We start from the raw sequence: 535,446 nt of genomic DNA, 5'->3' as shown, positions 1-535,446 counted from the left end.
ACGTTGTCCGGTCTTGTTGTCTAGTCGTTCCATTTTCCTATGTCAGTTACTCTACATTTGGAAACGCTGTTCAAAAAGCCACGTCTTGACTTTCCCCCTGGAATGTTAAAAGGGAGGTGGCCGATCTTATATCTATAGGGAGGGTGTTCCATAGCTGAGGGGCCACCACAGAGAAGGCCCTGTCTCGTCTCCGCCAAACATACTTGTGACAAAGATGGTAACGAGAGCAGGGCCTCCCCAGATGATCTTAAGGTCCTAAATGGTTCATAAGGGGAGGTGCGTTTGACATGTAGGTTGGGCCAGAACCGTTTATTCAAATTGGGAGCTCAACTTCGCTAATGCTTTGCCTTGCCCTGGGTGCCTGCTTGGTGGTTTTCAGACCTTCAGACTTAGTGTTGCTACTCCAGGCCAGGAAAGCCCTTTGACTTTAAACACCACATAGTTGAATAGAAATGCAAGCAGTTTATTGAAGATAGTTTAAAACAAATACAGAAACTTCCAAAGTAATACTCCAAAACTTGATTCATGAATTAAAAAACAAAACACTTAATACATGAATCTATCCAAGGCAAAGCTTCCAAGGACCAGGAAAGCTGTCTTGACTCAATTTCCAACGATGCTTCATCTGAACTACAGATTCCGTACTTGGCACTTTTATTCCCTAATCTGCTCATTGTCCCAAGTGGCCAGGAATGGATTTTGTTTCAGCTTTGACTCTGTTATCAATCTTTCTCTCAGCCTGGCAGAACACCTGAGCGATTGGGTTGTTTGCCTGTACTGATTAAAAACATGCCTTCTATCTACTGGCTCATTAATTTCTGCAGCTGCCCAGGTGCCAAACTATTCCCAGGCTCAAGGTCATGGGAATTCTCTGGTAGCAGACCCTCTTCCAGGGACCATACCATCATCCCCAAACCCTTCAGAAAAGACACTTTGAACAGGAATCCTATTGTCATTCTCTGCACCAATAGCAACCCCATCAATAGAAACATCATTAGGTACATGAACCTCATTGTCATTCCCAACATCCAGAGTAACCTGATCATTAGACACAATCACAGGCTGAATTCCAACACTTAGCTAAAATAAATGTTTGTGATTTCCAACTTGTTGGTCTTCTCTGCTGATAGGCACCCTGGGTTATGAGACTGTCTGGGTTATGAGACTTTTAAGTCCCCTCAATGTCTTATACTGCAGGAAAAGAGACTCAATCTAAACACGAGGAAGAACATCCTGGTGGCCAGAGCTGTTTGGCAGTGGAATAGGCTGCCTGGGAGTCCGGTGGAGTCTCCTTCTTTGGAGGTTTTTCAGCAGAGGCTGAATGGTCATCTTTCAGGAGGGCTTAGATTGGGTGTTCCTGCAGGGTAAAATGGGCTTGGACTGGATGGGCCTTGGAGTTTCTCCCAACTTTAGGATTCTATGTTATTAGGGATCACTTTTTCCTTCAGTGAGAGATAACCCAAACTGTTGGGATCACAAGTCAGAAAAAGTTACAGAAAATGAAAATGTCAGACTACTCTGGGGCTTCTGAATTCAGACTGACAGAGTTTTGGAGCATATGAGGATTTAAAGACAGAACTGCAAAGACTCTGGCACAAGCAAGTAAAGGTAGTCCCAGTGGTGATCGGCACACTGAGTGCAGTACCTAAAGACCATGGCCTGCACTTAAAAACAATTGGTGCTGACAAAATTACCATCTGTCAGCTGCAAAAGGCCACCCTACTTGGATCTGCATGCATTATTTGCTGATACACCACACAGTCCTAGACACGTGGGAAGTGTTTTGATTGAATACAAAAGCCAGCATAGTGATCTTGTTTGCTGTGTACTAATCTTGTTGTGTAAATAATAATAATAATAATAATAATAATAATAATAATATATTTATATCCCACCCCCTCTCCCCAAAATGATTTGGGGCAGCTTACAACAGAAGAACACAATATAAATGATAATAATATACAACCAAATTAAACATTAAACTTATACAATAATTAAAACATATAAAACAGGACTTTAAGCACATTGAGCAACCTCATTTGCTGCTTAGCCTCATAGCAAGGGGTATTGGAGAAAAAACAGTGCCAAGGCACCATTCAGATTTAGTTGTCTGACACCCAGTTGCACTCAGCCTCTGAGGAGAGGATTGGCAAACCACTTCTGAACAACGTTTGCCAAGAAAACCCTGTGATAGGATCATCGTAGGTTGGAAATGACATAAAGGTCCAAAATAATAACAGCAGAGGTGGCCAATCCCTCTCCTGATGACAGAGGACAAGTTGGTTGCATAAACTATCTCTCTTGTGCTTTCTTCAGCAACATTGACTATGTAGAGCAAGGCTGGACAATTTTAATGGGTGACTGGGTGTGATTTTGTACACCTAGGAATCTCCTAAGATGGCAATGGCTACCAAGGAGGCCCTTGCCCAAAGAATAGTGCTACCCTAGATGTCAACCAGTGGATTGAAAAGTGGGCATTAAAAACAATTCAACATCTGCCTTCTTCAACCTGTTTTAAGTCATTTATTCCATACCTACAGATGTAAGGATACCATAATTCCTCCTAGGGTTTTGTTGTTATTTCCAGTCGCTTCCAACTCTTTGTGACCTCATGGACCAGCCTACGCCAAAGCTCCCTGTCGGCCTTCGCCACCCCCAGCTCCTTCAAGGTCAAACCAGTCACTTCAAGGACAACATCCATCCATCTTCCCTTTTCCTTCCATTTTCCCCAGCATCATTGTCTTCTCCAAGCTTTCCTGTTTTCTCATGATGTGACCAAAGTACTTCATCTTTGCCTCTAATATCCTTCCCTCCAGTGAGCAGTCGGGCTTTATTTCCTGGAGTATTGACTGGTTGGATTTTTTCGCGGTCAGAGGCTCTCTCAGAATTTTCCTCCTAGGATAGTGATACTCATAGTAGCAGTCCATGGACTGGTCATGGGCCAAGAGCCATTGGCTGCCAATCCATTGCAGTTTTCCAGAAAACTAAGAAACAGTTTTAGCAGTCGGTCAATAGCATGTTAGGGAGTGGGTGGGAGGTTGCAGGAAACTTACATGATGGTCATTTTCTAGGACATCGTAATTCCCAGAACAAATCTTTAAACATACTTGAAAGAACATGATGGAATGCTCTCAATAAATTGCTTTTCTCTTGCATCCTGCAAAAGGGAGAGAAATCCTTACACTAGTGCTCACTGGAAATTTGGCCAGGGAGAGAAACAAGAGAGAATAGTGACTTGACCAACGTCTTTCTGGATGGATTTCACTTAAGTAAGAAATATAATTGAACCTCAGCTTTCATTGATTTGACTTTCACAAATGTGTGTATTCAAGTTTAATTAATAATTAAAATACACTTTTGTGGGATTTCGAAACTTCTTACGGACAATCTCAGACAGCATATGTAGACTAGAAAATCTAAAAAAAAAACCTAAACAAAATGTAGTAAGTCACAAATGCATAGCATATGTGTGTTGTACTTTTTGTGTGTGTTAAATATGGTCGATGGAATTAAGAATTAAGTTTTGGGGGACTTAGAGATATTAATAGTTTTTCTACTTTTGCAGGTGTTTTGCACCCCTAACCACTGCAAAAGTGGACAGCTGACTGTACACTTATTAATAATAATAGTAATTGTATCACTGGGCTGGGAGACAGAATTGTGGTTCAGTATATATTGATGCTATGCGCCTTCAAACCATTTCCAACATATGACTATCTTAAGGCAGACCTCGTATTATAGGGTTTTCTGGGACTGAGAGAGCGTGACTTTCCCAAGGTCATCCAGTGGGTTTTCATGGCCAAACTGGGAATCAAACCCTAGTCTCCAGAGTTGTAGTCCAACACTTGGTAGGTGCATGAAGTAAATGCATGTACTCAACACTAAATAAGTGGCAGGCTATGGGAAAGATGCAACTGAGGGTGGAAAGCCCAATATTCATGTCTCCCAAAGGTCAGTCATTCCATTAGCTTAGATATGTCAGTGATTCTGCGCAAGTCTGAATCCCACTTACCATCTGCTGAGCTCCCTGTGTCATGAAGAGGAGGAGGAGGAGGATGTGTGGGAAATATGATGATGACGATGAGGCACTGCTGTTCTCCCTGCCAACTACTGTGCTCTCATCCCTTCCTTCGCCTTTTTCAGTTCAGACAGCTTCTCCTCCGCTGTGCCAGGTGATTAATATTGTCCACGAGCTACTGAAGCCTTTCTCTGTTCTCATGAAACAGTTTTACAGAAATGCACGTCCACCTCTAAAGGTTACCAAATTGTGTAAAATGCTGTTATTCACTGTTGCCTGTGATCCTGTTTTCTGTGCTTTTGCCAAGCACATCTGATCATTAAAACACACACACACACAAGTGCCAGGATATCACAACCTAATCATAGTAATTAAAGGACACTCTTCGTAGCAAATCAACAGCTTCAGACATGTCTGTATGTAGATAAGCAGATGACAATGCACTCAACTGCTCTTAGCTCTATTCTTATACTCTCTTTCTCCTCCTGCTTTACTGTCAAGTTGTCTGTGTTTTATGGAGGTCCTAGACCTTCAAGAGCCCAAAGCCAGTAGCAAGCCTGGTCAAGGCTTGCAAATTCAAGGGCATGAGTTCCTCTATTGAATAAATCCATTGTGGCCTTTCTCGTTGCCTGTGACCTTCCACTTTTCTTAGCATTGTCATCCTTTCCAGTGAGCCATGCTGTCTTTTGATATGTCCAAAGTATGATACCCACAAAGATCCGCATAGTCAAAGCCATGGTATTCCCTATAGTAACCTACGAATGTGAGAGCTGGACCTTAGGGAAGGCTGAGCGAAGGAAGATAGATGCTTTTGAACTGTGGTGCTGGAGGAAAGTTCTGAGAGTGCCTTGGACTGCGAGAAGATCCAACCAGTCCATCCTCCAGGAAATAAAGCCCGACTGCTCATTGGAGGGAAGGATACTAGAGACAAAGTTGAAGTACTTTGGCCACATCATGAGGAGACAGCAAAGCCTAGAGAAGACAATTATGCTGGGGAAAATGGAAGGTAAAAGGAAGAGGGGCCGACCAAGGGCAAGATGGATGGATGGCATCCTTGAAGTGACTGGACTGACCTTGAAGGAGCTGGGGGTGGTGACGGCTGACAGAGAGCTCTGGCGTGGGCTGGTCCATGAGGTCACGAAAAGTCAGAGACGACTGAACAAATGAACAACAACAACGATACCCACAGTCATTTTGGCTTCAAGTGAGAGTTCAGGCTTGATTTGTTCCGGCACTCATTTATGTACATTTCTGGCCATCCATGGTGTTGGAAAAGTCTCCTCCAGTTCAACATTTCAAATGAGTTAATTTTTTCCTGTCAAATTTCTTCGCCATCCAGCATTAACAATCATGTATAACAATGGCTTGTTTGCATTTGAAGATATTCTCTATCTCATATTTCCTTTATAATTGTTCTTACAAGTTTTCTTCTGATTTCTTGAGTGTACTGTCTATTTTGATATAAGGCTGGTCTAATACATAGAAAATCTTTAAAAGTTTATGCAGTTACTATCTGTTTTTAAGCTGTGTATATCACTCATAGCATCACGACTGGAGCATTGCAGCACACCCAAATATCTGGGAGTTACCCTTGACAATTCTCTGATCTACAAACACTGCTTGAATATCAAGCAAAAAAGTGGATGTTAGAAACAATATCATACAAAAGCTGACTGGCAGAACCTGGGGATCACAACCAGGCACAGTGAAGACATCTGCCCTTGCGCTGTGCTACTCTGTTGCTGAGTATGCATGCCCAGTGTGGAACACATCTCACCATGCTAAAACAGTGGATGTGGCTCTTAATGATACATGCCGCATTATCACAGGATGTCTACACCCTACACCACTGGAGAAATTATACTGTTTAGCCGGTATTGTACCACCTGACATCCGCCGGGAAGTAGCAGCCAATGATGAAAGGACCAAAGCAGTGACATCTCCAGCCCATCCCTTGTTTGGATATCAGCCAGCGCACCAACACCTTAAATTAAGAAATGCAGTGGTAACCTTAAGAAATGGGGCCACAAAGTGGAGTCCACGACATGTGAATATGAAGAAGAGCAAACCACAGGCCACCTATTACAATGCACCCTGAGCCCTGCCACATACACAATGGAGGACCTTCGTACAGCAACACCAGAGGCACTCTAAATGACCAGCTACTGGTCAAAGGACATTTAGTATAATGCCAAGTATTTTAAACTTTGTGTTTTTTAAATACATTACAACTGTACCCTCGGTTCGCTTTTGATACAATAAAAAAATCACTAATAGACATTATTTTTGAGTCCTTAACATTAAATTGCAATTCTGCTTTTGTAACTTAAATTTTGTAGTTTTGCCATTAAGTATTTAATACTAGTAATATGATGCTATTTGCATATCTTATGTTGCTGATGTTTCGTCCCACTATTTTCACATTTCCTTCCTCTACATCTAACCGCGCTTTACTTATGATATACAGTCACTCTTCCATATATATGGGTTCTGCATCTAGGGATTCAACTAACCATTGCTTTCCGCCCATCCCATTTTATCCTTCTGGTAAACCTCTAGGGAGTTTAGTTTTGGGAGAGAGAGATGGGTTGAATGCCATGGTTCAGTATGAGGGCCTGAACCATAATCTACCAAGGCCAAATCCAATACTGCAATCACTACAAGTCATGTTCAGTTTGAAATCTGACCTACAATCAACCTTTGAAATACATGACATTGATCAAAACATAGTATATATTGTGCAGGCCTATATAAAAGAAAAGGATGGAGAAACAAGGAAAGGAAGATGAAGGGAAAACAAATTAATTACAAAGGACGAAATACATAGTCTAGTCTCAGCCTGCTATAGCTAAATCATATATACCATAGTTACAAAATAGACGATCTAGCTTTCGGCATTTAGGACTTGTAACAATATGTCTAAGTACATGCCAGCCTCAATATTTATCAGGATTTCAATGAAATGAATGGTTTTGAAAGGGAGCCTTTTTGAAGTTCTTGAGTATATCAAGTAAAGGCAGTCTGTGTGTATTGATCACTGAATCATTAAGGATTTGTAATTTTTCTTTTGAAAATGCTTTCAGCTTCAAAGCAGTCGTTCTGGGTGGATTTGGATATGTCTTGGGGGATTGGTAAGGTTTTTGCAAAGCCTAGGTACAACATCATAAGTAAACATCTGGCAATGCACCAACCTCCCATACAAATTTAATGTGCATTGTTCATTGAGCTCTATAAGGGGAATAGTTATTCATGGATTTGCAATACACTGTGGGACATGAAATTGTAGAGGCTCAAGGGCTTTACCAATTATAGGGTATTGCTGCAGACATAATCCAGAGTGAAACCCAAAACGTTATCCCTACAAGATGATAGAGAAGATCACATGTTCTCACATTAGGCTTCCCAGACAGACTTTTAAAAGTAACGCTGTAGAACTTTTACATGTGGGTGGCAATTTTGCAGCACTTTGAATTAGTCACACTGAATTTAATTACTTCTGAATAAATATGCAAAGTAACCAGGTGCTGGCTGACTACTTGCTATTTTGATCCCTAAAGAAAGAGTCCACTCTATTCAGCTTTGTTCATGTAACAAAATCTAGCCAGGACTATTGACATGATCGCTCCCAAACGTCCTCTCCGACCCCTTACAAATCAGGCTCTCTGGTATACAGAGATCCTCAGGGAAATGAAATGGGAAGGATGATGAGAGCGCAGATGGTGGAAAACTTGACTTTTATGCACCAAGATCCGGTATCGAGGGCACCTTTGTGCCTATAAGATGGTAATACCTGCAGCAAAGAAAGCTTTTTTTTCCTGCAAGCATTGCATATGTAGATTCACATCCAGCTGAGCTGTTCAGAGTGGTGAGAGGCTTAACCCATGTTCCCTCCCCTCCAGACCCACTGCTAGACCCTTCAGTAGCTCACTGTGATGCCTTTAATAACAATTTCGCAGATAAAATCTGTGAAACATAAGAGCTGACTTAGATGATGTTATAGGAACACAAGTGAACAAGGTGTCCAGAAACTCTGTGAGTGGGATTATACTGGATCCATTTCAATTAGTGAATACTGTTGATACAGACAAGCTGCTGGGGCAAGTAAGGAGGACAACCTGCTTTCTTGGTTCCTGTCCCTCTTGGCTGGTCATCCAGAGAGGAGATGCAATTTGATCTCAAATACAAAAAAATATTACTGCATTGGGAGGGGAACGTTCCATCCTTTTTAAAAGAAGCAGTAATTAGATTGCTACTGGAAAAGCTCTCCCTGGGTCCTGTGGACCTTAACTATTACAGACCAGTGTCTAGCTTTCCTTTTTTGGGCGAAGTGATTGAGAAGGCAGTTGCCCTCCAACTCCAGGCAGCCTTGGATGACACACACTTCCCTGACCTATTTTAAACTGGCTTCAGAGCAGGATATACAGTCAAGACTGCTATGGTTGCCTTAGTACAGTGGTTGTCAACCTGTGGGTCCCCAGATGTTTTGGCCTTCAACTCCCAGCAATCCTAACAGCTGGAAAACCAGCTGGGATTTCTGGGAGTTGTAGGCCAAAACACCCACAGGTTGAGAACCACTGCCTTAGTAGATGATATATGTCTCAACACTGACAGGGGGAGTGTGTCCCTGTTGGTGCTTCTAAACCTCTCAGCGGCTTTTGATAAAATTGACCATGGTATCCTTGTAGAACGCCGGGGGGGGGGGGGGGGGCTGGGAATCGGATGCACTGTGCTGCAGTGGTTCCTGTCATACCTCTAAGGCAAGTTCCAGATGGTGGCGCTTGGGAATAGCTGCTCCTCAAAAAAGGAGGTGTTATATGGCATCCCACAGGGATGTGTGTTTTAATATATGTATTTTGTAGAAATAAGTTTTAATACGTATATTTATATAATGATAATGTGTTTTTAGCTATGCTGTAATCTCCTTCGAGCCACGAGGAGAGGCAGGTAAAAATACGATGAGGGGCTAAATCACGGCACTTGATGTCTTGTTTACTGACTATAACCTCTGCTACCTAAATGTTTGGAAATCTTGGTTTGTGAAGATTTGCAATCAAAAACTGAAAACATGGGGTAAGGTTTTATTTGGCTCCATTTACACTGTCATATAATGGTAATACAGTTTCACAAAATCATTGAACTGCATTATATGACAGTGTGGATGGTGCCTTTGATGACTTTCAAGCACATAATATCCAATATTTCAATGATGAAAATCAGTAGATGTCTAGCCAAGCAACAATGAGTGTGCTGAAGAAAGCAACATCTATAAATCAACTTGATGGGAATGGACAACAACAAATATATGTAATAATTTCTAAGGCAGCAATTTCCAAACTTACAGTAACCCAGTTTCCAAACTCTGTTATGTGGAATCCTAGGGTTCCACAAAAGCATTGTAGAGATTCCATCTAAATCTTTAAAATCTTTTAAAAATATTTTTAAAAGTCCATGCCAGAATATGATCTCATTGAACTTCAATGCACTTTTGTTTTAAAAATGGAATTTGAATCTGTGCCATTGAATGACTGTTGGGTGGGAGTGAAGGACATAAAGATGTCGGTAGCAGGAAAGGCTATCCTTCATGTCCACCTATCGATGTGATCAAGACTTTCTAAATTTAGGCTTACACCATGGCCATCTGTCAGGGGTGCTTCGAATGCTATTTTCCTGCTTCTTGGCAGGGGGTTGGACTGGATGGCCCATGAGGTCTCTTCCAACTCTATGATTCTATGAAATGTAGGGGTCAGTCAGATGCTGCCCCAGATTTTCGTATTCAGTTGTTAGTGTTTTACGACGCCATAAAGAAAGATCAGAAAATGCTGGGCAACCAAAAGGAAGGAGGAAGTCCTGACGGCTCTTCGTCATAGAAGATGGAGCGACAGCACCCCCTGTGGCCGGACTTGAGTCCAACCTTCCATGCTACCAAAAACAGCTGGACACTGAGTTAAAACAACACACCTCCTTCTGTTCTGTGTAATGTCTATACAAAGCGGCATTGAATGTTTGCCGTGTATGTGTGCTGTGATCCGCCCTGAGTCCCCTTTGAGGTGAGAAGGGCAGAATATCAATGAAGTGCTTTATTATTATTATTATTATTATTATTATTATTATTATGCCCAATTTCATAACTACTAGGGTCCTTCCAGCCCTATATCCCAAAATATCAAGGCAGAAAATCCCACATTATCTGAGTGTGAACTAAGGGCCCTTCCACACAACCATATAACCCAGAATATCAAGGCAAAATAACCCACAATATCTGATTTTAACTGGGATATATGACAGCGTAGAGTCATATAACCCAGTTCAAAGCAGATATTGTGGGATGTTCTGCCTTGATATTCTGGGTTATATGGCTGTGTGGAAGGGCCTTAAGGAACTTGTTAAATTAAAACTCCAAATTATTCCTTAGCAATGAGCAAAGGCAGCAGAAGTGCTGTTAAACCGCAGTCATTCTACAGTGAAGATGTACCTCATGTGCCACAGCCTCGAAACGGAAAGGCAACTGGACAAGAAACTATGGGTCTTTCCACACAACCATATAATCCAGAATATCAAGGCAGAAAATCCCACAATATTTGGTTTGAACTGGGTTATCTAGAATATTGTGTCCAAAACCTGGAATATTGTGTTCAATTCTGGGCACCACAATTCAAGAGATATTGACAAGCTGGAATGTGTCCAGAGGAGGGCGACTAAAATGATCAAGGGTCTGAAGAACAAGCCCTATGAGGAGCGGCTTAAAGAGCTGGGCATGTTTAGCCTGAAGAAGAGAAGGCTGAGAGGAGACATGATAGCCATGTATAAATATGTGAGAGGAAGCCATAGGGAGGAGGGAGCAAGCTTGTTTTCTGCTGCCTTGGAAACTAGGATCCGGAACAATGGCTTCAAACTACAAGAAAGGAGATTCCATCTGAAAATGTGGAAGAACATCCTGACTGTGAGAGCTGTTCAGCAGTGGAACTCTCTGCCCTGGAGTGTGGTGGAGGCTCCTTCATTGGCGGCTTTTAAGCAGAGGTTGGATGGCCATCTGTTGGGGGTGCTTTGAATGCAATATTCCTGCTTCTTGGCAGGGGTTGGACTGGATGGCCCATGAGGTCTCTTCCAACTCTATGATTCTTTGATTCGACCTTGATATTCTGGGATATAGGGCTGTGTGGAAGGGCCCTATATTCCAGGATCTAATCCAAGGCTTTCTGCTTTAAACTGTATTATATGAGTCCTCACGGCCAGACAATCTGGGATAAACAGAAAACCTGGGATCAGATCCGAGGAGATAGGGTCTGTCTGTCCCGATTGCGCAACCAGCTCCCAGGCCTCGTCTCCCTCCCTTCCCGGCCTCGCTTGGAATCGTGCTGGGAAACCTAAAGCGGGCTCTGACGAAGGCGCCTCTCCTCGGCCAAGGATTGGCTGGAGAGGGCGTGGGCGTGGCCGAGCGGATGACGCAACCTGGAAGGGGCGGGGCCGGGAGGGGGTGACACGTCGGACGGCCCGGCAGCGGCGCCTGGGGCTCCTGCAGCGGAGACTGACGGGAGTGACGCTCTCTCGCTTCCCTCTCCCCCGCCCCCTCCTTCCTTCCTTCCCTCCCTCCCTCCTTCCGCGAGAACGGAAGCAGACCCTCTTCTCCCTCCGCGCCGGACCAATAGGAAGGCGTTCCAGCGCCGGCCCGGGCCCGCTCTGCCCTCCTTGGTTGCTTGGCAGCCGCAGCGGCCAATTCCCTTTCCCAGGGCCCAGGCTCGCCCGCCGCCAGGCCTTGCGGTGAGCGGACCGCCGGTGCCACCCCCTTTCCCCTCCCGGAACCCCAGCGCCACTCTTTCTAGTTCCGCTGCGAGATTCGCGGAGCAGCCTCGTCCCCTGGTGTGCCGCCATGCGCTTCTCCCTGGTGCTGTCCCTCCTGCGGCCGGTGGGGCCCGTGGTGGTGGGGGTCTCCCTGGGCTTCACGCTCAGCCTGCTCAGCGTCACCTGGGTGGAGGAGCCCTGCGGGCCCGGGCAGCGCGGCGCGGGTGGCGGCGGCCTCCATGGAGACGGGGGCCTGGACCCGCAGCCCCACCAAGGCAACGCGGCCCGGAAGCCCAACTCCGTGCCGGGGGGGCTGGGCGCCGACCCCGAGCAGAGCTGGGAGCCCCGCGTCCTGCCCTACAAGCCCCCGAACCCAGGCAAGGCCGCCAAGAAGACCATCAGGTACCTCGGCCAAGGGAGAAAAGCAGGCTGCGGGGGGGGGGGGGGTGCATACAACACATGCCCATCTCCCCAGGTACAATCTCCGCTCCTGCCTTGTGTTTCCACTGCTGTTCCTGTGATTTGTGGGCCTTGGGTGCCCAAGGAAAAGTTATGCCTTCCTTTCCTGTCACTGGGGCCCCTTCCACACAGCCATATAATAACTCAAAATATCAAGGCAGGAAATCCCACAATATCTGCTTTGAACTTGGTTAAGCGAGTTCATAGAATCATAGAGTTGGAAGAGACCTCATGTGCCATCCAGTCCAACTCCCTGCCAAGAAGCAGGAATATTGCATTCAAAGCACCCCTAACAGATGGCCATCCAGCCTCTGTTTAAAAGCTTCCAAAGAAGGAGCCTCCACCACACTCCAGGGCAGAGAGTTCCATTGCCATATATCCCAGTTCAAAGCAGAAAAATGTGGGATTTTATTCAGCTGTGTGGAAGTGGTCTGGGTTTCCGTGAATGACTGCACAGCCCAACAACAACACAGTTTTTCTTGGGTTTTAGGCCGGCTTCAGGGCTTATTTGGTGCTGATTCCTGAAATTGCATTAGATAGACCACATCAGTCATAGTTTCTTAGATCTGGTTGTCATGGTTTTCTATAGCTTGGCAGATGAAGACTGGTATATATGTCTTTATCTTGAAAGCTAGAGGCAATGAGGGAGAACAGGTGCCATTTTTGGAATCTGGAGGTCAGATATACTCAGGAACAGGTCCAACCAAAGTGTGTGTTGGCAGAGTATTCCAGTCTTTTAATGGCCCCTGTGTAGTTGCTGGATTGCAATACAGTAAACACAGTTAACTGGTACCCATGGTGATTGGTAATAATAATAATAATAATAATAATAATAATCCAGACTGACTAAGTTTTGGAACAAAATACACCAGACATCACGATTGTGGAAAAGAAAAAAGTCTGGATTATTGATGTCACCATTCCAGGTGACAGTCGCATTGAGGAAAAACAACAGGAAAAACTCAGCCACTATCAAGACCTCAAAATCGAACTGCAAAGGCTCTGGCATAAACCAGTACAGGAGGTCCCAGTGGTCACTGGCGCGCTGGGTGCCGTGCCAAAAGATCTCAGCCGGCATTTGGAAACAATAAACATCAACAAAATCATGATCTGTCAACTGCAAAAGGCCACCTTACATGGATCTGCACGCATCATTTGAAAATACATCACACAGTCCTAGATGCTTGGGAAGTGTTCAACTTGTGATTTTGTGATACAAAATCCAGCATATGGATCTTGTTTGCTGTGACATACTGTGCTTTTGTGTCAATAATAATAATAATAAGGTGGTCCCAGTGGTGATCGGTGCATTGAGTGCAGTGCCTAAAGACCTCTTAGCCTGTACTTAAACACAATCAGCGCTGACAAAATTACCATCTGCCAGCTGCAGAAGGCCACCTTACTGGGATCTGCACGCATTATACGCCGATACATCACACAGTCCTAGACACTTGAGAAGTGTCTGACATGTGATCCAATACAACAGCCAGGAGAGTGATCTTGTTTGCTGTGTACTAATCTTGTTGTGTTTCAAATAATAATAATAAACTTTATTTTTAGACCGCCCTATCTCCCCGGGGAGAATCAGGGCAGGTTACACATACAAAGGCAAACATCAATGCCCAACATTTACCAAAATATTACAGCAATAAAACATAATATATAATTATAACAGCATTATAGTAATCCAAAAACATTAATATCAAGATAAAAACATTGAACAACGAATCACTAAACAAATACATTTAAAAGCATGATCAACAGTAAGACATCTAACTTAGTCAGCACCGTTAAAATTTGGTAAGTATTGGCTGTTAGCTGTTCTTAAGTGTATCATAATGACCACGAAGTACAGATAGGACAGCCTGCTTTTCAATGGCATTGCTAAAGTACTCCAGTCCCCTTCCTCCCTGTATGCCAAAGTGCAGAGGTGCATTTTTAGTAGCTCCTTTTTTGGTAGATGCTGGATAAATGTAGTTTGTAGTTGCTTGAGAGTTGCTGTTAAAAATAGGCCTAACTAGTATTATACTCCATACTAAAACATATCATAAGCTCTGTGCTGACATAATAATGAAATACTATGTTGCTTTGATTTAGTTGCCAACCTTTATAATGCTCATTTTAATTAAAAGCAAATAAAGACAAATGTAATGTAACACTATTACTCAACTATAAAATCAGCTTTGCGGAGGCAGTATACATTATTTATTCTATTTTTTTGGCCAGTTGCTTGAGAGTTCTGGTTGCTTGAGTTCCAGTTACCTGGGGGCCCTTCCAGACAGGCCCTATATCCCGGGATCTGATCCCAGGTTTTCTGCTTTAAACTGGATTATATGAATCCACACTGCCAGATGTAGTTTTTGGGATAAACAGAAAACCTGGGATCAGATCCAGGGATGTAGGGCCTGTCTGGAAGGGCCCTGAGAGTCTACAGCATAAGTAATTGTGCACTTGTATTTCATTTTAAATTACAGCAGACTAGTGAAGTACTACAATATATGTGGGATTGTATTGTATTCTTCCTCTTGATAACCCATGACATGGGTGATGGGAGAACATGGCCTGAAAAGTGATGACTAAGGACACTCAGTGAATCCTTCCTTAACACAGATGAGGGAAGGAAAATATGGGGGAAATTTATTGAGTATGTCTTTAATGAGAGAAAGGAGTACAAGCCGCCAATAGATGCAATGAAATTTTGGACTTGGTTCTGGTGAAGTTGGCACAAAATAAGGGTAAGGGGGCAGGAAGAAAAAAGGTATGAAATAAAATATGTATAAGTAGATAAAAGGTGCATAGTAGAGGTGTGTGGAGTATAAGTTGTAATTGGAGAAAGTTAAAAACTAATAAGTGTGAAAACAAACAAACAAACAAACATAAAAACCCTAAAACAAAACACAGGTGAGGCCTAAACCTGTGCCTTCTAGATCATGTATCCAATGCTTGGTTTTTGGCTCAGACCTGATAAGCACAACTGTTAAACAAACGTGGAATCCTGCTGGATCAGACCAAAGGTCTACCTAGTCCTTGTTGTGGCCAACCAGATGACTGTGAGAAGCCCACAAGTGGGAAGCTCCTTGGTGTGTACAGAAGCATGCAGCCATCTCATATTGGATGTAATATACAGTCATCATGACTGGTAAATATTGATAGTCTTTAAATCTGCGTCTCCCCCCCCCCCCCTTAAAGCTGTCAGTTTCTGTATATACTAGGGTATAACTCCAGAAATGTTACTTTAAAAATCAACTCAAAACACTTGGATTGACTTTCCATGGTTCTATGTAAGTACTTTACCTTAACTCTTATTTTGAAAAAGGAGTCACCCCCATCTCTGTGTAGGGTGACAAAAAGGTGAAAACCTTATCCATCTCGGGGGAATCTAAAAGAAGCACTGATCACCATGGAACAGTTTCTGGCCTATTTGAATGTTGGGCAGAAAGATGGCACCTATAGCTGGCCCCCAGAGATAGCAGTGGTTTTTTGCTACTCTTTCAAGAAGAGCCCTCAACTTATCCACAAGTCATATCAAAACACACAATTTTGTCCCCAAAACCTTTCCTTTACTTACGCATGAGATTGACTTATACACATGCATATGTAGCGCCACATTTTCTTATAGTGTATTCGTTAGTTTCACTGCATACTTTGTGAAAGAGTGACCTATTGTAAGTAACACACTGAATCAATCCAGCTCTGATTCTCTGTCTGCTGATTCATAAGTCATTTCCTTTGGTGGTTGAAGTCACAGATAGCAAACTAAATACTTTTTGGAAAGAGCTTTTGGGACTCTGCAGGCAAAGGAAAGGGTTTTTTTTGTCTTGCTTTGATAGCATGATAAAGCTATGAAAGATATGATACAGGGCTGTTGTGACATATTAGTTATCTCAACCAAACTGCTGTGAACATTTAAGCCCCTTCCCTACTGCTTTATTCATTCCCTCCTTAGATTGCTTCCCTCCTTTTAAGATCTCCCATGGGAAAGCTCAAGGCCATGGCTCTTGTTATTCAGGAAGTCCTTCGGTACAAATAGCTTCCTTTGGAAGGAGGTGGGCTAAGATGGGGGTGGCTACTGCCACTGTGAACTAAGCAGGATGTCTGTGGTTCCTTTTGAACAAGAGGGATGGTTGTGGGATGAGTCACACAACTACTTTTTGGGCTTCTTTGTACCTATCTCAGAAGGTTATTTTTTACTACTTAATGTAATTGTTATACTTAACATTTGTGCCCGGCCTTCCAAGTGTTTAAAATACATCATGTGTATTATGTAGTTGCAATCCCTCCAGCACCTCTGTTATATATAATACAATATTTGATAGGGGGCCTGAGGCTGAGACAGAATAGTTGAACTAAAGTCACCCAGGGAGTTCATAGTAGAAATGAGTGCGACCCACAGTTCATTCTTGTGCTACAAGGCCCCTTCTACACAGCTGTATAAAATCTACATTGGACTGGATTATATGGTAATGTAGACTAAGATAATCAAATCAGATAATGTGGATTTTCTGCTTTGATAACCTGGATTATCTAGAAAGGGGCCCAGGTCACATATTGTCTGTGTACAGGTTATTGAAGTGATTTAGGCATTTTGCCCTTCATGTCAACCAGTCTGTTGCAGGTATATTCCTGAGCTTAATACTTGTGGAATAAAAGGTGGGATATTAATATCTTCATCTCTCAAAAATAAGTATTGGGACATTTCCTGCATCAGCTGTTAAATTTGTTGCATTAATGATGTGTCAACTTCTAAAAACTGTAAATTGCAATGGGACTTCTGAACTCATTTCCTATAGTGGTACACCACAAGAGTGCTTATTGATGTATTTTTAGGAGTGGAAATGTATACCAGCAGGACTATTCCTTTCTTCCTGCTTTCAGAAAGGGCTTTAAATAATACAGGTTCACTTCTCCTAGCATGAACTCCCAGATTTCCCAGCAGTTTTTTAAAAAACAGCAGCAGCAGCCACATTGCAAGTGTACCTCAGTTAATGAAACAGATGTGTTCCTTGGCATTATTTCTTTAACTGAAACTTCGGTACCAGAGGCAGAAATAACATGGAAAGAATCACAAGAACAAGAGTGTCTTTAATGTGTTTCAGCATGTTTTTAAAGCACAAGTGAAATGATCCAAGCAGGTCAGATAAGAGTGTCACTGGTAAACAAGAATATTGGAAGTCTGTTAGAGAGTGCTTCAAAGCTTCCAGTGAAGATTTTTTTTCTTTCTTTCTCTGCTTTTGTAATGATTCCCATTTTGGTCACCAAACTTACAGATCTATGGTTTTAAAAATGTGATTGGGTGAGTTGGTGAGACTTATCTGCTCTCCTCTTGGTTCTGTGTTTTGGTGTTCATGCATGATTTGTAAAAGATTTAAAAAACTGCTGCTCTTTATCTTGCCTGTTGTAAGAAGACACACATGGCTTTGGTTGTATCAGCCAGAATAGAGCCCTGCTTCTTCCCTGCTCCAGCTTTATTACAATATTTACTTGATACAGGTAAATATACTTCTACACCAAATGTCTTTGTTTCTCCAGCCCTCTTTCACTATGCTTCCACTGCCAATGCTACTAAAATGTCTTTCTATACCAGTGGTTCTCAACCTATGGGTCCCCAGATGTTTTGGCCTTCAGCTCCCAGAAATCCTAACAGCTAGTAAACAGGCTGGGATTTCTGGGAGTTGTAGGCTAAAACACCTGGGGACCCACAGGTTAAGAACCACTGTTCTAGACAGAGTACAAGAAGGGGAGGTTTGGGAAGATGTAAAAACAAGCATCTTTCTCATAGGTTTCATTAACTGAGGTATACCTATAGCCTCATCCATTATGATTGAGTGTGCATTGTTCTCAGGAATATCCTGCAAAAACAAAAATGCATGAAGTACACTTTGGCTGGTAGCTTAGATTTTTTTCTATATTAATTTATGGTTTTCTTTGGGGGGTTTTTTTTGGGGGGGGGGGGGTAATCCAAAACAGGAGGAGAGCTTGGAGGGGCCATTTCTGTACTTTCTCATATTTTCAGATCTTGATTTAACATCCCATGAAGTTTTAATTCATAGTTATACAGAAAGGGTTTGTTTGTTTGTGTGCTTCTCCAAAATCTGTCACTTTAAGTGGGTGGCCCTGCCAGCTTCCATATAAGTTCATAAACTATCTTGTAGTCTTTGCCAATAACACGCACAGGGCTGTCACGGTCCTGGAATGTTTTGTGGTTTCCTTTGGTTACATGCCTGTCTCTGTATGTACGCTAAGTATGGGAAGAATATATGAATACTGCAATGAAAAGGGGTCATTGAGTGTTAAGAAATCCCAGTGAGGAAGACCTTCCTGAAAATCCATTGTTTTATCCTCTGCCCCAAATAGACTTGATGATTATTTCCCCTGGAGGATTCTAAAAAGTCCTAGAAAATGCCTTCAGCAGAACTGTAGACATATACTTTATAACCTGAGACCTGAATATTATTTTGTACTGCATTTGAAGAAGTGATTCATATCTACCAAAGTCTGTACTAAAGTGAAACCTAGTTAATCTTAAGTTCTTCAAATTCCATTTTGCCTCCCCCTCCTAGCACACCAACCAATGTAGAATGTGTCCCTAGATATGCTCTTCCCACAGGGATACCTCTGTATTAAAACTATCAGGTGCTGTTTTCTCAAGTGGTCCTTTCTAACCTTGTGTTGCAGCAAGAAACAGGTCCTGTCCAGTAAATAAGCACGGATAGAGCTTTCCATGTGGATTGGAAGCACATTTTAACTTTAAATATAATGTTGACTTCCAAGGTACAAGGCTTGCATAAAGACACGAAGCTTTGACAGCGAAAGCGAGCAACATCCTAGAATTTCTGTGGTTTCCTCAGAGTTGAGTAAAAAATGTGTGTGGTCATTGTAAGGAGAAGGGTTCAAGAGCCTTTCTGTTCCTCAAATAACTAGTGTTTGGAAAAGTTATCTTGTTGGACTACAGCTCTGAGAGATTGATCACTAACTCTGTAGGCTGGGAGATCTTGTGGGTTTCAAGCTCTAAGATTCACACATTCCTTTGTTAGTTATCTATCTCTTAGTTAAAAATGCTTGTCGTTCTGGTGCTCCTTCCAACCCTCCCTTCTCTGTTCTATGGTTACATGTGGTTAATGCTTCCTTCTGGCCATCCAGAAGGCCCCATGAGTCCAGCTTTTACTACTTTGCATTCCCTTATTATGTTTCTTAAGTCTTTCCTCCCCTTTCTAGGGAATTGTTTTGCACTTAGCAAGGCTTAATTATGCTGAGCTCTTATCCTTAACATCTTCTTTCTCTGTGCCAGATTCTTTGTGCTTGCTGTCTTTTCCTCTCCTCCACCCTCTTCTTTGCCTGCCAGTTTCTCCAGAGTGAGCTGAAATTAATTTCCCACCTTCCAAGCTGCAAAGAGCTGCTTTCAGACTTTTTTTTATTCCTAATCTCTGTCCTTCAACCAATTCCCTATTAGAATGTAGTGGGAGGGTGAAAAGTGCTTCTATGGCCCCCTCTAACAAGATTCTCAGCATTTCCATTTCCTTCCCTTCTCCCTGTGTGCCCCAAATAAAGGTGGGGATTGGGGGTTCGGGGATGAGGGATTGAATGAGCCCTGTTGTCCCCTCTAGGAAGAGAGGGGGAGAGATGGGCAGGAAGTGGTGGGGATGAATGAGCCTACTGTGTGAGTGAGGTTGGAGATGGGGAGGGGATGGTGGTGGTGGTAAGAATGGTTTCCTGTTGCATTTGAATAGTTAAACTTGCAGTTAATTGTAAGAGACAGTCTCACCTGCCTTCCAGATTGTACTGTACTGTCACAACAAGTCAGTTAAATCTCCTTTCCCTCATATTGCTTATTACAACTCTCTTAAACATGTAATCCTGTTATTACAGAGACCCTATCTCAATATGAATGTCTACCTAGCACCTTAAGATGCAGATATTCTAGCCAGATGTAGACAAGACATGAATCGCAGCATTAGCTGTGATGAAAATATGGGAACTAGAAATCCTGAGCAGTGGATTTCTAGTTTTGACAATACTCTTATTTCCCACTTCTGCCTCTTTCTACTCATCTAGGGATTAGGATTAGCTCCTTAGGGGGCTGTGTAATGAGGGAGGCTACAGATGGCTTGTTCTTTGGTCAGAAAAGGAACAGATTTAGACCTGGTCAAGGGGGGATCTGGTTTGAGGCATATTGCTCATTTGTTTAACTCGGTTTCTGACCTGCAGACTGGATGAAAGTTACAACTTCCCTTAAAACACTTGACATGTCATATATGTGTGTGTGTGTGTGTATGTATGTATAAATACACACACATACACATATTGACCCACTGTACAGTCACTGGTAATCATAGAAACTGCATTTGAATGATAGAGGGGGTATTGATCAGATGGCTGGTTAATCCCACTTGTCATGGGGTTTGGAATTTGAAAACAGGCCCACATCTTGTTGGTGGAAAATGAATATATCACAACATGGAGCAGGAATTTCCTCAGAAGAGGAGGAGGGCAGCACTACAACATCTGACCTTTCCTGGAGTATACATAGTAGAGCCTTTCCTTCCTTTTCTCCTACCCCCCTCCGCATTTCTTACAATAATTGCCAGAATCACAGTTGACTCCAAAAGTGATGCCTATCCTTACGAAATTTTGTAGTGTGTATGTATGCAATTGGGCACAAAACACAAACTTGGCTGTTGCTGTGGCAGTCCTGATGTTGATGAAATGTAAGGAGTTGACACCTCATACTGTTCTGACTGTTGGCATTATGACTGCTTGGATTATGGTGACTAAGGCTTCTCCTTCAGGTTATTGCTTGTCATAGTTGGACACTGGTGGATCAAATATGTGATGCAACCTAATATCTGGTTTGTTCTGGGAATAACCCTGTCAGCCCTCCCCCCACCCCAGCAAATTTGGACAGCCATAGAGTTCCCAAAGAGAAAGAGTTCACTTGTTACTTAGCAGCTCAATTATACCAGTGCATTTTGGAAAGCACAAGGAGACTGTGTTTGCCTTGTCGTCGTCCCCCCCCCCCCCCCCATTGCACTCTTAATGACTTGTTAGATGCATCTCTCTCTTCAGAGAGAGCGTAGCCTTTTCATAAAGTATTGGCAGAGTGTTCTAAAACTGAACTACAAACATGGCAATGTGCTCATTTCTTATACAGTTAACATGCAGCACTTAATGAAACAAGTGGTGTTTGAGGTTTGGTGAATGCCCACAATGCTAGACCTTCTGTAGTATACTCTGTTGTACTATCAATGTCTACGGTAGAAGTACTATTAAGAGATAATCAGTGTAGTAGAATTGGTGTCTTTTAGGACTAGGGATGTGTCAATAGTATAGAATTAAAGCTTTTTGACACCACTTTAACTGTTATGATTAAATGCTATGGAATTATAGTAATTTTACATGTTATCTGCCAAAAAGGTGCTGGTGTGTCACCATACCACAAATCCTAATGTACAGTGTTGATGCAGCCTTGCATTTCAGGAGAGTGGGGTTGAAATCCCTGCCTAGCATGGAAACCCACTGTGTGATTTTGTATAAGAAACACTCTCTTAGCCTCGGTGGAGGGCAATAGCAAACCCCCTCTGAATACACACAACTGTCCAAGAAAATCCTAAAACAAGGTTTCTGCAAACTTCAACATAAAGCAATAACAGTAGGAGTACCAGCAGCAACAATAGGTTGGACAGTTTCAAGTGCAAAAGGCACATGCAGCATAAATTTGTAACCTAAAGTATATGATTAGTGGTTAAAAAAGAGGATTTGAGGGATAAAATTAACAGTGGATGATGATGAACAATTGAGAACATCTATTTGGGATTCTATTGTGACTGGGATTTAAAGTGCCCTTTGCTAGCTGGGAACAACTTTCTTGTAGCCTCTATGCTTTCCATGTGATTGTGGTCTGGTTGTGGGTGAGGAGACAGGCTTTTGACTACCCATTTGTAACTTCCTCCTGCTAGCTGGCTGAAAACGTATGTATATGAGGAATAACCTCACAAAGTAGTTTCTCTTTTGTCTGTTTTGAGCAAACGTACTTATCCCTGTGCATATACACCACAGGAAAATAGGTCAGTTTTTCACTATAACAGATGTAGTTGTTGTGTACATTAAAATAATTTTAATTTATGTCAACATCTAAAGTGGCAAGGTTTGTTCACAGAGGCTTTTTGCCTTTGCCTTCCTTTAAGACTGAAAGACTATGACATATATGGGAGATAAAAATAGAATATTTTAGGGAATAAATGGACCTTCAGAAGTCTTGATGCTATTAATCTTTGATATATTCCACCCAGTACCACAGACAGCATGCCTTTTATATTCGTTTTAGGGCAGCATAGGCAGGAGGGTGCTGTTGAAGTCATGCCTGTGGTGAGCTTCCATACACATCCAGTTGGCCATTGTGTGAACAGGATGTTTGATTGTATAGTCCTTTTGTCTGATCCAACAGGTTTCCTCTTATGTTAGCTGATGCCAGTGCAAAATACCTGTTCTTCAAATGGTGCAAAGGGAATTTGTGGGCTTCTTAAAAAACATAGGGCTGAGCTCATACTTTCCTTGGTAGATAAGGATTTGGGTGAAGGAGGTGAAGACATCTTCCTGCTCAGTTGTCTCATGTTCTCTCTTTTTGGTTTGCACCACTTGTTCCCAAAGGACTCGATACATCAGCACGGAGCTGGGCATGCGCCAGCGTCTCTTTGTGGGGGTACTGACCTCGAAGAACACGTTGAACTCCCTGGCCGTGGCAGTGAACCGCACTCTAGGCCACCGACTGGAGCGTCTGGTCTACTTCACAGGCACACGGGGGCGCAAAGTACCACACGGCATGATGGTGGTGACACACGGTGATGAGAGGCCTATCTGGAACATGTATCAGACCATCAAATATGTGCTAGACCATTATGTGGCAGACTTTGACTGGATTTTCCTGGTCCAGGATGACACCTACACGGAGGCTCATCGTGTGAACCACTTGGCATCTCACCTCAGCATTAACACTCTCCTCTACATGGGCCGGCCAGAGGAGTTCATTGGTGGTGACACACCCGGACGCTACTGCTATGGTGGCTTTGGCTACCTGCTTTCTCGGGCTCTGCTCCTGCGCTTGCAGCCACACTTGGAAAGTTGCCGGAATGACATCCTGAGTGCGCGTCCTGATGAATGGTTGGGTCGCTGCATTATTGACTATACAGGGGTGGACTGTGTGGCAGAGCATGAGGTGAGTGTTACTTCTGTTGATTTGGCTCTACTTTCTCCATTAAGGGTTGCACCACATAGAAGCCCCCCCCCCCCCCCACTTCATTGGCACAACCTCCCTAAGAGAGAACATTGGTGTTTAGTTTCATGAAAATACCATGCCGGGATCTTTTTTTTGCAGTAATTAAAGTGGTATCTCATGTAGGAGGTGCTGTCACATGAATAGCAGCCCTAACATGCATTCGGTGCATCTGCCTTGTTCACGCTCATGCATAAGTGCTGACAGCTTTCTCAGTGTCTGCCTAGACACCTGGTGCTCCGTCACTCAACACAGATTTAGGGTGGTCTTATTTTTGATCTTGTCAGTTGATTTGTGTTAAGAATAGTGAATACCTCACCAGTTTAAAAGAATTAAAACTGACATATTTAATCCAGAAATATGTTGTCAGTTTGGTTAGGGTAGAGCAATTGTGCGGAAATCTGGCTGCAGATTATTGTGATCTTCAGATATTAGGATGTATTTCTCTGTTTTTGTGTATAGGGTGAAGATGAGGAAGCTTACCATGAAAAATGTAAACCTCCCAGCACTTATCTTCCTGGGAGGTTTTAAAAAAAAGGCTTTGCTCCTTCTGGAGCCATTTTTAACCGAAATTGTGCCAGGGTATGATGCTTCACCATGGCATAATGCTCTCTTTTGACCAGGGCCTGTGGGGAGCTGCTGCTTTTTCCACCTCCAGTACTACTTTATTTAAAGGGCAATGGAGCTTCACCAGCTTATTTGTAGGCACTTCCTGCCTACCAGCGCCCCCAGAAAGTCTCCAAAATGTTCCCACTTCACAGAAATGGTCCTCATAAAGGGATGTGACATTTTAACTTCAGCTCTATTTTAATATTTCCTGAATTAAGTTTTTTTAATACAACAGGTCTATTCTAGTTAACAGTAGTCTGAACAACATGCTCTCTCTTTTTCTCTCCTTCCTGATTTCTCCTATGAGATCTAAACTGATAGTGACTACTTATGGAAAAGGGCAAGGTGAGTAGGGCCTAGAGCAGTGATGGCAAACCTTTTAGAGACTGAGTGCCCAAACTGCAACCTAAAACCCACTTATTTATCGCAAAGTGCTAACATGGCAATTTAAACTGAATACTGAGGTTTTGGTTTGGAAAAAAAACTCATACATTAACATCTTGTTAATGAGCTTCCAATGATAAAAATATTTTGTATTTGTTAGCATTTAACATGCTTTTGAACAATTAATGTGATTTTTTGCTGTTGTATACATACTGATAATTTGTCTAACCTTGGTTCATACTTTGTAAGTTTGAGAGCAATACATGCAGCACTCAGGTCATCTGGAATCATGAAAATTGTAGTTTTACAAGCCTTCTCTGCCGAAAAAAGGACAGTGCTCACAACACTGAGCTAGGGCAGTAAAAGGGAGGCCTAAGTGCTTCCTTCTACAATGTGGATGTTCCCTATGACCCTGACCAGGGCTTGAATCCATGCGCAGCCATGTAACCCTGTGGGGCAACCTTGGGCAAGTCACACTCTCTCAGACTCAAAGGAGAGTGATGGCAGACCTCTCCTGAAGGTCCTGCGAGAGGTGTTGATACCTAGCCACCCCAACAGGATGGCTTTCTCCCACCCCACTTCACCGGCCTTTCCTCTTCCTTCTGCTCTGTTTGGAGACTGCATTGTGCAGTCATCCTGGGCAGGTGCTCTCCAGTGCGCACCGCCTCCCCTCCCTCCCTTCTGCTTAGCCATGGCAGTTGGGACTCCTTCTCCTCCAGCCCTCAGCTTCGGCTTCACCGCCTTGGCCCGCTCCTTGGGGGGCTTCTGCCCTCTCCTCCTGTTGCCGCTGAGACCTTGGTGGCTTCTGCCTTCCCATCCTTCTCGCTGAGGGGGACTGCTTTGACCACCACTCTCTTGACAGCTGCCCCCTCAGCAGAGCCCTGCCATGGGCACTTTGGAACCGGCTTTGGAGAGTGTGGGGGAGGGGGGGGTTGCAGATGCTGGGGTGATAGTGTGCATGCCCACAAAGAGGGTTGTGTATTCCCCCTCTGGCATGCATGCTATAGGAACAGTAAAAATGTCAACAGACAGTTGAAAGAGTGTGTGGCAGTGAGCAAGACACCAACCTAGCTCAAGAATAACTTGCTTGTATTAATTTCCGAAGGCACAGCAAGAAAAAGTAAAGTTTTCTTTTCTTTTCTACAAAAGAGAGAGTTTGCCTGCATTCAAAAGAAGACAGTTGCAAAGACTAGGGAATTGCTTGTGAAGGGATGCATCCTTGATCACCCTTGTATCCAAGGTGAAAGCTGAGCCCTCTCTTTAGTTTTACTACACCTAGAGAGAAATGTTAGATAACCCTTGCATAGACATATCTGAATAGATAACCTAAAGTTCCAGTTCTAAACTGTCTCCCCCTCCTCCCTCAGGGCCTGCATTATCAGTACTTTGAGCTTGGAAAGAATACAGACCCTGAGAGGGAAAGTGATCCACGATTCAATGCTGCATTCACTGTTCATCCCGTGCTGGACCCTATCCAAATGTACCGGCTGCACAGATATTTTGCCCGTGTAGAATTGGAGCACACGTATCGGGAGATTCAGCAGCTACAGGTAAGAAAGGAGTGTCTATATCTCATTTTGTAAATTGCTGAGCTGGGAAAGGTTTGTCAGTCTTCACTGAGGTGTTTATTGTTATGCCTCAGTTGGTGGAGTAATAGGAGTAATAGGATAAAGCCATACAGCTCATTCCTCTTTTGCTGGTTCATGCCCCAACTAGGACCCTTGGCTGAACCTACCCTCTGCACTTTTGGCCTTGACAGGTTGCTTCCAAAGAATTGTGGTCTCCAAGAGCAAAAGTTCCCAGTTGCTGCTCAGGGTTATTTCAAACATCTTTAATGGTATCTACCACATTTTTTTCTTTTGAAACCAAAATTTGGGAATTTTCCAAAGTTAGACTGCAGCTCCCATTTTCATTTTGTCATTGTTCTTATTGGTTGGGACTGATGAATGTTAGCAGTCCAAAATCATCTGCAGCATCAAGCTTCTGTAGCCCTATCTATATACATAAAAATGAAATGTCGGTTTGTGGGATTAACATAACTCAAAAACAACTGGACGAATTGACACCAAATTTGGACACAATACACGTATTAGACCAATGAGTGACCGTCACTCATAAAACACTGAAAAACACAGCAGAAGAGACTTAAAAAGCAAAAAATAAAAATACATCACAACTCATGCGCAAAACTATATATATATATATATATATATATATATATATATATATACACACACACACACACGCACACACAATCAAACACATATATACACATATACACAAATACATACACACACACAAAGCACATATACACAGACTAGGCCACAGCAACGCTTGGCAGGGGATGGCTAGTTATAGATACAAATACCTAACTGCCGTGGTTGTTAGTTGTCCCACTCTACCCACACAAGCATTGTCATTCTCTCCATCACTTTATTTCTCTCTCTCTGTATCTCATGAGTAATTAAACTGGAGAAGATTTGGGTTCTGTTGAAACACCCACAGTCTCTGAGGGCAGGTCTGCATATTTTGCTGCTGACACAGTATTGTAAGCCCTCATTATTGCCTTTCTGTTATGATTTCACTGCAGAGGGACATGGATATGAAGAAGGGGAGGAGATGTCCTTGCTTGTGTGTGTGCTTTTCTTTTTCCCAACTCTCTGCTTCAGCACTGAAAAAAAAGTTTCTGTTTCCAGCATCAGAAATGTGGTTGAGACTGGTCATTTTTGTCAAGGGGAAAATAACAGAGAAGAGAGGTGAATTGCAGAATTTAACACAGAACAACTGCCCACCACTTCTTTTCTGTGGTGAAACCAGAATTGAGATTCCCAATCTATTTTTAAGTACTAATTGTTTAATTATACGTGGAAACAACCCTGAATGGAAAAGGCAAAACCAAACATTTTAAAATTATAAACCTTGGAGAAAAAGGTACTTGGTGAGATTAAAATATATAGATTGTCTGCCTAATAATCTCTATCTGAAATCTTTCTAACTCCAGATGATCTCAAAGAGAACCTTATTGTGCATTGTTGCAATAACTGCCTTAAATGAAATGTTAAGCAGAGTTTCACATGTGCACGTTCTAGTAGAACAGACAAAGAAGTGATAAGTGAAGGCTTGCTTTTGCTAAATTAACAGGTGAGTCCAGACAGCTGTCTGCCTCTTAATCTCATTGGCAGGTCTGAGGCTGGCTACCATCAAGATTGATCTACATACTACAGTATAAGTGTGGAATTGTCTAGTATTCTTTATTTTTTCAGATTTATTCCAATGTTTTGGCTTATGAGGTAGAAACAGTATCACATTAAGATACATTAAAACATACTTGGAAAAAGCATTACATCACAGAACCAAAGTGCTTACTAATGTGTAGGACTCATATATATTTATATTTAGTGTTGCACCCTGACTTTTTCCTGTGGTAAATTAATACAGGGTTAGTCAAAATGCATAGGCCAATAAGCCATTCAATTGAATGGCTTATTGGCCTATGCATTTTGACTAACCCTGTACTTTAATATTGCCTTGAATTGTAATAATTGTCCTGATAAAGTGGGTTGCTGTGAGTTTTCCAGGCTGTGTGGCCTTGTTCCAGGAGGTTAGAAGTAATGCTAAAGTCTACCATAATAGCATTTTTTCTACTTTTCTTTTTCTGTATTTTCTTCTTTTTTCACACTGCTTTTCTTAGTGTGTTATATTTATTTTACAATCAGTTCTCCATATCCACATATCCTGGATTTTATTATTCACTGCTTGAAAAAAAAATCCAAAACAGACTTGATTTTGCCATTTTCTATAAGGGATGTAATTTTACTAAACAGTTGTATATTATGTGATTTGAGCATCCATGAATTACAGTATTCATGAGGGGTTCTGTAACCAAATCCTAGCAGATACTAACAGCCCACTGTATCTGAAAATTCCTAATAAGAATGATAAAATTGCAAGGATTATAAGTTTCTGACTGGCTGTATTATATATTGGTTTTCTAGTTGCTATGTGGCATAATCCATATGAATATAATATATAATGAAGCATGTCATAAAGAATGAAAACTCATTCTGACCTATCTTTTTTATTTGTTGAAAAAAGAAATGGGCAGAAAGAATAATAGCCTCGGGACTGGTAATTTGAGCCCCCCCAAAACGCATATTGACAGCTAAAATTCCCCATGTATTTCAGCCACTTTCTAAACAAAGGCGAAAGGAGGGGGCAGCTCTCCTGAAGAGCCCTCCAGGAAGGAAGCAAATTTCTGTGTGCTCGGCTGACCCCCAGCATAAGGTCCGATCTTAGCACAGCAGGTAGTGTCTGAGCACAGATAAACATCAGAGCAAGATTAATCAGGGTAATTATAATTTGTCTAGCCTAACCATATTTAATCCATTGCAGTCTGCTATAAATTAACAAAAATGTGCTCTTTAATAATACCATGTTTGCCTGAGAATGAAAAGAAAAAAAGAAAAGCACTGACATTCTCCCCACCCCACCCCCAGCTGTGAAGAAATGTTTTGCAAAGAGTAAATGTTGATCAAACCTGCAGTTGGCAAATCTACCCCCTACTAGCAAATGAGATGCTAACCCTGATCTTTATTATTGTGAACTGAGGCCTAATCCAAAGGGAGTTACCACTTTCTTCTTACCTTAGTCTCAGATGTGCTTGTTGCCAGATTAAAAGTCATAAGGAGAAAAGAGGGAGCTCCAGACCGAAACAGCCTGGTAATCTTAGCATAAAATGAGTTGAAACCACACTGTTCAGGAGAGGCACCGGGTCTAAATGCACACACCACCCAAGGTAACATGAGAGCCCCAGCAAAGCCCAACTAGGTGAGCTTCAAGGGCAAAGCCAAAGGTCGGATTTCTTAAGCAAAATCCAGGAATTTAATCAGATTTACTTAGAAATTGTTGTAAGCATAAACATAGTAGGCAGCACCGCAACAAGAATGAAGTTTAGTCTAACAATGCAGGGAATTTATTTATTTATTTATAGTGCTTCTATACCGCTTTTCTCACCCCTGGGGGGATTCAAAACACAAAAATAACGGCAAAATTCAATGCCTTACATACATAAAAGTAAGAAAGCAGTAATTATATGGGATAATGATATACTGGTATAACTTTATTAAGCATCAAAGGAAGCAAAAACAAGTAGGTATTTATTAACATTGATTCAAAGCCATTTTAACTTGGTTGTAGTACCTCAACAGTTATCCATAGACACTGATAAACAAATGCATTATCTAATATATTTATATCAGCAAAACAATGCAGATTAGCAGCCTGAAACAGCTGCTGCTATAATTACTATTACTCTTATTATTTATATCACACTTTCATCCCAAAATTGGGATAATTAAAACAGATATAAATGCAAGCGGTCTGTCTCAAGCATCAAAACCAAATAAGTTTCAAAAAGTAAAGGAAAAAAATTAGGGATAAGAGAATTTGAGGCTAATTTATTTTAGCTTTTGTGGATTTCAGCTCTTTTCTTCAGACACACTGTTTCAGGATTTGTCGTCTTCGGTTAAATTAAGAAAATCCATATATTTCCAGATGACAGTGCAGAAAGACTTTCACTGTACCAACTAAGGATAAGTTAAGCCAAGACTGGGGCATTTGCAGGAACAATGTATGTATGTGCTCATGTTTGTAGTATGAACTAGAGACCCACTTTTAGCAAACAAATGAAGACTCAGGGTATCAGATTATTGGCTTTTGCATTCTGACCTGATGAACTCACAGCCATGCAATCAAATAGTGCTGTGATTTGGAGCTAAATTTATTGAGGAGTTGCAAGTTCTGAGCACACCAAGGAATGAATCGCAGTTTAGGGAGAAGTTATAGCCATTTCATGTGAGGGAAAAACAATAATAAGTCAGTGGTAGAGTGTATTTCACATACATAAGGCCATGGCTCTTTCAGTGCATCAGTAGTTTGGGAGGACTCTCCTCTGAATGTTTAGAAAATCAATGCTGATCAGCCTATGTGATATTGAGTTAGATGGCCTGAGTCCCTGAATGACCATCTCATATATGCATATATGATAGATAGAAATATATTATATCATGTATGTGTGTGTGCATGTATATGAATGTAATAAATATATATGCAAGATATTTGGCACAACACACACACACACCTTTTACTGTACCAATGTTTTTGTTCTTTGTAGAAAACCAGTGCACAAGTATGGAAGCCTTGAATAAAGGTTCATACTATGTGGCAATACTGCCACCAGGTGGCAGGATGTTATATTTCCATATGTATGGTGGTTGCAATCTTTGGTGATAATATGCTGCAATATGGGATAGATAGATCTTCTGAATACAAACCAGGGCTATTCTGATGTGCTCTGTGGCTTGCCCTCCTTGATGGGTACTTGAATGCCAGGCTCCTTCTGCAGAATGCTCAATGAAGAAATCTTGTGGCTGAAGTAATGAAATGTATTTTAATGTCATCTTGATGCTGTGCATAACTTAAGGAATTCATGCCTATGCAGTGCTGTCAAAGGTGTCTCAAAGTGAGCTGATTGACTAAGGAGGAAAGAGGCTGAAGAGCTGGGGGAGAAAGATATTGGAAGAGACCTTGGGTCTGGGAAACCAGGGCTGAAGTCAGCAGATAGCCTTGGAGGAAGCCATTATCTCCGTCTCCTTTTCCTGCCTTTGTATAACACTGGCTTCTACTACAAATGTGTTATGATGAGGAAAAAAATATAAAGATTGCACAATGTTTAATTTCCAAAATCGGTTTTGTAAATGCTAAGTGCAACTGATAAAAGGTGAAGGCTAGAAAGCAAGGAGACCTGAATTGCTGATGGAGGATTTATTCAAAAGAGTTGTTTGTGTGTGGATGCTGGGAAAGTGTTCACTTTTAAATGAAATAGCAGGATCTGCTCTTAGCTACAATGAGAGTGAGCTCGATTTTAGGGCCTCCAGGTTTCGTTTTTGAGAGGCGTCATGGGTTGTGGGAATGAGCTTTTCTGGACCTCATTGATTCTCTGTTGCTGTCTCTCTCTCCTTGCAGCTGGAGATCCAGAATACAAGCAGCCTTTCGGCAGATGGAGCCCTAAGTGCCACGTGGCCCATTGGCATTGCCCCCCCCTTCCAACCCAAGACCCGCTTTGAGGTGCTTCGCTGGGACTATTTTACAGAAGAGTCAGCTTTTTCCTGTGTGGATGGGGCACCCAAGTGTGAACTTCGAGGCGCAGATGCTGCTGATGTTGCAGATGTGGTCACTGAAGCTGTAGAAGAGCTGAACCGCCGCTACCAGCCTGTACTACATGTGCGCAAACAGCAGTTGCTGAATGGCTACCGTCGCTTTGACCCCACACGGGGCATGGAGTACACATTGGATCTGCAGCTGGAGGTGGTGACCCAGAAGGGACACAGCCGGTCCCTAGCCAAGCGGGTGCACTTGCTGCGCCCCCTCAGCGAGGTAGAGATCATCCCAATGCCCTACGTGACTGAGGCCAGCCGGGTCAACGTCATCTTGCCCCTGACAGCAGCAGAGCGGGACTATGCCACGCGTTTCCTGGAGGTTTATGCCACAGCAGCTTTTGAGAATGCTGAGAATGCGGTCCTGACCTTCCTTTTCATCTACGACCCTTTTGAGGCTCAACAAGTTGCTCAAAATGACGTCTTTGGGGCAGTGAAAGCCCGCATCACTGAGTATGAACGGCGCTACAGTCAAGTGAAGATCCCTTGGATCAGTGTCAAGACAGATGCCCCCTCCCAAATCAAGGTGATGGACATTATCTCCAAGAAGCACCCTGTGGACACCCTCTTCTTTGTGGCTGGTGTGAGCACTGAGGTCACCACTGAGTTCCTGAACCGGTGCCGCATGAACACTATTAACAGCTGGCAGGTTTTCTTTCCCATCCACTTCCAGGGTTACAACCCCACCATTGCTTTCCACAACCAGCCCTTGCCTCTTTCTGGCTTGGACTTGGTGCGGGACGCTGGCCACTTTGACCGCGACGCTTTCAACGAAGCTTGCTTTTACAATGCTGACTACATGGCGGCCCGCACCCGAATGGCAGCTGATGCCCAGGACAATGAGGACATCCTAGAGACCATGGACATATATGACCTTTTTGTCAAGTATTCGAACCTGCATGTCTTTCGCGCTGTGGAGCCTGCCCTCCTGCAGCACTACAGGCCGCAGAGCTGCAACCCCCGGCTGAGTGAAGAGCAGTACCATCGCTGTGTGCAGAGCAGCTTGGAAGGCCTGGGCTCCCGGGCCCAGCTGGCCATGGTGCTTTTTGAGCAGGAGCAAGGCAACAGCACATGAGAACTTGCCCCACACTCTCCACTGCATTCACTTCATGGCAGAGGAGAACTGGAAATGACTGTTCAGACTCTGAACCTAGGGTGGCACTCTGGCAGGCGTTATGGGTTATGCTGCAGGCCATTCATGAGAATGGGAATCATGGGTTGTCATGGGTCCTGGTCTTGTGTTTGTCCTGCTGTGTTTTCCTAGCACAGGCCCTCACCCAGACCTACAAGCCTCACATTAAGGTCAGGCAGGACCTGCCTTGGGATTTCCTGACTGGGATTGCTTGTTGCTGCAGTAGCCTCTGCCTTGTGGGGCACCAGGTCTCTTAAGGGAGGACCCTTGCATAAGCCAGGGTGGGATGTGCTGAAGTGGAAGAGGTTGGGTTGCTAGACATTGGGGCAGAATCCTGGCCTATTGGGAAAGAAACCAGGAGAACTGCTCAGCCCTTTGGCTGCAGTGTTGGTGTTAAGTTCATGAACACTCCAGACAGGGGAACAATGGGGTTTCTTCTGTGGGTGGGAGGGCAAAGGAATTTATCCTGCGACAGTCCCCCTGGAAACCCTGACTCGGGCTGCTTTAGCCTCAGATCAGTATTGGAAAGAGGAAGAGGTAGGTACAGACTTGGGAGTAGCTTTCTATAGAAGAAACAGTTGTCTCTGCTGCCAGGCTGGTTCTGGCGTTGTGGGAACGATCCTTATTTCTGACGTTTGCCTGCCTCCTTTTGGCAAATGGCTGAGCTGGAGGTACGTGGACTTTGCTAACCATGTGTGGTTGCCCAGAACTCTTCAACCCACATAGGTTGTGCTGGTCAGCTTGAGTTTTGGACTTGAGAGCAGGCAAGGACCAGAATGGGGAGAAAGAGAGCTTGGCTCTCCAGTGGGTTCATATTTAACACGGGGATTGGGGACATTTGTCTTGCATTTTAATAAACTGGAGCGAAGCACACAGTGTTTGTTTCTGGTTTTCTATGTTAAGTTACATCCATGTTGGGAAGACAGAATTCGGCGTCTTGTTTTTTATGCTGTTACCTATAGTGTGTATTTATATATAACAAACTAAAACTAACTCTTGTTGATGCACCCAAGAGTTATGCCTAAGGGGAAAACATCAGAGCTATTATTATTATTCCATTACTAAAATGGGATGATCCACTTTCAGCTTTTTTTTTTACATGAAGGCATTTTAGCTTATGGACAGGTAGGGCCCATCACCTCACCAGATTTGGAAAAAAAAATATAATACCCAAGAGTTCATGATCTCTTGTAAGCAGGTGGTATGGTTTGAGTTTCCCTCACCTGGTGCTGTCCTAACCAAGTTTCCTGGGGTAATTTGATAATGTTTTAAAGAGATATAGGTTCAGGGTTGGTTGTTGAGCAGAAGAAACTTATTAGCAATCATGGCAGAGGTGTCAAAGTGAGGACTGGCTCTGTTTTTGGCCAACCAGAGCGCATTGTTCAAGTGTCTTGGCCAAAGCTGAGATAAAGCAACTCCCCAGAACTCTTGTGCTAAAAGGAATATAACACAACTGTTTGTAGAGAGAAGAGGTATCTCAAGTACAACTAAGGATATTCTGTAGACTTCTGGGCAGAGGTAGGAAGTCTCTTGAAGGTAACCTCCATAGTTCCCCACCTCCACTGGTTCTGAATAGCCCATGTTACTCCTCTACAAGCTAGGTAGGCAAGCCAATCTATCCTTTTTGTGTGTAAATAAAAATGATACGTGTTCAATAGAAGCATTCATCTGCTCTAGCTTTTATTAGCCTTGGTCACGCTTGGAGATATTTATTTCTTCCAGCTGGGAAAAACTGGGCAAATCCTGGAAATGATCAGGAGGTTCTCAGCACCATGGGAACCCTGTGTTAGGCAGCAAATATAAGAGGGATATGGCTGTAGCAGCTTTCCGTGTGATGGCAAGTTGTGTTGTGGTAGCTGGCTTTGTTTGCCTTTGTTTCTGATAACATTTTGAAAGGTTTACTCTCCGCTCTCTCCTACACATACCATTCACAAGCAACTCGTGGCAATATTTATTTAAAACAGTATTATCAAAGTGTAGATAGAAAAGAGAAAGTGGCCCCATTATCAGCCAAGTACAGGGAGGCCTTTGTTTAATTTGCAAGTTTAACTTTGTATTTTGTCTGTTTATAATTTTCATTAATACAAAAGTTAGAACAGTGTTTATTAAACATGGCCCTTCATGGAATATTTCTGTGAGATTGAGAAGACTTTGGGGTGCTACCACTCCCAGAATCTCCCAGGTCACAATAACCAGTAATAGTCCTAAAAACTATGTTTTGTAATCTCTGCCCTTGAATAGTTGCCATAAAACCTTGGTGTGTGTATCAAAGCACTTTAGTGTATACTCAGATTGGGATTGCATGGTATGTGCATATAAATACACAAACCTCTACAAATAAGCATTTTAGACCCCTGCTGGAGTTGGCATGAATGTTTGATGCTGAATTCCTTTTTCACTCTGGATATCTCCCAAAAGCAACTTCTCACAGGCAAAAATGTCTACGAGACTTAGAAGAGAATAGCCCATAAGTTAGGAAAGACTTTTTGGAAGATGCATTTGGATCAGTGGCTGTGCTAAATCTATTTACTTTGTGCTTAGAAGAGGTCTGTATCTTAAGAACCTTGTAGTAAAAACTGCTTCATATAATTCAGGCCAAAAGATTTCTCTTAAGCATCCCATATGAACTTAAATGTAGGCTAACCGAACAAGCAATAGGACATAACAGTGCCTGTCAGCAGTTCTGGAGTCCCTTTTCCAGCATGGATGCTATTTTTGAAGGCATTTTTTTGTCGTGTCAGGAGCGACTTGAGAAACTGCAAGTCACTTCTGGTATGAGAGAATTGATAGAGGGAGCTCATCCACGCTCTCCCCGGATTCACATACAAACCTGCGACCTGTCAATCTTTAGTGGTGATGATTGACCCTATATACTCATGTTTATGTCTAGAAATTGTAGTAATTAAAATTAATTTAATATACCTGAGTTGACTTATTTATGAGTCAATGTAAATATTAAAAAATAAACCACCCCCTTCTCTGAGCAGAGAGACAACCGGCGAGTAGTCCATCCTGAGAGAATCTAAAACACTGACCACCCTTTACTCTGCAGTGGCGACACTTCTAGCCTTCTGAATGTGGGCAAGGAAATGATGGCTTTCCCCTCTGAAAAATGACCCTTGGCGTATCCACAGATAATATAAAAATCCATAATTTAGGTCTCCAAACCTGCCCTTGACTTAAAACATGAGTATATATTGTATATAGTTACATTGGTGGTGACATTTTTCTAGTCTTATATTCAAGGATGCTCATGGTGAGTTCAAGTTCCTTCACATTTGGATTTTCAGAATTTGTCCTGGAGATGATGTGACTCATTAGAAAAGATAACACTTGATAGATTGGGATGCAGTAGGAAAAGAGGAAAACCTCATTACAGATGGGTAGATTCCGTCAAAGAAGCCAAGGCTCCGAGTGCAGAACTTAAGCAGGGTTGTTGTAGGTTTTTTCGGGCTATATGGCTATGTTCTAGAGGCATTCTCTCCTAACGTTTTGCCTGCATCTATGGCAAGCATCCTCACTACCTCTGAGGATGCTTGACATAGATGCAGGCGAAACGTCAGGAGAGAATGCCTCTAGAACATGGCCATATAGCCCGAAAAAACCTACGACAACCCAGTGATTCTGGCCATGAAAGCCTTCGACAATACATTAAGCAGGGTTGTTGATGACAAGTGGCTTTTGGAAGTCTCTTGTTCATAGAATTGCCCTAAATGGAAGATGATAACACTACATACATATTTATCCAACAACTACCAACTTATATTCAGCAATTTCCCATACTTGTGTCAATTACAAATGTTCGGCTAAATCCAACTATTTGTCCAACTATAAAATGAATGGATACTAAGCTAGGGCAATTTAATACACCTGGGAATGAATGCCACTGGTGACTAAGCACATGCCTGACAGAAAAGAGAGGTTCGGTTAATGTGTGGCTTGTTAAATCCAGGAAAATGTACTTTAAATGAAATGAAGTATTGAGGAGATATACAATATGAAACAACTGTAAATAAAAGTACACAACTGAAGCAATTAAATATTTAGAAAACCATGTTAAGCATAATGCAAAGCTTTTGAACCAGAGTTTTTTCATGAAGTCCACTGATGGATAATATATGTTTAAAGAACACACAATGACAACAGGCAAAACTTTGAAATACTGCTTTGACCAGGGATGAGAAATGTGTGACCTTCCAGATATCAGTGTATTGCATTTCCCATTATCCATCACCATTACCTATGTTGGATAGGACTAATGGAAGTTACAGTTTGATAACATCTGGAAGGATAAATATTTCATATTCCTGGCCTTGTAGCTGGACGGTTTGTTTTTTCCCCCCCATCAAATCTCTCAGGATTTTTGACTAGCCTGTCTCTACTCAGTGTGGGTAGAAGAGGAGATGAGTATAGGAAAGCCATCCAGCAACAGGACATTGTAGTCTCAGCGTGATGGCATCTGTAGCTGGTTGTCTGAATTCACTGGAGGCTTTTTGTGAATGTATAGGAAGGTGAAAGTATTTTGTCTCCACCAACAAAATATATTCAATTTCCATTGTAGCCGATGTAGTAAGTACTTTACAACATGCAGCAAAATCTTTCCAAACTCCCAGAGCAGTGCAACATTTAATTTTATTTATTCACCCTTAGCCAAGTATTCATTATAACACTGTTTTGTAGTTGAACGCATAAGCCAAAGCAAGGTGATCCGATAAACACTGAAATCACTGAAGAGGTTCCCTCAAGGATTATCACACTGCAAACAAATTTGTATGTGAATCTAATGATACGTTTAAGCATTCACTTGGATGGAAGCAATTGGGTTGTCTGGATTTGGGGTACAGAGTGGTGGGTATTGGATGGCATCCACATTGGATTTTTATATGATCTGTGTATCTGTGTGCCATTGTTTCAAGGCATTGAATGTTTGCCTGTGTCTGTATAGGTTGGAATCTGCCCTGAGTCCTCTTGGGGAGATAGGTTGGGATACAAATAAAGTGTTATTATTATGTTATTAATAGAAGGAGTTAAGCTTCAATTTAACCAGACAGAGGGGCTTCTGTTAAGAAAAACTACCAATCTAGGAATTGAGTTTCTGCTTTAGTAGGTTAGCATGTTCCTTGAAATATAGCTGTACAGGGCTGTAGCCAGAAAAAAGTTTCAGTAGGGGTTGAAATTTGGGGAGGGGGGGGGGTTGAAAATTTCACGGGGGGGGGGGGGGGTTGAAACCTCCCTCCTAGCTCATGCTGAAGCAAAGAGCACAGCAGAGGGCAGAGCAGCTTTCCATAGCCTGCAGCTCCGCCCCTGTCAACCACCTCCACCAAGTCTGGCCTCCTTAATGAGAGCATTCAACACACACACACCCAACTTGGTTGCTTCACTACATCGGCTATTGCTGCAAGTAATGACAGTGTGAATAAATTGTCAATATTTGCCTGAGATAGTGCTTGCAGTTCTGGAGGGACTCTTAATTTTTTGCATCTCATAGACTTAGCATGAGGATTTGGTTAACCAGTTAAAATTCATGAGTAAACCAGGTTTTTTAAAAACATCTGAAACATTTCGGGGGGGGGGGGGGGAGTTGAACCCCTAACCCCCCACCCCCCCTCGCTACAGGCCTGTAGCTGTACCACATATTTGACAATGTAATACTGTTTCACGTGCCTTGGCACCATTCTATAGATTTTTGGGATTTCTAATCAAGTATTTAGAATTCATTGCTAGAGAATATTAAGAGTTGTGTGCTGTATAGTGTAGATACATTTTCATACTTTGAGCTCAGGCTGGGATTTAGCTTTGGTATTCTACTAGGAACCTGCATGCTCAAGTGCCAGCCTTTGCTAAGAACACTTCACACACACACACACACACATCCTCTGCCCCAATTTGAGTCTATCTACAGCTTTTCCTAGTGAAATAAGCACATTAGTTACACTGATGGAGGATTATTGCAGTGCACTCTATATGGGGCTCCTTGAAACCTTTGCTTGCCAGAATTTGTTAGTTAGAGTAAGTTCTTATTTTGTGTCCTAATAGTTTTAATACAAAATTAAGCTTGGATATATACAAAATAAGAAAATCAAATAAATCCACTTTACCTTTGAGGTACAGACGCTAAGCTAAGAGTAAGCAATTAACAGGCTGTGCATCCCTTACCTGAATTCCCAAAATAACCCAAAACTCCCCCATGGGTGGATTTCTGGTAATGCAGTGTATGCAAATCTCATTTTGTGCGCAACATTATGAAATGTGTATAAATTTATCTTTACGCTATATTCATAAGGTGTAAAACATATGTAAATGTGTTTAGATTTGGGTCCTAGATCCAAGATATTTCATTATGTCCCTGTACAAATACAGATATTCCAAAGTCCAAAATACTTTTGGTCCCAACAATTTTGGTTAAGGGACACTCAACCTGTACTAATTTCCCAGTCAGCTGCACTGGACAGGAAACAATAAGGTATCAGAACCTGGAAGGAGCAAACTTGCATGGGACCTTCGCTGAATGCGAACTTCTGGGAAAACGTTAAGAAGAATCTGCCCCATTGGGTAAGTTTTTAGATGGCGTAGTTCTATATATTGGTGGGGGCTATTTATGTGGTCGGAGGTGGGCGTGGCTTAGCTAACGGTTCTTTGGAGTCTCGAGAATGTCTGATGCTGCCTGCGCGCGCGCGCGCAGAATTACCATAGGTGCAAATCCACAGGTGGTCACTCGGGAAACCATGTTTACAGGTAAGCAACCTACACTTACTTTTAAAGTGTAGCTTCCTTATTGCCCTGACAAAGTAACTACTTTCAAGCACTCATGTTATTTTGTAACTACTTCATTGTGTTCGTAATGCATGATCTTTGTTGTAAATACTTGCGTTTTTCCTTTCCATATGTTGTGCCTGAAAGAGCAGGTTTTCTGATGTATTTTTTTTACATGAAAGTTATTCAGAATATAAATATTTCAGATTAATTAAGATATAGAACCATTCCCTCATGAAGAACCATAGCTGATTAAATAGGAAGTGATTTCCTGGAAAAGGTAGGTAAAGGTTTTCCACTGATATTAAGTCTAACTGAATCCGACTGTGAGGGTTGGCGCTTATCTCCATTTCTAAGCTGAAGAGCCGGCGTTGTCCATAGGCGCCTCCAAGGTCATGTGGCCAGTATGACTGCATGGAGCACTGTTACCTTCCCGGCAGAGTGGTACCTATTGATCTACTCACATTTGCATGTTTTCAAACTGCTAGGTTAGTAGAAACGGGCCAATAGTGGGAGCTCACCCCACTCCCTGGATTTGAACCACTGACCTTTCAGTCAACAAGTTCAGCAGCTCAGCAGTATAACCCATTGTGCCACCAGGGGCTCCCAGATTTCCTGGGAGCAGTCAGCCAACTTCTTGAACAACCAGTCTTCCCAACCACAATCATTTTGACAGAAGGTAAAAGTAGAACAAAATCAGCACTTTGAATTGTGCTCGGAAGCTAATAGGCAGCCAGTGGAGCTGGTGTAACAAGGACGTTGTGCGCTTCCTGTACCCCGCTCCCGTAAGTAACCTGGCTGCCAAGTGCTGGACTAGCTGAAGCTTCCGAGCAGTCTTCAGAGGTCCACATAGAGCGTGTTGCAATAGTCTATTCGGGATTTAATAAGAGCGTGGACCACCATGGTCAAGTCAGACCTCCCAAGATACAGGCGCAGCTGGTGCACAAGTTTTAGTTTGGGCAAAATCTCCCCTAGCCACCGCTGAAAGCTTCTCTCTGTGTAGCTCTGGTGAAGGGATGAGATGAGAGACAAGGATCTATGCCATTTGTCCTGAGCCATGCAGTTCGTAGCAGGCATGACTTGCAACAGCAACATCTCAGGATGATAGCACTGAAATTTGTTTTCTTCAGCTATCTTAGACCATGGGACAAGTGATGTATTATTTTCTATAATTTTGTTTATATTCCGCCTTTTTACCTCACTTGCTACTTGGGGCAGATGGATGTGTATATGTGAAAGCCATATGTGTTGCCAGCAAGCCAATATGTGAAAATGCACGTATAAATAATCATAAGAAATGCAACAAAAGAGGATCAGGCACAGCATTGTATTTAAAAATCATGCAGTATTTATTTTAGATTCACCATTACCAAAACTTACAATGTGATATGAATATTTAAATGTCTAAGCCAAAGCAAGATGAAAAAAGAAAATACGTTTGTAGAACATTCAGTAAGATCACTAAGGAAATTCCTTCATGAAAAATCTAACATGTCAGATTTCAGGTGGCATTTTATTAATTTTTGTGTAGAACTTCCATTTTCATTATTGTTGTCAATTGCTTTCAAGTTGACTTTGACTTACGAATGAAAGATCTCCAAGTCACCATATTATCCACAGCAATAGGTTTTGCAGACTCGGGGCCAAGGCTTCATTCTCTGTATGGAATGTTGTCTTCCTCATTTCCTATTGACTTCTGTCTTTCCAAGCATTGTTGTCTTTTCTAGTGAATCATATCTTTTCATGACGTGGCCAATCATGCTTTCAGAGAAGTGTAAAAATTGACAGTGCAAAACCACCTCCACCACATTTTGGAAAAGCATGTTTTCATTCTATATATGGTTTTGACAAATCATATTAATAACATTTCTCCAAGTTTTTGGGTACTCCGAAAACAATCACTTCATTTGTCCTAGAAATGATAATGGATTTCCTGGAAGGGATTAGCAAATTACTTGAACAACCAGTCTTCCCAACTACAATCGTTTTGATCAAAGGTAGAAGTGGAACAAAATCAGTGTCAAATGTTTGTTGTGCTTCCATCAGCAATCTTCCATGTTGAAAACAAAAAGGGGTGGGAGATGAAAAACAGACCACCTATAATTCAGCAAAACCAAACCAATGTAGCATATCCCTCTCACCAATATCTACTGTATATAGTTGTGCTTCTCATGCAGGATTAGAGCTGAAGCAATATTAACTGAATAAAAACAGTTCATCTATTTACTCAAAAAGCATTTTGCACATATTTTCCAGGAGATAATCACACTGAATCATATACCCTATGTACATATGTATTTTCTGCTTATCATCTCTCTTGGATTCAACTTGTTGCTTCATTAAATTTATCAAACCTCTTGTACGTTGAACACCAAAATCTCTCTTGATTCCAGCTTTATAATTTAAGGAAGCTAGAGCTATATTGACCTCATCCAGGAAATGTTGGCATTCAGCAAAGATGCCCTCCAATGGGTTACTTTTGGTGATTGCTGTAGTTGTGATTTTCTTCTTGGGAATGGCACCAGCTCCACCCCCTGTTGCTCCTAGATAGCTTCCTCCTGATGAAGAAATCCCAAAAGAGTCAAAAGCCTGAAGGAGGCCTGGGTCTGCTGCTCTTCCTCCAGTAACGCCCATAGAAAGGCCAGTTCTCCTTGACATCTCCGCTTTTTTGGGATACATCTCCATTTCCTCTGCAATTCTCTGATGCTCTCTCAACTTGCCTTTTATTTCCCCTGATCTGCGACATAGTTCTTTTACTAGTGGTTCCATTTCCCACCTGTAAAGTGGAGAAAATAGATATTTAAGTATTAAGATTATTCCTGTGTCTTTCTTAGACTAAGTGCACTCTACATTTATCTGCTCAGAAAATTGAATTTCACAAAATGCTTCATACCAGCACCTTACTGAAACACAGTAAGGTAAGAAAAGTGGGTGTGAGATGTATTTTTTACTACTTCTGGTGCAAGGTTGTATACCACATGTTACCAACAGAATACCACAGTATGATCTGAGGAAAGACCTGGAATGGAGATTTGCTTGTGCCCCATGGGTGCTACTTCCCCCTCCCAGGGCCAGGTGGAGTTGAGGAGCTATTGCCTGCAGCCCTGTCTGCTCTGATGTGACCAGACTCCTCCATTAAAGAGAGACCTGGTGTAATATGGATTCTTCCCTGGCTATAGGCCAGGAAGAGGCTGCCCTCCTTGAGTGCTGAGCATTAGCTCCTGGGAGAGGAGCTGGTGGATTGATGTGGGAGTAGGAGGGATTGATAGGTCTGGAAGAATGGCAACTGCAGGGGTGTTGGAACAGGAAGGAAAGTATTTTTGGGATTCCTCTTGGAAAAATAAAAACTAACTTGCCTGGACTAATGCAAAGATACAGAATGGGGGATGTGTGGTTTGAGAGCAACACATGTGAAAAAGATCTTGGAGTCCTCGTGGACAACAAGTTAAACATGAGCCAACAATGTGATGCAGAGACAAAAAAGCCAATGGGATTTTGGACTGCATCAACAGGAGTATAGTGTCTAGATCCAGGGAAGTCATGCTACTCCTCTATTCTGCCTTGGTTAGACCACATCTGGAATACTGTGGCCAATTCTGGGCACCACATTTGAAGGGAGATGTTGACAAGCTGGAATGTGTCCAGAGAAGGTCGACTAAAATGATCAAGGGTCTGGAGAACAAGCCCTATGAGGAGCGGCTTAGGGAACTGGGCATGTTTAGCCAGAAGAAGAGAAGGCACGGAGGAGATATGATAGCCATGTATAAATATGTGAGAGGAAGCCACAGAGAGGAGGGAGCAAGCTTGTTTTCTGCTTCCATGGAGACTAGGACGCAGAACAATGGCTTCAAACTACAAGAGAGGAGATTCCATCTGAACATTAGGAAGAACTTCCTGACTGTGAGAGTCGTTCAGCAGTGGAACTCTCTGCCCCGGAGTGTGGTGGAGGCTCCTTCTTTGGAAGCTTTTAAGCAGAGGCTGGATGGCCATCTGTCAGGGATGCTTTGCATGCAATTTTCCTGCTTCTTGGCAGGGGGTGGGACTGGATGGCCCATGAGGTCTCTTCCAACTCTATGATTCTATTACTATAATTCCCATACACCTCTAGTTAGCATGGCAATTGCAATTCAGAGTCTGTTCTTGGTTCATAAGCTATATAGCTTGAACATAACACTTCTTGGTACTCACATTTCTCCAACTCTGCAAGTATGGAAGAAGTCAGGCACAGACTGGTCACACACAGAGTATCTTGCTGTTTCCCCACAGCAGAGGTATTTGCCACCCACATAATTTGGACTGTGGTTGATGGTGAGCTCAAACTCATACTCTACATTCTCAGCATTCCAGAAGGCTTTCCAAAGGGAATCATGGAAGTTGTCCGCAGGCCTGAGATTGCCTTTTACCATGACCCCTTGGCAGCCAACGTAAAGGGTAGGCTTTACATGCTTACCATAGGCGATGTCATCTGTACCCAGAAAGTGAGACACTTCATGGATGAGGGTACCTGGCTGAGAATTTAGTTGAAGATACTTTGGAGCATCCCAGAATAAATTGCACAAATAAATGGTTCTTGTTTCATCACGTGAATTTACATATGCAAATGTATTTTCCTTGTAAATGTCCTTCTTAAATTTTACCATCTTCATTTCTGCAAGGAGTTTCTTCACTATATCTTCTGTTAATATTGCATGACGTTTCATCCAAAATTCATATTTTGCTTCCCCTTTAGTAACAACTTTCGTTGGCATCCTCATCAGCACTTTGTCCTTCTTCTTTAAGGCATCTTTTAGGATTTCTATTGCTCCTTCCTTTGCTGCTGCTGCTTGTTTTGCTTCCTCCTTGGTTAGCTCTTTAATCTCCTTTGTGTAATCATGCCTTAGTATGGCTTTAAAACAACACCGTTCATTTTCTACTTTTGTGCACACAAAAAATTCTTCTGCACTCATAATTGTTCAGTCAGACACTGTCCTGTTTGAAAGGAGAAATAAAACATGTTTTTGTTAGGATCAGAGTTTTCAAAATTAAACTTTGGGCTTCCAGAACCCTCCAGTCAGCCACAGTGCTCATGGCAGGAGCCGTAGCCCCAAATTCTGGTCCCATTTCTTGTTCTGTAAATGTCTATAGTAGGTACTCATGTTTCACCTTCCACAGTGAGAAGAAGGGTTTACTTTTGCTCGTTATGTTCCCTTTTTGCTTTCACACAGCCATTCATTTTCTTTTGCACTCATTGACTAATTTCTTTCCAGGTCTATGACTATTTATTTTAATACTAATGATTTTTAATTCTGTTTTAATATTTGTATATTTGTATATTTTAAAATGTAGTGAAATGCTTTTAATGTTAGCTGTTTTGAGTCTCCTTGTGGAGAGAAAAGTCAGAATATAAATAAACATCATAACAACAACAACAACAACAATGTGCCCTCTGCGATGCCACATTGCATTTCCTATCCATTCACCCAATTACAAGTCTCTCCTCCTACATTTGCCTTCATTTTAATCTTTGAGAAAGATCTGAAGAGAACCAGTCTTATTTAGTACAATATGATCTCCCTGTCTACGGAATCGTTATACATGGTTTCCCTTAATGATGGCTTTACTCATTCACTTGGGACCTCCAACACAAGCTACACCCTCAAATTTATGCCTACATATGTTGTCTCATCAAAAAGAATAAAGTTCACTATTATTTGTGTTTTCATGTATCCATTCAAAATCTTGGAAATATGGAGGTTGTATTGCAGTTAACAATGTGAAACCAAGACTGGAGGCATGCAAGTTCAAATTCCAACACAACAGTGAAACTTGGTGCTGGGGAATATATTACATGCAGAAGTTGTTTTAGAGGCATCCATTTTTACACATTTTGATTACTATCCTTCTCTTTATCCTGTTTTATTTAGTTTGTTTATCTGGCTGTGACTGCATTACATTCTTGACTGTCAATAATGAACAAGAATTCCACAAATAAGTATTCATTATTGACAGTCTTCCTTCATAGTGTATCCCACTGTATTGGTGCTGACTTGGCAGGCTCAGTTCACATCGTCTGTGTTGTAGCTCAGTGACAACAGCCAGGGGCTGATGGCATCAATTTTTACACATTTTGATTCGCTTCTGATATGATAAATAAATTTAACTTTGTCTGTGTTTTTAAAAATACATTATGACTGTACCCTCAATTTGCTTCTGACATGATAAATACAATATTGGAGATTTAGTTACTACTCAAAAAGAACCAGTATATTTCAATAGCTGCTCTCTGTCAACTGTTAGAATGTCCCATATACAATTAACCTATGTCATTCCCTTCCGCAAGAAGCGGTGGCGACTGGTAGTTAGAATCAGTTATACATGATGTTAAAGCTATCATCTACGGCTGGTGAATCTTTTTAAAGTTGTAAACAGTGTGTGCATGTGTAGTGTGGTACAAGTAGTATTGGGATCAGTGTAAGCCATTTTTTGCAGCTCCATGTTTTTGTTTTCTTTCTTCAATTCATTTTTTTACTTATGACAACCCAATATTAACCTTGCACAGGGTTGTCTTAGCATAATTTGTACGAGGGTGGGGGGCATAGCTGATAAGTCTCTCTTTCTTATATATATATATATACACATACACACACACACACACAGAGAGAGAGAGAGAGAGAGAGAGAGATTCTCATTGTTGCCCTGAGCCCTGGGGAAAAGGGTTTCTCCTCGTGCCAGCATAGCCCCAGCCAGGCCCTACAACAAAAGCAGATTGTCACCACAATTCTTTTAAAAAGTTTTTTCACAAGATAGAGGGAGGACTGACATTGCAAAATCTAGCTTCTCCTATGAAGTCCGGCACTTTTGGAAGAAAATTCTTTCCACTTCCTGACAAAAGTGCACTTCCTGCATTGAGAATTAATTGAGTGGTGATTTGGCTGAGCGCTGTTTATTTGCCTAGCCTGTTGGAGAGCTTTACAGCCTTCAAATATGAAGAAAAAAATGATTAAGATTTCTGAACCCCAAGAAGCAAGATCTTAATCCTTCTCTCACCGAAAAGCCAAGTGTTGTACTCACCTGTTCCTTTAATCCTTTGTCTGCGAAATTTTCAAACAGCCTTAGAAGCGTCTTTCCCACCTTGAAAAGAAGTCAGTTTGTTGAAAGCTGTGCTTTCTGTGGACAACAGCATCTGACTGGATTGTAAGTTTCGTTTCTAATTTTGACATGCATCTTAATGGGAGGAGCTAGACAGTCCCTATTGCTTTCAAGCAATGAAAATTGTTAACAAATGATAATGCCAATGAGAACAAATAATAATGAGGACAAAAGAATTTGACTGGACTGTAAGTTTCGTTTCTGATTTTGACATGCATCTTACTGGGAAGGGCTAGAAAGTCCCTACTGCTTTCAAGCAATGAAAATTGTTAACAAATGATATTGCCAATAAAACACCACAAGATGGGCTTTTAAATAAAAGTTGTTGCATGTGTCATCTAGTACATACAGTAGAGTCTCGCTTATCCAATATAAACAGGTCGGCAGAACACTGGATAAACTAATATGTTGGATAATAAGGAGGGATTAAGGAAAAGCATATTAAATGTCAAATTAGGTTATGATTTTATAAATTAAGCACCAAAACATCATGTTTTACAACAAATTGACAGGAAAAAAACAGTTCAATACACAGTAACATTATGTAGTAATTACTGTATTTACAAATTTAGCTCCAAAACATTGCAATGTATTGAAACAGCCATGGATCCAGGCAGGAGGCAAACTGCGTTGGATAATACAGAACGTCGGATCAGCAAAAGTTGGATAAACGAGACTCTACTGTATGTGCACATATTACTAAGAGTGGAGGATTGTATCATAGCCTCAAATATTTCAGAGGGTTAAGGAAAAATAATATCCTTTTTTTCTAAGTAAAAAAAATTGAAAATTCGGTTCATTCCATATTTACATTTAGTATCCCCTGTATACTGCCAGCAATATTTACAATATATGTATATTGTCATTATTAAAATTTACATTTATTTTGCCATAATTTTAACTGATACTTTTCACTTCTGTATTTTTTTAAAAAAAATAATCTATCTATTAAAAGTGAAAATGCATTTGTTTGTATGTATCTATGTTTGTGGGCAAATGCAAAACCAAACAATGACTACTTCTAATGTTTCTCCTTACAAAATCCCTGACCTGGGCATTGCAGGGTACACGAGCTAGTTTCTTATCAAACTGAAATGATAGCCCTATAGTTGTGGGCGAATCTCCTTTGTCTCCGGGCAACCAATATTTTTAGACCCCGTCTGCCACATACTACTTTTGGAAGAACTGCACTGTCACCAAAAATGCAGGCAAAACATGAAGAGACGAAGCAAGATCTGGGTCCTTCTCTCCCAGGAGGTAAGGAACAGAACTTTGCTCAGAAAAGCCAAGAGTTGAACTCACCTGTTATTTTAATCCTTGGTCTGGCCTGCTTTTGATACAACTTAGAAGCTTAGTTCTCACCTTGAAGTGGATTTGAGCTGTGCTTTTTAACAGTGAAACAACTGGACTGTAGCTTTCATTTCTGATTTTAACATGCCTCTTTTTGGGAGGGACTGGAAAGTCCCTATTGATAGCAAGCAGTGAAAATTATTAACCAATAGTAATGCCAATAAAACACCATAGATGTCACATGCGTTTTAACAAATGAACAATTGTCTTCAAGTAAATATGTGGATGTATTACTGAAGGTGGAGGATTATATCATATTATAATGAAAGCCTCAGAATTACTCAGAAAATGGATGAGGAGAAGAAACTGAGAACTGGAAGGATTGAAAGTAGTGTTAAAGTGTGAATTAGAAATCATATAGAAGCAGTTGAGGAAACAATAGTAAATAGCAAAACTCCTTGTCACTCAACCTTCTTTGGCTTTATTGACAAATAAATAAATATAGACAACCCTACAGAAAAAATGCATGGACTTCAGAAAGTGAGCTCCTTGTGATGGGGCAAATGTATCAGGAGATTTGTGGCCATGGGTGAGAAGAAGCAAACCACCTGACAGGTTTTGGGCAGGGGGTTATTATAGAGTCATAGAGTTGGAAGAGTCCTCATGGGCCATCCAGTCCAACCCCCTGCCAAGAAGCAGGAAAATCACATTCAAAGCACCCCGACAGATGGCCATCCAGCCACTGTTTAAAAGGCTCCAAGGAAGGCGCCTCCACCACACTCCAGAGCAGAGAGTTCCACTGCTGAACAGCTCTCACAGTCAGGAAGTTCTTCTTCATGTTCAGGTGGAATCTCCTTCCTTTCCTGTAGTTTGAAGCCATTGTTCCACGTCCTGGTTTCCAGGGCAGCAGAAAACAAGCTTGCTCCCTCCTCCTGTGACTTCCTCTCACATATTTATATTGTTATGGCTAATGCCTGCATGATGTTCAGCTACTTATGATAGGTCTTTGTAACATGTCTTCTTGCATGCTTTTAAGGAAGTCCTTAGAGCAGGTGATGGTAGCACAATCTAAAAGCTATGTTCAGACGTATCACCTCAGACTGGTATTTCAGCAGGATAATAGTGTTTTTGGCCAGTACTTATCACATGACCTTATCAACCCTCCTGAAAGGAATACTGGACAGGGGCATATAGGAAGGTGAGGTCCAGAGGCTGTGCAGAGGATAGATGGTAGATTGCCAAAGCAGCACTGTTACTGTAATGCAGAGAATGTCCTAAAATCAGCATGTTTACATTCCCTACATTCATGTGATTGTGAGGAGAAAGATACGAGTGGGATAAAGTCCTTGGATGAAACTGCATGCCAGGTTATCTTTCAGCTGTTAGTTTCTCTATGGCCTTCAGTTAAGGGGTGGCACAAGGCAATGCTCCTGCAGCTGTAACTCCACAAAAGTTTGGATGAAAGAACCATGTCACTGCTTTTAGGGATTCTCTTAACTGTGTATTCAACAGCATAAAGTAAGTAAGTCTTAAAAGTGAAAGTGTCTGTCTTTGGCTTCAGGAGAAGCAACCTGATTTACAGGAACTGAAAGTGTTCGGCCAGAGAAGGGGGTAATGATGCATCCCCAAAGACTTGTGAGAAGTTTTGTATTTGTAGCTAACAGACCCCGCCCCAACTTACCATTTTGTACATTGGGATTGCAGAGTCAAAGTGGTGAGAAAAGTTTGAATGAATAATGTGGAGAAATGTACTGAACAAATGGTACATGAACATACACATACACTCGAATCAACCCTGGCAATCAATGGGGTGACAGTTGTCGCAGCCAAATTGCCCTCACATCCAGCCTTTTTATTCTGAAAGCTATCAAGAAAAGAGCAGATTTCCTGAAAGAAGAAACAGGAAAATAAGACTCTGACCGTAAATAAGAGTTCAGCAGCTGTCCTCCTTTTTTGCCTTGTTCTTTTTACTCATCTTCTAATTTGAAATGGTCATATGACTGGTCAAATAAATAAATAAGTTATTATTATTATTACACATACACTCATAAAACACACATGATTTATGTTGCCTTCCTTCCTCCACTCAGGCTACAAATGCAAATTAGAAATATATATATATAAAAAAGCTTTGCCATTAAATAACATGACTGGGTATGAGAATGGAAGGGGAGAAAGCCATGTGGATCTGGGTTTTCAGAGTCAGCAGAAAAGACAGAGGAGATCCTGACCTGGGTTACTTGGTTCTGATTTGCACCTTGAAAACAAGGCCTTAAAATCAACGTTCATGTACTGCAGTCCAAGCCTAGAAGTGTATCTCTGTGACTCGGACATTACCCCCATCCACCGAGATAAAAAATTATTCTTATATGTGGGATATCCAGGGTTAAAGTGAAGTGCTGGGGCACATAGCCTTCCGGTCCTTCTTGGTTTAATGAGAAACCTCATTTTCAAAAATGGCACAATGAGTAACTGGGAAACAATGTTTTCCATTGTGAATAACCAGATATTCAGAATGCTTTAACTCTGTTTGGCTCCCTTCCTCACCCTCCCTCTGAGAAACTCGCTACTCAGGTGGGGTGCAGACTGATTCTACCTATGTGTAAGATTGAAAGATGCCTTTGTTTTTTTCCTCCCTTCCACAGGGTCACCCTGAACTCCACATAGTTTATTCATCCAGGGAGGTGAGATCAACCAACTGTGGCTTCACACGTCAACCTACTGCATTTATAGTCTGGCCAGGTGAGCTTCATTCTTGTGCCTGCCTACCTGGCTACAGAGCTCAACCTTGAAGCAGATTTGGGAATTGCAGTTCAAATAACCAACCTTTCTAGACTCTAACTAAGATAGCCTGTTACTCTGTTGGGAAAGTGAAAGATACAATCTTATTTGATGGTGAACATCTACTTAACTTCAAGCAGAAAAACATCACAGACTTCCTTGGATGGCATCTTCCATTTCCTTCTAACTGTACAAAACTGATGGGTGAAGATGGGGGCATTGCTGCTGCCACTAAAAACTCACCCTCATCTCGTGGGATGTGTGTGTGCATCTATATTCACATGCTTGTTTACTATGGGGAGAAGTTGCCCAGGAGTCTGTAATACAGAGCCACAACATATGGATGTCATCAAGCACTCTCTTGCTCTCAACATTTCCCAAGGCACCTGTTCAAATTGTGGATGAATGTTTGGCTTAAATCAGGCATGGGCAATCTGATTTGCCACCCCCCCCCCCCCCCCCGCGCGCCTCATCCTTATACCAAAAAGACAGGGGAGGAATCATGCAGCAGCTGAGAAACCTCTGGAGCACTCTCAGCCACTGCCTGTCTCGCCTTCCTCCTGACATAATGCCAAGAGCCTGAGGATTGAGGGAGGAGGATCTGGGCAGTTGCCATTTGTCTCAATTTTCCCATATGAATATGGTGCGCAGTCCTGTCCTTATGCCAGGAGGACAACCTGAGGATGACCTGGACCCTGCTCTGCCCACTCCTGGCCCTGCCCCTCTCCTGGGCCCTCCCCCTTCCAGGCCTGCTCTACCTAGTGTGTGCCCGGCCGTCCTCCCTCTTGGCTGGACCCACAATGCGGCCCCAAAGCAAAAAGGTTTGCCCATGCCTGCCTTAAATATTGGGTAAGATGGAGCTAAGTGAATCAAAGTTTAGTCCAGGCAGGGGAATGTCTGTTAACAGAACTAATGGTCTGATAATGGGAATTCCTGTGCTCTGTGCTCTGGAATTCCCCTCAGTGCCCTGTAGCCCCAATTGGCAGTTTGGGAATGTTCCTGAACAAGGCTTTGCTCCTATTGATTCTTGTACCAGCTGGGAGCTGAAATGTGTATTAGCTGTGCCAGATTAATTAGGTGGTTGGGGCATTTAGCTATGACTCTGGAGACCAGGGTTTGAATCCACGCTTGGCCATAGAAACCCATGGGGGGACCTTAGGCTGGTTACATGCTCTCAGCTTGAGAGAAAGGCAAAGGCAAACTTCTCTAAACAAACCATGCCAAGAAAATAATAGTCACCTTAAAGGAGTCATAAATCACAAGGTACTTAAAGACAGGCACATAACAGCAAACTAGTTGTGCCTTTTGTTGAGAAAAATAGACCCAGCCATGGGGACACATCTTTCTTCTATCTTGTGTGCTGGCTCAGTTTCTTCGTGGAGAAAGTGCTGGCCCCAATTTAGAAGGCAACCCCTGGCAGTGAGACCAGAAGAAGCCTGTTGGCAGAAACCCAGACAAGTGATAGGTCTGGGCTGCCCATTTTCTGTGAGTCTCTGCTGTGGCAAGCATACAGAGTAGCCCCAATTAAAATCATCCAGCAGCAAGGTGAGAAGGGTGATTTCAGTCATGGAAGGTTTTATTATCTGCAGATAAGACCCTAGCTTGTGATACATTCACAAAGAAACTAGAATAGCCAGAAAACAGAAATACAGCCTTTTTTATACACAATAATTTCAAATTTCCCACTGCAGCAACATCAGCTGTAGTGAAGCCCATTGGTCGAGTGTCCCAAATCTGACCAATCACAGAAAGGGGGAATTGCTGAGCAGTTGGCGTGTGAAGAGACAAAGGGCCTTGAGTGGCAGTGAATGGGTTTCCCTTTTTTCAACACGAAAAATAATAAAAATAATTGAGGGCACTTAGCCCTACCCAGGAAAAGCTTATTGTCTGCAAGATGGTCATGGCCGAGCCCCACCAGGGGGCCAACCAAGGGTATTGGCCCTAGATCATGGCAACTCAAAGCAGAACATATTAGCACAATCGTGTAAATGGCAGAGGAGAGGGACATGGAAGAAGACAATCGGGTTTCCTTCTGTGACAAGAGGCCCCGCACACAAAGTCGCATTGTGAAGAGCAGCTACTTTCCCCGAGGCAGGCAGGAAAAGGCGATGGGCCATCTTGTCTTGTCTGTTGGGCTATTGTGTCACATATATCCAGATAATGTCCATAATATGGGTGAGGCCAGGAACTGATTGAGGAAATTCCCAGCTTGGAGTCTCTTCTCGCAGGCTGTATGATTATCTGGTATGCAGGACAAAGTTGAAGTACTTTGGCCACATCATGAGGAGACAGCAAAGCCTAGAGAAGACAATTATGCTGGGGAAAGTGAAAGGTAAAAGGAAGAGGGGCCGACCAAGGGCAAGATGGATGGATGGCATCCTTGAAGTGACTGGACTGACCTTGAAGGAGCTGGGGGTGGTGACGGCCGACAGGGAGCTCTGGCGTGGGCTGGTCCATGAGGTCACGAAGAGTCGGAGACGACTGAACGAATGAACAACAACAACAAGGACTTTCCCATCCAGGGAAAGGAACAGGAAATCTCAGAAGCACAAAATATATTATTAATAAAACATATGAACACATAGAAAAAGGCAGGGAATTTTAAAGGCATTTTTCATGCACATGAGAGACATAGCTTTCCCAAGTACATACAAATATCCAAGCCAGGCTCCCCTGTATGCAGATTGTGGCATGAGGAAGGGAAAATATATAGAAATAATACAATTCCATACTGGGGAAAGGGAAACATGCAGAATGGGAAACAAAAAGGCAGGATGGTTACACATTGCATGGATGGGAACAGATAAGGAAAACAACTTTAGAACATGATTATTCAGCAGGTAAAGAGTTTTTTTTTAACAGCAGTCCTGGAAGACATAGTTTTTCAGGCTTGGAAAACATAGTCTTCAAATTCCCTGGGTTGAGTTAGATCCCAAAAGAGGCCAGAGAGTGTGCTCTTAGACAGGGAGGGTGGCAGGAGAGAAATATAATGAGCAGAGAGAGCTTAAACTATCAGAGGCTTTCTAATGGGGGAACCAGTTATCCGGAAAAAGAAGAAAAGAGGAAAGATACATGATGGCTGGGAAAGGTACATTACAGCAAGAAAAGGGCAAGAGAAGCACAGAGTTCAGAGTAACCAATTTATTAAGGGATCATAAGCAGTCTGTAGTTAGTTTCCTGATTGTCTGAACATGTGCAGAGCCAAACAAATACACTTTAAGTGTCTGCAGCCTTTGTAACTCTCTGCTGCAGGCATGAAGTGAACAATAAAAATTTTGCTCAGGGGGTTTTCATGCAACAAAAGCGTACATGTTGTAGTTGGAATATCGATTTTTGTCTTTTCTTTGGAAAGAGATACAAAAAAGATGGAACAATTTTGATTTGTCTCTTTTTCCTATTTTTATTGCAATGGTATCCCTCTAATACATAGAAATCTACTTACTTTATATACATCCATAAACAATTACATTTCACCCCCCTTTCCCCCTCCCTCCAGCTTTACAAAGCATTTTTAAGTGCAGCCAGTCCAGGAGTCTTCCATTTTCTCCTTTATCTGATCATTAACTTTCCCTTCTTCAACCCATTTCACATATATTAACCAGTTCTCTTTGATTTTTTGAATTTTTATAATCCATTGAATATCTTGTTGTATTAATTCCATAATATCCTATTGTACTTTTCATAAATGTATTTATTCCATCTGCCCATTGTCCATTTTTTTATCCTTGTCATCGAAGTTTGTGGATCTTCTTTCTTCAGCGTTTGTAAACCCATTGTTCCAATATCCAACAGTCCAGGACTAATGTACAAATTTATCTTGAATAACCCATTTATTTGTTCTAGTACCCTCTTCCAAAATATCTGCACTTCCTCACATTCCCAGCACATATGTGTAAACCATTCTTTCCCAATTTGGATTTGTCTCTACTTAGAAGAATATCAACAATTAAAATGAATTTACTTACCAAAATGATATCTCTGTTTCAAACAATTTCAATTCTCCATCAGTCCTGCCCTGAAAATTTTTGCACATACTCTTCGCCCTCCATGCTCAGTATCTATTACTGATCAGGCATGGGGTTATTTTTATGATACGTTGTGATATTGTGATGTGTTTATTTTATTTTTGATTATTTTGATTTTATTTTGATTTTATTCCATTGTGTCATGTTTTAATCTATGTTTTTGCCAGGCTTGTCCCTATGTAAGCTGCCCTTTGGGGAGATGGAGGCGGAGTATAAAAATAAAGATAGTGAAATTATTTATTATTGGTCAGGAAGGAAGCTATTGTTGGGTGGTATGGCTATGAAGGAAGCTATTGTTGGGTGGTATGCTCATTGGAGGGAAAGATACTAGAGACAAAGTTGAAGTACTTTGGCCACATCATGAGGAGACAGCAAAGCCTAGAGAAGACAATTATGCTGGGGAAAGTGGAAGGCAAAAGGAAGAGGGGCCGACCAAGGGCAAGATGGATGGATGGCATCCTTGAAGTGACTGGACTGACCTTGAAGGAGCTGGGGGTGGTGACGGCCGACAGGGAGCTCTGGCGTGGGCTGGTCCATGAGGTCACGAAGAGTCGGAGACGACTGAACGAATGAACAACAACAACAACAACATGGCATTTCACTAAGTCCTGATTAAGAATTGGCATTTCAATCATACCTCCAGTAAATTGGGAAGAACAGCAATGTATGAGGTTGCGAGCAGCACTGTGTGGGTGCAACTAGGGGAACCTTACTACATGGAGCAAAACCTATTTTTTCATTCTGTATAGTTTTAGCAAACTATATTTGCAACATTTTCCTCAGTTTCTCCAGAAACAATCTGTTGGGGGTACTTTGATTGTGTGTATCCTCCATGGCAGGAGGTTGGACTAGATGACCATGTGGTCTCTTCCAACCCTATGATTCCATTACTCCATTTACCCTAGAAATGACAAGTAATCACTTGTCATTTCTAGGGTAAATGAAATAATAGAATCATAGGGTTGGAAGAAACCACATGGGTCGTCTAGTCCAACCTCCTACCATGGAGGATACACACAATCAAATCCTGGAAGCAGTAAGCCAATTACAAGAACAACTAGACTTCCCAACCATAATATTTTGACAGAAGGTAGAAGTGTGGCCATGTTTAAGTCAAAGTCAAATGCTTGTTGTATCAGCATTTTTCCTTGTTTAAAATTACATAGATATATATAGATTTATATATCTATATCCCTTGGGAGGAACAAGAGGTACAATATTACTTGGAGAATGACTTTTTTTTTAAACTCAAAAAGTTTTTTATACAATTGTTCTAGGTAAAATGCACACAGTTCTATATTACTCTTCATGGACATAATTTTCTGCCAATCATTTTCCTTGGATTCAACTTCCTCTATTATAAGGTTAACCTTATTTCTGATAAACTCCAGTAAGGAATAAGACTCAAAATCCCAATATGTTGACAACACATCTTTTAGCCAAGTTATAACTGTCTTGACATTATCAAAGAAACATTGGCATTCAGCAAAGATGACATCCAACTCTTTCTTTCGGGCGACTGCTCTTTTTTTGAATTTCCTCTTGAAAATGAGCCCTAGCCAAGATGCAGCCACTCCTATCGATCCTCCCACCAATAAAGAAACCCCAAATGTGCCAGGAGCCAGAAAGATGATTGCTCCTGCTGCTGATGCTCCAACAATGTTCACAGAAAGACCAATTTTTCTTGAAGTTTTAACTTTTCTAAGATACTCTTTCATTTCCTCTTCAATTCTCTGATGCTCTCTCAGCTTGCCTTTTATCTTCTCTGAGTGGTGACATAGTTCTTCTACTAGTGGTTCTATTTCCCAGCTGAGAAGTAAAGAAAATACGTATTTATGTAACTCTGGTCATCCAGGCTTCCTTCTGAGCAACTTAAATATTACATGTTCAGGAAATTGAATTAGTCTGGTAGAGGCAGCTTACTAACATACTGATGTCAGAAAATGGGATTAAACACAATTTTTATAGTATCTGGTGCAAGAGTGTATTTAGTGATTGTGATTGTACTGACAGAATGATGGTGCAGTGTGATTTCAGCAAAGAACTGGAGTGGAGAACCGTTATTACCCCCTACGCGTTGATTCTCCCTCCCAGGGACAGATGGTGCAAGAGGAAGGCTTCCTCAAGCTGCCCTGTCCGCTTCAATGTGACTAAACTCCTCCAGAAGAACACCTAGAGACTCAATCCCCCTCTCCCAAAACCCTAACCCCCTTTTAAAAGTAAGGAAGACCTACCTGGCCTCCAGTAGAATGTTGCCGGAGCTCTCCTGGCATGTAGAAAGGATGCGCGCGGGAGGGGCGGAGCGATTTCCCTCCCCTCCCCCACCCTTCGCTCTCCTGGCGTGTCATTTCTACGTGTCGGGAGAGCTCTGGCAACACTTTACAGAAGGACGGGTAAATTTTTCTTACTTTAAAAAGAGGTTTTAGGGCTTTGGGGGAGGGGGTTGGGATTTAATCTAGAAAACTGTGGAAATCATGTCTGGATTGCAGTCTAGACACCAGAAGTAATGGGTTTATCCCGTGCCTGGGTTGTGGTGAACTGGGTTCCTGGGTTATGGTGAACTAATTGCAGGTTGCCCAGAACATCATCTGGACAGCCCCCTTTTTATTGCAGAAGTTTCTGTAATGAAGGGGCTGTCTGAATGCGCCCTAAGTGTGGAAGTAGTGGAACAGAGAGGGATGTGTTCTTGGGAGAGCGCACTGCAAAACAAAAAAAAAATAAATCTTTGGACTACAATCTCTATACAGTTCTAGTCATCACAACAATTGCAATCCAAACATTTAACACCTCAAACTTGTGTTATTGAGTCATAATCCAGCTCAAATAGTAACACTTCTTGGTACTGAAGACAGCTGGCTGGAAAAATATAATTTTTTATTAATTGTTAGAGACTGAAATCTATATCTATTGCCATTCCGAAATAATTGTTATTAGTTCCGGCAACATGTCAGGAGAAAGAAAGAGGGAAAAATTAAGAGTGAGCAGTCAGCTTTACAAACTAAGGGACATTCAGGACTCATTCAAGTCAAGGCTGAATTTGGCTTGGGAAGTAACTGATAAAAATAAGACAGTAGCCATCTCTGAATAAACTATAGGTCTGAATCTGAAGAATCTTGGACATGTTCAGTGTGGCAACTGGGAAGGACAAGAGCAGGAGGTGGAACTGGGAGGAGTCGAGGGGTGGGGCTAGGAGAGAAATGTTAATGTGTTTCTATGTGATTTTCTGAAACCTGTATAAATACTGCTGCCTTGTCAAAGGTTTTCATGGCCACAATCACTGGGTTGTTGTGTGTTTTCTGGGCTGTATGGCCATGTTCCAGAAGCATTCTCTCCTGACGTTTCGCCTGCATCTATAGCAGGCACCCATAGGTCCTCTTGCGGGGATATGAGAGAAGCCTCCCACAAGGATGATAAAAACATCAAAAAAATCATCCGGGCGTTCCCTGGGCAACGTCCTTGCAGACGGCCAATTCTCTCACACCAGAAGCGACTTTCAGCTTCTCAAGTCGCTCCTGACACAACAAAAAAAAAAAGCAACCAAAAAACCCATAGGTCGTGAGACCTCACAATCTCTGAGGATGCATGCCTTAGATGCAGGTGAAACATCAGAAGAGGAACATGGCCATACAGCCTGGAAAACACACAACAACCCAATATTGCTGCCATTTTATTTGTTCTTTGTGGTACACGTGGCTGTTCCAGAGTTACCCATTAGTTTTTTACTGCAGTAATAAAACTTCTGTAATTTATAATATCCTCATTCCTGATCTTAAATTGGGAAACAAGGTCAGGAATATATTTAAAGAGAGGTCTGCCTTAATAGTACTCACATTTCTCTAACTCTGCAAGTGTGGAAGAAGGCGGGCACAGACTGGTCACACACGGAGTATCTTGCTGTTTCTTCACAGCAGGAGTATTTGCCACCCACATAAGATCCTTTGTGGTTGATGGTGAGCTCAAACTCATACTCCACATTATCAGCATTCCAGTAGGCTTTCTGAAGGGCAACCTGGAAGTTGTCCTCAAAAGGAGAGGCAGATGAATAGTATGCAGGTCTGAGGTTGCCTTTTACCATGACTTCTTGGCAGCCAACATAAAGGGTAGGCTTTACATGCTTACCATAAGCAATGTCATCTATACCCAGAAAGTGAGATACTTCATGGATGAGAATGCCTGGCTGGGAATTTCTTTGGAGATACTCTGGAGAAGCCCAGAATAAGCTACACAAATGAATGGTTCTTGTTTCATCATGTGGATTTACATATGCATAGACATTTTGCTTGTAAATGTTCTTCTGAAATCTGACCTTCTTGAGTTCTTCAAGGAGTTTCTTCACTCGATCTTCTGTTAATATTGCATGACGTTTAATCCAAAATTGACCTTTTACTTCCTCGGTAACGACAACCTTCATTGGTAGCTTCATTAGCACCTTCTCCTTCTTTTTCAAGGCATCTTGTAGGACTTCTATTGCTCCTTGCTTTGCTGCTGCTGCTATTTTTGCCTCCTCCTTGCTTAGGGCTTGATTTTTCTTTATGTCACCATGCTTCAGTACCTCTTTCAAACAACAACGTTCATTTCCTAGTTGTTTGCACACAAAAAATTCTTCTGGTGCCATTATTGTGCAATTAGGCACTCACGAATTTACGCCATCCTGTTTGATAGAAATAAAAAGCATGATTGGATTGAAATCAGAGTTTGGGAAATTAAGTTTTGGATTTCCAGAATCCTCCAGTCAGCTACCGTACTCATGGTGGGAGTTGTACCTCCCAATTCTGGTCCCATTTCTTGTTTTGGAACTATCTATACTAGGTCCTGGTTGAGGGCAAATGGTGCTCCCATCTTCAAAAAGGGGAAAAAAGAAACCTCAAACAATTACCACCTGCCATTAATATCAGGAAATCATTAAAGAGACAATCTGAAATCACTTAGAAAACAATACCATAATCTCAAAAAAGTCAACAAGTGTTTCTCAAAAACAAGTCATGATATGTGGACCTGTCACTCCAATATCTAAAAAAGTACAGCTTTGCAACCTCATCATACAGGCAAAATTGCCCATCCTACAACACTTTCCCCTCTGTTCAGGGACAGAGCCTGCCAGATTCCACCAGACAATGTAGATCTCCTTCTGGTGGGATTCTGTTGCTGAACCGAACTGAAACTGTTGTAAAATGGAGCAGCGAGAACACAAGAAGCTTCCTGTGTTCTCATTGAGAAGATTGGGGGAAAGCAGGACAATGATGCTTCTCCCGTGGGAAAGAAGATACGGGCAAAGCGGGGCATGGGGCGACGAGTTCCCCACACCCCATGCTGGATTCGCTATGACAATGTGAAGAGACACAGTCAACAAAGTAACCAGGTATTTCTTTCTCTCAGAAAGTTTTATTCTGAAAAAACTCAGAAGAGGTAGAAAAAATGCAGAGATCCGCAGCTCCAGTGGTGGCACCAAAATGGGGGAATCCCGAGCAGTGACAGTACATTTACTTTTAGAGTTTCACGGTGCTATGCCAACCTTTTGGGGTATCACTTAATCATTGTCAGGCTCAATTGGTTAAAGGACAATCAGGCAATTACACATTACCCATGTCCCCACTCTGAGCCCTCCCTCTGTCCAGTTATCATCAGTAGCAACCCTTTATCTCAACCCACCACGCCAGGCGAGTGCTGACAGCAATGGGGCAGGGGAGGGTCCGCTAATCCTCTGGTTTGTCAAGGCCATCTGTGTCCAGCAGGTTGCGTTACTGCACACAAACCTTATCTCTTTTTTAATAGAGTTACAAGCTTGGTAGATGAAGGGAATGCTGTGGATATAGCATATTGATTTCAGTAACACTTTTGACAAGGTCCCTTATGACGTTCTGACAAAGAAGCTAATAAAATGTGAGCCATCCAGTGGTTCTTAACCTTTGGTCCTCCAGATGATTTAGACTTAGGTTCCCATAATTCCTAACAACTGGTAAGATGGCTGGGATTTCTGGGAGTTGAAGTCCAAAACACAAAGAGGACCAAAGGTTGGGAACCACTAGACAAGGCTACTGTTAAGTGCATTGGGAATTGGTTGACTGTCCAAACCCAAAGAGTGCTTACCAATGGATCCTCCTCATCTTGTAGAGAAATTACCAATCAGGGCCCGTGCCCAGTGTTATTCAACATCTTTAACAATACTTGGATATTTGAATAGAGGGCATGCTTATCAAATTTGCATATAGCATCAAATTGGGAGGGATATCTAATACCCCGAGGACAAGATCAAAATCCAAAATGACCTCGATAGATTAAAAAGATGGGCCAAATCTAACAAAGCGAATTTCAAAAGGGAGAAATGTATGATACTACACTTTGGGGAAAATGAAATGCACAGATATAAAGAGATGAAGCAAGATCTTGATCCTTCTCTTCCAGGGGTTAAAGAACTGAATCTTGCTCAGAAAAGCTAAGCGTTGTACTCACATGTTCCTTTAATCCTTGGCCCACCCTGCTTTTCAAACCACCTTAGCAGCCTCCGTCTCAACTTGAATAAAGTGAGTTTACTGAAAACAAAGTTTTCCAGCAGAGAAAATGATAGGGTCGGACTGATCTGAAGCTTTCACTTTTGGTTTTAACATGTATCTGCCTGGGAGGGGCTGGCAAGTCCCTATTGATATCCAGCTATGGAAATTATTAACGTATGATAAAGACTACAAAACATCACCACAAGGATTTTTAAATAAAATTATTTTCTTTTATTATTTATTTATTTGCGACATTTATATCCTGCCCTTCTCACCCTGAAGGGGACACAAAGCGGCTTACAAGTTATGTTGTTGTTGTTCATTCGTTCAGTCGTCTCCGACTCTTCGTGACCTCATGGACCAGCCCACGCCAGAGCTCCCTGTCGGCCGTCACCACCCCCAGCTCCTTCAAGGTCAGTCCAGTCACTTCAAGGACGCCATCCATCCATCTTGCCCTTGGCCGGCCCCTCTTCCTTTTGCCTTCGACTTTCCCCAGCATAATTATCTTCTCTAGGCTTTGCTGTCTCCTCATGATGTGGCCAAAGTACTTCAACTTTGTCTCTAGTATCCTTCCCTCCAGTGAGCAGTCGGGCTTTATTTCCTGGAGGATGGAATGGTTGGATCTTCTCGCAGTCCAAGGGTTATATGTACATACAATACATTATTATTAGCATAGCACAATATTAGAATTATTTGTTACTATATTTTGCTATACTACTATAAACATTTTAACAAATTAACAACTATTTTCTAATACTTTCTTACTTAAAGTAGAGGATTGTATCATAGCTAAAGCCTCAATTGTTTAAATAGGATAAGGAGAGGAACCAAAGAAATAGCAGGACGGAAAGCTGAATTAAAAGTGAGAATTATATAAATTATAAATCATATTGTAGCAGCAGATTTATGGTGGAAAACAACAACTATTCTAGAGCTATTTCGTTTTATTAACAAATACACTCACTCCAGTAGAAATACACATGGACATTTAAAAAACTTCTGATAAAGGACTTTTTGAGATGGGGTAAACTTATCAGGAGACTGTGGTATTGGTGAATGTGGTGCCTATGATATTTTTCACCCCAAATATCTAGACTATATTTCTGCTGTTCTGGATTAGTTTTTGTATGTTTTAGCACCAACTGCAACATTTTATTCCCAAGCCTGAAAAATGTTAAATTGGCACAGTTATTAGTCCTTCTCTACATAGGTGCCACCTAGGGACACACATTTCTCCCATCTCTTTAAGCAACTGTAAACACCTCGCTTGTAGAAGTTGACAGGTTGCTCCAAAAGCCACGTTGTGACTTCAGAAATCAGAGTCTCATCATCTGAAAAATGCTTGCCCTTCAAAAATAACTTCATTGTTGGAAAGAGGTGGAAGTCAGATGGTGCAAGGTTGGGTGAATAAGGGGGATACGTAAGAATTTAAAAGCCACAGGAGCATGCTTCCATTTGGGCAATGGGTGAGTTGTGAACTGGTGCCTTGTCTTGCAGAAGGAGGACACCTTTGGTGAGCATGCCACATCTCTTGGTTTTGATGGCCTGCCACAATTTCTGCAGTAGTGAAGCATAGTATGTTTCCAGAGATCTTGGTACCCTTTGTTAGGAAATCCATCAATATTACGATCTGGTTCCAAAATACTGTGAGCATGACCTTGCCTCCCAAGAGTTGGGCATGTGCCTTCTTTGGAGGCGGTGAGTCATGATGTTTCAATTGCATTGACTGGACTTTGGTCTCAGGATCATAGTGATGGACCCAGCTTTCATCCTGTGCAATCAGTCCCTTGAAAAAGTCCTTCTGGGTTCCATGGCACATCATCAATAGAGGCGGAGAGCATTTGACACGTTCCTACTCGTGCAAAGGTGTGAGCAGCCGAGGGACCCAGCGAGCAGATACCTTATGCATGTGAAGGTAGTTTTCAATTATTTTTTTCCATAGACCCCACATTAATCTGGACATTTTGGGCTAGGTGGCGAATGGTTACACAGCAATTTTCCAAAATGGTGACCTCCACTTGCTGGATGGTGTGTTCATCAGTAGCAGAGTGGGGTCACCTGGAACTGGAGCTGTTTGCACCAAAGTCTGACCACATTTGAATTGACAATGCCTGTTCTTGACTATATCATATGATGGGGAATCATCACCATAAACCTCTTTCATATCATCTCCTTTGGTAAAGGAACTTGATTAGTGCTCTGTATTCCACTGGGTCCATTATCAAAACTCACACCACTTCAGCACCTGTAAAATTAAGATAGTTATCAGTTTTGAGTTGTAAATTGACATGTAACCTATAGAGACTTATAACATTACATATGTGCAGTTTCAGCATCCTGTGGTAAATAGATGTGTGCCAGAGGAAATCTTTAATGAATGCCCCTCGTATATTGTAAAGTTCAGCTGAGTATAAATATAGTATAGAAATGTTCCAACAAATAAATAAAACATCAGAAAATCAGAGGTTTAGTGTCTGTTGATTGTGGACAGGCAAGACTGTTTGAGATAACAGAATAGACATTTGTTAAATGATTGCACAACAGGGAGAGAGCAGGAGACATTTCTCTATCTCTCAGAGAAGCCGAATGAAACAAAATGAATCTGGGTTTCATCACGGAGGGCAAATGTGTTTCAAGGAGACGCAGCAGCACAGCTGCCAGGACCTTCCATTCTTTAGGTGATCCAAGGCAGGGCCATAGCCAGAAAAAAATTTCGGGGAGGGTTGAATTTTTTTTGGGGGGGGGGGGGGTAGTTTTTAAAATTTTGGGAGGGGTTGAAAATTTCAGGGGGGGGGAATTGAAACCTGCCTCTTAGCTCACGCTGAAGCAAAGAACACAGCAGGGGGCAAAGCAGCCTTCAATAGCCTGCAGCTCCGCCCCTGTCAACCACCTCCACCAAGTCTGGCCTCCTTAATGAGAGCATTCAACACTCCCCCCCCCAAAAAAAAAATTGGTTGCTTCACTACATTGGCTATTGCTGCAAGTAATGACAGTGTGAATAAATTGTCAATATTTGCTTGAGATAGTGCTTGCAGCTCTGGAGGGACTCTTAATATTTTGCATCTCATAGACAGCATGGGGATTTGGTTAACCAGTTAAAATTCATGAGTAAACCAGGTTTATTTTTTTTTAACCTGAAAAATTTCAGGGGGGTTTGAACCCCTAACCCCCACCCCCCCTCGCTACAGGCCTGATCCAAGGCACCATGTAGATCAATGAACACCTGCTTCCTTTCCTGAAGCCTTCCTCTTCCCTTTCTTTGCACATTTGCTATAACCATGTGGGCTAATTTTGTCCAAGGGAGACAGGAGAGAAGTGGACACGTGGATACCATCAGAGGATTAGTGTGAAAGACACAAAGACAGCAACAACTCAGAAAAATAATGACAATGATATTTTTCTTCACCTGTGTTACATTGCTTTTTAAAAACATCCCACTGCTTTCACAAAGCTAGGATTCAAGGCAGATATGGGAGTGAAATCAATAAACTAAGACGGCAGTGCAAGAAATGAGTAACAGATGCAAAATGGAGAGCAATTGAATAGTACAATGTTTTAAAAATGCAACTGAAAAGTGTTTAAAATAGTTTTTCAGTTCAGCCAAATATGAAATGCAATATGGATGTTTGAATTCATAAACCATTTAAAATACAAGGTATGAAAACATAAAATGTCTTCTCAGATCATTTGGCAAGAATCATGAAGAAGATTGCCTCTGGACTATACCTCTTCAGATTTCATGTGAGTTTGAAGATAAAATTGAGGAATCCCATATTTTATATTTTTTAATATAATTTTTAATTAAGATTTTTTCAAAGTGTACATAAAAATATAGGGGGTATTTCTGGGAAAGATCAGGGTAAATATGGGGGGGGGGGGGAGTGGGGAAGGAAAGGTCAAGAAAAAAATACCGGTGGGAGGAGGGGAGGAATGTAGGAAGGAATTTAAACAAGGAAAGCAAGAGGTAAAAATAAAAGGGGGGGGGGGGTTGACTTCCCAGTCTTCTCCGCATCGTCATCTGCCTCTCTTTATATTTATTTCTTCTTTGACCTGAAGGCTTGCCTTTCTGGATATGGTTTTTCAGAGTCTTTTTTATTTTATTTCATTTCATTTTGCTCTGTCTCATCTCCTCTGGTAGGTGATACTCAACTGAGTTTTCACGTAGTCTTCATGAAGTCTTCAAACTGTTTCCAGTCAGTTCTCCTGATTGGTTTTCCCATATAATCTTTCAGATAAAAGGTCAATTTATCCATGTCCGTTATTTCCCAAACTTTATTTAGCCATTCTTCTATTGTGCACGAACCCTTGAGTTTCCATTTTCTAGCAGACAATTCTAGCTGCTGTCATCAAATATATGAAAAGGATATCTTGGTTTGAATCTAGAGTTATATCTTCATCCATAATACCTAACAGGAAATATTCTAGTTTCATCTGTATTTTAATGTTCAATATTTTCTGAGTCGTTTCTTGGATTCTTTTCCAATAGCTCTTCACTTTGGGAAAGGTCCATCATAGGTGATAAAATGTTCCCACTTGGGTCTCGCACTTCCAACATTTGTTTGAGATTGTCTTGTACATTGTACCCAGTTTCTGCAGTGTCATGTTACATCAGTATATCATCTTGTAGCAATTTTCCTTTAGTTCCGTTGCATACGTGTATTTCATTTTCTTGTTCCATAGCAGCTCCCATTCTTTATAATTTATAAATCTACCTATATTAGTAGCCCATTTAATCATGCAGTCCTTGATTATCCCTGTTTCTGTGACCCATTCTAATAGTTTAATATATATATTTGTAATGTTTTTCTTGTCTTTCTGTATTATTGTCTCCCAAAAGTTGTCTCTTTCACAAAATCCTTGTTCTTTATCCTTCTTAAAATATTCTTTTAGCTGTGCATATTGGAACCAGGAGACTGTCTTGAATTGTTGGGTGATTTCTTCTTGAGATTTCTTTATAATATCTCTATAGGTAGGCCATCTTGTCCAACCGAGTAGCCTTCTTTGGCCTGCTTCTAGCAGCGAGATCCATAATGTATCCCATATCTTAAAGTACCCTGACAGGGATGAAGCTATGGGGAGAAATTGTCCAGGGTCTGGTGTGCAGAGCCACAGCAAATTGATTCCATCAAACATGCTCTCACCATTTTCCAAGAACATTGTTCAGATTCTGGAACAATGCTTGAGATCAAGAGTGGATAAAATGGAGTTCAGTTTGATCCCAGCAGAAGTTCCCCTGTTAATAGAATTAATGGCTTGGGAGTAGGGATTCCTTACAGTACACTGAAGTCTCAGATTTGCAGCTTGGGGGTGCTCCTGGGTGAGACTTTACCCCTACAGGTACTACCAGCTGGAACTGAAAGTGGTTTCCCATAGTTTAAACTTCTGTATTACCTGTGCGCTTATGATGTAGTAGTTCGACTATCAGGCTCTTACTCCAGATATGAGAGTTTGAACCCTTGTTTTGTCATGAAAACCCACTAGATTTCGTTGGACAATTCAGACTATGTCAGCCTGAGAGGAATGTAAAGGCAAACTTCCTTTGAATAAACCATGGCAAGAAAATGATAGTTATCTTAAGGTTTCCATAAGTCAGAAAGTAATTCCTGGAAAAATCAGTTTTTAAAAAGAACATTGGAACATAATTTGAACAATTATTATTATGTTAAGAAAGTGGCACCATTTTTTACTCATTATGTTGTTGTTGTTCATTCGTTCAGTCGTCTCCGACTCTTCGTGACCTCATGGACCAGCCCACGCCAGAGCTCCCTGTCGGCCATCATCACCCCCAGCTCCTTCAAGGTCAGTCCAGTCACTTCAAGGATCCCATCCATCCATCTTGCCCTTGGTCGGCCCCTCTTCCTTTTACCTTCCATTTTCCCCAGCATAATTGTCTTCTCTGGGCTTTGCTGTCTCCTCATGATGTGGCCAAAGTACTTCAACTTTGTCTCTAGTATCCTTCCCTCCAATGAGCAGTCGGGCTTTATTTCCTGGAGGATGGACTGGTTGGATCTTCTCGCAGTCCAAGGCACTCTCAGAACTTTCCTCCAACACCAAAGTTCAAAAGCATCTATCTTCCTTCGCTCAGCCTTCCCTAAGGTCCAGCTCTCACATCCGTAGGTTACTACGGGGAATACCATGGCTTTGACTAGGCGGATCTTTGTTGCCAGTCTGATGTCTCTACTCTTTACTATTTTATCGAGATTGGACATTGCTCTCCTCCCAAGAAGTAAGTGTCTTCTGATTTCCTGGCCACAGTCTGCATCTGCAGTAATCTTTGCACCTAGAAATACAAAGTCTGTCACGGCCTCCTCATTTTCTCCCTCTATTTTCCAGTTGTCAATCATTCCTGTTGCCATAATCTTGGTTTTTTTAATGTTTAGCTGCAACCCAGCTTTTGCGCTTTCTTCTTTCACCTTGATTAGAAGGCTCCTCAGCTTCTCCTCGCTTTCGGCCATCAGAGTGGTGTCATCTGCATATCTGAGGTTGTTAATGTTTCTTCCAGCAATTTTCACCCCAGCTTTGCATTCATCAAGCCCCGCACATCACATGATGTGCTCTGCATACAAGTTAAAAAGGTTGGGTGAGAGGATGCAGCCTTGCCGTACGCCTTTCCCAATCTTGAACCAGTCTGTTGTTCCGTGGTCAGTTCTGACTGTTGCTACTTGGTCCTTGTACAGATTCCTCAGGAGAGAGACAAGGTGGCTTGGGATGCCCATCCCACCAAGAACTTGCCACAATTTATTATGATCCACAGTCAAAGGCTTTAGAATAGTCAATGAAGCAGAAGTAGATGTTTTTCTGAAACTCCCTGCCTTTCTCCATTATCCTGCGGATATTGGCAATCTGGTCTCTCGTTCGTCTGCCTTTTCTAAACCCAGCTTGAACATCTGGCAACTCTCGCTCCATGTATTGCTGGAGTCTTCCTTGTGGGATCTTGAGCATTATCTTTCTGGCATGAGAAATAAGGGCCACTGTGCGGAAGTTTGAGCAGTCTTTCGCATTTCCCTTTTTTGGTATGGGGATATAAGTTGATTTTTTCCAGTCTGATGGCCATTCTTGTGTTTTCCATATTTGCTGGCATATGGCATGCATCACCTTGACAGCATCCTCTTTTAAGATTTTGAACAGTTCGGCTGGGATCCCGTCGTCTCCTGCTGCCTTGTTGTTAGCAATGCTTCTTAAGGCCCATTCAACCTCACTCCTCAGGATGTCTGGTTCTAATTCATCCACCACACCGTCAAAACTATCCTCGATATTATTATCCTTCCTATACAGATCTTCTGTATAGTCTCGCCACCTTCTCTTGATCTCTTCAGCTTCTGTTAGGTACCTGCCATCTTTGTTTCTTATCATACCAATTTTTGCCTGAAATTTACCTCCAATGTTTCTAATTTTCTGGAAGAGGTCTCTTGTCCTTCCTATTCTGTTGTCTTCTTCCACTTCCATGCATTGCTTATTTAAAAATAGTTCCTTATCTCTTCTGGCCGACCTCTGGAATTGCGCATTTAACTGGGCATATCTCCCCTTATCACTGTTTCCTTTTGCTTTCCTCCTTTCTTGGGCTACTTCCAGTGTCTCAGCAGACAACCATTTTGCCTTCTTGGTTTTCTTTTTCTTTGGGACGTACTTTGTTGCCACCTCCTGAACAATGTCGCGGACTTCTGTCCATAGTTCTTCTGGGACTCTGTTTATTAAATCTAGTCCTTCAAATCTGTTCTTCACGTCCACTGTATATTCGCTAGGAATGTTAGTGAGATCATATCTAACTGGTCTGTGTATTTTCCCTGATCTCATTATGTTACTCATTATGTTACCTTAGAAGTATGATTTCATTAGAACCTAATTGCTCTGCAAAGTAATTGCTGGGAAGTACATTTCTTGTAATTTGTTAACCCCATGCTGTGCTTCACCATGGATATAAACTGTTCGGGTCCTGCCTATCTGTGTGACCACATCCCTCCCATGAACCGGTGTAAGTAAGTAAGTAAAGTTTATTACGGTCGATGACCAGATCACAACATGGGGACCCAGTCCCGTACATTCACATCAAATCCAAGGGGTTATACACTTCAAACTTCAACAAATTTTAAAATTGAAACTAAAGACCAATACAAGTAGTTATTAAAACCTAACTTAACCCACAAGATCATCTGATGCAGTCTAAAGAGAGGTAGTGGGGACGGCACCGGGGGGGGGGGGGGGGGGGAATCCAACCCTATAAATATCAGTCTAATCAGTCTATATCTGATTTCCCATCTATATTCCAGAGGAGAAGCTTAGGTCTTTTAACCCTCAATCATCATCCGCCGAATTTTAATTGCAGCCGTGAAGAACTTTACTTCATCTTTGCCTCTACTATCCTTCCCTCCAGTGAGCAGTTGGGCTTTATTTCCTGGAGTATGAACTGGTTGGTTCTTCTTGCAGTCCAAGGCACTCTCAGAATTTTCCTCCAACACTACAGTTCAAAAGCGTCTATTCTCCTTCGCTCAGCCTTCCCTAAGGTCCAGCTCTCGCATCCAAAGGTTACTATGGGGAATCCCATTGCTTTAACTATGCAGATTTTTGCCAGTGAGATGTCTCTACTCTTCACTATTTTATCAAGATTGGTCATTGCTCTCCTTCCAAGAAGTAACAACAACAACAACAACAACAACAAGCTTTATTTATATCCTGCCCCCTCTTCCTGAAGGGAGTTGTATTACATTTTCAAACAGAGCATAGATGGTATCTAATAAGATCAAACAAATCATTTTACATTAGCAGAAGAGCATTTTACATTGCTCACAGCCAATAGTCCAGAGGACAGGAGCAGAATTCAAAACGATCTTGACAGATTAGAGAGATGGGCCAAAACTAACAAAATGAAGTTCAACAGTGACAAATGCAAGATACTCCACTTTGGCAGAAAAAATGAAATGCAAAGATACAGAATGGGGGACGCCTGGCTCGAGAGCAGTACGTGTGAAAAAGATCTTGGAGTCCTCGTGGACAACAAGTTAAACATGAGCCAACAATGTGATGTGGCAGCAAAAAAAGCCAATGGGATTTTGGCCTGTATCAATAGGAGCCTAGTGTCTAGATCTAAGGAAGTAATGCTACCCCTCTATTCTGCTTTGGTTAGACCACATCTGGAATACTGTGTCCAATTCTGGGCACCACAATTCAAGAGAGATATTGACAAGCTGGAATGTGTCCAGAGGAGGGCGACTAAAATGATCAAGGGTCTGGAGAACAAGCCCTATGAGGAGCGGCTTAGGGAACTGGGCATGTTTAGCCTGAAGAAGAGAAGGCTGAGAGGAGATATGATAGCCATGTATAAATATGTGAGAGGAAGCCACAGGGAGGAGGGAGCAAGCTTGTTTTCTGCTTCCTTGGAGACTAGGACGCGGAACAATGGCTTCAAACTACAAGAGAGGAGATTCCATCTGAACATTAGGAAGAACTTCCTGACTGTGAGAGCCGTTCAGCAGTGGAACTCTCTGCCCCGGAGTGTGGTGGAGGCTCCTTCTTTGGAAGCTTTTAAACAGAGGCTGGATGGCCATCTGTCAAGGGTGATTTGAATGCAATATTCTTGCTTCTTGGCAGGGGGTTGGACTGGATGGCCCCTGAGGTCTCTTCCAACTCTTTGATTCTATGATTCTATTCTATGATTCTAAGTTTAATATAAATCATTTTCTGAAATTGAACATGTTAGTATATGAGTGGTAGGACTAAACAAGTGCATGTGATATGAAAAATGGATCAGATTGAGTTGTTATAGGTTTTTCAGGCTGCATGGCCATGTTCTAGAAGCATTCTCTCCTGTCACAACCTCTGAGGATGCTTGCCACATATGTAGTCAAAACGTCAGGAGAGAATGCTTCTAGAAAATGGCCATACAGCCTGAAAAACCTACAACAACCAAGTGCTTCCGGCCATGTAAACCTTCGACAATAAATGTTTAAGACTGGATTTAACATGGTCAATAAGAGTATGTAGAAAGCCAGGATTATCATGCCTTTCACAGTTTCTGGATCGGGAAGGCATATAGTGTCGAACTAGCCGTGTCTGACGTGGTTCCAGGAGTAATTCTATCATTTTTGCTTGACTGGGCTGAATTCTGGAGTTCAATGTAAAGTAGGTGGTCTCTAAGGTACTTGTTCTGAAGACTGTGTCTCGGTCAACCTTATCAATTCTGAAAGACAAAACACAGCACCCATTAGTTGCGGCTTGCCATATTCCTGCCAACCTATTTAGGGCTGTTTCCACACTTGGATGAAAAGCTTAAATGCGCCCACTGATATCAGTTTTCTTTCCTACATACCCGGGCGCCAATCATTTGCCTCCTCTGGAAGTAGGACAAGTAATTTAATATTGTTTCCTCAACTGGAGTAGATTTTCAATCTCTTCCCCAAACCTTCTGCTTGGCTATCTGTCTAACGTGATCGCTTCCTTGAGAACAAGGAAATTGATATGAAAAGTGCTTAATTAAAGCAGGGGTGGGCAACTGGGACAGCTTTGGCCAACACTTGCCCCATTATTCACTACGTCGGTCCTCCATAATCCAATGCCAGTTCCTTGAAACCAAAAATGAGAATATGTGTTTTCTCCCCAAAATTATATTTCTGACTCAACTGAAAGGCACACTTAAGTTCTAGCACAGTCCTTTCGAGAATACCTGTCCTTCTACCAGAGCCTAGCAAAAGGGTAGAACAATATTATTCACCATTCTTCATTACACCATGATTGGAGATTTTTGTCTCATACCGGAAGCTGGAGCTGCCAGTTAGAAAAGTCAGTCTCCCTAACTCATATTTATTTATTTATTTATTTATTTATTTCACAGTTTTGTATACCGAGCTTCTCAACCTCGTTGAGGGACTCAGCCCGGTTTACAGCCATAAAAACATATACATTCATTAAAATATCATATATCACAAATTACACATCAACTTTAAAATACACTAAATATAAATCTACAGTGGTCAGTCGTCCTATTAAGATGGATCTATATCCACTTCCATCCAGAGTCCTATGGTGTTGTCTCATTCCTCGAAGGCCTGACTCCACAGCCACGTCTTCACCCGTTTCCTAAATGTTAGGATGGATGGGGCAGTTCTGGCCTCCAGAGGGAGAGAGTTCCAGAGTTGCAGGGCCACCACCGAGAAGGCCCTGTCCCTCGTCCCCACCAGCCGCGCTTGCGAGGCTGGTGGGACCGAGAGCAGGGCCTCTCCAGATGATCTTAGTAATCTTGATGGTTCGTAGGGGAGAATACGTTCGGAGAGGTAAACAGGGCCGGAGTCGTTTAGGGCTTTATAGGTCAACACCAGCACTTTGAATTGTGCTCGGAAGCTAATTGGCAGCCAGTGGAGCTGTCGTAACAGCGGAGTGGTGTGCTCCCTGTACCCAGCCCCCGTTAGTAATCTGGCTGCCGCGCGTTGGACTTGCTGCAGCTTCCGGGCAGTCTTCAAAGGCAACCCCACGTAGAGAGTGTTGCAGTAATTTAAGCGGGATGTAACCAAAGCGTGTACTACCGTGGCCAAGTCAGCCCTCCCAAGGTACGGACGCAGCTGGCGCACAAGTTTCAATTGTGTGAAAGCTCTCCTGACCACCGCTGAGACCTGGGGTTCCAGGCTCAGCGATGAATCCAGGAGAACTCCCAGACTGCGTACATGAGCTTTTAGGGGGAGTGTGACCCCGTCTAGCACAGGCTGTAACCCCGTACCCTGTTCGGTCTTAGGACTGACCAGGAGTACCTCTGTCTTGTCTGGGTTTAGTTTCAATCTGTTGTCCCTCATCAAGTCCGAGACAGCGGCCAAGCACCGGTTCATGACTTGAACAGCCTCCTTAGTGGTAGGTGGAAAAGAGTTATAGAGTTGGACATCATCTGCGTACAGATGACATCGTACCCCAAAACTCCGGATGATCTCTCCCAACGGCTTCATGTAAATGTTAAACAACATAGGGGACAGTATTGAGCCCTGCGGGACTCCACAGTGCAATGGCCGAGGAGTCGAGCAGGAGTCCCCTAGTGACACCTTCTGGGAGCGACCCTTGAGAAAGGACCGGGGCCACTGCAAGGCAGTACCCCCAAGACCCATTCCCGCGAGGCGTCCCAGAAGGATACCGTGGTCGACGGTATCGAAGGCCGAAGAGAGGTCCAGTAGAACCAACAGGGACACACTCCCCCTGTCCAGTTCCCGGCGCAGATCATCAACTAAGGCGACCAAGGCTGTCTCAGTACCATGTCCCAGCCTAAAGCCAAACTGTGCCGGATCTAGATAGCCCATGTCCACCAGGAATTCCCGGAGTTGCGAGGCCACCACACGTTCCAGGACTTTGCCCAAGTAGGGGAGATTGGAAACTGGCCGAAAGTTGACGAATTGAGTGGGGTCTAGTGATGTTTTTTTCAACAGCAGTTTAATTAAAGCTTGTTTTAGGCTGGCTGGAATCTTGCCTTCCCAAAGGGAGGCATTAACCACCCCCTTTACCCACTCTGCCAAACCCCCTCTGGCTTCTTTTACCAGCCAGGAAGGGCAGGGGTCTAGGATGCATGTGGTAGGTCTCGCCTCTCCCAGAACCCTGATGACCTCGTCGAGTTGAACAGATTGAAATGAATCCAACAAAACTGGACAAGCAGATGCTTGAGTTACATCCTCAGAGACCGCAGTTAATGTGGTGTCAAAGCCCACGCGGATCAAAGCGACTTTGATGGCACCCTCCCCTGAAGCCCCCCAAACTAGCCTTAATTTTTTTTTAAAAAAACTTTCCAGGTCACCATTAAGCTGCTCACCTGCTTCTTCCTGCCATTGACCAACATACACATTTAGTCCTCAATGGAGAGCAAGGTGTCTGGCTATGTCCTTATAGCGGAGTACACAACACCATCACTATTACCAGGGAATTTCAGAGAACACCATCACTGTGACTGTCATGAACACTCTCTTTGTTGTTCTGCTAAGGAAACATAGCCAGACACAGGGCCATAGCCAGAAAAAAATTTCGGGAGGGGTTGAAATTTTCAGTGGGGGTTGAAAATTTCACGGGGGGGGGGGGTTAATTTGAAACCTGTCTCCTAGCTCACGCTGAAGCAAAGAGCACAGAGGGAGCAGAGCAACCTTCCATAGCCTGCAGCTCCGCCCCTGTCAACCACCTCCACCAAGTCTGGCCTCCTTAATGAGAGCATTCAACACACACACACCCAACTTGGTTGCTTCACTACATCGGCTATTGCTGCAAGTAATGACAGTGTGAATAAATTGTCAATATTTGCCTGAGATAGTGCTTGCAGTTCTGGAGAGACTCTTAATTTTTTTGCATCTCATAGGATTTGGTTAACCAGTTAAAATTCATGAGTAAACCAGGTTTTTTTAAAAATCTGAAACATTTCGGGGGGGGTTGAACCCCTAAAACCACCCCCTCGCTACAGGCCTGGCCAGACACTCTGGGTCTTTCCAGACTGGCCATTATCCCAGGAGCATCTGCATTTAAAAAACACGGATGTTGCTGGGGGCTTGCCTACACTCACCCCAGAATGTGTGCACTTTCTGGGGTGGATGTCCAGATGTTCTTCCAGGCCTGGCCTGGCAGACCCTACCCCTCTCCCCCAAAGCCCTTTTAAAAGTAAAATAGACTTATCCAGCCTCCATTACAGTGTTGCCAGAGCTATTCTGGCATGTAGAAATAATTTGCCAGGAGATTTTGGGGGGGGGGGGGGGGCGATTTTCTATGTGCTAGGAGAGCTCTGGCAACACTGTAATGGAGGCCGAGTAAGTTTATTTTACTTTGAAAAGGGGGTTGATGGCTTTGAGGGAGGGGGTTGGGATTCCTAGTTTTCTGGAGTAATTTCTAAGAAGGCGCAGAATAACCCACTAATTAATTCGCCATAAACCAGGGATTTCCTGGTTTGTGGTGAATTAATTCGGCATTGTCCAAAACATTGTCTGGACAGCCCCCTTTTTATTGTGGAAGTTTCCGCAATGAAGGGGCTATCTAGAGCCACCCTCTGCTTCCAATCTCCATTGGCCACTAAAGTCATGTTGGTGAGGTGGGGTTAAGCAGAAACAGCTGAGTCCTGCAGAAGGTGAGATGTCAGATTCAGGCTTAATTCTATCATGGCAAATGTTTGCATCCTGCCACCCACGGAAGGATTTTGGGTGCTACATATGCACGTTTGTACATCGCCAGCTTCCTTTTAATGAACTTTGATGGGAGTACAGTACATGTTTCAATGTTAATTTGTTATATACTTTCAAATCATTCCTAACCTATGATGATCCTAATTCATGGGACATCACAGGGTTTCCTGGGCAAACAAAGGGGCTTCAATGGGAAAGCGGGGATTCAAGCACTGGTCTCCTGGAGTTCTAGCTCACCATTTAGATCACGACATTACAGTATAATGACTCCCTCAGTATGAATTTGTCTAGGATAAATGTTACTTACGTTTTCTCAGAATCACAAGTGTGGAATTCATTAGGCACTGAACACTCACACACAGAGTACCGTTCACTTTCCCCACAGCAGCAATATTTGCCTTTCTCATATTTTCCTCCATGTTTTATGGTCAGCTCAAACTCATACTCAATGTTGTTGGCATTCCAGACAAGACTGAGGGCATTGTAGCAGGATGTCTCAATATAGTTTTCAAGTTTGCCTGGCAGTGGCACTCTATTTATGCAGGGCAGTCCAATGCTTTCCAAAAAATTCCTAATTTTTTCTTCTTCTTTTTCTTTTGTTTTTGAGGATGAATTATTTTCTGGGTTGGCTTTTATTCTGTGACCTTTGCAGCCAGCAAGAATGGTACTCTCTTTATAAGTGAAATCACGAGTACCCAAAAAGTGAGACACTTCATGGATGAGGGTGCCTGGCTGGGAATCTTTTTCAAGGTACTTATGAGCTTTCCAGAACATCTCACACAAGTAAATGGTTTTTGTAATATCATTTCGATATACATAAGCATAGTACTGTGCCTTGCCACTGCTATCCTTAAATGTTGCCTTTTCCCTTTGTTCACTGGTGTTGACTTTCTTAAATTTCACTGTCTTAAGTTCTGCAATAAGATTATTCACCAGATCTTCTGTCACTATTGCATGACGTTCCATCCAAAACTGACAGCTCCCTTCTTCATCAAGTACTAGTTTTTTAGGCACCTGCATCAGCACCTTGTCTTTTTTCTTCAGGGCATCCTGCAGGATCATCAAAGCCCTCTGCTTTGCGTCTTCTGCAATGTTTCTCTCTTCTGCAGTTAGGTCTTCAATTGTACTTTCAGAGGCTTCAATTGTACCTTCAGAGGCTTTAAAACAACACCGTTTATCCTGTATCTTTGCACACACCACAACTTCTTGTGAACTCATAGCTTCATGGAAGTAAAAAAATGGCCTGATTCAGTTTCCTGTACCAAAACAAATCATGTAGTTGAGATTAGCATATTTATCCTACCATTGAGTACATCAGAAAGGTTTGTCTTTCTGCTATCTGGACACTAAAGCTGAATCTACACTGATATACGTATAATGCAATTTCAGAATGCAGTTTAACTGAATTGAACTGGATATTATTATTATTATTATTATTATTATTAATTCTACTCGCTTCTCCTCATGTCTCAAGAGGCAGGTTACAAAACAATTAAATACACAAACACAGCAAAAACACTAGAAAATGTGCACATGTCCATAAAAGTTACATACCAAAACTGATCTCTATGAAATACATATTAAAATAGACAAAACAGAGATTAAACTAAGGACATACATTAAAATTCATGTTTTAATTTGGGTAGTCCTGCCAGAAGAGACAGGTCTTCACTTATAAATTCCGACAGCTGATTTAGCTGTTTGTACTCAACTAGCGGGTTATTCCACGGCCTTGGTGTGGCCAATGAAATATGAGACTACATTCCCATATAATCCAGTTTGATGCAGTTAAACTGCATTCTGAAACTAATTTATTACGACAGTGTAGATCCAGCCTGAAACACAGCAGATCTATTTTGGTGCCATTTGTTGGTACTGGGGAATGAACCTCGGCCCAGTCAAATGTCACAGCGGAAGGTAAATACAGTAGCTGCCATCCCCTTCTTTACACTCTCCCAATATTGTTGGTCTCAATTTCCAGAAAGAATAACCCAATGCCAGGGATGATGGGAGGTGTAATATGACATACTGTAATCTAAAATACCATTAATTCTCCAAACTGCTTAATTTATTTGCTCATTTATTCTGCTTATATCCTACCTTAGTCCCTTCAGGGAGAGAGGATGAATTAAAATTAAATAATAATAATAATAATAATTATTATTATTATTATTATTTCTCCCACAAAAGGCCCAAGTTGGCTTCTAATATGTAAACCAGAAGCTGGCTACTAAGTCATCGATAGTTATTTACAGTGTTTGAAAGGTTCACACAAGAGACAGGGAGGAATCTGAATGCAAAATATAATTTTCCTTATGAAACATTGCTTTTTTGTGGGAAATTCTTTTGTTTCACCTGCTGCAGTGACTAGTAATGCCATGAAAATATTGCAGGGCTTTAATCTGGGCATAGCTGCATACGCTTCAATTACATATTCAGGCTAAGAAAGAGATTCCAAGACCCCAGTAAGAGAGATCTTATTTTCAGACTTCCAAACTGGGTTCAGGGATAGGCACTATGGATTACATCGCAAATAGTGTAAGTTGGTTAATGGAGCACACCAAAGATTTTCAAAACAACATCAACCCGTGCTTTATAGATATGGCAAAGATTTTACTTGTAGCTGATCAAGAACTGTGGATCATAACAGGTGATTATCATGGGACAATATACTGAGAAATAGAATAATTTCAAATTGGCAAGGGTGTCAGGCAAAACTACGTTTTGTCGCCTTGTGTGTTTAACCTGTATGCTGAACAAACAACATGTACCGTAAGTAGGATCAGACTCAAAGGAAGGAGTTGTGAAAATTGAAGGAGGGAATCTCAACAATTTAATATATCCATATGACACTAATTTAAGAGATCTATATGGCACCATACTACTAGCAGAAACTAGCACAGGCTCTGAACAATTACTCAAGAAAGTAAAGGAAGAAAATACTAACACAACAGGAAATGGTGAAGATTACATTTCAGATAGATAGATTCAATCATGGAAGCCACAGCTCTGAATCTGCAAGGCCGAAGAACTGTTGATGGTAGGATGACTTGAAGGTCTCTCATTCATAGGGCCATCAGAAGTTGAAGTGGACCTGACAGCAGTTAACAATAAGAGATAAGGAACAAAACTTAGCTGAAAAAGCTAAACCTTCTACAGTACTCACACTGTTTTTCTCCTCACTGTTGTTTCTTTCGAACACACTTAGCAGCTTCCTTGTCACCTTGAAAAGGATTAAAGTAGTGGGTCTGTTGTGTACAGTATTTCCAATGGTGAAAGCCACAGAAGAATGACCGGGCTGTAGCTTTCACTTTTGATTTTATAGGACATTTATCTGGGATGGGCAAGAAAGTCCCTAATAAACACAGATAAAAACTGATAAAACCTTGGAAATGCCACCTCAGGAATTTTTAAATAAAGCCGGAAAGCCCCTGCCTCGTTATATTACTGATCAATTATAAAAGCAAAATCTATATAAATAATAATGTATTGTTAGTTTATGGGATTAACATAACACAAAAACCACTGGGCAAATTGACACCAAATTTGGACAGCATACACCTAAGAACCCAATGTATGTTCTTCACTCAAAAAAATTGATTTTGTCATTTGGGAGTTGTATTTGCTGGGATTTATAGTTCACCTACAAAGAGCATTCTGAACTCTACCAATTATGGAATTGAACCAAATGTGATGTACAGGACTCCTATGTCCAACAGAAAACACTAGAAGGGTTTGGTGGGCATTGACCTTGAGTTTGAGAGTTGTAGTTCACCTACATCCAGAGAGCACTGTGGACTCAAACAATGATGGATTTGGACTAAACTTGGCACAAAAATTCCATATGCCTAAATATGAACACAGATGGAGTTTGTAGGAAATACATCTTGACATTTGGGATTTGTAGTTACTGGGATTTATAGTTCACTACAATCAAAGGGCATTCTGAACCCCACAAACAACAGAATTGGGGCAAACGTCCCACACAGAACCCCCATGACCAACAGAAAATACTTATGGCCATTCAGTCCAACTCTCTTCACCAGGACAAGAAAATGCAATCAAAGCCCTCCTGACAAAGAGCCGTCCAGTCATAAATATAGATAAATAGATAGATAGATATGATTCACACACACACACACACACACACAGATATAGTATCATAGATTTGAAAGGGACCCCTAAAGAAGGACAATTATATGTTGCATATTCCAGAGTAGGCAAACCAGACACACTCCACATCAACACAGGCAAGAAATACTGTTTGCCCACAAGCATCAAGACATTACATATATTAGAAACCAGCACTTTCTCATTATTTTATTTTCCAGATCACCAGACTGGGCCACAGCAACACATGGCAGGAGACGGCTAGTATCAAATAAAAAACAAGTAACAAATCAAAGAACCCTAGTGTAAGACTTGGGTTCTGGGAGAACAGGGTTCAAATCTGCACTCATTCATGGAAACCCATTGGGTGACTTTGGGCAAGTTACATTTTCTCAGTCCCAGATGAAAGCAATACATTCTCCAAAGAAAACCCTGGGGTAGGGTTGCCATTTGTTGGAAACGACTTGAAGGGACACACACAACAATAATGATACTGCTCTAGCAAACGAACCACTGTTTTTGTAACAAATATGTGGGTCTTTAAAATGCCCCTCTCTATGCCAGAGGATTGTATTGTGGCAAAAATACCAACTTTTACAGCCCCCCAACACTATCTCCTCTCACTAGGCCAAACCCCAGGAAAACAACAACTATGAAAAGATTTGTAACCTCATAATTCCCTACCATACAGTAACTCTATGCCTCTGCTGCACTTTTTTCCATTAGAAGCCTCATTGTTGTGATTTTCTCCTTTAAGATGTATTTTGTTTTAACATGTCTAGACCGCAATGCTTTGAGGATTCTGCCTGGCAAGAAATGCTAAAATTCATAGTCAACCATAATTAATAATAACCCCAAAGTTCCAGATTAAAACTCACCAAAGCAGCTGAAGACAAGGACAAAGGTGTTTTATTGTTCATCCTGATCAGAGATCGAGACTTGTGTGCTTCTGCCCCAAAGGACAAGTCTGAGAAACATGTGCTCCTGTACATTATTTCTTATGATTGTGCAGTTGTGTGCTTTTATACCATTTGTTCTAGGTTTTGACCATTGCCTCCTCTTGTGATCTGTTTCTCATTTTGGAGAGAATGCCCCAAAAGAGTTTGTCTCGATTAGATTGTCTTCTCCCTCTGGTGGGATGAGTTTGGTTGTGGGTATGTACAGATTTGTAGGAATGAGTAGAGGGATACAGTCCCGTAGTATAAAACTGGCACACATTCCCAGGTAATTTGTTCTGCAAACAACTTATATAGCTGTGTTTTGCATTTGTTATAACACATTTTATGTGAAGTATTTTAATTTGCTCAGGAAGGCAGAATCTAGGGTATTGTGGCTGGGCACCCAGAAAGGATTTGGAACCCTTCAGGTCTTATTCAAGATCTACTATTTCAGGAATTTCTGGAAGTGGAAAAAGGATTTCCATTCAGCGGGATATTCACCTGTATCATGACTTTCTAACAATGTAGGAAAGAGATCCTGACATGTCTATATATAAACATTACACACACACTTCTACAATTAAGTGTGAATATTTCTGTGGCCAAAATGGGATACATAAAATGAAATTTGAACAACCTATACAAGGGAATTTTTGAAAAATATAAGGGAGAGGCCCACAAAACATTCCAGTAAGGACTGAGCAAACAGTAGCAACACAGTGATGACTGTTGGAAGACGTGGAAAACATAGGTTTGTTTCTGTGCATACCTGTTTCCTTAAAACCCTGAATAGGGGAATTTCAAGCAGCAACATTTTCATACACCTGACACTTTTATCGCTTGTGTGCTCTTTCCAAGAAAATGGAGCAAAAATGAAAGTGCATCCAGAGTTTTGGGCTTGTTTACAAGAAGTAGTCTCATTTACAGGAAGCAATTGGCATTAAGGCTGCAAACCACCCAAGTGATCTATAAGCATATGGATCATTTATTGTCACGAGTATAGTGCCTTGCTCAGAGAAGTACCTTCTGACATCATTATTCCCCAGCAAAAGTGATGTAGGGAGCTTCTCCTGCTGCAGATTTGGCTTCAGATAGTGCAAAGGAAAGGGGTCTTTCTGGATAACTATCTCAGTTAAGGCAGCCTCACTGTTCCAATGTTGCCTTCAAAGGGTGGAAGACAAAGGAAGAACAAAGTAGCCTTAGCTGGGAGTTCAAAAAACATCTAAGGCCCCATCTACACAGACCAATTAATACAGTTCCAAATCCTTATTGAAGAAAGTACTTTTGCTATGTAGATGATTTCATAGGATATCCTGGAACCAGTTAGAAACCTAGATGTTGATGACACAAACCACAGAGCACAAGTGCACATTAACGACTTTATTTTGTGGCACTTGTTTCTCTGGCAGCTGCAGTTTGAAGCTAGCTTTGAATTGCATTAAATTACCAGGGTAAATGGAGCCTGAGTTCTAACCTCAAAGTTTTGCCAGCATTTTAAAGAACCCAGTAAATAAAGATCCAGGTTAGCTTGGGGTGTAGCTGCAAGGCATTCATTACTTCTCTTTACTAAGGCATATAGGGCTTCAGGGAGTGAGAGAAGATTCTTCATAAGGGCTGAATGGATCCACCAAATATGGTCAATGGGCCAGAAATTCTCCACAACTGCTCTAAAAATGAAATTAATGTTGTTTAAATAGTTATCTCAAGTAAACATTGGAAGAGTATTACAAATGGATAGAGTCCAGCTTGTTGGATTATGTGTATTTCTTTAACTTTGGTCCATTAATAGATATTTTGTAGTGATAGGAATGTTAAATGTGGAGTCTTGAAACATTTTTTCTGCTTTGAACAGAATTGACTCTCACGAAAGTTGTTTTTGCTGGGAGTTAAGTAGTGCAGTATTAATTATTCCAAAAATAGTCCACAGGATTAAAAAATACTACAGACCTTGTCAAGAAACCACACATGCATACCATAGGTGTAACTGATTTATTTCAGGATCAGGTGTTTCAAAGAAAGCAAATAGATATAGGAATCTTTGCTTCAGTACATGATTAGATTATGATTTTTAGGAATGAAATTTAAATAGGAAAATGAACTAGCTATTTTCTTCCAGGCGTTTTTGCTGTTGCTAATGCTCCTGATAGCAAGATAGTGGTTTGGGATCACCGCCATTTAGCTGAATAACATGGTGCATTTTTACAGCGATGCAACAGTTGTATTCTTTATAACCACCAAAGGAAAGATCTGCAGGTGAATTACAATTCTAGCCACTTTGAGTTCTGGTATTGGGACTGGGCCCTTCCACACAGCCCTATATCCCAGAATATCAAGGCAGAAAATCCCACAATATCTGCTTTGAACTGGGTTATCAGAGTCCACACTCAGATAATGTGGGGTTTTCTGCCTTGATATTCTGGGATATAGGGCTGTGTGGATGGGGGCCCTAAAAACAAATAAATGAAATAAATAAATAATCACAGCCCCAACCAAGTAGCCATTGCTGTGGAAATAAGGTTCTCTGCCAACATGATGCAATATAGCAAGGTAAGCCTTGGTAAGAATAGTGATCTTCCCCAGGCTTTAAGTTTTCATTTAAGTGTTAAAGGGGAAAGGCTTCTTTTCCTATGTATCTCAAGATTTATTTATTTTGTCTTTCAGTGTATGCTCTCAGAAGGCACTGGAAGAAGAAAGGAATGGAGTAGAGGAGCTGAAAACTGCACAGTGATGACTCTCTAAGCTAGGCTTACCAGTGCAATTATGGAACTACTAATCCAAATATTATTTTCCAAGATATTTTCCCCCCAAATCATTCTTTTAAAATGTTTTCTCTCAATTAAAGCATATGTTTTTAAAAAGTAAAAAAGCAGAACAAACCATTTCAATTTCAACAAAATGGTCCACAAAAACAAGCTCCTCCCCCACCAGCAGTTATAGTTCCATTACAGCAGTGGTTCTTAACCTGTGGGCCGTGGACCACTAGTGGGCCACAAGGATGAAAATCTGGTCCACAAGCTTCCTTCCTCTTTATTTATTTTATTTCCATTCCTTTTGCACCGCCTGCCACTCCTTCCCTGTCGCTGACCATGGCATATGTTCTGTATCAGAAACTAGAGCTGATGTGGTCTATCCAATGCCATTTTCTGAATCAGCACCCCAAACTGAATCTAAAGTTGACCAATAATTGATTTGTAACAGTCACTGGTTGACATTCATTAACAAAGTTGTCTAATAGTTCTCCTCTTAAAAGTACAGTTATTTTACTCACTATTAGCAAATCTGTGATGTATTTTTCCCATTCTTCTGAGGGAGGTATATCTGTGGTTTTCAAATATCTATTATACTATTAGAGCTGCCACTGTCATGTAAAACAATATTTTTTCCAAATTTCCTTTCTAGTTCTTCATCTTGCATATTCAAAAGATACATTTGTGGTGTCATTTTGAAGTTTGTGTTTATCATCTTTTTGAGATACACACAAATCTGTTTCCAGTTGTTTTCTGCTTTGTTGCATGTTATAAGGATATCACACTGCTGTACCAACAATTATAAGGAACCTGGGGGAACTATATCAGCAGATTGCCATTAATTATAAGGAACTTAGCAGAGAAAGGGACAGAGGATTTTAAAATAGTGAATCCCACAAGCTGCCAACGAAATTATATTATGGTGCAGGGGGATTTTTAAAACAGGAAAGAGGCAACTGGGAGATCTTGAAACTGTTTCCTCAATTGTTTTCGCTGCCACCTTTTTGTTTGGTATTCAGGCTGAGTTGAATGTGAAGAGTATACTTAGTAACATCCTTTTGTGTTACAATAGTGTTTGTTTTATTTAGAGGGTTTAAATCACAATGATGTTCCCACTGAGGCTGTTGTAAAGTGTTAACAATAATAAAACGTTTATTTAACAGGCTTAAACTTCTTCTGGTACAAATGCGTAGTGGTTTCAGTAAGTTACTGGTACATAAGCTTCTGGTTACATTTGATGTACAATTCTTAGATGGGCTGTGGGTTCAAATCTTGATGTTAACAAAACCGGATATTACCTCAGGAAATTAATTGCTGATAATAATTCCAAACAAAATCCCCCCCCCCCCTTTCTGGAACCTAGCCAATAGCCTTTGGCCTAGCCTTTCTCAGGGACAAAGAAACAGACCACAAACAAGGTCCTGTTCCACTATCTGTATTCTTAGCTAATTTCTCTAGCTCTTGAATACCACAAAAGATTAACCCAGATCTCCTATCTAACATCAACCAATTGTTATCACCCACTGACAAACTCCCAATGGACAATTCCAACTGCCAACTCAATCCCCCAGTTCAAAAGGTACATTTTTTCTTTTGTGAACGCTAGGCTCCGCCCCTATTTTCTAACCAATCCTGGCTGTCTAATCTCTACTTCCTGGATTAGGACACGCCTCTCTAGAAAATCCTTAAGTAAGATGGCGTCTCCTTGTTTCCCTATCCTAAGATGGCCACAGGGCTTCGCCAGGCCCACATTCTAGCTGCTTAAGATAAAGAGTTCTTTACACATGCCTACCACATGTGGTAAAATGTGCCCTTTTCTTTCCCACGTTTCCAGCATTTGTCAGTGCAGCTGTACATCTCTATTCTCTTTAACCAGCAGTGAAGCCAGGGAAAACCATTTTTTCTCAGCTCAAAGTGGACTCCAGTGTATGTAGGGGTTCAGCCTGTGATTGTTTCTTTGCCTTAGGGTTCTGAGGAGAATGATCATGATCATGAGTCTCTAGAGGTTCCAATGTCTGAGTTAAATGATCAGGTTTCTGCTGACTCCTGGGGATTTGGGAATTGAGATGATGGCCAAGAGAGTACAGTTAGCCAAAGTGAACATGTTAGCCAGAGTGATCCTGAGGATTCTGGGATAGTTGGTTCACAAGACAAAGATGCTTCAGTGTAGGTAGAAAAAGAGGCTGATGAAAAGGTTGAACGGCCACGGCCACACAGTGATAGTGAAAGGAACGTTTGATAGGAGAAGTCAAATCAATCAACATCGCCACCTGGAAGGGGGTAGAAGATGGTCAGAAAGATTAAGAGAAAAAAGGGGTCAGGGAGAGGTTTTCCAAGGGAAACGGAATGCTTTTTCTGTGGCTTTCTGAATAAATATAGGGCCTCTGAATCTATACTTTTTAGTGAGTCCAACATTTGTTTTTCATGTGTAACTACCATGCCTTTTGCTTCATGCCTGATATCCATTTCTTCCTGTTCATGCTGAGGTTCTTGTATGTGATTTGTTCTGGTTTCAAGATCCTACATTTGGATTTATTGGCTCAAGTTTGCTGCTGTTTTTTCATGGGACTTTGGTTTTTTGCAACCTTTTGGAACTGAAAGACTCTAACTCCTGTGGACCTTTTTACTGGACTTTGGAACCTTCCTGGTTCCGGATTTAGATTTTGACTGATTGATTTTACCTGACTCAACTGACCGCTTTGTTGACATTTCTTTATTACTTGTTTGAATACTTATTACCTTTTTGGCTATTGCTATATTAATCTTCAATAAACTGTTTTGCTTATAAAGAATATTGGTGTGTTTTTGTATTCAAAGGTGCCAATCCCAGCCTTGGTGTGCAACAGTGTAGCTGAGGGCCACATGCAGCACTGGGAATACAGCTTTTGTCCCCTGGGTCTAAGACTTTTCTACTCTTCAATACACCTACCAAGAATATAAATCCATAGCATTCTGTAAAGCAAGGGCAAAATCCAGGTAGAAATGGGCAGGGTATCCCATTTTATAGCCAAAGCTTGTAAAAGTTATACAGTTCTCAGAACCTCCCAACTATTTTTCTAATGTTAATACTTTGTGTATACCTCACATTTTTTCCAAAGCTGGAGTTCAATATGGCTATTTAGGACTTGAGCTCTTTCTCTAATATTATGAGGTCTATGATATTGATCAGAAGATTGAAGAATTCATATTCCTGCCAAGAATCTGCAAAGAGTTCATTTCCATCTAGGAACTTTAGAAGTCTCTGGATATCCAAGAAACGTTGACATTCATCCAGGATGGGATACAATTCATTATTTTTTGTGAATTCCCTTGCAGCAGAAATGATGGTAGAGACTCTGGTGACTTCCTTCATAGTCAATCTGCTTTCTGTTTCCAGCAGTGCAGAAAGTTTAAATGACGAGAGAACCAGGGTGTACGTCATTAGGACAATCTTTGTTAATGCTCCCCTAGTAGGTTTTGCCTTGGCTTCTCTAAGAGATTCACACACTTCCTCCATATTGTTGTGAAACTCCTTTAGTTTGTGTGCTATTGCCTCTGATCTTTGATGTAGTTCCTTCAGAAGTATCTCTGTTTCCCACCTAAAAAAACCCAGAAAATGGATTTCAATTAACTCTGGTCATCCCTAGATCTTCCTGCAATAACAAAATGGTCTGGTTATTAGTTGACGGCAGAATGTTATTTTTTCAAGAAAAGGAACTTAGGCAAATGACTGGCAGAGACATCTTGCTGAAGCATAGTGAGGTCTGGAAAAGGAGTTGTGTGTGTTATTTTACTCTTAGTGACATAGGATTATATTTTATTTTGTGTCAATAATATAATAGGTCTCTGAAAACTCTAAAAAAAAGTGCGTAGCATAGAGGTTGTCATAGAATCATAGAGTTGGAGGAGACCTGGTTGGCTATCCAGCCCAACCCCATTCTGCCAAGAAGCAGGAAAACTGCATTCAAAGCACCCCTGATAGGTTGCCATCCAGCCTCTGTTTAAAAGCCTCCAAAGAAGGAGCCTCCACCACACTTCAGGGCAGAGAGTTCCACTGCTGAACACTTCTCACAGTCAGGAAGTTCTTCCTAATGTTCAGGTGGAATCTCCTTTCTTGTAGTTTGAAGCCATTGTTCTGTGTCCTAGTATCCAGGGCAGCAGAAAACAAGCTTGCTCCCTCCTCCCAATGACTTCCTCTCACATATTTATACGTGGCCCTCAGTCTTCTCTTCTGCAAGCTAAACATGCCCAGCTCTTTAAGCTTTTTAATTCAATGGTCCATTCTTCTGTGACTATTCCTTCCCCTGTTCTAAGACATAATAAATATCTCCTGAAACTTTGGCACTTTCCCCTGTCAAAGGGCTGCTCCTGGCTTTCTGTAGTACTAAGGATGCAGTGGGGTCAAAGAAAGGCGAGAAAGCCATTCATCAGAATCTGGTGGGCTGGATGTGGTATAGGGAAGAATTGCAGTCAGTGCTGGAACAGCCAAAGGAACAGAGAATGAGTTTAGTTTACTTGGTGGAGGATGGAGGAAGAGGCAAACATCCCATGGGCCTTAAAAGTCAGACATCACTCGATTCAAAATGTACTCACATTTCATCCGAGGTGCAAGTGTGGAAGTAGTCAGGCACAGAAGACTCACACACAGAGTGCCGTTTGGTTTCCCCACAGCAGGAGTACTTGCCATCCACATAACTTCCTCTGTGGTTGAGGATGAGCTCAAACTCATGTGCAATGCTGTTGGCATTTAGGAAGGCATTCCCAAGAGCCTTTTCCCAGTAGTCTTCTTCAGGAGGAAGAGGATTTAATGAGCTGCCTTTTACCAGGATACCTTTGCATGCAACATAAAGGGTGCTCTCTTTGTAAGTGAGGTCGGTGGTACCCAGAAAATGAGACAATTCATGGATGAGTGTACCTGGCTGGGAGTCTTTCTCAAGATATTCTGGAGCTTTCCAGAACATATCACATAGATAGATGATCTTATTCTCATTTGTCTGTTCTATGTATGCATAAGTGAAGGGCTTTCTAATGTTCTTCTTAAATGTTACTTTCTTGAGTTCTGCAATAAGCTTTTGGACAGTGTCTTCTGTTAGAATGGCATGACGCTGCATCCAAAAGGACTCTTTCTCCTCTCCTTTAAGGAAGACTCTCTGAGGTACTTTCATCAGTACTTTGTCCTTCTTCTTCAGGGCATCTAGCATAATATCTAGTGTCTGCTGCTTTGCTGCTTCCAATATTTTTGCCTCCTCCTTGGTAAGGTCTTGAATTGTACTGATCTTTTTATTCGGAGGCTTTGTCGACTCCAGCAGTGTAAAGACTGATCCCATAATTGTGCGAATGTAAATATGCACCAATCTGTACGAATCTTCTACTTCAGTTTTCTGCTACAAATGTTAACAATTCGAGTAAGCATAGCCAATGGTGAGGTATCATGGGAGCTGCAGTCCAATAGATTGTGGAGAATACCTAATTAAAATAGTAAATGGAACATTTACACAAATACACAAATGGAAAACAAGTTCATTCTGAGCTTATAAACTGCAATACAAGATGGTGGCTATTTTGAGGCACAAACTCTTTTGTTTAGCCATTTGTTCAAGCTAGTGGCAAACCTGCATTAACATATCTCAAGCATGCCAGATTGAAGATTCAGTGACCATTCCTAAGGAAGTAAAGACTAGAGTTTCGTTCAACATTTCTCAACCTGGGGGTCGGGACCCCTGGGGAGAATCACGGGGGGTTTCAGAGGAGTTGCCAAAGACCATCAGAAAAAATATATTTCTGATGGACTTAGGAACCCCTTTAGCAGAGAAGACTGAAGATCTCTCTGCCTGTCCTTCCCTTACTTTTTGGAAACCAGCAGCGAATCATCTCACTAAAAGCCTTTCTCCTCCTGTGATTGGTTGGCCAAGGGAAGGGCTGTTTCTGAGACTCCAAGTGAGGAGGGGAGAGCAGGCATGCTTGGCGTATGGCAGTGTGGTGCACATGTGTGGGTGAGTGAGAGTGTGTGAGGTTGGAGGGAGGCTTGCACCAGTGAGTCCCTTCAAGGCATGGGGGTTCTGGGTGGGAAGTTTGGCCCAATTCTATCCTTGGTGGGGTTCAGAATGCTCTTTCATTACAGGTGAACTATAAATCCCAGCAACTACAACTCCCAAATGTCAAAATCTATTTTCCCCAAACTCCACCATTTGGCATATTGAATATTTGTGTCAAGTTTGGTCCAGATCCATCTTTGGTAGAGTCCATAGTGCTCTCTGGAACTACAACTCCAAAACTCAAGGTCAATGCCCACCAAAGCCTTCCCGCATTTTGTATTGGTCATGGGAGTTCTGTGTGCCAAGTTTGGTTCAATTCCAATTTGGTTCAAATGACAAAATCAATCCCCCCCCCCCCCCACCAGTATCCGGGTATTTGTGCCAAATTTGGTCCAGTGAATGAAAATACATCCTACATATTAGATAGTTACATTATGATTCATAACAGAAGCAATATTACAGTTGTGAAGTAGCAACCAAAATAATTTTATGGTTGGGGATCACCACAACATGAGGAGCTATATTAAGGTGTCATGGCATTAGGAAGGTAGAGAAACACTGGTCTAGCTGGTCCTTATTACCTGTGTAATGGCCTATTAGGGGAGTGGTTGCATATTTTCCAAAATTATGCAAAAGCTGTGGCACTTCATAGAGAAAGTTGATGACTCCAAACTACCGTATGTCTTTCATGCCAAGCTTTGATGGGAGAGATCCATGTGCTTTGGGAAAGACAGCTTGGATAATTGCCTTAGAATCGAGTGCTCAGATGATACCATTCCTAAAGACTACAATCCCAGCAAAATTTCACTGTGGCTGCTGTTTCCAGATTTTTAAAATAATTGATGTTATGGCAAAAGTAATTTTTCCAAGAAAAGCCCACTGACTGTGGTGACCAACAAACTCAATGAAAACGGGGTGCCATTCTAGCTTTTGCATTCTTCCTTAAGGCACTTTAGAGTGCTACCCACCTTTCAAATAGAAGCACCAAGGCAACTAACTACAAGTGTTTCTAGATCCCGGGAGGTAGGAAACAGACCCTTGCTGAGGGAAGTATTATACTCACTCATTACTTTTCTCCTTGATCCGCTGTACCAATCTGCCTATGCAGCTTCTTCCTTGCCTTGAAGAAGATAATTAGTTCTGCCAGATGCAGTGTTAGGCAATGGTAAGGATAGCAGGTTCTGCCAGGACTCCCCTTTTATGGCTGTTTGTAACACAGAAGTGCTTGGGAGAGGTGGAAAGTCCCTGGGAGAGCAGGAACGCTATCAGGCTATTGAAATGCTTAGCAAGATATTTACAGCACACACCCAAATGTTATTCAGTCTGTTCTAAGAAAAAAGACAGCTAATTTCTAGTAAACACCTTAAATCTTACCCAAACTGACTTCCTCACTAGAGAATTGTAATGCATCCAAAATATGTACTTTTAAAAAGGAAGGATTGGGATGGAGGATCCTGACCAGGGTAAAGAGACATTTATTGATGTTTTTCCAAGCCAATTCTGGGGACACCCTTATTGAAGCAGGAATTGTGCAATATATTGTTAAAAGAACATTGCTGAGAAGAAACAATGACAACAACAATAACAACCACCAAAATCTTCAAACTCTCCCATTATCTCTGGACTTGGAAACCCATCTGGGACAACCCCTATTGTGTCATCTGGCAGGGCAACACATTTAGATAATCCTGTCAGATTAGTTTTGGATTTTTTCTTTGTTCATTGCATTCCTGAACTACACAGCTCCATGGTGTTGGCATGGCCCCCAGAGCTCCCTCCTTCCCTCAGACCGCCTCCACTGGCTGACATGAGGCTTCTAGGCTTTTCTGCCCAGTTTGGAGGAGATCCCCGCTACATCACCGGCGGCGCCTCCTCTAATCAGGGCGAAGCATGTCAGCTTGGACCCACCTCCCAGCCAAGCATAAGCCAGGAGATTCGCCAGCTGGCTCTGCCAGCTGGTCAATCAGGGAAGAGGGAGGGAAATTTCAAAACAGAGCAGTTAGTGAATGGTAAATTTTGTATATAAAGATGTTTGTCTTTACACTTGTACCCTTCAAGCACTTGTACTGTACAAGTGTCCCTTTTGCACAAATTGAATAAAGCCTCTGTCATTTGCCTTCATCCTGGTGGGGTCTTTGGTTCCTGATTCTTGATACATTATCCATGCTAGCTAGCTCGCCAGGCATCCCTTGGGGCTAAGAGAACTACAAATTCCAGCATCAGTACCACACAATTAAACAAGAATAATACTTTCAACCCAGGAAAAAAATGTTTCGAATTTTGTTGCATAGTGCTATCTTAAGCCAATAATGATTGGAAAGCAATATTAGGTGAAAACCTGAACTGCCCAGGAGTGTAATGGATTCATGTGAATCTATGGTCAGAGTTTGAGAAAAAATAATATTCGGACCACAGCTCCCAGCCAGTATGCTTATTCCACTTCCAATTTGTGCACATTTCTCTTCAACAATTTCAAAAAGATGCAGAGTGGGAAAAACTCAGAAATGGGTTGCAGAAAATCCATTATGAGAGAAAAGGTTATATTTGCCTTGAGGCTCTTCAGCTTAGAAAAAGTTAGTATTGGGAGAACATGACTCGTAAGGTGAGAAGAGCTATGGAGAAAGTCATCTCTCTTTTCCATAACTTTCAAACTCCTAATCATGTAATAAAATAAATTAAGAAATTATGTATTTTAATATATATTTTTAATTGATATATTACTTTAATACCTCTTAGACAAACAAAGGCACACTTCTTATTAACAAAAGATCTTAGAGTCCTTGTGGACAGCAAGTTAAACATGAGCCAACAATGTGATGTGGCGGACAAAAAGCCAATGGGATTTTGGCCTGCATCAATAGGAGCATATTGTCTAGATCTAGGGAAGTAATGCTACCCCTCTATTCTGCCTTGGTTAGATCACACCTGGAATATTGTGTCCAATTCTGGGCAACACAATTCAAGAGAGATATTGACAAGTTGGAATGTGTCCAGAGGAGGGCGACTAAAATGATCAAGGGTCTGGGGAACAAGCCTTATGAGGAGCGGCTTAAGGAGCTGGACATGTTCAGCCTGAAGAAGAGAAGGCTGAGAGGAGATATGATAGCCATGTATAAATATGTGAGAGGAAGCCACAGGGAGCAAGCTTGTTTTCTGCTTCCCTGGATACTAGGACGCGAAACAATGGCTTCAAACTACAAGAAAGGAGATTCCATCTGAACATTAGGAAGAACTTCCTGTCTGTGAGAGCCGTTCAGCAGTAGAACTCTCTGCCCTGGAGTGTGATGGAGGCTCCTTCTTTGGAAGCTTTTAAACAGAGGCTGGATGGCCATCTGTCAAGGGTGATTTGAATGCAATATTCTTGCTTCTTGGCAGGGGGTTGGACTGGATGGCCCCTGAGGTCTCTTCCAACTCTATGATTCTATGATTCTATAAAAACACAATGTAACACCCGCTTAACACACACATGGCAAACAATATGTAACATGAGTGTTGTCTCTTCCTTATGAGGCTTTTATTTGTTGTAAAATAACATTGTTGCACCATTTACAAGAACAAGGCTTCCATAACACAAATAAAGTTCTTCATATTTTCTTCTTTGCTTCCATGCCAGGCTTCTTTCTCATGTAGATAAACAGCTTCACTCTCACAGAGCCTTCTCTCACATCGAACTTACACAGGAGCTTCACACAGCAGCTTTACGCACAAGGCCTTCAACCTGGGGCTTCTCTCACCGAAGCTTCTCACACCAGGCCTTCTCATACAAAGACCTACTCATACTGAGGTCTTCTATCTCTCGATGCCTACCTCATACTGAGGGCTACTAACACTGAGGCGTCCCTCACACTGAGGTGTCTCTCAGACTGACTGAGGCCTACTAGCACTACAGGCACACCTGCTTGTATTGAACTGCAGCTTTTGCTGAGTCATAGCATTCATTTAACCCTTTCAGTGCTTCACTCACATTTTTGTAATTAAAATGCCTAGTTAATTTTTAATATTTCTGACAATTTTTGCTTGCTGTTTATTTGGTGTTCCATCAGGCCCAGTAGAAGATCCTTGGAGTTGAAGCTTCAGTATAATTGTAAGAATTTAGAAATTCTGTATTTTTTTACTCAAGTCATGTGTGAGATATATACCTTATACGGTTCCGGCCTAATTTACCCGTCCGAACGTATTCTCCCCTATGAACCATCAAGATCGTCTGGAGAGGCCCTGCTCTCAGTCCCGCCACTTTCGCAGGCACGTCTGGTGGGAACAAGAGACAGGGCCTTTTCTGTGGTGGCCCCTCGGCTATGGAATTCCCTGCCAAATGAAATTAGATCTGTCCCCTCCCTCCTGACCGTTAGGAAGCTAGTAAAAACCTGGCTGTGGTACGAAGCTTTTTATTTTATTTTATTTTGAACATTTTTACCCCGCCTTCTCAACCCCTGGGGGGACTCAGGGTGGCTTACAATTGGCAATAATTCAATGTCACATCATAAAATACAGAATAACAAATATAACAATTATACATGAACATTAATAAATAAAGATTAAAACAGCTTTTGCGGAAAGATATCTGAGACCAGCAATCGACCAAAGTTACTGACCACAATATATGGACTGAATATACGGACTGAGTTGGACATGATTTTATGTAATTTATCCTATATGCATTTGTTAATTTAATGTTGATGTATGATGTTTTAGATTTTTAGTGTTGTCATTGAATCCTTGCTGTCAGCCAGTCTGAGTCCCTCTACGGAGGTACAGAAGATTGGAATATAAACGTTTTAAATAAATAAATAATACATAAGTAAATAAGAAATTTTGCATTGAACAATTTTTAAAAATGTGTGTATGTAATTATGTCTTCAAAGAAATTAGGACTATTTTAATATGCAAGCATTTTCCGGTGAATTGGCTGGGATTACTGTCATTGGGATTACTGCCTGTAAACACTGAGCAAGCTGTTTGTTTTCTTGTTTTGTCAAAGGCTGATGTCAGCCAATGTCTCATATTAAAAACTTGCATTAATTGAAAAGCAGACACTAATAGAAATCTTTAATTGAAATTTGAAACCCCTCATTGGTTTTCCTGCCAATTGCGATATAGGAAATGTGTGAACACCATGTAGCTACAGCTTGAACCTCTGGGCTGGACAGAACAAAGAGGAATGCACATACAAACAGGAGAAATGTCTGACTGAAGTGTATATTGCCACAATTATTATGTTTCACAGCCTGTTATTTGGGAAAGCTCATGAGTCACCAAACATGATCAAAATGTAATGACATCCCTGGCTGAAGTTCCTTTGCTGCCCTCTGCTGGGAACATGCTGGAACTAAACTTTGGTGGGGAAAATGATCAAATGCAACCCTGGTTCTCTAGCTGAACAAATTAGAAACTTGAGAAAGCTGTTTTGTTAAAAATAAAAACCCGTATATATACTGTATATACTGTAAGGCAATGCCTAGAACTGAGAGAGTTGGATGTTTAAGGTATCAGCAAAATACAAAGTGAAAATTATCTTGAAAGATGGAGAACAATTGGTTCTCAGAGATATATGATTGAGTATTCCTGGAGGTAAGTCAGGGTGCTGGGATATTCAGTTGGGCCCTCCATATCCATGAATTCCACCATCCATGGCTTGAAAATACTGCAAAGTTCCCCTTGATATATGGAGCACAATTTTACTATGCCATTGCATATAATGGGACTTGGGCATAGATTTTGGTATCCAAAGAGGGCTCTGGGACCAAACCAAGGAACTGGGAACCAATTTAGATGTAGAAGTGGTCAGGATCTTGTTCTTCCCACACACAGTAGCTCTTCTCATTTTTTTAAATATTGTAGGTATTTATTTGACAAAGGAAGGAATTAGACAAATCATCTAGAAGAATTTTTTTTTAAAAAAGCTTTTGTAACAGGAAAAGAAATCCTTCATAGCATGGAAAAAACCTTGAGGTCCCCATGAATCAGGTGAGAAGCGATAATTCTGAGCACCCTCTTTGAAGACATAGCCTTATTTCTCTGGAGCTTTTGTTGGCAGATCCTATGGCTGTTTCCAACAAACCACAACTTTGCCCTTCTAAAAGATAAAGGTTTTCCCTGACATTAAGTCTAGTTGTGTCCGATTCTGGTGGGGGGTGCTCCTCTTCATTTTTCAAGCCGAACAACCATCGTTGTCCGTAGACACCTGCTAGGTCATGTGGCCAGCATGACTGCATGGAGCACTGTTATCTTCCTGCCAAAGCAGTACCTACTGATCTACTCACATTTTCATGTTTTTGTACGGCTAGGTTGGCAGAAGCTGGGGCTAACAGCAGGAGCTCACCCCACTCTCCATATTCAAACCGCCAACTCTTTGGTCAGCAAGTTTAGCAGCTCAGCGGTTTAACCCACTGCACCATCAGGGGGCCCACCAGCAAGAAATCCATGTTTCCTTGAGTTTCGCTCCTTTGGTGTGAATGTGCAAGGATTTCCCACCTGAGGCAATTTCTAAATTGTTCGCATTCTCTTGTTTTCTGGTATGACATTTTTGAGTAATAGGAGTGGCCTGATAAATGTTGCCACCTGAGGCAAATGGCTCCTTCCCCCACCTTTCAAGGTGCATAGCACCCACGACTGAGCTAAGTTATCTTGCCAGCTCACAAAAATCTCTCCAAGAAAAAAAAATACAATAGAATAACAGCACACAAATTGTAATACATTAACTGAGTTATTTTTGCACATGAGGCAGAAACTCTCTCAAGCTTTTTATTCCATCCCTGGCAATAAAAATACAACATCAAATTAAATAGTCATTCATTGCCCATTATGGCCATAATATCATCCTGCCTCATTCTCCCTGTGTAACATGATTTGGATAGAGGAACTATTGATTTGTGGCATACATTTAGTGAGTGTGTTATGACTGCTACTGAAACAAGCTTTGTGCTGACAATAGAAATCTGGTTATATCTAGATTGGAACCTGAAATATGTGTAATTTAGTTTTACCTGGGAACTGTATATCTGAGAGGAATTTACAGTTTCCAAAATAACTTTGCATGATCCCATAACAGGTAAAGTGAAATAAAACCAATATCTGTTTGCTCTATAAATAAGTCCCCCAAATTGTCTGGGAAAAGGCTATATAAATAGGTTTCTTGTATTCCAGTCCTAAAACCAGCCACATATCAAGCCTGAAAGGTAGACTCAAAGCCTTCCTCCATAAATGGAGAGGCATGGATATTCTTTGCACATCAACAGGAGTGGTGTCTTTAGTTCAGGTCTGGGCAAACTTTGGCCCTCCAAGTGTTTTGGACTTCAACTCCCACAATTAGTAATAGCTGGTAGGCTGTTAGAAACTGTGGGAGTTGAAGTCCAAAACACCTGGAGGGTCGAAGTTTGCCCATGCCTGCTTTAGTTGATATGCGTGATCAAGGTCTCTCCAGTTCAACATTTCTCATATTATTTTCAACTAAATGTTTTCAGGAATCCCTTCACCTGGTCTCTAACAATACTCAGTTGTGCTTCAAATTCTCAAGGGCAGGCCTGCATGTTACATGCATGTGTTTGAAGAAGCCAAGCCATATGTCTGCTTTTACAAGATGCATGGCTTCTTCAATCGGTTTGAAAGAGGGAAACACAGAAGAAGGAGAGGGTCTCTTTCTCATCATTCTCAACTTCTTCTTCAAACTCCTTCATCTAGCCCTCACCTCCAAGCCTGTTTGGCTCAGCAAAACAATACTTGGAATCATATTTTTTGTGAGGAGATGAACTGAAGATTTGGAACGTGCCTAAAGCAGTAGTTCCCAACCTTTGGTCCTCCAGGCATTTTGGACTTCAACTCCCAGAAATCCCAGCCATCTTACCAGCTGTCAAGAATTGTGGGAGCTGAAGTCCCAAACACCTGGAGAACCAACATTTGGGAACCACTGAAGAGAACAGCCCATTATCTTCCTTTTTCCCCCACCCCAAGTCCTTTGGATGATGATGATGATTCCACTTTTATCACTTGACCAAAATGCAAAGCAGCTCACAACTTTAAAAAAAATACAATATTTAAAAAACAAAGTACTGTATATTTCCTTTAGGGCAGTGATTCTCAACCTGTGGGTCCCCAGGTGTTCTGGCCTGCAACTCCCAAAAATCCTAGCAAGTTTGCCAGCTATTAGGATGTCTGGGAGTTGAAGGCCAAAACATCTGGGGACTCATAGGTGGAGAACCACTGGAAAAGAGGGAAAAGAGTCCTTGTATTGATGGAGGGAGTGGAAGAAGCTTCTTACCAAGAGCCACAGGAACTAGCTTATCCAGCAAAGTGTGAACCTATAAAGCAGTGGTTTCCAATCTGTGGGTCCCCAGATGTTCTGGCCTCCAACTCCCAGAAATCCTAACAGCTGGTAAACTGGCTGGGATTTCTGGGAGTTGTAGGCCAGAACACCTGGGGACCCACAGGTTGAGAACCACTGATCTAAAAGACACGTTTTTTCTTCCCTGCTCTAAATGAAGATTATAAATTATATTGTATTGTCGAAGGCTTTCATGGCCAGAATCACTGGGTTGTTGTAGGTTTTTCAGGCTATATGACCATGTTCTAGAAGCATTCTTTCATGACGTTTCACCTGCATCTATGGCAGGCATCCTCAGAACCTCGGAGGATGCCTGCCATAGATGCAGGCGAAACATCAGGAGAGAATGCTTCTAAAACATGGCCATATAGCCCGAAAACCTACAACAACCCATAAATTATATTAATCATTACAACATAGGAAAAGAAAGAAAGGAGAATGTGGAGAATAAGGAATATGGTTTTTAAAGGTTTCACACAGCGGTTGCCTCTTATCTCCTATGTTTAAACCATCCATTTTGTACAAACAGAGGAGAAAAATAGGTGGGATTTCCCTCATTTTTCTGGTAATAGGTGTTAACTTTTTGTTTTCAATATCAAATTAAACCTGATAGTTAATAACTCCCCCAAGTGAATTAATAAATGTAGTGTCATCAATGTGCAATGTTACTATACAGGCAAAACAATGGACCAAATATATCTATGTGTATACATATACAAACATACACAGAGAGGATGGGGGACAGAAAAGAATCATAAAACTTAAAACTGTATAATAAAATTGTAAAAAGGTATCTTGATAAAATGCAAAAGAGACAATATTAAGCAAATTGACCTATATATGTAATAAACCAATATCAAACTAAAATTCCAAAAACTGGAAACCAAGGAAGTTCTTTAATCTAGATTTAAAGATAACAAGGGAAGGAGCAATCTACAATTGCCTACTGTTTCCAGGCCGCATTGAGAGTTAGATCAAAAGTCCCAACATTTCCTGCTCTTCATCCTTTCTTAATTATTTTCCCTCCTTATCTTGTCTAGTTGATTGTACACTTTTGATTGACAATCTCTGTGGCCATTTGTTCCATTTAGGAATGCTATAATTCTCTGGATATCCCGAAAATGCTGGTATTCATTGCAGATGGCATATACTTCCTCCTTTGCTTCTTTACTGAGGTCCTTAAGGGAAGATTCAGCAACAGTAATCAAACCTAATCCCACTACAATGAACAGCACTGTCCATAAGACAGAAAGCCCACCTGTTGCAAGAGGCAGGGAAGTGCCCAGAATGTATGTCACTGCAGCCCCTGTTCCTCCACCAACTGCAACGGAAATACCCAGGTGGACATCCTTCAGGCATTCATCAATTGCATCAACAATTCTGTTGATTCGTCTCAGCTTGGGCGCTAGGGCCCTTGATTTTCGATGCAATTCACTCAAAAGTATCACAGTTTCTTGCCTAGAAAGGAAACACAATGGACGTGGATATGATTTTTCTGTAATTTCAAAGGGCTACTGCTATCAATGGAGGTTAAATATTATCTGTACAAGAAAATGAAAACTTTGGCTGGAGAAGAAGCATCTGCTCAGCAAGCTGAAGTCATTCAGATTACATAAATGAGGAAAATGAGATATTTCCTGCTCTCAGCATGAAAACTGGAGAAGTTCCAAGCCTGAGATCTGGCAGTCATTCATTCATTCTCTCTCATACACAAACATATACACGTATTTCCCTCTGCAACTGTCCTATCCCCATTTGCTTCCCCAACACTCCTCTGGTGTGACTTCACAAGGCTGCAGGAAGAAGAAGCAAAGCAATAGCCTCCATAAGTAAGACACACAGTCACTACTATTGCATTTACCTCTCCTCCATCATAAGAAGGGGCCTGGTTCCTACAACTGTAAGGATCTGGGGGCACCATTGTTTCTAGTGAAGGCTGGGTGCACAACATCAAAGGATGATTTTGATTAGCAGAAACAATGACATTTGTAATTTCTCACATGGACTCCTCTGTTCTCTGAGTTGAGCTGCAATCCTCAGAATAGTTGGTGGGGAAATGTATCTTTCCCAGCAACAACATATAATCATGGGCAGTCTGGATTCCAATAGGGATGACTTGGTCTTCAATTGGCAAGATCCACCAGGTTTACAAAAGATCTGCTTCTGGAGGAAATGAAAACTCCTAGGCACTGCTTTTAATCAACATACCTACCTATATTGCTTATAGGGTCTCCATGGGAGCACTACCTTAATGTCACCTTATACCAGGACAACAGTACACAGTCAGTCTCCAAGTTACGAACAAGATAGGTTCTGCAGGTTTGTTCTTAAGTTGCATTTGTATGTAAGTTGGAACATGTATAATTTTAAAGTATAACTCCAGCCATATATATAAAATTAAAGGGGAAGGTTTCCCTTTGACATCAAGTGTAGTTGTGTCTGACTCTGGGGGGTGGTGCTCATCTCCATTTCTAAGCCAAAGTGTCAGTGTTGTCTGTAGACACCTCCAAGGTCATGTGGCCAGCATGACTGTAGGCAGTGCCATTACCTTCCTGCTGAAGTGGTACCTATTGATCTACTCACATTCGCATGTTTTTAAAATGCTAGGTTGGCAGAAGATGGTGCTAGCAGGAGCTCACCCGGCTTCCCAGATTCAAACCACTGACCTTTCAGTCAGCAAGTTCAGCTGTTTAACCTGCTACACCACTGGCATAAGGAAAGGTTAACAACCTTGTGGTGTTTTCTTTTCTTTTTTCTTTTTTTTTGCAGTTTGTGCCCCTGTTCAGAAGATTTCACCTCACTTTTTGTCCCTCTGGTAATTGGATTTAGAAAACTTTGCCTCATTATAGAAGCAACAATTGGTGATAAAGTGACTGTGGAGACACTCTTTTCCCATGATAACTCTTTCAGGAATGAATTTCCCTTCCGAGGAGTAGATTTCTCTCACTTCCTGTTGTCTCACCCTTGTTCTTAACTATGAGTCATTTGTAAATCAGATGTTTGTAACCTGGGGACTGCCTGTAGTTGTATGACCCATTACTACCTTTTCTTTTCAGGTGCCAAGACAAGGGGAGTTATTCTTGAGTGATGAGCAAGGATGAACCAATGGGTTGGATGGAGAAACAGGAGAACCAGAGAAGGGAAGAAAACCAATTACTGACCAGTGGGTTGTAGGAAATTTGTGTGTATGAGAGCAAGGTTTCAAGCTTACAGGCTTGAAAATTGACCCCTCTAGGACAAAGATATACTTACATTTCACCAGCATCACACATATGGAAGTAGTCAGGCACAGAAGACTCACACACGGAGTATCTCTTTGCCTCCCCACAGCAGGAGTACCTGCCATTCACGTAGTTGCCTTTGTGGTTTATGGTCAGCTCAAACTCATGCGCGATGTTGTTGGCATTCAAGAAGGCTTTCCTCAGGGCCTCTTCCCAGTCATCCTCCCGAGAAGGTGTCGAACCGTGTGCCGGGCTGTTCTTTATCAGGCAGCCTTTGCACCCAACAGAGAGGGTGTTTTCTTCATACGTGAAGTCTTTAGCTCCCAGGAAGTGAGCCACTTCATGAATGAGGACGCCTGGTTGGGAACGTCTTGTGAGATACTTGGAACGCTTCCAGAACAAGTCACACAAGTAGATGGTTCTTCTCCTTTCGAGTCCGTGCAACACATATGCAGTATCACTTCTTCCGTGATCCTTCTTGAAGTATACTTTCTTGAGTTCTGCAATCAGGCTTTGAACGATATCTTCTGTCAGAATGGAGTGGCGTTTCATCCAAAAAGACGTCCTCTCTTCCCCCCGAAGGACAACTCTCTCAGGTACCATCATCAGCACCCGGTCTTTTTTCTTCAGGGCATCTTGTAAGATCTCCAGGGTCCCCTGTTTGGCTTCTTCTGCAATTCTTGCCTCTTCCTTGGAAAGATCTTGACGATCTCTTTTTTTCACTATCTTTTTTACATGATGCCATAGGTTTTCCAAGCATTCAATCATTTCTTCTGAATCCATGACTTTGAAGATAGACGCAGACCAATGCACACCCATTTTCTAATTTGGATTCCTGTTCCAAAAGAAAACACAACATTTTGGCCATTAGATTGGTTAGGCAGGAATTACCATAGGTGTCTAGACAAGCATTACCACTTTCCATTTTGAGTTTCCACTGTAGGAATGAGTGGGTTGGTGAGACATTGCCCTCTCTGGACCTGTTAAAACCCCAATCTACTAACTCTGAATGGCATCAGCAATTGTGAATCTAATTGTTTTTAGAAACAGAGGCATCTTTCGGGGGTGCTTCGAATGCAATTTTCCTGCTTCTTGGCAAGGGGTTGGACTGGATGGCCCATGAGGTCTCTTCCAACTCTAGGATACTATGAACACCAATTCAGCTGCAAAACATAGGCCTCTGGTGCCATATTATTCAAGGAGAAAACAGAAAAAAACCTCTTCTCCCTTTCTTTCCCAAGACAGCCTTCATGTCTTCTACCATCTTGCATTGCAAACTGAAACTCTGATCCTCCTTTCTGCCTTCACTTTGATATTGTTTAGATTAGATCTGAGTTTATAGCCTCTCCCCCTCCCCAATATATAATTTTATGTTTGCTTCTTCATCACACTAGAGAATGAATCCGCTTTAAATCCATTTCTGCCTCCTGCAGAATTCTGGTGTTTAGTGTTAAAGGCTCCTCCCAAATCTACAAACCCCAGAATTCTGCAGGAGGCAAAAACCAGATTTAAACTGGATTCATTCTCTAGTGTGATAATCCCATCTGCTTGGTCTGGATAAGTAGACCAAATCGAAGCTGTGAAGTCTCTTTTGGTCATTCCTTAAAAAGGTAAACACTATGAATGAGTCAAAAACAAAGAAACAAAGAAGGTGAGTTCAATCATTCCAATATTTATTCTTCAAAAATATTGAGGTAATAAGCAGCCATTTTGTAAAGCATGGGCTCATTCTCACGGGTGGGAGTCTCAATACCCTAAAGCAGTGGTTCCTAACCTGTGCGTCCCCAGGTGTTTTGGCCTATACCTTGCAAAACGACAACTCCCAGGATTCCACAGCATTGAGTCAGAGCAGTTAAAGTGATGTCAGACTGCATTCATTCTACAATGTAGATGTGCCCCAACACCTTTGTCTGAACTGACCCAACCCACAACCCAAAAACTGGGTGGGGTGTGGGGAGTGCTCAAAGCAAAAGAAGCCTTAAAATCATAATGATGGACATTTTAACGCCAGCCCTCTGTAAAGTGTAATGAATTTCCTAAGGAGTCACAGAGGGGTATGCTAGGGGGCATCTATACCAGGCATGGGCAAACTTGGGCCCTCCAGGTATTTTGGATGTCCACCATTCCTAACAGTCTCAGACCCCTTTCTTTTCCTCCTCAGCTGCTTAAGTGGAAAGGAGAAGAAAAGGAAAGGGCCTGAGGCTGTTAGGAATGGTGGGAGTTGAAGTCCAAAACACCTGGAGGGAGGGCGGGCCACAGTTGGCCCAGGCTTGGTCTACCCAGTGGAACTAGGAGAGTTGTTCTTTTACAAAGTCTTCTTAAATAACATATTTTATTATGCTATAAACGCAAATCAACAAGCCATATTCCAAGTATTACAGCATAAATCCCGAGTAATTCAGCAAATATTAATGGCATTATGCTAATTTACACTGGTGTAAATTATCTTTTTTCCCACCCCAGCCCCTTCTCTCTCTTTAGCCTTTTCGCCGAAGAGTGCTGCTTTTCCAGTGGGGCCAACCTGCATTCCTTCTAGAGGCGCAGCCTCGTTGCTCTGCCGCCTCTCCCTTTGCCACACTCACCGCTACGGAGCCTCACCTGCCAAAGCGCACCCGCGAAGGTCTGGCCTGGAAAGAGGCCGGGAGAGAGGGAGGGGCCCATTTAAGGAAGCCCTCCCGGCCGGGTCAACCTGGGAAACCCCGCGCAGGCAAACGTGCGGTCCTGATTGGGTGGCCCGGGTTGAGTGTAGAAGCCCCCTCCCCACCTAACAGAGCCTGGCTCCAGGCGAAGAAAGGGAGGAGGCAGGCAAGGGGAACAGGGGCAGAGTGGTGGAGTGGGTTGAGCCCTGGGCCAAGGGTGTGTCTACATCAGGCATGGGCAAACCTTCTAACTTGTTGGGCCTGAGCAAGGAGGGTGGCTGGGTGACTGAGGTAGGGGATCTCCCCAAGCCCCCCCCCCCCCCCCCAGTCCTTTCCTCCTCTGCCCCTTTGGAGGCAGAAAGTGAAGGAAAGATAGGAAACTTTTGAACCCCCAAAGGGTTGGTCTTGGTGAGGATGAGATGGTGGATTGGGAAAGAAAAAGTGTACCCATTAGATCCCCGCATTGCATTCTCCTGATATAGAATCCTAGAGTTGGAAGAGACCGCCAAGGGCCATCCAGCCCAACCCTCTACCATGCAGGAAGGCACAATCAAAGCACTCCCGATAGACCGCCTCTGTGTAAAAGCCTCTAGAAAAGGAGACTTCACCACACTCCCAGGCTGCCTAGGCCACTGTCCAAGAAGTTCTTCCTAATCTTTTCAGTCCAGTCACTTTCCCTGCTATTTGAACCCATTGCTCCCTGATGCCCTGGTCTCTAGAGCAGCAGAAAGTCAGTTTTTGTCCTCCTCCTCCTCAATGGGAGACCCTTTTAAATCTTGAAACATGGTTCTCATGTTCCCTCTCTACCTTCTCCCAACTAAACATCCCCCAGGAAAGGAAGGAAAAGAGAAGGAAGGAAGAAAGGCTGGAAGAGAAGGGGGGAAGGGAATGGAGGGAGGGAGAAAAGAGAGAAGGAAGGAAAGACAAAAAAGAAAGGAAGGAAAGAGAAAGAGGGAGGGAGGAAAGAAGGAAGGGAAGGAGGAAGGAAAGACTGAAGGATGAAAGGGTGGAAGGAAGGGATGGAAGGAGGAAGAGGGAGATTAGGAAGGGTGGGAGGGAGGAAAGGAGGAAGGAAAGAGAGAAGGAAGGAAGGAAGGAATAGGATGGTGAGAGAGAGGAGAGCCTGGGAAAAGAGCCAAGGGGTGGATCTGACCCCCGGGCCTGGGCTTACCCATACCTGGTCTACATTGTACAATTAATGCAGTTGGACACCACTTCAACTGTCATGGCCTGAGGGGGGAAAGGAAAGGGCCTGAGGCTGTTAGGAAGGCTGGGAGTTGAAGTCCAAAATACTTGGAGGGCCCAAGTTTGCCCATGCCTGGTGTAGCTGCACTCCTTGTTTTACTTTCTTGAAAATGTGGGAGTTAATTATTTAACTGAAAGCAGGGGCATGTCACCCTTCTTGCTAAGGTAGCATCCTTTGTACAAAGACGATAAAAATCAATAATTCCAGTGGAACGATTGTGTTGATGTGCTACGGCAAAAATATCAAAAGGTCTTGGATGACTTAAAGATTCACAATTTCTATTCGTTTGAAAGCATTCAGTGCCTGCAGCCTACCTCATCATATGTATGAAATCAAGATGATCTGGTTTTTATTATTTCAGGAGTACAGCTTGAACTGCCTTCCTCCGCGACCAGTTCTCCGATAATTCTTGCTAAATTCATTTTTGTTAGTTTTGCAAGGCTTAACTTTCCTGTGTCTCGCCAGTCTTAAAACAATAGATATTGAATATGTCAACTCTTCTGGGACTAGACCTTGGTATCCATGAAGACAACTAATTGGAGTAAAGTCTAGCTACTGCATATGGTTAAACCTTTGCTTATGTAGCAATCCCTTTGCTATTTCACATAGGCCCCTTCCACACAGCTGCATAAAATCCCACATTATCTGCTTGGAACTGGGATATATGGCAGTGTGGACTCAGATATTCCAGTTCAAAGCAGATATTGTGGGTTATATTGCCTTGGTATTCTGGGTTATATGGCTGTATAACTGTACTCACTGAAGTCTTAAAAGAGACAAACTGCATCCACCTCCACTAAAAGCATACTGTATACAAAAATGGAGTCCCTGTCTGAAGCCCCTCCCACACCAAAGAGGTACAGTTAAAGTGGCAAACCAAAATGTACCTACTATATAGCTTTACAGCTATACACGTTTACAAACGCTGGAGGCTTGGAAGGTTGTTATTTCCAACAGGTAATGTGTATGGGTGTTTGTAACAATATTTTGTTTTTATTTCAATGCTTAAGTCCCATTGACATTTCAGGCACGGCATTTAGCTTGGGATGAAAGTGCAATACAGGGTATTTTCAAGTTGCTCATAGCTAAAATAATAATATATTGGGGATGACTGTGAGAGGTGTTCAGCAGTGGAACTCTCTGCCCCGGAGTGTGGTGAAGGCTTCTTCTTTGGAGACTTTTAAACAGAGGCTGGATGGGCATCTGTCAGGGGTGCTTTGAATGCAATTTTCCTGCTTCTTGGCAGGGGGTTGGACTGGATGGGCCATGAGGTCTCTTCCAACTCTATGATTCTATAAAGTTTTTTTTTTGTTTTAAGAAAAAGACATGGCACTTCCCCCCATAAATGATACTAGCACAGAGATTGGCATAGGTTGATGTAAACACATACGATCAACACACATAGAACTATGTGGAAGTCCCCCACCCCACCCCCCACCCCCTGTCAGGAGCAACTTGAGAAACTATAAGTCGATTCTGGTGTGATAATTGGCTGTCTGCAAGGATGTTTCCCAGGGGATGCCTGGATTTTTTTTTGATGTTTTACCCTCCTTGTTGGAGGCTTCTTTCATGGGTTGTTGTAGGTTTTTTCGGGCTATATGGCCATGGTCTAGAGGCATTCTCTCCTGAAGTTTCGCCTGCATCTATGGCAAGCATCCTCAGAGGTAGTGAGGTCTGTTGGAAGTAGGAAAATGGGTTTATATATTTGTGGAATGACCAGGGTGGGACAAAGGGCTCTTGTCTGCTGGAGCTAGGTGCGAATGTTTCAACTGACCACCTTGATTAGCATATCTCCGTATGGGGAGCTAGAACTGACAGAGGGAGCTCATCCGCACTCTCCCCGGATTCGAACCTCTGGCCTGTTGGTTTTCAATCCTGCTGGCACAAGGGTTTAACCCATTGCACTCATGGGGTAAAAGTGTTATCTACCTAAAAAAGATTGATAACAGTTTTGTAAACTGCCTGATTGACCTCCACATCTAAATCATAGTAGATTTAGATTTTATAGATTGGTTGAAGTTTATCAGTGCACCCGAATGCCATGAAATATATCAACATTATAAATTTGCACAAAGAAAGCTGTCTTAAATATTAAAGGAACTTATCTAGCTATTTCTTCATGCCAGGACAGTTTGATCTGAAAACTGGGAAGAGGTCTGGAAAGCATAAACCAAATAGACAAGAGTGATTTTGAATCATTTGCTAGATTGCAATGGTGGTGGTTCCCCCACTCCTCTCCATTTGCTGGCAGAGGGTTAAATGTGGTTTCCAACCTCTCCTGAATGGCAGCATTTACAAAAGCAGCATTGGCTGGTATTTAAATATGAGTGGAGTGCCTCCTCACTGCAGAAAAAAGAACCCACAATATTCGTATACCGCTCTGCTTAATGAATCACTACAGAAAAATGAGTGTTTTAACCACAGTACTCATTTATAAATACTGCACTTGTTGTTCTTTATTAAGAGCTAATTGGTGTAGAGGTGAAAATGCTGAACTGCGACTTGGGAGATCCAGGTTTTCATTAAGCCATAAAACTCTGTGGGTAACTTTCAGCCAGTCGATTTCTCTCAGCGCAAGCTGCCTCACGGCTTCATTGTTTTGAGAAAAAAGGAAAAGCATCTACATTGCCTTGAGCTCACAGAAAGAGCAGTGAGATGGGGCGGTAATTAATAAATATCTTCGGTTTGGGGAATTAAGAACTGCTCTATTTTCCGTAATCAATACATTTCCACTTTGACTGCAATGCTCAGTTTATCAAGAGATCTTAAGCTGCAGCTTACGTTTGAAAAACCCGTCATGTTTCCCATACGCTACACAACACAATGTCTTTGGAATGCAAGGTTTGAATAAGTCGCTAACTGATGGTGTTTTAATGGTCCCTTATGAGTCTTTCAAGCACACAATTATAGGTTATGTCCAGTTGTAACGATGTGCCTTCAGTTTATGGTGACTCAATTAGCAAGATTTATTCAGGTGAGATTTTATTGCGTTCCTCTCTGGCTGAAGAGTGCAACATGCCCAAAGCGCTTGGACATCCTACAAGACACTGTTTGCAGCACTAACCAAACACATGAGTCTCCTTATGGAGAGAAAAACCAAGATACAAATAAACATCACAACAACAACAACAACAACAACAACGCATCCTGCTGTCTAAAAGGAGAAGCAAATGCCCCTACCCCAATCAAGACACATATCATAATGGTGTACTTGATGTCTGCTACCTTAGGTGGTTGCTCTGTTCTGCCTAGCAGCAGGATTGGCCCAAATTGTTGGAAATGAGGACACTTGTTGTGATAAGAATCCTATTTTTATTTTGTAACAATCTGCAGCCCCAAGGGCCAATTTAGACTTTTAATTAAAAATTTTAAAATTAAACTTTATTTGTACCCCGAAGGACTCGATGCGGCTTACAAAGGCCAAGGCTTCAATACACAACATAACAATACACCTAAAGCAAATTAAAACAATTAAAGCAGTATTAAAACAACAAAACAACACGCAATAAACAATACATCAAAACACGATAAAAACTGGGCCAGGCCAGAGTAAAGGGTACAGGATTAAAAAGTGCTGATGTGACAGGTGATATGTAAGGATTATAAGGCAAGTGCAGTGTGCAGTGTGCGGCAATCTTAATTCTAATAAAGTGCTTCTGGGATTTGGTATTGGAGATTTCCTAATCGCGGAAGGCACATCGGAACAGCCAGGTCTTCAAGTTCTTTCTAAAGACTGCCAATGTAGGGGCCTGTCTAAGATCTTTGGGGTGGGTGTTCCAGAGACGGGGGGCCACCACGGAAAAGGCCCTGTCTCGTGTCCCCACCAAACGCGCTTGCGATGCAGGTGGGATCACGAGCAGGGCCTCTCCAGATGAATGTAGTGAACGTGTGGGTTCGTAGACGGAGGTGCGGTCACGCAGGTAGGATGGTCCCAAACTGTTCAGGGCTTGTCTTTCTCAAGTGAATAGTTCAGACTTTTGTCCAGAGTGACCTCTCAATTCCTTTTGACAAGGAAGAAGAGAAAAGAGGAAGATGGTAAAGAGAAGAGGGTTCATCTACATTGACCACTTAAGTTGGTGTGTATCCAGATCAGTCTTGTGAGAGTTAAATGCCACATAGGGTTGATTCGGGTTAACCCAGGGCAAGGCCAGCATGATGCTAAATTGGGGGAAAGCCCTAATCCCAAACCAGAATTTGGGCTTTTGTTTGACTTTAGGGCTAACTGGAACTGTGTTTGGCATGGCTAGGCAGTCCTCTCTCCTGCCTCCAATGTGGCTGAGGGCATCTGGAACATATAGATATTCCCTCTACTTTTGGCTTTAGTGGCTAACTCATTATCACCTACCATCAACATGTGTACCCAACCGCAGATTTATCCCCCCTCTGAAATATTTTCTCTTTCATATTCTACATACACCATCAGCAGTCTTAGCAGCAAGATCCTATGCATCTCTACTCGAAAATAAATGATCCCTAGCTATGTGTGTATAGGATTGTTAATTTTATATTTTCTTGTGCATTGGAATGCAGAGTTCATTATCTTCTTTAAAGCTATTAGTAGTGAAAGGTTTAAATAGCATATGTATGCATGGGCATGAATATGTATATGCCTTCAAGTTGTCTGGCAGTTTATATTACCTCCATGAATTTAACAGGGTTTTCATAGGCGAGGTGGTTTTAAATAGTACCGAGTAACATGATATCATGTCTTCCCTGAGCCAGTTTTACAATTGTATAGATATCTTCATATGAATGACATCCTGGATTCAGGACTATCACTTTAATTCTTGGTAGCTCTTCACAAAGCAAAATGTCTATCAATATCTATACTGGCCATTGCTGTTTTGTTACAATCTAGAAGGTGATGTATTTGTAATTTCCATGAATGGATCCTTCCTATTATTGCAACAAATACATTGCCTGTTTCTTGGATGAGCATTAAATTTTCCCAGTTTCAGCACGGTTTCATAATATCACCTTGCATTCAGCTTCTCTTCAGTTATATTATAAACAACCATGTGTTCAGTTCCTTATTGTTAGTTGCAGCTTCTTCTTTTTATTCTTTCTGCAACAGGCAATACAAATGAATGCAAGGAAAATGGCCAAAATGGTATTATTATTTGTATAACATTATTGAAATCTCCAGTGAGCTACGGGTAAGCAGACTTACATTCAATATTTGTACAAATTAGAAGTCTTTCAGTGTCAATTTTGTAGTCAATAGTCATAGGTAGGCTGCACATTAAGTAAATGTGTTGAAATCTTGCATTAGATTTAAAAAAACGTCTTCCAAACATTTTAACATATGGGCGTTTGTAACAATTCTTCAATCAGGCCTTTTATCTTTTCTAATGGGGGAGCCAGAATTATTGTCTTTCGAAACTGAACACTGTTTGCCTTCCTGTTCATTTTCTCAATGTAGCCAACAGATTAATTGTTCCGCCATCTAGCAAGATTGTCAACATTACATGCCTGATTAGTGTTTTCATTTTAGAAACACGGTCTCCTCACACCTGGGAGTTTAGCATATTGATATAGTTCAGTTTAGGACTCATTCTGTGCGTTCATTCTGCTCCCTGTCAGATTGGCTATTAACTCTGGCAAATATATGCATGTGGGGGTACTATATCTATTCTTTATTAGCATGCAACTTGGCTCACTTGCTTGATCCATCTGTTCTGCAAGCAGTTTATTCAATAATTGTGCTCTATTTGAGATATTCTGTCGTTTATATTGTTTGGTTTAATTTCTTTGTAATGTTGGAAACAGCAACCTTCTACAAGCCTCCTACACTAGTTATTTGTTTTGTACATAATTCACATTGCTTACTGTATTGGATATGTGTGTATGGTATGCAGTTTTCCTTAACTCTATGTTATGGGATGGGCTGCAGACCATGTGATCAGATCTGGGACTGCTTCAGATCTCAGACTCCATTTTAGAAACAGTATGCTTTTAGAAGTACAGTAGAGTCTCACTTATCCAACCTTCACTTATCCAACATTCTGTATTATCCAATGCAGTCTGCCTCCCACCTGGATTCACAGCTCTTTTAATACATTGCGATGTTTTGGTGCTAAATTCGTAGATACCATAATTTCTACATAACGTTACCATGTATTGAATTGCTTTTTCTTGTAGGAACCAATGATACTGCAAGGCATACGTTTCAAAAGATCACAAATGATTTTCGAGCTCTAGGAGCAAAGCTAAAAGAATGTAATGTACAGGTGGTATTTTCATCCCTCCTCCCTGTTGTAAGACACGGACCCACAAGAGCCAGAAAAATAGTACAGGTCAATGACTGGCTTAGAAAATGGTGTCAGGAGGAACGCTTTGGCTTCCTCGACCATGGCCTGCTTTTCCAGGAGGATGGCCTACTGGCAAGGGATGGGGTGCATCTCACACAAGTAGGAAAACACCTTTTTGCTCACAGACTCGCAAACCTCATTAGACGCACTTTAAACTAGGTCCACTGGGGGAGGGGGACAACAGCCTTGCGAACACTACTTTACCCATAATGTCTGGGAATCGCCAGAAGGCTAAACGGAGGGCTGCACAAACACAACAAGGACCAAGTACCAAAAGCACAGTAATCCCAATTAAACAGCTCAAGGGAAGATCTCAGGGGCTCACATGTCTTTACACTAATGCACAGAGCATGGGAAATAAACAAGACAAACTCCAACTTTTAGCACAACACCACAAATATGATATCATAGGGATTACTGAAACCTGGTGGGATGACTCCTATCGCTGGAATGTAGATATCGAGGGGTTTAACCTCTTTCACAGAAACCGAACAAAGGGGAGAGGAGGCGGAGTAGCCTTATATGTCAAAAACTCTTATGCTGCAGAAGAGATTCAAGACAGCAATCTGGGAAACCAGCTTGAAATCATCTGGATAAGAATCAAGGGAACTGGGACTCAAAAAGATGTCATTGTAGGCGTCTACTACAGACCCCCAAGCCAGGAGGAAGAACTTGATGAAGTCTTCTGCCAACAGTTGACCAAACAGGCATAGAGAAGAGATGTAGTAGTCATGGGCGATTTCAACTATCCCGATATTTGCTGGAAAACAAACTCGGCCAAGAGTACAAGGTCCAACAAATTCCTCGCTTGCCTTGCAGACAATTTCATGGTCCAGAAGGTAGAAGAGGCAACAAGGGGATTGGCTACTCTTGATCTCATCCTAACAAATGCGGAGGACCTGATTGATGCGGTCGAAGTGGTAGGATCCTTAGGGGCAAGTGACCATGTGCTCCTGCAATTTGAGGTACAAAGGCAGGCCGAAACTAAGACAAGTCAAACCCGCATTTTGGACTTTAGGAGAGCTGATTTCCCAAAAATGAAGGAAACGCTGAGCAGCATTCCGTGGACACAGATAATAAAAGACAAGGGAGTTATGGATGGATGGGAATTTCTCAAGAGTGAAATACTCAAGGCGCAATTGCAAACCGTGCCAACAAAGAGAAAAAATAGGACAAGTGCAAAGAAGCCAGAATGGATGTCCAAAGAACTTCTAACTGTGCTAAGACACGAAAGAGACATGCACAAGAAGTGGAAAAAGGGAGAAATCACCAAAGAAGAATTCAAACAAATAGCCAACACCTGTAGGGAAAAGGTCCGCAAGGCTAAAGCAAAAAACGAGCTCAGACTTGCCAGGGACATTAAAAACAATAAAAAGGGCTTCTATTCTTATGTCAGTAGAAAAAGGAAAAACAAGGAGGCGATAGGACCTCTTCGAGGAGAAGATGGGGCAATGCTGACAGGGGATAGGGAAAAGGCAGAACTACTTAATGCCTTCTTTGCCTCGGTCTTCTCACAAAAAGAGAGTCTTCAACCCCAGCAAGATGGAGTGGATGAGGGATTGGAGGACATCCAACCCCAAATTGGGAAAGAAGTTGTCCAGGAATACCTGGCCGCTCTTAATGAGTTCAAGTCCCCAGGGCCAGATCAACTACACCATCTGAACATTAGGAAGAACTTCCTGACTGTGAGACCCGTTCAGCAGTGGAACTCTCTGCCCCGGAGTGTGGTGGAGGCTCCTTCTTTGGAAGCTTTTAAGCAGAGGCTGGATGGCCATCTGTCAGGGGTGATTTGAATGCAATATTCCTGCTTCTTGGCAGGGGGTTGGACTGGATGGCCCATGAGGTCTCTTCCAACTCTATGATTCTATGATTCTATACACCCCAGAGTATTGAAGGAACTAGCGGAAGTCATTTCGGAACCATTGGCAACCATCTTTGAGAGTTCTTGGAGAACGGGAGAAGTTCCAGCAGATTGGAGGAGGGCCAATGTGGTCCCAATCTTCAAGAAGGGAAAAAAGGATGACCCAAACAACTACCGTCTGGTCAGCCTCACGTCGATACCGGGCAAGATTCTGGAAAAGATTGTTAAGGAAGTGGTCTGCAAACACTTAGAAACAAATGCAGTCATCGCTAATAGTCAACATGGATTTATCAAAAACAAGTCATGCCAGACTAATCTGATCTCTTTCTTCTATAGAGCTACAAGCTGGGTAGATGCGGGGAATGCCGTGGATGTAGCGTACCTGGATTTCAGTAAGGCCTTTGACAAGGTCCCCCATGACCTTCTGGCAAGGAAACTAGTCCAATGTGGGCTAGGCAAAACTACGGTGAGGTGGATCTGTAATTGGTTAAGTGGACGAACACAGAGAGTGCTCACTAATGCTTCCTCTTCATCTTGGAAAGAAGTGACAAGTGGAGTGCCGCAGGGTTCCGTCCTGGGCCCGGTCCTGTTCAACATCTTTATTAATGACTTAGATGAAGGGCTAGAAGGCATGATCATCAAGTTTGCAGATGACACCAAATTGGGAGGGATAGCCAATAGTCCAGAGGACAGGAGCAGAATTCAAAACGATCTTGACAGATTAGAGAGATGGGCCAAAACTAACAAAATGAAGTTCAACCGTGACAAATGCAAGATACTCCACTTTGGCAGAAAAAATGAAATGCAAAGATACAGAATAGGTGACGCCTGGCTCGAGAGCAGTACGTGTGAAAAAGATCTTGGAGTCCTCGTGGACAACAAGTTAAATATGAGCCAACAATGTGATGTGGCAGCAAAAAAAGCCAATGGGATTTTGGCCTGCATCAATAGGAGCATAGTGTCTAGATCTAAGGAAGTAATGCTACCCTTCTATTCTGCTTTGGTTAGACCACATCTGGAATATTGTGTCCAATTCTGGGCACCACAATTCAAGAGAGATATTGACAAGCTGGAATGTGTCCAGAGGAGGGCGACTAAAATGATCAAGGGTCTGGAGAACAAGCCCTATGAGGAGCGGCTTAGGGAACTGGGCATGTTTAGCCTGAAGAAGAGAAGGCTGAGAGGAGATATGATAGCCATGTATAAATATGTGAGAGGAAGCCACAGGGAGGAGGGAGCAAGCTTGTTTTCTGCTTCCTTGGAGACTAGGACGCGGAACAATGGCTTCAAACTACAAGAGAGGAGATTCCATCTGAACATTAGGAAGAACTTCCTGACTGTGAGAGTCGTTCAGCAGTGGAACTCTCTGCCCCGGAGTGTGGTGGAGGCTCCTTCTTTGGAAGCTTTTAAGCAGAGGCTGGATGGCCATTTGTCAGGGGTGATTTGAATGCAATATTCCTGCTTCTTGGCAGGGGGTTGGACTGGATGGCCCATGAGGTCTCTTCCAACTCTTTGATTCTATGATTCTATGATTCTATGATTCTGTTGATTTGTTTTAAAACATGATGCTTTGGTGCTTAATTTATAAAATCATAATGTATTTTGACATTTCATAGGCTTTTCCTTAATCCCTCCTTATTATCCACATTTTCACATATCCAACGTTCTGCCGGTCCGTTTATGTTGGATAAGCGAGATCTACTGTAGTAGAAACAGTAGGCTTTAAAGACTCTATTAGATTCTCAGAACAGAGAGTTGCTAGAGTTTGGACTGTTGATTATAACAAAGATGCCCTGTGTTATCTGCACAGAGAAACTACTTCAAATCCTATCTGTAACTGTAAAGAAATGCAGTGTACCTATATGCTTAATACATGAAGTTTGTGAGCATGATTTAAACCAAATATATTTTATGGGAGAATAGATTTTTTTGGGCAACGGAAAAGAACACTTCTGAAAATCTGCTGTTTCTTCTGCATTGGCATATCTTTGTTCCTAACAGTTCAAAGAGATTTCTAGTTATATCAGTCTAACAGCTGAGAAACCTAATTGCCCTGCATGAATATTAGTGGATATTTACCACTAAGGAGAAGGTTGACTCAAGCGAGTTTTAACTCTTCTTAGGAAGATCATACTTTTAAAAAAGGTTATGATCTTTAACACAGTCATGCCTTTCCAAAAAAATCCCTGGTTTTCCCAAAGGCTTATGAATGCCGTTTTCCAAAATGTGAAAACTGGACTGTCTCGATGCGTATGGCTTTTGTGTTCATGAGTGTGTTACATGCATTCTTTGGCTTTAGATAACTATTCCATATTCAACAAAAAGAGGTAACAGATCTGACAAAGAATGTGCATGTGCTCATATGGGTATTTATATACACGACTTAGAAAATTGTTACTAAAATTTAAATAGAAATATATACATGCTTCTCACCATCCATTGAAAGTCCAAAAAAATAACTATTTCGATCTTATTCTAAAGGGCTTCTGTTGTTTTCCTGCCAAAATCTGGGGCTAGTTGCCACCAAAATTTGGCTGTGCAGTGGCAGGGGTTGCAGCAACGGGCTGCCATTTCCGAGGGAGGCAGGCAGGCAGGAAACTGAGCTTTGGATCCATGAAAGTTGTTCGTTCCTGGCTTAATGTCAAACTCCCGTCATTAATTAGGCTTCTTGTTCTAAACAATTAGAAGAACATTTCCTTTCTGCCTAAAATAGTATAGGGATGATGCATATTTTGAAGTTTTTACAAGCCACAGATCACACACAAAAAGGACCAAACAAGTATCCCACAAATGAGATGGAGGAAGATCATTCCTTTTAAAAACAATGACTGTAAATCCCATATGTCCTGACTGAGTGCCATATGTCCTGATTTGCAGAGGCCTTTGTTTGCAGAAGGTGCTGACTGTTTGGGAAAATGTTGCTGCAGAGAGGAAGTTACTTTTCAAAGATAAAAGTGCATCATACTAGGTATCTTGCATTCCCCTAATTTCCCAGCCACTTGAATTATTGACTTATAGTTTCCAACCGAGTGTTCATGGTCGGAGAACAATAGATAACGTTAAGATCCTATGCGTGTCTTCCTGCCTGTTAGAATTATGGAGAGCCAATGAACATCTGTATAGCCATCTTACACCAATGAGATAATTGATTGCTGTAAACCAACGAGAATGTGTCTTTAATTCTCTGTCAAAGTGATAAAAGACTTGCAACCCCATTTGGGGGTGTGACAGACCTTTTTATGTTCCATGCATCCTGTCCCTATTGCTTTGGCCCACAATAAATAGCTTCTGCAGTTGGAATTCAGCTATTGGTGTGTCTTCCATTACATTACCCTCTTGAGCCCAGGGGACTCCTGACAATGTGCAGAGAGCTGGAGGAGTGCCAGAGAGCCATTGCACATACACCCCCATCATCAGTACACAAATTATATTTTTTCAGCAAAGTGTCATTCTTCACACGAACATGCTTTTTGTTTTAACTACAAGTCCCAGAATCCCCATAACAGCAGAGCTACTGGAATTAATGCCTTTTTGAAAAAGAAACATTTTCTGTGATTTTAGTGGTGATTGAACAGGGAACTGAATAAACTCTCTCCCTAATGTGTTTACATTCATCGTAATCCTGTAATTGTTCTGCTTCTGAAATCCCGTGCAATTTTCATTAAAAGCACCTCTGTGTAATTTGCATTCAGGTTTCCCTCCCAGACCATGGGAAGGAAACCAAACCCCCTCCAATGTTTAAACATCTCTTTTGCACAAAACCTATCTACCTGACATTTGGCAGGTTTCATCCACTCAGAAAGGCCTATCATGCCAACTATGTTCATCTCTTTGTGTCCAGGCCAATTTATAGCCAGCCATTTATGGATTATCCCATAATAGGGAGGAGGCCTGAAGCTTTATTTTTGTAAAAAGTAAAGTTGTGATTTGGCAGCAATCTGTAGCAATCGAGCACCTTCCAGACTGGTTCCCAAAATGGTTGAAGCTAAAATAGGCCTGTTTTCTGAGATTGTAGATCTTGCTGTGAATCAAATACTCAAAAGTTGTGTTTGGTGAATACTCTTAGCTCTTCCTCAGCCAACTCCCCCTTCTCCAATTCTCTTTTTATCTTTATCACAATTATTTGGAGATGGATGTTGACAAACTGTGTTAATTCAACAATATGGCCCAAAGCAGTTGGAAAAAAGCTTGGTTTGTGCAGTAAGGGGAAATCTGGGACGTATCTCCCAATACAGTATTGGAAAAATATTGACTCATTTCAGGGAACCATGAAAGCCTTGGCTAGAGATTTCCAAATGGCCAGAAATTTCCATCTTGGCAGATTATTGTTCCTTTGGAGGATTCCAAGACAGGCAAAGTATAAAACCAATGTTTTTTGGATTACAGATAAGCCTGCACAACGGAGCAGCAAGGGCCTCTTTACAGCATCGCAGTGATCTTCCATCTCTTTGAAAGGCTGCTGGGTTACAAGATTGAAAGTTATACTTTTCAATCTGAAAGTCTTTCCCTATAAATCTAGATGTATTGCTAATATTGTGGTAGAGGTGCTACTGGAAAAGGACATGCATTTTTGTTTTTTCTTGTCAGGAGCAACTTGAGAAACTGCAAGTTGCTTCTGGTGTGAGAGAATTGGCCGTTTGCAAGGACATTACCCTGGGGACGCCCAGATATTTTTGATGTTTTACCATGCTTGTGGGAGGTTTTTCTCATGTCCCCGCATGGGGAGCTGGGGCTGACAGAGGGAGCTCATCTGCACTCTTCCCAGATTCAAACCTACGACCTGTCGGTCTTCAGTCCTGCTGCCATTGCACCACTGGGGGCTCCTGCATGTGCACTGATGTGTATTTTTGTTTCATTGGTGTATAAATCTGAGGACCAAAATGGTGAACTAGGAATATATTTGTACTGGATGATTTGAAATGTTTACATTTGGTTTGAGAACCTAGTTAACTTTTACCTGACAATTTTGGTCTATAGCCATCCATAACCATTTTTCTATAGGTCAGTCTTTGGGTTTCCAGGTGTTTTGAACTTCAGCTTCCATAATAACTGCGCATTGGCCACACCTTCCAGAGTATCTGTGAAGTCCAAAATATCTAGAGGACTCAGACTAATGACAGCTGCTATAGCTGATATATGCCAATATAATTTTTAGAATATGTATTCTTATGATTGTTGGGGAAGGAGGTATCCTGTACCTCCTTGTGCAACAATTCTTGACTTAGCTTTATATGATTGTATTTTTCTCCTTCCACCCCAGCCAATGCTCAGCTGAGGAGGTGGATCTGAGCAGAAAGCCAGGGATGAAAGAGCAACCTTGTGCTAGAGGGAGCTCTGTCTTCCCTGAATGGCCAGTGACACCCACAGTGTTCCCAGGAACCATTGCAATCTTGCACAGCTGGGAAGGAATTGGGATTGAAAGAACATCTCCCTCCCCACTTTTCACAATAGCACATTGGCAGAAACGTATGTGCTGCCAGTGTGATTGCTGGGTCTTAACTTATATGTGCTGCAAATAGCATCCCATGTTGGAGAAGACAGAGCCTGGAAAGCCATCTTTATTGGACTGCAACTTCCAGAATTCCCAGCTAGCAGGTTCTGTTGTTCTGTGTAGTACAGGAGGTATGGTCTGGCACTGGGAGAGACCGAAGGGTGTCGTGAGAGTCAGGAAATCCCCACCAGCCTGCTTTACTGATGGTCAGAATACTTTGAAGGAGCAGAGACCACAAAAGGCAGAATGACAAGCATTAGCTGCATAAAATCAGTAATGACACCACAGACATGCCTGGAGTTCTATTTGTGCCTCTTTATTGGGATAAAACTTGTACATTTGTAAAACAGCGACTCGCGCTCAGTAAATTAATGAGATGGACGGGCCCCTCCTGGAAACAGCCCTGGCTGGGTCCCTATCAGAGCCCCACGCAGCCTGCAGGGCTGCACCTCACCCCACCCCTTGGGCTGGCACACACTTCAAGCAGGCAAGGGGAGTCTCAGTACTGATATCCTTGTTCCCTCAACAGAAGATGCTGTTAACATCAATCTCCATGACAAGGGTTGGTAGCTGCCACTAGGGGAGGGCGGGAGCATTTGTAACCATGATTCCCATTCCCGCAAGTGTCATCTTTCTCTTGAAAAACATCTCCACCCACAACCTGCCCAAAGTGTGGGGCACAGCACCACTAGGTTTGACACATTTTGGCCATGGAAGCCAGAGGGGCCTTACTGGTTTGCTACATGGATGCTAAGGGCTACTGCTGGCATTCTGAGGAACTCCCTTGCCCCCCAAAGACAGCATAATATAGTTTGGTTGGCTTTTTCCTCTTGCACTTTTACACAGGGTCCTTTCAACAAGTGCTGAGAGCAGATCCCCCCACTTGAGGATTTCTCACCCCACACACACTGAATTTATTCTGCTACGAAGTGCTTCCATCTAAAGGCCTGAGTCGTGGGGGAATGTGGGAGTACTGGTTGTGCCCTCAGCCTTGGTGTTGGACCCAAAGGGACTTTGGAACTTCCTACTCTGTTCTCCTGGGGGATGGAGTGGCTATTTTGGCTTAGACCTTGAATACTGCTGTAGGGAGAGAGTAATGGATGGACGATGTGGGTCTGAGAGGGTGCTATGGGGAAATTTGGGCTTTGGTGATGGCAGCAGCCTTCTGTGGGCTCTGGCTCTGGCCTTGGAGCTGGGAGGAAACCTGAGTTTGGATGTCTGTATCAGTATTCAGCCATATCACCAGTGAAACCAGCAGAGGGCAGCTGCATCAATTATCTGAATGTCTGGCTAAAAACCACAGGTTCCCAACGGTTATGTACAAATATACAGTTCTGTGAGGGGATAAAGGTGGTGGGACAGGGTAAGGGATGGGCCAAGGCCCATGCAGTAAAGGGGCACATCCTGATTCTTCCTCACAGGAATAGGAGTTGAGGACTCTTGGCTTCTTATGGGCACAGTCCCTGTGTGGGCGGCAACAACAGGATATATGGTGCTGCTCAACGGGCCTCACTATCTGTTTTCTGCTCCTAAACGCCTCATGTGTGTGATTTTGAGATGAGGAATAGTAATGCTGGAGAAGACTGTACAAAGTGAGTGATGCTGGAGGGAAGATTACCACCACTGTAGGAAATTTATGGCAGACACTGCCATGTTGGCTTGTCGGCAGATGGCTGGTTGGTGCTATTGTATCGGGCTAGAGCCTCCCCTCTTCTGAGAGTGCCCTTTTGCCACCTGGTTTGCTCTTTGTTTCCCCATTCCCCTTCCTCCCTGTGGAGAGAAGTCCTGCCAGTGGAGCTTCTTGGGGGCCCCTGTGACCTCCCCCCAGGCTTGGCATTAGGTGCTCTTTCTCTGTGCTTCAGTATAGGTGGATTGGGGTCTGGACCTTAGGAACTGGACAAGATACAAGGGGTTACAGGAGGAAGGGGCTAAAAAGCATCAATGCTTTGGGGGTAGTGGGAGTCTTGTGAGGTGGGAAGAAATTGCTTGGTCTGGGTTTTGGACTTGGAAGAGCTCATGGCAAAGGGTGGGACTTGCTGTGTCCGAGGCTGCTCCAGAAGCACGGCCTTCATTTTGGGAGGAAGGGGGAAAGGGGGAGCGGTGACACAGGCCAGACTAGCAAGCAAAGTCTTCGAAGACCCCTTGGGCTGAGTAGTGGTGGCGATGGTGGTGGTTCGGCAGGAGACCCGTAGGGTAGGTGCCCTCAGCGTGACGTCCAAGGGTATCACAGGGACTCTGTAAGAGAAGAGATAGCACAGCAGCACCCATTAATCATCTGCCAAACTCAGCTCAGCTGCACCTAGACTCATAGAATCAAAGAGTTGGAAGAGACCTCATGGGCCATCCAGTTCAACCCCCTGCCAATAACTGAACATCCTAACTGAACATCCACCCCACCCATCCAGGCAATATTGGCTACTTCTTTACATGGAAGCTTCTCAGGAACTGAGAAGTTGATATTGCCATCCTTTGAACTAATAGTTCAAACAAATGTTCATGCTACAAGAAGTTTTGAGAGGTGCGAACCTGCCATTATGACACATCCTTCCCTATTTTGTCATTGCACCCTCTTGATGAGATGCATTCTTACTCCTCCCAGTCAGTGAGGGGAGATGGTGGGATTGCAATGCAATGCCATGCCATTGGTTTACCCATTGTACCCAGATTGCTGTCATAAGGAAGAGCAAAGCGGAAGATGGGTGGAGCTTGCTTTTCTCTACAGTACAGTACTTTTCTCCTTCCACCCCAGCCAATGCTCAGCTGAGGAGGTGGATCTGAGCAGAAAGCCAGGGATGAAAGAGCAACCTTGTGCTAGAGTGAGCTCTGTCTTCCCTGAATGGCCAGTGACACCCACAGTGTTCCCAGGATGTGGAGATGGGCCCAGGAACCATTGCAATCTTGCACAGCTGGGAAGGAATTGGGATTGAAAGAACATGGAGCTAGTGAGAATTTTGTTTCAGAGTGGTCTATTTTTGAGTCATTTGCCCCTTTTAAACCTCATCCTAATTTGTTTCTATTTTAGATGGGCCTTCATTGCAATCCATAATCATCTGTCTTCAGATCTTGGAAAAGTTAACCTTGGAATTACAGCTTCCAGAGTCCATACCGACTCATCTTCTGGAAGTTGTACAGGTTGCGCATCCCTTAAAATTCTAAAATCTGGAATCCACCAAAATCCAAAGGAGGCAGAAATAGTGACACCTTTGCTTTCTGGTGTTTCAGTGTACATAAAGTCTGAATCGTGCACAAAACATATGTAAAATATTATATGAAATTATCTCCAGGTTATTGTACAAAGTATACATTAAATATAAGGATCCCCCGATGGCGCAATGAGTTAAACCCTTGTGCCAGCAGAACTGAAGACCGATGGGTTAGAGCAGGGGTCCTCAAACTAAGGCCCGGGGGCCGGATATGGCCCTCCAAGGTCATTTACCTGGCCCTCGCTCAGGGTCAACCCAAGTCTGAAACGACTTGAAAGCACACAACAACAACAACAACAATCCTATCTCATCAGCCAAAAGCAGGCCCACACTTTCTGTATAAGTTTATATTTGTTAAAATTGTTATTTGTTTTAATTATTTATTGTTTTAAAGTGTTTTTGCACTACAAATAAGATATGTGCAGTTTTCATAGGAATTCATTCATGTTTTTTTTTTCAAATTATAATCCGGCCCTCCAACAGTTTGAGGGACTGTGGCCTGGCCCTCTGTTTAAAACGTTTGAGGACCCCTGGGTTAGATGTTCAAATCTGAGGAGAGCACGGATGAGCTCTCTCTGTCAGCTCCAGCTCCCCATGCAGGGACATGAGAAAAGCCTCCCACAAAAACATCCGGGCATCCTCTGGGCAACGTCCTTGCAGACAGCCAATTCTCTCACAAAACCAGAAGCGACTTGCAGTTTCTCAAGTCACTCCTGATATGAAAAAAACAAAAAACAAAAACAAAACATGAAATCTAAATGGATTTTTTGTTTAGACTTTGGTCTGTTCTCCAAGAAATCTCAGTATGCAAGTATATGCAAATATTGGTATTACAAAATCCAAACATTTCTGGTCCCAACCATTTTGGAATGGGAGCATTCAACTTGTGATAAAATGTGACTTTTCCAAACTTTAGTCTTCTTTGCCTTATTATCCGACTCCCCTCTTCCACCCTGCTGACAAAATTAGTCTTTTGTAATGCTGGTTCATTATCCTGATTGGTTGTACCTTCAGCACCCTTGCTCTACCCCAGTTAAACTGGTGCCTCCTGAAATGTAACTCATGGAGAGATAGAGAGAAGTGAGAGGGAAAGACGCCTACGGAGCTGGAAACTTGGCGAGGTGCTACACTCAGCCATGTCAAATGCGATCAAGATTTTGAATATAATTACTGGGGTGGATATAAAATGGTTAGGAACCTCCTGTGCCCTATGCTACTTAACGAATGAGATGAAATGATATCTCCACAGGGCCAAGTCATACCATGGCTTGCTTCACATCATCACCTTCGGCGAGGGCCTGTGAGCTCAGTTACCATCCTATGGGATGAATATTATTCAAAACGAAAATGTACAAGGGAGATTAAAATGTCTAATCTCATTCATAATAGACCAGACAGATGATACTTAGCAGAATGTATAAATAAGGTTAGTGAGAATGATGCATGGTGATTAAGTAGTAATTCCAAAGTTAATAAAATGTGGGATTTCCAGCCAGGAAATGTGTATTAGAATCCTTCACATCGGGAGTTTAAACATATCAGCAGTCATAATATGCAGATCTCAGAGTCTGATGATTCTTTAGAGATTTGGAGGTGGCAGGTGGCAATATTACTGCCTACTTTGCACATGTGTCTTCCCTTTTATACCCTCTTCGGTAACAATTTGATTTTCTTTCTCAAAGTGAACACTGTATAAGCAATTATCTTTATTTCTGTATAAACAATATTTATTACATACTTCTTAAAAATAAATGGCAATATTATACAGAAATGGCCAGTTGAAATAGCAAGGAGCTATCACATGGCTCCATACTATCCATTGCTCAATGGAAGCAGGAGGATAGTAAAGCCATTCCTGATTTTAGTTTGAACTTGATAGATGTTATCCAATATGCTGAAACTATTTCAGGCTGGAGTCATAACCCTGAACTTTAGAGATCAGACTGAAATATTATCTAGATCCATTTCAATTTGGTTTCAATCTGACTTTGGTCGCCTTGGTGGATGACCTACACAGAGACCTAGACGAGGGTGTGTCTTCCTGTTGGTTCTCCTGGGTCTCTCGGCGGCTTTAGATATCATTGACCATGAGTTGTCAAACTGGGATGGGACTGGGAGACACTGTTTTACAGTGGCTCTGTTCCTTCATGGAGGGCTGTACCCAGAAGATAGTGCTGGGGGACACATATTCAATTCCTTGGCCACAGGTCTGTGTGGTTTCTCAGGGTTCTCTTTTGTCCACCATGCCGTTTATCATATACATGGAACTGCTGAGAGAGGTCATCTGGTCTGGAGTGCGGTGCCACCTATATGCAGATGACACCAAACTCTATTACTCCTTTCCACTTAAAGCCAAGGAAGCTGTCCTGGCCCTAAAACAATGTCTGTCTTCAGTAATGGACTGGATGACGGCAAACAAATTGAAACTGAATCCAGACAAGACAGAGGTGCTCCTGGTCAATTGAAAGGCAGATCAGGAAATAGGGATCCAGCCTGTGCTGGATGGGGGTCACATCCCCCCTGAAGACACAATTCCACAGTTTGGGGATCCTCCTGGACTCAGTGTTCAACCTGGAGGACCAGCTATCTGCAGTGGTCAGGAGAGCCTTTGCACAATTAAAACTTGTGTGCCAACTGCGCCCATTCCTTGAGAAGCCAAATCTGGCCATGGCGGTGCATGCCTTAGTTACAATCCATATGGATTACTGTAATGGGTTCTGTGTGGGGCTGCCTCTGAAGAGTGTTCAGAAACTTCAGTTGGTTCAAAGAGATGAAGCCAGGTTGCTAACTGGGGCTGGCTGCAGGGAGCGGACAACCACCCAGTTTGTTTCCGGGCATAATTCAAAGTGCTGGTTATGATCTTTAAAGCCCTAGATGGCTCAGGTCCAGCTTATTGGGCTGACCGCATCCCCTTGTACAAACCTGCTTGGGCCCTGAGACATTCAGGAGAGGCCCTTCTTTTGGTCCCATCTCCATCTCATGTTTGGTTGGTGGGAACGAGAGAGCAGTCCTTCCCCCTCAACTCTGGAACTCCCTTCTTCACGGGGATGTCAGAATGGCTCTCGCCCGGCTGTCCTTTCGGCGGCACGCTAAAACCTTTTTATTCAGGAAGGCTTTTAAAGTGTCAGGGGTTGCTGTGGTTTTTAGTTTAAATATGTATTTATTGATTTTAACATATTTTTAAAAATACCAATGATATTTAATTCTCTTTTAATATATATCTATATCTAGATATAGATTTAGATTATAAATTGTACTGAAATGCTTTTAATATCAGCAGCTTTAAGTCTCCTTGTGGAGAGCGGGGTATAAATAAACATAAAAACAACAACAACAATCAGATTCACCACCCTCTGACATGGAAGCTATCAGCTGCCACCAAGACACTCTTCCCCCAAAGTACTGTATCCTATATTGTTAAGAATATTTTATTTTAGACTTCATTCTTCCTTTGGATAGCTGGTGAAAACAAGGAGTGAAATTGATTAATCCAGATTTGTAACGTGGTCTAGTCAGTTTCAATATTCTATTCTTCTCTACCGGATTTCTGGCGGAAGGAGTGGGCATGATTATGTTCAGGAGACAAGAAAACAGCGTCTCATCTTCCTGATGTGATTTCATATGCACATCAGGATGGTTTTGCAGTTATAAAGCTGCTTTTCTTTGGATCAGAGCTAGTGGCATGATAGATTGCTATGAAGTTTCTCTTATCACTGTTCAGAAATGCTAGCCTGTTTACAATCCAAGATTATTTTTACAACTAAAGAAAATTAGCATTTAAAAGGCTCCCATGAGTCATTCCAGTAAATGTTGAAGTGCCCCAACCCCTCATCTCCCCAACACTGTGAAATCTGCCAAGAGAAAGAGCATGTAAGGAAAAAGGTGATCAGCTTAGGGTGGGGAAGACTTTAACTTTTCCCAGTGGCCATGAAAATGCTCTATTATTAAAAATGTAACATTTCTAAGCCGTGATGAAACAGGGGCCCTTTCACCCTACACAGCTTTAGTACTATGATGTCATTTTAACTGCCTGGCTTCATCCTATGGAATCTGGAGTTTATAGTTTGGTCAAAAGTACAAAAGATTTCTTCCCAAAACAGGGGAATAGTAGAGTAGAAACCCAAGGATTACGTAGGATTTTGTCATGGTAGGTATAATGGAACTATAGTGCTAGTGGTTTGAAAGAGCTCCAGGCAGGTTGATCACAAAGTTTTGGATTGCATAACTTGCCCAATGATCCAGCCTTTATGGCCATCCTAACAAATAAGACAGGTATCACTTTAAGAAAGGGGACAGGAGGGCTCCAGAAACAAAGCTTCCCTCTTTCCCACAGGGCTTTGTGTCAACTGCCCTATCTTGCTGTCCAGTCATGTCTCTCCCTTTTCCGTGACTCTTTACTGGTTTGCCACTGCCTAAATATCCCCAGAGGTACCTGATCCTATCTGATCTTGGAAGCCAAGCAGAATCAGGTCTGGTTAGTATTTGGTCAGAGTATTGGCAAGGAAGACCTGGAGCTGTACAGCTATATTCAAAAGAAGACAATAGCAAACAACTTCTGTGTGTCACTTCCCTGTCACTGAGTAGTATCATTATGAAATTCATTGGACTGTCATAAATTGACAAGGGGCTTATTGTGTGCTGTACCCAAAAGACACAAGACCCTGTATAATCTTGGGAACTACTCGTACGTAGGGTCAGCCCTGATGAGTACTTGGATGAAAGACTGCCAATGAATACTGGATGCTTGTTTAGACTATATTTCAGAAGAAGGAGCTGGCAAACTGAGTATTCATTTCCTAAACCCCACTCTCCTATGAAATTAATGGGGTTGCCCTAAGTTGACAGGCGGCATGAAAGCACACAGACTCATGGTGTATTGTACTATTATAAGGTGCATAGCTTGTTCCAGTTCTGTCCACACGATGGTGCAGTGGCAACACAGTGTGTCAACGATGCTGGCGCTTATCTTGGCATTAGCTGTTTTCCACAGATAAGTGTTGACTGGAGGCATCTGTTGCAAGAATCTCACCTCAAGAGTCTGCAGAGCAACATAAATCTGCCCTGCATCTGCCTGATACAATCTATACTAATGCATTGCACAAACTGCCAAAGGTATTCACTGCCCCTTCCTTTGCCTCCTGCTACAAAATAATCTGCTAGAAATATTCCCTCAGCTGCCTCCCCATAATCAAACTGAAATAAGAAATTGCAACATGCCCCATTGCACATTTGACTTGATGCAGATACATAAATTCTGTTTAGTTGAAGAAGTAGTAATAACAAAAATTAAAAAATGCAGTATTTACTGTGTGTCTGGTGGAAACGACAATAAACTGCCATAGGGCCTATCTGGCTCCATACTATCCATAACCTAATTGGAAACAGCCATAGGGGTGTTAGGAGGGGAGTTTCCCCAGCTCTACTGACTGAGAGTTGAAGCAACAAAACAGCTAAGAGCTGAATGCTGTGCTTCTTATAGGGAATGGCCCTGTTCTAATATTAAGCTTGGAGACTGTCGTCTTGATTGCGGCAACCAAACATACCCATGAAAATTGAAAGCTAAAACACAGTTGCATATATTTATTGTTTTACTTATTGCTGGAGAGTTTAAAGCATACACATAGATATGATACAAGGGCTACTGTACTCCTATTCTGCCCATGTGTTTTCCAAAGGCAATGGATTAAGTAGTGTGGAAGCTGAATAACCTTCAGAGAGGTCTCTGTTCTGATCTAGCAGGATTCTTTTTAGATTATCATGACTGAAAGGTCAGCAGTTCAAATCCGGGGAGCAAGGTGAGCTCCTGCTGTTAGCCCCAGCTTCTGTCAACCTAGCAGTTTGAAAACATGCAAATGTGAGTACCACTTCGGCGGGAAGGTAACGGCACTCTATGCAGTCACGCTGGCCACATGACGTAGGCAGTGTCTACAGACAACGCTGGCTCTTTGACTTAGAAATGGAGATGAGCACCAACACCCAGAGCTGAACACGACTAGACTTAATGTCAGGGGAAACCTTTACCTTTACTTATCATGGAAGAGAGAGATGAAAATTAGAAACCACAACCAGATGTCTTTTGGGAGCAGCCTAGTTTTTTCAGAATAACCTTAGGATGAAGCAGGGGTGTTTAAGGACCTTTTACACTGCACAATAGTAACACTGTGGCTTTCACTAAGGCTTCACAACACTAGAGAATGATTCCACTTTCAATCTGGTTTCTGCCTCTTGCAGAATTCTGGGGTTTGTAGTTTAGGGAGGTGCCTTTAACAGCCTCATTAAACTAAAAACCCCAGAATTCTGCTGGAGGTAGAAACCGAATTTAAAGTGGATTCATTCTCTCGTGTGATGAAGTAGTAATTTGGTTATCTCCCTTGAGATCTGTAGTTTTCTCAGATGCACTAAAGGAGGTCTTTGACTGGGAATTGTAAATGCCTCACCTATAAATACAAATCTTAGGATTTCATTCAATGTTGCCATCGAAGCTACAGCAGAATCATAGTGCTATAATTGTATAGTGCGAAAAGTCTCTTATTGTTTTGGAGTACATATTCTTTCAACACTGTATTGCACAGAATGGGTCAATGTGCACAACCCAAAAACGTTGTGATTTTCATCAATGACTGAGCAACCTACCACATGCCATGAGTAATAATGCTCATGTTTGTTTACATTATGACATTACTTCTTGCAGTAAGAGCTACTATGGATCAGTTATAAAATTGACCAGAAGATATTTTTTTGTATATATACACTGCACAGTTTCATGATGTTTTAAATTGGAATTTTAAAAAATAATAATGCTCATGAGTACCTTTTCCAGTATTTACAGCAAGCATAGACAGAATGCAAGTTTGAGGCCATTTGCAGTCCGCCAACTTGCTCTTGTGGCCCTCACTACTTCCGCACTCTGGTCCAAAGGCAGAAAATAGGCAAATGGTCTCTTCTGTACCACTTTCCTGGTTAATACTGGAAAATCTAGTTTTCAAACCCAGAATTAGGTTTCCGAACAATGGTTTGATGTTTGTTGTTTGCTCCTTGGCATTTCTGGCAGCTCATGCATCCCTGGAAAGATCCCAGAGGCCCTTGCACCCTGTTCCACTTCCAATCTGTTTTTCAGAAACCAATAGCAAAACTCCCACTGATATGAATGAGCAGGGTTGCTGCACTGATCACCAAAATCAAGATGCGAACAAAGAATTTGGGGCTTTAAGGGTTTGGGTCTATATTTAAATTTATCAACCCACAGCTGCTGGAGTGGAATACAAAGTCTTTCCTTTTGTTTCCATCTCTTTTTCTTATCTTAGCTGTTGAGGGTTGAGCTTTTGGACCCTGAGGGTTGAGCTTTTGGTGCTTTTGGACCCTGCCCAGAGGCCCAGCTGCAGGATTCTGGCATTGATGCAGCCAAGTCATGAGGGATGGCAGCAAAACCTCCTCGGCACTCAGGTCTGCCTAGGGAATTCTCTGGCTGTGGCTTTATTTACAACCTTTGCTGCAGCCAGGTTGAATTCCAAGGATTTCTAGCATTTATTGACTTAAATGTTGGCAGCAGGAGGAAATTAAAGTAAACCTGGCTGCTAATTAGTTATTCCTTGTCCAACAGCTCTGGAGCCAGCCAAAAATCGGCATGTTTGATGGGCCTTCACTGGCTTTGCCTCCTGTATTTTATCTTTCTATAACATCAGGGCTCCCGGGATATTGAATGCACCAGCGGAACGGATCACGTTTGCACCATAATACAAGCATCTGGTATAAGTCACTCATGCACAAGCATGCTCACATGAGATTAGAGGCAAGCAATGCATTTCTCTCTCTCTCTCTCTCTCTCTCTCTCTCTCTCTCACACACACACACACGGCTTCAGTGCCAGTTCCATAACTCTGGGGCTCTTAAGTCTGAAGATGTAACATATGTCAACCTAGAAAACCCTCTGTCTTCCTATTCCCTACAAAATGAGAAAAGCACTGCTATTGAAACATATATTAGGGCCCTGGAAATGCTGAACTGCACCACCTATAGCACATGCTCTGAGGACACATCAATATCATTGTATGCTCTAATGTAAAGCTAACAGGTAACTGGATATCAGTGGTGTGGCAACTTATTTATACCCATTTCAGGAGTTGTAGTCATTCTTCAAGGACCGCCAGCCAAAGAGTCCTGTCATATTTTTCCATAAAGCCTTCGAGACTCACCCTTTGAACAATTGCCATTCCTCATGTAGCCACTAATATCCTTTCTTCGTTGCTAGGGGCAATAGCTTTGAGGGCACATATCACCAATTGAAAAGTCCTAATCTTTGTTCCTGTTCTTACTAACTTTGTAAGGGATTAAAATAAACCCACATGGTGAACTGGTCTAAAAAAATGGATAGAAAACAGTCTGGGATAAACAAAATGTATATCAATCTCCAAAATAAAATCAGAAGGAACAGGAATAAAATCTAGGAGTTTCTGATCTTCTTAATCAGCCTGAGTAAAACAAGCATTTTTTTCTTTTCTTGGAAGGCCCTGTTCCACAGCCTCCATCATTTCCAATCGCTGTCTGCCTTACTTTTCTCTTCCATGTCCTTGAATTTGTTCCTGAATTTCAGACTCCAAGCCCATCCATTCATGTCTAAACAAGGGGGTGACCTGGATCTTCCATCTGTTTCCCAACGTCCTCAATGACATGTACACTTTGCAGTGGATTGATGGCGGGCCAATGCTTCCAAGTTGATACAAAGGACTGCGCATCTGTGTCAGTCTCAGAACTCACTAATGATATAGCAAATACAATTTACTTCCACATTGATCTTCTTTGCATGGGTTGGGCAACACGAGGCAAGGAGATTACATCCTCCAGAGACAGGGATGGTAACCAAGAGTGCTTATTCACCTGAGTATTTATTTATTTCCTGCATTTATAACCCGTCCTTCTCACCCCCGAAGGGGGACTGGGTAGCATTCTGCATTAGCCAGGCTCAAAGTCCAGTAGTACATAGCTATGACAGATTTTCCTGCATGGTGGTGCACTTAGTGTGAAAGAAGAACCATATAAAGCCCTTAGAAATGTTGGGACTACAACTGCCAGTGTCCACCAGCTGGCACAGTCACTGGCTATGCTCACTTCAAGCAGGGGCTCTGGGATATACTAACTGAAGGAGTAACACTTCCAAACTTTGGTATAGTGTAATTTTTAAGTGGACCAGGCAGTTTCAAGTACTAATATATGGATGATTTAATTTCCAGCAGCTGGTGTCATTTTGAAGGAGAAAAGTCACAAACCAGAGACCTTATGCTGAGGGCATTAAGAGAACCATTATTATACCCACTAAGCATTTGCAAGAACTCTCTCAGACTGAGAGAATAGGAAACATTTCTTTTCTTGACAAACGGTACAGAGGTTATCAGGACACAGACACTTGTGTGGAGGGATGGGTGAAAAAACTATCAAAATACCTCGGCTTCCTGAATCAGTGGACAGACCCTTCTTTCTCTCTCTCCATTATCTATTTCTCTTCCCATTAATCTCAATGGGGAAAAGTGTCGATGTGTCGTAATGAGGCCATTAGCAAACAATCTGCTGGATCTTAGATTTTCTCTCTCTTCCCCCTTTCACTGGGTAACTGCTGCTTTCACTGGTTCACTGTGAGCCTTTCTGTTCAGTCTACAAAAACTGCACTAGTTTTTAGAGCTCTCTGAAAACTGTCCTCAATATATTAGCTAAGATGCCACAAGAATAGTCCTTGGCCATGGTAAGATTAGACAGGCATGAATCTCCTTTGATTTTTCTGGTGCAGCATTCCAGGTGGATACACAGTATAAGATGGAGAGATGTCAGAATCCACGCATGCATTTATTCAGGTTAAGTTAATGGTAGTGATGGCAAACCTTTTAAAGATGGAGTGTCCAAAACAGGGGGAGGTTGGGCACTGGGGAGGGGGTGAGGGGGTGAGCCCGGGGGTGGGCAAGTGGATGGTGGGTTGAGCAAGGGGGGTAAGCGGGTGAGAAGTGAGTGAGCAAAGAGATTGGACAAACGGTTGAGTGAGCGGGAGTAGGATGGTGAGGGGGTGGTGACAGGTGATGACGTAGATGCCAGAAAATAGGATGCTGCATGCTCCTTCTGGCACACATGCCATAGGTTTGCCACCACTGGTCTATGATTTGAATGTGCTTGTTGACTATATAGGAATGTGCATGAGCACAACAATATCCCTGAATGTGAAATAATAAAACAAACCCTCAAGATTTCTGAGAACCTTAAATGTCTTTGAAACAAGAATTCTAGCCCTGTTATTGAATGCAAACTTGTTGGTTCAGGCTAACTTCTCAGTCCTTAAACCAGGATATTTCTGAATTTGGGGAGACAGATGAATAAGGGTGAATAATCCAACTTTATGAAATACAATTTATGCAATATATTACAGGCAAATAAGGACTGTGTTTGCAAGTTCATACAGTCTATTTCAGATAATGGAGAAGTGCACAAGGAGAATTTTCTAGACAGTTTCTCCTTACTGAAGCTTTGAAGACCTGTGTCCTGTTCTGTGCAAACAGCTACTTGGACATGGCCTCTGCTCAGATGTCTGATTGGAGTAATCCATTCTGTTCTGTTTTCAGTTAGCTCATTGCTGGATCCTGTATTTTCTAATAGACATTATTTCTCTGTTGGGTGCACTTTAGCTGAGCTGTGTTCTGAAACATGCTTGGATCCTGACACTGGCAAGGATACCTAGCTAAGGAAGATATGATGAAGCAATGCTATTCTGGCTGCTGATTTTACTTCAAGAAGGCAACAGATGTAGCTTGCATCCAGATATTTAGTATTCCCAGTTCACACCTTTAGTATTCCCACCCCAGCCCTTTCGGCTTCTAAATGCCTTTATCAACCTCTTTGTTTAGATCCTGAGATTTATCAGCATCTTGTTAAATATATGTTCTCCAAACAGCTCCTTTTAACTGGTGAGTAAACAGCCAGCAGTCTTGTTTCAAGCCCCTCAATTTCAGAGCCTCTCTGTTTTTGAGTTTCATGGATGCACTTTTAACACCGCTTAGCTCCTTGATTTAAAGCTAAATAGAGTTATGATGGCAGGGTATGAGTCACATCTTTTGATAGCAACGCATATAGTTAGTAGTACAGATTAGATTTATTTGCTCGGTTTTCTCTTGCCAGCTTTCCTTTCCTTACCAATTTGCTTCATTAACTCTTCATCGCTGTAGGTCAAGTCTTTTGCAGAAACTATGTCTGGAGGGGAAAATCTCATTTACATCTTTGATATATTTTCTTGTACTTTTATTAGATTTGTGAATAGACTCTGAGCTTATTGAGGTTTTTTCCAAGAAGGCAGCTGCCTTTGGGCACAGTCCCAAAATTGGTACCAAAAGGGTCACTCTAAATTCCTGGGTCAGCAACATGTTACTATGAAAGATTATACTGAAAAGCCCATACCAGACTGGACATATTCTTAGAAGTAGGAGAACTATGCTAAATCACCTAATCCATCCTGCTTCTGACTTTAGCATTTCACTATCAAGAGCAAAACATTAAGGCAGTGTGCCCCTTGTTTAAAAGCTTTTTGGAATTGTGGTCAGTCATGGTTAATAGTGCTCATTTAAGGTGCAGAATCTGCTCTGTGTTATAGAAGCAAACAAAGGCACTGAACCTACTTTGGTAGTAAGGTTCAGCACTTTGGAGAGTTCCTTCAAAATACAGACTAACTACTTCATCACACTAGAGAATGATTCTACTTTAAATCCAGTTTCTGCCTCCTGCAGAATTCTGGGGTTTGTAGTTTAGGGAGGGGCCTTTAAGAACCTCACTAAACTACAAAGCTCAGAATTCTGCAGGAGGCAACAATTTGATTTAAAGTGGATTCATTCTCTAGCGCGTCTAAGGCAGTGGTTCTCAATCTGTGGGTCCTCAGATGTTTTGGCCTTCAACTCCCAGAAATCTTAATAGCTGGTAAACTGGCTGGGGTTTCTGGGAGTTGTAGGCCAAAATACCTAGGGACCCACAGGTTGAGAACCACTGATCTAAGATGATTAACCATGCTACTGAAACCAATCACTGTGTGTGGTTATTCTTTAAAACAAGGTACATACTCCCTGCAGAACTCGTTTTCAAAGAAAATTGTGTCTTTTCACATTAGCACTGCCTTGCCACCAACTCTTAATGGTAACGTGACTAACTGAATGTGAGCAGCCATCACAAAACAGGCAGGAACAAAATGTGGTCAACATAGTACTTGCTCTTGTAATAAGAATCAGTAGGTTGATGTTACAATTCCTATCTCTTCAACTGGATCATTCAGGTTTAGTCTGTGAGAGGTAAAAACTCAGGATTCATAATAGCCAGCCTTGGATACTATACTCCTATGTGCCTAGGCCTGTCTGGGTATGCACCAATCATTTCAGGGATCAAAATGTCTTTGACTAGCTCTGCTTTGACTTGAGAGATGTGGAATACTATTTGACGGCAACACAAGTGAGAAAAATTTGGCCTAGAGATGCCAAATCCTGATCTCCTAAGCAGCATGTCGCTCTTGACAAACAAAAAGCAAAGAAGACCGATAATACTCAATAGATGTGATTTAGAAAAGCGTCTCTAGGTGTTCACTAAAGAAAATAATTCATTTTTAAAAAATACTGCAATGCATGAGCAATTGCCAGGCATATGGTTTGGAGATACTTTTTTAGGGATCCCTGCATGTTGATTCTAAAGTTGTATTCCCCTGAAGAAGGTCACAAAAATATTTCTAGGCTGGAATGCATTGGGCTATTTTCAAGAATAAAATCATTTCTTTTTTGTAACACCCTGACATTTGGTCCCTTTCCTATAATGTGTTTTTAAAAAACGACCTTTAAAACTTCTAAAATGGATTTCTGACTGCAACTGTTTCTATGATCATCTGCAATGGCTTAGATAGGGCTCCTGTTTCTAAGCACTCTGGTGATATCTCCTCCAGCTCTCCTCTAGCTTCTTTTAAAAATCCATTTCATCACGTAATACTTGAGATGCTCAGGACACTGCGGTAGTTTTCCCTTATCAATCCAGAAAGGATTATGGCTGAGGATACCAAGTACATCTGTCATTTATTTGGCAGCACTAAGTTTTTTGCACATGAGACACAGGCAACCGTCAGACTCTCGGACTGAGTGAGGAGGCCTTCCGTATAACTACTGGCTGTTCTCTGGTTTTACATATGGTAAACGTCTTCCTTATCTGGGATGGGACTGTAGTGAGTAAGTTCCTGCTGTTCAGTGCAATGGATGAACTTGTGTCTGGAGGATTTCTGGAAGCGCATCCTTCCCTCATTTATATCTGTTGTGCAAATTCAACATACACACAGCATCTAGCTGACAGATCCCAGCAAACAGCACTTGTTTCCCAGATGAAATCAAAGTATGTTTACATATGTACTTCTATGTATATTCATATTGCTCAGGAAAAGAAGTATGGGGTAGTAGGAGGGGGATTAAGTCTCAGAAACGTTACTTTTACGAACTGTAACTCTCAGAATCCCTTGGCCATCAGATCAAAGAATTCTAGGAATAGTCAACCAAATAACTCTTCTATCCTTTGACTGAAACAGGCTTTGACCTGATCCACCAGGGTTCTTCTTAGGTTATTGAGATACAAACATTTTTAGGGACCCCATTATATATATATATTTAAAATTAACTATTGTGCAACATTTAATATATTTTATAGTGTGATAATGTACATATGAGACAGTGTAGAGTTATCAGGCACTTACTATCAGTTTCAACTAGAGTAGTCTCAGTAAATTGGATTTATGTATGTGTTGACCTCCAAAGGACACCCATGAATTTCAGGAATGATGTAATCATTTCATGTCTTGTGACGGAAATAGCATGGTAGAGTGGTTTCAGTGTTGACTGTGACTCTGGAGACTATGCTTTTAGAACTGTGTAAAAATATTAGAGATTACGCCAGTTTCTGTATTTGTGCAGAGTATGTGTCTTTTTCTCAGAACTTGGAAAAGTTAGGTTTTGGTCCGCACCAGTGGTCAGGACAGCTAGGTCCTTATAGTAGAGTAACTTTTCCAAGCTGTACTTTCACTCTCTTTCTCTCCCCGACTTCAAGTGACAGTATTCAGACCTGGGGAATCAACCAAATTACATGTTGCTTTCTTTAGAACACACCATTTTGGGAATCCTGTTTTGTAGGAGGTGGAAGACCTTTTAGTATGAGAAAAGACAGACATATGAGCACACACATGTACCTGCTCTTTGATCTCCTCCAGTCCCAAAGTGGCAATACTGCCTGAAGGCTTCTTTAGAGGAGGCTTGGAGCGCCGTAAGCCATGGGCTACTTTGTCACGGATCACCTGAAGCATAGCAAGAGGCAGGGAGAAGAATAGCACTATGAGGTTACATTTTTTGGTAGTGATTTGTGACATAATCAAAAATCCATAGGGATGGGGAATATGCAGTCCTCCAGATATTGCCACACTCCATCGTTATCTCACCAATCCAGACTATTGGTCATGCTAGCTGGGGCTGATGGATAGTGGTGTCTAACAAAATCTGGAAGGCCTGTGCCAAGGGAAGGTAGTTTTGCTTGGGGCAGAATGGAGAGGTGGTCAGCTACCTGGAAGGTGACAAGTTTGTATTTAATGTAGGAGTGGACATCAAATGGCCACCTGTTTTGTAATTCACAAACCCTCCATCCCCATCCCTAAAAAAATGATTTGCACAAAAAGTGCAGGAGTGTTCTCTTGGAAGTGTCCAAGCAATGTACGGTAATTAAACTTCACATTACATTGTGTGTTTTCTGCCCCATACCTTGGGTTTGTCTTGTTAATGTGATTTTGTGTGGACTTCTAACCCAGTTCCCGTTATATTGAGAGAAAGTGGTTCAACCAATTCTGAGTCCAGGAAGTCAGGGTCAAAAATTGCCCATGATTTCTGGTTGGTTGAGCGGCATAGGCTTCCCAGGTTATTCTGCCATGTCATGCAGAACATTCTACAAGCACCTTCTCCCCATCTCCAATACCTACCAGTAACCATTCAATAAGAACAAATGCCCTTTGATAAGACCCAATGTCTGCCAGCCAAGGTGGCTGTCTTAATCTGCCCAATGGCAGGACTGTTCCTACTCACTTCATAGATGTAATCAAGGATTTCCAAGACAGTTAGAACACTGGCTCCGATGAAGAGGCCCATTTGACCTCCGATGTCCCCTAGTAGAGAAGAAGGCAGAGCAGAAAAGACAGAGTTGGCAATAATGCAACTATTTGGGAGGACTTTGCAGTGGAGAGAGTCCAAGTGGCACTGTGTTGGAAATTATGGGAAGCAGATTAAGAGAGGAAGTGACTGAATGGACTGTTTGAGGTTAGAGCTTTGAAATATTACTTTTTTGACTAGGGATAATTGGCTTGGAGAATCTGGGGTTAATGATTAGGGCATTCTGAAAGCTGAAATGGTGGTGGTGGTGGGGGGGAGGGTCACTTTTCCAAGCCCTGTTCTCAGGAATCACACATTATCCATTTCTCTTATTCTTTTCTATAGATGTGAGAATTGGGAGCTTTTTCATGTCCCAGCCTGAAAGATGATTTCAGGGTGATTTGAATGCAATATTCCTGCTTCTTGGCAGGGGTTTGGACTGGATGGCCCATGAGGTCTCTTCCAACTCTATGATTCTATGATTCTATGATTAAGTGGTCTAACTGGGGCAGAAGGAGAAAGCAAATCAGGCACATATGCATAATGGATGTTGCAGAGGTACCACTGTGCAGCTTGTGGAACCAACAGTGAGGCACCAGGGCTCCTGCATTGTGGGATGTCCTATGGAAAACTCTAGAATCCAAGCCAGGTGCAATGGCTTGTTAAAAGAGGGAGCTGTTGAACTTGCTTCCTCTTCCTCCTTGCTGCGTTGATGGATCACCAGAAATGAATGCCAGAAGGCACCAGTGCAAGTACCTAGTAATAGAAGGAACCACCTACTGCTGTAAAGCAGGGCAAAGAACTGCAGGCCTGCAGAAGGTGCAGAGCTGCAACTCCAAGCTTCACCATTTACTATACTGTTTGGAGCTAATGGGAACTGCAGTCCAACCACATCTGGAGTGCAATACATTACTAAGCCCAGTTATAACATTTTGGAGTTGGGTTTGGAATTGCTTCTTAGTCAAGCAACCAAAATCTTCAGATAAGACCACAACTCTCTCAGACTATACTTGACAGTTTACGTGCTTAATGGTCTTTCTATATACTCATTCTTCTTTCTCACTCTGCTTCCAAAACATCAATCCTAACACAAGGCTGATGTTACATAGAGGGTTACGTGTGTGTATTCACTCACCCAGAAGGCCAGCCAAGTTGTATGCCTTCTTCTGCTCAATCGATTCATAGTTCAGTGCCTCAAAGAAGATGTCCAGCACCAAGAAATTGTCCCTGAAGGCATTCAGAGACATAAGAGGTAGATGAGAAAGAGAGAAAGGATTTGTAGTCTTGAGATTTCCTACATAGCCACACCAAAGTCCCTTACAGTCTGGTGTCCACTAATTGGCCTTGGCTATAAATGGGACCATGGTTTTATCAGCAACTAGTCACTCACCGAATGTAGGTCTCATTGCGGTTGTACTTGCGAGCCAAGTACCGGGCTGATCCCTTGTTGGGAATGCGCACCATAGATATCTCCTTGCCATAACGTGTCATGTTGCACGGTGTTGGACAGACACAGCGGTCCTGGGAATCTTCCACAGCTGTATCTGTGAGTGTGATGGCACATACGAGGGTTGATAAAGATGCTTTGGAATAATCACATTGGGATTCATCATACTTGAGCATTTATCCACTTCAGTTCACTTTAAATGCTGTGACTGCCTCCTGCAGAATTCTGGGGTTTGTAGTTTAGGGTGGGACCTTTACACTGCTCATCCAGAGAAGCTCTGGGCCTCCCTATACTACAAACACCAGAATTCTGCAGGAGGAAGTCACAGTATTTAATGCGGATTAAAGTGGATAAATATTCATCTTAAAACAGACAGGGGAGTGTGTCTTTGTTGGTGTTTCTAGACCTCTCAGCGACCTTTGATACCATTGACCATGTATCCTTCTGGAATTCCTGGAGGGATTAGGGATCAGAAACACTGTGTTGCAGTAGTTCTGGCTGTACCTCTCAAGCAGATTCCAGATTATAGTGCTTGGGAATAGCTGGCACTCAAAAAAGGAGCTGTTATGTGGTATCTCACAAGGTACCATTCTATATGAAGCTGTTGGGCTAGATCATCCATAGGTATGGGGTGGGGTGTTATCAATATGCTGATGACACCCAAATATATTTCTCAATGCCTTCAAAAACAGCCTCAGCTAAAGATAGTGTGTCTCCTCTGAATGAATGCCTGGAGGAGGTAATGGGCAGGATGAGGAAAAATAAACTGAAACTGAATCCAGACAAAACAGAGCTGCTTGCCATCAAGGGCCCTAATCTGGGGGTGGAGGTGTGTCAATCAGTTCTGGATGGGATTACACTCCCCCTGAAAGACTATGTTCGTAGCTTGGGAGTACTCCTGGATCTGTCTCTCCAAATGTCAGCCTGGGTAGATGTGACGGTCAGGAGTGCTTACTATTAGCTTTGGCTGATCTACCCGCTGTGTCCCTTCCTAGATTTGGAGGACCTTGAGATGGTAGTACATGCACTGATAACCTCAAGGTTGGACTTCTGCAGTGTGCTTTACATTGGGCTACCTTTGTACCAAGTTTGGAAACTCCAGTTGGTTCAAGATACGGCAGCCAGATTGGTTATGGGAACAACCAGGAGTGAACATATCACACCTATCTTAAAGTCACATTACTGGCTGTCAATTAGTTTCTGGGCAAAGTACAAAGTGTTGGTTTTGACCTTTAAAGCCCTACATGGTTTGGGTCCAGGTTACCTACAGGATCGTCTTCTCCTGTACAACACACTGAGGTCCTCTGAGGGGCATCTGCTCCAGCCTGCCAGAACCCAACTGGCAACCACCACCCAGAGGACCTTTTCATCAGATGCCTCACAACTGTGGGACAACCTGCCATTAGAGCTCCGACAGCTAGATCAGCTGTTGGAATTTAATGTGAAGACCTGTCTCTTCCAGCAAGCCTACCCAGACAGATTTAATCATGAATGTTAAGCTTCAATTCTATGTCTAATTTTTGTTTTGTGTGTTTTAATATGTCTTGTATGGAAATATGTTTTAATGTGTGTATTTTACAGAATGTTTTTAAATGATTATGTGTTTAGAGATTGTGTGCTTTAGCAATGGTGTAACCCGCCTCAAGCTGTGAGGAGAGATGGGTAAGAAATAAAACCATCATCATCATCATTATTTGATAGACAACAAGATTAGTATACAGCAAACAAGACCACTATGCTGGCTTTTGTATTCAATCACACATATCGGACACATCCCAAGTGTCTAGGACTGTGTGATGTATCAGCGAATAATGCATGCAGATCCAAGTAGGGTGGCCTTTGCAGCTGACAGATGGTCATTTTGTCAGTGCCAATTGCTTTTTAAGTGCAGGCGAAGGTCTTTAGGCACTGCACCCAGTGTGCCGATCACCACTGGGACCACCTTTACTGGCTTGTGTCAGAGTCTTTTGAATAGCTTGCTTGTGTGGGGAGGAATTTTAGTACATGGGCACATACAGTGGGCCTCAAGCAAGGAACACCTCCTCCCACCTCATCTGACTGGCATGCGGGGCAATGGGGAGGCAGGAGGTGAAATCATATTGTAGGGAGAGTTTTAACTTCTCTTCTTTATGTGCTGTCATAGTAAAATGGGAAGAAAAGAATAGGAAAAAACCTGTAGGAACGTATCTGCCTGCACGGAGGTCAAAGTTTCACACATCTCATATTCATATCCTTCCAGCAATGCAGGTCTATGAAGATGAGTTCAATTTTTAAAGTATTTCCACTCTTTTACCCTGTCTTTTTTCAAATTCTTTAATATCATTTTAGACTTTTAAAACCATTTTAATGATTCTCGGTGTTTTAAATTTCTCAGATTGGTGTTTTTGTATGCTGCCCTGAGATCTCTGGATAGAGGGCACACATCCGTGCATTAATATACTTTTCCTCATTCACAGTCATTACCATTCCTCCTCCCTCTCCCTCTTTTCTTCCTTCTCACATACCTTTCCACCCTACTACTACTAATTTTTTTATTGATTAGCCCGCAGACCATATCAGCATACCAAACTAAACAACAAAGCTTGATACAACTTAATAAAACTCTATGTAGTAAGTTAAATAAGACACTTATAATAATACAATAAATAAGTATGATACAACTGAATATATACATCATATTTCCCTATGCCCCCTAGACTTTTCCCCAATCAGCCCCACATATGTGGATCTCAGACAGATTGCTTTGCTTAAATATAGAACTGTTTTATATGTTATTTTTGACAACACATAAAATATGTTGTTCTGGTGTGAGATTCCCAATAAATTGTCTGTTTGATATATGGACCAAGATACAAGTCTCTCAATTTCTGATACAATTTACAATAAAATAATATGCTATATCCTCAGTTTCAGGTGCTCCACATATACAAATCTGTTCATTATAAGGGATGCTATTAAACTTCCTGTATCTGACCATTGTATCAAGCTGATCAAATCTAGTTCAAGTGAATACCTCCCTAAAGTGTTTTGGCATTTGAATTTTTAGATAGTTGGCAATTTGAAAGGCGTATTTATATTGACTCAGCCATTTTAGGTTAGCAACCTTGCTGAGGATGGCTATATCTTTTTGTGCTTCTAGGTTCAAAATTCTTTGTATAGCACTCTTTTTTACTTGGTCTCTTAAAGTGCAGGAGACAGGGAGACCACAGCTTCTTATATAATTTGTCATTTGTCTAATCCAAGTGGTCTGTAGTTGGGATTTTATCTGTTCTAATCGACACAATTTTGGGAGTCTATTGAGCTACATTACATTAATTTTACAGCAGTAATTATATGTTCTGAGTTTAGACTGTGCATAGATTGTGTAAATTTCCAATTTGGCTCTCAGTGCATCAGCTAAAATCCTTTTATCTACTCCCAGTATGCTTCTCAAGTGCTGAGATTGTGCTTGTTCTATTACTGAGATGGAACTTAAGCCCCATACTTCTGCTGCATGTAAAAGCATAGCTGTAAACTTAGCTTTATATACTTTAATTATTGGGATTAAGGTACCTGGGTGGTTTTGTGTTTTTAATTTAAGTATTAAATTCAGGCAACCTTTGCTCTGAACAAGCTCCTTTAATGAGGAAATGTCCAAGAACCACTCTCGGAGAAAGTTACTCCAAGATAAGGGAAGGCATTCACTTGTTCTATAACATCACTGTCTAATTGCCATTTATGTCTCTGCTGTCTTTTTCCAGATACCATTATTAGATTTGTTGATGATGAGAGAGCTATCCTGGCAATATGAGCTAACTCTTCTTAACAACCTACGAAGACCAACTTGCGAATATGATAGTAATATCATATCATCAGCATATAGCAAAGTGTTACAGTATGTATTTAGGACTTTAGGCATATGAGCTACAGGGGCCTTCATTACACCTTCATTACTATCAGGTCACTGATATAAAGATTAAATAATATTGGAGCTAAAATGCACCCTTGTCTTACCCCTTAATATGTACCTTTCCAGTCAATAACTCCCACTCTCCTCATCTCTCCCTCCATATTTTCCAGTCCATCCATTCACACATACGCATTCTCTTTTGCATATATACACACACACTGATGAACTGATTTCGCTATTGGATATCATAGGGTCATAGTCCCCGTGCAGTGGGCTTTCCTTGCCCCATGACTTTCCATGTGTTGACTGAAGGCCAGAAACAAACAGTTGATTGGTGACTATATCTCCTTGCTTGAATTTTAAACATTCCAAGTATCCAGCTGCTCCTACAAAGTCCTAAGAGCTCCTCTTGGGTTTTAAACAACGTGAGATTTTAAAAATTAAAAACTATAAGCAACAGTCTTTGAGTTGCAGGCTTCAACATTGCACCAAAATACATGAACGTTGGCAGTAGTCAGGCTTCCAGGAAGACAGCATTGCACATCTGGGGTGCCACTGATGAGGTAGGCCCTTCTTATGTCCCAACACTAACATCCCATGAAGGAGCCCCTCCCAGTAGATCTTTATCCATTGACAGGCACATATAGGGAGAGGCAATTTTTCATGTATCAAGGTTCCAAATTGTTTGGGGCCTTAAATGTTATCACAAGGACCTTGCATTCATATTGGAAATGTCTTGACAAGAAGAGCAATTCCTTTAAGACTAGTATTACATGCTGTCTAGATGATTTTCCAGTCATTAGTCAAACTGCTGTTTTACTGGTACTCCAAGTCTTCTCTATCCTAGGGCCATCATTTCACTACATGGCACCTTGAGAACTACTTACCTAGTGTGTGGTCAGCACATTCAATGTAGACATTGGGTGAGCAGATGGTTTCATTACCTGATAGAGAATGAGACAGTTAGTGAGTGACCTAATTATATCCTCGTCATCCAAATGAGTGCACAGACAGTGGATGGTAAAGAGAGAGAAGGATGCAATTGTTGGCAATTCCCTAGGATTACAGATAGAAAGGCTTTTATTTTCTATGCTGACCACTGAGGCTCAGCTGGAAAAAGTGAATAGTGAGGGTATCTTGGGAACCTACAACTCATGTCCCTGCTGGCTGGAGGGCAATCATTTCATAAGAAAAGAAAAGCCAAACCTTAAGGATTTCAATTAGCACCATGGGGCAGATCTAAATCTGGGCATGTTTAAGGTAGGTCCAATGACATTGGTAGGACTTTCAGTCAACACTGATATATGTTGTGTTGATTTCAACAGATGTCAGCTATGGTGATGTAGTGGTTTAGGCAGTATATAACTACTCTGAGAACAGGGTTTGAATTCCCATGGACACCTATTCTGCAACCTCTGGCATGTCACACTCTCAGGCTCAGAGGAAGACAATGAGAAACCTCTTCTAAACAAATCTTGCCAGGAAAATTTTGTGATAGGGTTACCTGAGTTCAGAAAATATTTTAGGGCCCACAAAACAACAAAGCTATAGAGGATGATGGTGGAATCAACTCAATGAAAGGAATGTCAAAGATTTCATTGGCTCAGAGTCTGATGTGATATGTAGGTGGGCTGCAAAGCATTCTTCCTCTGAGCTGAGGAGTTGAATCAGCTTAGAGAGAACAATACATAGGGGTACCAAAAAGACATAAAATGCTGCTTTTGTCAGTTAAATTCCAGTTCATGTGATGCAGGTAGAGATATACTTCAGTTCACAAATCAAATGTGTTTTTGGACATTACTTATTAATCAGTAAATTTAATAATGGAGGCAGAAATAACATTGAAAGAATAGGGAAAGGTTCCTATGCTACAAATCCAGTTCAATATGTTTCAGCAAACATTTTTTAAAAAAAACTAACAATATGGACACGTGAAATGAAATCAATAGGTCAGACAAGTCTCACATAAGTAAAAAATTCAAACTTTTAAAGACCATTTAAAGGCTTCTTCCAAAATACATCCAGAGATTATTTTCTTTTACCAGCCTCCACTTTTAATATAATTTCCATTTTGGTAGTCAAACCTATAGATTTATGTTTTTTATTTAACAAGCTTCAGAGAGCTGGTAAGGTAGGCTTATCTGCTCCTCCCTTTTCTCTCTGTTTGGTTCTGTTTGTGCATGCTCAGCATGGGATTCCGATGTCTGCTATTTACCTTGTTTGTTGCAAACAGTAGGCAGGGCTACAGTATGTTCAATTACTGTAAAATCCTACTCTTTTCCAGTTCAACCTTTTCTCTGATGCATTCTTTTTTGCAGGCATACTTCTGCAATGCAATAGCAGAAGTCTGTGTTTCTCCAGAAATATGGAGAAGGGGGCTGGGGGCATGAAAGGCCTTTGTAAAGGGGAGATTCACTATCAGAGGCTTTGTTAATTAAGGTGTGGCTGTACTGGGAAAAACTGAGATGACTCTGAGGAATAGGAAGATGGGGGTAGACTGGGTGAGAGGGCAACCAGTCCTACATATTTGAGGGTCTCAAATAACAGACGGAGAACACAGAAATTGTAACAGTAACACTAACCTGTTGTTGTTAAATTGCCAGCAAGATCTGATATTATGAAAATACAGAATGGCTACTATTTGTTTACTTCGCTATTTGGCTCATTAAACTATTTTTAAAAAATCCTTTTTAATTATTGAAAAATGGCCAGTTGTAAATTAAAGTAACGAGTGGGGAAAGGATTTCCTAATCAAAACAGTACATTTTATATTTGTTGTTGGAAATTTTAAGGAGTAAGGAATAACAAATTATGCTTAACCAATTATTTTCACTCCCTGGAGGAGACACTGTTATTATTTTTCTATTATTATTTTTCTAAGGTGCCCAAATGCCTGCCAGTAGTCACTATGGAGACAAGGAAGGTTATGTGTCTGGAGCAAAGTAGAGTCACAATGACCTGTGACTTATGAAAAAAGCAACATTTTCTACAACAACTGATGACAATACTTTGATTCCTTCAAAACACTGGACTCAACAGCGTATAAAGGTCAAAGACCAGGTAGATGTAAAGCAGCATCCCTCAACCTGAAGCCTTTGAGATCATTTCAACTTGATAAGGATGATGGGTTATATAGCAAGCAACACATCTGGAGGATGCCAATTTAGAGAAAGCTGGGATACAGAGTACAAATGCTTGCTGACTCCAAGGCTGCCTTTGCTCCCATGCCTTTAATATCAATATGACAAAGAAACATTTATCAGAGGAAGATTTTCCTGGAAAAGGAATGAGTGCTGGGAAAAGCTTTGCCATTTTAACAGCTCAGTGTAGATTGTTCCATTCAAGGACAGGGGAAGAAAAAAAACTCCTTAGATTATAAGGCAAAATGCATTTTTCTGGCCTATACATTAGGAAGCTTTCGTGGCAGAAGGCAAGGGGACCTGCATGGGGCTCAGAGACCAGGAAAGGTTGCCTTACCTGGCATATGCACCATGCGGCACTGGCAGTTACGCACCACAGCCTCCTTCTCGCATTGCAGTCTGCAAGCAGCGATGCTGTAGCTCTCGTAGCCAGGAAGGACCTGTTCCCCCTTCACGCTGGCCCGGCAGCTCCCCCATGGCTGGGGCAGGTACGTCAGCTGCAGGAAAAAGGATGCAGGCTAAGGGGCAAGACAAACCAGCATCCTGGCGAATTGGTGATCAGGATTACCCCATGAAACTCTGGGCAGAATATGGGGAAGATACCATATATACTAGAGTATAAGCTGACCCGAATATAAGCCGAAGCACCTCATTTTACCACAAAAACTGGGAAAACTTATTGACTCAAGTATAAGCCTAGGGTGGGAAATGCAGCAGCTGCTGGTAAATTTCAAAATAAAAAATAGATACCAATAACATTACATAAATTGAGGCATACAGCCTTCTTCTCTCCTCTTGACACAGCAACCCAGCTAGGTTGCTGTGCCAAGAGGAGAGGCTGCATACCTTCCTCTCCACCTCTTTCGCCCAGAGATCCAGTTGGGTTGCTGTACCGAAAGGGGAGGATGTATGCAGCTGGTAGAACCTATGGAAAGGGCTTCTTTCAGCCCCACATCTTCTCACCAGGATCCTCACTCGAGTATAAGCCGAGGGGGCCTTTTTCAGCATAAAAATGTGTTGGAAAAACTAGGCTTATACAAGAATATATACAGTACATTTTTGGATCATGCCACATGAGAATGGATGGATTGGTGCTGGAGGTCAGACTCTAAATCAAGTCTGCGCAGCCTATGGCTTTCCAGGTGTTTAAGACTTCTGCTCCCAGATTTTTTGACCATTGGACAAGTTGGTTAAGGCGTTTGGGAGTTGGAGACCCAAACACCTGGAGAGCCACAGTTTGTGCAAGTCTGTTCTAAACGAACTTAGTATGGCCAAAGACCCAGTTATCTGAAGGACTGTATTCTTCCATAGCTTGAGATCTTCAAGGGAGACTTTTTATCAATTCTGATATCCTAATAGGATAGGGTCTTCAATGGCTTCTCCCAGGCTGAGAAACTCCCTTCTTAGGGACATAAAGATGCCCCCTTCTATCTGTCCTTTCGTCAGGAGGTTCCATTCAAGGAGAGGGGCAGAAAGAGATATAGCATTTGTTCTAAGAGTACAGGGCTTTTCTATTCCAACAAGCTTTTGGGAACTGACTGTTTATGAAGAAGGGGGATGATGATGAAGTTTAAAGTTTAAGGCAGTCCAATAATAAACATTACACATTCTAAAATATGTGATACACAACACAAATATGGAGTGATAGTTTGATGTACTATTTTATTGTTTACATTTTTAACAGATGTGCTTTCAATTTGTTCTCCATTTTGTAGATGGTTTCTATATATCCTAATTATATTTTCCTATACACTGGCTGTCCCCAAGTTACAAACAAGATAGATTTTGTAGGTTTGTTTTTAAGCCGAATTTGTATGCAAGTTGGAAAAGGAACATTTTGTAAATGTATATATTCGCTTCAGATATCATAGGGAAGGGTTAATACCCCTGTGGTGTTTGTTTTTCTGTCTGTGCCCCTGTTCAGAAGATTTCACTTCACTTTCTGTCCCTCTGATAAAAATCTGGCTTGTGGTGGAAATAAGGATGGGAGAAAAAGCTTCAGTGGAGACCCTGTTTCCCCATGAAAATTCTTTCAGGGGTGCATTTTCCTTCCTGTTGTTTCACCGTGTTCTTAACTATGCATCATTTGTAAGTCAAATGTTTGTAACTTGGAGGCTGCCTGCATTTGGGTTTTCTCTCTATATTTTTTCTAATTTCCAATAGTTTCTAGTTTTACTAATCTAGCATGATTTCCAGTTTTGTAAAGAAAGTGAGCCATATACAAATAGAATAAGAGTTTTCTGAGCCACAGCTCTTGGGCAAGTCCTGTAGCTCCTGAGAAAGCCCATCTTCCAGCCAAGCTATATCCAATCCACCCTCCCCTTCCCAAAAAGCCCTGCTGTAAAATAATCCTCATGGTGCCTGTTTGTTGCTCCCATCAGTGTGGAAATTCAATCCCTCGCCTCAGGCACCATCTGTGAACTTCATATTAAGGCTGGAAAGAAATATAGTTACATCCGAGTTTTACCAATTTGCTTGACATTTCAGAGTCAAGTATGCACATTTTATTATACTTTCAGTATGGATTTATGAAATGAGTCTGTGTTTTTGTTCCACCCTGAAATAGGGTAGCTCTTCATAGAGAGCCAGCGGGGTGGCTAAAAGTCTGTTTGGGAAGCCTCTCGCTGAAATCTTGTTATCAGTCTCTTTCAATAGTCAAAGGTGAGTACATATTCTCATAGCCTCATTCAGAGCTTGAAAAGGGTTACTTTCATGGACCACATCTAAAATTGGTCAGACCCTGGGAGCTGTAATAAAAAAAACAAACATCTGATCACAGCACCTCTTCCTCTTCCAAGGTGCAATCTCACCTTAATAATAATATTGATATAATTCACAAGGTTTGTTAGGATCAGTGTGATTATGTATACAATAGATTTAAAGCCAGTGTAGTGTCGTGGTCTGAATGTGGGACTCTAAGGATTCCAAGACACTAGGGTTCAAATTCCCATTCAGCCAGAGAAATTTTCTTGGGCAAGTTATGTTCCCTCAGTCTCAGAAGAAGGTAATGATCACACCACTCTGAATAATCATTGCCAAGAAAACTCCATGACAGGTTCACTTTAATTGCCATAAGTCAGAAATGACTTGAAGGCACACAATAATAAGAAACCTTTAAAGCATTCTTATCTATTATCTGGAACCTGAACATCTGAAATATGCTACAGTATGTGAATCCTAAATATGAATGCTAAAAAGGGCAGAGGATTAGTTTGTACATATCTCTGAGATCAATACCTAATGCATAAGCCTACCTGTTGTGACCAATCACCCTCTGACTCACAGATGGTGACAGAATGCAAAGAAATGAACCTTCAAATAACAACATGTTGACTATGTCCTTTTTTAAAATTGAAAAGCTGTGAATGTTTTTCCTTTCATTGTAATGCCATGGAGTTCTTTGAGCCCAGAAATGAAGCTTTTGATGAATAATCAGTGTTGCCACTCGGCTGGAGGGAAGGAGGATTGGTTCATCTGCATATGCCAATTCATTGATATGTATGAAAATGTTAAAATTGCCCACTGCCTGATGCTGAGGCTGAGTTAAAATTAAAACAAAGTGAGGTGGCACTGGTGAGGTTTAATCTCAATGTGAGGGGAGGGGGAAAGGAGGCATGGAATTGACACAGCTCAGTGCAATGAATGTAATGTCTGATCAAAGGATACATTTCAGAGAATAGCATCTTGGACTAGATTTCTTGGATGCCTGATTGAAATCACCCTGCATAATTTACCCAAGTTGCAGGAATTGTTATTTTACCATCTCTGGTTTTTCCTCTGACCTCAATTGCCTGCAAAGAGGCAGTCATTTAGACACCTTCTTGAGAGCCATTAATAACATCATCAGTTTCTTTTCTCTTAGAGCATATTTACACTACAAAATTATATTGGTTTTATTCAGCTTTAACCTTCTCTAGAGAACCTTGGGAATTGTTATTTTGGTGAAGTTTTAACATGTCTTTTTGGAGTTTCTATGATATCATAAATGCCCTGGAATAATGACACTGAAGAGAACCACTACCCACCCATTATATGTCAAAGAGGACCACAGTCTTTAAGTTGTTGTCTCATAGTCTAGTTCAGAGATGGGCAACACACAGGATGGAAGCAGCTCTCAGGGCCCTTCCAGACATGCCCCAAATGTGGGACTTGTCAAATGATTCCTCAGGAAAACATGAATTAATTAAACACCTGGAAAAGATCAGGACCTTTATGTAGACTTTGTGGGGATTGACTACCAGGAGGACTGCATTCCTGGTTCTTTGGGCTCCATGAGCCCAAGGGAATGAAATGGCACCCCACCCTCCCATCCCAGACTCCCATTTACCCCCCAAACCTTATCTAAGGGGGCTGAGCATGCAGCCAGGATCCTCAGGTAAGTTTCGGGGGTAAATGGGAGGCTGAGGGCTGGCAGCCCTCCCAAGTCAAGGTTGATCCAGGAGGGCATGTAGCCACTCCCCCCCCCAAAGGGAAAACCTAGAATTTGGGGTGGGTGTGGGGCCTGAATCCAGGAGGGAACTGGGATTAACTAATCCCAGTTCCTCCCAGAATTAGGTCCTATGTGGATGGACCCTCTTAGCTTTAATGTTGCTGAGATTTCCTTCAGAGAAACATGCAATCCTGGTGTTCACCCCATGGGGAAAGGGGGATTAAAGTTTGATTTAGAGGAGCCAACATAGTGTAGTAGTTTGAGCATAGAACTGCAACTCAGGTTTTGATTTCATTCTTGGCCATGAAAATTTAGTGGAGATGGATCTACACTGCCATATAATCTAGTTCAAAGCAGATAATCTAGATTTTATATGGTAGTGGGAAGTCTGACTTGGCCACGGTAGTCCACGCTCTGGTTACATCCCGGATTGATTACTGCAATGCGCTCTACGTGGGGTTGCCCTTGAAGACTGCCCGGAAGCTTCAGATGGTCCAGCGCTCGGCAGCCAGGTTGCTAACGGGAGCGGCACTCAGGGAGCATACCACTCCTCTGCTGAGCCAGCTCCACTGGCTGCCAATCTGCTACCGGGCACAATTCAAGGTGCTGGCTTTAGCCTATAAAGCCCTAAACGGTTCTGGCCCCGCTTACCTCTCCGAACGCATCTCCACCTATGAACCGACTAGAACATTAAGATCGTCTGGGGAGGCCCTGCTCTCAATCCCGCCTGCGTCACAGGCGCGCTTGGCGGGGACGAGAGACAGGGCCTTCTCAGTGGTGGCCCCTCGGCTATGGAATGCCTTACCGGCAGACATCAGACAGGCACCTTCGTTGCTGACGTTCCGGAGAATGGTTAAGACCTGGCTTTATGAGCAAGCGTTTGGTTAAGCAGTGCAACCAATCAAAGGAAGACGGTAAATGGAACATAGGAATGGCACAAGGATTATGAGAACGGATCTGATTTCAACTGAGGCGTTATGTTATGTTTGTTTTGTTGATTTGTCTTGTTGATTGTTAATTGTTGTGGATTAATGCTGTTTATCCTGTTTGCTGCATTGTTATGTTTTAATTGCACTGACACTGTTTGATAATTGTACCATGTAAACCGCATTGAGTCGCCTGTTTGGGCTGAAAAATGCGGTATAGAAATAAAGCAAATAAATAAATAAATAAATAGTGTAGATGGGGCCTGGGTGATCTTGGGCAAGTCTCAGTTCCAGAAAACCCCATGATTAGTGTTACCATTAGTCAGAAATAACTCGACACCTTCGAGTTATTTGCATATAATGCACATAATGTTATCAATCAATATGGATGTTATGGTTTGCCTATACTACTTTGTAAAAGGTAGAGGCATACCTCCTTGTGGAAAGGGTGGAGAATCTTTCGGACCCCAGATGTTTGGGACATTGATTTCTAGAAGCTGTGTGGTCAATTGTACAGGATTTGGAGATTGTAGTGCAAATCATCTGGAGAACCAAAGGTTCTCTGACCCAGTCTTAAATCACTTATCACAAGTAGATATATGTTCCTCCATTTCCTGACACATTTTTCTTTCCAGTGTTTGGAGCCCCATGCACCTCCCTTCTCCCATGGCCCTTACCCGTTGTTCCTGACAGGAGACAAAAGTCTGAAAACCAGGAGAGACTCCAAATCCCAACTGATGGATATAGGGTGGCTCATCCTGGCTGTGGATCTGTACCCGAATTCCAGCTTCAAATGATGTCTCATCTACATTGGGAAACAAAGATTCAATTGTCAGGCTGAATGAATCTATGCCCATGTAATACTATGAATCATAGAATCATAGAGTTGGAAGAGACCACATGGGCTATCTTGTCCAACCCCCTGCCATGCAGGAAAAGCACAGTATCCCTGACAGATGGCCATCCAGCCTCTGTTTAAAGGCTTCCAAAGAAGGTGCTTTCACAACACTCTGAGGCAGAGAGTTCCACTGTTGAACAGCTCATACGGTCAGGAAGTTCTTCCTAATGTTCAGGTGGAATCTCCTTTCCTGTAATTTGAATACATTGCTCCGAGTCCTGATTTCACGGGCAGCAGAAAACAAATCTGATCCCTCTTCCTTATGACAGCCTATGGATATAACATATTCATGTTCTCCTTTGCCTTTATACATTGTTGTCCTTTCCAACCATTATGAAGGCAGCTTGTTCCTGCTTCATCAAGAGAACCTATTAGTTTTCAAATATTAAAAATCAATATTTCAGCGATTTAAAATATACTGTTCGGTTATTGCTACATATTAACAATGTTAAAAGATTACATGTACATGCCATCCAAGACCATGGTGTTTCCAAGCATGTTCAATGTACCTTTTTAATATTTTTCATCTCCATGTGCTTTTCCTTGTTTTTCTTTTATTTTGCGAGCACATTGAGTCCCATCTTGAGGGAAAGTCAGGATATAAATAAAACAATACAATACAATACAATACAATACAATACAATACACAACAGATGTGTATTGTTTGAAGTGATGGTGCATGCAAATTGTTAATCATAATAACTATAATCGGATGGCAATATGTATTTCAGTTATGGAATCATAGCCAGTAGTTAGTGGACTCCAACTGTTCCATATACAATGAAGAGTACATCATCCTTCAGCCTTTCTTACCATCAGGTGTATTGGGCAAAGGGAGTCTGTTCAGTTGCAGATCAGGGTGCAAAGAAGGTAAGGCTTCCAGCCCCTTCCACCAGTCAGTGAAACTGTTACAATCAGAAGCAGATTCCATGTTGCAATTCCTTTTTGCAGCTTTGCTTGCTGGCAGGAGGAGAGTTGGAAATGCCATCCTCCTTGCTCCCCTATAGGCAGCAAAACTGGCCCTCTGTGCCCAATGTGGATGCTGGCTGTTATGATGGGCCAGGTGGGATAAATCCAGAGATGCTACTTGCTTATACATATGTAACTGCATAGCCAATGTAGAGGATATCTTTAGTTGGGTTTTTAAATATAATATATAATAATTTTAGAAATGCTTGGAAAGGGAGAGAGGTACGGCTATTTTTATTGAAGTATCATATTTCTTCAATTGTTGAAAAGGTGTATAGTTTTTACTATTAATTTCTACTAGATATATTCTGATCATATTTAGTTAACTATGACATTACCCCCAGGTAGCTATCCAGCTGACAGCCCATTTGCTTTAGAGTCTAGACCAGGCCTCTTCAACCAGCAGCCCTCTGGGTATTTTGGACTTCAGCTCCCAGAATTCCTGACAATTGAACAAGATGGCAAGGGCTCCTGGGAGTTGTAGGCCTAAAAAAACTTGAAAGGCCACTAGTTGAAGAGGTCTGGCCTAGACAATTATATCTATGATCCATATCAGAGGGAACAGCGTAGTAAGAGAGAGGACTGGGTAAAGCAGTTTAATGGTACAGATCAGAGGTCCTGAAAAATGACTCCAGAGCACCCTCCCTTTGGCTTCCACCCAGTACCATTCCCGTTCTTACTGGTCTCTCTCCAGATGGGCAGATACTCCTCCTGCTGAATGTCCAACATGATTTCCAGCCCATTGCCCATCCCGCTCTGGCGAGTCACCCGTGGTTTATTTCGGTCGCCGTTGAATGTGTAGCATTTCCCATAGCGTGTGTAGACCTGTGAAGAGACGGCAGATTAGAGGGAATTATCAAGCCCAAAACTGTATCAAATAATATTCATGCCAATGGTGCTGGAAGGAAGAGGAAGGCTGCCCACTCTTCTCTGCCAGGTTCCTGGCCTGAAGTTGGAATAATCATCTCTCAGCTTTTCGTGCTCTTGGCTCATCCATCCATTCTGACAACATAGCTTTTTGACCAATCCTTATGGCTGGCAAAGTTTACATTACTCCTATCGGTGCCATCTAGTATGGCCAATGAAGGCACTTTGAGAACTGTTATTTAAAATAACATCCAGAGGGACAAAGCCCAATCTATACATATTAAGCTTCCCAGCCCAATCTATACATATTAAGTATTGAGAAATGCAAGAGAAGGGATGAGTCTGAACTCATGTCCTATTGGCAGACTTCCCAAAAGTCATTTGGTGGGCTACTAGATGCTGGTCTAAATAGGCCCTTGCTCTTATCCAGCAGGGCACTTTCTGTGTGTCTTATACAATTCATCAGGTTGTTTCTCCAACTGCTTCAAATACATCAAGGGAAAACCTCCTCTGCATAGTAGAGGTGGATATAAAAATCTTGATCCAAGTCAGAGAGGAGCAAGACTGTATAGCTCAAAGGTTGGAGGAGATGCATTTAGCTGAAAAGGAGCCTGCATTTCTCAGAGCGTTAGATGACATGCCTGGCTGCTAGGCTTCCCAGAGGCATCTACTTGGGAAATGTGAGAAAGCCAATATTGGAAAAGCCAGGCTTTCAGTTGGAACCAGCAAGTATCCTCTTATGATTTTATGTCAAACGCCATGTAGCATGAAATCTCGGACATTTCAAGTATATGGAGAAAAGATATCAACTCCTTAAAAATCAGGGAGTGGTGGATAGGGGAAAAAAGAGATGAGAAAAATACAGCAGTCTGCAAAATCACTTCCAATACAGGTTAAAATGAAATGGACATTAGCAAGATAAGAACAGATATGAAATATCTAGGAGGTGGTCTTCTACAAACCGCACTGAAGACATCCATCCACACCCAAAATGCTGAAAAAAATCCAGCTGCTCCCCCCCCACCCCCCGCCACCCAGAGAAATGATTTCCCCATTTGCGGTCACTAGATACACACACTACTCTGACCATCATAGTCCAAGCATCTTAAAACCACATACTACTTCCAATTTATATCAAAAACAAACAAGGAGATTATTAAGGGAGAAATCAAGTACAGTCAGAGTTGAGACACTAGGGAAGAAGCAATATCGACTGCTAAGAAAACAAAACTGAAGTGGAAGCTGTTACCTATATTTCAACGCTTTTGAAAAATCAAACCCAGCTCTCTTACCAGCCTCCAGATCCACATTTAGATTTCTTACAGTCCCAATCCACTGCAGTGGGACACATTACTTCTCAGTGAAAAATAGCACTCAATTTCTTTCAAACCTTTTGTTTTCCCCTCACATGCCATGCAATCCTTCCCCTCCTCCCAAACCATCTTGTTCAGGATTGATCCATAGATTTCACCCGCCTTCTCTGTGATCAGCTAAAACCTCTTAAAGAAAAAAAAAGTGAGCAGGGCATCAAATTATCAGGTAGTAGAATACCACCTTGCGGTGTGTCTTCAGGTCATTTCAGACTTATGGCGGCTTTATCATGGGGTTCTCTTAGCAAGATTTGTTCAGAAGGGGTTTGCCCTTGCCTTCTTCTGAGGCTGAGAGTGTGTGACTTGCCCAAGATCACTCAGTGGTTTCCATAGCTGAGTATGGATTTGAACCTGGTCTCCCAGTTTTCTAAGTCAACACTCAAACCATCACATCACATTGACTCTCTTCCCGAGCCTATGGTCAGATGCAAATCCATGGATATTTGCTGGGTGAGGCAGATCAATACCTCCACCACAGTCAACTACATAGTACTCCAAATTCATCAGTATATTTTGAGCTGGCAATCCCACAAGTGCCTCTCGTCTCTCTTAGTGACAAGAACAGTTCAATAATACGAAACTAAATAAAATTTGCTATGCCTTTGTAACACTTAAAGCTATCTGCTTGAGATGACTGCCTCATTCTAATAGTATGTCCAGCATACTTGTTGTTTGAGATTTCTCTGCTGAAGAAGTCAACTTATTTGGATGTCCCAATCACCTGGAAACTGATGTATGAGCAATTTTTTCACATATAGGATTTTTAATTACACCACACAATTGTTACAATAATCTTAGATTAGTACCAAGTGACTCAAGGTAGCAGATGCCTCTGTGGCAACCATATTCTTGTGGCTATATTTGTCATGAAGCTCAACTGCCCAAATTTGTAGCCAATAGTCTGAGAATCAAGGAATATGAGTCATGTATTAAGTAGTTTATTTGTCAGAGGGAGCAATGTTGTCTCTCTGCAGGATACAAGGGGGCTGAATTTGGAAGGTTTTGGAGTATCAAAGGGAAGGACACTGTATAGCTTTGGAAACTTCTGGACTTCCTCTCACAGCAATATGGCTACTGACCATGGTGGCTGAAAGATCCCGGCAGCCATCTTCTGAAAGCTAACTTTTCCAGGCTCTAGGCCAGTGATACAAGGAGAACAACAGCTTCTCTGGCCATGTTTTCCTACTATCTTATAGGGTGCAGTTTGCTTCTTGTGTTTGTACTTTTAAGGAATTTTATTTGTGAAGTCATTCATTAAAATATAATAATTCCCTCCCCAAGGTACTGCTAATTATTAGTGAGAATCAAGAAGGCATCAAAACACTATAAAACAATATCCTAGGAAAATCATCTACATGTGAAGACATGATACACTATCATGCACAATCCCCCTTGCAGAATAGTAGCACTGTACAACATACATCAGAGAATAGGTCAGGTTGTGCAGTATGCAGCCACAATGCACAGCATGACTATATGTACAACTCTGCTTCTTCTGCTGTCAACAGAATATATCTGTTGTGCTATGGAAAAATAATTTGCCCCACATGAGTAGCATAACTTACATATCTTTAAGAACTGCCAGCAAGAGTAAAATAATCCTACAACACAAACACAGGTATGAAACAGCTTCAAGGAGTAACTAGGCTGTTTTCCTATGCTGCTACACCTATCACACCATCTTATTTCCTCCACCCCCCAAACTAGTTACAGAATGGAAGCCACTCACAGGGGTGAAGTCTTGGGGCCCACAGGGTTTGCCCTGGAAGTGACACTCCAGCAGCATGTCCTCAATCTGATGGCCCAGGCGATGGAAGAAGCTCTCCATTGTATGCGGAGAAAGTCGAGGTGGCAGGAATCGCGTATAGTTGCCCAGGTGTATGAGCCAGGGGCGTTGCTCTTCAGGCAGCTCTTCCAGGACACTGGGGAGCAGGGAGCGGTTCTCATAGGTCAGCCCCAGCCAGTGCCCAACGGAGTACAGATCAGGCCTTGTGAGCTGGAGGAAGCGAACTGGGTTGTGGTTGCAGAAGGTGACTGCAGGGAAGTGCATCAGGGGGTCCCAAAGCATGTGGGCTTTGGTGTGGACTGGCTTAGAGCGCAGGTATTGCATCCGATTGGCTGACCATGTGCACAGCAGCCCCACAGAAGCCAAGAAGGCCCCACTCCAGAGGAGGCGCTGGGGCCAAGACTGCTGGCGGGAGCCCATGTAGTGCAGCCCATGCAGCTTGGTCACACGCAGGAAGCGGGAGGTCGCTTGTGCCAGGGAGCCATCCAAATGGGGCCGAGGAGGAGACCCATCTGGGCAACAGGAAAGGGGCATCTTCTCAACCACAAAGGGATCCCCAGTTCAACCGATGTCGTGGCAGAGCCCAGAGGCAAGGCGTCCTAGATCTTTCCTGGGGCTCCACCTAAGGGGAACTGAGATTCTCATCTGCAATGTTTTGCTTTCTGCAGGGAGCCCACAGTCCCCTCCACCACGGTGTGCCAATTGTGTCATTTACCTCTAGCTGCTGTGTGATTTGCAATAGGAGGAGCAAACCCTTCCCAACATTAGCACCTTCCCCCCAGTGCCCTTAATTTTTCAAACCCCCTTTAAACAAATTTCCTGTGACGAAACCTGATATGACATACCCCTCAGCTCCCTCAGTATGTCTCCCCTTCCCCACCTCCTTTTATTTAGGGCCCAGCATATCCCAAATTTTATGTTTCATTTGCCCACCCAAATCCTGTACTCCCACATCACAGCCCATAGCACCATTTAATCAATATTGCCTCCAACATGCAGGGTTGGAAGATGTTTACAGTGTTCAAAGGGAAGCACTGTCAGTTCTTTGCAGACATCACAGGTACTGTGGCAGCCCTGAAGACCTTGCTTGTTAGTGTTAAGGAGTGACAACAGTATAACAGTGTGTTCTCTCTGCCTCCCAGCCCTCAGCAGCACAGCCAATAGGAGGCTTTTGCTAGGAAAAGCTTTAGGAGCCTAAAATTCCTGCTGTTTGTTTAACTCCACAGCCCATGGGCGGGTGCTTGTGGTGCAGTTCAGAGAAATAGCAACTTGTACCATCCTCACGTGACGGCTATAGAATGCTACACTCTGTGGCTTTGATGTGTGCTGCCTGGGACAGGATGTGTCATATTGGCACTAAAATAAAACTGCTGTTTTATTTTGGGACGATTGTCTCGATGGTCTTTCTGTGCTATTATCATCTTGCCATTGTTGAGGACACAAATTGGTATTATAGTAATGTTGAAATAGTATAATTGCAAAATGAGCTAGCCCATGAAAGCTTACACTATACACAAACGTACAATTGTGAAGTGAGTTAAATTCCATGAAAGCTTATACTGTAAACCAATGTACACACACCCAAACACACGAACGTTTGCTTTTATGATGGGGGACAATTTTGAATGTATAGGGAGCTTTGCATTTTCATAATAGGGAATCATTTTGTTGTTGTTGTTCTTGTTTTCAGACTAAATTCTCTCCCCATATCATACCCGCACAGCTCTTCAGAAGGGGACATGAGAGAAGCCTCCTTGCAGGATTGCAAGATATCCGGGCGTCCCCTGGGCAACGCCTTCGTAGACGGCTGATTCTCTCACTCCAGAAGTGACCAGAAGTGACTTGCAGCATGCAAGCAAGCAAGCAAAACAACCAACAGACCTTTTCAGGACCAATCATGACAATAATCTCAATCAACATTGAAGGCATGTCAGCTGCCAAAGAACAACTGCTCCATGAACTGTGCCGAGATAAGAAATGCGATGTGCTGTGTGTTCATGAAATACACAGGGATGAACAACAGAAACGACCAAAAGTTCCAGGAATGGTCTTAGTAGTGGAAAGACAACATGCACAGTACGGAAGCACTGTCTTTGTCAAATCAGGCCTCCAAGTCAGCAATGCCCACAACACTGAAGAAAACAATATAGAGGTTATAACAGTAGAGCTTAATAACATCACCATCACCTCTGTGTACAATATTTAATTCCCTGACATGACCAAAAAAAAAAAAAGCAGCTCTTCAGAGTTTGGGAGACAGACCATCATACGCCACTTCTATTTAAGTCAGCTGGGAAGAGAATTCCCACTTTACGTATACTGAGCTATACTGTTCTCAGGAGCTGAGCTTGGGAAATTAACTCCTGAACTACAATTCCCACAATCCCTATGGCTGGGGCCTCTGAGAGATATAGTCCAAAAGAGCACTTTTTCAAGCTCTGCTATGGTGAATGTCATGCCTGGAAGGAGGTGGATTTCTCTTTTTGCATTAAGCAATCACTCAGGCAGGAGGGGTTTTCCTGGGAGCAAGTAGTTTATCACATTATCATCACCAACCCTCCCATCCACCTGGCAGAGATATTCATTAGGCACTTGCTCAAGGCTCTGATATTCCCTCCATAGATTGGAGGTGGGAGATCTCCAGGGCCCTATTCACTCATTCAGACAGACTGTTGAATCAACACTCGAAAAAGGGAGTGTATTAGCTCTGCCAGTTCCGCATGTGGACATTGGTGAGCCAGAACAGGAGACCTTCCATGGCACAAGGGCGCCTTTTCCCTATCTAAGTATAGCTCTGATTGCGATACAGAGTCTCTTGTTGCAGCATAGGTTACTCTTCAGAGGGTAGTTTCCATTTCCACACTCTCCCCCATACTTCTCCCTTATGTTCTGTTGAAGTCACAATTTTCTCCCATAAGAAGTTCTTGAAAGCACCCAAAAGCCATTGGCATTACCTGGATTTTAGATTTTGTCAAGACTGGTCATGCAGACTTCACTCACAAATATGGTGTCCCTTTCATGTGCAGTAAGGAATACTGAGCAGACTGGCTTAGCACAATTTGCATCTCACTTGTATTGCTCCCCTCCCCCATACCAAGTATATAAAACAAAGTATACAAAACCTAACTGGACTTGTAGTCGTGTTCCTTACTGCACATGAGAAAAGTAGAATAGTACAGGAGGTACAAACAGCACATCCAAGAACATAATAGTCTGCTTCTCTAGTACCTTTTGCCTCTTTCCTGGCCTTCAGTGTTTCCTACCAGAGGTGTGTGCCTCACTCTACTCTCTGTACCACAGGAAAGCCAATAATTCATCATTTCTGCCCATACTAATAGATAGCATTCAATTACATAATTGTATTAGTCTAGAACAGGCCTGCACAACCCTAAAGATGTTTTGGACTTCAACTTGCAGAATTCTTGACCACTGGAGAAGCTGGATAGGGCTCTTGGGAGTTGGGCCCCTTCCACACAGCTGAATACAATCCCACATTATCTGCTTTCAGTTGGAATATATAGCAGCGTGGACTCAGATAACCCACTTAAAAGCGGATACTGTGAGATTTTCTGCCTTGATATTCTGGGTTATATGGCTGTGTGGAAGGGCATTTGGAAGTTCAAAACACCTAGAGGGCCACAGGTTGTGCAGGCCTGGTTTGGAATATCCATGTGCTAAGTAGGCTGCTCTAGCTGCTTAATGTGGGACCATAACAGTGCCATAGAGAGTTCAGCCCAGTGGCTGTGGCAGCCATCAAACTCAACTCAAGTCAATCCTGAGCACAATGCTCCAGACTGGCCTGTAGTGATTGTTGTGGCTGCCACTTGCACCAGGTGGAGGTCGACTAAAATGATCAAGGGTCTGGAGAACAAGCCCTATGAGAAGTGGCTTAAAGAGCTGGGCTTGTTTAGCCTGAAGAAGAGAAGGTTGAGAGGAGTCATGATAGCCATGTATAAATATGTGAGAGGTAGTCACAGGGAGGAGGGAGCAAGCTTGTTTTCTGCTGCCCTAGAGACTAGGATGCGGAACAGTGGCTTCAAACTACAAGAAAGGAGATTCCACCTGAACATGAGGAAGAACTTACTGACTGTGAGAGCCATTCAGCAGTGGAACTCTCTGCCCCGGAGTGTGGTGGAGGTTCCTTCTTTGGAAGCTTTTAAACAAAGGCTGGATGGCCATCTGTCAGGGTGTTTTGAATACAATATACCTGCTTCTTGGCAGGGGGTTGGACTGGATGTCCCATGAGGTCTTTTCCAACTCTATGATCCTATGATTCTAGGTCAAACCCTCTATGACACTGTGTTGGTGTCAAGCTGGGCCAAGGCCACGTCAGTGCTATTGGGCCCTCCTCTTGTGATTTGTGTTGCTGCTACTCTCTGCTAGCCACTGAGCTCCTTGCAAGTATCTGGCCATTGCGGTAACGTCTGCTGAGATCAGAGTAGGGCATCTGCACAATTAGCAAGGAATTAGTATAGCAACCTCCTTCTTCCTGCTGATCATGTAGACACCCCATTGTGACTTCAGTAGACATGACCATAATGGCCAAATGCTTTCAGGGAGCTCCATTGCTATTGAAAAGTGACAGTGGCCACACAGGGACAATCTACCCCTTGGGTGGTGACCGTGGATTGGGCTAAAATAGACTTTACCCCACTAGCCAGACAACCACAAACTCCACAATATCACATGTGTAGAACAAAGTCTGATTAAGGGACAAAATCCCAGGATAGTTACTGAAAATCCCCTTTGTACTATGAAGACTATCAGTGTCACATTTGCAGCAAGTGTGGGTTTTTTTTAGCCTGTATAGACATGCTACCTACTTTGTTCTCTCAGGTACTACAAGATCCCTTTGCATACTAATAGGTTGTTAGATCATTAAGACGATGAGGACCACCTTGCCAAGGTGATGAAATACCAATTTAGAGGCCATGTTTGGGCCTAAGTGGGTGATAAGAGTGCCAGGAAGTCAGAGCCCAACTCACTTGTCACAGGCTCTTCCTCCACCTGCCTGCTGATGCCGTTCTGTGTTCCCCACCCACTCTCCCCCTCCTCGAAACTCTTCCTGTCTGTTGCTGTTGTTCCTGTCACTCCCGGAGGCTCTCAAGTGGCTGCCTGCCAGCTTGCCCCTGTCTAGCTTGCAGGTTGCCTAACGAGCCCTTCCTGATTACACACTCCACTCATTACTGCCCTAATTCTGCATCACAATTAATTGTGGTAATTAATAAATATTGATTACAGCCAACAATTAGAGCTGATCTCCCTCAGTAATTAAACACTGCAGAAGTACCAGCCTCCTCTGCTGTTGACCTTGCTTTCTCCTTCAAGAGTTTGGGAGGGAGGACTCCCACCCCACAAAGACTGGGGGCAATGGGGTGCCAAAGTCTAATAAGACTTTATAAATAAGACTTCATCCTTTAATAAGATTATATTTGCACATATTTCACATTTTGCATGTAGTTTACATTCATTTAAAATATGTAAGCCAGAGAACTGCTTTGAAAAACACATCTGCCGGCTACTCCGGCCTTTCTGAGAGGGGTGCCAACTTCTATTTCTTGTACAGCTCTCATGCCCTTAAGATTTTTGCCTGCCGGATGTATCCAGCAGTTGTTAGAAGCATATCATATGTGCATATGCATTTTATAAATTACATATTGACAAGACTACTTTCAAACCGAGTTATTCTAAATATAAAAGAGTAATAGGTTGTACTGAAGCATGAGTAAGAACGGTAATATAAAATAGGCAGACATATTACATTTATTAGATGCACACTGCTTTTACTGTGTTATAAATCATATGAAATAATATAGTAACACCTAGTGATGTACAGATGTGCTTATCATGGATCTACTTGCTTGTATGGGCCCTTCCACACAGACCTATATTCCAGAATAACAAGGCAGGAAATCCCATATTATCTGAGTGTGAACACAGGGCCCTTCCACACAGCCATATAACCCAGAATATCAGGGCAGATATTATAATCCACAATATCTGCTTTGAACTGAGTTATCTGAGTCCACCCTGCCATATAACCCAGTTCAAAGCAGATATTTTGGGATTTTCTGCCTTGATATTCTGGAATATGGGGCTGTGTGGAAGGGCCCTATGTAACATCTGAGGCCCATTCCACAAAGCTAAATAAAATCCCTCATCATCTGCTTTGAACTGGAATATATGGAAGCGTGGACTCAGATAACCCAGTTCAAACCAGATATTGTGGGATTTACTGCCTTGATATTCTGGTTTATCTGGCTGCGTTTAAGGGTCCTGAGTCTCCTTTTACACAGCTGAATAAAATCCAGATTATCTGCTTTGAAATGGATTATATGGCAGTTAAAAATCATATAATCCAGTTTAAAGCAAAAAACCTAGGGTATGATTGTGGGATATAGGGTCTATCTGGAAGGGCCCTCTGATAATACAGTTCAAAGCAGATAATGTGGATAATCTGCCTTGATATTCTGGATTTTATGGCAGTGTAGAAGGGTCCTGAATGAGTAATATCTGATGAAGATGAGGGCCATATAATTAACAGAATCAAGCACTACCAAGGTTCGGTAGTATACGTGAGACAAACAAACAAACAACAAAGCCATAATAAAAGTCTGCTTCTGTGCATATGGCAATATTAGCAATTCATGAGTGCTGCCCAAACTGTGCCAAATGGCACTTTTGTTATAGGGCATCCTGCCATACTTAGTTTCATTTTCATTTCATTATCCTTAGCTGTCCAAGTACTAATCTTCCTGTATTTACAATAATATTTCTCCCTCTTGGAACTGTACCTTTGAGCTTTTTAAGTTTTTTCTGACCCCCCCCCCCCAATTAAATTGCCCATTTGAGCAGGTATATTCATATTCACATCAATAAATGTGATACAGCTTGTGCTGAAAAGGGGCAAAGGCCTTGAGACAACATTGTGAAATGGCTGCATTCCAGAAGCATAAGGCAGTTAAAGTTTTGTTAAATATACATTTTAAAATAGAAAGATATGTAGTTGAATGACAGTACCATAGATACTGTGGTGCTAACTAATTTTTTTAAAAAAACAACTATGGGCCCTTCCACACAGCCCTATATCCCAGCATATCAAGGTAGAAAATCCCACATTATCTGAGTGTGGACTCAGATAACCCAGTTCAAAGCAAATATTGTGGGATTTTCAGCCTTGATATTCTGGAATATAGGGCTGTGTGGAAGGGCCCTCAGTTGTCCTCATATCATCCAACAAACAACGAGCATGATTGACCTTGCTCAGCTTTTATTAGTTGCTTCTCCACTCACATTTTGGGTTCTGCTATCCTTTGGGATATTTTCATAGAGGTGGAGTTGACATGATTGTGTCCATTCTCAGCTGCTTAAGAATTTTGGATTTCAGTGGAAAAATCCAAGACGTCTATGGGTAATTTTCTGTTCTCTTGCAGTTGACATTTTAAAAAGCTTGTCAGTATGGTTTGGGAAATGACTTCTCCAAAATATCAGACACTTCATTCAACAATTTTTAGATCTATCTGTCGCTTCCTTCCGCCCTCCTTTTCCCTTTCCTGTCATATAATTCCATTTTCTTATCCACCCAACTGTCAGGTTTTTTTTTGCTCACCCACTCTCTCACCATTTTTTTTTTGCCATTGAGTCCTCTCTCTCTCTCTCTCTCTCATTTTTTTTCCCGGAAGGTGTTGGGGATATCTGCAAAACTCGTGGTTGCCACATGCTTGATGATAACTCCCTTATGCCTGGGCAGACGGAACCACCATGCTACATCTCAATGAACATGAGGAAACTTGAAGTAGAAATAGAAGGAATAATATGTATCTACCTATGGATGCTGTGCCATATCTGTTGAGAACCGCTGTTGAGCTTAAGAAACCTAGTTTTGTAAGTGAGAATAGAGCTTCCAATAATGCCAAACTGATAAGCATAAGTAACACACATCTATCCCTTCTTGTATGTGAAATTTTCATTTTTGATGTTTATCTTGCTGGACAGGAGTCTCCAGCGGTGCAATGGGTTAAACCCTTGTGCCGGCAGGACTGCTGACCGACCAGTCAGTGATTCAAATCCAGGGAGAACGGGTTGAGCTCACTCTGTCAGCTCCAGCTCCCCATGAGGGACATGAGAGAAGCCTCCCACAAGGAAGGTAAAACATCAAAACATCCGGCCATCCCCTGGCCTTGCAATCACATCCCTACCCCCCCCCCTCCCCACACACACAAATCTTGCTGAATGCAATGGCAGTATGCTGGCTGTAGGAACTCCCCCTTCCTCCTGATTAGTCTTGATGACTGAACTACCAACTAAAGATTTTTGTTTTGTTTTGCTAGCTTTGCACCTAGATGAGCAATGCTCATTTGCCCCATTACCCTGTCCACAGAGCTCTTTTCAATGGGACAGCCAAAGATTTCCTGTTGGAATTCTAATCTCGTTGGATGTGGTCTGTTAATGTTTTATCTTTTTAAAATGTGAATAGCAAATTTAGGCTGAACAGGTGAATGAATCAGCTGCAAAGGCTTAGGTTTTTTTCTCCATTAATCCAGTCTTTCATGCAAGATTCGGAGGTCTTTAGAAACAGAAAGAAGGCTTTTGTGGGGGAGAAGGAGGGGAGGGAGAGAGAAAGAAAGAGCGAGTGCTGTGTATATGGGCCATGATGTGTCTATGATGGATCTCCTCTGGAAGAGACACATGTCAATTTGCATCCATGATGTGACTTGGAACTACAAGCAGAAAGCAGATGCTTTTGACTAGGATTTCTGGACTTTGAAACGACAACCTCTTATATCACGGCAATGAATGGAGGCTTTCTGGCTTGGCAAGCCTTGTCAATGCTTGCCAACATTCATTAGGCAGCCAGCTTGCATATGCTTTCCCCCCTTCAAATGGCTTTAGTCCTATGGCTATTTATTTCTGTTTTCTAGATTGCACAAAATTATTTGCTTAAACATTCATTTGCTTGTTTTACCATGTATCTCTAATATGCTTCATTTAGACTTTAAAATTTAATAGTAAGATGTCCTGTGCTAAGAATGATCCAAAGTTTAAAAAGCCAACTATCAGGAATGTGACTAACAGGTTTAGGGCAGAACTTGGAAAAGTTACTTTGAGGATTATAAACCTCAGGGCCCTTCCACACAGCCATATAACCCAGAACATCAAGGCAGAGAATCCATAATATCTGCTTTGAACTGGATTATCTGAGTCCACACTGCCATACAATCCAGTTCAATGTGGATTTTATACAGCTGTGTGGAAGGGGCTACAGAGGCAGAAATACTAGTGGCGAACTGCATGCACTAATGGTGGCACACATGCACCAGGAGGTTGTAAAGGAGGCTTCCAAAACCTCTTCGCCAGACAGTTTCCAGCGTGTACTGCCATGGCTCCTTTCTGACCAAGAAGGAAAATGTGAGGCATCCAAGCAGCACCTGGTTGCAGTTCTGTAGCAAAGAGAAAAGAGCTGATGCCCTGAGAGACAATGTAGGTGGATCTCACTGTCATTCCTGGCCAGTAAATCACTGGAAACTGCTTGTGGAAACTGCTTCAATGTATACATGCTGAAGAGGTGAAGAAATGCATCAGCAGCATGTTACACCCTAACTACACAACACAGGAACTTGGCTAGTCTCTCCCAGTGGTCACTGGCCATCCTGGCCAGTGGTCACACTTCTTATAGAATTTTTGGAGTTATAGTCTTAAAAAAATAACTTTTCCATACACTAGAGCAGGCATGGGCAAACTTGGGCCCTCCAGGTATTTTGGACTTCAACTCCCACAATTCCTAACAACCTATCAACTGTTAGGAATTGTGGGAGTTGAAGTCCAAAACACTTGGGGGGCCCAAGTTTGCCCATGCCTGCACTAGAGTATTTAGACCCTCGTAGAGATAAGAAATTTGCATTTGCCCTGCTTTCTGTTTAAATGCTTGTGCTTACATTTTTCTCTCTGCAGTTAATAGTAACAGCTTGCCTCTCTCTCACTCCCTGATCCAGCCTATGACTGCTGATTCAAATCCCATGGCTGCTTTTGGAAGAAGAAAATTACACAGAGTGTTCCAATAATGCTCAGTTTGATCAAGTGTGGCGAGAGCTAATGCCCCAAAAGAAACATCTGGATTTCTTGACATAGAGGTTCATGCGAGAAAATCAGGCAATGGGGTGCAAATAATGATGGATCACAGAATGCAGAACAGACTGTGACATTTCGTTGCATGGTCAGGAAAACAGGAATAAACCCTGAACTGCAATACTGTGTGAAATTCTTCCACCTCATTAGGCGAATTTGCAGCCTAATTTCCTCCCTAGTTTCAAAGTCCCGAAAAAAAATGGCCAGTGTTCAAAACAGCCAACTTTCTAAATAGTCAGCAGGTGGCAGCACCTGCTAAGAGATGCAGTCTCTGCTCCTACATTACAGATAAAGTTTTTTTTTACACCTTGCATTATTACTGTTCCCTGCAGTATATGGGTTTCCTAACATGCTAGCTATAAAATGTGTATACTCTGTGTACACAGAGTTTACGATCTCATATCTGAAATGGCTTACACACACTTATTTCACTTGGGTGTATACAAACATGGTCCAGGGAGATGACTAACTGTGGCTGTCTCCGTGAGTGTGTGTATGTGTCTTGAAATTGCCTGTTGACATACTGACTTCATGAATTTGATAGGTTTTCTTAGGCAAGGATTACTTACAGATGTTTTTGCCAGTTCCTTCCTCTCAATTACAAGCAACAGCACCTGGTTGCCCCAGAAAAGACACAGAGACAGCTTCTGCACCTTTGTATTGTGAGACATTTGTATGTGTATGTGCTTTGGTGAACATATTTGTTACGGTAATACGCACAGCTGTGGCGAGAAGTGATGTATTATGTCTGAATATAAACTTGTATTTTATTTCTGCATCAAAGTGCAAAACTACTATATCCTTCGCTGGAAAGAGGAATACCTAGGACCGAAGGACAGTGCATCTCTACTAAGGGGAATGGTGCTATAGGGAACCATGTGCCTGGGGCGTGAGGGTTCAGCCACATTGTCTTTGCCACACAGCCTTGTAATCAGATTCTGTGGCACTGGCTGCACAATATTGAGGAAATCAACAGGTAGCTATTTCCTTATCACTATATCTTCATCCTCTGAACAAGTTGAAAGTTTGGCTGACAGAGATTTAGAGCTTCTGTCCATCCAACATCATCATCAACAACAAAAAAGGCCGGTAAGCACAGTGTTACTTAAGCATGTCAGTCTCAGATGTAAGGGTTATTTTGGGAGAGGAATAGACTCATGTAGCATTGCCATTTGTGATAGTGGTGGTGTGTGTACTTGTTGAATGAGGTGAAGTGGGAGAAGGAGCGATTCAGAGGTCTCCTAAGGAGACAGCTGTATGTGAGCCTCTGCGATTGCGGAGTAGGCGTATATGCGTGTAGCTGAGGCTGTGCCCGTCTCAGCGAACGTGCTCTTTGCAGAGATTTATTGCGCCATCCCCGATACCATCGGGCCCTTCACACAAGGGCAGCTTTATATTAGTTTTTCTCAGAGCCGAGGACGGTGGTTCCTGGCTCTGCTGGGCGAGAGGAAATGTCATTTTGCTGGGAGCCTCTGCCTAATAGGTTGATTTAACCCTGCCCGTGTGCAATGTCTGTAGCAGCCGTGCCTACCCAAACAAGGCCTTGTGGCTCAGTAAAAGCGGGGGCAGTTCCCTGAGGACAAGGGGTGGAAGAAAGATAGTGTGGATGGATGATGGCACAGCACATACTTTGGGACTGACTCCCCACACTTCCTGGAGCTTATCCCTTAGGAGCTATGTCCCTTAGGAAACATTTTGGGGCATTGCAAGGATTGGTATTTTCTTCTTCCCATCTACAGCATCCGAAGTTTATCCCCCGAAACTTGCTAAACAGCTTATGAAGCACCTTGCATAGCCATTCCTTGCTTTGTGGGGAGCAGGGAAAATCAAAGAAGCATCTTTGTGTGTGTGCATGTGTATATGTGACTTCTAGTCTTCCCAGACATAAACTTATGAAATCAGCATTGAGATCCACATGATCCTCAATATTATTTCACATCTGGGTAGGGAGATGTTGCCAGATGTGACCCTGTGACCCTGCCCACACCACACTAAACAGGAAATGACTGTGAAGGGGGTAAGATGGGGAGTGAAGAGTCTTCTGAAGTTCTTCAGTAAGTCAAAGGTACATGACTCAGTTCAGCATAAGTCCACACACTACACATATGTGTGTAGATCTATGCTAGGCTGAGCCATATAATATCTTACATGAGGGCCCTTCCACATAGCCCTATATCCCAGAATATTCAAGCAGAAAATCCCGCAATATCTGCTTTGAACTGGATTATCTGAGTCCACACTCTGATAATGTGGGTTTTTCTGCCTTAATATTCTGGGATATAGGGTTGTGTGGAAGGGCCCTGAGCCATATAGAACTGAAATGTATGCCTTCTTATTCCCTATCATGCACTCCCTTGTTCACTTTTCCCCACTAAACTAAATACCCCCAATAGGAACCAGTGTGGGACGGTGGTTTGAGAGCTGAATTATCACTTTGGAGACCAGGGCTTGAATCCCTGCTCAGTCATGAAACCTAGATGATCTTGGGCATGCTACAGTCTCAGAAGAAGGCAATGGCAGACCCTTTCTGAACAAATATTGCCAAGAAGCCCCTATGATATGTTCGCCTAAGCATCGCCACATATTGGAAATAACTTGAAGACCTACAACAGCAACAAAGCTATATAGGGCTAAGTTAAAATCAACCCAATGAAAGGACTGTATAAGGTTGGAAATGACTTGAAGGCACAGAAATACAAAAATGGCTACCAAATGGAATATACCCCTGCCACTGCAATATTCTTCACCACAATGGGCTTATCCCATTTGGACCCACTTTTAGTTTCTTGTTTTGCAAAAGCTCAATGAGTACATGCAAGGTAAAGGAAATACTACCTGGATCCAGGAGTTCATGAGGGTGGGGACAGACTGGGGTGGGGAAAAGGAGGTATAACTGTCATTCATGTTTCTGTGTGTCTATAACAATTCCCACCTTCCTTGATGTTACGGCATGTCTAAATTTACAGGATGCTTTGAAAGGATTTCATTATGGCAATCTGTAACACAGTTAGAACAGAGCAAATAGCAGCCTAACCAACAAGGTGCTGACTCAGGCTTTTGTCTATCTTGGGCAAAGCTGAGAGTAATGTGTCTCTTTTTGAGATGCTTTCTCAACATTTAAATCCTTGAAATATTTAGTTTCTGTTGTTATAACAGGCAGGAAGAAACATGGATGGTATGGCAGGTGAGAGAAGAGAAACAAAAACCTAATTGTAATAGTGACCCTACGCTCCTTCCGTTGGAGAGTGGGAGACTGTTTATGTGATAGCCATCTCTCTCTCTCTCTCTTTCTCTATCTATCTATCTATCTATCTATCTATCTATCTATCATGTTCATTTGTAAGACACAGCAAACAAAAAAAAAACACTGAACTAAATGGCACCAAATTTGGCCACAATACACCAACTACACCAATGTATGTCCTTCACTCAAGAAAACCTAAAAAATGAAGAAAAAAAACTTAACACCCCCCCCCCCCAAAATACTTAACAGCACATGTGTGGATGACCCCCCCCCCCCCCCACACACACACACACATGCAATGGAAAAACATTGCACCAACCATCCACAGTAAGCTAGTGCTGAGTGAGGCCTAGCCATAGAGCCAGGCTGCGGCTTGGATACACACTGTAGAATGGATGCAGTTTGGCCCCACTTTTAACTCTGGAGGGGCAGCCAAGGAGGAGGGTAGCAATGGGATGCCTAGCAGCCATGGCCGGACCAAGACTCCCAATGCAAGGGGCAAAGAGAAGATGGAGGCGAATGTAGGCAGGGAAGGAGTGAGGCTCGGCTCCTCACAATGATTCCCACACACTAGATTTCGGAATGAAGAAGGGAAAAGGGAGGAAGGAAGAAAAGAGAGAGGGAGGGAGGGAAAGTAGGAAGGAGGGAAGGAAAGATGATGGCAGGAGAGAAGGAAGGAAGGAAGGAAAGAAAGAGGTACCAAAGCAAGGAAGAAGAGAAGTACAAAGGAAAGAAAAAGGGAGGAAAATTAGGAAAGAGGTAAAAAAAGAAGGAAGGAGTTAAGGAAATAAAAAGTGAAAGGAGAAAACAGGGAGGGAATGAAGGAGGGGAGGGAAGAAGGAGAGAAAGTGGGATGGAAGGAAGGAAGGAAAGAGAGAAGGAAGGATAGAACCAAAGCGCAAGGAAGGAATGAAAGAAAGAGGTGGAGAAGGAAGAAAGGAGAGAAAAAGTATGTGAAAGAAAAAGGTGGCAAATAATAGGTAGGTACTTCTCTTTCATAATAGTCCAGATAGCTACCTCTACTGCAAAATTTTTTATTATAGGCCACAGTAATACGTGGCAGGGCACGGCTAGTAAATATACCTTTATGAGTAAATACTCAGTTCTTCAAAGAGTATACAAGATCCCAGGGACACAGAATAGGAGCAGAAAGGTATGTCTCAGTCTTCTTCATCTATTTCTTTTCATTTATAAGATTATTTGTGTTCCACTTTTATTCCTAGACATGTGGCTAACAATACAAAAGCAAAAAAATAACTAAAATAAAAAGTAAAATTTAAAGCAATTTATTGTCGAAGGCTTTCATGGCTGGAATCACTAGGTTCTTGTAGGTTTTTTCGGGCTATAGGGCCATGTTCTAGAGGCATTTCTCCTGACGTTTCGCCTGCATCTATGGCAAGCATCCTCAGAGGTAGTGAGATATCTACATAAAAACTCCAACCATCACCCAAGTCAAAAAAAGAAGCACCATTAAAGCCTTGGCAGACCGTGCAAAAAGAATCTGCGAACCCCACCTCCTCCAAGATGAACTGAACCACCTCAACTGGGCTCTCCAGGCCAATGGATACTCCACCTCAGACATCAGAAGAGCTGCAAGACCAAGAACAAGCCACGAGAGTAAAGATGAAGATCCACCCAGAGGAAAAGTGTTCCTGCCATACATCAAGGGAACCACTGACCGCATAGGGAAGCTGATGAGGAAACACAACATACAAACAATCTACAAACCCACCAAGAAAATCCAACAACTGCCATGTTCAGCAAAGGTTCACCTCTGCAGGAGTCTACCGTATACCATGCAGCTGTGGACAAGTCTACATAGGGACCGCCAAATGCAGCGCCCAAACACGAACCAAGGAACATGAAAGGCACTGCAGACTACTTCAACCAGAGAAATCAGCCATAGCAGAGCACCTGGACACAGCATATTATTTGAGAACACAGAAATGCTGGACCACTCCAACAACCACCATGTCAGACTACACAGAGAAGCCATTGAAATCCACAAGCATGTGGACAATTTCAACAGAAAGGAGGAGACCATGAAAATGAACAAAATCTGGCTACCAGTATTAAAAAACTCTAAAATTACTACAGCAAAACAGCAGAGAGGAAACAGCCAGGCACATCTTAACACCTCTCAACAGAACATTTTCCCAGGCTCAGCCAAGCCTTCAAATGCTAATGAAGGTGGTCAGCTGAAACATTCACACCTAGCTTCAGCAGAGAGCTCTTTGCCCCACCCCAGTCATTCCACAGATATATAAACCCATTTTCCTATTTCCAACAGACCTCACTACCTCTGAGGATGCTTGCCATAGATGCAGGCGGAACGTCAGGAGAAATGCCTCTATTATTATTATTATTATTAACTTTATTTGTACCCCGCTAGCATCTCCCGAAGGACTCGATGCGGCTTACACGGGCCGAAGCCACAAAACACAATACAATAGAAAACATAACACAGCAATAAACAAAGCAAATCAAACAATTAAGCAAAATAACCACAATGACAATACATCAAGACACTATTAAAACTGGTTCGGCCAGCGCAATGGGGTACAGGGTTAAAAGTGCTGAGATGGCAGGAGGAACATAGGATTAAAGTGCGGTGTGCAGCAACATTAGTTGTGCTAAAGTGCATCTAGGACTTGGGATGGGGATTCCTATGGCCCTATAGCCCGAAAAAACCTACAAGAACTTAAATCAATTTATTTTCATAAAGTATTAGAAAACACTTTTAAACACGAGGCTTGCTCTCTAGAGGTTTTCCATTCCCTGGAAATTGCAACAGAAAATGCCCTGTCTTGAGTCCCAATCTAATGAACCTTCAAGATGATGGAGTTGGGATGAATGCAGAATAATATAGCCAGCCCTCCATATTCGCTGGGGGTTAAGGACACAGGGTCCTTATGGAAGAGAAAAAACACAAATAAAAATGGCTATATTTTTATCTGAGAGAACACCTCCCTAGCAATTTTAGGTCCTTCTGCACAACTCTGTGGTCAATTTCTGCTGGAAGCTGACCACAGAATTACAGTGGAGGACCTGAGATTCTGGAAGAGGTGTTCTCTCTAGGAATCTCTGGTTCCTCCAGCATGACTCTGTGGTCAATGTCCAAAAAATGCCATTTTGATCAAAACTCAATAATCAAATTCACGAATAATCAAACCCACAAGTGTAGAAGGTCAAGTGTAGCTTGATTACATAATTAATATACACAAATGCCACAATTTGGTTTTATGTGTAACTCAGTTATCCAGAAATGCAAGGAGGTTAAAAAATTAAAGGTCAGCCGACTAGTACTACCTCACCACACTATGGGTCCACTTTAAATCCAGTTGCTGCCTCCTGCAGCATTCTGGGGTTTGTAGTTTAGTGAGGCCCAGGACCTGCTTGGCTAAGCATCCTTCCCTAAACTACAAGCCCCAGAATGCTACAGGAGGCAGCAACCAGATTTGAAGTGGATCCATGCTCTAAGTCTTTTGGGAGGAGAGAAGAAAGGGCTTCTGCCAGAAGACTCGGTACCTTGCAACTGCCCAAGAAACTAAGATGGTCAAGTTGCAACCTATTTACTTAGAAGGAAAATGCACTATGTTCAATGTCACGGAGACCCCAACCCAAATCGATGTGCATAAGACTAGAGGCTTACTCTAGCAGGAAATTAGCAAGATATTCCATCTCTAATTTGTTTATTTATCACAACTCTGTTGTACTGGTTCTCCTTTGCATGCTATAAGGCATGGTATATACTACTCAGCTGAGAAAGGGATGGGGGGTGGGGTGGGATGAGGCAGATAAACAACTACAGTCTTATATTTGGAATCAGTAAAAGATTTAAACTTGTAGAGAGAATTTTTGGTTTCAACCAGGCAAATCTATCCACTCAATGCTATAGGAACATGGAACTCTGAAAAGTAATTCCCTTTGCTTTGCTGCACATTCCATATGAATTTAATTGCTGCATTCACATGTATTTACTTTTAAATGCATTGATTTTATTTTAAACATTTATATAAAACAGTGAAGTCCCACCTTTCTACCATGATAATTGAAGTGGCTAACATATTACGAACACATGCAATGTGCACACACAAAATCATGACCCCTCTCCCCGCTGCTAAAGGGTTGACAAGGTGACTTAGAATAAATGAAAATGTTGAAAGAACACAATAAAACCTTACACTTTCTAGGCAGGAAAACCCAATTACAGCAGCAAGGAATAATAAAATGTTTTTATGGTCCACATGCCCATTTTTAAAACCTGCAACAAAAGGTTCAGGTGAGCCACTCTGGGAAGGAAGCTCCCCAGGGTACGCGCTATGACACAGAAGGTTCGCGTCTAATCAATCTCCTGCTACCCGGTATGCAAAACGGAGCTTTCCCTCAACATCTCAGGAAATGCTGGAGGGTGTGCAAACAGAGTCCACACACTGTATGGAGTAAACAAAGGGCTTTGCAGACATTAAAGCCTGGGTTTTTCATTCAGTGTTGTGAACCAGTAAGCCAAGCTATTGGTTGCCAGGAGCATCATAACAGTTCCCCTTGTTTTTTACGATCTCAAGTGGCCAGAAGAAAACAAATATATTGGATCTTTAGCAGGTCTTGCCAGGAGACTGCATTTAGTCTTTTGCCTCACTTGTTGTGCTGGCTTGCAATCTTGCTACCCTGGACAAAGGGGAAAAGAGGACAGGGTTTTTGTACTGTTCACAGTTGTGTACAAGAAGAACTTTAAAGATATTTAACTTGTCATGTCTACTGCCACCTCCACTTTTTCAATTCTGTTCTAACAATGGCCATAAATGTTAGGGAGATGTTATATGGTCAGGGGACAAAGAGAAGCTGATTGTTGCTCTCTCTATAAGATGGCTTTTGGAAAGCTCTGATGGCTGAGAAACCAGCTGTGTATACAGGGAGCTCTCAAAAACATGGGCAGATCTTGCTAACACCAATTCCTAGGTTGTACTTTCTCTCACACTTGTACTCTTTAGGTCATTATTTCCATGTGTTCCAGGCACCTTTTGATGCCACCTTAAAATATATATAATGTTGAAACATAAGCTGTGCACTACTCATCATGTACCTACCCTAAAACTTAACAAGGATGTCTTGCAGTGGGTTCATCATAGCAACCTACTGAAGAAGGTGATGACTATTGGTGGCTTCCTTGTTAGGAATGATGAACCTCCTTTGGGTGTCAGCCTGAACTTGAAAAAAGCTATCTAAGGTGCTAGGCCAGATCCTTCTTGACAAGGCCAGATCCTTCTTGACAAGTCCAAATCTTCACAGTTTGGACTAATTTTCCAAGAGTAGATTCATTGTTCCACTGACTCACTGCCCCTCGAGTTCCAAGAAAAACATTGCATGTAAATAATGATGTAATTTCTCTAAGGAGCTGAGGAAGCAAGGAGCAGCCATAGCACTAGCATAACTAAACAAAGCAGAGTGTGATCATGGCTCACTTGAGAAGAAGGTGGTGGAGTCTATGGATAAGGATCATGGCTACTAGGTAGACCAAGGAATGGGGATGGAGCAAAGTCTGAATCTGTTGTAGGAGAGGGAGGGAGTATGGCACTACATCTTGTGTGAAACCCACTATGAGCAGTGTGGGTACTGGCAGAGATTGATGAGTAGCATTGGAGGCACTCAAGAGCAGGACAGGAGTGGGAGCACTGGGTCGGGGGCAGGGCTTTTCTCCTTTAACATCTTCATTAACAACTCAGGGAGAAGAGCAAGCCGCAGTAATGAAATCCTCTTGGCATTAAATCAGGGGGTGTGGACCGTCCAGGGCAGGGCAGGTGTCAGGAAGCGCAGCGCTTGGGGAGCTGCAGTGGCAAGATTTATGGGCAAGGCATCACATGGGGAGATTTATGTCAGACAAGGGCAGACGATAGATCTAGGGAGCTTGGCAAACAAAAGCGAGGGGAAATGGAGGCACTGGAAAAATCATGAAGAAACACCGTTACAAGTGCTAGTGACTGGGGATTGCTCTACGTTATGCAAACGAAAGCCCATGCCAGCAGCAAGCTGTGCGCACCTGGGAATAAAGAGAGAATCTCAGGGGAGACAAGACAAATGTAAGGAACAACAATAGAAATGGGAACAGCTGGGTATGAAAAGGGACAGGTCTGAGAAGCCTGAACACGATTTTTTAACAAATGGTCCAGTTAAGCACGACATATGTGGAAATAATGGCCGGAATGCTCCAGGTGCAAAGGAGGAAAAGATCTAGGACTTGATGTGGAGGTGCGAGAGCAGCAGGATATGTCCCATATTTCTATATATATTCCTGGTCTCTCATCTATCACAGATTTCTCAGAGCCATCTTGGGAAGCTCCAAGAAACCCAGAACTGCCTGTTTGTGATCATACTACTTGTTTCTCCCTAACTTTTATGGCCATTGCTATAGTTCAATTTAAAAAACAGCGGTGATAGTGTGGAAGGCATCTCCAGTGTTGCAGAGGAGGTGAAGCATCATCCTATTCTAGACAAGCTAGCATCATTTGTAGCACAATCAGTCATTCCTCAAAAGGGCATGGCAGGAAGCAAGGAGAAAGCATTGACAATGGAGTATGATATACTCAGGACATGTTGCATCATGAAATTCAAGCCAGTAGAGGACTGAAATTGGTTTGACTGCCACAAACCAGCTCAGATACCTTCACTTCTGAAGAGGGACTCCATGCATGGCACACTCCTCTGAGATAATCCATCCTGCTTTCCACTCTATTTAATTCACCTGTCAGTCTTCAGACGTAATTGAAGGTACTCTGTCCTGATGAAACAATTTAGCTTGTGAAATGGGGCTGGTAGTACCTATGGATTTGCAGGGTTGACTAAGGTGGTACTCTCTAAAACCTTGCTTTCCAAGGCCCATTCCACACAGCTGTATAAAATCCACACTGAACGGGATTAAATGGCAGTATGGACTCCGATAATCCAGTTCAAAGAAAATATTGTGGATTATCTGCCTTGATATTCTAGGTTATATGGCTGTGTGGAAGGGCTGTTAAGGCGACTCCAGACATACGTTAAACCCACTCTGGGAGCCCAAAACGTGCGAGATGGGTGTGCAGACAGGCCCCTGGGTAGTCCCAGGACTACCCGGCATTCTGTCCCCACAGGGTCCATATAACCCATTAGACCCTGGGATATGGGCCCTGTCTGGATGGCCCCTAAGTCCCAAAAGGGAGATGTTGCAAAGTGGCAGGGGCTCCTATAAGGCTGCCCAATTTCTGAGCACTCTGATCATGTTGATTTTGAAAATGTAAGTGGGAGACATCTCTTTCTCTATGCAGAGAGAATGTGCAAAAGACAGCTGCTCTTCCACCCTCTAATACCAGGTCTGTATCTCTCTGTCCTTTGCTTCTCTTCATTTGTGCTTAGGTTTTCTCTTCTCTCTTTTTATTCTCGTTTTTCCTCTGTCTGGTTCTTGGTCTATTCCTTCATCTCTCAGTGACCCTGGGCCAGCCTCCTTCCTTCCCCTCCTTCTAAGCTCTAGAGTGCCAGGGATTCCCGCCTGCTGTGTGCCAGGGAGACCCCATTAGCAGGGTAATTTCCTGACGAGATTCCTCATTTCCCTGCTCTTCGAAGCTGTTGCTGTCACTGCCACCTCCGCTACAACTCTGACCTTGACAGAAATAGCTCCGCTTTTATATCACCAGCCATCATAAAAATTCCCTTCAACACCACCTTCTCTCTAGAGCTGGAAACCCCACTCTGCCAGTGACAATGTACACAGAAGGGGAGAAAAAATGGGGCTCTGGTAAGATAAAAATGGGGGTTTGCTTGCTGGAGGGCATACTGGGGAAAGAGGTAGGGAATCTCGTACTATAATTCTCTGACTTGGTAACTGAAAATCATTTTCTGAATTCCATCAGCAGAATTTAGGAAATAGGGGAAAATCGCCTCAACAATCACTTAAATGCAATTCTGCCCATGTAGTCCATTGGTGATGGTACAAATATGCTGAGCCTCCTCCAACACCTAGATCAATAGTGTTGCACAATGTTTTTTTCACTGTCAGTTCTGAGAGTTGGAACTCATTCATAGTTCGTCTTACAGGACTGTGAGCTTTCACTTTCCTTGTCCCTGAATGCTCAAATCTACTGTATATACTTGAGTATAAGCCTAGTTTTCAGCCCCTTTTTTAGGCTGAAAAAAGCTCTCCTCGGCTTATACTCGAGGTTATTTATTATTTTACTCTGTTATTAATATTATTTTTATTTCATGTATTATTTTACTCTCTTTATTATTATTACATTTACAGTATTTACCTTATTATTACATTTATTATTTTTCACTATTTATGATTATTATTACATTTATTATTTTACTTTATTATTGCATTTATTACTTTATTATTACATTTATTGTTTTACTCTATTATTACTGTTATTATTGCATTTCCATGATTTTACTTTATTATTATTATTATTATTATTATTACATTTATTATTTTACTCTCTTTATTATAGTTGGAAGGATACGTAAGTACATTCACCTTGAAGAAGGTTAGAATAATGATTTAATCAGAGTTGGGCAGTCTTATCTCAAATTACAGTTTTATGTAAAAATTCAAAAACATTTCACCTCCTGATGCCTCAATTAATGTGATTTTATTTGTATCTATTTTTATTTTGAAATTTACCAGTAGTGGCTGCATTTCCCACCCTCGGCTTATACTTGAGTCAATATGTTTTCCCAGTTTTTTGTCGTAAAATTAGGTGCCTCAGCTTATAGTCGGGTCGGCTTATATTTGAGTATATATGGTATTTGTTTAGGAAGAAAATAGTGAAATACTATGCCAGTATTTCAGTTGCAACACACAAATATTCTCCAATTTCTACTACTTGATCTCCTGCCTCCCAAAGAGCTTTTCAGCCACATTCCCCACTCCTTTCCCCACCACTATCCATAGTCTACAAGGTTCTGGGGGCAAACCACATGGCCCACAATGTTTCCCACAATGCATGATTTACTGCATCAGCCAAGGAGGCCTCATTGCAAACACACTGCCTCCTGATCCCGAGTCAGTAGGAGCACATGGTTCAGGGATCACCTGGCAATCCCTGGGCCCCCAAAGGCTCTCTTGGAGCCAAGAACGTGTAGTTTCCTGCCTATGGGCACAGCAGAGAGATTGGGGGCTGTAGAGGAAGCGCACGCAGCATCCATGAAAACAGCCGTGGAAATTAGAAGCAGTGCCTGCTAAGTGAGAGTGCTGAGCTGGAGTCACACAAGTGCCCGTTGCCAAGGGAGACGGCCCAGGGAGATGGGGACACCAGCAGAAGCGGCAACTTCTGTAAGTGGCAAAGTCAGAGCGGGGGCACGGCCTGGACTTCATCTCCCCCTGCCGTGTCAGTGTCCAGCAGAGAGGGGCTCTTTTCTGAATGTCAAACATGCACCTCTCTGTTTCTTTCTCTCTTTCTGTGAACTCACAGTCATCAGATGCCCTTTGGAACCAAACCATAGCCCAGTCCCTTGGATCCCTAAGGCCCATTGGATCCCAGAGCCCCACTGTCCCTTGCCTTCCCGTGATTGCAATGAGTACGCCACACAGACAGATGCCCACTATCCGTTTCCTCTCTGAGGGAAACACAGCTTTGATACTGGCCTTCTGTTGGCTTGGGATATTAGATCTGTTTGGATTCAGCAATTTCAATTCATTTCAAGCCTGATTTGGCAGCAATTTTCTGACCCAGTGGGATACGATTTTGTTTCTGATACCCATCTCTTATGTCTCCTTCCTCCCACGATTTTTCTGCCTGGTCCTGAACCCCTTCCCCAATGCTTTGAACTTCTCTGCTTATTGCATGCATCTTGCACCTATGGCAGTCAATGCCTGCTGGTTCCTATCAGCAAACAGTTCAAACAGCCCACTTCAGACCCTCAAATGGAATCTGCTACGCTCCGGCTCTTCCCTCTTCTTCTTCTCTACTACTGGCAAGAGCTTCTTGCTCCTTCTCATGAAACCGCTGAATCAGTGTTTCCCTCATTTCTCCTTCTGACCTTTATGGTTTCCTAAAAATGCCAACGCACATGGGACAGTCTCTTCTCCTTGCCAGGTGGCTCACATGGCCCATGTGGCTGCGGCTGAGCCCATTGTTCCTCTTGTCATCTGCAACATGGCTGTGTACCATATTGTTGGGAACCCCCTCTTGTTGAATTTAAAGCATACAGCTTTACATAGGTGAAGTCTAAGTAGACAAGTCAAAGCCAAGCAAGAACAGTGCATCACTAAGAGGAAGCATAACTTGTTAGTCATACATCTCAAGCAATTATATTACCTGTTTACGTGTCACTCCTGGGGTGGGGAATGGTATTCATTTTGTGAAATAACGTAATGACTAACAATGTTGCTTGTGGGTGCTTTGTATAATAATGATTGGCTAACTCTAGAATGGTTTTCATGGGATGGCGCTGAGTTGAGGTTTTCTGCCCATTTTCTTATTTTTAAGGGTTTTTTTTAAAGATAAAGATTTGGTAATAGCGAGGAACGGGTAAAACTATTTCTGAGTATTCTTTATCTAAGAAAACCCTATGAAATTAATGGGATTACCATAAGTTGACATGTGACGTGAAGGCATATACATATACAATAGGATACTTGTAAAGTAATGTAGAACATATCAGTAATTACTTTAAATATTATTGATATGCTTAAGCATGCCACGCGGGGCAACCCATTTTAAAGTTGTAGCTCCAAAATCTTCCTCACCTACAAAGGATAACTATAGTCCCCATCCTTTGGTGCTATTATTCCAATAACAATCGCTAGCAGTAAAATAACCATGATCTACTAAGAAATCTTCTCCTATCCTTGCATTAGGAAGTCTCTAGACTAGGAAGCCTATCCATGTCAGTCATCATGCTACAAGCGACATCCTGCTGCGCTCCATGAACCAGAAATTCCTGCAGTGAGGAGAAACCCTCAGTGCATGAAGTGTGGAAAGAAATAGAGACAATTTGGAAAAACTAGAGAGGCAATTGAGAATGTACTGACTGACAGAAGAGGTGAGGAGGAAAGTCCCAAGTTCAAATTTCCCATTTGCCGTGAATCATCACACTAGAGAAAAAATCCACCTAATCATCACACTAGAGAAAAAATCTACTTAAAATCCAATTTCTGTCTTCTGCAGAATTCTGGGGTTTGTAGTTTAGTGAGGCTGTTAAAGGCTCCTCCCTAAACTACAAACCCCAGAATTCTGCAGGAGGCAGAAACCAGATTTTAAGTGGATTTTTTTTTCTCCAATGTGATGAGGCCCTTTGTCTGCCATCCACTAAAACAGTGACAGCACTTAAGCTATAGCCAGTCTTGTTCCCACATTCTGCAGCCATCCATCCACATACCCAGGGAGACCAAAGTGGGATCTGCTTTTCTCTTTCCTCGTTGAAAGCCTCTCCAGCTTCTTGAAATCTTTATGCTCTCAAGGAATCTGTTTGGGAGACCTTTGGCTCAGTTTATCCTGCATAAAAGCAAAGATTGGATAGACCCCCTGCCCATGCCCAGAATTTGGAAAAGTTATTTTTTTGGACTATAGTTCCCAGTATCTTCCAGCCAGCACAGCTTCTGCCTCCAAAGCTGTAGTCCTTTTCCACCTCTGTCCTTGCCTATTTTCTAAACTGTGTGCCTTTTCAGAATGTTTGTATTACACTTATTTTAGGGGCTTCTTAACACTTTTCCTTCCAAGCAGTGGGACCGCTGCCTAGCATTGGATGAAAGCCTGGGGCAGTTGTCTCTTAATCCCATGAAATTTGCACCTCGTTGATGCGACATTAATTAATCCTCCCTTGCCACCCTGCTGAGTTTCACACGATTAATTTAATTTGATTCAAAGATACTTTATTGGCAAAAGAATGTGTACAAGCATTTGAGGAAATGGAGCATTCAGTATGCAAGATTTAAACTTGAGTGGGGGGTTTCAGCGCAATGGCCCGGGAGTGTATTTGGTAATGACAAGACAACATACATGGACTGATTGTTTTTCTCACCCAAGAAACCCATGCCTCCAGCTCTGCCTACTGTTGTGAGTCTGGCAATTTGAGGCTTGGGTTTTCTTGGCAAGAGAGCCAAGCTTTATTTATTTACTGGATTTCTATCCCTCCTTTCTCAAGACAGGATTTATGTCTGACCTATGAGACTCCACCATCTCATCTTTGAGGAATTAACATTTACTTTAGCTTTTGTATTTGCCTCCTTGCATGTCTGTCAAGGGAAGAGGAGAAAAAAGAATGAAAGATTTTGCCCCGGGATGTAAATCCCTTTTGTCCTTTATTGTCTCTGTGCATATATGTGCCTTCAAGTCACCTGTTTAGTTCTGGTGACCCCATTAATTTCACAAAGCTTTCTTAACCAAGGAATACTCGGAGATGGTTTTGCCAGTTACATTCTCTGAAAACAGCCTGTAGCATCTGGTATCCCATCCTAGTACTAACCAGGGCTGACCCATCTTAGCTACCAAGACCAGGTGGGATCTGGGACCTCCTGCTAGTTTATGGGACAGAAGTCTAGGGAGAAGTAAAGCCAATCTGATCTCAGAATGCCAATAGTGACATTAGATGTCAATTAACTATTTGTTTTTAACAATTCTCTGTTTAGTTCTCTTTAACTGTGTATACGTTGTGAGTTTTAAATTGTAAATTGTATTGTTTTGGTGTTGTAAGTTGCTTTGAGTCTTGCTTAAATCATCATCATCATCAGCCACATTAGGCATGAACCAATGGCTCCAAATCTTTTCAGATTTGGAGTCAGAACATGAGGTACTTTGCTCATATTTTTTTAAAAAACAAACTCAAAACATACCTAGGTCCTTAAGGCAAAAGCCCATTATGTTAAACATGAATTATTATTAGGAAATGTTTATATACTGATTATAGTCATAAAATTCAAAGTGGTGTGTATCAGAAAAATGTAAAAGAAATATGGACCAAACATAAATTCACAGAACCCCCCTACCTCAAATTTTATTGAAGTCTAGGAAACATGTTGTTTTGGACTTGAAACAGAGAAGACCTGATCAAATCAATATGCTTTTGACATGCATTGAACATTAAAAACAATTGGAACATGCTGATGCCCTGCTGGAAGATCATTCCCCATAATAGGTACTTCTATTCTGAATGTCTTTGAAGGCATCATTGCTCTAACCTCTCTATTGGCGACTGCTTCAAAAATCTTAATGAGAAGATTTCTTGAGCGGGTGGTGTGTGCGCCCTATTTTTGTTGGCAGCAGACTGTAGCATTAATGTGTCCTTTAGAATGTGGGACAGTCTGGAAACTAACAAGATTGCAACCAGAGCTGTATTCCCATACAAAATTACCCTACATAGTGGTGGCATTTTCTTTTTGTCCTTCTCCACAGGGACTATTGGGACAAATCCAGGTGGTTCAGCATCTCTGAGAAGAGGAGAGAGAAATAGAAGCTCCTAAAGAGAAGACAGCCACAGATACTTTCCTGATCAAAATCAGAAGTGGCACCTGAGTCTGGCACATCACAGGAGCTTCCACATCCAACTAGAGAAGAGCAATGCCCTCCTTAGTTCAGGAGAATGATTTCTGCACAGGAGGGGAACAGGAATTTATTGGGGTTTTCAACAAAGCCTTTGACAAATGTCTCTCCCCGTCAGCGGCTGCAAAGAGAATGGAGCCATCTAGAGATGAGAAACAAAGTCTAGTCACAAACTGGCACTGAGGCAGAAAAGTGAGGAGAGATAAACACGGGGATAAATGGTCCATTTTCAGCCTGGCAGAAGGATGCCAGCAGACCCACGCTAGGCTAGAGCTGTTCTGTTTTCTGAAAGCAAGAAAAAACAACAGGAAAATATGTGTATATTTTTACGTGAGATAAAATGATCCTAAAGAGGTGTAGCACGAGGAGGCTGTTTATATGCGGATGAAATGATCTAAAGACACTGGGTGGGTGAAACAAATGGGAAGATGTAGGATAAATGTGGACTGGCAAACAAAGCTTAAAAATGGAAAGAACGCAAACAGAAAATGGGTCATTGTAGTAAGAGCAGGATTCGTTGTCAGTTTTTGCATTCATGTGGCTTTGGGATTCCTGCTGTAGTGGTCTGAGCATTGGAACTCTAGAGACTAGAGTTCAAATCGCTGTTTGGCCATGGAAACCCCTGGGTGACCCCAGTCGGGTCACTCTCAGCCCGAGGAAGGGAAAAGCGACTCTGAACACATCTTGTCAAGAAAACCCAGGAAAAAGGGCAATCATAAATCAGGAATACCTTGGAGGCAAACAAGAACAGCAACAGCTCAAGGAGCACAACAGTTATAGAACTAGAGCAACAGGAAAACAATTCAAGAGCAAGAGACAAGCAGAAGTGATACAGTCCATAGCCTGGGAGACAACTTGGCAGAGAGAACCTTTAAGGAGCACCAGCTTTGAGCACAGAGAGATAAGGGTGGCTTTGATGATAACACATCTGAATTGCTTCCTAACACAATCAGCTAGGTAGAGTGAAGCAGTTGGCTGAAGCAGCAAATATGAGTTGAGATGAAAAGGCAAGAAATTATTTACTTTGTTATTATTGTAGCATTACTACTAGAGATGCGGGGATTTCTGCTTCATGTGCCAAAATAATTCCGTTTAATCGTGGCACTATTCACCTTGATATAGGGTGATGGGGGGGGGGGGTTACAATCTTTTGGTCTACTTTCATACCTTCAGGCAGCAAAATGCTTTGGGACACCCCAGCTTTCTAGGGCAGCGTTTCTCAAACTTCCTAATGCTGCAACTCCTTAAAACAGTTCCTCATGTTGTGCTGACCCCTGACCAAAATTATTTTTGTTACTACTTCATCACTGTAATTTTGATACTGTTTTGAATCAAAATGTAAATAGCTGATATCTAGGATGTATTTTAATTCACTGGATCAAATTTGGCACAAATACTCAAAACGCCCAAATATGAATACTGGTGGGGTTAGGAATTGATTTTGTCAGTTGAGAATTGTAGTTGCTGGGATTTATTGTTAACTTACAATCAAAGAGCATTCTGAACTCACTGTCTGTTTCCAAAAAGGAAGAGAAGGACAGGTGGACAGATCTTCAGCCTTCTCTGCCAAAGGGGTTCCTAAGACCATCAGAAACATATGTTTTCTGATAGTCTTTGGTGACACCTCTGAAGCCCCCCTTGTGACCCCCCCCAGGGGTCCCGACCCCCAAGTTGAAAACACCTGTTCTAAGTCTGTAATGCATTGTGGGAGGACTGTGTACTCTGGAAAGAGGGACACTTTATCTCACATAATTCAGTTCAAGACAAGGTGACGGCAGCTCTGAGGGCCAACCACACAGGACAATTAACAATTATCTATCTGTTATTTCCCCAGAGGTAGATAGACAGACATACACATACACATATACATGTACATATATGTCTCTCTCTCTCTCTCTCTCTCTTTCTGGGGGAATAACAGATCTGGAGCCCTAATATAGATAAAGGCACTGAGAATAGACAGAGAACAATGAGCAGAGAACTCTAATTCATCCCTGTCTACAGTCCCAAACTATAGAATTGTTTATATGTGTGTCCATGTGTGTATATGCTATGGCTATTTTCTCTTTATCCCCCAAAATATCATTGAATCGCTCATTTCATAATGGCAGTTTGTCTAGACTCCCAAATTAGATTCGGACAATTTTTGCAGGTCTAGTAACTGTACAGGAGGATTTAATGGGAAATAGCTAGATATCCATTTCTAGCTTTGAAACCCTGTCCATCTTCCCAGGTAACATAATGAACACATGTATTGGGACGAGGAGCTTAGCTTTGATTCTTGTTTACCTAAAAAAAATATCACAGATCTTTTCTCCTGCATGCTTTTAACTTTTGACCCTGCTTTTTAAAACCCTTGTGCCAATACCATGTGTCCATCTCTCAATACTTCATACATTAGTGAAACATGCTCCAGCACAAAGTAGCTTTTGCTGCTAGCGTTCACAGTGGAACTTTCTGACTTAGAGAGACTGTGACAATATATGGAGAAATAAATAGATACATAGACAGATAGATATGAATTCATTCAGTCTTCCATGCCTGACCTTTCTTCCAGCGAGCTCTAGATAAACAGTATGGGGCTGTTCTCCCTTAACTGTGCTGTAGATCTGGCTGAGAGAGAATGGCTGGGCTAAGACTGTTCAGTGAGATTTCAGTTCAATAGGGAACAGAGCCTTAAAATCCCCATCCTGCACTAAACCTCTGCACTACACTGGAAACAGGCATTTTCTTTCCAAGTTACAAATAATGCCAGAGCCAGACACCAACACACAGAGTCTCTAAGAGAAATTCTGCAAAGGGAACATGACTGCTTTTGGTTGGTGGTGGGGATTTAAGATGCAAATGGGCCTAAAATCCTCAATTGAGCTGTCTGCTTTGTTCATCTTTTATCATGACCATATTTCTCTACAAAGAGAAAACGGCAACTTTAAAATTTCATGCTATGCCATTATCTTTACTGAAATTTTATAGTGGCAGTTTCCCCTTCTTTGTAGAAAAATAGTCATTACAAAATAGGAGAAAAGAAGGCAGCTTTGGGTGCCAGAAATTCAGCTATTCCTTCTTGGCTCTCTGGGCCTTGGGATGATATTCCATCTGGACCCAGCTCTTATAAACCCTGCCAACATATATATATATATATATATATATATATATATATATATATATGCTGTTGTAGAATCACAAATATTTTAAGCAGTTCTGGAGTCCTAAGGTGGAGGTTGCAGTATTGGAAGAGGGAGGTGAAAGCAAAAGAGGGTTAATTTTGGAAGCTGGCCAACCAATGTTATTGTGGGCATCGAATTGTGCCATTTTGTAAACTGCCCTGAGTCGCTCTCAGGCTGAGAATGGCAGTATATAAATAGAGTAAATAAATAAATAAATAAACCATCACAAAGAATATGGGACTTCTTGAATTGAGGGAGGTGAGAGGAGAAGGTCCGGTCTCCCTTGAGGGCTTCAGCCCCTTCCTTCAATATATAAAACCTCATTTATTTGATTCTAGGATGCAATCAGTATTGTAAAATGCACACCAATTTCTGTACCACCAACAGAGAAAAAATAAATATATCTCTGTAAAAACAGAGTGTATTATATATTTATGTTGTTTATTCGTTCAGCTGCTTTTGACTCTTTGTGACCTCATGGACCAGCTCACACCAGAGCTCCTTGTCAGCCGTCACCACCCCCAGCTCCTTCAAGGTCAGTCCAGTCACTTCAAGGATACCATCCATCCATCTTGCCTTTGGTTGGCCCCTCTTCCTTTTTCCTTCCATTTTCCCCAGAATAATTGTCTTCTCCAAGCTTTCCTGTCTTCTCATGATGTGGCCAAAGTACTTCATCTTTGCCTTCAATATCCTTCCCTCCAATGAGCAGTTGGGCTTTATTTTGTGGAGGATGGACTGGTTGGATCTTCTTGAGAATTTTTCTCCAGCACCAGAGTTCAAAAGCATCTATCTTCCTTTGCTCAGCCTTCTTATGGTCCAGTCCTCGCATCCATAGGTTACTACAGGGAATACCATTGCTTTAACTATGTGTATCTTTATTGACAGTATGACCTCTCTCTCTCCCTCTCTCTCTCCCACACACACAACATGCTTTATTTATTTAGTTTCAAAAGCATTGCATAAATTAGTATAAAACTGATAAAAATAGGAGCACAAGCAGCTAAATATCTTTTGACCAAAAGGGAGTAACAGCAACCGCATTGTCTGTAGTCTCCAACAAATCTTCCTCTGTACATGAGGCAGGGCATAGTGGACAAGCTTACAGATGCGGAGTTGTTTGTTCTGCCCCACCTTTGCACAAGGTGGAGGATTCTTCTAGGTAGTGCCATTTTGCCAGGTTGTCTTTTGATCTGCCCACTCCGCTTCTGAGTCTGTTCAGGGACTTCCAAGTGGCCCATTCTTGATTTGCCCCTGGAGGAAGACCCTCGTGGGGGACCATCCAGTTGGGGTTTCCTGGTTTAGAGGGCTACCTTTGCTGTTGCTGGGGGGATGCCAAGAGGAGTGGTGGTACAACATAGTTAAAATACATAGATAAAACCAAAGGCGTGTGTATAGATATATTTGAAACCCCATCACAGCACGTTGAAAAAGACCGTCAGTCCTAGGAGGTGGGCGTGAAAGGCGCTTTCCGGCTGCCCGTGGGGGCCTGCTTCGGGACGCCCTCCTTGTCTCCGGGGCGAAGGCCGGCCCTGAGAGGGTTAACCAGCCATTTCTCCTCTTGACAGCTCTGGAAAACGTTCGCTATCAAGCGGGAGAGTGAGAGGGGAGCGCGCGGCGGAGATAAAACGCCAGCCGCGCTGGCACCGCCTGCTTAATCCCAGCATTTAATCTGCTGGGGCAGAGCGGCTGCCTTATCGCGCCGTCCTTCTGCTGCCTCCATCTCATTACCGCTCCCGGGACCGCGGGACCGCCGCCGCCGCCGCCGGACGCGCGCACCAGCGCAGGCACAAGCCCAGGCAGCCGGCAAGAGAGAGCGGCGGGCTTAAGGCTGGGCAAAGGCGGCCAAAGCGGCAGCGAGGGACGCCTGCCAGGCCCAAGCGGAGCCCCAGGCAGCCTTATCGCAGGGACACGCGCGCACGCGCGCACACACACGCGCACGCTCCCTGCTTAGAGGCACACAGAAGCATCGCCCTTCCATCAGAACTAAGCAAGACCCAGTTGCGTGTCGGGGGACTATTATCTTAAGGCTCCAAACCCAGCTCTGCCTTAGAAACCCCACCAGGAGGCCCTGGGCAAGTCACACTCTCTCAGCCTCTAATGGCATTGGAAAGGCAAACCTCTCTGTAGTGGAGGCTTCATCTTTGGAGGCTTTTAAGCAGAGGCTGGAAGGCCATCTTCGGGGGGTGCTTTGAAAGCGATTTTCCTGCTTCTGGGCAGGGGGTGGTCTGGATGGCCCACGTAGTCTCTTCAAACTCTATGATTCTGTGATTCTATGAAAACCCCATGATTCGGGCTCACCAGAAACACCTTTGTACGCCTTGCGCCCAGCAATGTGCCACTCACACAGGGTTGTTTTTGATTCACTTGTATATGCCAGGCATGGGCAAACTTCAGCCCTCCAGGTGTTTTGGATTTCAGTTTCCACAATTCCTAACAGCTGGAAGTTTACCCATGGTTGGTATATACACACAGAAATGGCAGGCCTATGTCTTAGCAAGAGCTGGCCTGGTGTGGTAGTTCATACAACTTTGGAGACCAGGGCACAGCTTTAGAAATCCAGTGGCTGGTTGCACTCTCTCAGCCTCAGAGGAAGGCAAAGGCAACCCACTGCTGAATAAATCTTCCAAGAAATACCCATGATAAGGTGGCCTTAAACTAAAGGTAAAGATTTCCCCTGACATTAAGTCTAGTTCTGTCTGACTCTGAGATGTGGTGCTCATCTCCATTTCTAAGAGCCAGCATTGTCCGTAGTGACCTCCAAGGTCATGACTGCATGGAGCACCATTACCTTCCCGCTTAGGCAGTACCTATTGATGTACTCACAGTTACATGTTTTTGAATTGCTAGGTTGACAGAAGCTGGGGTTAACAGCGGGAGCTCACCCTGCTCCCTGGATTTGAAATGCCAAATGTTTGATTAACAAGCAAAGCAGCTCAGCAGTTTAACCTGGTGCACCACCAGGGGGCCAAGGGGGCCTTATGGTCACTGTAAGAAACACAAATGTACATCTAATGCCCAGCTTCAGAGAAGTGGTACTCACATGGGGCTTAAAACACACACACACACACACACACACAGAAACATTGCAGACCTATGGTTAAGCAAGAGCCTGTGTGGCATGGCCTCTGTAGACTACAACTCCAGAGACCAGATTGGAATGCCTGCTTGATCATGGGAACCCACTCATTTTGGGCAAGTCATACCTTTTCAGAGAAAGGTAAAGGCAATGCAACCTCCCTTCGAATAAATCTTGCCAAGAAAACCCATGCATTACGATCCTTAGGGTCACCAGAAGTCATGCAACAACAACTATCACTAACAAAGCGGACTGCATTCTCCTTTTGCCACTAACCAAAAGGCAGAAATAAATGTGTAGGTGGTGCAAACAGACACAGACACATTACCAACTGGCTCAGCCTTTTCTTGATTATGAAATGTATGCGATTATGTGAATGGAGCTGGATTCACTTCTGTTGACAATAAAAAATGTCCAAGGGTGCGATACTATAGCTAAATGAGCGCCAACATGGTATAGTAGTTTGAGCATTGGGCTACAGCTCTGGAAACCAGGGTTCAAATCCCTGCACTGCCATAAAACTTATTGGCTGACTTTGGGCAAATCACACTTTCTCCGCCTCAAAAGGAAGTCTGAGCTCCCTGAGCAAATCTTGCCAAGAAAACTGGTGATCTTAGGGTCACCATGACCTCGAAAGGACTTGCACACATTAGCTAAGCAAAGGCACCTTCATTCTCGACCCTTACCATCAAAGGGGGCAAACATTCACACACTTTTCAACTCACTTAGCCCCCCCTCCCCCCGAGTTCAAAATGTGAGATTGTATAAACACAGTCAGATTTTGGGACAGACACAATTTTAAGCCTATTTTCATGATCTTACAAACGAGCAATCAGCTTTAAACAGACTGGGAGAAAGGGAGCAAGAAAGATGATGGAAAGAACTGAAAATTTCACATCTGAATTCCAAGCATGGGAGCCAATTTCTGCTTTTCTACAAAGTGATTACTGAGCGGCCATAGGTGTTATAAAATTTGGAAAGAGGCCCTTTCCCAGCCCCATTCATCTCTGGGTCATTCTAGACTCCTTTCTCTACAACAGACCCAAACAGTATTTGATAGGCGCCACATTAGCCCAGCAGTTGCCTGCCATCATACTGAAGTTTTGTTCCATTTCCTTACTCTGTTAGAAATTCAGTTGCAAGATCCAAGTTAGGAACCTGCCAGAGCCTCATTTCGTATGCATTTGGCGCTAGGACTCTCTGGGGACTAGCGGGAGAGGTGGGGCCCGGCTTTGCCTTTTGTGTGTCTTTGTGGTGCTTCTAAACTAATTTTCCCTCATATTTATCCCATCCCCCTGTTAATAGCCTGGCTGCATCACAGCAAATGTTCAGTTTTAAGGAAGAGGAAAGACCTAGACAAAAGGCCTCGTCTCCTATCACACTCCAGGGCGCTGGTAGAGAATCCATCTTCTTACCCAGCCGGGGCGTTATCTGCAAAATCCTTCACGGTGACATTGTGCAGATGCAAGACTTGTGTTCCAGGGTGTGTGGAGCAGGGCCTATCTCTCCAGGAAAGGATGTGTTTCTGCTGATAAGATTTATTGTCACACCAACTCCCCATGAGGGTGCCAGAATTTCCATGCCTGGCTAACAGCGGAGGCAGCTCTCGGCGGCAGCTCGGTAAGCAGGCAGGCGACATCCAAAATGTGGGCTTCCCACAGGGAATCTGTGAGCCCCAGCCACTAGATATCAGAGCGGGACAGCTGCAGGTTTGGGAACTGGGAGAATGGCTGCACATGTGGGGCTCAGCTTGTCGGGGTTGCATTACACACAAGGACAGCGCCTGACGTGTACGCATGGTCCCAGCCCACAAGAGAAATCAGTGTGCTTTGTTGAAAGAATCTGTACCCACGCCAGGGGCCTGGCAACTGGCCAGGGATCCAGGTTGTGGATATACGCCTTTCAACATGTGGACCTGTCTCCTGTTAAATGTAAAGTGGCATGAAAGTGACAAGCAAGAAGTGTTTCAGGGAAGACTGTCAGAGTTCAACAGTAAAGCATATGCTATGCACGCAGGAAGACCATCAAGTTCCCCGACTCGGTCTCTCTTCTTTTCTCTACCTCTTCCTTTAGTTGCTTTAGCCTAGTTGCTTTAGCCAGTGGAAGTGGCCATTTCCCATGCAATTTTGGGACATTTCTATTCCTATGTAATTGTGTCTTTGAGACATCATTCTGCATGCATTCATAAAACCACCTCAGAATTAGGAAAGAGAAGTAACAATTATGTGTTGTCCCTGAAATCATCAGTAGAGACAACACCTAATGCTTATTTCATTCTCCTAATTCTGGTGGTTAAACCACTGAGCTGCTGAACTTGATGACTGAAAGGTTGGTGGTTTGAATCCATGGAGCAGGATGAGCTCCTGCTGTTAGCCCCAGCTTCTGCCAACTTAGCAGTTCAAAATCATGCAAATGTGAGTAGATCAATAGGTACCGCTCTGGCGGGAAGGTAATGGTGCTCCATGCAGTTATGCCAGCCACATGACTTAGGAGGCATCTACAGACCACACTGGCTCTTCGGCTTAGAAATTGAGATGAGCACCAACCCCCTGAGTCGAACACAACTAAATGTCAGGGGAAGACCTTTACCTTTACTTTCACATTCTAAGCAAAGTGAACGTAGTACTTATGGAGTGGGAGGTGATCAGAATCCCAAGTGAGGGGCCACAGGTTTATCTGTAACATCTTTTTAAGCATCTAACATTCACAATCCTTTTCTTGTAGGTGGATAGTGCCCCATTCTTTTCTGTTCCCTGGTCACATTTTTGTGTGTGTCAGGAGCTACTTGAAAAACTGCAAGTTGCTTCTGGTGTGAGAGAATTGGCCCTCTGTAGGGACGTTGCCAAGGCATGCCCGGATGTTTTACCATCCTATGGTAGGCTTCTCACGCAACACTGATACATGCACTGTGAAACATATGTGCAAGAGGAAGGACAATGGCTAAGAAGAAATCATGACTCAAAAGGTAGCAGGAAGGGTGAGATAGGCAAAGGCGCAAAGCAGAATGCTGACTGAGTCAAAAGCTCTCTCTGGCTGAGTTGCTCCCCATCTGCACCTCCCCAGGGAGGTGTCTGAACAACTGGAGCATACTTGCAAAAGCAGAACTCAAGGAATGGGGTGAATTAGCACAGGCGAGAGAAGGAGGTTTTGTCTGAGGGTGTGGTTGCAATTGCAAAGCAAATTTCAGGACAAGGGGTCATGAGAATAATAATTGTAAAAGAAAACCTTGACCAGGGCTTTCTCTGGCACAGTTCATTCCCTCCCTCTCCACTGTTCTTTTCTTAGAGAGAAGACCTATAGGTGACCCCCTTTAACAAGTCTTTTAAAGCTTTCTACTGTGCTTTCGCTTAAGTCTTCCTTGAAGGAAAATGTGGTGTGTTTGCCCATCCATACATTCTAATGTATATTAAATGATGGGTACTTATCAAATGGTAAAGCTTCTCTCAGCTTCAGAGGAAGGCAAAGGCAAACCTCTCTCTGAATAAATCTTGCCAAGAAAAACTCCATGATAGGGTCACCGTAGGGTGAACATACGTTGGAAAAGACTTGAAGACACACAGCAACAAGAAAAGCAACCAGGTGGAACATGTGACAAGTTGGTCATCAGTATTCACCCTCCACCTTCAGGAATCACCTAAGCTCTTGATCATCCTTCCAGCCACCTCGGTTCTGTTCTTCTTCATTTGTTTGCACCTGGTGGGTTTTATTTTGGTGTACTATAATAATCACTTCCATTGAAGGTAATTTCTTTCCTTCCACCACATCTGGTCAAGTCTGCTAAGGAAAGCACTATGAGAAAAAACAGTAATGGTTGAAGACAAAAATCATGGCCATTGTAACCTGTTATAGATGGCAGGAGAAGCTCAGTGCTTGTTCCCAGCGAAATATTTCCAGTCATGATAGGGTCTTCTCTCCTGTCATGGAGCTTGTACACATACACTATACAAAATTTTGTGTCCCCCCAAAAAATTATAGATGTTCTTTTCTTTGCTTGCTAAAAGACACATTGGCTGCCTCATTCTCTTCCTAATTCAGGTGTTTTGCTTTCCTTCACGGCTCATTTGTGCCATACTAACAAAATCACCCTGTTGCATTCTGGAACAATTAACAAGGGATTCACCAGGTATTTCCAACTCAGAAGTCCCAGAGCTGGGGAAAAGGTGGGATATAAATACACAAAACAAATTATAAAGTATGTGTTGCATATAAGAATCCCCAGTTCCCCTAGATCAGTGGTTCTCAACCTGTGGGCACCCAGGTGTTTTGACCTACAATTCCCAGAAATCTCAGCCAGTTTATCAGCTGTTAGGATTTCTGGGAGTTGAAGGCCAAAACATCTGGGGACCAACAGGTTGAGAACCACTGCCTTAGATACATACAGCACAAGGGCTGGCTAAGCAGTCATAAAGGGAAATAACCTTCGTCCATTCCTCCCCAAGTCCAAATCTTAAATAGTTTCTGCTCATATTTGAGAGTCATGGTGCCAAAGGACATAAGCTCCATTGGTCCGTATCAGAAGCAAGGAAAACAGGAAGGCCATAAGAGGTAAGTACAGGAGGCAAAGGAGGTAATGAGAGAGAAACAAGCCCAGCCCAAGTTCTTTTGCTGCTTGAAAAAAGAAGACCAACCTCAGAAGCCTCCTGTACCGATGGTTGAGTCTCACTCCAACATTGTAAATAGGAGGTGTCAAATTATCAGTGCAAGATAGCATCCTCCATCACAGCTGTGGGCACAGTCCATATACTAAAAAGAGACAGGACAGGGCACAGGGCATAACCCAATCCTCACGACACCAGCTCCCTGTCTCCCTATGCCTGCCAGCTGAGGCAGTTGCCTCACTGTGATGCAAGGGTTGGGTCCTTCGGGAGAGGGATGCTTAGGAGACTGAGAAAGCTGGGATGTTCTTTCTGGGATTGAGCAGATCACACACAGCTTTACAAGAATTTTCCCCTTTGTTTTCTGCTCTGTCTCTGCCTCTCCCTGTCCCTGCAATTCGATTCTGGGGCTTGTCGTTTCTGCCAAGGAGAATTTGACACCAACACATTAGAGACTAGAGAAAAACAAACAGGGCGAGACCTTCCCACATCTTTGCTGCTCATCCCTCCCCACCCAGCAACTGAAAAAAAGGGGGTGATGTTGGTAGGAGGGAGAGAGGGAGGGAGGGCATTGCCTGGCAGTCTCATCAGGAGCTAGAAGTGAAGTAGGGTGAGCTACAAGCCCAGCTCGTTAATAATGGAACCCTTTTAAGGGAGATTATGCCAACTTCACGGCTTTGATCTTTGATTGCCAATTTGCATCTTTAAAGAGTTGGGACCGCTCCAGCCCTGGGCCTGGCCCTTTGTGGTTCTCTCTTGGCTGATGGGTTTGTTCTTGATGCTTAAGCAGGCAGCTAACGGCTGATTAAAACCCTTTCGGCAGTGCTTAAATCAATGCAACAGACATGATAGGACCTAGCATTCCAAGGCCACAGCGTATCCCACAAAAACAACAGCAAGCCTAAGGATGGGCAAGCTCTGGGGCTCTCACCCTTTGTCTCTTTTAGAAAATGGGAAGGTGGATTTAGGGTCTCCTTTAAATGGGGTAAAACAAGCTAACTTAATAGCAGGACTGGGAAACCACTGGTCCTCTGGATGATGTGGCCTGCCATTCTCATCAGGCTCATCTGGCACAGGCCACAGTAAGACATATGGGAGTTGTAATCCAATAATATCTGGATTCCCCCTATCATCTACTAACCTAAACAGAGCTAAACCAGCACTCAGGTTTGTGGAAAGCAACCACTACTACACATTTAGATTGCCACTGTCCCCATTTTCTTTGAAATTATATTATGAGCCATCTGGGCACAGGGTGATGAAGCAATTAAAATGCTATTTTGATAGAATTTGCTACTCAGCCTGTCACAGCAATTCCTCACCACACTAAAAAGAGCTCTGAAAAGGAACTAGGTGTGTGAAAGGAGGGAAGTCCTACACCCAAATACCTAGCTAGTTAAGTAAATAAAAAAGAAAGATCTCCCATGAACATCTAGCCCATCCCCAAATAACTGAAGTATATTTTTCTATCCTATGAAAAAGTAGGGTGACCCTTTATATATTGCCAGAAGGGAAAGGGGAGAAAGGGAGGGAAGCCCCATAAAGTGGATATGAGGGGACAAAGATTGTGCATGCTATGTTTGCCTGCTGCAACTAAAATCCTGATTCACATAATAATAGAGATGAAAGATAGTCCAAGTAGGGACCCACAGCTAAAGCACCGCTGAGAAGTGGCCATCCAATTGCTGTTAATAACTTCAGCGAAGAGTTCACCACCTCCTAAACTGGTCCATTCCACTGTATAATAGCTTCTTTCATCAAGAAGTTCTTTGAAGCTGCTGGTGTAAAGTTCCATCAGCACACTTCTAGCAGAAATCTGGTACTGTGCCACTCCCTCCCATGGTACCACCACCCTGCCATGGATATGGGTATACCTCACTTATTCGTAGCTGCTATTGGAAAAAATATTTTGCAAGAAGGTAGTGGATACGCCATTGTGCATCACACATGGAAATATTGGCAATAGCACATTAAGTTAACTGTGTCTTAAAGAAAAATAGAAATCAGTTGATGGGGAAGACTCAGATCAAGTGAAAAAATGCACATTTTCAGAGTGATGTGGATGTTATCTGTGGAACATGGTGTCAAGTCTCTTGCTTTTCCTTATTATGATTTCTTATACTTAAAATAACACTCGGATTAACAGAGCGCACATCTATGTTGTAGAATTAATGCAGCCCTCCCTAACTCAGTGGGTTGTTGTAGGTTTTTCCAGGACCTCACAACCTCTGAGGATGCCTGCCAAAGATGCAGGCGAAACTTCAGGAAAGAATGCTTCTAGAACATGGCCATGCAATCCAAAAAACCTACAACACCTCAGTGATTCCTGCCATGAAACTATTCGACAATGATATGCTCAGTGTTATATAATCAGGGGAGCTATAGTTTTACAGGGTCTTTAGCTTTCTCTGCCTAAAAGTGCTGGGGCCTCACTATATATTCCAGAATTCCATAGCATTAAACCATGGCAGTTAGTATTAACTCTACATTGTACAGGTAGTCAGAAGAACTGCCCTATGTAAAACATGACTGCCCTATTAAGGGAATCTCGCAAACTCTCTGCTGGATTGGTTTGTGCTGCTCTCCATTAAGGAACTTCCATCACCAATGAATTGTCAGTTTAGTTGATGGTTGATCCATAGTTGTAGAACTTTCTAAGATACAGGCCGCATCTCTAGTGTGATGAGGCCCCATTAACCAGTTTGAGCAAGCATTTTTAAAGTGATGCCATGACACACTAATGTACAGAGTGTAATAAAGTTCTGGCTAGGTAATTCTGGAACTCAAAACCCCAACAAAGTAACATTTCCAAGGTCTGTGATTCAGGAATGTTGACGTTGTTTTAGTATGTCTACTTCTATGTTTATTCATTGTTAGGACATGAATAATGACGTTATTTTAGGCCTTAAATAAAGTAATTTTAAATCCCCATTCTCCCCAAGCTTAAAAATAGCATGACATAAGCAGCACTTACAGGGCAAGGGAGGATAAATGTCCTTTGAGAAATTAGCCAGTTTCTCTCCCTTGCATTGCAAAATATCTCTATCTTAACAGGGTTTGTGTGCAAGGAGAACTGACACATTTAAAATCTATTTTGTGCTTTTGTATTCTCTGCAGCCTCCAAATTCCCTTTCCTCCAATTCTGGATATTTATTATTCCATCACACTTCATTAAGGAAATCAGAGCATCTTACTGCAGCCTCCTTTCCAAATACTCCAGAGTTCAGAACTGTTCCATATATATATATATATATATCCTCCAGAAATCTCTAGAAGGGGTGAACACTGAGCGTGCCAGCTGAAGAAGCCTGTGAGATGTAGCTCCAAAAAATTACATACCCATGCTCTCCATAGTATCCATATTGATGAATACCACTTTTACATTGGCTTCATTAAGACTATACATTAAACAAGACAGAAAATGGACTCCACCCTTTGACTCCAGTCATGTTCATCAATCCGAGACACCCACTGCTTTTGTGTTCTGACACAAAAACACTGACTCATACAAAATTCCCTCTTCCCGATTATATACCCACTCCCTGCTCAAAAAAATACCTTGCCCCACAATTTCTCCTCTCTACCTGTAATGTGCCACTTGAGTCCCCCCCCCCCCCCTTTAGAGCAAAAATAACACAAAATGATCATAACCCCTATTGATCATTTTCATGTTCTTGTGGGTTAGTATCCCTTTGGAAGTTCAATTAATACTGCTGCTGTTTTGAAACCTAGAGTGTTTGTAATAACTGGGATTAGACTGTGTAGGCCCATAATCAAGGGAGGAAAATATACACATGCTATATTCAGCTAATGCTACTGAGCAGAGGAATTGGAGAGGAAAGGCAGGATTATTCAACCAAGCCCACAGAGATCAACCACACTGAGATTTCCATCAGCAAACTTTGCTTTGGAATAATCTCCCTTTGCTAATATTTGCCAAGCTCTGTAGAAGGAGTGCTAGGGATGTATTTGATTACCACCAGTAACAGAGCAATTGACTGCACTCAGGACAAGGAGAATGAAGCCTGGGGATCTCCACCAATGAAGTAGGTCAGTAGAGTCCTATTTTATTCATAGCACCCCTTCTTCTAGATTTGGTGAAGTATGGGATGGCATCAGGAATGCCTGCTAGATGTGGGAATGGAAAGTAAGCTTATTAGCTGGATAAAGCCCCTATGTGTTTGTGAATTCCCCATAGGCACTGAAAGGCGAGTCCACATTATCTGGCCCTATCATCACAATGATAGTTGATGGACTGGTGCTGTGAATTTTCAGGGGGGAAAGAAACAAATTGTAGCTACTGGACACAAATAGAGTGCTAGTCCCTGGCTAATTGTAAAGGGGAGGGGGGAGCCTGACACTGTACCACATCAGATAGCTTAAGGAGCATTACCCTAAAGTCAAGAGGAATAGGCAGGGACCTTAAGTACACTGGAGCAGAATTCGCGCTAGGGAGGAAAATGGGCAAGAGGAAATATTAAGAAGCCATTCCTGTTGTCCCCAGTCCAACTCCATTTCTTGTTGTCTCACAGTGAACACTGATTCCCAAAATCTAATATACTTTAATTACCACTGAACAAATCCAGGATATCACTATATGTCAAAATGGCCTTCAAGGCACATAACAACAACCTCATTGGTGCCAAACTAGATCCTCTCTAGAGCTAAAGCAACCATAGACAACCAACAAGGCAAACCTGAGTATTATGTGGAGTTGGCTGATGTAATGGCCTTTCTTACCATACTGAGGATGACAGACATATAGGTAATGTTTAATCCTTGAGTAGGCTCTGGTTCCCAGCTACCTGTGTGCTCAACATGTCATGCTGTGTGTACACCAGTCACATACACTGTACACTATACACTGTTTCCCTAAGTCACCTTGGTCTTGAAATAGCCTTTGTGGGTTAATTCTTCACTGCCCAAGGTAAGGCTCCTGCTGGCTGGAGATCTGTGCTTCAGGTATGATGCTTTCTGAAAAAAGAATATCTTTTGGAAGCCTTCCAAGTGTAGGCGTCAGCACAAGGCTACTCAAAATGGTGGCCTATGAACAGTTTGTGACAAGTTTCCAGGCACGAAAGAAACACTTGTAATCACCTAGCACACATTTGTGTCCCTGGCACATGGGGGGGGGGGGGGGGGAGACCCTGCTGGTCCCTCACATCAAGAAGGACATATTTAGTACAGTAATAAATAAGTGTGTTCACACTAAAATTTTAATTATGATGGTGTTTATTGACACAACTTCTATTTTATATGTTACAGTACTTGTGAAGATGTGGATTCTTCTAATTGTGAACAAAGTGTATTGCTGGCAGCCCCTCATGACACACCAACCCTTCCACTCAATCACAGCATGTACACATGCACACACATTTTTGAGCACAGTCACTGGATCGGCTGGAGCTGGGTGTGTGTGCACGCCTGTGGTTGGATGGTGCTTGTGCGGAAGCAGCTGGGCCGTTATCAGGCCAGAGTTAATTAAGGCCATGTCAGATGATAAGAGAACAGGATGTCAGAGCAGGAGCTCGGCAGTGGGGGAAGGGGGGCACTAGCTCCGGGAGGCAGTAGTGCTGAGTCCAACTCTCCCAGGGAAACAGGCTTGCAAGACACAGTGACAAGAGATTCAATCTGCGCCAGATGTAGGGGCGGGGTTGGGTTGGAAGGGCAGTGGTGGCAGGTGTCCCAGATGGCAGTACCAATGCACACCCTTGCTATGGTCAGGGCCACTGTGGAGGAAAATGTGCATCAGTGAAGGGACAGGGACTACCTGGAGGTTATGTAATACGATAGGGACAAAGAGAGGTTATCTGCCCCAGGTGTCTCATGTAATATGGATCCAAGTGCAATTTTGCTTAAATTGTAAGCAGTAGTGGGCCTTCTACACATGATGCTGGAATCATCCCATCTTTGAAGAGGGCTTGTTATTTTAAAAAATTAAAGAAAAAGTGTATATTTTTTAAAACAGCAAGCCCTCATGGTGCTAAAATGGCCAACGAAGCCAAAAATGTTGCAAAAACTCTCCCCAAAGGATGTTTGGGGCACTTAGAGAATATTTTTATGCCTATGAGACTAAAGACCACAAAAACAGCTCAAGCATGTGGCCTGCAGCTTGTTCACCCTTAAAATCTGTACATCTATATTCAGACCTCTCAACTTTGCCAAACATCTCCATGTCTTCAAAAACAGCCTCAGATAAGGATAGTGTGTCTCCTCTGAATAAATGACTGGAGGAGATAATGGGCTGGATGAGGAAAAATACACTGAAATTGAATCCAGACAAAACAGAGGTGCTTGCCAGTAGTAAGGGTCCCAATCTGGGGATAGAGGTGTGTCAGCCAGTTCTGGTTGGGTTACACTCAACCTGAAAGACTGTGTCCACAGCTTGGGAGTGCTTCTGGATCTGTCTCTCCAAATGTCAGCCTAGTTTGGTAGCTGTGACAGTCAAGAGTGCTTACTACCAACTTCGGAAGGTACGACAGCTACACCCCAGATTTGGAGGACTTAAAAGATGTTAGTGTATGGGCTGGTAACCTCAAAGTTGGACTTCTGTAATGCGCTTTACATTGGACAACCTTTGTACCAAGCTTGAAAACTCCGGTTAGTTCAAAATATGGCAGCTAGATTGGTTACAGAAACATCCAGGAATGAGCATATTACACCTATACTAAAGTCACTCCAATGGCAGCCAATTAGTTTCTGGGCAAAGTACAAAGTGTTGATTGGGTCCAGGATATCTACAGGATTGCCTTCTCCCATACAATCCGCCCTGAACACTGAGGTCCAGCCTGCCATACCCCAACTGACAACCATCTCCAGAGGACCTTTTCATTGGCTGCCTCAAGACTGCGGAACGACCTGCTGGAAGAAATCCAACAGCTAAATGACCTGTCAGAATTTAAAACACATGTGAAGACCTACCGTATCTCTTCTGGCAGGCCTACCCAGTAAGTTTTAATCATGAACCGTAAACTTGTGTCTTGTGTTTTAATCTTTTTCTGTGTATTTGAATACATTATGTATTTTATAGAAATACGTTTAACATGTGTATTTTATAAAATACTAGCTGTGCCCTGCCACGCGTTGCTGTGGCCTATAGTAACACTTATCAAAGTTGAGGTAGATATCTGGACTATTATGAAAGAGAGGTATCTACCTATTCCTTCCGCCTTTTCCTCCCCCTTTCTCTCCTTTCTTCCTTCTCTACCTCTTTCTTTCTTTCCTTCTTTCACTACTTGGTTTCATCCTTCTCTCTTTCCTTCATTCCCTCCCTCTTTCTTCCTTTGCCTTTCTTCCCTCCCTGTTTGCTTCCTTCTTTCACTTTTTATTTCCTTTTATTTCACCACCATCATAATAATAACAATAATGCAATGCATTGCCTCTAGGACCTGACACCTCTCCCATTCCCCCAGGGTCTAATAGGAATAATAGCATAATAATAATAATAGAAATAACAACCTTTACCCGCCACGCGTTGCTGTGGCCAACCTTCCCTCTTTCTCTCCTTCTTTCCCTCCTTCCTTCTTTCCTTCCTTCCCTCCCATCTTTCCTTCTCCTCTTCCTTCTCTATCTCTTTCCTTCCTTCCCCCTTTTTCTTTCTCTTCTGGTCTCTTTTCTTCCTTCTCTCTTTCCTTCTTTCCTTCCCTCCCTCTTTCTCTACATCTTCCCCTTTCCTTCACTCCCTCTTTCCTTCCCTCATTCCCTTTTTTCTTTCCTTCTCTCCTTCCTTCCTTCCCCCTTTTTCTTTCTCTTCTGGTCTCTTTTCTTCCTTCTCTCTTTCCTTCTTTCCTTCCCTCCCTCTTTCTCTACATCTTCCCCTTTCCTTCACTCCCTCTTTCCTTCCTTCATTCCCTTTTTTCTTTCCTTCTCTCCTTCCTTCCTTCCCCCTTTTTCTTTCCCTCCCTCTGTCTCTCATTTCTTCCTTTCTTACCTCTTTCCTTCCTTCCCCCTTTTTCTTTCTCTTCTGCTATCTCTCTTTTCTTTCCTTCCATCTTTCCTTTTCTTTCCTTTTCTTCTTCCTTCTTTCTCTAACTTTCCTTCCTTCCCCCTTTTTCTTTACCTCCCTTTCTCTTTCTTCCTTCTTTCCTTCCTTCCTGTCTTTCCTGGATTTTGACAGGGCAGGAAGGGGTGGGGTGGGGTTTGGAGGTGGTGTGAAGTAAAAGGAGGTAGGATTGGGGCAGGGGAGTGATGGAGCGTGGGGTTGTGTGTGTGTGTGCGGCGGCGGGGGGAGTGGGGTTGCGTGTGTGTGTGCGGCAGCGGGGGGAGTGATGGAGCGTGGGGTTGCGTGTGTGTGTGCGGCGACGGGGGAGTGGGGTTGCGTGTGTGTGTGCGGCGGCGGGGGGAGTGATGGAGCGTGGGGTTGCGTGTGTGTGTGCGGCGGCGGGGGGAGTGATGGAGCGTGGGGTTGCGTGTGTGTGTGCGGCGGCGGGGAGAGTGATGGAGCGTGGGGTTGCGTGTGTGTGTGCGGCAGCGGGGGAGTGGGGTTGCGTGTGTGTGTGCAGCGGCGGGGGGGTGATGGAGCGTGGGGTTGCGTGTGTGTGTGCGGCGGCGGGGGGAGTGATGGAGCGTGGGGTTGCGTGTGTGTGTGCGGCGGCGGGGAGAGTGATGGAGCGTGGGGTTGCGTGTGTGTGTGCGGCGGCGGGGGGAGTGGGGTTGCATGTGTGTGTGCAGCGGCGGGGGGTGATGGAGCGTGGGGCTGCGTGTGTGTGTGCGGCGGCAGGGGGAGTGATGGAGTGTGGGGTTGCGTGTGTGTGTGCGGCATGGGGGGAGTGATGGAGCGAGGGGTTGCGTGTGTGTGCACGGCGGCAGGGGGGTTGTGTTATGGGCATGGGAATTTTGGTTAAGTTTCATTGGGGGGGTTTTGAGTTTTGTTGTTTTGCCGTTTTGTGAGTGTGTTGTGTTGTTTTTCATTTTTAGTAGATATGTTTGTACCTTGTGGGTTGTGTTATGGGCATGGGAATTTTGGTTAAGTTTCGTTGGGTTTTTTTTTAGTTTTGTTGTTTTGCCATTTTGTGAGTGTGTTGTTGTGTTGTTTTTCATTTTTAGTAGATATGTTTGTACCTTGTGGGTTGTGTTATGGGCATGGGAATTTTGGTTAAGTTTGTTGGGTTTTTTTGAGTTTTGTTGTTTTGCCGTTTTGTGAGTGTGTTGTTGTGTTGTTTTTCATTTTTAGTAGATATGTTTGTACCTTGTGGGTTGTGTTATGGGCATGGGAGTTTTGGTTAAGTTTCGTTGGGGGCTTTTTGAGTTTTGTTGTTTTGCCGTTTTGTGAGTGTGTTGTGTTGTTTTTCATTTTTAGTAGATATGTTTGTACCTTGTGGGTTGTGTTATGGGCATGGGAATTTTGGTTAAGCTTCGGTGGGGTTTTTTTGAGTTTTGTTGTTTTGCCGTTTTGTGTGTTGTTGTGTTGTTTTTCATTTTGAGTAGATATGTTTGTACCTTGTGGGTTGTGTTATGGGCATGGGAATTTTGGTTAAGTTTCATGGGGGGGGTTTGAGTTTTGTTGTTTTGCCGTTTTGTGAGTGTGTTGTTGTGTTATTTTTCATTTTGAGTAGATATGTTTGTACCTTGTGGGTTGTGTTATGGGTATGGGAATTTTGGTTAAGTTTCGTTGGGGGGGGTTGAGTTTTGTTGTTTTGCCGTTTTGTGAGTGTGTTGTTGTGTTGTTTTTCATTTTGAGTAGATATGTTTGTACCTTGTGGGTTGTGTTATGGGCATGGGAGTTTTGGTTAAGTTTTGTTGGGGGGTTGTGGAGTTTTGCTGTCCCGTTGAACCAACCTAACAGATTTATATATATAGATTTACAATGATTATGTTTTTTTAGCTAGGTTGTAGCCCGCCTCAAGCCACGAGCAGAGGCATGTAAGAAATAAATCATCATCATCATCATCATCATCATCATCATCATCATCATCATCTCATCCTCAGCCACTTCAACCTCCTCCCTCATTTCTAGTTTTTTGATCCATTATGTGTCAGGCCTTGGTTTTATTTGTGACTTTCCCCTCCCCTTGTATCACCATAGTCGGTCAGTTGACAAGCAGTTTTGTGTCTCCCTTTGTTGTTGGCATATGCTTCAAGTAACTTCCAACTTACAGTGACCCTAAAGCAAACTCACCATCATTTCTGCAAAAACTTGGTCAATGCATGCTTGACCCTCTCTCACCTGAAATAGATTCTTTCTCTTGTTTGGTTCACCCTGATCCCCTCACTTTTGTCAGTAATCACCTGATGCCCCTCCTTGAATTCTGATACTTCCTATCTACTAGGGCTGGGCGGTTTCGTTTCGTTAATTCGTAATTTGTTAATAATTCGTTAATTTTTTCAATTACAAAACGATAACGAACCATTCTGGAGCAATTATTATTGTTTTGAGGTCGTTTCGTTATTATTTCCGCATGTCTGGGCCAGTTTTATGGTTTAATTAGTGAAAAAAAATTATAATATCACACCAACAGTCAACAACAGAGGGAGAGGGAAGCTTCAGAAGGTTTTGGAGGTTTTTTAGTGTATTTCGCGGTCGCGTCCGCCATTAACAAATCGATTCGTTATTGTTTCGGAAATCGATTCGTTAATTTTTACCATTTACGAAATTTCGTAAATATCGAACTTTTTAAAAGGAAAATTTTGTAATTATTTTAAATATCAAAACAAAAAAAAACCCCAAATACAAATCGATTTTAGAAACAAATTTTTCCGTTGTTACCCAGGCCTACTATCTACATATGGGTTCTCTGTATCCTCTTTCATTTCAAAGCTCTCAACCTTATCTCTCTATTCTTACATCCCAATATATCCTTGGTCTTGAGCTTCTTAAGCTCCTTTCTCTATCAGCTCCCTCAAAAGACTGCTCTTTCCTCTTGCTCTGCACACTTGGAATTGCCTGTCAGGACTTTGGCATGATACTACCATGTCTTTTCCTCCACCCAAATGTCTTCCCCAAACCCAACTTTTTCATTATGCTATACGTGCCTAATTTCCAAACCCTGATGGAAATTAGCCTAATTTCAGAAGAGGTAAAAGGGCCAGTTAGCCTAGACTTCATCCCCACAAACAGGGAAAACTCAGTTGAGGAAGTTGCAGTAGTGGAAATTTTGAGTGGATGTCACCATGCTATCTTGAGATTCATGATAATGAGGAAAAGGAATGCTGAACAGTCAAGATACACATGACTGCTAGGCTTCAAGGGAGATGAATAATAGAAATGCTGAATGTGATCCTGTAAGTAAAAACACTCAAGAAGGGTATTCAAAAAGGATGAGAATGTCTAAAATGGTCTATCACAAAGCATTGCAACATGCAAGAACAATGAGAAACACCTAAAGAAACTACAGTGTCTGTTTTGGAAATTTTCTGATGTGCTCAGATTAAAGATGGAGACATATAGCAAATGGAAGGCGCTCAAAGCCTCCAAGGACATAGACTAATCAATAACCAAGTTTGTAGGGAGACTATGAGGACTGAAATATAGAATGAGATTATGCTTGGGATAAGTGTTTTAAAAAGGAGTGATGTTTTAAATTATGTTTGAAACAAAAGGAAGGTACGCCAAAATATGAAGATGGGAAAAACATTAGAGGATGACATGGAGAAGACACAACAAGCTGAACTCTTGACTTGCCTTTGTCTACCGGGAAAACTGAGGCAAAAGCAAATCCAATGACAAATGGAAGAAGATGCAGCTCAAGATAGGTAAAGAAATTGCACTTGAACATGAACTACTCTGACTGGATTCATGTTTTTAGGACCTGACAAACTGCACACAATTTGCAGGTAATTTATAGTTTTTGAGAACTCTTGGAGAAAATGTGAAATTATGCGAGGGAAGGGAAAAATCCAGGCAGCTACCAATGGGTCAGCTTGACATCAGTTCCTGGAAAGAGCCTAAAACAAATCATTACATGGTCATGCTACAAGCATTTTAAAAGCACAAGGACCTAGGGAAGGTTTCTCAAGAACAAACCATGCCATACATGTTATCTCCCCCCCCCCCCCAGCAAAGTTAGTAATCTAATAACTAAGAGAATCTACTAGCAGATTATTTTGCGGATACGTGATAATAGTTATTTTAGCAAGCTTTCAGTTATATACTTGGTGGTATTCTTGCTGGTAGTTGCCAAATGTGGGTTAGACATCGCTACTCCTAGATGTATGGGTAGATGGTTGTGGGACCGTATTCTTTAACAGTCCTCATCAACCTGAAGACAAATGATGAATGGATTGGTGAAAAGTTTTGTCCTGGACCCAGTCTCATTCAGAATCTTGATCAGTGGCTTGGACAAAAAGCAAAAAGAATGCACATCTAATCTAAAATGACATCAGATTAGATGAGCTAATCTATTAGAAGCCAGGAACAAGATTGAAGATAATCCAGACAGAGAACTCAGCCATAACTTAAGAAAATTTCAGCAGAGATAAATGCAAAGTTCAGCATTCAGGTAGGAAGAAGTGGTTGCAGTCAGAGGATGGGTTACAACCGACTTGATAGCAGAGCATTTGAAAATGATCTACATATTTTAATAAGTCACTGTCTAAATTTAAAGCAGCAATGTAGCACAACAACTAAAAAAATTCTCAGAGGTTCACCATAGAGTTCACTGTAGGATAGTAATATCTGTAGTACCATTCTATTTTGCTTTGGTCAAACTTCAGATGGATTACTATGTTCAGTTCTGGGAACTATAATTTAAGAAAGATATTGACAAACTAGATGGTGTCCAGAAAAGGATGAAAAAAATGATGAGAGAACTGGAGACTAAACCAGATGAGAAAGGGCTGAAGGAACTAGTTTGGAAAAGACAAATCATGATAGCTGCCTTCAGATATTATAAGGGCTACCATATGATGATAGGTGACTAGTCTTTATGTTTATTAGTCTTGTTTTAGTATACATGTTAAGTGTGTATGTCTCTGTGTTGGTGTGTTTTATTTTTTGTGTTTATATGCTTTTTGTGTTGTCAGGAGTAATTTTTATGTACTAGTTAGAAAGTACATTAGTAGGAGATACACACACACACACACAAACAAGCTGCCCCCTGCCATGCGTTGCTGTGGCCCAGTCTGGTGATCTGGAAAAATAAAGTAATGAGAAAGTATTGGTTTCTAATATATGTAATTCCTTTATGCTTGTGAGTAAACAGTATTTCTTGTTGTTTCTTTGTCAGTGTTGATGTGGAGAGTGTCTGGTTTGCCTACTCTGGAATATGCAACATATCATAGTCCTTCTTTAAGGGTCTCTTTCAAATCTATGATACTATATCTGTGTGTGTGTGAGAGAGAGAATCATATCTATCTATCTATATTTATGACTGGATGGGTCTTTGTCAGGAGGGCTCTGATTACATTTTCTTGCCCTGGTGAAGAGAGTTGGACTGGATGGCCTTAGGTATTTTCTGTTGGTCATGGGGCTTCTGTGTGGGAAGTTTGCCACATTTCTGTCGTTTGTGGGTTTCAGAATGCTCTTTAATTGTAGTGAACTATAAATCCCAGTAACTACAAATCCCAAATATCAAGGTCTATTTCCTCCAAACTCCATCTGTGTTCATATTTAGGCATATGGAATTTTTGTGTCAGGTTTGGTCCAGATCCATCATTGTTTGAGTCCACAGTGCTCTCTGGATGTAGGTGAACTACAACTCCCAAACTCAAGGTCAATGCCCACCAAACCCTTCCAGTTTTTTCTGTTGGTCATGGGAGCCCTGTGTGCTAAGTTTGGCCCAATTCCATCATTGGTGGAGTTCAGAATGCTCTTTGATTGTAGGTAAACTATAAATCCCTAGTTGTATTATGGTTTTTCTTTTATATATAAAATTAACAGCAAAAAAAGCGAGGCAAATATAACTAGGAATTTTTTGATCCTCCAGCACAACTCTGTGGTTAACTCCTGCCAGAAATGGACTACCTAATCACACAGAATCACCTAGAGATGTGTTCTCTCAAGTTAAAAACATTCTTTTTATTCAGTGTTTAACCAGCTTCATTGAATCCTGTGTCTCAGCAAATGTGGAGGGCTGACTGTACTGCATTTCTGGCACTGGCTGGGGTTTAAATGAGATGACCCTTAAATTCCTTTTTATACTTACTATCCAAAGCAAGTGCAACTGAAAAACTACGTTGCTCCTCTGTCCACCCCTGCCTCGATCTCCTTCTGTTGCTTTTCCTGTGTTCAATTTTAGGTTAGAAGTTCCCTAAAGCAGAGACCCCTCTTCTTGTACTCTATAAAACATTATGGATGCTAATGGGAAGAAGTAGCTTCATTGGACTTATAAGCTTGGTCCCTTCAAAGGGATGATTCGTTATTTTAAGCCATTTTTAACCATACAAATTCTCTGTCATAGCTGTAAAGACATGAAAGCATGTTGGGACTCAGTCAACTCCTGTTATTGCAAACAGTCATATCCAAAATGTGTCTGCAAGTGAACTCAGAGCCCATGAAGATAATTTTTACCAGAGAAAAAATGGTAGGAGTTTTGCTTAGGAGAAAAGTGCAATTTCCAAAGTTTTGTGGCCAAACTGTTCCCCTTTCACTTCATAGCCTCTACTCCTTGCTCATTGGCTATGTCCCCTTGTCATTTTTGTTCCATTGCCATGACACTGCACATGGTATTTTTTCTTAGCAAATCTTCTCTAGCTCAGTCATGTTACTTTCAAACATTGCCTGAGGTAATATACTGTACACTCTCAGTGGCTGCTGGTGGCTCCTATGTCAGTAGAGAGGTTAATCTGTTCAGGGGTTTAGCTTAGACTTTAAAGGACCTTTCCAAGGTGCTGAAGACTTGATCCAATATATATTTATTTTGGATAGCGATCTCTTTTAAAGTTCAGACTAAACCCCAGAGCACATTCATAGCTCCATATGACAGGAAAGCTACCAACCACCATGGCATAGACCCTGCTGTGCTTAAAAAAACCTGCTCAAAACAAGCTAACAAGCATTAAAAACACATATAATAACTGAGAATATTCCATCAAGACATATGGATTGGCTATTTCCTCATTTGTAACCTGTGACAAATCAGCCACAGCTCCATTTAGTCAGTTCCAATCCTCCTGGGCTATATAGTTCAATATTGAATGCAATATTCCTGCTTCTTGGCAGGGGGTTGGACTGGATGGCCCATGAGGTCTCTTCCAACTCTTTGATTCTATGATTCTATGATTCTATAATGTTTTGTGCCATGGGATTTCATATGGGTTTGTTAATGGAAATTATACAAGCTGGAGCTGACACCCCACTCTCCAGATTTGAACCACCAACCTTCAGGTCAGCAGTTCAGCTGGCATACAAGAGTTTCGCTCATTGCACTACTGCAGCTCCATTTCCTTCCACTGAAATTCCACAAGGAAAACCTATGACTTGCATAAGAAAACCCTATGAAATTCATGGGGTAGCCATAACTTGACAGGTGAATTCAAGGGATACTTACATACACATGTGACTTCCCCCTCTCTCCCATAGCCTGCCTTCTTAGACAGTCAAGACCAAAGACTGGGTTCTTTCAGAGTGCTCCACCCCACCCCTTCATCCTCATTCCCTTTGGTCTCCAAGGGCAATAGAGCCTCTGCAGAGTCCAATCAGCATTTTGCTGGAGAGACAGAAAATACAAAAGAGTCTTTGCAAATAATTAGTGAGTGTAATTGTAGCTGATCTTTGATTAATGAAGAGGGATTCTCACTGCCTTAGGAGTCCCAGACGTCATGTGCAAAAGCAGGTGGGGATACTGTGGGGAGGGGGAGAGCAAACGGCCGCCACACGCAGCCTTAATTGTTCTGTTTGGAGATTATTTATCACCTCTGTGCTCCCTGAACAACAGAGCTGGCTATTAGTAGCTCTGAGGCTGTGGATGGACAGGCAAATGGGGAGGAAGGGAGGGAAAAGAAACAGGAAGTCAGAGGACATGGTGGGTCATGCAAGCACAGCAGAGCTGCTGTCACAGTGGGGCCCTTCCCTTGCTGGGTCTACCTTGACAGCCTGTAGTGAGCCTGGGCTGGAGAGGGGATAATGAGCCTTTGCAGCAGTCAGCCTCCCCTTTCATTTGCATCATTCTATTGCAACACTGCTGACCAGCCCTCTTCCTTCCAGTTGATTCCAGACCTCTGATCTGGAGGTCAGAAGACTCCATTAGCATATGACCTTTCTCATACGCCTCTTTCTCTCCAGTCCCTTTACAGTGCAAACTCACCTACTTCGATGATAATGGAAAGAAGCCCTGGTCCAATTCAGGACCCTTCCTGACAGACCCAAAACACGGGACCTGCCTTGGTTTTACCTGAGGTATCCAATTGATGCCTCAGGCCACTTCCAGACAGTGCCAAAATGTGGGACAAATAAGTGGGTTTTTAAAATGCAGGACCTCAAAGGGAGTCCAAACATAGACCTGCATAGGCTGTTTGGCTAACTGCATCCCACTGTATGAACCTGCCCTAAGATCACGAAGGAGCAGGATGGCACTCCTCCCTGCCCTCTCAAACTTACAGGAGGGGGCTACCGGCAGCACAGGCACCTCCAGAGAACTCTCGGAAATGACGTGTCAGGAAGTTGGGGAGAGCGGAGGAGGGATTCCCCCCCTTCTGAAATGTCATTTCTTGAGCACCAGGAAACCTCTCTAGAGGGACCTGCACTGCCAGCAGCCCCTTAAGTAAGTTTTTTTTTTTGGGGAGGGGGGGATGGAGGGCATGTAGCAAACCCTCCGAGGGAAAGCCCAGGGTTGTGAATCCCAGAAGGAACTGGGTTTAAAAAACCCACATCCTCCCAAGATTAAGGCCTGTCTAGAAGGGCGCTATATCTTCCTCTCATATACAAGCTCCGTTCAAGTCAGCAGAGACTAGTTACAGGAACCTCTAGGAGTGAGCATATCACCCCTATAATAAAGTCACTTCACTAGCTGCCAAATGATTTCTTTGCTAAGTACAAAGCATTGTTTTTTTACTTTTAAAGCTCTACATGGCTCACTTTCTCCCATACAATCCACCCTGGACAATTAGGTCCTCCAGGGGGCTGCTACTCCAACCAGCCAAAACTCAACTGGCATCCATCATCCTGAGGACCTTTTTATCAGCTGTCCCAAAACTGTGGAATGACCTGTCAGAAGAGCTCCTACAGCTAAATCAGCTGTTGGAATTTAAAACACAATGGAAGACCTATCTAATTTTAACTTGTGAATTTTAACCTGCATTTCATCAGTACATTTTTATCTGCATATTACCTCTGTATATTTGTTATATATATTTTAATAGTTTTGTTTTATCTTGCCGTTTTAACCATGTTGTACCTCGCCTTGAGGTGTAAGGAAAGGTAGGTAACAAATACATAAATATTATCATTATTACAAGCACACTTAGTGGTGTCTCAGACAGCAAGGAAGACTGATAAGTGAGATGGCGACTACTTCTTGTGATATTGAGGCCATGACAGCTGTCAGAGGTTGTTAGGGCCAACCAGCCCTGCATGCCCAGAACTAGATTGCTGCCCTCAAAAATGGAAGGAAGCGCAGTAGTAACATTCAGCTGCCAAATCAGCTGGCTTCTATAGTTGGAATGGGAAGGAGCACCATCTTTTCCCTTGTTGCATACAGAAAAATATCACAAATGCCCCTAAAGCCAGTCTTCCAATTGCAGATCACTATGTATTGTACATTCTGTAATCTATCTGAAGTGATCCACCCCTTCCATTTTATGTTCTTGGTTAAACTGGGCCACAAGAGGGAGATGATCTGGAACAATCACCACAGACTAGCATTAGAATAAAAGACAGGATAGATCATCAAGGCAACTGTCATACTTTGTACTGGTCATGAAAACTCTTTATTACTAGGTCATTCTGTGACCAATGCCTGCAGAGATGACACAGCTGCTAAATATATACTTATACAACCTACTGCTTCTGTGTTTAGCTGTGTTCTGAACACCTGCATGGCTGTGATTGCAAGGTATCATATACAGCACCTAATGTACAATGGATGGAAGCCTCAGAACAAAGCCAGGTTCATAGACCCTGTGGTTTTAGTGACAGTTCTGTTAAAAGAAAGATGAAAGTCTTGATGGCTTTCCAGTGATAGCAGCATTTTTTCTTCCATTTAGCACAACTATATCGCTGGTTCTCTCCTACAGCCTATTGTCTCTCTATGTCTACTATCTGTCATCCCATTTTTCCCCTGAGGTTCCAGTTCCTGAAATTAAAAGCAGAAGTATCATTTTCCAAAATGTGCAATAAGAAACCTCTTTAAACAAACTTCATTCAACTTGCAAAATATTAAAATTTTCAATTTAGAATAATAATAAAATATGTAAAGGGTAAAACTTGGACTACTGTGAATTGCAGAGTCCCTGCCCCTAACAGCGCTTGTTACAGTGGGGGTTGGCTATGGGAAGCAGCCCAGTGGATGTAAAGGCCAAAATTCCCTGCAGTGACCTTATGGACTGGCAAACAGTATGGATGAGTCACTTGAGCATGGATACCATCTGTCCAGTAGTGTTAGCTGTGTTCAGCACAACATCACAGTACACAGAAGTGAATTATTCCCATGCCATAACCCTCTGCTTCTGAAGCCCAAGTGGCTGGAAATGAATTCCTCCCCATTGTACTACTTTTATTTCTCTGAGCCAGTAAGGAGGAACTGGAAACATATGAATGTGTGGGGATTGGGGGGCACAGAAAAAAAGAGAAAACAGATTGGAGGATGGTTAGGGTGAAAGCAATTTTATTACAAGTTCTGCTGACAAGTCCTGAAACTGAAAGCTTTTAAGAAAATTAAGTAGCTGGGAGATAGGATCAGGGGTCTTAGTAGACAAGACAACTGATTACAAGATAAGACACAAAGGACAAAGATCCGTAGTATATTTTGATCCCAAAGAAAGGTAAACAATGTAGCATTTTCAGCATAACAGTAACCAACAAAAGAAGAAACCATAAAGTGTGTGTGTGTGTTTTGGGGGGAGGGTGTGTATGTAGGGGAGACACCAACAATTTTTTTTTACTTAAGAGTATTTAAGTCTAAAGCAGGCTACTGGGAACATTTCCCAAAAAACCCATAAAACTGGGGAACGGGACAATGAAACAGCAGATTAAATTTAATGCCAGTAAGAGCAAAGTGAGGCACACTGGGAAAAGCAATCCTTCTCTTGGGTTAAGAGTTATGATGAGCTCTATGTAAGGCTGCTCCCATTCAGGAAGGAGATTTAAGGGAGTCCTTGTGGCTAGCTCCCTGAAAACATCAAATCAATGGGCGGCGGCTGTCAAAAGCAGCCAAGATGCTAGGAGTAATTATGGAAGGGATAAAAAATAATAATAATAGAGAAAATATCTTCAGGACTGTTATATATAAACCAGCACCACATCTCCCACATGGAGCATCCACACAAACATCCTTGGTAACCCACCTAAAAAAAAGGAAAAATCATTAATACAGGAAAAACTGGGGAAAGTATCTTACAAATACAGGCAATAGCATCATTAGGAGATGTGGCAATTTCATATCATGGGAAATGAAAAAAATATTAGATATACATATATGAAAGAAAAGCGGCCAAGATAATTAGCAGAGGAAACAAAATATGGAATGCAATACAGCATGACCCCTGTATCCATGTAGAACATAGTGAGCCAATTGAAATGAAGGAGTGCTTGCTGAAGAATAATTAGAAAATGCCCGGAGAGTTCATATTTTGTCAGATGTGGATAAGTGAAACTATAGATACAGGTCCTGTGGATATGGAAGCTGTACTTTACCTTGAATTGGAACAACTTTGGCAAGCTTTTAACATTTCAAACACAATGAAGTAGCCCTAAACACACCAAACGACTGGCAACAATAGAGATAAGGCAGAAGAGACAATTGATGGAGTCAGGAAGTCAGTGTCTCAGAGGCCCAGGATGCTTGGATCTCCACACATTTAAGATTTTCAAAATCTACCCATATCCTGATTTCTAGTGTTGGATTACATTTTGAAATAAATATAACCCCCCCCCTCCTCAAAAAGGCCCATTTTAGGAAGATGAACAAGACTCAGAGTGTGCTCACCTTATGGAATCTACTTATAGATTACTTATAACTATTTTACTGTACAAGTTAATTTGAAAATTCCAGGACCCTTTGATTTGTGATTAACATAGAATCATAGAATCAAAGAGTTGGAAGAGACCTCATGGGCCATCCAGTCCAACCCCCTGCCAAAAAGCAGGAATATTGCATTCAAATCACCCCTGACAAATGGCTATCCAGCCTCTGTTTAAAAGCTTCCAAAGAAGGAGCCTCCACCACACTCCGGGGCAGAGAGTTCCACTGCTGAATGGCTCTCACAGTCAGGAAGTTCTTCCTAATGTTCAGATGGAATGTCCTCTCTTGTAGTTTGAAGCCATTGTTCCTCGTCCTAGTCTCCAGGGAAGCAGAAAACAAGCTTGCTCCCTCCTCCCTGTGGCTTCCTCTCACATATTTATACATGGCTATCATATCTCCTCTCAGCCTTCTCTTCTTCTGGCTAAACATGCCCAGTTCCCTAAGCCGCTCCTCATAGGGCTTGTTCTCCAGACCCTTGATCATTTTAGTCGCCCTCCTCTGGACACATTCCTGCTTGTCAATATCTCTCTTGAATTGTGATGCCCAGAATTGGACACAATATTCCAGATGTGGTCTAACCAAAGCAGAATACAGGGGTAGCATTACTTCCTTAGATCTAGACACTATGCTCCTATTGATGCAGACCAAAATCCCATTGGCTTTTTTTGCCGCCACACCACATTGTTGGCTCATTTTTAACTTGTTGTCCATGAGGACTCCAAGATCTTTTTCACACGTACTGCTCTCGAGCCAGGCGTCCCCCATTCTGTATCTTTGCATTTCATTTTTTCTGCCAAAGTGGAGTATCTTGCATTTGTCACTGTTGAACTTCATTTTGTTAGTTTTGGCCCATCTCTCTAATCTGTCAAGATCATTTTGAATTCTGCTCCTGTCCTCTGGACTATTGGCTATCCCTCCCAATTTGGTGTCATCTGCAAACTTGATGATCATGCCTTCTAGCCCTTCATCTAAGTCATTAATAAAGATGTTGAACAGGACCGGGCCCAGGACGGAACCCTGCGGCACTCCACTTGTCACTTCTTTCCAAGATGAAGAGGAAGCATTAGTGAGCACTCTCTGTGTTTGTCCACTTAACCAATTACAGATCCACCTCAACGTAGTTTTGCCTAGCCCACATTGGACTAGTTTCCTTGCCGGAAGGTCATGGGGGACCTTGTCGAAGGCCTTACTGAAATCCAGGTACGCTACATCCACGGCATTCCCCGCATCTACCCAGCTTGTAGCTCTATCGAAGAAAGAGATCAGATTAGTCTGGCATGACTTGTTTTTGATAAATCCATGTTGACTATTAGCGATGACTGCATTTGTTTCTAAGTGTTTGCAAACCGCTTCCTTAACAATATTTTCCAGAATCTTGCCCGGTATCGACGTGAGGCTGACCGGACGGTAGTTGTTTGGGTCATCCTGGATTTATTAAAAGTACTGTATAAAATATTAACAATAACCAGTTCCAAGTTCACTTGTTTTTGTTGTTAAAATGCTGTGATTATAGAAGACAAAGATCACCAAGAGGTTTGATCCAGTCATTCCATCATGTAAGGTTGATATATCTACTTCTGGAAAAATCCTGTCATCATCAGGAGAATTCAAATATTTGTGGTCAAAGTGACCATTCAATAAGCATTCCTGTCCTCTAACTGGTATGTAATTATAATGCCTGGTATGATAATCATCATAGTTCTCATTTAAATTCTTCCGGTACCTATGGAAAGCTTCTAGGAATCCAAGAGCTTCCCCATCTTCCAGTTAGCTTAAAGAAAATGACATTTCTCTTCTCTTTAAAGGTTTGGTGAAACTTTTTAAAAAACAGGTTATAAAGAATTTTTAAAAGCAACAGTATCTTTTTAAAGGTGGTTGGATTCTCCTCACAACACATTTCATTTTTAAAATCTACCAGACATTCTACACTTTAAAACACACACACCACCACAGACACACTTACCAAATGAAACTCATTGTGCCAGAAAATATTTATAAAATCAAATTACATGAATTGGTTGACATATAACCTTTTGATACTTGTCAACTAATGATGGCAGAGTTTTTTTTAAGGGGGATGATGGAAAGTGCAGAGGTTTGTTTGAGAATCTTTGGTGGGACAAAAATATTCAGTGGAGACATTATGGCAGATGGGTCACACTGAGATGGACAGAATCTGGCTTAAAAGTGAGCTTCCCTCTGCTATTAATTTTTCTGAGAGGCTGAAACTGTAGGTTGGGATGGTATCCTGGCACCAGTCCTACCAATGGTAGTGTGCAGCTCTTCAGCCATGACAGTCAAGTCATTTACATTCTGGATGGGTCAATGAGTTCATTAGGGAGCCATATGGGACTGTGCTGGAGAATCAGAATCCAAAGGTGGGTGTTCCATAATAATCTTTATTCCTTCCCATCAACTGTGTATGCTAATAATGTCAAGTTCCCCCCACCCCATCTCATTCCGTAGAGGTGAGGATTAGCTACAAGGAGGTGGATTGGTTTCCCAACCCCATCACCAAACAGCAACAATTTTTCTCTGCCTTCCTTTCCCCTACCGCACGGAAGCTCACAATCAGCATGTGAAGGTACTCCTCTCCCTCTGCTATTATTCTGCAGGAAATGGTAACCAGCAACTCTAGCATGTTGAATTTCATATAATGCCTCAAAATGCACTTGTTCACCCAAGCTTTAGAAATGTAACCTCCCATGAACCTTACTATTTCAAGATTATGTACTGATTTTCAAGTTCAGATTTTCAGTTGTTTTTAATGATGTGCAAATTGTGTATTTTGCACAATTTGCACATATTTTGTATTATGTTGTATACTGCTGTTAGGAAATCATGAACACATTACATTTCAGTTGGGAAGAAGGGAAGTATTTAAATAAAATAAATAGTAATTGACACTATGTGTTGGTCTCACCTTCTCTGGATAAGGATTCTGTATGCACATTGGATAGGTGGTGGAATCAAACAGGCACCTCCTACTTTGTGAGCAGGGCAAAAATGCCAAAAATATGATTTGCACTACCATATTGTCTTCTCCCTTCTTTTTGAATAGGTAGATAGGAAGGATAACTTAGACATTCACATATAAAATGATGTGAAGACCAATGTGTTGTAATGGATAAAGAGTTCAATTAGGCACTGAGCGAGCCAGATTCACTTGGTCATAAATGTCACTAGGTGAATTTGAGTAATTCAGTCTTTCTCAATCTATATATATAAATTTGTTAGGGGCATCCATCGAGGAAACAAAACTCAAAAAACCCCCAATGAAACTTAACCAAAATTCCCATGCCCATAACACAACCCACAAGGTACAAACATATCTACTCAAAATGAAAAACAACACAACAACACACTCACAAAACGGCAAAACAACAAAACTAAAAAAACCCAACGAAACTTAACCAAAATCCCCGTGCCCATAACACAACCCACAAGGTACAAACATATCTACTCAAAATGAAAAACAACACAACAACACACTCACAAAACGGCAAAACAACAAAACTCAAAAATCCCCCAACGAAACTTAACCAAAATCCCCGTGCCCATAACACAACCCACAAGGTACAAACATACCTACTCAAAATGAAAAACAACGCAACAACACACTCACAAAACGGCAAAACAACAAAACTCAAAAATACCCCAACGAAACTTAACCAAAATCCCCGTGCCCATAACACAACCCACAAGGTACAAACATATCTACTCAAAATGAAAAACAACACAACAACACACTCACAAAACGGCAAAACAACAAAACTCAAAAATACCCCAACGAAACTTAACCAAAATCCCCGTGCCCATAACACAACCCACAAGGTACAAACATATCTACTCAAAATGAAAAACAACACAACAAAACACTCACAAAACAACAAAACTCAAAAATCCCCCAACGAAACTTAACCAAAATCCCCGTGCCCATAACACAACCCACAAGGTACAAACATATCTACTCAAAATGAAAAACAACACAACAACACACTCACAAAACGGCAAAACAACAAAACTCAAAAATCCCCCAACGAAACTTAACTAAAACCCCCGTGCCCATAACACAACCCACAAGGTACAAACATATCTACTCAAAATGAAAAACAACACAGCAACACACTCACAAAACGGCAAAAGAACAAAACTCAAAAAAACCCCAACGAAACTTAACCAAAATTCCCATACCCATAACACAACCCACAAGGTACAAACATATCTACTCAAAATGAAAAACAACACAACAACACACTCACAAAACGGCAAAACAACTGAGCATGCGCATTGGCGCCCAGCCGCAAGTTCCCTGGCGCGCGCACATGGCCTTCCGGCCAACGTTCCCTCTGCGGAAACCATGCCCACTCCAAGCCCCGCCGCGCCGCTTCCCGCACACACACACACCCTGCCGCACACACACACGCAACCCCACGCTCCATCACTCCCCCAGCCGCCGCATACACACACGCAACCCCACTCCCCCCGCCGCCACACACACACATGCAACCCCACTCCCCCCGCCGCCACACACACACACGCAACCCCACACTCCATCACTCCCCCCGCTGCCGCACACACACACACAACCCCACGCTCCATCACTCCCCTGCCCCAATCTTACCTCCTTTTACTTCATGCCACCTCCAAACCCCACCCCGCCCCTTCCCGCCCTGTCAAAATCTAGGAAAGACAGGAAGGAAGGAAAGAAGGAAGAAAGAGAAAGGGAGGTAAAGAAAAAGGGGGAAGGAAGGAAAGTTAGAGGGAGAAGAAAAGGAAAGAAAAGGAAAGATGGAAGGAAAGAAAAGAGAGACAGCAGAAGAGAAAGAAAAAGGGGGAAGGAAGGAAAGAGATAGAGAAAGAAGAGGAGAAGGAAAGATGGGAAGGAAGGAAGGAAGGAAGGAAGGAAGGAAGGAAGGAAGGAGGGAGGGAGGGAGGGAGGGAGGGAAAGAGGGAAAGAAGGAGAGAAAGAGGGAAGATTGGCCACAGCAACACGTGGCGGGTAAAGGTTGTTATTTCTATTATTATTATTATGCTATTGTTCCTCTGAGACCCTTTTAGGGGGAATGGGAGAGGTGTCAGGTCCCAGAGGCAATGCATTGCATTATTGTTATTATTATGATGGTGGTGAAATAAAAGGAAATAAAAAGAGAAAGAAGGAAGCAAACAGGGAGGGAAGAAAGGCAAAGGAAGAAAGGGGGAGGGAATGATGGAAATAGAGAAGGATGAAACCAAGTAGTGAAAGAAGGAAAGAAAGAAAGAGATAGAGAAGGAAGAAAGTAGAGAAAGGGGGAGGAAAAGGGGGAAGGAATAGGTAGGGACCTCTCTTTCATAATAGTCCAGATATCTACCTCAACTTTGATAAGTTTTACTATAGGCCACAGCAACGCGTGGCAGGGCACAGCTAGTCTTATGTAAATCTCTGATTGGTTAGGAGGATGAAATTGGGAGGGGGTTGAGCTCCTTGGAAGAAGGCTAGAATACAAGGGAAATAAATAAATACACACATCTATCTATCTATCTATCTATCTATCTATCTATCTATCTATCTATCTATCTATCTATCTATCTATATAAGAATGGCCATCAGACTGGAAAAAATCAACTTATATCCCCATACCAAAAAAGGGAAATGCGAAAGACTGCTCAAACGTCCGTACAGTAGCCCTTATTTCTAATGCCAGTAAGGTAATGCTCAAGATCCTGCAAGGAAGACTCCAGCAATACATGGAGCGAGAGTTGCCAGATGTTCAAGCTGGGTTTAGAAAAGGCAGAGGAACGAGAGACCAGATTGCCAATATCCGCTGGATAATGGAGAAAGGCAGGAAGTTTCAGAAAAACATCTACTTCTGCTTCGTTGACTATTCTAAAGCCTTTGACTGTGTGGATCATAATAAATTGTGGCAAGTTCTTGGTGGGATGGGCATACCAAGCCACCTTGTCTCTCTCCTGAGGAATCTGTACAAGGACCAAGAAGCAACAGTAAGAACTGACCACGGAACAACAGACTGGTTCAAGATTGGGAAAGGCGTACGGCAAGGCTGCATACTCTCACCCAACCTTTTTAACTTGTATGCAGAACACATCATGCGATGTGCGCGGCTTGATGAATGCAAAGCTGGGGTGAAAATTGCTGGAAGAAACATTAACAACCTCAGATATGCAGATGACACCACTCTGGTGGCCGAAAGCGAGGAGGACCTGAGGAGCCTTCTAATCAAGGTGAAAGAAGAAAGCGCAAAAGCTGGGTTGCAGCTAAACATAAAAAAACCCAAGATTATGGCAACAAGAATGATTGACAACTGGAAAATAGAGGGAGAAAATGTGGAGGCCGTGACAGACTTTGTATTTCTAGGTGCAAAGATTACTGCAGATGCAGACTGTGGCCAGGAAATCAGAAGACACTTACTTCTTGGGAGGAGAGTAATGTCCAATCTCGATAAAATAGTAAAGAGTAGAGACATCACACTGGCAACAAAGATCCGCATAGTCAAAGCCATGGTATTCCCTGTAGTAACCTACGGATGTGAGAGCTGGACCTTAGGGAAGGCTGAGCGAAGGAAGATAGATGCTTTTGAGCTGTGGTGTTGGAGGAAAGTTCTGAGAGTGCCTTGGACTGCGAGAAGATCCAACCAGTCCATCCTCCAGGAAATAAAGCCCGACTGCTCATTGGAGGGAAGCATACTAGAGACAAAGTTGAAGTACTTTGGCCACATCATGAGGAGACAGCAAAGCCTAGAGAAGACAATTATGCTGGGGAAAGTGGAAGGTAAAAGGAAGAGGGGCCGACCAAGGGCAAGATGGATGGATGGCATCCTTGAAGTGACTGGACTGACTTTGAAGGAGCTGGGGGTGTTGACGGCCGACAGGGAGCTCTGGTGCAGGCTGGTCCATGAGGTCACGAAGAGTGGGAGACGACTGAACGAATGAACAACAACAATATATATACATTGCCTCCCATCATTGGACAGTATGAAGCCACAATGAAACCAACTTGTCCCATCCAAACAAATCTCAATCTGCTCTGTGTCTGGCAAGAAGACTACCTGGGAATTCCTTGCATGCTGTCTGAATTCCAAATGATATTGACAACGTATTTTCTTACTACATCTTTTTGAACATTGCGCATTACCTCCTATGCATTATTCCCTAATAAATGCATATGTGAACCACACCTAGAGAATGGGGTGCATTTGAAATATGGTAATTTTCTATTACATCCTAGGAGAGGGAAAGGGAGCACGGAGGACAGAAAGGACGTCATGTAGATTAGTTACATTCACTTCCCAAGGACATCAGACATGCCCCAACTCTGGCAGTCTTCAGGAGGAGCCTCAAAACGTGGTTGTTCCAGTGTGCCTTCCCAGAATAAGGAAACTCTCAGCAATATGTCCTCTAAATGCACTTTATTACTGATTTAGGTTTGCCTGCACGCCCCCATCCCTCTCTGGAAACTCTATCCCAGTTATATCTTACCTGTTCATGCCCAGCATTATTTTTTAAATTTTAATTATTACATTTGGCCCAGCCATAGGTTTTTAACGTTTGTTGTGTTACTGTCATTGTTTATTGTTTATTTTTTGTTTATGAGATTTATTTTAACTGTTTTGTATTGTTTTTTTTGTTATTGCTTTTATTATTGATGTATTGTGGGCTCGGCCTCTTGTAAACCACACCGAGTCCCTTGGGAGATGGTAGCGGGGTATAAATAAAGTATTATTATTATTATTATTATTATTATTATTATTATTATTATAACATTTGTATGAACTGCTGTTTCTTTAACTCGGGGCACTTATCATGAATTTAAAGGGAGCAAAAAGTGTTAATTATGCTACACAATGCATCCCACTTAAACTCAAACATCAATGGGACATAAGGGTTGTTGCCATTTGCCACAATAGTCCCTTATTCCTAAGCCTTCTATATTAGATTTGAAGAATATGAAGTTCCTTCCACCTGGTTATAGAAATCATGAACTGTTTTTGATGGCTGTATTGTTTTGTCTATGTTGAGGACAGTGTGTTCAAAGTATGGCTAGACTGCTACTGGGTCTTTGCTTCTCTTTCCTGTGACATGACTTTGTTGCTTGTTACTTAATCCTCTTGACTAACACATAAAGAGAATATATGTGTGAGTGACTGTGTGAAGTCCAGTTTCCTCCCTCTTGCTCATGAGCGAAGCATCATGGCCTGACAGTGGCAGAGACCCACACAAGCTCACTAGAAAGGAGAGGAGTTGAGAAAGACAGAAGACAATCCAGATTCCTTTTCTCATTTGCTAGACCTAGGTTGACCTTTTGGCCTTCTGTTATCTTGGCACTGCACGTGTTAGGCGTCTCAAGCGGTCTGTGGTTTAGAAAACGGGAAACATGGTTTTAAACAATTATTGTTTTTTCCACCTGACTGGCTGCAAACTTGTTAATTTTTTCCCCTTTAATGTGCGAAAACGGAGACAGCAGCTGCATGGAAATGAGTCGCCCTGCTATCCCCAGGCCCTGGCTGGCGTTCAGAGTGTGCCGGCCTCTAGCGCAATCACGGCCTTCTATAAATAAAGCCCAATATCTCATCAATGGCAGAACAGCCGTGCTTTATAGAGTCGTCTGACATAAAACCGTCCCTCTTTATGGCCCTCAAACCATTTGCGTCATTTAGCGCAGCTCTGTAAACCTTCTGTTCTCCTCACTATGCCTGTATAGCTGGGAATCTCCCAGTGCGGAAATAGGTTGTGTCTCACGTATTTCCAGCTAGTGACACCTGGCACCAAAATACACCCTGAATAAAATTAAAGGAACCCCTTAGTCCAAATATGAAGCCCATGGTTGCAGCTGGGACACATTCAAGATCATACAGATACATCTTCAGATACTATTTCTCAATGCCCATTCTTCTACTCTTCCAGATGCATACTCACTCCTTTTTGAGTTTGGATAGATCTTTGTAACCCTCCCTTGCTCCCAATTTCTTCTATCAGAACCTGTGAGTCTCTCACAGATTAGCCTATATTACTGCCACCATGTTGTATGAAAGAAAAAAAAATATTTTTGTGCATTGAAGTCATAGGGGTGACTTTAATTTTTGCCTACAAGGCCAATCCACATAACTATTTTTATAGTAGCCAATATAATCTGATTTTTAAACTATAGTAACTTGTAATTTTACCCAAATGGGGCCCTCTCACAAGATTCATCCTCACATGGAAATGAGAGGGAAAGTCACTTTGTGGAGTGCCTCCACCACCACAATGTTAATTATATGAACTCAGTTTCAGACCACTTCCCATTAATCAGTAAAATATGCCTGTTGCTATACCAGTCATTATCATCTTCTATCGAGCCCAAACCTGCTGTTGTTGCTATTCTTGTTCTTATTTTATTTCCTGCCTTTCCCCCAGAACTGAGATTCATGAAAGCTTTTTTAAAAATAAAAGAAATAGAAAACACATCAGTAAAATGTATACAATGTAAAATGTATACAATGTTACTGTTAAAAGTATTTAAATTATCTCAAAAATTAACAGTTTCCGTTAAAAGGCAGTAAGTGAAAAAAACAATAAGCCAGTACCACAGATCATTAAAAGTTCTTTCCTTATAAAAAAAATCATTCCCAGACATCTGGAGAAATGAAAAAAATCTTCACCTGGTGAAAAAAAGATATAAAGGAAGAAACCAGGATGGCATCCTTAGGAAGAGAAGTCCTAAAACTGGGAGCAGCTACTAAGAAGACCCTCTCCTATTGAACATGCCTATGAAGACTGCAGAGTGAAAAATCAATAGGGTCCTTCAGCTAGTAAGTTTCAGATTTAGAGGCAATATTGATGCAGTCAGACAAAATTATCATCAGACATCCTTCCAGCACAGCACAAAGACTAATGAACATTAAATCAACAGCTCTCCACCAACATCTCACATGATACATGCCTAAACCAACCTTACCCAGGTGTTATCCCCACAAATCTGAGAGGGAATCCTAGCACCACATGGAGTATTGGGTATATTGCAGTAAGGATGTGGAAGCCTCTGGGCTTTTTTGAAGTCACTGCTATGAAAGGAGCCCCCGGTGGCGCAGTGGGTTAAAGCACTGAGCTGCTGAGCTTGTTGATCGAAAGGTCGCAGGTTCGATTCCAGGGAGCGGCGTGAGCTTCCGCTGTCAGCCCTTGCTTCTGCCAACCTAGCAGTTCGAAAACATGCAAATGTGAGTAGATCAATAGGTACCGCTCCGGCGGGAAGGTAACAGCGCTCCATGCAATCATGCTGACCACATGACCTTGGAGGTGTCTACGGACAACGCTGGCTCTTCGGCTTAGAAATGGAGATGAGCACCACACCCCAGAGTCAGACATGACTGGACTTAATGTCAGGGGACTACCTTTACCTTTACCTGCTATGCAAACCTGCCACCATATGTGTTCTGCCCCCATGCTATCTTAACTACTTGGAAGGTGAACTGGCTGTGTAAGGAACAGATTGAAGACTATACAGTTGAATCAAACAAGAATTTAGTAACTGGCAAGAATTTTAGACTTGAGTGTCACTACAAAATCTTTATGAGGAGAGGTAAAGTCTTTGAGAGATAGACACAGTTCTGGCCGAAGTGAGGCTCTTAAATCTTTATTTCTTTGTATTGTTTCTTTCTTGTATGGTGTTCAACTGTCTCTTAGATGGTCTCAATATTTAACTCTGATTGGACTTGAAAACAGCTCCAACTTGAATACAGCTCTTACAACTCCGACTGGACATGCTATCGGTAGACCTTCCGGCCATCTTCTTTCTTCACCTTCCAGTCATGAAAGGGCTGACTCTTCCAAGAATCAGAAGTGGCTTGCCTGAGGCTCTGCCCTTGAGGGGATTCTTAAAGGGTCTGGGTGACAGAGGCTTCAAATGCAACAAATGTCTAGACGGACCCCCCCCCCCCCCGAAACTGTACATAAAATATTAATCCTTTTAACTAAAAAGGTCTTACCTAGAGGTAAACAGTGAGGGTCTTCATGAGGCACAACAATATGGCTTTTCTCAAATGAGTGTTACATTTAATTCTGGCCAGAGCACAATGAGGTGTGAAGGTCATGTGTGGACTACCCACTTTATGCAGAGTTTTTCCATTAAAGGAAGAGACCCCCCCATATACCCCAAATCAAGGGTCATATTCTCCAGAACCTCTATATAGTTGGTGAAGGGGGCATAAATAATAGCAAGAGGGGCTAGTTCCCAAAGAGAATGGGGCCACATCTTTGGTCTGTTTTTCCCCTTCCATCTCTCCCCCTTTCTTCCTTCTCCATCAACATGTTGCCCTAGAAAGATCAAAATACTCTGCAGGTGGATCATCCCCACTTTAAACACAAAGTCATGTAAATGTAGCTTCCTAACCACCATCATAAAAAATAATGCAGGGTTAGCAGCGTAGTGTAATGTGGTGCTGCCAAGGTTTGTTTGTTTGTTTCCTTGTTTTGAGGCCCAAATCCACCCTTTCCATCCATTATATGTTGAAAAGGAGGGAGATTGATTTTGCTGGCAGCTTTCAAGAACTGGTAAATTGTCCTTTAAATAAGTTACACCCCCCACCCCAAATGTTTTCTATCAGAAAATATCCATTTTAAAAACATGTAAACAGACATCCATTTCCCCTCAGTATTCTCTGTAGACCAGTGAGGATTGCAGTACTCACGGTTTTATAACACACCCAAACTAATACCATGTCACACACCAACACAGCTATCAACATAACATCCACAGAAACTCAATTCCCTTTTATTTTTCTCCTTTTCAGAGAAATAGAGGACAGAGATACTAGTTGTCCCTCTCCCAGCCTTGCAACTGGAATATTAATGGTGTGTCTTAGGGCGCTTCCACACAGCCTTTAAACCCGTGACAGAGCAGGTTAAAATAACCAGCTTCGGTGTGAGTTCCTGTCTTACTTTCTTACTTTAAAAGGTCTGTGGCTGCCATAACTCCTCTCCTTGCATCCTCCCACTGCTCCCCCATTCTCCTCATACATTATTTTCTCATACCGAGAAGACACGAGGAGAGGCGTTATGGACACCATGGACCTTCTCAAGTAAGCTTTGGGGGGAAATTGGGGGCTGGAGGAGAGGTGGTGGGTGCCCTCCTGCACCTTTGGGCTCCAGTAACCCAAAAGATGCAGGATGGCTGTGGGGACTCATCCCCGGGACTGTGGAAACAGTCCTGGGAGTGAGTTCCCACAGGCCCAATACCTCATTAGACCTGCGCCTTTAAGGAAGGCCCGGATCTAATAACATATTTAATTCATTAATTCAGAACAAACCAAGGAAACCTTGGTTTCTTTTATCATGAGTGGGTGCATGGACATGATGGGAAGCAGCTGAACCTTGATTTGTTCCGAATTAATTTGTTTGGATACTTCTGGTAAAAACCGAGACGCATCCCTTGTTTTGGGAGTGTCTAGATGGGCCCTTAGATGGAGCACAAAACATTCTTTTTACAATAGTTGCATTGTGTTGTTGAAGGCTTTCATTGCTGGCATCACTGGGTTACTGTGAGTTTTTCGGATTGTATAGCCATGCTCCAGCAGCATTCTCTCCTTACGTTCCGCCTGCATCTGTAGCTGGCATCTTCAAAGGTTTTGTTGGCAGTGAAGTAAGTGGATTCACTGCCAACAGAACCTCTGAAGACGTCAGCAGGTGAAACGTTGGGAGAGAATGCTGCTGGAACATGGCCATACAACCTGAAAAACCCACAGCAACACAATAGTTGCATGGTTTCTAGGAACAATTGAAAACTTTACTGTGATTTATAAAGCCATACACACCTTGGATTCAGACTCTCAAAAAGTGCTAATCAAAGTGGAGGTCCATTGACTAGTGCTGGTCCTTATGCCATTGGCTGCTGATCCCCGACAAGTTTCCAGTAAAGAAATACTCAGTGGGAACAAATACAGTTCTGCTATATTGTGAAAAATCCTGCTAGTCTCCAAATCAGACAGCCTGTGAAGCACTGCTCTAAAGGACAATACTTTCTTCTCCTAAGAGACTTCCTGGTGCCTGAGATCTTCAAGGGAGATCCCTATCTCAGGCCCCATCTACATTGCCATATAATTCAGTTTCTGAATCCAGATTTGGAACTGGATTATGTTAGTGTAGATCAGCCTCAGCCTCACCATCCACAATAACTTGTTCAATTGAAAATGAGAAAACATCCTTTCAGGCCATTCCCAGACTGCGGGGCTCCATTCCAAGGCACATGAGCCTGGCTCCCACCCTGTTATCTTTCCGCCACCAGACAAAGGCTTTTTCCCCCAGGCAGGCTTTCAGCAGTTGACCATCTTCTAACTGATTGGCAGAGTACACCTTTTCTTTTAAAATGTGTTTTTATACTCCCCTTTGACTCAATAGTATTTTAATTGTATAATTTGTTTAATTTAGCATGATAAATTTTAATTTGTTTTTCGCTGTACCTGCTTTTTCTCTGGACCTCTTTCAACCTCATTATGGATTTGACTCTCAGTCCTGGGAGAAAGGTAACACGAGTCAATTAAATAAACAAATATGCTTATCACTCACTTACTGCAACTTCCAAGTGATGTCTTGCACACGACACAACCATAACCTCAGACAGAACAGTTATATCTTTCACTGAAGAACAATATATCTCAGTTCAATTACAGTACAATCAAGCTTTAAGGAAACATAGAGAATACCCTGAAGCTACCACTGTCTTTGGGCTGAAAGGGTACAGAAGGAATATCCCCTGTCATATGTGTACAGAATTACCTCCTCCCAAATATGTTTTCTGGACTTGTTAGAACCATCACCTTGTGGGAATAGGAAAGTATAGCAGAGCAGAGACTTCAGGGTCCAGAGAAAATGGAAAAATATGGTAATTTTGGTAGAATGACATTCAACCTAGAAATACGATACCCAGATGCCCCAAGTCAAGTTAAATTCCCACAAACAGCCAAAAATCATATATGGTGATCTTCTTCGAGGAAATCATACTCTCTCTATGGGCAACAGGAAAATCCCAGAGCTACAAAAGTTAAGACTTCTGCAAAGAAAAAGCCTTCAAGGGATTCTGAGCAGCTTATCCCACTTGCAGGGGCAAGCCCCAAAGTATATTTTCCATCAGAGTGGGATATTGCTGCAGATTAGTGAGGATCAAACAAAGGATCCTTCTCAGAGGCATCTCAGCCTGAGCAGCTTTCTGGTAACATTTTCCTGTTGACTCATCTGTGCTCGCATCTCAACCTTTGTACCATTTGACAAGGAGCTGAATTTGTCCCCACATAAATGAAAGCTATACTCCAGCCTCAGAGGTAATGCATGGAGAGCAAGGCTCAAAACGCGTGTGGGAGTGGGGGTGGGTGATGGGGTCAGGTTGCCCCTTGGCACCAAAGGCAGGCACTCAGAATGCATGCACCTGCTGTCTCCATCCGCCAAGCAGGAAGAGCGGTTTGAAGGAGGCTCCTTGGGCCCAGTACGCACACATTCCCTGACAATATTACAGACAGGCTTATTAAGTGTGTAATATTAAATTAACCCAGATAAGAGCGTAAGAGCTTTTAAAGTCAATTCATTAAATATAATTATGAAGATAGCTTTTTTATGCGTGGCAGCAATCTGATCTCAATCACAGTGACGGTGCTGAGCCTGCAGCCCCCACGGCATCTCTGCTCCCTATTGAGTTTCTTCTGCAGCCATGCCATTGCTCCTAAGGAATGGGGATGACTATTCACCCTCTCCCTCTCTGGCAGTTGAGGACCAGCATACCACATGAACCCTCTTAGTTGTTCCCTGGCTGCCTTTATGAGCAGATGGTTCATTTCTCATTCAGGTCTCTGTCATACTTGAGGCCCCATCACTACTGTTCTAGACCTGGACTGTGTGGATTTTTCTCCGCTTAGATTTGAGCCTCAACTGAAACCTGAAGGAGAAGCAGAATGAGAGAAATGAGCTGCTATATCTTGCATTTGTCTTCTCCCATGTGGAATAAAAACTTGGATTTCTGCTCAACAGGGCACACTCTGACCCAGCATACACACACCCTGAAAGAAAAATGCCCCCACACTTCCAGCCAAATGCTTCCCCCCACCCAAGAGTTAATGAGGCTTTCGCTCTCCCAAGGCTGCTTGCGCTCCTGCCCCAGTTAATTAACTGTTCCTGGGGAACAATTAATATCTGTCAGGAGACGTGGGGCCCATGCCAGCCACTCTGCCAAGTTTTACTCAGCAGAGATCAAGGGAACAGAACGATAGAGCCTATCCTCTCCTATATAGCTGGATGTTGGATTTGGAACAGCCCTACACCATAGATAAGGCACATATTTTGCTAATCCTCAGTCAGTGGTAGGACCTAGTTTCCCAATAGTATTGACGGTGATACTGGTCTTCATGCAACTGTGACAGCAAACTTTACTATAGCTAGGTTTACAACAAGTGGAAGTAGGGAAAGACTGGTCCATGCCTTTGAGAAAACACAGTGAGTTTACAATTCTAACAGAAGCCCCCCCCCCCCCTACAATTCCAGATCTACTTAAGTAGAGGCAGCTTAGACAGATGTTGGTGTTAATAGAGTTCCCCAATTGAAAGCTGGAAATGATTTTTGCACCTTTAATGGTTGTATAGAAGAAGGATCCTAAGCAGATGTTGCTTTGTGGCAAAATAAAGTAGCAAGCTGAAATTCCCTCTCGAGTTTTTATTCTGGCAACCTTATAGTGCAGTCAATGAAACCTGAAGGCTGAGAAGGAATGAGGTGTTGGAAAGCAAATTGGGTCCTGACAGAATAGACATGTATATATCTACCCAAGTGACCAATAATGAAAGCAACATATAAATAATTATTGAAAAAGATCTGCAGTAAGATTAAGTTCCCTGGTGGTCAGTAGTTTCTATGTCAGTAGAATGGCAGATCTTGGGCTTGAGTCCTGACTGTAAAAGAGCAAACCAAGGGACTGAGTCCCACTCCCAAAATATGTCTAACACCTTGGATAATTCATTTTATATTTCAGACTAAAACCTGGAATAATTAACCAATCCATTGACTTGGAAGCAACCAACCATCACTGCTTTTTTTTCGTGTCAGGAGCAAACACGAATGTTAGGTGGTGTGAGAGAACTGGCCGTCTGCAAGGACATTGCCCAGGGGATGCCTGGATGTTTTAATGTTTTATCACCCTTGTGGGAGGCTTCTCTCATATTCCCACATAGGGAGCTGGAGCTGACAGAGGGAGCTCTTCCGCGCTCTCCCCGGATTCTTCAGTCCTACCGGCACAAAGGTTTAACCCACTGTGCCACCGGGGGCTGAGGTTGGAAGATATAATGACAAGTTTCTTTTTTAAACAAAATAAAGAGTCTGGACACTCTAGATTCCTTATTCCACCAGTCCCCTAGATGGCCCCCTAGGAAGAGCCAGGGCTAAAGTCTAGAATATCTTCACTTACTGCCTCTACAGAAAATGTCCGCTTATGTTAAGGTAATATGAAACAGCTAGGTGTGACATGAGGGGGAAGCAAAGAGGAAGAAAAACCACAAGCATTCAATGAGTTGCCATAAATTGTGGGTCATTGCATCTACAGAAGGAGTGCAGTCTACCCTTGGGGGAGCCCACCTCTACTTCCATGCCATGCAGGGCTCAAGCAAACAAACACCCAGAGCAACAATCATGCATCTATGCACAGACTCAGCATTGATTAGTGGCTACAAGGAAAGGGCTCAGAGGCTGGAGGCAGCATCAGCTCCTGGGACCAGTTACTTATTCAGATGCTTTGGACATAGATTCCCTCTCCTTGCTGGTTGCTTATTTGCATTTTCTAGCCTGCAGGCTGCTCTGATGGATGGACCACAGCATCAGCCTTCTATTATTACAGAACCAAGGCCAAGAACCCTTCTGTGGCTACAATGAAAGCTTTGATCCCTATTGCTCTCACCCCTGCACTAGAGTAGCCGAAGCTTTGAGATCGAGAGGGCACAGTCTCCAGATGCAAGAAATAAGGAACGTAGTGTAGTATGTCCCTGCCACCCCTCCCTGGCAAGGGCATGGGATTAATTAACTGCCCTGAACTTGCAAGACCTCATAATTGCAACAAAGGATTAATAGAAGAGGTAAAACTAGAATGGAGTAAGATTTATCAGTGAGGAAAAGATGGAAGCATAGACTACGCTTGCCTCTATGTCACTCATTCTCATGCCAAAGAATAGCTCACACATGCATGATCATTCATTGATTGTACAGTCAAAGATGACTTACTTGTGTGAATGTAGTCATCATAAATTAATTGCTGTAGCCATTATCAATTAATTGTCCCAGACAGAACTTTTCTTTCAACCAATGCTACTGATTGAATTCTTTCTAAGAGAAGGAAAAATCACTACCTGAAAATGAGAATCATCATGGACTAAGTAGTCAATGACGTATGCATACATGTGTGAATGAGCCCGGAGAGAAAGATGCCAATATGAACCAGCAGATCTTAAGGGGTTTCAAGACACTGTTTGAAGCAGCAAAGAGGAAACACAAATTATTTTCTACTTTTTCACCTTTGTGGTAAAGCAACAGGGTAGTTCCTTTATTACAGGTTCTAACAGCAAGTGGACCATATGGTCACGAAAACATCCACAAACAATATGCTAAATTATTATTATAGTATACTCAGCTTCTGTGGGCTTCCTAGACTCTTTTTCATGAGATTAATTAATTGTCATGCCATGTCCATAATAGAGAACTATGCTAACAAATGTTTTCAGCACTCTAAAGAGGGATTGGGTTTAGGTAATATCAACTCCCAAACAAGTGTCAAGGGATACAATAAAAAAGATGAGTATGTGATCTTGGGCCAGTCACACTTAGTCTTGTTTAGCCTCACCATCTTCACAGTGTTACTATGACAGTCAAAGAGGTTAGAGGGATAAAGCTGGGCATGTCCTAAGATCTTTGGTGAAAGGAATGAAGGAAGGGATACGTGCAATAAACAAACTAGATAAAAAGTCACGCATAACAGGCACCATAAGTCCTGTGTGCCAATCTGGGGCTAGCAACAGAATCTCCTAACATGCCTAGAAAGAAGAGGCAATGGATGTTAATTTGAACAAACACAGCAAGGCAATCATCCTTAAATCAACCTTTCCCAACCAAGTGTGCTCCAGTTGTGTTGGACTACAATTCCCAGAAGCCCCCAGTATATTACTAAACATGAAACCTGTGCTCATGTTGTTTGAGAAAGAGGGGACAGAATTGGAATTACAGTGTTTCCAAACTGATGAGGGAAAGGACAGAGTGCCTCAGGGAAAGAAAAGTGCCTTTTGGGTAAAGATGGCTCCCACCTTCATTTTGATAGCCTTTGTTGAATATCAAAATTAGTAGGAGAGAGGTGTCGCTGCTCCAAAGCATTGCTGGCCAAAGCATTTTTGAAACATAAAATATCTTTAAAACCACACAAAAAAGCTTTAAAATTGAACTTGCTTAGTATTTTTTGGGGGATTATATCTTCGCTCAGGTCAATCTGTGTTCTTCCCCAAGCTTGGACCAATTAATCCTCCCAACTTGTCACCCACATTGGTGAGACTGCCTATGGTCTCTTTTTCTCACTTTTCCCTCCCTTGTATAGGCCAAGGTTAGGGAAATGGATTGTGCCACTGCCTCCAAACAGCGGTGGTTGGTGGTCGAGGAGCTGCATCAATGGGCAGGCAGGAAGCGGCAGGTGGAGGGGGAGGCAGCGCAGGCAACTCATTTACCCGGTGTAAAAATAGGCTGGAAAATGTGACATTTATTAAGTACGATTGTGGAGGAAAGGTCATCGCCAGCCCCAGCACCGAGACGGGGTGCCGCTGATTATACAGCTGGGGAACAAGGCGGCAAAGCCAGCCTAAGCAACAGCAATTTAGGGGAGGAGGTGGAGAGGAAGAGAAATGCGTGTTCTTTTGTGCCTCGAGCCCAACAATACTCAAGGCAGTGCTGCCTTCTTTTTATTGCCTTGTTGGGATCAACATCTGCCAACGCCCTATGACCCTAAGCACCCAAACCCCTATTCCCCATTCCATTGTTCAGGAGTAAGCCAAACAAAGCTAGTGGATGCAGCAGTTACCATCATCCCCACCAAACCATTTCAAAATTGTGTATCATGAAAACCCCAGCACTTTTGTGTGTTCCCTTCTCATGCTCCCATCAAAGTCTTCTGATGTCTTGTAAGCCTGACCAGCAGCATTTTAAATGTCTGAACACTTCTGGCACCCCCCCCCCCCCCACCTTCTACTTCTGACTATGTCAGATAGGTTCCTCACTGAGCCTGCATTTTTCACATGGCACTCCTTCCAATTACCCCATACCGAGAAACACATAATAAAAGAGGAAAAGTCATGACATATTTGGTGACCTCTTCTACAATCCCCTCCCCCCTGGTCAGGTGAATAAGTTGGGCATCAAGACAGACAGACAGACAGACAGATAGATAGATAGATAGAGAGAGATCAGACCAAAAATAACCCTCTTTGACATCAGTTACAATTTTTAAAAAATGCATTAGGTTCTCCTCTCAAGTACTGGAAGTAGAACCCCTGCAGAGCAGGTGACAAATGGGTAATTTGTCTTAGCCTTAGCACATCTCATTCCCACATATCTCCTTACATGCCCATCACACTCCTCACTTCAGTCCCCATTACTACCACATGCCCTGGCCTTGACAGCCTCTCCACCTTGTATCCTGCACTGTGCATCCTTGAAAAGCTCTTCAGGTAGCCTAAAACATCACAGAAAAAAAGTCTGACACCCAAGGGTCAGCACCAAGACCATTTGTCCTGCAAAGAAGACCGCTTCTGCAGAGTTGGAGGGTGGGCAGAGGGAGTAGCTACAAAAACAAAGAAACTGGGGCTCAAGTCTACTTCTAACAAGAATGTCTTAGAGGCAAAATGCAAAGTACTATAACCTGAGACACCAATGTATTTTGAGATAAACCCCCAACCAAATTCTGAGAGCTAACAGACAACAATTTTGCGACCTCCTGCTTCAAGGCAAGCATCTTGTAACCCCAGGGCAGGAATACCAAGAAAGGAGGGGTTGAAAAGCAGTGTGCAGCCGCTGGGCCTTGACTTCCCCCAGCTGGTGTGGGGGAGGGCAGAACTGCCAGGGAATCTCCTGTCCATCCGAGTACAAAGAGCCAATTGATTTTCCCAGCACAATTCAAGCAGCAGCACAACCAGTCTAGGAATCCAAGGCTCAGGGTGGGTACACAGATGTATTCAGTGACCACTGCAGGACAGGAAGGGGTGTCCAGTCGGTAGACTACTTTTTAACCCATTTTCCATCACCACCTCTCTCTCTCTCTCTCGCACACACACACATACACACAGAGGCACCACAGCTTCATCGGAGCAGAAGGTACACGGCAGTTAGACCAATGCCAAGAATCTCTAGCTGCAGTTCAGCAAATGGCCCACCAAGATTTACTATGCTAGCTGGGCTTTACTGCACACGAGATGCTTACGCTGGGGAATCTTCCCGGCGGCCCCTTAATTTGCCATCCCATAAAGAATGTGGATTTGTGACGCTAAATAGAGGGAGATCATTTACCGAGCACAGCTCTTACTTACAAGATCTTTAAAGGGGATTCATCATGCGATGCAACGACGTGAAAGCAGTTCAGCGGCAAGGCAAGAGAACGGCCACGACAATGGTAGGCAGGTTGCAGCAGAAGCTTCTTCCAAAGGAGAGCCCAACTTGTACTAGCTTCCAGAGTGGATTTTTTCAAACTGTCATTCAGCTCCAAATTTTCTCCCTATGCTCTATATCCTTCCATTTATACTTCTGTCTCAAATCTCTTGAGCTACAAATCCCTAAACGGTCAAGAACAAAGATTTGCAATGTTGCACAGCACCATTACAATGCCTCCAATGTGGAGAGAGGGTCTATTCACAATTTTCTAAATCCATATATCAAAACCTTGCCTTTGGCACTTGGATTCACCAGAGGAACAATCCCCATCCATCTCCCAGCATGAAGAAATATCTTCCTCTTTTCATTATGGCCATGGTTGTATATGTGATTTTAGTCTACAAGTACAGTATTTAGATAGTACTTCCTCAAAATTAAGTATCCTGAAAATCGGAGCTTTAATTTAAATCATAATTTACTACTCAAGTTTCTTGTTTTTGTGGGGTGGGAGGTGGGGATAAAAATAAACTTGCATATAGAAGCAATGTTTCGCAAAATCCTAGGGTGAAAAGGCAGCAAATACAATCATGGGATTTACAATATTTTCTTTGTTTGTTTCATTTGATTGTTTGCTTTTTACTGGAGAGCAGCTTTTGGACTGCTAATTTCCTTTGAAATGTGGTGGGAAATCAGGAAGTATCCCAATACATCATTTGCCCAGGGAAATTCCACCCACGCCACTGCCCTGAATGGCTGTTTTCCTGAACTTCCCTCTCTGTGGAAAGCATAAGCAGTGGGTAGGCTGATTTGGATCAGGAAAAAGTGCAGGGAGGGGAGATGTTATACACCCCCTTATTTCCATGTTGATGTTATGAAAAATTGGCAGCCTCTGCCTGTGCAGCTGTGTTTCAACAACAAGAGCCATAATAATATTTTTTAAATTGAAAAAAAATGGAAAAGATTTGGGCACAGCATATAGTTTGGCCCTTAGAATCCCGAGGAATACAGAAAAGAGCAGTAGAGAATGGAGCAGGTGGCCAGGAGGCAGGACCAAATTTACCAAACTATATAGCCTGCAGGATTCTTTGAATCTGCACACAGAAGTTTCAGAGGGGCCCAATGCCCCCCTGAAATGTACTGCAATTAGTCATTTTCAGCCTTTTTCTCCTCACTCCAGCCAGGTACTCTGACAGATCATGCAACAAAGCAAATGGAAGAACCCTTGCCAAATGTAGGGCAAGGAAGTCCTACAGATCTCTGAGAAGACATGTTCCAGGAGCCCAAGCTCTGTCTTCCTGGCTCTGCTATTTCAGGCATACATCCTCACAACAGAGGCTTGAAAACAAAGTGGCAAAGAAGCCAATCTTTTGGTCCAATTGGCATGTGTGTTCATGCTTCTGTGTGTGTACATTCTCACATTTGTATGTATCCTCCTCCTGGCCTCACCTTCCAAGTTTCTCTCTGCCCTACACTCCCTCCTCCCATCCCTCCACACAATCACACACACACACACAGAGTGATCAAGAGGCGAACCAGCCTCCGTTGTCCGCAGGAGCTCATTTCCAGAGTCATTACAGTCTGAAAAGGGTCCCATCAGGTATTCCGCCCGCTCAGCACATTTATTTCCCCAAACCACAGCAGGGATTTGTGATTTTCAGACTCAATATTAGACCAAGCGCAGAGCTGGCTCATTCCACCCAGTAGGAAGCTTCCCTGTCAGTGTAGGCAGAATGATACCAGAAAGTGCAGAGAGGATGGCAGATTGGGTTGCTAGGCTGCCCTGGATGGGACAGTGGTAGTGCCACCCTTGCACTAAGTTGGGAGCAAAGTGTTCTTGAAGCTGGAGAAAGTTGGAGAAAGCTCCTCATCTCCAAACCACTGAGGGTGTGTTAAGCACAGAAATCTCTAAGAGAGCCTGTGGCCTTCCTCTCACAAGTTGTACATTACACATTTCCCGCCAGACTCTTTATGCCATGCTCATGCCTACTCAAGAAATGAAAGAATTGTCCAGACTCTGAAGTGGGTGATTCCCAATGAGTGCCCAGCCAACTTATATGCGCTGTATAAAACTTGCCTGGTTGGCCTGGTCTCCAATCACTTATGTTTTTGAGCAGCTCACATCCACCAAAAGGTTCTCTCCTAGAATGGACCTGATTAGGACACAAGCTCAGAACTGCATGGAAGTTGGATGCTAAAAACTCATTCAAGAGAAGGAAGAACAGGAACTCACCACTGTGAAGTTCTCCGCAGAGCAATTCTCCCCACTAAAGCTGCAGTTCTTGAGCATCTCGTCAAGCTGGTGCCCAGTGCGGTTGACAATGTCAGCCATGTCTGGGTCCGGGTAGAGCAGGTCAGAGGCCTTGTGTCCGTCTCGGTCCTTGGGGGGCAACCCAGTCATGTTGGCCAAGTGGAAAATGTCAGCGTCAGTAAGAGCTGAGTGCCGGAAGCGATTGATGTTGCAGATGGTGACAGCCGGGAAGACCATCCTTTGGGTGGCTTCCTCGTCCAGGGTGGTGACGTGGGGGTGCTCCAGGTAGAAGAGTGCCGACCGGGCCGCTTGGTACAGGAAGAAGGCCAGGGAGGCTACAAAGGCCAGGGCCCAGAGGGCCTGCCGGACCCCCAGTCGCCCCGAGCGACAAATGTGGCCAAGGCCGTGCAGGGTGCTGGCCCCGGCAAAGGCGGCCAGGTTCCGGCGGTGTGGCCGTCTAGGCTCTTCTAGCAAGCTCTCCTTGTCCCCTTCCTCTTTCGCCGCCTGCTTCTCATCCTCCTCTGCAAATTTGATTTTGCAGACAATCTCAATCGGCATTTGTGCCGAGGCACCAGGCAGCACGCTACCCCCCCAGCGAGGGGAGGCAGCGGGAGCCTGGGGTGCCCGGCACCGGCCGCTCTCCGCCTGATGCTGCAGGACGCCCCTCAGTCAGGAAGCCCAGCAGAAGAGGAGGAGGAGCAGGAGGACCCCGGCCTCTCTGGAGCTCCTGCTGCCGTTGGGCTCTTCTTGTCTCACTAGTGATCTCCTCCCGGTGTTCCTGCCGCCTTCTTATCTGCACAAGCCCAGCTGCCAGGGCTGCCCGCTGCTGCTGCTGCTGCCGCCGTTCCCGGTGCTGCTGCTGCTGCGTGTGCCGCTCCTCCGCTCGCCCGGTTAAGACCCCACCAGACACAGGCAGCATTTAGGCATCGTGTGCTCGTAAAATCCAGGGGATACTTAATAATTCAAGGCATGTCAACATTATTTCATCCTCAAATAAAAAGAGGAGGGGGAGGAGGGAAGAGGGAGCGCTAGTGAAGAGAGAGAGGCGAGGAGGAAGGCAGAGCCCGGCAGTCCCGCTCTCGGGAGTGAGGCTGGAGCCACTTGTTTGAATGGCTCGCAAGCTGACAAAGTCTGTGCCAACCCCAAAAAGGGGGCAAGGGCGACCGGCCGGCCTCCTCCGCCTGCCGTGGGGTCTTCCCGCTTGAGGTTCCCTTCCTTGGCTCGCTTGACACCCACTTCCTTTCCCAGTTGTGCCCCCCGACGGGCGGACAGCTCCCGCTTAAGACCCCTGTACCTTCTTTCCTTCCTTCTCGGCGGACCTCCAAGGGCTCCTTGCCAAAGACTGAAGCGGAAGAAGAAGCGGGAGAAGGAAAAGGATGAGAGGGAAAAAGTTGAGAGAGGGAGAAAGCGGCGGAGGGGGGAGGAGGAGAGGGGGGAGCGACGCAAGCAGCAGCAGCTCCGGGTGGGGGAATCCTCCTCGCGCGTCGCTGGCGAGTGGTGCCCGGCCCAATGGGCAGCCAGGCCACGCGCCGCTCGCTCGCTCGCCCCCCCTCCCCCCAGGGCAGACTAATTGGAGCAGGCGCGGCCCAGCGAGGCGGGGAGGGGAGCGGAAGCGCGGAGGAGACGCCCCCTCCCGCGATCCATCGATCCCGCTCCCCGCGGAACAAACAAGAGGCAAAAAGTGAATTGATCGGCGGAGGGAGGGAAGGAAGGAAGGAAGGAAAGAAAGAAAGAAAGAAGGCAGGAGGAAGGCTGCGCAGCCGGCGGCGGGACTAGGGCGGCACTGCCCGGCAGACCCAGCTTGCAGAGGCAGCACGGCAACCCGCCCGCTTTCCCGCTGCACCATCGATCGCTCCTCTGCTCCGCCCAGCCCCGCTCGAGGACTCGGCTGTTTGGTGGCACCCGTCCGAGGGAAGCCCCCGGGGGAGCCGTCTTGGCGCGGGGCCACCTCCGCCGCCACGCGAGGGCCGCCGGGCAGCCCCAGGCCACGTGACCCCCAGGAGAGCGGGGCGGAGCAGGAGGGAATAGGACAGGGGGGTGCCAAGGGCCCGGGGACCCAGGGGCTGCCTGCCTGCGAGAGTGGTGGAGCCTTCTCTTCTGGGGCTTTTTCAGGGAGCCCCCGGTGGCGCAATGGGTTAAACCCTTGTGCCGGCAGGCCTAATGACGGACAGGTCCACAGTTCGAATCCGTGGAGAGCGGGTTGAGTTCTCTGTCAGCTCCAGCTCATTGCGGGGGCATGGGAGAAGCGTGCCACAGGGATGGTTAAAACATCAAACATCCGGGCGTCCCCTGTGCAACGTCCTTGCAGACGGCCAATTTTCTCACACCAGAAGTGACTTGCGGTTTCTCAAGTCGCTCCAGACACGAAACAAATCAGGGGCTGTATGGCCATCTGTCGGGGTACTGAATGTGTCATCCTGCATATCAGGATGGGGTTTGGACTGGGGTCTCTCCTAACTCTATGATTCGATAGGCCGAAATATGGCTACAAATAGATCCAAAATCGGGCCACAGGGCCTTCGGTTCTTCCCACGGTTGTGCTTTGAGCCCCATCTCCACAAGCCACTGAACGCAGCTTCCAACAGGGATTGAAAAAAGCGGCGACTACATAGGAAATCCTGGCACCGTTTTGAGGCCCGGATGGGGATGGCACGAACCACAGCGCGCTCGTGCACGTGAAGGCCTTTCTTGGGCGCGCTTTCCGTGGGGGCCGTGCTGGCGCTTCCCGGCCGCCCCTTTGCCAAGGGCCGCAAAGGGTTCCTTGCAAGGGACTCCCGTGGGGAAATACGGAGGCCCCGTTCGCCCCCGTGTCCACTTTTCCCGTCACAACCGGGAGTCACAGCGGCCTTCGCTCCGATGTTGACAAGAAGCGCGTTCAAATACGTCTTCGCTCCCTGTGGTCGGCTGCCACGTGCGCACACGTCCCCCCCGTCTCAATACAGGCGCGGAAAGACGTTGGGACAGGGCCGTTTGAACAAAGGGGGGGGGGGAGGGAAGAAAGGGAAGGGAAAGAGGCAGCCTGGCCTCTCTTAACTCCGTGCTGCTCGCAAGCAAGGCCTGGGCGAAAGAAGGCCGCTTCAGACCTCGCGACGGCGAGGAAAAGCGCTGCCTCGCGCCTGCTTAGCCCCCCCCCCCCCCCGATCCCGCAGCGTCTTTTAGCGGCCGTCGAACCACCGTCACTTCTTCTGAAGCAGGCACGCGCGGGGGCAGCGCTGTCAATCACCGTGCCCTACCCCAGCCAATCAGCGAAGTGTATTTGGTGCCTGTTCCCACCTCTTCGCGAAGGCGGGAATGACAGCTGAGGAGCCGAAGGCGCGAGTTCGGGGCTAAACCAGGTCTGGGCAAACTTCGACCCTTCAGGTGTTTTGGATTTCCATTCCCACCATTCCTGACCGCCTCAGGCCCTTTCCTTTCGCTTAAGCGGCTGAGGGGAAAAGGAAGGGGCCTGAGGCGGTCAGGAATGGTGGGAATTGAAATCCAAAACACCTAAAGGGTCGAAGTTTGTCCAGGCCTGGATGAAACCCTGCGGAAAAATGGGGAAAAAGAAATCAACATGCAGACCGAGAGGAGCCGAAGCCTTCCTCAACCTGCTTCCAGTCCTTTGAGGAAGGCACTACTGGGCTTTGGGTTCCTCGATATTCCGCGCCTCCCATTGTTTTGAGGGGAAAGCATAATCCCAGGCGTGTTTCACATCATGGGGATCCGCGACCGTCTCCCCCAAGACGTAACAGCAATACACTCGCAGCTAAGGAAGAGCAGCTGGCGTCGCGGTTTGAGCACTGAGGCCGCGCGCGGTCCGACTCCCTCCTCGGCCTGCGGGGCTCGTCCTCGCGCTCTCGGCTCCTCAACTGACATTCCCACCTTCGCGAAGAGGCGGGAACAGGCACCAAGACCGCTGATTGGCTGGGATAGGGCACGGTGGTTGTCATGCAGGGACACTCCAAGTACACAAACTTAGGAGTCCCCTCGACGGGCCAATATAGCCATGCAAGGAGGAAGCCATAAGTGGGATTCTTACTACAAAGGCTTTATTGTGGGCCTAGCCATACCGACAAACCAAAACAGCAATGCAATCAAAGGGTTTATGCAACCCCCAAAGGCGCTGAAGGGTTTTAATTTTTGGCATACACATTCTCATTGGTTCCCAAAGACAAATCATTTCATTGGTCTACACTAGCTATACAGTTGCTCATTGGTTGTTTATGATTTTGTGCAGTGGGTTAAACCGCTGAGCTGCTGAACATACTGATTGAAAGGTTGGTGGTTCAAATCCGGGGAGCAGCATGAGCTCCTGCTGTTAGCCCCAGCTTCTGCCAACCTAGCAGTTTGAAAACATGCAAATGTGAGAGATCACATGCCGGCCACATGACCTTGGAGGTGTCTACAGACAACGCCAGCTCTTCGGCTTAGAAATGGAGATGAGGACCAACCCCCAGAGTCAGACCCAACTGGACTTAATGTCAGGGGAAAAACCTTTACCTTTACTACAGCACACATGGGACCCTAACAATGACACAACTATAGTCTATTCACTGACCATGATAGTCTTAATGAATCAATCTTATCAGTTATTCTGTGTATACCCTGTGCCAGCAGGACTGAAGACCAACAGGTCGCAGGTTCGAATCCGGGGAGAGGTGGATGAGCTCGCTCTATCAGCTCCAGCTCCTCATATGGGGACATGAGAGAAGCCTCCCACAGGGATGATAAAAAAATCAAATAATCCGGGCGTCCCCTGGGCAACGTCCTTGCAGACAGCCAATTCTCTCACACCAGAAGCGACTTGCAGTTTCTCAAGTCACTCCTGGCGCGACAAAAAAAACCCCACAAACGTTATTCTGATTCAAACATAACTCCAGAGCGACTGGGAACCTTGCGGGTTCTAACTATCCAGCTAGCTAATTTTGTCTGGATGAACTGTTATCCTTGAATAGTAACTTCTAGGCCTGGTCAATGCATGGTTCTAAATGGTTCTAAAGTACTTACAAAACTAAAGTTCTAGTGGTGAAAATTTCAGAACTCTTAACAAAACTTTCAAAATTTAATTATTATTTCATTATTGGCAATTTTATGACAGAACCAATTAGAAACTGCCATTTATAATGAAATTTTGAGAGTTTTGTTAGAGTTTTGAAATTTTCACCACCAAAACTTTAGTTTTGTAAGTACTTTAGAACCATTTAGAACCATTGCCCAGGCCTAGTAACTTCCTCTCTGCAGCACTGTGTTCTCAAACAATCAGCATTTTCTGTAAACATAGGCCTATTGCAGAAACAGGCCAATATGGCAGTAAATCAGGACATATGGGCATTGGGAACATCTCTGATAATTCCCTTTTAAAACCATGTCTCTGCCAGTGTGACACCCAGACCTGACCTCACAGAGCTTCCAAGATCACATGGGATCTAGTTCCTTCTGGATGCTTTCCCTCCAAAGCCTGATTCCTCCCCCCACACCCCCTTCTTTTTGGAAATAGGCAAGCCACCTCTCTTTAATGATTTGTCTGTATAAAATATGCTGTTTCAATACAGAAGTGTATATGAGTTCTTTGGTATGCAGTTTTTTCCTAACTCTATGTTCTTGAGGTTGTGAGAGGGGCTGCAAACCATGTGACCAGACCAGGGACTGTTTAGAATTCAGTTAAAAGATGAGAGTTGAGGGATTGCCATATTGGCCTGTAGTTCTGAAAGGGAATTTTCAGAGATGTTCCCAATGCCAATATGTCCTGATTTACTGCCATACTGGCCTGTTTCTGCAGAGGGCGCCTTTTTTTTTTTTTTTTACAGAAAATGCTGATAGTTTGCGAAAACATTGCAGGGAGGAAGTTACTTTTCAAGGATAACAGGACAAAACTGGCTAGCTAGTGGCTAGTCAGAACTCCCAAATTTCCCAATTGTTTTGCTTGCAACAGAATACAGATAATATTAATTCATTAAGACAGTCATGGTCAGAGAACAATACACTATAGTTGTGCTATAGTTGTACCATTGTTAGGGTCAACTATAGCTGAGGTGTGCAAAATCATAAAGAACCAATGAGCATCTATATAGCTAGCTGAGACAAATGAAGTGATTTGTTTTTGGAAACCAATGAGAATGTGTATTCCATTTACTGCCAAAAATGATTAAAACCTCTGCAGCTCCATCAGGGCGGGGCGGGGGGGGGGGGGCGGACGGGGGACGGGACGGGACACAAACCCTTTGATTGCATTTCTGTATGCATGTTTGTCATTGCTATGGCCATGCAATAAATAGTTTTTTGCAGATTGAAGATTTAACTTTTGTGGTGTCTTTCCTCGCCCTCCCCACTGGAAAGGGGGCTCCTGCTTTTTGGAAGTATTTTCGCCCCTACAGGATGACTGTTGAAGATGACAGTTGGAAGTAGACAGTTATAAAGGAGAGTTGTATAGTGTTGAAGAGACTGATAAAGGCTGAAAGTTAAAGACACAAACCGAAATGTTTTAAAATGTAAACTAACAAGAAATGTGCCTGTATATTTAAATGCATGAAGTTGTAAGTAAAACAAACATGTTATTTTAAAGAAGTCTATTTCAATTTTGTCTCCTGAGAACATGAAATGAGTGTAGATGTTTTTTGAACACTAGACAACACTTCTGAAGAGATACACACACACACACACACACACACAGTATATTTCATTGGCATATAATAAAACTTTATTTTTATCCCACCCTATCTTCCCAGGGGGACTCAGGCTAACAGCTGAAAACCAATTGCCAAGCATAAATACACGTGGATACCATTTCTTTTCTTAAAAGTTATAAAGATTATGTTTTTCCCAATTGGTCATAATCCAATAGGTTATGATCCTAACAAGTAATAATCCTCCATTTGGTTATGTGACCAGTGATTATCCAATATCCAGTAGTTCTTGCTTTGAAATAGCACAACTCTGCTATCTTAAAACTGTGGCATGGGGATCCATTCTCCTTGGACCATGGGCAATAATTCATTTGTTAACTACCTTCCCTGGAAGCTTAGCTGAATCTTCACATTAGCATTGTCTCTCTCCACCACCCCCCTCCAAAGATTTCATTAGAGTTAGAAGAGACCCAAAGCACCATCCAGTCCAACCCCATTCTGCAATCCAAGCACCCCCGACAGATGACCATCTAGCCTCTGTTTAAAAATCTCCAGAGAGCGAAACTCAATGACATGCTGAGGGAGTGTATTCTATTATTGAACAGTTCTTACTACCAGGAAATTCTTCCTTGTGTTTAGGTGGAATTCCTTTATTTAATTTCCCAAGAACCAACATAAGAGCCATCCATGTTCTAAAGCAAAGTGTTTGTATTGAAAAGAAAGCAAAGACCAAGCTTCCCCCAAATACTTTGCTCTATAAGAGGAATGACTGATATGTCATTTCTTGGAAAATCCACTTCACACAAGATCCATTAGCTACACAAAAGACCCACTTTTACCAATAACGAAAAAGGTTAGAACTGTTTTATTAATATGGATCAATGCTTGGATATAATGGTGCATTATGGACCCTCTTTGTGGATATGGCTATAGCAGCTGTTATGGTGGAATGCTTGAAATTCAAACTTTAACTCTACACCACCTATAAATTAAACAACTTAATCTGTAATGACTAAGCAACACATATCATGCAACAAGTTTTTGGGAAAAGAGAAATGTAGCATGGAGTGGTGGATACTTTTGCCTATTTGGCAACTGCATTAATCTAACTGAATGAGATTAGAACAAATATTAGAACAGAACAATAGGCCGTTTCGTAAACTTGTGCAAGAAATCCAGGTTAATTACACAGTTTAAACTAAATAGAAAGTTGTAGCTAATACCATTTTCTACAAGAGTGTACTTGCAGAATACATTTGTTGCACACACTTTTCCCACAATTTAAAATATGCATGGAATGTATCTCAGCTGTAAACCTAAAATACATGCCATGCATCTCTGCACGTTTTCTGAGCAAAAAGATAAAAAGCGCCACACAGCAAGATGGCATTTCCACTATTAAGCATATATGGGCCTTATTTTACTGTCTCTTCTTCCCCAACATTTCTGGCTGAGAGACAGAGAAGACAAAAGAAGATGTAAATAGCAGACAGCTTTTCCCCTTTTCCTTTTAAAGTAAGCCAAGTGGCTTTCAACCTTTCTGAATTGTAACACTGCTCCTCTACTGCTCTTCAAGAACTCTTGTGCTGAGATTCTCCCCTGGACGACTTTCCTGCCCTTTTAAGGCTGCATGTGGCCAGTGGCAGCAGTGAACAAGAGCCAGCTTGGGGCCTGTCTGAGCCCCGGCTCCTGGCTCTATGCCGGCTGGATCTGGCAACCTCTCTCTTCCAGGAACTTTCTAGCTCCCTGATTCAGACGTTGCCAGCTGGACACCCAGCCCCATGCCTAAAGGGGTTCCGATCGACGACTATCATTAATTTTGATCTAATTGAAAGGATTGTGGCTGCAGAGCCCAGCTGGTCACAGCATGCGCTCCTCTGCCTCATGCCAAGCCAGATCTCCTGGACCTGCGGCTGAGAAGGCAAGAGAAAGACAGGAGTTGGGGTGGTTGGTGCTCTGCCTGTGCGGCTTGTTATTGCAGGCAGGTCAGGCTCTCGATAAGGGCAGCAGGCAGGCAGCACCGCTTTGGGGAGATCCGGGATGACAAGACGTCCAGTCCAATTATGCGTGTAGCGCCAAAGGGACTGGTGCAGCCATGAAGGCTGGTTCCTCAGCTCCCTGTTTGGAGAAGGCTAAAAGGAACAAAGAGCATGGGATGTGGGAGGGGGTGAATGAGAGAGACTGTGGGGGGCAGTGGGGAAAGAAGAGCAATTACATCTGGGCCTATGCACATAGCATCAGTTAGGTAAAAGGTTTTGAAAACACACACATCTGAAATGTCCATTACAAGACAAGCAGCCCAGCAATCCAGAGAGAAACATGGATGTGAACTCCTGAATGAATGTGTATATCAGCATTTCTCATCCTGGGGGTCAGGACCCCTAGGGGGTTCTGAGGGGGTGTCAGAGGGGTAATCAAAGACTATAAGAAAACACTGTATTTTCTGTTGATCATGTGGGTTCTATGTGGGAAGTTTGGCCCAATTCTCTCATTGGTGGGGTTCAGAGTGCTCTTTGATTGTAGATGAACAATAAATCCCAGCAACTACAACTCCCAAATGTCAAGTCTATTTTCCCCAAACTCCACCAGTGTTCACATTTGGGCATACTGAGTATTCATGTCAAGTTTGGTCCAGATCCATCATTGTTTGAGTCCACAGTGCTCTCTGGATGTAGGTGAACTACAACTCCAAAACTCAAGGTCAATGCTTAACAAGCCCCTTTAGTATTTTCTGTTGATCATGGGAGTTCTCTGTGCCAAGTTTGGTTCAATTCCATTGTTGGTGTGCTAATTGATTGTAGGCTATCTATACATCCTAGGAACTACAACACCCAAATGACAAATTCAATCCCCCCCAACCAGTATTCAAATGTGGGCATATCAGGTATTTGTGCTAAATTCGGTTCAATGAATGAAAATACATCCTGCATATCAGATGTTTACATTACAATTCATAATAGTAATAAAATTACAGTTACGAAGTAGCAGCAAAATTTTATGGTTGGGGGTCACCACAACATGAGGAACTGTATTAAGGGGTCGCAGCATTAGGAAAGTTGAGAAACACTGGTGTACACTAAAGCAGATATTAAGGGCTAGGATTTTCTTTCTGTTAACCATAAGGCCTATCTCTGTTCCTAGGTGCATATACCATATTTTCTGGCGTATAAGACTACTTTTTAATCCAAGAAAATCTTCTCAAAAGTAAGGAGTCATCTTATACTCGGGAGTCTTATACGCGGGAGTCATCTTATACGTGGGGGTAGTCTTATATGTGGGAGTAGTCTTATGCACAGGAGTAGTCTTATATGCTGGGAGTCGTCTTATAGAGCAGGTGCTGAAACTTCCAATCCGGATTAGAGAATCTGTGGTTGCTGCATATGGTGGGGGTAGCTCAAAAATGGCAGTGGCCACGTCCCTGCCGTATACAGTGACTCTATGAAAGCATTAAGGGTGACACAGTACAAGCACGGTAGAAGAAAATCCATTCATCACGATTCGTTGACTTAATGCGGTTCCGATGGTGAGGTGAAGGGTTGCCTCACCAGGAAGGTGTAAGTGAAGGGCGGAGCAAGCTGCATGCGCCCAGGGCACCCGGGGTATGGAAAAAAGAGATAGAGTGGCTCTGGGCCCAGAAAAACACACCTCTTTTACCTGCCTGGCCCGCCCTTGTATCCTGTTACTGTACCTCCTCCTCTGCTTCTCAGATATCGCTCCTGAAGACTGCAGTGAAGCGGTGCAGGTACACATGTGCGAGATCTGAGAAGCAGAGAAGGAGGTACAGTAATAGGAAAATTACCATACTGAAATCCAATCTGATGCTTTTTAAATTTTTATTTGGTGTGCGTTGGAAGAGGGGTAGTCTTATACGGCAAGTATATCCCAAACTATGTTTTAACTGGAGAAGTTGGGGGGTCATCTTATATGCCAGAAAATACAGTATACGTGTTTGTGGTGTTTGTATAGAAATTGGGTCCAAATCCTTGCAACGTGAGACTTACAATCCAGCCAAGCAGGTCGTTCTTTTAGAGGATATTGTGGTGGTAGGACTGTCTTTGTTAGTGCTCCATGTCAAGGCAGTTTGGGTTGTTCTTTCAAATATGCATGCCACCAGTGCTACCATATTATGTTTGCACATGTGTACCTGCTTGAGAACTGAACAGATGCTCATATTTCATCAAGTGCTGCCATGTGAAAAACATAAAATTTTGAGACAAATATTGGAATTAAATGGAACAAAATGGGAAAATGTGGCTGCACCTGAAAATGAAACTTCAGTGATATGTTTTAGCTCACTCCATTCTAAGCAGCAACAGATTGGTAGGTATCACTTTTGAAAACATTCCCACTTGTTATAGTCGCCACTGCTGTCCATGCTGAAATACTTTCTTTCTTTAGGATGCTTTGCCTAAGCCAGGAGTGAGGGATCCATGCCATCTTCACATAACATTGTATTTCATTTTCCATCAGCCAGGATAGTATTTTTAAATGTTTTTATTTGATTGTATAAGCAGAGTATAACTTATCGCTATTATATTACAGAACTATTAAAGAAACAAAATCAACCATTACAGGAAGAAGAAATTACATACCCTTCTAGTATAACTCGTTTTCTGCTCCTTTCTAATTCCCATCTATTTATACCCATCTCCTTCCCACCCCCGCTCGCCCTCCCTCCAGGAACAGTTGTGGTTCTATTTCAGCTTTTATTCTATTTGTTGGATCATGGAGATGGTCTGATTTAGTTCCTTGTATTTTCTTTTTTGCTTCACTCTGGCTATCAGTTCTTTCCATTTTGAGATCCAGTTCCCCATAGGATATCCATTTATATGATTATTTTTCCTTTCAATACTATAATCATGGAGCATATAGTCTACTAATATATAGTTTACCATTTTTATTTCCCATGTTTGCAGTCTTTCCATCCCAGGGCAACTCTTTCCATCCCAGGTATTAGTCAACAACAGGACAGCTGCAGATTTCCTGTCCTTGGCCTAAACAGTTTTGGTTGAAGAGTATCAGAGTGACAGACATCAGACTGTATGCTATTTTTTCAAGATAAAACCACACCCAAAACGATTTACAGTTATATCAGGACAAAATACACAATGTAACAGAAATATTTCCAGATTTTTTTCCTGTCAGAAGACATTGAGAAACTACAAGTTGCTTCTGGTGAGAAAGAATTGACCATCTGCAAGGACGTTGCCCTGAGGATGCCCAGAAAAATTATTTCCAGACAATTTAGTAACAATTATAAGTCAATCCCACCTTGATAGTCTCTAGGCAGTTTCAGCACCCTTTGTGGCTGAAATTAATTGAGATTTGGCCCTCAAAGAGCGGGTGGAGAAAAAGTAGACATGGTTTGCGGTGAGAGAAAGGCCTGCTTCCCAATTTTTCTTACTAAGTGGGGAGGCTTGGAAGCTGTTCTAATAAGAACTGGTATAACACAGTGAATCTTTGCTTAATGTCAGAGCTCTGTAAGGAGCTGCAATTTTGGTCCTGAAGGAAATATATTTGCATTTACTATCTTTGGCATTGAAGGAGATGGGGCTGCCACTACAAAAGAGACAGGCACAAATGTTCATAAATCGATGAACACCTTATTGTGGAATGAGCACGTGAGCCGTAGCAAGAGTAAAATAGCATCCATTGTCACAATCCAGAAGTGCAGCGCAGTTGCTAACCATCATGAATAATGGAGGAATGGACAGATAAACATACAAATGATGGATGAATGTATGGAAGAATTTATATTCCATGAGAATGCAATAGCAAGCACTGCTCACCTGAACTCTGAACAGCAGGGCAAACACAGAACTGAGATTTCATTAATAATCAGTGCCTTAGTAAAACAAATTTTTATAGGGGCAAAACATTTCTGCCCCCCCCCCCCCCCCGTCTCAGAGATAGAAGAAAAAATGCTGTCCCAAATGTCAGCTTTACATGCAGGTCAGAAGGTGTGCATGAACTGCAAATACAAACAGGTAGCTGGGAATCTTTTGTGTAAGCCATAAAGTTTGACTTAAAATTGGTTGTTAAAAAAAAAAAACAGGACTGGAGGGAATAGGTTTTGAGGGGGAGAAACTTTCCACTGTCTTTCCCCCAAAAACAATTTTATTCTTATGCTAGGACACACACACGGCCGAGGGGCTGTAAATGTTTGTCATAGAATGGGTAAAGCAGATGAATGAGCAGTCTGATGTCATCTAACTAAATATTGGGGGCTTGGATGGCCCTGCCCCATTCATGGAGTTTAATGGGGGTGTGGAGATGATGGCATCTTTGCATTTTCCCACTGACAAGCTGCTAGGGAGGGAAAAGGGTATATAGCTGCATAGTGCCTTTTGATTGTTCATGCCGGTTGCCATGTCTCTTCTGATGGGCAGCAGATACTTAAAGTTTGGGTCAAAGAACTTCGCCATTCCTACAGAGATCTTTCAAGGGAGAAGCCAAGAACTGGACCAGGACACTGTTCTATAGGTAAAGCACAATCGCTTCTAATACCCTAAATTTTCTCCCTTGACTGAGGTATGTGGAGTCTTTTCCTCTGGAGACACAAATAGTGGAGATTTTGTTATACAGTACTACTGGTTTAAAGCATCGAGGCTATATACTTTTGAAAGTGGTTTGCATGCAGGAGGCATATGCCCTTTAATACAAGCTTACATAACTGTATCTGTGTGTAACTCGGCCTAGACCTGAGTCTTAAATGAAAGTAAAGCTTAGAGAAACAACATTTTTAGATGAGGGAAGGGTCATTAAAAAAAAGAAAAGATGATGTGTTGTGTCTTCTGCTAGTTTCTACTTTGCCAAAGTTCCATCACTCTTGCCCTGCACTGAGAGCCTATTGATTTGAAACTGCGGGAAGACATTGCTAGAAAATACTAGAATAAAATTTCACAAGTAAATAGAATGAAGAAAAAGACCCTCTGGGTAGTTCTGAAGCTGTCTCCTTAGGACAGCTGTGTGGATAAACATGTAGCTGTGGCCTTTTAAAAACATTATACACGAACCTGGATCCATGAAGGAAATCTGACTTTTTAATGTAGAAAAATTGTAATTTTTTACTTATTTACATCATGTATGCCATGCTCAGCACTTTTTTCATCTCCTCCTCCACAAGCAGAATTTTTAAAAAGGAAAAGATAAAGTTATCCAATTATACATAACAGTTCAGAAGAGTGAAATACACAAAAACAGTGGCATCATTTTAAAAGACAGTGGCATCATAATAAAAACTGTACAGCTACTGTGTCCAAAAACATAATTAAATAGCCAGGTTCTCGTTGCCTACTAGAAGACAAGTAACTGGGTCTGCTGGGTCTCCTTTGAGAGCAAATCTTTCTTGAAGATGGAACGAGCAAAATCCCACACACTAGCCTGAGTGTACAAAGAGATGAACTTGTCAGATATCCTGGCCTCAAAGAACGGTCTGCTGTTGATTCCTGGTATAAAACTTTGTAATGGCATTGCAATCCTTTTACTAGTCACCACTGACATTTCTTTATTTTTAAGATTTGTTCAGCAAGCAGTTGCTTAGTGAGGGGGGAAATGCACTCTGTATATGCACACACCATTACCTAACTGAGGTCTTCCACTTTCCTGCAGCATTTTATAAAATTTATTCAATAATGGCTGGTCTTTCTACACTGCAGGCATTTGGCAGCTGTTTTGTGCCTCCAGAGTAAAAAGGTAATGATTCTTATTCTCCACCTTAATTCTGCTGAGAAGGAAGCAGAAACTAATTTGCTTGTAGCTAATTCCAAAGACAGAGGCTCTTTGGCCAATGTGCAGTCATGGGCAACTCAAAATACTTTCCCCTTGTTTTAAGCCCAGACAGGTTTCTCAGAATCCTACCTGTACTGGTATTACCACCACAACCAACCTCCATACACAGCTATTGCCCAAGATCCCCAAAGAAGCCCTCTCGGGTGTTTCCAGACAGTGCCAAACTCCACATCAAAGAGGGTTTTAAAAGCCTATTTTGGCACAGGTTTGTGTCCTCACTCCCACCAATAAACCCGGGCTTTCCCAGTGGGCAGAGGAGGGGCTATATGGCAATCTGAAGGCTGCCAGGTAAGTTTTACTTTATTTTTAGGGGTAAATGGTGGCCTGGGGAGAAGGGGGTGGGTGTCTTCCCACTCCTCCAAGCTTTTGGAAGCTTGAAGAAGTGAGATGGACTACTCAGGGGTGAGTCCCCATGGCTCCAACACTTCATTAGATATGGACCTTTCAGGAAGGCCCAAATTTAATGGGGTATCTAATTAGTTTGGTTTACGAGAGGCACTGCTTGGACGCCTCCGGCAAAATCAAAACAGGTCTTGAGTTTTGGGCCTGTCTGGATGGGCCCAGTGGCCCATCTCCCCAGCACATACTGACAATATTAAGAGGAGGTGGTGGGCCACACTGGTTCACTGAATGAAGGCTACTCCATTCCATAATAACCAATGTAGTGTAGGAGCACAAGCTAACTTTGCACTTCGAATGATCTTCTGCCCCCACCTGATCTTCCTGATGTTGTTGGATTGCAACATTCATCAACCCAAGGCAGCTTATCCAATAGAGAGAGATGGTGCCAATTCCTATCCAACAGTATCTGTAGCGCCTCGCCTTCCCCATCCTGGCACTATACAGTCAACACATGCATAGGCTCATGCATGCAAACATAAGCATAGCATATAAAATTGATATTCTAGAATGGAATAGAAAAGAAATTGGAATGCTAAAACTGCTATTTAATGATCACCAAGGCTCAAATCAACCTATTGGTAATGGGAATTCACAAAAATGTCAGATTTATCATTTCATTTCATTTTTGTTTTGTAGGCAGTAATAGACATCACAAAAGCAAAGATTATCAAGATTTTTGAAGTACCTTACTCAATGGTTTGCTATTGCCTGTATAGTAGTTTTGTTTATATTCAAGATTTCCCCTAAAGACGGGACTCAAGGTGGCAAACTGACACTCCCTTCTAAAAAACAAGTGAAGAAATATATAATAGTTGTTTTGCAGCTTTTTAAAAAAGGTACAGAATATTGAACATAGTCCAGTCTAAGTTTAGCATGGTTAACTTCTTAATGAGGAAACTGGATATTTATCCCATTATAATCAATGAAACTTAAATGTGCCAAATTTAGGCTGGGCAAACTCCACTGTCAGCCCCTGATAATGTGTATTTATACATGGCATATGCTAGGTCAAAAAAGAGACTTTTATTTTGCATAAACCATATATTACAAAAAAGCCAAACAAACAACCTAACAATTCATTCAAGAAGAAAATACATTATTACTATGATAGACCATTCGGTATGTTTTTTCTTATTATGCCTCAAAGTTTTTTTCTTACAGCTTCCTTATTAAGATTTGTGAAAAAGATGATTGCACAGTGTTGCCCACTAAACCTTATTATGAATTTTAAAAACCAATAAAAGCTAACAAAAAAGGGGAAAAATTAAACCCAACCATCAATTCTTGCCTGTCACATTGTTGCCTTTTGCTGCTATCTTTGTTCATACAGAGTAATACATAGTCATATGGGGTCTAAGACCTGCATTTTTCTGACCTTTTCATGGGAAAGAAATTACCTCTGTGGGTCAGAGTTACAGATGTTTACGGTTCAATGGTTTTAGTAAAACTGGTTTTTCCTTGTTGTGGCTGTTTCTTAAGAAATATCGTCAGCAATCTGCATTAGCTGGGGTCAGGAGCACAGCATCCCAACAAAAGGTGAAAAATGATTAATTAAAAATGCTATTACTTTTACCTGAGAGGATCGTGAAAGGCAGTCCCAAGAGTCAATCTCCATAAGCCCAACACCTCTGGTTGACTTGGAAAGGCATATAGCCACCCTACCCTGCAAAATCCTGGGGCTTGAGGTAGCTGTCTGGACTCAGTCCCAAGAAGAACTGAGATTTAAAACCTCAGTTCTTCTTGGGATTTTGGCCTGTCTGGAAGGACCCCGAGAAGGCTCTCTCTAGCACTCCCATGAACCAAGCTTGCGATAGTAGTGAGATCAGGAGAAGAGCCTCTCCTGAAAATATTAGGGACTGGGCAGGATCATATCAGGAGATACAATCTGACAAATAGCCGCAGCCTGAGGCATTTGCCATGTTCTCTCAACAGGCAACTTGCAATTGAGAGAGGGAAAATAGTATAGGGGGAGGGCAGGGTTATCCTGCCCACCTAGAAGTGTGGCTTTACATGACTGGGGCATTACAATCGTGCAACATCAGCAACTGTGCAAAGCTGCCCATCACCATGATAGTAAGTTGTCACTATACTGCATCATGGGAATTGCACGCATGTGGCAAGCATGTGGTAATTGATTCTCTTGTCTTCCTCTAGTCGTAGATAACAGGTAGAGAAGTTGTGCCCCATTACCAATCTTTGGAGCCATTGCTTCTTTTTACTACACTAGTTATCACCTAGTCAGAGACTCCCATCTTCCTTCATAGCATCAAAGATGCAGCGTACCTTTGCTTCACTCCTACAATCAGCTGTCTTTGCCAGCTTCACAAGATATCCTCCCAAAACATTCTCTTATTTAGTAAGCAGCAAACCATTTAGTGACCTCATTCTTACCAGATGGAAAGATGTCAGAAGATGTCCACTTGTATTTTATTATTGTTTGTCTTCTAATCATTTCCAATCTATAGTGACAGTCACAGGGTTTTGGTTTTTGTTTTGTTTTTTTTGCAAGATTTGTTCAGAAGAGATATTTTCCCTAAAGAAAACACTTGAAGTTACCTCTTCGTGTTTCAAAGTCAGTTTATTCATAATTGACTTTTCTGAGGTTTTGTTCCCCTGTGGTTTTTGGTATCTATGAAACTATTCCAATTGAACATAGCCTGGAGTCATGGACAAGTTTTGGACAGGTTGCCTTTGAGGTCAAAAGCCACACTTCTGTTGTTATCCCAGCATAAACACTTGTAACAAAGCCAAGTATAATTTTGTAACCTTTCCCGGGTCTTTTTCATGGGCCGGACCAACCAAAAAAAAGCTACTGCAGGATAGTTTGTAGACAAGGAGGTGGATATCATAGCAGAGGGAGAAGCTGTCACAGTTCTCTCTTGGGCAAGCCTTTTCTACAGTGTCATTCACATCCTTAACTAGTTCAAATGAAGAGGAGGATATGATGGCATTCAGGAAACACTTTCATTAAAAGCTAAGAGGACACCAGTCAGCTGTTTTGTGGGGAAGGAGGAGCAAGTGGACAGGTGGGAAAGAGATATTGAATTAGCTGTGGTTCTTCTTCCTGAACATATGGTCACTGTTTGATCAGTGATTTATACAAACCATACAGAGCCGTTCATCCACTTGGTCTTCTGAAGCAAAAGCTGGAAAATAAGAGACCAGCTGCAAAAGTAAAATAGAGCACAGTTATTGTATACTGCAATTGGCCTTGTGCTGTTTATCTTGTGGGGTGTGTGGGTGGCTGCCAGTAGGTTACAATATAGTTAGTGATTGCAAAGTACTTTTAGCAGGGGTGTGAAACTGCGAGGTAGATGGAATAGCTAAGAGAAAGTAGTAAAATCTATTAAGCAAAAAGAAAGTGATGCCAGTGGAAAAATACAATTGTAATTATACTACTTTACCTACTGAGTAAGTTTGTGATCACTTTCATATCTGCTACCAAGAAGAAAGGACAAACAGATTCTGCTCTAGAAGGAGTGATGATTCCCCATGCCTGACCATATTGTTCTGGCAAACAATCTCTAGGAGTTTTGTGCTTCAAAGATGTCTTGATCTTGTACCGCTTGCTTGAATTCCAAGCAATTCAAAAGTCCATAGAAGGGCTAATGCAATCAAGCCAATTGTTGAATGGAGACCTTTTATAGATTACCCATTGTGCAACTTTTCATACTAGAAGATACATTTCAGGAACTTGCTCTTGGTAAACCACTCTGGCACTGTGCAGCAGACACTGTGCAGGATGCATCTATACTGTAGAATTAATGCGGATTGATACAACAGAGCTGCCATGGCTCAATGCTGTGGAATCCTGGGAGTTTCAAATCAGTGAAGCACCAGCATTGCTTGGCAGAGAAGGTGAGCCCTTGTACACCAACCCACCCCACCCCCAATTCCACAGCATTGAGATGTGGCAGTTAAAGTGGTGTGAAACTACATCCCTTCTAGAATGTAGATCAGTGGTTCCCAACCTTTTTTTGACCAGGGACCACTTTGACCAGGGACCATTCTCCAACATTAGTACCAAGATGGTTATGAATCCGTTTTTGGTCAATTTTAGATTCGGTTTGGTTATTTGGGAGCTGATTCAGAAAATTGCATTGGATAGACCACATCAGCTCTAATTTCTGATACAGAACATATGCCAACCAGCAGTCACCATTTGCTCACCCACATAAAACCATATTTAAGAAGCCTTGGCACTATAAGCTGTTTCGTGAGACCAGTCATTCTCGTTGCAACGATGTAGTAATGATGAAGCTGCAGACCATATTTTAGTTCTTGTGGACCACAGGTTGGGAACCACTGCTTTAGATGAACTCTCAATCTACTGGGTCTTCAACTTTCTAAAAAAAATGGTGTTTCTATGCCTTTGACCAGTCACTATAAGATGTCACTATAACCTGAAATGTAAAAAGCAATTCCTCTCAACAGCAGTTGTTGAGAAACATGAGAATAATTGCACTCAGATCCTTCTTGAAGGCTTCTTAAAGACTTCTGACTCACAAATATAAGGACAGGATGCTGAACAGGATCCTAGTTCAGGCCTTTGGTCTAAACTAACAGAGGTCGTTTTATGTTTACTCCTTATTGCAACTATATATTAATACAACCCAGAACCTCAGTATACCTGTTTCTATGACGTGACCACTTAGAAAAGAATGCTGTGATTACAATGAGCCAACATGAAGTTCTCAAAAAATGTTATACCAGACAAATTTTATCAATTTTTTTGTATAGAGTTACAAGCTTGATAGACCAGGGGGATGCTCTGGATGCGGTTTATCTTGATATCAGTAAGGCTATTGGGAGGCTCTTGTGTGATATTCTTGAAGACAAGCTGGTAAAATATGTCTGACACAATGTACTGCTCACTATAATTCAAAGTGGTTTACAGACCATTCCCCATTGTCTTAGTGATAAAAAAACAAGTGGGATGCCACTGTGTTGTATTCTAGGGTGCTGTATTCAACAGTTTTATAAATGACTTGGAAGATGCAGTGGAGGGCATGCTCATCAAGTTTGCAGATGACAACAAACTGGAAGAGGGAGCTAATACTTCAGTATTCATGACAACCGTAACAGATGGGGAAGCTGGGCCAAAATTAACAAAATGATTTCCAACAGAATCAGTGTAAGGTATTACATTTGAGCTGGAAAATTAGATGCACAAATAGAAGATGGATGACACATGGCTTGACAGCAGCACATGTAAAAAGAATGTAGGGGTCCTGGTAGATTAGAAGTTTAACATCAGTTAACAGTGTGATGCAGCAGCCATAAAGGTGTGTGTGTGGTGGTGGTGGTGGTGGGGGGGGGGGGGGGAGCAAATGCAATTCTAGGCTGCATTAGCATAATTCTCATTTCCAGATCAAGAGATGTAATGGCACCAATGTAATCTGCTTTGGCTAAATCTCACCAGGAATGCAGCATCCAATTCTGGGCACCACAGTTTTAGCAAGGCTTTGACAAACTGGAATGTGTCCAGAGGAGGGTAAACTAGAGTGGCAAAAGCCCTATAAGGAACTAACAATAATGCTTAATATGGTAGAAGGCAGTAGGAAAAGAGGAAGGCCACAGTACAGTACATATGGATTGCGCAGACAGTCAAAGAATCCAGAACTTCCCTGAGTTTGAAAGGTTTGAGCAGGGCTGTTGATGGCAGGGTGATGTGAAGATTCATAAGATCACCATTAAGTTGAAGTAAACTTGTACCTTGTAAGGTAATCAACTCTCATTCACTGTAGCTTTTAAAATAGAGTTTAAATGGCCTCTTCTGGGTGGTATTTTGGTGTTGTATCCTTCCCGACAGGGCAGAAACTGGGCTAGAAGGCTTTCGAGTTCCTTCCATTTCTGTGATTCTATGAAGAGGAAACTAGTGAGAAAAAAGCTGCTTCTGAGTAAATATGCAATTATGTATAATTAGCCATTATATGCTAATCAAGGTGGTCAGTTGAAACATTAACACCTAGCTCCAGCAGTCAAGAGTCCTTTGTCCCACCCTGGTCATTCCACAGATATATAAACCCTTTTTCCTAGTTCCAACAGACCTCACTACCTCTGAGGATGCTTGCCATAGCTGCAGGCGAAACGTCAGGAGAGAATGCCTCTAGACTATGGCCATATAGCCCAAAACAAAACCTACAACCCAATCATGTAATTTTTTACAGTTTTGAAAAAAAAAACCCACAGTGAAAGTGTAGGCCATTAAAACCAGGCAAATACCCTATGAACAAAGATTGGGAAATTGTGCTATTGAAAGAGAGGAAATTCAAAAAGAATGGGATATGGAAGAATTTTGGCTTAGGATCTACAAAGGTAAATGCGAGGGTAAGTACTGCAACTTGGATATGGCGTTCCTTGTGTGGGTGGGCAATGCCAATACATGACAAAATCTTAACCAACTCAATTTCAGAAAATAAGCATGAGAAAACATTTTTTTAAAGAAAGACTGCACTGCCACAGAGAAAAGAATTGCAAACAGTAAGGATGCACTCACTCTTAGCTGTGATAATAAGGTACAACTGTATGTACCTCACAGTTTTGGCGCACATGTATATTTAAAGAAAAACAATTAGTTGGGAGATGAGCCTCAGCACAGACATCTTACACCCAGATAGTCATGAAGACTCATTCTTTGATCTGCAAGGCAATCCCCCTTCCTTTGTCTGTGTGTGTTGTCTAATTCTCAACTTGTCACCTGGGCACAGCTGCTTTATAAAACTTTAAAGCTAATAGCCCCATAAAGCCCTGTAATGATACCGCAGTGGGAGGGAGCAAGTCAGGATGCATGTGAGATGCCAGGGACCGCAGGAAACAAGGGTCAGAGCAGTGGCCTTGCTTACCTGTGCAATGCATCTCTGGTTGTTCTCAGGTATTTTTGTACATATGTGTATTTGGGGGGTGTAGGTGGATTGCAAAAATAAGCTAGCATGAGGAGATGTAAAACTGGACTTGAAACCGCCTCTGACCTTGTACCTCAAAAGGTCACCTGCCTACAATCACTCACTGCAGGCTGCTCTCCTGTCAGAACTCATAAACAGAGCAATGTTGGACCTAACCGGGGAGACCCCGGAGGATAAAGGGAATCGACGAACAAGAAACATGAATCTTTTATGCACCTGCTGAGTCACCAGCACGAGAAGGGAAGGCTGGCAGGAGAACAGGGCACTCCATCAGGGAGATGAGTGTGGAAAGGTAGGCAGCGGGGCGAGGGCTGGGGCAGAGAGGATTGACTACCCCTCCTCCTCCTCCTCCTCCTCCTCCTCCTCCTCCTCCTCCTCCTCCTCCTCCTCCTCCTCCCAGCATTGCCAGAGTAAAGGGGTGTCGAGTGAAAGAGAGCAGGACTCCAAAGTTCAGCCAGGCCTAGAAAATCAGTTCACTGCCAACAATTTGATTCAACCACCTGCAAGTACAGGGTTGGGTGGATTGAAATATACAGAGCACCTATTAAACAGCTGGAAAGTAACAGAATCATCAAGTGCAGGAGCGTGTTCCAAGCACTGCATATTCTGCTTGAACAATATCAGAAGCAGGCCTGGGGCATCTGGCTCCTCATCCTGTTGAGCACCAGGTTTCAAAACTGTTCCTGCTTCCCCTGTGCTCTATTACAATCTTCCTCATACATACTTTTTGGTGGTTTGCTGTGCTGACTCAATGGAAGAGCTCCCAAGAGAGTGGAGCATTCAGTAGAACACATTCACTCAATCAACAGAAACTCTCTCTGGTCTTCTTAGGCTCATTTCTGACGTACCAACACCTGCACCACATGATTGCTTGGATGTGACCCAACACAATTGCCATCCAACAGTCCTCAGGCTGCCTCTCCAGCTTGGTGTTTCTACTTCTTTCTCTCCTATGGAAAGGAAGTATTTGAGGGGCGGGTGGGAAGGTGAAGTGGAGAAGAGCAAACAGAATAGAAAACAGCTGGATAGATAGAACCAGCAGAGCATAAGTGGATGAGGCGGTGCGTGCGGTAGGAGAATTGCTCAGCAGCTGTTACATTGCAGCTCAAGGCACTGGGACTGCACTACTGTCCAGCTGGGGACTTCACTGAGGTGGAGATGACATCCCTGAAGGTGGGAATGAATCCAGCTGATCCAGAGGCAGTACATTCTTGCCTCTTGTGTGCAAGAAAGGAGCACAAGGACATTACTAGCACGCACCTCATGTACACATCTTACCAGCACATACGGGGCCCTTGCGCAAGTAGTATCTTCTTTCAATTTTGCATTTGTGGCTCCCTGCCCAACACTCACATTCCTCACTCCTCCCAAACAAAACACAACAGAAACAGAAAGAAAACAATAAAAATCCATTAATCCAGCATTTACAGCCAGGATTCTGAACATACCCAAGCTGAGAAATTCAAAGATATGGTTCCCAGAACAGCCATTGCTCAATGGCACATGGAGCCCAATCATGGCACCCAGACATTGCGGGACTCACGGGGCAGAGTTAGCATCGCCACGGGAACCATCGCTTTGAATTGCCTGACATGTCTGTGATTAAAGTCTCAATCTCACACAGACGCTGCAAAAGCCTTGTGCCGTTCGCGGTAATCTCAGGCGCTTGGGCTAACTTAGCCTGCGGGATCATCATCCCACCCACGCCCCTCTGCTCCCTTTCTCCTTGCAGCTTTGAAACAAGGCAAGCGGAGACAATGCCAAGGAACCACGGGTATTTGCCCTGCTAACTGGTTTCTGCCGATTCCAGTTGCAGAGCAAGGAATCTTGGCAGGGCAGCATATTGATATGCTCTCTGGAGCAAGAGAGAACAGACAAGATGCAGATCGTTACTCATTTTACGGTCTTTTCACAAATGACATTAAAGGGGCTTTTGCATTTCACGCAATGTAATGCAAAAGGGGGAAAAACACCCAAAAACCTATATTGGCAAGAATGTATGTTCAATTTTTAAATGGCTCTTTTGTGTTTCCTAGAGCGCATTAACAACAGTCACATGGACTTGCTAACATTTCATGAGAAAAAATCCAAGGCATTTTTCATATCATGTGTGAAAGTAGCACGCTTGTTTTGGCATATTTGGGAATAATTACAAAAGTAATAATAGCATAACCCATATTCAGAAATCACAAATGAGCATTTCAATCATCTGCCCATACAAAGGAATAAATAAATGACTTATTTAACTCATTTGAGTTCAGCCTTACTGGAAGCAGAAAGATTTGTAAGAAAGAGTGTTCCCACTTATCTGAATGGTGAAAACTAATAGAATAACATGGTAGGGATTAATTTACTTTGCATGAGAGAATGTAGGTGGGATTGTTTTTGGTATTTTTGCCCTGTTTGCAAATATTTGTCAGTAAAAAGAGATGCAAATTGGCGCTTTTAACAGACAACAAAATGGCTGATCCTGTATCAGGTTTCCAAAGAAACACTACACAAAAAGTGCTTCACATAATGTCAGCTCACAGTTCTCTTCCCACAAATTCAAAACGACAACAGTATTTCTCTGCCTTTTCCACTCTCTTAAAAAAATTGCCTTCCAAAGGCAAGGGAGAGAAATCTCCAGTCATCAAAGGACATTCATGCTATTTTGTTAAAGTTCCTACTAGCCAGTTGGAAGGCTGAACATGGTATATAGGGTTAAAGCCTGTGTTGGATGGGATTACACTCCCCCTGAAGATGCAGGTTCGCAGCTTGGGAGTGATCCTGGACTCATGGATGAGCCTGGAACCCCAGGTCTCGGCGGTAGCCTGGGGAACTTTTGCACAATTAAAACTTGTGCACCAGCTGCGCCCGTATCTTGGGAGGTCTGACTTGGCCATAGTGGTCCATGCTCTGGTTACATCCAAAATAGATTACTTCAATGCACTCTATGTGGGGTTGCCTCTGAAGACTGCTCGGAAGCTTCAGCTCGTGTAACACTCGGCGGCCAGGTTGCTCATGGGAACGGGGTGCAGGGAGTGCACAGCTCCCCTGTTACATCAGCTCTGCTGGCTGCCTATTAGCTTCTGGGCACAATTCAAAGTGCTGGTCTTAACCTATAAAGCCTTAAATGGTTCTGGCCCAATTTATCTGTCTGAATGTATCTCCCTCTATGAACTACCACGGACCTTAAGATCATCTGGTGAGGCCCTGCTCTCAGTCCCACGACCACTGCAGTCGCTTTTGGTGAGAACGAGAGACAGGGCCTGCTCTGTGGTGGCCCCTTGGCTGTGGAATCCCTCCCTTATGAGATTAGAACTGTCCCATCCCTCCTGATCTTCGGGAAGAAACTCAAATCCTGGCTGTGGGATCAGCATTGGCAGAATAGACTGATTTACTGGTGAAGATAAGGTTTTAGTGGACTGCAATGGACTGATTTGGATGACGATTTGAACTGGCAAAGTTCAAATATATATAATAATGTATATTTATAACTGTTTTTTTAATATATGCTAATTGTATTATATTTTATGTTATTATAGTGTGGCGACATCAACTAGTTGTCTGTTGGAAGGTGTCCTGAGTCCCTCTTTGGAGATTGAGAAGAATGGGGTATAAATGTTCTAAATAAATAAATTTGCCCAGGGAAATCCCCATTCACAGACAGGAATGTCCCCCTCTTTTTTTTTTCAAAAGGAAAAATTGATGTGTGGAGAAGGAGTAAGAAGATTTGGGGGAGAGAAACAGAAAGATGTTTAAAGAAGAGATGGAAGTCAAAAGTAAGTCAAGCCAAAGAAACTGGAGGCAGGTGATCTGAGTAGGGAGAGGAGGTTTTGTGGTGACATTTTGAAGAAGAGGACAAATCCACTTATTTTTTTGAATGCATACAGTTTTAAGGCAACTCACAAGCATATTTTCAGTTGTCTTTCTCACCAGTTTCGTAAGGTGCAACAATACCTTCCCTACATGATAACCGTACATGTATAGAACCACCTTTCTCCAAGACAACTTAAGTGGCATATCTAGCTCACTGCTGTGTGTTATGACTCAAGATCTCAGGCAGAGATCTTTCCTAAGATTGCAATACACAGTAGTTTCAACTACAGCTGTCAGAAATGTAAGCTCATCGCATAAGGCATATGTTCTCTTATTTAGGAGGAGCCTACAGTGGCGCAATGGGTTAAACCCTTGTGCTGGCAGGACTGCCGACCAACAGATCAGCAGTTCGAATCAGGGGAGAGCACATTGAGCTCCCTCTGTCAGCTCAAGCTCTCCATGTGGGGACATGAGGGAAGCATCTCACAAGGATGGTAAAACATCAAATATCTGCCATCTCCCGGGCAACGTCTTTGCAGACAGTCAATTCTCTCACACCAGAAGCAACATGCAGTTTCTCAAGTTGCTTCTGACATGAAAAAAAAATCTTACTAAGGAATGGAGATGAGTGAATTAGCATGCTGTGGCTGAAACATAGGGATAGGTCACTCATGCTCCTATTCATCATTGTAGCCAGCTAATTTTGCCCTTTTCCAAGATACTCCATTCAACCACTATCCGTTTCCAGTTGCTGTACATGGCACAGCTAGTTAGTATTCTATGCTCACAGATTAGGTTCAGTCCTCACAAAGATTTATACTTTGGTACTCTGCTTACCCTGTTGACTCTTTAATAGTAGAGGTTCAGTTTTGCCCTCATAGGAATCCTAACCTGGGAGAAATGAATTTGTTGTCCAACATAGTATATACCTAATTTAGCTCCGTTGCCCTTCCTCAAGTAAGGCAGCCCTCTTAAACTGAGTAGTTAACCAATCAGGGAATCCGAGAAACCTCTCCCAAATTTCATTTCTGTGCCAGATCACAGAAATAGAGTTGGAAGGGATCACAAGGGACATCCAGCCCAATCCCATTCTGCCATGCAGGAATACACAATCAAAACACTCGTAATAGATAATACTGTATATTTTGTTAGCCGGCTTGAGTCTCCTCCAGAGTTGAGAAAGGCAGGGTAGAAATGAAGTAAATACATTTTACTTATTATTTATTTATTTAAAACTTTTATATCCCAATCTTCTCTACCTCCGCAGAGGGACTCAGACCTAAAAATCTAAAACATAATACATCAACATTAAATTACCAAATACATATAAATAGATGGCCACCCAGTCTCTGTTTAAAAGCCTCCAAGTAAATGACCATCTCCCCCACACAGATAAATTCTGGGGGTGGCTTTGGGATTTTTTCCTGAGCTTCTTAGTAACTCTGAGCATTACTTAGGCAAGTCTAGAAAGAGGCTGCACTGATACCATATCATTCATCCTGGCCCAGATAAACCACCTCTTGCTGAGGATCCATCTGGTACTTATTCAGTCCAAAGAGACAGACGATGCAATACTCTATAGCTGGCTGCTTCTCCCCTTCTAACTCTCACTGGACTGATCACATATAACCCGTTTCAACATTTTTTAAATAAAAAGGGGGATAAAAATGCTATAAACAAATATTAAAACCAAGAATTCTCAAAAATGGCCTCTCTCTCTTTCCTATCAATTGGAAAGAGAGAGATAATTAACCATTTCTGACCTGCAACCCTTCAGATACAAATAATTTCCTTCTCGGTTATGCTGCCTAATCCACCATGATATTAAATTATAGTAACATTTGTGGTTTCATATTGTACTGTACTTTTGCTATATTGTTGATCCATACAGCCCTTGATAGATTCCAGTGAAACCCTTGGAAACCATACCAACCTCCAGTACAATCCTGGGGACCTACACTGACCTTCCAAGCACCAATTAAAAAAAACATTTCCAGTCCAAACTAAACATTTTAAGACTTATTTGTTTATTTTGTATCAAAACCATTGCATAAATTAGTATAAAACTAATAAAAATAGAAGGAGCGCAGGCGGCTAAATATCCTTTGACCAAAAATGGGCAACAGCAATGGCATTGTCTGTAACCTCCAACAACTCTTCCTCTGTACATGAGGCAGGAGATAGTGGACAAGCATACAGAGGCGGAGTTGTCTCTTCTGCTCCACAGTCACAAAAGGTGGGGGATTCTTTTAGGTTGTGCCATTTTGCCAGGTTGTCTTTTGATCTGCTCTCTCCACTTCTGAGTCTGTTCAGGGACTTCCAAGTTGCCCATTCTTGGTGGAGGAAGACCCTCGTGGGGGGGGGGGGGGGCATCCAGTTGGGATTTCCAGGTTTAGCTGCCCAGAGGGATACCCTTGCTGTTGCTGGGGGGATACCAAGAAGAGTGGTAGTTCTCATAAAGCTTTTCCTTGATTTGAGTCTATTGGGAGGAGTCTGGTAGCCATGTAGTGGATGGCTTTCACAGTGTTCAACCTTATTTCTCTCACCTTTAGCAGCAACTTCCCGTTGCACATTGGGGGGGGGGGGGCAATGCCAGCTAGCTTGTAGAGTTTATCAACAGGTGTAGATTTAAGACATCCTGTGATTATTCTGCAAGTTTCATTCAATGCTATGTTCACCTGCTTTGCATGGGCAGACTTATGCCAAACAGGGCAGGCATACTCGGCAGTTGGGTAAGACAAGGGTAGGGCTGATGTTCTTATTAATTTTGGGTCTGCACCCCATGTGTTGCCAGTAAGTTTCCGCAGGATGTTATTACATGCTGCTACTTTGTGCTTGGTGTTCAAGCAGAGTTTCCTATATGCTAGTGTTCAATCTAAGGTGACAATTAAGTGAAAAACAATTTCACTTAAAACAACTATTCTGGTTTTAAATGCTGTCTAGGAGATCCCAAACCCTAAAATAGTAATAAATTGTTCCCAAATGGGCCTTAAGGACACTGGAAATGATGCAACATCATTTCTAATCCCCCTGATTTGTGGCCATAATGCACACCATCCAGAAATGCCAAATAGAAGATGAATATGCATGTTTTTTGGTGTCTGGAGTGAGCCAACTCTGCACCAGATAAATATATTTAGAAGAGTTTATAAATCTTGAGTGGTGTTGTGGATAGCTTGGAAAGCAAGAATGAGATCCTGGTGGAAGGCCCAGCAGTTGAGCTGGAGCCCAGTAGCACCCAACAGCCCCTTCAGCCAGGCTTTAAAGCAGTACTCATAGAAGTAGCTACTACTTCTCAGCTTGCACAACAAGTGCAAGTTCTACTGAGCAGGCTGAGGAAGAGTTAACTGTTCCAGCTTTCATGGACCTGTGAATAGAGAGATCTCAGCTGTTTAGATCTTTGAGATTAGTTGAGAAGCAGACTAGCAACAGGTAACAACTGTGAGTTTAGGATTCAAGGAGCTCAAGGGTGACACCTTGTTGCGGGCTGCAATGTCAGTTCTAACTCTTGCTGTCTTGTGTCCCTGCACTATGAACTTACCTTTGAAGCTTGGCATATGGATTCTGATTCAACCTTGTACCCTGGACCCTTTGGTATTTGGCTTACAATCTTGAAATAGACATTCAGCTTCTTGTATCCTGCTAACAAATGAATTCCCACACACACTACACATATCTTATTTTAGTGAAAAAATAATAATAATGAAAGAACAATGCAATATTTAGAATGAAGAACAATTTTAACCAACAAGGTTAAATTTCAACAAGGACAAAAAAATGAAATGCAAAGATACAGAATGGGTGATGCCTGGCTCGAAAACAGTCCATGTAATAAAGATCTTGGAGTCTTTGTGGACAACAAGCTGAACATGAGCCAACAGTGTGATGCAGCAGCTAAAAAAGCCAATAGGATTTTGGGCTGCATCTAAAGGTGTATAGTGTCTAATATCTCGATCATGGGAAGTCATGGTGCCTCTCTATTCTGTTTTGGTTAGACCCCACCTGGAACACTGTGTCCAATTCTGGGCACCAGAGTTTAAAAGAGATATTGACAAGCTGGAAGGTGCCCAGAGGAGGGTGACTAAAATGATCAAAGGTCTGGAGACCATGCCCTATGAGGAGAGTCTTAAAGAGCTGAGTCTGTTTAGCCTGCAGAAGAGAAGCTGAGAGGAGACATGATAGCCATGTATAAACATGTGAAAGCACGCCATAAGGACGAGGGAGCAGGCTTGTTTTCTGCTGTCCTCGAGACTAGGACTCAGAGTCATGGATTCAAATTCCAGGAAAGAACATTTCACCTGAACATTAGGAAGAACTTCCTGACTGTGAGAGCTGTTCAACAGTGGAGCTCTCTGCCTCAGAGTGTGGTGAATGCTTCTTGTTTGGAAGCTTTTAAACAGAGGCTAGATGTCCATCTGTCGGAGCTGCTCTGACTGCTTTTTCTGCATAACAAGGGGGGTTGGACTACATGACCCATGTGGTATCTTCCAACTCTATTATTCTATTATTCTACCAGTATTTCAATGGGAAGTGTGGGCCTGCTTTTAGCTCATGAAATAGTCAGGTTAATTAAAATTGTTGTTGTTGTGTGCCATCAAGACAATTCATACCTAGGGAGAAAATTAGGGTGGGGCCCAAGTAAATGGCCTTGGATGGCTGCATTCGACCCATGTACTCCTGGTCTGTTGGCTTGACTTTGGACTGTTGATGAATGCTTTGCTGGTGTTTGGGAGGTCGAGGCTTCTGACAAGTGATAGGAGAATATTGGGGGAACGTGCATTTGGTTCATGATTTGTGGAGAGACTGTGAATGACAACATATCCTTGGGAAGTTTGGGAGACCACCACAATTCTTCAGCACAGTATGATTTTCACAATTCCTGCATACATTGGGAGATTGGAAAACATTACATTAACATTGGAGTACTGGAAGAAAGTGCTTACTATACAATGTGGCATCCATACCCACATCACTGGTACCTACCTGCACCCAACAAAATGTGTCCTCTTTGGGAATTTTCTAGATTCTCCAGGCAATGCAATGGTATGCTTCTGCTAGAAGTTACCAGAGAGTTGCACTGGAAAATTCCTATAAAGCAGTGGTTCCCAACCTGTGATCCGTGAACCACCAGTGGTCTGCAAGAACTAAAATATGGTCCGCAGCCTCACCCTTACTACACCGTTGAAAAGAGAGCAACTGGTGTGAGCGAGCAGATGGCGACTGCTGGATGGCATATGTTCTGTATGTAGAGCTGATGTAGTCTGTCCAATGCAATTTTCTGAATCAGCACCCCAAATAACCAATCCAGAACTAAAGTTGACCAATAAATTGATTCATAACCCTTTTGGTATTAATGTTGGAGAGTGGTCCCTGGTCAAAAAAAGGTTGGGAACTACTGCTATAGAGGATACCTCTCTGAGAATTTTCTAGGTCCTCCAGAGTGACTCTATGGTAACATCCTGCAGAAATTATTAACTTCAATGGGGTTTGCTATTATCCATATTTTGCTGTTTCCATGGTGAGTTCGAGAACATTTTCCCTGTGGATACAGGGACTGTACTGTATATACATTAAAACATGATGGTTTGGCATCTTAAAGCAGTGATTCTCAAGCTATGGGTCCCCAGGTGTTTTGGCCTACAACTCCCAGAAATCCCAGTCAGTTTACCAGCTGGGAGTTGAAGGCCAAAATATCTGGGGACCCACAGGTTGAGAACCACTGTCTTAAAGGAAGGTATCCAAGGTAGAATGGTTAAAAGGTCTTGCAAAAGTGTGCAAGGCAAAATGGCTGAATACATGGGTATGAGAAAGAGTCATTGACTCAGAAATATTTGGTATTAAAGCTCCCTCAGGAAGGAAAAAGCATGGATGAATTAAGAATTATGTTGATTCAATACCAGGTGACAATCTCTAGCGGAATGGGTTCTATGGAAATCTCTAAGGTTAAAACTACAGATCCTGCCTGTTTGGAAACCCTGAGGGAATAGCAGAGAATAAGAGCGCTTGAGCATAAGATGCAGAATGAAAGGGTTGAAAATGAGAACTGAGGAAGAAAGATTAACATTTGGAATGGAGAATTTTAAATCTGTAGACATTTGGCAGGAGAAGCAGGGGGAACAGGAAAAAGAAAAGGCTAAGACAAAAAGCCCCAGAACCCCTCAAATTACTCCCAGGGATTTAACACCTTACAAAGTGGGTGAAGATCCTCAGGTGTTTCTGTCAGCTTTTGAAAAGCAACACAAATGTGAGAAATTTCAAAAGAAGATTACATGAAATTTCTTCCGAGTTGAATAAAAGCAGGACAGGCAGAAATATATATATATTCGTTTCCCATTCCTACAACCTATAAAGAGTACAAAGAAGCTGTCTATAAAAGGTTCAGACCAGGGCCAGATTATTTTAGAAAGCAATTTAGAAATTGTCAGTTACAACATGACAAATCACATTTGGAGCTGGGTGCAAAGTTCCCAGATTGGTTTGACAAAGGGCCGAAAGTGCAAAGGTATGCCTTCTTATACAAAAGCAGGTATATGGGATTTGATGATTTGGGACTTATTTCTTTATCAACTGTCTCCTGAGATAAGCTTGGGTAAGGGCCTTAAAAAGGCCCTAAAAATATTAGCGAAGTGTGACCATCCTGATGTGCTGTGATCATGCTCCTAACTATCACTGGAGTTCTCACCACAAAATCTCCATGCTGTTGTTCCACAAGGATTCCCACTGGATCCATGTTTTCTGAGATCTGTTTAAGATTGATCCTACCATAATAGGTGTTCTTTAGCTTTTAAGGCCTGCTCAGTATATTAAGTAGACAGTAAGCATGGTTGTAATGAACAAGTAAATACAATTTAATATGTTTACGGTTCTTTGTATTTCAAGGCAATACACAATCTACCCTCACACACACAAAGACTTCTGAGGAAGCAGATTAAGAATTATTACAGTTTGACACCACTTTACATGCCATGGCTCAATGCTATGGAATAATGGAGATAATCTATATATATATAATGGTTCCTGTCATAATTAGTGGCTTAAAAACAAACAAACAAAAAAAACTACTGGGCCAATACCCACCAAATTTGGCAACAAAACTCCTCACCATACAAGGTGTGACCATCAATAATAAAAAACAAAAGAAAGAACTTACAAATCCTAAAAAAGAAGAAGATGCCACTGGGCATGCGTACAGGGAGGGGGAGTGTGCGCGCTCGCACACACAGGGCAGCTCCATGTGGCGGAGCCTGTGCTGGCAAAGGCCTGGAGTCAGCCTCGGCTCCTTGAGGTTCTGCAGCAGGAAGGCATTCACCAGCCTGACCAAGGCAGCTGGAGGAAGAGAGGCCTCTTCTTCCTCCTTCTCCCTCCTGCCTCGGGAGTAGGGATTGGAAATCAGTATGCCGGGGGAGAAAGAAGAGGAGGAGGAGGTCCGATTTAGCAGCAGGAAGGAAGGCAAGGCCAAGGAAACGAACTTCCATTTTAATGCTCTGCCATGCAAATTGTAGTCTACACTCTTTCCCTTTCTTCTTTCATCCCCTTCCTTCCTTCCTTCCTTCTATTCCTTCTTGCTCTCTCCCTCATCCTTCTCTCCCTCCCTTCTCTCTTCCCCCATTTCCTTCCTTCATGTCTTCCCTTCCTCCTCTCCTCCCTCATCCTTCCCCTCTTTCCTTCTCTCTTTCCTTGCCTCCCTTCCTTCTCTCCTTCCCTTCTATCATTCCTCCTTCCCTTCTTCCTCTTTACGTCTCCCCTTGGGTGCCGCCATCATGGGGTTCCAGTAAGCCCCGCTCCTAATGAGGCAGAGTGTGGGAAGGAAGGAAGGAAGGAAGGAAGGAAGGAAGGAAGGAAGGAAGGGGAGAGCCCAGTCCCGCCTCCTCATTAATAACAGCTGAGCTGGACATCCAAGCAGCCCCCAAGGTCAATTTCCCCCAATTTCCACCAGAATTCACATTTGGCCATGTTGAGTATTCATCCCAAGTTTGGTCCTGATCCACCTTTCTTTCCCAGTGTTTTCTGGATGAACAATTTCTCCTCCCCTTACCCCTCCTCATTCTCTCATCCACCCCAACTCCTCCTTCCTTCCCCGCTCCTTCCTTCCCTTCCTTTCTCTACTTCCTTCTCCTTCCTTTAATTCTTTGCCTCCCTGCTTTCCCTCCCTCCTTCTTCCCTTTCCTTTTCTCCATTACTCCTCCCACCCTTTCTTTCCTTCCCTCCTTTCCCTTCCTCCCTTTCTTTCCTTCCTTCCCCCTCCACACACACCATATATAATTACAATACTTTTTATATTACTGTTATATATACTGCTATATAATACATAAATATTATATATATTATTGTTATATGTATTACTATATAATATGTTACTACTATATATTACTATATTAAATAGACTTATAGAATAGAGTTAGAAGGAACTCTACCCTGTTATTGGGGGAGAACAGACAGGAAAGGAGGAAGGAGGGAAGGCAGGAAGGAGAGAAGGAAGGAAAGAAAGGTACCAAAGAAAGGAAGGAAGGAAGGAAGATAAGTAGAAATGAAAGGAAAGGCAGGAAAGAGGTAAAGAAGGAAGGAGAAAAGGAAATAAAAAGTGAAAGAAGCAAGGAAACAGAAGGAAGAAATGAGACAAAGGAAGAAGTAGAGAAAGGGGGAGGGAAGGAAGGAAAGAGAGAAGGAAGGATGAAACCAAAGAGTGAAAGAAGGAATGAAAGAAACAGGTAGAGAAGGAAGAAAGGAGAAAAAGGGGAGGGGAAAGAAAAATTGGGGAAGGAATAGGTTGGTACCTCTCTTTCATAACAGTCCAGATATCTACCTCTACTTCGAAAATTCTTACTACAGGCCACAGCAATGCGTGGCAGAGCACAGCTAGTAGTTTTACAAGGTCTTTAGACTTATGCACAAGAATGCCTCACCAAATTGCAACTTCCATGATTCCATAGCATTGACCCATAGTAGTGAAAGTGGTGTCAAACTGCAGTACTCTAAAGTGTAGATGCACCCATACAACTTCATTAGACAGGCAAAATTGCTTCTCCTACGACACTTGTACCTGTTTTCAGGCCTGGAGCCCACTGCATCCCATCACATTATGTCAATCTATTTCCTGTGGGGCTCTGTGCCTGAAGAGGTATAAGCATCACAGGAGGCAATGCCGGCAACACGGAAGGCTTCCTATGTTACATAGACAACAACAGCACGGAGCCGGACAGCAATGCTTCCCTCCATGGGGTGGTGGGCAAGGCCAAGCATGGGGATTGCTCCACTTCCCCACGGATTCACCACAGAGGCTGGCAAATCACCCTGCTGCACCTATTCAATGTGATGAGGTCCTAGTCTAGAAAAGCTTATGCTACGAACTCTCAGTTAGGACCTCATCACATGAAGTCACTCAGTGTGGGTGACAGCAGAGGGATTCACCAAGCAGTGTGGTAAGTCCGGTGGGCAGTGAGGGAATCTCTTACCCTGCGCCCCACCTTCTCTATCCCACAGGGGAAAGTGCTGCTGCCAGACTTCACCCTGTGCTTGTCCCGTTGCTGGCAATGAGAACACAGGAAGCCTCCCATTCTCTCGTTGCTCCATCATACAACACTTTCACCACAGTTTGTTGATGGAGCCCCATCAGAAGTAGCTCTACGTTGTTTGATGGGATCTGGCAGGCTCTGTCCCCGAACTGTGGTGAAATTGTCTTGTGATGGGTACATTTGCCCATGTGATGAAGTCCTTAGTCTCTGTCATGTGGCTACTGAAAAAGCCAATGGGATTTTGGCCTGCATAAGTAGGAATCTAGTGTTTAGATCCAGGGAAATCACACTACCCCTCTATTCTCCTTTGGTCAGACCATACCTGGAATACTGTGTCCAATTCTGGACACCAAAGTTAAAGGGAGATGTTGACAAGTTGGAATGTGTCCAGAGGAGGGCAACTAAAATGATCAAGGGTCTGGAGAGCAAGCCTCACGAGGAGCAGTTTAAAGAACTGTGTATGTTAAGCCTGCAGAAGAGAAGGCTGAGAGGAGACATGATGGCCATGTATAAATATACGTGGGGAAGTTACAGAGGGGAAGGGGGTAGGCTTGTTTTCAGCTGCCCTGGAGATTAGGACATGGGACAATGGCTTTAAACTACAGGAAAGGAGATTCCACCTGAACATCAGGAAGAACTTCCAAACTGTGAGAGCTGTTCAGCAACAGAACTCCCTGCCGTGGAGTGTGATGGAGTCTCCTTCTTTGGAGGCTTTTAAGCAGAGGTTGGATGGCCATCTGTCAGAGGTGCTTTGAATGCGATTTTCCTGCTTCTTGGCAGGGAGTTGAACTGGATGGCCTATAAGGTCTCTTCCAACTCTATGAATCTATGATTCTAAGGTGCTACAAGATCCCATTGCATACTGATATTTCAGACTAATATGGCTAATGTCTGTGAATTCTATACACACACACGCGCGCGCCTCCACTGTAATCCTGTCATCTTATTCATTTCATCCTTACAACCCATTTCCCTTTCCTCCATCAGTCACCAATCTATGCTAATTCATCAAACATCATCCTGTCACTCAGACTTCATACCCTCTTATAAACACACTCTCCACATCACATCCACTTCTCTTCTGCTAATCTGTAATAGCAAATTAATGTTAAATGTCTTCAAATACAAAATTGGGCATTTCTCAGTTTAAATATTTAAATCAAGCAAGTAGCAGCCTTAAACCACAAACTACAAGAGTCTGGTGACCGGTCAGCTGGGAGAAAATATTTATCAGTGCACATGCGTAGCTACAGGCCCAAACACACATGGACCCCCAAATGTGCAGAGACACCAAAGGGACTAGCACCTTGAAACTCATAACTTTGATGGTGGAATGAAAAGAGGTATCACTTTTTCAATCTGCATGTAATTTCCTGAAAACTGGGAGACTCTGAGGCTCGCAGGAAAGTAAGATTCAAGTTCAATATTGGTTTAACAGGATTTCCATCTGTGAGGCTTTAGTTCTCAAGCGGCAGTGGGGAGACCCTCTCCATCACAAGCTGGGCAAGCATCTGTGACGGGTGCCGCAGGGGGGAAGCGAGACGGTGTCTTCCATCTTAGCAGCTTGAAATTCAGGTCACTTTCACACTGTTCCTAAAATCGGAGAAAGTGAATTCTCCATCATCAGCCCAAGACACAGGGAATGAGGGGCCACCGGAGCCATACCACTCCATCCTCTGGCCTCCTGCAAGTTACCCAGAGCTCTTGGCACCCCTGTGTCAGTCTCGCAAGAGGGGCACCTGCTCCATCAGCCCGTTATTTCATTCGCGCTTGTCCCTTCCCATTAGTGCAGCTGTCTGCCACCAGAGAAGGGGAAATTGATGCTAAACGGGATATCAATTTATCATGGAATCTGTCACCCGCTACGCAGCTCTGCCAGGAGAGCAACGGGACACCGCTGCGCCAGCCAAGCAGCACCTGTAATTAACAGCCTGCCAGCATTGCCCCCTTCTGCTGTGCTACAGTAGCAGAGCCCTCCAGGTAAGGCGCTGGGAAATCCCAGCTAGATGGACGCTCACTCAGATGGTTCAGCCTGTAATTGATGGGTACTGGATAAGTCAGGAGCAGAGTTTGCTCAGAAGCTTGAAAATAAGGATAATAATGTTGTGAAATGTATAGATCAAGAAGGTAAGATTTCAGTGAGCCGCCCCTTTTTGCTCCAAAATGGGGTGGTGTTTCTGTTTACTTTCCCATGGATTTGCACTATTATCTTCCCTAGGGTGGGGAATAAAAAAATCCTGGATATGAATCTGGCCCTCTGAGGTTCCTCTGATGGCACACCTTCTTCCCCACATATGGATTCACTTGCTTTAAAATCAGTGAGACAGGCTGAATTTTTTTTACCTAAGGTGTAGATACGGGCAATAGAAGCTTTGGGCAAAAATACGTTGGTATTTTTGATCCCACCCTTCTGCCTTTAGCCTCCCCTGCCACATATGCAGATCAAAAGAATATTCCTGAAATTGATTTCAGTCCTTGAAATCAAGGTTCCCCATCCTTCAGCTAATGGTATTTCATACTCAGCTTGCTCCTAGGACACCTGTAACTTGGCTTCTACCTCACCCAATCGAACTCCAACCCACAGGTGCTAGGTAGACCCCTACTTCATGTGCACCTGATATTATGTAGTTGATTTGCCAGTATATTACCAAGTATGTAGTAATGTATGTGATCAGCATAAGCATGACGTGATTTGCAAGAGTAGACCTGCAGGATCAAAGCAGAGCTCTGAGCAAGAACGCTGTTCCTCTGCCGGTTTCATAAAGATAAAATTTGCAAGCAGCCAGCTGTAGATTGCTTAATATTAAAAGTTACAAACTGAGCAATGCAACTACAAAAAAGGAACAGAAACACCAACACTTAGCCTACTGTTTCAGCCCTAAAATATACCCATATGGATCATTCTAACGGTATTATTTATTATTATGAATTAATAGAAATATAAAGATGCTGAAAGTCTGTTTTCTTCACACTTTCTTCCCATGTTGGTTTCATTTCCAGTATTGTCAACGTGGGCAAATACCAGCTGGGCAAAGTTTCCAGAACAGAAGCACGGCAGGGAAGCATCTCAGTTTCGGCTGCTTGGCTGACTGAAGGAATGAGTCCAGGCACCAATCAAGCTCAGCTTTCTGATCTCTCACATTTGTCCCTCTGTCTCCTGTTCTAGTTTTGTATTTTATAGCTGGTCCACAGACTTCATTACATGAGAAGAATCCACAGTGAACAAATTGGTTGCCTTTGAGAAGTTCATGGGAAAATGGGGGAGCCTAAGATTCAGAGCCCTGGCTAATTGCTCTTTACAACAGGCAATGCCTTCAGAGGAAAGTTTATTTCATTACAGCAGCTCCCTGAGGCTGCCAGATTGGAATTTGAGAAAAGAAGCTGTGAAATTATTTACTTCAGTAAATGGTATAAACACAGAATGCTCTGAAACAAGGGGTGGCCAGGCACTGAGTTTTCTCAAGTGGCCCTCATTCATGACAAGAGGCTTTCTTTTAAAACAAGACTTGGCCAGCAATAGCAGACTATCAGGTAGACCCCATGGGATGGAGGGCAGCCCCCGCAGATGCCTGGTATGTTGGCTAAAGGATCAGCAAGCAAGGGTGTGGAGTGGAGTGAGAAGGATTCCCCTCTCCTCTGTCCAGGCCTGGCTCATCTCTCTCTCTAGCCGTTGGCCTGCTCCATGCACTTTTGTCAGCACAGCAAGGCTGTAACTCATAGGGCTGACACCAACCTGTGAGTAACGAGCCGGGAGCCCGAGTCACGGGTGTGAGTTACGGCCGCTGCCTGCGTATAGGGGGACATCAATCGTGGGTGATGCACGGATAGAAATGTAACCATAAACGCTGCAGGGAAGGAGCTGCAGGGCAGGAAATAAATCGTGGGCAGCTAGGAGCGCAGTGAAATGAGGGACTCCCTCCACAATGGGCTCTTCTCCATTCCAGTGATCCAGCAATGGGCTTGTGGTGGGGAAGGAGCGGGAGAGATGGTCCCTTTTTGAGAGAAAGTTCCATATTCTAGGACATTTCAATAACAGACAGCAGAGCACTCAATCACAAGCCTTGCAGCTCCATAGAGTCTGCTATTTTCATAGCCCCATATAATGATATCTTCAAAACTTTGTAAACCATGCACACTGAACACGATTTCTTCCAAACCCTCAAGGCCCCATGCAACAATTCCCAACCCAACCAAAGGTGTAAAAGGCCAAACAGAGAATACAATTTAACCCATGTATCATAAGGCAGGGTATAGCCAAGATACTTTTTTTGTGTGTGTGTCAGGAGCAACTTGAGAAACTACAAGTTGCTTCTGGTCGGAGAGAATGGGCTGTCTGCAAGGACGTTTCCCAGGGGATGCCCAGATGTTTTTTTGGTGTTTTTACCATCCTTGTAGGAGACTTCTCTCATGTCCCCACACGGAAAGCTGGAGCTGACAGAGGGAGCTCATCCGCACTCTCCCTGGATTTGAACCTACGACCTATCAGTCTTCAGTCCTCCCGGCACAAGGATTTAACCCACTGCGCCACCAGGGGCTCCTTATAGCCAAGATTAACACATGGGGAATTAGGGTATCCCTAAGTGTCTGTTTCAGATAAAAATAAATGTCTACTGGGTTCTTGCAGGTTTTTCCGGCTATATGGCCATGTTCTAGAAGCATTTTCTCCTGACATTTCACCTGCATCTATGGCAGGCATCCTCAGAGGTTGCTCTGAGGATGCCTACCATAGATGCAGGCAAAACGTCAGGAGAGAATGCTTTTAGAACATGGCCATATGGCCCGAAAAACCTACAAAACCCCAGTGATTCCAGCCATGAAAGCCTTCAACAATACATTAAATGTCTACTGTTGAAGAAGTGAAAGGTGAAATATGCAAGAAGTGATATGTTGATTATTAGGAAAGAGGACAGGAGGCAAATCATACTGTTTCAATTAGACATAGAATTAGCCTTCAGTATGTTTGGGTTTATTTCCTGGGATGGGATTGCACAACTGAAGGGAGATTGACAGATTTAATTACGGCAGTGAGAAGGGATTTAACAAAATGGGGAGAAGTATTAGGAAAGTGAGGAAATTAGGATACACATGTAGGCTTGTAGGATCTGTATCCTGCAGTTTGGGGGTGGGAGGAATAAGGCAGTTTGCTGCCATACATTCTATGACAGCGTTCTGGTTATTTTGTTTTGATTCCTCACCTCGCTTCCTTGACTTTGTGTAGAATGAAATAAGAATTGTTAATGGTTATTTGAAAGGAAAATTAAATACAGCGGTGCTTATCTAGTGTGGCCTGCCCAAATTCAATTCCCTCACTGTTATTCTCAAGGTTATAAGATTTCTCCGTAACAGACAAGCTACTTGTATACTTCAGGGCGCAGGGTGACAGAAAGAAATTCCTCAAGTGGTGACAGCAGCTGCTAATGCCAGCTATAGATGTCTCTCTCACTCCCACAGGGTGAGATGTCATCAAGCCGTGCCGCTCCGCCCCGCAAAGTGCTTTCTATAAAAATGATTACCCACCTATTCAATGGTACCTCTCTTCTTCCTTTATGCACCCGCTCACACCTAGGAGCCTTTCACATTACAAGGAACATAGTGGTCTTCCCTTTCCCCCGATGTACAGACAACAGGAGTGTATTCACACCACACCAGCCATGTGCAAACTTGGGCCCTCCAGGTGTTTTAGACTTCAACTCCCACAACTCCTAACAGCTTCAGGTCCTTTCCCCCCCTCAACTGGTTAAGGCAGTGGTTCTCAGCCTTCCTAATGCCATGACCCCTTAGTACAGTTCCCCATGTTGTAGTGACCCCCAACCATAACGTTATTTTTGTTGCTACTTCATAACTGTAATTTTGCTATTGTTATGAATCCTAATCTGATATGCAGGATGCATTTTCATTCACTGGACCAAATTTAACACAAATCCCCGATATGCCCACATTTGAATACTGGTGGGGTTGGGGGGGGATTGATTTTGTCATTTGGGAGTTGTAGTTGCTGGGATTTATAATTCATCTACCATCAAAGAGCACTCTGAACTCCACCAACAATGGAATTGAACCAAACTTGGCACACAGGACTCCCATGACCAACAGAAAATACTGGTGGGGTTTGGTGGGCAATGACCTTTAGTTTTGGAGTTGTAGTTCACCAACATCCAGAGAGCACTGTGGACTCAAACAATGATAGATCTGAACCAAACTTGGCACGAATACCTAATATGTTCAAATGTGAACACTGGTGGAGGTTGGGGAAAATAGATCTTGACATTTTGGGAGTTGTAGTTGCTGGGATTTATAGTTCACCTACAATCAAAGAGCATTCTGAACTCCATCAATGATAAAATTGGGCCAAACTTTCCACACAGAATTCCTATTCCTTGAAGGTACTCGCTGATGTGAGTCTCTCTCCAACCTCACACACTCTCCCTCACCTGCATACCATGCTGCCGTGTGCCAAGCATGCCTCTGCTCTCCCCTCCCTGCTTGGATTCTCAGAAACAGCTTGGCTGAGAGGCCAGCCAATCACAGCAGAGGAGAGCTTTTGGTGGAAGGATTTGCCGTCTGTTTCCAAAAAGGAAGAGAAGGACAGGCAGAAAGATCTTCAGCCCTTTCTGCCAAAAATGTTCCTAAGACCATCAGGAATATATGTTTTCTGATGGTCTTTGGTGACCCCTCTGAACCCCACTCATGACCTCCACAGGGGTCCTGTCCCCCAGGTTGAGAAACGCTGCAGTAAAGCCTTTTAAGGATGTAGATGTAAACATGTATGAATGCTTTGGCTAAAAAAATTAAAAATGGTTGAATCATGTTGTGGTCATTCTATATAGATAGTTATTTTTATTTTTAGTACTTGAAGAGGAAAAGACCGGGCAAAGGTTTGTCACTGGATTCACTGGATATATAAATAGGCACAATTATTCATCATTCAGTGTTTTGATTAGGAGGAGAAGGAAAAGAAATCAGAAGTTGGGAGTTCAAGCTAGGCAAGTACTCATGAAAAAGGTATGGATGGATGTATTTAACATTTTTGATACTGTTCATCAAGAAAATGTTATGTGGCCAGTTTATAAACAAAAAACACTGAAATATAACAAAATATAAACATAACATCTTAAAAAAACATTGGACTAGAAACAGAATCAGAAAGTAACAGTGTAAAGAAATCTAGTAGCCCCAAACTAAAAAACTGAAGCACCTAGAAAAATAGCTAAGGCAAATTGGGAAGGTTGCCAGAGGACAGGATCAGGGTCCAGGATCCAGGATCAAATTAGAGAGCTGGGCCAAAATGAATTTCAACAGGGAGAAATATATGGTACTACACTTTGGCAATGAAAATGAAACACACAGATTAGGGTGTGGGGACACATGTGAAAGGGACCTTAGAAGTCTTCGTGGACCATAAGTTGAACATGAGTCAGCCATGTGTTGAGGCTGCTAAAAGCCAATAAAATTCTAGGCTGCATCAATTACTATAGAGTCAAGATCGAGTGAAATGATGGTCCCACTCTGTTCTGCTTTGGTCACACCTCACCTGGAATACTGTGTCCATTTCTGGGCAACACAATTCAAGAAAGATATTGACAAGCTGGAATGTGTCCAGAGAAGAGCAATAAAAATGATCAAAGGTTTGGAAATCAAGCCATATGAGGGGAAGCTGAGGGTGCTGGGCATGTTTAGCTTGGCAAAAAGAAGGCTGAGAGGGGAAATGATAGCCATGTTTAAACATGGGTCTTACATTGAGAAGGGAAGTAAGCTTGTTTTATGCTGCTCTGGAGACCATGGAGCAATGGATGTAAACTGCAGGCAAAGCGATTCCACGTAAATATTAGGAAGAACTTCCTGACAGTAAGACCTGTTTAGCAGGTCTTAATGTGGAATATGCTGTCTTAGAGTGTGGTGGTGTTTCCTTCTCTGGAGGTTTTAAAGCACAGACTGGATAGCCATCTGTTGGGAGTGTTTGATTATATGTTCCTCCATGGCAGGGGGTTGGTTCTTGGGGTCTTTTCAGGCTTTATGATTCTATGGTTCCCCTGATGATGAAAAAGCCCCCCAGGAAATGAGGACTTGGAGTAAATTCCAGGAGTAAGCATCCACACTATAATTCTGTAAAGAGAGCAGGGAGGAGACTGCATGCTTAAACATTCCCCTAAAGTTCTCACACATAGAAGTAGAGGATGTTGGGGAGAAAGGAATGAAAGGAACTTCTGATCCAACCTTTCACAAATGAAAACTGGGTCATGGGTAACCAAGGAATATTTTGGTGTGCTCAATATGACAAACATTATTTATTGGGAAGAAGCTATGAGAGACTGCAGCAGTTTGCTTTTGCCTAGGCTTGTCAAGGAAGGGCAATATTCTGGCCTCTCATCTCCTTTCCCACTACTGAGTTACATGAGCACAAACTACTTCTGCATTTTCATAGAAGCATAGAGTTGGAAGAGACCTCATGGGCCACCCAGTCCAATCCCCTGCCAAGAAGCAGGAAAACCACATTTAAAGCACTCCTGACAGATGGCCATCCAGCCTCTGTTTAAAAACCTCCAAAGAAGTAGCCTCTACCACACTCCAGGCAGAGAGTTCCACTGCTGAACCGCTCTCATAGTCAGGAAATACTTCCTCATGTTCAGTTGGAATCTCTTTTCCTGTAGTTTGAACTCAGTTTTCGTTGACTTAAGTTAACTGAAAGCAAAGGCAGAAAATGGGAGGAGAAATTTGGACATTTTCAAAGCATTTGAGAAAGTGGGATGAAAGCATTAATTAGAGTTATCCCTGCAAAATTGGGATGGTTGGAGGATATGAAGGATTGCAACAGCAGGTTCTTAAGAAGAGATGGGTAGGGAAGGTGTGAAAATTATTGGTAAAACAAAGCCCTTCTGCTGGTTAGTTATCTTGCATCCTCCGGGGCGGTCTTCCAGTAAAATATATTGATAGAATGTGTAAGGATGTCTTTGGTGCAGTTGTGTTGTTGTTTTTCTGTCCAGAGTAGTGCTGCTGAGACAGTTCCAGCCAGGCAGGAGCAGCCAAAGCCAGCATCTAACTGAGTCTGAATCTCTCTCGCAACCTGCTTTCCCTGAGGCACAATGGCCAAACTGACACAACAGGACTTTGTTCGCATGAATCCTTACTGTTCTCAACGCCCACAGAGTGTTAGCTTGTTTTGATTGAGATATCTATGTGCTCTGACCTTTGTTTAGTTCAGTCTAAAACATGCTCTAGGTGCAGATGTTTATCTTGTGAATAAAGAGGCCTAAAGACTATATGAAATATTCCAGTTTTTCACTGAATGGAAGACCGCTTGTGACAAACATGAAGAGACCTAAGTTATCTTTGAGGCTCACGAATGTCCCATCTTTAAGTATGCCTGAAAGCTAAAAACCTTCAATCCCTTTAAAGTAGCATTTTCAGCCTGGGAGTTGGGACCCCTGGGGGGAGGGGGTGGGGGGAGTTTCAGAGGGGTCGCCAAAGACTGAAATGACTGAACACATATATTTCTGATGGTCTTAGGAACCTTTTTGGCAGAGAAGGCTGAAGATCGCTTCATCTGTCCTTCTCTTCCTTTTTGGAAACAGATGGGGAATCCTCCCACAAAAATCCTCATCCTGCTGTGATTGGCTGGCCATTCAACTTTTTCTGAGACTCCAAGGATGGGGGAGAACAGGCGTGCTCTCCCCTAAATCACTGTCAATTCCTCCCAAATCCCTCCAGTATTTTCTGTTGGTCATGGGAGTTCTGTGTGCCAAATTTGGCCCAAATCTATCATTGATGGGGTTCAGAATGCTCTTTAATTGTAGGTTAACTATAAGTCCCAGCAACGACAACCCCCGATGACAAAATCAATTTCCCCTCCCCTCGCTTCAACTCCACTAACATTCACATTTGGGCATTTGTGCCCAATTTGGACCAGTGAATGAAAATACATCCTGCATGTCAGATATTTACATTACAATTAATAACAGTAGCAAAATTACAGTTATGAAGTAGCAACGAAAATAATTTTATTGTTGACGGGTCACCACAATATGAGGAACTATATTAAGGAGGCGCAGCATTAGGAAGGTTGAGAACCACTGCTTTACTGATTAAATTTCCTCACTGCATAGACAGACCACACTCTTCTTGTGTGAGATTTGGTTCTCACCATCTCCTCATATATCAGTATTCCCTTTGCTCCTTCAACTTTGCTTGTGTTGTAGGCCTGGAGGCAACTCTTGTTATGTTGGAATACGTTGTGAGGTTTTTCTAGACCCTGTACTGAGAGCCATCATTACAATGTCACCTCTAGGAATGAAATTCTTTCCTGACCCTCTCTGCTGATACATTTTTGAGAAATCTCAATCAGTTGCTTGTCCACGACGGCAAAGAGTCAGCCATTTGTTCCCGACATGAAGGAAGATTTTCTTCAGCGCCCTGGTCCAGCGACTCAGCTGGCTGTCATTCTATATCTCCACCAGTGTGCCTCCCTCCTGCCCAGCAGCAACTGAGTATGGTGGCCTCATCTGCTCTGGTTGCCTGCTTGGCTTCAGGGGCTCTCTAAACTGAGACTCTCAGATTTTACCCCTTGCTGCTTTTGAACAGAACTGAGTTAGGACAAGCACTCCCCTTGGGCACAAGCATTGCTGGATGGGTAAGGGTCATTAGGCTGCAAGCAGGCAACTTAGCAAACTCCAGCCAGTCCGCGCATCTCAAAGGCACACACGAGACTCATGCCAGGAGAGCAGGACACAGAAGCATTTCATCTGATCAGCTTCACCACTTTTAAAGACACCCCCATCCCTATTATTTTTTGCACAAAACCTGCAGTCAAGCAGGTCTCTTTCTCTTGGGGAAGATTGTCTTTAGCTACCATGATTCTGAATTACTCTGGGATGTGCTATAATACTGGAATGCTTTATTTGTATGCATTAGTATGAGGGTAATTTCTGAAGGCATTATATACATTTTTGGGATGAGATAGGCAGAGACAGCAGCATCCAGAGAGCATTCCTTCAGAGGGGTCAGTGGCATGTTCCAAGAGAGGCTCTGGAACAACCTTTGAGGGTCAAGAGCCATGGGCTACTTCACAATTTGTGTGGGCGGTAGTTGTGTTTGCTTTACCTACAGTGATGATTCACTAAGCTGCAGACAAACCACAGCATGTTCCAGAAAGTCACAGCCTATACATGTTATGTGATACATGTCTTTGTTATTATTGACAATGGTTTAATTTCTAGCGTGTTTTCCCATTCACAGAGGGCCTTTATGTCAGCACAGTAAAGATGAAGGTTTCCCCTTGATATTACATCTAGTCATGTCTGACCCCCGGGGGGTGGGTGGTGGTGGTGGTGGTGCCCATCTCCATTTCTAAGCCAAAGAGCTGGTGTTGTCCATAGACGCCTCCAAGGTCATGTGGCCAACATGACTGCATGGAGCGCTGTTACCTTTCTGCCAGAGCGGTACCTATTGATCTACTCACATTTACATGTTTTCAGACTGCTAGGTTGGCAGAAGCTGGGGCTAACAGCGGGAGCTCACTCTGCTCCCTGGATTTGAACCGCCGACCTTTCAGTCAGCAAGTTCAGCGGCTCAGCAGTTTAACCCACTGCACCACTGGGGGCTCCATACTAATGTCATGCTAATGTCATCATACTAATCTAATAAATAAGATATTAACATTAGAAAGAGCTAGGCAGTTCTATTCATATGCTGTGTGTTCACTGCAAAGGGCATCTTCAGAGACTTACATTACTGAACAGTTCCTAACAGATCACAAAGCCTCACTTTCTTTATAAATTAGTGGATGTTATGAGGCTTGGTCATGACAGGTGTCATGACAGAATATCTCTAGCCCCAGGTTGCTTATCCTCTGAATGCCAAAGATTGGCACAGATTTACTAGGTTGAACTGGCCACTATTTGGCATAGTTAAGGCTTGTTTGGCTACTGTCTGCAAGTACCAGAGATGAAACAGGCCAGTAACTGCCTCTGTTCTCCCGATGAGGCTGTATCATTTTTATGTAAATATGACATTTTCCTGCATGCTCTTGAATGTGCACAAAATAAGAACATTTAATCAAATCGCATCATGCTTGCCGTGGGCTAAATCCATCCTCTCCCAATCTCCACAGCCATGTTGCTTTTAAAAGCTTGGCTAATGTGCGCCATCCACCCCCAACATCCAGGGAAGCATCTTTCAGGTCTTACCCAAGTGGCAGTGATACTATTCCAGACCACAGCAAGCCATAGGTCCTGAAGAACATCAAGAGTGGCTTTTGTTGACTCTAAGAAGAGCCTGGCGTGTTATACACCATCTCCTTGAAACCCCTATGCCTCAAATAAACAGGTTAGAAGGGCCCCACTAAAGCCTACAGTTCTCATTAATGCTGATGAGGGACCACCCAATGGACACTAAGTAGGTTGGTTATTCAGCCCTAAGCTCAGGACAGGAGGGCTTCCTTACCTAAGCAAGGAGAGGGAAATGCTGTAGAAACTTGGGAAAATAACTGAAAATGAAACATTGGATACAAAATTTAGATTCATTGGAATCTTTGTTTTTAAAGCATATTTGTAGTGATGCAATGTTAATACTAAGGAACAATATATACAGCAATGTCAGGAGTTGAAACAAATGGTTCAATCAGATTCTTACCAGTTAAGAGCAGGGCTACAATAGTATCCACTCCAGAATTACACAGCTCTTCTCACCCATTTTGAAAGCAAGAATATAATGCAGAACAAGGTTGAATTGGCAGAACAATCAATCCCAGTTATATCAAATGGGTTCTCTGCAACTGAATACCATGGGCCCTGGGTATCCCCTGGAATTTATTTCCAAGACCCTTCCATGGATACCAAAATGCATGGATGCTCAAGACCCATTATCTACAATGATGGGGGGAGGGGAGCCCCTGGTGGCACAATGGGTTAAACCCTTATGCTGGCAGGATTGCTGACCGAAAAGTTGGTGGCTTGAATCCGGGGAGCGGGGTGAACTACCATCTGTCAGATCTAGCTTCTCATGCAGGGATGTGAGAGAAGCCTCCCACAGGATGAGAAAACATCTGGGAGTCCCCTGGCCAATGTCCTTGCAGATGACCAATTTTCTCACACCAGAAATGACTTGCAGTTTTTCAAGTTACTCCTGACACAGAAAAAATGTGGGGGAAATGGTGTCACTTATTTAAAATGGCAAAATCAAAGTTGCTTTTGGGATTTTCAAAAATATTTTCCAGCCATGACTAGTTGAAGGTATCCGTGGAGAATCTATGGACATATTGTAATGACTAATCCTGATATATTCTTCTTGATGGTTAAGGTGCATGTGCAACCTCAAAAGAGAAGACCAATACATACAAAACATATATATGATCCAAATCTGTACCATTCAAATGCCCTCCTTTGCAAAGCAGGATACTCTGTGGTGTCTCCTGAAGCCTCATATGTAGGCTTCTAACAGTCATATTGAAGGTCAGTGTTTCCACAAACACTCCTTTGAAATGCAGGTTCCTGTCACTCTGCTCTGTGTCTTGTTTAGCATGTGCCTTCTGTATGCCCCAGCTGCTAATAACTGCCATAAAACCCTTGGAAAAAGAGAAGGTTCCACTGACATCTATCACCACGGACATTCAAGTTACCACAGCAACAAATCAAAGGTGGGGACAACCAGAATAAACTTTCTTTTCTACCTCCAAATTATTCCAACAGCTATAGACACTTCCACAGTGAGATAGGCAATGGTATTTCAGATGTTCACCAAACAGAAACTCAATAATATAAATGGGATTACAAAAAAAAATTAAAATTTAAAAAGTACAGCAAAAAGTAAAATAGCACTAATTGGCAAGTGATGGGATATTCTTTACTGTAACATTAATAGCGGGGGAAATCTTAGTAAATGCTCAGTACAGATTGATCAGATGCTCAAGACGTAAATGACAAGGCAGCACAATGTCCTGGGAGATAATCTCTATCCCTCTCATTTCTGCCCATCCCTTGCATCAGGTTTCTGTGATAGGGAAACATGTCCTGGAAAAGTAACATGAGTGTGTCCCAATGTACATAAAATCTGCTCTCCAGACCCTCTGCATTTCTCTGTGTGTGCATGCTCAAAAAGCTCAGTCCACTGTGTTCACAAAGTTAAGATATATTGTTCCTAATCTTAGCACTCGGCACAAACATATTCCAGTGAATCAGATGGGGTGAGGACCAAGACAGAAGCACTCAAAATAAATTTTACATGAAGTTGACAGATATCTGTGATAGGTAGGGAGTCAGAATTAACCCTGTGCTGTTGAGCAGACCTCACTTCATGGCAATCAGAAGTTCCACATTGCTCATACCCTGTATCTTTCTACGTGAAGGATGTATCCTGAGACTGAGAGTCCAAAACAGGGTCTTACCTGTATTTAGTGTGGATTATTCACATTTAAGCCTGAGAAAAGGGACCCATAGAACCAAGAAGGAACTATATCCTGGGCCATTTAATATGAAATTCCACTGGCACTGCTATTCTGCTTTAATAAATTACAGTACATACTCGAGTATAAGCTGACCAGAATATAAGCCAATGTAATACTAACAGTAATAATAGAGTAAAATAATAAATATAATAATAATAGAGTAAAATAATAAATGTAATAATAAAAATGATAATAATAATAAAAGTAGCTTTGACTGGCACTGCTATTCTTCTTTAATAAATTACCTATATACGCGAGTATAAGCCGACCCGAATATAAGCCAAAACACCTATTTTTTTCCACAAAAAAACTGGGAAAACATATTGACTCGAGTATAAGCTGAGGGTGGAAAATGCAGTAGCTACTGATACACTTCAAAATAAACATAGTAAAGGTAGTCCCCTGACATTAAGTCCAGTCATGTTTGACTCTGGGGTGTGGTGCTCATCTCCATTTCTAAGCCGAAGAGCCAGCGTTGTCCGTAGACACCTCCAAGGTCATGTGGCTGGCATGACTGCATGGAGCGCCGTTACCTTCCCGCCGGAGCGGTACCTATTGATCTACTCACATTTGCATGTTTTCGAACTGCTAGGTTGGCAGAAGCTAGGGCTGACAGCGGAAGCTCATGCCGTTCCCCGTAATTGAACCTGCGACCTTTCGATCAACAAGCTCAGCAGCTCAGTGCTTTAACCCACTGCGCCACCGGGGGCTCCCTAAAATAAACATAGATACCAATAAAATTACATTAACTGAGGCATCGGTAGGTTGAATGATTTTGAATATTTGCAAAACTGTAATTTAAGATAAGACTGTCTTATTAAACCATTATTCTAACCTTTTTCAATGTAAATGTGCTTACGTATACTTCCAATAATAATAAAGTAAAATAATAAATGTAATAATAATTATAGAGTAAAATAATAAATGTAATAATAACAATAAAGAGAACAATAATAAATGTAATAATAATAGAGTAAAATAATAAATGTAATAATAATAATAATAATAATAATAATAACAGAATGAAATAATAATAACTGACTGGCACTGCTATTCTGCTTTAATAAATTACTGTATATACTCGAATGTAAGCCGAACCAAATATAAGCCAAAGCACCTATTTTATTCCACAAAAAACTGGGAAAATGTATTGACTTGAGTATAAGTTGAGGGTGGAAAATGCAGTAGCTACTGGTAAATTCCAAAATAAAAATAGATACCAATTAAATTACATCAACTGAGGCATCAGTAGGTTAAATGTTTTTGAATATTTACAAAAAACTGTAATTTAAGATAAGACTGTCCAACTCTGATCAAACCATTATTCTAACTTTCTTCAATGTAAATGTGCTTATGTGTCCTTCCAATAATAATAGAGTAAAATTATAAATGTAATAAAATAATTATAATAGAGTAAAATAATGGAAATGTAATACTAACAATAATAGAGTAAAATAATAAATATAATAATAAATAGAGAAAAATAATAAATAATTTTGATTCGCGTATAAGCCAAGGGGGCTTTTTCAGCCTAAAAAAAGGGCTGAAAACTCAGCTTATACTTGGGTATATACGGTAATTCAATCATTCCCAATGATCACCTTGTACTCCCACATCTCACAACCAGAAAACAATCTTGATATTGGAGGAGGAAAATGGCAAGCTTGTCAATGAAACCGCAAGGAATGGCCAATTATTTTCTTGGCCTTTCTTCCCTCGACCCCATACCTGTTTCAGTTGTGTCAAGTCACAAAGTAGAACATACCTGAGCTATACTTCTTATGCTGTTGACTATATGTGTTGATTATTTTTTTTATTCCATGAAGTTTTCGTTGAGCTGTCAGAGTCCTCTTCTGTTAGCAGATCAATTTCCTTAGCCACGCTAGTAATTTATATTCTCTTTATTTGAGGCAACCATTGACATGGTGTACAAGGATCAACAAAATTAAGGATTTAACTTTTACTCTTACTTCTCTTGTTTCCCTTGTTATCAAGTCTGAATGGGAAGAAATTTAGAATTTGGCAATTGAAACCCAGAAAAAATAAAGAAATCTTGGAGTAGCCTGGGTGGATGGGAATGGTGATGATCACACACCTACACACACTGATTTATGTTACAGGAAGAACACCAAGCGTGGCCAGAAAGGGAACTATTCTGTTCCTCAGCAAGGCCTCCCCGTGTCCTTCTGCTCTCGTCAGCAATGAGCCTACTCCTTCTCCTGTGTGCAAGCATTCAGCTGACTGAGCCATTTCCCTATCCAAATGCCTCGCTGCATTACCCTCCCTGCAGGCGCCCAATGCTGAGCAGAAGCAGCTTTCATGGGGCATGGAGCAGCTCGGTGCCAATCTGCGGCCAGCCCTCCAGGGGCTGCGGCAAAGGGGCCAGCCGAGAAGAGAGCGGCCTATACCAGGTGTTTCTATAGAGTACAGAAAGCAGGGAGAAGAGTACTGCGAAGCCTGTGTATTCTGCATAAACCTGGATAGTCGCTATAGGATCTATAGAATCTGGATGCACCAGAGCCAGCCATGAGAAATTTCCACAGCAATTTTTATTCTGATGCTTTAAGAGACAGAAGACCCCATATTTAGAAGCGCTAAGCAGTGAGGTGTTGCACCAAACACAAAGACTTACAGCCTTTGAAGCAAGCATCTTTCTGGCTGTATGACTTGACAGGTTATTTCTTTTGCCAGTATGTGGGACCCAATGTCATTTCACAATCACAGCATCTTGTCTCTGTACTGCCTAAATGTAGTACTCAGGGCTCAAAAAATGACAAATAAAACCTAATGTGTGTGCTGTGAGAGAGTGCATATAGTACAACCCTCATATCTGTGGGACTGATACACCCAATTTCATTTATTTACCTCTGACAAAATATGGTCCTTACAGGCATTTTTTTAGATCTGTCAATATGATTTTACTACTTCATCACACTAGAGAATGAGTGCACTTTAAATCCAGTTTCTGCCTTTGGCAGAATTCTGGGGTTTGTAGTTTAGTAAGGCTGTTAAAGGCTCCTCTTTAAACTACAAATCCCAGAATTCTGCAGGAGGAAAAATCCAGATTTAAAGTGGATTCATTCGCTAGTGTGATGAGGTACTCTGTGGTATATTTTGGACTGGGAGTCCTTTATTATCCATGTTAATAATCCCACATGGATTGTGAGGTTGTATTTTACCATATATACCTCTGGATCACTTCACACATTGCACAGGCACAAACACAAATATGCCACCAATTTTGCCTTCAATTAAATCTTCATGATGAGTGTATGGGTATGATACAAGCATATACATATCATGAAAATACATTCTTTTGTCTTTTAGGGGAGCACTTAAAACATCTGATGTTTATACTTTTTAAATTGTTATGTATTTATTTGATGCATTTTTGCATTGTCTCCAAAGTAGTGGCTGTAACATGGTAGAAGTGATCATGCTTATCTAAAATAGGATAAAGTTGATTACACCAATAATTTGCTCATTTTATTGTCCGTAACTGAAGAAAGTACAAAAGTGAACTTCAATGCTTTGTCATCCATGAAGACATCACCAAATGCCAATTCCACCCTCTCCTGTCAACATTTCATTGAAGTAAGACAAGTAACATGATTTCCTAACACTGAATCTTTCTTTGTTCTAACGCCACGGCATGGACAACAGCATGTAAGGAGGAAGACAATGATATATCTTGGTAATGCAGGCCCAGAATGTGCAGGAGAGCCACAGCTGGTAGCAGCCACATTATTTGAGATAACTTGACCAAAAGAATCTGTCCTCAGGTTGTCAGGGATCAAGCCAGTGTCTCGTCTCATTAAATTTAAAGACAAAGAAAGCAACAGTGTCAGTCTCTGAGACAGAGAAAGAGGGTGGGGCTGTTTTTAAATATGGTCCTCCCGAGTCATTGTGCTCCAAATTCTCCCATCCATCAATCTGAGGAAAGTTGCTCCTTGGGAAATCTCAGAGGTTTGGAGAAACATTCAGGCCAGAATTTCTTCCTGCTTTGTTATGGTTTCCATACTCCCCTGTTCTCCTTCTGCTGTGCATTATGTACTTACATAATATGTGTGCTGCCTTTGGGGGAGCAGGGTAGAAGACGTTGTAGTCAACCAATGCATTAGATCAGCCCTAAGCAACAACTATGGGAGATTAAAATGTTATTGTGATGATGTATCTGTGGTGTCTCCTCTGGTAGAAATGGATGATACAATTAGTCGACATGGCATATAGCATGCAAAACTAGTACTATATATACATGCCTTCCTCCTCACCCAGTATCACCAGAATTGGAGAGCGCACTGTTTTCCCCTCTTCCTCCATTGCCATTCTGCATATGCATTTGATACATGCTATATGGGTTAATGCAGACCATGGGTACAGCATATACTGATATTGTGTATTTGATTGACTAAATTAGGGCTTCTAAAACTTCTCCACTTGTGACTTCTTTTGTATGTGGGTATGTATGTATCTGTGTATGTTGCAGCTTTTTGATTGGCTGCCAAACTTGGCACACATAACCCCAATGACCTACTTTATGTCCTGGGGAGGTTTGGGGGAGGTTGGACCACAGATGATGGGATCTGAAGTACTTTCAATCACTTCAGCTCCCTCAGTCCACTGCGATCCCCACCAATTAAGGATCAGGACCAGATCTGGCACACAAAGCTCCCATGACCCACTTTGCATCCTGGTGTGGTTTGGGGGAGGATGGACCACAGATTATGGGATTTGCAGTACCTTCACTCACTTCCTGAGACCACTGCAACCCCCATGAATGACAGACATGGACAAGCTTGGCACAACCTCCCCGTCCCCATGTCCCACCTCACATCCTGGTGAAATCTGGGGAAGGATGGAGCACAGATAATGGGATTTGCAGTACCTTCACCCGATTCACTTCCCACAGAACACACAAATCACAGACCTGGACCAAACTTGGCACACAGACCCCCCCCCCCCCCACAACCTACTTTACGTTCTGGTGCGGTTTTGAGGAGTTTGGACCTCGCAGTATCTTCACTCACTTCTTGAGACCACTGCGACCCACACCAATGACTGATTAAGACCAAACTTGGCACATATTGCCCCCATTACCCACTCTATGTACTGTTGTAATTTGTGGGATGACAGACCATGGATGATGGGACTTGCAATGCCTTCACTCACTTACTGACTGTGACCCACACCAATGACTGATCAGGACCAATTTTGGCACACAGAACTCCCATGACCCACTCTACATCCTGGTGTGGTTTGGAGGAGGATGGACCATGAACTTGCATATGGGAGTTGTAGTTCACCTGCACTCATTGAACCCAGGTGACATTGGATCTAGACTAAACTTAGAGCACAAACAATGCCTTTTTCAAATAACCTGGGCACCACTAGGTCCCCAAGCTAGTATATAAAACTATATAAAGCAGATATGAACATCCAAAAATTACTAACACATCAGCATTTGCAAGCCTTGCTAAACAGGATTGTTTTCCTTTTTGTGAAGTAGAACTGAAGTACGTTCTGCAGATCGACTGTATATACTGCACAACAGATTTGTATCTAGAATAGCCACTAAGTGATGTGTAGAAGTCTTTTACTGTTGCCAAAGTTTTGGAACCTCAATATTGAGCTAAAGACTCACAGTTTAGGAAGTAGTGGTTTGGAGAATAATGCTTGTACCTTCATATAACAAAAAAGGGAGTAGGGTAGGAGAGATGGAAACCTTGAGATCTTGGACAAGGTTAGAAACTATCCCTTCTTCTTATGAGGAAAATGCACAGAAGTCTACAGTAAATCAAAATAGTGCAAATATGATAATAGTGCAAAGCATTGAGGCAGTTCAAAAAGGCAGAAGAAAGGGTGGGAACAGCAGCTGGGCCATGATTCAATATAAATAAAAGAGTATCTGGAGTAGGAGGATCTATGTTTATTTCTGTTATTTATTTTAATAAAATATTTATAACCTCATCCCAATAAATGAGGATTTCAGGGCAGCTTACAATGAATCCAAATAGTTGAAAACACTTTAAAACCATAAAAACAATTTAAAGGTTAAACACATATTAAATCAATGTCAGCCCTACCATTAAGCAGAATGAGACAGCTGCCCCTAACAGCAATTTTTTGATGTGCCATGGAAGAGTAGCAAATAGTGAGTTATTTAATTACGTTTGTCTTTTACTGCCAGGAAGGGGGAGAGATGCTTTTAAGAGTTTCTAACCTGGGTGCCAAAATAACATGACTGGCCTAAGTATTGCTCAGAAATGTTCCTCTGGCTCAAACTCGATACAGGCCCTGGTTTTGCACAGAAGGTCTCGACCCAGGAAATTTACATGAACATCAGGAAGGTATATTGTGTAGGCTTGGTATTCTGCAGAATACAGTATTGGGGCTTGAGGTTCTCTCTCCCCCTGGAATCCCTTTCTTTGACTGATTCAAACCCATTTGATGATCACCCTGACCAAACCTGAGGCCAGTGAGCTGTTCCAGATGCCCAATCCCTTCCCAGACCACACTGGACCAGACCAACTTTATTCCACACAATTTGCCAGGGAACTGACCACTCCTCTTGTGAGGAAATATGGAAATGTAGTACGTCCAGCTGCCTTTCACTTTGCTCACAATTGAATGTCTCAAGCACATTCACACATTCACCTCCGGAGCTCCCTTAAACCAAAATACTGGGCATCCCTGGTTCCCCAATCCAACAGAACTACACATCATTGGTGAAATCCCAGCCAAGGTCGTGCAGGCTCTGCATGGTGTTATACAGACAGCCAAATTGCTTTCTGGATCAGGTCCGTCAAGCTTCCTGCTTATCAAGGCCATCTGTATCCAGCAGAGTCAATTGCAGGGTGCTAATACACATATACTGTTAATTCGGAGGGTGTGGTCATGCAATGAAGTGTGGATTGTACTAAGCCTTTCTTGTACTTTCAGGTATAGATTATAGCAGACTCACCAGCCTGGGGTAACTACACTCATGAGGTGCTCCAATGCTCCTTTCCATTTAGCCTTTCTCTGACAATAGCTAGACATGTATGCATCAGGAAGAGCCGAAAGCACCAGGGGAACATTTGTAGTGCTCTTGATCCCTTCCAGCTTCCAGCAATTTAAAGCTTAAGCATGAGGAAGTGACACTCTGACCATTTGAGTTCATTGCTGTTAATATTCCTATTCTATTGTCAAAACCTCTTTCAAAGTAGGATCCATAGTACAACACCAGCCATTGCTACCTTCCATGGCACACCTTCACACAACAGAGAATATGAGACTGGTTACAAGACAAGAAAAGGCAACAGCACTGACTTTAAATAGAAAAAGTTGCCAAGAGAGATAGACTTGAGGGATGCTAAGGAGGCGATGGGAGCGGTGTCTAGCCAGAGGAAAAGGCAACATTTGTTCAAAGAGGTTTGTTAAAAATAGGGTTTGATTGTCTTTGGCTTCCAAAGAAGAAAACAAAAGGGCAAAAAATCTGCAAAGCAGAATTGTCAGTTTGAAAGTGTGAGGAACCATTCTGGGAATGAATCACTCAGTCAAGAAGGAAGCTGGGGCACAATCTACAGTCAAGAATATTTTCAAAGGATGGCTCAGATCGAACTGGGATCTACACATTAAGATGGCAACTGGGTTTAAATAATCAACATTCATGTTTCACACGAGAAATAAATCAATCATGAAGAAGCTTAGGCCATTGATTGGCACACATCCACTACATTTTAGGTACATGTGACTCTCCTTCATTCTGATGTATATCCCACCCAGACACTAATGTAATACTGGAGCACCGTATGGAGGAAAAATGGGTCTTTGTTTACACCAGTACAAGGAATTGGGATTTAAAGTGTGCCCATTGTTTTAGAAATCTCTGCACAAGGTTCTAGGGATTTACCCCACCAAAAATGACCAAGAAAACAGGACAGTACAAAGATTATGAAAGAACAAGCCAGAGAGAGTTTCATTATTACTCTTTGTGCTATCTGAGGTGTTCTGGTTGGGGATAGAATAAGTTTGATATTAAGTAGACTAAAACAGTTAGGCCCCTAAAAGGTTGTAGAACCAGGCAGAGGGATGCAACATAGAAGCAAAGACTTGTAGAGTTGGAAGAGACTCCCAAAACAGTTTTGTCCAGTTGTTTGCCAAAATAGGAATCCATTCAGCACAGTAGGGAAAAAATCCACTTAAAATCCAGTTTCTGCCTCCTGCAGAATTCTTGGATGTGTAGTTTAGGGAGGAGCCTTTAACAGTCTCACTAAACTACAAACCCCAGAATTCTGCAGGAGGCAGAAATCGGATTTTAAGAGGGTTTTTTCCCCCTCTCCTGTGATGAAGTGCAACTCAGGACTTGGGAAGGTGGCCGCCTAAAGGTATTTTACTCCTCTTGACTCTTCCAGGATCCCTGGGCAACTATTTTGTCTGTTCCAAATTTAAGAGAAATGCCTCCAGGAGTGGCAATTCACCTTTTAAATAAAGTACACCCCACTCCCCACTGTTTAACTTAAAATAAATACCTGATTTTTAAAACCAGAACAGGACTTCCATGAGCAGCTGCTTTGGTGGTCATTTTGGTAACACACTTAACCCCTAGACCAGGCCTGCACAACCTGCGGCCCTCCAGGTGTTTGGTCTCCAGCTCTCAGAAGCTCTACCCCAGTGGTTCTCAACCTGGGGTCCCCAGATGTTTTTGGCCTTCAACTCCCAGAAATCCTAACAGCTGGTAAACTGGCTGGGATTTCTGGGAGTTGTAGGCCAAAAACTTCTGGGGACCCTAGGTTGATAACCACTGCGCCAGCTGTTCCAATGGCCAGAAATTCTGGGAGCTGAAGTCCAAAACACCTGAAAGCAAATAATTAACTCCTGACCCACTACAATACACATCTCACCATAAACTAAAGCATAACTGACATCTGTCCAAACTCTGTTTAAAACCTCCAAGGGACTGTCTCAGGTTTCCTGCTGTAAGGCAGACAAAGCCTTGTTTCCCCTTGAATGTGTCACTCTCTTCTTCCTGTCCCTCTGTTCAAAATCAGAAAAAGTGCCTCTAGCAAAAGCAAAAAAAGAAGAAAAACTTAGCTGTTTCTGGCCAAATTCCTAAAAGGTACACCAACCTGAAATTAGAAGCACGAAAGAGGAACTCTAACACCACTTTGAGTCGCCTGAGGGCTGAGAAAAGTGGTATATAAATAAAGTAAATAAATAATAAATATAAATAAACAGTGTGACCTGGGGCAAGTGAGCTGGGTTCATCAGGGTTGTGGTGATGCCACCATATTGTTGAAGGCTTTCATTGCTGGAATCACTGGGTTGTTATGAGTTTTCTGGGCTGTATGGCCATGTTCCAGAAACATTCTCTCCTGACGTTTCACCTGCATCTATGGCAAGCATCCTCAGCCGTTGTGCGGTCTCACAACCTCTGAGGATGCCTGCCATAGATGCAGGTGAAATGTCAGGAGAGAATGCTTCAGGAACATGGCCAGACAGCCCGGAAAACTCACAACAACCCAATGCCACAATACCTGGAAAGCAATTCAAGAACCATGAAGGAGGGCAATTTTGCCACAGAAATGCTTCCACTTTCCCCCCCGCAAGGCCATATGATATGTGTGCATGGTAGGTTCTTCTGCTAAAATCCATGGCAGACCCCCCTTCTGTTCCACTTCCCTCTTCGCTCCCCACTCCCCTTTTTCCCTACTGGGATTTCAAAGGCGATTCTGGGCTATTTCCAGCCGCTTTGTTAGCGCCTGTGACACCAGCAGCTGCCAGCGCATCCGGCCCCCATCCTCCCTAATGAAGAGAGAGCGCAAAGCTGCCGCTGCCTCTTTGTCCTAATCACAAAGCCATTTCCCAAACACCTTCTCTTCCCTCCACCTCCCCATCCAGCACCAACTATTTATAGCCCCGTTGCCTCTCGGCATGCTGGGAACTCCCCCCTAAGAGAGCTTTGCCAGCCCCAGGCCCCTTTAATATGGGAGATCTGTTGAAGGATGTGAAACACTCTGGCAGGTTTGCACAATCTTGAACACGTACAGGAACTAACAAGGAGCACCAGCCTGACAGGAGAAGGACAAGTCTGAGAGGGCTTAAGAAGGCATGTCTCCATGCCAAGGTGAGAAGTGGTGCCCAGTTTCGATACTGGGTCTCCACCCATAAGCCAGAGGCAGTGAAACTACAAGTATCCCAATCAAGTGCCAGTAAGGGCCACTTTGGTTTCAATCCTTTGGAGCTAAAAAAACAGCTTAAAACTGACTTTTAAGTGACTCATAATACTGATATTAACATAAATGGTAGCATAAAGTATTTGACACGCACAAGAACTGGTGGCTAAAAGATTGCATTCGAAATCAGGAAGTTCCTGGTTGAAATAATGTCTTGTCATGAACTTACGAGAGGTGCATCTACACTATAGAATTAATGCAGTTTGATAAATTAATTGCCATGACGCACTGCAATGGAGACATGGAAATTGTTGGTTTACAAGGTCTTCTCTGCCACAGACTACTGGTTCCTAGGCAAACTATAACTCCCACAATCCCATAGCCCATAACCTTGAGCCAGATTCAGGGCCCATCCAGACAGAGCCCATAATCGGGAGCTCCCATGGTTTTACCAGAGGCATCTAAAACCTTGCTTTGTCCCGAATAAATTTGATACTCCATTCTTCCTGAAAGATACAGGTTTAATGGGAGTATGGGCCCTGTGGGGACTGACCCCTCAGTAGTCCTGATGCTACTGAGGGGTCAGTCCCCACTGCCCAAATCACTTCTTTGGGCCCCATGGGCCCGGAGAAGCAAAGAGAACCTATCCCCTCCTCAAATCCCTTCCTAAAACCTTTAAAATAATAATTTAAAAACTTACCAGGTCACCATTAGGGCTTTCTGCATGGTTTTTGGAATGTCCTAATGTAGCACTAAGAGACTGAGAGGGAGGGGGACCTCTCCTCCTCCCACCCCCACCCCCCGCTTCCTGGTGCAACATTGTTACATTCAAAAAAGCATGCGGAAAGGCCTAATGGTGGCCTGGTAAGTTTTTATTTTATTTTAAAGGATTTCTTGGGGGGGGGGGGTGTCCCCCCCGCGTTACAATGGGGACAACATACGGGAAAGCCCACTTCCTTTGGGTGCCTGTGTGAACAGTAACATGGGAGAAGATGGGTTACTTTAACCTGTTTTCTCCCGCGACAAATTGCTGCCTGGAAGCGGCCTCATCCTAGTTGGCTTAAAACAATAGATCCTCCCTTGGCCAGCTGTAAGCCCATCTGCAACACTAATAATTCTGGTTCACTTCACAGGGTTGTTTTAAGGAGCACAACTAAACAGTGCACGTGAAGCACTTGAAAGCACAATACAACAAATGAGTACTAACATTTCTATATACTTGCTGTGCAAAGAAAACTTGAGAACGAATTGCCACAGTGCCCTCAACAGCAGCTTAAGAATGAAGCTGTACAGGGCTTTTAAAAACAAGAACAATAGCCTGTGTACCTCTAAATAATGCCAAATACAAAATGGCCTGGCATAGAATGGCACTATGAGCACATCAACAAAAATACAACAAAGACGTGTGCCGAATTGTATAAAATTGCATATGGTAATTTACAGACACATGCTGAATTAGTAACATTTTTAATAATTTCAACAAAATTACAATGCATCTCATCTGAGTAGAATAGACGGTGATCAGATGATCTATGAGTCTGCTGAGTCTGCTGTCCAGGAGATGGACAACGTCAAGGTCTCTTATCTCCCTTCTTTTTATCTTTAAATCAGAAGCGGACCAGAAGCCCTTCCAAAAGAAGACTGACCTCTGTCTGCATCCAGATTTTAAAAGGAAATGTGGCCACTGTGCTCAGGTTAGAAGCAATTAATTACTGAGCCCCGCAAGCCCGCAATAAGTTTGAATGATCAAAGCATAATAGTGTCAACAATACATCTGAATTACATCTCATCAGTTTCTCTTAAGAGTAAAAGGAAACCATTGTTGATGCTATTGTTCAAACAACTGAAAATTAAAAACCCCTGTTGATTTACTGTAGGGCTGGGTGACCCTTGGGACCACCAGGTGTGGCCTGCCAAACCCCTCCTACCAGATCCCTCTCCAATTTTCAGAAATATTTGGGGTGATTTGTTTTGCACCCAAACCACACTAATTCTCCGCAAAACACATAAAAAGACAACAATTTTCCCCTCCCAAAGTCCTTCCACAAACATACAAAAATGGGTCAAAATGGCAGCTGGAAGTGACATGATGTCATTTTGGGGAACAGGAAGAAAAAAAAAAATGACATTTCCTCATGTGCAGTTTTCCACCCCTGATTTACTGCAAGTAATTCAGCAACATATTGACTGTTCTTCATCTCCTGCCCACCACATCACATTTGCCAGCATGCTCCCCACATCACATGTCCATGGCCTAGTGGTGGCAGTGGCTCTCATGTTAGTGGTACCATGAACCCATTTAGTATAAACTTTTTCAGCTTCTTTAGACTTCACACTGAGATGGAAGATACCAGTTGCTCCTGGTATGGCCTAGTCTTGCCTCTCAAGTCAATTACATGCTTTTGTTCCAACTCTTCTCTTCACATTATCTCCCAAACCTTGATAATATGGCTGAACATGTCATTCTTCTCACTATCTACTCCTTTGCACTTTCATTCTAGACACCTTGACTTTGCTGAGGTTCTCCTTTTGGAAAATTTACATTCGGAGGAGGTAGAGACCAGAAAAGTTGTCTTCGGGTGAGTCCTAGAACCAGCCATGTTGGCAGAGGAATTCTGGAAGCTGTAATCCAAAAAAAGTGACTTTCCCCAAAGTTCTGATCAGCAATACAGAAGTGCCTGCCAAATCAAACCAAGCAGTGGAAACCCTTGGTTTAACTTGGCATCTGTGGTTCTGACAAAGGAGCTGGAGCACCTCTCTTCCAAGTCAGCCCTTTCAAGCTACAGCTCTCTGATCTTTCTTTTGTCACCAGCACAAACAAAGGATCCAGGCGCCCGCGTGCCCAGTGCCAAGATCAATGCCAGGGTCTTGGTGCTCCCGCCCAGCTCCCACTGCCAGAGGTGAAAGCTGGTATTTTTAGCTGCTTTCAAACTGCCAGAAGAACAGAGGGAGGAGGGAAGGAAGGGGAGCCACCGCCTGATTTCTGATCCAGTTTCTGCCCCTAAAGATAACAGCACTGTGCAGACAATTAGAGGGATAATGGGGACACGCTGCGAATGGTAAAGCCTTGGGGTGTGCATGGTGAAATAGACAATTGTCAGAAATTGTGGGGAAACAGTAGGAAGCAATGGGAAGGTCGAGCTCCCTTTACATGGAGAGATTTACTCCTGCCAATCTAGGAAGCAAGAGGATTTGGAAATAGGAGTTTCTCATTGTAAACACACTCTTGTTTCTTCTATTCTGCTGATCTGTGTAATTAAATAGGCTTTACGTTTTTGAAGTACTATAAAAACCTACAAACACTGTTGTTATTGTTTTTGTTACGTGCTTGAACTCTAGTTTCTGGAGACATTACCTGAAGGGTTTCATGGATGTATTTTTTCTTTAGGTCTAAGGACCCATCCAGACAGGGCCCAAAAAGTGTGAGCTCGTGCAATTTTACCAGAGGTGTCCAAACAATATCTCCAGTAAAATCGAATTAATTTGAGACAAAGTAGGAAAAACCTGTTTTGTCCTGAATTCATTTGATACCTGGTAACATCTGGATCTTTGATAAGATCCGAGTCTTTCGAGGTATGGACCCAGTGTGGTTGGGACCTGGGGACCACATGATGCCTGGGCTCCATCCACACAGTTGTCTTTTTTTTTTTGGGGGGGGGGGCTCTATGACCCTGGAGAACCCTGATGGCACAAATCTCCAACCCACCCCACCCTCTACAAAGGCCTTAAAATAGAAAATAACTTACCCAGCCACCATCAAGGTCCTGCCGGAGTCCTCCTGGCACATAGAAATCACATGTTGGGGCGGGGGGGGGGGGGGAGGGAAATAGCTCCTCAGCCCCTCTCCTGGCATGCGACTTGTACACGCAAGGAGAACTGCAGCAGGACCTTAATGATGCCTGGGTAAGTTATTTTCTGAGGCCTTTGTGGGAGGGGGGGGGGGGCATTGGGTGTAGACATCCCCTGGGGAAAGCACATGTTTTAGGGGAAGGTCTAGGGACTAAAGGCTACCCCGAACCAGATTTTTTAAACCAGATTCAGCATGGTCTTTCCTGTTGTCTGGAGGCACCCTAAGAGAGTATGACTTGCCCAAGGTTTCCAGGTCTGTTTCCATGGCTGAGTAGGCTTTCAACCTCGGTCTTGCTCTGATTTTGGAAACTAAGTAAGCTCAGCACTGATTAGTATTTGGATGGAAGACCACCAACAAATACCAGGTGTAGGCTATCAGCGGAAAGAAATGGCAAAACCACCTCTGCGAGCCCTTCTACACATGCATTATAACCTAGGTTAAACTGGGTTAAAAGTGGGGGCTGCTAAAAGATGTTTAACGAAAATGCAGGAGGAATAAGTTTAAAGGCTACAAAATGTGTGTTTAAAAGTTGCCCTTTAAACCTGGTTCTTCCTGAGAAACGCACATTTTTCCATACGCATGTAGGCCTGGTCGGAGTTTTCACTCGATAAGTACAAGGGAAAATTGAGGGCAGAGAGGCGAAGGCTGGCAGTGCCAATGCCCACCCCTGCTTATCTTGGATCAGCAGGGGCGAGTATCTGGACACCTCCCCCTTGCGAAATCTCAGGGTTTAGGCCAGCTGAGTGGCCCTCATCCCAAGAAGAAGTGGGATTTAAAATCCCAATTTCTCTTGTATTTCTTGCCTGACTGGAAGGGCCCTGAGTATTCCTTGGCTAAGAAACGCTTATGAAATTAATGGAGTCACCATTAGTCAAAAGGCAACTGGATGGCACACACACTGTTGCAAAATGCAAGCCCAGCACACACACCACTACACCACTCTGGTTATTTACACAAGCCCTGTTTACCAGAGATAATAACAAATGTGGCACGCCATGGGCAACTGTGGTTCTGCTATGCTACCTACAGCACACTGACATGACTCTGTCTAAAACCATTGTGAGTGCAGCTGAATCCCTTATTCGAAGAAAGATACCCCGCACCTAAAGCATTCATTCTGACCAGCTGTCTACTTCTTTAAGGTCTCTGTGAACAGAGATCCTATAACTCCCTAGAGGTTTCCCTGATGAACTGCTCTTAAAATGCAAGGAAGTTGTTTCCAAACGCTGAGCATAAATCTGCCTTCCTTTAATTTTAAATCCATTGCTTCTTGTCTTATCTTTAGTGGATTTGGTGAACAACTGCCTGCCCTCAGCTAAATGACCTATTAATGATGGGACAATATGCAGAGACGCAAGTTACAGGGAACGCTTCTCCAGGCAGAAATAAAATGTTTGCATAAGTAAAACACAAAAAACCTCATGCATACTGCCAAGCTCACAAGCTGCCAAGCCCCCACTGTAGGCAGCATCTTGCTTCCTGTTTTCTATATCTACGCCATTAGTTGCCTAATCTTTTTTATTATTACTATTCTTGCTTTCTAAAACTAATTACAGCAATTACTATTTTTAGTACTGTATCTCAAATTGCTTTGGATGCGAGTTGGAAATGTGTGTTTATGGGCTGAAGATAAGACCTCAGTTCAGAGAAATGGTGCATTTATCTGTGTGTGGGTGTGTTTGCACATGCATGCGCGCGCACACACACACAAGTATACATGTATACATGCACACAGAGAGAGTTACAAGGAATGGAAATAACATGATGAGGTAGAAAGGAGTGGGATTTGTTCCTCTGCTGTGAAAGGCTGCCAGTGCCACTGACTAACTGGGATGCCATCATGTTCTCTGGATTAATGGTTGTAGATTCAGGGCCCTGAAACCACATTCCCCTGCCCTGTGAATGTAAGCACAGAATAACCCCTGTATCCACAGGACTGATATCTATGGTTACATTTATCCAAGTCTGACACACACATCCTCCTTGGCAGTATTCTAGGTCCTCCTGTACAACTCTATGGTATTATTGGGCTGGAAGTCCTTCATTTTAATTGGGTCTCCATGGGTTTAGGTATCCATACAAAGTCTGGGAATGCCCCCTTCCTGCAGATATGGGGCTGGTACTGTACTCCAGTTTCCTTGCACCAACATCTGTTGCAAAAAAGAACAATCCAAATAATTCCACAGATATATAAACCTCAGTTGCCTAGTTTCCAACAGACCTCACAACCTCTGAGGATGCCTGCCATAGATGTGGGCAAAATGTCAGGAGGGAATTTTTCTGGAACATGGCCATACAGCATGGAAAACTCTCAGCAACCCAATCCAAAGAATGAAATCTGGGGGTGCCTCATTTCTAACCTGAAGCCTTACCAACTGGGTGATTATGGAACAGGGCAAGAAAGGCTGGGCTAGATCCATACATAAGCAGAGAAGCGACTCTTAAGGAAGACTTACTGGACTGGTTTTAGTTTTCCCATGATGCCTTGTCCAACGTCTCAAACCACACTGCCTGGCCCTGGGCGAAGGTGGACAAAGAGATCATTGTATTGTCAAAGGCTTTCATGGCGGGAATAACTGGGTTGTTTAGGTTTTTCGGGTTGTATGGCCGTGTTCTACACGCATTCTCTCCTGATGTTTTGCCTGCATCTGTGGCAAGTATCCTCAGAGGTTGTGAGGTGGGAAGCAACCTCTGAGGATGCTTACCACAGATGCAGGCGTAAAGTCAGGAGAGAATGCTTCTAGAACATGGCCATACAACCCAAAAAACCTACAATAACCCAAGATTATTGTAGTCTAACAATCAGACATGAAAACACAGCTCATTCCCACCAACACTACCTCATTCTCTTCTGCAGTGATTTGGAATAAGAGCAGTATCAGATAGAGCTTGCAAAATCAGAAAGAGGATTTGGCACCACCCTAAAACAGAAACTCCATTGAGAGAGCATCTTAAATAATACAATTCCGGTATGCCACACTGCACCTAGGTGCAAACCCTCCACGCTGCCCCATTCCTTGAAACCTCTCAATTCCAATTCCAGCACCTTCGTTTAGGGTGTGATTACCTGGATCTTATCACTCCCTTCCACATGCAGGATAGTCACACAGGATCCCAGCAATAGCCATAATTTCAACTTCTCCTCCAACCCAGTAATCAGAGATGGCATCAGGTGCATCCACAGTGCCATCGGCACTGTTCTCCCTTTAGTATTGGCCAAAGATATTGACAGGAAATGAAAGATTCATGCTTCCAGCAGCACCTATAACGGTTTTCTCCCCTGCTGTGTCCCTCCTCCCTTGGTGTGAGAATGTGCTCAGAATGGAAACAAAAAGAATGATTTCTAAACCAGTTACACTGTAAGGGAAGGGGGGTCCCTGGACCACAGTTGGCCAACTAACCATTGTCCCACTCCCCCCAGTACTCAATCTCTGATCTAAACCTTTCCTCTTTCTACCTCAGCTACATCACCTTTAATGTACCAGCCTCCAATATCTTATTTCCACAACACTATTCTACTCACATACCCTTTGGCGCATACCCCTTAATCCAACCAGAATTTCCTCAATTGCTGGTATCACTGATATATGTGAAGGATTAAGTGTGGCACATCTACAAGCACTCTATAGTTAGCTCTAGTATATGCACACTGAAATAGGAGGGAAGAGACTCCAGCTTGCTAAAGGTGTAATACTGATACAGAGTCACTCGCCTTTCTGTAATTTTTAAGAAGAACTGTCAACCAATGGGATGTGGAGAGGGAGGAGTAGTGAGAACAAGTAGTGAGCTGTATCTCTAGTCAAAATCAGTACCTGGCTCTGCCTTCTATTTGATTATACTTAAAACTGGCAGACTAAATCAGAGCATAGTGCTATTTGCTATACAGTATGACCTCCGTATTGATGGGACCAGCATCTGCAGTTTTATTTATCCACATCATACAAAATACGTCCTTTAAATGAATTTTTAAGTTCTCCAGAGCAATTCTATAGTGTTCTGTGGACAAACGCCCTTCATTTCAATAGGGTTCGCTATTATTTGTGGTTTGGTTTATCCATGAGAAGTCTGGGAACATATATTTCACTGATACAGTGGTTATACTGCACTTGGTTCTTCCCACTGAGTATTTATTTATTTACTGCATTTCTATGCTGCCTTTCTCAGCCCGAAGGCGACTCAAGGTGGCCCTTGAATCACCTTTGGGCTGAGAAAGGTGGCATAGAAGTGCAGTAAAACTTCCCACTCGCTCAACAAAGAATATAGGCTATTGGACATAAATGAAGACTTGGAAGCTGCATTGAACTGTATCAAAATGGACTACACCACATCCTAAGGGAACAGAATACTGTGTCCAGTTCTGGGCACCACAGTTCAAGAGGAATATTGACAAGCTAGAACATATCCTGAGAAGAATGACCAAAATGATCAGAGGTTGGGAAGCCAAGCCCTACGAGGAACATCTGAGTTAACTGAGCAAGTTTAGTTCATGAGAGGGGGCATGATAGTCATGTTTAAATATTTGAAGGGTTGTCACAAGGCAATCTTGTTTTCTGCTGCTCTGGAGACTCTAACATGGAACTACAAATTCAAATTACAGGAAAAGAGATTCCACATTAGGAAGAACTTCGTGACAAGTAAGAACTGTTCAACAGTGGAATGTGCTGCCTTGGCGTAAGTAGAGTCTCTCTCTCTCTCTCTGTGGAGGCTTTTAAGCAGAGGTTGGATGGCTATCTGTTGGGAATATTTTGACTGTATTTCCCTGTATGGCAGAATGGATATGGGCTGGATAGCCCTTGGGGCCTCTTCCAACTCTGTGAGTCTAATATGCTTTCTGTGAGTCAGGGCACCACCCACAGACACATGTATCTGAGAAGCGTACATCAAACACGGTAGGACTGCAGCAAGAATTCCCAAATTCTGCCCAACGCACAGTATGGGAATAATTCCTGGACAAGCCAAATACCTGTTCCCTGGAACACATGCACATAGCAGGAAGGTGGCTGTATGAAGTGTACAACCCACCCTAATCCTCAGATCATCTCCACCAGCTGCACAGTAAAAGAGTGGGATGAAGGCCTCCCTAGCATGTGCTGACTGCAGGGAAGGGGTGTAATACCCAACTGCATCCAATCGCTGAAACATGCAGCATGCAGATGTACAAACATACCTCTGAGACAGTGGGTGTTCTCAAATAATATCTGATTTAAAAACAGAGCTTGGCGTGTGCTGGGATGGGAGGGAGAGCACGGAAGCTGAAGAGAGTTGACAGGCAGATGACAGAAGGTGGGGAGTGAGAAACACACAGAGAGAGAGATCAGTAGTTCAACAAGCAAGCAAGCTTTCAGCTTATAACATTTCCCTGCCTACTTGCTTATTCTTGCAATGGACTGCAAATGGTGGTCCTCCTCCAACGCCTCTTAAAGAAGAGGCAGGACATATAAACAAGGCAGGTAGATGATAACTTCTCCCCACTGTATCCACTGGCATGGAAAAGCTTTGTTCAATGTCTGCATGTCGGGATGCTATGAGAGTCACAGGAATGGGACGAGTAAGAGATTGACAAGCTCACTCCCCTATTTATCAGTAGCACTATATATGATCACATATAAAATTGTGCCTGTTGACTTCCACTGGTCGGTTTCAAGAGTAAACCCTGGATTCTTAGTTTGTCACTTCCTACTCAAGGTTATGGGATAATAGCTTTTCACCCGTTTGGTCTTAATGACCTGAAACTGTGAATGAATTGTCCATGCTTAAGTTCCTCCATGTTCAGCTCCACCCATTTTCCCGTTACTCATAAAATCAGAGCTGAATTGTGGCACCCCTGTGCAGCTCCTTGCTCTACCTTTTCATTTCTTCCATTTACTATAATAACTGCATAATTTCATCTTGATTTTTGTGGGAATGTGATTGTGTGTATGACTAAGTCAGGCACCCCATTATCCCCTGTCTTCTTTGCCAGTGGTTGAGGCATGTCTCATGAGCTTGCAATGGCTCATCATAGAATTGCCCTCACATTTACCATGCATTTGTATGATGCTCAGAGATACAAATCAAGATTTCTACTCAACTAAGCAATTTCTTTCTCAACTAAAGGGTATAATTTTGTTATTATTTTTACAAAAGGTGGGTATATGCATATATGTAACATGAAAGACAAGAATGTGGCTGGGTTCTGCCTATGCAAATAAGACAGCAAGAGGAAAGGATGTGTTGTTGTTGTTGTTGTAATAATAATAATAATAATAATAATTTATATCTTGCCTTCCCAGTGGCACAGAGGGTTAAAATGCTGAGCTGCTGAACTTGCTGACTGAAAGGTCGCAGGTTTGAATCCGGGGAACAGGGTGAGCTTCTGCTGTTAGGCCCAGCTTCTGCCAACCTAGCAGTTCAAAAACATGCAAATGTGAGTAGATCAATAGGTACTGCTCCAGCAGGAAGGTAATGGGGCTCCATGCAGTCATGCCGGCCACATGACTTTGAGGTGTCTACGGACAACGCCGGCTCTTCAACTTAGAAATGAACACCACCTCCCAGAGTCAGACATGACTGGACTTAATGTTAGGGGAAAACCTTTACGTTTACCTTAGTTATCTCCCCAAAGGGAACTCAAAGCTGCTTGACATAAAAGCAATAATATACAATTTAAAATATACAAATATGCAAACATTAAAACAGAATTAAACACAAACAGCACTAAAAAAATTCACAGTTTAAAAGCCATCAAAACATTCAAAGTTAAAAATGGACGCTGCTCTTTTGACAAAAATGCAAGACATTTCATAGAAACATGAATTAGTAATAGCTACAAAGGCACCAGATCCTATCTGATCTTGGAAGCTAAGCAGGGTCAGCCCTGGTTAGTACTTGGATGGAAGACTGCCAATAAATACAAAGTGCTGTAGACTGTATTTCAGAATAACTGGTAGAACCATCTCTGAATTTTCTTTGTTTGAGAAAACCCTGTGAAAAATTAATGGGGTCACCACAACTCAGTCAGCGACCTGGAGGTACTTACACACAACTGTATCTTTAGAGACATAAATTCCTGTGAAAGCATGAAACCTCAAACAAATTCCTGCTGCAGTTTGCTGATAACTTTTTCATTCAGAAAACAGATAAATAGCTATCTTCCACTTGATCCTAATCATCAGAGGGCCCATCCTGACAGTATCTTTATCCCAGGAGTTTCCACAGCAAACAGAAAGGTAGCCAGATGCCGTGATCTGTAAACATGGCAGCAATAACTACATAACGACAAAAAATGCAAGTATTTCAGGTGCAGCAATATCCTGGTTCTGAGCCGAAAATTCGTGTCTTTGAATGTATGTCTCTGCACTCTGAAATTATGGGATTTTTTTTATCTTGGTTTGTTCCTGGGTTTAGATGTTTGTTCCTGATTGGTTGGTTCCTAAAAAGAAGGTGACAGTTGAGTAGAACATGAAAAGTTTGTTTGTGTGCCAGAAACTTCATGAAACACATGGAGGGCACATTTTCTCTGTCCAGGACAAAGTTGTGGCCCCCTAGTCAACATTGTACATCTTTTCACAATAAGAGCAATCAGGAACAGACATGTATAATAGGGCTGGGCGGTTTCGTTTCGTTAATTCGTAATTCGTTAAAAATTCGTTATTTTTTTTTTATAACGAAGCGATAACGAACCATTCTGGAGCAACTTAAAAACAAAACGAATTTTTAAATTCGTTTCATAAATGCTTTGGATTTGTTATGTATTCGTTTCGTTATCGGTTTGAGGTCATTTTGTTATTATTTCCGCATGTCTGGGGCAAGTTTTATAGTTGTTTTTTGTTTAATTAGTGAAAAAAAATTATAATATCACACCAACAGTCAACAACAGAGGGAGAGGGAAGCTTCAGAAGTCCCCCCTGTCCCATTTGGAGGTTTTTTAGCGTATTGCGCGGTCGCGTCTGCCATTAACGAATCGATTCGTTATTGTTTCGTATTTGTTTCGTTAATGTTTCGTAATTTTTTTTACATTTACGAAATTTCATAAATATTGAACTCTTTAAAAGAAAAATTTTGGAATTCTTTTAAATATTGAAATGCAAAAACCCCCAAAAAACAAATCGATTTTAGAAACAAATTTTTCCGTTGTTACCCAGGCCTATTGTATAACCCAGGAGCAACACCCTGTCTGCACAGATGACCCTGCAGCTTATATAACCCAGAAACAGAACTTATACAATGATTCGCATCTTGATGTTTGTTTTTTAAAAAAAAAACACTAAAATTTCCAGTGGAAGTCTGTGGCAGCCATCTTGGGAGAGCCTAAATCCCACAACGAAGTAGCAAGTGTGGACGACGGAGGCAGAAATCCCGGGTCCAACAGGTCTGTATGTGGACCTTTTCTGAAGCCCTGGGATTTTTTGCCCCTGATTAAAACCCTGAAAGCACCTAGAGAAAAGTTGTTCAAGAAAAGTAAAAGTAATAGGAACTCTGGGTCAAATGATTAAAACAGTGGTTCTCAACCTGTGGGTCTCCAGATGTTTTTGCCTTCAACTTCCAGAAATACTAACAGCTGGTAAACTGGTTGGGATTTCTGGGAGTTGTAAGCCAAAACACATGGGGACCCACAGGTGGAGAATCACTGGATTAAAAGGTTAAATGCTGACATTTGTAATTTTGCCTTGGATCCCAGTTTTGTGGGAAGTGTGGGGGCATAAAATAAATGAAATTAATAGCAAGCTAATGGCAAGCTGAAAATAAACTTTGTCAAATATGCATTCTGGATTTTGTAAAAGTTCATTTTACTAACCTAACAAATACTAAGCAGGATTCCATGACTTGCCATATAAACAGAGAAAGTAGTTCAAAGTGGAAGTTCTTGAAGTTACTTATGTGATGAAAAAGATCTAGGTGACTTTAAATAAAAGGTGTCCACAGAAAAGAATCATTAAGGAGCTAAAAATAAAAAAGAGGGAAACATATAAGAAGAGTCAGGTCACCAAAGACGAGTACAAACAATTAGCCCATTCTTTTAAGAACTGTGTCTAGAAAGCCATGCTAAAGAGGAATACGATGTTGTAGTTGTGTAACGTAAAAGTGCCCCAACTTCTCTCTCTCTCTCCCTCTCCCTCCCTCCCCCTCTCTCCTCACAATCCTAAAGTTGACTGTGAGCCCTGAAAGGAGAAAAGAATGGTAACATCCTATGAAAACCTGAGATTTGCAATTTAGGGAAGGATATTAAGAATTTGGAGTCAAGTACCTCTGACTAAACTGTTGTCGAACATGGCACCCCCACCCCTGTGATTTACAGTTCTCCTAGGACACCAAATGAAATAAACCTTTTAATTCTTTTCTAAACTTTTGTCAATCTTGCAAAGAGATATACCGGCAGACAGACCAGCAGCCGCAACTATCCCATTAAGTTTATTTATTTTATTTTTTATTAAAAGCTTGCAGATATGCACTGATATGTATTAGCAGACTTGAGGAGCAGATCTGCAGCAGTATATCCCACACAAAGACTCTATCGTTTTCCAACCCTTTAATAAAATGTAACTTATTTATAGTTTTCTATCTGCTCTGTATCCTTTAGACTCTGTCCTATTCTTGTATGTATCAAATATATAATTTATGCCAAGGCGTCTTGGCAGGGGTCTTCACCTTCCAGCTGACCCCATAGAGGAATTTCCTGGACAAATTGGGCTGGATTAGTCCCATCGGCAACCCTATACAGAGGTAGCAATCGAAGTCCATTATGCATGATTACAAATCAACAGACAGTTTTCGTTCTCAATCTGATAATGCCGTTTGGGTTGAGAGATTGCTGGCCATGGAAACAAAGACTCAAGATATATGAATTCATTAACTCTTTTATTTAAAGTCCAAGGTTGCTTAAAGAAGATCTTCACCTTTTCTTCCTGATGCTCCTCACCCTTGTCTTCCCAGGATACTTCCTCATCACTGGGAACTAAAACAGTTAAACCAATCAAATGGTCATTAACATTTCCCAATATGGAGATGGGGCTCACCTCCTCCCAGAAGAGCCACCCCTCCACAGCTGATAGGCCCTCTCAGGGCCAGTTCCCTGTCATTTCCTCCCCTCCATGAGAGAATCTCCACCTGGTGGTGGCGACGTCACCAGAGCACCAGCCAATCAGGATGTGGATCCAGACTGGCCTCTCCGGAAGTGGCCGGAGTGGGAAGTTTGAATAGCTGCCATATGTGTAAAACTTCATTTCTCTGTATTCAAGTTATGCTAGTACATTTTGACATTTGCCTTATTTGCATCCTTTTTGGCTGGATCGAAAATAAACCTTTGTGGCTTGTCTTCACCTGGTGAGTGTGTTCACTGATCTGAAACTTTAGGCTCTTAGCATAATGCTCACTGGGCACGGACCTTCCATATCCATGGTCCTAGCTTTAAATAGGACCTCAAAATTACAAAAGTCCAGATTCCATTGGATGCTATAATGTCAGTTAAAGTGGAAAATAGCATGATGAGTATCTAGCAAACAAGGTTCCTAGGACATTATTTTAGAAACGAGGTACTTTTCTTTCACCCTTCCAGACTGGAACTGGACCTCTGTTTGTTTGTCTGGACCACTTTCTGTTTGGGATGCTGTAGCTTTACTTTTCCTGAAATAAGCAGGGATTGAACTACAGGTTTGCCTTCCAGCTGTATGATTCTAAGAGCATTAGATTGGCAGCAATGATCTAAAAAGCTATGCAAACCTTGAAAAATCAGGACAATAAGAATATTTATGGAATTCTCTCCAGGAACTAATGGATTCTGATTTTATCTTAGGGCACTGTTTATACTAAAATGTTATTCCTAACTACAGTTGGCCTGCTGGATCCATAGGTTTGATGTCCACAGATTCAACCAACAATCTCTCAACAAAATTCAAGGGGGAAAAAATCCTAAAAACAAACTTTGATTTTGCTGCATGCCAATTCTTACACTGTTGTGTAAGCATGCACTGCTGTAGCCTGCCATCCTTTCACAGCTTTTCAGGCTCTCCAATATTGATTTGAACCACTCACCATTTTACATAAGTGTTACAATTTTACTATACCATTATATAGCATCCTCAGATTTTGGTATCCACAGGGATCTTAGAAGAAAAACTCCAGGGGCTTCCAACAGCAATGCCAAGGAAATCCCTCTAGTTTGAAACATAAACTTGGCTGGTGTCCTTTGTACAGAGCCAAGCAGGCCTTCTTTAGATATTATCTGATATCCACTTTGTTTATTCAGTCATGCCATGCTAACTGTTTTTTCTACAGTGTTCTGCAAGGAAAAATTCTTTTTAAAAACGCAAGCCACCCATTTCAACACTGGGCCCAGTAGCACAAAAGAGAAGAAAAACTCAGAGATTGGAAACATTACTATTTTTCAACTACAGTTCCAAGAATTATCCAGATAGAAAGATGAATGGTGGTCATTCTGGCTGGGTGGTTAGGGGAGTAATAATGTTTAAAAGTAATGTTTCCAAGCTCTTCTAACATGTTGCTGTATTAGCCCCTGTCTAGTTGTAGGTTCTTCTTCTCCTTACCTATTTCCAGAAAGCTGCTGAACTTCTGAGCGATTATTCGATGCAGACAATAGGGAACCTCCAAACAGAGTGCTTTCAAGCACAGTGCCCACTACTGGGTGAATCCCTTTGAATGCACAGGTGACGGGCAATCCGCTTCTCTGGGTATCCCCAGAGGCATGCTGGCACTGCCTTTTACCAAAATATATATTCCCAATAAATCTTGCCTTTTGCATGTGGTAATTCTCAATACATTTTCAAATATACTTCAATTATTTCCCCCATATATCATGGGGAAATTACATTGGCGAGCAGCAGTGGTAAGCAGGGAGTGCATGGTGGGGCGGTGTTAATAAGATTGGGCTTGCTATTATGCATGAGGTCGTTGAGGACACAGTGGGGAACCTCCTGTGCCAAAGAGAGGCAGAAAGAATAGAATAAATGAACCGCTCCCCCTCTTTTGCTCTCCCACACCGGCCTTCCTTCCCCAGCACCTTGATCAACTATGCAGGGATTAATCCATGCAAATCCAACCTCCACGTCCTCCTCCTTCCCATCTTGGCATTTGAGCAAAAATTCATTCTTGTTCACAGATAATTCTGGACGAGTTAATAACAGAAGCTGTCCAAAGTATGGGCAAGCGAGAGGACATTACAGAATCCATATGATTGCATTATTCAAGCCCAGAATTCTCTTATTCAAGGCAGTAGAGTGGATTTCTTTTAATTACTATTATTCTTTTTTTCCCTTTCACCAATATGGTGTGCAGTGAGGAAGGGAGAGATTATTAGAAACAGAAAGAAAGCAAGACACTATCCAAGACACCAGTGAGCTAAGAACACCAAGGCTCTTGGGTCTGGCTATACAAGTAGAGACCTATATGCAGGCCCGTAGCCAGGATTTCGTTTCGGGGGGGGGGGGGGGGGGGGCTAAAAAATTTTTTAGGGGGGGTTTCGGGGGGGGCTGAGTTTCGGGGGGGGGGGGCTGAGTCTGAGTAAAAGAGGGTCTAGCCTAGCAAACCTTTTGTATCATTACCCCAATACCCCCATGCATATGGGATATATTGAGTATGGTGATCAGATCATGATATGAATAAACATAACAGTTTAAATAATGCACCAATAAGGCCTTTTCGCGAAAACCATGAAAATTTCGGGGGGGGGGGGGCTGAAGCCCCCCGAGCCCCCCCCCCCCCCGGCTACATGCCTGCCTATATGGTAGACTCTATACAAAGTGAGTGGGTGGGGGCTTACACAAGTACATAGCTAGAGTAGAGTCCTTGACTCTATTTCTCAGATTTTATTTTATCAATTCTTCAAGGAGCTCCACTGCTCTTTAGTAAACATTGAAGCACATTTGCACATGTCATAAAGAGTCCATGGAGGGCTCAAGGACAGCTCTTTTTGTCACAGGAGAGTGTGCAAAGTACACATATACAGTGCATCTGATACCAGAGATGGAAGCTCAAAAATGTCAACATGATCTCCTTCAAGACAGTTTCTTTTCCCTCCCAATTACTCCCACTTATTTTAAAGGGAGATACAGATTTCTATACAAATTTATTTTCAAATGCAAGGTGCTAGATTCTAGAGAATGAGTAAACAAAGATTTTTTTTCAAGCTTGCAATTCATCTCTACATTCCCCCAGATGTTCTTCTTTTCTGGAAAAAAAAGCAATTCACCTTTTTATATAGGTTTTTCTCCCTCTTCCCAACTCTATTTAATATCAAAGAATGCCTATTTTTCAACACTTTTGAGTGGACTTCTAGCCACTTCCAGTTTTGTTTGGTTTCAATTGTTTTGCCATTTGGGGGCTTTTTGTGCAGCTTCCAGTGAGTCCTGAGGCGGATATTTTGGCCCCGGGACTTTCCAAGATAAATTTTCTAAACTACTTAGAGTTGTACAAAGAAAACCAAAACAGAGTCATGCACAACCTAAAGGCACTAACTCGACTGTCTAAGCAAAACACAGATTTTGGATGACAGAAGAGGTGATTCGGAAGGAGGAAGTGTTTGGCTCACTTAATTCTTTTCCAACCAGTCAATTCTCTGCCCAGCTCTGTGGTTCCTCGCTCTCCCAGTAGGTCCAAACATACATAGAACCTAGGCCCCTCACCAATGCTTCTCTGCTTTAAATTAATCCATCCCATACATATTTTTCTTGAAGACTCCAAAACCATAAAAAGTCATCGGTCAGGTCTCTCTTACTTGCATCTTTGAGCACTCTTTGTACACTTTCTAAATACAAAAAGGCATTATAAAGACAGGACAAACAACGCTCCATAAAATGCAGTCCCTGAACCACCTCCTTATTGTTATGCACATGTGTTATGCAGCTCTCCTCTTATCTCCACCCGCTCCCTTCCTTCGGAGATAAGGCCTAAGGTGCAGGGAGAGAAGGCGGCATCAGGACATTCCTGCCTGGTTAGACCCGTGCTGAGATGCCCTCCGGCTGCTTCTTTAACCTGGCTAGCATTAGCTCTCAGCAGTGGGCCCCAGCCCTGCAAGTTGTGAGGCTGGGAGTAATCGTGCCCTTCAGGGCAGGCGCGTGTAATCATTTGGGACAGTCAAATTTCTTTACATTTCCCAATGAATATTTATGCAATTTGTGCAGAACCAGCAGAGCTGCAACACCACCCGCGAGCGCAATGCGAAATGTCAGCACAGCCTCACCCCCACCCAAAGCCCCCCTGTGGCCCCCGCACACGGGAGAGGCATGGCATGTGTCTCACACATGGGCAGGCTCTCAGAATCACACAAAACAAACTGCAAGCATCTCTGAGTCACATCACAAAGCCCAAATATGGCTCTCTGTACAAATACACACAGGCACACACATTCCTAACAAAGGCCAATGTAGCTGGCCAATGGAAACACTCATGGAGGGATGCCCCCTTGCCAATTTGAAGAATGGGTCCCACTACACTCCCTATGGCACAAGGAAACAAACAACTATAGGCAAGAACTTTCTCTTTTCATGGTCAGAAATTCCATATGTACTGTTTTCACATGTTATGAGATAATAGTAGGGGGTTGTCCTGATTTTCTGTTCAGTATACTGTTGTTTAAAGACCACAAAATTCTTGCCTGACAAAATGGTGAAAATCAAGATGCCAAGAGCAGCATGAGAAGACTTGAATGTTCATTTCAGCCTTGTGCCAGTTTTCCCCAACATAGAACTTGATGGAGTATGTCCCTAACCAACATGACCAACAGCCCCACTCGGTAAGGAAAATGGGAACTGCAGTCACATACATCTAAGGGGCAGCAGATTGAGGAATGCCAAGCTATCTCCTGGGGTCTATTGTTGCCTCAGTAGATTAGAGAGCATCTAAAGTAAAGCTATGAAAACTTGCTCTTGAAGTGACATGAATGAATGGAAAATTTATCTAAGAAACAGTGCTATCACTGACATTCTTAAAATGCGTCTCAACCATAATGAAATCAGCTCTGTGATACCCTGTAATGAAAGAAGTCAGTTCATTGTCTCTGACAATCCTATATAGCTCCTAGAAGCGGCCCAGTCAAGAGTTCTCTCTAGATATGTTTTAGGAACTCCAGTAATGGTTCTATGGTAACTTCTAGCAGAAGTCATCATTTAAATAGAGTTTGCTATTATCGACTGTTTTATGTTTCCACAGTAAGTGCAGTAATTTCTCCCAAAGATACAGGGGTCCAGGCCTGTAGCGAGGGGGTGGTTTTAGGGGTTCAAACCCTCCCCGAAATGTTTCAGATTTTTTTTAAAAAACCTGGTTTACTCATGAATTTTAACTGGTTAACCAAATCCCCATGCTAAGTCTATGACCCAGTGTATCTGTCCGAACGGATCTCCCTCTACGTCCCACCTCGGAACCTAAGATCTTCCGGGGAGGCCCTGCTCTCGACCCCGCCTTTATCACAAGTGAGGTTGGCGGGGACGAGGAGCAGGGCCTTCTCGGTGGTGGCCCCCCACCTGTGGAACTCACTCCCCGGGGAGATTAGATCGGCAACGTCCCTTCTTTCATTTAGGAAAAAGTTGAAAACCTGGATTTGGGACCAGGCATTTGGACATCAAGGCAGCTAAAGAAAGACCTGATGACGAGCTGGAATTTGAGGAGACGGAATGGATTTACGAAACTTCGAACGCTGAGCCCAGGATTAGCCTACTACTGTGTTATTGTATTTTGTGTAGTGATGTTTTTAAAATTTTTAATATGTAATTGTTTAATTTGCTTACACATGTATGTATATGTGACAAAGGCATCGAATTGTGCCTTCCTCTGTAAGCCGCCCTGAGTCCCCCCCCGGGGGTGAGAAGGGCGGGGTAAAAGTGACGGAAATAAATAAATAAATAAATAAGAGATGCAAAAAATTAAAAGTCCCTCCAGAACTGTAAGCACTATCTCAAGCAAATATTGACAATTTATTCACACTGTCATTACTTGCAGTAAGAGCCTATGTAGTGAAGCAACCAAGTTGGGGGCCAGACTTGGTGGAGGTGGTTGACAGGGGTGGAGCTGCAGGCTATTGAAGGTTGTTCTGCCCCCTGCTGTGCTCTTTGCTTCAGCGTGAGCTAGGAGGCAGGTTTCAACTCCACCCACCCACAAAATTTTCAACCCTCCCCGAAATTTTCACCCCCCCCCCCAAATTGTCAACCCTCCCCGAATTTTTTTTCTGGCTACGGCCCTGTAGGGGTCATAATGCACTGGTACAAAAATGCCATAAGAATGCATATCATGGTCAGAACAAGAACCTCCTGCAGCAAGATAGAGGTGAGCAGCAATGTGCACTTTTGGGAATGTGTCTTGCTCTGACCCCATTTCATCTGTTCTTTGTATCACCTTGGCTGGACAAGCATGATCTCTATCCCACCAAGGTGGCAAAGTGATGGAGGAGGAAACAAAATGGACATCCGCAGCTAAGAAACCAGAAATTTGAACCTTCTGCTAGATTAGAAACCCTGCTCTGAGAGGGAGGCAAGACCTTGTGCGCTCCGGTCTTAGGCCAAGTTTCCAGAGTCCTTCATCTTACACTTCTTCTGGGAAGATGGGATGTAGATTCCTCTGCCTGTTAATGAGGCCTTCTATGAAGCTGAAGTGGTAAGTACAGGTGAGGTTCACTGTGAGGAGAAAAACAAATTGTGAATCGTAGGAGCAAGCCAATGCAGCGCAGCACGAAGCTGTCAGGGGCCGGCACCTCATGAATATTCAGCATTCACGTTCAGCACTAAATCTCATTGGAATGTCAGGGACCATTAGCTAGACAAGGTGTGTGCGTGTGTATGTTGTGAAGAGTGGGTGGGTACAAGGATAGAAAGGGAGAACAAATTCTCATACATACAAGTGAAGAGGAAAGGTTGGATTAGAGAGAGTTGCCTTGAGAAGTGGGCCTTGGTATCTGCTGGGGTTTGGCTCTAGAACAACGCTTGGATACCAAAATCTATGGTGGCTCAATTCCAATTATATATACACACACACATTCATAGCTGTGGATTGTTGACCCCAGGGATGCATATGGAGAAGTGATTGGATTCCAGGAAAGACAATTTTCATCCATGAGTCCCTTTGATCAGTGTTGGGATGTGGGGAAAGCCTAAATATTGCTAGTTTGACTTCAGGGGGGGGGGGGAGGGAAATGAAATAAGGGTAGGGGTCTAGTCAAGTTTGCAACTATTAGCAGATACAATAATTTTCCATGGTGGGAAAAAGTGTTGTATTAACTAAGCAACTAATTTCCTAACACCACACCAAATGGCTTTTTCCTTTAGGCGGACTAAGAATAATCAGATTTGGATTAAAAGAGTAGGATGATAGGCAACTGCTTGGCCACAGTGTGAAACGAATGTTGGACCCAGTAGGGCTTTGGCTTGAGCAGACATGGCTCTTCTTGCTCTGATCTGCCTTGTTCCCAGCATTCCTAACTGGCTGAATTCTGATGTCAACAAGTACTACTACTGTGATTCCAATTAGAGATATAATTCTTCATTAATTTTCTTCTTAAAAAGCAACAAAGGAAGTAATTTTAGCAATGTTCTTCTCTCTGCGAGAAAGTCTTCAAAAATCATGTAGCTTTCATAGCCTATTTGCAATGTGGGACTTACACTGCACAAAATTCACACATGGTTGCTTTGCCCAGAAAATAATATTATTTTCTTCACAGGTCCTTTTTCTGTGTAGGAAATGGTGTTTTCTAAGCAAATGAACCATGTGCAAATTTTGTGCAGAATACATTCACATTTACAACATTTTCTGCATAGGAAACTGAATTTTCTGCACAGACAATAGTACAGAATGACTCCTGATCTGTGAAGATTCTTGTCAATCCAGGATTCTTTTCATCAGGATTGATGTACACTCAAAAATATGCTTTTGATATTTTTTCAAATATTTCCAAATATTTATTCTATTCCTATCCAAGTTTGATTTTCATGTTTAGTCCAAAATGCATCAGCTGTATTTAGGGTTATTTCATCCCACAAAAGGTGTTAAATTTCAGCATGTATTCAGGGCTTTTTTTTTTTGCTTTTGTTTTAAACAGAGGATATCACTTCTGCTGGTATCTATTCTATCAAGAACCCATCTATCGTGGAAGACTGTTTAAAAAAATATTGTAAATTTCTCCACAGGGGGAAAATAATTTAACATTCATAACTCAGATACTGATCACTGATTCAGTTGTTTCACTGTATTTTGGCAAAGCATCATTTAAACTCTGAGGAGAGTGTGTGAGTCTGTCATTAAAGACCCATAAGCTCTCTTCCCCAACAAATATTACTCTGTATGTGATCTAACCTTACTCGCTGACACAATCAAGGCAATTTAGCACAACATTAAAGAACAGAGAAGAGGAAAATCTATGAAGTATGCCCCCTGTATCTGTGGAATCAGTATCTATGATTTCATTTATCCTCATCCAACAAAATTTGTCCACTCTAGGCATTTTCCATGTTTTCTAGTGTGATTCTATGGTATTTTGGCCATAAATCCTCCATTTCAATAGGGTTCGCTGTTATCTGCCAGTTTGATTCTCCTGGTGTCCCTCACAGATACAGATTACATACCGTAATTCTAGCATGGAGCATTTCCCCATATAATATGGATACTATTGTCTGACTTGGCCACGGTAGTCCACGCTCTGGTTACATCCCGTTTAGACTACTGCAACGCTCTCTACGTGGGATTGCCTTTGAAGACGGCTCGGAAGCTTCAACTAGTCCAATGCTCGGCAGCCATGATTCTAACGGGAGCGGAGCGCAGGGAGCATACAACCCCCCTGCTGCGCCAACTCAACTGGCTACCGATTTGCTACTGGGCTCAATTCAAAGTGCTGGCGTTGGCCTTTAAAGCCCTAAACGGTTCCGGCCCAAGCTACCTATCCGATCGCATCTCTGCCTATGAACCCACTAGGACTTTGAGATCTTCCGGGGAGGCCCTGCTCTCGATCCCGCCTGCCTCACAGGCATGGCTGGTGGGGACGAGAGATAGGGCCTTCTAGGTGGTGGTCCTACGGTTGTGGAACGCCCTTCCCACGGACATTAGACTAGCTCCATCACTAATGGTATTCCGCAAAAAAGTTAAAACCTGGTTGTTTGAGCAGGCGTTCGAATAGTCAGTGCAATGCAATGAATGTAATGAACATAGGAATGGAACAATGGATAACGGATCTGGATCATGTTTTTATTGATGAGACGCTAGTAAATGGCTATTGGTGTTAATTGTATATTGTTGTTAATTGTATACTTTTCTATAATATGTTATGATGTTAACTGTTTTTTATACCGTGTGTTGATAGCATTGAATTTTTGCTGTTCTTGTTGTTAACCGCTGTGAGTCGCCTAAGGGCTGAGAACAGCGGTATACAAATAAAGTAAGTAAGTAAATAAATAAATAAATAAATCTCCTGGGTGTATCAGCTATTAAAGGACAACTTAAAGTATGTAGGATGAGATCTCCTGGTGTAGCAGCTATTACATTATGTATAATGAGCAAATTAAACTTGTTATCAAATGGCATGCAGGGCTACCAGGAACCCAAACAAAAACCCACATAATTGGGTCTTGTACTTGCGCAGTGCCACATGTTCCAGAGATTAGTAGCTTTAGGTGGATACTTTGCCCTTTCAGGGACAAGTATAAATGGTATCAGGATCTACTACCCTTCAGTTTCAACATCCCTTAGCAGTGAGACCAAATCTGCAAAAAGAGAGGGGAAGAGGGAAAGTTTTGTGAGAGCACAAATGATCACCCGAAGAACCACAAATAAGCAACCACTTGTTTGTAGTCTCTGTGCTTCACACAACTAGGTGATTACCATGTTTACTAGAGTTTAATGCACACCTATTTTTGGCAAAATTACATTGCCAAAATTGAGGCATACATGTTGAGGCCTGTGAAACCTCTGAGGATGAGGATTTTCTGGTTGAGCCTGGTATTTCTGTGGGGGAAAGCGAAAGTGTTTTTCGAGATGATGGGAATGTTTTAGGTAGATCTGTTGTCAGGGAAACAGGTACCGATTCTCATGAGAATTAGCCAGGGGTCGATTTGGAAAGGAATGTGGAGGAGAGAGGAGGGTTACAGATAACCCAGCGTTTACAGATCAGAGGGGATAGTGCGAAACAGCGACAAATCCAGTGTTCCCAGAGACTGACAGATAAACAAAGGGAACCCAGGTGTGAAAAAGAGTGATGTCATGGGACAGAGGGAGTATTCTTAAGGAATTGGAGTCAATGTATTGTCAAAGGCTTTCATGGCCGGAATCACTGGGTTGTTGTAGGTTTTTTCGGGCTGTATGGCCATGGTCTAGAGGCATTCTCTCCTGACGTTTCGCCTGCATCTATGGCAAGCATCCTCAGAGGTAGTGAGGTCTGTTGGAACTAGGAAAAAGGGTTTATATATCTGTGGAATGACCAGGGTGAGACAAAGGATTCTTTTCTGCTGGAGCTAGGTGTGAATGTTTCAACTGACCATCTGGATTAACTGATTAATTGGAGTCAATGTTCAATGGGAAGATCAACGTTGGATTTTCATGTGTCAAGGTGCCTAGTTATATGTCTTGATTTTCACATGTATGTACAACATTGAATTTTACCATTATTATGTTGGAAACCGCTTTGATTCCCCTGGGGGGGGGGGGGGGGGGGCTCAAAGCAATATATAAATGCAGTAAAATAAATAAATAAATAAATAGCTTTTTGTTAAGTTTCTGGAAATCTAGCTCATAGATGTATTTTGAAACTGTTTTTATATTAGATACTCTTTTCTTAATAAACTTACTATTCTTGTTTATCTGTGTAGTGTTTGGGTGAAAAAGGGATCAAGTAGGCGGCTGAACTGCAAGAGCACATTAGATTCAATGGCACATTATAATCACACAAGTAAACTCACCTGCGCCGTTGGACCTATTGTCAGGCAGTGGAATGACACCCCTCAACATTCTTCCTCACTTAGTTGGAGCCTCCTTGTTTCCATGGGCATAGCTACTGAGGGAAGGGGTGGGGAGGCCAAGATGCCATTTCCAATGGAAGGAGGGAAAGCGGGACCAAAGCCAACGCTCCTCCACTGGAACCCTGTTCCTCCTCTCCCATTTTCTGTAATGCATACCTTCAAAATTGAGGTGTGCATGATATTCTATAGTATTTGGGTAACTACAGTAACTAGCTTACCAAAGGAGGTGAGGCAGATCAATCAAAGACAGATGACAGTACTGTACTTTCAAAAGATGCATCTGTCAGAGCCCTGCACTCTAATAGGTAATGTTATATGAAGCTTGAAGACTTTTGGCAGGAAAACATTTTTAGCCATGCATAGGATGTTGTAACTACAGGGGTTGAGTGGGGCCTGAGCCTCAGTGCTTCAGGTTTCTTGGTGAGTTGGTAGGCTAACCTGATCAATTCAACAACTCATTTGTCAAATCTTTGTAGTGAGGCAGGGAGATCCACTTTCTATCTGCCATAGCAGAGGAACAGTCTGGGAGATTTCCTCATATGGGCCATATAATGAGTATAGCAGGTTAAAGCATGCCTGACATCCAAACAAAGCAAAGCCTTCTCTAAATGTGAAGAGGGGCTTTGATGAAAGGTTATCAATACAAAATCCCGATTTAAGATGGAATAAGGAGACTATCTTAGGCAGGAATAATGTCTTCAAGTGCAACACAACTTTTTTTTCTTATGGAAAATCATATAGGTAGTAATAGCAGATTAACAGGCCTATCCAGTTCTGTAAAAAGGCATCCTCCAGAGAATCATTGTTGTGACTTCCTCTGCTGCAACACTGCCTGGACTTTTAATTAACCCTGGAGCTGTCTTTTGATGAAAGGTCCCAACAATCCACAACGAGACCAAAAGTGTGTTGGTACATCCTCTTGGTGGTACAAGTGAGTGAAAGACAGAGATGCTGCAGGAATGACTGCCTGTGGATACACTAGTCCCACAATTCCTGATTGTGTTAATTGTAGAGGTCCTCGTTCCACCCTGATGGATTATACCATGGTTATACTGTTGAAGAATACCTGTACTGTGGTGTATCCTGTTTTTTTTATGTCCTGAGAGTTTCAATAACCACCAGTCATTCCAGGTATTGATGTGGCGTTTTCCCTCCTTTGTTAATGAATGACCATGGACTGTGGAATCAGTGGGAATGCTTTCTCCACTGGGATGTATCCAAAGTTGTTAGGACCATCAGCAGCAGTGGTCAAAAGGTTGAACGGATTAGTTGATTGGAGTCACTAGATGAAAGGAGAACAGATTCATAATGGAATCTGCAGCATTTTGTAGAATAGGTCCTGACAGAGATCAAACTGGCACAGAAACCATAATTATAGAGGACAGAACAGCAGTCATGCACATGGAGTGACCGATGCAGTTAAAGTGGAAAAATACAGCAACTTCATGAGCTAGCCAAATGTATAGGATAAGTGAAAGCAGTTATCAAATTGACCACTGATAGAAAGAGTAAAACAGGAATCCAGAATTGCTCTATGAAGGGGAGAGATTGAGAAGAATTTTAAAATATTTACCAGAAGGTCCAGTTTGAAAAGTAAGGATGTCTGTGTTTCTGTATAGTTTGTGTTTTGCTGAGGCCATCAGCTAATCATCTAAGTATAGGGAGATCTTTATTCTCCGATGAGGAATTAGAACGACCATCACCTTTGTGAATATCTGGGAGCTATCACAAACTCAAATCCAGTAAATAAACCCTTATACTGGAAAACTTAGATCCAACCATGAAGTGTGGGTATTACTGTGGATTGATTCAAATATGGAGCTATGTGTCCTGAAGTTTAAGGGGGATGAACTACTTCCGAGTTTCAGCAGGGAGAGGGGACTGCAGCATGATTATTCAAAATGTTTTGGGAGGTATTTACCAACAGACTTCTCTGAGGTCCTTGATGGGCCTCAGAAAGCCACCCCTCTTCAGTATTATAAAGTACCTGGAAAAATAACCTGTGAATCCAGCATGAGAGGGGATTTTCTCAATTGCATCTTTTTGGAGAAATGCAGTGATCTCAAGTTGGAGGGCTATACAAGGAGGAGTGTATCCAAAGATGCTGAATGGTGGTGGATGGATGAACTCAGCTGAATAGCATTTGGAATAGCTGTAAGATTTTGTAAGATTGACAAAAAAGTCTTCTTGATCTTGTAAAAGATGTGAAGGATTTCTTCCAACAGGGTTTGTATTGATAGAAGTAGATGGGACACGTCTTGAAAAGTGTGTTCAACACCTTATCTGTTATGGCATTAAAGAAGCTGTCTACATTGAAAGAGAGCTGCCCAAACTTACAGAGCAGTGGTTCTCAAGCTGTGGGTCCCCAGGTGTTTTGACCTAGAACTCCCAGAAATCCCAGCCAGTTTACCAGCTGATTTCTGGGAGTTGAAGGCCAAAATATCTGGGGACCCACAGGTTGAGAACCACTGCTATAGAGGTTCCTTCTGGGAGAATAGTTCCTACATAAGTGCTTTGTTATCCAAATGCCTCCCCTTTTAGTTAGTAAGAGATTCCTCTCCCCATGGCCAGCTTAAGCATATCTGATTATTCTTGTAAGCATAATTATTTTAGCTCAAGCACAATGCAATCTTAACCAATGGCTAATTTCTTTTTAATTAATTTTCTTATATATAATGCTTTGCTGTTTCATATTAACTTGATGCATCGGCCACTCAGGCCCAAATTAAATGACGTTCTCTGTGCATGCTGATTCTAAATTGTTGCCCTGGCTACCTTTATAGCAATTATATAACCCCAAGTAGTATACTGGGAACTATACATAAACAAAAAGAGAGAGAAAAGGATAGGTGTGCATATGAATGAATATACGTGTGTGTGTGTGTGTGTATGTGTGTGTATGTGTGTGTGTGTGTGTGTGTGTGTGTGTGTGTGAGAGGGATTTCAGTAGAAAAAGACTCCTATGGTCAAAAGTGTATCTCATCGAGTGAAATGGAATGAAGAGTAAGACCAGGAAAAAGAGCAGACAAACAAGAACAACCCGGAGTAGGAATGCACAGAAGAAAGAAAGTACACACATTGTGTACTGAAATGATCAAATACTTGTGGGCTACAGGTATTGACATGCAAATACTTGTAATATGTTACCATACTATAAAAGAGTCACTGTGGTATAATGGGTAAGTTGTTGCAATGGGGACTCAATAATCCCAAATTAATCATGAAACCCATTAGGTGATCTTAAGCCAGTCACACATTCTCCCTGATCTACCACATTATATTATTGTGAGGGAAAGGTGGAAAGAAAGAATATTGCATAGACTATCTTAAGCTACCAGGAAGAAGGAGTAGGGGTATAACTAAAAATGAATAAATATTATTGCAGCTATTATTATCATAGGCCTCTTCCACACAGCTGAATAAAATTCCACATCATCTGCTCTGAACTGGAATATATGGCAGTGTGGACTCAAAGTAGATATTGTAGGATTTTATGTCTTGATATTCTGGGTTATATGGCTGTATGGAAGGGCCCAAAATGGATGGCTGGAGGAAAGGAGAAAGCCACGGTTGTCTTCCAGAGCTGGAAATCCCAACCCTTCATATGCAAAGGAATTTTATAGCACCTTAGAGCCTAACTGCATCTGAGGAAGTAGGATGCATCTACATTGTGGAATTAATGCAGTTAAATGTAACTTTAATTGCCATATCTCAATGCTATGGAATCATGGGAGTTGTACTTTTTTACAAAGGTCTTTAGCCTTCCCTACCAAATACTTCTGGTGCCTCACCAATGTACAACTCCCATGATTCCACAGTATTGAGCCATGGCAGTTCAAGCGTTGTCGGACAGCATTAATTCTACAGTGTAGAGACCCCTTAAGTATACAAAAATGTAAACTACCAACTTCATTCTTTTATCTGTAAGGTGCTACAAGATCCCTTTGCATATTGATTTTCCAGGCAAACATGGCAATGTCTTTGAATTCCAACCCTTCAGAGTTCGGGATGTGTCCTTGGCAGTTAATGCCAGTCACTCCTTTGTTTGGGTCTCTCCTGTTTTACTGTGGTGCACAGAAGAAGCTTCCAGAACCACAAGGGAAGGGTGCATTTCTGCGAGCTGCCCCCCACCCCAGCAGCCATGAAAAGAATTGCCCTCAGGGAGCTCACAGGCTGGCCAGCCACTTTGCTGCGGCAAAAGGAAAGAGCCCGCCAATTACACACCGATATATTTAAGCTTTTAATCCTTTTGAAGATTATCCCAAGGTCGGGGCGTCAGTGAATCCCCACAAGTACTGCCTGTGGCGTTGCTGGCAGCTGGGCCAGGCAGATAACAGTCAAGGCTGGCTTGGGAAGATGCAGGGAGCCCCACTGTACTGCTGGACCAACCAAAAGGCCTGCAGAAAACAGGATACTACGGTAGGCAACTGCCAAGTTGCAAAGAAGGGGATGCTCCGAAGGGGGTGTATATTGTCATGCTTCCCCACAGAGCTCTGTTTCCCTCAATACTTGCTACCAAATGCAAACACGTGCCTCTGTAAAGCAGCCCGGTTCCTCTCTTCTTTTTCAACCAAGCCAGGAGACACAGGAATTTCAGGCAGCTGAAGTCTTCAAGGGCAGAAGTAATTCAATGAGGCCATCCATTGTCCATGCAGCATTACTCATTCTAGGAGTCCCAATACACCAGAGCAGTATTTCTTAAATTATCTGATGTGTGAGACTAGCAAGGGATTTCCCCCCCTGCAACGTGCCAGGGATTGTAATCCTATTTCTGTCCAAGGATAACTGTTATTGTGTTTTTCCTGGAACTTGATCACAGGCAGGCCATCAAACGCTTGAAGCCCAGCATTGGTCCGTGGATCTCTATTTGAGTAGCCCTGTGCCACAGCATCAAGCAACTGGACAGGTTTTACACAAAACACATCTTCCTTCTGAACTATGTGGAGCCTGAAGATGGAGCCTATAGTTAATTCTCAAAATTATCTGGGAATAACCCCCAACAAATAAACTACTATAGACATAAATGGAAAAACAACTGCTATCCAGGACTTGATTCTGGATGAGCATGCTGACCTGGTTTGTATGTATCACAGAGACCTGGCTGGTTGAGACTGGGGGGGGGGGGGGGGGGCGGGAATCTCTCTCAGATCTGCCTATCCTTTGTGAGGTAGCAGGCAAGGCCTGTGGGGCGGGGAGGTGGTGTTGCAGTGGTCTATCATGATTCCAGCCCTCTGGTCAGGTTCCCCATCCCACAGTCAACAGCATTTGGGTGTTTTACCTAAAGATGGGTGACCGGGACAGAATAGGGATTCTGTTGGTGTACCACCCACTCCACTGCTCAACGGTCTCCCTTTCTGCGCTAGCTAGGATGGTGTCAGGTTTAGCGCTGGAGTCTTAGCAGCTAATCATTCTGGGAGACGTCAACATTCATGCTGAGACTGCCCTGTTGGGAGTGGCTCAGGACTTTCTGGCCTCCATGACAACCATGGGTCTGTTCTAGGTGGTGTCTTGCCCTCCCCTGCTGCTTTGCACCTTGTTTTCTGTGCTAGATGAGGTGGAACAGGTCACAGATTCTGTAACATTCAGAAGCCTTCCAAAGTTAGTTTAATTTTCAGTATAAGCAAGCAACTTTGGCAAATGTAGGTTTTTCAGGCTATATGGCCATGTTCTAGACGCATTCTCTCCTGATGTTTCACTTGCATCTATGGCAAGCATCCTCAGAGATTGTGACTTCACCCAGTGATTTCAGTCATGAAAGCCTCCAACAATACAACTTTGGCAAATCCAAAGAAGCCATTGCTAGTGTTTAAATTAAGACCCAAGCTGCCTGCCAGTCACCATAAGCAAGGGCAGCTGGGGCTGGACTAGCTGAGCTGGGTGGAGACTAAGAACACACATTCTGGGAAATGTAGCTTGGGTAGGTGAGGCCCCCTGTGGCATAGAATTCAAAAGCCCCTCTGCTAAACTGCATTTCCCAGAATGCAGTGGTCACATCAGAAAGCCCCAATGAGGGCTAAAGCAGCGAGCCATTTAGAGTCAGTCTAATAATAATGAATATAATTACTGAATTTGCAAAGAGGACTAAAGTAAGCAAGTAATAGAATAAATCTGTGCTAAATTGAAATTGCATGGTTAATTGTGTTCATATATTAGGCAGATATTCAAGGGGGTTGCTGTTGTGGCTTTTTTGGGGGTGGGGGGGTGGGTGTAGCTACTCACCAAACTACAACTCCCAGAATTCCATAATAGTTAGTTATGGCTATTCAAGTGGTGCCGAACTACATTACTTCTACAGTTGTCTAATTTTAAGACAAGAAACAACAGATTCAAATTACAGGAAATCAGCTGATGGTAAGAGGTATCAGACAATGGAATATGCTGTCTGGGAGTGTGATAGAGCTTCCTTCTCTGGAAGTGTTTAAACAGGGGCTGAATGGCCACCTGCTTGGATTGAGTGTTTCTGCATGGCAAAATGGGGTTGAACTGGGTGACCCTTGTGGGGTCTTTTCAAACACTCTGATTCTAAAGACCACAGAATTTACTTGGGAGCAAACAGGAACAGCACTGCATTAGTGATGCCCTCCCTGTCATAAGATTTAGTATTCTAACTGGTTTTGTGCCTTAGGCCCGTCGCAAACTCTGTTCCTGCGGGAGAAAACCTTGCTAGCATGTCCCTGACGTCACGAGACTCCGCCTCTCGCCCCGCCCCTTTCTCCGCCCCTTTCTCTTTGCCAGCGTGGTTTTTCCTTTGCTAGGGCAGCATTGCCCGCATTTTCTCTCAGACCCGTCGCAAACTCTGTTCCTGCGAGAGAAAACCTTGCTAGCATGTCCCTGACGTCACGAGACTCTGCCTCTCTCCCCGCCCCTTTCTCTGCCCCTTTCTCCATGCGAGCGTGGTTTTTCCTTTGCTAGGGCAGCATTGCCCGCATTTTCTCTCAGTTGGCAGAATTCAACTGAGAGAAAATGGGGGCAATGCTGCCCTAGCAAAGGAAAAACCACGCTCGCAAAGAGAAAGGGGCGGAGAAAGGGGCGGGGAGAGAGGCGCAGGCTCATGATGTCAGGGACTTGCTAGCAAGGTTTTCTCCAGCAGGAACCTAGTTTGCGACGGGCCTCAGTTGGCAGAATTCAACTGAGAGAAAATGCGGGCAATGCTGCCCTAGCAAAGGAAAAACCACGCTGGCAAAGAGAAAGGGGCGGAGAAAGGGGCGGGGAGAGAGGCTCAGGCTCATGACGTCAGGGACTTGCTAGCAAGGTTTTCTCCCGCAGGAACCTAGTTTGCGACGGCTCATACTCAGCCTATTCTTTCTATATATGTCCAATGTTGTGAAATGGAAGAGGACTGGTGGCAAGGGGCAACCCCTTTCTCTCTTACACACACACACACACACATACACACACTGTGGTGTTTTTATGTGCACTATTTTCATATCTATAAATCAGGATATTGTGAGAATTCTTACATTCAATCCTCTTGCACCTGAATACTACCTTCCATATAACAGAGCACTGTATTACCATCTAGTTTGCCTCTGAAAAATTGCCTACCCCCAAGTGTGCGAACTCCAAGTAGTCCTTGAACTACAAAGGCCAGCCTGATAAGCATTTCTTGATGACCAAAGAAAAGAACTCTGATTACTTAATTAATGAGCCTGTTCTTTCCAAGTTGTTCAAAGCTTTCCACAGTCTGAGCTTTTAACAAAACCCGGCAGGGAGAAACCTTGTATTCCAAAGCCTGTTGAACTCACCCAAATCTGCGATAAAGTACAAAAAGCTACCCCAGTCCGAGAAAGACATTAGGGCTACACAACCCACACAGATGACTGCTTTTTAAAAAGGGACATTTCGCTAAGGATCATGCTTAGGTTCTGGGTAGTTGAAACTATGCCTCTAGAAAGCTAGTTGTTCCATGTGTCTTACCTTGTGCTATATTGCTGAATATTTTATAGCGTATATAATAGCAAGTAGTCTCCTGATTGCATCTCTCTCTTTTTGACAAATGACTTCTAGAATCTATTTAGAAATTCACATTTCTGTCTGTTCCAAAGAAATCTTTGGCCTGGTCTACTAGTTGGCTCATGTGATTTTAATGCTTTTGTTAGGTGTTTTAATTCTTATATTTCATCTTTTAAATGTCTTTTTATCTTATGGTGAATTGTCCTATTGATTTTATGCCTAGTTATATGTTGTTCATTTGAGTTTTGGTTTGTGTATGTAACACATTGAATTTTGACATTATTTTTGTGCAAACTGCTTTGAGTCCTTCCAGGGTGAATACTGTAAATAAATAAATAAATACTGTAAATAAATAAATATTCATATATTACTGTGATCATCTAAACCAGGGTGTCCAATTTCTGGAAGGAATGTCAAATCCTGATGATATCAAGCAATTTAGAGCAGTTCGCGGATGTGAGATCTGGACCGTGGGTAGTGAAACCCAGTACACAGATACTGAGACCCAACTGGCTGATAGCGAAATCTACCATCGAGCTTGCACAGTCTGTGCATGGTGAGATGAAAAGCTAAAGCCCAAAGTTCCCAATTGAAGACATCTCGCCACTTGAAGCAAAAGCTGCTGAGGTATTTTATTTGATTCGGCTAGAAAGGTGCTCAAAGAAGCTGACATACTTGTACAAGCAAAACATGCATTTTTATACAGTAAAGTCAGTTGTTTTTCCCATGCCTGCGAGGAGAGGCCAACTTGATTGTCAGAGCCAGTGCTGACGTCACAGCCAGCTGGTAGGATTCCCCGTGTGGGCTGGGACTGTGGCATCCAGCAGCTAATCTGAGGGCTTTCCCCACTTCCAATACAGATTTGTGGCCCTCCATTGGCTGACCGGGGCGGGATGGTTATGTGGAACAAAGATAAATATGAATTTGTAAGGGACAATAGTGTCTCAATCTCGAGACTAACAAAGTGGGGCCATCAGGTCTTTCAAAGTGTCCAATGAGTGACCCATCAAGTGGGTCTGATGTCCATGGTGCTTGTGTCCATTGTTGATTAAGTCAGGATATTGTCCAGAATGATGGGATTATGTGATCCATCCCTGGGAAAGTGGAAATGGCATCCAGGGAGAACAAACCTCACAACCTCTGAGGATGCTTGCCACATATGCCGGGAAAACGTCATGAGAGAATGCTTCCAGAACATGGCTATACAGCCTGAAAAACCTACAACAACCCAACCCCCCTTCTAATCCCCTTCTTGAGATAGGCATGTATAGGGAATGTGGGGGAGGAATCCCTCATTCTAATCTAGCTAGGCTAACTACTCATTGAGGGCTGGAGACTTGTGTTTTCAGGGATGAAATCCAACACCTGGGATATAGGGTAGTGTAGATCTAACCCCCATAAAACTACAACTTCCATGATTCCACAGCAGTTAAAGTAGTGTCAAACTGAATTAATACTCCAGTGTAAATGTATCTTCAGCTAGGCAGCTCTATTGCCTCACCAAATTCCAAATATCTGGATTCCATAGGACACACATAGAAAATGGAGTGGCAGTGCTAAAACTGCTCAATGTGAAAGAGCCCCAAGACTGTATTCAGAGAGGTTTAGCCCTCCCTTGGTGCATTTACCCATTGTGGGCAAGTCTGAGGTTAAGCAGTTGGAACTCATCTTCTCAGATCTGACTACACTTCATAATAGCAAGCAGTTTGCTCCTTCCAACAACTTATCCTAGTAGTTTTCAGAAAACAGACCTCTTTTGTGTAAAGCTATCCTTTACATATTTTTACCTCAATTTTTTATGACAACGCTTTGGCACCACTGTAGATGGATGGATAGATAGCTGCTGTCACCTCCTACTCTTTGAGTGCTTTTACCAGCAACACCTGAGGGAAAAGCAGCACCAAGGTTATTAATAACTGAGGAGGGGGCTGGTTTCATTTGACTCTGAAATTGCTGTGGTGCCGAATTGCTCTTTTAAAATCTGCTTTTAATCAGGGAGAAAAGAAAAGAAGTTTGGACAATTAAGAGTAATGAGGAGCTTTAAAAAATAGCTCTGGGAAAATTAGCTGTGCCTTTTTACTGCACTTGGAACATTTAAGGAACTGCGTTAATGTGGAATAAAAAACTGTGTGTAAGCGCACACGCCATTTGCATGTTCTCAGAGAACACAGTGGGTTCTCAGCAAATCAAAGCATCCACAATCTGGAAGGGGAAATGAAACCAGTTTACAAAGAGTCCACCTGGTGGGCACGTGTGTGGGAGAAACCAACTGACCAATCCTGGACAGAAGAGGAGGGCCAAAAGGTGAAGCTCTGCTCGGGGAGAGGGAGGCAACTGAGGCCCTCCTGTTTTGTAACTGCATTTTCCGGAATCCATCTGTATCAGCAACATTGATTACGGCTCATAGAAATCCTAGGCCAGAAACATTTGCGAACTTTAGGAATGGCTCTGAACTAAAGCCTTCTACATATTATTGTCTTCCATATATCCTGACTACCGCTCCCATCATCTGCACACAAATATGGCTGGGTATAATTGGTGATAGTGTCCAATATATATAAGGTAAAGGTTTTTCCCTGACATTAAGTCCAGTCATGTCCAACTCTGGGGGATGGTGCTCATCTCCATTTCTAAGCCGAAGAGCCGGTGTTGTCCATAGACACCTCCAAGGTCATGTGGCTGTCATGACTGCATGGAGTGCCGTTACCTTCCTGCTGACATAGCATGTCTTCGAACTGCTATGTTGACAGAAGCTGGGGCTGACAGCAGAAGCTCACGCCGCTCCCTGGATTCGAACCTGTGACTTTTCAGTCAACAAGTTTAGCAGCTCAGTGGTTTAACCCACTGCACCACCGGGGGCTCTGCCAATCTATATGATATATATGAAAAGTATTAGATTAAAGAAGGCTGCTCTAAGTGAAAATACAGTATGACCCCTATATCCACAGGGGATGTGGGAAGAAACTATCTTGCTTTTCCACACTATAGAGCAGCTACTTCTCCTGTTTCTGACATTAGAAATTGGGATTCCTATGGCAGAGATATGACTTTATTTGTAGTTATTTTTTAAAGGGAAAAAAGTATTTGCGTCTTTTCTATGAAGGAAAAACTATTATCAACTCAGTTTTGAAAAGACAGGTAGACTATAGTAGTGGGTGGTCAATGCTGTATGCTCCAGAGGACAGGAGAATCGCAATAACAACTGCACAATTAGCCTAGTGGAGGGACAAAAGGTTTCTGTTTGGTCCTAAAGTTTTAAACACCTTTCGATTGTACCAACTAATAAACGTTATAGGACCAAGTGTCAAATTCCCAGATATTGTACTTTCTGTGGCAATGGCCCAAATTGACAGCTTTATAGGAAGCATGGATCAAAACAGTATGCTTACATGTTCCAGGAGGGCTGGGAGATGGTGCGATTTATGTTCAGTACCATGTCTCATGGTGTTAATCCACCTTGGTGCAGAGATGACATTGTCATGGCAGCCAGGAAGTGGTTGTAAATAAGGATGCACAGATCAGAGAGTACTGCAATGCCTGGAAGCATACGTGTAGGTATACTTTCATGGTATCTAAACTGATGCAGACAGCAACACTGCAAAAGTTCATCTTAGCAGCATTTAAGCAGGGATTTTCTAGGAAGTGGATCACCCTAAGTCTTTCTTCTTGCCGCACCAAAAACTGAGAGGAGAGAAAGTAAATCAATGCATTCAACTTGCAATATTTACAATTGCCTTTGACTTTGACTCAAGTGCATTAAAGGAAACAGAAAGGAACGAAGTAATATGGATCCTCATAGAACTTAATATTAACAGAACAAAAAGCTTAGATGGAGGCAGATGAAGAGATCACTTGAGCTTTGCAGCAACCTTTTAATCAAGAAGTGGCATTTGGAGTTTGACCCAAGTGTTTTGAAATATCTTTATGGTAAAGGGAAATGCTCTGGAACTCATTCAGCCATTGAACACTCTGTTGTAGAGAGTCCTATCTCAAATTTCTTTCTAATTAATACACCCCTTTTAGAGGTGCTTCAAGCTGAAAGCAAGACTCACATATCCCCAAATGGAAATCTTCAGTGTTCACTGTCCTCCTTAAGTGAGCTTGAGTGGATCTTCTTCTGCAAGATCCATGTATTTCCAAGTTGATTGGTTTAAATTTAGCACCAACCAAGCCCCCTCTCACTTGCTGACCTGAGATATACTGCTTCAGGTCTGTACTCAAATGTGTCCTTATTCTAATCTCTATCCAACCAGCTGTACTCACACTTGTTTGTGCCTAACCTTCCTAACCTACATGCTCTCTGGCACTAACACCACACTTTGAGCTTTGGGACAGATTGACCATAAAAGAAAGAAACAAGACACCATGGTGGGAGACTGAAATGCATAGGGATTCAAGTGTACTCCATTCAAAAGGGGAAATGATTAAAGTGTGGGTCATGTAAAAAAAAAATCCCAGAAGTCCACATACAATTATGATCAATTTACAAGTAGAATAGCTGGGAGAAAATAAACACTTGGGGAAATGCACTTCTGACTTTCTTAACACATTCTGCTAACCAACACTTTGCTTTCCAAGGCAAAATATTTTTCACAGTTGCTTTTTAATGAACATATAAGAAAACTCCTGTTATATCAGACCACAGAGGTATTTGTTCTGGCATTGTTGTGTTCCCACAGGAGCCAACCAGATGCCTATAGGAAGTCCAAAGGCATGAGTTCAGTAGCACTTTTCTGCTCATGATACCACAACAACTGGTACCAAGAGACACAGTGGCTCTGATGCTACAGATATCAGACACATGATAACAAGTCACATCTAGACACTTTCTCCCCTGGAAACTGACAGAAAGAAAAGAGCTAAGCAGAAAGGAACAAGGAAAGGCTTCACAAAGTAATTGGGAATGTGTGGCTAGAGAATGAAGAATGGGATCTGCTGGAAGGACACTGGACATGGCCTCTGAAGGGATCTACAGTGGGGAGATGGTGTGGTGCAAGTTGTTTATACACTAAAGCCTTTTAACTGTGCTAAGACAGTACTTTCATGCAATTCTCTGGGCAGCGAATATTGGGATTCCTGACATGAACTTTGTATTATTCTATATTACCTAGGAGTGTCCTCTGGCATGGCCAGATCTACCATATAATGAAAATGGCATCAATACAAATAGACAATTCACAAACAATTTTATAATCTTTCTTTTACAGCCCCAACTGGGTACTAACATTATATACTTTAACTCCTGATCTACCACCAATCCCCCACTCTTATTTTATTTTTAAATATTTTTATTATTTTATCATAGTTCAATAGATTGGTTATACATTGTTTATTTTGCAGCAGATTCATATTATTCAATACCATCTATCATACTTTAACGTTTGGTATCTACTGTTATTTTTCTGCTTATACATATTTTCTATCTCTCACCCCTGTGCTTCCCTCCCCCGCTCCCAAGCCACAGCTTTTACATATCATCTGTCCAAAATTTCAGTTCTTCTTGTGGAGGCAACTTTCCTTCTTTCTTTTAAAATACTTTTTCAATAAATTTTCTCCATATTTGATCAAAATCACTTTGTTTCCATATACCTATTTTAACTTTTAATATGCATGTCAGCTTATCATTTATTGCCAATTTCCACACTTCCTTGTACCACTCCTCTATTTGTATATTTATTTCTCTTTTCCAATTCTTTGCTATAAGCAGTCTTGCTATTGTTAATAAGTTTGTTATCACATCTTTATCCTCTTTTTTCAATTGTTTATTATTATTATATAATAATAGAGCTATACTAGGACTTCTTTCTATTTTAATGTTCATTATATCATCTATTTCTCTAAATACTTTCCCCCACTCTTGATTTTCATGAAATAATTTCTGTAAGCTTCAAGTGCTTTAACTAAAGGCAAAGGAGGCCTGCAAACTCTCAATAATATTTTGGCTTTTCAACCCTGTCAGGTTGGGACTCCATTTTATAACCTTTACTGTCTAACCCACTTTCAACAAGACATGGCAAAAGGCACAGGACTGAATGGCAGAAAATACTGGAATGCAATGGGCCAGCAATGATGTTGTCTAGATAACCTGCAACGAAGTGGTTGGAGATGAAATGACAACTCTGGATAAAAAGGCTAGTCAGGACACACATCTCTTCCATTTAATGCATTCTTTGTGAGCCCCCAGTTGAAGCCACTTCTTGTTTTCCCAGCCCTACCTGTGTTGTTTTGGTTTTCCTTTCTGCTCTGTTCAGGTTTCTGCCATCCCTCTAACTGCTGTTGGTACAACTTTCCCCAGCTGAACAGCAATGACAACCCCTCTCCCAGGGGGGTACAAGGAGAGGATATGCAGCAGCTGGATAATTTTCCAGCTAAGTGTGCAGTAAAGCGCACAGATGGGTTATTGGAGCACACAGCACAAGGAACAATGTGGCAACCACAAACGTTAAGTCCTCAGCACAGCAGAAAAGTCTTCAATGCAATTCGTATGGTAATAATGTTGGCACTAACAATAATTGGTCCCGCGCTACACCCAGCACTGCAGATGATCCACCTCCATTGGTGGGACGCCCATCTCCTCCCACGCAAATTTCTATGGCTCCCTTCCTCACCCAGCCCACATGGAGCCACGGTTGCAAAATTCATGTGAATTTCAAAACCAATTTGCATCAATCTGCATCTGGTTTTTCTTGAAAATCTATGCAAATTTAAGGGAGGGACTATTGATAAACCCTAATACTAAACTGAAAATACAAATCAAGAAACTTGAACCAGCCTTATGGTGAAAGGGCTGGGAAGGAAGCAGATAGACAGACAGACAGACATACACACACACATGAACATGCACACTCTCATGTGCAGCCTGCCTAGAATTTGTGCCTATAAGGGGTCTGCTGCAAGGCTTACACACAAATAATTTTTTGTATATGGTAGTAACTCACTTCTGGATCCCAACATTTCCCAAGAAATACAAGCCTTACCTCTGACAGCTTTGATATTGAATTCCTCATCCCAAACGCTCCAAGTTGCAAGAAGTTTCCTGTACATTATCAGCAGACAGGACGTGCCCCCTAACCAACCATGGCACCTTTTGAATTGCACTCTTTGCTCCGTAAAGTGGGTCCTAACAAAGTACAATGACTTCACAGGCATCCAGATTGCCAATTCATTTAAGAAGCATCATTTCTAAATTGAGAGTTCATGTCCGACTGCAATTCCACAAAAACCAGCAACTCATTTAATACACAATTGCAGAAACAAGGATAACATGAAAAGGAGAAAGCAGGTGTACATGATATATGCTTGCTTCAGTCCAAGTTCTTGGTTTGGGAGTGACTGCTAACTCCGAAGAACTGAAGCCAGAAACACAGTAGGGGTCTTCATGCAATTCCCCAGGAAGTATTTTTCTACATTCCTCATTGTAGAAAAACCATTATTGGTACCATGAAGCTAGCCACCCGAAGTATGTGCTGATAGCAGAATTATTAGAAAACCGAATATCTTTTTTAAAAAAACCTCTCCGAGATTTCTCTCTTTTTGGTGATTTTAGATAGCCACCTCTTATTTCTCTTCCCAAACTGAAAAGAAGCCTGTGTTGACTACATTCCTTTCCCTTCTCCAATTGTCTGCTATGCTTTTCCATTTCTCTATCCTGTACTCGTTTTGCCAACCACAGAAAACAACTTCCTTGAGGCAGAGACCTGTTATGTTGCCTCTACTGCCTTGTAAACTGCAAGGTACATTTATGGTGTGAAATAAGCCACAGTCTTATACTGTGATCTGATACACACCTCCTCAAAAGAAGGGCTCATGAATTCAGCGAAGCTTTATTTCCAAGTAGGAAAATGAAGGATTGTGGCCCTGTGAGGGTAAGTGGGTTTGTGCCCTATAAAGTCTAATAGGTTTTGTGGTAAGGAAAGTTTCACGTTAGAGGGGGTTCCATCCATTGGAAAGCAAAGAGCCACACAAGATAAGAAGCACAAGCTGAATCATATGGGAGAAGCTTAGAGTTAGTCAAAAGTAAAGATGTTGTCTCCCTAACTGGTTTTGCTTGGTTCTGAAATGCAAGCTTCAGCAGCTTGAAATACTTGTCTCAAAAATACAAGATAAGGTTTGTGAACCATGATTTTTCACTAGCTCAGATTAAAATCTAAACCAAATTTTGCTCTGTTTCCAACTCCTAAACTCACTCTTTCCCTCCACCAATTCTTTTGCTGCAAACTTCACACCCCCTCCTCACTTTGCTTTCTCCTTTCTCAGCCAACAGTGAGAGGCTTCAAAATGAGGAAGAAATCTCTCCCTTTTCCTCCAGGACCAACTGCACTCCTCATGCCATGCCAGTGAAATGGTGAAACCTATCTGAGTTTTAGTCTAAATTTTAACAATGCTATCCAAAAATATCAATTTGTGGAATTGGGTTTGGCACCTGGGATAAGTCCCTTAAATTTGGACTAAACTTCATGGGGGTTCCCCACCAACAACATGGAACTCAACAGTTGAAATACAGTGTGCCAGGCATTTACATATCTCATGTGCTGGTTGGAGATTCAACAGGACATTTCCCAGTTTTACCTGTGCCAGGCATGCTGCACAACAGCAGTGTATCCTGCTCAGAAGTGGGAAAGGCAAAATTCTCCCCCTTTTCCCACAGGCTCACTACCAGTGCAATAGCAAGGTTAAGTGGATGGGCAGAGGGATAGATGGATTGATGAAAGCAGGACATCTTTCCATATCCAATTTTTCAAAACGCTCTAGGAAAAAGAAAAAAAACTTCAATAAAAGCAATCTCATTTTCCTTGAAAATTATCAGCAAAAGACAACACTTTTCAAGGTGAGCTCACCTATCATTAGTCAGAGAAGCACAAGGAGAACTGATGAATGTGGAGACGAGTATTAAAGAGCAGATATAGAGTGGAGTAGTGCGGGAGAGATGCTGCACCTGTGTAAGGAAGGACACAAGAATCGCAAGCTGCTCCATGCAATGCTACTTTTAGTAGCAGGTTCCAAGAGGCCACAAGACAATGTCAGAACTTGGAAACGTTCCTTTGATGGACTACAGCTCCCAGAATCCACCCAGCAGCTAGACTAGTTGGAGGAGAGGGGAAATCCAGAAATTACTGTCCAAGGTTTTGAATTCTTCCAAGCTCAATTTCAAGTGTTTAGATAGGAGACAATATTCACCCTAGACGGAAATCAAATGAGACTTTCTCTGATTTCACCCTAGGCCCTATCAACACTGAACATTTAATGCAGTTCAAAGCTAGATTCAAGCTGTGGCACATAGACAACAAACAAAAAAAATCCCTTAGTGAGCATCAGTATTCCACACCTCAAACTGGTCCTAGGATTTCCTATGGAATCATCTGCACAGCAAAACAATTTAATACTGGTTTGGAACAACATTAAATAGTCAGCATAGATGTGCTCTACTCCTGCATGCTATTCCTGAATGATGACCTCATCAGATGGGCCACTGGAAATGCCACTCATCATGTTGCATCCGGCGGTGCCCAACAGGAGATGCGGGGAACCCATCGCTCCACACCCCAATTCTCCCAACTCTCCAATCGCCCTATCCCATGATGGGAAGTGTTAGCCACCCGACTCCCCCCCCCCCCTTGATGTCAACAGAACATGGGAAGCCTCCTATGTTGCCGCTGTGCCAATTTGCCTTCCTTTTTACCTTGGAGTACCATTGGAAGAAGCCATGCATTGTGGAATGGGAGCTGGTGGGCTTCGTGGCAAAAGGGAAGGTGAACTGGCAAATGCCACTGAATTTACGCCCATCTGATGACATCATAAGAGATTACCCGGGGGGAAGGGGAGATTATACAATTAAAAGCCCCCAAATTGAATTCTCTGTTTTCTGCAGCTGAAGAAACCACATTATTCAGTGCTAGCTGGGTGTTCCTGCAAAAGTGGTTTCCTCTGGAATTCCAGTAACTCTCAGGAGAAACACAGTTTTGCCAGATCTGCCAAGCTGTGCCCAAATCACAGGTCCCAACAGCAAGTGGGCCTGACGCGCCACATGGCTTCATGCGCCCTGGTGAACATGATTAATCAGAGCCGCCTGCCCAGGAAATGAAAGGCAGGTCAGGAATGTATCAAAATGCAAATGGGCCCTTTTCAAGGGAGTGAATGTTCAGAGGGTGGAGGGAATGGGAAGCAGCACGTCTGGGAGAGAAAGAGAGGAAGGTGGGGGGGGGGAGCACACACAGGGTGGCAAATAAGCCCTCTGGCGCAAAGTGGGAGGTACTGGCCACAGCTGGACCTCTGTGTGTGTCTGTTAGCATGTGTAGAAGCCAGACCGTGTCAAATCCACAAGGGAACATCAATGACCTTAGAACAGCCATTTAATTCTCACCCCTGACCTAGCAGCACATAGAGACAATCCCTAGTAGAATTGCAATGTTATGCTCTGTACACGGACACACATCCCTCCCCACCTGATTAAAATGCAAAAGGGGAAAAGGGATATCTGATGAAATCTCACCTGCAGCTGCTCCAAAAGCAAACAAAATAAAGTTATATATCCCCACAAGGTCCTCACCAACAACAGCCATTTGGGGGAGGGGGGCGTTTGTCATAAAATTTGGTTAGACAGCATTATTATTAGCCCCGCTGCCCAGAGGAAACCGCCTCACACTCAGCGGGTCTCTAAACTATTTCTTCTAACATCCATCTATTGTCCAATACTTTTTTTAGTGGCTCCCAGGCTTGTGCTAAAGTCCTGAGAATCACAGCTTTCACATATATCATAAGCATACACATCTCGAGTCTTCACAGGAGGTGGAGAAAGCCTTGGGAAAAAATGATTACAGCATGTTTCATGCAAACCGCATTGTCTGTAGGTTATACTTGGCAAACTCCGGGTGGTGATGGGGGGACGAGGGGGAGAAGGAGGGGACACTTTGCAGGGAGGGAGCCAGCAGCACAAATCAGGTCAGACTTTTGACTGGCTAGTGCCTGAAAACTGGATCAAATACATTACAGAACTGAAAACCTAGTCACTGATCCAGGTGCTAGCCCCAAATACATTACATCCATTAAGTGAATGAGGATTTCATAAATGCTGATTTCTCGCCCAGTGATTGGTTTGGATCTACTCTAGTTAGGATTAACAACCTGCTTTAGGCTCAACCTTCAACCCCAAACTCATTTATTTAGTATTAAGAGTCACAGAACAAAGTAGGCATACAGAAACCTGGAAAAAACTCACCCAGAATTTCCAAGCTTCTAGTAATTGGGGGATACTTACACATGATGAGTGTTAATATAAGAACAAACAGGAGCCACTTTATCACATAGGAAATCAATACTGTGAGCATTTATGCTATATGAAAAGACTGTCATTACACAACAGAAGTAGAATACAGGTAGGAGTGAGTGGATGGGGAGGGGACGAAATTCAAGACACCAAATCAAGCCAGGAAAGCCAGGATACACAGCCACAGTCATCATTCCTAGTTAGCAAGATATCTGTTTATACAAAAGGTGTTCCAAGATGAACATCTGAGAGTAGAAACACACGCATCAGCACTCCAAATAGGCCCCGATGTTCATAGCACCTTTCATCTCCAAGCCTGCAAACACTGTCACACAGGATGCCTTCTGCACTTGCACTCTGGACCTGGATTTCCCATTCAATGCAAAAGCACCAAAAGTACACTTGAGTTTGAAACTACTCTCTTCTCTTTGCCATCCTGCAAATAGTTGTAGCCAATCTCCTACTAGGGTCTTGCTCTCCTATTTCCTACATTCCACATGGCTGCTAGGTCATTTTCATCGTTGGATAATATGTCCTGATGTTGACTTTGACTTATGCTAACCCTATGGAGGAATGACCTCCAAGATCCAAAGTCTTCCATTGCTCTGCTCAGGAAAATTAGTGCCACCTCTGAAGATGCACATATTTATTTATTTACAGCATTTTTATCCCGCTCTTTTTCAGCCCGAAGGTGACTCAGGGCGGCATACGGATTGGCAACAATTAGATGCCATAAATATACATACATACATATCAATTAAAACATTTAATATCACATAATAAAAATCCATATAAAACAAATTAAAACTATAATAATTAATGTCTACTAGTTTGATTCCTTATCCATTTGCATCATCTAAGCCGTTCCGTGTTCATTATTTCAGCATACTGTATTTATCCAATTACGCCGTGTTACCAAAAGCTTGCTCGAAGAGCCAGGTTTTTACTCTTTTTTGAAAAGTCAGGAAGGAGGGGGCTGATCTAATATCCCTGGGAGGGGAGTTCCACAGCCGAGGGCCACCACTGAGAAGGCCCTGTCTCTTGTCCCCACCAAACGCACCTGTGAGGAAGGCGGGATCAAGAGCAGGGCCTCCTCAGATGATCTTAAATTCCTGAATGATTCATAAGAACCATCCAGGACAGGTAAGCTGGGCCAGAACCATTTAGGGCATTCCCTTCCATAGAGTTACAGAGCTGGAAGGTCCCCATAGGCCAGGCACCCCCATTGAGCCTCCAATTTGCAGAAGCCCTAGCCAGCTTGTTCAATGGTCAGGAATTCTGGGAGTTGGAGGCCTAATAGCTAGAGGGTCACAGTTTGAGAAGGCTATCAGGTCCAATTCTCAACCCCACTCAATGCAGGAAGGCCTGCTAGAGTGTCCTCGGCAGACTGTCCATCAAAATAGATCCCACCACCCCTCTAGGCAATTGGCTCCATTGATGAACCACTCTTACTGTCAAGAATGTCAATGTTCAATTGAAGTCTACCCTCTTGCAACTTCAAACCATTAGACTTGCAGCAGAGAACAAACTTGCATAATCCTCTCTGTGACTGCCCTTCAGATATTCAAATATATTCATGCCACCCCTCAGTCTTCTCTTCACTAGGAGGGGCATGCTAAACTCCTGCAATCTTTCCTCATATGTTTTATTTACCATTCAAGTCATCCTTGTTGCCCTTCTCTGAACATGCTCTGACTTGTCTATATCCTTCTTAACATATGGCACCCAGGATTGATTATAGTATCCAGATGAGGCCTGGTGACTAGTGCAGGATATCGTGGAACTATTACTTCCCTTGAATTGGCAACTGTGGATTCATATAGGCTAAAAAATGATTTGCTGTCTTTGATGCAGCATCACACTGCTGGCTTCATACTCAATTTATGCTCAACAATAATTTCAAGGTCCTTTTCACTGCTGTTATTGTGTACCTTCCAGTCATTGCTGCTAAAGCAAGTTTCCCCCTCCCCTACCTATGCATATATCCTAAATGTAGGATTTTGCACTTATCTCAGCTGAATTTCATTCTTGTAGTAGCATAGTGATAGAGACCAGGTTATGAATCCCTATTTGGCAATGAAAACCCATTGGGCAAACTTGAGCAAAACCATATATTCTCACCCTCAGAAAACCCAATTATAAAGTTGCTTTATGTCAGTGATGTGAAAGTCATTTTCCTCAAGGGTCACATCAGCCTTGTGGTTGTCTTCAAAGGGCCGTTGAATCCATGGACAGAGGATCCATGGACACAGAGGGCTAACTACAAGGGTTGAATGAAAAGTAATGCCCCCACCTTTGTTACTTGGGTTTGGAAGGGAATATTTTAATAAATCAGATGCAGAAATAATCCTTAGAATGTGCTCTTTAACTACCACTATTCACATAATCACCAGACAATTGGATACATTTTGCCAACAATGAACAAGTTTTCTGAAGCCGCCACGGAAGAAGTTGACACTCTGTTTCTGCAACCAGAATCTCACAATTCTCTCAATGTCTTCATCAGAAGCATAATGATGTCCCCACAGATCTTCTTTCATTATCGGGAACAGATGGAAGTCAGATGGTGCTAAATCTGGACTGTATGGAGGATGTCATATGGTGGTGAGATCCAATCTCTGAAGTTTCAAGTGTGTGCGCTTTCATTTCAGGCGTCAGCATCCTGGGTACCTATCATGCACAGATCTTCCGATAGCCAAGTAAAGCAATAATGTGACCCACATATTCTTTTGAAATGCCGATTATGCTTGAAATTTCTCTCTGAGTGATATGACAATTGTCCTGAATCAGTCTGTCAACCTTTTGCTTGTGAAACTCGGTGGTTGCTGTCACAGGATGTCCAACTCTGTTTATCATGCAAGCCAGATGTTCCCACCTCAACATCTTTAAACTTACTCACCCAACGATGCACAGTACTCACATCAACATAATCACCATAAACAGCTTGCATTCTCTGACACCTTCAGCTGTCAAGAATTTAATGACTGCATGTTGCTTAAGTCATATTGACCTACCGTCTGCACAGGATTCTATACTTTGCACTTTAACAACACAACCATTCAATGCTAAGGCTTCCCACCAAAATGGAACTGTAGAGGAGAATCTACTGAACAAGCCAGTACCTGCTGCATACCAGTACTGCCATCTGTTGAGGAGTTACTTTTCATTCAACCGTTGTATAATTAGTTTTTACCCAATTGGATCCTCAGATGTTATTGGATGATAATGCCCATCACTTCTGATTATCCATCATGCGGACTGGGGATGATGGGAATTGCAGCCCAATAGCACGTGACTCTGAGCTTGAAGAAAGGTTAAAGGACATTTTAAAGTCAGATATCATACCCACAAGCCTTGCATCTAAATTCAAACCTCACTATCCTGGCTAATCAGAAAAAGCTGCAGCCTTCCAGTTGTGACTGTATCACAACTCCCATTGAGACTGAGCAATGCGCAGGCCCCTGCCTTCAAGCTGATCTGAACTCCAGCAGGGAGCTCTGCAGTTCCTAAACGTCTGATTGGGCCAGCATCGATGGTACTGTGTCCACAGCAGTAGCCTCAACTAAAAGTCACTTTCTGTCTTCTTTCTTTTCCGTTATCCTAACATTGTAACGAATCCCCCAATAAAGTATCCTCTAATTGCAACTTTTTCCTCTCCATAGTGATATATTGGGTCCCTCTATTGCTTCTAACACTCTCTAATATGAACCTTTCCTTTCCTGAGCCTCAGATCACTGCTGGCTCGCCTGGGATGCTCTTACAGTATCCCGGGGAGACCGAAACTATGTTCCTTTGAACCGCAGATATGGAAACCCATTGGGGCTCCATATCCGCAGGTCAATGATAGACTCCAAACCGGTGACATTCTCTTTCTAGACTAATTCTAAGACTAACTGCCATCTCACTTTTTGCATTATGGACCCCTGCACCCCAGAAATAACAATTTTCACCCCAAAACCTAATGTGGAGACCAGCTGATTGTGATCCATGGCTCCATGCTGCAACATTGTTCCTGCTTCCATCTCTCAAGTGCCCAGAAGCCTGTTGACCACGGGGAACCTGCTGTGGTCATCCCTTGGGACCCCCGGACCATGGACAGGCCATCCTGGTCCCTAGATGAAATTGGATTTATAGTTTTCTTCTTTTGAAGACACAATGACCCCAGTGTGTCCCCCACGGACTCTTATGAACTTTCCCCAACTTTTTATCAACTTTCTTGGAACTTTTCATCAACCTTTGCTAACTTTTGGAGAACTTTTGGAACTTTTGAAAACTCTTTTCCCAAACCCTATGAATTCTTGCCATACTCCCCATACTTTATGAACTTTTAATGGACTTTGGTGGGAGGGAGGACTGATATGATTTCTATTTTTTCCTTTATATGAATTATCCCTTATGATACCCTTGCATGTTCCCCCTTCCCCATATCACTATATGAAATAAGAAGAAAACCCCCTTTCCCCATAAATCCAGCACTGCAGGATCACAGGAAGTCTTCTTTTATTTCCTGGGCCAGTTAATCCCTAGACAAAGGTCTCACCAGAAACTCTTTGCATGAACAATAAAGTAATGGCCTTATCCCCTCAGACCTCGGAGAACCAAAGACTAGCCCATCTGAGAGATAAAAAACCTATGGACAATTTAATCATCTCACAAAAAAGGTGTGTTCCTGTCTGAAAGGAACTAGGATCACCACCACTTCTTTTCCTTTATTTCAACCCTTGTGGCTGAAACTAATTCCAGATTGTATCAATACATCCCATACCCAGGACAGAAGGACAACAAAGGACCTAACTTTCAAGCCAGATAAAGATGTGTGTTCAAGGAACTCAAACAATAGCCCAACCGGCTTGAGGGCTAGAAAAGCTATTGCTGGTCATTGGATAACCATTTAGCCATTTTAATCGTATCATCTTTTACCCTCTGTTTCCTGCCTGGCCCGCCTCCTCTCTTCCCATTGGCTGAGAGGCCAAAGTGGCACTGGCTCTCCGATTGGGCAAGGCACAGCTGAGCCAGCCGCGCCTTCCAACCAGCTAATGACTCCATCCAATCAGTGCGAAGCCGACGAGGGGGGCGGGAGCGGGAAATTTGAGCTTGACAGCTCTGTACTCTCTATAAAAACTGTATTATTTTACCTTGTGGGTTATGTTGGCTTTGGCAATGATTGCAGTTTGACATCTGCTCCAGCTGGAACAAAATAAACAACTCGGTGGTATTTTTTTCAACTTTGGTGAGATTTATTTGGAAACATTAAGAATAATTCTTTTGGGTGCTTTCTTCTCGCTAGGATTAATGGATCCTCTTTGGTGGGTCTGACCGGCCTCTGTCTTCAAGGCAAGTCCCTCTAAATTTGTGTTTGACTTCGCCATCAGCTCTCGTCATGATGAGGAATATAGGAGTTGGGGTCCAGTGTCTGGATCAGGCATCCAACTGTGGCTCTCCAGCTGTTTGGGCCTTCAACTCCCAGAATTCCCGACAATTGAAAAAGCTTATTAGGGCTTCTGGAAGTTGGAGGCCCAAACAGCTGGAGGGCTACAGTTTGAGGGTGCCTGGTGGAGGGTCACATAAAATGGCATGGTGGGCCAGATTTGGGCTGCTGGCCTTGAGTTTGAAACATGTGCTTTAGGGTCATTTGGTCCCCTGAGGTAAACAATAACAAAGTTTCAACCCAGTCCCCTAATTGTGCCCACTAACCACCACAAGCAATAAAACACATCTAAGCCTTGTCTTTATGGAGAGAGAGGAATGGGCCAAAAAACAAACAAACATATTTCCCTTTCTCTGTGTGTGCTTTGAAGAGATTAAAGCACCACACCGTTCACACAAGGCCTTAGTCAGACACTGAGCTGACCCCGCTTGAGGCCTGAGGCTTCCACACAATGTCGCCTCTGAGGCTTGCGGGGTGGCTCTCTCCTCGGCGAGGGAACCAAACTACAGTTCCCTAGGGAGTGATAAACCCCACAGCAGGAGTTACTACCGCCTGACACTTTAATGAGGCTGTGTCCCGGCCGACATTAATATCATCGAGGCCGCGCCATTCCCGCGAGGCCCTTTGTGGGGGAAGCAGCCCAGCGCCAGGGAAATCAAATAAATAAATCTCTTGCCTAAACACCGGCGCGACAGAGGGCCTCTCACCTGATTTCCCTGGTGAGCCTGACCAGGAAAGGAACGCCGGGATAAACAGAGCCAGAGGGTGATCTAAATCACAAATTAATGTGAATATTTTGTCCCATTTTAGTGCCACATGAGGCCCACGTCCAAGGAAGATGAATGACTGCTCCCAAGGGGATGCTGTGGGTACATCTACACTGTTGAATTTATCCAGTTTGACACCACTTTAACTGCCATGGTTCAGTGCTATGAAATTCCAGGAGTTTGACAAGGTCTCCAGCCTTCTCTACCCAAGAGTATTGGAGCCTCACCAAACTACAAACCCCAGGATTCCATAGCATTGAGCCATGGCAGATGAAGTGATGATAAACTGTATTAATACTACAGTCAGGCATGTAGCCGGGGGGGGGGGGGGGGAATTGAGGGGCCTCACCCCCCCCCCCCTGAAATTCTCAGGGTGGTCCACGAGAAGGCCTTACTGGTACATTATCTAAACTGTTATGTTTATTCATATCATGATCTGATCACCATGCTCAATATATCCCATATGCATGGGGGTATTGGGGTAACGATACAAAAGGTTTGCTAGGGTAGATCCTCAGCCCCCCCCCCCCCCGAATCAAACTCAGCACCATCACCCCTCCCGAATCAAACTCAGCACCTCACTGAATCAAAATCCTGGCTACGGGCCTGACTACAGTGTAGATCAAAGTCCTCAAACATTTTAAGTAGAGGGCTGGTGACCCCTCAAACTGTTGGGTGGGTGGGGGGGGCAGACTATAGTTTGAAAAAAATGAACCTATTCCAATGCACACTGCACACATCTTATTTGTAGTGCAAACAAACAAACAAAAAATAAAACAAGTAGAAGAAAAATGCAATATTGAAGATGAAGAACAATTTTAACCAACATAAATTTATCAATATTTTAATGGGAAGAATGGGCCTGCTTTTGGCTAATGAGATAGTCAAGTTAATGAGGACAGTTGTTATTGTGTGTCTTCAAGTTGTTTCAGAGTTAGGGCAACCTGAAATCTAAAGTTTAGGCCTGGGGCCAGGTAAATAACCTTCGAGCGCCACATCTGGCCTACAGTCCCTGGTGTAGATGCACCCTATGCTGCAAAGCTGTGCTCATATTCTCATATTGCAAACTTATAGTGTGTCTTTCAGTTGTTTCTCACTTTTGGCAACCTTAAGGCAAGCTTGGCAGCTTGCCTTAAGGTCTTCCCTTTTCTTGGGAAGATTTGTTTGGAAGGGAGTTTGCCATTGCCTTGCTCTGAGGCTGAGAGTATGTGACTTGCTCAAAGTCACCTAAGAGGTTTACATTGCCAAGTGGGGATTTGAACCCCAGACTCCAGAGCCATAAACCAAAGCTCAGAAGCCTGCCATATAATGGAGTACAGTCAGATTCATATAATGTGGTTTAACGTGCATTGAACTACATTGTATGAGTCTACACTCACTATATAATGTGGTTTCAAACTGCACTATAAGGCAGTGTTGATGTGGCCAGAATCATTATGTCACTCTGGCTCTCCCATTGGAAAGTAAGGGGCATTTTTCAAATAATGCTGCATGAGATCAGACTGTGTGGTGCATTGATATCCTTATGGGAAGGAAAACATTGTTCTGTAGTTAGCTTTCAGAGGTTGAAACAGTGTGAGAGTTGTCGAAGGAATTCATGGCCAGAACCACTGGGTTGTTGTAGGTTTTTCGGGCTGTATGGCCATGTTCTAGAAGCATTCTCTCCTGACATTTCACCTGCATCTATGGCAAGCATCCTCAGACCTCTGAGGATGCTTGCAATAGATGCAGGTGAAACAGCAGGGGAGAATGCTTCTAGAACATAGCCATACAGCCCGAAAAACCTGCAACAACCCAGTGGTTCTGGCCATGAATTCCTTCGACAACTCTCACACTGTTTCAATGCTAATTCCTCCATCAATAAACCTTCATTTTCCATTCCTAATTTGCAGTGGGCCATAGTCTTCTATGGATCATACAACAAGATTGCAATGCCACCAAACGCTAGGCAAGATTCCTATGTTTTTAATCGAGTGCATAAAAGTCAAACAGTCAGTAGGCCATATTTTTTCATTGCTGCCCCTGTTTTGGAGAAAATCTTTACCTGTTGAATTTTCGTCCGCCGCTTTGCATGCTGCTACCGACACAGCAGTTCCACTGAGCAAAATGAAGGTGGCACTTCAGAAAGCAATCAAAGGTGTGTGTAGATTGCGGATCGGGGAAGCGGGGACCACATTGGGCAAGGACGCTAGCGGAGAATTATTTCCATAAATAAGCTGGCTTTTTATGATTGTGGGCTGGAGAGAGATGCTGAGTCATATGATCACTTTGCGGGCTCATTCGTCACCCTTGGTGACTTGTCAGCACAAGGTTGAAATGGTTGCCTTTTATGTTTTCCACTAAAGGTGATGTGCGTGTGTGTGCAGATTTTGTGTGTTGGCATGCACAAAAATTTAAATTTGGACTCTGGGGAGGGGATTGGTGCCTAGATCACCTTGCCTTCACATTTAATGTGGGTTGACTCATCATACACATAAATGCAAATGACAGTCACCATGGATGCAAAATTAAACTCATGTCTGCCTGAACTGGCCTTTTGGATAAATAGTGTACAAAGAAATATATGTTTTATGTCCTGCCCTTCCTCACAAAACGAATGAGGCAGCTAATAGCTGGTAGCCATAATACATAACTCAGAAACACCACTGCAACCATAACTCTACAATCACAGATATAGGGTAAAATGCAATAAAACCATCAGTACAGACTAGCAACTGAGCTCATGAAGCATATTATCTATTCCCAAAACCACCCTGATGAAGAAAAATACTCACATTTACTTGAGTCTAATGCACCATCAAATCTTAGGTGTATCTCAATTTTCAAAACCCTGAAACCAAAAAAAAGTATTTGCTGCCGAATATAATGCGCAGTGGCAAAAAGTGCATTTTTAATTTGGCCAAAAGAGGTGTGCATTACCCTGCTTAGAATTCCTTATTCAAAAACAAAAATGTTAGAAAACCAAAGCTTCCAGCAATTGGAAAGTAAACCTTGAGGTGCTGTAGAATGAATTCACTTTAACTGCTCAATGCTATGGGTTCACAGGGGTTGTAGTTTGGGATCATGGGGGCTGCCAAGGAATGTTGATGCCTCACCAAACTATAAATCCCAGGATCCCATAATATTGAGCCATGGCAATCAAATTAGAGATGACGTCCTTTGAAGAGGAGCTCCAGGTAAATCTCCTGAAGCAGCTTCCCCCTTTGCTTTGGCTCAGTACTAGAATTACTGCATTACACAAATCTACTACACACGCTAATTTTGGCAAGGTAATTTAGCCAGAAAAGTTGAATAAATAGAGTATCTCCAGTGTCACTTAAATAACACCAGTGAAGGAGACCATTTAGTCTCCAAAAGTATGAGTGCTGCAAGATACAAGATGATACTCAAGTTCATAAATAATCAACCTATGCTAAAATCAAGACAAGAATTGAAGCAAGAAGGGTTAAATATTGGATGGTTCACTTACGAGCAAATTAAACAGAATTTTAAACAAGATCTTCAATATGGCTTTGAAAAAGAAATGACTGAGCTGGAAAAAAAATATTATGGCCAGAAAGAAATAAACATATCAAAAGGATTTATACATGTTTATTGAAATATGAGACAAGTGAAGAATAAATAAAAGCCTTTAGGGTAAATTGGGCAAAATATGTGGATCATGAAATAAATATGAATGTGTGGGAAGGAATGTGGAACAAAGGCCTTAAATTTATAAAGGCAAACAAATTGAAAGAAAACTTTTATAAAATGTTTCATAGGTGGTACATCACTCCAGTAAAACTTGAAAAGATGAATAAAAACAAAAGAATGGATAATAAATGTTGGAAATGTAAGAGAAAATAAGGGACTTTTTTCCACATGTGGTGGACCTGTCATAAAGCCCATGCATATTGGACAGCTGTTAAAGAAACAAAGGGTTGTTTTCAATTCTTTTGTTTTGGGGCCCATTGTGGAGGGGAGGCTTTCCACCCACTGGCTCCCCTTCCTGGCATGTGCTCTTCTTACGTGGCACCTGCTGTTTCTATTCTACAGTAAGAGGTACTTGGCTGTAGGCAATGGCAGGTGCGCACACTTTCCAGGCCTGCCTGCATACCATGCCACACCACACACCTACTCTCCTTGGAAAGAGTGTGTGTGTGTGATTGGGTATGCAGACAGGCCTGGAAAGTGTGCATGCCTGCTAGTGCATGCAGCCAAATTCCTCTTACTCTAGAGTAAGAGGTGCTCAGCTACAGGCATGCTCCGAACCTGACTGCATGCTATGCCACACACACCCCGCCACACTCTCAGAGAGTATGCATGTGGCAGGGTGTGCAGGCAGGCCTGGAGCATGCCTGCAGCCAAGCTCTGGGCCTGTCTGCCTGCATGCCCTGCCACACACACACTCTCTTTCCAAAGCAAGGTGGTAAGTTTAGATGCACACAAAAGCAGCCTTTCGTGTTGAGCAGATTTTCATGTGGGAAGGAGGTTTTCCATTTCATGCTTCTGAAGAAACAGAAGACACGAAATAAATGATAGGAATGGTTGGAACAAATTTTGCACACATGCCTAGTGGTAACATTTTGTATCAGTTGCAGAGTATGTGACGTCTTCAAGGGAGGATTTTAGTGGAAATCACTAAAGCAATCAAGTCAATGGTCAACTTTCACCAGATTCTCCCAGTCTTTAAACAATCAGAACTGGAAAACAAGCCAAAGCATCCAGAAGCACTCAATAAATCCAGCTGAGTCACCAGCATAACCAGAGCATGGCCATGGTGGTCCATGCTCTGGTTACATCCCATATAGATTACTGCAACGTGCTCTATATGGGGTTACCTTTGAAGACTGTTTGGAAGCTCCAACTGGTCCAGCGAGCACCAGCCAGGTTGCATACAACTCACTTGTTGCATGAGCTCCACTGGCTGCCAGTTTGCTACCGAGCACAATTCAAAGTGCTGGCTTTAGCCTATAAAGCCCTAAATGGTTCTAGACCAGGCTACCTGTCCAAGTGTATCATCTCCTACGAACCAGTACATAGATTAAGATCTTCTGGGGAGGCCCTGCTCTCGGTCCCAGCGGCCTCACAAGCGCCACTGGCGGGGATGAGATATAGAGCCTTCTCAGTGGTGGCCCCTCGGTTGTGGAACTCCCTCCCTAGCAACATCAGAGCAGTTCCCTCCCTATTAGCCTTTAGGAAATAGTGGGGTTCTCTGCCTTTTCTATCCTTTTTTAAAGTTGAGATTGACAACCCCCCCCCCCCAAAAAAAACCCCGTTTTATGATTTTATATCTGACTGGATACATATTATAAATTCCTAGAAATTTAGATATTTATTATTACAGGATTACAGAAATCTTGATATACCACAAGAGTTCAATTCTTTGCAATGTCTACGTTAGACAAGGAGAAGGTGGGGAATCCACTTGCATGTGGGATAAGAGTGAAAAGGGTAATAACAGTTAAAGATGCAAATTCAGATGACATGTGATAAGGAATGAATAACGGAACTATGTGCTTTGCAATGCTGCAGGACTAAATGCCCAAGTAATATGATGCTCACCCAACATGGGATAAAGTCCCTTGTCTTGGAAGGCTATGAGTCAGTGCAGTACCATGACAGCCATGGGCTGAAGTTGGCATCCAGTCCTAGGATAGGTGTATTCCTGGTATATAAAACATAAGTGCCCCTCAAAGCAGAAGAAAAGGGACAAGACAGGCCAGGAGAGGAGGCTGCTGGGCATATCTTGAGTTCTGCCACCCTCAAGGACTGTTATTTGCAGTGGGTGCTGCCATCTATCGCCTCCCTGCTTTCAGCATTCCTCCCTACCCCACACCTAAGGATGGGAAAGCCCTTCTTTCCTGCTTCCCCCAACACACACTGCTGTTGCATTTATCACTAGGTGTCAGCTGCTCACACAGCGCGAATTTCTAGTCGCAACTAATTCCCGGGCCTCACACTCCATGGACTCTGCGGTGTCTCTGTGTATATGTTTAATTATAAGCAGAGCTGCACAAGCCACCTATGGTTAACCCTTCTGAGCCTTGAGATGAAAGAAATACCATAAGTGCCTGTATTAAATCATTTTCCCTCAACACACACACACATACACTACAGCTATCTTTCCAGGGCACTCTTTTTCCACGTTTCAACTACAATTGAGCAGAGACACTCCATGAATGTGCAGCCTTCCACCACTCATGGGTATATTTATACAACACCTAAGAAAAGGTTAGAAGATTGCTTTACAATAACCAACATCCTAAACCTCCAGAAATCTGCCCTTGATCATTTAATTTGTTTAGACAAAAAGGGTATTAAAACATGCCAAAGGTTAAGCTTCATTAATCATGCTTACATCGTTAAAGGCATAGATCAAGAAAGCATCCTAGACATATGTTCAGTACATCCCCCATGAGACAGGAAATCACACACATCAATATGTCAGTGCTTCCACCAGTAACTGTGAGGTGACATCTTCAAATATTTCAAGGAAGAGTTTCCACTCCGTGGCCAGGCCACTTATTCCCACTAAGAGTCATTTTTCAACAGGGTTGTGGTTTTTTCTTAACGCTCAACATAGGCAGCTGCAACAGAAACCCATTAATATACAAATTAATAATGTATAAATTAATAAAGTGGTTATGTATTGCTCCTTGCAAACACAGTTAAACGATTTTTGAGAATGCGCCCTACAGCAAAAGTTGGGGATTCTAATCCATTAGTAAACTCTGGGAACAGCACAAGCTGAAGGAGTTGGGCAATCAATCCTGAAAAAGACAGTGAGATTCAGAAGGCATCCAAAGCACCTGCTCCCCGACGCCTTGCCCCGCGCCCCTGTATCCCCTTGCTTGTCATTGCCCTTCTGTTGAGGTCTCACTCATGCCCTGACTTGCCAGAAGTGAATTTTCCCTGTTTTTGCATCCACACACTGTAGAATTATTGTAGTCTCACACTATGCCTCAATGGTATGGAATAATGGTAGTTGTAGTTTTAAAAGGTCTTTTGCTTTCTCTGCCAAAGAGTGCTGCTGCATCTGCAAACTACAGCTTCCATGATCCCATAGCACTGAGCCATGGCAGTTAAAGTGGTGTGGAACTGTATTAATTTTGCAGTGTAACTTCAACATACCACTGGAGGGCAGTTTATCAGGTGCAGTTTGTCATGGTACCCATGACAAACATGGGCCTATCCCAATTGGTTTCCAGACCAACACACTTGGCAGGTCATACGGATGCAATTCGCAGCTCGGAACATACAGATCTGTGGGTGGAGGTAACCAATACCTCCGAGTATGGACAGACTTTCTGGTCAGGACCACTATCACAGCTATAACCTACCCCTGCAGGGGTGGAGGACCTACTAAACTGGTCTGGGGGAATGTGTCCCCATCGGTACTTCTAGATCTCTCAGTAGCTTTTGATAGCATCGGTCATGATTTTGACCATGGGAGCATATTATGGCTTGGGTCAAAGTTACCTACAGGATTTCCTTGTCCTGCACAAAATGCCCTTTAGGACACTTAGGTCCTCAACTCCAACCAGCCAAACCTGACTGGTGACTTGTCACACAGAAAACCTTTTCATTGGCCACACAAAACTATGGAATGACCTGCTGCAAAAGCTCTGACACCTTAATGGGGAACTAGGATTTAAAACGTAATTGAAGACCCATCTCTTCCAGCAGGCCTACCCAGTCAACTTTCAGTCATGAGTTTTTATTTGCTTTCTCTTACCACTATATGTTTAAATACTGTAGCTGTGTTTATATAAACTTATACTAAAGTATATATGTGTGTGTGTGTTGTATCTATGTAATTTAGTAATGTATTATATTTTATGCTCATTTGTTTTTGAATTGGTTATACCCTGCCTCGAGCCATCAGGAGAGGTGGGTAGTAAATAAAATAAGTAAAATGTATTTTATTATTATTATTATTATTATTATTATTATTATTATTATTATTATTTCAAATACAACAAGATGAGTCCACAGCAAACAAGATCACTCTGCTGGCTGTTGTATTGGATCACATGTCGGACACTTCCCAAGTGTCTAGGACTGTGTGATGTATTGGTGAATAATGTGTGCAGATCCCAGTAAGGTGGCCTTTTGCAGCTGGCAGATGGTAATTTTGTCAGCGCTGATTGTATTTAAGTGCAGGCCAAGGTCTTTAGGCACTGCAACCAGTGTGCTGATCACCACTGGGACCACCTTTACTGGCTTGTGCCAGAATCTTTATTGTTGTTGTTGTTGTTGTTGTTGTTGTTGTTGTTGTTGTTGGTATTATTATTTGAAACACAACAAGATGAGTCCACAGCAGACACTCTGCTGGCTGCTGAATTGGATCACACGTCGGACACTTCCCAAGTGTCTAGGACTGTGTGATGTATCGGCGAATAATGCATGCAGATCCCAGTAAGGTGGCCTTCTGCAGCTGGCAAGTGGTAATTTTGTCAGCGTCAATTGTGTTTAAGTGCAGGCCAAGGTCTTTAGGCACTGCACCCAGTATGCCAATCACCACTGGGACTACCTTGACTGGCTTTTGCCAGAGTCTTTGCAGTTCGATCTTTAAATCATCATATCGTGTCAGCTTTTCCAGTTGTTTTTCTTCGATCCTGCTGTCACCTGGGATTGCAACATCGACAATCCATACTTTGTTTTTTAACACGATTGTGAGGTCAGGAATATTATGCTCCAAAACTCTGTCTGAATCCAGATGTCTCAGATGAGTTTGGTGTGTTCATTCTCTGTAACTTTTTCCGGCTTTGTCGCAGGCAGATGGTATTTTTGGCACAAGTTCTAATGAATCATCTGAGCAACAGTGTTATGCCTCTGCTTGTAGTCTGTCTGCGTGCTCTTCTTGAAGCAGCTGAGGATGTGATCTATTGTTTCATCTGCTTTCTTGCAGAGTCTACATTTGGGATGTGTTGCCAACTTTTCAATTCTGGCTTTGATGGCATTGGTTCAAATGGCTTGTTCTTGTGCTGCCAGAATCAGGCCCTCCGAATCCTTTTTCAGAGTTTCATTTGTGAGCCACATCCATGTTTTTTCTTTGTCAATTTGGCTCTCAATTTTTCCCAGGAACTGTCCATGGAGAGCCTTCTTTTGCCAGTTTTCTCTTCTGCTCTGGATTGTGTTTTTACGGTATTCACTCTTTGTTTTTTGCACTTTAAGCAGTTTACTACTATTGACTTATTATTGAATAATAATAATAATAATTATTATTATTATTATTATTATTATTATTATGGAATATACCCTATAACAACATAGTGGCTACAGGTTAGGGAAGAAGTAACTCCAGAGTGGGTATGAATGAGAAACCCCCAAATCCCCTTGTCCTCAACAGCCCTACTCAGGTCTTGCAGATTTAGGGTGTGGCTTTATTGACTGAGTCTATTCATCCGGAATGTGGTCTTTTTAAAATTATTATTACTGCCTTCTTCTTTTCCAAGTATTATTGTCTTTTCTAGTGAGTCAGCTCTTCTTGCAATATGTCCAAAGTATGATATTTTTGGGTTGTTGTAGGTATGATATTTTTGTCATCTTGGCTTCTAGGGAGGCTTGATTTGCTCTAGACACCATATATTTGTATTTTCAGCATTTTCTAGCATCTATAGAACTCTTCTTCAGTACCACATCCCAAATGAGTTTTCCTCCTATCAGTTTTCTGTACTGTCTAGCTTTCACAACCATACAGTGAAATGCAAAATACAGTGCTATAGACAATCCTAACTTTTTGCAGGTAGGGTTTTATAAAGAACTCAAAAAAGTCTACAGTGGTCTGTGTGATTCTGGGAATTGTAGTTTAAAAATAATTTTCACAAGCTCCAGTGCAATGCAGTAGGCAGTATCATCATCATCATCATCATCATCATTACCATTTATACTCAACAGACCAGTGCCACTTTGGAAATGCTTCCTTACCTCTCTTGAAAGTGGAAAGAGAGTAAGAGCAAGAGGAGGAATTGGGTAGAAGTGGAAGGGAAAAAGGAATTGCTATGCGATAGAGCAGCTGAGTGTTTTTGCCTCCAACAGTGTTTTTCCAGGTCCATGCTTCTTTTCACAGATGCAAACATCTGTTTTTGTGAATCTGAATGATGAGCAGTTTTCACTCAAAGGGTTCAGTGACCCGCTGCTGCCATGGAATCAAATTAATGAAAAATTAGTGACTGCAAAAAGACCCCAGATGGATTTTTCCTAATCTCACCACTGCTTGCAAGGCTAAAAGCAGCTGGCACAATAAATGCCACAGCAATCTTCCCTATTCCCCACCACATTTGATCTATAAGTGTTTAGGGCGTAAACATCTCATTAAACAAATCTTCACTGTTGGGGAGGGGGTGTCCTTCTCAGCCCTACACTGGAAGAACTAGTAAGTAGGCTGTATTCCAGTGGTGAATGAGGCTACATGAATGGGGTAAATCCAAAGCAAAGTGGAGCAGGCGCTGGTGTAATTCTTACCAATGTGGACATTTTCCCATGGAATGCGCAAAGTGCAGTTCAAGTCTAAGTACCTCGATTTAGGAGTAAACCCTAATCCAACAGCTTACCAGGCAACCACGTTACTGGTTTCCAAGCGGCAAATTATGCCATGGCTGATCATGAATGAGCAGACCTTGCACAAATGAACCATGTCCCAATTTGACAGGCACACTCCTGGTTAATCCTTTGTTGTCCCACATTTTCCAGGTTTTTTTTAAAAACATCCCATTGTCACCTCCTGCCACTTTCCCCTTCTTGGCAGGAAAGTGGCAGGAGTTTGAGTTCAAATTGCAAAAGTAGTTTTCATTCTATGGTGAGAGGGGGAGAGAAGTGGGGAGAAGCTTGCTCTTCACTTCAGACTAAGGAATTCATCAGATGGGCTTTTTTTATCCACCGTAAGATACTTCAAGCACGGTTCTTGGACAGAGTCCACCAGATTCCATCAGATGATGCACAGCTTCTTCCAGCAGAGCTATGTCCATAAACTATGCTGGAAGAGTCCTACAACTGAGCCCTGGGAACACAGGAGGCTTCCCGTGTTCCCATTTGATAGAACAGGGAAAGTGTGGGGGAAGGCTGTGTAGCAAAGTGGGATGGGGAAGGAGGCAATGCGGGCAATACGGGGTGTGGGGTAATGGGTTCCCATGCTGCCCACCAGATTTGCCCCGCTGTCCATTGAATGCCTCTGCTGTTCCCTAGCTTCTGAACCTCAGGGTGATGAGATACTAAGGTTCCTTCTACACTGTCCTATATCCCAGGATCTGATCCCAGATTGTCTGCTTTGAATTGGATTTTATGAGTCTCCACTGCCAGATAAACTGGGATAAGATCCTGGGATATAGGACAGTGTAGAAGGGGACTTAGACGAAAGGAAACTACTTCAGCCTCTCCTCACTTTTGTGTGTTTCCTCATTCATACCTTTTGCCATCTTGACCACACTCTGATGTTGCCCACATGTCCCAGTTTTCATCTGTGAAACCCTGGAGGATATGAAATCACTGGGAGCATATGATATATAAGCATAATTTTATCACTGACATCAGAATTTCTCAATCCCAGGTGACAGGACAATTCCAGGCAACAGGAGTGTGAATATCTGGGTGCCAGTAGAAATGCTGAAGAAGTCTTGATGTGTCTATGGATCATCAACTCTGCCCTGAGATTCCTCTTGACAACTCCTGACTCAAAGACTCCTGTCTTTCATGTCTAGGGAGGGAAAATGACAAAATGGATCTCTGTGGTAAGAAACCATGCCAATAACAGTGGAAATCTTGCAACTGCATGAGGCTGTATAGCTGAGAGTGTTAACCAAAAGTCTGCTAGTTTACAGCTGTCAGTAGGTGTGCATATGCAGTGAATGTCCATGAAACAAAAGAAACAATACTGGAAGTAAGATCCTAAATTGCTCTTTAGAACTGTGGCCAGTTATCTCCATATATAGATTCAAAAATTGTGTGCGTAAAAAGCTCTAGCAAAGAGAGCAGAGGTTTCACACATACAGGCCTGAAATGTATTATTTCTCCAAACTAGAGTAGACCTATATAATGAATTTAATTTAATTATGTGCTGATTCACCATTCAAAAATTGATTCAATGAGTCTACTCTAATTTGAATTAGCAAATAGGATTCCAACCATAGAGTGGCCATTGAAGTCACCATGTAGGATAAAGCAGGATATAATTTATAATGAATAGTCCATTATTATTTATTGTCTTACTCTTATTTGTACCATATTTCTAACTCAGACACCAACAATTCTTAAGTCAGGTCTAGAGAAAAAACAGTGGTCCTCCATATATTTTAGAATTCCAACTCCCATTAGTCTTAGTCAGCAACTCTGGGAAGACTGAAGGTTTATGTCTTAGCCTACACTAAGTCCTGAGTTGTTGGTTATATTCACAGCAATCTGTGTGACTCTTTATCTAATTTCAGGTAGCCTTGGTAGTCTCCTCCAACTCTTCGATTCTATGTATCATCCAAAGTGAAATAGTTTGGTACACAGCACAGAAACACAGAAGTTTAGCCCTGACCTATCCAGTGATTACAGTCTTTCTCCCATCGCAAGTTCATGGCCTCTGACAATTTGTTGGTGTTGTATCCCTTCAAGGTTTTCTGACTTATAGTGACCTTATTACAGGGTTTCCATGGTAAGATCGGGTAAGACACAGTTTGTCTTTGTTTTACTCTGAGACTGAAAGAGTGTGACCTACCCATGGTCAGTCAGTGGGTTTCCATGGCCAATCCAGGTTTCAGATCCTGGTTTCCAGAGCTGTAGTCCAACATTCAAACAACTGCACAACATTGGCTCTCCTCTATTATCTTACTCAAAAGGAAATGTAGCTCTCAAATTGGGTGGCAGGGAGCTGAAGGAGGACAACAAACAGACCACATTTTTTGTCCAAGAATAATACCTTGCCACACATATCAGCTGTGGTAGACTGGACATATTTATAACCCATCTACCACCACTTGGAAAAGTCACTTTTGGGAATGGCGGCTCTCAGAATGTTAACTCCTGCGTGAAAAGGTTCAAGCAATATTTCTTTGTGAAAGCTTTGGAAGGAGATGGTGAAGGATATTTGGCAAACCAGACTAATAGTTGGTTTTGATACATGCCATTATGGTTTTATACTTTCCTGGTTTTAATTGTTTAATTTAGATTGTTTATATATATATATATGTGTGTGTGTTTTTAAATTTAATTTTTGCTTGTAAATCTCGTTTATTCTGGGCTTGGTTCCCACATAAGCCACCCCGAGTCCCTTTGGGGAGATGGTAGCGAGATATAAAAACATATTGTTGTTATTGTTATTATTATTATTATTATTATTATTATTATTATTGTTATTATTATTTTTATTATTATTATTATTATTTTACTGACATAAAAACACAGTATCACAAAATCACAAGTCAAACACTTCCCAAGCGTTTAGGACTGTGTGATGTATTTTCGAATGCTCCAAGTAAGGTGGCCTTGTAGATCCAAGTAGGATGGCCTTTTGCAGTTGACAGATCATGATTTTGTCAATGTTTATTGTTTTCAAATGCCAGCTGAGATCTTTTGGCACGGCTCCCAGTGTGCCGATTACCACTGGGACCACCTGTACTGGTTTATGCCAGAGTATTTGCAATTTGATTTTGAGGTCCTGATAGTGGGTGAGTTTTTCCTGTTGTTTTTCGTCAATTCGACTGTCACATGGTATGGCAACATCAATAATCCAAACTTTTCTTTTCTTTTCCACAATTGCGATGTCTGGTGTATTGTATTCCAGAACTTTGTCAGTCTGGATTCGAAAGTCCCACAGTATTTTTGTGTGTTCATTTTCCACCAACTTAGCAGGTTTATGATCCTACCAGTTCTTTACTACTGGCAGGTGGTACTTGTGACGTAAGTTCCAATGAATCATTTGGGCCACAGAGTTGTGCCTCTGTTTGTATCATCATCGTCATCAGCATCAGCACCATCATCCTGGGCTAGACAGGTCATTAGAAAGTGGCTGCTCTTTTTGTCCAATGCAGGACTGAAGGGAGCTAACTCCAAAGCAGAGGAGTGACAGAGTCTTCATGACACAGTGAGTTCTTTGGTCAGGAAGATGCAAGGGAAATTTTGGAGGGTCCCAAAAAGAAAGTCCCAAGCTGGCATGGATTCATCTATTGTTTTGTTTTTACTTAGCTCTCATCTGTATTCTTTGTAGCAATGGAACCTGCAAGACAGAGGAAACAAAGGCAGGGCATCTGACTTCGTTCCTCTGGAGGCATCTGATGTCATTTGAGGTCACTGCTCAAGTCCACTTTCTCCAGCCGCAAGTGACAGGAGCTCCAAGGAGCACACAGGGAGAAGCAGTGGCTCCCAGGAGACCTCCCTCCCTCCAACACAGTGGTGGTACTACAGGAAGAAAAGGTTTCTTTGTAGAACAAAGGGAAGGTTGTAAATCTGCTGGACACTCTCCCTCATACCTCATGCAATTCTCCAACAAAAGGGAAGCCCCCAACATAAACTCCATCCCATTCTCCCCAGTTCCTGCCATTAGGATCTTGTAGGGATATTCTCCAAAAATGTAGAGAGGTACAACTAGAAGAGCGGGAGAGGCAAACCCAGGGCTACACAGATTGAAAAAACAAGACTGAAAATTTGATGGGTTTCAAAGAATACCGTACCCACTCTGATCTCGGAATTGAGGGAGGGGGGTAGTCACGAAAATGTGTGGTGTTGGCTGACCCTTCTGAAAGTATCACATAATTTACAGACATGGGCAGGTTGATACCTTCAAGAATAGAAGAGTATAGGGCCAAAGCAAGTTTACTATTGCATTGAAGTAGTAGATCACATTATATGGTGTTTTATGTGGAAGTGGTCCCATGTTGTCCTCCCAAAGATTCTGCAAGGTATGTTAGGATAAGAGGAGTGACTGGCTCAAGGACAGGGGAAGAGGAACTGGAACCCAAGTATCCCTGGCATTAGTCTGAGACTGTATTGTATCAGACTAGACTCTTAGAGGTTAAGGGGGAACATTAACAACAGTAACCAATTCCAGACTTAACCGAACTGTAATTTCTTTATACAATTTGATCCATTTTAACAGGCACAACTCCTTCTTGTCAAATGCTTTGATTTGTTGCTTCATGCAAAGAAGCATTTAAAATTCTTTACCAGAAAGCTCCTCTACTGCCTCACCAAACTACAAATCCTGGATTCCTTAAAATGCAATCAGGGCAGTTAAAGTGGAATCAAAGTGCTAAAATTGTGCAGCATGGAAAAAATCTTAATTTTATTCTGGGCGGTGGAGGTTAAATCATACGGTTCACCTGCAGAGCTAAAAGATGACCCAGAATGAAAAGTCACGTAGTTGGCTATAAGGTCCACAATGCTGTCAGCTAGTGACAGAGAGTGTGCATGCAGCATGTTGACATGTGCCCAAATGTGCATCCTTCCCTATGTATTTGACAGAGAATTGGTATGCCCCAAGCATACATGTGGAGTTCCTTTGCCTGCCAGGCCTGGCTCACTTGTTCCACCCGACTGAGGTTGGGCTCTATTAAATCAATTTTGCAAACAGGCTTCCGGTAAATCCTTTTGTGTCCTGCTTGGAGCAAACGTCAGCCTGCATTAGCATTTGGTGGTGACTTCTCCCACGGTGGGGAGCACCAGGTCGGGCCTGACATCTCCATCATGCTGGCAGCCTGACAAGCATTGTGATCAAAAAGGAAAGGTGACAACCCTTTTGGGAGACATGGGCAGATTTCTCCCAGGCTCTCGGGCTCCCGGGCTCCAGCTTCATCCCTGGGGAACCCATCAGCAAGGAGAGGTTGTGCTGACCAATGAACTGGAATTGCCCTTGTCTTTTGAGTATCCGTCTATATCAGGGGGACTGCGGCAGGCTCAGAAGGGACAGAGGAGGCCAGTGTGCGGAAACATCACACACGCACATTCACACCACGGAACTGTGGATGCAACACCTTTAACTGCACCATGGAGCAGTTGAGTTTCTGATAATCACTACCAAATAATCTTGTGGGAAATCAATGACCCCCCACTTTGCTGCAAATTACTGAATAAGCCTGCTTCCTTTTGCATGCCTGTCCACCCCCATATTGTCCAGAGCTTAAAAGAAAAAATAATTATATTTGCACTAGAAATTCTAGAAATTCAAGCCAGCATTCTGGAAGTTATAGTCCAAATTGTAAATTTGCTATGTATCTGTAGTGATTATGTGAAAGAAGCTACCAGTATACATACTATGGTAAATTCTGCTTAAAGTTGATACCATATTATTCCCTCCAACAACAAGTCATCTTCTCACACAAATAACTTTCTCTCTCTCTCTCTCTCTCTCTCTCTCTCTCTCTCTCTCTCTCTCTCTCTCACACACACACACACACACACACACACACACACACAGAGGTTCGCTCATCAAATGCAAACTTCGCCAGAATGGGGAAGTTATAACTCTCCAAATGGTCTAGGACTTAAACGTTCACCAAATCCATTGTATCACTACCCACAAAAAGAGTAATGAAACAACCTCCTAAAGAGGCAGCATAGGCCCCTTCTATACTGCCATATAAAATCTAGATTATCTCATTTAAACTGGATTATATGGCAGTGTAGACTCATATAATTTAGTTCAAAGCAGATAATATGGATTATCTGCTTTGATTATCTGGATTATATGGTAGTGTAGAAGGGGGCATAGTATGGTGGTTTGAGTGTTAGGCTAAAATCTTGGTGATCAAGGCCTGACTCTCTGCTTAGCTACAAAGACTCACTGAGTAACCTTGAGTAAGTCACACTCTCTCAGTCTCAGACGAGAGCACTGGCAACTCCCCTAAGGCCAAATTATGCCAAGAAAACTTCACAATAGGGTCATCTTAGGGTTGCCATAACTTGGAAATGACTTCAAAACATATTACACCAGCAAAACATATTTGAACTGGTTATCAGAAGTAGAGATCCTATGGAGGAAAATACATTGTCTGGAAATAAAACAAGATCTTGTCAGAAAAACCAGTGCAAAATCTGCACTCAAATATCCATTAAAGAGCTTGCACACATCCCAGGGACATAGAGTTTGTCAAGCCCAACGTTTATGAAATGCTTGGTACAAAAACGCAGTAGCAACTGTGTAGGTGCAACTAAACAATCCTAAAGACCATAAACAAGAACACCCCCTCCCCTGCATGTATGCAAACATTTTCCTCCCACATTCTCCTGATTTTTGATTCCCTGTGCTGAATAAAAGTGGTTGATCTACATGTGGTTTGGTTTTTTTATTATTATTTCTTTGCACAATGAGTTGGAGAATTCACAATTAGTAATTTTGCTGGAGAGTTTTATTGTCCTAATCTGAAAGAAAATTTGGCTTTCTTGCACAATTGCCTCTCAGCATCCACCCAGAGTTGCCATAGGTCAGTAAAGATTTGAGGGCACACAATAACAACAAATCCACCCACACTTGGCTCTCTTAGGAAAGTTAACACAAAGAGTCAAGGGACTGAATGGAGACGTAGGAACAGATGACTTTATGGAGGACTTGGTTCACCTTTATTTGCTCTGCTAATCAATTGACAGGCTTAAGAAGACATTCTTGAATCACTCATGCTCATATATGGATGGATGCACTTGGCTGAATTAGACATTAACTGTGAAGGCTGAATTATATACAGTACATTGCATGAATGTTTTACAATGGTGTTAGTTAATTTGTAAACTTTGGTTATTTCATAAATTGTAAGATACAGATTTTTTAATTAAAGGGGGAGAGCTTCCACCCACAATGGAAGAATGTGAATTGTAATGCCGAAGGGTACACAATAGCCCTCAGTGCAAGAACCCTTTGGGAAGGTGTGTCTCCTACCCTGGCTGATCCTTCTTTCCCAGCAGATCAGCTGAATCTGTGAAGACGTGGCTTGAAAGCTCAAATGTACAAACATGTTTATTCTTTTCATAGAATTGTAGAGTTAGAAGGGACTGCAATGGCCATCCAGCCCAACTTCATTTCGCCATGCAAGTATAAACAATCAAAGTACTCATGATAGATGGTCACCCAGCCTCTGTTTAAAAGTCTCCAAAGATTGAGACTTCGAGGCAGCGTATTCCACCACTGAACAGCTCTTATCATCAGGAAATACTTTCTAATATTTAGGTGGACTCTTATCCCCCCTGCAGCTTGAATCCATTAGTTTGTGGCTACATTTGGAACAACAAACCAACAGATCCAAATTACAAGAAAGAGATTCCACCTAATCATTAAAATAATTTATCTTCTTTAACATCTGAGCTGCCTGACACTGGAATGGATTGCCTTAAAATAGTGGTTCTCAACCAGTGGGTCTCCAGATGTTTTGGCCTTCAAGCCCCAGAAATCAACCCCCAGAAATCCCAACAGCTGGTAAACTGGCTGGGATTTCTGGGAATTGTAGGCCAAAACATTTGGGGACACACAGGTTGAGAATCACTGCCATAAAGGATGGAAGGTAGCATGGTGTAGTTATTTGATTACTGGTCTGTGACTTTGGAGACCCCTGTTGAAATTCTTTCTTGGCCATAGAAACCCACTGGGGGACCTTGGGTGAGTCACATTCCTTCAGAAGGCAAAGACAAATGGCCTCTGAACAAATCTTAACCAAGAAAACCCAATGGTAGGTTCATCTTAGAGGTATCGTAAGTCAAAAATGATGAAGAAACAGAAGAAAAACAACTAGGAACAGCAGAAAGCAGCTGGCTCCATTTTCTATATGACATCCCTTCATATGTATTTAAAAATGACAATCATGTTATTTCCCTGTCTTCTCTTCTCCAAACTAGACATCCCCAGCTACCTCAATTGTTCCTCATAGGGCTTGGTTCCCAATAGAGTAATCATCCTGTTTGTCCTTCTCAAGTCACATTTCGGGTGGTCCATATTGAATTGTGGCACCCAGAACTCAATGCAATATCCCTGGTGAGGCTGAACTAGAGTATCCTCAATCTGGACACTTTACTTCCTTTTAATCATAACATCATGGTAAGCAGACAAGTCAGACACAGCTTGCATTATTAAGTTCATTATTAGGATGAGGAGTGCATGTCTGTACTTGGTACAGCTGAATTTGTGTGTGTGTGTGTGTGTGTGTGTGTGTACGTCTGTGGGTATTTCAATGGGAGGAAAGTACACGGGTATGCCACAAGAGGTGTGCATGCTTTGATGTGTGGCTTGTGCATTGACATGCGTGTTCCTGATCTGCTTTCCTGAATAAAGGGGATGTGCATCTGCATCTGGAGATGGCTGTGTCTTGAAGCAGAGTGCAACACAGTGGGAGGAACCATTTCCCTCCCTTCCTACCCGTTCCTTTTTTAGATTGCCCTCCCTGTTGCCTCAGACATTCCTTAACTGGCACGCGCCAGCCTTTCTGTAGAAAGAGTGGAAAGTCCAATTAAAGGTCCATTGTTGGGATTAATAGCTATGCCAGGCTCCCCCACGGCCCCCTCCTGGGCACAATAGAAGAGTGTGAGCAGAGGCTATTGAGGGGCGTTCAAGCGTGGAGAGCAGAGAGCCGCTTGAATGTTGGACGGCTGCTTGAGCAATGTCCATGCCACCCTAGGCATGAAACCAGATCCACAGGCAGGCAGCCTTCTTGGTCCAAGCCACATCTCAACATGATGCCACAAGGCTTTGAAGTAGGGGAGCCACTGTGAGATGGACACAGGCCCCAAGCAAACCCAAATTCAGGCTCAAAGAGAGCCCCTTTTCAGACATTCCCTGTGGGCCAGATTTCTGCCCTTTTGGCTCTTTTGACTTTTATCTGGAGGGGAATAGCGATGTTTTCCTTCTTTCTTAACCATGCTCATCAAGAAAGCTTCCCTGAGCCTTTCATGGCACAATATTTTGTCGTGGTTTTTGAGGGGCATGGGTTTCTTTGTTAAATGGGTGAGAGCTATGGACCTTATCAGGTTTTTTTTTGTCGTGTCAGGAGTGACTTGAGAAACTGCAAGTCGCTTCTGGTGTGAGAGAATTGGCCGTCTGCAAGGACGTTGCCCAGGGGACGCCTGGATGATTTGATGTTTTTATCATCCTTGTGGGAGGCTTCTCTCGTGTCCCCGCATGAGGAGCTGGAGCTGATAGAGGGAGCTCATCCGCCTCGGATTTGAACCTGTGACCTGTCGGTCTTCAGTCCTGCCGGCACAGGGGTTTCACCCACTGCGCCACCAGGGGCTCCACCTTATCAATAAAATTTTATTTAAACCATTTTAAAAACAATATGAAAGAAATCAAAGAAGGAAAAGTTATTTTTCCTTCTAACTGGTTGACAGACCTCTTCCTAGGAGCCCCCAGTGGTGCAATGGATTAAACCCTTGTGCTTGCAGGACTGAAGACCAACAGGTCAAAGGTTCGAATCCAGGGAGAGTGCGGATGAGCTCCCTCTGTCAGCTCCAGCACCCCAAGTGGGGACATGAGAGAAACCTCCCACAAGGATGGTAAAACCTCAAACATCTGGCATCCCTTGGACAATGTCCTTGCCAATTCTCTCACACCAGAAGCAACTTGCAGTTTCTGCTCCTGACATCATCATTGTAGCCAGCTAACATCAAAAACATCTGAGCGTCCCTTAGGCAACTTTTTTGGAGACGGCCAATTCGCTCACACCAGAAGCAACTTGCAGTTTTTCAAGACATTCCTGACATGAAAAAAAAAAGACCTCCTAAGGTCCATGCACAGTCTCTTAAGTCTTAAAAACTGTAGAATTAAGATATTTTTAAATAACACAGAAGAAATCAGTTACCATATACAGTCAGTCAGCTATTAGTATCAATGCATCCATAGATGATTCTATCCACAGCTTTAAAATATTAGAAAATAATTCCAAAAAGCAAACCTTGATTTTGCCATTTCATGATAGGGGCACCATTTCACTATGCTATTGCATATGATGAAACTGGAGATTTTGGTATCCACGAGGATTTGTAGAACCAAATCCCAACCAATGCTGAGAGTCCCGTGTATAAATAAAGTAAACAAAACCAGAAAAAAAGGGGAAGGGAAATTACTACAGCAGGAAAAAAAAACCTCTAAAGAGTCTTCACATAAAAAGCACTTAACCTCATCAGACAGATGTGGGGCTCTGTTTCCATGTGCTGTGGCTTTAAAATGGGACAAAAAGGAGAAAAGATGGGCAAGGATGTGGGATGGCTGACCATCTCTCAAGACAGGGAAAGATGGGAGGGAACTGGCTAAGATGTTTCCCCTCGCTTTCCCCCACTCTGTCTGATGAAGTCAATTTTAAAATAGTATTCACCAGATGGGAAAAATACCATAATACAAATGCAAGGCAATATTATAGAAAGCCATTATGCGGTTGGAGTGCCACTGAAATGACCCTTTCTCTATAGTAGCCACCCAGAAAGGGTCTGAAAATATTCTTAGAGTCCAAATATGTAAGTATGGGAAACGATGACTACAGCAATGATGTAAAATATGTCATTGCATTTAATGTCCATGTTTTCGAATAAGTGAACAGCAACTGCTTTGGGGATGTGTACGGGGTGTGTGTGGAATGATTGTGGGGACTATATTTGGCAAGGAGGGGGAAATTTAACCCTTTTCTCCTGCTTTGAGGTCCTGATAAGAATCACTCCTTTAATCCTGGAAGAAAGCTTCCTCTATTGACAATGGAAGATTTCCTGCCAAGTCAAATGACATTTTTAGAGGAGCAATTTTCTTTAGGACTGCAGAGGGTGGAAAAAGAGTTAATTCCCATTTCACCCGCTGCGATCCCAATGATTCTCAGCTCTCATTCTTCTGCAGCTGTTATTTGCATTTAAAAGAACATGCACCTTAAATACAAATAAATCTAGTTACGGCCTGTTTTGCCCAGTTTATGCCTTTTCTCCATAATCAGTTTAGCCCTTTATTGCATCGATTTTGGAAGAAACATTCCCCCTCCCCCTTTTTTGCCATCTGTCCCTAATTTGATGTTTTTCCTTATTATTCTTGTTAAGGAGGATTTCTGAAAAATGGTAAAAGCCAATATATGTTTTGAAATGACTTGGGCCAAAAGCATAACTGTAAATGTGTGTGCTTTCCAGTCAGCTATTGACTTGTGTTGATCTCATATTTTCATAGGTTTTTCTTAGGCAAGGAATGCTCAGAAATTGCTTTGTCAGTTCCTTCCTCTAAAATGTAGCCTGTATTCATTAGTGGTCTTCCATCCAAGCACTAACTAAGACTGACCCTGCTTAGCTTGTAGGGGATTTTTGTTGTTGTGAGTTGTAAGGTGCTTTATTTAGGCGGCTCTAACTACTGCAATGCAATATCAGGCAATAGTATACATGTGTGAAGCTCCATCTAAACTGCCATATAATGCAGTTTGCAACTGCATTATATGGTCAGTGGAGATCCATATAATGAAGTTCAATACATCTACACTGACCATATATTGCAGTTTCCAAACATATTATACGATAGTACAGATAGCGTCTGAGAGAGAGGGTATTATGACCACATGGGGAATATTTGTTGCCTTCCTCATTGTGGCCCTCATTTAGTTATATCGTGTCAGAAGCAGGCCAGGAGTAGAGTTGTAATGTATTTAAAAACAAAAAGTTAAACAAAACTTGGCATTATACTAAATATCCTTTGACCAGTAGCTGGCCACTTGGACTGTCTCTGGTGTTGCTATAAGAAGGTCCCCCTTAGTGCATGTGGCAGGGCTCAGGCAGGATTGTAATATTTATTTATTTATTTATTTATTTATTTATTTATTTATTTATTTACTATATTTGTATACCACTCTTCTCAGCCCTGGGGCGACTCAGAGCGGTTAACTATAGCAAAATTCAATCCTCAAAAAATCATAAAACAGATAAAAACAATTAAAACAGTAGCATAATAAACAGTCAATATAAATCAATAAAACATCTCATTAGCGTCTCATAGTTAAAATCAAGATCCAGTCTCATCGTCCATTTGTTCCATATTCCTATGTTTGTTACACTGCCTATTCAATGCCTGCTCAAACAACCAGGTCTTCACTTTCCTCCAAAATGTCAACAGGTAGGGGGCCGATCTAATATCTGTAGGAAGGGCGTTCCACAGCCGAGGGGCCACCACTGAGAATAGGTGGTGGCCTGTGGTTTGCTCTTCATTCACATGTTGTGGATTTCATTTCGTGGCCCCATTTCTTAAGATTGGCTCTGCATCTCATGGTTCCAGAGCATAGTCTGTTCAGCACCTTCCAAAACGCCTATGATCTTCCCTCATTAATTACAGAATTTGGCAAATGCATTTTTCTGGTTTGTAACCACTAATTATACTTGTTGGTTGATTCTGGAAGTTATACTCCAAGAAAAAAGAGTACACTTTCCAAGTTCAGACTAGTACAGGCCATGCGGGATGTGAGCTCCCATTGACTCTGATGTGCACTGCCATTCTGCATTTTAAAACCGATCTCTTGAAGTTAAATGTCTGAGTTGGGGAAGGGGATCCAGATTGATACTAGCACAAAATGCATGGGGTGCATGCATATGGATGCGAAATGAGCATTGCTTTGCTTGTCTTCCACGCTCCCACCCCCCAAATGCCTATCCAGAGAATAAACGTTGCTGAGTGTGCAGCTATTCTTTACTAAGTACAGCCAGATCTGCTGTGAGATTAAACATTTGTAGGAAACTGTTGTGGTCAGTTTACTAACATTATTTCAGAAGCTGATGCGGGCAGGATATTGCAGTGTAAGATGAATACAATGGACAGCGGGGAGCAGGGAAGAGCCTTCAGCAATGCATAATGAGAATTCCCTGGGTGTGGAACGAGGCATCAGGAATACACAAGTCTCCCTATTTCCATCCATGAAATGCTGGATGGAGGCACTCAAAATGAACAGCAAATAGAGAGATTATATGTTGTCGAAGGCTTTCATGGCCAGAATCACTGGGTTGCTGTGAGTTTTCCGGGCTGTATGGCCAAGTTCCAGAAACATTATCTCCTGACATTTTGCCCACATCTATGGCAGGCATTCTCAGAGGTTGTGAGGTCTGAGGCAAGTGAGGTTTATATATCTGTGGAATGTCCACTTCTTGTCACACCAACCTTTCCCTGATCTGCTGCATCCCAGTTCGTTGGACTACAAACCCCATAATTCCTAACATGGTCCAAATCAATGGATATGCTGGATAGGCATAAAGGGGAATTGCTACCCAACCTAGAGGACAGCAGATCAGCGAATACTGGAACACAAAATGAGGTGGCATAACCTTGAAAAAAGTGAAGCTAAAGGTCAAGACCATGCCTTCTTATTGAATCTATAGCCCATTTGTTTTTGTTATTGTTTTGTGTGTATTTAAGTTATTTCTGGCATATGACATCCTAGTATGACCCTATCACTGAGTCACCCTCCCAAAATGCATTTCTCTGAGTGTTACTTGCCCAAGGTCACCCACTGAGTTTCCATCCTCATGTGGGGATTCTCATGTGGGGAGTTTCCATCCTCATGTGGGGATCTCCTGAGGTCCTAATTCAACGCTCAGACCACTACACCATGCTGGCTCTTCATTTATTTTGAAAGCAAAGTGTTGTTTTTTTTTAGTTCTGTTGTTTCATATAACCAAACCTAATGCTCAAAGAATAACAAGCAAAAATAAAATGTTTGTTGGGTAAATGGTTCAGAACGTGTCTACGAAAATACCATTTAGCAAATTATAATACCCAAATGGCAATCCTGATGCTTTAGTAGAGAATCTACCCATCCCTATAAGATTTTTTAAACATATTAATTATAAGCCACCCTCTCCTTTGCCCCCACCAGTTAGGACAAACTTAAGGTATGACAGGTTGTGAGCTGATATCACCTAAATAACATAGGTGGTGTGGGATTGTGTTCAGTTTCCAGGTAGTGAACAGGATGGGTACATTGCATATGCAAACACAGTGTTTAGATTAGCTTTTTATCCACAACTACTTCTGTGCTTCAGCTTGATCTGCTCAGTTTCCATGCCCTCAAGCTCCATAACATCTATTTTTTGCAGAACAAACTGCTGTTGGCCTCCATGCCTTCTGATTTCTCCTTATCTTAAAACCAATTTCTCCATATGTTTTGATTTCTCCATACCTTCAACCTTCACACCTGCTGATTTCCACAGAACAAACTGATCTTTCAAACACAGAAACAGCAGGACATCTCCCACACCCCCAAGTTATGTGGCAAGCGTGTCAAAGAAATGTCCCAGGGGAAATAGTTTTATGTCCATTTATTCATTCGGAGTGATATACATGTTGCAAGTTCTATTTGCCCAAAGGAGGACTAGGGAATATGAGACTTTCCCAGGGTGATAGCTATGTGGAGGGTGGAATAAAGGCATCGCTCAGCCCCCTCCTCCTAAGAATTTTACCATCTTATAGGAACATTCCTTCAGTGCCCAAATTTCTTGCATTGAAGTAACTTAAACCATGAGTTGACCGTTTAGAAATATGCATCCAGAAAAAAGGCAAAGATACCAAGGAAATGCAGACACAGCAAATGCAACAAATCTATGAATGAATGCTTTTAAAAGTCTCTTTCTGCAACGTTAAACATTTTGGGGATTGAAGAAAAAATTCACCAAGGGCAGAATTCTCATTTGAAGGGCAATGGTCTCATTTTGCACCACTTCCATTGCAGCAACCTGGTTCCCACCAACTGTTAAGAGGAGGCAAGCTTGTTTTTTTACTGCTCTATAAACTTCCAACTTCATCATATGAGCTAATTTGCCGGTCTTACGCCAATTACATTCCCCTTTTGCCATGGAGCCCATTGCACAACAAACATCTACGTCTGGCAGGGATCCCTGACAAAAAGGGAAAGGAAATGACATACGCCACTGCCATGGAAAAGCAGGAAATTTCCCATGTTGCATTGGATCAATGAGGGGAAGCTGGGCAGCGGATGCTTCCTGCAGTGGGGTGGGGCTAAAGGTAAGTCTGGAGATGTGAGGCATGGGGTGACGGGTTCTCCATGCCCCCCTCCAGGACCCCACAGATTCACCGTAATGCATGGTGAATCCATATGTTAATGTGATAAGGTCCTAGAACAAAGCAGTGGATTCGAATTGCAGGAGAAAAGATTTCACTGAAACATTAGGAATAATTTCTTAACAGTATGAGTTGTTGGATTGCCTCTAATGATCTTATCACAAAGGCAAGATGATTTGTCCCACTTTGCCTGGCTTTGTGGAAGAAGGAGGATAGAGAGGCAACGCCCTTCTGCAGAGGATCTGTGCCAGTTCCATTGGAGCCAGCGCAACACGGGAAGCCTCTCGGGTTGTGAGGGAAGCATCCAAGGACACTTCCACCCCAGTTGGAGGCAGGTCCTCCACTGGAAGTCATACAACATCATGTGATGGCTGGCGTGGGGCTCCATCCCCAAAACATTCTGGAAGCATCCTAGGATGCTGAATTTGGTGAGTATGATGAGGTCGCATGTGTGAGGGAGTCTCCTTTCCTGGAGATTTTTAAATAGAGGCTGGGTGGCCATCTTTGAGGAGTACTTTGTTGGCTGCCCTTGCATGGCAGATTGGGGTTGGGATTGGATGGCCATTTCAGCCTCTTTCAACTCTATGATTCTAAATATCATGGAATTTACTAGAGAATTTACATGAACAGCACTGCATTATTGATGCCTTCCCGGTCAAATAATAGCACTTAGGATTCTACCTGGCCTTGTGTCTTCTCAGTTTTTTCCTATTCATACAAGAATCCTATTTTCCAACTCTACAATTTTAACTCCTATCCATCTTGGACACCACAACCAATGGAGAATTGCAATCTAACACAGGGCTTCAAGTTCTCTTGGCCTAATGACGGATGTATACACACACAGAAAGTGGTGCATCTTGGGCTGGATCTGCACTGGGGTTTGAATTCCATTATATGGCCAGAATGGACCCAAATAATGCAGTTTGAACTCCACTGAATGGTATGAGATGGGTCTACGTGTATCATATCATATATTTCAAACTGCAGTATTTGGGAGTGTAGATCCAGCCGCAGCTTTTAACTTCCAAAATAACTGCAGGTTGCACTCGTCATTGCGTGCCCCTTTTCTCTGGGTTCTAAATGCAGCAGCAGCTGGAGACGGGCCTATCTGCGTAGTTAAGAGGCTCATGTAGTTTATTCTGGGAGGATATATCCACCCCTTGAGTCATGGAGTTTATCAAATCCGTCCCTTTGCTTTTCTTTCATACACATGCACAGCACCCTCCAAAGACGGGAGGCTTGCTGACGCCACCATCCTGCAAGGTTGGGGAAGGGGGACTGAATGCCTGGGCCTTCCTCCTCCCAAATGCTGGCTCAGCATTCTCCTTCTCGCTGCAGCCAGGAGATTGGGGGCAGGGAGACTCCAGCGGGAGGGGGCATATGGCCCCTGTGGAGCCATCTTTTCCAGATGGCAAGGGCCGTTAGCGTAGCTCCCCGCACACTCAGAGCCATAAACTTTATGGGGCTCATCAGTTAGGGTAATGGGAGCTGTTAAAGTCTCGCAGTTTAAGCAAACTCTCCTTGCAGGAGCCTGGGGTGCCAACATAGGCGCAGCTTTCTTTAGACAGAGTCATTTCTCATTGTGCAAGGCTGGGGCGCCTTCTCCTCCTCCTTTTGGGTCACAGGGCACCAGCTTCCCAAAGACTTGGGGAAATGTTCCACATCAAGGGTACCATTGTGGTTACCTTACAGCTTGGCGCTGCTAGGATGTGTGTGTCTGAACCTGGTATCTGGTCCTGAACTCTGCTGGGTGAATCTGACTTGATGTGTTGTACAGTCTGGTTTTGGAAAATATGGCACATTTCCTCTTATAAACCCAAGTTTGCAAATAAAGATGAGTGAGTGAGGAAGCTCTAGGACTGTATCCATTTGAGGATGATGCCTGTCTCAGGTTCAATGCCTGTGGAACTCCCTTACAACCGTGGTTCTCAACCTGTGGGTCCCCAGGTGTTTTGCCCTACAACTCAGCCAGTTTACCAGCTGTTAGGATTTCTGGGAATTGAAGGCTAAACACCTGGGGACCCACAGGTTGAGAAACATTGCCTTAGAATGTCCAACTGCACCCCCCCCCAATTATCTTTTTATTTAAGTTAAGAGTCAAACTCAGGGGATAGAAAGGTGCTTGAAAGCAATGTTCAAAATTGCCATTCAATTGTTTTTTGTAAACTCGTAAATAAGACTTTAGCTATATTTTTGTTTTAAATTATCGCACACTGCTTTGAGTCCTGTGCCAGAAGAAAAGTGGGGTATAGATTAAAATATAAACAAATACATGTGTTGCTTTCTTGGTGCCTTGGCATTCTCCCTTTCCCCAATCGCTTGTCTGGTAAAAAGAAATGATGCATGTTGGCCGAGTTATCTTAACCCATGATTTGTGTCTTCCCACATCCCTTGTCCTCTCTTCAGTTGAACAAAAACAAGCTGCAAGAATGAAAACTGTATGTGTTGGACTGCACAAGTCTCTTCCCTGGACTGCACAAGTCTCTTATGTCATCAAGTCTCTAGTTCTCAATAAAGACTAGAGATAGGATGAGAGTGATTCTTCCTCCCACATTCCTATGTATGCTTATCCCCTAAGGGACTTTATTTTTACTCTTCCTCCTTGCCACTATCTCCTCCCCCTTTGAAGATGTAGCCATGTAATCTGTGAGGTCGTTTCCTTTTTAAAGGTATTTTGATTGTCCTGGGCTTGGTCGTGCGATCAGCCTCCATTGTTCCTTTTTCTGCCTCATACTTTCTTTCAGTGAAGACACATTTTGTCTCTCTCTAGGCAAAATGTAGTTGCATGGATATTTTTGACTTTTTATTCTTTTACCTTTCTTGGAAGATGAGATTTAGCAAGCTAGTTTGCTCCAAGACCTTTTCTATCTAGAATGTATTTCTTTTTCTTCAATAAATGTTTTTGAACCTAAAGTTCTGACTCTGCAATTCTGTGCCCATCCTGTTGAGTGGAAGCTTATCCTGGCTCACCACACATACGTTTCTGCTGGTTAGGAAGTTTACTTCTAGTACTCTGCTATACTTATGGTGGAATCCCCCAACTGAGGGTTATTTTTTGAGCCTAACAGCTCAGATTTCCAACAGTATGAAAAGAGTAATTGCAGCAGGCATTGCCTGTGTATTAAATAGTTGTAGGACAATTAACACTTGCAGAAAGCCCCTCTTGTGCATCACCATTACAGGTAAAGGGGCCCTCTCTTTTTTTCAGTCAGGCAACTGTCAAAACCTCAGATAGTTCAACAATCAGACATATTTTTGATTCCCTTTCATTTTATTTCTCCACTAAGCAAAATAGCATGCAAGGCAGCGAGCAAACCACAAAAAATACATAAAATAATAAAATAATTAAGATCACCAGTCAAAAATGCTAAAATATTTAATACCAAAAATCAGCAAACACTGAAAGAGTTCAAAAGGCCAGTTTGAAGATACGCATTTTTGCATGGTTCCTAAAAAGAACAAGGACATGTTGTAAAACAATGCATCTCAGGAAGTCAACTGTATTCAGTGAAAACTCAAGCTAAAACAACCTGGTTAATTATAAAGGTGCTGCAAGACTCCTCTTTCTCCTTCTTTTTATACTGAAACTGATTAATGGGTCTATTACTTGGAAAAGAGCAAGAACTACAAGCAGGGGGAGAGGGGGATTCAACAATCAGGAGTAGCACCAGAAATAATATTTCTAGGCAGAAAAGAATAATAAATAATCAATAAAAATAAACCATTTAATTAGACAAAACAACCAAGTGTGGATTTTGTGCAGAATAGGTTCTTCACCATGATGGTTCTTGTCAATCAACCATTTTGTGAATATTTTCAAATATTCTTATTGTTCCTACCATTAGAATATATGCCAATGGTTAAACGTTAATCAAATTTTGCTCTTCAAATTTGGTTGTGACTAGGCTTGCCAGAATGAAAGCTGAAGAGGACTCCTGCTCTTTTTTTTTTTTTTTTTTAGACTTTTCCTTTTTTTTTTTATTGATTTATCACAATTATTACATACTGTTGCATTTTATACATCAACCTCTTTAACATATTGTTTTGTTGTTTTGCTTTGACATTTCCTCCCCTTTTCTCTTTTTTTTCCCCTTTTTTCACCTCTGTGCTCCTGCTCTTTTAATGGTTGTGTAAAAGAAGGAATTTTGGCAGGCGTTGCTTGTCAGGCAACCAGGTAACCTGCTCAAATGCCCTCATCCACCCAACCCTTAAAGGTATGAGTGCCATGCCCAGTTTTCTATATGATAATCCAATGAAACCACGCTGTGCTATGAGATGCCTACATAAAAATGTGTGAGTCTAAATCGGATATGGGCAAATTTCATCCAGGTGTTTTGGACTTAGACTGCTACAATTCCTAACAGTTAGTAGGGATTGCGGGATAGGAACTGTGAGTATGCCAACCAGATTTGATATGGTAGTTTGAGACAGTTTTAAACAGAGGATTTTAATGTCAAGATAAGTGATTTTAATGTTCTTTTATGTGTATAGTCTAGTATGTTTTGGCATTGAATTTTTGTGTTCTGCTCTGAGTCCCCTTCAGGGTGAGAAGGGGGGGAATATAAATGCTTTAAATAAATAAATAAATAATTTTGGGATTGTTTGATTCTATGCTTGTTTTCTGAAAAATTCCTTCACACTTTAACCCCCCCCCCCAAAAAAAATATCTCCTTTCCTTTTGTCAGAAATGTAGAGTCCAGTATAAAAAGTAGGATAGTCGGAGGAATCTTGTGGCTCTTTTAAAACCAACTCATTCAGTCTAATGTGTAATGATCCCAGTGTTTGATTAGAGACCTGGTCCTAAGCATGTCTAATAGGAAGTATATCCCATAGAATTTACATTTTCAGCTAATATACCCAGCCTCCATGTTTAAAGGTTGCGAAATGTGCAAAAAAAATGTCTGACCAGATGAACAGGGTGGCTGTTCAGACAAAATGAGGCAGATGCTTTAGGCAAAAGATTTAGGATGCCATGAAAGAACAGGAAGAGGTTACTCACTGACCTTGGTGCTATTATTTGTATTGATTGAGAAGTTTGTGGGACTTTCTGCCTCATGTGGTCAAATAACATGACTGGCCTTGAAGTGCAACACTCTGCCCCTTGATATGACTGGATGAGGAAGGAACGGCATTTGCTGCTCTGCCTCAGGCAGCAAAAATGTTCTGGTCTGGCCTTGCAGGAGGATGGATGCTCTTCCTCTCCTATCTCAGGAATACACAGAATTGTACTCAGCTTGAAGTAGCAGGGATAGATTAATAGTTACAGTTAGCATAACAGGTCCAGTTTGTGAATGCCTTCACTAGAGAATGTAATTGTGTTAAATTAGGCATTTTCTTATTCCTGCTCTTCTTCTGGCAGATAAAATGAGCAATTGATAAAACTTCAAGCACTCTGCTAGTATTTGTTCTCGCCCATTTCTTCTGAATATTTATTTGACTAGATATTGAAACAATTCAGGCCTACTGATGGAATTCATAAGTGCATCCTGCATTGGATGTGATGTCCTAGTGCTCTGGAAGGTGTCATAGGGTGAATCTACACTGCAGAATTAATGCAACTGGGCACCACTTTAATTGCCATGGCTCAATATTACGGAATCCTGGGAGTTGTAGTTGGTGAAACACCAGCACTATTTGGCAGAGACCTTGTTACAGCTTCCATGATCCAATTGTATTGAGACATGGCAGCTAAATTGGTGTCAAATTGTATTAATTTTTCAGTTTATAGGTGCCCTTTTAGAGCTCGTTACTGGAATGCCATACCTCCAATTGGCTCAATCTATCAAGACCAGTCTTGTTTAATCATCCTCCTTTTCCAACTGCTTTTAAAATCTCCCAATTTTTCTCTTCTCTGTTTCCCACTTTCCTCCTTTGTCCTCAGCTGAACTTCATTTGCTTCAAACGAACATCCACAATGCAAAAATAGTTTGCTCTCAATTAACTCTGCAGAAGGAGGGAAAGATGAGGTGAAAGCCATTGCACCTTGCACCTGAAATACTTGCAGATAGGCCAATAGTAAGGCAGAAAGGTACAGCTGTAGATATGCAGAAAGGTACAGCTATAGAAAAGGTAAAAAGCACAGCTTTAGTTTTACTAAAGCTGCCGGGGTTTGCATGTAGGAAAAGAGAACGGATGGACTTGACCATATATGGGAGACAAAGACAGACTCAAGATGAGTTTTTCGTGAAAGGGTGAAAAATCGGTCATGAGACTTGCCAACTTTGCAGAAAGGAAGTAGCCAAGGCTAAAGTTAGAACTTGCCAAGATCAGCAGATGTTTTCAGCTGTATTTTGCATGTCGGCATCTTGAGATGTTTCCAAGAAGGGGCTTGCTTATTGCGAAGCGAAACTTAAAAATGTATGAGCTAATTGCTTAATATAATTATAATATTGACAGCTTTCTTAACCAATGATTTAATCTTCGGGGCGGCTCTTAAAGCCGAACCCCTTTTGATGTATAAAAGGAACACTACCTTTGAAGCTGGTGGGCTTTCCCAGAGACGCCATTTGTTGTGTCGGAGAGCCACTAGCAGCTGCTATAAATAAACTTTGATATTCTTGCTGAACCCAGTTGGCTGTCTTTCCTGACTCATCTGCGTCCGCAATTTGAACTGAAACGAAGCATTTTGGCTGAGCCTCTGAGCAATTGCTCAGGGAAAGAAAAAGCCTGCTTCATTTTTGGAGGTTCCACCGAGATTTGATTCAGACGGGCCAGAGTCAGGGGAGACGGATCTTGTTGGCAAGACGATTTTTGATCAGCATCAGGGGCGCGAGAGGCGATTGCCGTTAGCCGAGACAAAGGGGGCCCCCGACTAATAGCCGGCTGCGACACTCCCCTCTTCTGTCGGTGCTGCTTGATCAAGGTAAATCGCAACTCTTCGGGTTCTCAAGAAATCAACTGGGAGTGGAGGAGTGATAAGAAGGATCCAAAAGGAGGAAAGTCCGGGGGACGAAGGTTGTTCCAACGTCTACAGAGACCCGGCAAGTATAAGTGGTCAAGTAAGACACTAGGTAACACACACCAGCGCTGGGGGAAGGGGGACCACTAAGTATCCCGTGGGGTAGTGGGAGGACGGGGCAAACCTTGCAGTTCCTAAAACGTGCCGTCGAGTGTCCGGGCGTCTAGGTCAAGGTTTGCTCCCCACTAGAGGCCATGGGTGGGAGGAACTCAAAGACAGTGTCTCCGCTTCAGTGTATGCTAGACAACTTTGACAAGTTTGTAGCTGCATCAAGTCAGGGAGATCCAGGGGATTTTAAGGACTACAGATTAAGGAATCTGTGCATAGGAGAATGGCCCACCTTTCCTTTTGGGTGGCCTGCAGAGGGGTCGTGGGACCTAAAGAAGATTAGGCAGGTAGAAAAATTTTGTGCTAACCATCATCTGGATCAATATACTTATATTGATGCCTGGGACAACGTGGTGACCCAAAATCCTGATTGGGTCCGGAAGTGTAAAAAAGTGCAGTATATGATGATAAGGAAGAAAGAAAGGAAAGTCAAGATTAAGGTCCTTGCCCAGGAAGAAGAGCCGGCGGAAGAACATAGTTACCGGGGACAGCGATATGCAATTCCCAATGCGCCCCCGCTAACAGTGGCTATGGGCACTAAAATAGAGAATGTACAGAGAAGGTGTCAGGAGAAGAAGGAGGCGAAGGACGAGGTCAAGACAGAGGCAGAGAAAGAGATAGAGGATGTGGAAGAGACAGTGGAGGCTATACTCCACACCAGAAGAGGGAAGCAGTAGTGGCTGCAATAGCAGAAGAAGAATGGGAGGATGCGGAGGAAGAGGAATGAACTGACCAGGCTCTCGTTTTGCTGGACCCCGGGGAGCCGATGGTCACTATAGAAGTAGGGGACCAGCAAGTTGACTTTTTAGTGGACACTGGGGCAGAACGATCAGTGGTGAACAAACTTATTAGTCCTACCAGCGCAGAAGTCACCAAAGTGGTGGGGCTGTCAGGAAAAATTCAGAAATGCCCTTTTCTACAGGAACGGACATGTAATCTGGCAGGCCATAATGTGAGTCATAAATTACTATATCACCCTGATTGCCCAGTGTCATTATTAGGAAGAGACATTTTGTCAAAATTAAGAGCACAAATCCAATTTTTAGACAATGGCCAAATGGAATTGACAATACCCATGGAAAAGGAATGGAGGCTCGGGCTCCCAGACTTGGAAAAACCGTTCGACTTGTTCGTGTCTGAAAAAGAAGGAGTGGCTATAGGGGTGCTTACCCAGACATTAGGATCATGGCAGAGACCAGTGGCTTATCTGTCAAAACAGTTAGACACGGTAGCACAGGGAATGCCGCCCTGTCTTCGTGCAGTGGCAGCAGCAGTAGATTTGATAAAAGAAGCAAGTAAATTGACTATAGGACAGCCACTGGCCGTCAAAGTACCACACCATGTAAAGGCGCTGTTAGACACCAAGGGACCGCGCTGGCTCACAAATGAGAGACTGACAAAATATGAGGGGGTGTTGTGTGATAACCCGATGGTGACCCTAGAAACTTGTGCCACCTTAAATCCGGCCACCTTGTTGCCTGCCCCAGGAGAGGAAACAGTCCACCAGTGCATTCAGGTGATGGAACAGGTATATTCCAGCCGACCTGACTTAAAGGACGTACCAATGTCCAAGGCAGACATGACCCTGTTCACGGATGGCAGTAGCTTCATGGAGAACGGTGAGAGGCGTGCAGGATATGCGGTGGTACAGGGGGGGGGAGAGATTCTGGAAGCAGAGTTGCTCCCCCCGGGAACCTCCGCTCAACGGGCTGAATTGATAGCCCTCACCAGAGCACTGCAGTTGGCAAAGGGAAAACGGGTCAATGTCTGCACGGACTCAAAGTACGCCTTTACTACGCTCCATGCCCATGGAGCTTTGTACAAGGAGCGGGGACTCCTTACGTCGGCTGGAAAGGGCGTTAAAAATGCAGCTGAGATTGTGGCCCTCCTGGAGGCGGTATGGGACCCGGACAAAGTGGCTGTAATGCATTGCAAAGGACACCAAAGGGGAGAAGACCCAGTGACACAGGGTAATAGACTAGCTGATTTGGCCGCAAGAGAGGCAGCTAAGCACCCCCACAATAAGCAGCACCTGTTGGCTGTGACGGTAATAAGAAATCCCCCATTAGAAAAGTTTACATACACAAAAGAAGAGGAGAATTGGGCTTTGGGGGAAAAAGGAGAATGGAAGGGAGAGGTCATTGTGATGCCAGATAACCGCGTTTATGTCCCTAAGGATATGGCGTGGCACATAGTCCGACATATGCACTCCAACACACACCTGGGTAAGACAGCCTTAGCTAAGCTGCTAGAACGGCAAATGTACATTGATGGACTCCATAGCCTGACAGCAGCAGCAGCACACCGATGCTGGACATGCGCCAAGAATAATCCTCGAGAAGGACCCTTAAAGCCACCAGGAATTCAACACATAGGCAACGTCCCATTCGAGGCAATTTTGACTGATTTTACTGAGATGCCCCCGCAAAAGGGCTACAAATATTTGCTTGTTTTTGTGGACACCTACACCGGGTGGGTAGAGGCATACCCAACCCGAACTGAAAAGGCAGTAGAAGTTTCAAGAGCACTTTTGAAGGACATAATCCCCAGATTTGGAATACCATTAGAAATAGGGTCTGACAACGGTCCAGCTTATGTACACAAGGTGATTCAAGGACTGTGTCAAATATTGGGCACAAAATGGAAATTGCATTGCGCTTATAGGCCCCAGTCCTCAGCTAAAGTTGAGAGAATGAATCGGACTCTAAAGACTGCTATGTCAAAAATCTGTCAAGAGACAGGGCTGGGTTGGACTGTAATACTGCCCATGGTACTATTGAGAGTAAGGTGTACCCCTCACAAAAGAACAGGTCTGACCCCCTATGAGAGACTATATGACAGACCACCATTAAATTTGAGGTCGATACTGGACAAAGGGGGAGACCAACATGTGATTGGAGATAAACAAACCATTCAACAAGTGCAAGCCCTGGCTGGACAGATAAAACAAATTGCACAATATACTTCAGAGTTAAATCCACCCTATCCTACCACACCTTTGCATTGTTTCTCGCCAGGTGACGAGGTGCTTGTGAAAGAGTGGAAGATTGACCCACTAGGACCTAAGTGGAGAGGGCCCTATACTGTGCTGATATCAACCCCTACTGCCATTAAAGTGAAGGAAGTTAAACCTTGGATACATTACACCCGTGCCAAGCTGGCACCCCCCATGTGGGAGATAAAAAAGGCAGATCAGAGTGACCTGAGACTCAGGATCGTCCGGCAACTCCCTGAGGGGTCAACAAGGCCATGAAGCTGACCTCTTCGGGAACAACAGATCGTCGCAGGTCAAGTATGACGCAGTGTGGCCCAACGAAAGCCCTATCTTGGAAGTGGTGGATAGAGATTATAATGGGGAGGAGGGAAAGATGCCCTAGAAAACCAATAGGAGTTCGAACGGTTTTTGGATATATGATGCTTATAAACATGATCACTATGATACAGGGAAATTGGCTAAAAGAGCATGCTAGATTCATGTTTGATCAGCATGGAAAAGATGTGGCACTCCTATATGAACATCCAGAGAAAGTAGGTGACTTCTCTTTCCTCCCTACCCTAATAGCTGACCCCCAGGTGGTGCTCGGGGGGTTACAAGGAACTATTCAAAATCCCACCATATTTTCTCAGGTCCCCGATGGATTAAAACACATTAAATTTAGACGAATAAGATATACTGCCACCACGAGAGGAATGTGTTTTTGTTGTGCAAACAAGGGTACATGGAATCAAAAATGGAAAGGCTGGGAGCACAGAAAAGCCTTCCTAACAAGGTTGACAAATTACACTCACTGTCAGGACAAGTTTTATTTGTATGGAACCTATAACTCTACATATGTTAACAAACAAAATCTGGCCGACACGGACTGGAAGGAACTGTACCCTGAGTACCCACTGTTTGAGTCAAATTACACATCCCTGAGAAATGGAGGCAGTATTTGTTCAGGATGGCATATTAGAGATCCCAATATGTGGTTTTTCTTTGATAAATGGGCAACCAATTTTCATCCAGGAAGAAACCAGTGTGTTGGGGTAGGATACCTGACATTCCCTGTACGAGTCCTTAAACACCCTAGGAGGCTTCAGAGATCTTTGAAAGCCATAGCACCCCTAGGACCTGAGTGCTCAGACGAAGTGATTATAGACTCACAACTGTCCGAAACTGGAGGCTCAAGGATAGGAGGAGGATTAATAACAGGGCTCCTAACCCTCGGGTCCTATCCTGGCATCATGGCTTAGAGAAATAATACTTGTGATTATGCTATGCGGTTTTGTCTTTTTGTTGCTAATGTGCTGTTTTCCAATTTTGCTTCAAGTTTGCCAGAGATATATGCATCAGGCAGCTTCGGTAAAAAAGATAGCTCTCATTAAAAGACATAATTGGAGAGATCCGTAATATCTAACCCTTGCTGATTTGCTCTCGCTTTTGTAAACCGCTTCGCAAAACAAAAACATGTGGGAATAAGGCAGAAAGGTACAGCTGTAGATATGCAGAAAGGTACAGCTATAGAAAAGGTAAAAAGCACAGCTTTAGTTTTACTAAAGCTGCCGGGGTTTGCATGTAGGAAAAGAGAACGGATGGACTTGACCATATATGGGAGACAAAGACAGACTCAAGATGAGTTTTTCGTGAAAGGGTGAAAAATCGGTCATGAGACTTGCCAACTTTGCAGAAAGGAAGTAGCCAAGGCTAAAGTTAGAACTTGCCAAGATCAGCAGATGTTTTCAGCTGTATTTTGCATGTCGGCATCTTGAGATGTTTCCAAGAAGGGGCTTGCTTATTGCGAAGCGAAACTTAAAAATGTATGAGCTAATTGCTTAATATAATTATAATATTGACAGCTTTCTTAACCAATGATTTAATCTTCGGGGCGGCTCTTAAAGCCGAACCCCTTTTGATGTATAAAAGGAACACTACCTTTGAAGCTGGTGGGCTTTCCCAGAGACGCCATTTGTTGTGTCGGAGAGCCACTAGCAGCTGCTATAAATAAACTTTGATATTCTTGCTGAACCCAGTTGGCTGTCTTTCCTGACTCATCTGCGTCCGCAATTTGAACTGAAACGAAGCATTTTGGCTGAGCCTCTGAGCAATTGCTCAGGGAAAGAAAAAGCCTGCTTCAATAGTTATTTAGCAATGTTTGTAACTTGTCTTGCTGCAATGAGATAGTAAGGAGCCACAGTGGTGCAATGGCTTAAACCATTGTGCTGGCTGAACTGCTGACCCGAAGGTCAGCATTTTGAATTCACACGACGGGGTGAGCTCCCATCCGTCAGCCCCAGCTTCCCATGCGGGGACATGAGAGAAGTCTCCCACAGGATGGTAAATCATCCGGGCACCCCCTGGGCAATGTCCTTGTGGATGGCCAATTCTCTCACACCAGAAGCAACTTGCAGTTTCTCAAGTCACTCCTGATACACAGAAAAATGAGATAGTAAATAATAAATCTTGTCATCATCACAACACACAAGGGAGGTTGTCCTGAGAGTGGGAGAAAAGAGAAAATTCACCAAGTCCAGGGTCACCTGATGAATATTATGATTTGAGACATGCAGTGGTTTGAGCATTGAACTATAGTTCTGGAAACAAGGGTTCAATTTGCACACTCTCAGCCCCAGAAAACCTCCTTATAGGGCCACCTTAGGGCAGAGTTTTCCAAATATTTCGTTGGTGACAAACCTTTTAGACTTGCATCATTTCACAACACAGTAATTTGGTTTTACTAGTAAACCTGAGGTTAAACCAACTCCTTATAAGAGAGAGGTACACATAAATACATAATAATAAGGAAATGTATGGGAACACAACATATTTCAAAAAAATATTTTATTTATATGTTTAAAGACTTATGCTTTTTTGTTTATTTCTCATAGATTCAGAGCTTTCTTGTTACGTTCACATGATACATTTACTCACTGCAACCAGTACACAACACATAGTTTGGAAGGCTCTGCCTTTGGGTCTCCGTAAGTTGGGATTGACTTGAACACAAACAACAAAAACAATAACAACAACGAACTTGATTGCTCATTCAGTATTGCAACAGCCATATGACTGGATCTCATTCTGCCTTTGTACTCAATGTACAAAAAAAGAGACACTTCTCATGATGCTACCTTACGAAAACACAAGCTCCCTGCATCTTGAAGCACAAGAACAGAAGAGTAAATCAAAATACAATACCAACTTACCTCTCCTCAATGTCTGAGTTAAATGACTTCCTGGGTAGTTAATTCAAAGAATCAAATCCCAGGTAATGCTCACTTTTGCTAATAACTTGGTGTAGAAGACAATAAATGGTGGTCTCACAGTACAGGAGATACCAAATAGGCATACTGTTTACCAAACGAACATGTATGATACCGGAGCATAACAAAAATTAGGAGGGGGGCAAGTCCAAGCCAGTGTGAAATCAACTGGTTCCAGTCTGATGTGTAGATTTATGAAACTGGTAATGTTTGTTTGTTACTTGCTATTATGTCAACTTTGACTTATGATGACCCTGTGAAAGAGAGTCCAACATGAATCCTGGCCATCAACTTCCTTTGGTAAAATATCACCCAACATGTCACAGAATAAATGAGACATACATCCAAGCAAAATCTGAGTGTGGTTGTAGTGGCAAAAGATTTCACAGGATGAAACTGTGGCAGTTAAAGTGGGATCAAAGTGCTATAACTTTGCCATGCGAAAGAGACCACAAATAGATTGGGTGACACAGCCTCATGCCAAGCATCTTTCTCAAAAGTATTAAGTGTTACAGAAGGTATATCTACACTGAAGAATTAATGCAGTTTGTCACCATTTAACTGCCAGGGATTGTTGCTATGGAATCCTGGGAGTTGTAGTTTGGTGGCACCGGAACTATTGTTAATCTTGTTAAAATTACAACTTCATGACCTCAGCATTCTTTAGCAGAGATGGCTAATGTCCTTGTAAAACTATAGCTTCCATGATTTCAGTTTGATTTTGGAAAGGATTGCTATCAAGTAAGGATACATAGATTGGAGTCTGAGATCCCTTATTAGCAGGATGTAGGGCAACAGGATTATATGCAAGGATTTAGAAGATTTTTTAAATGGCACGAGGAGAAAGAGACACCCCTGAGCAAGACCACTGTTCCAATCAAATCCAGCTTAATGACTGTCTTTGGGTAAGTCACATTCTCACAGCCTCAGGCCCCATTTACACTGCCATATAATACAGTTTCATAACTGAACTGAACTGCATTATATGGCAGTGAAGATGGGGCCTCAGGCAAAGGCAAGAAGCCCCTGGTGGTGCAGTGGGTTAAACAAGTCGCAGGTTCAAATCTGGGAAGAGTGTGGATGAGCTCTCTCTCTGTCAGCTCCAGCTCCCCATGCTGGGACATGAGAGAAGCCTCCCACAAGGAATGGTAACACATCAAAACATCTGGGCATCCCCTTGGCAATGTCCTTGCAGACAGCCAATTCTCTCACATCAGAAGTGACTTACAGTTTCTCCAAGTCGCTCCTGACACAACAACAACAACAACAAAAAAGGCAAAGGCAAATCCACGTGAACAAATTTTGCAATGAAACTTCCGTAGTAGGATATCCATAAAGTGGAATTGACTCAAAGGCACACAATAATTCAGGGGCAATTTTTCAGTCAAATTCAAAGTAATCCCAACATACACCTTCCCACGAGTGCTTTTAAACTAAAATGATGGCATATTGAAAACCTAATATGGCTTTTCCATATAACGTATGCTACCAGTGCTTGCAGGGTGGAGGGGGCGATGTTGGATTTTGTCTCCCTGGCCCAGTGGCAATGCAGACTGGAGGATTTGGGGAGCAGCAGTCTCTACATGAAATTCCAATCTCTGAGTGAAATCCAGGGTCTGGCTCTGGACAATGCAAAGTTTGGATTATATGGCTGGAACGGACGTGTGCTGGAATGCCTCTGAGGACGGGGGAGGCCTCCCCCATGCAGCCTCTAGCAACAGGGAAAATCTTTGCACTCTGTCAGGCCATAAAATGCTGATTCATGATGTAAAGTCATTGTGACACATGAGAGGTACCACCAGACTGCTAATCACACCACGAGCCCAGGATTGACAGCGTGGATTAACAATTGTCAACAGCGTGCAGGAGACAGGAGGGAAATCAATGCGTGTGAATATCTTTGTGATCTGGGGACTGTGATACATGTACAGCAAGGTCAGCAGGCTAGCTGGATGGACTGTAATCAGGGGCTTTACTCACACTGGAAGGGGGAAACACAGCACACACACACACACACACAAACACAATGTCCTTGGAGATACAGGAGGGAGGATTTTGAAAGAGGGAAAAACCCAATGCTTAAATCAAATTCGCTGCCTTGCAAAGGCCTTCCTATCTTACCACTCTCCAGATGTGTTATTCAGGTTCCATTGTCCCTGACCGACTATGCAATTGGGCATGCTAGTTGAAGATGATGGGACTTATAGTCCTACACATCAGAACAGCATTACCCATTGACTCCCTTAAAAAGACGTTTTTCTCTAGCTCACGTGTCAAACTCAAGGTCCATGGGCTGAATCCAACCTGCCATGTCATTTTATGTGGCCCTTCAGATGCTGGATTATAAGTCCTGTATTCCTTATCATTAGACATCATAACTAGAGCTAATGGGAATTGTGATACAGTAACCTTTGGAAAGCTTCTGTTTGATCTGTTTGGTCAGGATAGAGAGGTTTGAATTCAGATACAAGGCTTGTGGCTATAATGCCTGACTTTGGACCTCATCATACTAGAGAATGAATACACTTTAAATCCAGTTTCTTCCTCCTGCATAATTGTGGAGTTTGTAGTTTAGGGAGGAGCCTTTAACAGCCTCACAAAATTACAAACCCCAGAATTCTGCAGGTGGCAGAAACTGGATTTAAAGTGGATTCATAATCTAGTGTGATTAAATGTCTTTTAACCTTTCCCCAAGCTCAGAGCCACAAGTGCTGTTGGGTTACAATTCTCATCATCCCCAGTCTGCATGGCAGATAAACAAAAGTGATGAGAACTTTCATTCAGTAACATCTGGGCACTCAAACTTGGTAAAAACTAAAGAATACTGACCACTAAAATAACAAAAATTATTGTTGGCCCTCTGTATCCACAGATTCTCCATCCATGGATTCAACCATTCTCTGAAGGCAACCATAAGGTCGTTGTGGTCCTCAATGAAAATGAGTTTGACACTCCAGGTCTAGCTTTAATTACTACATTATTCTAACTCTTAAGAAATATTACACTCAAATCTCCTTTGCCCCATGGCATGCTTTCCCCATTATTCACTTCCCCTTCCACCTGCCCCTTTGGCTCTTGTCCCTTCTGACCATGGCACATGCACTTACCTTTTTGTCTTATTTAAGAAAAGAGTTTTTTCTGGTAGTGGTAATGAGCGAAGGGCCTCTTCTGATGATCTCAGGGTCCAGGCCGGTTCATAGAGGGAGAAACAATCTCCAAAATATCCTGGACTTGAGCTATATAGGGATTTATGGGTCATATCCAGCACTCTGAATTCTGCCCACAGACAAACTGGCAGCCAGTGGAGCTGTTGCAACAAGGAGTTATATGCTTCCTGTAGCCAGCCCCAGTTGGCAATCTGGCCACAGTTCTTTGGGTCAACTGAAGTTTCTAAACACTCTTCAAAAGCAATCTCAATTTAAATGTGTTGCAGTAATCCAAACAGCATGTAATCAAGGCACATACTACTGTGGCCAGATCTTGTGTCCCAAGGAATGGGCACAGTTGGTGGACAAGTTTTAAATGTGCAAAGGCACCCCTGGATGTCCAGGGTCGGAGCTGAGTCAAGTGTTTGCCCAAACTACAAACCTGTGTTTTCAAGGGGAGGATAACTCCATCCAAGCCAGGCTGAAGCCCTATTCCCTGATCTGCCTTCCGACTGACCAGAAACACCTCTGTTTTGTCTGGACTAGGTTTCAGTTTATACAAAAACCTTTGCAGAGCCCTGGTCTCTCTAGCAACCTTGTCACATGGCCACCAAAAGCTTCCCACGTCACTCCACTTTGCCGCAGGACGTGGGTAAGGTGCCACCCCATGCCCTGCATGGCTGGGCTGCTCCAGCAGTTGATCCCATGGGGCAAAGCCTGGTACACACATGGAGCGTGCGGTTCCCCCCCCCCCCCCATGAAAGTCAATAGCAACATGGGAAGCCTCTCATGTTCCTGCGGTGGCTGCGGCACATTAGTTCTGCTGTCTTTTATTCACTGAGCCAGCACAATGTTGTGTGATGGGAGCCAACCAACTCCATGATTGATGGGTGTTTGCTGCCGATTTTAGTCCCATATGATGAAGCCTTAGCTCTATTGTAAGTAAGAAAATGTGGTCTTCCATTAACAGTATGACCCCCCCCCCCCCCCCCCGCCGCCCGGACTCCAATATCTGCTAGGAGTACCATTTTTAGGCATACTATGGGAACTGTATTGAAATTGAATAATATCATAGACATATGCTGGAGGACCTAGAAAATGCCTCTTCAGTATCTCTAGGTCCTGAAGTGCAACTCTATGATCAATTTCTGGCCGAAGCGTATCACAGAATTGCTCTAGCATACCTAGAAAAGCCATAAGAGAACATTGTTTTGTATGTGAGTAAGTGAAACTCTGGTGGTGCAGTGGGTTAAAGTGCTGAGCTGCTGAACTGTTGACCGAAAGGTCACAGGTTCAAATTCGGGGAACAGCATGAGTTCCTGCTGTTAGGCCCAGCTTCTGCCAACCTAACAGTTTGAAAACGTGCAAATGTGAGTATATCAATAGGTACTGCTCTGGCGGAAAGGTAACGGCACTCCATGCAATCATGCTGGCCACATGACCTTGGAGGTGTCTACGGACAATGCTTGCTCTTCGGCTTAGAAATGGAGATGAGCACCAACCCCCAGAGTCGGACACAACTAGACTTAATGTCAGGGGAAAACCTTTACTAACCTTAAGTGAAACTACAGGTATCAGTCCAACTAATGTGGGGGCTGTGCTGTATAAGAGCAAATTCTTGCAGCTATAGATTTCCCCTGCAATGTGTGTTTAAAGACATAAGCATTTATAGTATCACAGAAAATGTTAGTATTAATTTTCATCATTTCAGATAAAAAATGACCTTCCTACACTTCAAACACATTATGATGCATTGATCAGCAGGGGTTACAGACAGTTGTAATCACCCTGAGTTAATGATCTTCGGTTGTTGTTTTTTTCTTTTTTCGCAAACTTGCTGGTAGTCAATTTATTGTACAACAGAAGGCAATACTTGGAAAAGAAGTAGAGAGGGAGAAAATCCATTGGCATCGCTCCTGAGCTGCTATGTAATGACCCAGGCACAGTATTAAAAAAACAAACTAATTGCATGCCACCCTTAAGCCTTCTGCCTGTGCACTGGCCTCTGCTCCGTGAGATAACCACGCTTTCCATGTGACTGCCATGTATTCTTCTCCAGTAGGTCCTGGGCCAGGAGGCACACTCCACTTTCAGGCCTCAGTGATTCCTGCCCTCCACTCAGAACTCAGCACATAGTATATAAGAACATTTTTTAAAAAAAATCTTATATACTAACAGGATGGTCTTTCATACAAGACAGTTGTAACCCTTTGATTTCACTGTAACAGTCACAGCTGCATCATCCTATCATCCTAGGATTTGTAGTCTGGGGAGGCACCAGAGCAGTGTTTCTCAAGATGTCTGATGTGAGGGACTGAAAATTGTTTTTTTCTTTTCTTATTATGCCAAGAATTTGGCTCCACATTTGTGCCCACTGGCTCCATCTATGCCTTTCCTGCAAACTCACCATGAAGTAGTAGTCTATATCTTGCAGGCGGCCCCGGTCTATGTATACCACTTTTAATAGCACCACACTAGCACTCCCTTGTAAACCATACCTCATGAAAATGTAAAAAGAAAAAAACCCCAAGCAGCCTACCATAGTAAAACATAACCGTAAATATTCTGCATTCAGCCTGGGACCAAACAAATCCATGAATATTTATTTATTTATTTATTTATTTAGGTAAAGGTAAAGGTTTCCCCCTGACATTAAGTCCAGTCGTGTCCGACTCTGGGGTGTGGGGCTCATCTCCATTTCTAAGCCGAGGAGCCAGCATTGTCCGTAGACAGACACCTCCAAGGTCATGTGGCCGGCATGACTACATGGAGCACCATTACCTTCCTGCCAGAGCGGTACCTATTGATCTACTCACATTTGCATATTTTCGAACGGCTAGGTTGGCAGAAGTTGGGCCTGATAGCGGAAGCTCACGCTGCTCCCCGGAATCGAACCTGCAACCTTTCAGTCAAAAAGCTCAGCAGCTCAACACTTTAACCCACTGCGCCACTGGGGGCTCCCATTTATTTATTTACTGTATTTATATACTGCCTTTCTCATCCCGGGGGGAGGGGGGCTCAAGGCGGTTTAAAACATACTAATGGCAAAGAAAACCCCTCAATGCCAACATACAGTACACAAAGAAATTATAATAAGTAATTACTACATATAACTATATATATATATATATATATATATATATATATATATATATATATATAAAGATATATAAACTATATATATATTTACAGCACTTTTACCACATCCTTTTCAGCCTGAAGGCGACTCAGGGCAGCATACAAACTGGCAACAATTAGATGTCACAATATACATATATACATCAGTTAAAAGCATTTAAATCACATAATAAAATCCATATAAAAACCATTAAGACTATAATAATCAATGTCTTCCAGTTCAACTCCTTGTCCATTTAAGCTGTTCCATGTTTGTTATTTCATAATACTGTGATTATTTATTTATTTATTTATTTACTGCGCTTATATACCGCAATTCTCAGCCCTTTAAGGGTGACTCATTGCTGTGTGTTTGTCTGGTTACACTGAGGTACACTGAGGAGGAAGAACTGAGAAGGGAGAAATGGGCAGAAAAAGCAGCTGAGTAAAAAGGCAGGAGGTTCCTCCGATTGAAGCAGAGAGTGTTTGAGGACCAGGACATCCATAGGGATACCAAGGTGCTTGTTTAAAAAGCTATTGTGCTCCCAACCCTGTTATACGCCTGCGAGACATGGAGTGTCTTCAGACGTCACACAAAACTCCTGGAACAATTCTTTCAGCGCTGCCTCCGAAAAATCTTGTAAATCTCTTGGGAAGACAAGTGGACAAATGTCAGTGTGCTGGAAGAAGCAAAGACCACCAGCATTGAAGCAATGGTCCTCCGCCATCAACTCCACTGGACCGGCCACATTGTCCGGATGCCCGATCACTGTCTCCCAAAGCAATTGCTCTAATCCAAATTCAAGAACAGAAAATGGAATGTTGGAGGACAGGAAAAGAAAGTTAAAGATGGGCTCAAAGCCAACCTTTAGAACTCTGGCGTAGACACTGAGAACTGGGAGGCCCTGGCCCTTGCGCGCTCCAGTTGGAGGTCAGTTGTGACCAGCAGTGCTGTAGAATTTGAAGAGGCACGAATGGAGGGCAAGAGGAAGGGGCATCAAGCCAACCCCAACTGGGACCGCTTTCCACCTGGAAACCAATGCCCTCACTGCGGGAGAAGATGCAGATCAAGAATAGGTATCCACAGTCACCTGCGGACCCACCACCAGGTCACTGATCTTGGAGGACTATCATCTTTGGACAACGAGGGATTGCCTAAGTAAGTAAAGAAGTAACACTGAGGTTCCGAAGGCTTGCTCAAAGAGCCAGGTTTTTACTCTTTTCCAAAAGGTCAGGAGGGAGGGGGTTGAACTATGAACTTAAAATAATTAAAACCATTAATCATGAGACATACATAAAATTTAAACATTCAGACAAAGCATAAAATCATCCCATGACCCAGAAATACTATACCATAGTATACCATAACCATTCCAAATTGTCATGGCACATGTTCCTTAATTATTCTTTGTACTGCATGATTTATTAGCCAAAGGCTTGATCCCACAACCACGACTTTGTTCTCTTTCTATGGAATACACGTATGGGTGTAGGGAAGGATAGTGTCAATTATACTACATTTAGATGACTTTTTCATTTATCAGCTTTGTAGGATTACATATAAGGCTGAGGCTTCTACATTGGCATATAAAATCCAGATTATCTGCTTTGAACTGGATGATATGGCCATGTAGAAGGGACCTAGAAGGGGCCTGAATATTTGAGAGCTTGGAAGAGTTACTTTTGAGGGCTTCAAGTCTCAGAATGCCCAGTGGCTACCTCAAAAAGGGCACTAGATTAATCTGTATTTATGAATTAAAGTGGAGACTGCAGTCAAGAAATCAAAAGACTAGGACTTGGAAGTGCAGCTATGTAGGAAATAAGCAAGATCCTGAAATGCAAAGATATATAATTGAAAACTAGTCGGGATTGTCCATGCCATTGTATTTCCCATTTCTACATATGGTTACAGAAGATGGACAGTGAAAAAAGTTGATAGGAAGAAAATCCATACATTAGAAATGTGGTGCTAGGGAAGAGTTGTATGGATACAATGGAGTGCTAATAAGACCAATAAATGAGTCCAAGAGTAAATCAAGCCTGGACTCTCCCTATTAGCCAAGATGGCTAAATTGAGACTGCTACACTTTGGCCATACCACGCAAAGACATGACTCACTAGAAAAAGTAGTGAGTAAAATAGAAGGCAGTAGGAAAAGAAGGCATCAACATTTCAGATAGACTGATTCAATCAAGGAAGCTACAGCTCTGAGTCACAAGACCTGAGCAGGGTTGTTGACTTGGAGACCTCTTATTCATCAGGTCGATGTAAGTCAAACTCAACAGCATTAACAACACAACTGTATTATTTCATTTTTACGGTCCTCTTGAGATCCCATGAGTTAGGCTTATAGACATAGTGAAGAGATGATACTTACTCCTGAAAAATGTTTCAACCTTGTGTGTGGAAAAACTAACCTTCCTAAAAAAAATTCAGGTCCTTTTAAATGCAGGTTAATATCCAAAGACTGCCCTCCAAATGCCTTGATTTTTCAAGGGCAGTACAAACCGACCCTCTGCCATCCCACTTAAAATGTACCAGTTTTTCTCTAACCCATCCTTGCCAATTTTCCTTAGCTTACTGCAGATGCTGCAAGATTACAAGTGCAAACAGGGCTACTACTACAGCAGCCTCTCATGGCTTGTCTATTCCTCATTAATAACTTTTGCCATCCTGCCCACACTCTGACGTTGTTTGGCCACCTGTGTTCCAGTCTTCAGTTGGAAGGTAAACGTTTCCACCCCTGAGTTTGCTGTCGTGCCCTCCCTCCTCCCTCACCAAATGTGGTAGTAGAGAAGAGGAAGGAGGAAGAACTGAGAGGAGAGAAATGGACAGAAAAAGCAGCCGAGTAAAAAGGCAGGAGGGAAACCACTGGTCATGCAACCTGGCACCAATGCAGTGTTTTGAAAACTTCCTTTTTTGAACCGAAGCTACCAGAATCACCCATGAAAATGGTTGCACAAAGAAGACATTTTTCCAAGCTCTGCATTGGTGTAACCTTCATATCAACACTATTAGATTTGTTGGTTGTTGTCTTCCTATATGATTGGCATTGCCTTGCACTCTTTCCAACATTTTCCCCCATTGCTTAATATTGGGGAGAGTAAAAGAAAGAGAGAGGCTACCAGTTATTACAGTCAAAGCAACATACAACCCCAGCTTTGGCCTCTGCTGTAGGAGCTCATGATCTTGTCCTTCTGTATGCGAGGAAGCCTCCCAGCCCTGACCCAGGGAGCCTGATTAATTACAGAGCAAGCCATTAATATTCACGGCTAATTAAAGATCCTTATCGTGACTAATTCAGCTTATTCTACATACTTGGATCAGAGACCACAGGCCCTCGGGAAGCAAGGACACAGTGAGAGGAAGAGATCAAAGCCTGAAAGGCTGGCACCAGCTCAGCCTCTCCCAATCTGGCACCTTTCAGATGTTGATGGCTATGACTGTGGAGCATAGAAGCTGAAATCCAACACATCTGGAAGGCACTGGGTAGGGAAGGATCACTCAGGATGGGAGAATAACCTGAGGCTCACTGGAGTAGGGGGTGAAGGAGATCTGGAAATGTGAAGCGGGGGGGGGGGGGATGGGGGGAGGACTACCAGTACAGTAATGTCAGGAGGTAAAAATGAGAATCACCATGGCTGAATGAAATGTTTTCCTCCAGATGTTGCTGGACAGCTTGCCTTTTAAAGAGCTTGCAGGACCACCCCACTATCCTAGCCAACAAAGCCACTGGTAAGGGATAATTGGGAGCTGCTATGCAAAAAATTCTAAAGCATACATTGAAATCATGTGGCCCTCCAGATATTGTTGGATTGCAGGTCCCAGTAGTCCTTGCCAGCATGATTAATAGTAACGAATGATGAGAACTGCCATACATAATAATCTATAGCATAACTTCAAATCACATAGTTCTTCAAATATTGGACTGAAAATTCCAGCATAGCTTATAGTGAGAGGTAGCAAGAGTTGCTGCAGACCAACATTTAGGAGGCTGGGTGACTATCAGTCCAAATCTAGAGGGAGTAACACAGACATTGCACATCCCTGTATTAGAAACTGGAAGGTTCTGAACTCTGTTGTGGTAGGGAGCAAGACATAGAGGCCTGGTAAGAGCAAAATCCAGGCATGTTACCTAGAGATGTGGTTCTCTTCCTTCATGAAGTTCCCAAGTGATTCCTCCCACGGCCATCCCCCAAGCCCCTACCTTCTCCTGACACCAGGAGGTACGAAACAGTGGGGGCCGGCACTTGGAAGGAGCACTGGGGCGGTCTTCCCTCTTAAGCTCCTGTTACACAAATGAAAGGTTTTTAGTCGGAAAGACTCGGAGAGAGTAATACATCTGGCGTATTGATCGCAGGCCAGGGACCAAGGCACGGCTTAAACAGTAATTGATTTCCAGCCGCCGAGCCGTGTTGGGGAACATTGATTTAACAGCACTGCAGACACTGCTACTAATCTGATTAAAGTCTTTAGCAGGAATGTTATTCTAAAGAAACACGGGCAGAATTGGGGAAGGGGGGAGCGAGTGAGAAGAGGCCAAGGGGGCACCAAGGCCTGGGGGAAGAGGCAGCAGGAAAGACTCTGTAGGGAGGAGTGAAGTGAAGAGAGGACTTGGTGAAGAGACCTGTCTCATCGATAGGCAGGGCAGCTCCTTCTCAAAGGGAAATTTAGTCACATATGCATATGCATAGATAACTTGAACCATTGTGTTTGCTGGGTCCATGGCTCTCAAGTCTAGCTTTTAAGAGTCCCAAATTGCCCTAAATATTCATCAAATGAAAACAAACTTGACGCTTGTCTTGATGGACAAGAAACTGGAGAATTCTGTGGATGCATTTTCTGTACTTGCTCAAAATCATCTTCAGTCCTCAAATAAAGGGTGAGGTGCCCACAAACTACAGGAGTAGGAAGGAACCGGTAAGGGAGACTATATCACAACATGTTCCTGGTGCTTTACCAGTATTAGATCATGAAGGATCCAGATTTCAAGGACTGTTGAGCACCCTTTACATGACTACATTGCATCATTATAGGAACTACTTTTCTATGAGTGATACCACAGAGAGGGCCTGAATTTAGAGGCACCTAACTGCATGGGTTATTTCCCACAGAACCCTACCAGCTTATCTAGACTGGTGTGTGTGTGTGGTTTCACAGTAGTGAAACTCTCCTTGATCCCAGAATTCCACCTTCATAAACATGAAGGAAAAGAAGGAGATATGCCACTGTCAAATCATCCCATGACATGGTGGCATAAGCAATATCCAGGACACCCATCTTGATTCTTGTTTGTAAGTTATCCCACTTTTCTCTTGATATGGGGTAAAGGAGGTTCATAATCTACGCTAACTGGTTAGCATTCTCCAGGAAGCTCCATGTGTGTGTGTAGTGGGACACAGATGAAGTCCTTGCATACTCATTCCATCTGTCATCCCCACTTCTGGAAACCTTTGAAACACGTTCCACTTAATTTTGTCAAATAAGCATGCGCTTGAAAACAAGATCCCAGTGTTCGACTTCTGCTGCCGGCCTTCCCCTCATCTCTGTGTCCCCATAGCTCCAGACTAGCCTGCTGTCCTGGCCCAGTGTTATTGCTCTGCACTGATTTAAATCAAAGCAATTTAAATCGGTAATTTAAATCACCAAGAGAAGAGATGGAATTAAATCATTGATTTAAATCAGGTTTCCCATTTGTACTCCAGCTATTTCCTAAACAAACATGCATACTAATTGGTTGATATAAACATTAAAAAATGTTGATTTACAACTAAACAGAGACTTTATGCTACCTAAAAGCTAATCCAAGCTCTTTGTTCATGCAGTCCACGTATTTTTTGCAATGCAGCATTAAAATCCATTTAGTGAGGGGGCACCTGGTTGCACACTTAGAAAATACCTCTGTGCTTATATTCCTGGATCCACACCTTGTCTCCATTTCAGATAAACCCATTTCCACAACTACATCCTTCCCTTGCCAATTCATCTGTGTTTCTGCCCTTCAGATACTCACAGCTACCCTTAGATGCCAAAACAGGAATGCAGTTCAGGAGTATATTTAAGAACTAGTGTGTGTCTGCACAGGTTTGAACCCCAGTTTTTAAGGAGTTCAGTGGTAGGCCACATACCTTGCATGAAAACAGTCTCTGGTTCAATTCCCGGCATCACCGGTTAATAGGATCTTAGGCCCAAACTAGATGCGACATTGGGAGATCTATAATTGAATCTCTAATTTTCTAGGAGTTAAAAGCAGCTGTAAGGCCACCAAATCTGATTAGGGTTTGCCCTCTTTCTCTCTGTATCAGCTTTCTCTCTTTGACTGCTTCTTTTCCAGTCAAAATTTCTACAAACTGAGTATTTCTCCCAGTTAAGAAAATATTCAGGGTACAATAGCTAAGCTATACCCTACATGTTTACCCCTACAGGCAAATAGCAATATTGAAGAGTAAATTTAGATTGGAAAAGCTATGCAAGTGATAGCTGTGTTTACTGCCATCAGGTGAACTTTGGTTTATGACAGCCCCATGGATTAGAGACCCCATCCTGTCATCAACACTCCTGCCCAGATTTTATAGACTCCTGCCCAGATTTTCTATGGTTTCCTTGGTCTATGCATTTGTAATGCAGTCCTCCCCCTTTCCTACAGCCTTCTTTCTACCTCATCAAGCACTATTGTCTTTTCTACTGAATCATGTCTTCTCATGACATGACCAAAATGTGGCAATCTCAGTTTAGTCAACTTGGCTTCCAGGGAAAGTTCAGCCTTGATTTGGTCTAGGACCCATTGATTTGTCTTCTTTTTAGCAGTCCATGCTATCCATAGAAGTTTTCTCCAGCACCACACTTCAAATGAATTGATTTTCTTTCAGCTGTCTTCACTGTCCAGCTTTCACTGCCATACATAAAATTGGAAATATAATGACATGTCCAATCCTAACTTTAGTATTCAATGATATTTCTTCACACTTCAGGACACTCCAGTTCCTTCATAGTATTAACTACCCTTCCAGGTTCTAGTCTTCTGTTTTCTTGAATGTAGTTTCCATTCTGATTAATGGCTGACTCAAGGTATGGAAAATCTTAAACTATTTCAATGCCATAATCATAATCTGTTTAAAGTTATGTAAATGGTACAGTAGTCATTATTTTTGTTTTCTTAATGTACAACTGTAGACCTTTCTTTGCACTTTCTTGCTTGACATTCTTAGTACGGTGTCATCTGCATATCTTAAACTGATGATATTCCTTCCCCCAATTTTGTTGTTTCCTGCTTCCAAGTCTAATCCTGTATTGCTATATTTTCAGCATACAAATTAAATGGATAGGGTGATAAAATACAGCCTTGACTGATTCCTTTGCCAATTGGGAATCATACATAATCTGTCCTGATTTGTCACCTCTTATCCTGGGTACAGATAATATCGCACTACAATGAAAAATTAGGGGACAACCATTTTTTAAAGAGCATTCCATATATTTTAAACGAAAGTACACTAAATTCTCTCTCTATTAGCACTATAATCCCAATAATATTTGGGATTTCCATATCTACTTATATTTTCCTCAAAACATTATTTTTTTTATTTAATTCATATCCCACTATTCTCGCATGTGGGAACATTTTTGAATGGGGCATCTATTGACATCTTGTCTGCTTTTTCTTTCTGGTTACAGATCTGATTTCAAAAAAGTGCCTGAGACCAGCATAGGTAGTGTGGACTACCAGGGGAAGTAGTAGTCTGGCTCAGTACAAAGAACCTCCCTCTGTCCATCATCAGCTTTGTCCCCTCAAGTTCTGGCTCCTGATGGTACTTCCAGAAAAAAAAGTGACCCAAGATGGTATACCAGAGCACCTTGCTGGTCTTGGCTGTAAGACTAAGAATCAGCCAGCAGTTTCCTCCCCCTTCCCAGCATAACAGCAAGGTCTTTTCCAGGCTCCTACCACTCCCATTTTAATATTGCTGAAGGCTAAATGGTCAGGCTCCATGGGGGTTTGGGCATGAGCACATTATAAATCACCCAGGCAGAATGAGTATCTTTTCTAATCAGAAACGTACATTCACTCAAAGCGAATCAGGCTATTATAAAGGACGGACAGTTTGGAAATGAAAGCTTTTCAGCAAAAGATTAATTGTCGATGCCTAGGAATTTCACAGTCCTTTTGATCAAGTCCAGTATCAGCCAAAGCTTGGGCAGCATACCCCAACTTCTTACTCTGTTTTATGGGGTGGGAGATAAATACCAGTGGGTCAAAAAGTAACAGGGAAAGGGAGAATGAGGCTTGTTAGCACTGAGTGCTGTCTTATTGGTAGAAGCATCCATGGGTCTGAGAAGCAAAAAAGAGGACCTTACCTCCAGGACGTAGGACCAATAGTAGGACTCACTGTCATGATGACTTCAGGAACCATGGGGCTGAGCTGACTGCACTTCCCTTTATGACAAAGGAAATTACCATTTTAATTGATTTCCCAGGAGGAACAGGATAAAGGGAAGGAATTCAAGGACTCATTAATCAAAACATTTGCTCTGTCTGAAAAGGTGTTTCCCACCTAATAGAAAACAAAAGAATGTTGATTTCTCCTGATATTCAAGGAAGAAAAACATATTAGGAGACTGATAGCTCATTGACTCTGTCAGATAGGTGGTTTGTTTTTTTCCTGGCTTAAAATGGAGGTTATGTTCTAACATGGCAACACATTCATCCATGGAGAAGAATAAATATTAGTGGCAATATAAATAACTTGTGAGTTCTTTTGCCCATTACTTGGTAACATGGAACTGGGGTTCCCCAGATCCATATTTCCCCCTTTCACACTCATCTTAGTAGACTTGGTTCATATTAGTAGAGTTCATTATTAGACTCCATCTTCTGAATAACAGAACTGGCTGTCCTTGATCCTCTGAGCAGCTATATGCTTCCCCAGTTACCCACTGGTGGAAGGATGGACTTATTGCAACTGCCAGAATTATTTGTGGGATCCTGGGATTGGAAGTCCAAAAAAGTAATGTTTACAGACTCTTGACTGTGACATTTTGAAATCTGGCCAGTTTGCCAGAAATATTTTGAGATTCATTGGTACTCAAAACAGATGGCTTACTTTATATTAACTTTCAAGGTAGCAAGCAGCATTCAGACGATGGAATTATCTGTGTGTCAAAAAATTGCAAGTTATCATGCAGTGGTTGGCATCAGAAGAATCACAGATCAGGTAAGTCATGGGAGTCACAAGAGTCTCCTGGTCATTCAAAATCAGGTTATCTCCTCCAATCAATGTTCCTCCTAGGAACTCCAGGTTCTGGACTCTTTCCATACCCATATATCCTTCCCAGTTTAACTCACAGACTCTGTTATACACTTTCCTTGTTTAATTCCTTCCTTGACCACACATGTCTTTTTACAATTTGCCCTTTCCCAGCAGGTTTCTATGCCTTCCCTAGAAAAAAGCACAGAAGAAAGTATTTCCTCGGAAACTAATTTTGGCTTTTAAAGCTTAAGAACCCCTGTAGCTTTGGACTTGATTGTCTAAAAGACCACCCTCTCCTTGGCAAAGCAGTCCAGGGAAGAATGTTTTCTCTCCTCCCTCCCTCCCTCTTCCTTCCTTCCTTCCTTCCTTCCTTCCTTCCTTCCTTCCTTCCTTCCTTCCTGACACAGCAGTAACCCGAAAGAGGCAGAACATGAAAGAGTTACTTTTTTTGGCCTATAGTTGCACGACCCTTTGAGCCAAAATGGCCAGTGACCATGTTTGGAAGTTGTAATCCTGAAAAGTAACTTCATCCTAGAAGGTTTATTTGTTTGTTTATCTATTGCACTATTTATATAAGCCCTGAGTGAAAGGCTCATCTGGTATGTTCGCTGTTAGTTTTCAACCATCACAAGAAACCATTTTTATTTTCTCAAGCTTTTCTTTAAAGTGATTTGTTTTTATTTTGTGCCTGCTGCCGTTTTATTTGTTGTTTTCTTTGCTGCTTGATGTGATCTTATTTTTACATCATTTCATCTGTTGCAAAACACTGCGCTCTAGAGTTTTAAAAAACTATTTATGCAGCTTTCAGCAGTAGGTTTTTTAAAATTGCAAAAGGATATGTTACAGTGTTACACATCACGACACAAGAGACTCAGAGAGTGAAGGAGTCTTTATATGACTAGGAACTCTCCTGGGTCACATGCGACCTCACCAGACAGGCTTAATTTCAGTGGCATGCACTAGATCCTCTATAATTTTATGATGGAACCTACTGACTCCCATCACATGAAGTTGAACTAATTTCAGTGATGCTTTGTTGCAGGCCCGTAGCCAGGATTTTGATGGGGGGGGGGGGCTGAGTTTGATTCGGGGGGGGGGGGTGAGGATCTACCCTAGCAAGCCTTTTGTATCATTATTCCAATACCCCCATGCATATGGTATATATTGAGCTTGGTTATCAGATCATGATATGAATAAACATAACAGTTTAAATAATTTTCCAGTAAGGCCTTCTCGTGGACTACTCTGAGAATTGGGGGGGGGGGGTGCTGAAGTCCCTCAAGCCCCCCCCCCCCCCCGGCTACATGCCTGCTTTGTTGTAAAACTATAGAAGATCCAGTGCATGCCGCTGTGGCACCAACATGGGTGCTTCCCGTGTTGCCTTTGAGACAAAGGGGGAAGCTGGTTGTCCAGCACTTCCCCCAATGGGATATGGCAACTGTCGAGTTAGGTGATGCGAAGCATGGGGTGATGGGTTCCACCACCAGGCACAGTCGGATTCACCACAATGGATGGTGATTCTAGCCACCCATATGAAGAGGTCCATGGTCTAGTTATGTGGATACTCAAAAACATGTTTATAACCATGCATTTTAGAGAATAGGAAGAGCAAATGGGAGACTTTAGATTAAAAAAAAAACCCAAGAGTTTTGAGTGCAGGATAGCATAGCACATCCTATCTAAAAAACCAAATATTTTCATAGCAAGGGGGGAGGAGGAGGAAAAGAATTACGGAATTTTCCAACTGATGTGTAATAGTATTACAGACATTAGCTATTTTAAAAGTTCTTTAGCTGAAAAGTGATTTAGAAATGCTGACAATCCATCAGTCTATCAGTCAGTCAATTCAGTAAAAAGGGAAAGGGAGAATTAGGTCTCGGTACCCCATTCTGGGATAAAGATGTAACTAATGTTGACTAAGATTGACAGCCCAAGAGGCTTTGGTGCTCATGGGAGAAAAGAAGTTTTCTCTGTTCTTGTTCAAATTTGCCTAGGTTAAATATGTGTGCTAATGGGATAGTGCTGCCTTCATCCCATCCCAATGTGGTTGATCTTCAGCATCTAAAAAGATATAAACAGAAGGCAAGTGACCAATAGGAATCTCCCTGCCTTGTGCCAGAGAACATACATTTGTGTCTCAGCTTTCTAGCCATCTTCTTTGACTTTGGCATTTTGCCTACACTTGACAGTGAATCGTATTATGGCTGCCACCTTAGCATACCAAGGCATTGAGCACTTCCACGGACACATATACACAGCCTACACCCCTAGTGGACAAAGGGATGGGATGGACTGAAGTGGACTTAAGCTTTTTTGTATTGGTCTGTCCAAAGAGTAAACTCCAAACACTGACATGGGAGATGAAAACATGATGTCTACAGATTATTTTTCTTCACATGGAAAGCAAGTGCTTGGGGAGAGGGCAGTTGTAAACAGAACAGCAAGAGGGGAAAGGGTTAAGTATCCTCAATTCCTCTGCTACTCCATTTTGATTGAAACCTCCAAAGCTGCTTGTCAATGTTGAGGGAGGAAAAACCCAGGCATGGCTGGGAAATGCCTGCTGTCGCTGGTCCGGAAACATATGATACCGGAGAAAGGAAAGCTGCCAGCCTGGTTAGCTAAAAAGGGAGAAGTGTCAGCTGAAGAGTACATTTGCAATTAATTCCTTTTCACAGCACAACTGTCTGTGTAGCCCAATCTTTATTTCCTACTAGCACTCTTGTTTCTACTTTGAATCCAAAACATTTTGTCAATAGAGTTAGATTTTTAGTTTTACCGCAAGTTCTGGGTAATCAATAAATTGAACATTGCAAGCTGAAAGGAGTGTCTTGTCTTTTGGAAGCAGAAGAACATGAGAGCCTGGATGCTGTGATCAGCATTCACTATTTAAAAAACCAGAGAACCTAGAAATACTCTCTCTTTTTTTTCTTTTGGACTACAACTTTCAGACTTCTCCAGACAGTATGGCCAGTGGTCATGCTGGTTGATGGGGGGAATTTGAGAATCACCATGCCAAAAAGGTATCCTTTCAGACACTGTTTTTTCTCATACACATGCTGAGGGTATATTGCTAGTACTATTGTTCATAAGGAAAGGCATAGTATCTTTTTAAATGCAGGAGCCCACATACACAGAGAAGGTTGTGACACTTTGGTATTGCAGAGTCCTATCCTCCCCCCACCCCGCCTCTTTCTCCCATTTTATTTTTGAGAGGACCAAAGGCTTGCCTCATCCCCTCCTCTCAGTTGTTGCATCCCAGGTTAGCTTCGTAGTGATAATTAAATTACAATATTTATGAGGTTTTTGCCAGATGGAACTGCGACCAGCACTAAGAGGCGGAGTTTCCATGCTTTCCAAATCACACACTCCACCTGTTCCTTGTTTGTTGCTCCCCAACCCAGCTCAGAAGGAGGGAGAACATTCACATATAGTCAGAAGTCAGACTGCCACAAAGAATGCTAGACATCCAGCACAAACTCTGTGGGATTCATCCTTTATTTTTATTTTTTTACAAGTCTCAGCAAACACATCCAAAGCAGGGCAGAACATGGGAACAGCCCTGCTGGATAAGGCCATAGGCCAATCAAGTCCAGCATTTGGTACATACAGTAGCCAATCCAAAATCTACAGGATTTCTTCAAGCTCTTTCTCTCTCACACACAATTGCTATGCTTCTCCCACTTACTTGTATTCAGAACTGGGCTATCTCTTGTCCTGGAAGTATTGTGAATGTATCTAATGTCCTTTTTAAAGCTGCCCAAAGCCATTTGGATCAGTTATTTGTTTCGACTACAACACTCAATAACCCTCAGTCAGTATGGCCAGTGTAAAGTTGAACGATATATCAGTTGTGAGAAGGATCGCCTTTCCAGGAAGCATCAACTCACATAAGTGCATAAGTTGTCTAACTGTTTATATTCTTAATATGTTGTTGCCAGTCCACTTCCGAGCACAATTCAAAGTGCTGGTCTTGGCCTATAAAGGCCAAATGGTTCTGGCCCAGCTTACCTGTCCGAACCTATCTCCCTCTACATCTTACCCCATAATTTAAGATCATCCAGGGAGGCCCTGCTCTGGTTCCACCCTCTTTGCAAGCACGTTGGGAGGGATGGGAAGAGAGACAAGGCCTTCTTGGTGGCAACCCCCATCTGTGGAATGCTCTCCCTAGTAAATTAGGTTGGCTTCATCCCTACTCTCTTTTAGAAAGAAGCTCAAAACATTGTTTTGGGACCAGACCTTCGGACAGTAGGTTTGGCAGTATTCACAATGCTTGAACTTTGACAATGACAGGCTTTGGACTGAGTTATCAGTCACTAAATCAGACTTGGACTTGGCTATATGAGGAATAATAATGTTTTAACGTATTTTAATCCAATGTATTTTAATGTATTTTAATTTAATGCTTTTTCTCTTGTATAATGTTGCTGTAATGTGTTTTGTATCTTGTCGGCATCGAATTGCTGCCATTGTAAGCCACTCTGAGTCTCCCTTCAGGGGTTGAGAAGGACGGGGTAGAAATGTTGAAAATAATAAATAAATAAATAAATATTGATGCATTGTCATTGAATCTCTCCTTTATGTGTATAGGGTTAGACATTAACATATCTAGCTTTGCGCTACTACCACAAATGGTGTTGCAGCCAATTAGTTTAGGATGGCTTCATATATGGACGACATTAGTGATGTGGCCTACAGGCAATATTTTTCCCATCGAGTCATTGGCTTCCAGCCTGTAGGTTGTTTACAGGAAAATAGTGTAATACTGTGGCAGAAGCTGTGCCATATTATTACTGTATTTGCAGATTTTCCTGTAAACATGCTACATGCTGGCAGCCAATGGCTCACAGACTACCACCAGTCTGCAGACCACCACTCTAAATAACATTGGACTTGCTGCTGAGTTTCATTAAGCTCATTGGGCCTTTCATACCATCAGATAGATGTCACATGTTCACTTTTGCATGAAATTCCCCCTGAATTCCCCTCTACTGCACTGTATCTTTCTCCCTTACCAGCTGAACTTTCCGCTCTGCCACTCAAGGCTGCCTACACATGGAAAGCAAAGGCAAAGAAAGCCATTTGAGTCTGGACATTGCAAAGAGGCTCAGAGGGAATTAAGCTGAACCAGCTGAGAGAAGCAACAGCTTCCAAGAGCATTTTTCTCTGGAAGGAGACCTCTGATTTGGAGGAAATAAAACAAAGTTAAGGATGATTACATGGAATGATGCAAACCTCATCACCAGACAGAAGGGAAGGCTGTTAACTCTCCAGAAGAAATGCCATTATTTACTATCTCTTTGGAAAGGTGAATTATAATGCATAGATACACGAGACGTTGTTGAAGCCTGGAAATGTTACTCAATAGACTACAGTTCTCAGAACTCCTCAACCAGCATGACCAGCAAGTATCTCAAAACTGCAGGTAGCTGTTAGTGACCTAAAAGCTTCAACTTATTGTCCTTGCTATTTCTGAGTAGCATTTCAAGGTGTAGTTTGTATAGTATTGTTCAGAATGTATAGAATAAGAATTGAGAAATTGGAGGGTGAACAGGGAAACTATGAAATTCACATCAAATTCCGTGGCAAATATATGATTCCAGCTGCATACTGGACACTTCCCAGGCCTGGATTCTGGCTGGTTTCTGGCTGTCCCAGGCATGGTGACATACTCACAGAGACCTCCTCCTGTTCATCAAAAGGATTACATGTGCACCCATGGTTAGTTCTACTGTGATTGTATAACAAAACGCCTTTGAAAATATTTTTAAACCCATCCTTGGAGAAATTATAAGAAACTTGAAGGTAGAACTGGGGATCCTCAAAATGGACACAACTTAAAAGGTAGTAGACAGATTAATGCATATGACAAATGCAAGTCAAAGGATATCCTTTCCAGCGGATAACATAATTGATACCTTTACCACTTTTTAAGGCAGAGGAGACAAATTAGGAGGGGGAAAAGGAGGAAAAGAGCATAAAGAGAAGGAATATAACAGTACAGTACCTTTAAAATTAAGTAGTTCTTATTTTAGCAAGAGCCTTTGTGGCTATAAACCCACTTCACATGCAGAGTGATAGCCCAGGGCACTTCCAGACAGGCTGTTATCACAGGACCATTCGCGTTTTAAAAATGTGGATGTTCATGGGGGGCTGTCCACACCTACCCCACAAAGTGTGCACTTTCTGGAGTGGGTGTCCAGATGCTCTCACAGGACTGGCCCACGAGAACATCTGGAAGCTCAATCTCCCTCCTCCAAAGCCCCCAAACCCCTTTGAAAAGTAAAGAAAACTTACCTGTCCTCCAGTAGACTGTAGCCGGAGCTCTCCCCTGCTCTCCCGGCGCATCATTTCTATGTGTCAGGAGAGCTTTGGCTGCAGTCTACTGGAGGCCGGGTAAATTTTCTTTACTTTTCAAAGAGGTTTGGGGGATGTGGGGGAGGGGTGGGTATTCCCACAGTTTTCTGGACTAATTTAGTTCAAAAAACTGTGGGAACGGTGTTTGGACCGTAGTTCAGACATCTGAAGTAGTGGGTTTATCCCATATCTTCCAAGAAGGTGGAATAAGCCCACTATCTAATTAATTCGCTACAAACCAGGATTTTCTGGTTTGTGGCAAATTAATTCCAGATTGTCCAGATGTCATTTGGACAGCTCCTTCTTTATTACAGGAGTTACCACAATAAAGGGGCTGTCTAGATCCGTCCCTGGTCTCAAGATATAAACCATAGTTGTGGGAACCCTTCCTTTTTACATAAATCACAGTTGTGGAATCCCTTACTTGTTTTTCATGCTGCAAGGGAAATACCTGACTACTTCTTTGAAAACAACTACATTCGGAGAACAGTTCACTCCAGGTTGATAAGCTGTTCTGTTGCACAACCTCCTTCATTTCTGAATTCATTTGAACAATTTCTGGGAGATTATTTGGATTTACTGGCATAGTTACCATTGTGACATCTGGAGTGTCAACAGGGGTACACATTCATGCTGTGCCTGACATGTGAAGGTCGCTTCTGTTTAGAATTCTTTGTTATGAAAAGTGTTGACAATTGGTTGTAAAGATGGGTTTATGGCTTTGACATCTGTTTCTTCCACTCCCTATCCCTCTGGCCGAGAAGGGGAGCAGACTTGAGACCTCTTCAGCAGGGCTCTTATATTATTTGTATTCAAACACCTCTTCCCCTTTTGGAGATATACATACACACTCACTTGGGGGGCTGCCAATTCTCAGTCCTCAAGGCTGATTTCCAGGGCATGAGAGCCACCTTGAAAGGTACAGTTTACTTGTTTGTTAGACTTGGTATTTTTATTTGAATAGTGTTGCCATAATTAACTCAGGCAATGCGATGTAATGGTTTGAGTGTTGGACTAGGACACTGGGAGACCAGGGTTTGAATCCCTGGTAAGCCATGGAAACCCACTGAGTGTGTAAACATTACAAACTATGCCTGGCAGGAAAGCATGAGGATATCTAGAATATGTCAAAAGGAATTTTGGGGTGGTCATAATATTTACATAGCAGCCTCATTAGCTGAGATTCTATATCTAAACTAGCTATCCCCAGCCACGCATTGCTGTGGCCTAGTCTGGTGAAATGGAAAGGGAAGAAAAGAGAAAGAGCAGGTTACTAATATATTTAATTACACAATGCTTGTGGGTATACAATATTTTTGTTGTTCCATTTTCTGTGCAGAGATAGAGATTGTGTGGTTTGTGGACTGTAGAACACGCAACATATAATTGTCCATATGAGAAGCAATCCGTGTCTAGATCTGAACCACACAATTCTAAAGACTGGCCTTGAACTTTGTTGATGGTGATTGCAAATGCCAACCAAATAGGGAATTGCAGTCTCTGAAATTGAAAGGGCATATCATTGGAATCATAGGAATGGAAGGAATTAGAACATCTCCAACCCAGAAAATCAAGGAAGATAATCCACAATGTTTGCTTTGTAGTGGATTATATGTTGTTGTAGACTTGGGGTCCTTCCTAATAGACATATAACCCAAAACATCAAGGAGATCATCCACAATGTCTGCTTTGAACTGGGTTATCTGAGTCTAGACTGCCATGTAAACCAGTTCAATGTGGATCGTAAACAGCTCTGTGGAAGGGGTCTAAAGAAAGACACAGGGCACCCAAAGGAGCCCCAATGAAGAAAATAATGAACATACAGCAGCATTCCTGAGGGTGGGGGTGGAATTAGAGGAGGGAGGAAGGTCCGCCCCCCTCAGATGAGGCAATGATTGACAGCAAGGGCTTCTTTAAGGGGAGGTGCTTTGAAGTTAGGGAAACCCAACAGAGGGGGTGTGATACACATGCCCACACAGCAAAATAAATACACAGAGGCCAAGAGGTGAGGCCTGCCTTACCTGGCCAAAGAGGCCCAACCGAGTAGGTGAGTGGCTGAGGCACACTCTCTCTTGGGCACAACTTCAGACTGAGGCAGAGAAGCAGCATTGGGGGGGGAGGGAGGTGAAGCACGGCCTTGAGGGCCACCCCTGCCACCCCCATGCAATCCCACCCCCTTCAGGACAGAGTGAGCAGCGCCAAAACAAAGAAGGACAGCAATAAACTATACTCACGAAAGGAATGCTATAGTAAACGACACATCTTAATTCCAACACAATGTCCCACAAAACAATTAAATCAAAATGAAACTACATTGAAATGTATGAAAATTCAATCTAACATTGCATTCGGAAACATTAAAACAAAATACTTAAATATGTAGTACAGCATGTGGTGCTCTGATGTTCAGGAGATGGCACTTTTTTCCTGAAAAGCATATTTTTACCTGTCACAGGTGTGATATCTATATAATAGTAGGTATATAAAAACATAAAAACATGCACCTACTCGAGTGCTACGTTGTGTCAAAATTTCAAAGCAATCAGTGAAATATTTTGGGAGATTTTAGATTTTGAATAAATAACCATTTATATTTTATTTATATAGATTGTATAGCATAAGTCTGCACCAGAGGAGTTATGCATCAATTGTACTATGTCACCCTTGTACTGAATAGCAGCTTTAAACAACTGAATGGGCAATTGGACAGTATTTTCAATGTTGCAACAGGGGCAGATGTATATACATTGACCAATAATGCACATCTGCATGTGCAGCTCTGTTGCTATGACTCTAAACTGAACGTGAATGTTTCATATTAGATAAAAAGGTTCCATAAGAGAAGTTACACATGCACAAAAAAGCAATAGGATTCCATTTAGTGAACCCTTCAGCTTTGGTGAAATTCCAGTTTCAGGGCTCATATACCCATATGGCACATAATAAGATTCACACTGACTCAGCTCTCAGTTTTTCTTGGTCATTTATGATATCCTTCCCCATTCCATCCAATCCAGTTTCCCAAGCAACTTGTTTAAAAAAGTAGCATAGATACATTAGTATTTATAATTATTCATCCTTCACACTGAAACTTAAAAAAAACACCCCTAGCTACAGTAATTGTTTCAGTGAGTGGAAAGGAAAAGGAGTTGAAGTTGTCATAGGTACTAGGCAAAATCTACCTTCCACAGGCAGCTTTTCCCTGATTCAATATGAACGACATAAAACCGACAGAGTATTTCCTCCCCACTCCTCCCCAAGTTCACCTCAGGAGGACAAGATGTTAAGAGGTTATTTAAAGAGGCAGACAGATAGACCAACTGACAGAAGGCAGTGAGGGTGCTTTCAAACTGCCCCTCTTCCACTTTCGACTGTTTTATCAGTGTGCTGGTAGTGGTTTGGAAGAAGAATACAAGGAGATGTTCTGCTCAAGAGACCATGTTTGTGTACAAGGGAAGAGGCAGAGACTGGCACTGGAGAGAATCTCGCTTTCTCCAAACAGGGTGCGGTGCCAGTCCAGTCACCCTTTCCCTCCCCCAAATCTGCCTCCATCTGTGCCAAGAACCACTGGGGAAGCGGTCCCCATCCCTGCCTCAGCTCTTGCTATCGATTCTTTCATTTCCGGCTTCATTATCTTTACGCCGCACCAGAGAAAGCTTTAAATAATTCACCAATGTGAACCCGACACAGATGTTCCCGGAGGCAGCTGGATGCGGAGCCCAGGCAGTGTCTGAGCTGCTGAGATAGCAGCATCCCTGGGGCCAGTTGACGAAGCTGGGCCTTTTCCAAGGGTGACGGTAGTGGGGGAAACAGCAGAAGCGGGGGAACGAGGGGTGACGGATCCCAGTAGGAAAGCAAAGGGAAGCTTACTAGTCACACTCTCCAGTTTTAGGGTATGAAGGCACCCTTTGGAAGGACTCTAATATAGTTAAAAGTTCAGAAACCTTTCCATTTTTGTCCTGCTCCTTTAAACAGTGTCCATTAATCTTTCCCACAAACTCCAATAACTTTGGGAAATGTTACTTGTATGGAGTATGCCTTCTAGAACCCACACAGCAAGCATGGAAGGGTTGACTTGGGGATTCTGGGAGTTGTAGTCTGGACAAGTACTGTTATTAATCTCTCAGAATTCTCCATTTATATTATGCTTCTCTACCCAACTCACCCCTGTTTCCAGTATAGGATGCCTTTCAAATTCACCCATCTTTAGCCATAATTTCAGCGCCAAGCTGCCAACTGGGTGGAGTTTTTGACCTAAAAAGGATATTTCCTGAGTTTTGTGTGCAGGTGCATATATACCTCAAACCAGAACACATTTCTATCAGTCAGCACCACTAGCCTATCAACTAGGCCCCACACTTGGTGTTGCTGGAAAAGCATTAGAGACAGGACTTTGGTGGTGGCTAAAGACATAACTTGTAACTCTTGCACAATAATAATAATAATAATAATAATAATAATAATAATAATAATAACAACTTTATTTTTGTATCCCGCCACCATCTTCCCAAAGGGACTGGGGGCAGCTAACATGGGGACAAGCCTAGTCAAACATAGGCTAAAACATAGCATAAAACAATGTTTTTGCTCCTAGTGAACAAGAGCATGCAAAGGCTGTTGGGTGCTCTTCTGTTGGGGTTCAGCTTGAGTTTGAACTTGAACCTGATTCTCTGTTTGTTCCTCCTGATGCTAATGAAAGTATATTTACTGATGCTAGTGGAAATGTACCTTTTGATGCCAATGCTCCTGAAATTAGTGAGGAAGAAACTGCTGTAGGTTTGGAAAATGCCAATGTTCCTGAAATTAGTGAGGAAGGAACTTCTGTAGATTTGGAAAATGAAAGTACCAGTGTTCATGAGAATGTTTCAGAGGGAGACCTTGATCGTTCCCTCCCTTCTGCACCTGTTAACTGTAATGACAACAGAAGGGGCCAAATTTGGGAAGACAGAAGTAAATCACTCAGTTTGCGTCGATCCACCCGAATTCAAGAATTAAAAACATTGGCTTCAAAACAGAAGGGCGGTTCACGGAACCAATTCTTGAGTTTTAATTGCAATACGCCGAGCTGATTGTCTCAGTTCAAGCATCGTTTCAGAATTGATGAAGACCTTGGCAGTTCTCCCGGTTCCCTGGCCATAGTTTGGGAAGATTTCTAGGATATCAAGTACGGTTAGTGGATTGCTAACAGATTCCAGTATTTCCCAGTGAGGCTTTTGGTTTTGCTTTGTCCATTTAAATTCATGTTTGCTGATTTTGCTGTGGCTTTTGACTTGCATTTTTCCTTTATTTTGTAACCATTTTTCTTCAATAAAAAAGGATTGTTTTTCACAGCCAAGTGTAGTGGATAGTTATCTTAGGGCCTCGTTCCCTGCTCTGGATTGCAACATCTTCTACCCCTCTGAGCTGCTGATTGGCTGAGGGTGTGTATAACAGATTGGCCTTAAAGGGTTGGTGTAAAGTCAGAAAACAGGCCCAGCTTGCAAAAGCTAAGTAGAGCTTGGGGGGGGGGGGGGGGAGTGATAAGGCAGTCTCTTAGCCAGCAGTTCAGTCTGATTGACTGGTGGAATTGGAGGGAAAGGCTTAGCAACTGGAGATGGGTGGAGCCAGGGAAAAGAGAAGAAGATGAGGCAGCCATTTTAGTTCAGTTAGGAGTTTGGTGTGGAAGAAGAAGGGTTAGGAGTTTTGAAGGGGGAAGGAAGGAAGGAAGGTCAGAAGGAAGAGATTTGGAAACTGTTTGATATATGAAAGATACCTCTTTGAGGATAATGGGCCTCTATAGTGATTAGAGTGCTGTGGGAGGAAGGGAGATTCAAAAGGTTTAAAAGATCCTGTTTGGATTCCTGTGTGTGGAACTCTGTTTTAAGAAACTCAAGATAAAAGTATCATCCTCTGTAAGAAGTAACGCCTGACAAGTTATTTGAAACTATTACGTGTACTGACTGCTCAAAATAAACAATATTTATTTTATTTTATTCCAACTGAAGTTTTGTGTGTCTTTTTAAACATTTCATTGAAGGAGGTGGCCTCTGAAACAATAAATTGGTGGCAGCAAAATAAACCTTTAATAAATAATTGTAGGCAGCAAAGTCAAAATCTAATATACAGTGCTGGCTTCCCTTTGCCTGGTCCTGTGTGTATGAGGGTGTGTGTGTCTCTGACCCCCTCACGGTCTTGTCTTGGACCAGATCTTATCATTTGTCCTTTGTCGAACATTTGTCATTTGTCCTTTGTTTTTTGTGTGTGGTGGTGCCTGTTGCAATTTCTGCCTTCCGTCTTCCATCTCTGTTGCAGGGTCCACTCAGGGGCCCTGTGTTTGCAAATTCAGGCAGGAAGAAATAGCCTTTCACTTCTGAAGACCTTTATATGTATGCTAATGGAGATGTATTCTCTGCCAGTAGGCAAATAATCTGACACCTAAAGTTGATGTCCGATTACCAAGCACTATATAGCCCTAATCCCAGGTATTCTTCCTCAGTCTGACACACCAAGGAAGTTCTGGTTTGGCAAATTGCCTATTCCCTTTTAATGCACTGTTGTATTTTGGGTCTTGGGTTTCAACCTCAGTTGGAACAGGTACATTTTAAGTGTAACTCCAGTCATATATACCCTGTTTCCCCAAAAATAAGATATACCCATAAAATAAGCCGTAGCAGGATTTCTTAGCATTTGCACAATATAAGCCATACCCTGAAAATAAGACATAGTGATATGTGTGGCTATGCAGCATACAAGGTCCCCCTGTCAGGTCCCAGTAGTTTTGCATGGGCTGCAAACTGAGGCATAGAGGGAGACATAGAAAGTGAAAGTAAAAGTCTCCTCAGTGAAGTGAGGAGCCGGATGCTCTGCTTTAGGTATTGTGTGCCCTCAGGGAGAAGAAGTGAAGCTATGGCTGCCATTTTACTCAGCACTGTGGGACTCTCTCCCCCAGCACTGACCAGCAACAGTCTGTGGGTCTCTCTCATCCCTCACAACCACCAGTAAAGCTGCTGCTCCCCAGCATTGACCAGCAATAGTCTATGGGTCTATCCCAACCCACACAAACACCAGGGAATAGGAGAAAAGCTTCAGCAAGCAGTCTGCTACTGAGCTCAGAGAGATCATCCCATAAATGCAGATTGTTGTACATCCCCTGAAAAAAATTACTTGAATTTGACCCATGCTAGCCTGGACCATGCTACTCACTTCTGAATGAAAATAGTGATTTCTTACAGCCAGTGAAATCTAACCACAGATATAGCCTTTCCTATTGCTCTGTGTTTGATTGCATTTCCCCTCCTGCGCAGACACCATGTTCAGTGGATAGGGATAATGAGAGTTGTAGTCCAATCAAATCTGGACAGGTTAAAAGAGCTACTTGTCTCATGATGTTTTGTATTGATGTTGTTCACCGCTTTGAGTCACCTGAGGGCTGAGAAAAGCAGTATATAAATAAAGTAAATAAATAAATAACACAATACTCAAAGAAATTGATGTCTGCTAGATCCTGAGCAGAGGAGGTGTAAGCACAGATACTAGGGCAAAGCTGAGAATACTGTGATCCTTCAGATGGTACTGAATTCTCTATCAGCACCAACAAGCCAATGGTAAGGTAGAATGGCTGTAGGAGTTCATTAACAACTAGAACGTGGATGGTTCCCACCCGGCATATTCTTTTTTCTTTTTTAAATTATTGCCATTTGGCAGATGATACAGGGTGACAAAGACAAGGACAAACAGACTGAAGGATAGCTTTTATCCTGGAGCTGTGGCTATGTTGAGCTCTGTGGTTTCACATTGATATGGTGGGGGTGTGGAGGGATGGGGGTGTTGCTTTGTGATGTGTGCGAAGGAAGGCATGTAATTTCATTATGCAATAGCACAATGACAAATAAAGTTATTCTGATTCTGAGATGGGTTTCTCTTTAGACCGATGAAATACCGAGCATGCACACATCGCATGGATCCAGCCCAGGTCTTTCCCAAACTTATTCTCTCAGCAAAGCTGGCACACCTTGTTTCCTAAGCTGCACCTCTCTGCCCCGACCACTTCAGCCTCAAGTATTTCCTGTGTCAAAATAGATTTATTCTCAGACAAAGCACTGCGTTTGCCTGGCGCTTTGCTCTGGCTGTAAATACAGATCAATAATTTAAGGGGGTAAAAACTATTAATAGAACGGGGGAAAAACATGTTCACCACAGAGATGGGAAAGTCATGATCAAGGTCACCTTGGACAATATACGGATCAGTGGTGTTTGATGAGGGGAGGACTGGGGGTTGCACAGAGGTAACAAGGTGAAGGCATTGCCTTTATCATGAGAGAGAGCTCAGGGATGGATGAAGACCAGGCATTTTGGAGATCATCCAAGGAGGACCAAGACTTTTGTGGAATAAGTTGCTCACTTGCCCTTAATCTACAGGAAAGCATGGTGCATTGAAGCATAAAGGACCCATGCCCTCTGGTCTCAGCTAGTCTACAATTCTGATAATCCCTAGCCATGCTGGAGTCAAACAACATGTAGAGTGTCCAACTATGGCTCTAGATTAAGGGATATATAGTTGAGCTCTATACTCGAGTGTGCTGGGAACTGTATGTGGCTTTGATCCTGGGACACAAGGGGAAGCCTGTGGGTCTTTCACCTAATGGACCAGGCAGTAAGAGACTCGCCAACCTGGAAGCTTGTCCCCATCTTTACAAAATGGAAACAGAAAAGCAGGTCAAAACAAAATGACTCCATTAATACCATGTTAGACAGTCCAGGATGCAAAATTCAGCAAGCAGGAGTAAAGTGCTAAGCAAAGGAGGGTGGTTAATGTTCAACTGTCGACAGAGCTAGAAAGTCCAGGCTGGAAAAAATGTGTTTCAATATGAGACAGTTGCTGTGAAGTTTTCTCTTCCAAGAAAAGTCCCTTTGCCCATGGTTCATCACCTAAGGAATCCAGAAGCATTTGTCAGGGACCCACTGAGTGTTGCAGACCATTCTGGAAGATGCCCTAGAGCAGTGATTCTCAACCTGTGGGTCCCCAGATGTTTTGATCTTCAACTCCCAGAAATCCTAACAGCTAGTAAACTTGTTGGGATTTTTGGAAGTTGTAGGCCAAAACACCTGGGGACCCACAGGTTGAGAACCACTGCCCTAAAACAACTTTCAACCAATTATTGTCTTCTATTTATGTTGGACTACAGCTCTCATGGTCTTCACCTGTGTTTCACTCCTATTTCACCATTCTTGTTAAGCCAAAGGAAAGGATACACTATTTTTGGTTTCCCTCAGCAGAGGAAGAACATCCTGAGGGATACAATTCCACCACATTCCCAAACTGGGTCACCAGATGTTGCTGGACTTCAACTTCCAGAATCTCCAGCCAATGTGGCCAATGCCCAGGAAATCTGTGAACTGTAGTCTAACAAGACAGAGTAACCTGAGTTTGGAAACCACAGCTCAAGGTAAAGGTGAAAATGCCAGGCCTAATGCAGTTTTCTGGCCAGAATCATTATTTAGCCCTGAAGCCTGGATTGTATTCGCACCTATTTTGTGTATGCTAGCCTAAAAGAGGCAACCAGACTCATCCATTTGATATGCCTGATGCCAAAAAATAAGTAGAAAGTCCCAGGAGCTCAAAGGAGGGGCTATTTTATACATGACCAGAAGAATTAACAGTTGCTCCCAAATACCACTGCCTGGCAGTGTCTCCTCAGCATACTTCTTTGGAAATGCTCTGCTCCATTTTCTGGTGATGGCTGCAGGGGAGGTCCATCACGTGTAGTTTGCACAATGACAATGGGGATGGCATGGCAGGCAGGGTGCGCATTGAATGATTGCATTTATGATTGCAGATATTGCTGTGAGTGGAGTGTGGCCTGTCATCAGAGTAGCGTTGCCAGACCATCAATAACGTTCTCCCTGGGCTCATAGCAGAGCCAACTTTATTATTTATCCTCAGATGTTCCATGCCAGGGACTGCCTGGCAACACTGCTTCCAAAATGGGGTACTCACAAACAGCTGGCTATGCCACCCCCGGTAACATCACTTTTCTCCTTTCATCATTAAAAAGGAGCTGCTGTGTTTTTAAGCCAAGCAAGCAAGTAGCAATGAAGGACTACTCCTTCCTGCCAAATGAAGCATCTTTCTTTTCTTTCCCCCCTTCTCTTTTCTTCATGGTGTTTTTCAAACTGTGCAGGGTTGCTTAGAAGTTTAAACTTTCTTCAAGAAAAGTACAACACTGTTAGATATGCTGTCCAACTCACAACAGTTTTGCCTACTCGTATCACCTCCCTCTGCCATATGCAGATGCAGAGATAAGCTGGGTTTTCTCTGGGGCAGTGGTTCCTGACCTTTGCCCTCCATATCTTTTGAATGTCAGAGCTGGCTAAGGCTTTTTGGAATAGAGATCAAAAATTTCTGGAGGGCCTAAAGTTGTGAGTCACTATCTGAAGGCATTTTGTCATTTGATGTGGGGCAATGATGAAATCAAAGAATCCTGTTGATGCCCTGTGTGAACTAACTGCATACCCTAAAATGTTCTTCAACAACCAGATGCCCTCCAGATGTTCTGAATTGCAAGTTGGATTCAAATTAGAAGAGATTCCACATAAACATCAGAAGGAATGTCTTTTCTGAAAGAGATATTTGTCAGTATAATGGAATGCCTAAAAAGATGGTGGACTCTCTTTTGAAGGTCTTTAAACAGAGATTGGTTGGGCATCCTTCAGGAGTGTGTTCTTGCATGATGAAGGTGGAACTAGATGGCTTTTGTGTTCCCTTTGAACTTTCAGATTATACGGTTTCGTGATTTTATTATTTCACCTTCTCCAGCCAGCATCTGAATATTTCGATGAGACTAGAAGCCATAATAGACTGAGAGAGGAGGAATCTGGGAGCTGTAGCCCCCAGAAAGTATCCCCCCCCCCCCAGATTTGGATGAGGGTGATGTTTCTCAGTCATTGACAATAGAGAACAACACAAGCAATCAGCATATTAGACTATTTCTTTTTCTGTCTTATTTGTGGCTTGTGGGAGGATGCCTACAACTGCTTGTAGCCACAAATGGCAGTGGATTTTTGTGATCTTTGTACCAGATCTACTCTGTGGGAAAGATATTTGGTGACAACACTTGGACAGAGCTCTGCATAGTGACTCCTTGTTTTTTCTGAGTTTGAGGGTGCACGTTTCAAAACCCTCTTTTCCTCCACTTCCATCTGTGCCCCCAGGTGCTAGAAGTTTACCAATGGCAAGAAAACCAAAATGGGTGGGGTAGGGCAGAGAAAGCAAGCTTCTGGGCATACTAACAACAGAGAACAAGAATGGCACAGTAGGAGATGGGTGGCAGAATCTTCTATAGCCAGCTGTATTCCTGGGGTGGCATGAAGGATGGAAGTAATTCCACTGAGTTAGTTGCCAGCTGGTGGGGAGTTGGTTGGCACTTCCTGGCAGCTTGGAAAGAAGGGGAAGACGGGAGCAGAATGTATTACAGAGCAGTGGCTTTTAGGTGGCTCTGTTTCTCTGCTGAATGCAAATAGAATTCATGACAATTATATTCTTATCTATTTGCTAGTTGTATATTGCCTCTTCTGCATAGTTTGGAAATTCTTAAAGGGAGCCCCACTTAGAGTAATTCAAATGGGATGTACTTACTTACTTAGGCGATCCCTCGTTGGACGAGTAAGATGGTCTTCCATCATGGGTTTCCTTGTGGGTCCGCATGTGGCTGTGGAGCCCTATTCTTGCTCTGCATCTTCTTCCGCAGTGAGGGCATTGGTTTCCAGGTGGAAGGCGGTCCCGGTCGGGGTTGGCTTGACGCGCCTTCCTCCTGGCACGTTTCTCTCTTTCACCCTCCACTCGTGCCTCCTCGAATTCTGCAGCACTGCTGGTCACAGCTGACCTCCAGCTGGAGCGCTCAAGGGCCAGGGCCTCCCAGTTCTCAGTGTCTATGCCAGAGTTTTTAAGGTTGGCTTTGAGCCCATCTTTAAATCTCTTTTCCTGTCCACCAACATTCCGTTTTCCGTTCTTGAGTTCGGAGTAGAGCAACTGCTTTGGGAGACGGTGGTCAGGCATCCGGACAACGTGGCCGGCCCAGCGGAGTTGATGTTGGAGGACCATCGCTTCAATGCTGGTGGTCTTTGCTTCCTCCAGCACGCTGACGTTTGTCCGCTTGTCTTCCCAGGAGATTTGCAGGATTTTCCGGAGGCAGCGCTGATGGAATCGTTCCAGGAGCTGCATGTGACGTCTGTAGACAGTCCACGTCTCACAGGCATATAGCAGGGTTGGGAGGACAATAGCTTTATAGACAAGCACCTTAGTATCCCTACGGATGTCCCGGTCCTCAAACACTCTCTGCTTCATTCGGGAAAATGCTGCACTTGCAGAGCTCAGGCGGTGTTGTATTTCGGCGTCGATGTTGACTTTGGTGGAGAGGTGGCTGCCAAGGTAGCGGAAATGGTTGACATTTTCTAATGTTACACCATTAAGCTGTATCTCTGGCATTGGAGAGGGGACGGCTGGTGACTGCTGGAACAGCACTTTGGTTTTCTCGATGTTCAGTGACAGGCCAAGCTTTGTGTATGCTTCTGCAAAGGTGTTGAGAGTGGCTTGTAGATCTTCTTCTGTATGCGCACAGACGACATTGTCATCAGCATACTGGAGTTCTATAACAGATGTTGTTGTGACCTTGGTTTTGGCTTTCAGTCTGCTGAGGTTAAATAGCTTGCCGTCTGTCCGATAGATGATTTCCACTCCGGTGGGAAGCTTCCCATCAACAAGGTGAAGTATCATGGCGATGAAGATGGAGAATAAAGTTGGGGCAATAACACATCCCTGTTTGACACCCGATTCCACTTTAAATGGGTCACTTTGGGAGCCATTGCTGTCCAAGACTGTTGCCATCATGTCATCGTGGAGGAGCCGCAGGATGTTCACAAATTTGCTTGGGCACCCGATTTTTTGGAGGATGGTCCAGAGAGCGCTGCGATTCACTGTGTCGAATGCCTTTGCAAGGTCGATGAATGCCATGTACAGAGGTTGGTTTTGTTCCCTGCATTTTTCTTGGAGCTGTCGTGCAGTGAAGATCATGTCCACAGTTCCTCTGGAGGGGCGGAAGCCGTTCTGGGATTCTGGGAGGGTGTCTTCTGAGAGGGGCAGAAGGCGGTTTGCAAGGATTCTTGCGAGGATTTTTCCAGCAGAGGTTAGAAGGGAGATACCTCGATAGTTTCCACAGTCTGTTCTTTCCCCTTTTTTGAAGAGGGTGATGATGGTGGCATCCTTGAAGTCTGCTGGGATTTTCTCGGTCACCCACACTTTTCCTATGAGCTGGTGGAGTTGGTGTGTCAGCGCAGGTCCTCCCTCTTTAAAGATTTCAGCAGGGATCCCATCCGGTCCGCTGGCTTTGTTGTTCTTTTGTTGGCTGATGGCATTGCTGACTTCTTCCAAACTAGGCAGTGCTGCAAGCTCATCCCTGGTTTGTTGTTGCGGGATTTGTGAGAGGACCTCTTCGGCCACACTGGAGCTGCGGTTTAGGAGGCTTTGGTAGTGTTCTTTCCAACGTAGTGCAATTGACTTTTGGTCCTTCAGGAGTTTGGTTCCGTCTGATGAGCGTAGAGGCTGTATGCCATGGTTTCTTGGCCCATAGATGACCTTTGTGGCTTTGAAAAATCCTTGAGCATTATGGGTATCTGCCAGGTGTTGGATTTCTTCAGCCTTCTTTGTCCACCAGATGTTCTTGAGTTCTCTTGTCCTTCTTTGGACCTCAGCTTTTGCACTGGCGTAGATCTTTTTCTTAGCAGCACAGTTGATGTCTCTCTGCCATGTTTGGAAGGCTTTCCTTTTCTTGTCAATTAGCTGTTGGATCTCGATGTCATTTTCATCAAACCAGTCTTGATGTTTCTTGGCTTGGTATCCAATAGTTTCTTCGCAGGCTTGGATGATGGAGGTCTTCAGTTTGTTCCAATGTTCCTCAACATTTTCGGGGTGTACTGTGGGTAGATGGTCCTTGAGTGCTGTTTGGAGATGGGCTCGTCTGGAAGGCTCCTGAAGGGCTTGGGTGTTCATTTTGCGCCTTGTCTTCCTTCCTTGGAGTCTGCGCTTGGGAGCGATCTTGATAGCCATCGAGGATCGAATTAGCCTGTGGTCAGTCCAGCAGTCGTCAGCACCTGTCATGGCTCTTGTGAGGAGCACGTCACGGCGGTCTCTGGCGCGTGTGATTACATAGTCTAAGAGGTGCCAATGCTTTGACCGGGGGTGCTTCCATGATGTCTTGAACTTGTTTTTCTGGCGGAAGAGCGTGTTGGTGATGACAAGGTTGTGCTCCGCACATTTGGTGAGAAGCAGGATGCCATTTGAGTTGCTGTTTCCAACCCCGTCTTTTCCTATGGTCCCTGGCCACAGGTCGAAGTCTCGCCCGACTCTTGCATTGAAGTCCCCCAGGAGAATGATTTTGTCCTCCTTAGGTATCCCCGATAGGACGGTGTCCAGCTGACAGTAGAATTTCTCCTTGATGTCTTCGTCAGCATCTAGTGTTGGTGCATAGGCACTTATGATGGTTGCCCGTTGGTTTTTGGCAAGATCGATTCGGAGGGTTGAGAGACGTTCGTTGATGCCAGTGGGTGCTTCGGTCAGATGTTTCACCAGATCATTCCTGATAGCAAAGCCAACTCCGTGCAGTCTTTGGTCTTCTTCGGGCAGTCCCTTCCAGAAGAAGGTGTAGCCTCCTTTTTCTTCCTTCAGCTGTCCCTCTCCTGCTCTCCGGGTCTCCTGAAGGGCTGCTATGTCGATGTTGAAGCGTCCCAGCTCCCTTGCAATGATGGCAGTTCTGCGTTCGGGGCGTTCACTGCCATTGTTGTCCATCAGAGTCCGTACGTTCCACGTACCGAAGTTCATTTTCCTTTTTTGGCCGCAGGGTGGTGACCCCACTGGACGCGGCAGTCCAGTCAGGGATAAGTGAGGCAGACTATGTTTAGGGCACCTTTTCTAGCCCCCTCCCCATGTGGGGTGAGCAGAGTGGGTCCTCAAAAGGGCTGCTCAGTCGCGGATACAGCTGCCGAACTACTCAACTGCCTCGGACCTTGAGGTAGAACGACTGAGTCCGTACCCACCGCCCATGTGCCAGTCTGTGACTAGGGGCTTCCAGATTTCACAGTCCTGCCCCCGTCGCCACTCGCTGATCGCCATGGGACTTTGGTTGGTTGGTTTTTTTTCTTGGAAGACGCCTGTGCGTGGGTTTTTTAAATGTGTGGAGGTCAGTGCACAACTGATCAACACACAGACTTCACAGAGTGAGGTTCCACTGGTGATGTAGTTTAACACAATGACCGTGGCTTCTCAGTCTGTTGCAGCCTTCTTCCGCCTTCGCAGCCGTTGTAACATGTACCATGTTATCCTCCGCCTGCTCCGCCGTTGAGGTCTTTGGGTCTTCGGACTGTGCTTGGTCTGGAACCTCCCCCGCGGCCACTCCTGGGAGTGCACGACTCCAGTTGTTGTGCCTACAGGTTCATCGGAACGCGCAAGCCCCCTCACCACGACAAGGTGACAGTCCATCGAGGGGGAAATGGGATGTAACCAAGGCATGTGTCACTGTAGTCAGATCAGATAGCTCTTGAAAGGTGCATAACTGTCCTACTATTTTTAACTGAGAAAATGCTTTACTAGTTCTCACTGGAATCTGGGCCTCCAGACTCAATGCTGAATCTAAGAGTATACTCAAAATTCGATCCTATCTAATTTTGGGTATACTCGATGTAGCATAGGCCAAATCCCTATTCCCAGATCTACCACTAGAATGACCAGGAACATTCTCATATCTGTATTAAACCTCAAATAGTTCTCTCGTTCAGTTTATTACAGATTCCATGTACTGGTTAAACATGGAAACAACTTCCCTGGAATTAGGTGGAAAGGAATGATAGAACTTAGGATCATCAGCATACTAGTGACACCTGACCCCAAATCTCTGGAAACCTTTCCCATAAGTTTGATATAGATAGCATAGGGTACAAAACAGAAAGAAAAGAAACCCCTGAGACCAATGGCCAAGGGACTGGATAGGAATTCCCCTATAGGTTCTCAAAGAAGGACCAGAGCCACTGTAAGGCACCAAGAGTTCCAGAAGAACCAACATAGAGATATTTTCCCTGCCCAGTGTCCAGCGTAAGTCATTTACCAAGACAACCAAAACCATCCCCATTATGCTAGATTTGCTGCTAGACTGAAATAGGTCTAGATCAGTGGTTCCCAACCTTTGGTCTTCCAGGTACTTTGAACTTCAGCTCCCAGAATTCCTAATAGTTGGCCAAACTGGCTGGGGCTTCATGGAGGACCAAAGGTTGAAAACCACAGATCTGGATAATCTGTTTCATTCAGAAGCCAACATGCTCCAGTGCCTTGCCTGAAAATGGAATATTGAAGATTGGACAACAATTGTCTGATACCACGAGAACCATGGAAGTGTTCTTTTGAGTAGAAATTTTACAATACTCTTCATGAGCATGTTGCTTTTGCTTCATTGTAAGGATGCTCCCTTATCCAGTCCTTTTCTGACCATATGGATAAGCTAAGAGGAACAAAAATCTAGTACATGTATAGTAACTTTTACCTCATCAAAGATCCTGTCCACTTAATTGGAAAATAAGCAATACTGAACAAAGAGGGGGCAGAATTACATCCATCAGACCTAATGTCAAAAGGACAGACATTGTCCCACATGACATTACAATCCTAATGCTGTTTTTTAAAAAGTATGATAGAAATACTGGGGGCAAAGAACCAGTAATATACAGCCAGTTACTTATTTAGAAACAGAGTTCAAAGCATTATATATGGCTCTCCTCTCCCAACCTACCTTAGCCTCACAACAACTCGGTGGTCCCAGTCAGGCTGCAAGACAAAGACTGCACCAAGGATGTCCAGAACATTGAATGGCTCCATGTAAATTTGTATCACCCAAGTTTCAGTGCAACATTCTCATCATGATGGCACATTGGCTCTCAAGTCCTACCTTCTATGCCGAAGAGGCAGAGCCTGAGTGGCTATCATTATAAACAACGGTAGTAAGAACAAACACTGCTTAATGTTAATTAGTGCATTCTCCAAGTTTAGAGAGCTTCCTGTCAGTTATCTCAATGACCATTAGCAGCAGCAGGAAGCTTAGCATTTTCTGCCTCTCATAAGTAGAGAATGGAAGCTGAGAGAACACTTTTAAGCAAACCACTATGTGACAAGTTTATGCTTGAGGCAATATTTGAACTCAGGACTTTCTAAGTCCCCCAGTCACTACATGACCTAACAGGACACTCCAAGTACTTCATCTCATAATAGTCACATTCTCCCCTCCACTTTTTTTGTGAAAAAGGGAGTGTAAGACTATGCTCTGGCGAGTAAACTGAGGGTGTGACTATTATGTGAGGAAGAACAAAATATCAATTTTGCCTTCCCAAAAGTCAGCAATGAAAAATGAAAGGAAGAAACACAGTTGACTGAGTTGGTAGACAAATATGCTAACATCCTTCAGTCGGACCTGAGCACAAGCACTGTGGTCAAGAAATGGATAGCATCCCGGACAATGCTATATACAAAGAGGCTCAATAGGCAGGCTTTTAAAGAAGAAGCTTTTAAAGATCAGGCCGGGGGTGCTGTGGTTTTTAGTTTGAATACATTTTAATGGATTTTAATAGATTTTTTAAAAATACCAATGATAATTCATTTTGTTGTAATGTTTGTATATTTGTAATTTTAAGTTGTACTGAAATGCTTTTAATGTAAGATGCTTTGGGGCTCCTCGTGGAGAGAAAAAGTGGAGTATTAATAGTAGTAGTTGTAGTAACTATTTCACCTGCTTGGGCAGATTTGCCAGCAGCAACTGCATCTCCACCAAAGATGGCTCCATGATCATGCCTTCATAACATCCCAGATTGATTCTTGCAATACTCTCCCTACGGGACTACCTTTGAAAAGTGTTCAGAAAATTGCAGCTGGTGCAAACTACAGCTGTCTGGCAAGCTGCCGGGGGGAGGCGAAAAGTGGGGGGGAGAAGGCAGCATTTTACACCAGCACTCCTGAGCTTGCTTTGACTGGCAGTTTTCCAGGCAAGATTTAGGATCCTAGTATTAATCTTCAAAGCCCCAAGTAATATCTGTCAGTCATATGTGACTTCATCACTTATTAAAGTAAGTCGGTGAAGTCCTGCTCCATGCACCCCTGCCTCTCTCCATAAGAGAAAAATGGAGATAACGTTGACACTGTAAGAAACAGGAATATTTCTCAGAAGTAGCAACCTAGTTATAGAATCACTTTCTAAGAGAAGTCTCTGTGTTCTGATGCTCATAAGTAAGAATGCAGTCAAAGCATCCCTTGTGTTCCTTTTTGAGCAGAAAGTTGGTCCACATTTTTTACAACTCATACATTTGTCTGTACCTGGTCAGAGTTTCAGGAAATAGATTATTTAGCATCACTAAAAGAGATTTAAAACAAACCACGAGACTTGTGCTGCTCTAAAGACTAACAAATGTATACAAATGGCATTTGCTTATAGCAGATTTGTGTTCAGGACCATGGACAGCACCAGGAAGGCCATCTGAGTGCAACACCAAGAACAGCATCTTAAGCTCCAGAAAGCCTGTCCTTTCAGCCACAAGGACAGAATAAGGTGAAATGATAAGGGGCAAATTCTGAGACATATAGGCCTAAATAAAGAGCCAATATGGCAGCAAGATATATTCAGAGGAGATTTGCCATTGTCCTTGCCCAGGAGAACTAGAATCCATGACTAAGCAGGGATTTTGAGGCTGACACCTCACCCCCTGCTTCAGTACTCAAATCACTGCACAACAACATGACTTCTTTGGGGCAAAACAATAAAGGGGAACATGGCCTGCAGTCACCACAGTCTCAGAATTGCCACCACCTATGGGCCAAAGAAGTAGATTTAAGGAAAACGTGGGCCTTACCTTGATTTTGCAGTCTTGATGGAAATAGATGCTCGGGTATAACAATTTAAGCAATCCCTTTCTAAAAAATATTTTAGAGATTTGGGGGAGATATAAAAAACCCTAATGCCAGGTATTTCTCTTATCATGCCAGTTTTAATGACAGAAAACTTCCCAGAAAATTTTAAAAAAGAACTTGAAGTAGAACTTAATGGCAGAGGTTTAAGGAAAGTAAAAGACTGGGATCAGAAAATGGTAAATATGGAAAGAATCAAAGAGGAATTAGGAGACTTAGATTGGTATAAGTATCTACAATTGGGTAAATGGTCAAGTGATATAAGGGAAAAGTATAATGGAGGTAGGGAATACACAAAAATAGAAAAGATGATAACTCAAAGGGAGACTAAAGAAGAGAATATAACATTAAAAGGCACAGTAAGTGATATCTATAAACTGTTATTAATGTATGAACAGGAACAAGATTATTTGAAGGAAGTATGGGAAACAGACTTGGGGGAAAAATGAATAATCAAGAATGGGCAAACATATGGAATATGAGAATACTAAAAAATATGTCTATCAGAATTAAAGAAAATTACTACAAAATGATATGGAGGTGGTATCTAACCCCTATTAGATTAAATCAGATTGATAAAAAATATTCAAATCAGTGTTGGAGAGGTTGTCAGGAAATAGGGACGTATCTTCATATGTGGTGGTCATGTTACATTATACAAAAATTTTGGGAAAGCATATTCAAAGAAATAAGAGCAATAATAAAAATAGAGACTGAGATTACACCAAAATTAGCTTTATTACTTATACATGATAATATAATTCCCGTACAAGAGGAGAAAGAATTGGTTTCTAATTTGATAACAGCAGCTAAATTGTTGATAGCAAAAAATTGGAAGGAAAAAAAAGAAATTCAATTAGAAGAATGGTATAGGGAAATTTGGAATATAGCGATTAATGATAAGCTAACTTGCAATATTAAAATTAAAAAGGGAATATGTAAACAAACAGACTTTTGGAAAATATGGGGAAAATTTATCGAGTATGTGTTTAATGAGGGAAAGGGGTATAAGCCAGCAAGAGAAACAATGATATTTTGGAATGGTGAAACAATATGAGTTGGTTGGTCCTGGTGGAGGGGGCACAAACTAGGGGTAAGAGGAAGAGGGAGGAAAAAAAGTATCACAGAGAAACAACAGGAATGGACCATGGTCAATATCCAAAGAGTGCTCATCATTATGCTTCCAAAACAGAATAAGGTTGAAGGATGGGACATGTTTAGAATTTGCATGTTGTATATATGTTACGATTATATTGCATTTGGAGAGTGAAGAATGAGTAACTTGATTATAAGGATTGGTCAGATTCTAATTATTATTATTTTTTGTTTTGTAAATTGAGAGAAGTCTGAATTGATTTATAGTTAGTTGGAATTTGTAGTAGTTATAGAGTATAGGAATAATTTAGTGATAAAGGTATGTTTACTTAATGTGTTTATGTTAAATTGAATAAATGCAATAAAAATATTTAAATTAAAAAAAAGGAAATAGATGCTCGGAATCATGATGGCTTTGGATACGCTGCAAGCAGGGATTTTTTTAACAAATGGTCTTATAAAATTCATAAGTAAACATTTCTTTCCCCAGGTAGCCCAAAGTGACATAAATGGCTCTTCTCCTCCCCACTTTATCCTCACAAAAAAAACCCTTGTGATGTAGGTCAAGATGAGAGATAATGGCTGAATCCATGAGCTCCATCATTTGACCTGAGTTCTCCCAATCATAGTTCCAAACCACTTGGAGTGGGAATTGAACAGCCCCACGGGTGTTCTTTAACTCCAGGACTCAAGAGCTCTGTGGTTTGGAATTCCGGGGATTGCAACCCAACAACCTCTGGAGAGTTGCACAATTCCCTCTCTTATTCTTAACACAATAACAAAGAAAAACAATCCAAAATCACTCTTTGGGTAAGAATTTTGTTAGAACAAAGTAGAATGTCACAAAACAGTCAAACATTGTGACTCTTAAAACACTGCAGTGGCAAGAATAGATAGTCTCCAAATATTGTGTCCATGTCCAGTATTGCACTGCCCAGGTTAATGTACTTTAATGCAAAGTCCTTTGAGGTTCTGGTACCACGACATTCGGCTTTCAGAAGAGTATGTTTAATGCATCATGTGTACAAACAATATACGGTGTACCCATCAATTGTGATGGAGTCCAGAAGGTCAGCAACATAGCCATTGGTGATACTGAATCCAGATGGACAAAACCTGGGTAGGCCCAATGCATTGACAGAAGGCTGAATTCGTACTGTCAGGAATTAGCCAAAAGGCTTCCCAATTGACCAGTGTTCATGTTCCGGTGACATTGTTCCAGGGTCATAGAGAGAGCAAACTGGTTGACATGAACAACTATAGAGGTCTAGCCCATCATGATAACAACTGCATCATTTTCCACCTACACAGTGCCTTTAGAGTCAAAGCTCCCATATGTGTATGAATAATGAAGGTCGGGTGTCCTCCTAGACCAAATGCCTCACTCACTATCTTTCTCTCTCCCTAGGGTTCAGATAATGGTCAAGGCAGTAACTCCTCTGGCAAAAGTGAAGCTGTCAGGCATGGCCCAGCGAATATGGTGACAGTCAGCTCCGGTTCTGGCTCATTACCGGAAGATTAGTCTTTGATCCCATGAGGCCTGGCCAGGGGAGAGGTATTCTGGGAAGCAGGAAAGGTTAATTTCAGGGAGATTAGGCTCGTGCCTCACTGGGATGTGAAATTGAGGTAAATCTGTTCATCTGAATGAAAGGAACAGCTGCAGAACACAGCAGGGGATCTGCTAAAAATAGTCTGGTATTTACCTGTCAGAGCCTGGACATGCTTTGGGGGAGGCCTTGTGGCAGGCTGTGAGCATGTCTGTGCAAATATTGGGTCTGATCTCCAAGAAGTATAGGGATACCTCTCTTATTTCTCACTATCTATTTATAGAAGGATAATAGTCAGGGCTAGCTCTACTATTTATTTATTTATTTATTTACATTATTTATATTCTGTCTTTCTCACCCTGAAGAGGACTCAGGGCAGATCACAGAACACATATATGGCAAACATTCAATGCCGATTATACAATGACAAGACATTGTATATGAGGCAAGTGATTGTCTCAGGCACTAGATAGCAGTCTCACTCATGATATGATGCTTCCTCTAAAGGCCAAGCCACACAGCATGCCCTGAACCCATAACCCATCTATTGACCTCCCATATGTCAAGTTATCCTTTTGCATTATCAGTGCAGAGATAAGATGCAAGTGCCAGTTTAATTGAAAATTACAGTCATGTTTTCTGAGCCCCAGCTAGTCCACACCAGCCAAATTCCATACTAAAACTAAGTTGGTATCATAACGTTGGACAGGACCAAGAGGTTAACTAGTCTGGACTATACTATCTCTCTGCCAGCCCAGCCCCAACATTCAGTGTCATTCAGATGATAGATTTACATAAACAGAGAGTGTGGCTACTGTATGTGAAATAAACAGCTCAAACTCCAAAGTAGTCAGCAAAGGAAGTTTTTGTGTGTTATAGCTTATATGTTTAACTGTATTATTTATATTGTTTTATTTGCTTGCTTGTTTGTTGATGTATTGTTGTATTTGTATTTGACGGGCATAGCCTCATGTAAGCCACCCCGAGTCCCTTCGGGGAGATGGTGGTGGGATATAAATAAAGTTTTCTTATTATTATTATTTTATTAAGGTACAGAAAGTCATTAATGGCCCAGAAAGGATATATACTGCACTGTCTAGCTGCCATCATTGAGGAGTACCCAAACAAGTTAAAAGGCTATATTTGTATAGGCATTGCAGGGCTGTCTTGGGGTATTTTGCAGCTTGCAGCAGAGCAGCAAGTAGTACCTCCTCCTCATCTAAATGATGGGTACTCACAACCAGCTGAATTACTTTGGTATATCAGGCTGAACCCCACCCCCCTTTCCATGGCACTAAAATCAAGGGGAGAACAAATAATCAGTAACTAACAATTTACTGTCCTTTCATGGTGTGCTGAATCTGCTGCCTCACTCTGCTTAACGGAAGGACCAGCACTGTGATGCCGCACCTACTCAGATATGGATAACTGTCTGCCCAGCAGCAACTGACTGAAGTTAGCTCCCACGTAAGTTACTCTAAGGACTGCATGCAGATAAAGGCCGTGCTCCGAATGAACTGGGCCTGCCTCAGTTATAACTTGACAGCAGGATATAGCAAGCTGAACCCTGCATGGGACCCTCACTGAAAAGGGGGCTATAAAAGTCTCCCACTGTGACTGCCTCCCCAACACTCCCTACATTCAGAACAATTTTTTCACTCCTTCCCCCGCCCAAGAAATTATTCTGCAGAGCAGCCTCCTGCTGGGAAAACTGGCTGAGTTATGCTTAACTCCCACCTTCCTCTCTGTCACCTATAACCTGGGGATTGTACAAGCAGTTGCATCAGGCTGGAGGCAAAGCTGATGTCATGGGACAAGGTAGGGTGCAGGAAGTGAGAAAATCTGATACTGCTGATCCATTTGTGGGATGAGGAAGTTCCAGTACATAGCCCTGCCTACAAAGTGATGAGCTCCCAACTCCTCAAGCAGGATAGGTGGCCCACTTCAACCGTGTCATCTATACTCAGGCAAGACTTCTCTGAAGTGCCATTTAGCCCAAAAGGCTTATTCACCTCAGCGGAAAGACAGTACGAAGCAGGCAACCAAGGTTTCATTGATGGAAATCCTGTGAAAGGTACACTACATATTGTTTTGTTGAAGTACAAGACTGAGTAAACAGGGCATAAGTTATCTGCCACCTGGACCATGCTGGCACAACACAGAAGGTAGGTAAAGCTAGGAAAATTGACTTTTCTGGACTACAATTCCCAGAAATCCACATCTGAGGGATTGTGGTAATTATAATTCCAAAAGGTAGTGTTTTTTAGCACTGGAGACACGCAGCATCTATCAGGAAGATGAGCCAACAATTGTCTAGATCATAGTGCATCTTGAGTGGTTCTTTACCAAATTGTGTTGGGATTTCTGGGGATTTGTGAGTGCTGCTACCAGCTCCTATCTGCTCATTGGCGGCATTTCAGAGGGAGGCAGAAGCAGTCAAAGGGGGAGCAAGTTAAGAGTCAGCAATGGCTCAGAGCCCTCTATCACACACCAAGCTTGTTATGCAGAGGGGGCTTGGATACACACGAAAGGGAGTGTGGTGTCAAACATTTCAGCCTCTCTGGACCTGCTGCACAAGACTTGAAAGCTACCATAATTCAACAAAAAGGTTTCAACGGCTGCCTCTGGCATGAAGCTGTTGAAACGGAATTCATTTACAGATCTGACACTATCAGACAGCTCAATTTATACCAGGGCCTAGGAAATTTACTGTTTTGGACAACACTCGGAGAGTCTTCCAGCCAGCATGGCTACTACAGCCTGACAACTGAGAAGAAACATCATGCATCTGAGGAAGTGGATTATTGTCCTTGAAAGCTTAAACAATAATACACCTATAAGTCCTTGAGGTCCCTAAGACACTGTTGTTTTGTACTTTTGTGTCATTTCTGACTTATGGCACCCTATGATGCCATAAAGGCTTTCTGGGAGTTGTAGGCTAAAACACCTGGGGACCCATAGGTTGAGAACCACTGCCCTATGAGAACTTAATGTGAACATTTTTTGTCTCATGCAAAATGACATGGATGTGCACAAGTTGTCCCCATCCCCATGTGCATCTGGCTGTGCTTTGGTTGCACAAAATTGCTGTTCACTAACAATTAACATGGCACAAAAAGTCATAAGTCTGTGAAGATAAAAGTATGCACTATTTCCTTGATGCAGAATTTTGACCATCATTTATCTAACATTCTACATAACAATAATGTAAGGATGAACTGATCAATATATGTTTCACCCAACAGGAAACTAAGATGTGCCTTTGGCTGAAGTTAGGAAGGAAACTGGACTGGGATTTTCCAATTTTCTCTCTTTTTAAAAAAACTTCAGAAGGAAGTGGCTAGGAAGTTGAAGGATAGTGTCAGAGTTTTTAGAGCAGCATATTGTCTTAGATGGGGCATTTAGATCAGAAAAACCCCACTTCCCTCCTCCCACCCCAATGCCACACCAGGAACTAATAGGAAATTTAGGAACTGAGTCTAGGCTAAAACCATGTTGAGATTTCATTTTGCCATGCCAGCTATTCAATTTCCCCCTTACCTTGCTTAACTGTTTTGATTATCATAAATTTGTTGTTGTTGTTAACTATAATTGCGCATAGAGAGCCATGCTATCTGATATAGCAGCAAGGGAATGAGATGAACCAGTCAATTTGGGTGAACCCTTCTAAAGAAATAACAAACCTTGTTCTAATTCTGTGTACGCATCTTAAAGGACATTGGATTTGGAGCAAATACACTGCTGTCATTTCCCAAGGAATAAAGGCAGGCTAAGGAAAAGCTAAGAACCAGCATGTGGTTTGAGTTTGAGGCGTTTTGAACTTTGAGGACTTTGAGATTTGAATCCCTTCTTAGCCATAGAAAACCCCTAACTGAACTTGCTCAAGAAACTGCCACAGAGAGAGAGAGCTGCTCTCCAGCATCTTGCTATTGCTTCCCAGCATCTGCTGCCTGAGGCATCTGCTTCATTCTGCTTAATGGATAGGCCAACTCTGGAGGTGCGGGAACAGCTTGTGATAGTAGAGAGTAAGAATGGACTCAAGCCAATAAGAACAGTATTGAATAATCAGACTGAATGGCTAAAAGGAGGGAATAACATTTTTTTCAGGCCCATATGGAAGCTCTGTTTCTGCAAGACTGTCTGGTGTTAACTAGTTTTCTTCTACTTGACCAGTTGACTAGTTTACCTCCAGTTATTAACCACACCATCCTTACTATTTGCATTTTCCTGTATGACAGATACAGAAAATTTTCATGCAATATTGAATCTCCATTGCCCTTGGATTTCTACATGCTTGCACATAGTAAGGAAGGTCCTTCCAAGTAAAACTCTTGTCGAAAGCTTTCATGACCAGAATCACTGGGTTGTTGTAGGTTTTTCGGGCTGTATGACCATGTTCTAGAAGCATTCTCTCCTGACATTTCACCTGCATCTATGGCAGGCGTCCTCAGAGGTTGTGAGGTCCTCACAACCTCTGAGGATGTCTGCCATAGATGCAGACTAAACGTCAGGAGAGAATGCTTCTAGAACATGGCCATACAGCCCGAAAAACCTACAACAACCCAGTAAAACTCTGTTGCCCATGAAGTGACTAAATTTGATGGGCCTAGTGGTTTTCTATGTCCTTATGTTGCTCAGATTTTGGCATACACTACAAGAAAAGGTCCCATTTGGACAGCAAGTCTTAGAATCCCTGTTCCAGTGGGACTGGAGGGTTCAGGGATTTGAAATCCAGATAGTAGCTTTTTGGAGCACTGTACTTGACCATCTCAATGAAGTAAAATCACATGCTGGCATCACTTTGCTAGTCTTCTTTCCCCACTCCCACCCCAAAACGCTCACAGGCCCTGACCTCTGCCTCCACTGCATCCTGAGCTCTAACTCTGTATAGTCCACAGACTCTGACACCTTCCACCTTTGCTCATTAGTGGAATGTGAAAAACATTGACTTACATGCCTCCTTTGGCCTCCCCTCCTCTTCTCCCCTCCCCTTTGTCAGCTTTATTCACCGGAAACATTCCCATCAGCATTCATTGATCACTGGCTTTATGGCTCATAATCCTCACCCCATTGACTCAGGGCAGGCAGGCAGGGAGAAACAAGGGGCAGGATGTGGGACTCCTTTTTTGGGGTTATTATACACTGCAGACATGGACCCTTCCCTTTGGCAGCTGCTGTGAGGAGCCAGTGAGGAGGTGGGCAGTGAAGAGGGTTTATTTTTCAGCAATCTGACAGATGCCAGAATGTGTGTTATGGGGAGGGGATGAAAGGAAAGTTTGAGGACCATACACCTGTTTGCTAGCTTCATTCCTGGAAAAAGAACAAAAACAAATATTATCATACAGGCATTGGAAGTGCTGTATATGTCCCAAAAGCCCATTTCATATTCTATGCAGGCATAGAATAGGAAAAGGGCTTTGAGGGGATATATGGCACTGCTCCTACACTCTGTGGTGCCCCAAATGGGAAAGTGAGCACCCTACTTCTGCCCCTCTGACTTATATCCCACATGGCAGACTTGGCAGCATTATAGCCCAAACAAACTCAAAGCCAAGCCCCCACCCTCCCTAGTAAACCCATCACCATTGGCAATGATCTCGGTGGCATGGTCCAGGGAACATACCCAGGCTAACACTTTGAGACAAGCAGTGCCCACATGCCTGAGTCCAAGCACAGCATGAGAAAAAGATTTGTGACAGGTCACTGAGTAGTGCCATCTGGGGTGCTAAAGGAATCAACATTGCCCTGGGTGGAGTCAGGTGCCACCATCTCCCTTTGTTATGTTGGTGTTAGCAGGGGCCACCAGAGAGGCTAAACTCCAGCATCCTTGGAATGGAAGGGCATACTTGGCAATGGCTATGTGTGGAGGAGGAATACTCTGGAGACCAGGCTCAAAGGAGAAAGAGTTTCAGAGGGGCTCCTGGCATAGATGCTGATGGACAAAAACTGCTGCCTGTTCCCATTCTCTGCATCTCTCTCATCCTCTCAGTCCCACCCCCTGCCTTTGCCTTTCTCTGCAATGCTTCGATGCGAGGAGCGCCAGCCGCCTGACACCTGTGCGCTGTGCCGCTGCTCAGCAGCCTCACTTTGTTCTCATTATCGCAATGAGTGGAGCCGTCACACTGAATTAAGGCCCTTCCTGTGCAGAGCTCCGAGCCGCTGAGCACACAGCAACCAGCAACCACTGGGGCTCTCGCCACTCCTGCTCCTAGCAGCTCCTGCTGCTGTCTCTGCTGCCCAGTGCAACACCTCTCCATATGGAAAAATCAGGGAATAGGGACCTTTGGGGCATGCCAGTACATGGTACTGCCCTTGCACTCTGTGGTGCCCCAAATGGGACAGTGAACAGAAATCAATGACCATCATCCTTTTGATGCAAAAGCATGGGAAGGGGATGAAATGGACAGAAAATCAGGCCAAACTAGGGCAGAGAACAAAATGGACTACCTGACATGTTCACCGTTAAAACAACCCAATATAGTTGCATTTCACTTTCCTGTGGCTGCAGAGAGAGCCCAGAAAGGTAACTTTTTAATCACAGCTCCCATAATCCCCCACCATTTATATGCAATGGGGTTGGGGAATCTGAACTGTTAGGCTCAAAAATAACCCTCAGTTGGGGTGATTCCACCATATATATAGCAGAGTACAGAAGGAAACTTCATAACCTGCAGAAACTTACGTGTGGTGAAACTGGGATAAGCTTCTATTCTTAGGATGGCACAGGATTTCAGAGTCAGAATTTTAGGTTCAAAAATATTTATTAAAGTAAAAGAAATACATTATCGATCAAAAAGGTATTGGAGCTAACTAGCTTGCTGAATCTCATCTTCTAAAGAGGAAAAAGGGTAAAAAGTCCATGCAGCTACATTTTGCCTAGAGAGGCAAATGTGCATCCTCCTAGGAAGAAAAAAAAAAGCAGAGGAGAGAAAAATGGTGGAGAGACCGCGTGGTCAACCCAGGGCAATAAAAATACCTTTAAAAAAGGAAGTCCCCTCACAGAATTACATTGCTACATCATCAAAGGGGGAGGGTACAGTAGCAAGGAGGAAGAGTAAAGACAAAGCCCTTTTGGGAATCATGCATAGGAATGTAAGTTGGGGGAATCCCTCAGCCTAATCCTATCTCTTGTCTAGCTACTCATTGAGGTCTGGAAACTTGATGACACAAGAGGCTTGTGCAGTCTAGGGATGAAACCCAGTAAATGGGATTCTGGGAGTAGCCCCAAAATATAGCCATCATGGGGGCAGTAAAGCTAAAAAGAGAAAGAAAAGGATATCTAACCCTTCTCTCTCATTAGAGTTTGATACAAGGTATAGGCCCTTTTCATTTGCCAAGAGATGTCCAAGCCTCCCTCCAAAAATGATACAATACTCATGGATGGTGGAGAAAGACCCCCAGGTTAGCTGCCTTTTCTACTCCCAGATTTACTGAGCTGTGTATACAACAGGGCACCACAAAACATTAACTCTCAAATGAGAGCTTTGAAAAATAACCAGTTTCATCTATAACTGCCTGAACTTCTAAGCCACGCACATTCAGGTTGATTGAAAAAAGGCAGCGTAAAAATGCTGTAAATAAAAATAATAGGTGTAGGTATAGGTATATATATAGGGTTAAAGTTAACCAACCTAGGGAGTTAGTATCAAGTTTTTTTTATTGTACCAGGATATTCTAATTGCACTGGAATATTTTGGAATAAACAAAGCATGTGTGGATCACCAAAATAAAACCAGAAAGAACAGGAAGAAGATCTGGTTTCTGGACTTTTTAATCAGTGTATATGCACTCTTCTAATTTGAGAGAAAGCCCTATTGAATTCAGTGGAAAATAACTTCTAAAGTGAATGGTTATGATAGTACATTGAACCTATCTAAGCCAGTGGTTCTCAAACTGTGGGCTTCCAGATGTTTTGGGCTTCAACTCTCAGAAATCCTAACAGCTGGTAAACTGGCCGGGATTTCTGGGTGTTGTAGGCCAAAACACTGGGAGACCCACAGGTTGAGAACCACTGATCTAAGCAATGGTAGAATGGTGCTCTGGGTCCTAAATTCAAGCTGTCATATCCTCCCAAGTGCAAACAAGGTACATCATTCTTTTAAAGATGTGTCCCCCCTTAAAAAGCAGTGAAGTGGTAAACAAAAGTCTTAAAGAATAAATATTAGTGCCACATTTTTCTTTTTTTAAGTGTGACATCCCAGTTGAAGAGTAGGAAGCAAGTAGCAACAGAAACAAATGAAACAAAAATCTGATATTAACAGATAGTATCAAATTATCCATTAAACATCTTGTCAATGTGAGCAAGAGTCATATTTCATCAAAAGAAGGAGGAAGAAGTAGCAAGGAAAGTCCTGTCCTTTTGGACCAATCCCCCAGTGCTAAAATGAAATGTTTTGCTTTGAAATGACCTAGTAGGCCAAGCCACCAACTCTACCTGTGGTGCCCGGCTGACCTGGAGTGCTGATCGGCAGGAGGCTGGGGTGAGGTAGGACTGGAGGAGCTTCAAACTGCTAATAGCATTTTTAGCCTTGCAAGCAGAGATAATGGAACGGCTGTTCAGAAGCACGTACGGGCTGCCTGCGGGGTCAGATCAAGTCCTTCTTCCCTCCCCTCTGCAGGCACTTAATTCCCCTTTATTTGGTGGTGAGGGGGAGGGGGGGGAGTCTCGTCCAGATGGAAAGTGAGAAGTCAGGCCTAGCAGCAGGCAGGAGCTACCATTTATCCAAGGAAACAGAAACCTCTTCACTCTGGTGTCAACATTGAAGTATAGAACACAGGTGGCAATGTGGAGTTGCTTACGAGAGATGAAACTGGCAAGAGCGACAGGCAAGCCAAGGAGATTCATCACAAGGCAACTTCCTTGGGCTCTGCACCTGTTTCTAGACACAGGGTGGAAGAACTGGCTTTTTCTTACTCTGAAAATATCCCACAGAGGTTGTAGAGGGAGCACAAAGACTAAAATGGTGCCTAGGTTACTAAGCCTTTTCAGTTTCCTAGAGAGACATTTTACCCAAGCCTTTGGTGGCTTGTTCCAAACTCAGGAGGTACCAAGGCCCTTATAGCAGCAAGGCAGATGCTGCTACTTAAAGCTGAGAAGCATCTACAGATTTCTTCAGAAGCCACAGAAATGAAGTCCCCCAGATTTAAGAGCTGTTTAACCTAAGACTTTTCAACACTTGACCTGGTTCAATCCAACTAGGATGAAAGAAAATAATTTCCCATCTGTGAACCTAACCTTTGAGAATAAATTTTGCTTTGCACTAACAGATTGGAAATGCTAAGCCTTTTCACACATAATTCATGTAGACCCTGGCTTACCAAAGCAACCAGTTATCCTCTCCACTCCAAGGCCCAGAATAACTTCCCCTAGAAGCCTTCAAAGTAGTTGTTCACCTCTTTTAAGGTTGCAAGACTCCTGTCTAATAATTTACTGTCTAATATTTAACTGTTTTCGAATTTTGGATTGGTTTAGTATTTTTGGCCATTCATGCTGGAGGGTCCAGAGGGGCAGAAGACTGGGGCTTGGACAGACCAGCATTGCTCACTCCTGCTGAATCAGCAGATCACCACAAGTCTGCTTAGCCTGGGAAACCATCATGCCCTTCACACAACTTTTATGGAGCATTCCCCATTTTACAAATCCAGAATATAACTCATATGAGATGACTCACTGTTTTGAAATCCCCAGCATCACACGTCTCATTGCTGAACTTGCATTCCACCAGCATCTGCTCCATCTGGTGCCCAGCACGCCTGTAGAGCTCCTTGAAGTCAAAGGGGAGGTTCCTTTCTGCCTTGCTCTTCTTCAGCTTCTGGCTCAGCATCTCCAGGATTTCTGGGTCTGTGTTTTCTGGTGCAGCAATCCTGTCAGAGCTATCCAGGAATCCCAGGAGCTCTCCAGCCCAGTAGAGGTCATGGCCAGAGAGCTGGGAGAAGCGAAGTGGATTGATATTGCAGAGGGTGACAGCTGGGAAGGGCGTGCCACCAATGTGCTCTTCCTCCAGTGCAGTGTCATGGGGGTACTGAAAGTAGAAGGCCACTCGCTCAGCATAGACATGGATGAGAATAGCAAGGCAGCCTAGGAAAGCCACAGTCCACAGGAAGCTGCGGGAGGTGTAGTGCCTCGGACAGATGATATGCCTGATGCCATGCAGGGTAGACTTCCTGGCAAACTCTTCGAGGCTGGGGACTGATTGAACCTCATGAAGCGAGTGCACTGCATGGGGAACATCATCAAGATGCTGGACTGGCTGGGTCATGACAGATAGATGGGACCAGACAGGTCTATCATCTGGCCAGGCAGTCCCTGGCATAATGGAGAAGAGAGAGAAGAAATCCAGGCCCAGCTGAAACAAGAGGTCTGCAGTTAGGAGGAGCTTTTAAGCTCTGGATGGGCTGCTGATCAGGGCAGGGCAGGGCCCCCTCTCCATTTAGCCTCCGTGTTCTCTACTGGCAGCCTCCTGCTCACAGCCACAGGGCGGGGAAAGAAATCTGGCCCGGTGCTTCTGCTGTGTTCCCTCTTGGGAGACTTAAGATGGTAAACATTCTCATGCAGGGCAATTAGCACAGCCGGATCCCGGAAGAGCTGTACCGGATGGGAGGCGGGGAGCAAATGTATCCCTCCCAAACCACAGACTGAGTCCATCTCTGTCCCCGTGGGACTAGGGCTGCTAATTAGCCTGAGGCAGCATTGATTCCCTTCAGCACTTAAGAGTCAGAGCACTCCATCTCCAGCCCAATAAGAACCAAGGAGTTGGCTGGTCGGGCCTTTTCAACTTCTCTATTTCTTTGTGTTTGTGTCACAGGAATAAGAAGCCTGAACTGGAAGGACTGAGCTAGTTCCCCCTAGGAAATGGGGGAGGAGGGTTGTTTCCCCCAACTTCTCCTTATGGAGTCAAGTGAGCTTGTAGGGTTAAAAGCCTCAGACTGATGGACTCAGGTCCGTTCCACACAGCTGAATAAAATCCCACTTTGAACTGCTTTGAACAGGAATATATGGTAGTGTGGACTCAGGTAATCCAGTTCAAAGCAGATATTGCAGGATTTTCTGCCTTGATATTCTGGGTTATATGACTGTGTGGAAGGGCCCTCAGATACCAAAGCCAGGTTCAAACACACAACACAGATGTCAATGAGAACAAGGGATAGGGCTCCTACAGCAAAAGCAGAAGTTTCAGCACGTGTTGCTCATTACACAAGTGCTATGTACTAAAATTCCCTTTTCCACTCAACCTTTAAAAATACAGGGCCACTGGTCCATGTTTCACCTGGAAATCCTGGGTGGTAATGAAGCGCATTTATAAACACTAGCAGTATAGTGGTCAATTTCAAAATGCACATACTCAGCAAGAGAGATCCCAGTCAACAAATCTAGCCTTGTACCATTGTTGCCCATAAGAAATGGGGGAGGAGGGTTGTTTTCCCCAACTTCTCCCCCACTTCTTAGGGGCAGAAGCCAGTGGAGCTTAATTGCCCATTCAGAACCAAACCACCATCTTTCAAACGATTTCCTTCTAAATGGGATAGCTGCTTTTCTTGCATGGCAAGAGGTTAGACTACATGGCCCATGTGGCCTCTTCTAATTCTATGATTCCACATTCAGTACTAACAAAGAGGCAATGGCTGGCGAAATAATGTCACCATCCCTGCTAATTAAAAATAAATAAATCCAGGAGCTTTGAAATGGAGAACGAAGCTCCAAAACAGTGTTGTCATCTGCCTACTGACCAGTACAAAAGTCAATCTGCTTATGGACCTTCTCATAATGTGCACCAAACCTAGTTCGATATGTGTTTAATAGAATCAAAGAATCTCAGAGTTGGAAGAGATCATAATGCCATAAAGTGCACCCTTTGAACCCAACTAAAGCATATCCAGCATCTGTTTAAAGACCTCCAAAGATGAAGAGTCTACCACCTTCTGGGGCAATCCATACCACTGCTGAACATCTCTTACAGGAAAACAGCTCTTCCTAATGGTGCTCCATGAAGTCATGCTGGCCACATGACCTTGGAGGTGTCTATGGACAATGGTGGCTCTTCGGTTTAGAAATGGGGATGAGCACCAACCCCCAGAGTTGGACACAACTGGACTTAATATCAGGGGAAAACCTTTACCTTTACCTAACATTTAGGTGGAATCTCTTCTCTGTGATTTGAATCCATTGGTTTGTATTCTAGTCTCTGAATGCACAGAAAACAAGCTTTCTCTGTCTTCTCCATAAAATGTTTAAAGGGAAGGGATAATATGTGTGTGAACCTTATAAAAGATTATGAGCAGGGAGTGAAGTCTGGGGATAGAATAGATTTAATCTAAAATGTTACCATTCGGCAGTTACTGATGCAACGATTAGGGGAGTCTGGGCAGGACTCCCTAATGATGGAGAGAAGAGCTGCCACCCACCTCTATCAAAGCACAAATAGTAGTAAACATGGGCCAAATTATTTTTGACCTGAGACACCACACCTCCCGCTCCCTGGCTGTACAAATCCAATGATTGCAAGTTAAATAGATCACCTTTGCCTCTGCCCTTTTGTGACACCCCGATATTTTCCGCCTGAGGCAGCTATCTCCATTTTGTCTAATGAAGGGTCTTGTTCAAGGACAGGCTTTTGGCCCAATCGTAAGACAGTTCTCATGTCTGTGTAGGAAGCAAGTATGATCCTTTGGCTGGTCTAATAATCTGCAAACACAGTGAAACGGCAGAATGTAAACAGAAATATATGTCTCACCTCATCTGATGAGAGAGACCCAGAAATCATGAAACAAAGGGACTCTTATTCAGAATGCAAAGGTTATAAAGAAAGGGAGACTGAATGAATATTTGATTTAGTTCACAGTGGACCAGACGTACAGCGTAATTGAATGAACAAACAAGCCTTCACTTGATAGGTGAAGGGTAATTGATTTGAACTAGGAGCTGGCAGGGGGTAAAGAAATGTCTCCTAGGAGAGACAGGAAGGAACAGCTAAAAGCTTTTGAGGAAAAGCCTTTAAAGAGAGTTAGCATTCTCCTGAGCAGCTGGGCTCAGGAAAATTGGAAGGGAGTCCAGACTACCTGGATTCTTAAATGGAGCCCCACGGGAGGGGACCAGGACTGGAAAGAGCTGACATTTTTCAAGCTCCAAAAGGGTAGTCTAGTCACTATCTTCATGCTGGGCTAGTGTCCCCATCCTGCTGCTCTCCTATTTCTCTTGGCATTTTCTTTCCAAAGGTTGTGTTTGTCCCAACTCTTTCCTCCTCTGTCTCTTCTCATTCAGCAAACTTGGAAAGCAAGTGTGCACAAGATATTCTTGAAATGCAGCTTCCATCATCCCTCACTATTGGCATTGCTGGCATTGGTTTCTGGGAGTTTCGGCCCAATGATATCTGGAAGGTTACAAGTTGTCCACTACAGCTATAAAAGAGACATTTATTTTTGTTTTTTGAATTACATTTATTAGAAAATGGTCTGGGGGAATATGAAGGTTGTCATCCAAAAAAGCAAATTTCAACAAAAAGAAAGAAACAATGAAAATGAACAAAATCTGGCTACCAGTATTTTAAAAACTCTAAAATTATAACAGTAAATAAAGAACAAAACTCAAACACAGGGGAACACCAGAGAAGAAACAATCAGGAACAACTAATCACCTCTCAACAAAGAATTCCCCCAGGCAGTAACAAGCCACACCTAAAAACTGGCAGGCCATCAAATGCTAATCAAGGTGGTCAATCAAAACATTCACACCTCGTTCCAACAGACAAGAGTCCTTTCTCCTACCCTGGACTTTCCACAGATATATAAACCCAATTTTCCTAGTTTCCAAAAGACCTCACAACCTCTGAGGATGGCTGCCATAGATGCAGGCGGAACATCAGGAGAGAATGCTTCTAGAACATGGCCATACAGCTCGAAAAACCTACAACAACTCAACTTTCTAAGCTCTGTTTATGCACCCTCTTGCTCCAGAAAAGAGTGAATTTTTTTGTATTCAACAACTTGTGAGAATGAGCCAGGGCTATCCCAAATATTGTACTATAGGAGGAAAACCTATGATAGGTTCCACCATAGGCTGGAAATAACGTGAAGATGACAAAAACTAAATTATTTTGACACCTGATGCAGAGAATCTCAGAAGTATCTCTTTGAATTCCTGGCAGTTAAAAAACAATTATAATGCATTAAATAATAATTTGCTGCCTTTTTATGACATGCCAAAGGGGACACCCCACTTCCTAAAAGCAGAGCCAGCCCCTGACATGAGGGGAGAAGGGTGGCTGAATGCACGGCTTTGCTGGCTGATTCCCACAAAAAAAGACTCTTCCTGCTGTTTTTTCGAGGCCTGCTTGAGTGAGCCGGTATGGAAGACCCCCCTCCCCACTGACTCTTCAGCAGATGCCAGGAATGTAGGGGGGAAGCAGGAAGGAGCTCCCCCATTAGACAATTCTGCCGATAACACTGCTTGGCTTCAGTAAGATCCATCTCTCCCCCTCTCCCTACCCCCGCCACCACCCCACCTTCAGCAAGGCTTTAAATCCATTAGCTTTGCATAATTAGATTTTTCTCAATTACCAGATTATGATAATTACTGGCTCGTTTGTAACAGCTAGCTCATAATCCGGTATCATTGCACTTGGAGAGGAGCCAGGTGCCGCGTTGCCAAAGTCGCAAGAGTGTCAGCACAGGGAGATGAGCCCGGAGACTCAGCCAGAAAACCCCACAGGGTTGGCACTCACCTTGATGGCAGGGGAAGGGAAGGAGCCATTTGGTTTATCGGCAGAATCTATTTTGGCTTGTCTTGGGGAAAGGGTGAGCCCTTGGATATCTTAACTTGCATCCTGACACTCATTCAATCAACAGCTCCGATTTTGCACAGGCCATGGTGGAATTTGTCATGCTACAACCTACAAACCAAAGTGCATCCCTCAGACTTGCTCTGGACCTTCTAAGTCTCTCACCAGCACTAGCTGAAAACAGACACTTTTGCTAGTGAAGAGCATGGCAGGAAGTTACAGTTTTGGATTATGTCTCCCAGTATCCCTCAACCATGCTGGCTAGGAAAATCCTGGATGTCATAATTCTCAAAAAGCAACTTTATAGGGTCCGTCAAGTGCCTGATTGCTACAATTATTCTAAAGTTCTCATTGCAGTTCCGTTTTCAGCTGCTTTTTTTACCATGTCCCAGTTTTTCTCTCTTCCTACAAACCGAGTTCCAAGCGCAAAGGCAGTTTGAACTCACATAATTCAGCAATGGGAGAAGAGAGGGCACAATCTGGCATTTCCCAATAGGCTGAAGCAAAAGTAAAATAGTGTAGTCTCTTCTAGTTTATGTGTTCCTCCGTATTAATAACTTCTACAAGCTTGCTTGGCCACATATAGCCCAGTTTTCCATGCTGAAATGTTGGCAGTTATGCAGATGTCTGCAACTTGTACTCAAACTTAGCACTATCCTAATTGCTTCCTTCTATCTGTTGGGACTTCTGCACATTGTGGATTTAGAATCATAGAATCATAGATTTAGAAGAGACCTCGTGGGCCATCCAGTCCAACTCCCTACCAAGAAGTAGGATGTAAAGGTTATAGGGCTTCTTTAATAAACAAATCCCAAAATCAGCTAACCAAATGTAAAGGAATGTGGCCCATTTAAGTAAAAATCAAAAGCTGAATAAGCTGGAATGATCTTCTGACCAAAAACCTTTTAAAAGAACACTGGCTACCACCACACTTAAAAGAAATATTAAGTCCTTGCCTTGTCTTGAGGCATCTTTAAGCTAGAATGTGCTGGATTCGCACTAAGGCTTTATGCTCTGAGTTAACAATGAAGGGGTTACTTTATAAATACTCACTGCCACCATTTAACTAAGATTTCTATAAATTGATTTGGAATTTCTCACACAGAGGCACACATGAGGCAGTTGTTGTGAACAAATAACAATGTTGTTTATTTGAGAGAACTTGAATAATACAGGCTTTAAGCTTAACGGTTGCAATGTTGAGTAAAGCATGTAGTTTCTTTAAACAGTTCAAAACGTAGTTGCAAATAACACTCCTCTCTCCCTTCAGAAACTACTGACAGGATTCCTCTCTGCCTAGTATTTCTAAACTCCACACAGACAGTCCTTTCCTTCTGGATCTGTCTCTCCACTCCACCAGCTATCCTTCCCAATAGCTTCTCACTAACTAACTCTGTTGACTAACTGACCAACTTCTGGCTTCACTAACTCTTCTCTTCTTCACACTAAACCCTAACTCCTTCTTCTTTGATGCACAGACCCAATCTGAGCTGTCAGGTTTTAAAATGCCCCCGTAAAGTCATTTTTCCCCTTTTCTCAAGTTAAGCTCTGCCCACTCTCTCCCAGCCAATTACAAACTCCCTCCAAGCTGCTCCTAAGCACCGCCCCTTCCAGGAAATGAGATTCTAAGATGGAGACCCCAGGAACCCTTGTAAAATGGCTGCTGAACTTCCTGGGCCTACTTTTCTGGGCTTTTCCTAGCCCAACAGATAGGGAATTCATCACTCTGGACAATTGTGTTCAAATCATCCCCCAACAGATGACCATCCAGCCTCTGTTTAAAAGCCTCCATAGAAAGAGCCTCCACCACACTCCGGGAAAGAGAGTTCCATTGCTAAACAGCTCTCACAGTTAGGAAGTTCTTCCTAATGTTCAGGTGGAATCCCCTTTCTTGTAGATTTGAAGCCATTGCTCTGCGTCCTAGTCTCCAGGGCAGCAAAAAACAAGCTTGCTCCCTCATCCCCCACATATTTATACATGGTATCATGTCTCCTCTTAGTCTTCTCCTTTACAGGCTAAACATGCCCAGCTCTTTGAACTGTTCTTCATAGGGCTTGTTTTTGATCATTTTAGTTGCCCTCCTCTGGACACATTCCAGCTTGTCAATATCTCTCTTCAATTGTGGTGCCCAGAATTGGATACAGTATTCCAGGTGTGGTCTAACCTAGGCAGATAGAGGGATAGTCTGATTTCCCTGGATCTAGACTCTATATTCCTATTTATGCAGGCCAAAATCCCATTGGCTTTTTTGGCTGCAGCATCAAATTGTTGGCTCATGTTTAACTTGTTGTCCATGAGGAATCCAAGATCTTTTTCACATGTACTGCTGTTGAGCCACGCATCCCCCATTCTGTATCTTTGCATTTCATTTTTTTCTGCCTAAGTGGAGTATCTTGTATTTGTCCCAATTGAACTTCATTTTGTTAGTTTTGGCCAATCATCTCTCTAATCTGTTAAGATCATTTTGAAGTCTACTCCTGTCTTCTGGGATATTGGCTATCCCTCCCAATTTGGTGTCTTCTGCAAACTTGATAATCATGCCTTCGAACCCTTCATCCAAGTCATTAATAAAGATATTGAACAGGACTCTCTTTGGTATAGAGAATGTGGCTAATTAGATTCTCAGTATGCCACTGCCACCTATCTCATTCTGCCAACCACTTCCTATAGGGCACATACTCTGGTGAAATCTGTATTTCAATATTCCCTCTTTTTCCTTATCACAACAGCTCAGGAGATTATACAGTAATGCATGCTGATTTTAGCTATCAGAGATTGGTTATTTATCTGAAGCACCAGCTCGGAAAGAGAAGCCTATGGGTCACATGTGGCTTCAAAGCTACCTCCCTATTTATTGTATTTTTAAGTTTTACTCAAAATTCTCTTCAAATTCTCTGTCTCCCATTTGTTTTATGTTTGGAGGGAAACGTTTTCTTTTCAAAACCAAAAGCTATTTCCAAACCAGAATCTATCAAGAAATCATCTACCCTGAGGCCAAAACAATTTGAAGAAGGCCAAACCATGCCAAAATGACCCAGACATCCAGCTTGTGAAATGAGACAAAAGATCTTAAATACAGCAGAGTCTCACTTTTCCGACCTTCACTTATCTGACACTCTGTCTTAACTGATGCTCTTATCTGATTCCCCCCCCCCCCCCCCCCCCCGGTTTCTTCCAGCAATTCCCAACTCTCGCTCCATTCCCAATAAGTGAAAAAGGCAAGACAAGGAGGAGGGAGGAAAGGGGGAAACAAGGCAGGACTGGAAGTGAAAGTGTCCTCCCTCCTTCCCTCTGTGATTTCCATGTTCTTCTTCCGCATCTGGGCACTTCCTGCTGGGCTGTTCTACTCCCGAGGCATTGCCTTGCCTTAAGTCTTTGAGTCTCTGTTGTTAGTATTCTAGGTGTCTAGCGCCATGCCGGACGGGTAATAGTAAGAGACTCCATATTATCCAACATTTTTGTTTATTCGACGTTCTGCTGGCCCATTTATGTCGGAGAAGCAAGACTCTACTCTTGTGCAAATATAGGGGTCACCAAACCAATGCCTGCTAGCCAGATGTGACCATCCAAGGTTATTTACCTACCACCCACCCTAAACTAGACTTAGGGTTATCCTACCTATAAAAAGACTTGAAGGCACAGAAAATAACAGTCCTAATTAACTTGATTGCCTCATCAGCCAAAAGCAAGCCCACACTTCCCATTGAAATACTGGTAACTTTATGTTGATTAAAATTGTTTTCCTTTTTAAATATATTATTATTATTATTATTATTATTATTATTATTATTATTATTCGCACAACACGTAAGATAACTGTCAGAGGTGCATTGAATGTTATTTTCCTGCTTCTTGGCAAGGAGTTGGACTGAATGGCCCACGAGGCCTCTTCCAACTCTATGATTTTATGATTCAACTAGCTGTCCCCTGCCACATGTTGCTGTGGCCCAGTCTGTGTATATGTGTTTTGTCTGTGTATATGTATATGTGTATATATGTGGTTATGTGCATGTGTTGTAATGTATTTATTTTATTTTTGGCTTTTTAAGTCTCTTTTGCTGTGTTTTCCAGTGGTTTTTTTTTGTTTGAGTGATGGTCATTTGTTAGCCTGACAGCTGTATCGTGTCCAAATTTGGTGTCAATTTGTTCAGTGGTTTTTGAGTTATGTTAATCCCACAAACAAACATTACATTTTTATTTATATAGATGATATGTGCAGTGTGCATGGGAAATTGTTTCAGGACTCCTGCTCTAAGATCTGATGAGTGGCAACTGGCAAAAGCCACCAACTCTAGAGCTATACCACATAGTCCAAGCCCTTTCCAGTGACAAGGGATGGGGCTTTTGGGGTGGTATTACCCTGTTTGTGGAACTCTGTTAAGGGAACCTCATCTGGGTCTGTCTCAGTAGGGTAACCAAGACACCCATATTTCTCTGTGCTTTTAATGACTTTTAAATGCTTATTCATGCCTCCCTTTCAAAGCTGTTCTTTCAGAGATGTAGATTTTTATTGCTTTCAGTTTTCATTGTCTTGAGATATATGTTAGTGTTGTAAACTGCCTCAGGGAGCCCTTTGAGGGCTGGCATGCAGTGCATAAATATTGCTGTATATAAATATTTTAATAAACAAGCATTTATTTAATTATTTGCTTGCTTGCTAAGAATGGGTTGGATTGGGGTTTGCACAAAGAAGACCTCCAGGGAAACAGAGATCATTTTAAATATTTCACATTTTCCTTAATCATGAAATCCTGTATGTTCTGGAGCAGTAGAAGATTATTCAGAACTGGTGCCAGTAGCTGTAAGAGGGAGGACGAAGCTCCCGTAGTGGTGTCCGAAATGGAAGCAAGCATGTTAATCCATATAAACAAGTCAATGCTAGAAGTTTTTATGTGGCCTTTGGTTAAACAAATGGTTGTCCCTTGCCTATTCAGGACCAAGACATCCCAAAATACATCATGTTGCAACAATTATAGTTTCTCACTACAGATGGTTGCTGGGGAAATTCTCACTCACACACAAAGACACACACACATACATGTACAGCTATGAAGAGGACAGTGATTGAGCTGAGAGGGAAGGGAGATGCCGGGAGCAAGCAGTGTATAATGTCATCATTCCTGATAATCAAAAATGCCAGGAGCATCAACCTTGGGAGCCTGGGTTATACTGCCACGCTGCTTGTGCGGGAGCATAAAAGTAATCAAAAGGAAAACGGAGCCAGGAATTGATCCATACTTCTAAATCTTTATTAAAGGCAGTGCAAAATCCACAATCCAAATTAACACTTTATTTTTAAAAGAGCTAAGTAAGAAAGCACTGCATGAGCCTTTTACTAATCAATATGGAATAATTAGGTACCCCAGGTAGCTGCTTTTTCCAAAGGTGTGTAAGAAAGAGCATATGTTGATGCTGTACCCATTTTGGGCATACTTATTCTGGCAGAGGAGAACTTGTTTGCAGACAGAGGGTTTTTGTTGCAAGCACTTACAGGGCAGTTCTTCCATCGTTTTTCCTATATGTAAAGGTAAAGATTTCCCTTGACATTAAGTCTAGTCATGTCCAGTTCTGGGGGTGGGGGTGGGGGGTGTGGTGGTGGTGGTGGTGGTGCTCATCTCCATTTATATGACGAAGAGCTGGCATTGTCTATAGACACCTCCAAGGTCATGTGGCTAGCATGACTGTATAGAGCATCGTTATCTTCCGACAGAAGCGGTACCTATTGATCTGCTCACATTTGCATGTTTTTGAACTGCTAGGTTGGCAGAAGCTGTGGCTAACAGCAGGAGCTCACCCCGCTCCCCGGATTCAAACTGCCAATCCACTGCACCACCAGGGTAGCCCTTTTCCTATATGGATTTCCTCCAATATGGAAAAAAGACAGAAGAAGCAACAGGAACACTTGGGAGGACTGCAAGCTGAAGATGGCAATGTCTAGATTTCTCTTAAACTTCTATGCATGAGGCCAGAGAAAGTGATTTTTGGTGCCCCCCAGAATCCCCCAGCATCATTGATTGTGGGAGCAGACATCCAAAAACAACAACAGCAGCACCTCACTCTTTAACCAATGATGAGCAAGACAGTAAAACTGAACACAAAAATACTGGCTGAGAAGGAAGTCTCAGCCAGTATTTTTGTATGAATTCATCGTATGAATTCTTGTACAAGGCCTCCTCCCTAACTAGTGCATTTAGGATAGAAGCTTTATAAAACAAATTACAATCTGAAGAGAGGAAATATATTTTCCCCCATCCGCCTTCTCTCCTAATACCAGAATCCGCAGTCACCCAATGAAGCTGATTGGCAGTTGGCTCCAGGCTGAATAAAAGGAAGCGCGTCGTCACGAAACATGTAATTAATGTAAGTCTTCCATCGCTACAAGGTGTGTTGATAGCAAAACTCGCTTACATAGCTTTAAAGAAAGGATTAGACAAACCCATGGAGGATATGCCTATCAGTGGCTGTTAGCGATGACAACTAGTAGGACTACCCTGAGAGATTTTGCTGCCAGCATGAGGCAGAGCAAGAGTTGCGCACCCCCTCCCTTCTCCAGTTCGACACACAGAAGGTGGCTATGCTGGCAGTGTGTGTATTCTTTATTTCTGACAATTGGACAACATGCTTCACAGCCCTTGAGGGTCACAGGCTACTCTAGACCTCATAGCACTGCACAGCGGTCCTTGTATGCCAGAATACTGTGGCTCACTTTAGCTGGCATCATTGGGGATTACACCAATATGTATCTTGCTGTGCAGTGTGGTTGGGGTTGGAGTAGGGAAGAGCTGTGCCCTTATGCTCTCTGGATGATGTTGGTTAGAAGGACAAAATGAGCAGCCTTCACTGTCGAAGACCTCGAGCAAATCTGGAAGAAAGAAGCCTGCTTCTCCTTCCCTAGCAACACACTGGCAGCCAGATGGCATCAAGAAGCAGCTCAACCACCCTCATCCCCATTGCCTGACTTCTGTAACAAAACTGCTAACAAACAATATGATTTTGGACTTCTCAGGTAAATACTCTGGTTGATCTTTACACTTAGACAGTATCAAACACACTTTGGCCACCTTTCCCTCATGCCTCTCAGGATCTGTTACCTGCAATGCCCCATTCATTCTGCTTAACAGCAGAAGCCTATTTCCAAGTCTGTGTAAATAAAAATGTAATGTTCGTTTGTGGGATTAACAAAACTCAAAAACCACTTGATGAATTGACACCAAATTCGGACACAATACACCTATCAGGCCAACGAGTGATCATCACTCATAAAAACACTGCAGAAGGGACTTAAAAGCCAAAAAAGCAAAAAGATGCTGCAGCGCATGGGCAAAAACAACTCCCCCTGGAAACCAACACACAAAACAGCATAGCCACACTCTCTTCCATGTGCAGCCCTCCAAGGAAGGAAAATGGATGAAAGGCTTGTGAGCCAAATATTGGTATGACTGATAATGCAGCTCCCCTCTCACCATCTCTCATCCAATCTAAAATAGCTGCCTCATTCTGTCAAAGGGTAGGGCTGGCCCTGCAGAATGAAGTCACAGAATTGTAGAATCCTAGAGCTGGAAGAGGCCACAAGGGCCATCCAAGTACAATCCCTGTCATGTGGGAACACACAATCTGAGCTCTGAGTTGTGAGCAGACCCTTCATATCAGGTTGGAGGGCAGAAGTGCTGAGTGGATTCTTTTAGCAGTCAGTAGTTCTCAACCTGTGGATCCCCCAATGTTTTGGCCTTCAACTTCCAGAAATCCTAAGAGCTGGTAAACTGGATGGGATTTCTGGGAGTTCTAGGCCAAAACACCTGGGGACCCACAGGTTGAGAACCACTGCTTTAGCTGATGGTCTTGCTATATAGTGGGGAATCACAAAAGTCAACATTGACACTGAAATACAACACCACCTGAGCTCTGTGGGTGCAGCGTTTTTCTGAATAAAGCCCAGAGTGTTTGAGGATTGGGACATCCATAGGGAGACCAAGGTGCTTGCGTATAAAGCTATTGTCCTCCCAACTCTGCTATATGCCTGCGAAATGTGGACTATCTACAGACATCACATGCAACTTCTGGAACAATTCCATCAGCGTTGCCTCCAAAAATCCTGCAAATCTCTTGGGAAGACAGACGGACAAATGTCAGTGTGCTAGAAAAAGCAATGACAAGCAGCATCGAAACAATGGTCCAATGCCATTAACTCCAGTGGACTGGTCACGCTGTCCAAATGCCCAATCACCATTTTCCAAAACAGTTGCTCTACTCTGAACTTAAGAATGGAAAACAGAATGTTGGAAGACAGGAAAAGAAATTTGAAGATGGGTTTAAAGGCAACCTCAAAAACTGTATCATAGACACTGAGAACTGTATCATAGACACCAAAAAACTGTATCATAGACACCTTGAGTACTCTAACTGGAGGTCCTCTGTGACCAGCAGTGCTGTAGAATCTGAAGAGGCATGAATGGAGGGCGAAAGAGAGAAAGGTGCCAAGAGGAGGGTGCGCCAAGCCAACCCCGACCGGGACTGCCTTCCACCTGGAAACCAATGCCCTCACTGCAGGAGAACATGCAGGCCAAGAATAGGGCTCCACAGTTACGTACGTACCCACCGCCAGGACCCCGAACTTGGAGGACAATCTTACTCTGACAATGAGGGATTGCCTTAGTAAATAAGTAATAGTGGGGAATGAAGGCATTGCTCCTCCAAAAGAAGTCTTCTCCCTTCCTATGAAATGTTCTTTCAGTCCTCCAATTTCTACCATTGCAGAGGGCAAAACTCTGAAAATCATCACATCTAGAACATTTACATTTCCCATGTGCTCATTCCCTCTGTCACTTTGTCTGTTCTTTACCTTGAAGGCCTACATTTAATTGCTAAATGCTCAACTGAAGTTTTAAGTTTCTGCAATGCTAGAAATTTGAGAACATGGGGAAGTTTTCGTTCAGGAGTCAGAATGTTTATTTGCAAGAGCAATGGTCTCATTTCGACCCCTAGCCTTTCTTCCTCTGGCTATAGCCAGGACTCAGCATATCCTTCGCTTCTCTTCCCCCCACTTCCTAGCCAATGGGCAAACAGAGCTAAGTCCCTTCTGGAAAAAATTGGGAGAGAAAATATTGTTTCTCTATCCAGTAGCTAAAGCCAGAAAGGTCTTGCTCTCACTCAAATGTCATTAATAATCTCTATGGTTTTACTCCAGACTGTAAGGAAATTATCCAAATTGGTAAACAGTATCCTAAAAATAGGTTCAGCAGCACCTCTCATTTAAAGGCCAGCCTCATCTCAATTATTTCTGTACTATGAATTCATTTCTTTATTCAGTACACAAACCCTTGTGCCAGCTGAACTGCTGATCTGAAGGTCAGCAGTTTGAATCCATGAGACAGGATGAGCTCCCAGCTCCAGCTTCCCATGTGGAGACATGAGAGAAGCCTCTCGTAGGATGGTAAAACAGCCAACATCCGTGCATCCCCTGGTCAAAATCTTTGCAGATGACCAATTCTCTCACACCAGAAGCAACTTGCAGTTTCTTGTCGCTCCTGACATGAAAAAAAAATCCATTTGGGGGGGAGAGAAGGGGGTTGAAGGAGTAAAACCATATCCCCCCCCCCCCCCCCCGTTTTCCTGTTATTTACCCAATCCATGTCACAGTCGTGGAAACAACCCTTATTTATGAAATGGGAAGTGCGGAGGAAATGGGGGAAATGGTTTTCTTACTTCAACTCCCCTCACCCATAAAATGGATTATATCCACTTCATCACACTAGAGAGAAAAATCCACTTTACATCCGGTTTCTGCCTCCTGCAGAATTCTGGGATTTGTAGTTTAGTGAGGCTGTTAAAGGCTCCTCCCTACAAACTACAAACCCTGAATATTGCAGGAGGCAGAAACCAGATTTTAAGTGGATTTTTTTCTCTAGTGTGATGAGGCCATATCTTTCTCTGTCTAGCACCCCGTTTTGGCCTCTGCCCAGATAATGATACAGTACCCACAAACATTATTAACAAGCTTTTGAATGAGTAAAAAACTGAAGGGCCTTTTGTGGTGGTTGGAAATGACTAAAGAGCTGGTAGCAACAAGACTTTAGTTTTACACCACTTTAACTGCTGTGACTGAATTCTGTGGATTCTTGAGAGTTGCAGTGTTACAAGATCTGTTGCCTTCTTTGCTGCAACGACAACTCCCAGGATTAGATAGCATTGAGCCAGGCCCGTAGCCAGGATTTCGTTTTTTTTTTGGGGGGGGGGGGGGCTGATTTTTTTTCAGGGTTTTTTTTGGGGGGGCTGAGTTTCGGGGGGGGGGTGAGCCTGAGTGAAAGAGGGTCTAGCCTAGCAAAGTTTTTGTATCATTACCCCAATACCCCCATGCATATGGGATATATTGAGTATGGTGATCAGATCATGATATGAATAAACATAACAGTTTAAATAATGCACCAGTAAGGCCTTTTCGTGAACCACCATGAGAATTTCGGGGGGGAGGGGGCTGAAGCCCCCCGAGCCCCCCCCCCCCCCCCCCGGGCTACATGCCTGCATTGAGCCATGGCAATTGACATAGAGTCAAAAGGTATTAATTCTATACTGTAGACACCCCCATTGCCAGTTTTCACTGGCCAGACACAGAAATTTACTGAAACTAAATTTTCAGAAAAATAATTGTTGGCCTGATAGCCTGAAGCCAGGCAAACTTGAAAGAGGAGGAGGAGGAGGATACACACACAGGAAATGGAAGAAGACTGGGGGGGGGGGGGGGGGACCCAGCAGCATGAAGGGCAGTAAACACTTTCATGCAACACTTTGACCACCATGTCATTCTGGAATGCAACACTGAAGAATCACTGATGCGCCTTTAAACTGCTATGGCTCAATGCTATGGAATCCTGGGGTTTGTAGTTAGGTTAATATAATATACTTTATTTATAATCCGCCCTATCTCCCTGAGGGGACTTGGGTCTAATTACAGTACGTATACACGGCAAACATATAATGCCATTATACAGTTAACAAGGACAGACAGTACATACACATAGGTAAAGGCTTCCCATCTTTTTCCATTTCTGCTTAATGCCAGCCCTGGGAGGGGGTGGGGGTGGGGGTGAGGGTGTGTGTGTTTTGTTGTCCTTAGAGGCTCTCCTGATCAAATCACCGGCATGTCCTAATGGGCACCTTTTATTACCTCCCCACTAGAGCGGTACCTATTTACCTACTCACATTGCTGTTTTCGAACTGCTAGGTGAGCAGAGCAGAAGCTTTAACTGTCAACCTTTAGATTGGCAAGATTTTCTGCAGCTGTCAGTTTAACCTGCTGTGCTAAAGCCCAGCTCTCTTCAGGCTTTAGCACAGCACTCTTTGGGCACTCTTCGGCAGAGAAAGTGAAAGACCATGGAAAAACTACAATTCTCATGATTCCTTATCATTGAGCTATGGCGGTAAAAGTGGTGTTAATTTGCACTAATTCTACATTGTAGATCAGGCATGGGAAAACTTCAGGCCTCCAGGTGTTTTGGACTTCACTTCTCATAGTTCCGGCTGTTAGGAATGGTGGGAGTTGAAGTCCAAAGCACCTGGAGGCCTGAAGTTTGCCCATACCTGGTGTAGATGCACCCCCAGAATTATCCTTGTGAACAATTAGTATGGAAAAGGGTCAATTTAGGAGACAATGGCTATTGCGGAGGTGGAGCTTTATAAACTGACTTTTGCTCAATCCCTTCTTTCTTCCACTATTATTACCTTTTGCGTTTTTGGGCATCCCTTCACATAACACCTCCTCTTTGCATGTTTTCTTAGGAAAGAGGCAGCACAGCCTTCATTGAAAATGGCATACGGCGCAAGATTTATTTATTTTTTGAGATCCCAGAGGGTTTGAAGACTTATTATTGTAGATAGTTCTTGAAAACATCAGCAAAAAATGCTGCAGCCATTGATAGTGGAAACGGAAGAGTTGAGATTATTAGCCACAGTTCAAAATGCGAATAGCCCATCCTTATATAAATGGATGGGCATCCACTCTGAAAACTCTTTATGTCGCCTGGGTCATCCTGTCTCTGCAATCTGTGGCGGGGAGGAAGGGGGCGCAGAGAGGACTTTGGGATAGGAATCGATTTGCCATCCCTACTAGGGAAAGATAAAATGTGTAGCGTGGCAACTTAGAAAATAGACTGAAAAGAAGGGAAGTGATTGAAGTATGCATAATTACACAGTGAAGAGGGAACAGTTGCTTACCCTTTCACTTAACGCTGGCGCAGGAGGGTACCTGGCGAAATTAGTATGCATGCTGCAGGTTGAATGGAAACCAACAAAAGAAAATATTTTTGCACACTTTATTTGTGAAACACACTGCTTCTAAGAACTCATCCAGATGATAAGAAGAGATCTCACGCCCCAGCATTTTTCTTCATTCAATATGCAAGTGCTTGATGTTGGGGAGGGAAGAGAGAGGCCTGGGCCTGCTATGTTCTTCTGCCAGCCCCCTCAGTTGCTATTTTCAAAAGGCTACTGAGGAATCAAAATATAGATAAAACGTGTTGATGCTGAGATATCATAGGATTAGACTTCTAATTTAGTTAAGGCCTTGCTATCTCTAACCCTCCATGTATATGCATATGCCTTCAAGTTGTCCATTGACTGGTGGTGAGCCCATTCATTTCATTGGATTTAATTAGGCAAGAGATACCCAGAGGTAGTCTTGACAGTTTCTTCCTGCGAAACATAGCCTATGACACCTGGCATTTGTTGGCAGTCTCCTATCCACATCCTAACAATGGGATATGTAGGTTGGTGAGGCACCAACAATTTTTGGCAGAGTTAAATAGTTAAAACTACATCTCTCATGATTCCATAGCATTGAGCCATGGCTGTTAGTGGTGTCAAACTGCATTAATTCTACAGTGTAGATGTATCCTTGGTCTAATGCTCTAATACAGTGGTTCCCAACCTTTTTTTTTTTTTTTTTGACCAGGGACCACTTGAACAGGGACTACATTGACTAGGAACCGTACTCCAACATTAGTACTAAAAGGTTTATGAATCAGTTTTTGGTCAACTTTAGATTTGGTTTGGTTATCTGAGGTGCTGACTTTAAAAATTGCATTGGATAGACCACATCAACTGTAGTTTCTGATACATGACATATTCCACCCAGTAGTCACCATTTGCTCACCCACAGAAAACCATATTTAATCATCTAGAGCTGATGTGGGCTATCCAGTGCAATTTTCTGGATTAGCACCCCAAATAACCCCAGAAACAGGCCTAAAGTCGAAGACATTAAGGCGCCCTCACTTCCAGGTGCCAGGCACCACATGGAATGGCTCCACTCTGGGAGAGAGAGGAGGAGGAGGAGGAGAAGCAGCCTCGGCAATGTAAGAGGATTTCATGAGACCAGTCACTCTTGTTGCAATGGTGTAGTAATGTGAGCAGGTGGACCATATTTTAGTTCTTGGGGACCACTGATGATCCACGAACTGCATTGGGGAACCACTGCTCTAATTCCACACTGAACTGACTGTCTTTAAAATGTGTTTTAAAGATTGGGAAAACATTGAATGGAGTCAAACCCAGTTTTGCCACCAAGGAAGATGCTTCATCTAGCTGGACATCTACTAGAGCCAATCTTCAGCATAAGCCGAATCAGTAATTAACACTCTCTGCCCTTTTCCTTCTGGCTAGCTATTTCTGGAAAGCCTTTCCATCTGATATCTGTCTTTCTTCCCCTAATACCAAGTCCAAAGCACATCCTTTCCACCCTGACTTCTCCTGATTGACCCCTTTTTTTTACCCTTTACCTTATTTTTCTTTCATCTCTAATGTGTCCCTCCTTCAATTAGTTTGAAAGCCTGCGAGCAAAATCTTCCTTATACTATGCATTTCCTCACCATTTTAGCTGCTTTAAAGCAAACTCAATATTAGGAATTGTTTGGAAAGAGGCTGAAAACAAGGCAGTGTTCCTTTCTAGACTGTGGTGCGAAAGCCATATCAGAAATTGTATCCTCAGGTGCAAAAAAGAAGGCTGAAACATTCCTTAGGAAAAAGTGTAAGGTTTATAGTTTCCGGGGGGAGGGAGTGAATAAAAATGAAAGACAATGCAGCTTTATCCAATTATGAATAAAGAATTGATATGGCGAGATGCTATTTCCATTCTCCTGATGCTAAATGTCAATGCCACCCAGAAAAATAGATAGTTAAAATGTTCAAAACTGGCATTTAAAAAGCAAAAACGTGTTGTCACACAACACATTATTAGCTCACTACTATAGGAAGACTAATTAATGTGTCTGTGAAATGACTTCCATCAGGGGTCATTTGAGTTCCTTTTCCCCCCGTTTTTTCAAAATCTGCTCTGAGGGTTGAAGAAGCCTGTGTGTTATAATGCATTTCTCTGTGTAGGATTTATGGTGAAAATGAGAGGAAATTCCAATCATATGTATAACACCAGAACCTAGAAAATTAACTCTTCAGATTACAATGCCCAGAAACCCCCAGGAGCTGTACTTGCTGATACTGAAGACCTCCAACCCCCCCCCCCCCCCCCCATAAAGGTATGCTACCTGCACCAGAGGTAGCTGCTTGCAGTTGTTGACCAATTTTGGCAACATAACGTTAATATTCAATTGAAACATTCCTTTAGTTCTTTTTTCTGAATTGTATCAATATTATTAACTCTACACATTCACTGGGATTAGGGGCACAGGACCCCCACAATAATGAAAAACGATGAATACGATGTTTACCTGAAAAAAAACCCTCTTTATAAATCTCTGGGCCTCATTACAAAGGTCTTGGTGAGGCTTTCTCCATCACATCAGGGAAGCATCATCCTCCCAGAGAGGACCCATGTTGAAGCCGGCACAACACGGGAAGCAAGTGACACTTTCACCCTGATTGGGGTCAGGGCCTCCACCAGAAGTCACACTATGTTGTGGGATGGCCAGCATGGGGCTCTGTCCAGAAGTCAGGATGAAAGTGTCCTAGGATGCTAAATTCCCCCTGTCTGATGAAGTCCTTTTAGTCCTCTATAGAGTCTTGCCAATGTTGCACTGGAGGTCCTAGAGATTCCTAGAGATGACATTTTAATCAAATCTGCAAATAAATCCACAAAGTCAAAGCAGTGAATGTGGAGGGCTGACTGTAGTTATTCCATGTCATTGCTGGGTGGTTTTTTTTTTTTTTTTTTGCTACTAATAGGGTATCATCTGCACTAAAACAGTAGTTAGAAACAGTGACCAGTAAATTTAATGGTAGGGCCACTAAACGTGGTAGTGCTGCAGTTGAACCAAACAGTACAAACACAACCCTGGAAATAGGAAGCTGCTCTCTGCCCCTGAAATGTAGGATTCACTTTGGTAGAGACTTGTTTACTGTAAAGGAAGATATGCAGCAACCCTAAATAATGTACAGTTGGCTCTCTGTATCCACAGATTCTGCATCTACAGCTTCCACCATCTGTGGTTTGAAAATATTTTTTTAAAATCCCCAAACCAAACCTTTATTTTGCCATTATATATAAGGGACACTATTTTAGTATGGCATATAGTGAGACTTAAGTATCCATGGAGATTGGTACCCACAAGGATCAGGGAGCCAAACCAGGTCAGATACCATGTTGACCTTGAAGCAAAATACAACAAAATGCATGAAGGAGAAATATTTTTTGGCCAATAGAAACGCACAAAATATATCACGCAAGCTTTCAAATTTCCACTGGCTTCTTCATCAAGCAAAAGATGTTTCAAAAAATCATATAGAAGTCTCATGCCTACATTTTGTGTCAGATGTTGTGCCACATAGTGGTGGCAGCAAGCTGCATGTTCAACCGCAGCAAAGGATCTGCTCTTATTGAGAGAGGTGGGAGCCAAGTATCCCCACTGAGAAAACATTAAGGCTTGATTGCTTGGGAAATGCAATGTCCCTGCAACAGAAGTGTAGCCTTGAGGGAAGAAGATGGGCCTGTCAGCAACAAATGGGTAACATCTGAGCCATTCTATTCCCATGCTAAAGACTGATCGTCTAAAAAGGCCCTGAAACCCATGATGGCTAATAATACAAATTAGTTCATAAAGTCTGCAGCTCAGGACACGGTTCGGTTGGTGAAATTCCATTAAAATCCAAGGCATTTCAGCTATGCAAGATTGGAACCCAAAAGTATTGCACAGCAGTGTAAGGATACTGAGGGTTTGAACAGCAATCTGTTGAGATGTTCAGGAGTTTCATGAGATGCCCCTAAACTATCCATGAACCTGCCAATTGAGTGTTTATTTTCTTTCCAAAACGAATGGGAAGCTCCTGTGCAGTTTGTTTTCTGCAATGGACTACTAGTAGAAACTGAACTGGTTGCATTGACCGCCAAGAGATATTGTTATATTCCTACTAATAGGATTGAAGGGAGTTGATAAGGAATTGTGTCCTCTAGATGTTCAGGACCCCCAAACTGATCAGTATGGGTGCAATATGACTAATGGAGGACCATGACCTTTGCTATGCACAGAAATGCCCCCTTTTTTTGGTGCACAGTTTTAGGAGGTTTTACATAATGGCCATGTGGTGTAGAGACAGACATATAAGACAGGAAAGAGAGGAAAAGGCTCTTAGGTTTGTAAACTGTTCCTTAGTTCACATAGAGCATGGAAGTAGCCGGCTATAACTAACTAGTCATTTGTAATCAATGGCAGCTGATAACCTCCTGTTCAATGGGGTGGTGAATCCATTATGGGTTTTAGTCCAAACTATGTGTAGTGGAGTTTGTCTAAAGCCAGTGGATTGAACACTATACAGAAATGGAAGAAAAGAAGTCTTGAGGTATCTTTAAGATTGATCAATTTACTTTAGTCTTAGCATTGGCTATCTGCATGACTCTGTAGAAATTAGCTATAATTAGCAACCAAACCTATGTTGAAATAGAGCAGCAGAAAGACACTATTAAAAACCTTTAACTATAAGGTAAATGTTTCTCCTGACATTAAGTCCAGTTGTGTCCAACTCTGTGGAGCTGGTGCTCACCTCCATTTCTAAGCTGAAGAGCCGGCATTGTCCATAGACACCTCCAAGGTCATGTGGCCAGCATGACTGCATGGACTACCATAACAACTATAACATTAGCTAATCACCAGTGGTTAGTGGGTAAAAAAGTTTTGAACCATAAGTAATTGTATTTTTAATTGTTGTAAACAATGTTACATATGCTTTTCTGAAGTGGTGTGTTCACCATTTAAGATTTAAGTAGAGGTATCCACTATAGGATATGAACATGTGTGCTTTTAGAGACAGGATCAGTACCTTGAAACTATTACTCCTCCTGCCAGGGCCGTAGCCAGAAAATTTTTTTGGGAGGGGTTGAAATTTTTTTGGGGGGGTTGAAATTTTCACCGGGGGGGGGGGGGTTGAAACCTGCTTCCTAGCTCACGCTGAAGCAAAGAGCACAGCAAGGGGCAGAGCAGCCTTCAATAGCCTGCAGCTCCGCCCCTGTCAACCACCTCCACCAAGTCTGGCCTCCTTTATTTATTTATTTATTTATTTATTTATTTATTTATTATTCGAACTTATATGCCGCCACTCCCCTGGGGCTTGGAGCAGCTTACAAGAAAAGGCTAAAATCTAACACAATTTAAAAACAATTTAAAACCATTTAAAAACAGCAATATCATAGATCAAAGGCCTGTCGAAACAGGTATGTCTGACATGCCCTGCGGAAAGCTGATAAGTCCCGCAAGGCACGGACTTCAGGTGGCAGAGTATTCCAGAGTGATGATGCCACTGCTGTAAAGGCTCTGCGTCTGGTTGCTGTTAGACGCAAGGTCTTGATACTGGGAATTTACAACAAATCTTGGTCCTCAGAACGGGGTTGGTAGGGGTGAGGCAGTCCCTCGGGTACATCGATCCCAGACCATGCAAGGCCTTAAAGGTGAGTACCATCACCTTTAATGAGAGCATTCAACCCATCCCCCCCAAACATGGTTGCTTCACTACATCGGCTATTGCTGCAAGTAATGACAGTGTGAATAAATTGTCAATATTTGCTTGAGATAGTGCTTGCAGCTCTGGAAGGACTCATAATTTTTTGCATCTCATAGACTTAGCATGGGGATTTGGTTAACCAGTTAAAATTCATGACTAAACCAGGTTTTTTTTAAAAAAATCTGAAACATTTTGGGGGTGGGGGTTGAACCCCTAAACCCCCCCCCCTCACTACAGGCCTGCCCCCTGCCCCCAAAGATAGCATTGTCTTTGTTGGGGAATCTGAGCTGTTAGGCTCAAAATAACCCTCAGTTGGGCTGATTCCACCATAAGTATAGCAGAATATCAGAAGTAAACTTCATAACCCACAGAAACTTACGTGTGGTGAGCTAGGATAATATTTTACTCCATAGGATGGCATGGGATTGTAGAGTTAGAAGTTTAGGTTCAAAAGTATTTATTGAAGTAAAAGAAGTACATTCTTGGTAGAAAAGGTCTTGAAGCTTGCTAAATCTTATCTTCTGAAGAGGTAAAAAGGCAAAAAAGTCCATGCAGCTACATTTTGCCCAGAGAGAGGCAAAATGTGCATCCTCATAGGAAGAAAGAAAAGCAGAAGAGGGAAAGTGGCAAAAGGCCACAAGGGAAGTCCAGGACAATAAAAATACCTTTTAAAAAAGTTCCTTCACAGATTTCCATTGCTACATCATCAAAGAGAAGGAGACAGTGTCGAGGAGGAAGAGTAAAGACAAAGCCCTTTTGGGAAATATGCAAGGAATGTGGGGTGGGGTGGGGGGGGGGAAATCTCTCCGCCTAATCCTACCTTAGTCTAGCTACTCATTGAGATATGGAAACTTGATGACACAAGAGACTTGTGTAGTCCAGCGATGAACCCCAACACTCTTGTATATATATGCAATCATGTATTTAATGAATTAATTAATAGAACACCTTTCTTCCAATATGGGATGCAGGGTGGCTTACAGTATAGCTTAAACCAAAATGCAGATAGCCATTTATACTGCATTTTTTGAAAAAAGTAAATAAACAACTGTTTTAAAAGGCTAATTTAATACAGTTGCAAAAGCAATTAAAACATAATAACAAGTGTAGTGATTCTCTGCTGAATTGGGCTTCTGCCACGAAGTAAATGGGTTTGATGGTCCTTGTTAGCACTATTGCCAAATATTAACAGCTGTCCTGTAGTATGGAAATGGTTCACTTGTAGTGGTGACCTCGTTTGATACTTGTTGTTTTTAGCTTGGTTGTCTGAGGCTGGGGGAAAATATGAAAGCTGAGAAAAGACTGGAAGAATGAATTTTCCTCTATGACTAACTTCAGTGGGCTGTTTATATAGCTAATGGGGTAGGTAAGGGGGAGATGTGCATTTTGATTTTTGTTATTTGATTATGTACAATATAGTCAGCTCCGCAAATCAATAGATTCTGTATCCATCAAGTCAACCATCCATAGCTTGAAAATATTTTATAAACTTCAAAGAGCAAACCTTGATTTTGCCATCTTATATAAGGGATACTATTTTACAATGTGGTTGTGTATAATGGGACTGGTATTTACATGTTTGTATGTGTGTGCCTTGGAACCAAACCCCATCAGATACCAAATTATTGGGAATGTATTTTCCTTTGCTTGCCCTGGAGAGGTGCATTTAGCCATTCATTTGATTACTGTCCTGGAGAGAAGGTATAGTAACTGTTCATAAGCTCAGTTCTGCCTTTGTTTGTGTGGTGATGCTGGACCCTATCAGTAGAAGGGCAGCAATGCATCTTTGCTGGACCTTCCATAAATTTCCCCAAATGTAATCCTATGACCACTGATAACTGGCAGCTGTCATTTTAGTAGGGCAGTAAATCTACTCTCAGGGTTAGCGTAGATGAATGGGCTGTCCAAAGTGCTGAATGCAGAGGGAGGCGGAATTGAGCACTATAGTTCGGAGTAACACCCAGATCAAGTTCCCAGCTGCAAAGACGTGGAAAACATCACCTCCCATGGAGTGCAATTTCCCAGTATTTGTCTCATCTGGAATTTCCCTGATGTGTCTGATGAAGTGGACTCTAGTCCATAAAAGACTATTGCATTATAAATACATTTTCTTTTAAGAATTCGTTTTGGTGGTTTCCCTGCAACAGCTTCCCCGCCTCTCTCCACCCTTACAAAAATTATTCAAACATTTTAATTTCAAGGCAATGAGAAATGAGAGTCAAGCCTCAAGTAGAACGAAGCAAGCAGGGAAATGGAGAGTTGCTGTGCACAGTAAAAAAATGTAAGAGGGGTTTGAGAAGATGGGCAGTTGTAGGCTGCCTGAGTTCACAGGGTAGTACTTGAGAAGAGATGTACTTTGTAGAAGAGACAGGCTGTGTGATGTGCCAGGGCGAGTAGCATTGGCAGACCCATTCCAAACATGCTTATTCAGAAGTCCCACTGAGTTCAATTGGAGGCACTTCCTAGTAAGCATTGCTAGGATTGCAGGTTTCTTTTGAATTCTGTGTGTGCCACCAAAGCAAAATATATCAAAGAGTTTCTCTCTGTTCCCTCAATTTTCCATGGGATTAGTTTGCAAGAGAAAGTACAGACCATCCATGATCAGGATCAGAGCCTACAACTAGTCCTTCTCCTGTCCTCCTCTGTGTGCATTTCTGTGTGTGTGTGTGTGTGTGTTTATTTGTGTGATTCTGCCCCTAGTTAAGACAGATCAGGTAGCAGTGAAGCAACAGACTTCCACCAAAACCAGAAAAGGCAGGCTGGCGTAGCAGCCGCAACTTCATTAAGTACATTGTCTGTAATTAGAGAGAGAACAAAAGTTTCCGAAAAGAGAAACATGTTGTCCTAATCTACGCATTTGCAAAAACAAGACTGCTAAAATGATTTGACTGAAGTATTAAAGCCAGCTTTATGCTTGCTCTCCCTCTCCCTCCAGCCTTTGCAACATATGGAAATTAACTGTATTTCCATAGGATCAAAGACTATATTAGCTTATCTGAACAGCGAGACTAGCTTTGCAAATCTCAGAGAGCATTAATTTTTTTAAAAAAATTAAATATGTTTTTGCCATTCCATCCAAGACCCTTAGGTGTTGTGGAATATGATAGGCAGCATGGGAGTGTTTCATGTTGCTTGGGAAGCTGAGGCCGTTATTGGGAAAGATCACATAACGAAAGCTGATTTCTCCCCTCATGTTCAGCGAGGAAGATCTACTCTCCTTAGCCTGCCTGGGAAGGTTTTCCTAAGGAGTGAGTAGATTGGCAATTGGCACCCAATCACAAAGCTCAGAATCCATAATTTTTTCAACTACAACTCCCAGAACCATTATCATGCTGGTCAGGGAATGCTGGAAGTTGTATTCCCAACCCTCTTAACTTTCCCAAGTCTTCATAGCCATCTAAAGGGAAATAATAGGCCCTCATCAAGATCAATATAATAAAATGAAACAAAATATGTGTTAAATCACATAGTGGTGGTGGTGGTGGTGATTATGATTATGATTATTTTACTATTTATATCCTGCCTTTCTCCCCATGTGGACTCGAGGCGACTAACATCTATCCGCACTAAGTAGTTTAAAAAAGAGCAATACAAAAGTTAAAAAAACAATTAAATAATAACAGTGTGTTTATTTATCCTCTTCTCCCACTGAAATATGCTCTAAGGAGGAACAGATTCATAAGCGTTGCCAGTTTCACAGCAGCGGTGTATCCAGCTTCTGTTGTGACAATATCAGACTAGCTGAGGAATCAGAACCCTCTGCTCAAGTTTCTTTAGCTGGGCACAACAATCTTGTAGGCGCCGTTCCAGATGGACAATATTTGCTGAAGAGCGCTGGTTGATGCGTTCAAAGGCCTGACGGATAGAAGGGGCTTTCTCCCGGTCAGCCTTGCTCACCAGCTCCACGTAACAAGAGGTATTATCATCTCGGTTGTTCCTCTCCACTCGCAACAACTCAGATAAGTGTAGGATGTGGTGGCATAGGGCATCCTTCTGACTATGTTAACACCAGTGCCGCCTCTATACAGCACCAGCCACAACAACACATCTTTACCTCGAGGTCCAGTTTTCCTCGATTGCCACCCTTTCATCTACCCAGGATCCGTAATACAGAAGCAGGAGCAGCAGAAGAAGTCAACCTCCCTCCCCTCTCTGAAAGCAAGGAGACTTGCCCTGTTCCAGAGCCTGTCCCAAAACAAGCCCTCGAGGAAGAAAGCAAGCAGAGGCTTCAGGAATTGAAGAGTCAGTTATTAGAGCTCAGGGAAGACAGTAAAGCCCTGGAGGATGAATGGCACAGGTTGGATGAGGCATGGAGGGCAGACAAATTACAATTGATGGATCTCCTGCAGGAGGAGAAGAAAAGGTGGGCACCCATATTCTTGTGAGCAATGGACTCCATAATTCCATCTCCCTGGCCCCATATTCATATATGGTGCTGTTTTCTCTTCTTTCTGCCCACTCTTCCTCAGTAATAAAAACCCACCCATTACTGAAAAAAAACAAAAAACAAAAAAAAAAAACAATATCAGACTAGCTCATCCAAAACTCCATCTGGCAGTGGAAGAGGACTACACAGGTAAACAAAATGTGTTGATTTCATATCCAAAGACAAGACCCTCTTTCCAATAAGGTATGTTTGCATGCACCCCCTTTCATATACTCCTGTATGTGTGCAGACACGTGGATTGACAGTGCAATGCTAAGGTATGCAGAGTTCCTCAGAAAAGTAAGTCAACCGAGTTCACTGAGAATTACCCCTGGGTAAATGTGTCTGGGATTGCAGCACAAATCACTCAGTCATGGTATAGTTTGAAAGGTTTGCTATAGCAGCAGGATTAAAAGGTTATATTTTCTCCAGTAATTGAGTTGGGTCTTGGAGAGGAAGGGATTGCAAAAATGTGTATTTTAAGAGTTTGTAGAGTTTTTGGGTCTGCAGAGCTAGAACAGGATCACTCCAAGTGCTCAAAACTATCTTACTGAGACACATAAGTAATTTCACATTCTGGACTTAATGCTCTTATCCCACCCCCAGGACTATATTTAGATGATAATATGTATTCCCTCACTCACGTCAAAATGTGATAAGCTAGCCCTGCTGTGTTTGTGTAGAATGTTTTGGGACTTTTACTCTGAACTCCTGCCCCTGATGGCACCCCAACTTATTGGAAAGTACAAATTGGAAATGTTGGGGCTTCCAAGTCTAGAACCAAGAGAAAGGCATAGACACCAAATGTCCGAATTTGCCAGAGGCATTTGTGATTCATTTTGTTCATACCACTTTTTCAGCTGCTTTTAAAATGCCTTGCAACCTTATCATATGGCCACAAGGATTGCCGCACATTGTTGGGTGGTGTGGGGAATCCCACGCCCCACATCACCCGGCTCCTGATTCAGGTGATCCAATGGGGGGGGAGCGTTGACCGCATGGCTTCCCTCCATTGCTTCCTATGGCAACACAGGAAGCCTCCCGTGTTGCTGCAGTGGTGGCATGCACTGGCTCCATCCTAGATCACCCACAGAGCCCTGGTGTCGTTTGATGGGAGCCGGTGGGCTCCATGATGACCTAGGGCTTAACCAGCATATGCCGCAGAAATTAGTCCTTTGTGATGAGATCGTTTCTCTCTCCTTCCCCCACTTTCCTAAATGTCTTATTTTAGCTGTTGCAAACAGAGTTCAAAGCATATAAGTAGTTTGGATTCAATTAATTTAGCAGAAGGGAGAAGATAGAAGAAGCAGGGGCAGAAGCAGGGGCGGCATCTTGCTCTTCCTTGTTGGTGCAGGTAGAAGCAAACTGCTGAACTCCTCCTAACCTGTGTGTTCTGCCTCCTTAATAATTTTTGTCCCAACTAAAGTTGTCCTATTGAATATGTGGTTCCCAACCTGTGGTCTATCAACCACCAGTGGTCCGCAAGAATGAAAATATCGTCCGTGGCCTCACCATTACTACACCATTGCCTTGAAACCACATGGTGAGAGCAACTGGTCAAGAGGGGAGAGCCTGACTACCCAAGGAAGATTACAACTATCACATCAGCTATAGATGATTAAATATGGTTTTCTGTGAGCAAGCAGATGGCAACTACTGAATGGTATATGTTCTGTATCAGAAACTAGAGCTGATGTGGTCTATCCCATGCAATTTTCTGAATCAGCACCCCAAATAACCAAACCAAATCTAAAGTTAACCAAAAACTGATTCATAATCCTTTTGGTACTAATGTTGGAGAGTGGTCCCTGGTCAAAGTGGTCCCTGGTCAAGTTGTCCCTGATCAAAAAAAGATCGGGAACCACTGTATTAAATCAATAGTTGCTGGTGAGCTAGCATGTAGATAAATTCCACTGATCTCGTGATTCTTCTACTCTGTTGGAGACTTACACCAGGATTCAGATTTTTATTTCCCCTGGAGTAGCAGTGTTAAGTTTGTCACAGCAACGACTGCACCAAAGGGCCTCTCACACTACACATTTAGACCTCCATTATTCCACTTTAATTCCCATGATTTCATCCTATGGAATGCTTGGATTTGTTGTTTGTGGAAGGACAAGCAAAATTCTCAGTCACAGAGCTCCAATGCCTCACAAAACTACAAACCATAGGATTTTAAACAATGTAGCCCTAGCAATTCAAGAAGAATCAAAGCACTATAATGGTTTAGCATTTAAAAAGCCCAAAGACTCTACTGGCAATTTAAGAGATGCAAGCTTTACTTGTTAGCTTTCAAATTGCTGTTAGATTCTTTGTTAAAGATACAGAATTATAACAGTTTGATTACCACTTTAACTGCTGTAGCTTCATCCTACACAATTCTGGGACCTGTAACTTGGTGAGGCACTAGTCTTCTCTGGTAGTAAACTCTAAATACACCACAAAACTACAAACCACAGGATTCCATAAAAAAAGCAATGGCAGTTAAAGTGGGATCAAGCAGCTATAATTGTGTAGTGAAGGTACACTCTAATTGCCCTGATTGCAAAACTGGGAAAGTAAATATGCAGCTGCACCTTGAACAACATGAAATCATTTTTTATTTGTTCCAATAACAACCTGACAGACCACAAGCTAGAGATGAAGCCTTCCTCACAGCCACCCCGGTCCAAAGGCAGACATGAAGGGTAGAGAACTGGGGCCCTTATGCCTGGATCAAAGGAGACACAGGGCCTTGAAGAGGACCCTGACAAAGCTGAGCTGGGGAGCTCATCGCTAGCAGAGGCCAGAATTGCCAACAAAGTCAGGCTTTGAAGGATGCTTTGACTGATTAGGTTGGAAGGCAAACATTGATCCTGCTTTTATATATCCATTAAGAGCCCCAGATTAACCAGCATTTTCAACCACTGCCTCTTCGTGACTCTGAGAGGCGGGGGAGGGGTGCACAACAGAAAGCGTGCTTGCCAATGGCAGCAGCAGAAAGCGAAAGCTAAATTCAGAACATATTCTCTTTTAAAAACAAAAGGCTTTTCCCCCCCTGCTCTTATGGTCTGAGATTTCACTTGCTACTTTTCAAAGTGGGAAGTTGGCCGCTGGGAACAGGCCGCTGTAGGACAGGAGGATTTTCTGTGACCCACAGCCTCCAAATCAAGGCCAGCTGCCCTTCGCAAAGAGACACTCCAGCCAGGTAGAAAGAACTGGACTCTGTCCCCATGAGGCTGCCTGTCTTGGAGCTGCCAAAGTGAACAAGCCAGGCAACATGTCCCTGTCACAGCTAATTCTGCACCAGATAGGGTGAGGAACACCCGAACACAGACACATGGCCCAATCTCATGGGACCGAGTGGAGGCAGCTGCTTTCCAACACTGCTGTTCACCCGCCCTCACTCCACGTCCAAAGATTCCAGTTCATGGCCATCTCCTCCATTCCCACATCACCACCACCTAGAAAATGCTTTTCCCATGTCTTGCTCAGGGAGGCTTATTTCTTTGACATCTGGTCTGCAATCTCTCTTTCTGTCTTTCCACGTGAAGGCACCTCTATATATGTGTGTTATCATTAACTGCCTCTAATTGTAACAAACAATGGAGGGATGAGAGGGCAGAATCTGTCTCAGGCGCACCACATTCAAGATGGAGGACAAAGGACAAATGACAAGGTTTGGCCTAAGGTGAGGCCATGAGGGAAACAGACCACACACACCCTCACACACCCAAGGCCAGTCAGTGGGAAGCTACCACTATATTTTATATTTTGCCTCTGCTGCCTCCTATTATTTATTAATATTTCTTTTGCTGCCACCAACTTAATATTTTGATAAGCCACCTCCTTCACTGGAAAGTTTAAAAATCCACATGAAGACTTCAGTTGGAATAAAACAGGAAAACAATGTTCCACACACACAAATCCCAATAAGATTTTTTAAACTCCCACAGCACTCTAATCACTATAGAGGCCTATTAACTACTATCCTCGGCCTCTTGTAAGCCGCACCGAGTCCTTTGGGAGATGGTAGCAGGGTATAAATAATGGGTTATTATTTATTATTAAAGCACAAACAGTACCCAAACTCTTCCTTCCCCCTTTCAAACTTCTGACTGTCTTCTTCCCACCAAACTCCTGAGCTTAAAATGGCTGCCTCATCTTCTTCTCTTTGCCTCTGGTTCTGCCCATCTCCAGTTACTGAGCTCTTCTCTCCAATTTCATCAGCAAATCAGACTGCACTTCTGACTAAGAGGCTGCCTGTTTGCTCCACCCAGCTTTCTCCTTAGCTTTTGCAAGCTGGGCCTGTTTTCTTTCTTTTACACCAACCCTTTAAGGCAGGGCAATCCATTACATGTGTGCATCCAAGTAGGAACTCTGTGCCAGGAATATATGGAATTGTCTCTAGGACTTTGGGAGATGAGAGACAGAAGTGTGTCTTCTACAATATTACTGTGTCCAAATGCCAACTTTAAATGAGGGAACTGGAGGCAGTGGAAGGTGATCTACTCCCACCTAAACACCAGTCAGCCTCTAAAGGGAACTGGTCCAGCCAATAGGAACATCTGATAGGATTTATAGGCCCCCAGCCAAGTGTCTAATGCACTCACATTCACAGTTTTTGTCCAATTTTTGATAATGCCAGCTGTGTATTAGAGCACAGATTGAAATCAGCCAATTCCACTCCACATTCTGTTCAGAACTAATATATGTTCTCCATATAGTTCACTTTGCTTCATATTCCTTGAGGCAACACACGGTTATGGGTCAAGCACTGAGTAAAAGTGAATCAAGCAAAAAAGTATCTGGAAAACTAATTTGATAAACTGTTATGAGATGAGAGTGCAGAGAAGCAAAAGAGTAACAGTTTCTCACCTAATATTCAAAATCTTAATATATATGTTCTCTGATGGAGTCTGAGGTAGCAGTTACTGGTAAGGTACGAGATCTTAGGATCATGATGGATGCTCAGTACCCACCACAAAATATCTTTCCAGTACCCTATATCCAGGGATGAATGAGCGAAAATGAGATATCCCATGTGGATTCCAGACTGGGGAATATATGTGCTGAAAATGTTAAAACTTAGGAAAGAGCTGCAGTTTAAGACAGTCCTGGAAACACTGGATTAACTGCTAAGCAGCCCCTCTTCATTCTGATTTATCTGTTCTTTCCTATAAACAATACCAAACTCTCAAGACTTGTTTCCACCCACCCACTCATCCCTTGAACCTCTGTAACCTTTTCTTCTGCCTGCCGAAAATCATGCATCTTTTCCCCAGTGGGCATTCAATTACCAGTAAATATTGAGTGTAGGACATGGGGATTATCTTCACCAAGATTCAAAACAACGTTTCCTAGGCTTCGTGCAAAGGGAATAAGAGGCCATAATCAGTTACAATTCAGTAGAGGAGAAGAAACTAGAAAAACTTCACTTTGAAAATAAGGGCGAAGGGGTTAATACCTGGGATGCAACATGAGATGTAAAAGTGAATAGGCAAAGCATCATCAGCCACTTAGGACTCTTCTACACTGCCACATAGAACTCACATTCTACACTGCCACATTGAACTGGATTATATGAGGTAGTGTAGACTCAGGTAATCCAGTTCAAAACAGATAATCTAGATTTTATATGGCAGTGTAGATGGGGTCTCAGAGTTGTGTTATAAAAACCGGACAAGATCTTATAGCCAACTTGTTGGGAGGATTTGTTCAGACTAGTGTCCCAGATCTACACTGCTCTGTATCCTCGGATTTGATCTCTGATTTGTTTTAAACTAGATTATATGAGTCCACACTGCCAGATAATCTGGGATAAGAAGATAATCTGGGATCAGATCCTGGGATATAGGGCAGTGCAGATCCCGCCTCATCCCATTCTCTTTTCTCCATCCGATCCACCTTCATTGCCATGTCAACCTGATGAATTTCATAGGGTTTTCTTAGACAAGGTGTACTCAATGGTTGTTTGCCATTGCTCTTCTCTGAAATATATCCTATAGTACTTGATATTCCTTGGTGCTTCCCCTTCTTCCTACTAACCAGGTCTTACACTGTATAGCTTCCAAATTAGATAGTCATTTCATGCTTGCATAGAAGAGGGCATTTTGATGTTGCTTGACATGCAACTTTGTGAGTTTTCCTGTGGTTCCATCCTATAGAATTCAGCATATTGCTGGGGAGGCCCTGCTCTCGATCCTGCCTTCTTCACAGATGCGTCTGGTGGATACCAGAGACAGGGCCTTCTCAGTGGTGGCCCCTCTGCTGTGGAACGCCCTCCCTAGGGATATCCCTAGAGAAAAATGGTATACAAATATGGTAAATAATAAATAAATATTGCGACTCTCTGTCAAGTGTTTTTATTAGAATTGCAAAGGAGTTTGAAAGATGCTGTAATTTTCTTTTATACAATTCCAGTCAAATAGATTCAGCAGATTTCAAAACTAGTATTAAAACTTGTTTATTAGAAACAAGAGTGGAAAGTGTGCAGTTCTCTTAACGATCTCATCATATGGGCTGCCAGAATTGCCATACATTATCATGAGCCCATCATCCCACGCCCCGCATTGCCTGAGTTTCCTGCTGCCCCATCCCACAGGGGGAAGCGTCAGACACCTAGTTTTTCACCATTGAACTAATACAACATAGGAAGCCTCATTTGTTGCCATGTACCCATTTGTCTTTACTTTTGCGATGGAACCATGCCGGAAGTTGCTCTACGTTGTGAGATGGGAGCCAGTGGGCTCTGTCACAAAAGTAAAGACAGCCCAGTCCATGCTTCCAAAAAGTACCTGTCCGATGTGGTCGTATTATTATTTTATTGTGGCTGTCAGTGGGAGCTAGCAAATCTAATGATGAGGGGTGCTGGAAGTTAGAGTCGAGAGTCATCTGCCTTGATCAAAGTCCATGTTGTGTGTACATACCACACCAGAGAAGTGATTCCTCCTTCAAAGAGCCTTTGCTTTTTTGAGACACATACCTTCTCAGCCTAAAATATGCATAAGACGGTAACTTTAAAAGGTAATAAAATACAATATATTTACTGATAAGTACTTTATAGCCATGTAATCCTTTAGCCGGTCTCTTTTACACACACACACACATTCACTCATACATAAGCACACACATACACACAGAAAGCTTTTGGTGAGGTTAGGCAGTCATCCCTTTCTTGTCTCAGCTACGATAAGCCTTTGATCCTTCCTCAGTCTGTTGGATTCCAGGACCTGAAGAGGACACCTTCTTTGTGACTGACACATAAAACTGGGATTAGGAAGGTGTCTAGTCAAAGGAGCACTATTTTTATTTTTATTTTGAATTACATCATACACTTTAGGCAGGATGTCTGTTCTTGTTGCTTTCTTTTTGAAGAGTGCCTTGTGCATTGGCAGTGCTGTATAAACAAAACAATCGTTATTGTAGTGATTTTAAATCACCAGTTTTTCAAAAGTGAAAATTCCACCCATCTATTTCATCTCCCACATTTGTGCCTTTGCAGTTGGTTGGAAACCAGCTCCTGGAAGGGAAGCAGAGGTCTGGGTTTTTATGGTAAATGTCATGAAGTGAGCTTTCAAGAAGTCTCTGACAGGGCGAGAACAGCAATGAAATGCAGGAATTCGTGGAGTTGGGGACCCTGGAGGCAGGCTCCTTGGGGCTTTACTCATGTTCATGTTGATTGTAGACAAATGTTCTCCCCCATGAGGGCTTCCCTTGCTCTCCTGTGCTTATGGCTGGCTGCGCCACACAGAGATGCTGAGGCCTCCAGGCAGCTTGTTGCTGCCGCTTTGTCGTTTGCTTTTCCCCCCTCCAGCCTCAGATGGGCTTTGCAAAGCCAGGCCCGCGTTCCCCTTGGCCGACTGGCTGCCTGTGGCTGGCTGCTTAAGCTGCAAGGGACTCGCTCTCTAATTAGTCCATCTGTTACCTAAGCGAATTCACCTGGCTCCGTTTTATTGAGCACTTCCCTTATTATTGCAACATTTCTTGGGCTCATCTGGCAGCTAGTTTCCTGGAAAGAAAATGGGGCTATTCACACATTCCCGCCCCATGGGTAATAGGATGGGATTTACAAATGAGGCTAAATGGGCTACAGAATAAGACCCCAGGCAAAACAGGAGCTACAGCCAGGCACAGTGTAAGAACTAGGAGCTTCCCTGAGAAAATGGCTTGTGCCACCCAGACATAGTGAAATAAGGAACTGGAGTCCTGCCCCTTTAATAGCTGAGTAGAAGAGGGGATTTTCAGCAAAAGGTGTTTTTGGGGGGTTTGGGGGGGGGGGGGTAGGCAAGAAGCACCTGCTGAAATTTCCTCTTCTCAATGTAAGTGTTAAGAGGTCAAAAGGCATGTAGTGTTGTATGAAGACATGAACCACCCTGGTTGGGGCTGATTAGAATCAAAGCAATGAAGGACACCACATTGGAAGAGGTGGCTTCAAAGACTCAGCGGGCACAATTGCCTTTACATACTTAGTGAGGATGGAGCCAACCAGATTTCTACCTGAAATCTATAAACAAGGCATTTGTAAGACAAAGCAGCAACGCTCCATCTGTGCTCCTTCTCACCCTAGTCCCGATCCTTTAATTTCATGTGGCCCTGAAATTCCTGTTTTGTACTCACTTTCTCTCTCCTTTCTCTCAGGGCCATCCAGACAGGGCCCATAACGCAGGAGCTCCCTCAGTTTTACCAAAGATGCCCAAATGACTTCTCCAGTAAAACCGAATTAATTCAAGACAAAGCAGGAAAAACCTTTTTTGTCCCGAATTGATTTGATACTCCATTAGACTTGGGTCTTCCTGAAAGACCTGGGTCTAATAGAGTATGGGCCCTGTGGGTACTGACCTTCAGGTAGTCCTGGGACTATGGAGGAGTCAGTCTACACCGCCCTAATTCACTTCTTTGGGCCCTGTAGGCCCAGAGAAGTGAAGAGGGAATCCATCCCTGCTAGGAACACAACATTGGTATGCGATAGAAGCTCCAGAGACGCATAAAGTTTTTATGTTATTGTAAAAAAAAATTGGGGGGGGGGGGATTTGATTTGTCCCCATTGTACCATGGTTGTTAGTGCACTACAATGAGGACAACGAATGGGAAAGCTCACTTCTTTTGGGAACCCATGTGGAGAGCAATGTGAAAGAAAATGGGTTGTTTTGACCCGTTTTCTCCTGTGATAAATTGCTGTCTGGAAGTGGCCTCTGAATAATCACAGGTATAGAACAGGGACATATGGAGAAGAGACAAGGGTGGGGGAAATGTGAACAAGAGAGTCATAAGTACTTAGAATTTTATCAGAATTAGGAGAGAGGATTAAGAGAAAAAGCCAAAGGTCTGGGACAGTATGGAAGGGAGCATTTTTCTAATCAGGTATGTGGAACAGTGTGATGCAGCAGCTTAAAAAGCTAATGGGGTTTTGGGCTAGATCAAAAGGAGAAGAGTGTCTGGGTCAAGTGAAGTGCTTTGGTTAGACCTCACCTGGAATACAGTGTCCAATTCTGGATACCCACAATTCCAGAGAGATATTGACAAGCTGGAAGGTATTCACAGGAAAGTAACTAAAATGATCAAAGGTTTGGAGAACATGCCCCATGAGGAGCATCTTAAAGATCTGGTTATGTTTAGCCCGCAAAAGAAAAGGTTGAGAGGAGACAGGATAGCCATGTATAAATATGTGAAAGGATAGCAAAAGGAAGAGGGAGCAAGCTTGTTTTCTGATGCCCTGGAAACTAGGACTCAGAGCAATGGGTTTAAATTACAGGAAAGGAGACTCCACCTGAACATTAGGAAGAACTTCCTGTGTGAGAGCTGTTCAGCAGTGGAACTCTCTGCTTGGAGTGTGATGGAAGCTACTTCCTTGGAGGCTTTTAAACAGAGGCTGGATAGTTATCTGTCAGGGATTCTTTGTGCTTTTCCTGCATGGCAGGGGTTGGACTAGATGACCCATGTGGTTTCTTCCAGTTCTATTATTCTATTATTCTGTAACAGGAAGCAGCATGGCACAGTGATTGGAGGATTGAACTATGACTCTAGAGACCAGGGTTTGAGCCCCTGCTCAACCATGGAAATCTATGGGGTAACCTTGGACAAGTCACACTCTTTCAACCTCAGAGGGGGGCAAAGGCAAACCTCTCTGAAGAAATTTTGCTAAGCAAAACATATGATTGAGTCACCATAAGTAAGAAAAGATTTGAAGACACACAACAACAATGCAGGGCCAGTGTTCGTCTAAGATAGCATGTTCCCATTGCCCATGTTGCAGAAGAATTCAGTTGCTAGGCTAGTCAGCTTCTCTACATGGAAAGTGAGGCAGCTCCATCTTGGTTTTTCCCCACTAGAATAAGATATCATGGGCCTGTCTTGTGGAAACCAAGGGAGGCATTGTGACTTACATCAGAATTAAGAAACATTTTGGGCAGGAAAGTTAGATTCCCCCACCCACCACTTTTAATCAGGCCAATTACATTAGGAAATATGACTACACACACCTCTTTTCCTTCTTAATCAAATCTCTAAGCTCCTGTGTTGTCACTATGGTTGGTGTTATCCAGTATGGTAACTCATCATGCCACCCCCTTGGACCCCCTCCCTTACCAGACCATACAAAATATTTTTGGTAATTTTGTACTAGTATTAATTGATGGTTGAAAGTGAGGAGGAGCTGATGAGCCTTCTAACCAAGGTGAAAGACAAATTTGCAAAAGCTGGGCTGCAGTTAAACATAAAAAAAAGATTATGGCAACCAGACTGATTGATAACTGGTAAAAAGAGGGAGAAAACGTGGAGGCAGTGACAGACTTTGTTTTAGGTGCGAAGATTACTACAGACGCAGACTGCAGGCAGGAAATCTTGGGAGGAGAGCAATGACCAATCTTGATAAAATAGCGAAGAGTAGAGACATCACACTGTCAAAGAAGATCTGCATAGCTAAAGCAATGGTATTCCCCGTAGTAACCTACGGGTGTGAGAGCTGGACCATAAGGAAGGCTGAGCGAAGGAAGACAGGTGCTATTGAACTGTGGTGTTGGAGGAAAATTCTGAGAGTGCCTTGGACCACGAGAAGATCCAACCAGTCCATACTTCAGGAAATAAAGTCCGGCTGTTAATTGGAAGGAAGGATATTAGAGGCAAAGATGAAGTACTTTGCCCACTTAATGAGAAGACAGGAAAGCTTGGAGAAGATAATGATGCTTGGGAAAATAGAACGAAAAAGGAAGAGGAGCCAACCAAGGGCAAGATGCATGGATGGTATTCTTGAAGTGACTGGCTTGACCTTGAAGGAGCTGGGGGTGGTTACAGCCGACAGGGAGCTCTGGCATAGACTGGTCCATGAGGTCACAAAGAGTCAGAAGAGATCGAATGAATAAACAACAACAAAGTTTGCTGAGGCACCAGCACTCTTTAGTAGAGAAAGTTAACGACCTTATAAAACTACAATCCCCAGGACCATACAAGTAACTGAACGAATAAACAACAGCATGAATTGTAAATCATAATCCCTGCATATCGTCAAATGTAATGAATTCAGCAACTATAAAATAGTTCTTGAATCATATGGTTTTGTTTGCATACACTACAAGCATGCAGATCCACATAATTCAAAGCATCATTGTAACTGAGTACGAACGACAGCTGTGACTAGAGTGCATGTACATTAAAATGTTCAAAAAGTAAATTGGATAGAATTTTAGCCTTGTAGGTAAGATTGGATTTTTAAAAAGGTTTTGTGCTTATAACTAATGTTAAGGTCATTTTTATTCAAAATCATACATTTTTGCTGGAACACTGTGTAATATGTTATAGACAATATAATTTATGTCGCTTCTTCTGGTGCTGTCACCTGGTGCAGTTTGCACCCCCCTGGTGATACCATTGCCTGAAAATAATTTCCCCGTTTCTTTGTAGGGAAACCATTTTTATTCTTGCTCCCCCTTTTTATGGAAAATTAATGTATTTTGACCTCAGCAAGCAAGAGTCCAAAAGTGGCAGGCTAAAACCCGGAACCTCAACCCATGGCTGATACCAGATGAGAGACTCCCTCCTGGGCAAACAGAAAACTGGGCAACTTGGAAGGCACTGAACAGACTGTGCTCTGACATCATGAGCAGAGCCAAACTTGGACAAGTCACACAAAGTGGAGTCCATGACATGCGAGTGCAGAGAACAGTAAACCACAGACCCCTTACTACAATGCAGTCTGAGCCCTGCCACATGCACAATGGAGGACCTTCTTATAGCAACACGAGAGGCACTCCAAGTGGCCAGCTACTGGTCAAAGGACATTTAGTATAATGCCAAGTTTTTTTTTAAACTTTATGTTTTTAAAATACAGTACATTGCACCCTCAGTTCGCTTCTCATATGATAAAAAAGTAGTTTTATGACACTTGAGCTGCCATGACTTAATACTATCTAATTCTACAGCTGTGGTTTGGTGAGGCATCAGCACTCTTTGACAGAGAAGGCAATATACCTTGTCAAACTACAACTCCTATGCTTACATAGCATTGAGCCATGGCAGGAAAAGTGGTGCCAGGCTGCATTAATTCTACAGTGTATAGGCACCCCTAGTCATGGAACACTGATTTTTTTTTTCATATCTGGAGCGACTTGGGAGAATTGGCCATCTGTAAGGACGTTGCCCAGGGGATGCCCGAATGTTTGATGATTTACCATCCTTGTGGGAGGCTTCTCTCATGTCCCTGCATGGGGAGCTGGAGCTGACAGAGGGAGCTCATCTGCGCTCTCCCTAGATTCGAACCTCCAACCTGTCGGTCTTCAGTTTTGCCGGCACTCGGGTTTAACCCATTGCGCTACTGGGGGTTATGAAGGAACCCTAATACCTGGCTGCCAATATAGGTTTTCTTGTCCCCACCCATCAAGGGAGTCAGGAGTAAGGAAACCCGGCTTCAAATCTCTCCTGAATTGTTTGGCTCCTTGGGTGACCTTGGGCCAGTCCTTCCCCTCAATCTAATTCTAACTGTTGTGTGCATAAGCTTTCTGAGGAAGAGTGGAATATAGAGCATAACTGAAGTGAAAGACCAGTGGCAAGTCTTTGTATACAATATGACATTGTGAGTATTAAAGGCTGATGCAGGAGCTGCAAGCATGTTTGTGGCAATTTATTTGGAATTCAGGAAGAAGCCTTGTGGCAAAAAAGAAAAAGTCCAGACACCTTACTTCTCCTGCAGCCTTCAAACAGAAGTATGAGTTTTCCCCTCCCCCAAAATATTGAACATTTCTTTTGTTCTGTTTTGTCTCTTTGTTCCATGCCAGCCTCCTCCCTCCTCCCGTGCCATCATCCAACTGTTCTTCTTTCCTTAATAAACATCTTTCTTGGTTTTCTATAATTGGATACAAAGTGTGGCAGGATTGGGTCGGAGAGCCAGATAAATTAGGCAATGTTTGGATAACACAGAATGAATACAGAGGAAATTCACCCTTTACCCCATTATTTTCTTGTGTACTTCTGAGGTGGGGTGGGCATCTAGACCCCAACAGGAGGTGGAGGAAGGGGGTCATCAGCTCCCCCTAATGCCTTGTAAATAGTGAGAATAGGATTTTTAATATTAAGCAATGTCTTGCAACCTATTTAAAATGCAAATTACTGATCTTTTGCAGGAAAAAAAATGCAGTGTGGAAGTCTGCAGGGTTGCAAAAACAGCCTTAGAGGACTATGTGCAGCCCTGAAGCCACAATTTGCCAACCTCTCCTCTGAGGGCACTGGATTTGTAGTCAACAGCTCACACAGAACTGAAGTAAGTCTGGTCAAAACTGGACAAGACAAAAGGTGGCCTGCCACACAGACTTCATGTGTTTTGGGGAAGAGATGGACAGAGCTTGCCTTGCTGGCTGGGGAGTTGCAGTGGTCATGCTGGTTGAGTTTCCATGCAAAACTAACATTTTTCTATCTCTGTAAATGGTGGTTGTTTGAGGAGCAGCAGAGGGAGATAGCAGGACTCAATATAAGGGGTGACTTCATAATACCATGTGCATTAAGAACTGTATTGAGAACATATGTAAATCCCTGCCAGATCAAGTTAGGAGCCAATAGTTAATCTAATTTTGTATTTTTGCCATACAATGGCCAAGTGGATGCTTATGAGAAGCCCATGAGTAGGAGATGGGTGAAACAGCACCCACTCTTCAGGAGCCACGGTGGCTCAATGGGTTAATCCCTTGTGCTGGCTGAACTGTTGACCTGAAGGTCGGCAGTTCAAATCCACGATGGGGTGAGCTCCCATCTGTCAGCTCCAGCTTCCCACGCAGGGACATGAGAAAAGCCTCCCCACAGGATGGTAACACATCTGGACGTCCCCTGGGCAATGTCTATTCTCTCACACCTGATGCCACTTGCAGTTTCTCAAGTTGCTTTTGACATGATTTTTTTTTAAAAAAGGGCAACCAGAATAGAAAAAATGGATAATGTTATAAACTCTAGGAGAGCGAGCAGGAGAATGGGATAAAAAGGAAGAAGAGAAGGCAAGAGAAATGGGAATGTGGCAGCACCTTTTAAGCATGAGCTTTTGTGTATATAAACCCACTTTTTCAAATGCACTATGCATCTCAGGTACAAAGCAGGTATATACATTTGTGGGATATAATGTTGTAGCCCTCACAGTGGGGGATGAACAGATATTCTGCTTGCCAGCGCCGCACCTAGTACAGAAGTGTGATCCACACTGAAGTCAACATTTAAACACACGTTGCTTAACAAAACCCAACTCTCAGTGCTGACTCAAGAAAATTTGGAGTGGCAGTAAATTTTGGATTTCAGTACCTGTTATAGGATACCATACTTCATTACATCAAATACCAGCAGGCCAGATTATGGGGTGCACGGCATTAAAGGCAAATGGCATCTGCCCCTCAAGGGGTGGTTTCTTCACTGCCTAATGATCAGGTCAGCTCTGCCTGCTCGCATTCACAAGGACTTATGAACAACCACCTGGTAAGCTTTCCAGAAGGGAATTTCATTTGTGCTGAAACTAGTGTAACAGCTAAGATTGCAAAATTACTTTTCAAAGTAATTTGTACTATTACTTATTACAGTGTTTATCCCTTCCTATAATAACGAGAGGCAATTAACTTGTTACATGGCCTGATACTGATGCTTTACTTTCCATTACTTTTTTGAGATGGAAAGCTGAAGATTATTTTAAGGTTTTTAAGGGGGGGGGGGAGTTTTGAGGTTTTAAAATATGTTTTTATTGTTTTGGTTTTATTGTTTTACTTATATTTTATGGTTATATATGTTTTAAGTATGTTACTTTGAGTTGCCGATAGGCTGAGAAAGGCGGTATACAAATGCAGTAAATAAATAAATAAATAAATAACTCTTGTTTATGCTGGACTTGGTCCCCATGTAAGCCGTCCCGAGTCCCTTTGGGGAGAGGGTGGCAGGAAATAAGAATAAAGTTATTATTATTAACACAATGACATAAGACTGAAATATCTCCTGTCAAAATCCCTCTTAAAATCCCTTAAAAGTAACTTTCAGAAACATCTAGGAACAACTGCTTGTTATACCAATACATTTATGTTACATCACTTTTCAAAGTCATTTTTTATATCCTTGTTACCAAAAAATAACTCTTGACTAAAGTGTAACGTGTTGCAGCCATATTCTTTATATCACCTTGTTTTTGCAAATAAGGAAGACAGAGCCTGGCTGGCATCCAATCTGAGAGGACACTTGGACTGTTCTGTGCCCAGAGCATGTGGTATCCATAACACTTATGTCTGATTTGGCAGCCATGCATTGCCCTGGCACCATCTCTCCTTGGTGCTGGCACCTTCCCATCCAATCTAAACACAGCTCTCATCTAGATATAATTCTCTAAGGTTTTATTTTCTTAAACATGAAATGTAATAATAATAACAATAACAATTATAGGTGTTTACATCTTTTGAGGTATCTTGGCAGGTTAGATTCTTTGCCCTCCTAATGCACTACTTACCAAATTGTTTAACAAGCCCATCATTTCAGTCCTTAGCACATTCTCTTTCCCAGGCGTGATATATAGCCATTTCCTCTGGCCAGTTGCCAGCTCCTTTGGAGTTGGAACAACACGTTTCCTCAATGCCCATAAATCCAGAGGGATCCACCCAGTTGCCTCATCTACATTAATTCATTGCTGTAGGCCAAAAAGAGAGATCACACTGAACATGATAGAACAGATTTATGATGAGGCATTTCCAACACACACACACACACTACTCATGCCTTCTAACCACCTTGGTACCTTTTGCAGCTGAGTATTTGGAGAGGGGTAAGCAGGAGACTCCCTGCTCTTGGGTTTATTCTCTTGCTGTGATAGAACTGGAAGCCATGTTCCAGGGCATATCATCCTATTTGGTGTGAGTTTCAGTACCCCTTAACTAGCTTTCCAGATAATTTAGTGAGTATTAGAAGAGGTAATAAACCCCTCAACTGATCTCAAGGCTTTAACCACTTCCCATGTTCTGCCATTTATGCTCTCAAGTCTCTTAGCTGAACATTTTCAAGGCCTGGTCCTACCATTAGATAGACTGAGGCATGGGCTCCAGATGCCACATACTGAAGAGACAGTTGTACTTCCTTCCCAAATCCCCATTATGGTGGAGGATAGAGTTGTATAGGCCATGTTCTCAAAGCAGTGGTCTCTGGACTGGGGCCAATCCATGAGCGATTGGCTGCCATCCCCTGGCAAATTTCCAGGAAAGAAAGAAACAGATGTATCCAATGGACAAAGATTTGATGCCGCTTCCTGGCACACTCAAGGAAAAAAATGTCAGTCCCCTACATCAGATAACTTGGGGTTCATTGGTGTAGGCCACATACCTGTCCTACGCTTTCACCTCCCAAAAGGAGTCTGCCCTTAAATTGGCGGAGAACTCTGTCTTGTTGGCACTGTCAAAGTAAGATTCAGCTACCAGTTCAATTTGCTTTTGTACATTGAGTAAGTATGGGAGGGAGACCTTCTTCATTGTTTTGGGCAGCACAACGTCTTGGGGCACTGATGTACATATGTGTGCTTGTGTATATGTAGAGAGAAGTAGGCCCATCCATCCGTCTGCCTGTTCCTCCTCCTTCAATGCAAGGCAAAAGACCTGTTTACTCCTGTGCTCTAAATGCCTGTCCCACTTCACCCTTTGGAGCAGCTGCTGTCCAAGCATTCATGCCTATATTACCACATCTGCATTGATTACTGATATCAGAGGGTTTGTAATATAATTACTTCTGATGTAGTGTGAAGCTACAGGTGCAGGAAAATCCAAGTTCACTCTGAGATGATTCCTGGCTACATCCACAAGGCTGCTGTACTTCTGGTTAAACCAGATTTGCCTCACTTTAGGCAAAGTCAGGAGACACTCTGAAGTATTTCCTGAATTTAGGTAAGTGTACATAGCTGGATCATGTTCATTTCAGAGCGGTCCACTCTCCCCTTGGGCACTGCCATCCTTTCCATGCACTCATCATCCTTGGTCGCACAGCCCTGGCATGGACACTTTATCATTAGGCAGGCTGAGGCAGCCATGGCAGGCAGCTGATATTTACATATGATGGCAAACAATCTTGTTGTTTAATCTGTTCCATTTATGGTATTTTTCTGCCCCATGGACGCACATAGCTCGATAGAATTTGGCTACTACGCTGCTTGAGTTGTAAGTCTGGGGGAGATGCCATTTGTGACTGTATCTTAGACAACAAAATACCTTAGGCCAAGCCTGGATGGGGTTGGGAGCAGAGTCAGGATCTAGTTGGGGTGAGATGAGAAGAACCCACATAGAAAGCCTCTCTTTCATGCTCTGGTTTTTGCCTTGGGCAAGAAGCCCCCACATCACTTCTGGTACCAGCAGTGGGTGGGTCTTAGTCATGTGAGAATGAGAAAGTGGGTGACGTGTGACAACAAATACAGAGCTCCTCCATCTTATTCTCTCTTCCCTCCCCCCTTTCTCCGCCTCTGGCTGCCACTCCATTAACTCCGCTGGGATCAGTCGATAGCAGCGGTAATTGTTCCCTGCTAAAACGCATTCCCGCTGTTTAGAAAGGCTAATCCAGAAGCTGCAAAGGTCAAGTGCTGACATTTCCCAGCGCGGTTCCTGATGCAGAGACAAGAGCCACAGAGGAGGGGGGTACAAGGGAGCCCCCCCCCCCCCAAGGGAATCAACCCTGGGAATGGGTGCTGTGTTTATTCCAGGAACACTTGCTATATCTTAATTTCAGGGTGCACAGAGCCACCTCCCACAGATTCTGGAAGAGGAGGAAAACACCTGGTGGAGTCCACAATACTTGGGGCATATGGTCGCAGCCTCTACTCTCTGCATATTGCACTAGAACATAGCATAAGGATTGGGGTTCAGCTTGAGTCACCACAATGACACATTCAGCCATTAGCAACGGGGTAATATCTTTGAGGGAGGCTCTGCTTCCTTTGCCCCATTCTATGCCACTTGAAAGTATATTATTTCTTTTTCTTCCATCCCACCGGAATCTGCCATGAGAGAACTAAAGGGACATTCGGGCATAATCACAATGGTGATGGGCAACTTTGTCCACTACAGCACAAGATGACTCCTTGGCCGCTCAGGCTGAACCAATTTTCTTTTGGCAGTATTTGCCTTACCATTGGTTTTTATTGCACACTCAGGTGTACCACAGGCACCACTTCAAAGCAGCAAGAGCAGGAAACCTAAGAAAATGCTTCTTTTGTGATGAAACAGAAAGAGTTCAATCCTTTAATCCTTCAACAGGCGTTGGTCACATACCTCTCTCCTTCTCTCTCAGTTGCTACCTATGGCTCCTTGGGTCCAGCTCCACCAATTGTTCTTCCTGTGTAGTCTATCCTCTGCCACACTTTTCCAATAATAATTCACAACCTTCTTCTTAGTTTTGGACACATGCAGCTTTCATAGACCTGATGCCATTCAGATTTATTGAGCTTCATTTTCCAACATGCCCACCCAGTAATATCATTCCTGGCTGGGGGGAAGGGATTTGAAGTCAGGGTATCTGGAAGGTGCTGGGTGATGTAAGCTGGCCTTCAGTCATCAGGTCTGATGGGGACTAATGACTTCAACACCTTGAGGCAAAGTGGTTTGCTGTTCCAAAGGACAATCTACAGATTGTGACACAAAATAGTAATAATAATAATAAACTTTATTTATATCCCGCCACCATCTCCCCAATGGGGACTTGGGGCGGCTAACATGAGGCCAAGCCCTTCTAAAAATACAATACAGCACAGTAAAAAAAAAGGGGGGGGGGTATTTCGTCCTACTCTTCTCTTGTAACAGTTTAGTACAGACATGGGAAACCTATAGATAAGGAGTCCCCAAACGAAGGCCTGTAGGCCAGATGTAGCCCTTCAAGATCACTTTCCCAGCCCACACGCTAAACTTTAGACTTAGCATCTCCATAAATCTGAAATTACTTGAAAGCACACAACAACAACAATCCTAATTAACTTGACTATCTCATCAATCAAAAGCAGGTCTACATTTCCCGTTGAAATGCTGGTAAGTTTATGTCGGATAAAATTGTTCTTCATTGTAAATATTGTATTGTTCTTCCATTTTTATTTTTATTTTATTTTTTGCATTGCACATAAAATACGTGCAGTGTGCACAGTAATTCACTCATGTATTTTTCAAACTATAGTCTGGCTTCTCAGCAGTCTGAGGGATTGTGAACCATCCCTCTGCTTAAAAAGTTTAGGGATCCCAGATATAGATGCATCATTGGGGGGATGTTTAACCCTCCTCAATATTATGAGTTCCCCTAAAAAAAATCCCCCATCCATAGCAATGAGGTTTTTGAAATGTCCAATTGGAAAGCGTGACAGTCATGTATGAGTAGGTAGGTGTGAGATTGCTGGCGAGGGAAAAAATGACCAATACCATTTCAGTTCCTTGTTTCTAACTACTCTGCAACGCAGCAAACCAGGGTTAGGAAACTGCTGGAGGCAGGGAGCTCACATTTCCCCCCATGGGAACTTAGATGGCCATGCCTACCTTTCTTATTTTGTCCCTTCACACGCCAACATTTTAACCACCATTTAATCACAAACTGATCTATATCAGCATTTCTCAACCTGGGGTTGGGATGCCTGGGGGGAGTTGATAGGGGGGGTGTCAGTGGGGTCTCCAAAAACCATCAGAAAACACAGTATTTTCTGTTGGTCATGGGGCTTCTGTGTGGGAAATTTGGCCCAATTCTATCACTGGTGAGGTTCAGAATGCTCTTTGATTGTAGGTGAACTATAAATCACACCAACGACAACTCCCAAATATCAAGGTATATTTCCCCCCAAACTCCACCAGTGTTCACATTTGGACATATTGAGTATTCGTGCCAAGTTTGGTCCAGATCCATCATTGTTTGAGTCCACAGTGCTTTCTGGGTGTTGGTGAACTACAACTACAAAACTCAAGGTCAATGCCCACCAAACCCTTCTAGTATTTTCTGTTGGTCGTGGGAGTTCTGTGTGCCGAATTTGGTTCCATTCCATTGTTGCTGGAGTTCAAAATGCTCTTTGAATGTAGGTTAATGATAAATCACAGCAACTACAACTCCCAAATCACAAAATCAATCCCTTCCCCAGCCCCACCAGTATTCAATTTTTGTGTATGGGGTGAAACAGGGGTAGGGGTGTACCCTTGGGGTCACAAAAATAGCTTGTGGTAACATGTTGCTCAGCCTTTCCCCATCCCTGTTTTAAATTTTGGATGTGTAGTTCATTGCTGATTCCCAAAATTGACAGAACCATTGCAGTTATCAATAGAACCATGTGTCTTATGTGCCATCAAGACATGTCCAATGTATGTCAATCATATCTGGGAAATATTTTTCAGTGGAAACTTGCCATTGCCTTGCTCTAAGGCTGAGTTTGTGAGCCTCCCAAAGTCACCCAGTAGGTTTCCAGGCCAAGTGAGGATTTAAACCCTGGTCTACCACTACACCGCACTGACTCAGTGTGTATCTTAGGAACAGCATGCCTTAGGAAAGGCTTTCATTCTTACGAAATCCCTCACACCCACAGAGAACATCAGCCAAGCCAGAAAAGCAGGCCTTTGAAGAAATGGCACCTGCTGTGGAAATCTCACCCTCAGCAAGCCTACCTGAGCCAAGCACTGCATATCTGCAGTAAAAAGATAACAGCTTTATCTCTGTAAACTTAACGTTTTAGTGTATGGAAGGTGTATAGAAGGGAGGAGAAGCTGCAATTGGATGTTTTCCTTCAGTTATTGTTGGCACAATACAATTGACCCTCCCTATCTATGGAATCTGCATTCATGGATTCAGCTGTCCACGGTGTGAAAATACTTTTTTAAAAACCCCCGAGAAAAATAGATATGGCCATTTGATATCATTTCACTACACCATTGTGTATCATGGGGCTCCAGCATCCACAAACTTTGATATCCAGGGAAGCTCCTGGAATCAAACCCCAATGGATGCCAATGTATTAGCAGATGAATCTGAATGTGAACTGTATGTATTTATTCTTTCTAAGCTGCTTTATGGCCACAGAAAATGGGAGAAGGTAAATTGGGTATGTGTTATATTTGTAACAAAAAATAAAAGCCCTGCATGCTTACCCTTCTTTAATTCCTATTCCTGGAGTGGCATTTACTGGGGACTGCAGGCTAGGATGGCTTAACTAAAATGCAAAGGAGGCGAGGAGGCAGCCCTCCGCTTTCCTTTCCCAGACTTTAATCCTGTGTGCTTGGGCAGAGCAGGCTGCAGGCATCAACACGGCAACGGCGGATGGGGAAAGCCATGGGCCTAAATCCAATTGCTAGTCCCAAGCAGAGCATGATCACTGAATCAATGAGATTGACATATGGGTTGGCTTATCATCTGGCAACGGGCTCTGGCTTGGACCAAGAAATCGATGATCGTGTTCTGGGTTCCAAAGGGAGGAAAGATGGATGGATGGACTTTGCATACGGTTCCCATGCTGGCTCTCTCCCTGATGACTGAGGGTACATTTACACTGTAAAAGTAATGCGGTTTGACACCACTTGGCCTACTTTACTTACTTAGGGTATCCCTAATTGTCTGAGTAGGATTGTCTTCCAAGTTCAGTGTACTGGCAGTGGGTCCGTAGCCCCATTCTTGATCTGCAGGTTCTCCTGCAGTGAGGGCATTGGTTTCCAGGTGGAAGGCAGTCCCGGTTGGGGTTGGCTTGACGCGCCTCCCTCTTGGCATGTTTCTCTCTTTCACCCTCCATTCGTGCCTCTTCAAATTCTGCGGCACTGCTGGTCACAGCTGACCTCCAGCTGGAGCGCTCAAGGGCCAGGGCTTCCCAGTTCTCAGTGTCTATGCCAGAGTTTTTATGGTTGGCTTTGAGCCATCTTTAAATATCTTTTCCTGTCCACCAACATTCTGTTTTCTGTTCTTGAGTTGGGAGTAGAGCAACTGCTTTGGGAGACGGTGGTCGGACATCTGGGCAAGCGGAGTTGATGGCAGAGGACCATCGCTTCAATGCTGGTGGTCCTTGCTTCTTCCAGCATGCTGACATTTGTCCGCTTCTCTTCCCAAGAGATTTGCAGGATTTTCCAGAGGCAACACTGATGGAATCATTCCAGGTGTTGCATGTGACATCTGTAGATAGTCCACGTCTCACAGGCGTATAACAGGGTTGGGAGGACAATAGCTTTATAAACAAGAACCTTGGTATCCCTACGGATGCCCCGGTCCTTAAACACTCTGTGCTTAATTCGGAAAAATTCTGCTCTTGCATTGCTCAAGCAGTGTTGTATTTCAGTGCCAATGTTGACTTTTGTGGAGAGGTGGCTGCCAAGGTAGCGGAAATTGTCAACATTTTCTAATGTTACACCATTAAGCTGTATTTCTGGCATTGGACAGGGATTGACTGGTGACTGCTGTTCAATGACAGACCGAGCTTCTTGTATGCTTCTGTGAAGGTGTTTAGAGTGGCTTGTAGGTCTTCTTCTGAATGCGAACAGACAACGTTGTCATCAGCATATTGGAGTTCTATAACAGATGTTGTTGTAACCTTGATTCTGGCTTTTGGTCTGCTGATGTTAAATATTTCCATCTGCCCAACAGATAATTTCCACTCCGGTGGGAAGCTTCCCATCAACAAGATGAAATATCATAGCGATGAAGATGGAAAATAAGATTGGGGCAATAACACATCCCTGTTTGACACCTGATTCCACCTTAAATGGGTCACTTTGGAAGCCATTGCTGTCCAAGACTGTTACCATCATGTTATTATGGAGGAGCCGCAGAATGTTCACAAATTTGTTAGGGCACCCGATTTTTTGGAGGATTTTTGGAGGACACCACTTAGACTACCATGGCACTATACTATGGAATCATGGGAGTTGTAGTTTCTGGAGGCACAGAGAAGTTTAAAAACCTTGAAAAAACAACTCCCTTTTTTTCGTGTCAGGAGTGACTTGAAACACAAGTCACTTCTGTTGTGAGACAACTGGTGGTCTGCAAGGACATTACCCAAGGGATGTTTTGATGTTTTACCATCTTTGTGGGAGGTTTCTCTCATGTTCCCACATAGGGAGCTGGAGCTGACAGAGGGAGCTCACCCGATTCTAACCTCCAACCTGTCAGTCTTCAGTCCTGAAGGTACAAGGGTTTAACCCACTGCGCCACTGGAGGCTCCTAGACAACTCCCATGATTCCACAGCATTGATCCATAGCAGTTCAAGCAGTGTCATAATGCAGTGATGCCACTCTCAGGGGGGCCTTGACCTAGCCCCAAATTGGTAGGCCGCAGCTGCCCCGCTGCCCCCTGGCAGAGACAAAACCCCCTCCCTACCGGCTGCTATGGCAACAGGCCTTCTCCAGCCAGCAAGCCAGCAGGGTCAATGTAGGAGCATCCATCAGGGGCCGCCAAGGCAATCATCTCCTTTAAAGCGCTGGCTGTCTGTGCTGATCTTCCACTTCCTCAGTGTGGGAGTGGGAGGCAGGCATGTAGCCGGGGGGGGGGGGGGCTTGAGGGGCTTCAGCCCCCCCCCCGAAATTCTCATGGTGGTTCGCGAAAAGGCCTTACTGGTGCATTATTTAAACTGTTATGTTTATTCATATGATGATCTGATCACCATACTCAATATATCCCATATGCATGGGGGTATTGGGAGCTAGGCTAGACCCTCTTTCACTCAGACTCAGCCCCCCCCCCCGAAACTCACCCCCCCAAAACTCAGCCCCCCCCGAACCCCCCCCCCCCGAAAATTTTTTAGCCCCCCCCCCCCCCCCCCGAAACGAAATCCTGGCTACGGGCCTGGTGGGAGGCAAAGAAAGCTCAGGCCCCCATCTCCACTGACCACTAAATACAGTTTCAAACCATTGTTAAAGAAAGTGGTGATGTCATAGGAAATCCTGGAACCAGGTTGAGGCCAGGGTGGTGATTATACAAACCACGGAGCCCCTGAGGCACAGGTTCCATATGTTTTTGTGAGATCTTATTGTCTGGCCTCTGCAATTGGATGCTGATTGCATTCCATGGTGAGGGCAAAAGGATCCTCAGCTGGAGCTGGGGAGAACAAGCCCCCCCCCCCCAGTTTCCCCCTCAGGGTGCATCTATAGCAGGGCTCCCTAAACTAAGGCCTGTGGTTTGATGTGGCCCTCCAAAGCTATCTGTCACCCTCAGTCTGAATCAACTTGAAGGCATACAACAACAATTCTCTTTATCCTGATTATCTCATGGACAACAAATTAACCATGAGCCAAAGATGCGATGCAGCAGCTAAAAAAAGCCAGTGGGATTTTGGCCTGCATAAATAGTAGTGTCCAAATTCAGGGAAGTCATGCTACCCCTCTGTTCTGCCTTGGTCAGACCACACCCGGAATACTGTATCCACTTCTGGGCACCACGATTGAAGGGATAAGTTGACTCTAAGCTGGAATGTGTCCTGAGGAGGGTGACTAAAATGATCAAGGGCCTGGAGAACAAGCCCTATGAGGAGCGGCTTAAGGAGCTGGGCATGTTTAGCTTAAAGAAGAGAAGGCTGAGAGGAGACATGATAGCCATGTATAAATATCTGAGCGGAAGTCATAGGGAGGAGGGAACAAGCTTGTTTTCTGCTGCCCTGGAGACTAGGACGTGGAACAATGGCTTCAAACTATAGGAGAGGAGATTCCATCTGAACATGAGGAAGAACTTCCTGACTGTGAGAGCCGTTCAGCAGTGGAACTCTCTGTCCCGGAGTGTGGTGGAGGATCCTTCTTTGGAGGCTTTTCAACAGAAGCTAGATGGCCATCTGTCAGGGATGCTTTAAATGTGATGTTCCTGCTTTTTGACAGAATGGGGTTGGACTGGATGGCCCATGAGGTCTCTTCCTATTGACAAACTGGTCAGTTTATCTTGGATGAAAGTGTTCATTTTAAATACTGTATTTTTTTTTTCATGTTTTATTTTTGCTCCACAAATAAGGTATGTGCATAGGAATTCAATCATGAATGTTCCAAACCATAGCCTGGCCTCAAAACAGTCTCACAGACCATGAACTGGCTCTCAGTTTAAAGGGTTTGAAGACCCCTGGTCTATGCTGTGGATTTAATACCTTTGGGCACCACTTGTGCTGCCCTGGCACGAGCTATGGAAGGGCGGGATTTTCATTTTAGAACAGACACGGACCAACTTGGGCCTTCCAGGTGTTTTGGACTTCAACTCCCACCATTCCTGACAGCCTCAGGCCCCTTCCTGAGGGGGAAAAGGAAGGGGCCTGAGGCTGTCAGGAATGGTGGGAGTTGAAGTCCAAAACACCTGGAAGGCCCAAGTTGGCTGGTCCTCAAATAGTGTCTGCTTCATTTGGAAAAATACTGCACTGGTAGAGCTCAGGCAGTGTTGTATTTCAGTGTCAATGTTGACTTTTGTGGAGAGGTGGCTGCCAAGGTAGTGGAAATGATCAACATTTCTAATGTTACACCATTAAGCTGTATTTCTGGCATTGGAGAGGGATTGGTTGGTGCCTGCTGAAAAGAGCACTTTGGTTTTCTCGATTTTCAATGACAGGCTGAGCTTCTCGTATGCTTCTGCAAAGATGTTTAGAGTGGCTTGTAGGTCTTCTTCTGAATGTGCACAGATGATGTTGCCATCAGCATATTGGAGTTCTAAATTGATAGGGATATCAAGATGCTTGTTTATAAAGCTCCCAATGCTGTTATACACCTGCCAAACGTGGAGGGTGAGGGAGAGAGGCATGGCAAGAGGTGGAATCTCCTTTCTTGTAGTTTGAAGCCATTGTTCCGCGCCCTGGTCTCCAGGGAAGCAGAAAACAACTTTGCTCCCTCCTCCCTATGACTTCCTCTCACATATTATTTATACATGGGACACGAGACAGGGCCTTTTCTGTGGTGGCCCCCCGACTTTGGAACGCCCTCCCAAAAGATCTTAGACAGGCCCCTACATTGGCAGTCTTCAGAAAGAATTTAAAAACCTGGCTGTTCCGATGTGCCTTCCCAGATTAGGAATCCCCATCACCAAGTCCTAGAAGCACTTTAGTAGAATTAAGATCGCTGCACACCGCACTTATTTTATAATCCCACATTCCTCCTGCCACTTCAGCACTTTTAATCCTGTACCTACTGCCCTGGCCGGCCCAGTTTTAAAGCGTCCTGATGTATTGTTACTGTGTTGTTTATTTTGCTTATGCTAACTGTTTTGATTTGCTTTTGTATTGCTGTGGTATTATGTTCTGTTGTATTGTGTTTGAGGCTTCGGCCTGTGTGAACCGCATCGAGTCCTACGGGAGATGCTAGCGGGGTACAAATAAAGTTAATAATAATAATAATAATAATAATAATAATAATAATAATAATAATAATAATAATAATGGCTCTCATGTCTCCTCTCAGCCTTCTCTTCTTCAGGCTAAACATGCCCAGTTCTTTAAGCCGCTCCTCATAAGGACCTGTTCTCCAGACCCTTGATCATTTTAGTCGCCCTCCTCTGGACACATTCCAGCTTGTCAATATCTCTCTTCAATTGTGGGGCCCAGAATTGCTTTGCCTCCCCAGATTGCATAGCCATGAGCCATGGGAGCTGAAGTGGTGCCCAACTGCGTCCATCCTATTGTGTAGCTGCACCCTCAGGAGGGAAGAGCAAGGGAGGGAGGTTGTCTGTGGGGGCCAGGAGGAAAGGTGCCCCTGCCTCCTCCTCCTCCCCCTGCCTGCCTGGGCCGGGTCCCCAAGGGGTTAATCAAGCGATTTGCATTCCCGGCCACGCTCCCGCCAGGAATGGTGCTCTTTATCGCCCGGCGGCGGCGGCGGCGTGGCTGAATGGGGCTTGGGAACTCTATTTGCGAGGCAGCGCGGGCGCCCCAATTATTCCTGGGGAGATAAACGCCGCGGCGCCTGGTGGTGCCTCGTTAACATGCCCAGAGCGATAAAGGAAGGAAGGAAGGGAGGAAGGGAGGGAGGGAGGAAGGATAGAAGGAAGAAAAAGAAGAAAAAGCCGCTGGGAAAGGCGGCCTTCGAGGCACTCGCTCCGCGCTGTGTCAACACGCAAACAACGCCGCGGAATTAATGCTGCCTGATACCGCTTGAACTGCCATGGATCAGTGCTCTCCAATCCTGGGAGTTGCAGTTTTTTTACACGGCCTTGAGTGCTGGTGGAACCCCCCGATAGTGGGTTAAACCACTGAGCTGCTGAACTTGCTGACCGAAAGATCGCAGATCCAAATCCAGGGAGCGGGGTGAGCTCCCGCTGTTAGCCCCAGCTTCTGCCAACCTAACAGTTCGAAAACATGCAAATGTGAGGGCGTAGATCAGTAGATACACAGATACACGCTCTGGCGGGAATGTAACGGCACTCCATGCAGTCATGCCAGCCACATGACCTTGGAGGCATCTGTGGACAACGCCGGCTCTTCAGCTTAGAAATGGAGATGAGCACTATCCCCCAGAGTCAGACACGACTGGACTTAAAATCAGGGGGAAACCTTTACCTGAGTGCTGGTGTCTCGCCAGACTACAACTCCCAGGATTCCATAACATGGAGCTGTCTTCAAGGGGTGTCAAACTGCATTAATTCTGCAATGTAGAAGCATTCTGATGTTCTCTAGGCTGCTGTTAGGGCATATGTGTTGTCAAAGGCTTTCAAGGACGGAATCTCTGGGTTGCTGTGAGTTTTTTGGGCTATATGGCCATGTGTTCCAGAAGTGAGTGATACTTGCTCAGGACTCACAAAGCAGTAGGAAGGACTTGAGGAGGGATGGGTTGATTGGGCTGCCCCTATCATTGAGTGGGGACTGGGGGTATTTAGCTCTTCAGACTCTTTGGTGTAATGTTCACACAGGGTTGCTGTGAGTTTTCCAGACTGTATGGCCATGTTCCAGAAGCATTCTCTCCTGATGTTTTGCCCACATCTATGCCAGCCATCCAAAGAGGTTGTGAGGTCTGTTGGAAACTAGGCAAGTGGGGTTTCTAGATCTGTGAAATAATGTCCAGGGTGGGAGAAAGAACACACTGCTTGAGGCAAGTGTGAATGTTGCATTTGACCACCTTGATTAGTATTGAATAGCCTTGCAGCTTCGAAGCCTGCCTGGGGGAATCCTTTGTTGGGAGGTGTTAGCTGGCCTTGATTGTTTCCTGTCAGGAATTCCCCTGTTGTTTGAGTGTTGTTCTTAATGCTCAGGTTTAGGATGGGTGGCTGCTGGCTTGAAAACAGCCCATGTGAAAGGGATGTTGGAATCTTAGGAGACCACAAGCTGAACATGAGTCAACAGGGTGAAAGCCAATGTGATTCTAGGGACTTCTTCATACAGCACCTGAAGCGGTGCTTGCGAAAGGGCAGATGCACAGGCTACCCTGCACACCCTCCCTCCTTACTCATCCCATGGTGGGGACAGGACAAGGCACCTGTCCCTATCCCCATCATATGGGGAAAGGGCAACATGACAACAACACATCTCCACTTCAGAAGGAATGGGATGGGGCCAAGCCAGCCTCATCTGTTGGAGCTCGACAAGCCCCATCCAAAAAAAAGCAAAAGGAGCCACTAAAACTGCAATGTGATGAGATCATAAGTCGCATTAGTAGACGTATAGAGTCTGCATTAGAGTGAGAGGCAGTGGTGGCTTTGTAAAGCAGCATTTGTGGTCCTTTAGCTTTGGACTACAATTCCCAGAATCCCAACCACTAGCTACACCATCTGGGACTTCTAAGAGTAGATGTCCAAGATACTTGGAGGACTGGAGATTGGGAGTAACTGCTATGAAGGATACCTTAAAAGAATGAATTAGGGCAGTGGTTCTCAAATTGTGGGTCCCCAGGTGTTTTGGCCTACAACTCTCAGAAATCTCAGCCTGTTTACCAGCTGTTAGGATTTCTGGGAGTTGAAGGCCAAAACATCTGGGGACCCACAGGTTGAGAACCACTGAATTAGTGGAAGGTTGAGTTGGGTCATAATTATTAGTAAAGCAGGCTATGCCATTCCATTTGGTGCCAATGCCTAGATTTCTCAGCTTCCGTTGCCCTGGCATGAGTGGGAGCTGCAGGGCCTGTGCCACACGAAGGCAGGGGCCCCATTGCTTCCTCTTAGCCTCCAACTCCAGTTAGCTGCTGTTTCAGTAGCCCTCCTCCAGGAGATGGGGGTGGCTATTGGATTGTGCTTTTGCTGAGCAGAGCATATCGATCTAGCAGTAATTAAAGCCGCTCCAAACTCCTACTCATATTCAGCCTTGTGCAGTTTGAGGTGTGTGAGAAATACCCTCAGCCTGTGGGGTAGAAGGGTGGGAGGAGGTGGTCCCATGCCAATGCCTGCCTCCCCCAGGCCTGCAGAAGGCCACAGGCCGAACCCCTGACCACACCAGGTTGCCACATCTCTAGGGGCCCTTCCACACGGCCCTATATCCCAGAATATCAAGGCAGAAAACTCCACAATATCTGCTTTGAACTGGGTTATCTGAGTCCACACTCAGATAATGTGGGATTTCCTACCTTGATATTCTGGGATATAGGGCTGTGTGGAAGGGCCCTAGGAGACCTGATTCTGGTTCTGTAGACCACAGGAGAGGCATGCTTTGTTGTGATTCAAGTCTGAGGGTGAGATGTTCAAGAGGACTGCTGTTTGGGAAAGGAAATGCCCTTTCCAGACTGTTGGATTCAAGAAGCAAGAGTAATGATAGATGCCAGTATGCAGTATATCATTCCTCTTGCTCCTTGAATCCAATAGTCTGGAAAGGGCGTTTCATCTCTCTGGGTTTTGCATGGGCCAGATTCCCCCTCCCCCCAAAACATGCATTGGAAACATTGCAAAGAAACGTGTTTATATCTATGTGAAAAAGAATGAGAGAGAGAGAGATACATATTTTCTTCACTGCCTGCCTGCAAAGATTTCGGTACATATCCCATTTGCACAACCCACTTCCTTCGGAGGAGCTTAGGGCTGTGAACGTACTTAATCCCAATTTATCCTCATGAGGTAAGTTCACCTAAGAGACAATGATTTGTCCACAGTCACGTGCAAGAAGAGAATTGAAACCATGTCCCTCATTTCCATTCAACATTTATGCTATCAATTCTAATGCCCACCTAATATGGCACAAACTGATTCCAATTACATGGCTGTGAAAAATCTGTGTGTTTCACTGTCTCCCACCTGCCCCAATGCCTTTCCTGTCAGTTCATACTGATGCCTACAAAAACATATTTTACATCATGTTAGAAGGGTGTAACAGCTCCGAAAAGCAGCAAGAAGGAGCACGAGCTCGAGAAAGATCTGGGTTTTGCCAGGAGGGACAGAGTCATAATGAATTCCTCTCTGATTATTAAGGAGGATATTATTAGCATTCTCCTGGAGCAGAAGTGAGCTGGCAGGAGGCTTCATCAGGTGGGGTGCAGGCTGAGTGGGAAAGAAATGAAGTTTCCTCAACTTCCTTCTCCTGAAATCCCACTTTGGGGTGTGCTCAAGGACTTTGACGACCCAGCATGGAGAAGGGATGTTATTTTCCACTGGCTTCATGCGGCACTTCATTCCTGAACTGCTGGTTTTCATTTCAACCTCCTGCATATTGGGCACAGTATGTAAAATGGGCAGAGGGCAGGAAGAACCACAGCTGTGCAATGGCATGGAGAGCCAGTGCCCTCTTGAGGGCAGCGCTTTCTGGTGGGCAGGGAATGGCCTTTGCTTTGAATTTGATCTTAAAAGGAGCTATCCAAAGTGCTGAACATATGTGGGCCTTAAAGCCCAGAAGCATCTCACATGGCTCCTTCAAAATTTGTGTTAATACCCATCATGGATTCATGCCCTCCCTGACATGGGAGATGGCAGCTACCATTGCCCCCAGGCTTCTAGACTGGGGGATTCTCTGTTGCCTCCTACAAGGGCTAGTGCACAGTTGGGCTTTTGTTGTACAACATGGCAAGACAAGGGCATTATTCATAGTAGGGCGGAGGGGAGAGTTGCACCCTCTCCCCAGTCCTCTGGGCGGTTCTTCAGAGAGCTCTTCTCAACCATGGGTGAGGCCTAAGATCCAAGAGCCCCCAGCTCTCATTGCTTCATGTGTCCTGCAAAAATCACATGCCATCCTCTCTTGGAGTGAGAAGCACCATGTTATTTATAGTTGGGTAACTTCTCTCTCTCTCTCACCATGTAATGTGTGCATTGCGATCTTTAGTCCATTCATCTCATTTAATCTCATTCATGCTGGTGGCATTCTTTGGAGGTTGGCTATGAATAGCCTCGTGTCACAAACTGGGGAACTCAGGCCAAGAATGGAAAAGAGAGAGGGTGGGAGGGAGACTGACAAAGAAGAGGGAGCAGTATATTTGTGGGCAGCCAATACGTTTCTAACTGAGAAGGGGTTTGAATGGAAACCTGGACTCAGACCATCCTGGAACAAGAAACAGAACAGGAAGGAAATACTAAACTGGGGACAGATCCTACAACTTAATCTCAACTGGTTTCTAGTGGCTGGTGTACAGGGTTAGAACAAGTTGGGGCATGGAGCAGAGAAAATTACTCCTATGTCAGAGAGGGAAGGAGTTACTGTCATTATTACTCCGCCACTACAACCCATACACACTCCTAGAGTGTCTCCAATTGGATATATCCAAGGCCTTAAATACTCAGGCAGGTTTAGAATAGACCTATATGGCATGTCACACAGACAGACAGTCCAGGTAGATCCTGCCATTAAGCACAATAGGGCAGCTGCTTCAAGCAACAGCTTTGGAGTATTATGAAAAGGCATCAACCTGTTAGATGTTGATTTATTATCACTGCATTTTTACTATCAGGAAGAATGCCCATGTAATGGTGCCTGCCTAGATCTTGATGCCCCCCTTGCTCATATTCTCATAGAATCATAGAGTTGGAAGAGACCACAAGGGCCATCCAGATCAGTCTGATTTGGCTATGCAGGAACACACAATCAAAGCACTCCTGACAGATGGTCATCCAGCCACTGTTTGAAAACTTCCAGAGAAGAAGACTCCAATGCACTTGGAAGCAGAGTTTTCCACTAAGACCTCTTGGTCTAGGAAGGGCTCATAGGCGAGGCACAGTTTGTCTGAACAGCAAAAGGGAAACATCTGAAATCTTAGTGAAACATGGATCCATTCTGAAATCTGAGTGAAATATGGATCGCTGTTCTTTTCCTCCTCCTCCTTGCTCTTGCAGATGTACCTGCCTTGTTCTGCCAATCCCAGTCCTGGCCACTTAGCATGCGGAGGGATACCTGTCCCAGAGGTACCAGCCTCAGATGGGGCAGCACGCACTGTCTCTGAGCAGCAGCCAAGACAGCACTCAGTCCCAAGGACACCCTCTCCTCCAGACGTTAGATGACAAGGGCACCTATCTTTCTCCCTTTACATTTCACGACAGCAACTCCCCCCACATGCTGGAATGCCCTCTGCTGGGAAGACGCTAAGCCTGGCATCATTTCTCCCCCAGGCTTAGGTTTTGTCCTTCACTCCATATCCCTCTATTGGCATTTCCAGGTCAGTCTGGGCTTTGAGGCTTGGCAACTAAGCACACAACATGAGGGCAGAGAGAGACTGTGAAAGACGGTAGTGGTTTCAGTATTGGACAAATCCCCACTCAGCAACTGAAATCAACTAGTTGACGTTGCACAAGTCACTAACAGAATGGCAATGGAAAGCTTCCTATGAATAAATATTGTCAAGAAAGCCCTTATGATTGTTGTTGTGTGCCTTCAAGTTGTTTCTGACTTATGGCAAGCCTAGTGGCAAAATTTGTTTAGAGTGAGTTTGCCTTGGCCTTCCTGTGAGGCTGAGAGAGAATGACTTGCCTGAGGACATCCAGTGGGCTGAGTGAGGACTCAAACCCTGGTCTCCAGTCATCGTCCAATGCTCAAACCACTATAACACACTGGCCCCATAAACTCCTATAACAAGGTTGCTTTAAATTAAAGTCAGTTTGCATTCAACAACAACCACAACATACATTCCTCCCTCTCTTTCTCTCTAGTTAGCTCACCTCTCTCCCTATAACTGTAGGTCCGTGAGCATAATGTCACACTCTTGTTCCCCCTAGTAATTAATCTAGGATAATTGTCAACACCACTCTGAGTTTGTACTCACAATCAACTCACATAGATTAGAATCCCTCCCTTTATCTAAAACATGTGTTCAAAGAGGGGAAAATCCAGCCCTTCAGCATTCTTTAATCACCTTGATTTTTAAGTATGAGAGGCTGGTTAAAGCGTGTGAGGTGTAACTAATCTGTATTGGGATTCCGCCTTTGTGCCTTGAGGAGGTATGTCCATTCCCATCTGTAGTTCTGGACAACTTGCTCAAAGGCTTATCCTGACATATCCTAGCCAATTGTCATATTTCAAATGATGGGGGCCAAGCAGCAGCAAAGTTGTGTGGATTGTGTGTGCTGTGCGTGAGAGACAGGGTTGTGGGGGGAAGAGATGGAGAGAGAAGCAGGCTGTTTGTTCTATATGCAAGAGTGTAAGTAAAATCCAATGCTCAACAGGAAATCTAATTTTTAGGAAATTGTCAGCTTAAAGTCTTAGTATGGTCACACTACCCTCTGCTGGCACACAGCAGTGCTGCAGTCTCAAATCCCATCCTGAGAGACCCCTGAACAACAGAACAAGTGCAGTCAAGGCGGGAAAGGAAATCAGGAGTAAAGTAAGCTAGCCATAAATACAAATCGCTCATAGATTGCTGGCAAGGGAAAGCCAAAGCTGCCTAGAGCTTAATTTAACACTGGGATTCTTTGCCAGAAACCATGAAAATAAGACTATGATTTGGAAAGCAGAGCAGATATAAATGAAAACCTGGATGTGTGCTGAGGAGCAGAGATTCAGCAATAGTAACCATACCAAGATTGATTGGCTAGAGGCAGGGGTAGGGTTAGCGCCAGGGAGTCCTGGTAGCAAGAACAAATTATGGTGCTCACTAAGATTGCCAGATTAAAGACTGGAGAGAGCTCCTATACCATCCTCAGTGCAGGAGTGGGAGGCGAAGAAAACCCAGGCCCCATTTCCACTGACCATTGAATGCAGTTTCAAACCAGTATTAAAGAAAGTGGTTCTGCTGAGCAGGTGATGTCACAGGAAATCTTGGAACCCATTTGAGGCCATAGGGGTGATTACGTAAACCACAGTCCCTGATGCACATGTTTCATGTGTTTTTGTGAGAGCTTGTTGTCTAGCCTCTTCAGTTTGATGGTTTCCAATTGCATTATATAACAAAAGACACAAGGCTGGAGGCTTATTAATATTATGCCCGGGCAGGATGGATCTTCCCAGAGGTTTTCCTTTCCTAAAAAAAATTAAAAATCCCACCTCTGTGCCTTTAATATGATAGCTAGATGATGATGGATATGTGTTATGATGAAGTGAACACTGCTTGTCTTTAAACTTTCTTTTGAATTAAAGCTGCCACCAACCTAAGGTGTTTTAGGATATATATTTTTTTGGAAAAAAACCTATATGAGGTGAACTTTTCTCACTCTTGCCAACACTGCTTTTATCCCTGGCTCCCAAACAACTGTTTGTTGAGAAGCTTTTCTGTAGTAACAGGGTGTTAAAAATGCTGGAACTATCACAAAGGCTTGACGATGGAATGATGTACAGGAGAGACTTTGTTGAAAGTCAAAGAGAATAAATTTTATTTTTAAAACAGACAACTAACCACTCCTGAGAGGTACAAAAAGCGTGACTTGTTACAAAAGTATTTCAGCTTGATTGGTTGCTTGAACAGTCCTCTTCACTTTGTTCCAGACAGAGCTAACCAAACAGAACTAACTGTTGGTAACAAAACCCTCGCTCTCTTTCGGAGAATAGTGATGAGTCTGACTAGCCTATCTAGGTAGCCCCTGGGTTATTAACTAACTCTACCCTAGAGTTCTTCCTGTTAACTAACCCAGCCTGGAGAGTCAATCTCTCACAAGAGATCAGACTGCTGTCTGACCTTGTTCCTGTCAGCTCACAGCACTGTCTAACACAGACACTCTCTCTCCTAGCTCTCTCCCTGAAAACCCAGTTTCAAATTCTACCCCTTCACACACCAGCTCCCAGCTCTCAACTCTCATTGAAGCTACCTTCTTTCCCTCCTCAGACTTGGCTCCGCCCAACTGCTCTGGCCAATCCTAGGAGTCTCTAAACTCCTCCCCTCTTCCAACCATCCTCACTCAAGATGGCTGCCTTCCTGGCATTCCCTCTTAAAATGGAGGCCTGCCTTACTGTTATCCAGGCTCCCTTTCCGGCCTACTAGGTAAGATTCAGCACACATTAGAATACCTTTTATGGTTGTGTAAAAGAGGGAATTTCAGCACCTGGTACTTGTCACCACAAGCAACCACTTCTAAAATTCCCTCTTCCACACAACCTTTAAATGTGGAAGAGCCCAATCTAGCTTTCGCTCTAGAAATTTTACAGGGTGGTTCTTTCCTTTCAACCCTGTTAGGGAATCTGAGCTGTTAGGGTAATTCCATCAAAATATAGCAGAGTACCAGGAGTAAACTCCATAACCAGCAGAAACTTATGTGTGATGAGAAGTGATAGCCTTCTAATCTTTAGGATGGCTCATGATTGCAGTCAGAACTTTGAGTTTAAAAATATTCATTAAAGTAAAAGAAATACATTCTTGATAGAAAAGTCTTGGAGCTAACTAGCTTACCACATCTCATCTTTTAAAGAACGTAAAAGGTAAAAAAAAAAGTCAATGCAGCTACATTTTGCCTACAGAGAGGCAAAATGTGTCTTCACAGGGAGAAATGAAAACAGAAGAAAAAAGTGGAGACCACATGGCCTTCCCAGGGCAGTTCAAACTTAAAAGGAAGTTCCCTCACAGAATTCCATTAAAGATATCAAGAGGTCTGTGGCGGGGGGGGGGGGGGGGGGGGAGGGGGAGAGAGACAATGCCTAGAAGTAAAGATAAAGATAAAACCCTTTAGGAAAATGCATAGGAATGCAGGGAAAAGGAATCCCTGAGTGTAGGCCTGTCTCTAGTCTAGCTACTCATTGATGATTAAAAAAACTGATGACACAAAGACTTCTCAGTCCAGGATGAAACCCAACAAACCCAGAAGATGGTGTGGCAGGGTGCATAAGAGACTGGAGACTATGGCATGTGGCCCCTGATGGCTTGTGGCCCAGGAAATGTGTCCCTTGTGGCGCAATGGGAGCTACTTCAATGACTGAATAAAGGTACCCCAGGCCCTGTATTCATGCTGTCTCCTTCTGGCACATGGCAAGTACAGAAGTGCCAAGCATCCAAAGAAAGCTTTAACAGGACTGCCTTTTCCTGTAGTAACCCATGGCTTTGTAGGACATCTTAAGGATACATCAAGGCTGCACTGGGAGGACAGGGACAAATGTAGAACAGGAAGCACAGAATGGAAATTAGCTTGTTCAGAAATCTGTTTTTCATTAGTATTTTGGTCAGCCTGGCATGATAATACTCACCGCTTTCCCTTGAGGCAATTAAGGAGTGGAAGAGATTAAAAACCTCCATCCTAAAATCTCCTGCTCAGCTCCCCAAAGCATCTCCTGACAGAAGGAAGTGGAACTAAAATAATCAGCAGAACACCACGGAAACTTACCATTTCCACTTTGCTCCTCGGTCGGTCTTCCGTGAGAAGCTTACAGCCATGTTTCTGCATTCTTGGAAGCAAAATTAACTTTGGATTTATACTACTAGACCAAGGGTTGCACACTCTCTTTTGGGGGCAGGAAGAGATTTACACATCACAGGTCAAATTCATATAAACAAGAACTTACTTTAAAAAAATGTTCTCTCCTATGCCCTTTTTTAGTGATAGGGTTTAAATACTTACTCTTTCCTTGACAATAATTATTCGAGAGGCTGAGAACCAAGAGTACACTGCTTCTGAGGAGTGATGAGGAAAGCTTCATCTATTGAGCTTCTTCCTGCTATCCATCTTCCACAACCCTTAAGCTCACAACAAGCCAATTCAGTCATGTACTAGCTAATCATATTATGCCACTCAGCTTCCAGCATGGCACCAGGAGCCAGGGCTGACTCACAGAGCTGGACGAATGGATTCTTGCACAGCTAAAGAGATTTCTGGGACTGCCTATCTCCATCCTCTACCCACTCGCCCCAATTTAGCTCTGTGCACAGGCCAAGAAGCAGCAGTTTGACTTTGGCTGACAAGGAAATTAAAAGCACAGCATGTTTGGTCCTTCGTGCGTAGCTTCCAGGCATAAAAAATGTTGTCTCTTTCCTCTAGGCCAGTGGTTCTTAACCTGTGGGTCCCCAGGTCTTTTGGCCTACAACTCCCAGAAATCCCAGCCAGTTTACCAGGTGTTAGGATTTCTGGGAGTTGAAGGCCAACACATCTGGGGACCCACAGGTTGAGAGCTACTGCTCTAAGCCTTGCTACTGCCCTTACTGATCTAGTGTCCACCACTGGAAGACTCTGCTTCACCCCATATGGCATCTACAGTTGTCCAAGAGATCTGTCCCTATCCCATTTATTGTGATTTCCACAGCATCATTATGATATCTTCTCAAGGAACAGAATTCTTAAATTTGTTTGAATTGGGTGGGGAGGAACACAGCCTTAATCTATATATATCCAAAATAATGAAAACCAGTCATGATGAGTTGCTTCTATAGCTCAGGCTTCTGCATTTGTTTTGAAACATTGACAATACTGGTTCAGTGAGGTTGGATGTGCATGTAAGCACATAAGTGTATATGCAGACACAGAGAGAGCATTACTTTAGCCCACTAACATGTCATGTAAATGCAGTTGAAGTCTGATTTAAGATAATCAGAGATCTGTTCATGGCTCAAGCTCTGGATCAGTGACCAGTCCATCCTTCCCAAACCTTGTGCCTGTCAGACATATTGAACTATAACTCTCGGCATCAACATGGATACCAGTTTGGACAAAGTTGGGGGTGATGATGTGGAGGAGGATAATGATGATGATTCTGATGGATTCCCAATCCAGGTTGGCCTCACATTTCCAATCTCTGGTCTCCCATTCCTCACTTTGACCTTTTATCCATGGGTCTGGTATTTAGGCCCCAAAGAGATTACCGGCAGATGTGCCGATCAGTGGATTGAACATAGTAGTGCATGATCAAATCCTCCTTATTAATTCTTAAATAGAAACATTCATGTATATATTTTAAACAACAATAAAATTAGTATCTAAGCCAGGGATCCTCAAACTAAGGCCCGGGGGCCGGATACGGCCCTCCAAGGTCATTTACCCGGCCCTTGCTCAGGGTCAACCTAAGTCTGAAACGACTTGAAAGCACACAACAACAACAACAACAACAACAATCCTATCTCATCAGCCAAAAGCAGGCCCACACTTCCCATTGAAATACTAATAAGTTTATATATTTTTAAAAATGTTCTTCATTTTAATTACTGTGTTATTTTAAAGGGTTTTTTTTGCACTACGAATAAGGTATGTGCGGTGTGCATAGGAATTCATTCATGTTTTTTCAAATTATAATCCGGCCCTCCAACAGTTTGAGGGACTGCGACCTGGCCCTCTGCTTAAAAAGTTTGATCTAAGCCATATACTGGTTCTTTACAAAGCAACACTTCCATCTCAAATAAAGTAACACTCTACCTGCATGTTGTCCACATTCTCACGTCCTAAAAAACCAATTCAGATCTCTTCCATTCCTTTTTTTCTGTCCCTATCTTTGTTCATAAGAGAACCCATTTGGCTTTTTATCCTTTCATCCAGAGCATCATGGGCTATGTGACTGTCTGGTTCTACCTAGGCATGGCCAACTTTCTGCTTCACAATGATGCATTACATTTATCCATTGTAAAGTTAAGAATAATTTACATAGATCTCTCGTCTGTGTTTTTCTTGGGCATACCATAAATCAAGGACAGAAACTGAGGCAGAAATGGGAGGAGAGGGGTATTTACGCAAGACCAGGCACGCTATGGCTGTACCACACCAAACTGAATACAATTCACCAAAAGGACTCAGTGTATTTCCTGTATCACTGATCTACCTGGGGGTCACAAAGTCAGGATATTTGTCAGGTATCTGGCTAGGCATTTGACAGTGTTTGCCACAAAAGATACAGTCCTTGGATTCTAGGTGGAGGATCAGATTGTAACCTAGCAGCTAGACAAGCATGTCGGCATTACATTGCACCATGCTGAAGGCAACTTTCACATTTGCAGGAGTTGTGGCCTTCAAGTCCCACAATCTCTTATCTTCAGTCATGCCAGCCAGGACTTGGTAGGAGTTGTCCAAAGCATCTGAAGAATCAAATGTTGCCACTTTAAGAAAAATACTTTCAACTTTGACTAGGCTGGGGGCCCTTTCATACTACACAACTATATACAGATTATTTCACTATCTATTACAACTCCATCCTATGGTTTTCTGGGGCTTGTAGTCTGGTGAGGTTATCAGACTCAATTCTCTGGCTCTCTGTAAATATCCCTCCCTAAACTATACATCTAAAAACTCTGCAGGATGGAAATAAAGCAGTCGAAGAGGAATAATAGGTCCATTGAGAATGAAAGATCCGGTTGACTTCTTTACTACAGGGAAGCAGGTATCTTTTCCTCACACTGGCCAGAATGGACTCTTTTGCCTTTCCCAACCCATTTGTCAGTAGCCAGCAGAAAATGTATCAGATCTGTACCTTGCAGTGTTTTAAAGACAATAAACACATGCCTAGCATATGCTTCCTTTCTGTAACACAGCTGAAGACATGCTGTGTCCCCAGCTCCTGTCCTCATATATACATATATCACTCCACTTACCTGACTGAGCATTCCTTATCCTTCCATTATACGAAGATGGAGCTGCTTGCCTCGGAGCATCATTATCACTGGACTAAAGAAAGGGACACTTGCTTCATGGAAAGGAGTTGCTGATAGTCTGGAACTGTTCATTTCTTTTTTGGCTGCTGCCTGTTTCTCCCACTCCCTTATCTTAAACCAAAAATAAATCTTTAATTGGAAACCTGCACTTGACTGAATTTTGCATAGGCGTTTTGCATAGGCTGTTGGTCCTTGCAACATGCATGGGAAGAAGAGGTTTACGAAAGGGGAGAACCATAGATTAGACGGCAAGTGTGCCAATGGGCTGCGAGCATAATAGTAAATAACCCACACTTCTGGCAATCCTCTCCTTAATCTTGTACCATTGAATAGTGGATAATTGGATTTCAAATCCTCTCCTAGTCCAGATGTAAGCAGACCCAAGGATGTTGTGGCATCTATAGTAAGGGTATACAAGGCATGGCCAAAGTTCAGCTCATGGGCCAATTGTGGCCCCTGTTCAAATTTCCATTGGCTCTCTCTCTCTTGCCTCAATCCCTTGTTTCTTTCTTCCCTTCCTCCCTCCTTTCCTTGACTCCTCCTCCCTCTCTCCCCACCATTCTTGACTTTCTTCCTCTTTTCGTTTGTTTGTTCAGTCATTCCTTCTTGGGGATCAGTACCTCGGAAGGAGGAAAGAGAGAAGATGGCCTCTTGCGTCCCTTCAATCCAATTAAGCATCGCCCATCTCAGTGGCCCCTTGTCTCTCCCCCCCCCCCCCCCCCCCCACACACACAACTTTTTCTTTATTTATATGCTTGCCCCAGGTTCTTGCTGCCACCACCACCACCACTGCATGGCTGGAAAGGGCAGGCCCTGGAAGCTGAGTGCCTGCCTGGCTTCCCTTCCATCTCCACCCGTGATTTCCAAAAGGCTGCCCTTTGCTATGGCTCCTTCCTTGGGAAGAAAAGGGGAGAGCCAAGTTGAAACTATAACTCCCCTTTGACACCATGAAAGCCCTCCTGATAGGTGGCCATGCCACCCCTGCAGAAAAATCTCCAGAGAAGGAGACTCCACCAGACTCTGAGACAGTATATGCCACTGTCTGAAATAACTTGAAGGCACAACAACAATCCTATAAACTTGACTCTCTCATCTGCTGAAAGCAGGCCCACACTTCCCATTGAAAGACTGGTACATTTATGTTGGTTAAAATGGTTCTTCATTTTATATATTGTATTCTTCTTTCATGGTTGTTTTGCACACATGCAGTGTGCATAGGAATGTGTTCATTTTTTTCCAAACTGTAGTCTAACCCCCCCCAATAGGCTGAGGGACCATGACCTGGCCACCAGCTTTAAAAGTTTGCACATCCCTATTCCACTTGACACTTTAACTGCCATGGTTCAAAACTATGGAAATATGGAAGTTGTAGTTTGCTGAACAGTGCAATGACCAATCTTGATAAAATACTGCAGAGTAGAGACATCACACTGCCAATGAAGATCCCCATAGTTAAAGCAATGGTATTCCCCATAGTAACCTATAGATGTGAGAGTTGGGCCATAAGGAAGTCTGACCGAAGGAAGATAAGACTCTTTTGAATGGTGGTGTTGGAGTAAAATTCTGAGAGTGCCTTGGACCGCAAGAGGATCCAACCAGTCCGTACTCCAGGAAATAAAGCCCAACTGCTCATTGAAGGGAAGGATTTTAGAGGCAAAGGTGAAGTACTTTGATCACATAATGAGAAGACAGGAAAGCTTGGAGAAGACAATAATGCTGGGGAAAATGGAAGGAAAATGGAAGAGGGTAAGATGGATAGATGGTATCTTTGAAGTGACTGGCTTGACCTTGAAGGAGCTGGGGATGGCCACGGCTGACAGGGAGCTCTGGCATAGACTGGTCCATGAGGTCACAAAGAGTCAGAAGAGATCGAATGAATAAACAACAACAAAGTTTTGCTGAGGCACCAGCACTCTTTAGTAGAGAAAGTTAACGACCTTATAAAACTACAATCCCCAGGACTTCTCACAAAGAAAGCAAAGGCAGTGTTTTCCTTGGCAGGTTTTGCCCAGTTTCATCAGAGATCCTCTGCAGGTAATCTTAGAGGCCAGAACTGCCCTAGCTTCCTGCCCTTTGTTTAGGACAGGGTTTTTACTTATGCATGAATCATGTGCCAAGGGAGAGGCTGTCTGCATGTTTTCTGAAAAGAAAGCAGCCATTTCCATAAGCGGAGGTTATTTCTTTCCCCAAAAGTACTTTTTTGCACTTATCAACACTGCATTTCATTACCCGCTCTCCCACTGCTACGAGATCCCATGGAACTCCTTACAATCTGCTTTAGATTTAACTACCTTGAATAATTTATCATCTGCAAATTTTGCTGCTTTCCGTTCAATCCCTTTTTCAAGTCATTAATGAATATGTTAAAAAGCGCAGGTCCCATTATAGATCCTTGAGGCTCCCTGCGGTTTATCTCTCTCCACTGTGCAAATTGACCATTTATGTCTACCTTCTATTTCTATCATTCAGGCACTTGCTAATCCACAAAAGGATGCCTCGGCTTGTGCCATGACTACTTAACCTTTTGCAGGAGCCTTTGAAAAGAGGACTTTGCGGGGCCGTTTCATTAAAAAAAGTCTAATTGCACAAATCTTTATTCCATTTACCAACTGACATTCTTTCAAAGTATTGGCAGAGCAGCGGGCAGGATTTCCCTTTAAAACAAATCAGGCTAACGCTGCAATTGAGTTTTCTTCCCTAGGATTAGAAGGTGAGCAATTGATGGCCAGCCACATGTTTTTGGCCTGAAACCTCTTCCCCGGCCCCAATCAATGGAGAGGGAGAATGGGACGTGCTGTTCAAATATATCTAGGTGGCAAGGAGCAAGTAAGATTTTATTATAAGCTGGAGTGTTGGACTATGACTTTAGAAACCAGGTTTCAAATCCTATTCAGCCATAAAAACCTACTAGGTGATGTTGCACAAGGCACACACTCTCAGCCTCAAAAAACTAACGATAGGGTTCACTTGAAGGCAGCCCATAGCATTATGAAAGACCAAAGCCTGGCCTATACTATGAAGTAAGTAACTCGGAGCCGTCCAGCTGTTTCTAGTGCCAACTCCCATGAGCTCTAGCCAGTTGTTCTGTACTGCAAAAACATCTGCAAAGTCCAACATTGTCCTAAACAGATGGGTGTTGGCTTGTTTGTCAATTCACCCAACAGATTTTCTTGAACACAATAAACAGTCTGCCATGAAATACAGGGCTTTTTTTTGGGGGGGGGGGGGGGGCTTTGTCAGGAGTGACTTGAGAAACTGCAAGTTGCTTCTAGTGTGAGAGAATTGGCCATCTGCAAGGACGTTGCTCAGGGGACGCCCAGATGTTTGATCTTTTACCATCCTTGTGGGAAGCTTCTCTCATGTCCCTGCATGAGGAGCTGGAGCTGACAGAGGGAGCTCAGCCCGCTTTCCCTGGATTCAAACTGTCTTGCCGGCACAAGAGTTTAACCCATTGTACCACCAAGGGCTCCATGAGAGCCAGTGTAGTGATTTGAATGTTAGACTAGGATTCAGAAAGGCCAAGGTTCAAACTCTCACTGGATGACCTTGGGCAAGTCATCCTCGGAAAGGGCAAACTTGATCTGGACCATTTTGGCATGAAAACTCTTCAATAAGGCTGCCGTAGGGTTAACATAAATCAGAAACAACCTGAAGGCACCTAACAACAAAATGCAGGATGCAGCTCAGAACAAGAGAAAACCTGAGCTTGGATAAGTTACTTCACATTTCCAAGCTCTAAAGAAAATCAGCCCCAGATCCTGAGATTTTATCTCACATGCCAAATTTTGTTTTTTTTATTTTATTTTTAGTGTTTTATTAGGATTTTGGTATGATGTTTTAAATTTATTTTTATTTTATTTCTTAATCTTATTTTTAACATCTGTATGCTTGTCCACTATGCCCTGCCTCATGTAAGGAGGAAGAATTGTTAGAGGCTACAGATAATGCAGTTGCTATTCCTCATTTTTGGTCAAAAGGTATTTAGCCGCTTGTGCTCCTTCTATTTTTATCAGTTTTATACTAATTTATGCAATGCTTTTGATATGAAATTTTAAAAATCACTACTTTGATTAAGTTATAATTATGTTGTTTTCTATTGTCTAGTGTGTTTTGTCCTGATGTAAACCTTTCTTATATATTTTCTTTGGGCACTGAATGTTTGCCATATTTGTTGGAAACTGCCCTGAGTCCCTTCTGGGAGTTAGGTCGGTCTATAAATAAAAATGATGATGAAGATGAAGATGATTATTATTATGGTGTTTTTCTTTAGCCTCACAGTTCAGCAAAAAACAAACAAAAACAAAAACAAAAAAATCCCCACCAACATCCACCTACCTTGATTCAGAGGTCAGAAGCTCAAAGTGGAGATAGATACATTTTAAATTCATTATAAATGGCAGATACTGCAAGTTAGCAAAAGGGGGCAAGAGTCTAATGAAATACAACTTTTGAAAACAAGCCCTGGACTGCATGCATAACAAGGTGCCAGAGAGGCCTAGGTTTTGTTATGCAAATTCACACAAACCTCCAGCTCATCCCTTGTTTGGATATCAGCCAGCATGTCAACAACTTAAAACAAGAAATAGTTTTCTAAGATCTACAGAGACACTCGCTGGAACACCCCAGCAAGCAAGAGTCCAAAAGTGGCAGGCTCAAACCCAGAACCTCAATCAATGGCTGATACCAAATGAGAGACTCCCCCCTGGGCACATAGAAAACTGGGCGACTTGGAAGGCGCTCAACAGACTGCGCTCTGGCACCATGAGATGCAGAGCCAATCTTAAGAAATGGGGACACAAAGTGGAATCCACGACATGCGAGTGTGGAGAAGAGCAAACCACTGACCACCTGCTGCAATGCAACCTGAGTCCTGCTACATGCAGAATGGAGGACCTCCTTGCGGCAACACCAGAGGCACTCCAAGTGGTCAGATACTGGTCAAAGGACATTTAATCAACTACCAAGCTTGCAAACTTTGTGTTTTGTCTGTTTGTTTGTTTTGTTGAAAATGTAATACAAATGTCTGGTTGACCCTGACATGATAAATAAATAAATAAATACCCAAACCACTTTGGGATGGGAGTGGCAATGTTGGAAAATGTTCTGCTTTCAGTACAGCAAATGACTGCAGCCATAGAGTATGCTCTTTATTGGTTAATTTTTCAGACAGCCACAATCCGAGGCAATAGAGCTTGTTCCAGATATAACTCTACTACCTGGAAATCCTATGAGGAAACACAGAAGCTAGGTATCTTTAGGCTGGGGAAAGAGATGATTAAGAGGTGATATGACAGGCACTTGAAAAGCTATCACACCGATCATGAGCAGAGCGCAGCTGATGTTATGTTTGAATTAGCTGAAGGGGTTGAGTATGTTTGCTCTGGAGAGGAAACAATTAAGAGGTGATACAACAGCCATGTTCAAATATTTGAAGGGCTGCCACACAGCCAATGGAGACTCTTCCCTGTTGCCCCCAGAGTGGGAACCAAATCAACAGGTTCAAATTATTAAATGGGATTTCAACAAAATATTCAGAAGAACTTCCTTTGTAAAGGAGGTTTCAAGCCAGGGATGGTATTTATTGGGGTTTTTTTTTCCGTGTCAGGAGCAACTTGAGAAACTGCAAGTTGCTTCTGGTGTGAGAGAATTGGTTGTTTGCAAGGACATTGCCCAGGGGACATCCAGATGATTTACCATCCTTGTGGGAGGCTTCTCTCATGTCCCCGCATAGGAGCTGACAGAGGGAGCTCATCCCCACTCTCCCCCGATTCGAACTTCTGACCTGTCAGTCTTCAGTCCTTCCGGCACAATGGTTTAATCCATTGCACCACCGAGGGCTCCTATTTATTGGGGTGCCTGGTGGCATAGCGGGTTACACCACTGAACTGCTGAACTTGCTGACCAAAACATTGGCAGTTCAAATCCAGGGAGCAGGGTAAGCTCCTGCTGTTAGTTCCAGCTTCTGCCAACCTAGCAGTTTGAAAAAATGCAAATGTGAGTAGATCAATGGGTACCACTTCAGAAGGTAACAGTTCCATGTAGTCATGCTGGCCACATGACCTTGGAGGCGTCTGCAGATAACGCCGGCTCTTCAGCTTAGAAAAGGAGATGAGCACCACCCCCCAGAGTCGGACAGGGGAAAACATTACCTTTTAGCAGTTCACCTGGATTAGAAAGGCGGACAGACATGATATTCTTTGATATTCTGTATGGGACACATGTTGATATTCTGTTTTTGTTCAGCCATTTCCTCCAGTAATGCTTCCAGTTTATTGGATATTATAATTTCTGAGCATACAGGAGGAAGATAATGGATTTAAGCCAATTTTCAGAACTAAATTGCAGCCTCAAAAGAAACTCCACTTCCGCACATTCACTTATTTCAGGTATTTATATGCCACTTTCCAAAGTACTTTACAGGAGGCAAAATTTTAAACTTAACCTTCTCTGTGTTTTTGGATTCCCTTGGGCACATCTCTGCAGCTGCCAGCTCAGTAATTTAATGTGAAATCAGCCCGTGACATGCCAGATTTGTCAGCTTATTATTAAGGCAAGAAAAAATAAGTACTGTTGGATTTTTGTTTTAAAACTTTTATATCATAGACATCAGATTTTTAAAAAGCACTCTAGCTGTCCTATTCTTTCAACTTCAGATCTCTCAATGAAAGGTTGGTTGAAGGACTACCCACTCCTTGGACCTGAGCTCTGGATGGATGCTACTCAATCTTAACACCAGTGTGGAAGTTTCCCATGACCTGGAGTCTCCCCTCCATTTCCATGCTCAACAAAAGCTATTCCATGCATTTTGAAAATCCATTCTGTTCAAATGAAAAGCTAACATCCCCAAATATTTTCCTGGATACATATTTGCTGCATCCAGCTGCCATTTTATCCTTCCCACTTCTGTAGATCTTTCTGCCACATGGTGCTATGAACCATCTGTAAATCTACTGTGCCATAACACTGCCTGCACGTCTGCTATGGATAATCAGAAGGAAGATAACCAAGACATGCAAGAATTGGTGATTAAAGAAATCTAAGATCCAAAGAGGAGCCCTGGTAATGCAGTGGGTGAAACCGCTGAGCTGCTGAACTTGCTGACTGAAAGGTCAGCAGTTCGAATCCAGGGAGCAATGGGAGCTCCTGCTGTTATCTCCAGCTTCTGCCAACCTAGCAGTTCAAAAACATGCAAACATGAGTAGATCAATAGGTACCGCTTCAGTGGGATGGTAACGGTGCTCCATGCAGTCATGCTGGCCACATGACCTTGGAGGTGTCTACAGACAACGCAGGCTCTCCGGCTTAGAAATGGAGATGAGCACCACCCTCCCAGAGTTGGACACGACTAGAATTAATGTCAAGGGGAAATCTTTACCTTTATAAGATCCAAAGGAGCACAAAGACCTGTCCCTAAGTCCCACCCGTGCCCTAAAACCCAAGAAAACCCACAGCTTATGCATCTCCCCACATCTCTCCTACCAACTGGCTTGGTTAGCATGCAGGTAGAACGCTGGAAACCGGCTTCTGCCATTGAGGGGGGGTTCTGTAGCATTTACAAAAAGAGAAAGAGGTCATCTGTTTCAAATCCTTCCAGTCCCAAACAGCAGCTCTTGCCCTTCATCCAGAAACATGGCCAAGAGGGGAGTTTGTCCTGATGCTGTCCTTGTTGCATCAAACCAGAAACAAAGACAGAGTGCAGCTTGAGGGTGGATTTGATATAGTCTCTGGCTATCTCATTGTGAGGCTAATCTGAGTACAGAAGGAGGTCACCAGCCTCATGCTGCCTCTTCAGAGGATAATTTGGTTCTTGAAGCTTCGGCTGAGTTCCTTGTGAGGCAGGACAATGGAGTTCAGGATGACAACTTCAGCAGGGATGGTCACGTTGCAGCCTGTGGAGGATGGAGCAGGGAGGCATCAGGAAAGGACACAGAGGAGACCAGAAATGTCACCTTGCAAGGCTGGCATCCGTAGAAACACAGGGATTATTAATGCAAGAAGGGGATGACCCGCGAATACAAATACTTACCCAGAATGGTGATGGAAGGGGTGAGGCGGCCCTCCCGGAAAAGAGTCTCGCTGTCTATCTTTGCATAGGGATCGTTAGGGTTGGGGTCACTGGGAGTCCCCTCCACACGGGCCCAGCGCCCGATGGTGCTCTCCCAGCCTACAATGCTGTTTAGCACACATGTATGGTCCTGAGGAAAGGACAGTAAATCAAGCATGACACATTCTAATCCAGTTCAATCTGCTTGTAATGTTCAACTGGGGCTAGAAAGGAGGGGTGTCCTTGGTCAGGGATGGTAAAAGGGCAGCTCACAGGTTACACATGTTCCTATGGCCCCCATTCTGTAGTAGCTGAAACTCACCTGATATTTCCCAATCCCCCCCCCCCCCAAATGTGTTTTTTTGGCCCAAATCCCAGTCATGAGGTCAAAACTGCCAGAAATATCAAAAATTAACAGTATTTTTATATTGTCCTATCACCCAGTGTTTTAAAATTTTATCCTTGAATTTGGCCCTGCCCAGTGTCATTATTTTTGTTTTAATGTTTGATTTTATGCTGCTGTATTGTTTACTTATATTGGTTTTGCATTTTATGTACTTTATTTTCTGATTTTTGTTGTGTTTTTGTATTTATATTGTGTTTACTGTATTGATGGGCGTAGCCTTATTTAAGCCACCCCGAGTCCCCTTGGGGGAGATGGAGGTGGGGTATAAATAGTTTTATGTATTATTATTATTATTATTATTATTTATTACAAAAGTGTGAACCAGGCACTGAAAATTAGTAGGTTGAAGCCTGTTAAGAGTCAGTGGGCCAAAGCTAGTTTTGTCTTGAGAAGAGTAGGCCAAAGCCTGTTAGAGTTAGTGGGACAAAGCTTGTGTTGCCCTGAGGAGTGTGAGGTAAACCTCAGTGTGAGAGAAGCCTCGTGTGAGAAAGCTCCCGTGTGAAGGCCACTACGTGTAAAATTACTATGTATTTGTTTATCTGGGAACAAATAAATACATATGGAAACCTTGTTCTTGTAAATAGTGTAACCATATTATTTTACTACAAAGAAAAGCCTCCTATGGAAGAGATAACATTGGTCTGTGTGTTTTTGTTCTTTTTATCACTGGTGCTAGATTGCACTGCTGATAAGTTACTCTGCTATATATTTATGAGGAAGGTCTTTTGTTAATAAGCCCACTCGTCCAACAAAAACTGTATATAAACACAATGGTTTACTTTCCACTTCTCATCACTCTGTAGTTCAATGAACTTGCCCTGAGCTGGCTACCACAGTGACTGTCTTTGTGGGTATATGGGAGAACCAAACAATATTCACAATGTTCTTATAATGATAAAATATAATTAGGATAGAACTTCAGACAGCTTCTAAAAAAAAAACACCAAACCCCTCCTTCTCTCCAACTCCTCTGGCTTCTTAGTGCAGGAAAGGTTAGGGGGGGAAAGTGGTGAAACGGAAGCGGAGCAAACAGTGTGGTGACTACGAGATTCCTGGAAGCCGTTACAGTATGTTGAGATTTTAACAATCTCGCATGTCTGTTTTATTACCCTCTTCCTCTTGCATGATAGTCAATTATTCTTCTTTGGGCCATCTATATGCTGGTAGTCAGTAGGCAAGAAGAAGATACTTATGCCATAATACAGGCAGTCCCCAAGTTATGAACAAGATAGGTTCTGTAGGTTCATTCTTAAGTTGAATTTGTATGTAAGTTGGAACGGGTACATATTATAAGTGTAACACCAGCCAAAGATAGATAGATAGATAGATAGATAGATAGATAATATAAAAGTTTTGAGTAGCACAGGAAAGGGTTAACATCCCTGTGGTGTTTGTTTTGCTGTCTGTGCTCTTATTCAAAAGATTTAACCCCACTTCCTGTCTCTGTGATAATCTGGATTTTGAACATTTTGGCTTGTGGTGGAAACAAGAATTGATGATAAAGCTTCAGTGGACACACCTTACTCCTATGATAACTCTTCCAGGAGTGAATCTCATTTCCGACAGGAAGATTTTGAGTTTTCCAGGCTGTATGTCATGTTCCAGAAGCATTCTCTCCTGATGTTTCACCCACATCTATGGCAGGCATCCTCAGAGGTTGTGAGGTCTGTTGGAAACTAGGCAAGTGAGATTTATATATCTGTGGAATGTCCAGGGTGGGAGAAAGAACTCTTGTCTGCTTGAGGCAAATGTGAAAGTTGCAATTGGCCACATTGATTAGCACTGAATGGCCTTGCAGCTTCAAAGCCTGGCTGCTTCCTGCCTAGGGGAATTCTTTGCTGGGAGGTGTTAGCTGGCCCTGATTGTTTCCTGTCTGGAAATCCCCTGTTTTCTGAGTGTTCTTTATTTACTGTCCTGATTTTAGAGTTTTTCAAATACTGGTAGCCAGATTTTGTTCACTTTCTGCTGAAATTTAAGATTTTGCCTCACTTCCTGTTGTCTCACCCTGTTTGTAACTACAAGTCAGATGTAAGTTGGATGTTTATAAGTAGGGGACTGCCTGTAACAACACATTTTGTCTCTAAATGGTGCCAAGAGAATGATGTTTTCTCGAAGAATGATACCGAAAGTTTACAGTTCAGTAGCGCCACCTGTTGAGCACCAAGAAAACAACAAGAAAGCAAAAACCCTCCAAAACTTAAGGAATTATTACACTCATTGTTTTTGCTAATTGAAACATAATTATACACAAACTTTCAGAACACTTGAGGACATTTTGGATCAGCTAACTCTACTGAATACAAGTGGCTCTCCACAACCACAGATTCTGCATCCAAAGTTTAAATTGACCAATTCTGGATTAAGAAAATATTTCTTAATCCAAAAGCAAACCTTGATTTTGCTATTTGATAGAAAGAATGCCATCCTACTACATTACTTTGTATAATGGGACTTGGGTATTGGGGAATCACACATTTTGGTACTGAATGAATAAACTGAAAAAGTCCAATGAGCTGCAACAAGATCCATAAAGTATTTATAGTGGGCCCTTGACAGCCATTGGGGGAGGTTCTGGAACCATATGTTCAGTCAACTGACCACTGCCAAGAGTCTGTCTAAATCACTGTTGTGATTATATAGAATTTTGCATTTGGATTTACATGTTTGCAAAATTTAATAAAAACTTTTTTTAAAAAAACTTTCCTACTTGAAATTGGAGCCACATTAATGCCAACCCCAATTCAGCACTAGTAAGATGACATCTCACAATTATATAATAATAATAATAATAATAATAATAATAATAATAATTTATTTTAGCCTGCCCTCTCTCCCCAAAGGGACTCAGGGTGGCTTCCAAATATTGGCAAACATTCAAGGCCATTAAATGAACATTTATACATATATTAAAACAAAATAAAATACATTGGCTGCTAACATCAATCAAAGAGTCAGGAATCATGGAGCATACCCGTTCCATGATGCATAATATAACATTGTGTTTATTTATACCCACATTTTTCTTTATACACAAGACTCAAATCAACTTACAATACAAACAATTCAATATAATTTAAAACTAAAAATTATTAAAACATTAAAATAGAATTAAATATTAATGTTGTGAAGAATAAACAATTAAAACCCTTAAAACTGATTCAGAACTAATAATACCCAGAAAGGGAACATCTCTTCTGTGATGGGCTGGGATACTATTAGGAAGTTGTAGTCCATCAGCATTTAGGAGGATTCCCCAGGTCTTATATCATGCAAGAAAGATGTTGGGACACCATATTTTTCCCACCAACCCCAGCACTGTTTAAAAGGGGTAGGGCATGCTTCATAAATATTAAGTAAAGGGAAACCACAAAATTCACAAAATGGCAAAGCAGAAAGACTTTATTGCTGGCTGGCAACTTTTCTTCTTAATGTTTCATGTGTGGTCCCATGACTAAATAATGCATGGAGGAATGCTCAGAAACTGGAAATAAAGTAATACAATTCTGTCACCCTCTTGATGGGTTAGACCTATTTTTATTTAGACCTTTGGCATCCAGCTAAGTTTTAATCAAAAGGGGGTCTCACTTCTTACTACCAAGCTGTTTTTATATGGGTTCACAACTAGTTTTTACGTTTCCCTTGGTCTCCACTGGAGTCTGCTTCCAGGACTTGATGGATACCAAAATCCATAGATGTTGAAGTCCTATTATGTGTTATGGTGTAGCAAAATGACATCCCTTACATCAAACAGAATAATCAAGACTTGCTTTTTGAATTTTTAATATGTATTTTCAAGTTGTGGATAGCTGAATTTGTGAACACAAAATCTGTGGAAAAGGAGGGCCAAATGTATTGCTGTTGGCCACCTTAAAATCCATATTGTCAAGGGGAAAAGGATTCAATAGGTATGATCACTTACCTGAAGAGAAGCTCCATGAAGAATGATGGATTCCCGCACACGCACTCCAGCCCCAATCATTACACCTTTCCCAATGGAAACGTTGGGGCCGAGCTGAAGGGAAGCATAAAGCAATTGATAAACTGGCATGCAAAGACTCTGCCTCCCACTCACTCTCCTCAACCCAAGGCATGCAGGGCCCCAGATACTTGAACCATGAGGAGAGGTGAGTAGGAAATGTATTATTACTATTATTACCACCATCATCATTAAGCATGCCTCCATAAATGTTGAGCAAAGCCCCCTGTCTCAGATGATGGAGGAATGCCAGCACTCCCAAAGCAAAAATAATTCCAGCTTTTGTTTTGCTTTCTCTGTCATTAAAAAAAGTTTAAAAGAGCAGTTTTCAATGAAATCCAAACAATTTCAATTTGGGGAGAGGAGTGGCTGGGATGTGCCATAACAGATTCTCGGGCAGAACTGGACCCCAGATCTCTAGAGGTTGCTGACTCTGAAGGCAGACACCACACCCAGGGCGCTTACCACTGCACTGGCATCCACTGAGGCTGTTGGATGAATGTAGACATTTCCTGAATGGAACAAGAAGGCACAGCAAAATCAGACTCCTGCATCCTTAAAAGAATGACAGTTCTCATCAAATACAGTTAGGACATATTCAGAAACCCAAACAAAAGATAAGGTTTATTTATTTACAACATTTGTATCCCGCCCTTCTCTACTCTGAAGGGGACTCAGAGCAGCCTCACATACGGACAAGTCAATGCCATAAAAACATACAATTAAATAAACATTTATATTAAAAACACAGAATTAAAACATGAAACAATTATATCAATTATTAAAATCACGTCATCCAAGATCATAGTCCAGAGCCATTCCTGATTATTATTGCGTCAATTCTACATTCACTTATTGCACTGCAGTTACTCTCTGAAAGCTTGGTCCCATAGCCAAGTTTTAACTTTCTGAAGGCTAGGAGGGAAGAAGTTGATCGAATATCATTGGGGAAGGAGTTCCATAGTCAAGAAGCCACCACTGAGAAGGCCGTCCCCAAAAACGCCTGTGAAGGAGCTGAGACCGAGAGCAGGGCCTCCCCAGATGATCTTAACCTCCAAGGTGGTTCACAGAAGGAGACAGGTAAGCTGGGCCGGAACCATTTAAGGCTTTATAGGCTAATGACAGCACTTTGAATTGTGCTTGGTAGCAGACTTGGTAGCGGAGCTGACGTAACAGGGGAGTTTGTGTGCTCCCTGTACAACATTCTAGTGAGAAATCTGGCTGCTGTCCATTGGACCAAATTTACAAAAACAATGGAAGGCAAATGAGGCCTTCTCCGTAAAGGCAGAAAAAAGGAATCACACTTTTGAGAGCACCTATAACTGGTTCTGGGATAGACAAGCATTATCTGAGAAGTTAACAGATGGGCTCCCTGACTTGATTATTTTATGGGTAAGAACTGTGCAAGCTATGGCTCCAGAGGTTTTGTTTTGCTGTGGTTTTTGCCTCTCCTCCTGGGCCCTCAGAATCCTCCCAATAATCCGTAACCAAATAATTTTTGGTTTAAAAATGGAGAATCATGCTCCAGAAGAGTATTTTTTAATAACTTCCTGGAGACGTGCACCACAAAAAAGGCTTCAGAATGAAATACAGAACCAGGAAATGACTGGGATGTCCCTTTTAGTTTTGTGCAACCTGTGAGGTGATGTCTGGAGAGATTTGGAGGGGCCAAAACTGGGTGAGATGCAGTTTTTGGAAACTCTGCAGCTTCTCCTCCCTTGTCTTATCATTGGGAATGCAAACTCCCTGTCTTGTTCCTGTGTGTTTTCATCTCACAAAAGGTTAAAGAGCGCAAAAAGAACCTCGGATGGTGGGCCCACCAGGCCGGTTCTGGGCAAGTCTCTCAGGATGGCACTGGCTGTAACAGCTAAGATAAAGGCGATTGGCATAGATGGCAGACCTAGAAATGAGAACAAGGTGGAAATTATATATGACACTTGCCCCTCCACCTCTAAAACTGCACTGTTTCCATTGTGCCAACCTCTGGAGGGTAAAGCACGACAGAATAAATAAACAAATAACTCTTAGATCATAAGGAAGCCACGGTCAACTGAATGAGAATTTAATCTATTGTAGAACCTGTATGGTTTAAATTATTTCCTCTCTTTTTATTGCCTCTCTCCAATTCTGAAGCCAGAAGGGAAGTTCAAATGTCCTTCCTTCTTTCCTTTTGTTGGACTAATGCTCCCATTGTATAAGCCCCAGAATAAATTATTGAGATTTCTATACATCTTGCCTCAAAGATCCATATTTTACAATTAGGTAGATTTTTTTAAAAAAAAATCAAGAGCTAAATAGACAGGAAAAGGTATACAGCTTGGACTCATGGGATCTGGAAGCTACAGGACAACAGCCAAAATGAAGGACTGAAAAGGGCTATGCAAAGATCAGCTGTCACTTGCCCCACTCATCTTCAAATATTTTGACTCTGACAATATCACTGCCTTTATGTAAGCCCAACAAACCCTATGAGGAGCGGCTTAAAGAGCTGGGCATGTTTAGCCTGCATGATGAGGGCCATGTATCAATATCTGAGAGGAAGTCATAGGGAGGAGGGAGCAAGCTTGTTTTCTGCTGCCCTGGAGACTAGGATGTGGAAAAATGGCTTCAAACAACAAGGAAGGAGATTCCACCTGAACATTAGGAAGAACTTCCTAATGGTGAGAACTGTTCAGCAGTGGAACTCTTTGCCTCGGAGTGAGGTGGAGGCTCCTTCTTTGGAGGTTTTTAAACATAGGCTGGATGCCCATCTGTCGGGGATGTTTTGAATGTGATTTTCCTGCTTCTTGGCAGGGGGTTGGACTGGATGGCCTATGAGGTTTCTTCCAATTCTATGATTTTAACTTGAAGCTGGATTACCTTTCCCCAACCCATCCATGTGCAAAACAAAAAGTACAGTCCTACACATATTCGCTTAAGCCAGGCAAAGCTGGGATCCATAGAATGACCTCAAAGTTTCCCTTCTGTTCTGTGATGCTATGTTGCAAGACAGTTAAAGTGCCAATGTAAGTGGCTTCTACAGATGGCAAGGGAAGGAGGTACCCATTCGCCCTCCTCTGATGGGAGAAACGTATTATGGCCTGCTCTGTTCACCAACTGACTTACACCTGCCTATCTGCCTATACAGTGAGCCAAGTGTATCTCTTGCTCTCCTTACCCAGCAGACTTGATTTGGCTCCAGAACCCCTCTGTTCTGTAGGCAAAGAGGCGTCCCTGCCCAGCAAGGGCTGTGAAAACATCTTGCTCCAGTCTGATGGCTTCAGCTCGCTGCCAACCATTGGTGCTCTCCTCTCTGCAAGAATGAGACAAACCAAAAGTGAGAGAAGCACAGCATTCTGCTTGCCAGAGAAGTGATGGTCAGCTAGAGGTGAAATGATTATTTGTTTGTATAGACAAATAACTAAACAAGACAACAAAACAAAACAACAAAAGCCTATTTGCAGACTGGGAGCTGAATATGATGTCAGCAACTAGGAAACCTCTAAGCCTAAGTGTCCAAGCAGAGCTGCATCACCACAATCTTTGGGTGTGGAGCATGCAAGATGAGGGGAGAGTCTGAAACTTACCCAATGCATGCGCCCCTACAAGTGGGCAAAGGATGACAGGAAGAGGAGGGCAAAGTGGAAGAGTAGATGGAGAAAAACAGAAAGAGAGAGATGGTAGATGAGTGACCTGCCACTGAGAGGAGGAGGGAGGCAAAACATGCTCAGGAAAGACTTACAGGAGCAGTTCTTGCTGGTTCCGTTGGAAGACAGCTCCAATGTGACGGAAGATAGCCGGAGTGAACAAGTAGATGCCACAGTTGATAAGCTCACTGACAAATGTGCTGGGCTTCTCCACATAGTGCAGGACCTGGACAAGACAGATAGCGTCTGAGCAAGGAAAAAGAAAGCTTGAGAAACAACTTCACCAAAAGGAAGTCTGAAAATTATTCTATGCTGTTCACAGAGACCTAAGATAAGGGTGACAAGATATGCATTAGATATTGCTCATGCACCCTTTATCTTTTTTTCTGAAGTTCTATATGTTGGAATTCAGCCCCACACTGCACAAGCCTTAAGTCCTCAATGAGGAACAGTTTAGTTAGTATAATATAGGCTAAGGGTTTCCCTTCCCTGATGTCTCCTGAATGACAGGTGGGAAAGTTTCTATTTCTTCTCTCCTCTCCGTTTCTGCTCTCATTCTGACTGGTTGTTTGAAATGGAAACTTTACTACTGCAAGCTTTTTGAATCTGACTCCTGCCTTCTTACACTTTAGTATGGAGAGTACAGTGTTCCCTCACTTATCGCGGGGGTTACATTCCTGAACCACCCGTGATAAATGAAAATCCGCAATGTAGGGAAGCCAAGGGGCCTCCGAGGAAGAGGTGGAGGAGGAGGGACTTGCTGCTGCTGCGCTGTTACCGCCTGCTGCAAGTGCTCGGGGATGCTCTTCTTCTTCTCCTTTGCTCTTCTCCTCCTCTTCCTTGGAGGCCCCTTGGGAAGTCCAGGCTGGATGAGAAGAAGAGTTGTTGATGCCACTGCCAAGGGGCCTCCGAGAAAGAGGAGGAGGAAGAAACGAAGGAGGAGGGAGTTGTTGCTGCTGCTCTGTTGCCACCTGCTGCAAGTGCTCGGAGGCACTCTTCTTCTCATTCTCATTTGCTCTTCTCCTCCTCTTCCCCTTCCTTGGAGGCCCCTTGGGAAGCCCAGGCTGGGTGAGAAGAAGCGCGAAGGAGAAGAAGAGCGCCCCCGAGCACTTGCAGCAGGCGGTGACAGTGCAGCAGCAGCAACTCCTTCCTCCTCTGCCTCTTCCTCGGAGGCCCCTTGGGCACTGTTGATGCCACTGCCAAGGGGCCTCCGAGGAAGAAGAGGAGGAAGAGGGAGTTGCTGCTGCTGTTCTGTCGCTGTTTGCTGCAAGCACACAGGGACGCTCTTCTTCTCCTTCACTCTTCTTCTAATCCAGCCTGGGATCGCCCTCTTTCTCCGCCGCTGCCTCCTCCTCCTCCTCTTAGCCTGAAGGGAGCAAGGCCCCGTCGCCCCCAGGGGCTCCAGCATCCTCCAGCCCCACCATTTCCTAGCACCTGGCTCCCCTCCTGCAGCTCCGGGGGGACGGGGGGGGGGGGGAACGGGGGGACCCGCGAAACAGTGAGTCCACAATAGGCGAACCGCAAACTAGCGGGGGAACACTGTATGTGCTGTGTGCTTTGGGATTTATCTCTGCGTGTCAGGAGAGATGTAGTGATTGACTTTTTCCCCCTCTTGAAACCTTAGAAGAGATGGGTGTTAGAGTAGCTCAGATCCAGTCCTTGATTATTAAGAAATGAAGTTATATCTTATTATTGTAAATAAACCTTTTGTGATTTTTTAAAGATTGGACTCTGCATGTTTGCCTCCTAAGCTCTAAATTCTTTACAGCCACATCACACGGCACTTCACGCTCTGCACGCTAATGAGCTGATACTCAGCTTTTGTATCCTAATTGTTTTGGGATGCTCTGCTGCATCAAAAAACAAATAAGATACAAAAGTTAGTTTTCCCTAATACTATAAAATACCGATGCATGGAATAATTCTTATCCATTTTGGCCAGTGCTATGAGTAGGTTGGACTGAAAGCACTGCTGGGGCTCAACAGACCCTTTGGCCAAAATTATTTCTTCTTGTCTGTTTGCCTTCCTGCTCAGTTTCATCGCTCATCTGAACTTTGTGTCCCAATAGGGCTGATATTTCAGTTCTACCCAACAAGGTGGAGTGAAGTGAGTGACACTTGCTCAGAAACCACAAAGCAGTAGGAAAGATTTGAGGAGGGATTTGCTGACAGGGCCACCCCTATCATTGAGTGGAGACGGGGTATTTAGCTCTCCAGACTATTTGGAGTAAAGTTCCCAGAATTTCTCATCAATGTTTACGTTGGGTTAGGAAAGATTGAGATGTAAGTTAAAACATCTGGAGGGACACTGGTTCTCAATTTCTCCATCAAATAGAACAAGATGAATGCTTCAAGTGGCAGCTGCTAGGAGGAAGCAACCAAGTGTGGAAGGAAAGAAATGGCAACTTCCATGACCTGCCTTGTTCCCTCTTCCCAATTAAGCTGCAACTTTCAAGTATGGTGGGCGGCACTGTCCCAACAGGAGTACTGGGCAGCTTAAACTGCCAATCATGTTGGCTTTTGTACAATGAAAGAGAGGACTGCTCTTTTGACTTTTGTCTCAGAGGCACTGGGTGTCCCCCTTTATCAGGTGGGCTTTCAACCAGTCTTTCTTTTGCATACCTCATGCGTGTCTGAATTTGCCACAATGCATCCATAGTTGAGAGACTGTTTCCTGTTGGCCTGTAGAGAAAGAATAATGGTCACAAAGCAAGGTGAGAGAAGATGTCCGTTTTCACAACTGAACTGAACCCTACAAAAGGTTTCCTGCAAAGCACAGTGCACCAATCCCTTCACTCTGCACAGACTTCAGTTCCCTAAGTCAAGTGTGTGAAACTGTCAGAAATATTAAAAATTAACTGGGTATTTTTGATTACAAAAGTGTGAGTCTAGCACTGAAAGAGTTAGTAGGCTGAAACCTGTTAGAAGCAGTGGGCCAAAGCTAGAGTCGTCCTGACGAGAGTGAGTAGGCCGAAGCCTGTTACGAGTTAGTAGGCCAAAGCTAGTGTTGTCCTGAGGAGAGCGAGTAGGCCGAAGCCTGTTATGAGTTAGTAGGCCAAAGCTAGTGTCGTCCTGAGGAGAGTGAGTAGGCCGAAGCCTGTTACAAGTTAGTAGGCCAAAGCTAGTGTCATCCTGAGGAGAGTGAGTAGGCCGAAGCCTGTTATGAGTTAGTAGGCCAAAGCTAGTGTCATCCTGAGGAGAGTGAGTAGGCTGAAGCCTGTTACGAGTTAGTAGGCCGAAGCTAGTGTTGTCCTGAGGAGAGTGAGTAGGCCGAAGCCTGTTATGAGTTAGTAGGCCAAAGCTAGTGTTGTCCTGAAAAGAGTGAGTAGCTGAAGCCTGTTACGAGTTAGTAGGACAAAGCTAGTGTTGTCCTGAGGAGAGCGAGTAGGCCGAAGCCTGTTATGAGTTAGTAGGCCAAAGCTAGTGTTGTCCTGAAAAGAGTGAGTAGGATAAGCCTGTTACGAGTTAGTAGGCCAAAGCTAGTGTTGTCCTGAGGAGAGCGAGTAGGCCGAAGCCTGTTATGAGTTAGTAGGCCAAAGCTAGTGTTGTCCTGAGGAGAGTGAGTAGGCTGAAGCCTGTTACAAGTTAGTAGGCCGAAGCTAGTGTTGTCCTGAGGAGAGTGAGTAGGCCGAAGCCTGTTACAAGTTAGTAGGCCAAAGCTAGTGTCATCCTGAGGAGAGTGAGTAGGCCGAAGCCTGTTATGAGTTAGTAGGCCAAAGCTAGTGTTGTCCTGAGGAGAGTGAGTAGGCTGAAGCCTGTTACGAGTTAGTAGGACAAAGCTAGTGTTGTCCTGAGGAGAGTGAGTAGGCTGAAGCCTGTTATGAGTTAGTAGGCCAAAGCTAGTGTTGTCCTGAGGAGAGTGAGTAGGCTGAAGCCTGTTACAAGTTAGTAGGCCAAAGCTAGTGTCATCCTGAGGAGAGTGAGTAGACCGAAGCCTGTTATGAGTTAGTAGGCCAAAGCTAGTGTTGTCCTGAGGAGAGTGAGCAGGCCGAAGCCTGTTATGAGTTAGTAGATCAAAGCTAGTGTCATCCTGAGGAGAGTCAGTAGGCTGAAGCCTATTATGAGTTAGGAGGCCAAAGCTAGTGTCGTCCTGAGGAGCATGAGGTAAACCTCAGTGTGAGAGAAGCCTCGTGTGAGAAAGCACCAGAGTGTGAAGGCTGCTGCATGTAAAGCTACTTGTATTTGTTTATTCATGTTGTGGAAACCTTCTTGTAAATAGAACAACTATATTATTTTACTACAAAGAAAAGCCTCCTATGGAAGAGAAAACATTGGTTTTTGTTTTTGTTCTTTTTATCACTTTGGGCTACTGGTGCTGGGTCATGCTGTAGCTGATAGTTTGCTCTGCTGTACATTTATGAGGAGAGTCTTTTGTCAACAAGCCCACTTGCCCAACAAAAACTACCAGCATCCATAAGTTTGGATTTGGACTTCCAGAAGCCTCAGGTACCATAGGAAATGGTAAGGAACTGTAGGAGTTGTAGTCCAAAGCATCTAGAAGACTGAAGACCAGCCCCCATCCTTGACCCTAAGCAATTCAGCCCATAAAGAGTCAAGGCCCATTATTACCGTGGTGCCCAGCATAAGGAAGCTGTCTGGATCACCCCGCTGCCGGTGGAAGCTGAGCATCTCATTGAGAGGGAAGGCAGAGCAGACGTCGGCATTCAGCACAAAGAAGGCTTCGGGGTTTCCTGAGAGGATCTGATCCCGGAAGTGGTAGATGCCTCCACCTGTGCCAAGAGCTGCGTATTCTTGTAGATATCTAGAGGGAAAACATAGTGATCTTACGTTGTAGAAGATGACCTATGCCTCTTGCAACAAAGCAAACAAAGAGCCCTGTAGTATTTTCAACATAACAGATTTTACTATGGATAAACCAGGGCCCCCTGGTGTCGCAGTGGGTTAAACTACTGAGCTGCTGACCATGCTGACCAAAAGGTTGGTGGTTTGAATCAGGGGAGTGGTGTGAGCTCCTGCTTTTAGCCTCATCTTCTGTCAATCTAGCAGTTCAAAAAGATACAAATGTGAGTAGATTTATAGGTACCGCTTCTGAGGGAAGGTAACGGCACTCCATGCAGTCATGCTGGCCACATGACCTTGGAGGTGTCTATGGACAATGTCAGCTCTTTGGTTTAGAAATGGACATGAGCACCACCGGCCAGAGTCAGACACGGTTGAACTTAATGTCAGGGGAAACCTTTACTTTACCTTTCAAGCCTCCATGCATCAAGCTCATGCCAGCAGATATATGTAATGCAATATGGTAAAGTCAGGTAAAATGGAGAAAGGGATATGTGGCATAAAATAAATAGGAATAACATGGCCCCAAAGCTGAGCTCATATTCTCCTACAACAGTTTAAAAAAAAAAAAAAAAAAGACAGAGAATTATGAAGGCAACACAGCAGTGATTTTCTAGACCTTGTGACTCAGTGTAGTTCATGGTGGCTCTGTAATTAATGGGATTTGGCTCTTGGACCCCTCCTGGAGGTGCTCATCCTACCCTCATGTAAAGGTTAGCGTTAAAGGACAATGCAATGCAAAACAACAACAACAGGAGCATGCATACTGTAGAAATAATGAAGTTCTACATCAACTACCATGGCTCAATGTAAGCAGTTATGGGAGCTTTGCAAGTCTAGCCATCTTTGTCTAATAGTGCTGGTGATTCACTAAACTACAACTCCCAGGCTTCCATCCCATTGAGCCATGGGAGTTAAAGGGGTGTCAAACTGCATTGTCGATGCTCCCAATGCCTGGCAATTCATTTAGAGTTTAAACCAAGAACAGGGAATTTATGGTCTTCTAAACCATGGTTTACACTTTCCACCGTGTCTCATAGTTGGCCAGGCTGGAAAACTGACCAAAATCTCTCACCTAAAATGCCAGCTGGCTACTCACCGTATGGGGATTTTGAACTCTTGCTGTGCCGAGACCAGGAAGCGGCTGAGGGCCTCATTAGGCTGATAGAAACCAATCAGGAGGATCTCCTTCATGTTGGGTACCTGGAGAGGAGGGAAGGCAAAAGGGGAGACATGTCTCACTCATAGCAAGCCCTATAGCCCTGAGAGCTCCCTTCCCTCTCCCTGACTTGTTTGGTGATGAACTAGAAGTGAACAGAAGGAGCCAGCCTGGTGTATCTGGATCTGAGGGTTGTCCTGAAAACTCTGGATCTTCACTTGGTTATGGAAACACACTGGGTGACCCTGGACAAACCACACTCTCTCAGCCCCAGATGAAAACAATGCAAACCCTTTTCTGAATACATCTTGTCAAGAAAACCCCAAGTCTTAAGGGTGCCATAAGTTGGAAATAACAATGAAAGTAAAGTGAACACAAGTCCAGGTACTTATTCTGCTCCACTCCCAAGCCCCTCCCCCCCCCCCAAATGCACCCCACTTACCTTAGTGCATGCCTCAATATGGTGCTGGACCATAGGCACTCCTGCCACAGGAAACAAGGGCTTGGGCACCTCAAAAGACAAGGGTCGGAAACGGGTCCCTGCCAAAGGAAGCAGATTCTGGAGTTATTGGATTGGCAGTCCTCTAGTTGTTTTATTTTTGTTTGCTTGATCGTGTTAGAAGTGACTTGAGAAACTGCAAGTCGCTTCTGGTGTAAGAGAACTGGCCGTCTGCAGGGACGTTGCCCAGGGGACACCCAGATGTTTTACCATCCTGTGGGAAGCTTCTCTCGTCCCCACATGGGAAGCTGGAGCTGACAGATGGGAGCTCATCCCATCCCGCAGATTCAAACCACCAACCTCTATGACAGCAGTTCAGCCGGCACAAAGGTTTAACCCAATGGTTCTCAACCTGTGGGCTCCCAGGTGTTTTGGAGGCACTGTGGCTCTAGTCCTCCAGTCCTTTCTAGGTCGCTCACTGAAGGTGTTGTTGGGGGACACCTGCTTGGCCCTACGGCCATTGTACTGTGGGGTCCCACAGGGTTCAGTACTGTCTCCTATGTTGTTTAACATTTACATGAAGCTGTTGGGGAGATCATCCGGAGTTTCGTGGTGTGGGGTCACCTGTACGCAGATGACATCCAAATCTGTCACTCCTTCCCACCTGCTACCAAGGAGGCTGTTCAGGTCCTGAACCGCTGCTTGGCTGCTGTAATGGTCTGGATGAGAGCGAACAAATTGAAATTGAATCCAGACAAGACAGAGGTCCTCCTGATAAGTTGGAAGGCTGAACAGGTTATAGGGTTACAGACTGTGCTGGATGGGATTACACTCCCCCTGAAGGCATAGGTTCGCAGCTTGGGAGTGATCATCACCGAGCCTGGAACCCCAGGTTTCAGCTATGGCTAGGGGATCTTTCGCACAATTAAAACTTATGCGCCAGCTGCGCCCATATCTTGAGAGGTCTCACCCAGCCACGGTGGTCCACACTCTGGTTACATCCCGAATAGATTACTGCAATGCACTCTACGTGGGGTTGTCTCTGAAGACTACTCAGAAACTCCAGCTAGTCCAATGCTCAGTGGCCAGGTTGCTCATGGGAATGGGATACAAGGAGCGTACAACTCCCCTGTTACACCAGCTCCACTGGATGCTTATTAGCTTCTGGGCACAATTCAAAGTGCTGGTTTTAACATAAAAAGCCCTAAACGATTCTGGCCCAGTTTACCTGTCTGAACGAATCTCCCTCTACGAACCAAGGACCTTAAGATCATCCAGCAAGGCCCTGCTCTCGGTCCCACCACCACTCTGGTGGGGACGAGAAACAGGGCCTTCTCTGTGGTGGCCCCTTGGCTGTGGATCTCCCTCCCTAATGAGATTAGATCTGTCCCATTCCTCCTGACCTTCCGGAAGAAACTCAGATCCTGGCTGCGGGATCAAGCGTTTGCAGAATAGACTGACTTAGAAGATAAGGTTTTAGTGGACCGCAATGGAGTAATTTGGATGACGATTTGAACCGGCAAACTGTTTTAATGTATATTTACAACTGTTTTAAACGTACGATAATTGTATTTTACATTATGTTATTATATTGTGTTGGCATCAAATAGTTGCCTGTTGGAAGCCGTCCTGAATCCCTCTTCGGAGGTTGAGAAGGACGGGGTATAAATGTTCCAAATAAATAAATAAATAAAATGTTTACATTGTTATCCACCTTACTAAACCACTTATCCTTTAACTAGTTCATGAAATGGTCCCCCTCCCCCCTCCAAAATTAGTCTGCTATTATTGTTGTTGCTAACTATTATTGTTATTGGGTTGTTGTAGGTTTTTTCGGGCTATATGGCCATGTTGTAGAGGCATTCTCTCCTGACGTTTCGCCTGCGTCTATGGCAAGTATCCTCAGAGGTAGTGAGGTTTGTTGGAACTAGGAAAATGGTTTCATATATCTGTGGAATGACCAGGGTGGGACAAAAGACTCTTGTCTGTTGGAGCTAGGTGTAAATGTTTCAACTGACCACCTTGATTAGCATTTGATGGCCTGGCAGTGCCTGGGGCAATCTTTTGTTGAGAGGTGATTAGATGTCCTTATTTGTTTCTTCTCTGTTGTTTTGCTGTTGTAATTTTAGAGTTTTTAAATACATAATATAATTGTTATGTTGTTTTACGCTGTTTTATGCTGTCTTAATTGTTATTGCTTTGCTTTTAATTGTATTCTGCCTTGGGCTTGGGCCCCATGTAAGCCGGACTTGGGAGATGGAGACGGGGTTGAAAAATAGAGTTCTTCTTCTTCTAATTGACTCCTGTATGTTTCTATCAGCCCTGTCCTTGCAACTGTTTTGCACAAGCCCCTGCCTCACTCCTTAGCTCAATATGTGGTCACTATATTAGGCTATTGGTCGTTGTTGATATTTATGTTTTTATGATGTTTGTATTTCTAATTTTACTGTGTTATATTTTAATCTCTGTTTTCCTGGACTTAATCCCCATGTAAGCCTTCCTGAGTCTCTTTGGCTTGACGGTGGGATACAAAAATAAAGTTATTATTATTATCATCATCATCATGGGAGTTGTAATTTGATGTGGCAGGGGTTAAACAACGTCATTGTGTTATTGTTAATGTTTATTGCTATTTTCTGTTTATGAGTTTATTTATTATTGTATTACTGTTGCTATGTTTTATTGTTGTATTGTGGGCTCGGCCTCATGTAAGCCGCACCGAGTCCCTTGGGGAGATAGTAGCGGGGTACAAATAAAGTTTAATAATAATAATACCGCAAATCCCACAATTCCATAGCATTGAGTTCAAGGAGTGTCTACAGTGTAGATTCACCCAAGGTTAAGAAGAAGCAGCAATATTCTAAAAATATATACTGTTAGGGAGTCACCGGTGGCGCAGCTGAACTTGTTGATCGAAAGGTCGCAGGTTCGAATCCTGGGAGTGGGGTGAGCTCCCGCTGTTAGCCCCAGCTTCTGCCAACCTAGCAGTTCAAAAACATGCAAATGTGAATAGATCAATAGGTACCACTTCTGCAGGAAGGGAATGGCACTCCATGCAGTCATGCCGGCCACATGACCTTGGAGGCGTCTACGGACAATGCCGGCTCTTCAGCTTAGAAATGGAGACGAGCACCAACCCCCAGAGTCGGACACGACTGGACTTAATGTCAGGGGGAAGGAAACCTTTACCTATACTGTTGATCCTGGACTGGTGGGGCAATGGCTTATGGGGCGGTTGAAGGGCAGGAGACTCCCTGGGACAGGTTTAGGAAGAGAAAAATTAGGAGGCGTGGAGGTGGGTCTTACCTTTCTGGGGTCCCCCGATGAGGATGACGGCTTTCAGCATCTCTGTTGTGAGCAAAGATGATGCGGGGAAAAGCAGCCACGAGAGAGCCCCCGATGTCCTCGCTCAGCTCCACTTGAATGGCGAGCCCTACTTCCGAACACGTGGAAACGCCACGTCACGCCAAAACGCCCGGGTCACGGGGCGGGACAGCGCCTCTCTTGGCCAAACCTCTCCTGGCCAATCCGAGGGGAAGTGCATCTATATTGCAGAATAAATGCAGCGTGGCCCCATTTTACCAGCCATGGCTCAATGCTATGGAATCTTATGTGTTTGGAGAGGCACCAGCCCTCTTTGGCACAGAAGGCTCCAAGTCCTTGTGAAACTACACCTCCCACGACCCCAGAGCATTGAGTCATGTCATTCAAAAGTGGTGGCGTTTCTCTCTGCTGCTGCTCCCTCTCTTCTGCGCCTCCTGCAACGTGGACCAGTCACAGAGGAGCCTCAATAGATCCCAGCAATGCCCAGGAAGGGAAAGTATTTATATCTCCTCCATAGCAGCCGGCTTTGCTGCGAGGGTGGGATCCTGCAATGCCGCCTAGAACCTCTAGGGGGAGGCATTGCCAAGGGAATGGAGGCAAAGTCCAGACTCCTCTCTAAAGGTGCTTCAGTATAGATTCAATGCAATTTGACACCCCTTTGAGTTTAGGGCTCACTGCTATGGAGTCATGGGAGTGGTAGTTTTGCCAGATCTTAATACTGGTGTTTCACTACACAACAAATCCCAGATTTCCACAAAATTGAGCCATGGCAATCAAAGAGGTGCCCAGCATGCACAATGGAGGACCTTCTTATAGTAACACCAGAGGCACTCCAAGTGGTCAGCTACTGGTCAAAGGACATTTAATCAACTACCAAGCTTGCAAACTTTGTGTTTTGTTTGTTTGTTTAAAAATGCAATACAACTGTTTGGCTTGCTCCTGACACGATAAATAAATAAATGTGTAACACGAGTTTTGTTCCTGGGTTATAAATGTCATTTCCTAATTGTTTCTATCATAAAACATTGAAAAGGTTTATTAAACTATAGCACGTTCTGCTATAGTTTTTTAATCTCATAGGTAAAGGTAAAGGTTTCCCCTGACATCTAGTCTGTTAGATTGTTTTGCAATCAAGCATGCATTTAGAAATAGCCTTTTCTCTCTAGTCACCATGTTCTGTTTCTGGAAGCTAACACTCTAGCATTCAAAGGTATTTCTTGACCGTCATAAAGTTGCATGCTGGGATATCAGGGAGAGATGGCCGCCACTGACTACATGTCAACTCTCAAGTATTACCCTGGAAATACTGTGACCGCAATAGTATATGCTCAGAGCCAACAACAAGAAGTTGTGGTTGCCAGACCCTGTCAACATCCTCTTAAATAACAAACAATCTCTGGTGACATTCTGTGCTGGTTATATAGACCTCAGATAAGGAGGAACATCTTCTAGAGAAAATAAGTCTACATGTTACATCTTTTTGAGATTATAAAGGAAAGCAAGTTCAGAAGAGCAGGAAGTTAGTATGTTTTTCCTGTGGGCTCTTCCTGATTACACTAAAAATACGAGAGCTCTCATGGTGTAGCTCAGGCATGGGCAAACTTTAGCCCTCCAGGTATTTTGGATTTCAACTCCCACAATTCTTAATAGCCTACCGGCCATTAGGAATTGTGGGAGTTGAAGTCCAAAACACCTGGAGGGCCCAAGTTTGCTTATGCCTGGTGTAGATCCTATGGTTTGACCTCTGAATGATTCCATTGTATTTTTTCAGGAGGAGGTTTTCTTTCCAATTTTTTCTTGTATTTGCACCAGAGGTTTTCTAAAGGTTTTTTTTTTTTTTTTTACCCCTAGCTGGGGCATGACTTAATGAGATAGTCCAATGGGTTGAAAAGCAAAATTCCTTCTTGTTTATTTAATGATAGTGGTACACCAAAGCACTGACAGTTCAGGCTCAGACTATTTGAAAAACTGCATCTCTGCATACAAACCAGCATGAGCTCAGCAGTCCATGTAGGAGGTCCTGCTCTCGGTCCCACCCCCGTCTCAGGTATGGCTGGAGGGAACAAGAAAAGAGGCCTTCTCCGTGGCTGCTCCCCGCCTCTGGAACTCGCTCCCCAAAGAACTAAAAATGGCCCCCTTTCTCCTCTCCTTTAAAAAACTTTTAAAGTCTCATCTGTGTAACCTAGAGGAGGAGGACTAGCATATCTTAAACTCATTCTTCCCCGGGCATAGGACACCTATCTCAGCCTGATGATGTAATGCATTATACTATGCTTTTAACGCATTGTGTTTAATTGGTTTGGCATCATGTGTTTATGATGTTTATTTAGTTTAAGCCTAGGTTCTGGTTGTTTATACATTTATTGAATATATTTATTATATATTTTGCCTTGAGTGCTGTTTATTTGTTTTTTGGCATTGAATGTTTGCCATTTTGTTTTTCTTGTGAACTGGCCTGAGTCTCTTTATAAATAAATATTATTATTATTATTATTATTATTATTATTATTATTAATAATAATAAGGGTGGTTTATAAATAAAGTATTATTATTTTAAGAAAAAAGATATTCAGAATGAAAAGAAACTGACATGGGAGTGTTGCAGCTAGCCTTGAGAATTGCTAGAAAATACAGTCAGTCTCCAAGTTATGAATAAGATAAGTTCTGGGGGTTTGTCCTTATTTATTTATTTACTATATTTATATCCCACCCTTCCCAACCCTATAGGGGACTCAAGGCGG

General features: G+C 43.0%; 5 protein-coding genes across 8 annotated transcripts; 1 reads left to right on the top strand and 4 right to left on the bottom strand.

Moving 5' to 3' along the window:
* Positions 1 to 11,489: 11,489 nt before the first annotated feature.
* CHPF (chondroitin polymerizing factor) lies at positions 11,490 to 33,734 on the top strand. The gene is made up of 4 exons (XM_060772819.2): positions 11,490 to 12,199; positions 22,901 to 23,465; positions 25,883 to 26,065; positions 31,539 to 33,734. The coding sequence occupies exons 1-4, from the start codon at positions 11,886 to 11,888 to the stop codon at positions 32,802 to 32,804; spliced, it is 2,328 nt and encodes a 775-aa protein (XP_060628802.1). The 5' UTR covers positions 11,490 to 11,885; the 3' UTR covers positions 32,805 to 33,734.
* A 50,663-nt stretch (positions 33,735 to 84,397) lies between these two features.
* LOC132765105 (uncharacterized) lies at positions 84,398 to 89,627 on the bottom strand. The gene is made up of 2 exons (XM_060759324.2): positions 87,814 to 89,627; positions 84,398 to 86,819 (listed from the first exon to the last, which is right to left on the bottom strand). The coding sequence occupies exons 1-2, from the start codon at positions 88,545 to 88,547 to the stop codon at positions 86,360 to 86,362; spliced, it is 1,194 nt and encodes a 397-aa protein (XP_060615307.2). The 5' UTR covers positions 88,548 to 89,627; the 3' UTR covers positions 84,398 to 86,359.
* An 8,577-nt stretch (positions 89,628 to 98,204) lies between these two features.
* On the bottom strand, positions 98,205 to 103,551 carry LOC132773583 (uncharacterized). 2 transcript variants are annotated; one of them, XM_067460896.1, is made up of 3 exons: positions 103,376 to 103,551; positions 100,825 to 101,628; positions 98,205 to 99,030 (listed from the first exon to the last, which is right to left on the bottom strand). In XM_067460896.1, exons 2-3 carry the CDS (start codon positions 101,610 to 101,612, stop codon positions 98,583 to 98,585), a joined length of 1,236 nt encoding a protein of 411 aa, XP_067316997.1. In that variant the 5' UTR covers positions 101,613 to 101,628; positions 103,376 to 103,551; the 3' UTR covers positions 98,205 to 98,582. The 2 variants fall into 2 exon arrangements, with proteins under 2 accessions (XP_067316997.1, XP_060628814.2); XM_060772831.2 differs by having other exon boundaries at positions 103,392 to 103,551.
* A 15,085-nt stretch (positions 103,552 to 118,636) lies between these two features.
* On the bottom strand, positions 118,637 to 439,868 carry ASIC4 (acid sensing ion channel subunit family member 4). Of its 3 annotated transcripts, none has more exons than XM_067460863.1 (10): positions 439,254 to 439,868; positions 153,090 to 153,234; positions 151,220 to 151,347; positions 145,525 to 145,684; positions 142,935 to 142,991; positions 138,102 to 138,255; positions 137,847 to 137,938; positions 136,649 to 136,728; positions 135,769 to 135,873; positions 118,637 to 120,576 (listed from the first exon to the last, which is right to left on the bottom strand). In XM_067460863.1, the coding sequence occupies exons 1-10, from the start codon at positions 439,839 to 439,841 to the stop codon at positions 120,457 to 120,459; spliced, it is 1,629 nt and encodes a 542-aa protein (XP_067316964.1). In that variant the 5' UTR covers positions 439,842 to 439,868; the 3' UTR covers positions 118,637 to 120,456. The 3 variants fall into 3 exon arrangements, with proteins under 3 accessions (XP_067316964.1, XP_060628831.1, XP_060628828.1); XM_060772848.2 differs by lacking the exon at positions 439,254 to 439,868 and adding an exon at positions 237,045 to 238,566; XM_060772845.2 differs by lacking the exon at positions 439,254 to 439,868 and adding an exon at positions 156,376 to 157,046.
* Positions 439,869 to 513,308: 73,440 nt separating this feature from the next.
* Positions 513,309 to 532,873, bottom strand: GMPPA (GDP-mannose pyrophosphorylase A). The gene is made up of 12 exons (XM_060772867.2): positions 532,688 to 532,873; positions 529,385 to 529,482; positions 528,883 to 528,986; positions 527,553 to 527,745; positions 525,606 to 525,665; positions 523,079 to 523,209; positions 522,515 to 522,649; positions 521,160 to 521,257; positions 519,823 to 519,869; positions 519,301 to 519,393; positions 514,958 to 515,126; positions 513,309 to 514,820 (listed from the first exon to the last, which is right to left on the bottom strand). The coding sequence occupies exons 1-12, from the start codon at positions 532,725 to 532,727 to the stop codon at positions 514,720 to 514,722; spliced, it is 1,269 nt and encodes a 422-aa protein (XP_060628850.2). The 5' UTR covers positions 532,728 to 532,873; the 3' UTR covers positions 513,309 to 514,719.
* Between the last annotated feature and the right edge of the window lie 2,573 nt (positions 532,874 to 535,446).

Source organism: Anolis sagrei, chromosome 1 (assembly GCF_037176765.1).
Source record: "Anolis sagrei isolate rAnoSag1 chromosome 1, rAnoSag1.mat, whole genome shotgun sequence".
Taxonomy (NCBI): Eukaryota; Metazoa; Chordata; class Lepidosauria; order Squamata; family Dactyloidae; genus Anolis; species Anolis sagrei.
Note: the sequence above shows the minus strand (reverse complement) of the source record. Positions and strands in the feature narration are given on the sequence as shown.

Excerpts from the sequence above, each read along its gene's own strand:
- CHPF (XM_060772819.2), top strand. The coding sequence starts at position 11,886 with ATGCGCTTCTCCCTGGTGCTGTCCCTCCTGCGGCCGGTGGGGCCCGTG. Across the intron at positions 23,466-25,882 it reads ACTGTGTGGCAGAGCATGAG|GGCCTGCATTATCAGTACTT; the intron begins GTGAGTGTTACT and ends CTCCTCCCTCAG. Across the intron at positions 26,066-31,538 it reads GGGAGATTCAGCAGCTACAG|CTGGAGATCCAGAATACAAG; the intron begins GTAAGAAAGGAG and ends CTCTCCTTGCAG.
- LOC132765105 (XM_060759324.2), bottom strand. The coding sequence starts at position 88,547 with ATGGGATCAGTCTTTACACTGCTGGAGTCGACAAAGCCTCCGAATAAA. Across the intron at positions 86,820-87,813 it reads ACTTGCACCTCGGATGAAAT|GTGGGAAACAGAGATACTTC; the intron begins GTGAGTACATTT and ends GGGTTTTTTTAG.
- LOC132773583 (XM_067460896.1), bottom strand. The coding sequence starts at position 101,612 with ATGGGTGTGCATTGGTCTGCGTCTATCTTCAAAGTCATGGATTCAGAA. Across the intron at positions 99,031-100,824 it reads ATGTGTGATGCTGGTGAAAT|GCAAGAAACTGTGATACTTT; the intron begins GTAAGTATATCT and ends TTTCCTTTCTAG.
- ASIC4 (XM_060772845.2), bottom strand. The coding sequence starts at position 156,966 with ATGCCCCTTTCCTGTTGCCCAGATGGGTCTCCTCCTCGGCCCCATTTG. Across the intron at positions 153,235-156,375 it reads GGCCCCAAGACTTCACCCCT|GTCTACACACGCTATGGGAA; the intron begins GTGAGTGGCTTC and ends GTCTCTTCACAG. Across the intron at positions 138,256-142,934 it reads ATGTGCTGACCACACACTAG|ATACAGCTGTGGAAGATTCC; the intron begins GTAAGTAGTTCT and ends TCACACTCACAG.
- GMPPA (XM_060772867.2), bottom strand. The coding sequence starts at position 532,727 with ATGCTGAAAGCCGTCATCCTCATCGGGGGACCCCAGAAAG. Across the intron at positions 523,210-525,605 it reads CAAATTCAGACACGCATGAG|GTCCTGCACTATGTGGAGAA; the intron begins GTATGCAAAAGA and ends TGTCTTGTCCAG. Across the intron at positions 514,821-514,957 it reads CCCTTCCATCACCATTCTGG|GCTGCAACGTGACCATCCCT; the intron begins GTAAGTATTTGT and ends CATCCTCCACAG.